The 472,146-nt window shown below is 44.0% G+C and overlaps 8 protein-coding genes, 2 long non-coding RNA genes and 2 pseudogenes across 70 annotated transcripts; 6 read left to right on the top strand and 6 right to left on the bottom strand.

Annotated features, from left to right (window-relative positions):
* Positions 1–29,692: 29,692 nt before the first annotated feature.
* On the bottom strand, positions 29,693–53,372 carry LOC108394473 (uncharacterized). 2 transcript variants are annotated; one of them, XR_012125489.1, is made up of 3 exons: positions 53,204–53,372; positions 40,895–40,960; positions 29,693–32,968 (listed from the first exon to the last, which is right to left on the bottom strand). It is a non-coding gene; the product is annotated as an uncharacterized lncRNA (long non-coding RNA). The 2 variants fall into 2 exon arrangements; XR_001852444.3 differs by lacking the exon at positions 53,204–53,372 and adding an exon at positions 48,775–48,969.
* A 6,783-nt stretch (positions 53,373–60,155) lies between these two features.
* Positions 60,156–81,623, bottom strand: YWHAH (tyrosine 3-monooxygenase/tryptophan 5-monooxygenase activation protein eta). 2 transcript variants are annotated; one of them, XM_073223198.1, is made up of 2 exons: positions 81,467–81,623; positions 60,156–61,615 (listed from the first exon to the last, which is right to left on the bottom strand). In XM_073223198.1, the coding sequence occupies exons 1-2, from the start codon at positions 81,536–81,538 to the stop codon at positions 60,962–60,964; spliced, it is 726 nt and encodes a 241-aa protein (XP_073079299.1). In that variant the 5' UTR covers positions 81,539–81,623; the 3' UTR covers positions 60,156–60,961. The 2 variants fall into 2 exon arrangements, with proteins under 2 accessions (XP_073079299.1, XP_036849238.1); XM_036993343.2 differs by lacking the exon at positions 81,467–81,623 and adding an exon at positions 70,886–71,112.
* On the top strand, positions 70,971–81,435 carry YWHAH-AS1 (YWHAH antisense RNA 1). 4 transcript variants are annotated; one of them, XM_073223197.1, is made up of 4 exons: positions 70,971–71,397; positions 74,413–74,488; positions 75,608–75,803; positions 80,351–81,435. In XM_073223197.1, exons 1-4 carry the CDS (start codon positions 70,971–70,973, stop codon positions 80,381–80,383), a joined length of 732 nt encoding a protein of 243 aa, XP_073079298.1. In that variant the 3' UTR covers positions 80,384–81,435. The 4 variants fall into 4 exon arrangements, 2 of the variants coding, with proteins under 2 accessions (XP_073079298.1, XP_036849334.2); XM_036993439.2 differs by lacking the exon at positions 80,351–81,435 and adding an exon at positions 77,483–78,034; XR_012125701.1 differs by lacking the exon at positions 80,351–81,435 and having other exon boundaries at positions 71,252–71,363; positions 75,608–78,062.
* A 16,188-nt stretch (positions 81,624–97,811) lies between the features above and the next one.
* Positions 97,812–209,330, bottom strand: DEPDC5 (DEP domain containing 5, GATOR1 subcomplex subunit). Of its 23 annotated transcripts, none has more exons than XM_073223175.1 (44): positions 209,118–209,325; positions 208,769–208,882; positions 208,314–208,437; positions 205,928–206,015; positions 205,482–205,528; positions 204,237–204,322; positions 203,465–203,548; positions 202,419–202,468; positions 197,078–197,147; positions 191,539–191,617; positions 189,886–189,947; positions 186,039–186,108; positions 185,649–185,721; positions 178,650–178,753; positions 178,287–178,361; positions 176,792–176,926; positions 175,929–175,990; positions 175,707–175,780; positions 171,739–171,808; positions 169,968–170,004; positions 169,330–169,450; positions 165,159–165,379; positions 161,852–162,058; positions 159,782–159,917; positions 158,680–158,777; positions 148,567–148,632; positions 145,535–145,718; positions 144,924–145,084; positions 141,656–141,773; positions 141,016–141,183; positions 140,139–140,358; positions 138,750–138,883; positions 133,432–133,540; positions 131,049–131,114; positions 120,735–120,889; positions 118,721–118,798; positions 118,097–118,229; positions 116,715–116,823; positions 115,205–115,429; positions 107,621–107,790; positions 104,599–104,770; positions 102,026–102,086; positions 98,724–98,806; positions 97,812–98,560 (listed from the first exon to the last, which is right to left on the bottom strand). In XM_073223175.1, exons 3-44 carry the CDS (start codon positions 208,369–208,371, stop codon positions 98,268–98,270), a joined length of 4,812 nt encoding a protein of 1,603 aa, XP_073079276.1. In that variant the 5' UTR covers positions 208,372–208,437; positions 208,769–208,882; positions 209,118–209,325; the 3' UTR covers positions 97,812–98,267. The 23 variants fall into 23 exon arrangements, 20 of the variants coding, with proteins under 20 accessions (XP_073079276.1, XP_073079278.1, XP_073079277.1 ...); XM_073223177.1 differs by having other exon boundaries at positions 107,621–107,775; XM_073223176.1 differs by having other exon boundaries at positions 161,852–162,055.
* A 2,814-nt stretch (positions 209,331–212,144) lies between these two features.
* On the top strand, positions 212,145–264,653 carry PRR14L (proline rich 14 like). 12 transcript variants are annotated; one of them, XR_012125891.1, is made up of 13 exons: positions 212,145–212,311; positions 219,575–220,099; positions 232,337–232,409; positions 241,196–246,380; positions 248,929–249,000; positions 249,613–249,784; positions 250,252–250,358; positions 259,272–259,343; positions 260,568–262,135; positions 262,247–262,348; positions 262,627–262,750; positions 263,090–263,186; positions 264,046–264,653. XR_012125891.1 is itself a non-coding variant. In XM_073223695.1 (9 exons), exons 2-9 carry the CDS (start codon positions 219,626–219,628, stop codon positions 260,827–260,829), a joined length of 6,417 nt encoding a protein of 2,138 aa, XP_073079796.1. In that variant the 5' UTR covers positions 212,145–212,311; positions 219,575–219,625; the 3' UTR covers positions 260,830–262,238. The 12 variants fall into 12 exon arrangements, 1 of the variants encoding a protein (XP_073079796.1); XR_012125887.1 differs by having other exon boundaries at positions 263,086–263,186; XR_012125893.1 differs by having other exon boundaries at positions 212,146–212,311; positions 260,568–260,695; positions 260,779–262,135; positions 263,086–264,653.
* A 1,603-nt stretch (positions 264,654–266,256) lies between these two features.
* LOC118967464 (heterogeneous nuclear ribonucleoprotein A1-like) lies at positions 266,257–275,097 on the bottom strand (annotated as a pseudogene).
* Positions 275,098–284,015: 8,918 nt separating this feature from the next.
* On the top strand, positions 284,016–322,161 carry PISD (phosphatidylserine decarboxylase). 4 transcript variants are annotated; one of them, XM_073222241.1, is made up of 10 exons: positions 284,016–284,248; positions 292,102–292,181; positions 295,265–295,440; positions 315,872–316,278; positions 317,598–317,763; positions 319,009–319,245; positions 319,428–319,566; positions 319,750–319,896; positions 320,149–320,309; positions 320,848–322,161. In XM_073222241.1, exons 1-10 carry the CDS (start codon positions 284,184–284,186, stop codon positions 321,070–321,072), a joined length of 1,803 nt encoding a protein of 600 aa, XP_073078342.1. In that variant the 5' UTR covers positions 284,016–284,183; the 3' UTR covers positions 321,073–322,161. The 4 variants fall into 4 exon arrangements, with proteins under 4 accessions (XP_073078342.1, XP_017498259.1, XP_017498260.1 ...); XM_017642770.3 differs by lacking the exons at positions 315,872–316,278; positions 317,598–317,763 and having other exon boundaries at positions 284,116–284,248; XM_017642771.3 differs by lacking the exons at positions 284,016–284,248; positions 292,102–292,181; positions 295,265–295,440 and adding an exon at positions 312,981–313,213 and having other exon boundaries at positions 315,872–316,105.
* SFI1 (SFI1 centrin binding protein) lies at positions 322,107–387,715 on the bottom strand. Its single transcript, XM_073222223.1, is given in 32 exon segments — positions 322,107–322,320; positions 322,400–322,511; positions 322,957–323,288; positions 324,514–324,745; positions 324,874–324,978; positions 325,727–325,989; positions 326,060–326,236; positions 326,328–326,402; positions 326,952–327,026; positions 327,432–327,592; positions 329,456–329,552; positions 330,690–330,828; positions 331,781–331,857; positions 332,872–332,947; positions 333,706–333,884; positions 334,122–334,203; positions 343,125–343,249; positions 346,440–346,506; positions 347,572–347,669; positions 349,291–349,383; positions 350,384–350,454; positions 352,154–352,315; positions 353,613–353,769; positions 360,304–360,406; positions 361,792–361,909; positions 364,101–364,195; positions 367,574–367,684; positions 376,535–376,606; positions 377,849–378,022; positions 387,622–387,665; positions 387,667–387,696; positions 387,698–387,715. Coding segments are annotated over 32 exon segments (3,825 nt in total). The 3' UTR covers positions 322,107–322,215.
* Positions 387,716–399,248: 11,533 nt separating this feature from the next.
* EIF4ENIF1 (eukaryotic translation initiation factor 4E nuclear import factor 1) lies at positions 399,249–440,725 on the top strand. 19 transcript variants are annotated; one of them, XM_073222224.1, is made up of 21 exons: positions 399,267–399,400; positions 400,291–400,413; positions 406,602–406,909; positions 409,751–409,866; positions 411,718–411,791; positions 414,264–414,391; positions 417,709–417,995; positions 418,263–418,464; positions 422,353–422,528; positions 427,059–427,194; positions 427,403–427,582; positions 428,330–428,562; positions 431,195–431,266; positions 431,721–431,961; positions 432,856–432,935; positions 433,265–433,407; positions 435,961–436,039; positions 437,283–437,415; positions 438,658–439,002; positions 439,285–439,449; positions 439,992–440,725. In XM_073222224.1, the coding sequence occupies exons 4-21, from the start codon at positions 409,753–409,755 to the stop codon at positions 440,228–440,230; spliced, it is 3,027 nt and encodes a 1,008-aa protein (XP_073078325.1). In that variant the 5' UTR covers positions 399,267–399,400; positions 400,291–400,413; positions 406,602–406,909; positions 409,751–409,752; the 3' UTR covers positions 440,231–440,725. The 19 variants fall into 19 exon arrangements, with proteins under 19 accessions (XP_073078339.1, XP_073078340.1, XP_073078329.1 ...); XM_073222230.1 differs by lacking the exons at positions 406,602–406,909; positions 409,751–409,866 and adding an exon at positions 399,827–399,919 and having other exon boundaries at positions 399,252–399,400; XM_073222232.1 differs by lacking the exons at positions 399,267–399,400; positions 406,602–406,909; positions 409,751–409,866 and adding exons at positions 399,439–399,671; positions 399,827–399,919.
* DRG1 (developmentally regulated GTP binding protein 1) lies at positions 425,604–471,777 on the bottom strand. 2 transcript variants are annotated; one of them, XM_073222243.1, is made up of 9 exons: positions 471,594–471,777; positions 470,708–470,831; positions 469,785–469,960; positions 457,089–457,158; positions 454,892–455,061; positions 452,637–452,767; positions 451,409–451,576; positions 451,015–451,137; positions 425,604–425,622 (listed from the first exon to the last, which is right to left on the bottom strand). In XM_073222243.1, coding segments are annotated over exons 1-9 (1,005 nt in total). In that variant the 5' UTR covers positions 471,636–471,777; the 3' UTR covers positions 425,604–425,621. The 2 variants fall into 2 exon arrangements, with proteins under 2 accessions (XP_073078344.1, XP_073078343.1); XM_073222242.1 differs by lacking the exon at positions 425,604–425,622 and adding an exon at positions 447,370–447,665.
* On the top strand, positions 443,027–443,150 carry LOC140846641 (U4 spliceosomal RNA; annotated as a pseudogene).
* On the top strand, positions 454,419–458,809 carry LOC118967467 (uncharacterized). Its single transcript, XR_005054519.2, has 3 exons — positions 454,419–454,704; positions 456,911–456,967; positions 458,133–458,809. It is a non-coding gene; the product is annotated as an uncharacterized lncRNA (long non-coding RNA).
* Positions 471,778–472,146: the final 369 nt, after the last annotated feature.

The following is a 472,146-nucleotide window of genomic DNA, read 5'->3' as shown; positions in this document are numbered from 1 at the left end:
GCAAGCAAAAGTCAGCCGCATTACAGACACTATCTTCTGCCAAACACCTTGGTTTTCTCAAAACCCAGGATGAGGCAGGCGGAGTAGCAGAGTTAACTGTTACTCGGGTCCTGGAGAAGTCAGCCCTCTAGCAGCCACGTCTTGGTAGACCTGTCACTCCATGTGTCCCAGCTCTCTGTGCGAGATGAGCACCAAGATGCTGCCCTGGCAGAGAAGCCCGGGTGCCTGCAGGCATTGGCCAAGGAACTTGACAAAGCTCTCACCTGTGAGCCTTACCACCACCACCCCTGCAGCCAATCCCCACCCATCCATCAACCTGTCACTGACGCTGGGGTTCCAGAAATCCTTGGGCAACTGAAAGACCCAGGAAGGTTACAGTGAGGACGGTAAGTTATTCATGTACTCAGCTGATACTAGTTGACCGTTTCTCTTGGCATCAGAGATACAAGGTGAAGAAGACAAAAAAGGTAGCCCCTGCCTCTTAGGTGCTTAAGACCCAGGCCCATGCTTGATCGGTATGGGGTTTCCTTTGGGGGTGACGATGATGTTTTGGAACTAGATATAGGTTTCATGCACTCGACGCCAATGAATTAGTTTAAAATTTTATATTATGTGAACTTCACCCCAATTTAAAAAAATAAAACCCACAACATGCACAAGACACCAGACCTGAGATAATCAAAACTTAATTCTCACCCAGTTAACTCTTCCCTAATCTAAAATTTCATGAGTTTCATTCATTTGCTCAATAAATCACTTGAGGAAAACGAAAAGAATTCACTTTACCATCAAAAGAATACTCTCCCATCTGATGGCTGGTCCTAGTAATTCTACATTGAGAAAGTTCATTCATTCAGAGTTTCCATTCTAAACCAGGTACTGAGGCCATAAACTTGAATAAGACACAATCTCTGCAATGAACATGTGAGTGCATATACCTCTTCAAGACACCGATTTCATTTCCTTGGGATATACAGCAGAAGTGGGAGTGCTGGATAAGATATCAGTTCTATTTTTAATTCTTTGAGGACCCTCCTTACTCTTTTCTGTAGTGGCTGCACCAATTAACATTCCCACCAACATTCCTGCCCAAGGGTCCCCTTTTCTCAGCATCGTCACCAACATTTGGTTGCTATCTCTTGTCTTGGTCATGACCGCCATTCTAACAGGGGTGAGGGGATAGCTCACTGGGGTGTTGATTTGCATTTCCCCAATGGTTAGGGGCGCTGAGCACCTTTTCATGTACCTATTGGCTTCTCACATAGTGTACAAATCCCTTCCAGTTTTTGAATATTAAAAAAAACAGTAACCATGTGAAGTGATGGATGTGTTAACTAACTTGATTGTGGTAATCATTTTACGTGTGTGTGTGTCTGTGTGTGTGTGTATATATATATAAATATATAAAATCATCACCTTGAACATCTTATATATATATAACTATATCTATATACAGTTTTGTCAATTATAATTCAATAAAGTTGGGGGGAGACACGAGCCAAAAAAAAAGAAACAAACACACAGTCTCCATATTGGGGCCCTCCCAGTCCATCAAGGAAAGTTTACATCTGATATGCATGTACTGTTCCTGTGCAAGGATGCTTTCTCCCTTGCTCTTCACCTGGCTGACTCATAATCCTTTAATCTCAGCTCAATTTTTTCCACGAAGCTTCCTGACCACTACCCCACCACTAGCCTGAAAGCTCTCTGAGAACCCTGTTCTCAAGCCCTATTCTTGTTATTCCTACATTTGTCTTAATTTTCAATTCACACTTTTAATGCCTACAGTCTCCACTAGGCTGTCAGCTTCAGGAGGGCGGAGCCAGGGACTCCCGGACATCACTGTGCCTTGCACTGGGACTGGCATAGCAGATGCTCAACGGATATTAGCTAGGTGACTAAAGGAATTAAAATTAAAAACATAAACAATTAAAATGTGACAGATGGTCTGATGGTGAGGCAAGGTGAGGCAGAACACGCCTTATTTTGTCTCACTAAGGGATGTAGAGAGAAGGACAAAAGAAATCAACCTTAGGAGGGGATATTTACACCCAGTCTTTAGGGGTCAGTAGGAGTTCCTGAGGCAACACGGTTAGAAAGGTTTTGAGATGTGAGAGCACAGTAACGTATTCGGGGAACAGTAAGTGCTTGTGATCCGCATGGCTGGGCAGAACAGAAGAGGTCCGGACAGAGATGTGGGCAGAACTGGTCCGTGGGGGACCTTGTGGGACAGACTAAACACCATGGAATTCATCCCATAGAACACCAGGGAGCCGGCAAAGCAGTTCTGAACATCATAGACTCAAAACTATGCACAATCGTGGACAGATTTGTGTTTTCTTGGAGAGAGGGCCCACAGTTTTCAACAGATTCTCAGAAAGATCAGTGACCGCAAAAAAGGTTAAAAACCATCATCTTCCCTGACCACCCTAACTAAAACTGCCTTACCCTAGTTTGTGACTTTCATAGGACTCATAACAAAATATGAATATCTTCTTGATTTCTTTGCTTACTTGTTTATTGCCTATCTTCCCATCTTCAAGGGCAAGGACTTTCTTTCTCATTCGAGGGTCTATCACCAGTGCCCAAGACAAATCTAACTGTAGGCTTTTTTTCAATTGTGCAACAAACACATAACATTAAGTTTACCACCTTAACCACTTTTACTTGTACAGTTCAGTGGCATTAAATACCTCCACATCCATCCAAAGAACTCCTTTCATCTTGCAAAACTGAAACCCTGTACTCATTAAATAAGAACTCCCCATCCTCCCACCCAACCCCAGCCCTTGGCAACCACCATTCTACTTTCTGTCTCTGTGACTATAACTACTCTAGGTACCTCATACAGGCAGAATCATAAATATTTGTCCTTTTGTGACCAGTTCATTCCACTTAGCATCATGTCCTCAAAGTTCATCCATGTTGTAGCATAATTCAAAATTTCCTTCTTTTTAAGCCTGAATAATCCCATTGCATGCGTAGTCCACATTTTATTTATCCGTACGTTCATTGGTAGCCCCCTGGGTTACTTCTTCCGCCTTTCAGCCATTGCAAATAATGCTGTTATGAACATGGGTGTGTAAGTATTGTTTTAGTCCTTTTTGAAATAAAAGTAGTCACGGGATAGGAGGATGGATGAATGGATGATGCAGAATGAATGGATGCATGGATACATGGGTGGATGGAAAGATACAGGAAAAGAACACCTGAACTAAGAGTTAGGAGATCTGTTTCCTATCCTGGCTGTGATGCTTTCTATCTGCATGACACACCAGGCATCAGAAATACTGTGGAGCAATAGAGACCACACTGTAACAATGGTGGTCATGTTGAGTTAAACGGAATTTCAAAACTTTTGTAAAGATGAGTAACTGTGCTCTTTCATGATCCCTGTTGGCATGCATCAGTAAAAGGATTATGTACTAGACCTTATGGTGTTGATGTCTAAGAAGAACAGGATTTCCCAGAGAGGTAACCCCGGGAAGGGAGTGATTCAAATCAGGGAAACACCACATTCAGTATCAAATATTGAACAATCATAACATTAGCTGAAACAGCAAAAGCAGTCACCAAAAATTCAGGACGTTGAGCTACAGAGGATGTTGGCAGTGAATGGGTCCAAATGCCAAAGAAGTGTGTATAAATGAACAGCACAGAGGAAGGCGATTTTGAGGACACTGATTCTGCTCTGGACAGCATTTGCTTATCCAGTCTCACCATCCATAGCAACAGTAAGAACCAATCCTAACAGAAAAATGAGCAAAAAATATAAAAAGTCCATAGAAGGAGAATACAAATGACATATAAACGTATTTAAAAGTATTCGCTCTCTAATGAGATAAACACAAATTAAAACTACAGTGAGATACTAATTTTTATCCATCAGACTGGAAAAGCACAAATTGATAATACATTGTGTCGTAAGAGGAAACATGAACTACCCTCACACATTACAAGTGGGAGCATAAATTGGTATCACCTCTAACAGTAATTTGAGAACATCTATCAAAATTATAACAGGAGAATGAGAAGACAAACCACAGACTGGGAGAAAAGATTTGCAAGTCACATCTGATAAAGCACTGTTAACCGAACTACACGACAAACTCTCAGAACTTAACAATAAAAAAAGAACAATCTGTCACCATGTAAGAACTTGTTCGTTATGCTTCAGAAGATTGGAGACTGACGAGAATTAGGCTTGAGATGGATTAATGATTGTACATTGAGCGTTGACCCCCCTATACTGAATTTTATTGTTGTTAACAACCATTTGATCAATAAATATGAGAGATGCCCTCTCAAAAAAAAAAAAAAAAAAAAAGAACAATCTGATTAAAAAATAGGCAAAAGATCTGAATAGACACCTCATCAAAGATACATAGATAGCTTCTGATATGCAAATTAAGATCTACAAATAAGCATATGGAAAGATGCTCAACATCTGATGTCATTAGGGAATTGCAAATTATAATAACGATAAGATACCACTACACCCCATTAGAATAGCCAAGATCCATAAAACGGACAACACCAAATGCTGCATGTGGAACAAGAGGAACTCTCCTGCATGGCTAGAGGGAATGCAAACCAGCACAGCCACTCTGGAAGACAATTTGGTGGTTTCTCACAACTAAACACATTCCTACTATACAATCCAACAATTGTGCTTCATAGCCTTTACCCAAAGGAGCTGAAGGGATGTTTACACAAAAACCTGCACACAGATGTTTGTAGCAGTTTTATTCGTAACTGCCAAAACCTGGAAGCAACCAAGATGTCCTTCAGTAGGTGATGGATAAATAAACCTTGGTACATCCAGACAATAGAATGTCATTCAGTGATAAAAATAAATAGGATATCAAGCCATGAAAAGACACAGAGGAATGTTAAACATCTATTATTAAGTGAAAAAAGCCAATCTGAGATGGCTATATGCCACATATTCCAACTCTGTGACATCCTGGAAAAGGCAACACTGGAGGCAGTAAAAAGATCAGTGGTTGCCAGAATTTGGAGAGAAAAGGGGGATGAATGCATGAGCACAGAGAATTTTTAAGGCAGCGAAATTACTCTGTACGATACTATACCTGGTGGATACATATTATTACACATTTGTCAAACTCATACAACATACAACACTAAGAGTGAACTCTAATGTGAACTATGGACTTCGGATGATAAGTGTCAATTTAGGTTGCTGATTGTAACAAATGTACCCTCCTGCTGCAGGATGTTAATGGTGTGTGAGGGCTGTGTGGGGACAGGGTGAGGGATAGTAAAATGGGAACTCTACATTTTCCACTCAGTTTTGCTATGAACCTAAAACTGCTCGAAAAAAGTAAAGCCAGTTTTTAAATTATACATGCACATACCCTGCATACCCTTTGACCCAACAATAATACTTCTCAGAATTTATGCTGCAGATAGGCTTACATAAGGGCAAAATTAACCTGTGTTCAGAGTTATTTATTGCAGCACTATTTGTGATGGAAAAAGATTAGAAGCAACCTTAATGCCTATTCATTAAGGAATGGTTAAATATATTATGGTTTATCCACTTAATGGAATAATATAATGCAGCTATATCTTTAAAAAGGAAAAAAATGCTCTTCTGTATGGACATGGATTGATCTCAAAGATATATTTTGTTACGTTAGAAAAACTAAGTGTACAGAACAATATAGAGTATGTTACAATTTGTATAAAGTAGAGGGTGGAGAAAAATACAGGTATGTGTTTGCTTTCACATTCATTAAAAAAATCTCTTGCATACACAAGAACCTGGAAAAATTGATTGTCCTTATGGAGAAAATTTGGATGACTGGAAGGCTTTCTCTATATACACTTATGTTCTTTATGAGCCATGAGAATGTATTGTTTACCAGATCAAAAGATCATAGGAGGAAGGTAAAGAAGGCGAAAAGAATAAATACTGCACTAGGATCATGGAATATCCAAGCAGTAGGAACCTCAGAGATCTTCACATTTGACCACATAATATATTCACTCACTCAACAAATATATCTTGAGTGTCTATATACGCCTGCACTGTTCCAAGTACTGTAGATAAGAAGACACAAAGACGTAGATGTACACAATCTGGTGGGGAAAGACCTTACAGTTTACCAGCGAGAAACTGAGGCCCAGAGAACGGACATATCCTGGTCTGAGTCACCCAGATTGTCGGCAGGACAGCAGAGCTGAAACCCAGGTCTGCAGGCTCCTGCTTGGTTTTATTATCTACCCTGGGCTTAAAGTACAGCAAAGGAAATGAATTTGATTATGTAGGCAATGTTTATGGGTGTAAAGATAACTGAGCCACAAAGCTGGCTCCCCACAAAGAGCTTTCCTTTCTTTCCTACACATGCTTTCTTATCAGTCGTAGTCACTGCCAGCCAATGGAAAGATACCTCATGCTATTAAATACTATCTTCAACCTCCACTCACAACATTACTTAGGAGTCATTATAATAAATACTGTGAATACATACACACCCCTTTCCAAAAGATGGTTCATCTGCCCCTGCTGAGGCACTGAAAATGCTAAGAATAGCCTAATCCATGGATAAGTCTTGCTAACCCCTTGAATTTTCTAAGGGTCTTAAACAAACTCCTCAACAGTGTTTTTCCAAATTTGGGAAATCCTGCCGGGAAGCAAGAACAGAAAAAAGGAGTGCCATTCTCATTACCTTGAACGACAAAAGTGCCACAGTCCACAGCATGGGACTTAGCCTAATGTTTCAGACTGACTGTGATTAATGTATTATATAACATGTACAAAAATGAAACCATAGATACACAAACACTAATTAGCATTTCCACAAATATATGTCCACAAAGACATATACACAAATGTCTTCCTCAAAGCATAAAATCTGAGATGAAGAGCCATCAATTATAAATGGGCTACACTTACAGAAACACTGTGACGATCCAAAATGGAAAGTCCTAAAATCTGTTTGTCTTGGAGTGACTGTATAACGGGAGGAGGGCCTGCTGGTTGACCTTCCAGGCTCAATTTGCCTCTATCAGGTAGTTGGAATAAGGAATGGGTCCTTGCGGAGACTGCAGTTGCTGGTGGGAGAGAGGAGATTGTTCAGGGGTGTGTTTGAAAAGCATTTAAAAAAGCCAAACAGATTTGTTTTATATGTGCTTTAGCCTTGGATGCAGCCACAGACCTCATTTTTAATGCAGGGCCACTGCAAGGTGCATTTGCTCTGCACTCCAGCCGGCAGGCAGGCCTGTTCCCAGTTTAATCTCTTCTTCTGACTCATGCTGAGTCACCTGCTGCTTGTTTCCCACTTCCATTTCTTGAGAAAACACCTGGGCTAGGACAGTGGCCTTCAGTACTCCCCAAAGTCGTTGTTCTATGTGAAAGAGTTATGAGCTCTTCGGGGCAAAGGCTCTTTAATTACAACTGTCATTAACATTGCAATTATGCCCACATAGCCCTGATATGGGAGGGCAGTTAGTGCTTCCTTGAGTATGGTGAGTTGCTGGAGTGTGGCCTTGACCAATTCTTTTAATACCTGAATCTGACATGTGGCAGGTTTTCAATTTCTGCAACCTTTATGAATAATAGACTCTGGCTGAAAAGGGGTAGAAGCATTCAGCCTTCCCCCTCATTCTAGAGTGGAAATTGAGGTCCAAAGAGGAAGGATGACTTGTCCAAGGTCATAGCATGGTCTCAGAACTCCCAATCTAAAACTCTGCCTTCTCCAAAAATATTGTTCCAAACTCTCACAATTTTTTAAAGAGTTAAATCTCTACCTATCCTATGACTCCACAACTGTACATTTAAGTATTTACTTGAGGGAACTGAAAATGTATGCCATGGTCTGAATGTGTCTCCCCAAAATTCATATGTTGAATCCTAAACCCCATAGGTGATAATATTAGGAGGTGGGGCCTTTGGGAAGTGACTTGACTAAAAAATGAGGTACAGCTCTCATGAATGGGTTAGTACCTTATAAAAGAGACCCCAGAGAAATCTCTAGACCCTTTCACCCTGTGAGGACACAGCAGGAGGGCATCAGCTAGGAACCAGGAAGAGGGACCTCACCAAAACTGGACTGTGTTGGCTCCTTGGTCTCAGATGTCCCAGCCTCTGAAACTGTGAGAAATAAATTTCTGTTGTTTATAAACTACCAAGTCCATGGTATTTTGTTATAGCAGCCCGACTGAACTAAAACAACATATATCCACAAAGAGACTTGTACATAAGTGCTCACAGCAGCTTTATGTACAATAGCCAGAAACTAGATACAACTCAAATATTCAATAACAGGTAAATGGATAAACAAGTGATGGTATATCCATTCAGTGGAATACTATTCATCAGTAAAAAGGAGTAAACTACTGATACACTAAGCAATATGGATGCTTCTCATAGATACTGAATTGAGAAAAGAGGGCAAACAGAAATATTACATTTATATATATAATCTAGAATAGGCCAGACTAGTCTATGGTGATAGAAAACAGAACATAGTTGTCTGGGGCAGGAGAGGGGTAAATGGTTGCAGAGGGGAATGAGAGAACTTTCTGGGGCACTGACAGTGTTCTATATCTTGATTGAGAAGGTGGTTACATGGGTGTAAACATTTGTCAAAACTCACCAAACCACAGAGACTCCAAGAATGAAGTAGTGGTTACCAAAGGGGAGGGGTGTGGGAGGGCAGGTGGGGAGGGAGGGAGAAGGGGACTGAGGGGTATTATGTTTAGTACACATGGTGTGGGGGATCACGGGGAGAACAGTGTATCACAGAGAAGGGACACAGTTGGATCTCTGGCAACTTGCGGCACTGATGGACAGTGACTGCATTGGGGTAGGGTGGGGACTTGATAATGTGGGTGAGTGTAGTAACCACATTGTTTTTTCATGTGAAACCTTCACAAGAGTGTATATCAATCATGTCTTAATAAAAAATTTTTTAAAAACTCACCAAACTATATGCTTAAACTCTGTGTGTTTTATTGCATTTAAGTTGTACCTTAATAAAGTCAATTCATTTAAAAAGGGAAGGACAAGCTCTTAACATTTGCATTGCCCTTTTCTTTTTGTTGTTGTTGTTGTTCTATATTTTTTATTAAGATGGTGATTTCACAAATGTTTACAACTGTCATAACTCATTGATTTGTGCATTTTAAATGGGTGGAGTTCATGGTCCATAACTTACTCATCAATACATTTGATAAGAAAAAAATGGAAAGGCCCTTTTCATATCATTCTTCACAGCTCGAATCTGTTCCTGCATTGCTCTTTTCTGTTCCCAGTGCACTGTTCTCTCTCTCACCTCACAACCTCCCAAGAGCCCTGTGAAGTCAGCAAGGTAAGGAAGAACATGGTGCCTCTATTTTAAGTGAGAAAACAGGCTGAGAAGCAGCACTCTCAGCCACCTGCACCAGGTACTGGGAGTGCTCTGTGGTCATAGCACCTGAAGAGCATACGGTCCACCCCCCAACCGGCCAGACAGACCCTCAATGGCTCAGAAGGGCAGGGATTCATGAGTCCTGTGGAGGATCAGTGGCAGGACCGGGACTAGGGCCCTGGATCCCTGCTCCTGGCTCCGTGTGTCCCTCACCCTCAGGGCTGCTGGGCCTCCCCACTGCCCTTTGCCCACTCGCCTCTCCCTCAGGCCAAGGTCTGCTCCTGCTGCTCGGGCTGCCCTCAGATTCTTCTGGAGGCTCCGACTGACTTCTTCAATCTAAACCATTAATCCCAGTTCTGTACTCTTCCTTCCCCGTGTAAATTCTTGGCTCCTCAGGCCCTGCTCTCAGCTAGTTTTCAAGGACTCCAGGGTTCTACTGAATTCATCCACAGGGTAGTTTCTTATGAAACAGTCCTAACATTATTCCACCTAAGAGCATCTGCCACCACTGGAAGAGTAAGACCTAAGTAATCAAAGAAAAAAAATTAAAATATCATTTTCCACCTATGACTAAAGTGTTAATAATATGCAGTGTTGGTGAGGGTAAGAGAAAACAGGTACCCTCATACATTGTCAGTGGGAAAGCAAATTTTTATGGTAATCTAGCAACACCTACCAGATTTTTTAATGTGTGCTCTTTGACCCAGCAGTTCCAACTTCAAGGTGATCACCCTGCAGAAGTACTCACAAGGGCGAGCAAAAATACTTACCCACTAGCATGAAAGACTAGAAACAATCTAACATTCACTACAGGGGACTGGTTAGAATATGGAATCCTTTAGAGCTTTTTTCACATAACAATTTATCGATAAAAACTTTCTTGTATATTAATAGCTGCCTTTTTTTTTAATGGCCAATAGTATTCCATAATATGTATTTGCCATAACTGATTGGACTGTTCCCCTACAAATTTTCATCCACGTTGTCTCTGGATATTCTTTGTTTTACAAGAGTGGTGACTCTCTAGGAAAGGAGATGAAAATACATGTGAATTATACATGTGATGACATAGTTAAATTTTTATGTATAAAAAGGTAAAAATTAAATTTTAAAATGACAATTGTTGGAAAGGATGTGGAAAAAATAGGACCCTTGTGCACTGCTTGTGAGATTACAAAATAGTGCAGCCACTATGGAAAATAGTATGGTGGTTCCTCAAAAAATTAAAAATAGAATTACCATATGATCTAAAAAATAATAATTCTAAATCCCACTATTGCAAATGGGGAGTTACTGTTTAATTGATAGAGCATTTCAGTTTTACCAGATGAAAAAAGTTCTGGAGGTGGAGGGTATCGTGATGGCTGCAGATGAATACCACAGACTTTTACACTTAAAAATGATTAAAGTTGAAAATCTTAAGTTGTGTGTATTTTACCACAATTACCAATTCCACTTCAGTGCATATACCCCCAAAGAACTGAAAGCAGGGATTTGAACAGATATCTGTACAGTATTCATAGTAACATTATTCACAATAGTCAAAAGATGGAAGCAACCCAAGTGTCCACTGCCAGATGAATGGATGAACAAAATGTGGTATATTCATACAATGAAATATTACTCAGCTTTTAAAAGGAAAGGGATTCTGACACATGCTACAACATGGATGAATCTTGAGAATATTATGCTAAGTGAAATAAGCCAGTAAAAAGAAAAATGCTTTGAGTCTGCTAATACAAGAAACTAACTTAGAGGAGTCCAAGCCATAGGCACATAAAGTTGAATGATGGTTACCAGGACTGGGCAATGGGCAAACGGGGAGTCATTGTTTATCATTTCAGTTTTACCAGATGCAAAAAGTTCTGGAGGTGGAGGGTGGTGTTGGCTGCACATTATGAGTGTGGTTGATACCACAGAACTTCACGCTTAAAAACGGTTAAGGTTGAAAATCTTAAGTTACGTGTATTTTACCACAATGAAAAGCTTGAAAAAAAAGAAAAGAAAAGACGTGTGGGGCTTCCTAACTGGCTTTGATCTGTAAAACCACCAAAAGGAGAACACAGTCTGATTCTACTCACGTGAGGTCCCTAGAGTAAGCAAATTCACAGAGACAGAAAGTAGAACAGAGGTTACCAGGAGCTGTCAGGAGGTGGGAAAGGGAGCTAGTGTTTCACGGGTACAGAATTTCAGTTTGGGAGGATGAAGAAGTTCTGGAGATGTACAGCGGTGTGGATGCACGTAAAGCCAGACTTAAAAATGGTTAAAATGGTAAGTTTTATGCTATGTACACTGTACCACATTAAAAAGAATGAGAAGTTCCAACAAAAAAGTAATAATTCTAAATCCCACTATGGCAAGGATATGGGTGAGCCCACAATTTCACACTCTGCTGAGGGTAGTGGCATCTGCAGAACAGTTTAGTGACCTATACAAAAGTCTTAAAAATAGTCAACCCTTTTGACTAACAGGTCCTGTCCTAGGAATTCATCCTAAGAAAGCAATCAGACATGCGTGAAAGGCACAGTCATCTCAGTGGTGTCTACAATAAGTCTAAATGGCCTAAATATCCAAAAAGAGGAGATTCATTCAATAGACACACATATATCAATATGCTAGAATAATTTGTGGTCATAAAAACAGTATTGTAGATCAACAAAGTATTATATAGTGCAATCCCATTTTGTAAATGTGTGATGCTTATTTATAAATTGACAGTGTATTAATGTATTTAACATATAGCTACATTACATTTAATAAATATTCTAAAGTCTAAAATGATATATACACAAAATATTAACAATGGCAATTTATACACTATCAGCTAAAGAATAAGACTTTTTTCTTTTGGCCAGTCTATATTGCCTTTTTTTCCCAAATAAAATAATGTATTGCAAGCATAATTAGAAAAAAAATGAATATAGGCAATATCTATAGGCATATCTAACCTGTCCTCATACTGCTGAATGTCCAAGGGGCTATGTGTGAAACAGGAAACGACTCTGTTGGTAAGTTATGCTTTGTTTGTCCTATTGTAATCAACAAAAAGGTAACCTCACATTTGAGCTGATGAGTCCAAAGTTGCAATTTTCATACTGCCTTATATAGAGAAAAGTATATGTAAGTGTACACCTACATAAATACAGATGTAGACACAAGACAATCCCAGCAGGTGATTTTTCCGTTCTGAATTTATCACAGATGTATTAGTATCTTTGAGGAACCCAGAAAGGTTTTACAGAGAAGGCAACATAAAAATGTCTATAGAAAAGTCAGACAGAGAAAGATAAATACCATATGATCTCACTTAGATGTGGAATCTAAAACCACAAAAAATGAGCTCATAGATACAGAGAATAGACTGATGGTTGCCAGAGGCAGGGGGGTGGGTGAAATGGGTAAAGGTGGTCAAAAGGACAAACTTTCAGCTTTAAAATAAATAGGTCCTGGGGATGTAATGTACAGTAAGGTGGCTATAGTTAATAATACTGCATTGTATACTTGAAAGCTACTAAGAAAATAGATCTCAAGAAGTCTCATCATTAGAAAAAAAATTGTAACTCTATGTGGTAATGGATGTTAATTAGACTTATTATGATGATCATTCTGAAATATATGCATATATTGAATCATTATATTGTATACCTGAAATTAATATAATATTATATGTCAATCATACATCAATTTAAAAAAAGAAATAAGCCTATTAAGCACTCCTGTTGGGGAAAAGATATTTATTTAACGTATAAAGCTTTTCTAGTATGACAGAAAGAACTGCATGGGCAAAGGTCAGGGAACATGAATAGTCCAATTTGGGTGGAGATTTACTATATCTGTTCATATAACTCAATAAGTAATTAATGAACCCTTTCTATGTGTCACACACATTGCTCTAGGCATTAGAGGTATAGCAGTTAGGAAGACGCAGTCCTTATTCACATTCTAGCTATGGAAAAACAAGCAAATAGTATATATAATTTACCAGGCAATGATAAGTGCTAAACAGGAAAATAAAGCAGAATCAGGAGATAAAGAGGTTCAGGAACAGCAGGGTGATCAAGGAAGCCCCCTCGTGAATGGTGTGGAGCAGTGAGGGACTAAGCTGCACCGATACCTGGGGGAAGAGCTTCCCAGGGAGAGAGAACAAATGCGAAGACCCCCAAGAATGAGAACTAAGAGAATGACAGTGGATTGGAGACAGACTCAGGCTTGTGCTTTTAAAGGCCTGGGATGTCACTTCAACCAGCAGCAGGAATTCTTCCAGGGGCTTAACATCAAGGCAAGAGCACTGGAATCAAGAACCCTGGATTCGAGTCCTGAGTTGGCTACTAAGTCGCTTTTTGGCCTGGGACTAGTCACTTAAACTCTCTGTAACTCAGTTTATGCATGTGTCAGATGCAAGCAACATCCAACTTCAGGGGGGCTCAAAGGAAGACGGAGGGTTTGGAAGGTTTAAAACAAGCACATTCTCTTCAAGGAGGGGAGGGGTATGACTATTATGCCCACAGAAGGGCTGGGAGAAAAAGGGGCCCTCACTATTTGGAAGGAAGCCCTCCGAAAGGGGGGCATTAAAAGAGGAAGTCGGTCACCCTAAAAGTTGGAGAGAAGAGGTGGTATGGGTATCCTGAAAATCACTTTGGAGCGCCCCCCACACACCTCCACCCCATCCCCAAGGCCAAGGTGCAGGAACCAGGGAGTCTGAGGGGACTGTCTTTGGAAACCACCTACAAAATGCCTGCATGACCTGGAGGTGGCCTGAAACCCTCTAGATTCCCGACACTGTGTGTGCACATTAGGGAGGGTCACAGCCAGTGCGCGTCCTAACTGCAGGACAAAGAGAGAGCACACGGGAAGGGGAGGCAGGGCCAGAGCCGAGCGGGAGTCCCAAGGCCTCGCACTGGACCCCACCCCCTTACACCCCAACAGTGACTATCTGGAGACCATTGTCAGAATAGCAAAAGGATCTATCAAGTAACGGCCTCCTATCATTTGTTCGCCACTACAGTAAGTGCTCTACAGACATTCCCCCTTTAACCCTCCCCAAGCCCCTCTGGGACAGGTGCTGTGACCCCAGATTTGTAGATAAGGAAACCATTAGCTCATGAAGGACAGAACTACAATTTGAACCCACTGCTCTTAACCACACATTAAAAATATGTGGCCACAAAGGACATGTATAGCAAATAATCACATTGTGCACTTTAAATGTAAATAATTTTGTTTGTCAATTATACCTCGATAAAGCTGGGAAAAAAGGGAAACAAAAATATGCCAAGAGAGGGTTTCTGGGAAGAAAAAAAAAAAACTGAGAATGAACTCAAAATGCTCCTTCCAGTTTCTGCTCCACCTGTGACTCACGGTGTCACCCTGACAGACCCCTTCCCCTCTCTGACCTGCTGTGACACCACGAGATTCTCAGCGACCCACCTCCACCAGCATCTCCCTGATTCCTCAGGCCAGTGGCCTCTTGCATCCTTCCAGGGATCCCAGGATCACGCTACTAAACCCCGTTCCCACATTTCCAGTCGCGCCACACTCAGGTTCTGGTTGGGGCCCAAAGCCTTGAAGGCCTGCAGGTACAAGGACGGAGAAGAGACTCCAGGATTCTCGGCTCTTTCTCTGCAGCCATTAGCAAGGCCCATAACTTGAGCCTTATCGCATAATGAGTGTGGTTCTCTCAGAGGCCAATAAACCACACACTCCCCTCTCAGAAGGTACACAATTTATGTGATAACCTAAGTCCAACATACCATCGTTGCAAAAATGTTTTAGGGGACAGAGTATCTAATACTGTTATCGCAGCTCCCGGATTACGCACGTGTAACAAAGCCCTCACAGCACCTCGGCTGCCTCGCTGAGGAGCCCAGAGCTGAAGTCTTGCTAAAGCCAGTTCATCACCACCAGGAAGCCAACTGGTTTGCATTTCCAAATCTGTGCACCTCAGTCTCAACTCACTCAGCTACTTTCAAAGAGTGAATGGTAGCCCTGGAAAAGGCCACCAGAGATGACATAGCTCACCTTCCACCTTTTGCAAATGGGACACCAAAGACCAGTGAGGCCTCAGCTAGAACCAAAAGCCAGGCCTTGTACCCCCATGCTGCTGCCTTGAGCCTGGCCCCCATCTCACTCCTCAGCTGGTTTCTGGAAGCCTTCCATGGAGTCTTCACTTGAAAGGCCTCTTCTGGTGTTTTCTTCGTCCCTTCCCTCTGCCAGTCTCCCGGACCAGGCCGCATGGTCTTGCCCTGGATTGCTGCGACAGACTTTCACGGGCTCCCTTCTCCCCTCCCCTCAGTCCATCCTGGACAATGTGCCATGTCACTCTCTGGCCCCAAAATTGTCAGGGGCTCCCCATACCTACCAAAGAGAGCCCAAAGGCCTCGACCTGGTGTTTAAGGCCCTCCACTACCTGGTGCTAACTTGTCAACAGCTTCCCATTCCCCTCCAACCCCTGCTCACAGACCCCAAGCCTAACCCCACTCAGCCGATTGAGATTCCCAGTAGTTCCTTTCTGACTCTGCATTTGGTCAATGCTGCTTCCTCCAGTGAGTTTGCAGGACCAACCTGCCCACTGCCCCATCTGTCACCCCCACCTGTCTGACTTCTATCGCCCTACAAAGGCTCGGCTCAAATGCCTGCTACCCCAGGGAGCCTCTCCATACTCCACCCCCAATGGAAGTAATTGCTTCCTCCTCCGGACCTCCCAAGCACCTTCCCTGTGACCTTATGATGGGTGCCTCTAACATTCACCCTAGGTTTTGTCTCCTAGCAAGAGAAAAACCTTCTCAAAAGCAGAATACCTACTGATTTGTCTGTATGCTTCCCACGGGCTCAGCATCTTATTCATTAATTCTTTCTTTCATTAATAATTTACTGAACAGAGTTTTGAAGTCCAACTGACCTGAGTATGAGTCCAAGCTAGATCACTTGTTAGTCATATGACCTTAAGCAAAGTACTCAACCTTTCTGAGCCTCAGTTTTCTCCTCTACAAAAGAGTTCCCAAAGTTATTGTGATGATTAATGACATAACTGTGACACATGCTTAGCACGATGCTTGGCACATAGTAAGTTTCAATGAATAAGGCTCTATTATTAATAGTAAAAAAAACAAAGCTGCTGTGTGCTTGGAATTGTGAGGAATACTGGGATACAGAGATAAATAAACCAGGCCCATACCTTTGAAGACTCAGAGATGACTAGGTGGCAGACAACAAGGAAACAGCTGATCTCGATATCAGATAGGGCGCTAAGTGCTATGAGAAGACAGCCGCACATGGCTCTAGAGCTTCTGGAAAGGACACTTAATGGGGATTGTGTCTTGGGAGGCAAGGAGTCAGAGAAAGCTCCCCAGAGGGGTGACGTGAGCAGTGTCTGGGAAGAATACTGGCAGTGATCCGGGGAAAGGGGTAAACTGGGCAAGAGGGACAGAAGGGCTAGCGTGAGACCAGGAACACAGGGCAAGTGGGAGCACCACTGCCCCCCGCACACATCTGGTGCTCAAGAGGTATTTGCCAAGTAAGACGCAGCCTGGGCCAAGGGCAGAGCCCTGGGATTCTTGGTGTGTGAACTTGTGCACATCTTACCCTATCTGAGCTCATTATCCCCCCATGATCCATGAGGTGGGCCCCCCAAGATCTGGGAAGAACACTGGGCCTTCGGATGGTACTCCTTCCCTGCCCCAGCTGAGTCAGGCAGGGGCATGTTTTCACCTGCTCAATTCAGGAAGTTCGGCCTAATTGGCTGGTGCCACGCTCTTTGGGTCACACCTGTCTCTGAACCAAGGAACACTAATTACCTTATGAGCATTGTCACACCCTCTTCCTGGGAAATTTTCTTTTCCACAGCTGGAGTGAGGAGCCAGAAACCCTAGGGAGCTCCTTAGTTTCAGATTCTACCCACAGAATGCCTGGGCTAGAGTGGGGCAATCACTGAATTCAGGGCAAAAAAAATAAGCAAATATAGTTATGTACCCAGTACATGTAAACTTGGCTGTCTGGTGAGAAACACTACAAGACGCTGAAGAAGACAGAATAAGTTCATAGATAGCAATAATTAATATTGTCAAAATGGCCATTCTGCCCAAAGCAATTTACAATTCAATGCGATGAACTAGAGCAAATAATCCTAAAATTTTTATAGTACCACAAAAGACCCTGAATATGCAAAGCAATCTTGAGAAAGAAGAACAAAGCTAAAGGTATCACACTCCCTGATTTCAAGCTATACTACAAAGCTGTGGTGATTAAAATGGTATGGTACTGGCACAAGAACAGAACCATAGAACGGAGCAGAATAGAGAACAGAAATAAACCCATGTATATATGGTCAATTAATATATGACAAAGGAGGCATAATGGGGAAAAGACAGTCTCTTCAGTAAAGGGTGTTGGGAAAATCGGACAGCTACATGTAAAAGAATGAAACGCTGCCTTACACTACACACAAAGTAAACTCTAATTGGATTAAAGACCTAAATGTAAGACATGAAACCATAAAACTCTTCGAAGAAAACATAGGCAAGAATCTCATGAACATCAACATAAGAAATTTTTTTCTGGATATGTCTCCCCAGGCATAGGAAAAAAAAGCAAAAGCGAGTGGGACTGCATCAAGCTAAAAAGCTTCAGCACAGCAAAAGAAACCATCATCAGAGCAAGAAGGCGACCTACTGTGCGGGAGAATACATTCACAGACGATATGTCCGATAAGGGGCTAATATCCAAAATATATAAAGAACTCATGCCACTCAATACCAAAAAACCTAATAATCTACAAAGCAGCACACTGTTGGTTACCATGGGAAGCAGGAGGGAGAGATGAATGAAATAGTTGAAGGGCTAAAGAGGTACAAACTACAAATTGTAATCATAGGAATGGAAGTACAACATAGAGAATATAACCAATAATATTGTGATATCTCGGTGTGGTACTGGGGTAACTACGCTTACCATGGCAAGTATCCAGTAGTATGTAAAGCTATAGAGTCGCTATTTGTATATATGAAACCAGTGTAACACTGCATATTGACTTTACTCCAGTAGAAAAAAAATAAAATAAACCTGGTGAGAAACAAATAAATTATACTTAAAAACAATAATTTTGAAGGGAAAAGTACTGTTTTATATAAAACTACTCAACTTCTCCAATTCAGTATTTTTCCCAGTTTTACTGATATAATTGACATATGACATTGTGTGAGTTTAAGGTGCACAACATGATTATTTGCTACATTTACATATTGCAAAATGACAACCACAAAAATGATAGTTAATACTTTCTTCACCTCACGTAATTGTCACTTGTGTGTGTGTGTGTGTGTGTGTGTGTGGTGAAAACATTTAAGATCTACTCTCTTAGCAACTTTCAAGTATATAATACAGTATGTTAAATATAGTTCAATTAGCTACTTAGTAATTTAATACTATAGTGTTACATTAGCTACATAGTAAGAAATAAAAGTCATTGTATTTCATGAAAAACCCATCTGTATTATTTGCATCATGTAACCCAAAAGATCTGGTTTATTCTCCCCATTTTAATTGTTTCAGTATTGAATACAGTCCTAGAGAAGAGTTGATAGACCGGATCTCAACCACAACCCACACTACGCCTGACAAACGCAAGGGCAGCGTCCTGAACAGGAGCTGCTCCAAGAAGGGAAAAGGACGGGGTCGAGGGGAGGGCTGGCACAGCACCCCACGGCGGCCCCAACAGTTACCACAGACTTGGCCTAACACGACACGCAAAGTTGACTCAAGAGATAGAAACTCAGTTTGAACCTATATAAGGAAAAACAAAACAAGTCGAAAACAAAGTGTGAGTAACATATTTGTATATTCAACAATGGAAAGCTAGACTTAAGCATGACTGGATCCAGAAACCCGAATGATATTGAGACTTCCTTATTCTGACTTTGTATCTCATCCCTGCTTCTTGTATGTTGACTGTCAAACTATAGCTGAGCATTCCCATATGGAAGAATGGAACATGATTAATACTGAAAGATATTTTTAAGTCACTCAGCATCCAGAGATAAACAACTGACAGTTTTCTGTACAGGTTTTGTGAATGTTATTGTAGGTACATGTAGCACCCCTACAATGTGCGCATGTGCGTACACACACACACACACAAGCATACATAATTATTTGGGGAGCAGACTTTATACATGTAATTTAGTAGCCCACTTTTGTTACTTAGCACTTTTTTATGAAGATTCTCCTTGTTATTAAATTGTATTTGAAAATGCAAAAAAAGAACCCTACACATCTGTTCTTTTACAGTTGTGATTCCAGAGTCACAGGTCTGCGGTCAAGCTAGCCACAGGGCTGCACTCTCTCCAGAGGCTCTAGGAGGTCTGTTTCCTGCCTTGCCCAGCTTCCAGAGCTGCACTCCTTGCATCTCGTGGCCCCGTTTTCTATCTTTGAAGCCAACAGCTTTGAAGTGTCTTGCTTCAGCGGTCACATCGCCTTCTTCTGTGTTGAATCTCTCCCTGTCTCTCTTACAAGAGCACTGTGATGACACTGGGCCCACTTGGATAATCCAGAATAATCTCCCCATCTGAAGAACCTCAATTTAATCGCATCTGCAAAGTTCCATATAAGGTTTTATATGGTTCTAGGAATTTTGCTATGTAAATATCTCTGGGGGACATTATTCAGCCTCCCAAGGCAGGGAAGCCAACAGCAGCTGCCAGGAGGACATGTGTCCCACACCAGGCCCAGCAAGGAGGAGACAGCCAAGCCAGTTGCTATTAAGTCACATCCCACAGTCGTGTGGTAAATCATGAGTCGTAAAGGAAACTCTTGGCCACCATCAGATCTTGTGGGTCTGTGATATAAGTAAACTCTCCCATGGCCCCTAGTACACACTTAAAGCAGAAACACATGGAGAGGAATCTCACAGTCTGGGGCACTTAGCTGCTCCCTCACTCCTACACAGGGCTCCGCGCTCTTCCTCGAGCTCCTCACCACACCAGCTGAAAAGCACGCATGAATCCCATCCCCTGTGGACACCACTCATTCGGTAGTGCTCCTGCCCTGCCCGCCCCATGGCTGACTCTCCCCAGCCTGCGCTCAACAGCGCTCTGCCCATAGCTCAGCAACGGGAAAGCCAAAGATGAGTCAGGCACCATCCTCGATCTCACTGGAGAGAAGTCACACAGCAAACTGTACCTTCCTCAACAGCTTTACTTCTGCCCGGAATGCCCTGCCCTGTAGCAATAATATGTCTGACAATAACTACCCTGCCATCCTAATATTATGGCAGCCACTATGTGCTAGGCACTGGGCTAGGGATTTTTCAATATATCGGTTAGTATGATTTTCAAAAGAATCTTATAAGGTGAGATTTATTACTAGGCTTCACAGATGGAAAAAATGAGACTCGGAGAAGTAAATGATCTAAAAATCACAGGTAGTAGGAGGCCAAGCTGGCATCTGAATTCATATGTAAGCCCATGCCTTTAGCCTAACCAACCATCATTCAAGGCCCAGCCTAAGTCCCACCTTATCTAATTAACCCCACCCAGTATTACCCTTATTCTAAAATTCCAAAGCCAGGGGTTTCTTAACCCTGGCTGCACATTAGAAGCAACTGTACAGTTTTTGTTAAAAATTGTTTCCATTTTTAACATGTCAATGTGTAAGCCTTACTTCCAACCAATTAAACAGAAAATCATGAAGTGAGGCCCCAGAAGTAGTTTTTAAAACTTTCCCAAGTCAAAACAGTTGTCCTGTACTCTTCAAAAATACCAATGTCATGGGATGCTGAGAAAGACTGAGAACTGCTCGAGACGAAAAGAAACTAAAGAAACATGACTGAATGGAACCCACTATCTGGAGTTTTCTTCTCATTGGGACACTTGGAAAAATCTGAATAAGGTCTGTAGATTAGATAATAGGATTATATCAATGGTAATTCCCTGACTTGTTGTAGGCTTGTAAGATAGTGTCCTTGTTTTTAAAAAAATCACACTGAAGTATTTAGGGATAGAGAGATGTGATGTCTACAACTGACTCTCAAATAGTTCAGAAGACATTGTTGTGCCCGTTTCCTTGAGATCCCCCGTGAGGAGCCGCAGTCACCAGCCTCAGTCCCGAGATGCAAGAGCAAAACAGGTCTTGATTGCTAGTTCCAACTAGGGTCCCAGTGGCCCATCAAAACACAGGACTCGGTCTGAGGCCCTGAACAAAGCTCCCTTTTTGCTTTTATACTGTAGCAAAAAATAGGTAGGGGCTTTCCAAGGGGGGTGGTTTATTGTGACCTTAGCTGATTGGCTGAGGAAGGTTGCTGGGCAAGGTTTCCACAGGAATGGGCGTGGCTTGGATGGGAAACTCAAAATGGAGGACACAAAATGGAGGCAGGGTCCCACAACATTATATTATATTAATTATATTATATTATATTAATTATATTATATTATATTATATTATGTTATATTATAATCTTATACACATTATATATATTATATATGTGTGTATATTCTATGTACATGTGTATATACACACAGAGACAGAAACAGGCCTGAGAGAGAAAGTTAAAAACTAATATGGCAAAATGTTACATTTGGGAAATCTGATGAAGGGTATTTGTACTATTGTTACAACTTTTCCGTAAGTTTAAAATTTTGTCAAAATTAAAAGTTCAAGGAAAATGAACCATGAAAATGTTATGTTAAGTGAAATAAGCCAGGCACAGATATCGTATGATCCCACTTACATCAGGTACCTAAAATAGGCAAATTCAGAGACAGAAAGAATAGAGATTACCAGGGGTTAGAAGTAAGGCAAAATAGAGAATTATTCCTTAGTGGGCAGAGTGTCTGTTTAGGTTGATGAAAAGTTCTTGAAATGGCTAGTGGTGATGGGAGCATATTTTGAATGTACTTAATGCTACTGAACTGTACACTAAAAGTGGTTAAAATGGTAAATTTTGTGTTATGTATATTTCACAATAAAAGTTTTTTTAAAAATTGTCCAACAATGGCTTTAGTAGGCATCTGAGCCCATTTGTTGAAAATATAAGAATGAAAGTTTGTAAAAACAACTGATTAATGTTAAACACACACAAAACAACAAACACAAATTACAGATCAAGCCCTGACTGCTTTAATCAACAAAAATGCAGTGAGCCACTGTTAGATTTAGTTTATTCCTGTGCACCAAACAGTGCACAGGAATAAATAAAGGGGCCAGATGATTGCAATGTGAGTTATGGGATATGCTGAGGAGCCAGTGCTAGGCTGCAGCTAAGGTCTTATACTCTGCAGCTCCATTCTCTGGGGGGCAGGGTAGAAAGCCCCACATCTCATCAGAATCTGGGAGGCAATGAGAAACTTTCATGACAGCCCCCCAGGGGAGAGAAGAAGGTGAAGTGGCTCAGAACAGCGCCTTACAGGCCTCCCACCCACTAGTGTTCCAGGAAGATCGCTAGGCATTCTGCAAAGACTCAGATTAGCTATGCTTCAAATCTCTCCTGTGTCCATTAATATTTTTTAAAGTTCAAAGAAAAATTCCCAAGTCTTCTGCTTTGATGAAGATAATATAAACCCATGAAAACCTTTCTCTCCCTATGATTAAAACTAAAAGGTCTAGGCAAAATACAAAAGCAATTATCTAAATAGAAAGGCATCCATGCTCATGAACTGGAAGAAATGATATTGTCTAAATGTCCATATTACATAAAGCAATCTTATCAAAATCCCAAAGGCAAAGAGCACCCTCAGAGATTCAAGATGGCCAGAGAACTCCTCCCAAAACCACAAATAGTATGAAAATGCAGTTAACTGATACAGCTAACCCTAAAACAGCAACAGGAAAGAAGGCTGCACCAGACTGCACACAGACCTCACGCACGGAGCAGACCTCAGGCAACAGCGTAACGTAGGAAGGCCTTGATCCAGCGGGACCCAGGCCCTCCCCCGCCCCAGCTCACCAGGGGAGGAAGAGAAACGAGCGGGGGAGGGGGTGGAAGCCCGGGACTGCTGAACACCCGGCCCTGGAGGTCTGCTTTGGGAGCAGAAGCCTCCACTGTGTGGTGCTCCGGATGCCGGGAGCTCAGACAGGCGGAGTGCTTGAGAGGCAGATTCTGGCCGTTTGTGGAGGACGGGATCCACACCCGGCTGCGCTGTGTCAGAGGAAAGCCAGGCGGTCTTCCTGGCAGCGAGAGGGCTGCTGAGGGGCGGGGTTTGCACGGAGCTGGCTACGCGGGGGAGAGGAGAGCTGGACAGGGCTGTATGGGCGCGCTCTGCCCAGCTGGTTGAGAACTTCAGGCGCCCCATCCCCCTGGCTGCCTGCTCAGCTCCCAGGCCCCCCACTGCGACATGCAGCCTGCTGCGCCTCCCTCCTGGCCTGCCGGCACTGGTTCGCAAACCGGCAGTCACTGCGCAGGCGCCAGGCCAGCCAGAGGGGGGCCCCGCCTACAACAACCAGAGACTCCCAGCACAGAGGCCTACACGCGTGTGCTCCGCCCACTGGCTCTGACACTGGACACAGGCAGGGCAGACAGGAATCAGGACACAGATCTTTCCTCCCCCCAGGCACCAGCTCCACTCCCCTATTACCCCCAACCTCACTCTAGGGACAGAGCAGCTCCAGAGACTAAAGCTTCTGGGCACTAGTGGGGACCACACAGAAATATGAAATGTCAAAAGAACATGGTTCAGACCAAAATCTCACAAACCCCAGAAAAAGGGCCAAATGAAATGGAAATTATATGGTAACAAACTGGATAACCTAGAAGAAATGGACAACTTTCTAGAAAAATACAACCTTCCAAGGTTGACCCAGGAAGAAACAGAAAATCTTAATAGACCAATTACCAGCAAAGAAATTGAACTGGTGATCAAAAAACTACCTAAGAACAAAATTCCTGGACCGGATGGTTTCACCACTGAATTTTATCAAACATTTAGTGAAGACCTAATACCTGTCCTCCTTAAACTTTTCCAAAAAGTAGAAGAGGAGGGAATACTCCCAAACTCATTCTACAAGGCCAACATCACTCTAATACCAAAACCAGGCAAAGACCCCACCAAAAAAGAAAATTACAGACCAATATCCCTGATGAACATAGATGCAAAAATACTCAACAAAATATTAGTAAACCAAATTTAAAAATACATCAAAAAGATCATCCATCATGATCAAGTGGGATTTATTCCAGGGATGCAAGGATGGTACAACATTCAAAAATCCATCAACATGATCCACCACATCAACAAAAAGAAGGACAAAAACCACATGATCATCTCCATAGATGTTGAAAAAGCATTCGACAAAATTCAACATCCATTCATGATAAAAACTCTCAGCAAAATGGGAATAGAGGGCAAGTACCTCAACATAATAAAGGCCATATATGATAAACCCACAGCCAACATTATACTGAACAGCGAGAAGCTGAAAGCTTTTCCTCTGAGATCGGGAACAAGACAGGGATGCCCACTCTCCCCACTGTTATTTAACATAGTACTGGAGGTCCTAGCCACGGCAATCAGACAAAACAAAGAAATAAAAGGCATCCAGACTGGTAAGGAAGAAGTCAAACTGTCACTGTTTGCAGATAACATGATATTGTACATAAAAAACCCTAAAGAATCCACTCCAAAACTACTAGATCTAATATCTGAATTCAGCAAAGTTGCGGGATAGAAAATTAATACACAGAAATCTGTTGTATTCCTATACACTAATGATGAACTAGCAGAAAGAGAAATCAGGAAAACAATTCCATTCACAACTGCATCAAAAAGAATAAAATACCTAGGAATAAACCTAATCAAAGAAGTGAAAGACCTTTAGACTGAAAACTACAAGACACTCTTAAGAGAAATTAAAGAGGACACTAATAATTGGAAATTCATCCCATGCTCTTGGCTAGGAAGAATTAATATTGTCAAAATGGCATGCTGCCTAAAGAAATCTACAGATTCAATGAAATCTCTATCAAAATACCTACAGCATTCTTCAATGAACTAGAGCAAATAGTTCTAAAATTCATATGGAATGACAAAAGACCCTGAATAGCCAAAGCAATCCTGAGAAGGAAGAATAAAGCTGGGGGGATTATGCTCCCTGACTTCAAGCTCTCCTACAAAGCCACAGTAATCAAGACAATTTGGTACTGGCACAAGAACAGACCCATAGAGCAGTGGAACAGAATAGGGAGACCAGATATAAACCCAAGCATATATGGTCAATTAATATACCATAAAGGAGCCATGGACATACAATGGGGAAATGACAGCTCCTTCAACAGATGGTGTTGGCAAAACTGGACAGCTACATGTAAGAGAATGAAACTGGATCATTGTCTAATTCCATATACAAAAGTAAACTCAAAATGGATCAAAGACCTGAACATAAGTCATGAAACCATAAAACTCTTAGAAAAAAAGATGGGCAAAAATCTCTTGGACATAAACATGAGTGACCTCTTCTTGAACGTATCTCCCCAGGCAAGGGAAACAAAAGCAAAAATGAATGAGTGGGACTACATCAAACTAAAAAGCTTCTGTACAGCAAAGGACACCATCAGTAGAACAAAAAGACATCCTAGAGTATGGGAGAATATATTCATAAATGACATATGTGATAAGGGGTTAACATCCAAATTATATAAAGAGCTCATGCACCTCAGCAAAAAAAATTAAAAAATGGGCAGAGGAGCCGAACAGATACTTCTCCAAAGAAGAAATTCAAATGGCCAACAGACACATGAAAAGATGCTCCACATCGCTAATAATCATAGAAATGCAAATTAAAACCACAATGAGCTATCACCTCACACCAGTTAGGATGGCCACCATCCAAAAGACAAACAACAACAAATGTTGGCGAGGATGCAGAGAAAGGGGAACCCTCCTACACTGCTGGTGGGAATGTAAACTAGTTCAACCATTGTGGAAAGCAGTCTGAAGGTTCCTCAAAACACTCAAAATAGAAATACCATTTGACCCAAGAATTCTACTCCTAGGAATTTACCCTAAGAATGCAAGAAAGACATATACACCCCTATGTTTATCGCAGCACTATTTACAATAGCCAAGAAATGGAAGCAACGTAAGTGTCCATCAGTAGATGAATGGATAAAGAAGATGTGGTACATACACACAATGGAATATTATTCAACCATAAGAAGAAAACAAATCCTACCATTTGCAGCAACATGGATGGAGCTAGAGGGTATTATGCTCAGTGACATAAGCCAGGCCGAGAAAGTCAAGTACCAAATGATTTCACTCATATGTGGAGCATAAGAACAAAGCAAGAACTGTAGGAACAAAACAGCAGCAGAATCACAGAACCCAAGAATGGACTAACAGTTACCAAAGGGAAAGGGACTGGGGAGGATGGGTGGGAAAGGAGGGATAAGGGGGGAAAAAGGGACATTATGATTAGCACACATAATGTAGTGGGGGTGGGGGAACACGGGAAAGGCAGTATATACAGAGAAGACAAGTAGTGATTCTGTAGCATCTTACTATGCTGACAGACTGACTGTAATGGGGTGTGTGGGGAGACTTGATAATGGGGGGAGTCTACTAACCATAATGTTGTTTAAGTAATTGTACATTAGTGATACCTAAATAAATAAATAAATAATAAATGGTAGAAAAAATTTTAAAAACCTGACAATACCAAGGGTTGGAGAGGATGTGGAGTAAATGGAACTCATACATTGCTGGTAGGATGTAAAATGGCATCGCCACTCTGAAAACAGTTTGGCAATTTCTTTCTTGTTGTTGTTACTATACTCGTTATAGATTTATAGGATAAAATTAAAATCAACCAAGGGAAGAGACACGTGAAGCAGAGTATATGAGGGGTCCAAAGGCAGAGCTTCCAGCATTCTCTCCCCATAGAACCATGTACATCACCTCCTTCTGGTTACCATGTATGACAATAAACATAAAGTATTGCCAACCAGGGAAGACCACTCAAGCTTTTGGTGTCCAGAGTTTTTATTGGGGCTCAATCACACACTGCTCATGTAGCTGACCTTTATTTAGTCTCCAGCTACTTCCAGAGGTCAGGCTAATACCTTTAGTTATCAGTTCCTATGGAAGTCATAACTGATACTGTATGGCCCTAAAGCCCTCATCGTAAATCATATTGTGAGACCACTGTGGCCAAAGCTCCCAAGCAACAAAGACCCTCCAGTCAGGTAGGACATACCAGAGATTTTGGCAGTTTCTTGTACAATTAAGTATATAATTAGCATGTGACCCAGAAATCCCATTCATATCTATTTACCCAAGTGAAATGAAATTCTGTGGTCACACAAAAACCTATGCATGCCAAACATTGGAAACAATGTCCCTCAACTGATGAAAGGATAAACAGACAATAATGTATCCATAAAAATGAACTCTTATTTCATCAATAAAATTAATGAACTACTGATACATGCAACAATACTCTAAAATCTCAAAGGTATCATACTACATGAAAGAAGCCAGAGTCAAAAGACTACATGCTATATTATTTTGTTAATAAAACATTCTGTAAAATACAAAACTATCGTACTGAAGAACAGATCAGTGGTTGCCAGGGGCTAGGAGGCAGGGGGAGGGTTTCACTGCAAATGAACAAAATGAAGGACTTTGAGGGGATGATGGAAGTATTCTGTATCTTGATTGTGGTGGAAGCTATAGGACTTTATATGTTTGTCAAATTCATAGAGCTAAACACAAAAAGCGTGAATTTTTAAAACAAAAATGATTAAAAATAATCTTTAACTGTGGTGAAAGATCTGTGATTTACAATAAAATATGAATTCATAAGCTATCATTTATTTCAGTTTAATAAAAGAAAATCTCCCCAGGTGGTTCTAATATGCAATCAGGGTCAAGAACCATGCCTAAGGCAGTTATTTTCCCATAAATTGTGTGTGTGTGTGTGTGTGTGTGTATATATATATATATATATATGCTCTAGGACTACCATTTTTCCCTTAAAAGAGTAAGTTATCTCCCCTTCCACCCAAAAAGGTCAAGCAACAAAGACCATTGAGTTGGAAAAGGTGATCCATGAATGCATCAAATGAAAGCAGAGGTTGGCTGGACTAGGAATGTTACACTGGGAGAAAAAGAGACCCAAAACATGAAAGGTTATTGTCTTTAAGTATTTGAAGGGTGATCAGGTGTAAATAACAGATATTTTTTTGTGTTTCTAGAGGGCAGACAGGAAACAACCGGTGGAAAGGGCAAAGAACCCAATGCAAGGAAGAGATTTCTAGCAGTTAATCTGCAAACAGAACAGGATGCCACATGGAGATGTGAGCTTCTCAGCCTCAAGGACAAAACAGCAGAAGTGGGCTACCCACTTATCTAAGCTTTTATATAAGGATTTCAGCAGTGGGTAAAAGATTAGATTCGATGATCTCTTAGGTCTAATCAATTCTAAAATTCATGAAGTCCAAAGTACTGCACAGAAGAAGCTGAATTCCCCCTAGATGCTTCAGCTGAGCAAAATTTGAGAGGTACTACAAGGTCCTACCTGTCCCAAATATCTTCTTTGTCTGAAATTCCACTTCACTTCCACAAATACTAAATAATGCTCAAAAAGTGGAAGGCACTGTGCAGAAAAAGTTTTGTTAGGGAAATAAAAAGAAGATATAGAACCTCACCCCCCTGTCTTGAGAGAAATCTTCTGCATCCGTGGATGTTTTGTTGCCCTTGTCTAGCTTGGATTAATACTCACTCTGTAGGCACAGACCTGATCATCTACATTTGCCCTCTTACAGCACTAAATTATGTTTTCTACCTTTGTCTTGCATCTACCTACCACTTCAGCATTTTATTTAAAAAGTAACAATAATAATAATAAGGGAGAAATGTGGGATTCACATATAAATCAAGTATAAAAATCAAACAAATAATAATATCTGACTTGATTGTTTATAGTTCATGATGTGTGATCAAAACCGAAAGTTTCTGTGATATGACTGCCCTTGTACTGTTCACCATGTAAGAACTTATTCACCGTGTAAGAACTTGTTCGTTATGCTTCAGAAGATTGGAGACTGTTGAGAATTAGGCTTGGGGTTGATTAATGACTGTGCATTGAGTCCCCTATACAGAATTTTATTGTTGTTAACAACCATTTGATCAATAAATATGAGAGATGCCCTCTCAAAAAAAAAAAAAGAAGATACAGCTCAGTTCCAAAGCTGACTGCCTCATTCCCCCAAATCTCAGATTAAATATCACTTTCAGGAAGCTCCACTCCCTCTAAAGTCTGGCATAAGTACCCTTTCCATGCCCCTTTAGCCCTGCATACTTCTCATAGCACACATCATACGCACTGCCTTCTCTCTTCATTCAACCATGAAGTCTGTGAGGATAGAGAATAAACATATGCATAAAAATGAACATCCAGAATATACAAAGAGTTCTTATAATTCAATAAGAATAAAATGACCCAATAGGGGGAAAAGGTGGTACAGGATATGAACAATAAGATATAGGCAATTTAAAATGAGGAAACTCAAAAGGCCAATAATCATATAAAAGATGTTCCACCTCAACAATAATAAGGGAATTACACATTTTAAAAGTTCATTCTATTCCTATCAGATATGAAAAGAGAAAACAACAGGTATTAGAAAAGATATGAAGAAGTGTGAATTTTAATGCTTACTGATGGGAGAATAAATTAGTACAAATAATTCAGATAAGATTTGGCCATACCTGGCAGGCAGAAATATGCATACAGCTTTAAACACTTCCTACCCTGTAGAAACTCTTATACATTTCACATATCCACAAAGGGACAGATATAAGACTGTTTGTTGCAATGCTGTTTATATAACAAAAAAAGGGGGAAAGAGTAACGTACCTGTACATTGGATAAGAACTTAAATCTTAGAAGGGAATAGCAAATAGCCATAACATGTGACAACTTGGATAAATCTCAGAAACAGAATATTAAGTGAGAAAGACAAGTTGCAAATAATCTTACAATATGCTTCCATTTACATGCATTTTTTAAAACACCCAAGACTGTGTGTGTGTGCAAGAGGGATATACTGAGAGACAGCAAGAGAATTTCATGGGTATACACGTATGTAAAAATTAAATATAAAAACAAACATAGGAATGATAAATGGCAACTTCAAGACTGTAGTTACCTCTGGAGAGGCAGGAATAAAGCTGAAAGGCAGAGTTCTAGCTGAAGCTGAAGCTATATAATTTAATCATTGTTAAAAAAGAGATATGTGAACCAAAAAACATACACAAAAATAAGCATAAGGCAAACAGAGGGTGACAATATCAGAACAAGCAAAGAGCTATGAGAAATGAAATTCATGAGCCTAGGAAGCTCCAGGAAGACTTCACGGAGAGGGCAGCTTAGAGCTGGGCCTTAAAGGGTGACTAGGATCCCACAGTCTGAGATAGAGTAAGGGCGAGCATGAGCAGATGCATGGAGATGTGAACAGGGGAGGATCCCGAGGAAACTCAGGTCACCCGATGAACTACAGCGGATGCCAAGGACTAGCAGCTGAGGCGATGGAGTGGGAGGGAGGAGCGATAGGTTTCCGCCAGTAGGTAAGGGCAGGTTTATATTCTTTTTTGCTGGAAAGCCCTCCAGAGGCTTTATGAGCAGTGTGAAGGCCAAGCTCTGCCTTTTCGTGGCCTCGCTGCATACATGATCGTATGTTGCATATACCGAACACGGAGTCACTGAAAGGACAGAATGAAGGCAACGTCATCCAAAGGGCAAGAGGGGCCTAAGGCTCTTAGCGTTTGGCAAGAGGAAGAAAAGAGCAGATTGTTGCTTCCATTTTCCTTCCTTCTCAGAGAACTTAATAGCAAGGAGCCTAGGATATGGCAGAAAGTTCTAGAAAGTCCTTATGGATAAGGTTAGGATTAGGGTTCAGAGCCCCCCCCCCCCCACATCCTTCCCACTGTAACATTGTCACTACCTTAAAAGCACAGCAGGGAAACAAAATTATTTGTAATTCATTGAAACCTGATAGAACTTGAAATAGGATAGTCGATCCAATCATCTATTTAAATTGTGAAGTCTCACATTAGTCAAGTTCTACTGGTTGAGTAACTGCAAATTCAGACATTTTCTGTCAAAATAGAAACGAAAAGCAAAGGAAGCTATAGCGCCACCTTGTGGTGAGACCCAGCTCTGCACAGAGATGGTTCTGCCAAGGCCATTCAGGGGTGCTGTGCCTTGTCTGGATCTGGAGTCCCTACATGAGGGTGAGGGCAGCAGACGCCGAGAGCTAGAGCAGGCAACAGATAGGACCAGGAGTGAGGAGGCCTGCCTCCAGGCCTCCCTTCTTCCTAACATACTTCAAGCAGGATCAGGACAGCCAACGTCAGAAAGCCTGAGAGGTGGTGGAAGTAGGGAGACAGGCAGAGGAATATAACGTCACAGATGTTCCCAGGGATGTTGTGCTAAAGTGAGCTGGTATTAATGAGCTATGAGCCTCAGACCTTCCTGAAAAATAAAATGACTTTTTTTTTCTATAAAAAACTGCCTGATAGAACCAGAGATCACCAGCCACAGAGGGCCAATAGTCTCCAACCCAAGTGTCAACTTCAACAAATTGGTGGTAGCTAACGAGCACATTGTGTTAGGCAGAATTTGAGTTCATTGGAAAGAAGGCCATTAATGATTGACATCTGTCTCTGATATGGGGGAGGGGAGTGACAGTACCCCTACCCCAGGGGAGTATGCTGCTGTGGATCTCTGTTTAGCTCTAACTTCTCTGCATCTCAGTTTTTCTCATTATAAAATGAGGATAATTCTGCCTTCCGGGACTACTTCAATAAAAGGAGACCAAGAAGAGATGATTCAAGTATTTCTGTTGACTTCCCTGGATGAACAAGAAAGCTGATGACTTCAGAGTTTCTCATGGCCTTTCCTGACCTGAACACCATTGAAGGAGCTGAAGGACATTGTTTGAAAATGTTAGGGGCTCTACTAGATCATAATACTGGGTCTAAGAAACAGGATAAGCTGGCATTTAAACAATTTAAGTCATTAGCTGTGAGGCTGGTGCTGCAATTTTTCCAGGGCCAGAGAAGGTAATAAAAAGAAATCAAACAGCATCATTAAAGTACTTCTAGATTAATTCACTCAACAATTACTTATTTAACATTTTAATTTTGTAGACATTTATATATGTATTGTACTACACAAGTATATAATTTATAATATATATATTATATATTTCTCTATATGTGATTTTATAGGTATTTATTAAGCACCTACTATGTGCCAGTTCTTTGTTAAAGCTAGGGATAGAGTTGAGAATAAAACAGGTACCTGCCCAAATGGAGTTTACATCCTAGGGGGAAAGGCTGTAATAAACAAATAATTACTATAAAACAATAAATGTTACAGAAAGGGAAATGTGGGTGGCAGGAGACCCTCTGGAAGGGGCTTTACATGTCTGTAGGCCAGAGGTTGCAGATTCATGGTGCCTGGGACAAACTCATCTACAGACAATTGCTTTGGCCAGCACCCGAATGGCTTCAGTGGGACATGCGCTCTCCAGGTTTCCACAGGCCCCACCACTCCACACTGCGTTCTGCTCGGTGTTCTCTCACATCAGGGTAGCCTGGGTCCTGAAAGACATGCCATGAAAGAAAGAGCCCAGTGAGTAGGGTAGGGAATACGGTGAGGGAGTGTTCTAAGTGGGCAGATGCCCAGAACAGAGAGAGACTCTGGTAATTCTGAAAACTGAAAGGTCTAGGTGACGAAAGCATGGAAGAGATTACGGGGTCCAACTCCTTTATGTTATATATGAGGAAACAGGCCCAGAGAGAGGAAGTTTGTTCAAGTCACACAAGTAGCAAAATAAGCAACAGACTCAGAACTAAACCCCAGATGTCCTGCTCCCCAGTGACCAGTTCTTTCCGTGCAATACTGTCCCCTTATCCATAAGGCCTACCAATCCCCAGTGAAGCCCCAGGGAATGTCTAGGAATCCAGGCCCATTCACTCTAGCTGCCCGCAGGGATTCAGGTCAATCAGGCACAAGGCCCTGCTCCCAGGCATTGCTCCGCAGAGTCACCACTCCCTTGACTGTGAGTAAGGGCTGGATTTAGGAGCTGGCAAGTTTCAGGGGCCGGGTTCAGGCCTCACCTTACCCTGTACTTCCCTAGGCGGTGTGATGACAGGAAAACACCTCCCAGACAAAGGAGGGAGACCGGCCTTCCACCCACAGCCCTTCCTCCCCCTGGCCTGAGGCTGAGACCTGAAGACCCAGACAGGGACCCCAGGGAAACCCAGCTTTCTTCGGGCCACCCTTATTCACTCAGCGCCTTCCCCAAAACTCCTGAACTCCTCTTTGTAACAGGTTCAAGAATGCTCATCTAGGTTGTGTCTAAAAGCACACTGAATATGTTTGATTTTCTGATGATAGCGCCACTTTGGGACAATGTTCTCCATGTAAGTGGTTTGTCCAGTAAAAGAAGATATCTTCCTGGCTTTTTGTTCATCTTAAAGCTGTTCTTTCTTGTTCTGATACATGCTACAACATAGGTGAATCTTGAAAACATTGAGCGTTACATGAGGTACCTAAAACAGGCGATTTGGTAGAGACGGAATGTAGAACAGTGGTTACCAGGGCTTTGGGCATGGGGGTGGTCGGGGGTTTAATTGTTTAATGGGTGCAGAGTTTCTGTCTGGGATGATGAAAAAGTTCTGGAAATAGTGGTGCTGGACCTCTGGCAAGCTATACCACAAGGCTTCCAAACTTCGGTGTGCATACAAATCCCTGGGGCACCGGGATTTTACCAGAGCCTGCTGATGGGGTTGTGAAGATCAGGTGAGACAGTGTAAGTAAAGTGCTTGACTCAATCCCCAGGACTTAGTGAGCACTCGAGGAATGGAAACTAATATTTTTACTATTTTTTTACTTAGTCTCTGTCCTTCCAAACTTACAGGTTTGTGTGCAAAAACACGTGTCTCTCTGTGTAGTTGTTTTGCTTTGTTTTTGCTAGATGTGCACAACTGGGTACGTAAGAGCCCTCGCACATGTCACAAGTTCCTCGCAAGGCTGTGCTCCCAGGAGCATGTGCTCCGGTGCAGATACAATCCCTGGGAGGCACGTGTTCACGTGTTTGCAGCTGAGCAGAGTGTGCCTGTGTATCTTGTATATACAAAACACTGTTTCCTTAGGACACTGTTATCGATGAACTAATTCAAAAGTCATTTCTTCTTGTTTCTGATATCAGCCAAGGTTGGTGAGTGTAAAGATAATTAAAGATTGGTCAAAGGGGAAAATCGTGTTTTAATTGAAGTCTCTTATCCTACCCAAAGGTTCTAGATATTGGAGAGAAATGTGATAACTAGCTATAAACATTCTGGTCTAGAGGTTAGTGTGGGTCACCAGGCTGTAAATGCCACAGGTCTCCAGGCCGTCTGCCCAGGCTTCCAGTCAGAGGTAGGAAGGCTGATCTCGGGGTGCCCCTTCTGTTGGGATACCCATTCTGCTACTCTTCCACAGAGGCACTCTGCAGGGTTAGGAAGGCTGATGTCTAGAAGGCAGGACCCCTGAGTTCTCACCGGCTTCTGTGGCCAGCTCTCTTGACCACGCCAGGACTCCGAGTCACCCAGGCAAAGGGGTTGCAATAGGACCCAAGAGTTAAGTGCATGGGCATTAAGCCAGACAGACCCGGGCTTCACTTCGGTGCCTCTACCTCTCAGTTGGTAAACGTGTGACTCAGTGACTTCCTCTTTCTGAGCTTCCATTTCCTCAACTATGAAACATGGATTTTTAAAAAATCAAATTCCTATTTCACCAGGTTATTGGGAAATTTAATTAGGAGCTTGCATTGGAAGGGACTGGCATATCATATTCGCTTAACCTAGCTTATATTTATTGAACACTTACTCTTTGCCTGTCTACACAGGCATCATTTAATCCCTGCAATGACTCAGAATGGTAGATACCATTATCATTCCCATTTTATAGATGAGGAAACCCAGGCACTTGCCCGAGGTTACACTGCTGGTAAGAGGGGAATTTGAACCCAGGCACTCTGACTCTCACACTGTCCTCTTTAATATTATTGTTACCAACAAAAATAACGCAGAAAGGATTTCAGTGCCTCCCCTACAACTGTGGAGGAAATTGCTCACCCTCAGATTCCCCTCAAATCTCTTTAATATTAATGTACATCCATTTCCCCTGATTCATTCCCAGACTTTAGCTATCATTCACTTATTCATTCAGCAAACATTCTTTGAGCAGCTACTATGTGCCAGGCTCTGTGCTCAGCCCTTAGGACACATCACTGAACAAAACAGTCAAGGTGCCTGTGCCCACAAAGCTGGAAACTGGAGGAGAGAAGTCAGCCATGCAGAAAACCAGAGCAACAGCAAAAGCAGAGGCCCTCAGGTGGGACTGAGCCTGGCCGGCGCAATCTAAGAAATGAGAAGGACAGTATGGCTGGAGCAATGCGCAGGAGATGTCTTGAATGGGCCCTGCCCCTCTCTGGAGCTCCAGACCTGTCGTCCACACCCTGACCGCACATACCTCTTTGGGTGGTGCCCAGACCCCTTCAAGGCAGTATGTCCAAAACAGAAGTCATTACTTTCCCCAGACTGACCCTCTCCTCTTCCCTGACCAGCCACTGCACAGCCAAACACCCAGTAGCCTAGGCTAAAGCTAGAGACCTGTTAAATGTTTCCTGAGTTTGTCCTCTCGCTAACGCAGTGACCTTTGCCTTGGTTCCGCCCTCATCGTCACTGGCCTGAGCTGTCGGGCTGGCCCCTAACTGCCCGGCCTCAGCCTCTGCACCTTCTCCCTCAGGTTGCTGCCGGAGAGCTTCCCAAAACAAACATGTGATCGTACAACTCCTGCAGTGTAAAAACCCCCATGGTTCCTTTTTTGTCTCAGGATGAAGTCTAAACTCCTTGGCCTGGCAAATAACACCCTTCACAGTGAAGTCTGAAGCCACATTTCCAGCCTTATCTCCCATTATTTGTCCACATTTCTGAGCACCAGCAATATCTAATTACACTTTCATACCACCAAGAACAGCACAAGCTGTTCCCTCTACTTAGCATCACTCTTCGGGCTCTCTATCCCTGTAGAACTACTATTCACCCTGTAAGATCTAGCCCATTTCACTAAAGCCTTCCCTGACACCTCCGGGCAGAATCATCCACCGCTCTCCCAGAACCCACAGTACATGTTTACAACACAGCTACAGAACTCATCAAATGTGTTTCTGGTTATTTGGTTATATATCTATCTCCCCACAAGACTGAGCGCGGAAAGGCTGGGACCCTGTCCTGTTGAGCGCAATGCCTAGTGCACAACAGATATTCAACAAGTGTTTGATGGATTGATTAATTAATTAAAAATGGATAGAGCACAGAAAAAAATCAATGAGTCCCTCAAAAACCAAATTCCCAGCCATGGCCCTAATAGCACAAATCAGAGGTCAGCATGGAAACTGAGAACTAACCAGAAACCAATCTTGTCTTGCCACCTGGGAATCACAGAGTGACAGAACTAACTAAAGACCAGGAGATACTAAGGCATTGAGGCAAATGATTTATTCAAGTTCCCTCAGTCAAATGTCAACAGAGCGGAACTAGTCCTGGAAGCTCCCAACCAGGACAGCTTCTGTCCAAAATTCAAAGACAAGAGAAGCAAGGTGTTTTTGTACACACGGCATCCAAGAAGGTGCCCCTGGTTCAGGGTGCCGAACGCAGTCACGCTCCGGGTTGAATCGTGTCCCCTAATTCCTGTGCTGAAGTTCTAACCAGTTCTTCCCTCCAGCATGTGACCTCATTCAGAGATAGATCTTTACAGAGATAATCAAACTGAAATGAGGTCACTAGGTGGGCCCTAATCCAATATGACTAGTGTTCTTATAAAAGGAAAAGTTTGGACACAGAGACATATACAGAAGGAGAACACCATGCAAACGTGAAGCTGGCCACCTACAAGCCAAGGAGAGAGACCCGGAGTGGTTCCTTCCCTCACCGCCCTAGAAGGACCCAATCCTGCTAACACCTTGATTTCAAACTTCAAGCCTCCAGACCTGTGAGACTGTCGATTCCTGTTTTTTAAGACACCCAGTCTATGGTACTTTGTATGGCAGCCATTGCGAACTAACGAAAGCCCCATGAAGTGGTGATTCTTAAAATGTGGTCCCTAGAAAAGCAGGATCAACATTACCTGGGATTTGTTAGACAGGCAAGACCTCTCAGAAACTCTGGGGCCAGGACCCAGAAATCAATACTGCAGTAAAGGCCTCTGAGTGATTGTCCTGCATACTGCATTTGAGAACTGCTGCTTTAGAGCTACCCTATCTGTGCTGGGTTGATTAAAGTCCCCCCAAAATGTACAACCACCTGGAACCTCAGAATGTGACCTTATTTGGAACTAGGGTCTTAGGGTCTTTGCAGATGCAATTTGTGAACATACTAGAGGTCATACTGGATTAGGGTGGGTCCTAAACCCAACGTTGTTACAAGCAGAGAAAATAGGAAGGCAGGGACGCAGACACACAGGGAGAATGCCGGGTGACAGCAGAGGCAGAGACTGCAGTGATGAGTGTGGAAACAAAGGGATGCCCAGGATGGCCAGCCGTCAGCAGAAGCTAGGAGAGAAGCAGGAAGGACTCTTCTCTAGAGCCTTCAGAAGCAGCATGGCCCTGCTAACACCTTGACTCTGGTCTCCAGAACTGTGAGAGAATAAGTTTCTGTTGTTTTAAGCCAGCCAGTTTGTGGTAACCTCTTTAGGCAGCCCTTAGAAAATAACACTCCATCCAGCAAGAATCATAAGCCACCTGTGACCACTTAAACTTAGGTTGTTCAAGAGAAGTAAAATTGAAAATTAAATTCCTCAGTTGCACGGGACACATTCCAAGTGCTCAACAGCACATGTGGCTCACGGTTACTGTATCTGACAGCACTAACATAGAACATTTCCATCAGAGCAGAAAGTTCTACCGGAGGCCACTGTTCATGGGCTGAATCCAGCCCACCATCCGTTTTGGCATGGCCCCCAAGCTAAGAATGATCTTTACATGCTTCAATGGTTGAAAAACTAAAAGAATATTTTGTGGTGTGTGAAAATCATATGAAATTTAATTTTATTATCTGTAAATAAAGTGTTATTGGAACACAGCCACACCCATCATTTACATACTTCTATAACGGCTTTAATGCTTCTATGGCCTAGTCAAGTTATCATGACAGAGACCACATGGCCCACAAAACAAGCATATTTACTCTCTGGCCTTTTGCAGACGTTTGCTAACCCTCTGAGCAACATGAAGATTGGCAAGGAGAGGCTATCAGAACAAACTGGCATGATGGTGAAACACAGAGGAAAGCTGTTAAGATGCCCATAGGCATGTACTTCCCGTCAGAGTAAAACCAAAGAGATTATATATTATCTGTTATGTGTATGCACATTATATACATACAATACCCACATTTATGCACTCACACATGTACATTATACACACCCACATACACACAGAATATGCATAAAGAAGGTGACAGGAGGGACATAGACCTGGGTCGTAATGACAGCTACCTAAGAGTGAAGAACTGAATTGGGACAGTGGAGTTTATGTCTTCTGTTATTATTGTCTTTTCACTTTCTGATTCTTCTTTAATAAGGGAGCATTGCTTTTTTGATAAGAAAAAAAAAATCTCCCTAATTCTACAGCGGAGCTCCTAACCTACAGATCACTTTGTGAGGGCTGGTCCTCCTGGGCTGCCCTTTTCTTTCCGTAGCTCTGAATACCTTCATGCCTTGCTTCCCATCAGCAAGGGCTCTCAGGCAGAGATCTGCTCACTCCCTTCACTGACTCGCAGATTACTACATGCATTCTTCCTCCCGGAGCAGAAGAACTGTTCAAGAAAGATCAAACCCTAGGCCATGGGGTGAAGGTCTACCGGTGGAATGACAGCTGCCCGTCAGCCAGGTAGGGACACAGAGGGCCATCCGGTCACCCCTGAAATCTCCAGGCTCAGGGAACTGCCTACCTTGGTTACTTGTAGGAGCCTAGCCCATGTACAGTCTTAGGCTCTGCACCCAAAAACAATCAACAAATATATACAGCTACACTTAAGGGCAGAATCCAAACCTGCTGGCTTACCCCCACACGAGGCAAATGCTTCCCAAACCGAGCCCACTTAGAAGATCTAGGTCGTGACCACCAGATCTGGGAGACCTGAGTGCAAATTCCTGCTTTGCCACCAACTCCCTGGGAAACCTCGGCCCCTCTGTTTGTCCTCTCCTGGCTTCAGTTTTGCCTCTGGAAAGGGTCAGGCTTGGATGGGTGAATTCCAAGTCCCCACCACCACCCAGCTCTGCGCTGGTCCACTCTGGCTCTTCCAGGTGTGTGTGTGCATGCCTGGGACAGGGTCCAGGTCATTCCTAAAGGGTCAAACGATTAACCATTGGGCTGGGCCAGATCCAGAAAGGACTCAAAAATTAACTTGCTTACTTCTGTTTTCCCTTTTAATCTTCACCATTCAGAACTCTAGTAGAGGCACCATCCCCTCCTGCCTCCACAGAGGGCCGTCCTCTGACCCTCTACCCAGAGCGTTCCACCCCCAATCTCCCTCTCCCCAAAACTAAATTCTGCCAGTCCTCACCTCTTCCATGAATCCTCTTCTGATTCCCCAGGGCTCCACAACCACAGCGTCCTCTGACTGCCCCACTACACTGCCCTGCGTCCCAGTACAAGGTGCTAGCACTGACTGCCTGGGGCTGGAGTGGCCTCGCCTCTGGGTACCTCTTCCTACGTGGCTGCTCCCAGGGGCAATAAAAACTATATTGTATTCAACCTTCTGTCTTACGCATAGGTAGATTGTTGAGGATGCTGGAATATTTGAAATGCTTTTCACCAAGCTGAGAAATAAGCCCTGACCACCAGGAAATGTCTTAGCTCCTCACAGCGCCTGTAAACTCTCTCAGCTCCCTGAATCCTCACAGGAACCCCATGAAACAGGCCGACCACTAAACTGGAGCATGAAGCACTTAACACAGAGGTGAAGCAATCTCCTTAAACCCAGGTGGCAAGTTGGCGGTAGAGCCCGAACCACATGCCAGAGTTCTTGCCTTGTGTTCCTGGGCTCTGGGTGTGCAGCACACACGGAAATCATAGCCTCACCCTCTTCTTAAACTGCAGCCTGTTGCCATCTCCATGCTAACATGTGAACACACACACTCTGTAAACACTTTCACACTGGCTGCAGCCTGCTCTGGGCTTCACGCCTTTGGAATCCAGGGCTGATTTTCTCCCCTTGGTAACCATCATTCTCTAAGGCAACAACAGCCTAGTGCAGCTTGCAGCCAGATCAATAACTTCTCTCCAAGAGATGACAAGGGGCCAGGAGACAGTGAACTTGGTCTGACTTGCTCTATTGTGTTCCCCTAAGCCCCTGACCTCCTTCCCTGGGCACTACCTTGTTGGCATGGAGAAGAGATGGGCGAAAGCTTTGGAGTGTGGGCAAGCGTCCCAACACGCAACTGGGAGATGGGCTTCCTAGCCAACATAACATGCTTACCCTGTCTGGCATCCAGGAACCATATTCTCTCAGCCACCTTTGCTGTTCAGCTAGTCATTCAGGGACCTGTAAATATATGCACAAATTCATATGCATGTGACTAAGTACAGATATGTATGGACAAGAGCATTTATGCCATTGTATTTAGTGTGTGTGTGTGTTGTGTAGGTTTAATGTAAACATCCATGTATATCTGCAGGTACCCTCCTGAAAAATGTGTACATGTGTGGGTCAGTAGGTGAGTGGGCACAAATATTTGTTCACATGCCACTCATCCATCAACTTGACAAAGATGTGTTGATACTGCAGGAACTGTGCCCAGGTCTGGGCATGAGGACACAGCATACAGAGGGGCATACACCAGAGCACAAGGGCATAGGAGTGACAGATGTGATCTTCAGGACTATGTACTTGTCTGTGAAACCACTGCACACATGTATGTGCACCTCAGGGCCCATATCAAGCTAGGGAAGTGTCTGGTTGCATAAATGAGGGTATATCTTCTGTCAATAATTGAAGATGCTGCTGTGTTCTCTCTCTGGGACCCAAGGATCCAATCTAACCAGCCCTCACCTGGGCCTTGGACAATAGAGGCATCCTCTGCCTGCTGGTCTGCCAGGGCGGAAGCCTGAAGTGCCGGGTCCCCCTCATCATCCTAACCACTCCACCCTCCCCACCCAGAGGGAGGGGAGGCAGCATTTCCGAGAAGAGGGCCCTCAGAGTCAGGCTGCTGGAAGCCACCTGAGCTTCACGTAGTTTTATGGTTTCACAGTTCGTGTTTGGCTCTGGGTTATTTCTGCTTAAAGAGGTAAGCCGGAGAAGGCAGAGGAGAGAGGGGAGGGGAGATAAGCTGCAGGTCACCTGCGGGAGACACCTGCCCTGGCAGCCGCCTCTGGAACCACATTACCTTCAGGGTTCTAGGTCCTACCAGAGGCAGGAGCCGCCCAAAAAAAAGAACAAGGGCTTCTGGGAACAGAGGTGGAAAGGAAAGCCCTTGCAGAATGTGCCTCAGGAGCCCAGCATCACCTCTGCAGCCTTCTAAAACATCTAGGAAGCTGCTCTACCAATAGGTCAGCTAGGCTCTACTTGGTCACATCCCAGGACACAAGGAGCTCACCCCCTCTAAGATGCTCTCTTAAAATTTTCTCTTTTAATACTGGGACAAAAATCCACCTCCTAGTAACCTTCATTCACTGTACTACTTTCCCTTTCCCTTTCAAACATAATTAATCTTCCTGGGAATAACTGTCTTTTGATTAATGTCTCTGGAAGGCCCATTTCAAAAGCTAATATAACATCCAAAATATATAAAGAGCTCACCCACCTCAACAAACAAAAAGCAAATAATCCAATTAAAAAATGGGCAGAGGAGCTGAACAGACACTTCTCCAAAGAAGAAATTCAGATGGCCAACAGATACATGAAAAGATGCTCCACATTGCTGATTATCAGAGAAATGCAAATTAAAACCACAATGAGATATCACCTCACACCAGTAAGGATGGCCACCATCCAAAAGACAAACAACAAATGTTGGCGAGGTTGTGGAGAAAGGGGGACCCTCCGACACTGCTGGTGGGAATGTAAATTAGTTCAACCATTGTGGAAAGCAGTATGGAGGTTCCTCAAAACACTCAAAATAGACATACCATTTGACCCAGGAATTCCACTCCTAGGAATTTACCCTAAGAACGCAGCAGCCCAGTTTGAAAAAGACAGATGCACCCCTATGTTTATCGCAGCACTATTTACAATAGCCAAGATATGGAAGCAACCTAAGTGTCCATCAGTAGATGAATGGATAAAGAAGATGTGGTGCATATACACAATGGGTATTATTCAGCCATAAGAAGAAAAGAAATCCTACCATTTGCAACTACATGGATGGAGCTAGAGGGTATTATGCTCAGTGAAATAAGCCAGGCAGAGAAAGACAAGTATCAAATGATTTCACTCATCTGTGGAGCATAAGAACAAAGCAAAAACTGAAGGAACAAAACAGCAGCAGACTCGCAGAACCCAAGAATGGACTAACAGTTACCAAAGGGAAGGGACTGGGGAGGATGGGTGGGAAGGGAGGGATAAGGGGGAGGGAGAAAGGGGGCATTACGATTAGAATGTATAATATGGGGGGGACAGGGAGGGCTGTGCAACACAGAGAAGACAGGTAGTGATTCTACTTTAGTAAGTGTCCATCTTACTACACTGATGGACAGTGACTGTAATGGGGTATGTGGGGGGGACTTGGTGATGGGGGGAGTCTAGTAAACATAATGTTCCTCATGTAATTGTATATTAATGATACCAAAAGAAAAAAGTAATCAACAAATAAATAAAACAGAGTTGTCCATGAAAAAAAGTTAATATATAACCTGGGAGAAATAAAGTGTCACTTTATAGTTTGAGTATTTCTCTCTCCCAGTTGAAGTCTTTAAACTCCTCAAGAGTAGGGAGGTTTTGTACATGTATGTACATAATGTATATATGTATGTATATGCTATATATATATTTTTTTCTCTATATACATATATGTATATACTATGTATAAATTTTGTGTATATACTATGTATACACTGTGTATATATTTTATGTGTATATACTATGGGTGTATACATATTTTCTGTGTATATACTGTATATATAGTTTATGTGTACATATTTAATGTATATGTACTAAAATATATAGTATATTTTGTGTATATAGTATATATTTTGTGTGCATATACTATATACATGTATGTTTGTGTTTATGTATACACTGTATATACCACCATTCAATTAATGTTTACTGCATCAGGCTCCATGTTCAGAGTTTGTACTATCTTATTTTATCTGCACAACACTATAGAGCACTATTATTTTATCAAGGATAAAAGTGAGAGTCTAAATACCCTGATGTGAGGTCTCCCAAGCTCTGAGTAGAATTCAAGCCCAGTAATTGTGATTTTAGTCCTGTCCTATTAAGCACCACCCTAAAATCCTTCATATGCCTTGTATGTAGTAAATCAAAATAAATACTAGATGAGGGACTTATCTTTTTAATTAACTAATGCATCCATTCCCAGTAGCACTTGGAATGGATGAGTGTAGCCCATCAGTTGGCTGTGGATAGGACACAGAACAAATGAATTTACATAGAAGGATAAGAGACAGTCTGGTGCCTGGGCCACTTCCCTGGAATACAGGGTCTCTTGACTTCAAGGTTTTCAGCAGTGCAGGTGCGAGGGAGACACATAAAAGGAAATGCGGTGGGCTTCTGAGCCTCCCTTTTGATGTGAATCCATGCAAAGAATCCCTGAGTCCTTTACCTAGAATGCCTTTCTCCTTTATGTTAGCTTCTCCTCCTTCCTGACCCAGATCAAATGTCCCCTTTTACCTGAAGTTCAAGCTTCCTATCCCTCTCTCAAGGCACAAGTATTCCTCCTTCAGCTGTGTTCCCACTGTATTTCACACATGCCTCGATTATAACAGACATCACATCCTATTGTATTTATAGGTCCTCACCATGAGGTCCTCACGAACTGTGCGGTCTCAAGGCCTAACGCAGTGCCTTGCAGGGACAGACTAAGTAAACACATGTTGCAAGTGAGTCAGCGAGTGAGGGAGAGGTCAGAGAATGTGAGAGCTTGCGGAAAGGACTCCCTGAACCCGAACCAGACCAGGGGTCGGCACCCCACAATGACAGGCAGGTTATCCTTGTGCTCCTACCACAAGAGCTGGGAGTCAGCCTCCTCCTACACCACAGGCAGAGACCTCCCACACCTTCTGGTGAGAACTAAAGTATAAACCATCTGCCACCCCAATGCCCTTTGCCCTGGGGGGGCCAGCTGGCCAGTCTCCCACTTTTCCACTAGCTGTGCCAAAGCAGGAAGGACCCCCCCACATTGGAAAGTTTGCCAACCCAGTCTATCCAGGACTAAGAGAGAGAGTCTAAGAATCTTGGAGGTCATGACAGCTGAGATAACTAGGAATGAGAAGGCAGTGGAGAGAAGAATTCAGCGAGGCCAAAGCAAACAGAGGCTACAGTGCTAAGCTCCAGATAAACAAACAATAAGGATCTGTCAGAGCTAATGAGAAGAGCTCCCAAAGACAGAACCGTTACCCCGTGGGAACAGTGCAGCCAGCAGAACGGGCTGAAAGCCCGCGGCAAGGACGGAGGTGAGCCAGGTAAAAGAGGGGCTACCAGGACCCAGGAGGCGGAAAGGGCTCTTAGAGCGCACTTTCTTCCTTTTTTTTTGATTAAAGTATCACTGATATACAATCTTATGATGATGTCAAATACACAGCACAGTGGTTCAACATTCACCCCTACTATCAAGTCCTCACCCCCTCCAGTTGGTAAGATGTACCCCCATCAAGGCAGTAAGATGTTATAGGTCATTAACTGTGTTCTCTGCGCTGTACTACCGTCCCCTGGACCAACCTATACTGTGATTGTGAATTATTGTGCTCCTTAGTCCCCTTCTCCCCACCCACCATCCTCCCCAACCCCTCCGCTTTGGTAACCACTCGTCCCTTCTTTGTGGCCTGCGTCTAAATTTCAGTGTCTAAATATAGCTGTTTCCCAGACTCCTTTAGGAAACCCCCTTGGGGCCAGGTTTTCATATAGGACCTGGAGGAGAATTCACCAAGCTTTGATCAAAAGCACCTCAGGCTATGTCACAGGCACATCTAAAAACTGCTCTGGATGATACAGTTCCGTCAATCAGGGCTTGACTGAGCTCAAGCCAAGAGCAGAACAGTGACAACAAGCACGTGAAAGGAAGCTCAACATCACTGCTCATTAGGGGAATGCAAATCAAAACCACAATTAAATACCATTTCACACACACTAGGATGGCTGCAATCAACAATAAATAAATAAATAGCAAGTGCTGGCAAGGATGTGGAGAAATCAGGACCCTCGTACATTGCTGACAGGCATGAGAAATGGTACAACCAGTGTGAAAACAATTTGGTGGTTCCTTAAAAAGCTAAACATAGGATTACCATATGATCCAGGGATTCTACTCTTCAGTATATATCCCAGAGATGAAAACACATGCCCACACAAAAATTTGTACACAAATGTTCATAGCAGCATTATTCACAATAGCCAAAAGGTGGAAACAACCCAAATGACCATCAGCTGATGAAAGGACAAGCTAAATGTGGCATCATATCCACACAGTGGAATGCTATTCGGCTGTAAAGAATGAAGTGCTGATACACACCACGACATGGAAGCACCTTGGAAACATTACGCTTAGACATAAAAGGTCACATATTTATGATTCTGTGTATATGAAATGTCCAGAATAGGCAAGTCCATAGACACAGAAAGTAGATTGGTGGTTGCCAGGGACTGAAGGGAGGGGGAAATAGGGTATGACTACTAATCAGTATATATTTCCTTTTGGGGTGATAAAATTGTTTTAGAACTAGATGGAGGTGATAATTGCACAACATTGTGAATGTACTAAAGGCCACTAATTTATATACCTTAAGAGAGTTAATTTTACATTGCGTGAATTTGACCTCAATTTTAAAAAGAGACCTGGGTCTGAGAGCCACTTAAATCACTGCATTGGCACTACCTTCTCCACCAAGGTGGAGACCAGGCCTCCTCCTCCCGAAGGCAGGGAGGGAATCACCACTGGGGACCTTCAGGAGCCCAGCCAACCCCCGAGGCAGCGCAGGCCTTCTTCACTCCCCTCCTCCGCACCTCAGTGACTCTCTCTCTGCCCCCAGCGCCCTCAGAGGTGTCAGAGCAGGAAACTGGGGCACAGCAACCGCTCCTTAGCACCGACCTTCCTTCAAGTTCACTGAGTGGCTCCTTCATGGGTTTGCACAGTCAGTGGTTCACAGACTGACAAGCTGCCCGTCTTCTTACAGGGGCCCAGGCTGGTGATGTCGAGCTTCCTCGATCCCCTCAGCTCCCCCATAAATAATGACCATTAACTGGTGACCTGCAATGGGCCAGCACAGAATATGGTATTCGACGTGACTATCATATTTAATCCTCACAATAACCCTATGAGGTAGATATTACCAGAGCCACAACAGACTTCTGTGGATCCTACGCATAGTTGCCTTTGTGGGTCCCTTTCTCAACAAAAAATGTTAAAAATCAAATTCCATGACTGCATTGGTATAAAGATATTAATATTGGTTTAATATTGTATATTAAGACATTTTCTTTTAAATTGAAAAGAAACAAACATTTTCATGGGACTTAAAAATACCATGGACATGGTGCTTCCTGTGCTCGATTGGTAAATCGATCCTGGATATTATTGTCAGTTTCACAGATGAGAAAACTGAGGCTTAAATTACAGAGCTAAAAAGTGGTAGAAATACATGTAGAGTCAACTAATTTTTGACAGGGTGCCACGACACTTCAGTGGGGAAAGAACAGCGTCTGCAACAAATGGTGCTGGACAACTGACTATCCACACACGGAAAAATGAAGTTGGACCCCTGCCTCCCACAGAAACTAACATGTATTTCACCAAAACCACAAACCTCTTAGAAGAAAACAGGGATGGATGTGACTCTTAATGACCTTGTGTTTTTTTAGATATAATACTTAAAGACAAGTAAACCAAAGAAAAAATAGGTAAACTGGACTTCACCAAAAAATGTTTTAAACTTTTGTGTTTCAAAGAATGCTATTAGGAAAGTAAATAGACAATTCATTGAATAGAAAAAATATTTGCAAATCACATATCTGATAAAATATTTTAAGAATTCTTACAACTCAATAATGAAAAACAAATAACCCAACTTAAAAATGGGCAAAGGACTTTAATAGAAATTTCTTCAAAGATGTACAAATGGCCAGCGAACACATCAAGTGATACTCAACATCATTAGTCACTAGAGAAATGCAGATTAAAACCACAACAAGATACCACTTCACATTCACTAAGGTGACTTTTTTTCTTCTAATGGAAGTAATAATGTTGGCAAGAATATGGTGAAATCAGAGGCACCATACATTACTGGTGGGAATGTAAAATAGGGCAGCCTCTTTGGAAAATAGTTTGTCAGTTCCTCAAAAAAGTCACAAAGAATATGACCTTGAAATTCTACTATTAGGTATATGCCCAAGAGAAGTGAAAACATACATCCACACAAAAACTTGTACACAACTGTTCATAGCAGTATTAATCATAAAAGCCAACAAATGGAAAAAAACCAAATGTCCATTAACTGATGAGTGGATAAAACAAAGGTGGTATATCCATGCAATGGAATGCTATTCTGCCATCAATAAGAATAAAGTATTGATACATACCACAACCTGGATGCACCTTGAAAATATTATGCTGAGTAAAAGAGGCCAGACACAAAAAGCCACATTGCATGATTCCATGTACATGAAATGACCAGAATAGGCAAATCCTTAGAGACAGAATGTAGATTAGTGGTTGTCAGGGACTGGGGGGAGGGGATAATTGGGAATGACCACTAATAGGTACTGAGTTTCTCTTTGGAGTGAAGAAAATGTTCTGGAATTAAATAATGGGGATGTTTGCACAACCTTGTGAATATATCAAAGCTAATGAAATGTATGTTTCAAAATAGTTAATTTTAAGGTATATGAATTATATCTCCATTTTAAAAAGAAAATTTGTGGTTATGGTTCTATAACTGTGAATATACTAAATACTATTGAATTATATGCTTCATATAGTGATTGTATGGTATGTGAACCATATCTCAATAAAGCTGCTACCAAAAAAAAAATGTAAGACTGTGATTCAACTCCAGGTTTTCCATTTCCAAAACAAAAGCTTTTAACTACTTTCCACACCTCTTCATTTACAGGGTGATGGCAGAAGAACTCTTTACCTCCCTCCTTCCTCATACAAGCCCCCTTTCCTCTCCCTACCTTACCTGCTCTCTGAACATCAAAAGCTCCAGGCAAGTGGTTTCTTCTTTCTAAGCACGTGTTGTCCAGATCAATAGTTCCCAAGTGACTGCAATCTAAAACCAAATCTCCTTAGCCTGGAAACCAAGCCCTCTAAAGAATCTGCCACCAGCTTTCTTTTCCTAGGACTCTGCTCCACACGCCCAGCATTCTAGCCAAACAATTCTCTCTGCCTTTCCCTGAGTCATGGCCTTTTCCTGCAGTCCCACGTGCCTGGAAAACCCTCGCTCCACCCTTCCACTGCACAGCCAGAACCTTCCTTCTGATGCCACCTGGTGCCTTCTCTGGGTTCAGTTATACACACATGCACACACACATGCATACACACGCACATACTGGCATTAATTTTACTCTCTTTGAGGCATCACAGGTCTCTATACGTCCATGCATTTCTCCCTGCGTTAAGGTATTTGGACATACATTCCTTGAGGACCACACATTAAACAACCCAAAACGCCTAGCACAGTGTCTGGCACACAGTGGCACCCACAAAAGTCACACCAAACTAACTGAAGTGAATTCAACCTCACCCCCAGTCATCTCACTGCTCTTTTTCCACTAAAGGTGGTTTCCTGCCAACTAGGAACACTACAGGCAGTTTGAACAAGGTGTCTAGAATGCTAACAGATGCAAATGGCTTCCAGCCACATCTATTTCATATGAATTAGGAGTGAGCTTTATGGCCTTGGTTGCCCTGACTACCCAGCTGTTAGCATACCCTACTCAGTCCAGGGGGTGGTAATGCCCCCTGGCAGGGTGATGCCAGCCAAGGGCGATGTGAAGGGGATGAGAATTCCGTTCTGTGGTACCAGCATCTTCTGAGTCCTTCATAAGGGCACCATATTAGGACCCCTCCCGCCCATTCCTCAACTCCAACCGAGACAGCGGGTCAGGAAGTCCAGAGGGGTGTGCCGCGGTCCTGCTCAGACAAGGTCCCAGGGAGGACGGCAAGGGAGAGCCAGGCCAGCAACCCCCACCCTGCCCTCATCGGAAGTGCCTTTCAATTTCCTAACCTCTGCTGCACCCTGGTGCCCTGACTGACCATATCCTACAACGTCCCGCTAGCCCTACCTCTTGGGCAGCAACGGAAATAATGCAAGTCACAAATGTAATTTTAAATTTTCTAGGAGCCACGTTAAAGAAGGTAAAAAGAAACAGGTGAAATTAATTTTAATAAGTGTATAACTTAACCCAACAAACCCAAAATATTAGCACTTCAATATGTAATCAATACAAAAAAATTATGAATGAAAGTCTATGCTCTTTTTTCCATGCTTAAGCTTTGAAATCTAGTGCGTATTTTATACTTGCAGGACACCTCAGTTCTAGCAAGCCATACGCCAAGGACCCAGCGGCCACATGTGACCAGCAGCTACCATACTGGACACTTGGCTCTAGGGCTGGGAACACCACTGCCCCCGCTGGCCCAACCGGTGCTGTCCAGTGCACTGAGCCATGTATTCTCACGAAACCAGCCTTTCCCCTGAGCTCCAGGTTTTTGCCAGTTGCCTGCTTGTCATCTCCATCTGCCTAACAGAAATCTCTACAAGTTCTCCAAAATTCTCATTTTCCACCCCAAAACCTATCATCTCCACAACCCACTCCCAACTCAATCAATGGCATCACCATCCATCCAGTTGCTAGATTTAAAGTCTAGGCCTCCTTTTCCTTCACCCCTGTCCTGTTCCATATCCAAATAGCCATCGAGTTCCCTTCAGTTCAGCCCATAGATATATCTGTTCATGTGTCTTTGTCTCTACTACGCCTACCACCCTAGCCCGGGGCAACATTATCTTGCCTGGGCTATTGCAGCAGCCTGCTAACTGCTGCCACTCGTCCCCCCCTCCGCCTCACTACACCCACACCGAGCAGCCAGAGGGATCAGACCTCTCCCCTGCCCACATCCCTCCTTCAGTTTCCCAGTGTCTTCTAATAAAATCCAAACTCCTTGGCTAGCTTTGGCACACCCTTCACTACCAGCGCCCTGCACCTCCCTGCCCATCCCTCTCCCATCAGCCCTATTTCCGACCTGCTAAATTCATTCCCACTTCCTGCTCCCTCTGTCTGAGATGTTCTCCCCCCACGCCTCTGCATGGCGGTGTTTGAGCGGCCTTCCCTCGCCGATCTATCTTCCCTCATCCTTATCCTTAGTCATTTTCTGTCCCATAACCTTGTCTTTATTTTCTTCATAGCATTCACAAAGAGGAGCATTCAGTTCTCTGAAATTGTTTGCTTTCTGTCTCCTTCCACTAGAACATAAGCTCTGTGAGGGAAAGGATTTTCCTTCTATGATTCATCTGTTCCTTAAGCAGCTGGAAGAGTACCTGGCACTTAGTAACATATGAATGAATGAGTAAGTGAAGGCTTTTCCCTCAGTCTAGAACATTCTCTCCATTCCCTGTTTGACTCTTTCTCCCTCAGGTCTTAGGTTAAGAGTTACCTGCCTGGACAGCCTTCCCAGACTGTTTATTTTCTATCTCAGCATCCTCTTTGCTACCCTCAAAGCACAATCTTGACTATTGCCGATTTGTCAACTTTCTCTTTTGTCTTCTATGTTGCCTTTCCTGGACTGCTCTTAACACCACTCTACACTCTACACCCCACAGACAGGGGCCACATCTATACAGTTCCCTCCTGTCACCCCACTGCCTGGCACAAAGCCTGGGATGTGGCCTGTGTCAAGTAAACACTTGCTGGATGAATAACCAACTCTTCCTGGTACCTCCCAGGCCTGGAGATCCCCTGGGGGTATCCTGCCAGGCCCCTACAAGAAGCCTGCCTTGTCCTGGTCTCCTCCAGCTCCCAGAAACCTCAGTTCCCACCTCCCTGGACCACCAAGGAGCCTGGGCGTGATGAGCTGGGTACGCAGTTTCAAAGAAAGCAGAGGGGCTGGGACAGGAAGAAGGAAAACCATTATCCCAGGGTGTGGCCGAGGCTTGCTCATCAGCTTCCCTTCCGCACCCAGGTCAGCAGAGCCCTCCTCCCAGCAAGGGCCCCAAGAGCCCACCCTGGTGGGGCTGAGGGTGGGTCCCTGAGACCCAGCTGCACCCTCCCCAGTACCTACCCCCACCTGGCCAGGCACTTCAACCCTCCCAGTTACCAGGTCAAAAAGCAGCAGGGTCTGCTCCTGTGGCTGGTCAGATTCCACAGTGTCCTTGGGGGAGCTGCCCCAAGCCCCCCCGGAGGACTTTCCTCCACTCAAGTCTCAGGCCATACAGATCATGGAATCCCAGCGCCCCACTAAGGAAGCTGGGAGAGGAGCAGGGACTTGCCAGGCTCCCACAGCCAAGGCCAGGCTCCTGCGGGCGGAGGTGACCGGCCAAGGCCCGGGCTCCGCATGCTTCCCCCACCAGACCCCGTGGCCGCTCCGGGCCCTTGCTCCGTGCAGGGCCAGCGCACTAGGACGCAGGTGACAAGGGCACCGAGCTGGCCTGCTGACCAGCGGCTGGAAACTGAACGACCAAGAGGCTGATGGAGAAATTGTGACCGACTGGCTGTGACTTGGCTGACTGACTACAGCTGGCGGACTGACAGGACCGACTGACAGGCTGGGAGACCGGCAGGCTGACAGGACTGACAGGCCGGCAAACTGACGGGCCGACTGACAGGGCTGACTGACAGCCCGGCGACGAGGCCGGCCGGCAGGCGGGCTGGGGCGGGTGCTGGCGGCGGCCGCCCGCCTCCCGCTCACTCGCGGCGCCGCCTCCCCCGCCGCGAACCGGCTCCGGAACCAAAGGGCGCCGGGCCGAGCGGGCGACCCGACGGGGGGCGGCGGGCTGAGCGGCGGGCAGGGGCGCCCCGGCGGCCCCTTCCCCGCACTCGGCCTCCCCGCCTCCTCCGCCCGCCCCCCGGGGCGAGGGAAGCTGCCCGCCGCCCCTCGGACTCCCGGGGAGACCCCAGCAGCCCGGCCTCAGGACGTCTGCGAGGAGTTGGCGGGCCCGGGGCCCCGAGTGGGCAGGGGGCCGCCAGGGTCCGGGGAATCCGCACGGCCCCCGCTGCCCCCTGCAGCCCGCCGCGCGTCGGGCCCCCTGCCAGCTCCCCGGCCTTCCGAGGGCCAGCCCGGTGTGGCGAACCCCGGGGGGCCCCTAGGTGGCGGCAAAGGCCGGAGAAAGCGGGCCCAAAGGGGTCCCTTCCCTCCGCTCGTCCCCAGAGAGGCTGGAAGCCTGGCCTCGCTCAGAAGCTGAGCATCCAGGCTGCGAGAACGTGCGCGCATCCCGCAGCGATCCTGCCCCAGGAGGGGGCGAGGCGGGAAGAGGGGAGGCTACGCGGAGAGGCCGCGGGAAGTGACGGCGCGGAGGCCGGGTGCGCTCAGACCTGCCGTCGCGGCAGTGTGACCGTGGGGGTCCCCTCGCCTCTCTGAGGCTTCATCTCCTCGCCTGTAGACAAGAGGCGCACCTGCTTCCTTGGATGTTTTAGGGAACCGACTGAAACGCTGCGTGGATACCACTTAGCACAGGGCCTGGCGCCGGGTAGGTGCTCGGTCAGGACTCGACAAACTAACAAGTGAAAGCAGCGTTCCTCGGTTACCACGACAACGCCTGGCTGGTATCTGAGCGAGATGGTCTTTTATAAAGTGTCGATTGGGCCAGGTTACACTCCCCAGCTATTCAGTCTGATGCTAATCTAGATGCTCTGACCAGGGTAATTTGTAGATGCAATTAAATTAAAACTTTGTAGATGTGATTTAAATCAGTTTACCGTAAGTGAAATTATTTTAGAGAGATAATCTAGGTGGGCCTGATTCAATCAGTTCAAAGGCCTTAAAATCAGAGTTGGCGCTTCTCTGAGGAAGAAGTAATTCTGCCTGTGGACAGCAGTTTCCACCTTGGCCAGAGTCCCAGCTGGCACCTAATGGTCTCAGTCTTGCTCAGCCCAGCTCCACAGTCACCTAAGTCAATGCCTTCGATGAATCTCTTAATATGCATCTCCTACCGGTACCATTTCTCTGGCTGTATTCTAATACAGAGAGTAAGTGAGGGTGTGTGTGTGTGTGTTCATGCTAGGGTCACAGGGCCCAATCCTCATGTTTATTCACTGCTTTTTAAGTTCAGGGTGGCTTGTGCCTTTCCAGGTCCTGCAGTTGGAGGCTATAGCAAAACCATGGTTGTTTCATGATAGAGCTGGGGTAGGGCTAGGAGGTGGAGCAGGGTGGGGGGTCCCCTCTTTCTCACTTCCACCACCCCTGCCCCAAGGCTTCAACCCACTTGTTTCCAGGCTTTCTTAAGCAGTCCCCTTTTCCTAAGGGGGCTCATCCTCCTCCCCCTGCAGCAGGTGTAGGATTGGGAATGAAGGGTATAAGCCAGGCTGTCTCCCCACAGGCCAGCTGGTGAGGAGGCTTCTCTCTCAGCAACCAGCCGGTCTGCATGTTGCTGTACCCTGCGTCTCCCACCTCCGTCCCCCAGGCCACGTGTCATGTGCACACCCACACCCCTGCCTCCAGCCCCCCTCATTTAGCAGTCACTAACATTCATCAGTTACAGTCTATGCTGGAGCACTGTTCCAAGCACTTCATGCAGCTCATTAGGCTCAGCACAAACCTGCGGGGTGGGAATTAACACTGTCATTATCCCCATTTTACAGAGGAGGAAGCTGAGGCACACGCTCCCAGCGTCCCACTGGCTCCTCCTCCCGCGGAGGCCGGCCCACTGGCAGACCCTTAAGGTCAGCTGAGAACCCCTGCGGTAGAGAGACAGCCGCTCTGACGGTGAAGCTCTGCTGAACTGCGGGGTGTCATCCCCTCTCAGGCCTTGTTTTCTCCCCAGCCCAAATGGTGGTGGTGAAGACCAAGGGGTGGCTGGCCTGAAAGCACTTGACCACCATCACCCCCGCCTCCTTTCACCAGGACACTGGGGAGGCTGCTAAAGCATGGCTTTGGGAGTCAGAGGCCTAAGTAGGAGGCCTGGTGCAGCCCTGTGCGAACTCTGAGGCCCTCAGCCAGTTCCGGAACCTACCGGAGCCTTGGTTTCCTCCTCCATGAGGTGCGCCAGGGACGCGCCCCTCACGGGGCTTCTGTGCGGAAAGTACACCAGGTGGAATGCTCTGGCATGCAGGCCTCTGACCTGCAGTCTGCTCTCTCTACCTTTATTAGGGGTTTGGTAAAAGTGAAGGCCCGTGGTGAACACAAGAGATTTGTGGTTATTATAACTCAACACCTATGGTCCCCTGCCCCTGCTAAAAAACAAAAAAATGAAACAACCTGCTCCCCCTTTGAAGGAGGCAGTTCCTTTAAAGGCCGGCCCTGACACTGCATGCGTCCCTTACATGTTGAACTCGGAGCACCGCTCCTGCTTCCCTTAGTCTGGCTCTGCCCCACTTCCTCATTTGAAAGAAAGCAGAGTCACACCGCCCTCCCCAAGTGGCTCAGGCCATCCCGAACATCATCCCGAGTCCGTCCTTACCTGACCCCACATCTAGTCCTTCAGCAAACCCTGGCAGCTCTACCTCCCAAATACATCCACTGTCTCTCTCCATCCCACTGCCACCACCCAGGGCCCTGCTGCCCAATCTCCCTCTTGGGCAAACTATTCCCCGACTTTGCCCCACACAACAGCCAGGATGCAATTTTGAAGATGCAAACAGGATCATGTGCTCTGCTGCACAAAACATTTCCATGGGGGTTTCTCAGGGTGCTGGCCTGCGAGGCCTGGTCTCTGCCACCTTCTCTACATTCATTTCCCACCCAGTTCCTTCCCGCTCTTATAACTGGCCATTTGGCCTTCTTTCAGCTCCTGATGCTGTGCACACTCCCTTTGCACATGCTGTCCCCTCTGCCAAGACTTTCCCCAACCCTACACCCACACCCTTAGTTAACTCCCCTCTGCCCAGGCTGTTCAGAGCCCTCTGTTAAACATGTGCCGGGCATTCTGTGCTTTCCCTTCCGGGCAACATGCACCTCGGTCTGACTGCGGGATTAATCTCAGCCCCACCACACACACAACTGTGAGCAACGTTAGGCCAGGGATGCAGGCTGGTTTTGCGCACCCCGGTATCCCTGGTGCCCACACACAGGAAGAGCTGAATCAATGCTTAGTGGGCGAGCCATAGGTGAGGGAGTAAGACTAGGTACCTGCCTGACCATGGGCAGAAGCCACCTGTCCTGGGTTGTGCGGGGAAGCTCAGTGTTCACCTGTTGTCCCAGTATAATAACAGTGGTGCTCTTGCTCACTCTCAGGTGTCCGAGTCTGATGATATATCAATCTAGTTATTGGAAGGAGAACGGTTCACCACCCTAGAGCTTCTGCTCTTTCCAGTCCCATGCTGGTTTTCCCACTTTTCCCTTGAAAGCCTTAATCTTTTCCTTCTTGCTCCTCAGATATTCTTCTTTCAATATTCTCCCTGCATTGTCCCCAACCCCCAGAAAGACATAAGAATGCTGTTTGTCTGTTGCACTGCAAAATCATCTTCCTGGAGGGTTGCCATGGCGATCAAATGATGTCACTGTCCTGGAAACAGTTGCCTAGGAGATGAGTGATGTCACTTCCAGATGATTGCCATGGCAACCCTCTCAGTGAAACTAGGGGGTGGCCAGGAAAGTGAAGGGGGTGGAGGGCGGATGCAGAAGGGACAAATGTAAAGGGCGGAAGGAATGGGGGTGGGGGAAACATGCAGGAAAAAAGGCCAGGAAGAGGATGGGGGCCATCCCGGAGCAGTTGCAAATAACAGAATCCAGAATCTCAGAAATGGAAAGGCATCCAGAGATGACCAAAAACACCCACCTAATCTTTAAAGGCTGCTGAGAGGCCAAGACATGTTCAAGGTCACACCATTGGTTTACCAGTGATTTTAGAACCAAGCCCAAGGCCTCATCACCCTGTTTCTTATATGGCTCAACTTATTCCTTTGGATCATTTCTCTTTAAAAATTCTGGCCTCAAATCGATGAATTATCCATGAATTCCATAAACTCTTTGTGAGCTGGGTGCTAGGCCCTGAGAACTTGGGTGACATTTTCCTGGTTACTGTATTTATTCTTATTGTATCTCCCCCATTTGAGTGGTAGCCCCATGAGGGCAGGTAGTTCAGCAAGTCATCCCCAGCACCTTGCCCAATGGCTGCCACATTTGGAGTTCAATGTGTTTGTTGAATACAGACAGACTGATGAACGCCGTTGTGTTGGACAGACTCACAGTATGGGAGCCCAGAGAGAGGCTCACAGTAGCTGGCAGGGAGGAGGTGGGATTTCACGATAGGATCTGAATAGACCAGAAGAAGAAAGCCAGTCCAAAAGGAAGGTAATGGTTTAAGCCAAAGTAAGAGAGGCAGGCTGAACGAACTGGGTCCGGCTGGGGAGAGATTTCAACTGGTGGTGCTGAGGCCCACCTCGGGAGTCACACTATAGCTGTGACACAGGTACCTCCTCTGGAAGAAAGAGCTCCAGGGATGAGGAGCAAGAAAGGCATTAAGGTCTCCTTGCTGATATGCCTGGGGGTGCAGTGGGGCCCCCAGAAGAGACTGATCTAGATGAAGAGGCAAACGTAAAAATGGTGTGAGAGAAGCCCTGCGGGCCAGGAGGAGGTCCCATCACGGCAGACCTGGAATGCCAGGCTCCCCACCTCTGCCTGAAGGCAACACGTTCATGAAAAGAAGGACCTTGGAGCACTGCACACACCTGCTCGGCTACTTGCCAGCTGTGTGACCTTATGAAAACACTTCTCAGAGCCTCTCGATGGGAGATACAACCTCTGTCACAGGATTGTTAGCCTTTATTTTTTAAATGAATTGTAAAGGTCCGTTTAGCAGAAGGCAGTCAGCAAATGTTATTTCCCTTCTCCTTCCCATACAGTCCTGCCCTCCGGGGTAACAGCGTGGGAGTTGCACTTGGGGGAACTAAACTTGACAGCAGACTCCCGATCTTTTAGCTTTTGGAGCCCTTGCTTTGCTAGACACCACAGGGGCCAATAGTGAGGGGAAGGTGAGGGGGGGTGTGCACAGTGACTTAGAGTAATGCAAGGACTGAGCCAGTCAGCCGCAGGAAGCATCCAGAAAGATCAGAGGTTTCTTAAGACAACACATTTTATTAGGCCTTTTCAGAAGGACTTGATTTGGGAACGATGCCCAAGAGACTGGGGAAGAAAGGATGGAGACGAGAGGCAGACAGGCCGGCAACTTCTCTAGGGTCCTTTTCTCCAGGCGGGTCCACAATGCCCATGGTGGGATGGGGAGTCTTCAGGGGCTGACCCAGCAGCGTTACCTCTTACTAGATACACATCTCAGACCCCAATACCTGGTTTCCTCATGTAAAATTATCATTCTTACCTTCCAGGTGGCTATAAGGATTGAGATCACACACACAATGTGTCCTGAACACAGTAGGTATTTAGAAAGGTTGTTTTCATCAGCCTAATGACCGGAATTTACAACAGACGTGATCTTTATCAGAGTCCCACCCAGCTGTCAATCAGTGTCTGCTTGGTGATAGTTGGAGGGTATCCTGAGAACTGAAGACCCTCTACGCCTCTGAATAGCAGGGAGCCTGCGAGAGTGTATGGGAGGAGGGTGGGGAGGGCTCCCTAGCAGGAATGCAGAGCCCAGCTTATTTTACAGAGCCAAGAGACACCCTGGGCTCCCCAATCCCAAGTGATTTAAGGTGGCCAATATTTATGCAACAACAGCTCCATTATCAAGGATCCTACCCTTTCCTCCAACTCAAACAAACGGACTTTTGAGCAGGGCTTGAGGGGTTATTCAGTCTGAAGCAATAACACCAATAAATTTAAACACACCTTTCCAAGTGTAATTCCTTCAGCTCTAAGTGAAACATTAAAAGTACTTTAAGTCTCCTAGAATGGGATGTCACATCCAGCTTTTTGTCTCAGTCCCGAGAGTGTGGTATAAATGAAAAGAACCAAGACAAGACAAGGATTTAGGGGATTTGAATGCTAGTCTAGGTTCTGTCACTAATTTCATAGCATGTGTCTGGAAAAGCTGTTTCATTTCCCTGGACTTCAGTTTTCCCCACTGTAACACTGAGATGACCGCATCTCATTTCATAAATTAATCTTGACAAGTTTTAAAACCTAAGAGTGTGCAGAACTGGAAAATCATTGAAATCACAAAGTAGAGAAACCTAACAGGTTTACAGCACATGTAATTTATAGCTCCTTCTTAGGGCCTCTCAAAGAACCCTATTTGTCACTTATGGGGCTAATTATGTGTCCATACATCCCACATTCCCATGCCCCATTCCCAGACAAAAGAGATGCCTTGCACACACGAGTACTCTGCACTGAATTAGAACACATACCATCTCTCACTTAAAAAATGAGGGACCTGGGTCTCAGAAGTTGTGTGGGTCATCAAGGTTGCCTGGAGCCGGGGTGGCATGGCACTGCTGGACCTCACCGGAGGGCAGTTAGAGCTCTCAATCAGAAGTCTTGCATGGAAGCTGTCCTCTGTGGCTTACCAACTGTGTGAATTCGAGGGCCTTAACCTCTGCACCTAGCTGCCAGGTGGGGACAAAATATTTCACAAGGAAGTTGTGAAAAGGAAATACGAGTACTTTTCCTAAAGCCCTTCCTGTTAACAGCATTTCAAGTATAAGTACAGTTTTAAAGTCTACATACTGCTTGTCAAAGCCAAGTGTCTGGGCCAAATAAAGCTTGTAGCTCTAAGACAGCTGACCTATTATCTGAAATAAAACTCGATAGCCTTCTTAGATAGCAATCAGGCCAACTTGAAACAGGCTAAGGAGTACTTATTATAAACACATAGGTCACAACTTCACTTCAGAATAGGTTAAACTTTCCAGTTTTGGGCGCCACCATAAAGTTCAAGGACAGAGACTGGATCAAGGCCACTGTCACCAATCAAGCATCAAGCTTTCAAGGGCAGGTGTTCAAGACCTTTGTGTAACTAAACTAATCCATTTAACAAGCCCATTTGGTCCTGGGCACCACACTAGAGGTGGTAAAAATTGTGAAGAGTTCACATGAAATACAGAAAGAATATTTTTTTAAATGGAGGACATGTCTTAAGCTTATTATCTACCTTGAATATTAAACATAAACCAACATTCTAGGGCGGGTTGAGCAACACCCTCCCAAGTTAAACGACACATGCCTTTCACAGAGGTCCTGTACTGTGGCAGACAGCATCTTGCTCTCCTCAGCACCCTAGGAGCACCGGTGACCAGAAGAGTGGATCAAAGAGGCTATGTTAGCTGGGTCCACAGAAAACAAGTTAAAACTCACCAGCTTTAAGTGTATATTGCAAAATGTGTAATGGGATTAGAGAGCAAGAAAACTTACTAAAAATGCTTCAATGTTTGAGACTCAAACCAGGATTCAAAATGGTGACCTGTTACACAGCTCCTTCAGAGAGGAGAAAAATGAAGACTATACACATGAAGATATCCCCAAAGCAGCATTTATTTACCCACTGAATTCCAAAACATTTAATTTAGAAGTCTGGCATTTCATAATTACCCATCTTGATTGACATGGGCTAACACACATGGTGCTGTCAGGATACACAAGGACAAGAGCCAAAAAGTTACAAAAAAATAAATCCATGATTCTTAAAACAATTGCAACCAAAAACAAAAAAGTTACAGGTATCAAAACTTTAGATGCATTGCATTGAAAAGAACGTTTGTGCATATAATTTAAAGAGGCAGAAACAAGGCGCTACTGAAACCTCACATTAAACAGTTTATTATAAAGCTGATGGGAAGGAGCCGGTGGGCTCTCTGTATCAGCTTCCCTTAAGTTTTCCATTAGCTGAAGAAAAGAGGTGGGGGGGGGATTCACTTTTGCATGCACAAGTTGTACTGCTTAACAAAACACTATCAGCTTGTTCTAAACGGATCATTTAAATATCAATAGGAGCCAGTGTTGGCGAACTCTCCTTTCTAAACTTGCCCATTGCTTTCGCCTCCATTTCACACAGATCAACAGGCATAGTAAAATGCCTCCTTCAGGACGCACTTGTCTGCACAATTGGAAAAGGGAGCTCCTGTGGGCTCAAAGCAACCACCCAACCAGCACTGCCCATGAAGATTTATCTGACTGCTTCCCAAGGGGCAGGAGAGCAGGTCTGAGTAGCTGTGCTGCCAATACAGATAGGTTTAGCACTAGGTATTTAGTGATTGTGGCAAGGAAGAATCGGCGGCAATGGGGGTGGTGGGCGAAGACAGGGCGGCGGGCCCGGAGGCCCCTCAGTTGCCCTCCCCCGCTTCCTCGTCCTGCTGGTCGCTCGTCCAGAGGGTGAGGTTGTCCCGCAGCAGCTGCATGATGAGCGTGGAGTCCTTATAGGAATCCTCATTGAGTGTGTCCAGCTCAGCTATGGCGTCGTCGAAGGCTTGTTTGGCCAAGAGGCAGGCCTGCTCGGGCGCATTCTGGATCTCGTAGTAGAACACGGAGAAGTTGAGGGCCAGGCCCAGGCGGATGGGGTGCGTCGGCTGCATGTGCTCTTTGCTGATTTCAAAGGCTTCCTTGTAGGCAGCCTCCGAAGCTTCAACCACACTATTTTTCTTCTCCCCGGAAGCTACCTCTGCCAAGTAGCGGTAGTAGTCGCCTTTCATTTTCAGGTAAAACACCTTGCTCTCATACTGAAAATCATTGCAGTTCTTGATGAGGAACTTGTCAAGCAGGGCCAGGACATCATTGCACACTGTTTCCAGCTCCTTCTCAATCTTCTCCCGGTAAGCTTTAACTTTCTCCAATTTCTTCTCATTTCCATCAGCCATGGTTTTCTGCTCAATGCTGCTGATGACCCTCCAGGAAGACCGCCGGGCACCAACCACATTCTTGTAGGCCACAGACAGGAGGTTTCGATCTTCATTGGAGAGAGGTTCATTGAGCTCTGTCACCTGCAGAATCCCAAAAAGATAAACACTGAGATCCAAGCCTGAAAATCTGGGAAAAATCTTCAACTTGATCAACAACGCTTCTCAGAAACAGGATCAGATACAAGCTCCTCTGGAGAAAAACCAGTCAGACATAGGTACTATCTGAAGGAAAACTGTAGTCTAATGGCAGAAATAATACTTGAAACTCTCAATATTAAATGATAAGGACTTTGAGAAATTCCTAATTCAGGCCTTACAAGATGTTGCCTTCATCTTGGTAGAGGTATGGGGATAAAGATCATCATGGGAAGGTTGTGAGGTGGTGGTACATACGGTGTGTGAGAAAGCCTGAGGTTTAGCACAAGATACTGTCAACAGGAGACCATAGAACTCCCTTGTCAGATGTTCAGATTACAGACTGGAAGTCTATTCCAGATTCTACTTCCACCTTTACGTTCTAGAAAAAAACAACACACTCCCTCAGACACTTATTAATAGGTAAGAGCTTCACAGACAAGATCAAACACCACACAGATCTAGTGGCCAGTTTCGCTGTGTGGGTTACACAGGAAACCTCACTGGTACACCCAGCCTCCCCCAAGCAAAAACGGATATGTGAATGACAGTCAAGTGCCCCCAGGCTCTGCTGCCAGGAAGCACAGCTAGTCTGCAGCAAGCTTTACTCTGACCTACCTGACAGGAAATCCTGACGGCCAAGGATAGAAGATGAATTATTTTAAGTAGAAATGTTAAATTTCACAAGTTGTAATCCCCTTCAGGTAGTGCTCCATGACACCAAGTCCAGGTGAACCAGTTATGTGGTTAATAGAAAGAGCCCCGGGCTTTGCTGTGATGTTGAACTGTGTTCCCAAAAAGTTATGTGCAAGTCCCAACTCTTGGTGACTGTGAATGTGACTTTATTTGGTAAGAGGTAATCAAGTTGAGATGAAGTCATACTGGATTAGGGTGGATCCTAAATGCAGTGACTGGTGTCCTTATAAGGGGAGATTTGGAGACAAACTCATGGGGAGAAAACCATGGAGGCAGAGGCTGCAGTGATGTGTCCACAAGCCAAGGAACACCAAGGAACACCAAGGAAATACCAGGAGCCACTAGAAGCCAGGCGAGGAAAAGATTTTCCCTACAGCCTTCAGAGGGAACACAGCCCTGCCAACCCCTTGATATTAGACTTCTAGTGTTCTGAACTATGATGATAAAATGATTGTTTTAAGCCACCCAGTCTGTGGCACTCTGTTTAGCAGCCCTAGGAAACTAATACAGCCTTGGAGTCAGAGAACTTTGCTCTGGGCTCCTGCAGAGCCATCAACTTGCTAAACTGGCTCGTACCTTCTATAAACTAGACATAACCCAGGGAATTCCTTTAATTATACAGCTTACTGGTAAAGATCTTAAAAAAAAAAAAAAAAGGCACTTAGGAAACCATAAAACATTCAACGAAAAATAGTATTACTCAAAGACAGAAACTCTTGCAATGGAGAGGGAAGCCAAGTTCAACAGAGAAAGTCATTAACGCCATATCAAGTTTAACATGGATGGAGAAGACTGAGCAGTAGTAAATCAAAAAAATTTTAAAGAAACAATACAAAAATGATAGGTTTATTTGAAAAATTTGTAATTCAAGAACATTAGCAACAAATATGACTTTGATGTATAAAATTAGAAAACATGTGCCAAGTTCTTAAAAAGTGAAAAAAGGAACCATCTCCCCCTCCCCCATGCCTCCCTCAATAAACCCTGGACAAGGTGAAAATACCCTCAACCCTCCTCTCATTCCCCCCTTCCCTGTCCCAGTCCTCATCCCTGCTATGAACCCTTAGGGCTGTGACTCCTCCTTTACCAACTCCATCAACCCAACCTCCCTTCTTTCTCCAGGGTGGTCTTTGGCTACAAATGAACCCCCTGCATCCCCCAGGACAGCTGCCTGCAAGCCGGGTTCCTCACTCCTCCTCACAGACAGCAGTGGTGTCCACACCTCTCTGAGATCTGCTCCAGTCCAGGGCAATCTCCTCTCTACTAATCCGAATTCCATGGTCCCTTCAAATCCAGGTGAAGATCTGTAACCCCACTCGTTTTCTCCTCCAGTAAGTGCCTTTAAACACTCACATACATTTGTTTTTTTCAAAATATAAACAGACTTTGTAAGTATCTCTTTGATAATCTGGTCTTTTAAGGAAGCAACCTTTATAAATCAAAATGCTAAACTGGCTCGTACCTTCTATAAACTAGACATAACCCAGGGAATTCCTTTAATTATGTACTCTGACAAATCTCAGATTGTCTGAACCTTCTAGAATGACTCACTCTTCTAGGGCTATAGTCAATATAAAACATAAAGCAAGAACTGAATGTGGAGAGCTTCTTAGATTGTGCAGGAAGTAAATCTAAGGGCACTGGACATTAAAATGCAAATGATATCCATAAGGAATCACTATATACTTCATCCTGTAATTAACAAAGCTGTTTTAGACTGTTGCAGATACACACCCAGGTAACTCCCCAGAGTATTTCATTAAAATTGAGTACTTATCTGAAACACATTCATGTATCACACACGGTGTTAGTACGAAGGGTGGTATCAGAATCAAAAAAAAAAAAAGGCCCTAAGCCAAACTCCAAGGACCTTTTCAGCTCTAAAATTCTGATTCCACTTCTCCAGAGCAACAATAAAAAGCAACAAGGCATGGTGGAAGGTATAAGGTTGACACTATTAAATTAACATAAACAAAATCTGGATGTATCTATGGGCTTCAGGAATTTGTGCACCCGTCCTCAAGAATAAACTCCCAAAAAAGGCTACTAGGCAATATTTATGACACCTTCACAAGAAAAATCATTTACTGGGAGTATTAGTGTTTATGTAACGATCATCTGGTTGCCTGCCAGTCTGAATGAATCACTATGAGCATCAGCTGAGTGTGACTAACAGCTAAGCAAGCAAGCATTGTTCTTAGAACCCCAGCCAGGGCCTAACTAGGAAATAACTAGATGCTAATTAAATATAGTACTTTTTAATACTCCTGGGTTACAACTCAGTTAAGTAAGGGAAACTTTTGGAAGGCAGATAGTTATACTTGACCAGATGATGTGAACTAAAGAAGTCTTCCCCAGATGGGAAAATTAGATTCAAGTGCAATCAGATGGCCTATTCAAAGGAACAAGATTCACAGCCGGTCTTAATTGGTGATACCTATCAGGAGTGACCATTAATGTTAGCTCGCGCCAGTTCCCAAGACTTCAAATTCCAAAATGCCAGGAGCCAGGAGATCCCAAGAAGAGTCCGGAAGGCCTGGTGGTGTCACGCCAAGGAGAGCAGTACCAGGCCCCGCCCACACTAACCCTAAACCAGCAGATGAGTACCTGCAGACTCTGCAGAGAGGACTTATTGCATCTACAATCCTAAATTTGCTAAAGGTTTCTAATTAGAAATATGAAACAAAGACAAGAAAAATTTTCAAGATCTGAGAGACCCACAATGGTTCTCGACCTTCTTTCCACCCCCACGCCAACTCTCTCCTTTCGGCCACACGTGAGCTGCCCTCAGCACAGCCATTCCAGTCTTCACGTGGCTACACCACCTCTAAGAGGCTCCCCCAACTCAGCTCACAGCCTCTGCCTTGTTCACCTGCTCACCCACCCCCCATTTAATCTCACTTCCTGAAAACTTTAAATTGACAGTCGGTTCCCATTTATAAAGGACCTCCTCTCCATACCCTTTGAGGCCTGGAGTCCCTGGCAGCCACGTGACTCATTTCCTTACCACACAGCCATTGGCTGTGCCAACTCCCAACCCTGGGGCACTCAGTTCACCCACTTTCTCTGTTCCCAGACTACAGAGCTGTACTAAGAGTCACGAATAACCTGGTCAGCTACCAGCTCATTTATCTTCCAGTGACACCACTGGATTACTCAAAAATCCCTCAGGGCGTCCTCCCACTAACTCACTAGGCAATAAACTATGTGTTTGTGAGTAAAAATAGATACACTGCCAAAAATAGCACAGGGACTATTTGGGAAAACTTAAAGTTCTTAATCTGGGAACATCCAACTTCAAAAGTAAAACAGAGCAAACAAAAAAATGCCACCCTGAACTGCCAACTCGGGCCACTGTTACACCGCCGCCCTCCCACCCTTCACAGCTACTCACGCGCGCTACCACCCCACCTTTTATGGGTACCACACCCACAAACTACCTTCCTACCACAAGCTCGCTGTGATGAGAGAGGAGCAAACAACTCTCAGGCACGATTAGGTAAACAACCACATCATAAAATCTTTGAGCTTCTTCAACAGAAACCTGTGTTGGTGGTGGTGTTTTTAAAAGTGAACTAGAGGGATGAGATCTTTTCTGGCTAACTCTTTCCTAAGTTAATGGCCTTGAAAGTGAGGATTCTGCCTGGTCTCAAACTGGGAACACCCACAGTCGGTCACCACTTGCCCGGGCACAGGAAGACTTCCTGTCCTCACTGGGTGAGGTGGCAGTTCTGCTGGCCAGAGGCTAAGCGTCAAGCTCAGAGCAGGTGAGTTCCGATCGTTAACATCCACTCGTAGAGGATGTCTACAGGGGTCCTAAGGGCAGGAAGAGACCACCTTTTCTTGTTTTTGGCTTAATTGAACATTTTCATGGGGATTGGCAGGGATTAAACACAACCCCATGTGAATGGCATTACTGCATGCTGCCGTCCCTGGAGGCACCAGGACTGAAAGCTGATTCAGAAGCTGTGCCCAGTTCCATCACAGGGAAGTTCAAACAGCCACCACCAAAGAGGGCAGGAGTGGGAGGAGCACCCAGACAGGAACGGGGGACTGGCAGCCTCACCTTGGAAACTAGGAATTGTACCAACCTAGGGACTGAATTTGGGAGCCTATAGGCTTACATAAAACATACTAAAGGCAACATGAAGAAACAACTGGTGCCAAGGACATGAAAAAATTTCAAATAATTTAAGTCTTGCACCTAATTCATGGCAGGAACTCAAATTCAGTTAGTACCGTGTTTATGCTAAAAACTCCTGGTCTTCAGAACAAGCGGAACCCAGATGCTGTGAGTTTGCCTTTTATGCTCTCCTGCTGAAGCTAAGACCCAGAAGTGCTGGATTCCGTTTTTAATCAAACATGGCAAAAAAAAATAAAAATGAACATCTAATAGATGAAATTATTTGTTCAGTAAGCCCATTCGGGTAAAGGCTTGGAATTTAGTCACCAGTGATGACAATGGTTATTATACCTAAAAGTATACTAGAAACATTAGCCCTCAGTTTCAGGGGGCTTTAGCATAGTGGTTAAAGTGACAGCTTTAAATTCAAGAGTTCAAATCTTCACTTTACAACTTGACCTTGAGAAAAATTAACATCTTTAAATCTCCCTTGTAAAACTGAATTAAGTGTCCAGGAAGAGAACATGGAATTAAATGAGAACATGGAAGTAACAGCCACAATTTACTGAGCACCTAGTAAGTAAAATACGAAACATAGTCCATGAACTTGAACTGTAACACGGGATACTCATTTGGGCCATCCCCTCCCAAGCCACCTCTGGAAAAGCAGGACAACTGCACCCCACCACCAATACAGTTCCAGGCCGAGTGGGGTCCCTAACTGTGGGAGCTCTTCCGGGGGCAATTCGGCGATCCCGCACCCAGGAAGGGGCCGCAGCTCCCACTGCAGTGCAGCAAAGCCATGTGAACTGTTCACCACGTGGAGTTGCTTTAATCCAGACTGCTGAAGAGGAATCCAGAGCCTTCTTCCCTCCAGCCAATATAACCAGGCAATAACAACACTATAAATGACCATTTCATGGAAAACAGGCTATCATTTTATCGGAATTTCACACCATAGTATTACCAATGTGGCTTTAAGATTTCACACTAACCAGTTTTGGTACACCTTTTAGTATCTGCAACTCGAGTTGTCTCACCCTGGGCCACTCAGCCACGATCCTTTTATACACCACCTGCTCCTTTCCCTACTTCCCATCATCTCCCAGCTGTTGGAACACGAGCCTTTTTCCCACTGGTGGGCCAAGTGCCTCTTCCTCTCTGGCTCCTGTTTGCGTAAGCGGCAGCGTGGCTTCCTGCCCTTAGGACTTCTACAGATATCCTCTAACCCGTTCAGACATATCTCCCCCTATCCTTAATCAACTCTGTAAGCAAGCATGTATCAACATACCGTTATCCCAACTGATATTTTACATTTTATACCTTCACAATTACCATCTATGTTTCAGTATCATAGATGACTTATGGCAATGAGACATGACTGCATTATGTCGATCCATAAATATTCACCAGAAATCTACCTGGTTATTTATACTCTCCCTAAATCACTTAAATCTTATGCACTGACATTTTAATCTCACAGGTTTATTTCATAGTTCTCCTAAAATGGTATTACACCCATTTTACAGAGGTCATGAATTGTGTAAGGTCATCCCAAGCCTAGCCTACAAAGGACTTGGGTTCTAGAATTTTTCTCGATGTTTCCTCACACTATCACACTTTTTATAAGCTACTAGGTATGAGATGAGGAGAGCTTGAAGACACCCCTTTACTTCAGAAACATTCCGTGCCTCTTCAAATTATGCGGTGAGGCAGGGAACTGCAGCTCTCAACTTGTGCTCCAACAGCGTTGTTTCCAGTACGCATGACTTTTCTTAAAGCTTACCGACACCATCCTCCAGGTGACGCTGGTAGCATTAGGAACACCATTACAGGCAGGCAATATTATAAGGTGACCATTTAAATTGTAAAGGAAAGGGAAAACAGGTTAGAAGGAAGACTAAAAACCGACTTGACAGTAACGTCAACATTACACCTCAGACCCAAAGCCAAGAGATGCTAAGTTCCAAGGTCATAGAGTGGTGGCTTCGGAACACTCCTTGCTGAGGCATGCGGCTCTGTCCTGCCTACAGCAGCCTACTTACCTGTCCCCTTCCACCGCCCTGACAAGCCGAGGGTTACTGGAATTCAGACTCTTTCCAATAACTCCATGTAAGGCCTATTGATACTAATAAAATGAAGAAAGTCTTCCCAATAACATTAAGAATTTAACATATATCAACTGACCAGGTAAAAGTTTTCCACTGAACCCTGCCATGTTCTTTCCAATAAATATATTCCATTAATTCAGATGACAGAAACATTTTATAATGAAACAGGCATACTGACAGAGTTCATATTTTTTTAATCGTTGTTACCTTGAAGGAATGGTTTATCAAAATTGAGACAACACAGAGCTTGGATTTTCAATGCTGATGATGGCTTATCAAAGCCATCGATCATCACAGATCCAAGTATTAAGATTCCCAGTACACAGAAGGGTCTGTTAGTTTGCAAAATGCTACCTTAAAGTCTCAGAGAAAAATCTATGGACACAGGCAGCCAGCTGCAGAAAAGCATTTTTCAAGCCTCCTTATGAAGACTAGAAAGCCAATTCTTTTATTTTCCAATATAATGGGACTATATTTCATTCTGGTACCTCTCTCAATTCTTTCCTTACTTCCCATATCGTTTGCCTCAGGTTTCCTGTGGCTCCAGATGTAACTTCTAGTCAGTTTCCCTTAACCACAATTCACCTCTCTTCCAACCCCCCTCCCTTCCTTATTCCTCAAAGGGCTCCTAACACCACAGGCACTCAGAGTGGGGGCCTCACTAAAATGTCCAGAGGCCTCTGCCTACGTGATCCCAGTACCACTTATTTGGTAGAAGAGGCTTACTTAAATGTGACTTGCTGGGTGGGCAGAAATTCGCTGTATGGCTTTATCCCCACGAAAATGAAGCTCAGGGCCCCTTCCAAGGAAATGCATTCATAGTCCTAATTCTGCAAAATTAACTGATTTTTACATTCATTTTCTTTAAAAGGGCACCAGAACTACAGATTTCAGGCCCCAAATCTAGATTATCCCTGGTTCGGATGAAAAGCTCCTGTCTCACCCACGACGGCACGCCAGGGCTCAGGTCAGGCCCGCCAGCGATCCACAACGGACTCTGGTGGTGGTGGTTTTCACACACACCTAATTCAATGTGTAACAGGACCACCACAGGAAAAACAACTCTCTGAGTATCTTTCTTAATCTGGATAATCCCAAATACTGCCTTCAAAAACATATTTCATATAATATCAAAGCCTTAAAAGCTTTTCAAATGACTCAAATTTTAGGAGCTTCTAAATCTGTAGGTTCTTCCCTAAGAAATCGCCTCACAAGACCAGCAAAAGGGCAAATGAGCTATAATCCATGGCAGTAATTCTCCACCTTGACCGGCTGAAAACTGCCAGGAGAGCTGTGTAAGTGCGTTATTTCTGAGTTCCACCCCTAGGGTTTCACAATCCTTAGGTTTAAGGTGGGGCCCAGGCAGAACCTTCCAGGTCTCAGAAGGTTGTACACTGGATGAACGTATATACCACACTGGTGGCCACAGTTGCAGTTCTACCACCGTGTGACCTTGACGCAGAGGTATGTTCATTTAGAGTAAACGTTAAAATAATGTTAAGAGACAGGGACAGTGAGTGTAACAGGAACTCTAGGTCTCAGAAAGCAGGTGGTGTCTAACCCACGGTCCTTGCTAGGGTGTGGCTGGCCAGGCACGGCTCCTTCACCGGAAGTCGAGCTGCAGAATCCATCTAGGAGGGTCTCGGGAATGCAAAGGCAAACAGGCTCGGCTCACCTAGAAGTCACGTCTCATTTCAACCTCCAGGAAGACGAGTATGAGCAGCAAACCCGAAAGTGTGGCCCCACGCCCGCCGCCCTCCGCCCTGTCCACGCCTGGAATGCAGGATGGGGGTCTCCGCACACAAAGCCAGTCCCCGGGAGTGGGAAGAGGGAGAGGACGGCTCGGTGAGCAGAGCAGAGCAGATCGGGATCACACAGACTTCAGGGTGGGCCGGGAAACTGGCAGAGACAGGGCGCCACTCACTAGGTGATTCTTCATTACACCCTGGGTTTAGAGGGCATGCGAGAAGGGGCGAGCCCCAGGCCGACAGAAGGGTCTGCAACGAAGAATGTGGCTGCCTCACGTTTCCTCGGGCACCCCCTCGCCCCACCCCGGGGCTCAGGATGCGGCGACCCCCGCCCGTCGCCGCGGGCTGCACTCGCGACCCCGGGGGCTCCCTCCCCAGGGACCCCACCCCGGCCCGGCCACAGGAAAAGGCGGGACGGCCGGCGGGCGCGGGAAGCGCGGGCTGCGGCCGCGCCCAGCGAGATCGCCCGGGCCCGGGGGGAGTAGCCGCCCTGTCGCCCATCCCTCCCCTGCGCCGGCCGGGCTCCCGGCGCGCTCACCGCCTTCATGGCGGAAGCCATGTCGTCGTAGCGCTCCGCCTGCTCGGCCAGCCGCGCCCGCTGCAGCAGCTGCTCCCGGTCCCCCATGTCGCTCGGCCTCGCCTCGCTCCCCGCACCGCTCGGCCGCCCGTCCGCTCCCCGGTCGCCGCGGAGGCCGCGCACGCGCACTGGCTCGCCGGCCGGCCCGAGGCTGCAAGCTGCAGGCTGCAGGCAGCGCCGCCGCTCGCGCCCTCTCGCTGGCTCGCCCCGCGCGCTGTGGCTGGCGCCGCCAACGCCGCGGAGGGAGGAGAGGCGGCCGCGCAGGGGGATGGGAGGGTGGCAGGACGCCTGCGCAGTGGGAGCAGTCGGGTCGGGCGGCGGGGAGTGGCGGGAGTGGTGGGGGAAGGGCGGGCCGGCCCTAACGGTCTATTTCAAGGTGACGTCACCTACTATAAATAGCTGCCGCCACCGCCCCGCCCCAGAGCTGCGCAGGCGCCCTGTGAGTGCTGCAGTTTACCGCCGCAGAGGTGGAGGTGGGCGAGGGCGAGTGGGGTCGGAACTGCGGAGCCGGAGGAGGGGGCGCGGGGAGGGCGGCTGTGCAGGTAGCGTATTGTCACAGCCCCGCCCTGAAGAGCGCCTCTGAGTCCCGTGGAGGTCTGGCTTGAGCGGGGCTCCGAAGGCTAATAAACCCTACTGCTCGGAGAAGCCAGGAGGCCGCGTGCCCCAAGGGCGGATGGGGCCGCCCCCGCCCTATCTCCCGCCCCGGACCCAGCCTGGCCGAGGGGCTCGGGGGCCACACCCTGAACTTGGCTCTGCACAAAGGGCAGGAGAGGGGTCCGGCCTTTGGGGACTGCCCTCCCCCACCCGACACGCGCGCCCTCGCACACTCACCGGGCTGCGGAGCTGCGCTCCTAACCCTGTGAAGTGACGTCGGGCAGACCCGCATCGTCCAGGAGAGGAGGGACCGGGTGGCGGTTGGGATGAGTAACAGTCAAGACACTAGGAGCTGCCCCAGTGCTGGGCCTGTATCCGCATATCCTTACCACCCACGCCGCAAGTGGGCCCAGTTGAAGTCCCCATATTTTAAAGCCTGATTAGTGAAATGCTCAAGTTTACGCAGTCTAGATGATGGGCCAGGATCAGGGTTCTGACCCAGGCCAAACTTTCTCCTGTGGCAAGGAGGGGGCTGGTCTCTAAGCTAGCCCCTTCTTGTCATTATGTCCTAGGGGTCCCTCATAGACTGGGCTGGACCTCAAACAAGTAACTATCAAGTGACTAAAACACAGCTGACTTAAGTACAAGGTGCCAAGCGCAGCACAGGAGAGGAACCTTAGGCCTTTTGAGAATAATTGAGCACCTTCTGCACGCCCAGCACTGCAGGAAAGAGTAGCTATAGAGTAAGATAAAGCCCCTGCCTAAGAACAGGAAATTTAAATATGCAAGTGCAGAGGTAAGCTGGACCTAGAAGGGAGATGAGAGGAAGGGCCATTAGGGAGTGGGATCCAGCATGGGCAAAGGCTTAGCAATCAGACACAGAATCTGGGAGGTGAGAGGCCTGGCAGTAGGAAATGATGCTCAGCAAAACAAGATAATGGAGTTTTTTAAATGCCAGCCTTAAGATCTGAGTCATTATCCATAGGTAACTGGGAATCACGAGAGATGTAGAAGCCAATTTCAGGTCAAGAATCTTGCTCTGGAGAGTAAGATGCAATCAAAGGAGGAACGGAGGGACTGGACCTTAGTTTTACCAACTGGAAATTGGACTTAGACCATTAAATGCTCTGAATAGAAATCCTGCAATGTCAGAGCTGGCAGGACACTTGGAGTCACTATTCCAACCCTTTAACCTGCATAAGGAGAAACAGGTCTGAGGAGGAGAGTTTACACAGTGAGTGAGCAGAGCTGGGGCCTCTATGCGAGGTCTCCCACCTCCCAGGCCTTCTCCCTAAAATGAGGACCTAAGCATCCATGAAACAGGATTTCGGTGTAGGTCTGGGAGGAGGCCCCCACCCCAGGTTTTACTATGCTTTGAAGAGTCACATTTGCCAACTACAAATGGAATCTAGGTTAACAAACCAGGCTGACTTTCCCCTAGTGAATATCTGTAAAGAGAGTGATACGTAATAATTAGTTGTCTGTCCTGCTCTCTGTGAGGGCGAGGTTCCAGTGAGAGGGGTGGAGGGCCAGCAATGGAGGGACTTTCATGGTTCCTTCCAGCTCTTAGAGAGATTAGGGCCCCTGTAGTTTTTATGGTCATGTTGGACTGAGATTTATTTCAAAACAGTGAAAAATAGGTAGTCTGGAGCATCCTAGTTTATAAATGTCAAATGGGGACACTTTGGTTCTCCCATGAAGCCTTTCTTGCCTTCTCACCAAACTTCACTGTCTCCACCTCCTCCCCTCCCTCCCACCCCTCAGCCCAGGCTCTGCAGCGCTCTACCCAGGCAGTCAGCACCATGCCACCAGCAGCCTCCTGTTGTCAAATCCAAGATGGCTGGCCCCCTTGGCTGCACTGGGCACAAGTGCTCACCCCTTCTAGACAGGCTTTCCTCTAAGTCCCCATGACCCTGCGCCCTCCCGTCTTCCTTCTGCTGCTCTGCCACTCTTCTGTCTCCTGTGTGAGCTTATTTTCTTGGCCTCCCGTGGCCTACTGCTGGGGTTCCTCAGGGCTTTGTCCCAGGCTCTCTGTTCTCACTCTGTCGTTTCCTGGGCAACCTCATTCACACCACTCATGAGGATGAGCTACCTAATTCCTAGCGCAGGGCAATGAGCTTTGCAGAAATGGGTGTTATTTTTTTCTTCAAGATACCCTTGTAAGGTAGGTACAGTTTCTGTTCCCATTATTCAGATGAGGGCACTTGCTCAAAGATGTTGACTAAAGTAACCCAGCTAGTAATCAGCAGAGCCAGGAATCAAACTCAGGTCTCTCAGACTCCTATGCCTGAAGGCCCAACGCTGCCCTGCAGTATTTTGAGAAGGGCTCAAGGTGTGACTCCCCTTTTGGAGTCATTCATATTGTAAAAAGTACACACATACCTCTCCTCTTACAGCCTAAACACTTAACAGCACCCACCTTCTTCACCCAGGGAGAGAGCTACCAACTCCCCAAAGCCTCATAAATAAAATCAGGACAACCTCCTTGGACAAATCAGCTACTCCCAGGGCTCTAAGTCCCATTAATAAATGTAGCCTTTGAACAACTCCCAAAAGAGCCTCTGAACCAGGTGAGACCGGCTGATGGTTAAGGTCAAACATGCTGTGTTGCCTGGATCTCAGAGCTGGTTCCCAGGGCAGGGGGCCGAGTCTGCTATGTCTCTACCTGGTGTGGTGCAATGGGGAAGAAAGCTCTGGACTGAAGCTCAGACTCTGCCCTGCTCGTTACCAGCTGAGTACCCTTATAAAACAGGACTAAACAAACCTCTTTCTTAGGGTTAGGGATTGGCGAGAGCTCACACAGAATAGAACTGTGCCTGCAGGGTGCCAGCCATTGGAGGCACCAGCCATCACAGCTGTTGGATAACTAATTCTTTGCTGTGTCCTACCCTCAGCCAGTGCTAACTACAGCTCTTCAAGCAGGACTGGATTTCCAAAGCAAGGCCAGAACCCTCCGCCAGAGCCCAGTGGGTAAGTGACCCAGAAAAGGCACATCCTGTCTTTTTCTCAGGTGCTCTGGGACTCTGAGCTCCCTGAGAAGTCTGGACACCAAGGGATACATTACAAAGAAGACCTGGTATTGTTCTAGAAAGACGGCATTCACACTGTTGGCATGGTTACCATCTTGAGCAGAAGGGGCTGCCTGCCCATGGGTGAGTGTCACCCAGATAGGATTTTAAGTTTTTTTCCCCAAATGCAGGTAGGTCTCCTGCTGCCCAGGTAATCTTGATGATCTGAAACCAGTGGTAATAATACCATCACCAACAGCATCAACAGCAGATCCTATTTATTAATCACTGGCTGTCTGCCTGGCCTAAGGGTAAACACTTTCCCTCTATATATTATCTCACAATTCTCAAAAGGAGGTTGTTATCCTTATTACATGGATGAGGCAAATGAGACCTAGAAGGGTCAGACACTTGCTCCATGGGCAAGGAAGTCACACGCAACCTCCCCACTCATGCCCACATTCTGCCATTTGCTTTGGCCCCAGTGTCCTTTTGCTGATACCAAATTCCACCCACCCCCTCCCACCACCCACGCCGTGTCTAAGATCAATCCCAACGCACGGATTTCAGGATCATCCAGAGCCTTCCGCCACTGTTTCAGAACTGCTTTGGGAGCAGATTGGCACCCAAGGCAACTTTTGGCATTAAGAAGTGCAAAAATGTCCTGGTAGCTGCAATCTGTGAGCTGGAGGAGCTCAGAGCCCCATCCTTAGCACCTGCCCCTGCCCCCTGCCCCAAAGCTTGTTCAGAGCTGCTCAGCTCTGGGGGACAAGGCAAAGCTGCCACTTATGGAATCGCTGTTAACCTGAGGGCAAAAAAGGCTTTTGCTTCCTTTCTGCAGATGGTCAAAGAACCTGTGTTTGCCAGAATTTTCTAGATTGGCTGGAACCATCTGGATAATTGTGTCAAGTTCCTCATGGTTCCCACTGAGGTGGGGCTAGGTGGGAGGGGCTCTGTGGTCTGGGAAAGCTGGAGGACAGGGTCTGAGAGTGCACTGACCTCTCCCCTCTGAGCCTTGGATTTCTTGTCAACCAAACAGAAGCCTGCGCTGGTGAATGGCAGAGATCTTTCTTTCTTCCAGCTCTGAAGGTCCAGGGCATTTCACCACTGGAAGTTCAGCAAACAACGGCTCGGTGACTCAAGAGGACGAAACGGGGATGCTTCAAAGGAGCAGTGTTTGGATCATGTTAATACGTGGAGCGGAAGAAGGCAATGCGGACCTACTCCACAGCAGGCCCTGGGGCAGCAGTCTGGCAGTGCGCTTCCACTCGCTTAAGGTAAGGTCTGATTTTACAGAAGAGGAAACAGGCCCAGGAAGTTAAGTGTCTTGCCCAACTGTAGCACAGACAGCCAGGAGGTAGGAACCAGAATCCGGGCCCACTCTAACCTTCACTGGTCTTTCCACTGCTGCCTCTGACCTCCTGGGAGCCTGAGCACATTCTTTCAGTTGTTGAGCTCTGAGCATAAGGGTCATCAACTGCTGCTTAAACCTGCTTAAACCATACCTGGGAAGTAAGGGAGCAGACCCCTGAGTTTTCACCAAGGGTTCCTGCCAGGCAGCTATGCCGAAAAACATCTTTTCCTCCCCAGTATGTTAGTAGGAGGTGAGCAGATTGCCACAGCCTTCAGTCTTCTTCCAGACATCAATGGCAGGATGGCCCCAACTCAGGAAACAAAGGGATCTGGGGGGAACCAAAGTCACAGGAGAAGGCTGATGGTGGGGGCTGGTCTCTGCAGACATAGCACCGAGCTGGGTCACAGGTAGGACCCTGTCCCCCTTAAAAGATATCAGCTCCTCCACCTGGCCCTTCATGACCTGAGCCTGGCCCACCTTCCCAAGCTCATCACCTACTCGCCGGACATCCTAAGGCCCATTTGCACCAAGTCTCTACCAACTAGAATATCCTTTCCCATGCCTCTACCCCTTTCTCTGCTTCATACATCCTTTAACACCCAGGTGAAATCTCACCTCCTCTAGGGAGCCTTTGCAGTGTTTGGTCAAGAATCACTCTTCCCTTTTGCCCACTCCCCCTGTGACTCTTGAGTTATTTTGGCAGGATTGCGGTTTATTGGCCAGCTAAACATAGGCATGAAGCACTCTGCTATGCAATTTAACACACAATTTTTTTGAATCCTCACTCCTGCTGTGAGGTGGGGGATTCCACTTAGACCCAATTAAACATATGAGGAAACTGAAGTTCACTTACCCAAGCTCATGTCCCTAGTAAGGGCAGAGGCAGGATTTGAACCCACATCTTTCTGACTAAAAAGTTCACATTCTTTGGCACTTATACCACCTGCTTCCCACTTCCTTAGGAAATTGCCAGTTCCCTTGGAGAATCTGAATACTGGAGGACAGGGCGTTTCATTCATCCTCTGAGTCCCCCAGGGTGCACCCCTCCATGAATGCTTAATTGCATCTGATGACACCAGGTGCATATTGCAGAAATTCCACCAGGAGCACTCTCTTTGCAAGTGGCTAACGTCTTGCAGAGGGGGAACATTCTAAGTCAGCTGGCTGACTAACTGACACTGAGTTGAAGATGAAACAAGGGAGGGAGCAAAGGGGGAGGAAGGCAAGATTGCAGGGGCTCGGAGGGGGCTGAAAGGAAGAAGACTGCTCCTGGGTTGAATGGGGTTGCCTTGCGTTTACTCAGACCCTCCTCAAATCCCAGCTCTTTCTCAGTAGCTGGGGAAGCGTACTCAAGTTGGTGCACCTCTCTGAGCCTCAGTTTCTTTGTCCATAAAATGGGCACATTGCAACAGTTCTTGCTGTTCATGCTAGACCCCCTGCTGGGCTGTTTGAGTGCCAGGAGGAATGAGGTTGTGTCTCAGGGAGAGCGGGTGCTGCCTACCAGCCACTTGTAACAATGCTTTTACCTCCTTTAAATGGGGACACTTGGAGGATCAGTCCAACCTGAGATGCCCTTCCCATGAAATCACTGGCCTCTGACAGGAAACTCACAGAAGCAGACTCATAATAAGGATCATGGAGACAACTCAGGTTGCTTTCTTACTCTGAGAGAGCACAGCATGGTGGACCAGCAGATGGGCCTGGCTCCAAATCTGACCCCCAACTACAGTGTAGCCTTGTGCATGTCACTTTGCCCCTATCAGACTGGTTCCTCATCTTTAATATGGAATTAAAAATAATTTCTTTGCATATATGCACCATGTTTATTGCCACACTGTTTGCAATAGCCAAGATATGGAAGCAACCTAAGTGCCCATCAATAGAGGAATGGATAAAGATGATGTGGTACATATATACAGTGGAATATTATTCAGCTATAAAAAGAAAATAAATCCTATCATTTGCAACAACATGGATGGATCTAGAGGGTATTATGTTCAGTGAAATAAGCCAGGTGGAGGAAGACAAATACCATGTGATTTCACTTATTTGTGGAGTATAGAAACAAAGCAAAACAGCATTAGACTCACAGACACTGAGAAGCAACTAGTGGTTACCAAGGAGGAGAGTGGGTATGGGCAGGAGGGGAATGGGAGGGGGACTGTTGAACCACTGTGATGTACATGTGATAAAATAAAAAATAAAAAAAAGGACACACTGTAAAAAAATAAAATAATTCCTTTGCCAAAGCTGTTGGGAAGATGAGAGACCCAGGCAATATGGTACTAGTATTAACTATGGGGAACTGAGGCTCAGAGAGGGAAAGTAATTTGCTTGTGGTCACACATCAGGTTAACAGCAAAACCAGATCTATGCCCAGGCCTCCCAAAGCCCAGGCCTCGGCTTGTCCTTGGACAGCTGTGGCCTTACCTCAAAGAATGCTGAACTGGCCTTGGAAATGGAGCTGGTAGGGGTTCTGTGTTTCACTGAGCTGAGCCAACTGCTTAGGTTGCCTATGGCTGGAGAATGGCAAAAAGCCCAAGTCAGAGCCGGGGGTTATGCATCCAGCCTAGGGTCTATACGTACATAATTCTGGGTATGTTAGGTTGCCCTCTGAGCCTCAGTTTTTCTGCTCACCAAATGGGGGTAGGAGGCCTGGCAGAGTGAAGGAATTATGGAAAGGCATAGAGCTGTTTCCAAAACAGACAGCCTTGAGCTCTCCCATGCATTGAGCTCTGCCATAGCTAGCCATGACTTCAGTCCTCAGAGAAACCCGGCAAGGTGGGAACCCAGTTTGCAGATAAACAGCTAGCAAGGGGTGGATCTGAGCTCTGATCCGGTTCCCTCTGCCTGAAATGCTTACCCATCCCCTTTTCCACACCAGCGCAGGCTCCTTCTTCGGGTTTCAGCATAACCCTAGCTTCTCTGGAAGGATCCCTTGGCCTGAGGCTGGAGTGGGTCCCTGCTCTGGGGTCGCCCCTCTGCACTGGGACTGTTTCTCCCTCCCCTCTGCCAGAAGGGAAGTTGCGTGATGCGAGGGCTCTGCCACGCTGATGGCTGTATTGCCAGAGCCTAGGGCTGTGCTTGTCATACAGCAGGTGCTCAGTGAATACTTGCCAGATGACTGAATGCGTTGTGTCAGCATCCGGATGCCACCTGGGCCCCGAGGGAGCAGGGGAGGTGGGAGGAAAGCTTTTGGATTCCTGCCAGCCTTACATTAGCAGCAGCTTCTGGAGCCCTGACAGCGGCCCCCCGGGATGCTCTTTGAGCCTGCTGAATTCCGGTCATGACTTTACCTTGGAAAGGCAGCCACCGCCCTCACCAAGCAGCCTACTAATTGACGTCACAGCGGTGCCAGGAGCTACCCTGTTAATATTTAATGTGGACTCCACTGCGGCAGAGCTGCAGGCTAGAAGAGCTGGAGGGGGGTGTGCAGAGCCTCCATGGGGTCGGGAGGAGGGCACTGATGGGAAAGAGCTGCATTAACTGGAAAGCCCCCAGCAGATGAGCATTACAATGACCCTTCCTAGCCCCTGGCTTAACTCAGAAAGAGCCAGGACAGCATGTGCGTGCAGCAGGACAAGGGGACTGCTGAATGAGCCCAAGTGATAAATATATGGGGATTAGGGTCTCCCGGGGACATTTCTTGGAGACAGTGGGAGGGCAGAGCGCTGGCGCCAGCCACGCCTGGGATCCATCCCAGGTTCACACTGCACAGCTGTGTGACCTGGGCAGCAATTGTACCATTGAGCCTCAGTTCTCTGATGTGTGGAGCGGGCATAATACGTTCCTTGAGGGGCTTGTGAAGAATTAAATGAGACAAGTAAGGTAGAGGACCCAGCTCATCATGTGGTATAGGACCTCAGCAAATGCTGAGTCCCTTCTGCTAAGCCAGGCATGGGGCCTGAGGTTGGACAGAGGACGTGGCGGCACTTTGCACAATCATTGGCCAATGATATGGGGAGGAAGAAGCGGGGGGCACAGGAAGGGTGACCTTGGAGCCAACGGTCTCAGGTTTGGACTTGTCACCATGCTGGGCAACACCTAGGGGTGATGTTAGAGAGAGGATAGGCAGAGAGCCCAGGACGGCAGGAGCAGAGGGTCCTGGTGCACTGTCCCCTCTGATCCTCTGACCCCTTCATGCAGCAGATGAGGACACTGAGGGCCTAGGAGGGAGCACACCAGCCCAGAGGCCCACATGGCAGAGCTGGGGTCTGACCAGGCCTGCATCAGCTGAGGGATTTATCCAAGGCTTCCCCCCTGGCTGGGGAGGCAGGTGACGTGATGAGATGCCCCCATTCCCTGGGGGGGAGGGCTCCGCTTCTCTGACTTGGCAAAGCAGGACCCCCATTCTCCATCCCTTCCTGGTCTCCCTCCAGTGTGTTTTCCCAAAAACTCTGGAAGCTTCCCAAAACGTAAATCCAACCATGTCGTCTCCTGCTTAAAACCCTCCTGTGGTCTCACACTTAGGGCTGCCAGAGAAAATACAGGAGGCCCAGTTAAAACTGAACTTCAGATAATGTGGCCTTGAAGATCCTGTTGGAATCCTACCTCCTCCCAGCCTCCCCTGGGGCCCATCCTTCCAGTTCAGTCGCCATCCAGTACAGAGAGCAATCTTTCCAGCAGCCCTCAGATCCTCCTGTGACCTGCCGGCCAGATGGTGGTCAGCAAATCCCAGTGAGCTCGGAGGACTCCAGGCCGAGCTAACTGCATTTATTCTCCTCTTACTCAGCAGCCAGTAACCAAAGTCCTAACTCTTCCCTGAAGCAAAACCTCCCACATCCTGTATACCTGAAAAGGAGGCAGAGGAAGCCTCCTTACTTCCCACCTGAGGAAGTGGAAGAACCAGTTGTTTCAAGGCTCAGGCTCTGGACTCCATCATACCTCAGGGCCTTTGCACCTGTTCTTCCCTCTGCCTGAAGCATTCTTCCCAAAGATCTCCGCTTAAATGATGTGGCAGATTAAGGATGGCCACAAATACTTTGCCACTCTCCACCTTCAAGAAGTGGTATCTCATCCCCCTTGCCTTGAATCCAGGCTGACCCCGTGACTTGCTTGGACAGAGAATATGGCAGAAGTGACCCTTTATGAGTTTGGAGTCTAGACCTCAAAAGGGATGCAGCTTTTGCCTTCACCCTGGCAGGCTGCCCCTAGACAGCCATGTGAGGCAGCTGGTCTAGCCAACTGCAGGATGAGAGGCCACCTGAAGGAGCTGAAATGCCCCAGTCAACAGCAGCACCAGCTCCTAGATGTCCGAGTAGGGCCTTCTCAGCCAATCCAGCCCAACTGTGCCTCCAACTGTGTGCAGCCACATGTGTGACCAGGAGAAACAGGCCGCGGACACCCAGGTCAACCAGACTCCTGACAAATGATAAATAATTGTTGTAAGCCACAGTTTGGGGGTTACCTGTAGTAGGTAACTGATACACCTGCCTCCTCCTCATTCAGGCATCTGCTCAGATATCACCTCCTCAGAGAGTCCCTTCCTGACCATCCTGGCTAAGACAGCACATGCCCTGCCGCTTGCTCTCTATTCCATTGTCCTGTTTTATCCTGTCCAAGCATTTATTCACCTAATGGACTTACCGGACAGACGTGTTCTCCACTAGGCAGCAGGTTCCCGGAGGGCAGGAGCCATAACGGATTGTTCCTTGACATCTCCCTGGTGCCTTTGTGGTGTCAGGCGTGGGGAAGATGCTGCAAATTGTTACTGGTGGTGAAATCATGTGCCTGCCCCTTGCTGGTGTGGCCCTTAGGGGAGCAGAGTGGCAGGCACGAGCTCCCGCCTTGTGATGTCCTCCCAAATCCGTGCCATTGGGAGGGCAGGAGGGCAGGCCAGGTGGCTGGGCTCTGTTTCAGGGACAAGAGCTTCAGGGAGCCTGAGTTGAGCAGGAAGAAGAGGAAATGGCCAAAACGTTCATTTTCAGCAGGGGCTCAGATTCAGACTCGTCACAGGTTTTCTCTCCTCCACATCTGTTGCCAACCACAACAGCCTAGCCACGTCCTCCTGAAAGGGCTGCAAAGCTGGGTAGCAGGAGACGGTGCTGGGGACACTGAGTCACTCCTACGGGCCAAGTATTTCTAAGTCCCTAAAACAAGGCAGATCCTCTGAGCCTTTTTCCAGTGCCCACCCCCCCAAAAAAAGGTCTAGCCACAGCCTCAACTAAGGATAAAATGCACACCCAAGATCAAAAGAATCTGCTCTCAGATGCCTTTTGGATCTACTAGCTGCATTCTGTAGTGGCAGAGGGCACAGCACCACTGCTCAAGCAGGCCTGTTTTCAGGGTTTCATGTTGGAATTCCAGATGCACGGCTAACTAGCTACGTGACCTTAGCATGCAGCCTGACCTTCCTGAGCACCAGTTTCTGCATCTATAAATAGTGGACAGTGAACACCTAACACCTAAGGCCGTGATGAGGAGGCAATGAGATGGTGTACCTGAAGCACACAGAAACCTTAAACTGGTTGGATACCCATACGTTAAGCTTATGAGTATTTCTTCACATCTCTGGTGGTGGAGGGGCAGGGTCTGAAGAGCAAGGTTTGCAGGGGACAGACCCTCCCTGGGAACTGGAGCCACATTTAGGAGTTGCCTGGTAGGGACTTGAGTTACGGTGTTACACCCTGGGTCCACATTGGAAGCACTGGAATGCCTGATTCTACTTGGCACTCTTCTCTGAACAGACGAGAGGACCCCTCAGAACAGCCCTCCAACTTCCCTGGAGGTCCCCTGTATAGGTAAGTCAAGGGTTTGGGGGTAGAGTCCTGATAAGGATTCAGGAGGCCTGGGTTGGAAGCCAGGCTCTGGCACTAACAAGCTGTGTGACATGGAACAAACTGCTTACCCTCTCTGGGCTCTGGTGTTCTCATCTATAAAACAAGTTATTCTTCCCTGACTTGCCAAACTCATAAGGTTCTGAGGATCTGATAATGACTTAGATGGGAGAGTGCTTGGGAAAGCATTAGGTATTTGAAGAATAAAAAGGGGGTTACTATTAAAATTGAAAGAATTATAGAAAATCTCTCCACCTTCTGCTCAATTTTACTGCACATCTAAAACTACTCTTAAAAATCATCTATTTTTTTTAAAGGACCCCAGGATTCTCTAGCAAGGATCTCTAAAGCTTTTAAGTTAAGCAATATGATATAGATTCAAATTCTGGCTTGCAACTTTCATGACCTGGGGCAAATGAGTTAACCTCTGGCACTGCCAAGGGTTTGGATTTTCTTCTGCAGGGGACAGCAGCCCTGGGGCAAGAGAAGGGCTGGGGAGATGCTGCAAGATAGATAAAGGGGAGAAGCCCACCAACCTCCCGAACCCCAGACAACCAAGGAGGGGTCCCCATTTGACTGTGAGCTGAGGTGGGGGCTACCTGTTCCCTTTTGCATCGTCTGCAGGCAGCCCTCTGGATCTCAGTTCCACCCCAGGTGGATGGTGACTCAAGTCGTGCTGCAGAGACTGGTCCCTCTGCGCCTGTTGCCATGGCACTGCAGCACAGTCTGGCCAATCAGGAGGGAGATGGGTATCTGAGCCTCTGTTGCTAAAGCTGGAGCAGGAGGCCCAGCCAATAGGAAGAGTGGCAGAGTAGGGCCACCATGGAAACCTCAGCCCTGAAGTTTCAACTCTGTTTTTGTATCCATGCCTCGTTTTCAGGGGGTAGGCTGGGTTTTCTGCATTCCTTTTTTTCCAAAGAGTATCTTGTGGCCCTGGGAGGACATTCAGAGTCACAGTAGGGGTGCATGACAAGAGGCATCTTCAGAGTCCAAAAGGACCCCTGCTTACCAGGGCACAGCTTCAGAGTCCCCTTCATCATTCTTCCCCCAGGCACTCAGCATCACCTGTGTCTACGATCTCAGTCCCTCCCCACAGCTCCACCTAGCCCCATCTGTCCCTGGCTGCAGGCTGCAGAAAAACACCCCCCTCCAAAGCAAGAGAAGGAATGTGGGGCTCACCCCCAAAGGGTACTTTTCTGCCCCCTGGAGCTGTTTGCGGCTTTGTAACACAAACTCCTACGTGTAGGGTAGAGATAGAGGAGGCAGAGGAGAGAAGGACGGAGCAGACACAGGTGCCGCTCCTCTGTTAAATCAGAAGGTGGGGCGTGGGCTCTGTGATCCCGTTCAGACCTCACTCTAGACTTCATGCTGTTTTAACCTTCAGACTCTGGATAAAGAGGATCTTTAAGGAATCACTTTCCAAGGGAGAGCCCTATAAATAGTGTCAGTGGACATAAATAAGACTAGGCTTGCCTTTGTGCCCTTAAAATGCCAGACCAGCAGGGCCATCGGTTTTAGAGCTGAGTCCAGACAGGTGAAGTTGCCCCCTCAAGGACACACAGCTGCCTGGATGCAGAGACAAGCCTGGAAGCCCTAGCTCCCAGGCCCAGCTCTTCAGCCTCCAACGTGCAATCTCCTTAAACCAGCCTTCTCACCCAATATGCAATCTGGGAGCTGTGCATGCCCACACTTCCAACAGCCCTTATTTTACAAACCCAGGCATAACAACTTCAAGGAAAAATGCATTCCCCAGTCTCTCCTGGCTTTCACTCTGTTGCCTGGCAACAGTTCTATCCAGAAACCTAGGTGTCCTCCTAGACAACTCCCGGGCCCTCATCCTTCCCACCAAGCCCATCGCCCAATCACGTCCATTTTATCTCCTACATGGCCTTGGACTCATCCACTCCCCCCCTTCCCCCACCACTTCGCTAGTCCAGGGTTTCATCATGAATTTCCTGGACAACTACGTTGGCTTCTCACAGCCTAGTTGGGTTTTTTTTCCTTTTTTACACTTGCTCATCCCATCCCCTGCTTCCATTTTCTATAACACGGCCAGGCAATCTTAAAAATACAGATCTGACCATGTTGCCTGATGCTTGCTAAACACCTCTAAGGATAAAAATCAAAATCTGTAATATGCCCAGGAGGTCCTGCCTCGTGGGGCTGACACTTCCAGCTTCACCTCGCCCTTGCATGTGTCCTTCCTTCTCTGGCTGGGACACTCTCCCCTCCAACTCCTGCCCAAATCTTCTAGTGACCCTACTCACCCTTTACCTCTTGATGGTCGCTTCCTGGGGAAGCCTTTCCTGACCTCTCTGAATAGGTCAAATTGCCCTGTTTTAGGTCTTCCTGGCACCATGTACCCCTTTCATCTGGAGTACTTATCACAGTTGCAGTTTTACACCTACTCATGTAATTATTTGATTCCTATCCCTATCTATAAGCCCTGCACCACTTGATGTCATGCTCTCTGCCTAGGGACAGATGGATGGATGAATGGAGGGAGGGAGGGAGGGAGGGAGGGAGGGAGTATGGACAAATAAGTGTAGGATGAACAGATGGATATATACGTGCATATATGTATGTGGGTACCAGACGATGAAAAGGTGTGTAAGTGGACACTCGTTTTTTCCAGCTTGCTTAGATCTAATCATGTCTCCCTCCATGCTATGGCTAGCCCATCTTCCTCCTGTTCAACCAAGCATGTCCACTGTGCCAGGAATGTCCCCACAGTGCAACAGGAGCCCAAGGAAAGGGGGATTGCCATGCCCTCGAAACCTAGATGATAATAATAACTACTTCCAAGTTAACATTATGTGTGCCAGAGACTACTGCATGCTCTCCTTCTGGGAAGCTCCCCACTCCTTCCTCCCTACTTATTCAGAGCCTGGCAGTTATCCAAGGGGCAGTTTAGGTGTTGCCTCCTCCAGGAATTCTTCCCTGATCACCCAGCCCATGTCTGATCTGCCATAAGATTGGACCACTCTTGCTGGCCCTTACTCATGATGTTTCATGTTACCCTTTCTCTGTGAGTCTCTCTACCAGCCTCTAAGCAAGCTCCCTGGGCACAGGATTTATATTTCATGGAAGGCCTATGTATGTTCCAGCCATTGTACAACACATACTCCCTTTTTAAATCTTTGCTGGACCCCCAGGAAGGCATGACTACCCCCATTTTAAATAGAAGGAAACTGACTTACCCAAGGTCACACAGATAGGAAGTGCTGAAACTGGTGCTGAAACTAGGTTGGAGTGCCTTTAAGATCCTTGATCGGTACCCTCAGGCCTGAATAGCCTCTGGGCCAGCCCTGAATGTAGCTGCTCCCCATTTGTCTGAACACTGCAAGGGTGGGACAGCCTGTTCTAACACTGAATACCTGCCTGTCAGAAACTTTATTCTAAACCAGTTGAAATGTGCCTGTTTGAAACTACTACCCAGTGACCCCAATTGTGCTCCCTGGGGGCAACCAGAACAAGTGTGTCCCCTCTTCCACAGGACAGCCCTTCAATAATTTACAGCCAGCTCTCCCGTCTCTCCTGCATTGTATCCTCTCCAGGGAGGGGCTACAGTGCACAGAGAATGCTAACCTGGAACTAAAAAGCCCAGGTTCTCATCCTGGCTCAGCCAATATCTTCAAACCAGTATATTTCCAAAGAAAAGAAGGTGATTTAACAAGCAAGAATATTAAAAAAAAAACTATCACCGTTGTCTCATAAAAGGCCACAATGACATACAAAAAAAGTAGGGCAGACATTCTGAGAATTTAACTTAACAAGAACTCCCTATATTGTCCCTGTTTCTCTGATTTTGCTGTATCCTGGTGCACAATCGGGTGGGTACTGGCCCAGGTCTGCAGCCTGCAAGGAGTTCTGCTCCAACCCATTAAAGACCATGCCATGGGTCAGAAAAACCAGAACAGAGCGCTCTGCCATCAGGACGTTGTAGTTACCCAGTTTCGACAGGGAAGGAAGGGCTGACAGTGTCTGGCACCATGAGACAGCCGAGCTCAGGAGGAGGGACAGACTTCTCCATTGTGTCGCAACTTCACGTCCAGTTTCTGTCTCAGCTCACATGGGCAAAGGCCTTTCCTAGTGGCGTGGCACTGTGGCACCCCGGGAGAGCAGCCACTGAAGGGGCCTGGGCAGGCAAGGGCGCACTGTAAGGGTTATTACCTGTAGGCAGAGAGAAGACGGCAGTTTGCCTCTCCCAGGAGTCAGACTGGTCACGGGTGTTCACCAGACTTATTGTGGTGACCATTTTGCAGTGTATACATATACTGAATCATGATGCTGTACACGTGAAACTAATATGCTATAGGTGAAATAGATCTTAATTTATAAAACTGGTAGTGGTGGTGGTGGTGGTGATAATAAAGTTAAGAATAAAAATACCAGAGCTAACATTATGGAATGCTGACCATGTCCCATACGCTGCTTTAAGCACTTTTATGCATTTGTTCATTTGATCAGCACATTCTTCCCATGAGGTCGGCCATTATCCCCATTTTACAGCTGACAAAACTGAGGCACACACACACACTGAGGCAGAGAGATTGAGTAATGTGCCCAAGGTCACACAGCTTGTAGGCGGTAGAGCGGGCAAATATGTGAGTGCCCTGAGTACTTAAAGCGATTACTCTTACAGAAGTCATAGGACAGGGAAAGGCTGTCCTACGGAAGTGAGTCTGGGGGCATGGACTTGATTTGTAACCTCAGCCCTTAGTCCTTGTGGCTGGCTCTGTGAACGAGCACTCGTGAGCACCTACCAAGTGGCAGGCACGCTGCTGTAGTACTGAGGATACAGCAGGGACAAAAAACATTCCCAGAACTTATGTTCCAGGGAGCAGAAAAGGCAGGCCAAGTAGGCAAATGACACAGATGATTTCAGGGAACAGTGACCACGAGGGAGAGAGAAAGGGCAATGTGACTGGCAGAGGGGTGGTGCTTTGCTAGACAGGGTGGTCAGGGAAGGCCTCCCTGAGAAGGCGACAAGTGACATCACCGATGAAGAAGCAGCGGAGCCATGACCTTGGGAAGAGGGTTCCAGGATGGGGGAAGAGTCATGCAAATCCCCTGGGCAGGGGAAACCTTTGGGTGGTCTCAAAACATCAAGAGGAGAGGCTGCATCATTCTGAGTGAGCAGGAGATGTGAATGGAGACGGAGGCTTTCAGAAGCCCACAGGGCTTTGTGGAATGGGGCAAGAAGTTGGGGTTTCATCCTGAATTGATGCAAAGTCACTGAAGGGTCTGCAAGCAAGGGAATGGTACAGCCTGTTTTCTGTTTAAAAGACAGCATGTTGGTTGCTGTGAGAATAAATTCTACAAGGCAAAAGCAGGCGCAGGAGGACCAGTGTGTCTGCTGCTGCGTCAGACGAAGGTGGAGACGGGGAGAAGGGACCTCTCACAATATGTATTTGCTGATGGATTAGGTGCGGAGTTGAGGGGAGGAAATCCAGGCTAACCGAGGCTTTCAGCCTGGAAACTGGGTATGTGATGGCATAGTGACTACACCGGGGAAGACCGAGAGGAGCACGTTTGAGCGGAGCTGGGAGGACACAGCCCAACAACTAGGGTTGTTTTTAGACACATCTAAGGAGAGGCCAAGAAGGCAGCTGGACAGAAAGGCTGGAGTTCACAGGTGAGGTCAGGGCTAGAGACTCATGGGCATACAGACCAGAGTTAGATCATCAGAATCACAGGACTGGGCAGCCTGAGGAATGAGGCCCTGGAGCCACAGGCCTGGGGTCCTCCAGCGTGTGCAGGCTGGACAGAAGCACAGAGGACAGCAAGGGAAGAGGAGAAAGGCATCCATCAGGGGCGGCTGCAAGGAGAGTTAGCCTGGTCCAGCTGCCCACTGACCACCTCGTAACCTCAGGCACGTCACTCCTGTCTCTGGGCCTGTTTCCTTTTTGCAAATGGGGGGAGGGGTGTTGGGGGTGAGGTGGCTCCAGACTGATCGTTCTGCCAGATGAACTCGAAGCTCACCTTCACCCACCTCCTTTCTAGGCCTCTTACAAGCAGCTCGCACTGGATGAAATATAAGATACAACAAAACATAGCCCAAAGGCCCAACACCAAGGGCCTGCGGGCAGGGCAAGGTTATGGTGACACAGCCACTTGCCAGCTGGATGACCTTGGGTGATCCTGGTCCTTACTTAGCTGGAAGCCACTGGCCAATAAACTCTGCAGTGAGGGGTTATTGCAGTGAGGAACTAAGCCAGGCAGCAAGCCAAGTACCCTGCACAGCTCCAGACATGCGGTGAACACCGGGTCCTTTCTCCTTGAGATTTCTTCCCTGAACCAGAAGAGGGATTGTTTCTACCATTGCGGAATAATTCGGTTCTGCTGCAGCTGTGTGCCACCCCTGCCCTCACCTGCATGGCACATGGAATCAGGAGTCTGCAAAGACCGACTAGTGATCTAGCCAGAGCTTGGGGTGCTGTGAAGGCCGGGAAGCAGGAGGGGGTCATCAGCTTTTAGGGCTGACCGTCATTGTAGTCTGAAACCTTTTCCCAGGCTGCACTAACTTGGATGGCAAAGGCCAACAACACACTTCAGCAGAGAGCACGTTGGAGCCTGGGCCAGTGTGCTCAGCCCTGACAATGGCTCCTGCCTTCATCTTCTAGAAGCAGCCCTGGGGGGCAGGCTGGGACTGCAGGCACAGCCACTGGCATGGGGAGCTGGGTGGGGAGCCTGGATTCTTGGCCCGGCCTTACTTACTGGGCACTTCTCCCATGCCAGACACCATGCTAATGCTTTACCTAAGGACTCCTCAACCCTGCAAAAGGTGAAATTGTTTATTGAAGAGATAGGAAACTAAGGTTAATAAGAAAGACTTGCCCAAGGTCACCCAGCCTTTCGGATGTTCCCTCCCTTGAAGACCATTAAACAGGCAGGACCCCTCATGGAGCCTGTAATGTTCCGGAATGATCCCCTCTCTGCTTTCTTCTCCAGCCACACTCGTCCCTACCCTCTGCCTTGGGCCCACCAAGCTTCTTTCCAGCCCAGGGTCTCAGGGTTTTCCAGCCAGGACCCCACCCCACCCATCTCTGTCCTGTGCAAGCCCTGCCATCCCTCAGCTCTCCAAGGAAATGCCCAGAAAGCCCTCCCTGAGTCCTAGACCAGGGCAGGGGCCCCGTTAACCTTCCAGAGCAACCTTTCCTTGGCCTCTGGAGCACTTTTCACAACTAATTATTTCACAACTATAACAACAGTGATCTGTTTAATTTTTTATTTACTGTCCTTTTCCCTCCTGTCTCCACACAATGCCTGGCACATAGACGGTTCTTACTGTCATTGTTGAATAGAATGAATGAGAGAATAAGCCACAAGTGAATGATGGGATGGCTGTGATTCCACCAGGAGACGGGAACATGTGTAACGGGCCACCTCCCTCAGAATCTAAATCATAAAACCTAATAGAAACAGTATTTTCCAATTGGGGAGGCTGCCCAAGGAAGCATGCGTGAAGGAGTCCCAAGGTGTGTGTGTTGGGAAGTGGACACCCAGCTCCCTGCACAGATTAGGTCCCCAGACAGGCTGGCTTCTCTTTGTCAGCCCCCAATCTCTGAGCCAAAAGCGGCAGCCAGTCTCCCGGTTCCTGCAGGAGACAGCAGAGAGGGGTTGGCCAGACTTGCCTCTCATCTCACGAAGGGAAGTGCACCCCGTTTCACTTCTGCTCTGAGGCGAGACACATCCTGTGTCTGACCACCTCAGGAGTGCTCCTGTCCCGCTAGTGCAACCACCAACGGTGGCCAGTGCGTGATCAGGCCTGGAGAGCCTGAGGACATGGCCTTTTGTTGTTGTGCAGGGAGCCCAGACCCCAAGCCTCGTCCACCCTCGTTCTGAGACGTGGCTGCCCACCACGGAAGCCCCTCACAGGGGGCCTCTTTCTCCCATGCCTGACCTCTTTCTAAGGGGTGGAGAACCTGAGTTCAGTACTTCTTCTGCCATATGTGTGTTCAGTAATTTTGAGTAAGTCCCTCTAATTCCCTGAGACTGGTTTCTCCTCTGAGAAGTGGGGGTACCATCGCCCACTCACCCCCCATGGGGCTGTCCCAGGCTCTAGCTCTAGGACACTGTGTGCATGCTTAAGTGGGTTCAATGTAAGTTAGCGCTGGCTATTCCCCTCCTGCTTTCTTCCCTTCCCTTCCAAGCTTCAGACTAGTGGGTAGTGTATCAGGCTCTTGGTGGACCAGCCAGGCACACTCAAAACAGAACGCTTGGTCTCCGTTAGGGGAGTGTTTACCTTGCTGCCTTAAAGTTCTGGAGTATTTTGCAACACCCAGACACCTTTGCAAAGCTGCTGGCCTTGGATCCTACCAAGATCCCTTGAAGGAGGCAGAAGGAACACTGTCATCACCACACCCCCAAACTCGAAGTCCAGGGAAGTGAATGAACTATACTGGCAGGTGGCCCTGAAGGCTGACAAGAACAGTAGACTCCACCAGACCAGTCAGGTCTCAGAATACTTCACAGCTTTCAGCTCCCAGATTCTCACTCCAATCCCCCAGGCTCTGCGAGGTTTCAGGAGCTTGAGCAAGGTCACATGGCGGAGAAACAGCAGGCTGAACCCCGGAGTAGGGTTCCTGGTCCCCTGAATAGAAGGGATGATGGAAGAGGACCATTCCCTACCTGCCCCACCCGAGATCACCACCACCACCTCGGACCCTGATGTGTTTAAAGCTAGTTGTTCTACCTACATCTAGGGCCAGGAAGTGCAAAGCCTGACAGGTGAGCAAGGTCCCAGCCCACACTGTGGCATGACCCCAGGGACCAGGCTGGCTCAGGGCTTCCAGACAACAGGCCATTTGTCATTCTGCTTTGCATCCTGGAATTGACAACATGCACCTCCTTTTGGAAATCAGTTGTTCAAAGTGTAGGCTGGGTGGGGCAGGTTTGGAGAAATCTCTCTCCAGTATTCTATTTTCACCCCTCCAGGATCCCCTTCCCTGCCCTGCCCTCCTCACCCACGAGCAGAACTCTTACACAGCCTTCAAATCCCAGCCCAAATGCTCCTTTCCCAGTCTTCCCAACTCTCCTATAGAACCAAGCCCCCTCCTGTTTTTGTAATGTTATACACGTCTGTTTCCTTCCACCAAAAGCAGGGCACACACACTGGTCTGGCTGTGCATAAATGTTGGCTGGAAGGAATGAATCCAACCACTTCTAAACGAGCACCAGTGTGTGGCACGATGTGGCACTTGCAGCGGAGGATACAAGGATGAGCAAGATGTGCTCTCTGTTCTCAAGGAGAGGCAAGCTGTCAATGGAGACGCAAGTGCCACACTGCAGTGTGACAGCACTGGGCACGGCCAGGATTCTGCTCCTGGCTCTCTCCAGAACTTGTGTAGCCCCGAGCAAGTCTCAGCCACTATGGCCTTGGAACCTAGCAAGAAGAATGGCTATAGGAGATTGTGGAGGGAGCTACCATCAAGAAAGGATCTCCACAGTCAGGGGCAAGTGGCAAGCATCTCTTTCTCCAAAGTCACAGCACGGAGGGGCCCCTCCACCTGGACCCTTCACCCAATCAGAATCTAGTTCAGGGTATCTCAACCTCAACACTATTGGCATTTTGGAATCAATAATTCTTTGTTTTGGGGGCTGTCCTGTGCATAATAGGGTGATCGGAAGCACCCATTAGATGCCAGTAGGACCTCCCACAGTTGTGACAACCAAAAGCTATTTCCATACATTGCCAAATGTTCCTCAAATGGGGTCAAAATTGCCCCTAGTTGAGAACCCCTGACTAGCTCCTAGTTCCCCTCATGTTGTATCTACGGGCCTGGAAAAGGGGTGGAGGTTTTGAGACAACAAGACAAAAGTCTCACAGGCTTGCCTCTGGCCGAACCCTGGCCGCCTCTCAAGCTTGTATTTGCTCAGGTTGTGCGGACGCACAGGTTGAGGAGAGGCAGGACATTTTACCTTCAAAGGGGGCCTCTTTCTCAAACAGCATGAGACGTGCCCCCTTGACGCTCTCAGAGGGTGAGGAGGAGGACCCAGAACGTGAGCTGCCGGGGCTGGATGAACACCAACGACACGAGGACAGCGACTCTGCCAGGACGCCATGGGCTTAAAAATAAAATTTTCTGTTTCTTAGGAGACATTTGAGGATTAAAGAGGAGAAACTGAGCCTGAATAAGCAACCTGGTACAATTCAGAGAGCAGGTGAGAGATTCAACTCTGTAAGGCACAAGTGCCACGAGCTGTCTGAGCGGCTGACAGGACTCCCCTTCCTGCTCAGCACTCAGCTTTCCCTGAAACCTTACCGTCCCCAAGACTTCTCCCAGACCCACTGCCAGATGAGTTCTCAGGGAAATGCCAGGGTCCAGAGACAGGGGCTTTCTGGGGATGGCATACAGCTCCCCATGCCCACTTGTCACCATGGGGGAAGAGATTTCCTTCTTGGAAGGACTATGTGATTCACTGAGGAAACAGATGAATCTTTCTGCAACCGGAGAAGCAGATGGAGGTCAAATCTAAAGATTGGTCCTACAGAGTTCTCTGCATCTGCTTCGCCCCCAAGGCCCTTGTAGTCCAGGCTCTGCTTAGGGCAAGTGTGTGACCTGAAGGCTGGGAACTGCCTTCACCTCAAGAAGCACTTGTAGCTGTAGTTGGGGACTGTGGACCAGAAGGGAAGGAGTGGACAGTGCCTTCCAGTTAGGAGCCTGGGGGACAGAAAAGGCCACTGGCTGCCATGTAGGTACTGACTGCTCCCTGCCAAAGCACCTGAATACGAGGCCACATCTACGTGTTACTTGGCATCTGTCCCCCAGCAAAGCTGCACTACACACGGGAAACAGCTGGAAGAGAGGGGGCCCCTAGCCAAGGTCCCAGGACAGAGCAGCAGGAGACAGCGCACTGAGCCAGCACATCTCCTTCTCAGCCCGCTGGGCGGGGGCTGGGCTCCGGGTCTCTCAGACCAGACTCCCAGCCCTGCTGTAGGCCGTGTGGCCTTGGGCTGCCTTCGGGCCTTCCACCACTGATCTGGTATGATGGTAGTTGGTAAGATTACATGACAGGAAGGCATGGAAAGCATACTACCCTGCCCAGAACATAGGAAACACTCCAGAAATGAAGTGACTATCATTACTTCATGTACCTGAAATTCTCTGGGTGACTGAGGTGGCCTATTGTAAATTAACTTCATTCAGCTTTCCCTCCATTTCCTAACCACTTAAGCAAAGCCGTACAGAGTGCCTTGGTGTCTCAGGTATATATCATTTACCTCTGTTATCCCTGAAGTCCCCACTTTAATTATTTTGATGGGTGTCTTCTACCAAGGGAATCCAGGCTTCCACGCCCATCCGGTGTGGTGGCCCAGCTGCTCGGCCTGTGGCCAGCCTGCACATCGGGAGGTCTGGTAGCTCCGCCTGCTCCCCTGCCCATCGTGCCATCGAGGTGTCAGCTCACCCTGCTGCCGAGTTCTCTGCCTCTACTATGTCACCTTGCAGTGTGCGGCTTCTAATCTGCTCTGGCCTGAGAGTCAGACTTCCAGGCTGGTTGGAATGGTGTGTCAATCAAGCAGGGAGAAGTCCAGAGGAGGGATCTGGGGTGGGGTTTCTCAAACAGACCACTGACAGCAGACTTGGTTGGAGAGCCTGCTTACTGCCCAGAGACCCAGACCTCCAGAATCAGAACCTCTGGGGAGGCTCTGGAATCTGTGATTTATGCAAGCTTTTGTGCACAGGAGCACTGGAGAACCCAGGTGGGGGACTCACATAGCTAATTCTGCTTGAAGCTTTGTCAGCTTATTTCTAGTTCCTTTGGTAAAGGAACATGTTACTAGATCTCATTTCTTTCCTGTCACATTTTTCTGCATCCCCCACTCTGCGTGGTTCCCCACCCCAGATTCATTTCCACATCCAGGAGGCCGAGTGGGAATGCCACAGGTGTACCGGGGCCTGTGTGCCCCCTCAAGCACAACCACAAAGCTGAGAAATGTCTCCAGAGCCACCCAGTCTCAGGCAACAACCCTGTTCACAATGGGCAGGAGGCAGGGCAATGTGGGCAGGAGGCCCTCTTCCTGCTCTTGGCACTGTGGCACCTCTGCCAACAGAAAAAACTTCCCAGCAAAGGTTCCTGGGACCCAGATAAGACAGAACGACCACAGCAGCTACTTGGAAGAGCATAGCTCTCCAGCCCAAGGAGGGCCAAGGGGGCCTTGACTCCTGACCACTTTGACTTCACACATCCCGCAAGGCCCAAGGCTATTTCCTCTTTAAAGACTCCCCTGTCCATTCTGGCCTTTGAGTTATTCCCTTCTCTGAAGTCCTGGGGTTCACAGAATCTAAAGCAAGCGTCATTATCATACAGCTAACCTGCAGGGAGGGGCTCACAACATTCCCGACCCGTCTGAGCTCTTTACCCACATTCTCCCATGTGGTTTCCAGGATCCTGAGGTGGTATTAGTGTCTCATTTTACAGATGAGGAAACTGAAGCCCCAGTACCTTACTCAGGGTCACACGCTGGCAAGTGGCCGCCTGCCTCCTGCACCACCAAATTACTGCCTGCCTAGAAGGCACTGGGCCAAGAGCCAGAGGGCCTGGGTCCTCGTCGAGTTCCACCTAGAACCTGGGGCAGGCCACTCTGTTTCCTTATCTGGGAGAACATGCGGGGGTTGGACCGCATCTCTAAGAACCCCCTCTGCTTTAGGGCTCGTCTTACTGGACGAATCTCATCTCCACCCACACTGGGTGACCCAAAGCATGTCATATGCTTGTCTAGGCCTTAATGGTATTATATCTCAACAGGAATGAGCCCCTTCAATTTCAGAAGCCGGACTGGCGATCCCATCGAGGTGCTTCTTACAGTCCTGTGCCCTTGGTCCCATTGGCTCACTCATCCAACCCCACTGACTAAGGAGACTCTCAGCCTAATGAGCAGCAATGGGTCAGCCAATAATTACAATGTCACAAGTGCAGAAGAGCAACAGTGTGTGTGGGGTGGGGGGGTTAGGTAGAAACGTGAGAACCTGGCCAGGAGATGGAACCCTCCACTCTTAGTACTCACAGCTAAGAAATGGCAGGGCTTGAATTTACACCCAGGTCCTCATGGCCTCAAGCTTTCTACCTTTCTCCACCAAGGAAAGGTTACCCACACCCATATCCTTCATGTCCAACGAACCCCATGCTCCACAGGAGCTGGGCGCTGCACCTGGGCAGCAGGGACAGAGGGAGGTGGCTGGGGCTGAGGGACAGGTGGGCGGGTTACATGGTGGTGGAGTTGGAGGAGGACTGAGTCTGACTCCTAGATTCTGGCTCGGGAGAGTGGGTGGAAGGTGGTGCTGGTCAGAGAGAGGAGGAAAGTGAGGGGCACCATTGGAGGAAGAACTGGGGCCCAAGGGCATGTGCATTTCAGGCTCAGCTCTGAGGGCGAGGAACCCAGCTTTCTAACTTCTGGGCCTTCTTTTCCTGAGTCCTCTTTGGAGGAGGGAAGAAGACAGGAAGCAGGGGCGATCACTGGCCTTGAACACAGGATACGGAGGCTCACAAAGGACGGCAGTATGATCTGACCTGACCAAGGCAGTGGCTACCGTGTCCAGCATGAGCGCTCAGGAAGCCGGCTCGGGGGCACTGGAAGATGACTTCCTACCTGGGTGCACGAGAGCCTGCATTTGTTAGCTGCCCACTGGTTACTAAATCCTTTCAACATGTATCTGTCTTTTGATCCTCCAGCCACCCTAGGAGACAGCCTCCCATTTTATAACAAAGGAATCTGATACTTAGAAAGGAGCAAAGGGTTTTTGTCTGAGAGAAGGGAAGGTGAAAAGGAAAAGGAAAATGGATTTTTATCAAGGACCTGCTGCTCCTCACCAGGAATTAGCCAGTGTGCTTTCACATGTAGGAACATACCTACCTGGTCCTTCAAAATGTCTCCAGGCGGCATTGACAATTCCATATTACAGATGAGGAAATGGGCTCCAATAAGTAACTGAGGAACCCAGGGAGGGGGGGATTCAGATGCAACATCAAGTGCCCAGCCCCAAGGCCCAGAGTTGATTCATTTACTCCACACATTCAGCCAACAAGCATTTCTCCAACATCAGTACTATTATGCTGCACATTTAGGAACAAAGAAATGAACAAAAACAGGCAAGTTTCTGCCGTGCTACAGTGTAAGGGCGTTGAGTATTGTTGGGGAAGTGCAAGGTGCTGTGGGAAGATCTAACAGGGCGCCCTGCTGTGCTGCCCAGGAGAAGTGACATTTGAGCCAAGAGCTGATGGATAAGGACGAGGAGGTAGCGAGGGGCGTGGTGTGCCAAGGAGCATAAAGGAGTGTTCTAGGAAGATGGAAGAGTGTCTGTGAATCACATGAGCCACTGAGTTTGTGATGTTCCAGGCAGCTGGAGAAACCGTTTGGGGCCAGACTATGCAAGGTCAGATCCAAGATTTTTGAAGTTCCAGTCCCCAGAGAGGTCTGAATAGATAGGTGGTGGGCACAATCAGAGTGGTTTCTAAAAAAAGACTCTGACTGCCAAGTGGAAAGTGGCTTGGAGTAGAAGCAGAGACGAGTTAGGGGCTCTCCTGGCCAGGCAAGAGGAAGAGGAAGACAGAGGAGAGCTGGGCGGGGAGTGGCGACAGGCCTGGGAAGAGGTGGGTGGACGAGCAAGCTGCAGCGGAGGCGTACGACAGGGCCTGTGACCGACTGTGCGTGCAGAGATGCAGGGGGAGGACGTGGCAGCACCTGACAGGTTCCCCTTTGGCCTACGGCCCCTCACCACCTGCCAGCAGTTAGGGCACGGTTCTGAGTCTGAGGCGCCACATGGCATCTTACCCCCTTAGGCAGAGGATCCCAAACCCTGGAGTCAACAGAGGCTTTCCATTGCCTTTTTCAGTAGCCATGCCACCTGCACGCCACAGCTGGGTCATCCACTTAGAAAGATTCTCCTTCAACAGCACGAGCCTGCAGTTTCCTGATAGTACAAACCGCCATCTGCTCATTGGGCCTGACTAAGACCATCCTTGCTACTGCCCAAGGGCTGTGAGAAGACATCTCTTGGTGAACTCCCAGCCAGAGTCTCCAAGACAGTGAATTGTAAAGTCCTCCTTACTGTCTGTGGCTGCCTCATTGGCCACTATGGCCCCGGTGATGGGACAGGACTGCCCAGCACGGATGGGATCGCTGTTGCTGGGAGCCACGCTGAGAGCAGAGATGTGGCACGTGGCACTTTATTCTTGCTTCTGATATATACAGGTATATACAGCGGGTGTGAGCCTATAGTACATTATTTCACAAAATTATCTTACATCTTGTGCACACTTCTGGGCTGGAATTCTGCTCTGAATAGCCCACATATGGTGGAGGAAAAGGATGCTCACAGGAGCCACCCCCTTTCCGAGGACATTTGTTTGGGCTGCCTGCCCCTTTCCCCAGTGCTGAGGCCCTCCCACGGGCCATCTGTACCTCCCACCTGCTCTTGGCGCCAGCTGCTTCCAAAGTGTTTCTATTCAAGTAGAAGAAACTTGTGGGGGGAAGAGGCACAAGCAACAGCCCCCACTCACCTACAGTGGCAAACTGCCATCTGCCACCCAGAGCTGACTGATTCTATTGAATATCAATAGCAAGACCGGAATCCTCCCCGTCCTTCTGACCCCAGTGCAGCCTGGCCTCACGGGGCGCTGGCATGCATCTTCTCCAGGCAGCTCGTCCAGAATGTGACCAGCCGGTTGTCGCGGTTGATACAGAAGTCCATGAAGTCCTTCAGCAGCCGATCAGCAAACTTCTCATCCCCCGTGGCACTCGAGCGCCATGTCTTGGTCAGCATGGTGTTGTAGGCCCAGCTGTAGCCGACCCGCTCCTCGCAGAACATGTTCTGGTTGGTGGAGCTGGTGGAGTTCCGCCGCCGCCGTGGCTGCCCCGAGAACTTGCGCTTGGAGTAGGGCAGCTGCAGGAACACTGTTCCTGGGGGGGAGAGAGGCCCTGGGTGACAGTCACCAGAGGGTGCACGGGACGGCCACAGGCTCAGTCGAGGGAAGGAAGCCCGGTGCACAGGGCCAGGCCCCTCCTAGGGCTCACGTTCCTGCCACAGAGGCCCCCGCCCCACCTTTTGCCCGGAGCGCCTCACCTGTAACGTGGATGTACTGAGGCTTGTTCTCAGCAGGGAAGTTAAAAGCAGAGGCAGAATATTTATCTTGTACAAACCCAAACCTAAGGGAAAGATAGGAAGACACACTGATTAGGGCCTCCTTGGCTAAAGGGACCAAGGGAGCAAGTGTGGCTACTAGGACTCTGACAGCCTGAGCTCAACAGATCTGGAAAGATCTCTTTCAAGAACGAACATTCAGGCTGCTTATTTTGGTCTTCATCGCTTCCCAACCTCCACCCCTTCTGAGGGCTCACCAGCCTGCCCGGCCTCCTCTCGTCTCCATGGCGGCCGAAAGCCCTCACCTCCCCATCCACCCCCCTCTGCCTGGCCACCCCTCTCTGCCGTACGACCCCCAGCAGCCCATCAGGCCTTTCTGCTGCGCACCATCCAGCACTGTCCCTGCCTCTCGCTGCAATCTGCTGTCCCCCCGGGCTTGAGGTCCGCAGCTCCTTGAGCAAAGGGTCATTATCTGAATTTGCTTCAGCCACACCTCTCTCCCTTTCCTCCCTGTCTCCCATGCTAAACACACAGTAGGCTCTCAGTAAAGGCTCTGAGCTGAAATGGAATGCATTATCTGAGTGGAAATCCTTCTTACACGTGAGGGGCACCAGCACGAGGCTCTCTGCTTTGCTGTGTTCTGGAAATGGGCAGGAGGAGCCATTTTTCATCTACGCCTTGTTCTGTTCCACTTCCTGTCTACGGCTTGTTCTATTCCTGGTTTTTCTATTCTCATAATGCACATTTATTACAGCTCTACCTGCTAAATGCTGTAAAGGACGTGTTAACAGATGTGGCTCCTGCCCTGAGTCTGAGGCGTTCATGTAAGAAAGGCAGTGGTGAGGCAGAACTGTAAGAGGTGAACTGCCTTCTTTCCCAGGCTGACTTCCTTGGGGAGGTGCCGGGCTACACCCTGTACATGTGCTGCTGGCTTTACACTGGCATCAACAACTATTCACTGAAGAACAGATGAAGCCCAGTGTGCATATCCGGTGCAGGCACTGCCAGCTCCGTCATCTATATGCTGATTCTAGCATGTGTAGGAACAGCTCTGGATTTTGCCTTTCTTCCCCTCTACTTTCCACTCAAGGCTATTTATTTACTCAGTGTGGATCAGCCTGAGCAGACTGTTGCCTCATTTCTTCCTTAGGTCATCAGGAAAAACGTTTGATTTTAAAAAGACAATTTAGCCACATGGGGCTTGGCCCCCCACTGTCCCCTTGGGAAGCACATGAGCCAGGAGTGCAGAGAGGGCAGGGGTCTCCAGTCCCTAGGGAAGGGATGTGAGTGCCCAGAAAAGATGACAGAGGAGCTGGGGGCCACAGCAGGGAGGTCCAGGGAAGCTAGATACCTCTAACATGAAGATGGACCTTAGGGGTGGGCTAATGTTTCATTTCAGAGCCACGGTTCTACCCAGAGTTCCACTTGTGCAAAAGCTACATGTTGGACAGCTACTCTGGGCAAGGCACTCTGCCAGGCCTTGTAGAAGGAAACGAAAATGAGAAAAATGCATACCCTTGGCCTCCAGGGCCCCTAAATTAGTATAATAGGTGGACAGAGTGTATCGGGAAAAAGGCAAAGAGGATTCACCTGGGAATCCTTAATGGAGCAAGACTGACAGGTGTACAAAGGGGTGGGGATTTGGGGGGAGTGGTTTAAGTGGGAAAGGTAGGTGGGGATCTAGGTGGGAGGGGGGTCTAGGTGGGAATCTAGGTGGGAGGGGGTCAGAGTGGGAGTCTAGGTGGGAGGGGGTCAGGGTGGGGATCTAGGTGGGAGGGGGTCTAGGTGGGAATCTAGGTGGGAGGGGGTCAGAGTGGGAGTCTAGGTGGGAGGGGGTCAGGGTGGGAGTCTAGGTGGGAGGGGGTCAGGGTGGGGATCTAGGTGGGAGGGGGGCTGGGTGGGGATCTAGGTGGGAGGGGGTCAGGGTGGGAGTCTAGGTGGGAGGGGGTCAGGGTGGAGAAGTACAAGCAGGTTTCGTAGAAGAGACACACAGCAGAGTGCCATGCAATGATACACGAGGGCTGGACAGAGGATGCAAGGAAATCAAAGGCTGGAAAAGCAGGCTGAAGAGGAAAGAGCACCAGTTTAGAGAAGATACCATCAGGATCTGGAGCAGGAAGAGGATGCTGTGAAGAATAAAAGCAGACTTGACCAATAAAGTCCGCAGCCCAAGTGATCTCTAGCCAGCAAAGTACAATGACTTCCCAGTGACATTTGAGGCAAGCAGGGTCAGGTCTGCTCACCAACTTGTCAGTTGTCCAGGTCTTCCTAATAATAACTACTGTCTACTGAGGACTTTCTAGGGGCCAGGAAGTACAGAGACCCTCCCCGCAACCTTGTGAGGGGGACGAACACAAAGGCAAAGCAGTTCTAGACTTCTCCCAGTTCCTCATCCAGATACCAGTGGAGGCAGAAGTGACCAGGCCTGTCTGCCTCCCACATCCGTGCCTTTCCCACCGACTACCGCACCCTCTACCTTCTACACCAAATTGGCAACCCCTCCTACCCGGGGCGGGCGTTAGCTGCAATGGCACTCATTCTACAGCTTTGCTAAGGTTGGAGCTAGGTCTGTGAAGACAAGGGCAGGGTAAGGTGTAAAGCGGGTCAGGGCCAGCACGGGCAAGGAGAGGCGGAGACTGGACCTCCTCCCATGTGGGGGGTGTAGCAGCTGAAGGCGTGTGAATAAGGAGATGACGTGCCCCTGAAGAAGGTGTGGTGAGAGGATCGATGACGCAGGCACAGGAGGCTTTGCTCTCACCCTGACTAATGTGAAGCAGTCACTGGGTACTATGCTAGTGATGCTCAGGAGACAAAGCTGGGCTGGCCTGAGGGGAGACGCTAAGCCAGGGACAGGCTTTCCCTGGTGCACACGTATTAGGTGCCAGTAAATTCCTATTGACTTATCTATTGCTTTTTAATGATTTTATTGTCTTTTCAAGATGTGTCCAGAGGCTCCAGACAAGTTTTACACTTTTCCATCTCACGTCATCTCCTGGATAACTTGGCTCTTGCTGGGGGCTAAGGAGGAAGCTCTATCCTATCCTCCCCTAAACTGGAAGAAGAAAGTAAGGAGGTCTGAAAACAACAGCTACAGGCACTGGTGAGCTAGTGCTGAGCTTCGGAACCAAGGCAAAGGGTCCTGTCAGGGGTAAGCAGCGAATTTGTCATTGGTGCACAAGGTTCATTTTCCCAGGAATGAAACAGATGGGGTTTTGCTTGGCAACTGCTGTTCAACATAAACACTGATGCCTTCCCCACTATTCCCTCTAGCCAAGGGGACCAACCTGTGAGCAATGGCTTCCTGGAAAAGGTGCATTCGATCCCAGTATGTTTCTGGTTCAAAGCCTGAAAGGAGGAGAGAACAAAATCCGAGTTGGGATTCCAGGCAGGGTACGGGACAACCTAGTCGGGCTGCCAGCACCCTTCACTGCTCTCGGCAGTTCTCGCCCTGAAGCTTGGGCTCCACTATGCACACTGCCTGCTTCCGGAGAGACCAGCCTCCATCCCAGGCAGGAACAGCCCACCGTGACAGCCAAGCATTCTCACCATCCTGTCCCCAAAGCTCTATCAGAATCTAGAAAGGGGTTGAATATGAGTCCTTGGCAACCAATGTGAGCTACCAGAGCTCAGTATGAGACTCAGCCTAACGACTTCCTGTGCCAAAAGCGGAAAGGAACATGATATTCAAGCACACAGGACAAGCTGTGAATGCATGCTTTCTGCTTTGAAGAAGCAAAAAGAAAAAAAATGTTTTATTAACCATCTTCCATTTCCCTACAAGGAAAGGCAATTTACAAGCTCCATTTTAGGGGTGGGTAAGTTGAAGCAAGTAAATATAAAAATGATTCTTGGAAAAGAGACTGGTTGGGAAGGGGAGGGGCGTGAAGCAGATGAGGGCCCACGCCCCCCTTCATCTCCCAGCTTCCTCCTGAGCTCCTGCGGCGCTGGTGTGAGGACCACAAGCTGGGTGAGGGGGTGGGAGGCTGAGGCCTGTCACACAGCCATAGGTGGCAGGCGGGGGCGGCTCTCGGGACTGAGATGCTGAGGCCTGGAGCAGTAGGGCACAAGACGTCCCAAGGAACAGGGGTGCCTGGGATGGCTGGGTTACTCTCTCTGCATTGGGAATTTTCTATCTAGGAGACACTTGAGGATTCTGGGCAACTAAAGAGCAAAAAAAGTAAAGGCTTTGGCTTTAATAGGAAAAAACACAACAGAAGATTCTTGTCAGATTTTTAAGGTTTTGAATTTGCTGTTACTGGAAGGGGAGATAACAGGAAGGGAAGAAGCATAGGAGCAAGAAAATCGATTTTTAGATGCAAGCCCTTATTCCTTTAAAGGCATTTCTTCAGCTGTAACCATGGCAACCAAGGGATGCTGCCAGTCTTATGACCAGGTTACAACTGGCAGCTCACACAAAAATGTCCTCCAGTGCCAGCCCTGCCAGCAATCCTGTGCTGTTACAGTGAAGGTGGAAAACCCCAGGAGGGTCTTTAGATGGTGTAGGGGGAGATTCCTCTATCTCCTCAACACTAAAAATAGCAGTATGAGGAGGTGCCTGGCTGAGAAGTGTCAGATAGGAACATAATCACCTGGCATTTCAGGACTGCAAAAATGGTCCTCTCTCAGCCACAGTGAGGCTTCATGAGAAAGCATGTGCGTGTGTGTGTGCATGTGTGAGGAGAGCGTTTGGAAAACTCTAAGGATCACAGATCTATGGCCTCCAGCAGCCTGCCTGGAGCCCCAACTATCACTTAAACATATGTCTATATAAAAATGTCTTTTAAGATGTTAACAAAGAATATATAGACCTGCCTTTGGAACAAAAGCTGATTGCACTCCAGGGACAGCCTGCTACAGAAAAAGCATAGGAGCGCTTAGCTTGGCCTCTCCAACCTGGAGAGACGAGGCCGGTTCTCTGCCTGTATCACCTACCAAACGCGATACAGGCTTACAAGGGCATGGGAAGAAAGCATCTGCTTTAGAAAGTTTTTCTTTCACATTTATAATTTCTAAATCTAAGAAACTAAAGAGCTCCTGACATATCAGAAGCAACTCTTGCTTTTCATTTTTAAAAAGACCATCTCTGAGCTCACTGAAAGCTTTGTAGGAGCTACTCACATTGTTCATCACAAAGAGCACCTGGCAGTAAAAAGTTCTGCACTATGAGAAGTCAGACTGTCTGCCCCACACCTGCCCTCGGAGTTCTGGGGTCGGCCCGCACGTGCTCCCATTCCCACTGCTAACCCTGTTCCAGGGGAAGGGCTCTGACTGGCGCCCTGCCGTCCTCCTCCAAGCCTCCTCCTGCTCAGCCTGCCTTGATACGTGGGACTCAAGCCACATGCAGCATTCCAGGTGCTGACATGCCACAGCTTTGCACAATAGGACACTGCTTCCTGCTTTGCTGTCAATGCCTCCCTTTTTTGACCTTTCTGCATGGAACAGTAGATTGGAGCCTCCTGCCAGATTCAAATCCCCGTGGCCCAAACCAGTCGGGCTAGAGCATAGAAAGGAGAGTGAGGGGAGATACCAGTGCCACTTTTGATTCACGAGCATCAGACCCTCTCCCACCCATCTCACACTCCAGGCCTTCGAGTTTCTTCCTGAGCTGGCAAGGCAGTGTTAGGTGCTCCCATTTGAGAAATAGGGATTTTGAGGCTCAGAGTCACTAGTAAGTGACTTGTCTGGGGTTACCCAGCCACTAAGACAAGAACCAGCATCAAAAAACAGATCTTTCAGCCCCTTGCCCAAAGGCTCCCTCCATGCACCGGCCTGTGTTGATTAGGGACCCACAGAGGTGTCCTACAAGGAGGGGTTCTCACTCGTGGGGACGGGACAACCAGAAGGGAGTATCTCTTACTATCGAACAGGTGCTCGCTGCCTTCTTTGAGCAGGCAGCTGATGTTGAGTGGGATGAAGAGCTGGGCGCGAAGAGGATCGCCATACAGGTAACTGGGCAATGCAAAGGGACCCTCCAAAACGGGGACCAACAAAAAGCCACAGGAAGTGGCTTTTCGGTGCCAACCTTGGACCTGGTGGAAAGCAAAGAAACAATGTCATCTCCAAGTTCATTCAGACAGGAGAAAATACTTCCCAAGGATCGAAGCCACTGGAGGGGTGGCATGCCTACTGACTGGCATGTTCATTTATTAATGTTCACTGGCTCCAAACTGGTCCTGGGCAGAAAAAGTGCAGTTTAACCTGCTGATGAACACTTGAAATACTGTGTTGAGCACACAGCTCCTCTTTTTGGCCTGAGCCTCTGTAACGTCAGTGTTTCTTTTGGAAGGAAGAGAATGATGAGAGCTATTTTTGCCTCCAAAAAACCCTTCTCATTCTATAGGATGTTGGAGGAAGGTCACAGGATATATGTTAAGTCCTAATTTTGTCCTTTATCAAATTACTAAGTCCAAAGTAACAAACAGGAAAACAATCCCCTCAGGCTGGCTGGAAGGGACATGACATGGGGTGCAAGATGACTATGGTGGCCTCTGGCCAGAAGTGATAACCCCTATTCTGGCAGAAAGGGAGCCACTCTGGCAAACTCCCAAAAGCTGTCTGAAGAAGGCTGATGGAGAACAAAAGTTTCTGGGACATAAAGACGAACCCTCTCAATTACATTTTCCTAGGGAACAGTGGCAATTTTCTAGGTCTTAAGATACATTTTATAACGATAAAACTGATGTATTTTTTTTAAGTTGATGCACATGGCTCTGGCATACAGATGAGATTCGAGTCAAATAATATTTTAAAACCTACAGATTGGGCCATACCTTGACTTAAGCAATATGACTATGTTGAAAACTGAAGGGCAGTATCCTTATCCTTTTTCCCAGGAATACTCGTAAGAACAACAATACAACAATAATAAAAACCAAGATTTCTGTTTAACCAAAATAATTAATTCTAAGGCTCAACCACCTTTTTACTTTACGTAGTATTTACTCTAATAAAATGTCATTTGTAACAAATCTGGACATTGCCTTAAAATAATAATTAACCTACACCAGAGATGTCTAAAAACAATAAAATGATAAATGGATTAGCAGCTTTCAGTGAGTTTTACATGAATTGGTGTAAAAAATGTATTTTTGAAAAACAGCTGCTAAATTCCTCCAAGGCAATAAATATTCTTCTTCCTGCCAAACTGTTATTATATGTGTGTGTCTAAGAATGTTGCTGTGAGATAGGATTATCTGGCAGGGCTTTGAAGGTTACACCTGCGGGCAGAGGCTCAGCTGTGCCTGGAGCGAGCGGCCGTCCTGGTGCCGCCTGCCTGGGGAAGAGCTGGGGTCCTCGGCAAACCGAGGATAGGCAGCTGATGTCCATTTGGGCCTGCACCGTAAGAATGCTCCCCTGAGGAGAGTCTCTCCGGGGCGAGGACCCTCCAAGGCGCTCACAGCACGTGGATGCACATGGGCTGGGCAGAGACCCCGACAAATCTCCTCCTCCAGATGCTATGTCTTGCTTGACAAAACCAGGCCTTTGAGCCCTGGACAAAACAAGAACCCTGTGTCATCAGCAGGTGCTGTGCTCGTTCCCCTTTGGTCACCGCCTAGCCCTTGTCAGCTCTTTCTGAACTTTCAGCTGCTCTCAGCTGTGTGATGAGATGCTTGGGCCAGTGTTAGAAGAGAGCGGGACTCAGTTGATGCTTTAGAAAAATATTCTTTTGGTTGCAGGGGAGGGTGTATAGAAAGAGTAGCTGACTGTAAAGATGGCTAACGAAGCTCCTGGGAGATACCAACAGCATGGGTTAGGAGTTTACTCTGTGGACACTAGAACTGGGGACAGTTGTGGCGGATGGCTTCTTAGTGCAGGACATGTCACACTAATGAGTGACATGGTTAGACAGACAGGCCAGGAAGGACTAGGAGGAGGAAAGACTGGCAGATGCCCAATGGGCACTCGTGACCTTTGGGTTGGCTGGTTATTTCTTTGTCGCAGAGGCTGTCCTATGCTGTGTAGGATGGTGAACAGCATCCTTGGTCTCTACCCACTAGACATCAGGAGCGCTCCTCCACCATTTGTGATAAATAAAAATGTTTCCATATGTGACCAAATGCTCCTATTGGGGCAAAATCACACCCCAGAGTTAAAAGCAGCAATGCTCATTAAGGGGGGATTCGTTAAGTAAACTATGACACAAACAAACAACAGAATATTCCATAGCCCTTAAAAATAATGAGGCAAAACAAAAACAAGGTATTTACTTATATTAATATGAAAGAAATATGGGTAATAGAAAAAAAATACAATGTAAATAGTATATATTTACTATAAGACCAAAAAAACCCTACAATGTAAACAGTATATATTCCAAGATATCATATCTTTTTAAAGAAGAAAAGGTAACAAGGCTTTATACACATGCACAAAATCTCTCTGGAAATGTACTCAACAAAATGGTAAGATGGTTGATTTTAGATCAAAGTCCCAGGGAATGGGGTAAGGTTGGGAAAGAGACTCGCTTTTCATTCTATTTATCAGTGATTCTCAACTGAGGGCAATACTCTCCCTCCCTGGGGAAATACAGCAATATCTGGAGATAGTTTCAGCTGTCACAATAAGGGTGTGCTCCCAGCACTTAGAGGCCAGGGATGTCACTCAGCCTCCTACAATGCACAGGACAGGCCCCCATCACAGAGAGTTACCTGGCCCCAGATGTCAGCGGTTTCAAGGTTGAGAATCCCTGATCTATACCCTTTGACTGAATATTTTACTACACCTAAATTTGTTAAAGAGGTTATTCCAATAGTCCAAGTGAAAGGTAATAGGAACCTGAACTTAAAAAAAAAAAGGTGACAAGAATCTCTACTAAGCATCCACCATGCCCTTCTGCAAGGTGAACCAGGGCCCCAAAAACAAGACAAAGAGAGTCTCACCATCTCAAAGAGAACTGCCGCAGTCACCGCCATCCAGTGGAGCTTGATCTCGAAGGCCGCATTCAGGGAGAAGTTGCCATGATAGTAGCAGCTGCACCACTCCAGTCTGTCTGTGCGGTTATTCACATCCACGTCCAGGGTCACAGTCCTCTGCTCTGGGACAGTGGCAGCTACATCAGCACACAGGAGAAACCCCGAGAGGGAGGGGAAAGGGGGAGTGGGATGAGGAGAAAGATATCCAGATATGAAATGGCGGATTCACCTAACAGAAAATTGCAGGTTCTAAAAGCTTCCTGGAAATCACCTAGTCCAGGGGTTGGCAAACTTTTTCTGTAAAGGGCCAGATAGAAATATTTTAGGTTTTGCAGGCTATACATCTGTTTCAACCACTCAACTCTGCTATTATAGTGTAAAAACAGCTGTAGACATTATATGTGTGGGCTCAGCCATGTTTCAATTAAAATTTTATTTATAAAAAGAGATGGCTTTTTAGGGAAGTGAAACTACTCTGTATGATACTGTAATGGTAGATATACATTATATATTTATCAAAACTCACAGAATGTACAACACTAAGAGTGAACTCTAACATAAAACACAGACTTTGGGTGATAATTTCAGTGTAGGTGTATAAACTGTTAACAAATGTCCCACTCAGGGGCAGGGTGCTGATGGTAGGGGAAGCTGTGTGTATTACAGCAAGGAGCGTATGAAACCTCTATGTACTATCTGCTCAATTTTTCTGTGAATCTAAAACTGCTCTACAAATAAAGTCTATTATAAAACAACGAGTAAACAAGCAGATAGAAGGTGAGATCTGGCCAGTAAAGCTGTAGTTTGCTTCCCCCTAATCTAATCCAGCCCCTTCATTTTACAAATGAGGAAACAGCAGCCCTTGGAGGGACAGGACTCGGCCAGCATCATAGAGTCAGACACTCGGCCAGGCGGAACCTCAGACATTCCAGCCCCAGAGACCACGACGGGACACAGGTGGCCCAGGACACAGTGAGGACGAAGTCCTGCTTTTCTGGTTTCAACCCAGGAATGCCATAGTTCTATAATCTTTTCTCAAGAAATGAAGCCTCATAACGAAGCTTAATGCCCGGTTCCATCAACGGTGTGTTGCTCGAGGATTCTGGGTCGGTATCAAACTGGCTCATGCTATCTGGGACTCCTCCTCAGAAACTCTACTCAACCCAGGACAGGGACATTAGGGAGATGAGCCAGACGACCAAATTCCTGACCAGACTGAAGGTCTGCAACGGGCTCAGAGGTAGAGAAAAGATTAGGGCTCTGCTCTGCCTAGCTGGGCATGGCCAGACCTGGCACTTATAAACTATGATCAACCCCTTGCCCCCAGAAGTCCAATGGTATTTCCTTATCTGAAGCACTCAGCTTAGTTCTGGGTTCTGCAGGTAGAAAGTGGATAAGTGCTGAGTGGCTTTTATCACTCACAAGGATAAAATGGCTCTGAGTCAGCAATTCTAATGAGCTGCTGGGAGGCGGTGGAGCGACAGCTAGACTCTGAATGGCACCCAGGCAGGCACCATGATATTCAGCTGCCAGGTGTACAGGTCATCATTTTCTCAAAACCAGAACATGCAAAATGGGAAACATTCTTGATTTGAAGTCGCAAGATCTAAATTCTGCCATTTACTAGCCATGTGCCCCTGAGAACGTGGCTTCTCCCCTGGTTGAGTCCCTCTCTGCAGAGCGAGATGGTGCCTGCCCTGCTGCACAGAAGACAAGTGATGATCAGGCAAAACACGGATGAGAGGGGGTCACAGTCTCCCCCTCCTGCCTTCTCCTCTAGCCTCCCTTACTTGTAACTCCCCTCCCATCCCCACTACTCCTTCCTCCCACTTGAAGCCCACGTGCACCAATGCTCAATCTGAGGCCCGTTCGTGACTCCCATGGGCACTGCTTTGACGTCTGTGATACTTAGGCTGAAGAACTGGGCAGCTCCCATGCTAAGAGGCTCATCAAATCTAGTTTCTGTCTCTGCCTTGTGCTCCTGATTCATGACCCCGCCAGAGTAACCCTTCATTTGACAGCCCAAATCAAAGGAAGAAAGCTTTACTCTCTGGTCTTGGACACTGTAGTCCTTCCCAGGGGACCGCCCCGGTCACAAAAGACGGGCACTGGGTAAGCCCCAGCAGTGATCCTGCACATCTTGTCTCTCCCATCTAGTACATTACGTTCAGAACAGGCTGGTCTGAGGAAGCCCAAGGACATGCGCTGTTCAGCCAGGTGGTCACAGGATCAAGATATCACTAGCTTTGTACTTGAGGGGTTAGATTTGACAGTACAGATGCTGCCAGCAGGCTGATGATCCTGAAAAGGCGCACGCTCGGCTGAGCTGCAGCTTCTGGTGAGTTCTCTGAATCACTCCTTGATTCCGTAAGAATGGACTTACTCACCTTGGGACAGACAGAGTCCAATAATTATGTGTAAACCGAGAGGAGGAGCAGGCTGAGAATCCTTCAGCTGGGTCACAGCAAGGGGGCGATTAATGGCCTGGGAGGGGATCAGTGTCACCAGAGCAGAGACTGACCTCAGGTAGGGCACTGAAGCTCAAGTAACAATCAGAGGTGCCCAAAAACAGAATGAGTGATCTCACGAATGAGTGCAATATTGGTGGGAGTTTTCAAAGAACAGCTGGCTCGCTGCTTATTGGGAGTGCTGGAGAAAATGTTCAAGCATCAGGGTGTAGGCTAAGGTGCTCTACGGCCTCTTCTGATCCCTCTACACAGCAGGTTGTCAAAAAAGGCTGAAAAGTAAAAGGTGTGTGAATGAGCTTTGGAAATGAGGCGCTTCTTCCAGGGCCTCAGGTGCCGCTGTGGTTTCGCAGCTCAGCAGCACAGGATGACAGGGGTGGGGAAGCGGGAGCTACCGAGCCAGACAGGACCATGTGCCGCCACCAGGCATTTCAACACAGCTTTCCACTAAGAAAAACAGCTTTCCAATGAGAATTAGAAAGTTTAAGAAGGAACATGTCAAGATAAATAAACAAAAAAGAGAGCAGGTCATTAAATGAAACTCAGGCTTTTCTATCCCTATAAATCCTGTTCATTTTTTTTCTGAGAAAAACCCCCAACACTGAAGATACTCCAATTTAAAGACAACCCATCTTTCTCACTTAAGTAAATGACACAGTAAGTCTATATTCTAACTTGAAAACACACTGGGAAGAAGTATCTCATATCCTAACACAAAGGTCTGAGGGATGTTACTGGGTAGAATTAGCTGCAGTGGTGCCATGTCAGGTTTAAAAGGAAAAGAAACACCCTTCCTTTGGGGGAGGTGATGGGCAAGTGATGAGTGAAATTCCACTACAACAATCTTGGGAGCCACTAGAAAACTAATAAAAGGAAGTCGTCCTAGAAAACACACACCAGGAAGATTCTGCCTGGTTTCAGAATCACTGGCCCCCTGACACACATGTGCAGACCCCTAGGGAAGAACGCCCACCTCATTAACTACCTGCGGAAGCCATAAATCCTCTCCTCTCCTACTCTTCCTCTTTTCTGGACACATGACCTATTTTTCTATTTGCTGCTCTTCTTTGAGTGCAATTTTCTGAAGTAACTAAGAACTGAAGCTAAAGTTAAATGACCTGAATCTCCTCTTGAGCTCAGGACTGTGGCAATGGAGAGAGGGTTTGACCAACCTGAAGAAGGAGTCTTTGGAAATGAGGACGTTCATCTAGAATATGTGAAGACAGCCTCCAGACCGACATGATGATGCAAAGGAGACAGGTCCTGAAGCATTTCCCAGAGGCAGCAACTAACCCGGGAGTCAGTGCAGCAAGCAGGCTGGGACTGTGCACGCAGCTCCACGGCATGCAGCCTGTCTGTTCACGGGCTGGGGACCTAGTGACAGGCAGCTTGTCTGTTCCCTGGCTGGCAGCATTCTCAACAGGATGAATGGTACAATTACTGTCTTTCTGACTATCCGACAATTCATTGTTTAGTCTACCAAGGTCTGCTGACTCCAGACTTCATGTTCCAAATCCAACTTTCTCCAGTTCTGCCAAACTACATTCCTTCACCTTTTTTCATATGTTCGACATTTATTTGTGACAAGCCTACTATGTGTCAAGTACCACTGTACATGCTGGGGCAGCCAGTGAATGAAATGAAGCTCATCACCCAGCTTAAGTCTCTGTGGAAGGGGAAAAGCACATGAACTGTGCAAACACACACAATGGCAGGAGTGAGAAGAGCAAAGGAGACTGAGAAGCAAGATGAGGGGCCCAGAGTGGGCAGGGTGGGGTCAAGGATGGTCTCATCCATACGGTGACCTTGGATGGGGCGGAGACCTGACAAGTGAGGGAAGGAGCCCTGAGGACACCAGGGGACCAGGGCCACGGGTGGAAGGAGACGGCCTGCTGCAGAAGAGTTCTGAGTTCTCAGTGTGTTCGCAGATGTGCACGGAAGCTGGTGCGCTGAGGCCGAGAGAGCAGGAGATGCAGCACGGAGTGTGTGGGCCACAGCATGGAGGGCTTGTGGGCTGCAGACTGGCTCACATTCCAAGTGAGCTGGGAGCCATGAGAAGATCCTGCCCAGAGGAGGAACGGGGCCTCAGCTGAAAGGGTCTCTGGCTCCCATGGAAAGTGGATTATGGGGAGCAAGGGTGGAAGTCGGGAGGCCAACTGAGAGGTAACTGCAATAATGGAGGCAGGAGATGATGGTGGCTTAGACAGGGGGGGCCACAGAGGAGACAGTAGGAAGTGGTCAATTCTGGAACTATACAGAATGTGGATATAAAGATAGAATTTGCTGATGGACTGGGTGGCGATCGAGGGCAATGAAGAACATGAAGCCAACTGAGTTTTCTGGACTGAGTGCCTAGAATGTGAAGGGAAGGTTCAGGGAGTAGCAGGAGCTTTGTAGAAACACTTCCCATCCAGTCATCTAAGTAAGAGATGTCAGGTCAGGAGACGGATGGATGGGCCTCCAACTGGAGGCCCTGGTCTCGGATGGAGGCAGACCTGGGGACGACCAGCCCCAGGGGAAGTGCAGGCCAGCACACCAGGTGAGATGCCTTGGGCCTGGCAGTGCGGGCCTGGGCTGAGGCCTGGTGCAATAAGGTTGACAGATTGGGCAGCTGAGGAGAAACATCAAAGGAGGCTGATGAAAGGGGAGGAGGGCCGAGAGAGTGGGGTCCTGAAAGCCAGGCAGCAGCAGCACTTGCGGGAGAAGTCAGGGGTATCTGGCCAACGCTGCTGATGAGGCAAGGAGGCCTGGCACTGAGCACCATGGAGGTCCCAGTAATTTGGGGAGGAGCTGTTCCAGCACAGGGGATGGACAGAAACCTGACTTGAGCTTTTTTGCCTGTTTTGTTTTGCTTTACTTTTGACAACATGAGAGGCTGTGCATCTGCAGACGGTGGGATGTTTTGGTGGAGGGAGAACTCAGAGAGGAGGCCAGCCCTTGGAGGGCTGAGAGGGTGGGGTCCTCTGCACAGGCCTTGAGAGGAGCAGAGGTGGCTCATCCATGGTGGGGACAGACATGGCTATGGGGAGGGCAGAAGGCAGGTGGAATGTGGTTTACTTCCAATGCTTCAGTCTGCTTGGTGACACAGGACGCTGAGGGTGGGGAAGGGAAGCTGAGGTTAGAGGTTTGATGGCTCTGCACTGTGAGTGAGGGATGTGAAGACAGGAGGTACGGGGTTGGGGGCAGACTGGAAAGATGGCAAGAATAAGTGGACGTAGGTCCTGGTGGGATCTGAGTTACTAAAGATGGGACTGGAGGGAGTGTGCTGGAAAGATGAGAGGGTAACACAAGACAGCCACAGTTTTGGAGCAAGCAGCTGGAACCTGGAGGGACCCTTCATCACTCAAGAAGCTGCGCCCCTGGGCTGGGCCATCAAGTAAGGCATCTGAAGTCCTGACAGGCTTTGACTCCTGTCCTCCTGGGGCCGTAGTGCAGTGTGGTTAGAGCTCAGAGGGAGTCCCAAGAAGAGACTCCAGTCCCAGCACTAATTGGATACAGTGCCCGGGAGGTATATTCACCTGTCTGAGCCTCAGTTTGTGAACTCTAAAGGCAGAAATCATACATCCGTCACAGGACTGAGATGAAGATTAAGTGAGACAATTTTCTGCTTGGTACAGTGCCTGACACATAAATGCTCTAGAAATCACCGCTTTTAGTGTTACTGCACTGCGCCACATCAGGCAGGGCTAGAGCAACCACGGATGCCCCACTGAAAGCACAGGGGCCCCAGGGCAGGGCTCGGCGGCGAACAGTGCTTCCCGCCACCCACCCAGCTCCTGCTCCAACCACGCATCCCACGCCCATGCTCTGAAAATGCCCACTTGCTCAACCTGACACCTGTTTAGGGGAGTGATTGATTAGCTTCCGGGCCTCTCGGGTTCGGCCGAGCTCTTGGATCTTGGCTCCTCACTGGAATTCCTCAATTCCCTCTAAGGCAGTGGTTCTCAATCGGGGGAAATTTTGCACTCCCAAGGGGACATCAGGCAATGTCAGGAGACATTTTGTCACGCTGGATGATGGTGGGGGTACACTGGTAACTAGTGAGTAGGAAGTACAGGAAGTCCATGCCTCTGTGTTTCCAAAAGACCCCAAGGAGGTAGAGAGAGAGAAGCACAGCACAAGGGAGAGGGTAAGTCGTGACCACGGAGGAGAGGGCACTTCTCACACCTGGCACACCTGGCACTCAGCACACTGGGCGAGGGTGTAAGGTAAAGGCGAAGCCACACCTGGATCCCACTGAATCTGAGGATCTGGAAATTGCGGTGACTATTAGCATATCCATTCTACCAGCAAGGGAAGAACTCCAGCTAGCTGGGTGTTTCCAGCCAAACTGAATAGAAGGTGGAGTCTGACTGGGGTCTGGTATATGTTATGTTGGCTTCCTCCTTCGAGGCTTTTCAGGATCTCCTCAGCCTGCCACTGAGATACAACCCCATGATGCCTTGCCTGGAGCACACATTTGAAAAAGTGCTCACATCTCAACTCATTGGTCCAGTCCTTGAGGGTGGAAGTCCCATTTCCTACTAGAGGTCACCGCCATTCACTACGTAGGCATTCACCCGCATCTGAGAGCTACAGGAGCCGAGGAAGGCAGGGAAGAGTTCTAGCTTACACCCCTGACGTGGTAATCACATGTTGGGAGGAACGTCTAAGGGGAGTTTCATGCTCAGCATAAGTGTCTGGAATGGATGACCTTTGAGGTCCCGTTGTCTTCTGAGATCCTAGGACACTACAGTCAAAGGGAAAGCCTCTGGCAGAACTCGAGCACCAGTGAGCACTAGCTCCCATCCCGTATCCTGAGGGCCCCTTGAGAAAAGTGGCCACCTCATCTTTTCTCTCCTATCCCTGCAGGTTTATTTGCACCTGCCCTTATTTGAGAACTGCTGAACACTGTTGGTTGGGACAATAATGGACTTGACCCACTCAGCCATGGAAGCTAGCACAGGAGCCCACAGTGCCAACAGGGTGGCCAATGCCATGGCAGCTCTAATCCTGGTCCACATGGCATCACTCCCTTGGCTGGCTGCCACTCTCCCTCAGCCACCCACATTGGCATCCCCAGGTCTCATCTGGGTTGGGCATCTACCTAGAAGTGCAGCTGCCTGGCTCCGTCCCCCAAAGCTGCGGCTGAAGGAGCTGTGCCTGCTTGCATAGGACGCTGGCCGGCTGGGCAGCCAGGGCAGGAGGAAGGCAGGAATCTCCGAATGCAAGAGCTCTTCGGCCACAAAGGCCACCTCGAACCACTTGCGCTGGAAGCTGGCAAAGTCGTCCACCGCAGTCGTGTGCCAGGTGGTAGGCTGCTGCATGGCCACTGGGAAATGTAGGGAGGGAGAAAGTGCCCTCAGCACAAATGCTTATTTTCTTACTGATACATGCTACAATGTGGATGACCCTTGAGAACATGTTCAGTAAAAGAAGCCAGATGCAAAAGGCACATATTGTATGTCTCCACTTAAATGAAATGTCCAGGATATGCATCTTTAGAAACAGGAAGCAGACTGGTGGTGGCCAGGAGATGGGGAAGGGAGAGATGGGTAGTGCCTGCTGATGGGTACAGCGTTTCCCGTCAGGGTGATGAAAACAGTCTGGAATGAAACACAGGTGGTAGCTGCCAACACCGTGAGTGTCCTAAATGCCATTGAATTGTTCACTTGAAAGTGGTTAATTTTATGTTAGATGAACTTCAATTAAAAAAATATCTATTTTTTATCCTTGGTTTCAGACCCCAAATTTCAGAGCACATACCAAAAAGTGAGTTTTTTCCGACGTGAAGGTAAAATAGGTATATACTGGTTAAACTCAGAATTTAAGTGAAGTAGTGATGGACACACCAGTAGCTACAAGGGCAAGTCTCACAAAGATCTACTTCTGGTATGTCCTGGGTAACAGAACACGGCGAGTGGCACAAGCCGCTCCATCTGATGTGTACATGATTCCTTAAACCCAGAGGCCGAGCAGCACTTGTCTGCAGGATGGGAGTCACTCCCAGCCAAGGGCCCGGCATACTATGGGTGGACTGGAGATGCCAGTCTGAATCCTGAGTGCCTCCAGTGCCACCCAAGCCAGCTCCCACCATGCTGGAGACTGCTCTCTGGGAGATTATGCTTTCTCATTAAAAGGGGAAAAAACAAAACAAAACTTAAGATGTTATCTTGGAAAACCTGCTAGGATTTGATAATCTTTCTGGGAGAAGAAATGGAGTCTAAAGGCTCAATAACTAAAAAGTGCTGTTAGTTGCAGATTAGAGCCTGTCATGTTACACTTAAACCACCTGCACTGGGTGGAAAGCACTATAATTAAAAATAGTGACCAAAAAATGACTCATGGGAATTTCATCACACCAGGTCCCTCAGCCTCTTTTAGGTTTACCTTCCATCCACAATGTTCCCAGCATTTTTCTGTAGTTTTAAGAAACCCCTGTCACTCCAGTTATGCTTAAATTCCTACAAATGCTTAAGGAAGCTGATGGATCCATCAGCTTAGAATACAAAATACAAAATCATACAAGGAGCTCAAGAAGCAACATCCTTTGAAAGAACAAGTCACCAGGAAAAACACCTGCCCCTGTGGGCAACAGCATTTGCCTCATCTCTGACCTCGGTCGGGCTCCCTGTCCAGTACTATCTTGTAGAAATAGAAGCCGTAGATGAAGGTCCGCCAGACTTCACCAGATGCGTGCATGATGAGCTGCTCTTCCAGCATTTTCTAGAAGGAGAGACATTGACACTCTGAAATGCTGCAGAGTCTCATCTTAGAGGTGCAGTCCTCTGTTACACACTGGGGTCCAGGGAAGACAGGAGCACTGAGGGGACCCTACCCTCCACCCACTCTCAGGCAGGACGGCTGCACTATGTCAAATGTTGTACCTGGTGTAAATTACAGTGTAAATTTAAATTATAGTTACAATCTACAGTTTAAATTACAGTGGCATAATTATACAAGGCAAACACGTACGATAATACCATCAGATATTTCAAACATAAAGTATAAAGAAAATGCAGGTATGCCCACCCAACTTCAACAAAGTTTAACATTTTGCTAAACTGACTTCAGAGCTTTTTATTTAAAAAAAGAAAATCTCGATGGACTCTTCCACGCACCATTCCTCTTTTCTCTCCAGAAATAAATGGTTAGTGTAATGTTATTCTCATGCAAGTTTTTAATATTATTATACAGACATATACTGATAAAGAATGAGGTATTTTCATGGGATCTTAAATTTTAAATAAAGGGCATAATACTATCATATTTACAGTATTATCATTATATAAATTTGTTTCCACTCAACATCATGCTTCTGACATTTATCATGTTGATACACCACGTACACCCAGCTCATTCATTTTACCTGCTGTATGTAGTAGCATTTTATTGCATGAACATTCTAGTTCTGATAGTATGAATAAATTCATCAAGTGTTTGCTAAGGGCCTACCATGTGCCAAGCAACATGGTGATATGGAAATGTACAGTAAGAGGTGGCCTAGCCCTCAAGGAGCCCAGTTGAAGTGGGAGACCAATGATACATAGACAGAACCGCCATTCTGTTGAGCTAAGTGCTCTAACAGAGTAAGCACAAGGCACCAGAAGGTTCCGGGAGGCAGGGCCTTGAATACAGCCTCTGGTCCTGACTGAGCAGGAGCTGACCAGGTGAAAATGGGTGCCCAAGTGCAGAGGGAGGACATTCCCTGGCAATCTTTCACAGAGACTGCTCTGAGGTTCAAAAGTACAGACTTCATCCAGAAAATTTCAGTTCAGATGATAAATTCTGCAAGACTTCTAAGTCAAGGGATCGTGCCTTCCAAAGCAAGACCTGCTCTTTCATCAATTCCAGACAGAACTCACACTCATTAAAAACAGGTCCTCACCCCAACCTGCAAACCTCTACTGGGAAGGGTGGCTGCTTGAGAGACTGGCCCTGGTTTCATGGGGGCTTAAGCAGATGGTTAGTTCCGTGGGCCCTGCCCTTGCTGTCCCACCTGCATGATGTCGATGGCCATTGCCTGCGTCTGGACACCCTCCACGCTGTTCACGAGCCAGTGCACCACCTCGGCGCTGATGAAGCAGCATGGGGAAAGGCCCTTCTGTTCGGAGAGCAGCTGGACTCCTGTCCTGGGTTCCAACACAGTAGGCAGGGAGCAGGGTAGGTGTGCGCAGAGAGGATGGACAAGAAGGGCCTCCCACGAAAGCGTTTAATGTTTGAAGTGAGGATCCCCACAGAGCAAGTCTCTACACTATCCCTAGACCCGGGGAAGTCCCATGATAGGACAAAAGAAGGTGTTATGGGTGGGGGGGAAGGAGAGAGGGAAGGAGAAGGGGAAGGAAAAGGGATCTCACATTTACAGACTACCTATACTTGTTAAGCATCATAAGTAGTTTACATAATTATTTCATTTACTCCTTCTTTCAACACCCTGCAGCTTAACCACTACTATCCCACTCTACTTGAGACTCAGAGAAGTCAAGTAACTTGCTCCAGTTCTAACACTGGTGAGCAGCAGAGCCAGGTATGACTCCACCAAACGACACCGCCTGAACACTGCTATGACTCAGGCCTGCGGGATCCCCGGCCCCCGCACTCATATACACGGTGAGTCACTTACGAGGGGTGCTTCATGGCTTCCAGGATCTCCACCAGGGTGGACGACGATGTCAAGGAACTTGCTGCCAGCTGCTGAGAGCTGAAACACAGACGTCCAGTCAGCAAGAGAGGCAGCGTGCTCAGTCAAGAGCACGAGTCAGGAACCTCCCTCTGCTTCTTACAGAGCTGGGGACTGGGGCAACATTGACTGTGAAGGCACTCAAGCAAATTCTGAGCAGCTACATCCTGGGGATAACTCATAGGAGGTTTGCTACTTCCAAAGCACATATGTTAAAAAAAAAAAAAAAAAGAATCAAAGTGGTTTTGTATCCAAACTTGCTTCCCTTAATAAGCATTGCTCCTTTTAATAATCTGCCTCAACCACTTCTAGAAATCTCCCTGGTTTTGCCCCAAAGGCTTTTCACATCATTTGATCTCACAAGAGACCCTGGGGGACAGACCAGTGTCATCACTTACCAGCTATAGGGCTTTTCTTGGCTTTAGCTGCCTCATCTGAAAAGCGGGGATGATACTATTCCTGTCTTTCCGAGTTGTTGTGAGGTTAATGTGCAAAATACTGAGCTGATAAGGACAAAGCTCCAAATGGTAACCAATACTAAACATAACAACATCAACCCTTCAAAACTCGGAGAGGTCAAGGAGCTGGTGGAGGTCAAGAGCTGGGAAGTGTCAGGGCCTGGATTTGAATCTAAGTCTGTCCAGATCCCAGATACTTCTATCACCTATTGCCTATGCTCTTTCTCAAAGGTAACGGTCCCTTAAAACATGATTAATACTCAGCAACTGAGCCCAGATCACTGGAACACACATGGCCACCCACCATAACAAATATGGGGCTTGTACAGAACCTCCTCAAGCTCCTTAAAACTTTCCCCTTCCTCAGTCCCAGCCTCTTTGTCCTATATGGAGGGCCCAGGACACCCCTAGAGCATTTTAGAGTTTCAGGGTTAAAAAAGCCTTCCACGACCCTGAACTGAACCTCCTCCTAGCGCCTGACTCCCCGCTACAAGAGTCTGGACAAGAGGCTGTCCTGTCTGTGTGGCAGAGAACATCTTCAAAGGCAGAGAACTCAGCTCCTCCAAATGCAGCCCATTTCCCTGTGGCAGTACCAATTGTAGTAAACTCTGTGTCATAAATTGGAAGCTGCTTTCTGTAATTTTCAGTCATTGGACCTGATTTATTATCTTTGAACTTTTCATCTCCAGCCTAAATATCCTAGTTTCTCTTTTCTTCAAAAGCAGAACAAAACCTGATGTTCTACCCCTGTGAACAACAAGGAAGCAGAGAAATGCACTAAGCAGCCTCCCAATATCCTCCATGTCCAAAGCTGAAAAGTCAGCCCGGCTTGACAGCATCATGGGCCTGGGGAGACAACTGAGACTTGGGCAGCCCAGGCCTGCTGCTGTCTCTGCACTGATCACCACCGCTGCTGGCCATTTAGCTGAGTCAGGGCAGGGAGGCAACGCAAACAGACCAGGCAGAATATTATGAAGTTAAAACTAACACAGCTGGGAAGGAAATATAAAAAGAAAATTTTCATATTTGACAATGGCATTAAAAGCTGAGGCACTTGTTCAAGCAAATGAGGTCCAAGCAGCTCTTTTTGCCTCTGGATACCCAGAATAGGAAAACAACAAATATGTTTGGGCACAATTAGCAACTCAGTAGCTGCTTGCACATTTCCTCATGCGGCATAAACTGACCACACGCTGTCACATGCAAGGTGACTGAACAGGACAGACGTGATTTGGGCTCCCTCTCAAAGCTCATGCCCACATGGGGCATGACACTTTTCTGTATCTCTGTGGGAGCCTCTCAGCCATCCCGGGAGGAAGACGGGGCACAGGCCATTAGCTCCATCAAACAGGTAAGGACGGACTGGCTCTGGCTCCCAGATATAACCCAGGCAGAGTCAGCACTTGAGCTGGGGATTCTGGACTCCCAGCCTCCCCAACCTCTGAGGTTAGACCGGCCCCACTGCCCAAGAGCATGAGTTCAGCCATTCTGAATCTCACCTGCTATCACTGGAGTTTGCAGAGGGGAAGCTCTGCTCCCCTGAGTTCTGGGAGTTCCCAAAGGTCTGGCTGTTGCCTCTGTCCACAGACTGGCCTGTGCTGACCCCTAAACTGGTGCTGTCCAACACTGGGGTGGCTGTCTGGTCCACAGACACCTGTAGATTTAAATATGAACAAAAAAAAAATTCTTGAAGGCTATTTACATACATGGTCCTTTCTGTTCCTCTACCATCCGCAGTCCCCAATTGTCCCTGGTAGCAGAGCTAAGGGAGTCTAGGGACCACACCCAGTCTTGTGCGAGCTGCACTTTATCAGAGCAATGGGAATTCCCATGCACGCAGCAAGGCCGACAGAAGACTGTCATTCATGGTAAGGCATCAGCACCAAGGAAATAGCTCCAGCACCTGACCCAGATGACAGGAATTACATTGAAAAAAAATCTTCATGAAAGAGTAAAGAAGTCAGAACATTCCTTATGAGACTGGGAGGTAGGCAAGAGAACAGTGGGAGACAAACAGCTGACTATGCCGTCAAGCACTGTCATTACCTGCTCACACTTTTCCACCCCATCCTCCTTCCTGAGTCTGTCAGTGGCACTACCAGTCTTCTGACTGCCCAGGTTCAAGCCTCAGAGCCATCTGATAGCTCCCTTCTCCAGCTCATCCTCTAAAATTAGGCATAGTCCTGTGCCCTCCCCTCTGCCAACTCACACGCATCTCCGAGTTGTCCCAGGTCACCACTTCTGCTCATGTTTCCTAGCACCGGGAAGGGCTCGAACTATCTCCTGACTCCCCTGAGTGAAGCCTTTCCTCTGAAACCCTACCTCTGAACCACCTCCACTTTCATCATCCTCAAGGACAGTCAACTCCATTGCTCGGTTACTCTGAAATCTTTCAAGGGTCCCCATGAGTTACCAAAATGAGAACCGACTCTTGGGGCACTGAGGGTGCTGCACAAACAGCCCTGACCTGTGATCTCACCCACTGCCCACCACTCACTCAGTTTCCTGCCAAATCAGACCCTGCATGTTTAATCCTGTCTAAGCCCTGCCACCCTGGGAAGTCCTTCCCTGTGACCGCAGGCTAAAAACCTGTCAGTCCTGAAGGGCCATTTCAAATTCTGCTCCTTCAATAAAATCTTTCCTGATTCAGTCCGCCCCAGCCCCAAACGGAAACCATTTCTCTCTCGACGTTGGACCCCTATGACCCTCTCCTGGTAGCTGCTGGCCTTCAAAAATGGTGTTACAGCTGCCTCATTCCCTTTAACATCCTGAAGGGCAGAACTATGACCTGCTCACCCGGGAAGGCTGCCTCCTACAGCTAATGTCTGGCTAGAATAGTAAGCCTCCCAGAGCACCTCGGGAAAATGTGACATTCCTATTCCCATTTATATGGGGTTCTTGAGTACTTCCAGATGGACCCTTATGTCTTAGATATTTTGTTAGATGATGCAAAAATCACTCCTAAAACAGGGCCTCTCAACCTTGGCACCACTGCCATTAGAGGCCAGGTAAGTCTTTGTTGTGGGGGGGCTGTCCTGTGCCATCATAAGATGGGGAGCAGCACCCCTTCTACCCACTAAATGCTAGTAACACTCCCTTCATTATCTGCGTACCCCCAAATTGTGACAAGAATGTTTCCAGATACAACCAAATATCATCTGGGATATAAAACTGCTCCTGGTTCTAAAAGAATCACTTTGCTCTCCTACATCAGGATTAATGATTTGCCGAAAAAAAAAGGACCGCACAGACTTTGCTAGCACCATAAAAACACAGGGAAATGCAGCAAAAGGCTGCTTGCAATTACCAGTCACCAAATGCCCATAACTAGCAAGACTTAGAAACAAGTACTACACAGTAAAATTAAATTAGAAGCTGAATGACAGGGACTAGACCCACTTTTAGGCATATAAAAGTAGCTCTTAATGCTGCCTTCTAGGCCCCTATGATGGGGTCATCTTATCTCTTATCTAGTGCATCCTGAGAACTGCCCAACAGCCTCAACTGTGGGATGGTACCAGAAATTTGCATGATTCCTGCAGTTTTATTTTAGTAAGGAGTTATCCTCTAAATCAGAAATTGGCAACATTTTCTGTAAAGGACCAGATAGAAATTATTATAGGCTTTGCAGGCGATGGCCTGTTGAAACTATCCTACTCTGCTTGAAAAAAACACAAAACATAGCCTTAGGCAATCTAAACATAGACAATGTAAACAAACAAGTGTGGCACTGTTCCAGTATAACTTTATTTACAAAAGCAGATGGTGGGCCAAATTTGCCACACAGTTTCCTGACCCTACTCTGTATCATACAATGTCCATCTTTCAAAAGGCTGCACAGAAAGGCATTTTGCTTGGATCTTAATGCCAGAAAAAGTTACGCTCCTCCCAAGCAAATGGTGTCTTTATCTATGACCACTCTGAATCCTAGAACAGATGTTTCCCACTTTTCTTTGGCCACCAGGAAGTTCAGGGCTGAATTCAGCTCAAAACTCTAGATACTTTATAAGAACTCACAGTATGTCCTATCATTTTTTTCTTTTGCTGAATTTCCCTCTTTAGTCACATTTTATTATAGAGGTAGTTTTCTGGAATAAGACCAGTGGTAAACAAAAAGGCACAGAAGAATGTGTCACACAGAGGCCTAAAAAGAGGTAGTTGAGGGACATGCTTGGTCTAGGACGCATTTCATTTCAAGAACCTCATCCAGAATGTTCCTTGCAGAAGGATTCCATGTAGCCCACACAGATATCCCCTTCCCAGGAGCTGCAGTTCAATTTCCCCCTCCTCTTCTGTGTAGGCTAGATTCAGCGGACTTGCTTCCTAAGAACCGGATATAGGAAGGGAGAAGAGTAACTTCATAGTGGAGACAGCTGGCAAATGCTACATCACTAAGTGATGAAGGCTCATGTCACCAATGAAGTCGTTCGTATGGCTCCCACGTACTCCTGATGTGATGTGATGTGATGTGATGAGGAGAGTACTTCCTCCTCTGAGGTGTTCTTTTCAAAAGCCATGATTTCAGTCTAACTATGAGAAAAACATCAGACCAACCCAGATTTGGAAGAATTCTACAGAATTTCTGGCCAGGACTCCTCATGACTGTCAAAGTCATTTAAAAAAACCCAAAAAAAACAAGGGAAGACTGAAACACTGTCACAGACCAGTGGAGACTGGGGAGATATGACAACTAAATGCAGTGTGGTGCCCTGGACTGGATCCTGGAAAAGAAAAAGGACTTAATAGAAAAACTGGTGAATCCAAATCAAGTCTAGCATTTTGCTAATTAAATAAACAAATCCTCATCAGCAACACCAATCCCCAGTCTCCTCCCACTTTCCCACATGCGCAAAGCCAGTGAGAAGGTAAGGCAGGGAGCTCTGCTGGGATGCCTCTGACATGAGCGCCGACCACAGCAGAGCCCCACTTCCGCTTGCTTCAGAAGGACCAGCCCCCAGGAAGCAGGGATCGGCCAGCCCAGTAGCCCAGCTCTCCACGTGTGCTCACAGCTGGTAGCACTACTATGCAGTGTTGTCCCACCAGGAAGCAAAACGGGCTAAGTGGGGCTCCTGGTTTCCAGTCACTGCAGTCCCTCCGGCAGGCTTCACAGCATCTTAAAGGAATCATGACCCTCTAGAGCTGGAGAGCTCAGAACAACTCGAAGCTCCTTAGTCAAGACGCTTCCCAAGGTTTACAGTCTCAGGGAAGGAAGATCATCCCAAATCAAACCTCCCCCCACCGTGCTGGTGCGCACCATCTGGGGTCAGGGAGGGAAAACAGACATTAAACAAGTGATGTCCACAAAGTGTCATATTCATGTATCTCCCACAGTACTTAGCACATCTCTACAGCGAGCAGGGGCTTAGAATTTTCTATCGCAATTGAGCTGGGTTTTCTTTTCAGGTGCGGCCTCCCTCCTCCACAGATCCACCCTAACCCCTTATTCTGAACATGTATTTGTATTTTTATATCTCAAATCACTCTACAAAAGATGAGGTTATTAATAAACAGACATATAATAAAATAAATGCATGAGGAAATTCAGTAAATAAGGGTAGGAAAAGTATGACACGCTAGAGTCTAAATAAGTACTTTAACAACATTTTAAATGTCTAGAGCTGTGCCATGCAATACAGATGCTACCAGCTATATGTAGCTATTTAAGTAGAAATTAAAATAAAATGTTCAAATCAGTTCCTTAGTTGCACCAGCCATTTTCCAAATGCTTACTGACCACAAGTGACTTGTGGCTATTGTGCTGGGCAGCTCAGATATGGGACATTTCCATCACAGCAGCCCTGTTCTAGAGCACAGGTTACTCACGAAATGTTGTGTGCAGGGGCGGGCACACACATACTGACACAGCTGGCTACGTATTAAAGAAAAAAAAGACAGAAAGCCACAGGCTGCTTGGTTGCTATGTGCCTGTTGCCAGGAAGGAACCCAGGTCTGGTGTCCAGCTTACTTTACAAAACAAGGCAGAGACTGGATTTTTGTACAAAATCTCCAGATTTTTAAATATTCCCAGAAAATCCAAAACATTAAAAAACACAGTGAGGCCAAGCATGCTGTCAGGCACTGGGAATGGAGAGAACATCCTGCAGGGAAACAGCCATGCTCCTTGTGGAGGACTGACAGTGGGGGGTTTAGGTCAGGGCAAAGGTTGGTTAGTGTGTCCCTGGGGCTCTCCAGGGGGAATGAGTTCCTGGGGACATAGCCTTTTGTCATTCATGTCTCCAAAGAGAGAGAACAGATCAAAGAGTAAAAAGTCCCCTTTTGGTCACATCACCTTTGACTCCCCAAAAAACTCCCTCAGTGCTCCCATGAGCAGGCTGAAAACCACTGCCCTTTCAGCCACGGCCCCAAAGTGCATTCTGCGGAACCTGTGGGGTCTGTGGTAGCATCTCTGGAGTCATCACAGGGTGAAACAGCCAGGGCTATGAGCCTTCCCCATCCCCCGCCCCCGCCACATACTTAAGCCAGAATGGTCCCATGTTCATTGGGTATTAGCTCAGGATTTGGTGTCAATTATCAACGGGAAAGAAAGGGCTCTATTGTTTAAAGTGTTTTGTGTCCATCTCTCCTACCAGTATCTCTGACGCAGTATTTGCCAAGCCCCTCCTCAGTGCCAGGCGAGTACTGAAGGATCAGCGGTGAGCAGCACGTATCTGGCAGCTGCCCTCACAGAGCTTACAGCCTTGTGGAGAAGATGGGCATTAGTGAATCCCAGGCACACAAATGAACAAGGAGAACTGTGCAAAGGGCTGGACAGCAGGGCACAGGAGCAATGCAAGTCCAGGACGTGGAGCTGACCAGATAAAGAGAAGGTAACCAGGCACAGAGGGGACAGCATGTGCCAAGGCACGGCGGCAGGAGACCTGGTGCCTACAGCGGTCAGGAAGAAGGCTTGTGTCACTGGTGTGCCAGAGTGAGGAAGAGGAGGACAGGTGCTGAGGGTGGAAAGAAGGCCACGTCTCACTCTTGCGGGACCTTTCTGGCCATCATAAAGATTTTGACCTTTATCCTAAAAGAAAGCTACATGTTAGTGGCTGAATGTTTATATGCCCCCCAAATTCGTATGTTGAAGCTCTAACCCCCAGTGTGTTGCTATTTGGAGGCAGGGGCCTTTAGGAGATGATCAGGTTTAGACGGGCTCATGAGAGTGAAGCCCCCATGAGGGGAGTGATGTCCTTGTGAGAAGAGAAGAGAGGCCATAGTTCTCTGTGTCTCTCTCTGCTACATGAGGACACATAAGAAGGGGGCCAAGAAAGCCCTCACTGGGAACCGAATATACTGGCACCTTGATCTTGGGCTTGTCAGCCTCCAGAACTAGGAGAAGTCAATGGGTTGTTTAAGCCACCCAGTCTATGGTATTTTGGTAAAGCAGCCCAAGTCAATACACCACGGAAAGGTTCAATCAAGAGAAAGAAGATCAAACTCTCATTTCAAAAGGTAAAGCCTGGATGCAGGCTGGGAAGTGGACTGGAGAGGAAAGTGGAAGACCACGCCAGAGGCTACTGCAGGATCAAGGTGGGAGAAGACTTCCTGGAGGGATGACAGTGATGGAGAGGGGAGACGACCCCAGACACCTCTACCATGCGAATGCAGGAGGCATGCCGGCTCAACTGCTTCACAGCAAGCCTCCTGTTGAGAGAGTAACTGTGTGTATATGCGTTGGCAGGGGTGGGAGCACAGATGACGGGGGGAGAGAGGAGAGAGGAACCCTGAGGCTGGCTCAGGCCTTGCGGGGCAGTAGCCTGTCTCCTTGACCATACTATTGCTTCAGACTCCCAAATGCAGACAGAAGATTTGAGGCTGACTTCTGAGGAAAATCCCCCTACCAAGGTGTTTCTCATGCCCTCCAAATCCTTGTGTAAGTCTGTGATGATAAAAATCGATTTCCAGAGAGTAGGATATGGAGAGGAGAATTGTGTGACTCTGTTCTGGTTATCAGACAGAGAGTGACACATTCATTATCGTTAGAATGCTGAACTGGTGACCCAAAGGGCTATTTCCTAAAACTGGTGCACAGCCCTGTTACCTGGACCCTCTGTGTGCTGCTGTTTTCATTTTACAGGCACCGCCTTCCCTCAGCAGAATCAGAGTCAAGGGTGATGCCCCTCTCCCTCCTGGGCCACAGGAACCTCTTCTCAGCAGAGAGCTGTTGTGAGGGGCAAAACCACAGACATCATCTTCTTGACTCAGCAGAGCTAGAGGACTTACTTTTCAAGGTCCAACAGGGTCATCCCAGAATTTCAGAGATAAAAAGTGCAGGAGAGGGGCCTATTCCAAGTGCAACATTACAAACACACTGGAGAAGAAAGATGACTGGCTCATCAAGTTTGTTCGCCAGCTGGGAACCCCCAGCCCACCCTCCCCACTACTTCGCTCTCCCTCTCCCGCACGCAGATACACACATGGAGAATTCACTAAGTGTCAGCTGACCACAGAGATGCTCCATCTCCTTTCCCTCTCACAGCAGCCCTATGAGAACTCAATTCTTAGTCCCATTCTACAGATGATAAACCAGAGGTTCAGGGAGGTTAGTGCAGGTGCTGAAAGGCTCACAACCAGCATGGGGTGGCCTGACTCCACAGCCTACACTTTGACAGCCTTTTGACATCCTCTTAAGGGGCTCAGTACACTCTTTGTACTTTCTGGTCCCAGGATTAGGGTTGAGAGCAGTGGTAGCAGGAACAGGGAGTAGGTACTGATAAACAGATGTGCCAAACTGAATCCGAGACTTGGCACCACAGTAACCCTAATCCTAATCTCAGCTAGTATTTATTCACTCTGCGGCCTCCACATAACCACGCTCTGCTAGTGGTGTTACACATATTATTCCTGCCTCATGCATTTCTAAATGCGTGTTAGTTTCCAAACATGTGGACTTCTCCAGTTATCTCTGGGTCACTGATGTGTAACTTAATTGTACTGCGCTCAGAAATGTGCTCTGTGTGACTTTATTCCCTTGAAATCTGCTGAGAAATGTACGTTATTTTTAATCCTCAAAACCACCCTGCAAAGAAGTAATTTACATTTCCTTTTACAAATGAGGAAACTGAGGCTTAGGAGGCAAATTATTGTGCCTAAAGCATCTAGCAACCTAGCACAGTGCTAAGGCCAAGTTTACAAGAAGTCATCTGACTCCTCTGGCCCCCTCCACTTTCCATGCCGCATGTTAGACAACAAAGCAAATGTTGTTTTATATACTTTAACACAATAAAAATAAACAGTGCAATTTAATTCTGTGTAAGTACAGAGGGCCCCCTTTCTATATCTGAGTAGAGATAATTCTTAAAAATTTACTTTTCTTAGATGCTCCACATCACTAATCATCAGGGAAATGCAAATTAAAACCACAATGAGGTATCACCTCACACCAGTTAGGATGGCCAACATAGAAAAGACTAGGAACAACAAATGTTGGTGAGGATGCGGAGAAAGGGGAACCCTCCTACATTGCTGGTGGGAATGTAAGCTAGTCCAACCATTGTGGAAAGCAGTATGGAGGTTCCTCAAAAAACTAAAAACAGAAATACCATTTGACCCGGGAATCCCACTCCTTGGAATTTACCCAAAGAATAGAACTTCTCAGATTCAAAAAGACATACGCACCCCTATGTTTATCACAGCACTATTTACAATAGTCAAGATACGGAAGCAACCTAAGTGTCCATCAGTAGATGAATGGATAAAGAAGATGGGGTACATAGACACAATAGAATACTATTCAGTCATAAGAAATAAACAAATCCTACCATTTGCAACAACATGGATGGAGCTGGAGGATATTATGCTCAGTGAAATAAGCCAGGCGGAGAAAGATCAGTGCCAAATGATTTCCCTCATTTGTGGAGTATAACAACGAAGCAAAACTGAAGGAACAAAATAGCAGAAGACTCACAGACTCCAAGAAAGGACTAGCGGTTACCAAAGGAGGGCTGTGGGAGGGCAGGTGGGGAGGGAGGGAGAAGGGGATGGAGGGGTATTATGTTTAGTACGCATGGTGTGGGGGTCACGGGGAAAAGAGTGTAGCACAGAGAAGGCTAACAGTGAATCTGTGACAGTGACTGCATTGGGGGGTGTGGGTAGGGACTTGATAATATGGGTAAATGTAGTAACCACATTGTTTTTTAATGTGGAACCTTCATAAGAGTGTATATCAATAATACCTTAATAAAAAAAATTTTTTAATCTACTTTTCTTAACAGCACACTTGGTGAATAATATAAACTTTACTCATGTGCCTCTCCTAATGTCTTCTCTCTATTTGCTATTTCCAACTGCAGGAACTCATCCACTTTTGTTCTACTGACAAATTGCACCACATGAAGCAGTGTGAACTATTAGAAAATTCCCTTCTTCTGGCTCTTTTTATTTTTCTTATGTTAAATTCTAACCTAAGTCCAAAACTTTCCATAAGGTCTTTTGTTAAAAAGTAGGTCAGAAAGGCCAACCTGAGTGTTTTAAACCAAAAAACGCAGCGTGCCTCCCACTGAGATTCTTAGATTCTCAGAGGCCCCAACAGGGATTTTCCCAGGGTCATGCAGCTCTTGGAGGCAGACGCAGACCTCTGAAGACCTGCACAGACAGGCATGGTGTCCTCTGACCTCCAAAGAAAGGGAAGACTCCAATGTTAATACCACCTATTCCTCCCAGCACAGCGTGTGGGATGGTGCAGCGGCTCAGCCACTCACAACTCGTGTGCCCCATGACCAGGTAATGTCTTTAAGCCTCAGTTTCCTCATCTGGAAAATGGGGTTTTAAAACCTGCACCTCACAGGCTGTTATGAAGACTGTTTGCAAAGCCCTCTGCATGGCAGCTGGCAGAATAAGGATTCAATCAATGTTGGTTGTCTGACTTCCACCAAGTAAGGATACCTTAACCTTTGCTATTGATGCTCCCAAGTCCCTCCCTCCTTGGCCATCCTCAGTCTACATAAATTGTCTCAACAATTTCAAGTCTAAGTCAATCTCATATACTTAGGGGCCTCGACAGGGAAGGGAGCCCAGTTTCTCTCCGCCTAGGACCTGTCAGAACTGTAATTAACACTGCTAATTTCAGAGCAGGTGTCACAGGTTAAGCCTGTTAGTCCTGGATTTAAATCCCAGCTCTACCCTGTACTATGTAAAGAACAACTTCTTTGCCCCTCAATTTCTCCATTTGTAAAACCTCTACTTAACTCAGAGGTCATGTTGTGAGGGTGGAATGAGAGAAATACTGTGTTTGGCACATAGTAACTTTAGAATACTAAGGCTTGGAAAGCCCGTAGAGATCTGGTCCAAACCTTCTATTTAACAAACGAGTTAAGGGAAGCCCAGAGGCAAGGCAAGCTGCCCAGCGTTGCATACCATTGCCTGTGATGAAGAGCAGGCCTATTAATAATGTTCGCTCTGTTTTCCCCCACTTCCTTGCCACACCGTTTAAAAGTATCTGGTTGTACTGGGAGGAAAACAGTAAGTGTTCAGTCCCTAAGAAAGCATATTTCATGTTGCTTCTCTTGTATGAACAAAAACACCTATGAGGGAAGATGCTGGAATGGGGCAGAGAATATGTGGCAATTATGTGAAACAGGCAGAGACGGGAAACACACGGGTCAACACCAGGGCACTCACTTGTTCTCTTACATTCATCATTTCCATTTGCCGCCACCAACACCACAGAAGGGAATGCACACCTCTGAGACCAAATTCAATTTCAACTGCCCTTCAATTGCAACTTCAGCCCAGTCCCATCTGTTCAGAGCCAAGCAGGCTTCAGCTGATGGGACCCACATGCAAGGGCTGCAGAGCCCCGGAGTTTGACTGACCTGTGGGTAGGAGGAGGACGACGCTGTGCGCGGGCTGCGGACAGACTCCACAAAGAAGGCCCCATCCTGAAGTCAGAGGTGGAGGAAGCACCGGCAGCGGTGGCAGCAAATGCAAGGGAGCGAAGGAACGGAAGGTGGGCCAGTGGTGAGCCATCAGGGACGGAAATGGGGGTGAAAGGAAAAAATAAAAATGAAAACAAGGAGGGAAGGACACAAACAAGGGCACATGAGGGGGATGGAAAAAAGAGAGAGAGAGAGATCCATCCAACCAAATGCAAAGCATTAGCAGGAACTCACGGCTTCTTGAGCAGAACAGACCATCGGCATGGGAGCAAGCACCCGGCTTAGAAGGTGTGTCCAAGCTCCCTCAGCCTCGTGAGACCCTGGCATGGATTCTGTGCCTTCCCACATAGCTCTGAGCCTCAGACCTATGCCAAGGCAGAGGAAAAGCTGCGGAGCATCTGGCACGGGTGGTGGGGAAAGGCTTCAGCAGCAGCTTCCGGGCCTCCCGCCTGGCTGGGCGGCCAGCAGCCCTCTTAGAGAGACAGCGGCTTGAGGTTTTCAATTCTGCCTGTTACTAAACAAACACGGCAGCCAGATGGGAGAAGAGGAGTCAATGCAGCAGAAGTTCTTGCTTAATTTTCTAAGTAAACAAGGGACACAGAGGCAGCAATACCTTCTCCTCCCCTCGTTGTGTAACAAAATCACTGAGAAGCTGAGACATATGTAGTGTCAGAAACATGCACTTACTGAGGGAGGCATGTTCCTGAAGCTGTCTTCCCTTCCCTGTCCTATTACTGTAGGATTCAAGTTGCCAGGTAATTGAAACAAAAATATCATGGAGGATTTTTCCAAAGCATCTTTTTTAAGGTCAAGAAGTGTCCTCTTGGCCCTTAAAAATCTTTTTACTTTTCATGCATTATCATTGAAATTCAGAAACAGCACGTGAAAAACCGGAAGATCTCTGCTTTCCTACAACTTTTCTTCAATCCTAAAAGTAGAATCACTGAAATACTGAGGTTAAAATATTTACTAAGGGTTAAAATCCATTTTATCAATATTGCTGCTATTTCCCACAAGCCACTGTGCACTTAAGTAACACACCATGGAAGACCTGGCGGTGGAGATGCAAATTCAGGTACCTACACATGCCAAACAAGATGCTGACTGGAACACTTCACTCTGGCCGTCTCTTAACCTCTTTGCTTCTCTCCTAGACTACTTGGAAATCTATATCTAGTATGACTGATGGCCATCCATGTAGATTTTAGTGTTCTGTTTATTAGATATTTATAAAGATATTTATTAAGATGGTATTATATTTATTATGTAATTTATTATACTATTATCTCTGGTCTACAGATTATACAAACTGCCTAGAGCGACAGTTGATACTTTTTTTCTCAGATTTTAATCCCTCCCTCCTAGTAGTCTTATTCTAACTCACCCTAAAGAAATAATCAGAGATGTGGTCAAACAATTATGTGCAAGGCTGCTGTTTGCAGTATTATTTATATTTGTGATACACTGTAGAATAATTATAAAAAATTTTGGAATAATTACCAAAAATTATTTTTAAAGATTAGAAACCATCTACATTTTTAACAAAAAAAGTAGGTTATAAATGAAGGTCTATCCATATGATGAACTACTGTATACTTTTTTTTTAAATCATGCTTTTGGAAAATAATGACATGGGAAATTTTTCATATGAAAGTAAAGTAAACATACAGATGGATATACAGGTTGAGCACAATTTTGAAAAATAAAGTACATCTATTGATTCTCTTTCATCTCCTAATGATAGAGACCAGGTAAGAGAGAACATACTCTCAGCTCACACTACTCTCTCAGGTTCTGAACTTTCAGGAGGATGTAGAGCCAAGACTACTGGCCTTAAAAGATACAAAACACCTAATCTGTGGAGTTTCTGGCCCCTCAACTGTAACTGATGTTCCACGTAAAAGCCCAAAGCCTCAGGTTTTGATTTTTCCCCTAGTAAACTCCTGCTCGTATTTTTCAGGAGTCTAAGCAAACCCATAGGAATTTATTTTTGAAGCGTGAGATCTCGGGGAAGCACTTCTGTAGCTTTCTACCTCTCCTCCAGCCAGCCAATTTCAAAGCTCAAGCCAGGTCCTGGGCCTTAACCAGTACAGTTTAGTTTGACTGTTTTATATCTGCATTTATCTAGCTGTTAGCTTCCTTAAAACGGGAGAAGAAAAATTCCTCAATAAAAACAGTAATGCTTGAAAGCGTTTGGAGTAGAATTCATCCAAAAAATCTTCAGCATTGTCAATCCTGGATCCAAATGGCTATTCATTTTACCCTCCACATCAGGCCTCTGAAAGCACGCGGCAGCTTCCTGCTGAGTGGCCTCCTTTACCTTTCGTGGGCTGTCCATGTAGGTGGGAGTCATGGCAACGCTGCTGCTCTCAGCTGGCTGTGAGGAGCTCTTGCCACCATGCACAGCTGTCTGCTGCTCTCCCAGACACCTGAAAGGAGGAAAAACACACCACCGTAGCTTGCTCAGAGCTCCCTGGTGAAGGACCTGCATTAGCAATATGAAATACAGCTCTGCTGCCATCACCTCTGATGTTTCTCCTTCAGGCCCCATGCGATGCCCTTAATTTCATTCCGTATCCTGAACGATCACCAGTCCTCCACGATAAATCGGAGAGCAGCCCTATTTAAAAAGCAATGTGGCAGCCCCAGGTGCTTACATGCTACTTTGAAAAGAAGTGACGTGGTTTGAGTGACTTCATCCATAAACACCATTTTTTAATCCCCTAGGAAGACTTGCTCTCAGTTCTTATTAAATAAACCAAAAGAAGTTCATTTTGAAAAAGGACACTAACACACAGTATAAACTAAATGAGGGAAAATGTGCTGACTATGGATTTTGAAGGTTTGTACGTCACCCTTTCAAATGCCCATACTTAAATCCTGCTCCCTTTCCCACAAATCACACAAATCTAACAGACATTGTCTCATAACACAAGACCACTGTGGTTTTCTTAGGATATCCCCTCTCCATTCTGACATACATAAATACATTCATTTTCCTAATAATTTCAGTTTATTCATACTAAAAATAACTACGAGCTATTATAACTTGCATGTTCCCCTAAGTTAGACTGTTTTAATACATCATGGCATTATTATTTGGTAAGCGTCAGAAGGCTCATGTGTTAAGTCCCTCATTATTATTGTAACATACACTCTGGTGGATACTGTGAGGCACTGCCCAGATCCTTCTGCCATGGCTTTTTTGCACAGCAGCTGGCTCAGCTGTCCAGCCCCTCTGGGGACAGCTCAGGCTGCAGAGCCATGTTCAAGCTCTCACCCAAACCTGTGCTGCCTGCAGTGAATGATCAATGAGAGTTTATAACGATCTGGCTGTGTTGGCCCAACCTGGCTCACCGCTGAAGGCTGCTCTAGCCCCAGAGCTTGACGAGGCATCCCGAGCCTGTCACTGTGCCTGCACTGCATCTTGGCTTCCCCCTCTGTCCTCTCCTGTTTCTTCCTCCTTCCCCCACACAGGTGCTGAGCCTAAGCACTCCCCTTATTAAATGTCCAACCCGTTAAACTTCATCTCCATCTGCTCCCTGGGGACCCAGACCCAAGACATTTCTCTAGTCTTAAATTCTGATATGTTTGTTACGGAACATAAAGTAATCTCATACCAGAGATTAAAAATCAGTTTCCATGGTAACCTGTTACACTCTCTTTTTTTAGTTCGTATTATGGAAAATTTGAAACATACACAAAAGTAAAGAGAATAATACAATGAATCCCTACATCACCAGCCCCCGAAATTATATATTTAGAGCCAATCTTGTTTCATCTATACCCATTATCTATCCACCCTATTTTGAAGGAAAATTCACACAAATATTTCATCCATAAAAACTTCAGTTATGTACTGTATCTTCAAAAGAAAATAACTTTTTAAAAACATAACCACAATTCTGTCACATTTAAAACTTCTTTAAAGATTTCTAGCATCAAATATTTCCCCAATTATTTCCAAAAATTTTTTTGTCTGTCTGAAAAAGGATTCAATTAAGGTCCCTACACTGCGATAAGTTATGTCTCTTTTAAGCCATAAGCCCCTCTTTGTCTCTCCTTATCTTAATTCATTTGTTGAACAAAGTAGCTAGTTTGTCCTATAAACTTACATAGTCTGGAGATGCTGACTATAGCCCTTTATTGCTCATTATGTTCCTCTGTGCTTGTAATTCCTGGGACCTAGAAGTTATATCTAAATGTTTGAGTAGATTAAGGTTCAATTTTGGACGAGAATTCTTCCCAAGTGGTGGTGTGCTTTATCTGGAGGCCCATACTGTCTGGCAGCCTTTCTCTGGTGATGTTAATTGCCAGTAAGACTCTCTGCTTAATCCAACAGTGCCTTAGAGACCACGCATGGTAATATCCTATCATTCCTTCTGTACCTATCAGCTGCAATACTGAAAAAGGAGAAAGTCCCCCACACTAATTACTTGGTTACTCTGAGGTGCAATTCACACAGGAAAAGCAGAATTGCTCAGTTCTTTCCCTTGTCCACTTACACCATACTGTCTCTCTCTCTCTGCCACATTGCAGTGTTTTCCTCTGAGCCTCATCCCCAAAAGCACACTGGGACATTCTTGTGCACTGCGTGCAGGCTGCAGTGATGGACCATGACTGGGACGGCAGTGACAGGGTACCTTGGTCACGCCCCCGAGTCCCCTCAGATGTGTCATCTGATGCACATGACAATCTGTACTTACTGAGCTGCCCTCTATTGTGCTGACCTGTGGACAAGGAATTGGGAATTCAGAGACAAGCAAGATAGTGTCCCTGCCTTTGCAGGCTGCTTGTCTAATGGCTCAAAAGGGGACTGCCACAGAACAACCAGCCATATCGTGTACGCGTACCTGTGAGGATGTGCAGGGAAGCACGCTGCCTTCCGTGGGAGAGACTGCCACACTTCCACAGAAGCAGTGACAGGTGCCAGTTGGGGTCTCTCTCCCTGACTTGGCTGTCATCGGGTTGTCCTCAGCCAAGAGGGGCAGAGAAGCCCACTGACCGGCACCTGCTACCCAGGCCTGCCCCAGCCATGCTGATAACCGGCGCAAGGCCATGACTCCCGGGGCCTCCACCTTCCGTAAGAGCCTGACTAAGTGTGCCCACCTACAGAGAGGGACCGGAGGGGATCTGGAAGGAGGACACAGCTGGGGTGAGGTGGCAGGACTACAGGTGACATTTTTAAGATTGTTTTTCACGCGGCTAAAATATTGCTTTACATAATAAATAAAATTGGAGCTGCTTGATGCAGCAAAAGAAAAAGAGAACACAAATAAAAAACGCAGCGTGAGGAACATTATCTGAAGGCCTGGCTCCTCGGCTCTACCTCAGCAGGCAGAACATGTACCATGTCACCTGGAGCAGTCTCTGTGGGGAGAACGAACCTCAGGTCTCTCCGTCCCGCTTCCTGCTGTGGGGATGGACAGCTGAGAATCCCCCCACCCGTGGTGGGGACATGACCCCCCAAGCTGTCCTTCCTCCCCTGTCTGAGCAGAAAGAGGCTCCGCAGAGCCTGCAGAATGATGACTCACTCACGAATTAAAATGAGTCCCCCACCCCCAGCTTCACACCCCTCCCAGTGACATATGTTCCCTGTTCTTTTTTCCAGCGGGAAAGGCTGGGATTAGTTACAGGGAGAACCTGCCAGGCAGAGTTCTGGGATCTTTCCTTGGGCAGGTGAAAATATTTTCTGAAGAGAACCCAGCGCCGCTAGTAATGAGCCCAACTCAGCCTAGCTCTCTCCTTCCATTGCACAACGCCCCCCACCCCTGCCCTATAACCCCACTGAGTTCTGCCCCCGCACCCTGCACTCCTTCCCCGCCCTTCCATCCACACCCTGCGGGCCTCTGCTGCCTCCTGCCTGCCAGCGGCTCCTCCTCCCGGGCCCACCTGCTGGGCTTCCCAGACGCGAAAACACTTCTGCCAGATACACTGACTGGATATTTCATGATATGAAAATTATGGCATTATGATCTTGACTTTTTTTAAAGAAATACTTAAATTTCAGAGATACATATTGAAATATGAGAGATGAAGAGACAGGATGCCTAGGATTTAATAAAAATTAAAAAAGAAGATGAGAGCAAGTGGGATATAAATGAAACAAGATTGGCCATGAGTTGATAATCATTGAAGTTGGGTGATAGGTAAACAGGGATTTATTATTGCTTTTTAAAAAAATCTGTGAAATTTGTCCCTAAATATATATTTTTAAACTTTCAAGGGATCCCTCTTGTTATGACAATGTGCAAGGACAGCCTGGCACCCCACTTCCCATGCAATCTTTCCAAATGCAACTCAATGTTACTTTCTAAAAGCCAGAAGTGCGCAAGCTCCTGGTGAGCACAACACAGACCCTCATGCCAGACAGACAAGGCCTAGTCTCCCCTGACAGCTATACAGGGACCCTGAGCATCTTTTCCTTCATCATTCAATAAACATCTATTGAGCACCTACTGTGTGTCAGGCACAACACACGGCCTCTGCCCTCACAGCACAGGTGAGTCAGGAGGAACCTGAGCGAGCCTCAGTAGAATTTTGGCGAGTGCTCTTAGCGGCCCAGGCCCAGGCTGCTGCAAGGCACAGAGGGGAACCTGGCCTGGCAGGGAGGACAAGTGAGATGGGGAAGGCTCCCTGGCGAGGTCTCACCTGCACACAGTGGTGTTTTCTCTCTTCCCCAGGTCCCATGTCTCCCTTCGGTATATTTCTCTTTCTACAAGGTCAACTTAAATCCTACCTCCCGGCACACTGTGCCTACCCTCCCAAGAAAGATGTGGTCCCGCTGGTGTCCTGCGAATTGGAACACCTACTGTTCATAAAGGCACTACACGCTCACATGCCTAAAGAAGCCAACAGGTAGCACAGCTGAGGCTGCAAGACAAGCCCAAGACCAGAGGATGTGCTGGGTCTCCCATAAACCTGAGGACACATGCCCGTTCTAAAGTGCCAACCCTCCATGGCTGGGTATGACTTGGACCCAGTGTTAACTGAGCCCCCACTATTTCAAGCAAAGTTGGATTTCATCTATTACTTATGATATAGGTTTAGCTCACATACTTTTAAAAGATTTTGTGTTTTTAGGGCAGTGAAACTCCTCTGTAATGGTGGCTACATGTCATTATAAATTTGTCTAAACCCATAAAATGTACAACATCAAGAGGAAACCCTGATGTAAACTGTGGACTTCAGGTGATAATGATGTGTGTCCAGGCTCATCAACTGTAACAAATGCACCACTCTGGTGAGGGATGTTGACAATGGGGACGCTGTCATGCATGGAGATGGGGTATATAAGAAATCTCCATACCTTCCACTCAATTTTTCTTTGAACCTAAAACTATCCTAAAAAATAAAGTCTATTAAAAAAACAAAACAAACAAAGCCCACTTTGTGGGCCAAACCGAACATAACTATATTTAAATTAAGCCCTAGATTGCAAATTTCTAAGCCCTGGCATATTTCATGTTATTCGACACTTACAAGGTATTAAACTGACTTTCTTCTCAGGTGTGCATCTTTTCTGAATTACAGGCTCCATGCAGATAGAAATCACAATCCACCACACTCACAAGAGTGTGGCCCTGAAAATCCTCGGAGCCTGCGGGGTGGGGATGGGGCTCTCCTACAGGCACTTACTTCTGACTGGCCTCCATCTCCAACAGGGCAGCCAGAGCAGAGGTGCCCTTCTTCCCAACTGGGGGGCCGGTCGACTCGAGGGAGTGCGTGGAAATGGGCCCGGTCATCTGTAAGCCTTTCATGGCAGTCCCTTTCTAAAGCAGAGAAGAGGAGACAAGGCCATCAGCCTGAGTGGGCTTCCTCAGCGGACGCCAGTCATGCCCCAGGTCATGCCGCCACATCAGCGGTGCTCTGGGCTCTGGGAACCCAATGAACAGAGGAGAGGAACATGGCTTCTCGGTATTCAGGCAATGCCATAGTACTGCTTTTTGTTTGAACTGAAGATCCCAAATGCCTGTTGGACTCAAAGTGAACTGCCTCTTTGACGTGGTTACACATCCGCACAGCTCTAGCAAGTAAATGTTTGACCTAATTTATAGAAGAAGAAACTGAGTTGCAGAAAAATAGCTCATCCCAAATTCCACTGGAGCTGGAATTCAGACTCCAGCTGCCAGACTTCAAAACCCAGGTCCTTTCTGCTAGCTAAGCTCTCTTGGAAATGTTTCTAATCAGAAGTGATGCTGTGTTGCTGAGTGATGCTGAGGTCGGAAAAAAAAAACATAGCTGATGATGGAAAAGAACGAACTATTGATACAAGCGACACCTCAGGTGAATCCCAGAGGCATTATGCTGAGTGAAAGAAGGCAGCTTCTCAAAAGGTTACATATTGCATGATTCCATTTATATGACACTTGGCAAAGACTGATGGCTGCCAGCTGTTAGAGATGGGGACACGGTGTGACTAGCAGGAGGTAGTTCTTTGGAGTGACAGAACTAGTCTGTATCCTGATTGAGGTGGTGGTGGTTACATGAATCTATGCATTTGTTCAAATTCACAGACCTGTACACACACGTATGCCCACACAACCATGCTGACTCCCAGACCCATCCTTTATCGGCTGGGTGCCCTCAGACATACCCCATAACCCTCAGTGTCCTCACTGGGTGGTGTGAAGTCGAGTGAATGCCCAAGTGTGCCAGAACCCTAAAAGTAGTACAAGAGTAAACAAGTATTTCTGCTGCCGCCCTCTTGAGCGAGTTTCTACTCAGTAATCCAGACCCCAGTGTGTACTCTGTGCTTGATGTGGGGTCTCCCTTGAAGTGTATGAAGGAGCTGTGCCTAAGGCAGGGCAGGGTGGCCCTGGGCCACAGAAACTGCCAAGTGGCTGCCTGTACCCTATCCCTCCCTCTTTCACCCTGTACTGGAGGAGGAAACACTATTTGGATTTAAGATGAATGCTGGACAGATGTGGAGTGAATGAACTGGCCAGCGAGAGGCCCCCGAGCCAGGAGCAGACCGTTGCTGCATCCCATGCCACATGCACCCCCAGGGGCCCACAGAGCCCTTACCCGCATCATGCGATCCGAGCGGTGCCGCCTGCGGATCCGGTTCAAACCCTCCACGAAGCGGATAAAGCCATCCAGGAGCTGCCACTCCTCCTCATCTGCCCGGGGCCTGTCCCCATAGATGTCGCAGTGGGCCTCCCCCTCCGTGATGCGCTTGGTGGCAGTGACACAGGCTGGTAGCAGCAGGAAGCGGGTCCTCCAGAACTTCAGAGATTCGATTAAGCTACAGGGGACCAAAAGGAATAAAGGGGGTGATACAGGCAGAAGTAGATAACAAAAACACTCCCAACAAACATCCTATCTCAGCCCTCTCCCTGGAGTTGGCATGTGAGTGGCCATCTCCCCATTAGTGCGTGTGCACCCGATGCTCCACCTCATGGCTTCACTTAAAACACGGCTCTGAAGGAAGACCATGAAGCCTGCTTTCACTTTATATCCCAGGGATGTCAGAATGCTTCTGTGAACCCAGGCTCAATCCAGGGGTGGCTTTTTATCATCACAGTCATAAATCACACATAAAAACTAAAAACGAGACACCATAAGTAGTTAAGAAAATGTTGAGAAGGTGATCTGCTGACTCCATCAAAGACACATGACCTCTCAGTTTCTCTTATTGTTGTTTTGTGGTAAAACATATATAAAATTTACCACTTTAATGATCTTTTAACATGCAATTCAACACCATTAAGTACATTCACACTGTTGGGCAACCATCACTCCCATCCACTTCATCCTTGAGTTTTTAACCTAATGCAATTTTTCTTTTGATCCTCCATTTTTTTTCCTAAAAGAAACATCATACTGTAATAAGAAAAAAGGACAGACATGTTAAAATATAGATACACCTGAGGCTGGATGTGAAGCCAAAGCTCGCTCTGACCTGAAGTCCTCGGAGCCTGCAGAACAGATATACTGATCTAAGTAATTCCACTTGTATTCCTCTAGGCGCTCGTGGGAGAATTCCACCCAACAAGAGACGAACTCCGAGTCTGAGTGGGAAGGACAGAGGCTGTATGTGTAGTGGATCTGGGCCGATTCATAGGGGTACCTGAAAAATAAAGGGCATGCCCAGGAATCCAAAGATTTCCTCCTGACTCCTCTGCACCTTTGCCATCTCAATACACTTGGCACTCTTGACCATGTAAAGGTTAAAAGGACATTTAACCCTGGCCACAGTAACCAGCTCATCCCAGAAGACTGATAATGCACATTTCTCAGTTCTTCTTAAACTTTCTCATCTTTCTATCCTCACTTTATTTTTAATTGGTTTGTTAAGAATCAAGCTAAACATTATAAGCTGAATCAAATTCCTTTTAGAAGTAGGTGAGCTATAGCCATAAAAGAACCCTAGAGAACAAAATAGTAACTCCGAAAGAAAAACCAACCACTCAACCCAAAGGGTTCGAATAATGTATCACACACATAATTCACTATGTGGACAGTATGTGTTATAAATGTCATTTAGTATGTGGATATAATTCAAGACAGTAGTTGAAAACCTTAAATATACAAGGACTTACTTGGGAAGATAGCGTGTCACTGTGATCATCTTGTCCTTCAGCGTCGCTTTGTGGAAAGTTCTGCCCATACTCAGCCAGTACTGGTCCTCCTCCTCGGGGCGGTTTCGGGACACAAGGCCTAACAGAGAAAAACAGCCATTTCTTCCATCTGGTTGAGGTCATTCCCTTAACAAGCAATTGCTTCTCTTCCACATGGATTCAGAGGAGAAACAAAAGAGGCAACACTATCTTCTGAGGGGCAGTTTCATGAACAAAACTTATTCTTGGTAGAAAAATAAACAGTATTGAAGTTGGCAGATTTTCCTGATACTGAAACAGCCTGCAGCAGATTAGGGCCTGGGGTTCTGAGAGCACCTGGCTGACACACTCGAAGCTGAACAACCTGACATCTCATCCTCTGAGAAAGAAAGTTCTGGGGCAGATATTAATTGGCTGAGAGACAACGGTGTGGCTGGACTGGAACTCTGCTCCACTCGGACACAAGCTGCCCAGCCCTGTGGTGAGGCATCTGAGGCCCTTGCCCAGGGCTAGATTTCTGGCCTCAGCTCCCATGACCCACACTGCTGTATCGTGTTTCAGTCTTAAAGGACCGCTTGCCTTCTGTGACTTCCTTCTCCCCATGTTTGCTCCTGTTGCTTATGCCTTCTCTTCCTGGGCCACCACTAGAATACTATGGACCATTTAAGGTCACCATCAAATGCCACTGCCTCCTGAAAGGTATCAGACCTCATCAGCAGTCTGAATACTACCCTGCATGTAACAGCTTCTGTGCATGTCTCACACCTTTACAAACTTAAAGTTCTAGGAGATCAAAGCCAAAATCTTGTTCATCTGTCTATTTTCAGTAGCCTCTGATAAAGTGCCATGCCCAGAGTAGGTATTAAAAAAATATTAGTTGAATTGAGTTGAACACAGGAGAGAGAGAAACAATGAGGAATCAAGAAAACTACAAGCTTTTGAGAGTAAAAATAGCGCTTTAGTGAACAGCTGAGGCAAGACAAGATTGCTGTGATAGAGATGAAATACAGTGCCCCCATTTGGCTCTGAGACAGTCACACACTGGCAGGCAGTATGGGAGTTGCCAGGACAAGAGACCTAAAGGACCTTCCCTGTGAATATGGAAATTTCCCAGATGATGGTGAGGAAACAGCAGACAAGTGGTATATAAGAAGCCAGGCTTTGACTCAGAGGACTCCAGGTTAAACCCTAGCTCTTTCATTTCTAGGTTGTGTGATCTTGGGTACCACATCTCTTCAAGTCTCACTTTCTGCAACTAGAAAGAAGGTGTGCCCATCCCAGCATGTTTTTATTCATGCAACAAACACCCTCTGGCTGTCAGAAGACAATGTCATGGGCTGATGCTCACAAGCACCCAGCATGGTATGGACACCCCATTCTAAATTAGGTGCACCAGTTATTTGCTGTTTTATCCTGCACAGCACTCTTCACAATCTGTCATCAAATATATACTTGTGGTTTATGAGTTTAACATCCATCTCTCCCTGTAGACTGTAAATGCTGAGGACAGGGCCAATGCTGACCTGTGTACTACGGGAACAGGATCCTACTCACAATCAGTAGTCAAATTTGTGATCAGTGAGTAGTACTTACCATCAGTAAGGCTCACTTACAATCTGGTTACTTTTCTATTAATTATAACAATGGTACCATTTCTGTTACTACAGAAATAAAAGTCATTAAATTTATCAAAGGAGAAAACAGCCAGAAAAGGTACAGTCAGGTGAGTAGCCTCTGGCCAACTAGCCAGGATATGAAGCTCATGAAACAGACAGAATAGAACTGGATGAGAGGAATTGTGGCCCACTAAGCGATATCAATCAGTCATTCCAGGGAAAAGCAAGTAGGTAGCCTGGATAGGCCCAGAGACACCAAAGGAAAATTCATTCCACTGCTCTTGGGATGAAGAACAAATTCCTTCACATGGTCACATAAAGCTTGGGTTATCTGACATTTGTGCCTATGTCTTTGGCTTATTCCCTGTGCTCCACTGCATCAGTCTTCTTTTTGGTGCCCACAGAGCCTTTGCACATACTAATCCCTCTGCCTGGCATGCTCTTCCTAATTGCTCCTGATCCCCTGACCCCAACTCCGAACATACTTCTCTTACTAATGAATCCTGATGTACTTCAGGTCTCAGCTCAAACTTCACCTTCTCAAGGAAGCTCTCCCTGACCCTCCAGACCAGATCAGGTCCCATATTAAATATTCCTATCTTGATTTTTCCCTCAGTCTTTATCACGACGTGGACTTTATATTTCACAGTTTGATTAATGTTATTTTTCCCCACTGGGCTATAAATCCCCCACAGAACAGGAGTTTCAAAAATACTGTTGAATGAAAGAATGAATGAATTCATACATTTATGGACTCATATTTAGTTATATGCCAGGCAGGTGGTTTCCACTGTGGAGGATAAAAAGATGAAGCTGAAATAGTCCTGACACTCAGAATGGTTACTTTGAGTAGAGTCTAGAAAAAAAAACAAAGGCAATATGTGATAAATATCACAGGAGGCTTTCCAGAGGGAGTCCAAAGCTTCACTGTAAACAACACGGTCTGGACTGGATGCCCACTAGCCTCCCTCTAATAGGTCCATGCTCTCTGACTCTCTGGCCCCAGGAGCTTTAATGGAGCAAAAGGCGGTCTGAGGTTTTGAGCTGGGTGGGTAGGGGAGTGTGTGTGGAGGGGGGGTCTCATTAGCTGCAAGCAGGAAGCAGGAGACTAAAGGCTGCACACTGACTATTCCAGGAAGTGGCCGCTGCTTCGGGCTCCAGGTCCTCACACTACATTCTTTCTTCCTGGCTTAGGTGAGAAGAGCCCTTCAGAGCCTGGGCCTGACTCAAGCGGCGCCACTGAGCCTTCCTCATTCATCAGCCTCTGCCGCCCACAGGCGACCCATTCTTGCTTCAGGTCACTAAGCTCCCGTTACAGACAACGGAAGATGAATCCAGAATAGGAAACAAAGAAAAAACATCAAGTTCAAGTTTAGGGAACATCTGAGAACCTGCTGTGTCAGGTACCGTGCCAGAAATAAATACAGGTTTCTGGGTCAAGAATACTCACTAAATACTTTGAATTTTAAGATAAATTTGGGCCTAGTGGAGACTTTATTCCTCACAAAAAGCAAAACTGAGAAAGGAAAGTTTTGTGTTGAAGAATAATTACTCCTAAATTTCTCTATTCCCTATCCGCTGGTACAAATTTAGCAGAGAGGAAAAAACCTAAGTCCAAGGGGAGCAAAACTCACCTCGGCTATAGAGAGGGCTGCTGCTCAGTGGCGGTGGGGCAGCAGGGCTGGCTGTCGGTGCCTTAGGCTGCACTATGATCTGGTAGCCCTGCATGAGACGCTGGCAAATGAACTCTTCAAACACCTGCTGGGCCGTCATCTGTACACCCTCCTCGTCCCTCCTGAGAAAACAGACAATTGTTCACGTGGATGGGCTTCGGGCGGAGTGACACTGAGTCTAAGTCCCATCCTCTTCTTTGCTTCAACCCCACAAGCTAGCCCTCATAAGGACTCTGTGGTGGTTCATAAAATTAAGAATCTGTAAACCAGATTAGGAGAAATGATCAGTTCAGAGAGGTACAAAAAGAAGGTGGATAAATTGATGTCTCAATGGGTAATCTTAGAAAATATCAGATTTTGCACACCTAGAACTGCAACAGAAAATACGAGAGGATCAGTGAGGAAAAGGGTTAAGGGAGGCATGTCAATAGAACTCTAAAGAAAAACGAACCATTCTTGCATCATAAAGTCTCTTAAATATTAACAGGAGGACAAGAGTTTGAAAATTCAGTTTTTCAGATGCACACCCGGATGTACCCAGACCCCCTGCAGACCTTCCCTCTGACACCAACCTGTCAATGTCCGCTTCTGGGAGGAGATCATAACAGCCCTCCTTGAAGTCGTTCTGCAGGCCCTGGCGGTCGGGGAAGTAGTCGGTGGTGAGGGGGAGGCACGCCGGAGTAGTGAGAGACTTCCAGTCCACTCCCACTGTGCAACAGAAGCCTGGCACTACAGGGGGAGCAGACGGTGTCAGAACTGCATCGTGTAACAGGGGAAAAAGGTACGTGTGGTCACCACAGCCAGTGTGGGACAGCAGGAGAGGGAGGGGAGGCAGGGGAGTTCACAGTGAAAAGTGATAAAATTGCCAGGAAAGGTAGGCAGAAAAGGAAAGGGGGTTGGTGGGGGAGAAAGAGAAAGAGAGAAACAGAGTTTGTTAGACAACGCAGGGCACATGCTTATCCAATCCCATCATGCAAATGGGATTCACAGCTGATACTTTTCATTTTCTGCTGATCACCAGATATAGACACAGTGCCAGTGAGGTTACGGCAGGGCAGGGCAGGCAGTTACATGTCAAAGCAAACCAACATTCCAAGAGCAGAGGAGAGGCTCAAGCCAGAGCCTCTCCAGAGGACGGCAGTGCCTGGGTGGGGAAAGGAGAAGAGCTCAGCTGGGGTTTGGAGTGAACGGTACACAGCAGCAGAATTCAGGAATACTTTCAGAATTGGGAAAATAAGTCACAGATCCAAAAGGGTAGGAGGAGAAATTAAGGGAGGATGTCTGAGAAAGTCAGGAGGCCAGAACTTTGAGAGTTTAACAACTAAAAATGAAAGCTGCAATCTGCAGAGTGGGCCCGACTACATGGGTCTGTCCAGAATTGCCTGCTCTTCGGTTACAGCAAGGTCTTTTCTTCTTGGCACTACTGACGTTTTGGACCAGGTGGCCCACTCTGTGGCAGGGGGCTGCCCTGGGCATTGGACGATGGAGAACAGCATCCCTGCCACTATTCACTAGATGCCAGTAGAGTCTTCTGGTTGTGAAAACCAAAAATGTCTGCGGACATCGACACATGTCCCTCTGGGGAGCAATATCATTACCAGTTGAGAATCACTGAGTTCAAGTAACAGGGCAACTGTTCCTTTAAGTTTAAGTGAAGATTATTTTTCAAATCTCTATTCAAGGGAGCAATATGAAGCAGAAACACTCCACACCTTTGCCTCTGAATCCTGAGCGAAATTTTAACACAGGGCTCTGCTGCTTACGAGTGACACCCATTATCTCATCAGCCCCCACACAGCGCCTCAGAGCAGGTGTTTAAACACCTGGCCAAGCCAAACCTCCCAGAAGTTACAGGACCAGAAACCTCTTGGCTTAGGGATCTTCCTACCATATAGTGATAGATACACACTACCCAGTACAATAGTGTCTCCCTAAGTCCATAGTTAAAGGACAAGGAGAGGACTTATGTTCATCACAGGGGGAAACATGCTCTAGGCAGGCCCACTGCCTTGGGAAAGATGATCTGCTGACCTGCAACAGGCCTAACTCCATGGTCTTGGGGGCTGTTTTGTTTGTTTGAATCTTATTTTGTTTTGTTAAGAACAATTAACGTGAGATCTACCTTCTTAACAGATTTTCAAGTATACAATACAATATTGTTAACTCAGGCACAGTGTTATATAGCAGATCTCTAGAATGTATTCATCTTGCATAACTGAAACTTTATGCCCAATAAATAGCAATGCTGCATTTCCACCTCCCCCAACCCCTGGCAACCACCAAGTCACTCCCTCATTCTATGAATTTGACTATACATAGGTCTTGTTAACTCATTAACACTTCAAGAATTTAAAACATAGCCTAAAGTAGCCTAATTAATCACCCCAACTTCCCTATATGGCAGATGAAGGGGTGAGCTTGTTTCTACTTCCTGGCTAGACACCTGTCCAAAAACACAGTGGAAAGCCAGAAGCAGAAGACAGAACACTTCAAGCCCTCTTAGGTTGTTCTCATCCACTTCCTGACTCTTTTAGAAATGTTTTCTGCTGGGCACACACCAAGAGGGAATTCAAATGCCTGGCCCCAAAATCCCATGGTGAGAAAGGCTCTTTATTCTTAATTTAATGATGTTCTTTCCCTGAGAAAAGTGTGTGGCCTCATTTCTAATTTCAGTATCTTCAGGTCCTACAAAGAAGGCTTCTAAAGAGGTCCAACATCACAGCCATTAAATTAATGACAGATTACAAAATTTAGCACTGGGCTGTAGAGGAGAATAGCCTTATCTATTCATTGCTGACAGCTTTCTAGAAAATAGTCAATCTGCCAACCATACTTCAAGTAATATATTCCAAAGATGTGAACTGAAAGAAAACATACACCCACTGCACCATGAATTGTGTCTGCATTATATGCTACTGCTAAAAAACTAGAAACCACCCCAATGGCTACCAATAAGAAATTATTATTCAAACCAGGATATAGAAATGTGTTTGATATTGACATTAAAAATGACTAACATGAGGGACTTAAAGAAACAGTGAAAGGATTAAGCTAATCAAAAGTGGGGACAAAAAGACTATGTATACTCACTGGTCATAGCAAGTAAAATAAAGCCAATCAGGGTTAAGATGGATTTTCTGGTATTTTGCTATTGTCGACATTTAGATATACTCTTATTGTATTGCAGCAATTTCAATAGACGAGGATGATCAAAACAAATATAACCCAGTCAAACAATTTCAACTACAGGTATAAAAAAAGTTCCAGTCCCCCTTATTCTTTCTTTCCAGCTCCCCTCCCACCCCACCCCACCCCCAAGCCATCACAAAGCATTTAAGAGCTAAGGGACTCTGGACTGGCAGGAGGGCCTCATGGGAATTCCATTATCCTTCCCATATGCCCCTGAACCACATCCCAGGACAGGTCACTGGGCCACTGGCCTCTCACTTTCCATCGGAGAGGCAGAAGAGTCTTCTCTCACCACACTGGCTGCAGAACTCCACAGGTGTGCTGGCTTCCAGACCATTCTCTTCCCACAGGGCCCCCCTTGCTTCCTCATGCTCAGACCATCTCCCACCCCACCCCAGTCAGCTGCTCCTCTTACTTGGGTCTGGAGACGCAGAAACACTGTCCTCTACAGAATCCTTATTCTGGGTCCTAGGATTCATACCTATGGAAAAACGAAAACAGGTTGTTTTCATGAGGTTCATTCTGCAAAAAAGTTCTGGCCAGTTATGGTTGAAAAAGCCCAAAAATTGTAGATAAAGATAAAAATGTGAATCAAGTGCAAATTCTGTGTTGAATATTTTGAACAGCACAAGAGAGTCAAAGAAAAATTAGCAATCTCAAATTTGGAAATAAGCCAGAACTTTGCTCTAAATTATCAATACCATTCTTTGTCCAATGAGACCCTTAGCACACAAACGTGCACGTGCACACACACAAGCAAAAAAGCAAACTACCACTTATTTTATGAAAGACATATGTCAAAAATCATTTCAAATAATTAGAGAAATCTTTAGCAAATATAAAATGACCTATTTAAAGTTAGTCCATTCAACAGTCATTCTTATCATCTGGAATTTTCTTCCCCAGTCATGGCTTCCCGGAATATGACATAACTCGAACTCAATGATTAAAACTCACTACTTGGAAAGAAAAACAGTGATTTTTACGCACAATGAGCTGAAAGGAAAAACAGAGTTTTTGATATGCAATTAATGACTGAAAAGTAATAGAACTAATTTTAAACTACATGTATCAACATTTAAATGTTCCTATCAAAACATATATATTTACTAGGAAATTATGATACCATAAAAAGAATTGGAAAGATCCTCACTAAACTGTCAACAGTGGCTATCTCTGAGAAGAAAGCTAGAGGAGGTGGTAAGAGGTAAGCGATAACTCGTGTTTTTTTCCTCTGAATTCTTTTGTGTCACCCGAATCTTTTATAACAAGAATATTTATATAACCCTTGTAAAATATTTGAAAAGACAAGCTACAACTTGGAAGGAAGCACTTGTAAATCACATATCTGGCAAAGGACTTGTATCCAGAATACAGAAAGAACTCTCAGACCCAAGAACAAGAAAACAACCTGATGAGAAAACGGGCAAGAGACTTGAACAGACACGTCACCAAATAACATAAACAGAAGGCAAATACAGCACATGAAAAGATGCTCAACATCATTAGTCACCAGGGAAATGGTAAATTAAAAGCACAATGAGATACATACTTCTTGAATGGCTAAAATGACAAGTCACACCCACTATAGACAAGGATTCAGAGTAATAGAAACCCTTATCCATTAACGGTAGGAATGCAAAATGGTACACCACTTTGGAGACTGGTTTTGCAGTTTCTTTAAAAGTTAAACATACATTTACCATTTGACTCAGCAATCCCACACCTGGGAATTTGCTCAAGAGAAATAAAAACTAATGTTCACACAGAAACCTGTTATGTACATGTTCATAGTGGCTTTATTCATAGTTACCAAAACCTGGAAACAACCCAAATGTTTTTCAACGAGTGAAGGCATCAACAAAGTAGTGCATCACACAGTGGACCACCACTTGGTAATAAAAAGTAACAACCATTATTACTGATGCACATGACAACCTGGATGAATCTCAGATGCATTATGCTGAGTGAAAGAAGCCAGACTCAGAAGGCTACACACTGTATGATTCCATGTGCTCGACACACTAGGAAACACAAAACAAGAGGGACGAGGAACAATAGTTGCCAGGGGATACAGGAAGAATCGAGTACAAAGGGGCAGCACAAGGGAATGTGAGAGGTAATGGAAATGTTCTGCATCTTAACATGTTTGTTGGTGGTGATATGACTGCATTTGTCAAAGCTCATTGAACTATACAATCAAAAGAGTGAATTTTACTACCAAAATTTTGAATTAACACATTTTTTAAAAATTGAAAACATGTCACTTAGCCAAAACAATTTTAGGACCTTTTTTTTCCCCCGGGTACTGCCTTCAGTAGATTTTTAATTATTAGTCATCATAATAAGATACAATTTATTAAGTCAGACAAATACTGTGTTTCGTTTTATTCAAACTCCCCACTACGAGGCAGAAATGAGGTGGGTATATTTTTTCCCAGATACAGAAACTGAGGCTCAGAGCAGTTAAGTAACTTACTGAAGATCACACAGTAAGTAGATGAACTCTGAATTTAGACTCTTTCTGCTTAACTCTACAAATGCTGTTTCCTGACTATCCATCTGGGCATGTTTTCAGCTACTAAGAATGTTATCAGTTCCTTGTCAACAGCCAAAAGCCATTTGGAGACAAATTTTCTGAAAAAGCTATGTTGGACAACAATATCCATTTTCATGCAAACACAAAGCATGCCTACAAAGAAACAAAGAGATGGATTTTCTTGTTAAGACTGAGAACCATAATGAAGGCAATTACAAAACTGGCATTTTCAAAGCATTCAGACCAACAGGAGAATTCTTAGGTGCATTACATCACAGCAATTACAGAACTGGCATTTTCAAAGCATTCAGATCAATATAATTATTAAATGCATTTCCTCACAGGTTTGGATGCTAAGTTTGATTATTAAAGCATTTTTTTTTTTAAGAAAACCCAATCCAGACTTGATTTGTAAAAACCGAAATTCTTATACTAATAAACAATTCAACTTGCAATTGCACGAGCAATTGTTTGAGGTCAAAGAGGCAACCAATAAAAAAAACGATTCTCAGTGCAGCTTTGGCTCCTGGGTCCAAGTAGACTTGTGCCATCTCTAAAAGGCACAAATACATTGAAAGCTACCAGCCTTTTATGCATCACACACATTTTATTTTAAAGAAATGGCAATGGAAAAAATCTATAAATAAATAAATATTTTAAGGGATTCTACAGAGCTGTCTTCCTAATGGGTTTCAGCTCCGGGCAAATTCACTATGGATTCAATAATGAGACCAAAAAATTACAATGGAACATTCTTGGGGTGAAAGGGTTTATACCCAACTTTATTCCCCCAGTGGCAGGTCAAGCACTAGAATCCCGTCCATTCGGAGCGAGTCTGCGTGCAGCAAGCCGGTCTCTGCCTCTGGGCCCCTCTGCCCCCGTAGCTGTCTCAGTCTCTGTCCTTGGTGCTGCCACCATTCCAGTCTCGTTTCTGCTCTCCTGCAGCCTTGCAGCCGTGCCACCGTGCCACCGTGTAGCCCAGAGCACTTAGGAGAACTCTTTATATAAAGTCAATAATGATGTATTGCCCACACATGTGTAGTGAGCTAGCTAACCAGGGCCAGGTGAGAATCCTGGCCACAGGAACCTTTACTTTATCCTCAAGAGCTACTTACAGTTTCCTTGCAGTTCAAGCCCAACAAACTGCCTCTCCCAGTGGCTCTGCCTTTGGGGCTTTATTTTCAGTCAAATGGACTTGCTGTTGCCATACAAAGAACTCCAACCACCTGAGATGATGGAGGTGAGAACTTGTGGTGGGTCAGTGTGGATAAAATGAGAGGTCCTGTGGCCAGGATTCTCACCTGGCCCTGGTTGACTGGCTCACTGCACACCTGTGGGAAATACATGGCTGTTGACTCTATATAAAGAGCTCCACCCAGTGCTCTGGGCGCAACACAGTAGCAGTGCTGCAAGGCTGCAGGAGAGCAGAGCAGAGGCTGGAGTGGTGGCAGTGCTGAGGACAGAGGCCCAGACAACGGCTGTGCAGGATGACTGTGCAGAGAGGCCTGGAGGACAGCTGTGTGGGACGGCTGTGAGGACAGAGGGGCCCAGAGGATGCTGTCACCTGGAAATAAAGTTGGGTATAACCCTTTCACCCCGAAAACGTTTTGCTGTCAATTTCTTTGGTCACATTGAATCCATAGCGAACTTGCCCAGGGTTGAAATCCATTGGCAAGACAGTCAGCACTGCACGAACCCAAAATTTGAAATGAAACCTCACTGTCAAAGTTCAAAGCCAGACTCACAACTCGGGGAGCCAAAGCTGAGAATCATCATCTCAAGATTTATTTTCTGACATCTGTTCACAGTCAAGAAGTCTAGACATGTTCTCTGGTTATTAACTACAGGCCAAAAAGGGGTAATCAGCATGGGGCCTTTAAGCTGGTCCTGGGTGATCTACTAAAAGCCTGTGCCTGAGGCAAGCCATTTCTCCTCTCTGGGCTACAGACATGGCACTTACCCATTAAAAAAATCCAACCTGGACTGGACGAATGACTCTGAGTTCCATTCTTCTAGCCTCAGTATGCTATGATTTACTTTTTACTGTAGTTCTAGGGCCAAATCTGCCCCATGTACCTAATACTCAACACAAACACTAAGTTGCAGATTCTGAGTCCCAATCCTAAAGAGACAGAAAACATGGCATCCACTTACTTTCTTTTTCAAAATGGTCTAGAGCACTTATCCCCAATAAAGGAAATGACACTGATTAATGCCCCATAAACTGGTGCCCAGTGAAAGAACAGAGAGATAAAAACTACCTGCCCAATTCCATCAACCACCTGGTCCCAGCTGGGCAGCACGGAGAAAAACAAGTGAACAGTACAGTACAAGCCCTCAGCCAACAACGCTCAAAATAAAATTCTACGGGACCAGAAGAGAAACCCACAGAGACACCACTCCTGTGAATCGTGACTCCCATGTGAATCATGTCCAAATGCAGGAGAAAATCTAAGTCATGCTTGAATGCCTGAAGATGGTGCAAATCATCAAGCCCAGGAGGTGAGCGGGTCACAGATGAGGTTTTCCTGTTTGTTCTATTTTTCAAATAATGAAATGTTAACTTGTTTGTTTGTTTAGACACACACACACACTCCTTGTCCCAAAACAAAGACCCAGTGTGACAACTTAGAGAACCTGACCTACTTTTGATCCTTGTAACAACTCGGTGAAGCAGGCAGGCTGGCGAAGATCTTTATGCCCACCGCTCAGATGAAGAATCTGAGGCTCAAAGGCCGAAGGCTAACCTCCACAGCTCATGAGCAGCAGGACTGGGACTTCGCTCCAGACAGTCTCATCACTGTACACTTGCTCCTCGATCACACAATGCAGCAGACGTCACGTGTCCAAACCACCCAGCATCACTGGAACCACTTCGTCCAGCTCCCCATGGGCTGGCTTGCCTTTCACAACTGGCACCCCGCACGGAAGTGCTTCACATAGAATCCCAAGTGAATGACAAGCCAGAACTCCTTGAGGAGAGCAGAACCAGTATCTTGTTTTGTCTTAGGCCTTAGCACAGTGCCTAGAGCTCAATAAACATTTCTGGAGTGGGTTAGAGTCTAGTGAGTTTGAAGAAAGCAAACCATATTCCAAGAAGATTGAGGATGGCTTGAAAGAAAAGTCACTTCAAAGCCAAGCAAGGCAGAAAAAGACTGCCCAAGTCTTTGAGAAATGGAATCCAGTTAATTGTTCAACAAGGTTAGAAGAAAAGCATTCTTCAGCAGGGAGAAAGATGACCTCAGAAGGTTTCTGGATTCATTCAGCGACCTGATATGTGTCAGGAACTGTCTTAAGCTCTAGACACAGAGCCACGAACAAAACAAAAATGCTTGCCCTCATGGCCTCACAATAACAAATACAAATGAGAAGTTCTAGTATGTCAGGCAGCATTATAGAGAAATATTAGGCAGAGAAGATGGGTGAGGAGTGCCAGGGTGGAGAGTGGCAATGCAGGTAAGACCTGAAGAAAGAAAGAGAACAAGCTGAGGGTAGGGTGGCCTTATAATTTACCATCCAATCCAGGACACCTTTGAGAGTGAAAGGGGACACTATTAATCATCATTTAGGACAGCAAAATAAACCAGGATGATCCTGGGCAAACTCAGACACAGAGACCTTAGCCATGAATCTAAGAACCCAGCAGAGAGGAGAACAAGAGAAGGACCTGCGATTCTGAGTACGCCTGATACATCTGCAGAGCCATGAGAACGAAGTATGAGGGGAAAGCAGGAGACAAGGTCTGAGAGCAACAGGGACGACCATATGATGCAGGGGCTCTGTTGGCTACTGTGACGACTTTGGCTTTTACTCCAAGTGCATTGGGAAGCTTTCAGAGGGGTTTTGTGATTGTGCAAAGAAATTTCATGATCTGACTTCTGTTTTCGAAGGGTCACTCTGAATTGTTCTGCTGAAAATAAATTCAAGGGAAATGCAAGGGAGGAGGCTGAGAGATGAGTTAGCAGGCTGCTGCAGTGATTCAGGCGAGAGATGACGTGTCTTGGACCAGGCTAGGACTGGTGGAGGTGATGACAGATGGTAAAATTCTGGATATATCCTAAAGATAGTTCTGATATTAATTGGTTATTGTACATGGCAATAAAATTAGAATGACTGATTTCTTTTGGTAGCTGGCTAACACAACTGATTAGGAAGCACAAGATCAAAGATGGGAGTTCAATTCCCATGTGAGCCAAATGTTAAAGACCATTCCTGATGACCCCTGGCCTCTTTGAAAACACAAGCTACTGGCCATTAGGGCCCTGGGTCAGGGAAAGGATGATCCTATATAACTATATAATCCTGAATAGAAAAAGAATCCAAGGAACCCACAACTTCTCTAAGAAGCTAAACGTTCTAGGACAAAATTTATGTGACTGAACACTCACATACCATTTAGAATAATTTGGTGGGTTGTTCAAATGCTTCTCACATATGGCAGCTTAGTCTTGAAAGCATAAATTCACTTGTCAATAAACTTGCTAAACACTGTGGTGAGAAGATGAATAAAGATAAGCTCTTTCAGTCTAGTGGAGACAGACATGGAAACAAACAGTGGGATCACAATGTGCCAAGCAGTATACTCAGGTTATGCATATGGAACTCTGTGGAAACATGCCTAACATCTCCTGGGAGGGTGTAGGGAGAGAGGACTACCAGGGAAGGCTTCAAGGAAGAGATGTTGTTGGAGCTGAATCAAAGAGACTAAATTGATGTTTGCCAGGCAGAATCAGGGTTTGAAGATGGGGAAAGGCATATTCTGTAAAGGGACTAGTCCAGGGAGAGTGACTTGTCCAAAGGAGTATGGGGACAAAGACCTCAGGAGGCACAAGCAATGGCTGGAATATAAAATATACTCATTTAATAATAAAAATGATAACAGTTCCATTTGTTGAGCATTCACCATTAGTGCAAGGCACTGTTCTCAGCACTTTACATGGATTGTCACATTTAACATGCACATATAACCCTTCTCACAGATGAAGAAACTGAAATACACAGAGGTTAAGAAACTGGCTGGAAGGCCTCACCACTCATTAGTGGTGGAGTCAGGACTCAACATCCTGAAAGTCTAGAGTGTGCACGCTTTCCACTCACAGTGACATGTGGAGATGGAGGCAGATGAAGATCCAAAGGCAGGTGGGAGACAGGTGATGACCAGCATTACAAGCCGTGAACCACTGAAGAGTTTCACATATGCTGATCAGCTTTGCATTTGGAAATTATCTCACTGATAACAGTATGGAAGATGTATCAGAGGAGACAGCAACAGGGCAGGAAAATCACTTAAAGGGCTACTGTAATAATCCTGGCCAGAAATGACGGGGGACTAAACCAAAACAATGGCAGTGAGAATGGAAATGAGGGGCCAGAGTCAAAAGAAAGAGGGAACAGAAGGGTAAGGGTCTGTTTAGGAACAGCAAGGCATGTGTTCAGATGTCAGCACATTACAGATGAGGTCCTTCAGGTTATCGAGTACAGAGTCCATCAGGTGGGCAGATCTATGCCTCAAGAGACCAGGATGGAAATGACTGAGCCAGAGATCCAGATTGTAGCAGATGTTTTTCCAGTTTGTGTGCGAGGGAACTTTTAGCTCAGAGGACTCCATGACAGTGTCATTTGATGATCCTCAACAACCATTCCCCAAATAAGGATTCTTTGAAACCTCCTTTTTTCCCCAGAGAAAATGTGGAAATTCCCAAAAGACTCATCTTCTGAGGAGACATCTGGTCTACCTGAACCACCCCAGGCCTGGGACCACTCCAGGACCACCCCAGGTAAATCCTGGTGGTGTTACCATCTGAACACGTAATTCCCATTTCAGGTCACCAGTGCAACTAGCTCAGGTGTAGTCCAGTGAGTCCAGAGCAGCCCTCCTCCGTACTACTCTACCCCAAACAGCCTGGGAAGCTCAAGCTCTGGGTTCCTATAAAATGGCTCCTTGGTTTAGCAAAATATTATCTTTATAATATTCTGAAGGTACTTTAAAGCTGTCTGGCAGATGGCCGACATCCAAAAGACAAAAAACAAATGCTGGTGAGGATGCAGAGAAAGAGGAACCCTCCTACACTGTTGGTAGGAATGTAAATTGTTTTAACCATTGTGGAAAGCAATATGGAGGTCCCTAAAAAAGTAAAAATAGAGATACTGTTTGACCCAGGAATTCTACTCCTAGGAATTACCCAAAGAAAACAAGATCCCTGATTCAAAAACACATATGCACCCCTATGTTTATCACTGCACTATTTGCAATAGCCAAGATATGGAAGCAACCTAGGTGTCCATCAACAGGTGAATGGATAAAGAAGATGTGGTACATATGCACAATGGGATATTATTCAGCCATAAGAAGAAAAAAAATCCTACCATTTACAACAACATGGGTGGAGCTAGAGGGTATTATGCTCAGTGAAATAAGCCAGGTGGAGAAAGTCAAGTACCAAATGACTTCATTCATTTTTGGAGTATAAAAACAAAGCAAAACTGAGGGAACAAATAGCAGCAGACTCACAGACTCCAAGAAGAGTCTAGTGTTACCAAAAGGGAGAGGTTGAACAGGGTGGGTGCGGAGGGAGAAGGAGATTAAGGGGCATAATAATTCACAATCATAATATAGGTAGGTCACAGGAAGGACAGTATATCACAGAGAAGACAATTAATGACTCTATAACATCTTCCTATGCTAACAGACAGTGACAGCAATAGAGGGGGTGAGGACTTGATAATACGGGTGAATGTTGAAACCACACTATTGCTTATGTGAAATCATCATAAGATTGTATATCAATGATAGTTTAACTAAAAAAAAAAAAAGAGTCTGGCAGCTAAGTAACATTTTCAGCAACCTGAGCACAGGGACAGAAGAAAGTACCTTACTGGTCTCCAAACTTTGTTTTCAAAAGATGGAAGGAATTAATTAATCAATTATAATCCTTTAAACATTTTCTTTCTGCCAACCAGTTTCCAAGACTTAACCACAGGTCTCTAGAAATAGTTGGAGGAAGCTACCACCAAATGAAAGAAAGCGTCACTAACCAATTACACACAACTTCACTTTTACTATACCTTCCGTAAGCTAAGATTGAGAAATGTACTTTAGCTTTAGAAAATGAAGACACAAAGTAGCAGCCCTATTTTTCTTTTTCAGTTTTAATGTTTTCACACTCATTTGGCACAATACCTGTCCCTTGAGACTTTCCAAAATCCGCCCCTGCTCATCCAAACTCACGTTCCCCTACACCCGCAGAGGTGGTCGGCATAGTGCTGCTGGAGCGAGGAACAGCAGCCTGAATCTACCTGCTCCTAGCTTGATAGAATAGTTTAATATCTCTGCATTTTGGGGCATTAAGGTGCCCCAGGTGTAAAATAACATACACCCTACTGGGATGACTGGATGAGACAACAGCTATATGAGCACTTCCAGAAAGCATAAAAACTGCATTAATGTAAGTTAATACTCCCCCTCTTTTCACATCCCCATAGAATCCTGACCTTCTAACTCTCCACCTACCCAAATTCTACCCCGTCAAGATTGGGGTACATAACCACTTCTCTAAGCAACTACACCACCCTTCTCTTCTCTGATGTCATAGCTGGAACCACACTGCTCCCCTCTGGGTCTCTCCTGATTGTTTTTATGGGGCTGGGGCTGCCCCCTACTCACACAGCTGAAACCTCTCCCACAGCGGAGGCCACTCCTGCAGTCCCTAGTGTTGCCCTCAACATCAAGCTCATGAGTAGCCCTCGATCACGACTCACTGACAGACCAGGGACAAATGTGGCTTGATCAACGTGTCCTGAGCTAAAAATGTAATGTGCAGCCCATTTATAATTCCATGCATTATAGAGCACTGCTTCTAAACAGGTCACCCAAAATTGTGGCTGAAATGATCCCAAAATAGACATGGCCCTTCTTTTCTGGTCCTGTGTCATTTCTAGATGTGAGCCTCCTCTGAGCACCCCAACCCTGTTACCTCTCGGATCGGTTACCTGCACCACTGTTGCTAAGCAGGCTGGCAGAAAGCTCCTCTGTTCCACTGAAGCTCAAGAAGGACATGCCATCACCAGGCTGGCAGGAAGTGCTGTGCCTGCAGAGAACAGAGCCCAGCCACCTGCTTAATGCAGATCATCACCTTTTATCCTGCTCACTCTGTATCCTGAGGGGCTTTCCTCGAAGCAGGCCTAAATATCTGGCCACATGGGCTGGCGACCACTGGGAATCATATCATAGACACCAGGCTGTGCTGCTTGGTGTGTGTGCCAGCCCGGCCCCCTGTAGCTTGCTCCTCCTACCCTGACACCCCAAAATTGCTTTCCCATTGCCACACTAGACTAGCTGCCCTTCTGTTCTAAGCCTCCTCCTGCTAACTGCAACAGGAGGGTGTGTGTGCTAGAGGTACCGAGTTAACCTGATCAAGAGGGTTGTGCCCTGTCCGTATCCCTCATCCATCGCATAGGATATCAAGGTGACTGGAAAAGGAGCCAGACTGCTTTTGCAAAGCATTTCCTAAATCATCACAGGAATGATGGGTCCAGGTATAACCCAGGCTCATGTTTGGCAAGGTTTCAAGGACTTTCCTCCTACATTGACTCTCTTTGAATGCTTTGTAACACACATTCAGAACTCTGGTTCAAAATGAGTTCTTTCTATATTCACAGAACTTGATTTCTATTGCTTTTAGCATTACCTTCTTCTCAACAGTGGGATTTCTCAATGACCAAAATGACAAAAATCACAGGCAGACTGCCCAACACCCATGCCCAAAACACACAGCATGAATCAACTGCCTAAGCACTCATTTTCTCCCTAAACAGAGGCTTAGAAGAACCTCATGTTTGAGGTTTACAAAATGCGCTTTGAATTAAAGCTAATGCTAAAGGACAGCAAAGGTACCTTTTCTGGGAAAAACACCAGGCTGCTTTGTACTTGGCCCAGTACAGAGATGAGGCTGACCGACCAAAGGACCTGACCTCACACTGCTTCTCCAAGTCTAATAAACATGTCATGCTGTCACAAGTCTGTTCTGCACGTGGTACTGGGCGCCGGAGAGTGGTCTCAAGGTACCCTCCAGAGCCCTGTGCACGTCCTCACCTTCCGGCAGCTTCATGATATGCTAACTCCAACAGCTCTGCAGAGGAGTGAGTTGGGTCCCTCTGCCCGCTGCCCTGCAGCTCCGCCATATTCTGTCGGGTCTGGTGATGGATCTGGATGGCCTCTCCGGATGGTCCTACCCAGACAAAGATCCACTGAGATCACTCCCACCCGACAGCTAGTGCTGTGCACTCAGCTATTTTCCTTCTTTCCAGCTGCTGGGATATGGGTGTTGGAGAGATTGAAAGAAGAGCACACCACAGAGGAACATCACACATGACCCTCGCTCCCAGACAGAGCATCTCCTCTTCCAAACAGGCCTCAGCCTCCTGTGGGGCCCACGTTGGTCATCCTGTTCAGCCTAAGACTATTTTAGGAGCCTCTGTCTCACTCATGACAACTGAGATGCCATAGAGAAATACATGAGTACAGGAGGCCAGGGCCCTTCCCAAGAGGGTTAACACAAGCTAAAGGAGAAGGAACAGACTTGGGAAACACCTGTGACTCCATAAATACAAGATAGTAACAACTGTGACTGGAAGAATCAGATGATGAATAAGTGCAAAAGAGATACTGAGTAGGAGATAAATCAGAATTAGTCAATTCTACTAAAAAATGCTTCCTGGAGAAAGAATTTGTAGAGCTGAGTATTAAACAAGGTTAGCAGGAAATGAAGGAGAGGGCACCTGGGTAGAAGAAATTATACATGTGAAATCCCAAACGTGGAAAAAGCCAAACCTGTGCAGGAGACAAGATGAGCTTCAGCAAGCAAAGAACCATTGAGGATGGGAGTGAGCAGACTCCCATCTGGGAAGGTAGGGAGCCTGGCCAAGGAGGCCTCAGCTACCAGAGGGCCAGGTGGGCAGGAGGTGAGACAGACAAAGGGAGCAAAGCTGGGAGAGCACTGTTTTAGTAAAGTGCATGTGACTGGTGGGAGTGAGAAGAGGCGAAGGTCACGGAAGAAACGCCAAAAGCTCTCATAAGAGAACTTGGAGGGAGCTGGCGGACCTAACATGGAAAGACACAGACACCAGAAAGAAACAGGACATGTGACTGATTATGGCAGAGATAAGAGGGGCAGAAAGGGGGTTGGGATGGCCCCCAATTACAGTCAAAGCAACCAGATCTATTTCTCACTTATTTAACTTATAATACTAACACCAGGTACAAAAGAAAATAACTAGATGTTTCTAAACATTCAGAGGATGGCTTCCATGAAAACCCCTGGAGTTTAACACATCTGTTCCTCCCCAGCCCTATACAAGCTCATTAAACTGAAATTTAGTTTTAGCCACAGATGACAAAACTTCACTGCCATCTTCTTTAGGACAGAGTACAGACCAAAAAGGGTAGGCTAAGAAAAACAGTGAATTTGAAAAAAATAGTAATAATTTTGATTGGTTTTTCAACTTCATTTAAATGGAATCATACAGAATGTACTCTTTTATGTTGGGCTTCTTTCATCAAGTTTGTAAATTTAAACATAGGCTTGGATATGGTTGTCATTCATTTTAATTAATTTCTATATGGCATCCCATTATTAAAAAGGAACCCATTTGTTTGGCCTTTCTTTTTTTTTTCCAATTTATTTAAACTAAAAACGAAAACAGAAATAGTTCACTCATTCCTCAAATTTTTTTTCCAATTGTCACAGACCGGAGAGAAAACAAAGTAACATAATAACTGTGTAACCAAGAAAGTAATTATCAGTATTCAGAGAGAACTGGGAGAGGAAGGAAGGAACAAGAATGAGGGACATTGGTCTAAAGAAAGAAAGTGGGTGGCAAAGTACAGTGTCCATTTCAAATAGAATTAAAAAAGGAAGCCCTTAGGTCTACACAGCTGGTTAGTTACAAAGCCCACTCCCAAGTGTGTCCTTCGAGCTCCTCACAAGAACCCTTGTGGTAGGCAAAGTGGGCGTGGTCATCCCCATCGTACAGGTGGGGCACCAGAGGTGCAGAGAAGTTGAGACACTTGATCAAGGCCACACGGCTGATTTCTGCTGAGGACCAGGACTAGGAGTTCCAAATCCTGGGCTCTTTCCTGAGCCACTTACCCACAGGAACTTACCCACAGGAAAAGTGTGCATCCAGCGCCTTCTGTTGGATGTGAGCTTCATGGGCATTCGTGAGGGGGCAAAGGGGTTAATCAGTGCCCGCTGGGGCGTGTATCCCCCAGTTCGAACATGTAGCATGGACTCTGCGCTGCCTACGTGGAACCTCCCGGGTGCACTAGAGTCTCGCTGTGGTGGCTCCATCATGTTCTCCATGACGTCTGCTGGTTACGGTAGAGTTGAAGCACAAAGAGAAAGCATACAGCCATAGTGAAACCAGAACTAGGTGGACCGATTGGCCAACAGCAATAAGAATCTTGGACATCATACATGGTAGGGAGTGAGGGAAATGATTAAAATCACCACACTATAAAGAAATAAAATACTGGGCTTGTTTAAGTACTTTTCAAATACTTAAAAACAGTTTTCTTAAATGTTGTGTTAATAGTAGGAGTGATTTCAACAGCCTTTAGTGATATTTGGGAATTTACTGGAAAAGCCAAAAAGTAATTCACTAGAATATTGTAAGGCAATGCAATCTACAAACCCTTAGAAGGGGAAAAGGGGAGTTCTGATTTCTAAAGTACTGGCCCAGTGAAGTCACACCCAAACTGACAGGGAGGACGCCATAATACCGGGAGACTCTGGACTTTGAGCTAACGGGCAACAACCAAATGATGGGACTGGCACTGCCTCCCTTGGGGATGGGTTGGTATATTCTGTATGTGGGAGGAACAATAAAAATAGATGTTTGTGACCAAAAGGGCAGACCCTGGCAGGGATAGTCAATGTATTCATTAAACCCATTTGATTTTCCTCTTAGGCACATCATGAGTCTACAGTTTCTAGCCCCTTGCACTGGGGCCAAATAACAGTTCCAGCCAACAGAACACACGTAGATGCGACATGCTCCAGGTGAAGACCTGAACCACAAATTCTCCAAGCACGGTATCTATTGTTTTTTCCTCTGCTGTGGCAACTCTGGAGATCAGTGTTGATGATCATGGCATCCCGGGATGGAAGGAGCCTGGGGCCCCGAATGACTGGGCGGATCGGAAAGCCTTCCCATTGACTCAGTGGCCTGGACATGAGTAAGCAATCAAATGCTACTGTGTTAAGAAAAAATTCTTGGGAGAAAAGAATGTAGAAATGGATGCATCCTGCCTTGACTAGGCAAAGAAATGGCATGATACTTAGACTGGACCAGTTAGTCCAATGATGACAGACAGGTTCCTATTATGTAGAGGGAGGCGGCACGCTACATAACCTGAGTGGATCAAAGAGCTGAAACCCACAACTAGCAACCCTGGTGTGCATCCCATGTTCACTAAGCAGCCGCTGTGTTCAGAAATGGTCTAGCACATGCAAATTCGAGGGCATCAAGGAAACTGTCTTGTCCACCATTATCTGCCCAATCCTACCAAAGAACCTGGTGCATGGTACTATTTAATTCCTTAAGCCGATGCACATGTAAGAAGAGAACATTCAGACTGTCATGAAAGCTATACCTTTCATTGTAAATTAATGAACTGATGTGTTGGTTTACCAAATAAAAGAGTATGGTCCAGTTAGTAATCATGGAAATAAAAGGAGAAAACCCAACTAAAAAAAAAAGATGAGTAGATATGGTTTGAAAAGGATGAGGAATAGTACTAGGGGATAAAGTGAGTCAAAAATACATGTATAAGAGAGGAGAAATATTTCCTATGTTGCATTGGTGGGGTAGAGAATCCCTAAACATAACAGAGAGGTAGGAAACTAAGGGCTTGTAGATTGCATTGGCTTACAACTTTCCAGGTGAATTACTTTTTGGCTTTTCTAATAAACTTCCATAAACCACTAAAGGATGCTGAAATTAAGAAAAGTATTTTCAGAGCTACTTGGAATAAAAGCAACATTACTTCCTCAGAGACCTGGCTTTTAGAATAACAAGGGTTTTTAAAGGTTTAACATTTAGTTTATTTTAACTTTTGCTACAGACTGTACTAAGAATATTTTCAGCAAAATGGGAGTAATTATCATGCAAACTTAGAAATATCCAGAAAGTGAGGAAAAGCTAGCCTAGAAATGTTCAAATGTACTAAATTCCTTTGAATACTAAACCTAATTAACGTAGGTGACATAGTTAACTATTCTATAGTCATGTAGTTAAATATCCGCTCCTTCCTCTTTTAGGATTTCCCTTTTACAATTTGAAGCAATCAAAAAAAAAAAAAAAAGACCCCACCAAAACTTTTGTCAGCAGTCAACAATTTTCCTGAGCCTTTGCACAGTGTGTATGATGCCTACTGGGTAAGAGTGCCCTACTCCTCAGCCCTGAGGTCCTTGGAGCCAGTGGCTTCCCCTTCAGTGTGCTGGGTCACAGAAAACCGTCCTCGCCCATCAGGAACCCTTCTGGGGCCACAGGAGGCAGCTGTGTGTACACAACATTCCTAAGACAGTGATCAAAAGTCAGGAGGGCTTTGCTTCCTTCCATTTATACAACGTTCTTAAAGTAACAAAATTACAGAGAAGGAGAATGACTAGTGAGAGGGTATGGCTACAAAGGGGTAGCACAAGGGAGCCTTGCGGTGATGGACTAGTTCTGCATCTTAACCATGGAGGTGGCTACATAAATCTACACAGTAAAAAGAGGCATAAATACACACACACATACATACACACACAGACACACGAATGAGTGCATGTAAAACTGGTAAAATCCAAATAAGCTCTATGGATTGTGCCAGTGTCAGTTGCCTGGTTTTGATATTGTGCTATAATTATGCAAGATGTCATTAATGGAAAAAATGAGTGAAAGGTACATGGGACCTCCCTATATGTTTTTTGCTATTTCCCAATGAATCCATAATTACTTCAAAATAAAAATGTAAAAAAGAGTCAGGTGGGGCCTGTATATGCTAATTATAGAGGTGCTTCATGGCAAGGTAAGATACAGGGAGAGAGCACCTGTGTTCCTTAGCGCACGCCAGGTAACAGGTAACTACAAGGAGAAATCTGAGAGTGGAAGAGAAGACAGAGGCTGTTTTAAGTATGCATGAATGGCAGTGGCAAAGAAATAAGCAAACACCTTTGACCCTAGGCCTAGGAAAAGCTTCACAATAACACATGGAAAGGTATACATTTATTGTGATGGGGGAAGAAATGTTAAGAGGCAAGAACAGTACAATTCACATACATGTGCGGCTAAGGAGATTCATGCTCATTACGCTAGCATGGAAATAACTAAGATGTGGGACTTAAACCCCCACCCAGCCACACATCCCAGATCCCCATTAGCTGCCCCAGCTCTGCCCAGCTCCACTCATGCTTCAGTCCTCTGACCTCGAGTGCTGGTATAGCCCAAGGAGCTGCTGACTTCATACTGGTGTAGGTGGGGATGTGGGATCATCAGGATGTTGGCACTCCTGCCCAGGGAGCTGTCGTCAGAAGCCTGGCTCCTCACTTCCTCACTGGGCAGCGCACGGCTAGGCAGGGAGGGGCTGGATGAGACATCACAGGAGCTGGCGCTCTTTCGACTGTGACTCTCCCGCTCTCGCACAGACCTGACAGGTAAGAGACACCAAGTTACCACCAAGCAAGGAATGCTGACCCATCGAGAATTAAAACTCCAAAATCCATTACCAGACAAGATACTTGGGAAACATTAAGAAAAATCCCCAGTGAGATCTATGAGTGGGCAATAATATAGGGGATGCTTTGTTCTGAGCAGCTTGAGAATTTTGTGTAAGAAAGTGGGGAAATGCCCTGAAAACTACAAGACACTCATGAGAGAAATTAAAGAACATACCAATAAATGGAAACACATCCCAAGCTCATGGATAGGAAGAATTAATTTTGTCAAAATGGCTATCCTGCCTAAAGCAATCTATAGATTCAATGCAATCCCTATCAAAATACCAACAGCATTCTTCAACAAACTGGAACAAATAGTTCTAAAATTCATATGGAACCACAAAAGATCCCAAATAGCCAAAGCAATCCTGAAAAGGAAGAACAAAGCTGAGGGGATTATGCTCCCTGACTTCAAGCTCTACTACAAAGCCACAGTAATCAAGATAATTTGGTACTGGCACAAGAACAGACCCATAGACCAATGGATCAGACTAGAGAGCCCAGATATAAACCCAAGCATATATGGTCAATTAATATACAATAAAGGAGCCATGGACATACAATGAGGAAATAACAGCCTCTTCAACAACTGGTATTGGCAAAACTGAATGGCTGCATGCAAGAGAATGAAGCTGGATTATTGTTTAACCCCATACACAAAAGTAAACTCAAAATGGATCAAAGACCTGAATGTAAGTCATGAAACCATAAAATTCTCAGAAGACAACATAGGCAAAAATCTCCTGAATATAAACACGAGCAACTTTTTTCTGAATGTATCTCCGCAAGCAAGGGAAACAAAAGCAAAAATGAACTCATGGGACTACATTAAACTAAAAAGCTTCTGTATAGCAAAGGACACCATCAACAGAACAAAAAGGCATCCTACAGTATGGGAGAATATATTTGTAAATGACATATCTGACAAGGGGTTAACATCCAAAATATATAAAGAACTCATATGCCTCAACATCCAAAAAGCAAATAATCCTATTAAAAAATGGGTGGAGGATATGAATAGACCCTTCTCCAAAGAAATTCAGATGGCCAACAGGCACATGAAAAGATGCTCCACATCACTAATTATCAGGGAAATGCAAATTAAAACCACAATGAGATATCACCTCACACCAGTAAGGATGGCCAGCATTAAAAAGACCAAGAACAACAAATGCTGGCGAGGATGTGGAGAAAGGGGAACCCTCCTACACTGCTGGTGGGAATGTAAGCTAGTTCAGCCATTGTGGAAAGCAATATGGAGGTTCCTCAAAAAACTAAAAACAGAAATACCATTTGACCCAGGAATCCCACTCCTTAGAATTTACCTAAAGAATACAACTTCTCAGACTCAAAAAGATATATGCACCCCTATGTTTATCACAGCACTATTTACAATAGCCAAGATATGGAAGCAACCTGAGTGTCCATCAGTAGATGCATGGATAAAGATGTGGTACATATACACAATGGAATACTATTCAGCCATAAGAAAGAAACAAATCCTACCATTTGCAACAACATAGATGGAGTTGGAGAATATTATGCTCAGTGAAATAAAGCAGGCGGAGAAAGACAAGTGCCAAGTGATTTCCCTCATTTGTGGAGTATAACAACAAAGCAAAACTGAAGGAACAAAATAGCAGCAGACTCACAGACTCCAAGAAGGGGCTAGTGGTTACCAAAGGGGAGGGGTGTGGCAGGGCGGGTGGGGAGGGAGGGAGAAGGAGATTGAGGGGTATTATGTTTAGTACACATGGTGTGGGGGATCACCGGGAAGACTGTAGCAGAGAAGGCAAACAGTGAATCTGTAGCATCTTACTACACTGATGGACAGTGACTGCAATGAGGTATTGGGGGGGACTCAATAATAAGAGTGAATGTAGTAACCACATTGTTTTTCTTGTGAAACCTTCATAGGATTGCATATCAGTGATACCTTAATAAAAAGAGAGAAAGCGGGGAAATGACTGACAAGTCTCATGTGGCTGAAGTCCTGAGACCATAGCTGTAAAAAAGTGATCACTTTGGTCCCATGGATCCCACCAATCAATCTCCTATCACTGAAAAAGGGGTAACCAGACATGATACAATGTGATACAAGAGAAGTATATAGCACCACCTGAGGAGTCTTCTTGTACCAAAAATTGAACCTAAATCTTACCAAGCCTCTAAGATAACTGCCAGTTTACAGGAAATTCAGAGAATAGAGGATAAGTTAAACATTATAAGGCAACAGTCAGCCAAATGAAGAAACCAAGACACTCTATGGTCACAGAAAAAAGACATTCCAACTGAATGCAATATGTGTGTCCTCTTTATATCCCAATTCAAACAAACAAACTGTTAAAACACATTCTTGAGACAACTGGGAAATCTGAATACAGGCTGGCTATTAGAAGATATTAAAGAATTAGTATTACTTTGTTACTTGAGATAATGATTTTTAAAAAACTCTTACTTACTGGAGACATATACTGAAGTATTTACAGTTGGGAAAAAAAAATAGGATGCCTGGAATTTGTTTCAGAATACCCAAACAAAATTTAAAATGTGGGGAAGTAATGAAACAAGACTGACAACACATTAACTTTTCATTTTTGAACATTTAAGTATGTTTGAACATTTCCTTAATAAAAGTTAAAAAAACCAGTATACCATATTAAAACATAAAATTCCCTAAGGGGGAAGCCTCTGGAAGCAGCAGGAAGAAGGATCAAAGGAGAGAAGCCTAATGGGGAAGCAGAAACTCAGATGGGAAGAGTCAGCAATTACCAACAGGGCTGCCCCTTTGCTTCAGATCTGTTCTCTTTCTGCCTGGAAGGATTTTGTTTTAAGTAAGAGCTTAAACAGAGCCTGAAAATAGATCCCAGGGGCTGTTCATTATTGTAACAGTAAATATTTGGGCACCAGTACCTGCCCAGCCCTGTGCGGAGAACAGAGCACTGATTAGGACACAGTCTGGGCCCTCAAGGAACCTGGGGGCCTCTGAAACTGCAGTTCCATCAGACTGTGAGAAAGAAAACCAAGGATCTTGGGCTATGGAAGCATTTTTACTCAGAAGAAAAGCTCTACTGACCTCCAAGCAGCATCTGTGTGGGAAAACTGCAGTTCACAGCACTTACTCTGAGCCTTAAAATTCTCAGGAATAGATATTAGGAGGGGATGAAGGAAAAGGACAGAAGACCATCATGTGGCCACCAGCTAATTTGCCACCATGTGAAGAGACGGCATGTTATTTCAAACAGCTGTGCTCAGATAAACTTGCATATTTAAGAAATCTGGATGATGGACTCATGGTTTTTTGGTTAACTAGGAAAAAAGGTGAGCTACAACTTTGTTTTACACATTCATAAAACTTCTATATAATGAACAAAGCATAAAAACCAAGACCAGAAAGTATCAGAAGAAAATGTAAAATATACATCTCTAACCTTGGGGTAAGGATGGTTTTCTTACACAAGACCCAGAAATGAATATACTGGTAACTCTGACTACTTCACAATTTATTAAAAACTATTATATGATCAAAACACTGTGGAGCAAATTTTAAAAGCAGGAATTAAGTAAAGTCTTTTGCCCTCTATACAGATTAGTGGCAGCCCAGTGAAAAGATTCCAGAATTTGCAAATTGCTTCTCCCGGCTTAAAAAAAAAAAAAAAAAGCAGAACATTTTCCTTATCCGCGGGACAACATTTCATAGCAAACATGGCTAACAAAATGTCTGGGCCAGAGAACCTGAAAACATTATCTTTAATGATCTACATGATATGGCTTCTATTTGGCCAATTTAAAACATTTTCAAGGTTGCTCTCCTACAAGTCCCTACTGGAGTTTTCCTAAGCAATTTTTATATCCACCCAAAGTGAATCTGACAGAAAACCTGCAGGTGGCAAGGCGCTGAGCCCGGGATGGGCCTGGCAGCCTGAACACTTGAGCATCGTAGCCATCATAATCTACTTGGATGGGAAGGGCATTCTCAGATTCTTTTGGAGTCCCAAGAGCTGAAATACATAAACAATATGATTATCATTAAAACACATTTCAACCAGATGCCTTCAGAAGGTTGAATCTGCAAGGCACAAGTGATTATCATCATTTCCCCCTGAAAAAAGTCAGGTAAGAACCCATTCATCAGATTGAGATTAAGTGATTTACATGTCAAAGTGACTTAGAAAGTAGTATAGCACTAAATAAAGGCAAGGTTTGCTGGTATTTCATTCTTCTGTGATCCCACTTAAAAATATCTCTTAATGTGTATGTTTAGTACTTCAAAAATTTCCACCTGATCCCTGCAATTCACTAAGGAAAAAAAAATAAGGATTTTTTGGTTCATTTTTTGGATTTTTGTTATCATTCATTTTGCAGATAACAAGACAAAAATATGCAGGGTGGTAAAGGGAGACCTTCCAGTCTCCCAGCTTGGCTGTGAACTTTGTGTGTGACCTCACGTAATCTTATTGCCATGGCTTAGCTGTCTCCTTCTAAAAGTGATGGAAGGAGATCTCAAAAAATACTCACACGTGTCACGGCCATTTTTTGCTTTCTCAGAAGCAGTCTGCAAAATTAAACAGAGAATGAATCACTCCCTCCTCTGCTGGAACAGAACTTATCACAAGGCACAGTATGTAGGTGGCTGCTCCCCAGGGCAGAGACCAGATCTCATCCTTCCCGGTGACTGATGGCAAAGGAGCAGCTAATATGTGACACCCACCTACCGCAGTGTCAGGCCCTGCTAGGTCCTTTACTTCCCGCCTCACATGTTATTCCCTCTCATAACTCTATCCCATGGGGGCATGAACCCCAACAGCTCGGAATATTAAATTCTAGAGAGAATAAGGGACTTGCTCAAAGCCACACAGTTAGCAGGTGGCTAGCCCAGCTCTTCATAGACTCTTGATCAGACCATTGGTATGTTTGTCCTATGAAGGTGATTCCACCTGACCCCAAGCTGCTCACTTCCCCCTTCACCAGAGTGCCCCCACCTGTCTGCCTACACCTATAAGAGCTCAGTCCAGTTTGCTGAGGTGGAGAGTAAAGGTAGAGAGAAAACTGAAAGAGCTTTTCTAAATAAACAAATTTTTTAGGACTCTTTGACCTTCCATAACAATACTTATGATTTGTTCTTTCTTTAATATGATCACATTGCAGAGAATATCCTCTGCATTCTACTTTGCCGAGAATGGCTATAGTGAGGGCATAAAACTTCAGAGGGCAGAAAGGTATACATGACACCTTTCTGGCAGAGTCCCTTCTCCCAGCACTTTACTGCTTAACATGGCTTATTGTAGGAGGAGTATTTATATTCCTCAAAATTTGTATTTTCCCTATTGGAAGAGTAACATTAATACCCCGTCAACCCAGAAAGGGAAGAAGTGACCCTGATACTATTAATGTAACACAGCTACAATGGTGCAACTTTCGGAGAGTTCCGCTCCACTACAAACAGACAGATGAGTAAGAGAACCCTGGTATGGGGCCTACATACTAACAGCCTGTTTTTCTCTTCCTATTACATAAAGAGCACTTTTTAAGGTTCCTAAAATTATTATTTTCATTGGCTGCAAATATATTCCATCAAGTGGATACGTCATGGTTTATTTAGCTCTTGCCCTATTATTTTCAACTTCTCATTACATAAATAAAAATGCGATCTATTCTCATTCAATATCCTCAAGTATTTCCTTAGACATAATTAGCCAAATTATTTCTTTAGACACATGGCCAAAAATGGAATTATCTGGTCAAATGGCATGAATGTTTGCACTGCTCTTGACACACATGGCTGCACTGCTTTTCCTAAGTATTATACAACCACCAGGTACTCAAGAACCAATGGCTCCACCCTTCCTCCGGCATCTGGTACAACTATTATGTTTCAAATCCATTTGTAAGCAAAAAAAAAAAAAAAGAATCCCCATTCTGTGTGAATTTGCCTTTCTTTACTGTTAAGATGTAATCTTTCCTTTTGCTGCAATGTATCCTCATGTCTTTGTCCCTACAGGTATCTGAGAGGTCTCAGTATCGGAATAAACCAGTCATATCATAACAAAATACTTCTTTCATTATTAAAGAACTAAAAATAGTGCATCATATTTTTGCCAAAGATATTTCTTGCAGTCTGGGGGGTTTGCCTTGTTATTTATTTATGTAACGTAGAAAATTGTAAAGTCCTGAGACAAATTTCTTAAACTGTATTCATGACCATGGAAGGAACAGGGAATCTCAGGACCAAAATAACCACATCAATGTGTGACAGCCCCTGAAGGCTCTGCAGGCTGGTGGCACCTACCTTCTTTCCTGCCAGTTTTATTCGTGGGGTGAAACTATTACAAGAGAGCTGGCTTTTGGACGTGTAGAAACTGTGAAAGAAACAAACAGGGTCATTATCTAAACCCCTTTCATTTTAAACGTCAAGACATAGCTGAAATCCCAACCATGAACCAGTAGCTCTCTCTCAAGTACCTTTGTCTCAGGCTTTATTCATCCCCCAGTTCTAACCTCTTTTGTAATTACTGTAAAACATTAATTATGCTTTTTAACTGTTCTATACATTTTTCCCCATAAATTGTATCCTGCTAGCATAATTTCTAACTGGATTACAATCCCCTCCTTGTGGCAGGGATTAAATCTAATGCCATGATGCTTTTTCTGCTTTGATACTTGGCATGATGCTGAGCCCAAAGAAGGTCGTTATCACTCACTGATTGATCAGCACTTGGTAAACAAGGATGACCCAGGTAAGAAAAGAAAAAGGTGGTCTAAGAAAAAATGACAGAAACCATCAAATCCTAATCCCTCTGAAAACCGTATCTCAATGCAGTCATGTCAGGCACACAAGAAAATGGGAGACTCAACCTTGCCCTGGGTATGCTGAATGAATGAGTGAAGAGAGGCTGGTAGCCTTTTCAATCCCTCAAGCATCCCTCTGTATTCTCTTTTATCTACAATTAACTTGTGGTAAAGACATTTTGAATACTGACCAATCCCTACCTTCCATCATAACTCGGATCATAAAAAACACATACACACACACACACAAAAAAAAACAACAACAACAAAGGGAGGGGTCAGTATCAACAGATAACCAGTGGACTGTAGGGCAATCCTAATGGTACATTAATTTATAAGAATATAAGAATACCAGCTGCACTCAGACCTGGAGCCCAATCAGTCCCTAGGCCCCTGGGACTTGGCCTGTCAGTAAAGTACCAAGGAAATTACCAAGTAGAAGATGCTACTCTCTTTCTAGATATTAATTATGAAAGATCTAAGCAGTGAAGTGATGTCAGCCAGGAGAATGGGTTTCTATAAGGTTAAGCCATACAAAATTGCTATGTTTGAAGGTCAAAAACAGTCTAATACAACAATTTCAAATGGTTTGAACCAATAGCTACCGCTTTGCCAAGAACATCCTGTTCAACCCTAGGTAAACCAGTTAACCTCTCTGGGATGTGGGCCCCTCACCTGTATAATCTGACTGCATAGTCTCTATGATTTCCAGGACAGATTCCAATTATATCTTGGGATATCACCCAAATCCCAGTTTTACAGCTCTAATGTATCTGATGTTAATGTAGTTTTTGGATCAATTTTAATTACTAGCTAATAACACTCTGGGGGTAATAAGTTCTCACTGAAGACAATCTGATTATGCTTTGAATAAGGTCTCTGGCCTCATGGGAACACTCTGCCACTTCCAGAGAGGCTCACTGACAGGGGGCACCAACGGCCCCTGTGAGCAGCCATCCCCCTCAGGCCACGATCCCTCTTGCCCCTGTCCCTGAGCGGCTCAAGCAAACAAGGCTCACAGTGAGATGTAAAAAGCAGGCCTTGGACCCTCCCAGCTCTCAGATTCTGAGGCGCCTCAAGGTATGAATCCACCCTCCATCTTAAATGACATCAGAGAGCCAATTTTGGATGAAAAAATGAAATGACAAATCAGGATACTTTCAAATTTGAGGATATTACAATGCTTGAATTCATATATGATTTTGTGAGTACTATAGCTATACTGTCCCTTTATTGTTTCCTAAACGAAACTTAAAACCATGAAATACAGTGTATAATTAAACTGTAGCTATTTTCTTATTGGCCAAAGAATCCAAATGTCTACTCAAAGATCACAAATCCAAAAATAGAGGGCTGGCGAAAAGAAGATACGCTGATCTTTGAAATAAATTCAAAAGAAATAAGCTCAAAATACTATTTTACCTGAACCATGTTTTTAAAATAATGGTAATATAAACACAAAATGAGGAAGATTCCAAAAGCATCTTATTATGAAGCTGTCACTTTTTCTTCTAGTGACTGCACCAGGCAATGCAATGGCAACATACAAAACTGAGCATTAAATAGTCACACACACATAAAGTAAGGAGTAACACGGGTGACCAGCGAGAGAATCTCACCGGGCTCCTGAGAGAGGCTCACTCAGAACAGGGTGATTACAGTGTGATCACTCCATCCTTGTAAAACTGGCAGACCAACATTCCTTGCTCATGAAACTGGTTATTCACCCTAAAAATGATTACAACTGACCAAGAGAAACCACCATATGAAGGCAATATGGCCCATAACAAAGATAAGGACATACTACAAGGGTAAAATCAATGTTTCTGATGAATTTTCAAACTGGTCTCCTGCAAAGATTTGCAACTAAATAGAAGCCAAAATTGACGGTTCCATCTAGCTTGAGACAAGAGCCAAGTAGTCTTTAGTCCCTCAGAAGTGCTGGCTTAAGTCAGACAACCCCGAGAAGGATAGAATGTTCTGGGTGTACTAAAAAGAAAGCAGCTATTGGTTATTGCAGAAAACACAGGAAGAACTCACAGAAGATGGTGGGGCTGAGTCTTAGAGGGTAAAAAGGCATTTTTGAGGTAAAGGGCAGGCAGAGAGGCCCTTGAGGTAGGAAGACTCAGAAGTAAGAGTGAAATGTGCTATCTACAATGCAGAATGAAAGAGAGAGAGAGAGGTGGGAGAGGAGGCCTCAGATGTCAAAGGCTGTAGTCTTTATCAAGCCAGCATAACATTTTAGAGAAAAAGAGCGGTAGGATTTGGTTTTCACAAAAATGGCACCCTGGTGCAGCAATGGTTGACAGATGCTGGTCCTCAGACTCCCAGGATTCCTCGGTGCTACATCAGGGCCTACTATGTGAGGACACAGAGGAACACTAATACTTTTTTGCTTTTATGTATTTGGTTCCAGGCAAGACTTCTGCTTGAAGAAATGGTCTTTTTGCTTAAGAAAAGGAAAGGAAAGAAGGAAACCACTGTTCTAAAAAAGTGATTCTCAATGGGGAGTGGGAGGTGGGGGATTCTGCCACCCAGGAGGCACGTTGTAATGTCTGAGGACATTTGATTTTTTATTTATTGTATTTATTTCTTAGTCTAAATCATCCCCCCAACCCCAACCCAGTTTCCAATGGTTTCAACTGCATTCTCCATAAACCCGCAGCCATTAAAAAAAAAAAATCCTAAGACATCAAAAAGAAGTAATAACCCAAGGCCCTTCATTTTTGGCAGACTTATTCCAGGGCATCTAGTTCTCTTAATTATTTTCAGAAGGTATGAGCTCTACCTGCACTGCTTCAAAGAAACAGTTAAACTTTCTCCAAGCTTTTTTTGATAGGAAAATGTACTGAGCTACTGTTTCTGCAGACATTTTTGGTTGCCACAACTGGGGTGTGTGCTGCTGGCATCTGGCGGGTAGTGGCCAGGGGTGCTGCAGGACACCCTACAACATACCCACAGCCTCCCCACAACAAAGAATGATCCGGCCCAACATGTCAGTACTGTCAAGGCGAGAAACCCAGGTCTCCAGGATGGACTGAAGGAGAGACTAGAAACAGACGTGCTAATAAGATATCTGAAGTTGTTCAAAAAGATGAGGGTCCATGACAAGGCAGCAGCACTGGCTGAGGGCGAGCTACAGTCAGCTGGAATGCTGAGGCCTCGTTCCACGTGAAGAAGAGGGAATTTCCTACGAATGGAGGAGGCCAGGCACAATGTTGGCTGTGGTCTGTGGGAGTTGGGGATGGTAACGGAAATAAGTCCTTCAAAATTTGTTCTTAGTTTTTTTCCCAGTAGATCATTCTTACGTTACCATCACTGCTCAGTATGTAGAGCAGCTTTCAGCAAATGTTACAACATTTTCTTGACAAAAGATTTTATAGTAAGAACTTCAGAGATTTAAAAAGAAAATGGCAAGTAGGTTATTTGAAACTCTTCTCATCTACTAAGAATCAAGATCACACCCACCTGTGGTTTATCCAGTGAGGAATATTATAGTCATCGCCCAGACGAGAATCTCGAGGGGCACTCCGGTTATGGAGCTGAAAGGGAAAAAGCCAGTGCATTTCTAAATCAGCTGCAAAACAAGTAGGACATGGAACTGCTCCAACTTTTTTAGTTTTTAACTATTCTCAAGATCACCCTGATGCTGGAAACTGGCCTTCAGTAAGCAGTCTAAAATCTAATTACCTTAAACAGTGGGACAGCATGTAATGGTTGCTCCCCCATGCACACCAAGTCCACACCAATTCCTAAAAAAGAAAAGACAGAAAGAGTCTAGGTGGGGTGAGGGGTAGAGAAAAATGTCCCAATCTATTCATGATGTCATTTAAATGGGTCAGGATATGAGGCAAAGCTGACTTACAATCCTACAATTATAACCTCGTCAGTGCTGCCTACACCGTAAAGAAGTAAATAGATGCATTTTGTCTGTTCCCTCTTTACCAAGTTCTGTCAGACTTGTCACTGCTGAATGCTTGCCCATCAGCCTTTGACTGCCTTGCAGATCACAATTTGTCACAAAGACAACAGGGCCTCTGTTACTAAAGTTTCAAGGCCAGAAAGGAAAAGGAACCTTGTAATCTCAGTAAAAGGTAAAACAATCCCTATTTACTTTTACAAAGCAATCAGGATTTACTTTCCCATCTCGTTGTTGAAACATAATTAAATGTGGGAGTAGTGGGCACGCTAGGGAAGCATGGCACATCACGGAGGACAACAGGATGAGATTATCTGACGGTACTTGACACCACAGGCTGGCGGCACACCGGGTCCTTGAAACAATCCCCCCAAACCCAGTGTCAAATGTGTTTGGGATGCTCAGTACCAGTTATGCCCTTTGGAGAGAAACAAGATACGCTAACATATTAAAACCAGCAATTAGGGTATCTGTCTTACTGTGAGCATTTTCCAAACCGATTTAACCTTGGAACTCTTTTGTCATCAAACACTATTCATTCACCAAATCTGTGATGCAGAGCCAGGAAAAGCTGAGTTCTTAGGGTAAGTAGGGCCATAAACACTTGGAGACAGCACACACGGGGGAGCAGTACCGTTATCTATCATCCGCTGCTTGGTCAAGATCATGAGCAGACGGTCCACTTCAAACACACCCACCCCAGGCGTGATCACCACAGACATCTGCCCAGTTCGGTCAAAGTTGCGGTTGATGTAGTGCTTGTCGAACACTTCAAACAAAGCAGAAGTCCTCCAATGAAGACGGTACAGCTTTGCAGAAACCAGCCACTAGCTAGGATCTCTGCTCTTGGAACATTTTGCCTGTGTTTCTATTACAGCTATTGCCACATTCTGGACTGAATTCTAATTAGTTGTATGAACAACTGTCTTTCCCTTCTACATTAAGAAACGGCTTGAACACAAAACTATGTCACTGCTGCCTTTGTTAATCCCCTTCATCGATACCTAATACTTGTGCAGCTTTGAATGCTCATATTTCATGTCATTAAACAATCTATAAATGACCTGTTGAAACTCAATAAAAATCAAATTATTAATCTAAGACAATACTTAAGAGAGCGGACCACAATCTTGCAATGGCTTTGTAAATTTGGCAAGTTAATTTTTATTTCTGACCTGTGCAATTCTTACTTTAGAAAATCAGTAATAGCTAAATAGGACAAAAGGATGTACAATTAAAAGACGTTATGTTATAGAATCCCCAGCACCTGGGTAAGGGCACATGGCCAGGTGATACACAGGGAGGTAACCACACATCATTACCCCTGCCACTGGCCAGTGCCAGCTGCATGCCTAACCAGAGCTGGGCTGAGCAGGCTCTCTGCTGAGGACACAGAATCCTGAACAGAGAGCAGAGCTGGGAGTTGAATGTTGCTCTCAGAATTACTGCTGCTGCTGTTCCCAGAGCCACCTCGATCTCCACCTTTTTCAGCATGGCTCCAAGCCTTTCCTGGCTGTCCCAACAAGCCCTTTAACCCCAGAGCAAATTTTTATTTTTGTTTAAACTAATTTAGTAAGCCTCTGTTATTTGCAAACAAAGTATCTCAGCTAACACACAAATGCAGGGACAAACATTTGGAAGAAATCACACCACATTGTTAACAATGGTCTCTCTTAGAGGAGATGACCGTGGAGGGAGGAGGGAGACTTTTATTTTCACTTAATATCTCTATTATTTGAATTCTAGGAGCATGGGCTCCCTTTGTAATTAAGAAAAAAAAAGGGGGGGGTAGATTTTAAAAAACTACCCTTAAGCAGTTGAGGGATGGGGTGGAAACTAATTACAATTTTTAGTAAAACAAACAGCCCAAGGACGGTTCCTCCCATCTTCATTCTTAGGTCACCATAACAAGCAGATGAGAACACCAAGTTAATTCCCAACAGAAGACCCAAGAGCTGAATTTTGGCCATTACAGCTACCCAGTCAGAGGTTATTACTTTCAGTTAATCTTGGGGGTAGGCAGCTGGGGGCACCCTCAAATAGTCTGGGTCTCTGGACATCAATAAAGAGAAGTTTATAGCCATGTGGTAATAAGTAAGATGCCCGCTCCCTGGGGGTGGCATCCTTACCATTGAACGACAAATTGATGGCCTCCAGGTAGTTTCCTTGTGCTGAGGTAGAATTGTCTCCTTTGGGAAAGCCCTCTGAAGCAAAAGACAGAAGAGAAAGAAAGAAAAACATCTCATGAAAGATGAACTCCTAGGGAACAAGTGCAAGGTGTCTGGCTCCACAGGGCTCCCTATCACCTAGGAGGGACATTACTGAATTTACTGCATACATATTGGACAATTCGACCCAACTGGAAATAGAAACCTGATGAGAAGCAAAAACTATACACAACATTGGGAGGGAAACAAGCACGAGCCTCTTCCCCTCCCAGCCTCTGCCCACACTGCCTCTCCCCACCGCACCTACAGCCACGAGTGCAGTACCTTCTTGTTGCAGTCGCACCAATACTGGATATTGGATGAAGAGCTTTTTAATGGTCACAAGAAGTGAAGTCCACTCTTCTCTCCTCTCATTCTGCACCACCACTCTGAAAGTGTCATTATAAAGGACACATTGAGCAGCTCTTACACACCAGACGGACATCAGGCCCCTCACGGGGTTTCAAGGAAAGGAGGAAACAGGACCCCCAGAGTTAGGAGAATTTATCATATAATAATAAATAATAAAGTCAAATGCATTTAACAAACATTAACAAAGAAATGTAATCATATCAATAGTCATATAGATTGAAAAGTAAAAATAAGAAAATATTTTAAAATTTCCTTGAGATTAGATTAGTGCCCAGTGTTGAGCAAGAATATGAACATTCTCACATATGGACGATATATGTGAAAAGCCTTTTAAAATACTCCATATGTGTGTTTTACATGTATATCCAATAACATATTTAGTCAAGAAACTAGATCAGTAGAAAGGGATGGGTAGGAATCTGTTTACTGTAGACCTTATGAACTTTTAAAATGTTGAACCATGTGAATATATCTTTTAAAATAAAATTTAGACTTAAAAAGAAAAATATGCATTCCCATTAATTTGGTAGTTTTAAACCTGGGGATTTTTCCTAAGGAAACATACATGACCCAGAATAACCAACACAATATTGAAGGAGAAGAACAAATTTGGAGAACTGACACTACCCAACTTCAAGGATTACTGTAAAGCTGAAGTATCAACTTTCAAGGCTTACTGTAAAACTGGTGAAAGAATAGACAAATAAATCAATGGAACAGAATAGAAAGCCCAGAAACAGACCCACATAAATACAGTCAACTGATTTTTGATGAAAGAACAAAGCTATTCTTTTCAGCAAATGGTGTGGGATCAACTGGACATTCACATGTCAAAAAAAAAAGAATCTAGACACAGACCTTACATACTCATAAAAATTAACTCAATGGACCATAGACCTAAGTATAAAACATAAAACTATAAAACCCCTAAAAGATAACACAGGAGAAAACCTAGATGACCTTGTGTATGGTAGTGACTTTTTAGCTTCAACACCAAAGGCACAATCCATGAAAGAAAAATTGATATGCTAGACTTCATTAAAATTTAAAACTGCTCTTCAAAAGACAGTATCAAGAGAATGAGATGACAAGCCACAGACTAGGAAAAAATATTCTCAAAAGACATATCTGACAAAGGACGCTATCCAAAATAAACAAAGAACTTTTAAAACTTAACAATAAGAAAAAAAACAATCCAATTAAAAAATGGGCAAAAGATCTAAAAAGAACATCTCACCAAAGAAAACATACACATGGTAAATAATATGAAAAGATGCTCCACATCACATGTCATTAGAGAAGTACAAATAAACCAATAATAAGACACCACTAGACACTTATTAAAATGGCCAAAATCCAGAACACTGACAACATCAAATGCTGACAAGGATGTAGAATAATGGAATTTTCAATTTACTGCTGATGAAAATGTAAAATAGTACAGCCACTTTGGAAGAATGTCTGGTGGTTTCTCACAGCACTAGACATACTCCTACCACACAATCCAGCAATTATACTCCTTGGCATTTATCCAAATGAGCTGAAAATTTATGTCCACACAGAAACTTGCACATGACTGCTTGCACAATTGCCAAAACTTGGAAGCAACCAAGATGTCCTTCGATAGAAGAATGGATAAACTGTGGTACATCCAGACAATGGAGTATTATTGAACACTCAAGAGAAAGGAGGTATCAAGCCATGAAAAGACATGAAGGAACCTTAAAGGCATATTACTAAGTGAAAGAAATCAACAGAAAGAAATATACTGCATGGGTCCAACTATATGGCATTCTGGGAAAAGCAAAACTGTGCAAGACTCTAAAAAGGTCAGTGGTTGCCAGGGGTTGGAGTGAGGGAAGAGGTGCATAAGTGGAGCACAGAGGATTTTTAGGGCGATGAAAATCCTATGTATCATACTATAATGATAGAGACATATTATAAGACATTTGTCCAAACCCAAAGAAAGTACAACCCCAAGAGTGAACCCTAAGGTAAACTAGAGACTTTCAGTGATTGTGATGTGTCCATGTAGGTTCATTAATTACAACAAATGAACCACTCTGATGAGGAACAGTGATAATCGGGGGAGGGGGATGATATGCATGTGGATGGAGAAGGTATATGGGAAATCTCTATACTTTCCTCTCAATTTTGCTGTGAACTAAAACTGCTCTAAAAAAAATAGGTCTTTAAAAAAAAGGTGGGGAAGCAAGAAATACTCCGGGATATATAACCATATATCTGTCTCTTTATCACAATGGTATATAGATAATTGTAAAAATTAGGAAAAAAATTAAATACCTAACAATAAGGAATTCATTAAATTATGATAAAATTTCAGACTACAACAATTTACTATACACCCATCAAATATGCTGTGATGCTCTTTGATAACCTGAATATGACTCATGAGTACATAGGGGTTTACAGCGCTATTCTGTCTACCTAAGTATATATGATTTTACTGAAAACAAAATGGGCTAAATAGAAAAAGATCTGGAGAAACTATATGACAGTATTACAAGTTCTTCCCTTTGGACTGTAAAGTCAGGAGTAAGACAAGAAACAAAAAAGATGAAAAAAAACGAGCAAAGATGAATACACAATTCACAAAAGAGAAATATATAAAAAGGCCAATAAACACGAGAAAACATTTACTATCAGTAATAAAAGAAATGAATATTAAGATTCAATGACATAACTTTTCCTCCACTCCAACTGGAAAAAGAGAACAGTCAGTGTTGGTGAGGATACGGGAAACAACCCTGTTATTAGGAAAATAGGATTTCCTACTCCTATGTTTTTGGAGGGCAGTTTGGCGAGTCAAATGAAAAGCCTTAACAAAAACAATATCCTTTGACCCAGTAACTTCATTTCTGGGAATTACTAACTAAGGATATGGTTAAAGACATGTCTATAAGGACATGTTGTAGAACTTCTGACAACAGTAAAAAGTTGAAAACTGCCTTAGTGTCCAATAATAATTAGCAACCCAGTGGAATTTCTATACAGCAATCAAAATGATGCTGTGGAAGTAGAGTATTTGACATGTAATGGAACTTGTGATATAAGTGGAAAATGTTAGTTTAAAACATGTAAAAAATCTTAGGAGCCTGTGATCACATCGCTGTGATAATTGATTTTTGTCTCTATAAACAGGGAACAGAGTTTGATGCACCCAGGTAATGACGCCTGTATCTGGGAGGTGGAATTGCGGGAGCTGTGAATTACTCTTCACTGAACTATCTTTTGTGATTTTCCTAAAATGAACCTGTATTGTTTTTATAATAAGAAAAATACAGCCCAAGCTCTTTCAATCTAAAAAAAGTTGGGAATAACTTTTTAGTGATGTGAGAAAACTTTAATATATTAATAATATAGTCATATATATATATAAATCTACATTCATAACTCATATAAGCATACTTTATATAATCTATTTTAATATATCCATAATTATATTCAAATGAACTCATACTCATTATGCAGATAGAATTTCATATATTGTTAAGCTACACATTCTCAGGGTTCCAGGAACCCAGTGAAGTGGTATGAAGAATTTATTTGCACAGAGGGATAAGTGGTTTTTCCATGAAATTCTTTCATGAAATTCTCACAGGTATAGAAGGCCCAGAAGATTAACAAATAATTTAAACTGTAATGAGTGTAGAGTTGAAGAATACAGTGGTTAAAAGCACAGACTCAGAACTAGACTACCTAAGTCAAGTGCATACTCCATCTCTTAATTCTTCATGGGTTTTGAGTAAATCACTAACACTCTGTATCCAAGGTTCTCTATCTGTAAAATGGGATAACAGTAACCATTACAAGGAATAGTGTGATGTTTAAATGAAACAAGATATGAAAAATGATTGTTTACATATTACAAATCAATCAAGATATTAAAATTAATCAAGATAAGTAAATTTGAACAGTGCCCCATACATGATAAGTCCGGAATCCAAATGATAACTGTGACCATCTTATAATCATCTCAGTAGGGTAGTGGAGCCACTGTTATTTTCTACTTTGTGCTCACTTATATTTTTCAAAATTTCTACAATGAATATGTTACTTTATAAATGATATTAAAAAAGTAATCTCCTAAGTGATAAAACAAATACAGCAAAATATTAACAGTGGAACCCACATAGTAGATATATGGGTGTTCATTATACAATTCTCTCAACTTTTCTGTTCAAAATTTTTCATAAAATATTGTAAAATATATTTATTTATATTGTGTACTTATTCAAAATAAAATATTGTAAAAACACAAAAGATTAAGCTAAAAACAATGCATGATTATAGAGAGAAATCTGGGTCAGGAAAAACAATTGGTAAAATTCAGTTGGCAAAATTTGAAAATGAACTCTATGTTAGATAATAGTATTTATATCAATGTTAAATGTTCTGAATACCACTATATTTTGTTTACATAAGACAATGTCTTTGCTCTTAGTAGATACTTGAGGAAGTACAAGATAATAAAGTATCTATTAAATGTTAATAATTGGTAAATCTAGATGAAAAGTACAGTCATTAATTATATTCTTTTAACTTTCTCAAAAGTTTAAAATTTTTTAAATAGAAAGCTTTAAAAGTTATCCAAAAAACTGCCTAAAAAGCTCCCATAACCTCTGTTACTCTTCAGAGCTTATCTACAATCAGAGTTTCTTTTTAATTATAATTTTTTTTATTTATAATTTTTTTCATTTATGATTTTTTTAGATTTATAATTTTTTATTTATAATTTTTTTCAGATTTATAATTTTTTTAGGTTTATAATTTTTTTTAGATTTATTCTTTATTTTTGCATAAAGAATAAATCTTTAAAAAATTATAATTAAAACAGAAACTATGTAGATAAACTCTGAAGAGTAACAAGTTATGGGAGCTTTTTAGGCAGTTTTTTGGATAACTTTAAAAGCTTTTTATTTAGAAAAAAAAAGATTTATTCTTTAGGAATTCTACTACAAAGTCGAAAAAAGGAAAAAAAATGTAAGTTCACATTTCGTACTGGCTTAGGATTTAGGAAGGAACTTGCTAAAAAGAAATGTTTAAGGCTAGGGGTGGGGGAAACTAAACTAAACCCATAGGAAACTGTTACTGCAAAACAGAGAGACATTGTATTTCCAAGTACGAGGTAGGAGGGGAAACTAATAAGTTCCTCCCCTTGGAAAGACAAAGAAACAGCCTGAGGAAGCAAGACTGGACCAGGAACAGAGAAGTGAATCAGAGGAAAGCAGTCTCTAAGGGCTTGAACAAGTGTAGTGAGGTGAAGAAAGGTGCTTATTACCAAGGAGTTGATTTTACTTAAACATAAAGCCTCTGTACCTTAGGCAAGAATAAAATAATCAGTCCAAAACCTGCAAAACAAAAGGCTTCCTAAAGGCTACTCTATCCTCCACTTAAAATGCAATAATCATGTTGCAAATTTCTGCACAGATCTGAGAACTTAAAGGGGGGTCCTTCAACTCCATGCCCTTAAGCAGCTTAATCCAGTTGTATCTGGTATGATTCTGTCATCTCATAAAGGGTCCCCGTACTCAGTGGCACTGCTAGGACAACCGACTGACTGACCTGCATGGTGCAGTGATACAGCGTGAGTACAGGGTGGCCCACAATGAGATTGAGTCTCCCTAAGAACAAGGTTCAGCTAAACCCATCAAGCCTTCAGAACAGGCTTTTCCACCTCGACACTACTGGTACCTCAGGGCACACACCTGGGGGGGCAGTCCTGCACATTGTGGGACGTTTAGCAGCACCCCTGGCCTCTACCCACTGGGTAGAGTTGCATGGCCTCCACTTTCCACCACCCCTCTACCACTCTGATAATAAAAATAAAATGTTTTAGACATTGACAACTGAGGGGGGTTAGGGGGAGTTGGGGAACAATGGCAAAATGCCCCAGTTGTAATCTCTGGTTTACAGAAAATAAACAAATACTATCACAAGGATACAATCAGACAGATTCAGAAGGGGTTTTCAATAGCCTCCTTGTTCAAAATGTGGTGCAAAGACCAGCAAAATGTGCAAAACAGTAGTTAGACAAGCAGAACCTCAGGCCCACCCCAGATGCCCTAACCTGATTAGAAGCAGCACTTTACCCCCATGGGATGTGGGGGTGGGAGGCAGGGGGATCATATGCACACTAAAATTCGAAAAGTACAGTTCTACAGAACTACTGACCCAGATTCTTCAACAAGTCAACAGTTTGGGGGTGAAAAGGAAGGGAAAATTGTTTTAGATTCAGACTTAACAAGCAGACCGAACATAAGAAGTTCTTTTAGAGAAAAATAATGAAACCTGAAATATATACTAGACAGTGGATTGATATTAGAATTTTTAATTTTGTTAAATGTGGTAATGATATTGTGGTTATATATGAAAATGCCCTGGTTTTTAGATATAAGCATAGCAACAAAATATTATAGTATCAATAGTTCACTCTAAAATTAAATTTAGCCAAAAAAGATAAGAAGCAAATATGGTATAACTTTTAAATCCAAGTGTTGGGTATATGAATTCATTGTATTATTCACTATTCTTTTCTGTGAATTTGAAAACTTTCACAATAGTTTCAAAAGTCTAAATATGATACGGTAGTCTGGATTGGATCCTGGAACAAAGAAGGTACATAAAGTGGAAAAACTGGTGAAATTTGAGAAAGGTCTGAAATTTTGTTAGTAGTAATGCATCAAGGCTAATCTCTACTTTTGACAAACGTACCCATGGTTATGAAATGTTAACAGGAGAAACAGAGTGAAAGCTGTATGGGAACTCTCTCTGTATTATCTTTACAACTTCTCTGTAAACCTAAAATTATTCCAGAATAAAAAGGCTATTTTTTTTTTAAGTGAGAGGAGAAACAAACAAAGAAAAGCATAGCAAAGCGTCCAAACGTACTTATAAAAGTCTTCATAGAACTGCCCCTTGTGATCCTGTCGAATTGAGGATCGGTTTATTTCAGGAAATTCATCTGAAATAGAGAAAACAACCTATGTAGATCAGGTTAAAAAGACAAATTCAGTTTCTCTGTTCACCATTCTGGGTTGAAGATTTGCATCACCAAAAAAAAGGGGGGGGGCAATTATATATGTATTAAGTTGGTTTATGATGAATCGCAGCCCACAAACTTCTTTCATCCACTAACGGACGGTGCTATCTTCCATTTTATCCTGTCCTCATAACAAAAAAGGTGGGAAAGATGGAGCATAAATGCAATGGGAAAGATGTGAAGGAATCGTTGGGGGAGGCAGAAGCTTAACAAAAAACAACTGTAGGAGAAAGACTTACCCAGAGATTTTGCATCATAGAAAGTTCTAGAAAATAGGACCACTGTCACTTCATGACTACAGTTCTTCTCCTAAACATGAGTAGAGAAAAAGAGGGCACACGTTTATTTCATTGACTTAGATATGAAGCAGCCTGCAAGAACAGTTATTTTCAATTCGAGGAGCCTCAGTGCAGTATGCAGTATTGGGTAATGTCACTAACTGTAGGTTGTATAAGGCAGTGGACAGAGCACTGCTGGCAATCAGAAGCCTGGACTGAGTCCTGACTCTGAAACTTACCACTGTGTGACCTTGGGCAAGTTACCTCAATCCCAGGAATGAGGAAAGTGCTTTGAAAACTGTGTATCACCAGTACGCACCAGCCGCTGTCTGTCTCCCAGCTTTTGATTTGACAGCCCGGCGTCAGAGAATCATGGTATTTGATCACAGTGGTTGTTTTGTTTTTTAATTTCTTTAGAACAGTAGTTTAGTGAACAAGAAGAGAACCCATGGTGGTGGTGTAAGAATCAAAGCCCTCTCCACCCCCAGTCACCACTGTCACAGGAAGAGAACTGGGGACTGCTTGAGAGGCAGGGTCAAAGCCAAGGCAACAAATTACCTTTACACTGGGATGGGGACTAGTGAGAATAAACACTTCCAAGGAGTCAGAAGATCAATGTTCTGGAAATAGGGTGTGTACAGATGACACAAAATTTGGCTTGCACCAGTGAGCCAGCAAGCCCAGTTTCAGTTCCTCCTGGGTTTTTGAAGACAACAGCCTACTCTGACCAACCCCATTTCTAGCTCAACCATACTTAATGACTATATAATTCAGCATTTACCACGTAAGGTATATATATATATATATATAACAATGCACATTACACTTCACCTTACATTCTTCCATGGATATATCTCAAGCAGACAGAAATTCCTAAATACAAGCCACAGAACCAAGAACAGAGTACTAGTAAAGAGCAAACCTTCATTAGCCACCGACTAATTTAACATACTCCTAGTGTTCCAAACTCAGCTCTAAATTCACCTGATTTTGAAATGTGACATGTAGGAAAAATACCTTACAGTGGGCTGGTGTGGACATACAAGTCTCCCAACTCACATGTAACACAGGAGATAACATACAACAGTGGTGACATGGGCTGGGATCACAGAAACATAGGACAGCTCGGGGCTTAAGAGCTCAGGCTAGCTCTAGGTCAATGGAAGGAACCAGATCAGAACCCTCAGTCAGCTTTTTTATGCTATTGCTCATGAACAAGTTACTGACCTCTTTGAGCTGTACTTTCCTACCTGCCTAATAGGGAACAGAGGACTTTGTCAGACAATGTGTTCAAAGCACTTTCTACGATACCTGATATGTCAAAACAATAAATGTTAACCAGGACTATTATGATTACCCCATCACAACTATATTTTGGGCTCAGAAATGAATTTATAAATTCATTTTTCATCCTGTTCAATATTGTTCAATACTCCCATGCTCAACACTGCTGTCCACAGTGTTAACTTTAAGTTACTCAATAGGATGTATGAAGAAAAAATAATCTTCACTAAACTTCATTGAATCAACAGAGTGGTTACAGGAAGTTATTTTAATTCATTTTCAAGTTCTTTCTTTAAAACCAAGTACTTGATTTTTAAAAATAATCAAATACTAAGAGCAAAGTCCTGTAAACTAATGAGTGGGCCTGTGCCATATTCTGTCCCTACAGCTAGTCATACACACACTCACAGAATCTTGGGTTGGGGAATATCTAAAGGACAACCGAGCCACCCTTGAAATGGAGGTTTTCATAGACCCAATACTGAAATGGCCATTGTGTAGTCCAAGGTGACCATCATTCAGCCCACCTCTGGGGCCTGGATTCCTGCAGCCCCTGCTATTTGTGCTCCTCTTCAGGTCCCCTCCTCAGACAGACCCACAGGCCTGATCACCTTTAACTATATGACTACAGAAGCTTAATTCCAGTCTGTCCCTTTACCAAATTGCTCCTAGCTACTGTACTACCATTCCTTAAATTCTCCCCAGCTTTGATAACATTATTTACTTAAGAATCTTTAATAGCTCCTACTTCCTTTCAAATCAAGCCCAAACTGCATGTGTTGACCTGATCCATCCATCTAATCCAATCGTATTACTGGATTATTCCCCACACAAACCCTCTATGGAACAACGGAAGACCACACCCCACTCTCATACCCATCTTCATCCTTTTGCTCATATTCTCCCCATGAAACACCTCCCTGTCTTCCTTTCCAGCCATCCAAACCTTCCTCAGCTTTGCGAGTTCAGTCCCAACCCCTAAAACGTACGGTGTTGCTGATCCAAACTACCCGCAAGTCTGCAAGCACCGAGAGCATCACATTCCTATTTCTCTAGACTTCATAGCTGAAGGATATTGCTGCCGTATTACCAAGGAAAGAGAATGGGACTTAGACTCCACTGAGATCTATATCCTATAGAGACTTAACTATATGCAGATACTTTAAAACACCCTGAGAGGTAGGTACTATTACCATCTCCATTTTTCAGGTAAGGATATAGAGGCTCAGAGAAATGGATTACTTCTCAAGATGAAAAAGCTAATTTTAAGCCCAGTCTGTTTTAATACAAACTCCATGCTCTTTCCACTACACAGGTGACCTCAAATAGCTCTCATATTTAGGTCTTTGATTCAGTTTGAGTTAGTTTTTATATACAGTGTGAGGTAAGGGTCCTTCTGCATGTGGCTGCCCAGTTATCTCAGAACAATTTGTTAGAGAGACTATTCTTTCCCTCATTGAATGGACTTGACATCCTTGCCTAAAATCAACTTGACCATACGTAGTCATGTACATTCTACACACAGTCTCAATTCTACTCCATTGATCTATGTATCTACCTTATGCCAGTACCATAACTTTGACTACTTTGGCTTTGTAGTAAGTTTTGAAATTAGGAAGTAAGAGTCCTCCAACTTTGTTCTTCTTTTTCAAGATTGTTTTGGCTATTCAAGATCCCTTGCAAGTCCACATAAATTTTAGAATCAGCTTTTCCATTTCTGAAAAAAAAAAGGACATTGGGATTTTGATAGGGACTGCAATGAATTATAGTTTGCTTTGGTAGTACTGCCATTTTAACAATATTAAGTCTTCCAATTGATGAACATGGATTTTCTTTTCATTTATTTAGGTCTTATTAATTCTTTCAGCAATGGTGTGTGAATTTTAGTGAACAAGTCTTGCACCTCCCTGGGTAAATTATTCCAAAGTACTTTATTCTCTCTGATGCCCTTGTAAATGGGATTATTTAATTTCCTTTTTAAAATTTGATTCCTAGTTTTTTAATTTCCTGTTCAAATTGTTCATTGCTGATGAAACACAAATGATTTTTGTGTTGATTTTGTATCCTGCAGCTTTGTTGAATTTATTAAATCTCAGAGTTGTTTTTTGTGTGTATGGATTTTTTAGGATTTTCTGCATATAGGATGTCATCTGTGAATGGAGATAATTTTACTTCTTTTTTGCCAATATGGATTCCTTCTATTACTTTTTCTTGCCTAGTTGCTCTGGCTAGAACTTCTAGTACAACATTGAAAACCAATAGTAAAAATAGGGGTCCTTATCTTGTTCCTGACCTTACGGGGCAAAGTCTTCATCTTTCATCATTGAGTCTGATGTTAGCTATGGGCTTCTCAAAAATGGCCTTTACCATGTTGAGGTGATTAAGGTAATTCAAATCTGAAGTCTTGTCAATTTTGGCTTTAGCTAAGATATCTCAAAGTCAGCTTAATAGAAATAGTATATTTTTAAAATCTGCATTGACTAATGTTTACTCAATGAGATTTACAGCATAAGAAGAAACATACCTTCCATTTGGTAAAGAGATCAGCAAGGAAACCATTCACAGCTTTCTCAAAATATAGATCCCCTGAAAAGAAATGAGAAGGGGTTGAGGATTATGTTCATTTCTTGCTTACAGTTTCTTCTCTCAGCAAAGTGATAGGAATAGGACCAAAGAGAAAGTGGGTTCTGTTACATCTGAAGACAACATCATAAAAAGCTAGATGTATAAAAGCAGTTTCAACTTAGACTTCTTATTGAGCAAAATTTAATATTTACCTCACCCAGTTAGACGCCATGGCTACAAGGTAAAATCCAAGATTGAAAAAGCTTTGGTGATTGAAAATGATGGTATCTTCAGAATGAGAGAACCATCTAACCTCTGAATATGACTACATTCATAATAATGCTTAAAGTTTGTTTGAACATTATCTGGTAGACCCTGGGCAGTTACTGAATTATCATTCATAGTTCCAGCTGTTCCTGAGTGACCTAGATGGCCCACAGCAAAAATTAACTTGAAATTCTGCTAAACAAAAATTTGAATTGCACGCACCACGAGCTGGTGTGCTGGACACAGTATCCACAACTCGTAACAGCTTTACTGTTCTCTACTCACTATGTGGTAATTTTAATAAAATGAGACAAATACAAAGGTTTCTGTGAGTGATAGGAAAAGAAATGAAAAACATCAGAAAGTGTTGGTTCAGAGTCACAGTCACTTTCTCTGGAACATTTCATTCTGTACTCACAAGACTAATTAAAACTCTGAGAAATCAGATTTTTCCATTAATACTTTACTACATTTCATGGATTCCATTATGTATGTATAAAATATATTAAAATATTTTTTTTGAGAGGGTATCTCTCATATTTATTGATCAAATGGTTGTTAACAACAATAAAATTCTGTATAGGGGACTCAATGCACAGTCATTAATCAACCCCAAGCCTATTTCTCAACAGTCTCCAATCTTCTGAAGCATAACGAACAAGTTCTTACATAGTGAATAAGTTCTTACATGGTGAACAGTGCAAGGGCAGTCATATCACAGAAACTTTCGGTTTTGATCACGCATCATGAACTATAAACAATCAAGTCAGATATGATTATTCGTTTGATTTTTGTACTTGATTTATATGTGAATCCCACATTTCTCCCTTATTATTATTATTTTTTTTTTTAAATAAAATGCTGAAGTGGTAGGTAGATGCAAGATAAAGGTAGAAAACATAATTTAGTGCTGTAAGAGGGCAAATGTAGATGATCAGGTCTGTGCGTACAGAGTGAGTATTAATCCAAGCTAGACAAGGGCAACAAAACATCCACGGATGCAGAAGATTTCTCTCAAAATAGGGGGCCTGAGGTTCTAAGCCTCCCCTCTGTTGATCCCCAATTTCTCTCCTGATGGCCCCCCTGTGACTGTGCCTGTCTTAGGTTGTTCCTCCCTTGAGGAATCTTACCCGTCTCTGGCTAACCAGTCATCTTCCGCGACCATACAGGGAAATGTAAGGTTTTAAATATTTATTTTTAATTTATTTGATTTAGCATTTGGGGATTTGTAAAGATCTCATGACCTTTAGAGAGTGTCAAGAGCTTACTGTAAAATGATACCAATTTGGGGACAACCAGAAAATTCTCCCCAGTAGCAGTTACAACCAGCATTTAGGAACAGTACCATAAATATCAAAATCCCACATTTCACAGCTCATCTGAATAAATATGTAAACCATAGCCGACGTAGAACGGAACACCACCTGAAATAAACAAAAACATAACTGCATAAAAAAGCAATGGTGTACAGAATTTCAATTCAGCAAGATGAAAAAGTTTTGGAGGTCTGTTTCACAACAATGTAAATATACTTAACACTACTGAACTTAAAAATGGCTAATATGGTAGGTTTTATGTTTTTTACCAGCACCATCATTAAATTAAAAAAAAGCAATGATAAAAAAAATTTCTCTTAATTGTGACATGGGAATTCAAAGAGCGAGCTTCATCCCTGGCATCACAGGCCATGAGGAGAAGATCTGTCCCTGCCCTCTAGGAACTTACAGTAGAGGACAAATATGTGCAAAATAATGCAACATATGTAAACATTCCATGAAGATCCCTACAAGAAACGAAGGCAGGAGAAAGGGCAGTGAATCTACCTAGGAATATCAAAGAAAGCTCATTATGGAGAGAGAACTTGGGCTAAGACATGGCAGTTGATGACATACCAGTCTAATAAATTGTAATTCACATTGCACCCCCCTCCATACCCAGGCTGCCTCAAGGAAAATATTTCTGGCCTGTGTGCTTTACCACTAAGCCCCTTACCCAGCCCTTCCCTCCTCAAGGCTCTTAAAAGTGGTTTGGTGGGACAGCGAAATGTATGTCTGACACTTCATTAGTTCATTGGAGACTTGGCTCCTTAAAGACAGAAAGAAGCACGTTTACCATTCACTTCCCATAGTCTCTGAGGCATAACAGATAGTCTATATGTAAATTCACTCTCCCTCTCTAACATGGGGAAACACAGAAACTCAGAAAATATCCCTTTCACAAGGTTAACTGTGGCCACTGGCATTAGAGTGGTTTTGCTTCTTGTTTACCTGTTTAATATTATGAAATACTTCAGAAAACTAAACAGTACTATGTACTGCCCAATTTTTTAATAATAAACACATATGTTCTTCTATTTTTTTTTAAGAGACCTTTTTAGGCAAAATTACTCCAGCGATAGAAGCAAATCAATGGTTGCCAATGAGGAGCTGCAAAGGGAAATTTTTGGGGTGATGGAAATGTTCTACACTTGACAGTAGTGGTGGTACATTCATTTGTCAAAATTCATCAAACTATACACATAAAATGGACGTATTTTACTGTATGAAAAGTATGTATTGATTTAAAACATACTTTTCTAGAACTCGTTAACACACTCTTATTTATAAAGTAGGTGTGTATGTACAGTATATAAAGTAGTATTTTTAGTTATGCCTGTGTTTTATTGTTTTTTTAATGTGCCTTTCACTTTGAAATTGTCAGTTATCATTATATTCAAATTACTCTTCTAACAGTCTCTTCCGTTTTTGTTTTGTTTAGATTTTTTTGTTAAGATAAAATTCACATAACATAAAATTCACATTAAAGTCTACATTTCAGTGGTTTTTCGTGTATTCAGAATATTGTACAACCATCACCACAATCTAATTCCAGAACATTTCCATTACTCCATTACCAGATCATTAATCCCTACTATCTTCTCTCCCAGCAACCACTAACCTACTTTCAGTTTGTATGGATTTGTCTATTGTAAACACATCACATACAAGGAATCATACAATATTTGGTCTATTATAACTGATTTCTTTCACTTAGCATAATGTTTTCAAGGTCTATTCGTGTTATTGCATGAATAAGTACTTCATTCTTTTCTTATTGACCAACATTCTATTGTATGTCTATGGAATGTACCTGTGTTATGCAGCTTCATTAATGCATCTATCTATCTATCTATCTATCTATCTATCTATCTATCTATCTATCTATCTATCTATTCATCAGCTGATGGACGTCTTGGGTTGTTTCCACTTTCTGGCTATTATGAATAATGCTGCTACAAACACCTATATGCAAGTTTTTGTGTGAACACATATTTTCAACTCTCTCAGGAACACCCATGAGTAGAACTGCTGGGTCACATGGTAATTCTGTTGAGCCCTTTGAGGACCCACCAAACTGCCCCACAGTGGTTGCACCATTTTACATTCCCTTGAGGAATGTATGAGGGCTACAATTCCTCTACATTCTCTCCAATACTTGTTACTGTCCTTTCTAAAAAATTCTCAAGTTTTTATTAAAGCCATCCCAGTGGGTTTGAGGTTGTAGGTATCTCATTGTGGTTTTGATATACATTTCCCTAATGATGTTAAGCATCTTTTTCATGTATTTATTGGCCATTTGTACATCTTCTTTGGAAAAATGTCTACTTTTTTAAATGGGCTATTTGTTTTCCTTCACTCTTTTCAAGGTGAATCAATCATTTACTGTATTTGAATATCTTTCAAAGATACTTTGAAAATTTCTTACATTAATTAAAAGAATGTTAAGTAGTTAATGCTTTAGTTAGAACTTTTTCCATATTTTAATATTTATATAGACATATTTCTATCTTTGCGCTGGCATACATACATGGCCAGGGTGCCATGGGAACACTTCCAGCCTGGTGGAACCAGGAGGGCTTTCCAGTAGCAGGGAAGCCGAGACTAGCACTGAAGAGTGGAGGAGTGGCTTGGAAAAGAGGGAAGGCAGGATACACGCACTCCAGACGGAGAGAGCATGCGCAGAGACAGGAGGGCACGAGGGAGTGCAAAGTGCTTGAGGAACAGCAAATGGTTCCCAAGGCTGGGATGTCGGGGCGGGAGGCGGGTGGCTTATGGGAGAAATGACAAAATGGGCTTCATTCAACTGGGTCCCCTGATTTCTCCACTCAGATGTCCAGCAGGCATCTCATAAACTGAGCTTTGTAACTTCCTCCAACGTCTCATCTCCTCCCCAGGCTTCCCTATTCTTTTAAATGGCACCACCACCTATCTACCCAGCTGATCCATTTTCTTTCCTTCATTTCTCACATCCAATCTATCTGCAAGCTTCATGGATTCTACCCCAAAATGTACCTAAAATTTGCCCACATCTGTCCATTGCTAGCAAACAGCTTCACCTTGGTCTACGTCACTATCTTCTAACTTCCTAACTCGTTTCTCTGCTTCTACTCTTGCCCCTACAAACTTCTTCACCAGAGCCAGAGGCGCTGCCGCAGGGCCTGTGGATGCTTCCCCGGTATTCTTTCTTCCTAAGTAAAGGGAAGCTGATTCTATCCTGGGAGGCAGGGCATCAGGCCAACAGACTACACCTCCCAGCCTCCGGAGCAGCTACCTGCGATCTAACTGTGGGCAGAGGAATGGAAATGGAAATGTTGTGTCCGTGACGGAAGCTGACTTGGCTGGAGAGCGCACCCTTTGTCTCCCTTCCCTTCCTCCCTCCTCTGCCTGAATACGGATGTGGTTACAGCAGCTCCAGCTGGACCGTGGGAGCCCAATCCTAAAGACGGCAGACAGAACAGGAAGACAGGAGCTTTAGGTCATCAGTAATTGTGACACTGTCATACTGGCCATGAATTACCTACATGGACTTCTCATACAGGAGAGAAAAAAGTTGACTTTTAAGAATCAATATGCCACTGTTACTTTGGGTTTCCTGTCCAATAAAACCCAACCAAATGAATAAGTGCTCTTTTAAAAGCATAACTGAGGTATCAGTCTCCGACTTAAAATCCTTCACTAGATTCTAACTCTCCTTAAAATCAACTCTACACTGGTTACAGTGACCCTCAAGGTCCTGCAAGTACCGGCTGCACCCTGTTAACCCCCTCACTGACATCAGTATCGCTACTCTCTCCTATGCTCCTGGCACACTAGCCTCTCACAGTTGTTTTCTCTGCCTGGTACACTCTTTGCCTCAACCTCCATACATTGGCTAAGTCTCACCTTTCTGGAACCATCTCAGACAAGCCTTCCCTGCCCACTTTTATAAAGAAGGATCTCCTGTTATTCTCTATCTCAATGCCCTGTTGTCTCCCTCAAAATTCTTAACTTAGCTTATTTTACTTGTTTACTTAGGAGGCCACCCTCAGTTAGTCCTTCTAGTTACCCAATTAATTTCCACTGAGTACTCATCATAAACTCTAATTACATGTATGGACTGGGTATCTAGTTACATCTGTCTCCCCACTAGGGGATAGTTCCTTAGCAGGAGAGATCTTGTCTATGCTGGTCACCCATGGGTCCCAAGGAATGGGGATGTCTGCCCTCTGAATTCTCCTCTAGAATGAAGGTTATTCACTGATAATGTTCTGCACCTCATTAAAAAAAAGGCACTGTAGCTGACACACAGGATGTGCTTCCGTATTATTTGTTAAATGACTGAATGAATATGGTTGAAGAGCTAAGTATATGCCACGTTACCGTGGTCTTTGTGAGTCATGCTTAGGAGTGAATTTCTAGAAAACTGAGCAAAAGCAAATGAAAATCACTATAAAATACCAATTTATGCCCACTAGACTTTCAAAAACTTTAAAAATCTTAGACCAGGTGCTGGGGAAAATGAAAAACAACAGATTTTATGTATTGCTACTAGGAGTATTAAACCAGAATTTGAAAAATAGTTTGGCATTATCTCACATAGCAGCACCTATGACCCAGTAAATACCCTCCTAATTATAGATTTAAAATAGAGTATTAAGTACAAAAAAACTAGCTAAAAAAGACTAATACTTTTATTCTACTCTAATAAAGGTCAAAAATAGGCAAAACAAATAATATGGTGTATTAACACTATGTAAACAGCAAGAAAAAATACAAAAATAAAATTCAGATAATGGTTACCTCTAAAGGCACTGGTTCTCAACCAGGGGCAATGCCTGGAGACATCTCTGGTTGGCACGACTTGCAGGGTGCTCCAGGAAGCTAGGGCATAAAAGCCAGGGATATGGCTAACCATCTCACAATGCACAAGATCGCCACACCCCCAGCACCACTACTGTTTTGGACCAGGTAATTCTCGGTACTTGAGAGCTGTTGTACAACATGTAGCATGTTCAGAAGCAATGTCCACCTAACCCAAATTGTGATAACCAAAAAATGTCTCCAGTCGTTGCTAAAAGACTCCTGGGAAAGCCATCTTGTCCCTGGTTGAGAACCATTGCTCTCAAGGGAGGCAGGGAGATGAGAACAAGGAAAAGCAGACAGGTGGTTTCACCAGCACGGGTAGTATTTACAGCTATTCAGTTTGGATTTTTTCAACCAGAACAGAGAGCCAAAGAGGAAGATTTCTTTGCAAAGGTCTCTCTTTTTGTTTATCAACTACAATCTTCTACAGAGTTTAATATTTGCTATGTATTAGTGGGCATGGAAGACTGCAAGGTAGACACTACATCTCCATGTTCAGACCTCCTTCAGAAGAAGATGAAGATCAACCCCAAACTGGAGAGATTCAACTGTCAAACAGGATTTCAGGAGTCCCTGACAATATTACAACACCATCCACCTAGGTACAGCAGCTATCATGAGATTAACAAGTTTTGGCTCATTTCTCTGATTTGTTTTTGACTTCAGGACTTAGACATAATGGTATGGAGAACAAAAACCACGAAAGCGTTTTATCAATCTTACCCTGGTATCTTCACTGATATAACCACACATGACCTTCTCATTCTTGACCCACAGCTCACCAGCCTGTGCCCTGAAAAGATTCACACAGACATTATTAAAGTCTTATATAAACCAAGAAGAAACAGGGGTGACTTCAGGGGGGCTCATTTCAACTCTAATATTTATGCCCAAATGACCTGGCTGGTTACAGATTTCCAGAGAGCACACCACGAGCAGACAACACGACATTAAGAATTCTCACAGTGCACTGAATTCGCACAGCAGAAGCTCCTCATCTGGGAGTCCACAGACAGCATTTGAGTCTAAGGAAGGGCTTCAGGGAACCCATGAAACCCTCTGAAATGATGAAAAGATTTCTGGGCAGAGAATTACAGCTTTTGCCAAATCACTAAAGGGTTCATGTCACAAAAACAGTTATGAAACACAAATGAAAAATTTTGCTAAGCCCAGCTTTGTTACAAAGAGTTTCAACAACAAAAAAATCCATTTAATATCAGGATTGGAAGACCAGCAGTGAGGAGGCATGAAAGGACAGGGTTTCTACTCAATGGAGACCACTCGGCTGAAAAATTTACATGGCAACTTGGCACTACATTTTGGGCACTTGGTGTTTTTTCCTCTGTAACTTTTTAAGGACATAAATGGAGAGCACAGCTGAAAGAGCATGGCCTTTGGAGATGACCAACCTGGAGTGAAACTGGTCTAGGCAGGAATCTCAGCTCTGAATGTCACTTGTTGAATGGCCATGGGGGAATAATTCTGTAAGGTTCAGTGTCCTAATCTCAAAAAAGGAGATAATGATACTTACATCAATAGAACTGTTTTGAGAATAAAACCAGGTAATGTAGGGAAACTATTCAGGGCAGTGCTGGAGTATGAAGTGTTTAATTAAGAGTGCTAATGGCTGTATGTATTAGCAGGAACTGTAACAACAGTAAATATTAACACAAAACTCTATCCTGGAAAAGAAATGGTAGCTGTTACTGGAGGGCCTTATAATCATCCCCCAATCACCCATGTAAGCCCTTCTCTTCTACTAACCCCAAGGCAGTCAGTTGCCTGCCTAGCTCTAAGCAATCAGTTTTCATAAGGAAAAGAGGAAGACATAAACAAAAGCCAGGAAAACACTGTGTAGTGTGAGTCACAGCTCAGACTACCCCGAACGACTGGATGATCAGCCTCCCTGGGCCTCCTTCCCATCTATAAAATGAAGGCTGGACCAGACCCATAGTTTTCAAATATCCTTCTTGGGGTCCCAGCTCTGCTTTCACCAAGAGGGGGTGCCTCTTGTTATTCCTCTGCCTGAGTGTGTCTGTGAGTGGACAGTTTTGGAAAGCCTGACCTGACAAAGGATTTCTGTTTCTTTAACATTCTAAAGAAGCAGCTAGCGTGCCCATGATTTATGAGTTCTATGGGCAAGAAGTACTCTGCACATGAGCTACTGAACACCACATCAACCAAGCCTCTAACACGAGCTGGTTGTTAGTGCACTAACTCACCAACTTCTGCTCTTATATACAGACAAAGTGGTGTTACAACATTTGGGCTTAGATTCCTGCACCTCCAGTCCCTGAGGCAGTTAGGCCATCACATTTCTGAGCCTCAGTTTTTAAAAATATCAGTAACTGTGGTTAATAAGAATCCTACTCCATCTATCTTCTAGAGCTCTTGGGAAGATCCAATGAGGTACTGCAAAGTAGAGGACTTGGTAAGCTGCAAAACAGTTATTATTCCTATGGAAATGGTTCTTTATAACACACAAACAGAGAGAAAACACAATCTTGACCTTTACCCCTAAACCTGTAATTTGCCCTTACCCAAACAGGATCTGAGAATGGCCCTGAGGCAGCATCTCTTCTCTTTCTGACTGGTGCAAGGGAGAAAGAAATGCCACTGACAGAGGCAAGTGCAAAATCCATATCCCCCCAGGACACAACCCAACAGCACAAAAGGCCTCCCACAAGAAGGGCAGAACAGCACACTGCCCAGCCCTGGACCAGGAAGAAGGTGATCTGTGGGTCACTAATCCTTGACATACGTAGGACCTTGGGCAGATCGCTTTCCTTTCCTGTACTATCAATTGAACTGTAGGGAGTCAGTGATCTCCACTACCCCTTACAGCTAAGTTTCATCATCCTGTGAATAAGAAGTTTAAGAAAGTGCGTAGTATGGTCACTGTAGTGTCATTTGTATTACACACCTTTGAATGACCTACATATCCAGCAATGGTGGATCAGTTAGGCAAATTATGGTGCACCCAGACAACAAAGTATCATGGAACCATTAAAATATTGTTTACAAGGAATTTTAATTTTATATCTTTCAAGTGAAAAAAAGGATACAAGATAGACTACAGAGTATCATCATCTAAGTCAAGATACATGTATATGTGTGTATGTATGAAAATACAATATTGGAAGGTCACACCAAAATTTAATAATAGTTACCTATAGGGTAGCTGGCTTATATGCCATTGTAAATTTTCTTCTTTATACTCCGCATAATTCAAATTTTCCACAATAAATATTTTTTTAAATTATGAAAACAGAGTCTTTGGGTTTTTTTGACAGTACGTAAAATTGTGCTTACTATATAGTCTCAAGTCAAAAAGAAAAAATGATAGTATCTTGATGTAGCTAAGTCAAAATGTTAATAGTAGTTGCTTCTAAGTAGTAATAATATTGTTTTTTCCTGCTTCTTTATTCTATTTTTCAAATTGCCTACAAAGAGCAGGCATTAATTATAAAAATACTTAGCATATGCCTGGTATATGGCATGTGCTAAACAAGTGGTTCTTAAATTTCTGTAACTAGGAGAAATATTTTAAGAGAATGGCTACCATAGAATCAGAGTTCAAGTGAGGCGAATTTAGCTGAAAAACACCCAAACTAGATGTTCCAAGGTGCTTTCAAGTGTGACTCTCTACACAGGTCTGTCTGCTTCTGAACAACTGAGAAGTCAAAGCCAGAAATAAATCAGTATTGCTCTCTCTGGAGTGTGAGTCCAAAAATTAAATTTTTTAAGTAAAAAAGAAACTATAGCTAGTTGGCAAGCCCAAAAACTTTATCTGGGAAAATGAAATCTCTCTACAATGAGAGCAAATAAGTTTTCAAGTTGAGTACTTAAAAAAGGGGAAATTGTTAGGATATAAGATTTTAGTGCACTATTTTTCTTTTAAAATTTTCTTTAACTTTTTAAAATACTGATTGTAGTTTTTTAAAGACACTTTAAAGAATACATTGGGAATTTACTCAAAGAAAATCAAAATGTTTATCTTTTAAGGGAAAAGGATGTTGTAAAGGCAGGGTCTCAAAGTAATGGAACTGTCTCATATGTCCTTAATTATTGACTATATTACCAAGTTAAAAGCCTAATTACAAAGAAACGATTTAATAATTTATTATAACTTTATACAAACAGTAACTATAGAGTTGACTCCTGAACAATACAGGGGTTAGGAGCACTGACCCCCATGAAGTCGAAAATCCACATATAACTTTTGAATCCCCAAAAATGTACCTACTAATAGCCTTCTGTTGACCAGAGTCTTATCAGTAACAAAAAGAGTTGATTAACACATAGCTCATATGTTATATGTATGAAATACTGTATCCTTACAATACAGCTAAAGAAAAGATGTTTTTTCAAATTGTCTCAAATCTCCAACGAATTTTCCTATATATTTATTGAAAAAAATCCATATATAAGTGGATCTGTGCAGTTCAAACCCATGTTGTTCAAGGGTAAACTGTACTTTCTTTACCCACATGAGGCCCATAGTAACTTTCTTTCTCTTTTTGAAAGTTGCAGGCTTTCATGCATGCATGAAAGTTAAGGAAAAGAAAGTGACTTCTGATCCAGTGTAGGAAGACTGTAAATAAGTCTTCTGGAAAAATGGTAGAAGACTCTGTGGTTTACATTTAGCCATAAATGAGCAACATATTAGGACAGATCTTTAAAAGTCAAAAACTAACACTAGCCAGGGTTTTCATTTCAATTTCATTTCTACCACATGTGTATGAGGACATTTACAGAGAGAAACAAGGAAGTTAAGACTGAATGGCGTATGACAGGATTTCTAAATCAGGGCTTAGCAAACTATAGCCTGCAGGCCAAACAGCTAAGAATGGATTTCACATTTTTCAATGTTGAAAAAACAACAAAGAATCTGTGACAGAGACCTGAGACCCATGTGGCCCAAAGTCTAAAATATTTACTATCTGATCCTTTACAGGAAAAGATTCTAAACCAATCTAAACCAACCATTTCACTCTGTAGATGAGGACACTCCAGAGACTAGGTCCCTAGCCTGCCCAACCTCACCCTGCTCATCACTGGCGGCAAAGACGTAGAATATCGGTCTCCTGACTGTGGCTCACCACCTCGGAGAGCCGGGCTTGTATTGGAAGGCATTAATCTAGGTTGTTTTCTTGTTCTCCTTCAGACTTAGTCACCTCTTTGGCTGTGCTTTGGTTATTAAGAGTTTTCAAAGAATGTTGACCCTCTAAGAAATATCCCTTTTTGGAAAAAATTAATCCTTTATCTTTTCTTTTTTTTAGGATCAGTAGTTCAGACTAATCCAATAGCCCTAGTTGATGATGAAAGCTTGTGACTAAAAGGATTCTGGCTAATAAAGGAAGGAATGACAGAATTAGAAAATCGCCATCTTGCAACAATTATCAGTGGATGAGACCATCAAGTGAAAAGTTGGCGGGGAACGTCATGAGGGGGACAGACTGCATCCCTGGGACGCGCCGCTCAATCCAAGTCTCACAAAAAGTGAGTCAACCAGATGTACATATGCTCATGTACACATAGTAAATTTCAGGAAATAAACACTTTCTTCTAAGGATGAGATTTACATTTCATTATAAACCTTTTTGTACTGTTTGAAGGCTTTACTATGTGCTTTGTTAATTTAAAAGGGGTTTCAAAAAGTCCTTTCCTCTCTTCTTCACAAACAGCAATATAGAAATAATTTTAATAAACCAAGAGCAGTGCAATATATTTTAAAAGGCAGCAAAATCAGAAACTATTCATTTTATGAATAGGAACCAGTCATTTTATGTCTCCAAACCTGTTTCCTAATCTGTAAAATGAGAAGGCTTGATTAGATATATTCATCTAAGTACAGCCTAGGAAATATAGTCAATAATATTGTAATATCTTTGGATCAATTCATCTTAAAACTACTATAGCTTATTTTGGGGGTTTTTTGGTTTGTTTTAGCTACAATAACCTAACATTTTAAGCTACTGTACCTCAAATGACATATGGAGCCCAGTTATTACATTAGATCCTACTACTGTTTACTAGCAGATAAGAGTGATATACTATCTACCTGATTCCAGCAAATTCCACCTTCTGAGTGATATAGGCACATGTGCTGACCTAAGGGAACAGAGAGAGAGAGATTCAACACCACATCAAGGCTATAAAAGATCACAAAGAAAGTCTCCCGGCTTTCTAATCTCTTGTAACAACCCAAAGTTCAATTAACATGGGAGTAATAGATGTACCCCTTGGGAAACCTGCTGGGGCAGGTGTAACAGTAAATTAAGAGTTTGGCAAGTATAGACAATAGTAAAGACCAGGTGGATAATAAGTGGCCTGCTTCATTAATATATTGATCTTCATACATGTCTGCATATATATCTATATTTACATGTTCATTTATATAGATTTAAATATAGAAATTTCTCATTTTAGAAAATGGAACCTTCCACCAAATAAAGAATGAGTAAAGATTTTTTTTCTGAATATAAACACTGTATGGAAATTCTAATTCTAATCCATTTATCAAAATATCAAAAAGTGTAATAAGGGGAATTTTCAGCACCAGCTCACAATGAACTGATCATTTTCAGTGGAAAATATTAGTCATAAATAAATAAGCAAATAAGGAAAATGGATGAAGGGTACAGCAAAAAGCAGTCGGACCTGAAAGGAACAAGAGCTGGGTTCTAGCCCAGGGTCAACCGCTGACTAGCTTTTTAGTCTTGGGCAATGACTTAACTTCTGAATTGCAGTGTTTGCATCCATAAATTAGGGCTAATAAATACCCATCAACAAGGAGGAGATGTGAGGAGCAACTGAGATCAAGTGAAAATCTGAAAACTAAAGTCCTGTGCAAATATAAAATATAATTTCCCATTCAAACCAAAATGCAGAGTAAAAAGTTATGCAATAAATAAGCAAAACAAAGCTCAAATAAGTATGAAAAGAGAATGGAAGAAGACACACAAAGCTTACAATAATTGTCCCTGATGCTGGAATTACAAGTGATTTTATACTCTTCTCCCTACGAGCCTTCCTGAGCACTATAATGAACATGGATTATTAATGTAATGGAAAAAGTAATAAACTTTTTTAAAAATCACATCTCACCAAACTTTTCTTTAGTCGCCACATATCCCCACGGCCAATATATTGATCCTTAAAGGTTAATTCCACTAGGTCCAGGGTCACATCCTAAAAGGGATAATCAAATATACCTCTCTGCATTACTCTGCCACACTTTACAGTTATAAAATAATGCCCACTCGCCATGGAGAAACCTTTTGGCAAAAAAAAAAAAAGCTACTAGAAGCCCATTCAACAGCAGAACCCTGACAAACAGAGTATCTTGCCAAAGAAGGCTTTTGAACACAGATGACAAGTCTACAACAGATACTATAGCAGTTGTACAATGGTTAACTACAAAGAATGCCAGGTATTAATCCTGTCTTAGTCTTGATTCCTGCTCAAACAACATTGAGCTGTATGTTTTATTTCCTTAGATAAGTAGGAGAATAAATACCAACATTATCTTTTGGACAATGATTATAACCTATTATAGCATCATTTCTAAAAGAAAAATGACAATACATTATTTCTAGAAGAAAAATGAGAATTCCATTATAGAATTTTTAAAAAAATGTTTACATTTAGCCTCATAAACACACACATATATATAATCTTTTTGATGACATGCTTTAAAGAAAGGATGAGAGCTTTAAAATGCAACCTACAATTACCCATGATCCAAATGACCTATATATGGCCACATATTTACTAGTCTAACATTACACTTAAGTAACTTGGTACTTTCTTAGTAAGCCATTTTTTCCTTAAAGCTACTCATTCCTAAAAGATACTCAAGTCCAGAACAAAGACACACCTTAGGGTCTACAACATTCACATAGACATCTTGATAAGGTCTTAGACGGAACACTTGAGTCACGGTCTGGTCCACACTAATAGTTTCTGAAACAGAGAAGAAATCTGGATCAGATAACACATTCTGAAAAAGCAAGTGAGTATAGTCTAATCCATGAATACTCAGACCTTCAACAAACTACATAACGAATCCTTTGCCATGGGCTGCCTTCCAGCTTAAGATTTAGAATTCTCTGCCTTTTAGGTGAAACAAGCAAGTACAATAAGATCTGAACCTAAGCAATTAAAGAATGAGAGACAAACAGAAATGGAGACCTAGAAAGAGACAAAATAAAGAACTTAAGTAGCAACATAAAAAAGTTCAAAAAAACTATAAAAATTCTGAAGAGGGAAGAGATGCCTTCTCGTTTGGATTGAGTGTAGCAGTGAGAGTTAAGGAAGAAACAAACTTCTCAATAAGCCGTTAGGTCTGGTAAGAAAAATAAGAAGTGGCAGGAGATGGGGTGAGGGTAAGAGGAATGTTCTTAGGATTTGGGTTTTATAGAATGTTTTACCATCAAATTAAGTTAGAAAAGAGTGATGGACATAAAAATCCTTTAGAACAAATTAGGTTTTCTTCCTTTTCAATACTATAAGAAATTACTTTATTTGCTATCAATTAACACTTTCGTTCTTTGATCATCATGATACAGTCATTAGAGGGAAAAGGATTTGGATCCAGAATGAGCAAGCAGAATCACTGTCTGGCTCCTTCAGCTACTGAGCTCAGGCAAGCCAGTTCACCTCACTGAGACTAAGTTTCCTCACCACTTAAGAGGTGGTCAGAAGATAAAGAAAAATAGATTCAAAAAGCTCCCGGTACAGTGCTTTGCATACGTGACAGGTTACCATTAATAATGCTTCTTGCTCCCCTCTCTCCCAGAGTAGACACTTACATGTTTTGTGAAGGAAAAAAAAATTTAGGAAAACACACGTTACCAACAATTATTTTGGAGTTAAGTGTAAAGCTTAGTCTACTCAGATGAACTTTCCTCCTGACTCTAAATAAAGATAGTATCTTCAGTGCCCTGAAGATGCTGACAAGCAAGATTTCTTGACAGTTTTGGTATCTGATAATGTTTTTAGCAGAACACAATTGGATCAGGAGAGAAGGCAATGTACCCTCATTCCCTGAGATTGTGAAGTTTTGTCGTTTTTGGAACAGTAGAGTGTAAAAATCCTAAGCGAAGACAGACAGAATTCTTACCTTTCTGTAAATCTTCCTTAAGTGACTTGACCTGCAAAAGCAGAGGGCTGAGAAAAAAGCAAAAAAGAGAAAGGATGCTGTAAGCAGTGACTAACTAGCTTCCTTCACCTTCCCAGAAACAGATCCCAGCAAACAAATACGGTGGACATACTGTAACCTGCAGCACAATAATGAGAGAAAGTTCTCTTAGAAACAAGAAACTCTGAACTTGCACTGAAGGAAATGGATAAAACGCTATAGAATTTTTCACACAGTTATCATCTCACCTTTAAAAACAAAAAGACTGGGGCCACTTTTACAAGATACTGTTTTATCAAACCCTAAAGGGCAGAAGCATTTTTATCCAAAGGCAAAGAGCTATCTTGCCCTCAAGACCCTTAGACAAAATATCATTTGGAAACAATAGGCTACCCGGTTAGTTCCCTTGACCCTAATGAGATGCTTACCTATATTCATCGTTGGGGTGAGCAATCTCCACAATGTCTCCAAGCTTGATGTAAGGAAACACTTTGGGGTTCACAACAAGCTCATCATCTGAAAGACAAACCGGCAATCTCAAGCAGAAAACACACTAAGACGACGGGTGGCAGCATACGTTCTCACACTGGGTCCTCATGACCCCATCAGGTTGGTATTACTATCCCATCTCGAAGATGAGGTTCCATTTTTAATTGAGATTTAGATTGACTAAAGCATCTGCTCGGGAATATAAAGCCAGTGAGCAGCTGAGTAGGACAGCGTTCCTCTACCTTTATGTCCAAGCCCATGCTCTGTCTACCACCCTGCTGCTCCCAGGGAAAAGGCAGCCCTTGATCTCTAGGAACTAGGCCTCTGGGACACTTTACTCCCTCGAATATCATGCAGTGCCTGGCATTTACCAGGAACAAAACTACCTGGGTCCCACATATCTAGCATATTCCCTTGTATTTATACCGAGTCAGATAATTTCCAAAAATACTGTCTTAATGTGACCTTCACAACAAATCTTTGGATCAAACAGAAGTAAGGAAATAACCTGGATGATAAGGTGAACTAACAGCAAAGCTAGGACTGATTACTAGTCCAGGGTTCCTTCTACGTAAAGCCCACCCACCTCTCACACGTTATAAAAATCAAGCCAAATAAAATGCCCTGGACTTTGGAGGGCAGCACTTATCAGGAAAAACTTCAGATTTCGGTTCACATTAGGGTCCAATGAGATCTTTAAAATATAGGAGGGTGTGGCTTTAGATGTTTATCTACCCCCGTCCCCGGCTCTCTGGAGGTAGGGAAGAACTCTTAACTATAACAAACTCAGAATCATAAACATGCGGTGATTTTTTTAATTTTGAGGACAATATTGACCTTTAATTATACTAAAACTATGACCAGTTACATCCCGATTTCAAACATAATCAAACCCAACAAAAATTCAGCCTAGGAAAGCAAAGCACTGGGTTAATCCTAAATTTTATTTGGCATGTTGTTTCCATGAACACTTACATGCCAAATCCTCTGGGATACCTTCCTTTAACTTCCATAGTCTGAATTAGGCTCCCTAATGCGTACATATTCTATTCTGCTTCATCATTTTCTTTTTGCACGTCTGTCTCATTAAGCTGACAGCTCCTTAGGAACAAGGGGCCTTGTCATATTCATAACCTTTATGTTCAGCACAGTGATGCACCTCATATTTGTTGGATATGTTTTTATTTATATTCCTGCAAAAGACTGGGTACAACACCCAGCTACTTTGTCTCACATGTCTTTAAAAGTAAACTCCTATACATTGTATATATACTGTGTATACTGTACCCTTGTATCCTCTCTGTCAAAAGTTGTTTCTATTGTCTATTCAATTCTACTCCATGAATGTTCAGGCAGCACCAACTGCATACAAAGCACAGTATTAACGACAGACTGCAATTTAGCAGAAATTGTGTTTTAAATAGAGCAATGCCTGGTGTATCTCTGTCTTGGTAATTATGACTACATTTATTGAGCAGCAAGACCCTGATACTCTGCTAAAACTTTACATACAACATGTGACTAAATCCTCATACACCTTCTGATAAAGAAACTATTGTTTTCTCCTTTGGGAAGTCCTTGCCCTTGGGAGGCTTATACATACATCAGAGCAAATGCATACTAAAATACAATTTTAAAAGACTTGTGGGGTTGTTAATTGCAATTTCTGAAGCAAATAAGGTTGATAAGGCAGAAGGGGAAATGATTCCTTTACAAAAACAATAATAATAATAATAATAATAATAATAATATTACTAAGTGCTATTCTAATCTGATTTCCAGATTCAAGGTACTAAGAGAAAGAGAGAAACTTCTAAAGGGCTTGAGTTTGTAGGTCAGGTAAATGAAGGGCTTGCCTGAGGGCACAGGAAAATTAGAGGCAGAGCTGATACTCCAGTTTAATACAGGACAATCTGCTGTGTCCTGACCCATCTCACTATGCGTTGGAGCCATGCAAAGGTTCTGGTTTTGATCACACCGGTCCTACACACGTTACTTCTCTCTCATCGAATGTAAGTTTCTCTTATCTGCTAAACCAGTGCAGACTGCAATTTTATGGAATATATAAAATAAGTATGTAAATCAAAACACAAATGAAGGGTAGTAAACTGGCATATTCACAATGTGCCTTAAAAGTCAGAATGCAAATGCTTCTAGAAGGGGCCTGTGCTCTCTGGTCCTACTGCCCTCCCGGTTGCTACTTCATAAATTAAGATGCCTGCCTAGCTTCAATTGCCACATGAGTCAGTGTGTAATTTTCAAGGCACTGGACACACCAGAATCTCAGCCAACTTACACAACTCCCAAAGACCAATCAATACTGACCACTGCCCCCAAAGCCCTTCTTGTGGATGACCAGTTTGTAGACCTTCGTTGTTCTCATGTTGTACTGTTGTTTCCTTCAGCTGTTCCAAGCTTGGGGGAGAGAAGTCATCTTGCCTCCCTGCCACTGAAACACAAAAAGGCTGCAATGTCACTTTTCCGTGCAACTGCTCTTTGATTCAGGCCAGTGAAAATACTGGTATTGCTCAGCTTTAAAGATGGCACCAACCCTTGCATGAAATCACTCCTCCAACACACGGAGGGTTGGAGAACACGCAGAACCACAAAATCTGGGGACTAAGGGGAATTCGTGCCAGGGTCTAGTCCAACCTCTAAGAAGACATTCTATCACACCTTAAGGAAAAACTTGCAGTGAATGGGGCACTTCCTACCTTGTCTCTATCTAAACCCATTAACACCCAAATATTAAGGAGACCTTAAAAGAGGTCAGCGCACACCTTTTGTTGATGAGGACGGTGAGGGCCAGGGCTCGGGACTTGCCCACGGTCACTCAGACACTGCGGGTCACTCCCACTGTTCACGCTTCGCCGTTAACGTCCTGGGCAAGGAGACTATAAACAGCAGAAAGGCAGAGGTTCGTTGTCCCAACGTCCAATCTGTACAAACTGTCGGCGGTCCACCCTCCACCCTCATTTCACAGCTGAGGCCACCGAGGCTCGGAGAGGGACAGAGTCGTGTCTAAGGTCACACAGCGGGCTGGGGGGCAGGGGCCAGGAGTGGAAACTGGGCCGCGGCCCCCTCCCTCACGCTCCTCAAACCCGGGCCCCGGCGGGCAGCTCCACTCACCCGCAGCTCCGGAGCCCTTTCCCGCTTCAGGCCGCGGGCCTGACGGCCGGACCTCGCCGGGTCCCCCGCGCCTCCTGGGGACGCCCCGACACCGCCTGCACAACCAACACGGCCTCCGTGCCGGGGCTCCTGGCGCCCGCCGACCCGCCCCAGTCACAGAGCTCTCACCTGAGCACCCGCGCAGCTTCGGTGGCTCCGCCCCGCGGAGCCGCCCCCTTCCCGCCCCTCCGCCCCGGGCCACTCTGGCCCGGGCTCGCCTCATCTCGGTATCCGCGCCACTTCCCCATCCGGGGCTCGCGCCAGGGGCGGGGCGTCGCGGCCTCGAGCTACGGCTACCCCTGGCGTTTCCCATTCGCGGGCCACAACCCCAGAAAGGAAGTCTTTTACCACCCAGACGTCCTAGAATAGATAAATGTCCGTGACCATCGTTTCAGACTTAGTGATTCCCCAATCGGGTAAACCGGCTAGTCTTCCTGGATGTATACACGATGTTAAGGAACTTCGCTTGGCCTCACAGAGCTGAGAGGCACAAAATAGTTTCTGGGAGAACTCGTATAAAATGTAACGGGATGCGCACGTGCGACTTAATGCAATAGACCTTACTGGGACGTATCCACTTTGGGGCTTTTCAAATTCTTCCAAACCCCAATTGACGTTCTGTGCCTCTCCTGTTGTTAATAGCCACCATAGCTATCACAGACATTATTATGTAATCCTTACATCCCTATTAGATCGCATCCCTATTAGATGGCAGATACTATCATATTCACAGACAGAGAAACAGCTTGGGGAATCCTCCCAAGGAAGTTAGGACAGATCCTGAATTGGTCGAGATCAACTTGGTTCCAAAGGTTGAGTGTTTAACCAGGATCCTCAGGTCACATGCAAGGAGTGCTCAACCTTAGCCCCTATTTTGGGACATCTTTCTCTCCCCAAGTAGAGAATCAGAGCTGTGCGGGATGTGCCTTGTCAGGGCTCCTGACAAGTTGCCAGCTCCATCTAGTTAGTTGACCTATAGTTTTCGGAAAATGTCTGAAAGTTGAAAGAAAAAAGCATCGCATACTGCAGGGGGACTTGGGAGTGGGTGAAGGAGATCCCTGTGGCAAGACAAGGAAGAGCTTCCTTATGCATCCATGTTTTTCCTTTAGGATTCAGAAGTTGAACTATTAAGTCATTGTAATTTTTTATACTAAAAAAATAAGACTCCAACAGTTGCAATTTTTCACAGGGATAAAATGTTAAATTTTGTGTTGCCATATTTTTGTTGCCAATTCAGAGGACTCACTCCGATTCCCCCAGGCTGTTTTCCTTTCTTAACAGGAGTAGCTGGTGGAAAGTCCTTTTTTAATTGCCTACAAAGCCAGGTTAGGGAAGGCAGCTCCCCACTGGGGATCCAAAAGCCTTGGTTCTTTCTACAATCACTGTCCTACAGCTGCCTGCAGGGTTGCCTGTTCTAGAGGTGTGGTTTTGCATGAGAAACTTCTCTTCTCTCAAACTTCTTCCATCAGATGAGAATAAAAAGTACATGTCATTCTGGCTTCACAAGGTGTTTGAGGACCAAAAGAAGTGAGGGAAATGTTACATTTGGTCTTTAAATAAAAAGAATGTAAAGTACAATATAAATGTAGAGTATTATTAATTAAAAGCATGGAATTCATCAGGAAACTGGCTCTTCTAGACTTTTTAAGAGACTGAATGATTCATGTGATGCTTCTTTTGGGCCCCTTTGTGTCTAATGCAGAACCAGGAGCAGGGCTGAGACCAGAGTAAGGTAGGTGAGGGTAGGGAGACACTTGCTTTAGGGGACAAAATGTTAAGGGAGCACCAAAAAACCCAATGAGCAAGACAATATTTAATGTAATATATTTTAAAATAAAAATTAATACAAAAAACATGATAAACAAAAATATCCCATATTTTTAACAAAGGCATGATCAATAATGGTGCTGTACAGAGTCATAACAAAGCCTGAGGCAGGACAAACCAGTAATACTGCATTTCTGAGATCCCCTTCTCTAGGCATGTACTTGCCTGAGAAAGTACTTGAGGACATGGATACTGTACATGTAGAAATGTTTTAAAGTGAATTTCTAAGTAATTCATCCCAACAGCATCTGTAGTAGCCTATATATGAACTGAACCTGTACATGGACAACCATATAGACTTACAGGCTGTAAACAACAGGGTTGTCATTTGCATCTGTGTATCTCCAGTCCTAACTAAAGCTAGGAAAACCACTCTCTCAGCCAAAATGGTCTACACATTGACTGGCTCAAAGGTCTTGGTCAGAGAACTAGTGTCCCACAAACCTCCAAACCTCTAGCTCCTTAGTCAGCAGGGTTGATAATGTCCAAGAAGCAACAGATTGTATGTTTAACACAAGGCCGTGTGATTTGGGGCAAGTTGATTCCATTCTCTGGACCTTCTCAGTTTCCTCTTGAATAAGAATTCTTTCCCTTCCTTCACATACCTGTTGTGTGTCTACTTGTGCTGGACACTGAGCTAGGTGCTGACCACAGAATAAACAAAACAGTTGAGGGTGGAAAGGACAGATTATAAACGGGTCGATGAATAGATGAAACTGCAATTTCAGATAGTGTTAAAGCTATGAAGAAATTAAAATAAGATACAGTAAAGGACTGGAGGCAGAGGTGCCATTTAGATTTAGTGCAATTAGAAGCAGGGGCGTGACATGACCTAAAATACTGATTCCAACTATAAAAAGATCTCTTGCGCTGCCAGAGTGAGGCCCCTAGAATTGCAGGCATTCAGGCCAGAAAAATGAAGGACTGGGCCAGGGTACAAGCAGTGGAAAAGGCACTGAGCTCCTCCGCTCAGCAGAGGCGGAGTCAACTAGTGTGTTCCCCTTTAAGAGTCTGAGCAGCAGGGGCGGAGCAGAGGGCGGCCCCAGGGTATCCGGTGCGTGGAGGGCCAACGCGGAGAGCCGCCCTCCGGAGGGCGCGAGCGCCGTCAGGGGGCGGGACTTGGGCGAGCCCACATGGCTGGCTAGGGCCCCGGATGAGGAAGTGCTGGGGGAAGGCGGGGAGGACCATAGAGACGAAGAGGGGACAGCGGCTGGAGCGCCTCCGGGCTAGCTCGGCTCGGTAGGCTCAGGTAGACTTGGCGGCGACTGAGCTGCGGCTGCAAAGGCCCGGCTGGCGGGGCAAGCGCGGGCCGTGAAGCAGGCCTCAGGGTAAGAGGCCAGGGGCGGGAAGGCTTCGGGCGTAGCCGCTTCGCCCCACTCCACCCTTAGGGGACCCAACGCCGGGTGGTGCAGGCTGGGGGGAAACCCGGGCCCCCCGCCCTCTCTGGGTGCCGAAGGGAACGGAGGCTGCGCTGCAGGCTGCGGATCGACCCGGGGAGAGGCCTCGTCGCGAGGGGAAACGGCTTCTCGAGTCGCGACTGCGACTGGGGGGATATACCCCTCTTCAATCTCGATACAGCAAGCACCCCCCCCACACACACACAGTTTCTCACCTTGGGGAGAGCGACGCCCCTTGTCGTGTGAGTACGCTGTTCCCCAGTTCCTGTGCGTTGTCAGCAGGGGGAGACCCGCGCCGGGGGGGTGGGCAAGAGGGCGATTCTGAGCTTACTTGAAGGGATGGGAGATAATCCCTAAACAAGACCTTTCCCGGGATTTGGTCAGCGCCAGTGGCCCGGGTGAATGCGAACTCAACTTGCCTAAAAGTGACTGCGTGGTGGTCTCCCTTCCCTGTAGAGGACAGGCTCAGCGTCCCCTCCTTTATTTCTCACCTTTATCCCGAGATAGAGATGAAGACCCTGAATTTACTTAATGGCATAAGAAGTTATATATCCCCCCACCTCCTTCCCAATCATGTCCACAGAGAGACCCTAGCCTTGCTTCCCTGCCTCCCTCAAGTTTCTGTGTGTGCAATGAGCGCCTTTCCCTTGCACAATTAAGAACGTGGATTTTGGAGTGTAACAGCTCAAGTCTCTGTCTCCCACTTACCAACTTTGCGACCTTGACTAACTGCTTTAACCTTTCTCAGTCTTCCTTAGCCTTTCTTTACTTTGGGTACTCTTCAAAGAACTGCCTTGAGGGCTATGGGAGAATTTGTATTAAGTATTTAGTACATAGTAAGCTTTTGGTACATTGTTGCTATTACTGTTACTTAATTTGTTGGGAAAAAGAACTAGTATCTTCATAGAGAAGCAGATTTTTCAATGCATGCCTCCTCCCTTCTCTACCTGCCACATCACAAGCGTTCAACGCATCCTTTCTCACTGGAAAGGACACTCTTCCCCACCCTGGGGTGGAGAAAGAGGCACTTCTACTCCCCTTAGATCCGACCATACTTCCCGAATTAACAAAGAGGGCCTCAGTTAGAATAATCAGGAAAAAAGACTGTTTTTGGAAACAGGTCTATACTCCAAGAGGGAGGGAGGCCTGATACCAGAAGCCAGTTTTTCCTTTGTCCACAGAAGCTATGGCTTCTTCCTGACTGGTTAGAGATGTGCTCTCCCACTCCCACTATTTGAGATGATTGTTCTCTAGAGTCTAAAAAGCTCTTCCTTCTATCTGCACAATCCCCACCCCAAAGAGGGAGATTACAACTTCTTTCTCTTGCTCTCCCAAGAAAAATAAGACTCCATACCTTTGAGAGGAGGACTCTGCTGCTGTGTATTTAGAGTGGCACAGATGGTTTCTTTTCTCCTCTTTCTTTGAAAAAGAAATGAAATATTTTATGCAGAGAGCCTTTGTCAGTGGTAATCAGGAGCATTTCACTGTTCCCTCCCCATGTGGAGACAGAAGAATCCTTTTCTGCATGCTAATAAAGGGAGGAAGAGGGAAACGGTGCGCAAGCACGTGAGATTTCCTGTACCCTCCATGTTGAAGAGCTGGGCCCTGTTCAGTATATAGACTTCCCTGCCCCACTTTGAGGTTTCCTAGAGATCTTGTTAAAAGATTCTTCTTTCTCTGTCCTTCAAGAAGAGGCCTCTTCTCAGAACTCCCTCGTGGAGGGATTAGCTACAGTGTATGAATCTTTGGGAAAAGAAAGTCCCTTTCTTAAGGTGAAGGGAGTGTTAAGAACTTCTGAGGGCCTGGCCATTATTGTGAGTATTGTCCCTTGACACAAGTGTGGCAGTGCCCAGTGTTAACTCTTGCTTGTTTCATCAAGATCAGCCCTTTTGCATTGGTACTAAAGGGAGGGAAGCCCTTCAGACTCAGGATTATTGGAGCACATGGTTTGTTTTTTTTTTGTTCTACTGTTTTCTTTGTTTGATTTTTTTTTTTCTTTCTGTTTTGCTTGTTGCTGTAAACATTGTACCCAAGAACTTTTGTTTTAGGGCATGTTTGAGCTACTTAAGTAGAAGTGGCCACTTTATCAGGTTTTCAGTATTGTAAAACGTGATTTAATGAGATTAGGAGCTGCAATTTTAATCTTTCACTAGTAGTTTATCTTCTTTTTCCATGGTTTTGTTATTTGGTGGGATAGGAATTAACACCGCCAAGTCGCCTAAAAGACGCACAAAAGAAAGAAAAGCTTTCCATCTTTTGTGCATGTAAAGTGTTCTTAAATTACCTGCCATGATGCCCTATGTACCTGCATTGAGGAATAGTCTGAGCTGTGTACCACCATTGTTGGGGTCTGTAGGTGTGCTTTGCTGAAACAAAGCGAAATTACAAAGTTACCATTTAGAGTCCTGGAATTTTTATGGGTGGGAGGAACCTTTGAGATTGTTTTGTGCCTGGGGAACGTGTTAGGTGACACACTCAAGGCCACACAGCCGGCAGGATAGGGACCCCACTCTCGACCTGGATGCCAGCAACTGAACCACTTCCCAGGACTGCTTCTGCATTTGAAGCAAACATCTCGAGATGATTGTTCTCGATTCAAAAGAACTTCTTCCTTTGTTGAAATACCTTTATGGCACACTCTCTATAAATATTAGTCCTGTTTTCAGGAATACATCCATTGCATAAACAGCCTAGTTCTCGTTTGTGTTACGGTAAGATGGCAAGCGAGTGGCAGCTGGCAAGAGTTGCGTGTGAATCTGTGGTTTATTTTCTGCTTATACCTCAAACTAGGTAGTTATCTGGCATCCTCACCCAATAGATTGGTTATAGTCATTAGTGCACATTAAGCTGTAACACCCTGTCTTTATTTTATAAGCATGTATTACTCTTTCCTCTTCAAGTTTATTGAACACTTTAATGTTAAACCTTTATGGTTGAGGCAGAGAGCTGACATTTGGAAAGCTCCTGATACTGGGTTAATGTATTTACCAGTTATTCTTTATTGTGGCGCATTTGAATCTTGGGAAATAATGTTTTTAACAAAATTTTAACATAAGCAATACATACTGTAAAAAAAAAAAAGTAAAATATACAGATGAATCATTTGTGGTCCCATACACCCAGGGTAACGCTGTTAATATTTGGCTTATATTCTTTAAAATATTTTTCCTGTGTGCACACATATTTTACCAAAATAAAGGTCCTGGTGTTTATTCAGGTTAATAACTATCCCAGGCAGCTTTCTGTGTAATTATATTTTTACACCATCATACTGAATTGATCCATTGTAGTCAGAAATTTAGTTTAAGAACTTGAATGTCTTGTTACAATTTTGTTGTTTTCTGCAGTCCTGTGGCATTACCAGTATTTTGATAGATGGCTAAGAGTTTAGTGATGCAAGCTAGTAAGCTTAGAATAATTTTAGTCTGCTACTCTAGGCTTGCAGCTAAATATTACTCCACCTCTGAGGGTTCCAGCTGAGACTCAGCTGTTCTGGGTGGGATTGGGCTGGGAGAGGAAGGAGCAAGTGTCTGTTTTGCTTTGACAGCTGATGTGCCTGGTTGTTTTACAGGTTGAAAATTCTTTGAATTGTGTCTCTACTAAACACAACTATCATGAGATAATAGCTTTGTGATGTTTGGCTTTTGTAAATTGAAAGTTATCTTTTGGGGACCAAAGCTTTAAAACTCTGTTTTGGCTAATGCCAGCTCACAGTGTAGATGGAGGCGTAGGAAGGGTCACAGCACTGTTTTCCCTGAGGAATATTTTGAGCCATTTTATGTGATTATCAGTATTGGCTCTTCATGATAAAGACCTATTTGTAAACATGTGTATTTGTTCACGATCCTGTGTTCGGAAGGATATCTTAAGTGGGCCTGTGAGGATGGAAAGGATTGGGATTTCACAGAGACTGCAGGAGTTACGTCTGTCGGCTGCAAGTGCTAATTGAATAGCCAGGGGAAGGTCAGATACAGTTATGTTTAGAGGTTCACTTCTGAGCTCTCAGGTAATGGGGGTGTCATTACTGAGAGAGGCAGCAGGATAAAAAGGGAGCCTGTCAGTTTACCGAGGGTGTCTTACTCATCCCTGTCTCTCCTAGCTGCTTGTGTGTGATAACACGCAGTTACTCCCCGGGTTGAATGGGTTCTCTTTCAGACATTTTAAGTTAAGTTTTTTTTGGGGGGGGGGACATCTTGTGAGTGAAATATAAATCAGGAATTTGAGAAAAGGCTGGGATTAGAGACAGGTTTTTTGGTTTTTTTTATCAACTCATTCACCTATTTAAGTTGTGCAATTCCATGGTTTTTAGCATATTCATGAAGTTGTGCAATGATCAATTACAGAACATTTTTTTATTGTTCCCAAAAGAAACTGTCCATTAGCAGCTACTCCCTATTTCTCCCAGCACTAAGCAACCACTCACCCACTTTTTGACCCTACATTTGCCTGCTCTGGACATTTCACGTAAATGGGATCTTATAATGCGTGCTCTTTCGTGCCTGGTTTTTTTTACTTACTTACTCTAATGTTTTCAAGGTTCATCCATGTTATATCATGAGTCAGTACTTAATTTCTTTTTATAGGTGAGTAGTATTTCACATTTTGTTTATCCATTCATCTGTTGATGGACATTTGCATCGTTTCCACTTTTTGGCTCTTGTGAATACTGTTACTGTGAACATTGGTGTACAAGTGTCTGTATGGACATAAGTTTTTTGCATATATACATATCTAGGAGTAGAATCACTAGGTCAGGTGGTCACTGTATGCTTAAGGAACATTTTTGAGTTATCCACATAGCAGAGAAGCTGCAAAAAAAAGGTAAAGTCATCAAAGTGAAGCCTAAAAGGGAGGGAGGTCAAGGCCTAAAGTTTTGGAACACCCACACCTCAGTGGCGGGCAGGGGGAAGAGCTTGAGCACAAGCTGACAGAGACACTCATGGAATCATCCCCATCAACAAACCTGCACTTTTATACTATCCTTTCCTGTACCACTTCTGGTCTGTATCTGGGGCGACAACCAAAAACTGGATTATCTGTTGTTGGGAAGGGGAAACTGAACCAAATTAAAATTGAGCACTTCCTACTTTTTTGGGCATCAAATAGCAATCCCACTTTATCTCTGTTAGCACCCCGACCCCTAGATAACACACAACACTAAATGGCCTAAAGTCTGACATGCCTTTAGGACTATCCAGGAACTAGATGAGAAAAGGGGAGATTGTATCTCCAAAAAAGAATACATTTCTCTCAGTGCCATTTATTAAAGAGTCTCGTCTGATTCTTGCCTCATTCAAATATGCAACAGTTTGTCTCTGCTTGCTTCTTCTTTGTATTCAAGTTTCTTCATCAGCCCTTCTGTGTTACCTAAACTTTATGGACCAGCAATCTGATTTCCTATAATTTATGGTATTTAAGTTAGTAGCACTATATCCTTTTACCTTTAGGGAGTGTTCCTTAAAAGCATTAAGGACACCCAGTGGATGAAAGCATAGGAATGTGAGTCAACCATCCATTACAGTTTGGAAAACCAGAAGAAAGGCAGAACAGCCAAAAATGAGATGACCTGTTACCTGCTGTCCCTCAGCCCCCAGCTTTGGTCCAGGTAGCACAGGTTAGCGGGTGGGACCTTCCATGCAAGGAGGAACGATTGTAAACCCAGGAATATTCAAGGAGCAGGGTGCTTCTTGACTTGGAAGCAGAGCATGTGCCTTTTTGTAAGAATGCATGTGGGCTCCCCTGGGTAAGCAGGGTAGGACAGAGACAGGGACCAAGGAAACTGATTGTAAAGGTTTACACGGCGTGTTGGAGAATCCCTCCTGCTCAGAAATCCGAATGCAGTCAGTGGAGAGAAGTTGAAAGAGTTCAGCGGTCAAAATGATTTCATAGCACTAGCACTAGCTTTTCTTAAATGTAATATGTTTATTTTGGGAAAAGATGGATGCTGGCAGTGTTAGGAGTAGAAATCAGCTGGCCTTTCCTATGTGCATTTGGCCAGAGGGATTTGCAATCAGTACCTCTGATAAATCCTTGTTACAGACTCCGAGTTGCTGGATATTTCTCCTCTCCCCTGTTGTTTTAGGGTTAAGGAAAACATCAAGAATGAAAACATGCAATATCTTATTTGATTAGCCACTTTCTGCCTTGGTCAAGTAAAAGTGGATTTTGCTGGGGCAACTGCCTGCATTTGGTTGATTAACATGGAAAAGTTACCAGCCGAGAAACCCTGGTTCCTAGAGTAACATGCCCTAGCTCTATATGGTGTGTGTGCATGCGTGTGTTTTGACAACTTTAATAATGTAGTATTATTAACTATTTAAATACACATATTTTAGCAAATAACCCATGTTTCTACAACCCAATGCAAAAAGTGAACTATTCCCAACATAGAGGAAACCCCCTGGGAATCTCCTCCTTTTCTCTCAGATACCATGTAATATTTTGGGCACATACTTCTAACCTCTTCAGGTGTAGTATTAAGATCTGTAATGAGCCGATGAGAGCTGCCCTACTTAGCTTCCCACTGTTGTTGTGAGAACCAAATAAGTGGTATCTCTGAAAGCACTTGGAAAATCTCAAGATACTGAATAAAAGGAAGGATTCTGCTAAAGAGCCAGCTTAGTAATATCTTGTACCAGCCTGAGTAGATAAAACTGAAATATTTGGTAAAGGAATGGAATTGTTTCTTCTGTATCTCCTTTCATAGAGAATTCTTCCTGAGGAAAAGTCAGTGTATCAGATTTTTCAGAGCTCCTTAGTATATAGTCATTCAGCAGATATTTACTGAATACCTACTTTGTGTCAAGCATCTATTCTAGGCAGTGAGAAAATAGCAATGAAGTCCTGCAAGCAAGTAGAAAACTGTCGTTATCTTCTAATTTACATCAGGTCTATCCTTAGATACTTAGACATGTTTTGTTCTCATCTGCATTTGCTGGCTTTCCATATTTAAATTGAGAATTGTTCATAAAGCATTACTTGAATTGAGATTAGACATATGTCTATTTCAAGTTTAAGGTATTTATTTCTCCACAGTCATAACCTATTAAGAATTTTTTTTGTGGGGGGCGTGCCATATAATGCCGGCATTTGAGGTAGAATTTTTTTGACCTTATTTAGCCAGTTTGAGCTGAGACAGCTTTCTTCTACCTTGCAAGATTTTAAACTTTTATCCCTTCCTTTGATTTGTGTCAGGGTGAATCGTTTGATGTAAAAGACTTGACTCCATAACCTACATCTGCCCTAATGCTGTCATCCGGAGTAGAGACTCAGCCAGTCCCACCTGATTCCTCCATGTCTGCCGTGGCACAGGAATTATATTCTGAACTCCCTGTAAGTGTCTCCAAAGAGCTTCACGCTGACTCTGAGCCAAGTGTGATCCCAGATATAAAAGCTGGAGCCTCAAGCGCTCTTGTAAGTCAGGGTAGGGCAGTGCCCTCGGAGCTGCAGAGGACTCCTGTGGAATGTTGTGAAGAAACCTCGGAGACTGTGGACCGTGGGGGTGAGCCTGGGAGGTGTGGGCTGGTGGACTCCACAGCAGGAGGGTCTGAGGCTTCTGAGATCTCGGATAGGGAAGAGAAGACCAGGAGCATGGAGCTAAAGGTCCTCAGAGATAAAGGGGACCAGGCGGAAATTGTAAGAGTGCCCTGTGAGGGAACCAAGGAAGACCCATGTCAGACTCATTCCACAGCCGCCGGAGAGGAGGTCAGCCAGAGTCAGGTAAGAAATCAGATCTTGATTCTGATGAGCGTAAAGCAAATGACAGATTTCCCGTGATAAAGTACAGATGCTGACAGATAGCAGATGATTTATTCTTGAACTATTTCCAAAATGTTGATTTTGAGGTTAATTTACTTTTTTTTTTTGGTATCATTAATATACACTTACATGAGCAACACTGTATTGTGGTTACTAGATTCCCCCCATTATCAAGTCCCCACCACATACCCTGTTACCATCACTGTCCATCAGCAGAGTAAGATGCTCTGGAGTCACTACTTGTCCTCTCTGTGCTGTACTGCCTTCCCCATGCCCCCCCTCCCACATGTGTGCTAATCATAAGAGGTTAATTTACTTTTGATGATCTTTTAAAACATTTGTGTCACATCTGACACCTAAAGAGAAGAAGTGCTTATCTAATGAAAAAGTGTCACTTCTCTGAAGCAGTTACAGTATATGGAATGGTGAGTCTTTGTGGTAGTCATTGGTATTTCTGCATCTAAGATACGGTGAGTATTTATTCCTTAAGTTTTGGTAGTATCATGCTTAGGATGGAGTGAGATGTCACAGAGATATCTTTGAGGGAGGTTGTTGACCCAGGTGGGCTCCATGGGGTGGATACCCTAGAGGGATCTCCATATGTCAGGATTTGGTCCTTAGCTTTGCAGATCCAGAAACTTAACTTTTATTTTTTTAGTACATCAGAGGTCATGGTCTCAAAAGAGCTAACCCATGCTAACCTAACCTACTTCATGAGAGGCTGAAGTACAAATCAGAAAACCAGTTCTTTAATTAATGCACAATTGTTACTTGGTAGAAATGGTCACTTCCCTGGTCTGTGTATCTTCTTCCTATGTGAGAAATCAAGTCTCTCTCTGAATATGAAATTAGAGGACAGTAATAAGGATTAGGTAGGTTAGACCAATGGTGAGAGAGAGCTGTGCTAGCCTGACGAACCCAAATTCCTAAAGGAATATACCTGCCAAATGCACTAGAAGATGTACCTTCTCCTCTCAGTGGCTCCCTAGACCAGAGGTTCGGTAAACTTCTGTAAAGGGCCAGACAGTAAATACTTTAGGCTTTATAGGCCATATCGTTTTTCTTGAAACAACTCAACTTTGCCCTTGTAGCATGAAAATAGGCAGACAATATATAAGCAAATGAATGTGACTGTATTCTAATAAAACTTTATAAGCACAGGCCTGACCCCCAGCTGTAGTTTTCCAACCTCTGCTCTAGGTCCACAAATAAATTCATATTCTCCAGGTTTCCTGGACAAGGCTGCATTCCCCACCTGGTAAATGCATCATTTCTTTACATGGGTCACAGGGAAGTTGATTGTTGTTAGTAGATGTCATAGTATATATGGATACTATTTTTCAATCTAATACATACTCTTTTATGATGTAAAATAGATTATAATTAGGAATGAATGAATCCTTAAGTGTAATAGTAATTGAGTAACATATCAGATATTACGCTGTGACAACCTACTTTTAAAAATAGTGTTAAATAAGTGAGGCAACAGATTCAGAATCTAGAAAGTTTCTTCTTGATACGGTGGACTGAGTCTAACAAGATGGAAAATTTCCCAACATAATATTATGTACAAAATAAAAGTATGATTTATATAAATTATCAAGTATATAATGAACACAACACACACACATATACATACTTCCCAACCTAAAAACCAGAAGATTATTGCCTCCCTGTTTTAAACGATCCCCTTTCTCTCTCCCAACTCCACTATATAGATAAATACTGCTTTGAAATGTGTAAAACAAAATGAAATTTAATAGATCTAAATGTAAGATGTTTTACTTGGTTCCTAAAAGTGAACTACACAAGTGAAAAAGAAAAGCAGGCTTATCTATGGAAAAACAGAAGACCTACAGGTTTTAGCCGGTTAATTAGAATTGACATCATCATGTAGCTGCCAAAAAAGCCAATTTGCTCTTAATATTCATGCACAGAAACGTGTTACCTGGACTGAGAGGTGGTGGCCGCACTCTGTTGTGTGCTGTTAGCCGTGTTGGCAGTGTCATATTCGCAGTGCCCTCTCCTTCCAGCCCTCAGATGAGCTCAAAATGCCCTGGGGGTGAGTAGGTAAGAAAGGGGATGCAGGGAATGTGTCAGTGTTGGGGTTTCTGACCAAAGTGGACCCTGTTTCCTCCTCCTCATGCTGAGCCCAGTGTCCGGTGTGTCATGTATGGGAGGAGTGTAAGCAACAGGGATGCGTTCATGGGTAAGAACTCACACCAGTGACAGAACCTGAAAGTGCACCATTGGAGGCTGGTTGCTGGGCGTTTGCTCCTAGAAAGAGAAGAACCAAGAGAAGTGAGCGAAGCCTTCAAGAATCTGGGGGACTGAGACAGAAGCAGTCCTGACTGGGCACAGTTAGGCTTCGTGGGAGACATGGGGCAGTGGTGGCTCTCATCGCTCCCAAGCCACAGAACCCTTTGAAAATCTGAGTGGATGCTACATGCTTCTCAGAAAAGCAGACGTACCATTTCAGAAGGTTTGTAGGGCCCAGACGTCCTTGGACCTCAAGATAAGAACTCTTGCTGCGTTGGCAAGAAGCCACAAACACAGTCAAGAGACCACTGATGAATTGGGTGAACGTACTTGCAACTTACACCACAGATGAAAGGATTATATCCCTAATATATAAATAACTCTTAAGTTGAGGAATGAAGAACCTAATAGAAAAATGAAGGAAAGACTTGAATAGACAATTCATTGTGTGTATGTGTTGTGCTTTAACACAAGGAAAGATAGTCAACTTCAGTCACAGTTAGAAAAATGCAAATTTTAAATAATCTGAAATCCCACATTTTATTTTTTTTATTAAGGTATTATTGATATACACTCTTATGAAGGTTTCACATGAAAAAGCAATGTGGTTACTACATTTACCCGTATTATCAAGTCCCCACCCTACCCCAGTGCAGTCACTGTCCATCAGTGTAGTAAGATGCCACAGTGAAATCCCACATTTTATATTGGAGAAAATGAAAAATGACAGCATATCTGGCTTGGCAAGGCTATGAGGAAAAAGTTGTTGTCACTCATTGCTTGTGGCCATGCATACCGATACAACCTTTCATAAGAGGAATTTGGCTGCACCCAACAAAAATACATACACTCTGACGTACTGACCCAGTACTCTCATTTCTAGGAATGTACCCTGAATCTACATCTCCAAAAGCATAAAAACACATATACCCAAGATTATTCTGTGTGGCATTATTTTTATTGCAAAAATCATCAAAGCATCCTAAATGTCTGCACATAGGAGAGAAGTTGGTTAAGCTGTAGTAGGTGGTGGTACATGCACATGTGGAGCACTAGGCACCTGTAATAAAAGAGGAAGGTCTCTGTGTACTAATATGGACTGATTTCCAGGTGTCAGGAACCAAGACTACCTCCAGGCTTGGTGGTTCATTAGAACTCATAGGACTCAGCATATGGTCATATTCACAGCTAAGATTAGTTACAGTGAAAAGATATAAAGCAGTCAGCAGAGGGAGAGAAGCATAGAGCAAAGGCCAAGGGTAATCAGGTGATAGCTTCCAAGTCCTCTCCCCTGTGTAGTCACACACACACTCAGTTTCCTCCGGAAACAAATTGTAACAACACATGAAAGGTTGTCTGCCATGAATGCTTGTTAGAGCTGAGAGTTTTAACTGGGGACCGGTCCCATGGGCATCCTTTCTCTGCCTGGCACATAACAAAATACCACGCTTCTGGAAGGAAAGCACGTATTCAGTGTAAACCACGTTGTTGTATGGGTTCCGTGAGCCATTCTTATTAGAGAATGTTGGAAACTGTCCTGAAATCTAAGTTCCCAGTTGCCTAGCCAGGGCCACCCTTGCAAAGAGACCTTCCCGAGGATAGTGTCAGCCTGCTGTGGTTGACTCTGTCCCGCAGACTAGGGTGTACTGCGAGTGAGATGGGTCAAGGGCAAGCAACTATCCATATCCTCCCTTCTGTGCAAGAAACAAGGGGAGGTGCGCACGTACACAGAAATGGACAACCAATATGAGTGGAACCCAAAATGAAATACAAACTGTGTTACAAAAGACTGTGTTACAAATGAATAGTAAAAGCACACTAAGGGAGAGGGAATGAAGAAAAGTAATGAAGTAACTTTGGGAAACAGTATTTTGACTATAAACCCTAACACTAATTCCAAAAACAAAATGAAACATTTTAGTAAATACGTTTTTCACAGGGGTGTGGCTCAGCAATTCCCAAACTGCTTTGTGTGTATTCTAGGATTGAGCAGGTAGGTAAATGTTATTGTGAATAATGAGAGCCAGGTTTCTCACTGATAGAGAAATAAATTGCAAATGGTGGGGGGTGGGGGGGGAGGGGGCGGGGGTAGAATGAACCCTGTGATATGGAATTGGAGTCAGCTGTATGAACTCGGGGTTTTGTGTGCATGTGTGTGATAGGGCCTAGAAGCAATGACACCTCAGCAATGAGCACTCTCAGATCTTGGTTTCTAAATAACATCTTCCAATTAAAGGAGCCAAGACTATGGAGAAATGCCTTTCCTGGGCTGGCACAGGGAAAAATACAAGATAAACCTGGAACAATTGGTGAATTGCTCAGAAAATTATGAGGACATATCCAAAAGGACCCAGGAGCCAATTGAAAGGACTACCAGTGGTCAAAACAGGATGATTTGAGCTTTAAAAAGATAGCGGTAGTAATGAATTGTAGCCCATAGAATAAAACATCTATCATGAGCCCATGCTGATTAAAATAATTGAATAAAGAACTTGAAAAAAGAAAGGTTAAAGAATTCCAATTAATAAATATAGAAGGAATGGTGGCAGCCGTCACAGCAATAATCAGTCTCCACCAAGAATCATGAATTGATATTAAGACCAGTGGCTAAAAATTTGAATGAGAAGCAAATATTTACATAGTCTCAAAGTATCTCCCCTCAAGGTACTTAATAATTGCAAAGGGGAAAAACAGTTATTAACTTTGAAGTGAGGAAACCTGGCAGACCCACCCTGACCCACGTGATGGAAGTTTCCTCCCGGGGAATGAGGCATCCAAAGCTGTGCACCCCCTGGGAGGATGTGCGGAAAGAGCTGGCATCATGTCTATGGGATGCCTGCCCTCAGCATGAGTAACGGGGGTCTGACATGAGGGAGCAGCAGACAAACCCAAACTGAGGGGCTTTCCTTCCAAAAGTGACAAGGTCAGGGAAGATGAATACCTAAGGAACTGTCAGTTGAAAGCACACCACAGAGACATAGTGACTGCACTGTGGGAGCCTGGACTGCATCCTGGTCCAGTTTGAATAAGGTCTATAGATTAGTTAATAATACTGTATTAGTATTAATTTACTGGTAGTGATTGTACCATGGTTATGAAGATGTTAACATTAGGAAAGATGGATGGAGACTCTACAGGACATGTTTTGAACAATATTTGCAAATTGTTTTGTACGTCTAGAAGAAATTTTTTCTAAATCAAATTATTTTAAAACTAATTTTTAAATTAAAATTTTAAAAATACAAAAATAATAATAGTAAAACAAAACTCTACTTGCTAGAGGAAGGCAGAATTTAACTCAATATGAGAGGTACTTTTTATCACCTAGACCAGTCTAGAAATAGATTGTGTTGTGTGTGGGCAAGTAGTGTTTGTGAAGAGGCCGAGTGACTGTATGTCAGGAGTGTAGTAAAGGGGATTCTAGTTTGGACCAGCAACCTCAGAGGTGCTCTTTTCCATCCCCAGAAACTGTGTTTTTTCTAGCAGTCTTTGATTTGCCTTTAGCAGCAGTCCTCAAAGCTCTTCTCCTTCAGCTGTTCCTCATTCCAAACCAGCTAAGGCACTGGCTCAGCTTTGGAGAAGAGTCCTCAGAAATTAGTTTATTCACCCCTCTCTGGTCCCTCTGGATCACAGTCAGTCAAGGCAGAAAAGGCAGTGACTTCAGCAGAGCCCTCCTCCAGCAGTAAGAACATGCTGTAATTGTGAAAGATGCCCACCTAGGCTTTCCAGGCATGACTTGAATGGACTTAACAGTTGAGTTGGCGTGGTGAATTTCCCAGTTCATGAAGAACTGCACCAATAGAATTAGAAGTTTACACTTTTCTGTATCTTGGCCTCTGTTGGAACTCAAGCAGGTTCTGTTAAGTATTCATTTCATTCACTCAGTTTCTCTCTCTCAAAGTCATTATAGGTTTTTGTTGATGTTAAGAGAAAACTAATAAAATGTGTGTAATTTTTTGAAGCAACTTATTTCCTTTTTTTTTTTTGCTGTTTCTATTGTAAAATTTACCATTTTTGTCATTTGTAAGTAAGCCTAAGTTCATGTTGATTATTCGTAAGTTCAGTGGAGTTAAGTACATTCACACTGTTGTGTGACCATCACCCTGTCCATCTCCAGAATGCTGCGTCTTCCCAAACAACTCCCCATTACTCCCTCCGCTTGGCCCCCAGCAACCACCATTCTCCTTTCTGTCTCTATGAATTTGACTGCTCTAGGGACCTCATGTAAGTGGACTTACACTGTCTGTCCTTTTGTGACTGCACTTAACATTTTTTTTAAAAGATCCAATTAAAATGTTGAAATGTTCCAATCATGAAATATTTCAGTCATGAAAAGGTAAAGCAGCAAAAAGTAATTCTTTCCTGCCTATGATTGTGTCAGAAAGGTATGAAACTTTTAACTAATAGTTCGGTGCTTCAATCAGGGACATTCTGTCATTGGGGAGGGGAGAAGAAGTAGGTGGGGAAGCTGAGAACAGGCGGAGCAGACACGGCAGGTCTAGAGCCTAACTGAACAGTAAAGTCAGTCTGGTTCTGACTCCACACTTGGAGGAGGAAGGTTGGAAACGACGGTGCTTGCAAAGGTTACCAGCCAGGGTGTGGAAAAGATGGGTCTTATTTAAGAATGAGATGTAAAGAGATGGGTCTGTAATATCCCATATAGATGGTTTAACAGTGAAAACTCTTTATACTGTGTTTGGTTTTTGCTTGTTTTTCTTGGTGCTTAGATACATGTTGTAGAGTGTTTACTTTTTTATGTTTGCTTTTTTTTTCCCCCCATAGTGGTAGATATACCTGGGCTCAATGTATTATAAAGGTTTGGTTCTAGGATACAGTACTTTGTTCATGATCAATACAGACACAGAAAAAGTTCTGAACTGTTAGCTGTAACATATGAAGGCTCACTATACATTTTTTTACAGATATTTGAAGATATCTGGACAGGGGATATCAAGTAAGGAAACACAATGGCAGTTGACCAGTTGAAGCAGCTTATACTGTTGGAGAAACTTGCTTTTTAATGGAATGTTCATAAAAGATCCAGTCTTATACAATTTGTATTTCTTCACTTAAATGAAAGCCTGTTGCACTAAGTGCCCATAAAGCTTTCTTCTCACCTGAAGAGTCTGTGATCCTATGGGAAGTTGACAGTACTGTGAGAGAGCGTTTTGCTTAAAAAGAAATCTTGTTGGAAATAATTTATTTTCCATGATTTAAAGGTGAAAAATACCTGAACTTCACATGCTCAGTAGCCAACATTGGTGGCGGTAACCTGCTCTTCAGGACTGCCAGGGCACTATTGTCCCCACAGAGATGGTTGACCATAGTTCTCATCTCCTGTTTTATAAAAATGTGTGATGGAGAAGTGCCCAAGGCAGTAGTGACATATTGCTGAGACTTAAGGTAGAACTTTCTCCTAATTATTGCAGCAGTTCTTTTAGGTAATTCATTGCTGGGGAATGTTATTAAATGCCTCACCCAGCTAACAGGATCAGTCCCTGATTTAGAATCATCAGTTGTTTGTCTGAATTGAGTTTCATGGAGGAAATTCCTTTTTAAGCTCTGTCAGGATGATTTAAAGTTACTGTTCTACAGCTGTTCCTTTCTAAATGTGCATGTGTAGGAAACTAAGAGATCCATCTAGAGATACAGAGGTTTATTTTCAGTGTTCTTCTCTATCAACATAACCATGGTATTTTCCGCAAGAGTCAGAAAGTACAAAGTATCTCATTTGCTGCATCTTATGGCCCCGTCATTGCGTGTGTCAAAAGCATATGTGTGTGTGGGTAAGTTGGGGTTCCTCTGACCAGGATCCTCACTGAACTTAAACCACCTGATGATGTAACTGGCCTGTTGCTGGGCTGCCGCTTCCACACCTTTAGGCAATAAGCTATTACTGCGCTATGTGGAGAGCTCGGCCCGGTGCTCTGCGTGGAGGTGAGCTAGTGCTTGACCTGCCGCCGGGAGAACAAGCTGGGTAATAAACCCTTTCTCCCCAAAGAACGTTTTGCTGTTAATTTCTTTGGTCACATTGAATCCATAGTGAACTTGCCCGGGACTGAAACCCATTGGCAAGACACTGAAAAGATCTTGCAGTGGGACCATCACTGTCCTTCCTGTCATCTACCTCTGTCTCCGACTCAGGAAGCTCATAGTGGGAGCTCAGCAGGGTCTGTTTACCGTTCAGGTTTACAGCCCAGATGCATCAGGCCTTGAGGAGCTTGTAACTGTCCTGCTTATAAAAGCCAGGGAGCCCAGTGTATATTCATTTCCCTCTTGAAGATAATGACTTTTTTCCTGCTCTAAACTAGTCTCATGGGAGTGAATCAGAGAATTCATCTTTTCCAGGACATACAGCCAACGTTTAATGGGAAATAAGATTACAGATGAACAATAAGAATGGTTTAAAGACCCTCCTGAAATCTGCTAACACTGGAGAAATGTCAAAAGTTGGTTTTGATTCCAAGCGTGGGCAGGAGCCTGACATGTTGGATGTGCAAAGCAGAGTTTGCTGTCAATTTGAAAAACAGATTGCACTATTATGGGGCATTGCTCATGTATATAGTTAACAGATGCTAATAACCTTAGCAATTATCTCACTTGATGTTGAGAGAGGGATCTATGTGAACTTCTGTCTCAGAAGTTGATTCATTCAAAACAGATTTTGCAAGAAATGTTAGTACCTTAATGATCAGATGTCGAGATTTAACAAAATCTAGATGGTAGAGAAAAATGTTTAGGACTCTACCTCTAGGAATCCTGAAAGAACATTTAGCTGATAAAATATTGTAGGAAAAGGAAATGTATGTGTTAATTTCTGCAAGTATTTATTATATGATGGGCTGGCCTTGAAGACGTGGGGAGTGTTACACATGGATCATTATGCTGCATGTTCTTTGCTTGCAGAACGGCTGTTCTGTTCCTCTTATCCACACTTGGGGCCCCAGACTGATAGAGCTCCCGCCGGATCTGGAGACCACCCACCACTCGTGGTGGTGGTAGCTGGGGGTGGTCCTTCGCATATGACCTCAGTGTCCCACTCTGTTTCCTTTTCAACCCGGTGAACTCTGATCGTATTTGAGGTCTCAAACCTTTTAGGTTCTCCAGGCCTCTGTGAGGGGAAACTTGGTTTTCTTAATTCAGAACCTTTCAAGAGAAGTTAGCAAGGCCAGGGGGAGAGTGGAATCACTTACGCCTAGCTTCTGCTTCTCTCCTCTATTCAGAATCATGGCTAACCTAGGACAAGGGTGAATGGATGAAGAAGTTGCTTGGCACTCACCAGGGTATTGTGGGGACTCCAGCTAAAGATTCCTTCTAAGAGCAGCAGGTGGGGCACGACTGAAATTCCAGCAGCCCCTCCAGGGGCCAGAGCCAATAGGGTTAATTGTATATGCTCATCAGAGTCCTTTGGAATCTGAGGGAACCCATATGTTGCTGATCTGAACTCAACTCTCACTTTACAGAGGTTCTTGTAGGCCCAGAAAAGCATAAGGTAGTCATTCCAGGTGATATTGGGATCCACTGGTGATGATGGCTTTACCTATTGGCTTTTCTCGTAGAAAGAGGTAATAAAAATCTATGGCCTATGGGGTGGTGGGAGCTTCTCTCAGGAAACATGCTCTCGTGCACACAGGACAGCTTGTTAGGTGTTTGTGTGGTCCCCACTTACTCTTACACCCACCTGTAGGCTTGCTGTCAGCGCTGTGTAATTAGTGGGTGGGAGTGCTGAGATTGGAACAGAGCTCTGACTCCTCATCCCATAATCTTTTGCTCCAGCGCTCTGCCTTTTCCATAAAGTATTAACTTGAAAAAATATTCTAAATAACATCTAATCTTAAACCTGACATTCAGCCTGAGAAGTGGAAAAGCAGAGAGTAGTATCATTTTGGAGAAAGGATCAACTCTAACTACAAATTACCTCATCTCTTATTCTGAAATAATTTGACTTCTTTTTTTTTACAGAAAAGTTAAAAAATAGTACTTTACAGAAAAGTTAAAAAATAGTACAAAGAGTGCCTATATACCCTTTATGCAGATTCCTCATGTTAACATTTTACCACGTGTGCTTTTTTGTCTAAATAATTTGGAAGTGTAATTGCAGACATGATGCCTAAATATTTCAGTGTGTATTTTCCAGCAAGCAAGAATATTCAGTATGTTAATCAAAATCAGAAAATTAGCTGATCCAAGTACTTTTATTTAATCCACAGACCATATTCAAATTTGGCCAGTTGTCCCACTGAAGTCTTTTATAGCAAAAGAAAAGCAAAGTTTTTTGGTCTAGGCAAAATCCGGAATCACTTGTGGCACTCAGTTGCCACACATTTTTAGTCTCCTTTAATCTATAGCAGTTCCCTAGCCCATGATCTTGACACTTTTGAAACTATAGGCCGTTTATTTTATTAAGTTTCCCTCAGTTTGGATTTGTCTGATGTTTCCTCATGATTGGATGCCAGTTAGGCATTTTGGGGGCAGGAATCCCACAGAAGTGATGCTGGCTCTTCCGCATGCATCCTGTCAGGAGGTGCCTGGCTTTGAGGAGCCTCATTCCTGGGGAGGGAACTTCCATCGCTTGGTTCAGGTGGGGTCTGCAGGTTACTCCACTGTGAAGTTACTGTTTTCCCCTTTGTAATTATCAAGTTTCTTAAGGGGAGATATTTCGAGACTATGTAAATGTTTCTATTCCTCATTCAAACTTTTTTAGCCACTAGTTTTAACATCCATTGATGATTCTTTCTTGAGATAATTATTACTGTGATGGTGGTCAAATGGTGATTTTCTAATTCCATCATTCCTTCTGTGGGTAAGGCGTTTTCTTCTCCCCATTTACAAACAAATGCGGTCTAGTATCATGCTAGAATTCTCCCCCCCCCACCCCCCAAACATGGTAGTGCTACACGTGAGTTATCTGGGAGATACTTGTTTTCAAGTTTTCTGCTCTGCAGAAGTATTCCACACTAGAGTTCAAATAGAAAATGAAAGAATAGTCCTTCTTCATCCATGCCAGTCCTCATCTCTCAATTCCAGTGTTGCTTCATTTTATCTTCCCTCCCCCTCCTGGGTTCTGTTTCTACCATAGAACTTTGCTTAGAGTTCACAAGGCTTTTTCTTGTTTTGTTGTTGTTGTTTAAGTGCTGTAAAAATTATCAAAAGTTGTAGCAATGATTTCACTCTCTGTACATTTAGATGAGTGCTGTTAGAAACTCATACTTAGCCAATTACACCAGTGTGGAAAAAAGAAGTTTTAATCTTGGGGCAGCGGAAAAGAGGTGGCCCAGAAGGAAAGCTTAGTGTGAGCAGCCATCCTCTTTGGTGCATTGGTGTCTCACGGCTGGTAAACCTGAAAGAACCGGTACTTCCTAGACTCCAAGCCATTTGCCCACAACACGCACATTCTGCCAGTGCGCTTTCCCCTTTTTGTGACTCCTCTGTCGGAAGAAACTAGCTATGACTGCTGGTGTTCTCCCTTGTCCCCTCCTGGTGTGGAGCAGGAGAGGAAAAGGAAAAATAGCCCTTCTAAGAAGTTGGGGGAGAAAACAAGCACATAATATCTGCAATGGTTAGGACCGAGACGCATCCCATTTCCTGGTACTTTCCTTTCAGATGAAATTAGGCTTACGTTGTCGCATTTTGTTTCTTGATTCAGAAGGTTTTAAAGAATAGAGTTTTGTTTGGATCTTCAGGTCAACCTTTTAAACCACTGTTACTGTCTGGACCTTGGGAAACTTGGCTTCTCAAGCTCAAATTCTAGAGAAGTGGAAGGGTTTGTTTGTTTTTAATTCATTTTATTTCTTTAGATTTGCAGTTTCCTTCAGTTCCCAATCCTTGGGACTGCTAGCAAATTTCTGAGAGCCATAGAGACGTCTCTCAGAGGGTAATGTGCGTCGTTAGCTCAGCTGTCTCTGCATCCTGCCTGACCGCTGGATTTTCTTCCTGCAGGAGGCCCTCCTGATGCAGTCGGCCCAAGACCTTTCATGCACGGACCTCCCTGAAGACTGTCTGAGGAGCCACGGTATTTATTTCTCTCAAATATTTTCCTTTCTCCACTTATTACACACACTATTAATGTTCAGTTTCCATTTTGCATTGTAAAATGTAAAGATAGGTCCCTGTCTTACAATGTGGGCTTATATATGGAAATTCTTGATATTGCCCATGTACTTGAAGACCCCTGGTTACCAAACCACACCTTATTTATTATTTATTTTTTTAATTTTTTATTAAGGTACGATTGATATATACTCTTAGGAAGGTTTCATGTGAAAAAACATTGTGGTTACTACATTTACCCATATTATCAAGTCCAAGTCCCCACCTTACCCCAATGCAGTCATTGTTCATCAGTGCAGCAAGATGCGGCAGATTCACTGTGTCCCTTCTCTGTGCTACGCTGTTCTCCCTGTGATCCCCCACACCAGGTATACTAAATATAGTACCCCTCAGTCCCCTTCTCCCTCCCTCCCCACCCACCCTCCCCCACCCCTCCCCTTTGGTAACCACTAGTCCCTTCTTGGAGTCTCTGAGTCTGCTACTGTTTTTGTTCCTTCAGTTTTGCTTCATTGTTATACTCCACAAATGAGGGAAATCATTTGGCATTTGTCTTTCTCCGCCTGGCTTATTTCACTGAAGATAATGTGCTCCGGCTCCATCCATGTTGTTGCAAATGATAGGATTTGTTTCTTTCATATGGCTGAGTAGTATTCCATTGTGTATATGTACCACCTCTTCTTTATCCATTCATCTAGTGATGGACACTTAGGTTGCTTCCATATCTTGGCTATTGTAGAAAGTGCTGCGATAAATATAGGGGAACCACGCCTTATTTTTGACAATAGTTTGCATCCCACTTTTTCTGTGAGTCCCTGTTGACAATGTGTATTGACCCTTAATTGCTGATGTGAAATCTTTAATTTGGTTTTATAAAATATAAAATTGTTTTGAATTATAGCCATTTTAGCGGGTGTGAAGTGGTATCTTACTGTGGTTTGATTTTCATTTCTCTAGTGACTATGAAAGTTGAGCCTTTTTATGTATTCATTAACCATTTATGTACCTTTGGGAAAATGTCTATTTAAATCCTTTTCCCTTGTTTCATTTACTTTAAAGAAAATGAATAATTTTATTTTTCAGAACAGTTTAGGATTTACTGAGAACTTAAACAGATAGCACAGAGAGTTTACATTAGCCCGGCTGTCCCAAGCTCAGTTTTCTCTATTAACATATCAGTATGGTACATTTGTTACAGGTAACGAACTAATATTGATACATTACTATTAACTAAAGCCTGTAATTTATTCAGATTTCCTTAGTTTTTACCTGTGTAACCTTTTTCTGTTCTAGATTCCATCTAGGACACCACACTGCATTTAGTCCTCATGTGTCCTTAGGCACTTCTAGGGTGAGAAGTTCTCACACTCCCTTGTTTTGGGAAGGCTTGAGAGTTCTGAGGAGTACTGGTCAGGTCTATTGAAAATGCCTCTCCACTGGAAATTTGTCTAATGTTTTTCTCATAAGACAGGGTTATGGACTTGAGGGAGGAAAACCACACAAAAGTGCCATTTTCATCACATAAAAGGCACATACTACAAACATGAAGGAGTGCTTGTCAGGTTTTTCTGCACTGTAAAGTTACTTCCCTTGCCCCCTTTTTTATTAAAGTATCATTGATATACAATCCTTTCTTGGTTTCAAATGTGCAACACAGTGCTTCAGTAGTTACCCATGTTATTAAATCCTTACCGGCTCTAGTGCAGTTACTATGTATCAATGTAGTAAGATGTTACAGAATCACGACTGTATTCTCCCTGCTGTACTACAGTGTGGTGACCAACTTATATTATAGTTGTGAATTATTGTGCACCTCTATCCCCTTTACTCTCCCCACACCTTCCTACCCCAACTCATCCCCCTTGGTAACCACTAGTTCCTTCTTGGTATATATGAATCTACTGCTATTTTGTTCCTTCTGTTTTGCTTTGCTTTTATACTCCATAAGTAAGTGAAATCATTTGATATTTGTCTTTCTCCATGTGGCATATTTCACTGAGCATATAATACCCTCTAGATCCATCCATGTTGTTGCAAATGGTAGGATTTGTTTCCTTCTTATGGCTGAGTAATATTCCATTGTGTATATATGTACCACATCTTCTTTATCCATTCATCTACTGGTGGACACTTAGGGTGCTTCCATAGCTTGGCTATTGCAAATAGTGCTGCAATAAACATAGGGGTGCATCTGTCTTTTTCAAACTGGGCTCCTGCATTCTTAGGGTAAATTCCCAGGAGTGGAATTACTGGGTCATATGGTATTTCTATTTTTAGTTTTTTGAGGAACCTCCATACTGCTTTCCACAGCTGTTGCACCAGTTTAAATTCCCACCAACAGTGTAGGAGGGTTCCCATTTCCCTGCAACCTTGCCAGCATATATTATTTCTTGTCTTTTGGATGGTGGCCATTCTAACTGGTGTGAGGTCTTATGTCATTGTGGTTTTAATTTGCATTTCCCTGATGATTAGTGATGTGGAGCATCTTTTCATGTGCCTGTTGGCCATTTGTATTTCTTCTTCGGAGAAGTGTCTGTTCAGGTCGTCTGCCCATTTTTTAATCAGGTCATTTTGTTTTTTTGGGTGTTGAGGCATATGAGCTCTTTATATGTTTTCGATATTAACCCTTTATCAGACGAGTTGTTTACTAATATATCCTTCCATCCTGCCCACAGCTTGCCTTTTTGTTCTGCTGATGGTGTCCTTTGCTTCCCCTTTCTATAATGTGCTCTGGAAGGAAGTCAGTACATACAGCCCTCACTTAAGGAACAGGGGGAGGGTGTGCACCCTCTGCCCATTTTTATATTAGGTTTTTTGTCATTTTATCATTTGAGTTGTAAGAATTCTTTATATATTCTGAATACAAATCCCTTAACAGATAGATGGCTTGCACATATTTTCTCCCAGTCAGTGGGTTGTCTTTCACTTCTTGATGTCGTGCTTTGAAGCTTTGGTTTTGATGAAGTCCAGCTCATCAGTCTTCTTTTTTATCATTGTGCTTTGGTGTGTTAACTGAGAAATCATTACCTAACCCACAATCATGAAGATCTACTCTTGGGTTTTCTTCTAAGTTTCATAGTTACAGGTCTTACATTTAGGTCTATGATCCATTGAGTTAATTTTTCTGTATGATATAAGGTAGGCTCCAAATTTATTCTTTTGCATGTGGCTATCCAGTTCTCCCAGCACCATTTTTTGAAAAGCTATTTTTCTTGGTCCCTTTTAAAAATCAGTTAATTGGCTGTAAATGTTAGGGTTTATTTCTGGACTCTAGGTTCTGTTCCATTGCTCATTCTCTCTATTCTGTGCTAGTGGCACACTGTCGTGATTACTGTAGTTTTTTTTAAAATCAGGAAGTGTGAGTCTACTACCTTCTTTTTCAAGATTGTTTTGGCTGTTATGTATCCCTTGCATTTCCATTTGCGTTTTAGGATTAGTTTGTCAATTTCTGCAAACATAAGCATTTTTTAGATGGTTATTATAAAACTACAAGTCCAGGATTGTCAGCTGAGGTCATGAAGCATTCCTGTGCTTCTAAAATTGTCTCATACCTCACAGGGGTATGTTTAATTCTCCACCATACCTAAGACTTTTTTTTTTTAGTGTGCCACATTTTCTTTATGCATTGACCCATCAGTGGATACTTTGGTTGTTTCCATGCCTTTCCCACTGTAAATAATCTGCAGTGAACTTATCTCTTTGGAATAGTGATTTCGTTTTCCTTTAGATGTATACCCAGAAGTGGAATTGCTGGACCAAGCATACCTAATACTTTTAACAGCTTCCCTAATCTGCTTATTAATTCAGCCAACATCTATTATATACCTACATCTTGCCAAGGTCAGTGTTGGGTACTGAGTCCACAGCAATCATTAAGATCCAGTGTTTGTCCTTAAATAGCTCCAGTCTCATGGAGGTGGTATGTTAAGCAAATAACTGAGAAACACTACTCTACAAGTTTTGATAAAGATGTTGTGCAAGGAGTTGGGGCCCAAAAGGAGAGGCTAGCAAAGTGGGGACTCTCCTCTGTTTGGCACTTGCAGGAGCCTTACGCATATTAACTCATCTAATCTTTGCAAGTCCTACAAAGTAAATACCATCTTTCTCCCCATATTACAGATGAGGATGGGGTCAGTGTTCACAGCCTCTTGAAAGCTTTCTAATAAATGTAAATTTGCCTCAAGCTCTCCTTTAAATTTCTTTGAGATTTCAGACTAAACATGGTTGATAACAAGCAGAAGAGTAGACAGAGCGTCACTGTGCTGTCCAGCTATATGCACAGCCTCTCGCCCCCACCCAGCCTTCTGCTGCACCACTTGGCAAGCAGCCGCTCTCCCGCCTCCCTGACACTGTCAACCCGGTGGAGAACAGGTGCTCTTCCAGCAGGCGGGGCCTCTGAGTGAGTCTCACCTCAAGTGTCCTGCAGAGCAAACAGTTGGGGCATGGATGAAGAGTTCTAGAGTTCTCCTGAGCAGGTGTAATGAGGGGTACAGCTAGGATGGTGCTAGAACAGAGCAGAAAGGCCTAGAATATATCTTAATTGCTTAATGAATGCTGTAGCATCCAGTGGGGGGAGAGAGTAAAACCCTCTGGAGTATTCATGCTTAGAAATTCATAAATAGGATAGAATTGTCTGTTGTGATTTGGAAAGTTAGCTAGTTTCAAAAGATCAATATCGTGTGGGACACCAGGATTTCAAGGCTGCCTTTTGTCAGTTGGTAGCTGTGCAAACTTATGGAATCTGATATACACTTATCCACCTAGAATTTTCCAACTCCAAATATTTTTAAATGCTGTGTCCTAGCCTAGATATTAAGTTTATCATTTTAACTATTCTCAGTTTCCAGTAAAATAAGAATCAAAGACATTACGATTAGCACACATAATGTAGCAGAGGGGGGCACGGGGAAGGCAGTACAGCACAGAGAAGACAAGTAGTGATTCTGTAGCATCTTACTATGCTGATGGACAGTGACTGTGACTGGGTATGTGGGGGGGACTTGGTAATGGGGGGAATCTAGTAACTATGATATTGCTCATGTGATTGTATATAACAATAACAAAATAAAAAATAAATAAAAATCTGAATCAGAGAAAGAGCAAAGGAAAGGCACCTTTCCTTTAAGTGGCAGGCACTGTACCAGGCGATGTTTTACATGTATTACTTAATCCTTAAAACAGCACTGAGGTAAGGTATTGCCCTTCTTTTTCAAAGGAGGAAACTGACTATAGGAGAGGCACGTAATATCACAGAGCCTGCCTTCCAGGTTCTGCTTTTTTTCAAAATTGCTGCTCTCAGTGCCGATTAAGAAATAGATACAGACGCCCTAGGAAGACACTTTTAACAGCATTTGTTGATTTGATCTAACCATTTATTAATTCCACAAATATTTATTGAATGCTGTTATGTATCAGGTATTATGTTGAACAGTAGGAAAGAAAGAGCAAGACAAGCAAGATCCTTACCCACAAGGAGTTTATATTCTAGTGGGAATTACATACTTAGGTTGGTTTGTGTTTTGCTCTCATGAGTACAGGTGTCCTGTTACATATGTCATGCATACATACATACATATAGTCACATGTATGTGTGTAACTTGAGGTTTGTTTTCTAAAAACGTATGAGGGATGAAATTTTTTCTGTGTGTAGATTAACAAGTTTGGGGAACTTCTTTATACTGCATCCTATACCTAGGATTTCGGAGAAAATATGCAGTCTTTCAAATTGTATATACATTCTGCTGAGAAATGTTTTTTGTTTGTTTTTTAATGTTTCATAATGGAATTTTCAAATTATTCAAAAGTAGAGGGCATACTAAATACCCATGTACCTCCTACTCAGCTTCCGTGATTACCAGCTCATGATCAGTCTTACTTACAGGAAAGCAGTTACTGCAGGTAATTGGGTTCAAGACTAATAATTCGACTTAACAAATTAACCTCTTTTATATAAGGTTTTGTCTATAACTGTTCTTTTGCAAAAAGATACTTTATGACTCAGATAAAAAGATAAGTTATTAATTTAGTATTCAAGTAATAAGAAAATGGTCCTCTAGTGATTATATGCTGTTGTATTGTGAGTCTACTTAGTAATGTTTTAGAATGGAAGTTTCTAAAGTTCATTTCCTAAACTGAAGTGGGCTCCACATTTTCTCCATACTGTATTTAGTTGTCCAGCTAACTAACTGGTACATCTGAGCAACACTTAGAAAAAGGCATTTGTTCAAAATAGCTGTTTCTGCCGGGTACACTTTTGGCCTCTGTCATACATTACAGAAAAGAACAAAACCAGTGGCATAATGCACTAACTTTGCAATTCTCTTTTTGAATTTGGTCTTTTTTTTCTCTTTTGGTATCATTAATATACAATTACATGAGCAACATTGTGGTTACTAGATTCCCACCATTTATTAAGTCCCCACACATACCCCATTACAGTCACTGTCCATCAGTGTAGTAAGATGCTATAGAGTCACTACTTGTCTTCTCTGTGCTGTACTGCCTCCCCGTGCCCACCCCCCTACATTATGTGTCCTAATCATAATGCCCCTTATTCCCCTTCTCCCTCCCTCCCCACCCACTCTCCCCCACCCGTCCCCTTTAGAAACCTCTGGTCCATTCTTGGGTTCTGTGAGTCTGCTGCTGTTTTGTTCCTTCAGTTTTTGCTTTGTTCTTATGCTCCACAAATGAGGGAAATCATTTGGTACTTGTCTTTCTCTGCCTGGCTTATTTCACTGAGCATAATACCCTCTAGCTCCATCCATGTTGTGGCAAATGGTAGGATTTGTTTTCTTCTTATGGCCGAATAATATTCCATTGTGTATCTGTACCACATCTTCTTTATCCATTCATCTACTGATGGACACTTAGGTTGCTTCCATTTCTTGGCTGTTGTAAATAGTGCTGCAATAAACATAGGGGTGCATATGTCTTTTTCAAACTGGGCTGCTGCATTCTTAGGGTAAATTTCTAGGAGTGGAATTCCTGGGTCAAATGGTATGTCTATTTTGAGTTTTTTGAGGAACCTCCATACTGCTTTCCACAATGGTTGAACTAATTTACATTCCCACCAGCAGTGTAGGAGGGTTCCCCTTTCTCTGCATCCTCACCAGCATTTGTTGTTTGTCCTTTGGATGTTGGCCATCCTAACTGGTGTGTGTGGATATCAAAAACTGTGGTTTTAATTTGCATTTCTTTGATAATTAGATATGTGGAGCATATTTTCATGTTTCTGTTGGCCATCGGAATTTCTCCTTTGGAGAAGTGTCTGTTCAGATCGTCTGCCCATTTTTTAATTGAATTGTTTGCTTTTTGTTTGTTCAGGCATGTGAACTCTATATATTTTGGATGTCAACCCCTTCTTGGATATGTCATTTATGAATGTATTCTCCCGTACTGTAGGATGCCCTTTTGTTCTACTGATGGTGTCCTTTGCTGTACAGAAGCTTTTTAGTTTGATATAATCCCACTTGTTCATTTTTGCTTTTGTATCCCTTGTCCAGGGAGATATGTTCATGAAGAAGTTGCTTATGTTTATATTCAAGAGTTTTGCCTATGTTTTCTTCTAAGAGTTTTGTGGTTTCATGACTTACATTCAGGTCTTTGATCCACTTCAAGTTTACTTTTGTGTATGGGGTTAAACAATAATCCAGTTTCATTCTCTTGCATGTAGCTGTCCAGTTTTGCCAACAGCAGCTGTTGAAGAGGCTGTCATTTCCCCATTGTATGTCCATGGCTCCTTTATCATATATTAGCTGACCGTATATGCTTGGGTTAATATCTGGACTATGGGTCTGTTCTCGTGCCAGTACCAAATTGTCTTGATTACTGTGGCTTTGTAGTAGAGCTTGAAGTCAGGGAGTGTAATCCCCCCAGCTTTATTCTTCCTTCTCAGGATTGCTTTGGCTATTTGGGGTTCTTTTATGGTTCCATATGAATTTTAGAACTATTTGTTCCAGTTCGTTGAAGAATGCTGTTGGTATTTTGATAGGGATTGTATTGAATCTGTAGATTGCTTTAGGCGGGATGGCCATTTTGACAATTATAATTCTTGCCTACCCAAGAGCATTGGATGAATTTCCATTTGTTAGTGTCCTCTTTAATTTCTCTTAAGAGTGTCTTGTAGTTTTCAGGGTATAGGTCTTTCACTTCCTTGGTTAGGTTTATTCCTAAGTATTTTATTCTTTGCCAGGCAACCAGAAGAGGATGCTAGTGGTCATTGTTCTGGTGAAAAAGAGACTGTTGCCTCCCCAAAAGAAAATACCCAAGATCACTATTGCAGTCAAGGCAGTAGCCAGACAGACAGCTCTGATGCAATTGTGAATGGAATTGTTTTCCTGGTTTGTCTTTATGCTAATTAATCTTTCATGTATAGGAATGCAACGGAATTCTGTATATTAATTTTGTATCCTATAACTTTGCTGAATTCAGATTTTAGTTCTAGTAGTTTTGGAGTGGATTCTTTAGGGTTTTTTATGTACAATATCATGTCATCTGCAAACAGTGACAGTTTGGTTTCTTCCTTACCAATCTGGATGCCTTTTATTTGTTTGTGTTGTCTGATTGCCATGACTAGGACCTCCAGTACTATGTTGTATAAAAGTGGGGAGAGTGGACATTCTTGTCTTGTTCCTGATCTGAGTTGGGTCTTTTTTATTGTTGCTGTGGTTGCATGATTATATGTATGGAGGTAGAGCAAGTGATTTTTTTTTAATGATGGCATACTGATTTGGATTTCTTTCTCTTGTGCAGAAGGGAATGTACAAATTACAACTGGAACTCTGTTAAAATCTACTGAAGAGGTACAAGGTATGAAGGTCAATGGGACTAAGGCCGATAATAATGAAGGACACAAGAATGGCAATGTGAGTAAATGTCTCTCAGCTGGGTGCAGCGAATACCCAGAAGTAGACAAAATCATAACCAGTGGTGAGGTTTCAGAAAGCAGCACATTAGTTTCCCTAGAGCCTTTAACCTTTGTGGACCCTGGATTAACAGAAGCAACTCCTACAGAAAAAGAATGTGAAGAATTAAAAACTTGTCCTTCTTGGTTGTCATTCTTACCAGGGAACAGTGCCATTTCCAAAGTGGACAGTGGGAAGGAGGAGTTGTGTAAATTAAACCTTGTCTGTGGTGCAGATGACAATCACCAACAGATTCTTGGCCACCATCATGAAAAACACAGTTCCACACCTGGCAGTTCCAAAGCCATGGGAAGTGTGGTGGTTTTAGAACCTTTAGAAGAAAATACTGAAGTTTCATTTTTCACATCAAGTTTATCTGCTCCAGAATCCAGAACAGCGTCCTTAGAAAAATGTGGTTTTGATGGCGATAACTTGCTGAAGAGACCTGCTAAAAAGACAGGTAGTCCCCATCTTGATGGGGATGATCAAAGCAAGAACTTGGCTTCTAGAGAAGAAAATGAACAACAGTTTTTGAACCCCAGGACTGAAGGAGGGGGACTCTTTCTTGGTAATGCCAGGCTACCAGAAGAGGATGCTAGTCGTCATTGTTCTGGTGAAGAGGAGACTGTTGCCTCCCCAAAAGAAAATACCCAAGATCACTGTTGCGGTCAAGGCAGTAGCCAGACAGGCAGCTCTGATTCTGTAGCGCTTGATGCATTTACTGAAGACACAGAAATAATGTTTAAAAAAAATGATTTGAAAATCACTTTAGACGTTCAAAGTAGCTTAACAAACTATGAGGACCATAAAGAAACTTTTGCTAATATGAACCATCCAAACAGACACTCTGAAGAGAGCAATTTTTCCTCCTTAATGCAGGTGGAGGAGCCAGAACAGACAACCACTGTAGAGCCCAATATGTTCAGTGAGAAGATTTGTAGTAAAGACTCCTTAGTCAGCATCCAGAGAAATCTGGAAAGTGACTCTCAGCTAAATGAATCATCACATAATGAATTTCTTATTGAAAGAAAATCCCTTGCAGGTTTAACACCAGAGGACCAGTTAAGTCCTATAAATGAGGTATCAAAACCCAAGAAAGAAAATACTCAGTTACCACCCTCCCTAGAACTTGATCACAGACCTGAGTCAGAAAAAGCTGTACAGACCTCACAGGATGGTAGTCCGCACTTAGATGAACAGAGCATTGCCTGTGAGATGACCGAACTCCCTTGGACTGATCAACCAGTTGTAAGCAAAGTAGAAAGTGAATGTGTTTTAAATCAAGTGTCCCTTAATTCTCGAGACTGCTCGAAGTTGCCAACTGACAAAGAAATGCCTTTAGCAACAAGCAAGGATTCTCATAAGACCCATCACCCTCCGCTAGAGGATGGAGCAGATATCATTGCTGGCACCCGAACCATTCCCAGGGAGACAAAAAGGAAAGACATCTGTCTATCAGGTGATAAAGCCTGTGGTGCCTCTTCAAACAATTCTACCTTAAACATCAAATCAGGAAGCCTAGAAAGAAAAAACGAAGTGGCAGATTCAGGAACAGAAGATCTACATTCCAGACCTGTCTCCAGTAGGAAAGCAGCAGCAGGCTTGTCTCAGGAGATCTCTGCTATGGAATGTCCAAGTGTTCAATCTCAGGGTCTCTCTGGCTGTCCCTGTGCAAAAGAAAACATGCCAGGAACAAGCATGTGTTCTCTCTGTGCTGCTGCTGGGTCCAGCACAGTCATCCTGGAAGCTGAAAACTCTTTGATAACCAAGTGTGTGAATGCATTTCAGCAGGACGATCACCATTCTCTAGGAAGAGGAGACCCCGTAGAAAGTAGCTCTGATAAAGTGAGCTGTACATTGGAGGAATGTGAACTTAATGGGAGAGAAACTGAAGGCAGCCCTGCAGGAGGTAAGGTCAGAAACAAAACAACAGCAAGTATGTTAAGTAGGGAGGCTTCAAACAAAAACATTCCCACCACCAGTCACGTCCAACCCAGTGAGGAAGGGTCACAAAGAAAGGAACGGGATATGCCCAGAGAGTCTGTGTTTTGTGAGGCTGACGTCTCTAACTGTACCGCACAAGAACCAAACCTATCTGCAAACATTCCAACTGAAAAATCGCCGAACCAGTCTCCTACTAGTATGTTCTCCAGTTTTAAAAACATGAACCAAGCAGTTGAAACTCTTGGTCAGAAGGCAGATAAAGTCCTTGACTGTCAGAGCTACCAAAACAGACCAGATGAACACAGAAGGGAAGAGAAAGCAGCTAAGGAAACAGTGGGTGGTGATCAGAGAGAGACTGTCACAGAGCCTCACAGAGAGCTGAGCCACAACCCAAAGGATCTGTTCATCAGTTCAGGCAATAACTCACCGCCTGGCGATAGTTCAAAGAAAGGCAATTTGAAAAGAGCCTTTGAAAGTATTGCTGGTTGTGAGGCGTCCCCAGATGGCAGGCTAGACCTCACGTGCGCAGACTGCAGTAATAGACCTAAGGATGGTGTGCCGGACGTAAGAGCATCTGGCACACTTGATCATGGTGCCGAGCGAGGTAGGCTGGCATCACAGGCAACCGCGGTGAGCACCACCCCGACTCAGAACAGAGAACCGAACGCTGCCTTTGTAGGGATGATCGACCAGGATTCAGATTTCCCAGATGCTGCTGCTTCTACAGCGGAATCTCTTGAAATAAAAAAATCACGTGAGGAGAAAGTACGCAGATCCTTAAAAGACTGTGAAATGGAAGTGTGTCCAGACTCCAGTACCCATGAGATAGAGTCTGTTGCAGTTCATGAGCCAAATGCAAAAATATTGGATGGAATAAATGTGTCTTTAAATCGTATTCATCATGCACAGCGCATTAAAGAAGCGGCTCCTAGAGAAATGCAGGGAATGATTGAAGGGCTGAGACAAGAAATAAATTCTGAGTTTGACGGGGAAAATACCTTTGGAATTTGCTCGAAAGAGTTGATGTCTTCTAGATGCCAAGTTGACAGCTCTGTTCCCTTAGGGAGCCTGAAATCCGTTGAGATAATGCCTTTGAGTCCATCTCCTAAAAAAAATTCAGGAACTAATATGAATAGTGAAGAGCCTCACCTGAAAAATTTTCTTGGACCAAAAGATGGTGAGATGCTTTGTGAACATGTAAAGGACTGCACAATACTGCCTCAGGCGAAGGAAGGAGCACCAGGGGGTATGAGTGACCCTAGTGAAGGAAGCAGCCGAGACACCAGTGTGAACAATCTGCCTCTGACAATGGAAGCCAAAACTAAAGCAGGAGAAGAAACCAGGGAACACCAGAGGGGACCGCTGGGCCACTTAACTGTTGGGGAGGAGTCTGAGATGGTTCCTGGAGAGGATGGTCATGCTGGTAATGTGAGTGAGATTTCCCAGCCCCACTCTACGTCCCAGAGGAGGCTTGGTGACGCCGAAGGACACCAGAGCCAGAGGGTTGTGGGCTACGTGTTGGAGAAGGAAAAGGAATATACACATCAGAAAGAGGCACATGTAATATTGGAACGATGCCCATCATCTATTAGGTTACCAGATGAGGTGCAAGATAAGAACCGACCGAAGGATTACAGAGATCTGTCCGCCACGATGAAAGACACCCCCCTAGCAAAGATGGCCAGGCGTGACATTGCTGCGCAGTTTCAGAAATGGAGAGATCCAAAAGAGGAAAGCTCGTGTCATCCCTTAAAAAGGGACCTTGAGTTGCACATAGGTCCTTGGCCTAGTGGTGTTCCCCAGACAGCACAAGGCCCCAGCTCTGCTGAGGGTGACAAACTTCACGGTGCCTTTGGGAACACTTCACACCAGAGAGGAGTACTTCCCTTAAAAAAGCAGCCCCGTAGAACATGCAAGAAAGTTTCCTGTCAGGAGCAAGTCAGTATGGGGAGAAAAATGAGTAAAATCAGAAGTTCTGCCTTTTTAAAGAGTTCCTCTGAAGCCATCCCTACAAAAGCACACCGATTTCTCAGCTCGCGTGCTGTGTCTGCACCTACATGCCTGGAACCTGAAACAGTAACTGCCAAGAGCTTAGTGAGCCCCATACCAAAGCAGGAGGCAACTCTGTGCCATCCCTGGAGCAGCCTGAATGTTAGGAAGCCTACCAAAGACTCAGCCTTACTGAACAAGCTGTCCGTCCTTGCCTCCAAACTGGCCCCAGCCTCAAAGACCCAGAAACCAAGATACCGGCAGCGTTCCTCCGCACTTCTTCCAGTGGCTAAAAGCTACAAGCTGCTCAGATATAAAAGGCTCCTGGATGGGTTTTCATACAATACACTGCAGCTGAATCCACACTTGGCAGCTAGCAGATGGGATACGAGGCCTAACAGTAAGCCCTTGACACTTTATTCACTCGAAGCCATCAAAACGCGCTTCCTAGATTTGAGTAACAACATGCCGTCACTGCTGTTTGATTCCAAAATCTTTCCGGTGTCCTTTGACATGAAGTCGGCCTCCGAGTGCATGTCCGAGTACCCCAGAACTTTTCCTGAGCACTGTGCTCCAGCAAGGCTAGCCTTAGGAGAGCCCCCCCGGTGCCTGTCTCAACCTCCCAAGTGGACCTTCTCTTTCTTCTTATCCCACGGTTGCCCGGGGATGGCCACATTCAGGGAAGACAGTGGCCTCCATGGTCAGGCACATGCCCAGGCTCCCCCACAGCCTCCAGTTCCTCTCCGAGACTTTGGAGGCTCCGCCATGGTCCAGACCAGAGCAGGGTGCTCTGTCCTTGGCCTTCACACGCTCCTAGCACTTTGTTCCCCTGGATGTTACCGAATCTGGACAAAAAAACGGAGTTTCTCCAGCCACATGCCTACCATGCAGAGGCTCTTCATGACCCAGTTTACACAGGGCTTGAAAGGGTTAAGGTCTCCAGCCTCCACAGCAGACAAGGTCTTCTGTTCTCTGCCCTACTCGGTGGGCCGAGTGCTGTCCATTTGGAGCCAGCATGGGCCTTCTGCCTGCCCCTTCGACATCTCTGCTCTTCATTCCACCCACAGCAAGCGGCAGCCAACTCTGGGCTCCACGAGCAGGTAAAATCCATCCCTTGTGCTGGGCAAATGTCCCGTGTTTGCTTCTAGCGAGGCATGGGGGAGTGCAGCGCTGTTGGGGACCCTCGTGTCTGCATTTTCTGCTTATGACCCTGCCATACCTCTGCTGTGAAGATGTACCAGTGAGTCCTAAGTGAAGCCTGTCCTAATTTTTCTGCACTCTTTGGTCCTGGAGTCTTTACCATTCTTCATCCTGTCTGCTTTATTCTAGAAACCATCCAGTCTTCAGAATCTTCTTCCCTTGCCCCTACCCTTGCAGAGAGCAAACACCATTATATACTTTTACGCAGTGACAAATAATGGCTTGTAACTCTATCTTGTTCACAAAATATACAGCCTGCACAGAACTCCATGTTTGGTGTATGAAGAATAAATGCTTTTTAAATAAATAAACCAATTTTGCAGGTGTCACCAAATCTAGTTTAGGAACCTCTGCATTTATCTCTGGAGTAGAGAGGCTTCAAAAATTGGTATTTATGTGTGATAGTTGTAGAATTTATATAATTTTAAGTGAACTGGAAAGGAGTTCTTGTGATTTGACCACTGAGAATAGTTGAACATAATTTCACTAATACCATTTTACCCTCTAATTGAAAGTAAGAGAAGAGAAATAATTTGAGAGTTATATCCCTAAAGATATGTTTTAGACATATAGATAAATCCTCCTATTTATAATCCTTTATGTAAAGAGAAATTTAAAATGTTTAGGTTATGCTTACCATTGCTACTAGTTTAAAAATTCATCAGCAACAACAAAGCCTTAGAATTCCAAAAAGCCTGGGAGAGGCCGTGCTCTCCGTGTATCTGGGCATTTCCTTATGCATAATTATTCCGTCATTAAAAAGCTGCTGGTGCATATTGTGAAGTTCCCCCATCTTAGCAGGAAATGAGATTTTTTTTTTGTTAAGGGTCTTAGAAAAACACTAGAACCTGAGCTTGACTGATTAACATCAAAGATGAATTACTATTATCAACACTTGTCCTGTAGTTAATAGGAAAATGTTCGCTTCATGTAATGCAGCCATAAAAATGCAGTAGAATGACCCCAGCTGTTTCAAGTGATGGTGTACCACCCTTGCTTTGTCTGCTTCGTTGCCTGTGCAGCCTCATAACTGCTCTCTGTCCTGTGTCCGCAGCACACAGCTTTAAAAAGTGTTCCGTCCTTTAACCTCTGCTCCTTACTGAGGTGAGCGGGGAGGGTAGTGACTCACTGCACCCTGGGAAGGTGTGTGGTCCTTTGGATTCTTTTTCTTCTTGCACAGCTCTTTTCCTACCTGACTTTTCTGTTTTCCTGGTGTGGAATAGTTTCTCTCTCCCTTACTTCCTATGTCTGGCTTTTAATTTTTTTTTTGTTTTATTTTAATTCAGTGGGAAGTGGAGGGGTAGTGTTTGTAGGGACTTTTTCTAACATCACATGCCTTGCCTTTGAGCGTGAAAGTTTGCTGTTTTTCTAAACACACTTATAAATGTGACACATGATAAATCGGGTAGCCCCAAAAGCAAGGCTTAACGAAGATTAAATTAACTTATGTTTCCATAGGCTTTTCTGATTTGAACCTTTATCACTGTATAATTTAGTTTGAACGGGCATCTTTTTTGCCTTTCTTAGAGATTTTGAACCTGAGGCACATGGCTTTTTGTAACCTCGATCACTCAGCTGGTTAGTATTTCAGCTGAGCCAGGCATAGAACCGAGGTCTCCTGATGTCTGATTTGGTCAGCTCCTCCTCCAATATTCCACCCTTCCTCTCTTTCCTTTTATTAGTACTCCTCAGGGGGTCCAGAGTTAGTGTTAAGCATTGGGAAAATCTGAATTATTTGTGTTTTTCTTAGCTGGTGAACAAATTTCTCTTCTAAAAGGAGGTGGATGGTATGGTCATCATACACAAGCCTTACTAAACCCATACTCTGTTCCCAATGCAGTAGAAGGCCGATACAGGTTTGACTTTGAGAGGCAAAAAGAGCTCTCCACCACAGATTAATGTATCTGTAAGTGATTAATATTATTGTTCCATTTATAAAAATGAAAACTTAATCATTAAGGAGCCTACCCCATTAAGTTTTCTGCATAACCATGTTTACTTGGAACTTGGCTTTGAAAAAAATAAGGTTTCTTCTTACTATCTTGTACAGTTACATAAATTGACAGATTTTATTTTAACAGTTAATGTGGAGATGAATAATATACTTTTTTTGTAAATTATTTTTAAATCTTTGACATACATGCCTAACAATTTGATTAGAAGGTATAATCTCAAAATCATTCCTGTCCCTCTACTTTGTCTTACTGTCCTCTCTTTCTCCCTCCACCTTCATTCCATTTAAGTCAGAAAAATCTTCTGTCAACCCGCCTTCACTCAGTGAAGGGCACCTAACTGTAATCCTCATGACTGGGGGGTTTTCCCCTTTCTGCATGACTGGCATTTCTTCTCTTCCCAGGGCTCTTGAGTATTATGTACCTGCAGTGGTATCAGCGCCTTCTGTTGTTCCACTGCCCTCACCTATTGCTTTGTGCTCTTGCTTCCCTTCAGCCGCCCCGCGTTACCGTATGTGCCTCTTCCAGGCTTGGAAGCTACGTACAACACCAGCGGCAGTCAGATGAGGTGAGCCACCAGTGGCGCCTGGCGCATGACGGCTTGCAGAGAGAGAGAGTGTGTTTGTGTGTGTGTGGACAGAGAGCAAGTGCGCGTGAGCCCCTAAGAGGGTGCACGAGTACATGGCATGGGTGAGGCACTGTTCTGACCTTCTAAACTTGATGTGAGATTCAGATGTGTTTTATGACAAGTGGCAACTAAGGATGTGTAATCAGCACCATTTACTGGAAGAGTGAAAATCCATAGGCAGCTCACTGTAGCACGAGTCCCCTGCCAAGCTATTTCTTGGCCATTCAGCCAACTGCAGTGCCTGGATGGAATTGATCTCATTTGTTTAGTTCACTAAATGTCTTCTTCGCCTAAAAAGTCTGTTCCTTTTTACATCTTTCCTTATAAAACTGCTCCAACGCATGAAGTGGATTGACTGCGTTCTTTAGTTTTTTACCTATGTAGGCACAGGCTGTGTCCAGAAGTGACTAGAGAACAGATTGACTGGAAACGTCATTGCTGGAAAAGGGGAAAATCTTCAACCTTAGTGTGAATGCTGAGAAGTTGACTGTGTCAAAGTAGAAAGTGAACTTGTCTCATATTTTTCTTCTGTTTTTCTCTCCATGGTGCCAGGCTAGAGCCTCCATTCCCTGCCTTGGTACCAAAGTCTTGCTTGGTAACAGACTCAGCTGTCAGCAAGCTCCTGCTTTCAGCCTCTGAGTTCCAGGCTCCTGGATTTGATGAGCTGGATGGTGTGACCGCAGTGTGCCCCCATCCACAGAGCAGCCCTCCAGAACAGAAAGAGGTAAGTGTATGGTGGCAGGCTCGGGTGATGGTGGCAGTGGATGTGTCCATCAATGACTACAGAGTACGTGATAGGTACAGATGGGCTCCTGAGTGTCTTTGCCTATTGCCTTTAGTAGCTTCTCCAGCTGAGTGTTAGAGATTACCAAGACAGTTTTTTGACTTGATCACTGGAGGATACTCTGGATCTCCTAATTTCCAGATCCTTTTTTTCTGTTTTGCAATGTCTCCTGCCTTTAGACATTCATACTAATAATCTAAATATGTAAACTGAATATACAATTCTCTTTTAATAATATGAAGGAGGATAATTGCTGAGAATGCCGTTGGCAGGAATAGGAGAGGGAGCTTTGCCATGGACTACTTACCAGTGTCTGAGGAGGCAATATTTTGAGTGTCAAGAAAAGGGACTTTATATATTGTAAATGTTTTACAACTTGTATCTTTCTTCTTAACTCTTAAAAATAGGCTGAGCCCAAGAAGAGGCCAAAGAAAGTCTCACAGATTCGCATCCGGAAAACCATTCCTAAGCCAGATCCTAATCTTACCCCCATGGGCCTTCCTCGACCCAAAAGGTGAGCTCCTTCTCTAAAACACATAGTTCCCTTTTTTGAAAAATTGTCTAGCAGACCATAACAACCTTTTAGTGGTCATATATTCTGAGCTATTTGTTACACTTCTAGAAATTTTTCCAAAAGAATTAATCAGTAATGTGGCCAGAGATTTATGAGCAGAGATACTTTAATGTACCCTTGGTCCCGTTTATTGAGCTTACTGTCCAGGCATTGTGCTGTCCCTTTGTGTTCATGACCTCCGGAGGTCCTCCAGGGATGAACCTCGTCCGCCCCAGGTTCAGGTGAGGATGCCAAGGCTCAGTGGTTAAGAAATCTGTGTTAGGCCTTTGGTGTTGGTTATGCCACAGATGGTTTCTGTCCCCGACAAATTTTAACCTGACCCCACAGCCCATGCTCACCACATTCGGTGCACAAAACTGGAAAGGAACCTAAATGGCATGAGGGAAAGAAGTTTTGTTTTTTTTTTCCAGAAAGTGTCAGATCCATGTTATGGTCTATATTATAGCCTTTAAAAATTTGGTTTCTGAAGATTTGTTTTTATGACAGAAACAATTGCTAACCCTATAAAGTAAAGTGGAAAGAAAAAACAGATTAGCAAATTATGCATTTGGCATGATTACACAGACACCCTATGAAATATAAACATTTTTTATAAGCTCTCTAGAGTTACATTTGCTTGTGGTGGATTTTAGTCCTTCAATCCTCAGTGGCATATGGAAGCCTAATAGTGGTCCCTTAAGTAACCCAAGGTAAGTTATTTAACCTTCCTTAACTTTAAGGACATATCAGTAAAATGTGAATAAGAATTCCCAACACTTAAGATTGCTGTACAGTCCAATGGAGAAAAAAATGTATATGGTATTTATGATATTGCTCCATACAGCACAGATGTAATAGTTAATTATTATACTTAGAAATCATGTTCCACTTTCCCCCTTGGTTTTATCTTAATGTATTTTATTTCACAATTCCTTTATTAATCATCCTACCATATGTCTTTTCAAGAGAAATTTTTAGAATATTTAAGATGTTCTATGTTGAATAGTACTTATTACCAGAATGAGGTAAGGGTTCAGAATCGGGTGTATTCTTACTTGCATTTACATGTAGATATAAGTTCTGAAAAACCTTGTTTATATAAACAATAGATGGAAATGGAGAGAGTTTTACTATAGTAATGACATTCAATCCTTACAATGTGTATCAAGTAATATGCCAAAAAATCACAGTGTGACCTAATATCAAGTTATATTTAATGACTTAACCATTAATATTTTTGAAAGCAGAGGATGAAAAAGCCCTGACTCACAAAGGTTCTATTACCCAAGCACTGGAGGCACTAAGTGTCTGGTGTCTCAGTGTGTGGGAGATACACCAAAAAGCCCTGGCCAGTGTCAAATGCCTAATAATCTACATGTTACTCTTTCACTTACAGGTACTTTATTTAATCCAATATAATGAAAGGGTTGAAAAAATAAGATTATTTAAATAAACCTGTGCCTAAGATATCCTTTGATAAAATGCTTTTACCCAAATACTTTTTTATTGGAAAACCTTGAAGTTTTTAGTGCATTAAATTTATGAAAAATCCTTAATTAGCAAAGGCAACTTTTATTATTCAAGCCTATCAGCCAGATCATTCTTACTTCCTAATTTTTCTGTCTTCCAGGGCAAGTAAATGTGTTAATTGGACCTTTAAGAGAATTATGCAAACCATTGAGAAATAAATTGTGGAATACAACTAAGTCAAAATTAAAATCATATATAAGAAATATAATTTATTTATACTTTTTTTTTTGGTATCATTAATCTACAATTACATGAAGAACATTATGGTTACTAGAGTCCCCCCTTCACCAAGTCCCCCCCACATACCCCTTCACAGTCACTGTCCATCAGCGCAGTAAGATGCTGTAAAATCACTACTTGTCTTCTTTGTGTTGCGCAGCCCTCCCTGTGCCCCCCACATGCTATACATGCTAATCGTAATGCCTCCTTTCTTTTTCCCCACCCTTGTCCCTCCTTTCTCACCCATCCTCCCCAGTCCCTTTCCCTTTGGTAACTATTAGTCCATTCTTGGGTTCTTTGATTCTGCTGCTGTTCTGTTCTTTCAGTTTTCCTTTGTTCTTATACTCCACAGATGAGTGAAATCATTTAGTACTTGTCTTTCTCTGCCTGGCTTATTTCACTGAGCATAATACCCTCTAGCTCCATCCATGTTGTTGCAAATGGTAGGATCTGTTTTTTTCTTGTGGCTGAGTAATATTCCATTGTGTATATGTACCACATCTTCTTATTCCATTCATCTACTGATGGACATTTAGATTGCTTCCATATCTTGGCTATTATACATTTTTAATGCATTATTAAAACAAATGACAGTGCTATTTCTCACTACTGAAGCACTGCAAAAAATAATTATGAAGTAAGGAGTATGGTGGAAAGTATGTTATTGCTTCAGTAGGTGTGTATGTCTGCATGAGTCAAACTGTTATTAGACTTCAAGGAACAATTAAGAATCATGTAAAAACTCAGAAGTAAATCCATTAATTTATATAAATCTCATTATTTATATAATTTGTTTAATGTAAGAGAGAAATGTGTTACAGCAAACCAGCTGGCATGGCAGCTTGTCGTATACTTTTCATTTGTTATCAGGAGGTAAAAGAACATTTTATAAGATGAGGATTGAATATTGAATTAAATATTTCTTTATCTAATTTGATAAAAGTTCATACCTTAACTGAAGGAAATTCCTTCAAATTTTTGTCTGTGGATTTTATACATTTCATCTTCAAATGTTTGGTACTCCATACTTCATTGTCAAATGTTTGGTAGTCCCAGTGAATGTTTCAGTTATATTTAAAACACAAAACAAAGCAGATAACAGACTATTAATGAGAATTGAGAAAAACTTGGAGAAAACATTGTGTACAATTAAATGCATTAACAAAGGAAGTGCAAGTCCTCTTCACAAAAACTACAAAATATTGTTGAACGAAATCAAAGACATGAATAAGTGGAAAGACAGTTCATAGATTGGGAGACTCAAGAAATCAATATACCCAAAGTAATGTACAGATTCACTGCAATCTCATTTAAAATGTCAATTGCCTTTTTTGCAGAAATTGACAGGCTGGTCCTAAAATTCATATGGAAATACAAGTGACCCAGAATAACCAAAGCCATCTTGAAAAAGGAACAAAGTAGAAGACTCACACTAACCCATTTCAAAACTTAATACATGCATAGTTAAAAACAGTTAAGATGGTAAATTTTGTTTTGTACATTTTACCACAATACAAAAATACACACAAACTTACTACAAAACTACAGTAATCAAGACAGTGTGGTAATCTCAAAAGGACTGACATATAAATTGATATAATGGAATTGAGAGTCTAGAAATAACCTGACACATTTAAGGTCAATTGATTTTCAACGAATGTGTCAAGACCACTCAGTAGGGAAGAAAGAGTCTTTAAAGAAAATGGTACTGAGACAACTGGATACCCACATGCAAAACTGGATATCTGTATACAAAAAATAACTCAGTGGATCAAAGACCTAGGAGAGATGTAAGAGCTAAAATTATAAAAGGCTTAGGAGAAAACATGGGTGTGAATCTGTATGACATTGGATGAGTCAATGGTTTCTTGGAAATGACACCAAAAGCATGAGCAACAGAAGAAAAATGGATAAATTGGACTTCATCAAAATTAAAACTTTTGTTCATCAAAGAACACCCTCAAGAAAGAAAGATAACTCATCAAAAGAATGCGAAAAGCCACAGAATGGTAGAAAATAGATGCAAAAGACGTTAAGGACTATTCAAAATACACAAAGGACTCTAAAAACTTAGTAATAAGAAATGAGCGCCTGATTTAAAAAAGACTCAGGTGACACGTAAGATGGAAAGAATATGAAAGGATATTCCATATCATACGTCATTAGGGAATTGCAAACTAAAACAACAATTAGATACCACTCTACACCTATTAGAATGACCCAAACCCAGAACACACTACATCAGATGCTAGTAAGGATGTACAGCCACAGTAACTCTCATACACTGCTGATGGAATTGCAAAATGGCATAGCCACTTTGGAAGACAGTTTGGCAGTTTCTCAAAAAATTAAATATACTTTTACAATGCAATCCAGCAGTAATACTCCTGGTATTTACTCATAAGTTGAAAAGTTATGTCCATACAAAAGCTTGAACATGAATGTTTATAGCAGCTTTATTTAAAATTGCCAAAACTCGGAAGCAACCAAGATGTCCTTCAGTTGGTGAATAGATTAACTATGGTACATCCAGAAAATGGACTACTATTCAGTGCTAAAAAGAAATAAGCTATCAAACCATGAAACAACATGGAGAAACCTTCAGTGCATATTAGTAAGTGAAAGAATCCAATCTGAATAAGATACACACTGTATGATTCCAACTATATGACATCTGGAAAATGCAGAACTATAGAGACAATAAAAGAATCAGTGGTTGCCAGGACCTGGGAAAGAAGGAAGGGAGGGAGGGAGGGAGGGAAGGAAGGACGGAAGGGAAGGAGGGAGGGAAATAAAGTCATAAAAGCAGATAAAGTGATGCAGGGAGCAAGGAACCACCAGGTGGAAGACACTCACATGTAGATTCATCAGAGCCACTCTGGGCAACATGGCATCTCCACAGAAAAAGTGTCAGTGCTTTTGAGGCAGATTACCCTGTCCCACCTCTTCCAGTGAGTGAAGCCTCTCTGAGGAAAGCAAAATTTGTAGAGAGCCCAGGAATTCCAGAATCCAAGCTTTGCTCACCAACCACCTAGAAGATAGACATGAATACTGCCCTGATTTGAAAGTCAGAATGACTGTCAGGGAGCCTAATCCTTCACTTTCTGATTGCCCATGTAACATCCTTAATCAAATGGAGCTATTGCTATTTTCAAAACAAAGTAGCCATTTGTTGGAATACCAGTGCTAAGTCACTGTGAAAAATTATATCTATGCCTCAACATAATAAAGACCGTATAGGACAAACCCACAGCTAACATACTGTAGTGAAAAGCTGAAAGGTTTTCTTCTAAGATCAGGAACAAAACAAGAATGTCCACTCTCACCACTTTCATTCAACATAGTACTGAAGGTCTGAGCCACAGCAGTCAGACAAGGTAAAGAGTTAAAAAGCATCCAAGTAGGTAAGGAAGAAGTTAAACTGTCACATTTGTAGATGACATTATATCATATATAGAAAACCCTAAAGACTACACAAAAAAACTATTAGAACTAATAACTGGATTCAGCAAAGTTTCAGGGTACCACATTATATATACAGAAATCTGTTGAGTTCCTATATACTAACAATGAACTAGCAGAAAGAGAAATCAGGAAAACAATTCCATTTACAGTTGCATCAAAAAGAGTAAAGTACCTAGGAATAAACCTAACCAAGGAGATGAAAGACCTGTACTCTGAAAACTATAAGACATTCATGAGAGAAATTAAAGACACAAATAAATGGAAATCTTGCCCATGTTCATGGATAGGAAGAATTTATAGTCAAAGTGGCCATCCTGCCCGAAGCAATTTATAGATCCAGTGCAATCCCTATCAAAATGCCAAAGGCATTTTTCAATGAACTTGAGCAAATAATCCTAAAAATTCATATGGAACCACAAAAGACCCTGAATAGCCAAAACAATCCTGAAGAAGAACAAAGCTGGGGGGAATTATGCTTACTGATTGCAAGCTATGCTACAAAGCGACAATAATGAAAACAGTATTGTATTGGCACAAGAACAGACCCATAGATCAATGGAACAGAATAGAGTCCCTGGATATAAACCCACATATATGGTCAGTTAATAGATAGTAAGGGAGCCATGGATATACAGTGGCAAAAAGACAGTCTGTTCAATAACTGGTGTCGGGAAAACTGGACAGCAATATGCAAGAGGATAAAACTGGGTTACAGTCTAACTCCAAACACAAAAGTAAACTCAAATTGGATTAAAGATCTAAATGTAAGACATGAAACCATAAAACTCTTAGAAGAAAACATAGGTGAAAATCTCTTGAACATGATCATGAGCAATTTTTTCTTGGACACATCTTGGGCAAATCGGAAGTACACAAGCAGGACTACATCAAATGAAAAAGCTTCTTTACAGCAAAGTACACCATCAGCAGAACAAAAAAGACAACATATGGTATGGAAGAATATATTCATAAATGATTTATCCGATAAGGGGTTAACATCCAAAATATATAAAGAACTCATACACCTCAACACCCAGAAAACAAATAACCTGATTAAAAATCCACAGAGGACCTGAACAGACATTCTTCCAAAGAAGAAATACAGATTGCTAACAGGCACGTTGAAAAGAGGCTCCACTTTGCTAATTATCAGGGAAATGTATGTCAAAACTATAGTAGGATATCTATCACCTCACACCAATTAGAATGGCCACTATCCAAAAGACAAGAAATAACAAATGTTGGTGAAGTTGTAGAGAAAAGGAAACCCTCCTATACCTTTGGTGGGAATGTAAATTGGTGCAGCCACTGTGAAAAGCAGTATGGACGTCCTTCAAGAATCTAAAAATAGAAATACCATACGATTCAGTAATTCCACTTCTAGGAATTTAGCCAAAGAAAACACAAAATCCTGATTTGAAAAGATAAATGCACCCCTATGTTTATTGCCACCTTATTTACAGTAATACCCTATATATGGATGCAACGTAAGTGTCCATTAGTAGGTGAATGGTTAAAGAACACACGGTACATAAACACAGTGAAATATTATTCAGCCACCAAAAAGAAAAATCCTGCCATTTGCAACAACATCAAAGGACTGAAGAGGGTATTATGCTAAATGAAATAAGCCATGCAGAAAAAGACAGAGTAGATTTGTGGAATCTAAAACAAAATAAAATTAACAAAGTATCAGTAGCCTTGTAGACACTGAGAAGTGACTGTTGGTTACCATGGGGGAGGAGTTTGGGTGGATGGGTAGGAAGGGGGAGGGAAATAAAAGGGCACAAAAATTCTCATTCATGGTATTTGTTGGTCATTGGGATGAAAGTGCAACATGGAGAATATAGCCAGTGATTCTGTAACATCTTCTATATGTTGACAGATGGTAGCTACACTAGTGGGGATGAGGATTTAATAATATGGTTAACTGTTGAACCACTGTGATGTATACTTAAAACCAATATAAGATTGTATATCAATAATATTTCAGTTAAGAAAAAGAAAAATCATATTTATGATGTTATTTATTTTCCACAAGCATGTTCTTTGCTTAATTGGAATTGAACCAAACTAAGCCTGTTATGATTTTCTGAAAGGAAGATACTAAAACGTTATGCTAAAATGTTCATTGCCATGTTCAGCAGTTCTCTTTTTCTCATCTGAAACAGGTTTAAGGTACAGAAACTTTGTAATGATTTGCTCTTTTATAATAGTTATTGCTATTATTACTATTAATAGTTAATATAAAAGTTATTATATCCTCTGAAAATAAGTTTCTTCTAAGATAAGAGAGATAAGAGTTGGTGACCTGTGGGTTGAAGCTATTACCTGCTACATAATAGCAACAATTAACAATATACAAATTGAATACACTCAACTGAAAAAAAAAAAAGGTGAATTTCATGGTATATGAACCAAGACTCCTTGAAGACTGATTACAGGTCCAGTTAGGAGGTATACAAGCTCAGAGTAGAGTGTGTTGTCATACCAGAAAGTGATTAAACTCTCAAAGACTGCTAGGGTCATGTCAGAGGGATGTTGGAACTCCCAGTGACCACAGGAGAAACAATCCGAGCATCAAAGGAACAATAACTGCAGCAGATTGAAGCACATCAGATACGTCAATATCCAGTAGTTTATAACGATACTTTAAAAACTCATTGGCCATATTTGGACAATGTTAGGGAACCAACTAATGGTTTTGGAAATTGATAAATATACTGAAAGAACCAAGTATCTGACCTGCTTTTCCTACGCAAACTGTACTGTGAGGTTACCAAATAACCACTGAGCATGCAATTTCTATTTGGATAGAAGAATCTACCAAATGAATAAAGAAGGAATGATAGGCTGCACTCTGTATGACCTTAAAGAGATAATAACTATTGTCAGTGTTCATTGGTGGCTGTTACTATCACAAAAAGGGTGACAATAAATATCATGCCCCAGGATGAAGTATGTACCACCATCTAAAAATCTTCCTATCAAAAAACCCAAAATCGCCTAAATATGATTATGCCTCTATATCTAATTGTCAATCTACAGGATTTGTGTATAGTATTTCCCATATATCTGGGTCAGAATAACAGGTTAAGTGATACCATGTGGATGTAATCAAGAAAATCTAGACTTGGGAAAACACAGGCCAAATGAGCTGGTTTCTTCAACAAATAAATTGCAAAGTAAGGCAAAGTAGATAGAACACTAAATACATATACTGGGATGGTAATGGTCAGATTATTCAGGAGAAAGGTAAACACCCTGATGCACTTCAGTTTCTAATTTAAGTATTCTCATTAAAATTCTTGACAACCAGTAAAAGAATAGAAGAGTGTGTAATTTCGAGGGGGTTAGAAGAGAGTGAACAGTCATTGAAGGAGATGAAAAGGAACACTGAAAAGGGGGGCAGAAAAAGAAAAGCTATAAAAAAAGACAATTGATATAAATACAGTTATAGCATTCCTAATAAATAAAAATGGGCTAAATTTTATAAAGATTGGCAGCCTGGAAAAGAAAATCCAGTACATGTTCATGTGAGACACAACTGAAACTCATTACAGAAAGGTTGAAAGAAAACAAGTGGGAAGGATTGAGTTGGGAAGCCGGTCTTACCTCTCTTAAAGGAAGTATGCAGAATTTATTTTGATCTCTTTTCAGGTTAAAGAAAAAGGAATTTAGTTTAGAAGAAATATATACCAATAAGAATTATAAGTCTCCTCCTGCAAACAGGTAAGTCTATGTGTGCATATGTCTATAATATATAAAGGAAATAGAGTGGGAGGGCTTCTGGAATGATCCATGCAAACTTCCAATCCTTGCACTTCAGAAAGGTTTTATGTTCAGTTCTTGAAAATAACTAGAATTGGTATTTTTAGTTCCCAACACTGTGGGTTGGGTTAGGTAGATAGAAAAAATGTAATCTCCTTCCAGTTTGTGTATTTTTAGCAAATATGCTTCACGACCAATAACCATTGATCTTCAGATGATTCCAAACCTAAATACAGAAAGAGTTTCACTTGGCTACCTTTGGGTCCGAATTCAGTTCAAGTCATTGAACATTAATTAAGTTCCTGTTGTGTCTACAAAATATCAAGAGAGTTCTAGGATTTTATCCTATAAGATGAACTCTAAGGCATTTATGTAAGACTATTAATTGAAGTATTGCTAAATAATAGGAAAGGATTGGAAACAACTTAAAATGTCCATTAATAGGGTTCTGATCAAAGTGTGATTCACCCTTATAGTGGAGTACACTGTGTAGCCATTAAAAAGAATGAATCAGATGTTCCAAATTGGAACAGTCTTAAAGGTCATTGATAGGTCAGAGAGGTGCAGTACATTGGACAGTGTATGTAGTTTGCTACCATTTGAGTAAGGAAAAAAAAAGTGGAGGACATACACCACAGGCCAGCAAACTATAGGCCAAGTTCAGCTAGTGGCCTGTTTTCTTTCCCTTTTTTCTTTCGTTCGTTCTTTTTTTTTTTTTTTTATGGCCTGTGAGCCAACAGTGGTTTCTGTATTTTTAAAGGGTTGTCTAAAAACAAAAATGAATATGTAATAGAGACCCACATAGCTAATTAACATTTAAAGGTATACTATCTGTCTCTTTGCACAAAAGGGCTGACCTCTGATAATATATTCTTATGCATATCTCTATGTTGAATGACTTTTGGGGGGATACCCAAAAAACTTGTTGGTGTTGCTTATGGGGGTCGATCTTACTTTTCATCTTTACCCTTTCATCCAGTTTGAATTTTTTCACTATGTTCTTGTGGTACATTTTCATAAATATGTTTTTCAAACCAAAAAATAAATGCCGCTCAGAGGAAACACTTGAGCAGAAATGTCAGTGCGAGTAGCTCTCCGCCCCTGCTGACCAGAAGGGCTGGCGGCCCTGGGAACGGGCCCCGGGATTCAGCGTGTCGGTGATTCTGTTATGCGCTCCGCCCTTAGATGTCTGGAAACCATTTTCGAGGAACCCAAGGAGCGAAATGGCGCGCTCATCTCTATCAGTCACCAGAAGAGGAAGCGAGTTCTAGAATTCCAGGATTTCACGGCCCCACGAAAGAGGAGAGCTCGTGGTAAGGTCAAGGCGGCAGGCAGCTTTACCAGGGCCCGGAAGGCGGCCCTGCAGAGTCGAGAGCTGGATGCTCTTTTGATACAGAAACTAATGGAACTGGAGACCTTCTTCGCCGAGCAGGAGGAGCAGGGGTGATCGTCCGGTCGCGGAGAAGCAGCTTGGTTTGGGCGTCCCGAGTCTAGATTTTCCCGGCCTCCTTGGAGGAGGCCACCTAATTTTCCCTACCGCCCAAACCACTCGAAATGCAGTCCATGGATTTTTACCTATTTCAAGGTGCAGCCTTTTTAGAAACTGGTGAAGGAGGGTCCGCTACTTCTACTGCTGAGTATAGAACCTCAGGAATGCCCCCTTTCTCCCAGAAATGGTCCTGAATGACGTCTGGCCTCCTCCCACTCTCTGCCATCCACAGGGGGAGGACACAGCTTCCTTCGGTAACACTAGGATCCCAAGGACTCACAGCATTTGCACGTCCATGTGAAAGTTCCATGTTGTTTACGGTGGTGCTAGACCAAGATTAGAGATGTGGCCTCGGGAAGGGGGGCCCGGCGCCCCATCCTGCACGGTCTCACTGGCTCGTTTCAGTAGTTGGGGAAAGATGAGCTGTCATGTTTTCTAATCCTTTGAGTCCATCTGCCTAGAACTGGGTGTGTGTGTGTGTCTGTGTGTGTGCGTGCACGCAGGCGTGTGTGTGTGTGTGTGTGTGTGGCTTTTTCCCTTCATTTTCTCTGCACTGTGACAGTGGGTCTCTGGTGCCAGAGGAGCCCACCCAGGCCCCATTCAAAGTAAGTTGCACTTTTTAATATTGTGATGTTAATTTCATTTATTTCATTTCCTTTTTTTTTTTTTTTTGTATTATTGCTGCATGTTTGGAGCCTTTAAATGTGATTTTAAAACTTTTGTTTTAAGACATCAAGGAGAAGGACAATAGATGTCTGTAGAATGTATGATAGGCATTTGACCCAGTTTATCAGCGCGTGGTGTGGGATAACAGAGAGACTTTTTCCCACTCACACGTGTTTCAAGCAGCCCCTTCCCCATCTCCAGTGTCTAGTGTAACTCATCAGAGGAGGCAATTTTTCATCCAGGTTCTCATTCTTGCCCACTAAGTAGATGTGTTTATTTTAATGATGGAAGTAAGAACAGGTTTCTGCTGGGTGGTCAGCAGGCCCAGAGGTTTCATTCCTTTCCCACTTAATTCTCATGTGCCCTCGCCTGCTTCCCCTTCTCTCCTTCCCTTGTGCTTCATCCTTTTTTCCTCTCTCTCTCTCAAAACAAGCATTCAGAGAATTAACATTCCTTGGCTGGTGAGTGGATGCTAAAGCCAGCCTCAGGACACTGGTCACCTCTTCCCATCCTCATAGGAGCCACTGCTAGGAAGCAGCTGCTGATGGGAACTGTCAAAACTCCAGAGACATTTTCAAAGTCAGTCCGTTAGAGAAGAGTGAGTGGTGCGCCCTGGAATGTGTCTCCTAGGTCTCTTTTGTTTCCCCATTTGTTAGTGGGTGGGGAAACGGGGTGGGTTGGGGGGTCTCTATGTGCCTTTCCTTTGCAGGTTGACAGTCTATGCCACACTGGAGCAGAAAAACCGACAACGAGCAAGAAAAAAAAGTGCCACATCTGTCTTCTAGGCCCACTGCCTCAGACATAGCATTTAGTAAGTGAAATACACCCCTGGAGATGCACAGAGGCTTCTAAGGCCACGGCCACATTGCATTAAAAGAGAGCCACATTTCCACTCTGGCTCTGAATGATGCGAACCAGATTGTCGTTCAACGTCCGCTTTGCCCAGACTGTATAGACACAACCTGTGTTTCACCTCAGTACCTCTCCCTTCCTGGGACAGGGTCCTTAGACACTAAATGCTTCTCTCTGTCTTTTTGCTTAGGGGAGTGGGGTGAGTAATGCATTGTGCCCTCATACACATGTTTTTAGGGAGCTCCTGCTGGACAGCTTGCAAACTCCCAGTGAGTCAACAGAGCCCCGTTTGTCAGCTCCATTGCCAGTGTAGACGAGTCAGCGATGTGGCAGCCCGGTCATCTAGCAGACTGAAGTTGAGGTGGGCACAGCTGTGATGTCACCAACAGTACAGAGATGCAATTTCAAGTTTGCCTGTGCAGGCCTGGCACTCACAGAGCCAGGCACAGTGATGGGGCGGGAACACTGGCGTCTGGGAAGGGAGGATTGAAGGAAATGGAGGCCTGGGCTCTTCCTTATCCCGGGAAGTAGGAGGGACTGCCCGAGGCCAGCCCTGCCTGTCCTTGAACTCCTTGCCCTGCCCTCCAGCACGGGTCCTTCCCCCAGGCAAGCTTGAGATTGCTCACCTGAAGTGGATGCATCCGCTTCTAGCCGCTCGGCACGCCTCTGTTAACATGCGTTTTCGCCATTGGCCAGCCAGCTGCAGCGCTGTCTGTGGTCCTCGGAGCCTGTGGTGCCCGCCCACGATGGGAGACGTTAGTTGCTGCTGGCACGCCACCTGCCCAGATCTACAGGAGGTCTGCTTCTGGGGTGGCGTTGGTACAACTTCCGAGTATGGGGACTTCCTGCCCCAAGTGGTGGGGAGTTATAGTTATTACGACTTACGCAACTATAACTCAACTCCAGAGGTTTAGTGTTTTAACATGGGAAAGAGAGGAGAAATCTCAGGTCCAGTTAGAGTTCTGCCCATCAGCTTTTCACTGAAACTTTCAGCTGTGTTTTTTTATCTTTTAGTTTATAGCTGTATTTGACCCCACCCACACCCACCCCGTCTGCCTGCCCCTCTTTGATATTCTTTCCAACTTCATTTCTCCATGAGTTTAAATGTACCTCATCACCTGTTAAAACAGATCATGTCCACTTCTCACTGCCCTTACTCTAAGAGCTGCAGCTGAGGGAGGTACAGTGAAAGACATGTAGCGTTTGCCTTACTCAGAGCCCGAAGAGCTCGGAAACCCACGCTGTGAATCCCAAAACTTAGCATTCCTCGAAGAGCTATGAAAATCCTGACACTTTGTCACAGTATTGCCTGAAAGGGTCTTTTGTGCGGGTGCCAGAGCCAACTTGAGGTGAACTGCAGGTCCTCCCCTCTGGGCACGATCCTCCCCTCACGGCTCATCCCCTGCCCACAAGGCCCAGAGCTGCACAGGGAGCGCAGGTCGGAGGCAGCAGACCCAGGGCTTTGGTGCAGCCTGATGCCGCACAGGGCCTGCGCCCAGCCTCCAGGCTGGGATTCCATCTCACAATCAGTACCATGTACATTCAGATCCATGAAAAACCAACTTCTAGGCGGTGGTGTTTTTCTCCCAAAACCCCGGGGAGGAAGTATGCAGTTGGTGCTTTCTTTGATTCCCTGTTCTGTTTTGTTTCCATAAGCTTTTCCCCTAGTATCAAGAAAAGGACTTCTTACCCACGCATTGTGGGTGGCTGTATCCAAAGTCTAAGTAATTGGCCAGAGGTGCGGACTCCCCTCTTCTGGATCCCTCGAGGGAAGGGCTCCCTACCACAGCTGAACTTCTCACGTAAAAAGCTGGCTGGGGAGGAAGGTTTCATTTTACTGAAATCAAAGTTAATATTATCATCCAGCCACAAACTGAGCGGCAAAGGCTGTTTTGATTATAAAGGGAGGGTCCCCGTGTCGCCTGCCATCCAGCACAGCGTCCTCTCAGATTCAATGCTGGTTCATTGTGTGTCTTCACAAGCCCCTCTCTGGTGCTGAAGTGGATTTGAATTCTTGGCGAGAGGCCTCAGCATCTCAGCATCTCTTTGGGCTGGTCTGGGCCAGTAAATAGCTGCCTGAAGTGTTTATATATTATCCTGGTCAATAGTTCGGTGAAATTTGTACATTTTTGGTAACATTGGCATACACGATGCCCCTGCAGCTCCTTTTCTGTTTGGTAGTTTGTGACTCTACAATGCCCACTGTTATGTGTGTTAATTTATGAAAATGAAAATAAAATCTTTTTTTTGGAAAACCTTTCAAACGACTCTCAAGGCTGTTATTTATTTGTATGGCTTCATAATAAGTTAAAATGTTACCCATAATGTCATGAGGTCAAGTGTTTTTAATTGCCATTCCACAGTTACATATAGCAGCGAGCTTTACCCCTTCCAAAGCGGTCACTGTTTTCCAAGGGCAGTCTTATGCTCTGAACATATGCAGAACTCCACCTTGGAGTGGCCTTCCCAGCCTACAGTGAAGTTATTAAAATTTTCGCTGTGGTGGTAAATCATCTCTTGTGAGCAAATTTGGTATTTGGAAACAGCCAAGACTCATTCAGGTCCAAGACACACCCAGTTTAAGTTGGGTAGGATTGCTGCTGAGCAAGCATTTCAAATATCAGAAACCTATTTGGAATAAGAGCTTAGCTTGCTAAGGACACTGCTTGGGGGGGTATCAGTATGGTGGAGCACATTTCAATGAAGGTTTCACTTGTTACCACATATCCTTCCCAGCTGTACATGAGCTTAACGTCTGAGTCTTGATTCTCAGGTCTTTATCTGGCCAGTGGAAACTGGTAAAGGATGACTCTGAGGGCATGGCTCTCTAGCACCACACTGGCATGTTCCAGAAAGAAGCGTGATTCCTGGGGATGTTCTTCCTCTGTCCAGAGGAAAAACAGTGCCCACTTCCCTTCTTGGCCTTCTTCCACTTCTTGGGCTTCTACAATAAAGAATTCTCTCCATGTAGTTGTGCATTTGGGGAGCGTTCTGCCTGACAGCCGTGTTCTGCATGTCAGGTCTCCCGGTTGCCTGGAGAAGAGTATGCGTGTACACCTTTTCTGCCTTCAGAAGGGGGAGGCTAGTGATCCAGGAAGTGTTATTTCTTCGGCATCTCCCATCACAGAATCTTAGTATCAGTAGGACCTCAGGAATAAGAGGACAGGTCGAAACTGATTCAGGAATGTTCTGTGGTGTCCTGCCCTCTTTGAGTGATGGAAACCTCATTTCTGCAGTTCCTTCTGGGTATTTTTTTGAGAAGTATTCTAGAAAATTGCTATTTCTTCAAGCAACTTCCTGGGTCGTGGTGGGTGAGTCCTTCATGACATCTTTGAGTCTCAAATTTCCAGTGTCGTCTGCCTCCTCACTGTCAGCTGATAGGTTTGCTTTCACATTTCACTGAGGAGGTCGAAGCAATTAGAGTAGAACTAACTTTGCAGTTCTTGAACACATTCAGTTGCCGTCCCCTGTGCCCGGAACGCTCTTCCGCATTTCTGCAGGGCTCCCTCAGTCACTTTATTCAGATCTTGGCCTTCCCAGGTCACTCTTCCTGAAAGTGTGTCTCCTCCCAGTCTGTATCCTTATGATACTGTTTATATTCTGTAGCGCTTAACCACCACCTCCTGTATGTGTTCATCACTATAATGTAAGCTCCTTAAGGTCAGGGACTGTCTTACACACTCTGAGACCTCCCGGCTCCTCAGGCACCTGAAATAGTGCCTGATATATATGGCAGGAGCTCAGTCAACAATTGTGAGTGAATGTCTGCTTTCATTCACAGACCTTGTCGCTTCCTGGTAGACCTGCCGAAGTCCTCTTCATCCCCCTGACTCTGAGTATTTGAAGGTCCCTTAATTCTCCCTTCAGTTACTCTTCAGGGGACCTGGCTGGTGGCTGTCCAGAGGCAGAGGGTGGAACTGGGTAGGCGTCTGATGTCCGGCTGCGCCCTGCTCTCGAGCCACACCCACCGCTGGCTTTGCGCTGTCTGATTGGCTCTAGGTCACAGGCGGTGAAGGGCCCGCTGAAGAGTTAACCTGTTTTAAGAGTTGGCATCCACGGGGGTCGGCCAGGCAGGGAAACCTGGAGGTGTGTTGCAAGTGGAGGCCTGCATGGATAGGAATTGTCTGGGGAACTTTCTCCTTTTCTTTCTCATTTTTAATCTCCGACTGCTGAAGATGGTGAAATGGCTCCTGAATTGTGGAAATACAAAAGCAAATACCCAAGTTACTGCAACAGCTGAGAATTCTGGGCACCCCTCAGGTCCTTCACCTGCTGCTGAGGTCTTTGCAAAAACACAATTTTGCACTTATCAGAACTACCCCTTAAAATCCGTCCATGCCTTTTCCCTCAACCCTCAGACAGTAGCATTATTGAACCCTGAACAGGTGCCAAGCATTTTACTGCCTCCTTGAATTCTCACAGCAACTTGAAGTAGATAGAGTTTTAAATCCCTCTGTTGTAGATGTGGAAGCTGAGGCTTAAAGCTTGAGTCTGCACCCAAACATGAAGCTGCGCTACAGAACCCTGCACCTCTGCCCACACCTTCCCCTCCTGCCCCGCTTCCCCTCGGTGCTCCACCCCTGTGAACTTCCAGTCCTCAGATCCTCCAGCCTGTCTCTTACCATGAAGCTCCTGCACAATATTCTTTCCCCCAGCTCCTTCATCTGCCTGCCTCCATGTCTCCTTTGGATCTCTGTGGGCTTTTCCCAGCCCCTTCCCTCTCTGGCCCCACTGCTCCCTGCCCTGTTGGGTACCCCTCTTAGATGCTTCCTCAGCTCATGCAACCCCCACCCTCTGAACTGCCTGCTCATTCCTCAAGGGCCCCCCACTGCCCTGGGCAAGGCCTTGTTCTCCACTTCACCCCTTGCTCAGCCCCTGCACACAGGCACTTGTTGAACAGACGGATGTATCCTGACTCACTGGGGCACCATGGGGCACAAAGCTATCAAGCCAGGCTTCTGGAAGCTGCAGGCAGGTGGGGAAGACAGACACCTGGGTCAGAACTGAGAGGAGGCCGACTGGCAAGTTTTGTGGGTTTTTTTTGTATCATTAATGTACAATTACATGAGGAACATGTTTACTAGACTCCCCCCTTCAGCAAGTCGCCCCCCCCACACACCCCATTAGTCACTGTCCATCAGCACAGTAAGATACTATAGAGTCACTACTTGTCTTCTCTGTGTTGCACAGCCCTCCCCGTGCCCCCCTGCAACATTATACATGTTCATTGTAAGGCCAGACTGGCAAATTTTATGGTATAAGTAGAAGTGCTGTGGGATGGGTGGAAAAGATTTTTTTTTCTAAGAAATGTAAAAGTTGCAGAAAAGAGCAAAGAACAACACACCAGAATTAACGAGGGTTAATACTTTTCAAATTTCTTCCAGTCATGTTTAAAAGAAAGAAAACATTACAGATATCACCGAAGTCCCAATAAATTATCAGTCCCTGTTGCAGCTCCCCCATACTCCCTAGAGACAGCCACGAACAAAAGGTTTGTATTTGTCCTTCAGTGCTCCAGCTCCTCTCTGTCTCTGTCTCTCCATAAGGAACTTAGGACATTATTTGTATGTGTTTTTTTTAAGACATTTATTCAGCAGCAGCATCAGACTACATTTAGCAATGAACAGCATGGGTGGAAAAAAAAAAGCCTGCGTTAAAACCCTGTGTTGGAATGCTTTCCAGTTCACACAGAGCAGAAACTAAAATAACCTGTTACGCAAGTAGTCACAAATACAGCACTTAAGATTTTTGCCCATACACCTGAATACTGCCTAAAACATGTCTTTGCAGCAGCTAGGCCCTGCCACCTCTGTGCTTGGCCAAGGGCACAGATCTGTTGTGACTTCCATGTCACCTCTCTGGCTCTCCCCCACTAAGTTTTGTTTCCTGGCAGTAATTGAAACCTTCTGCCACAAGAACAGCTACTGCTGGGACCACAGCACAGCCCACCCTGGTTTCATAGTTTGGCAAAGTATTGGCCGGCCTCCACCACCATAAGGCCCAGAGTGCCTGCCTCCAAAGTGTTATTTCATGGGTGAAGAATTTGCAGATTTTCATGATTGCCCAAATTATCACGCTTCCACCACCTGAAAAAACATTTCCATCATTACCAACCCGTCACAGACATGGCCACTGCCGCGACCATCACAGCTGCCAGCAGTCACCTTAACTGCTCAAGTTTCCTCCACGCCCAGCGTTGTTGCCACAAAAACCACCTCCACGACCTCCAGCAAAGTCCCCAGAAGCACTTTGGCCTCTGGCTGAACAAAGCACTAGCCGTGTCTTGCATAGACAGTGCTTGCCTCGCTTCACAGCTGTAGCCATTCCCCGTATGGTATTTCCAAATGACTGTCTATAGTCATGGTCATCACGGGTTATTACAAAAGCAAATCCTCCCTCCTTTTGCAGCAGCCTCACCGAGCCATGATTCCAATCGCTTCAGTTTCCCACACTGTTCAAAATCATCCATTTGGTGAGATTCTTTAGCATCTTTAATGCCACCAACACAAATCTTTTTCAGAATTAAGTGGGCCCCAAGTCTTTGAGATTCATCTCTTTGGCCGCACAACTCTTCCCTCCGTCTCGTGAGGCCTGCATCCGTGGCTGCGCCCACCTCGTCCGCCGTGACATGGGAGACAAGCCCACAGGGCCTGGAGCATCGGTGTTTGGATCTGTCTGCCACACAGTCCGTGAGCTTCCTGTTGCTTGCGTGGCTCCTCAGACTCTCATCGGTCATTCCAGAGCTCAGCCCTCCCGTGAAGAGCCTCCACAGCTGTTGGGGATGTTTGGGAGACTAACATAGGCATGATGGCAATTGGAGGGGAGACTTGAACAAAGCTTACTTGCCAGCGTTCATGGGCAGACACGATATGTGTTGTGTTTTTAAAATCATTTACTTGGTATGTATCGATTAGTATCTTGGTTATTTTCAAGCGGTATCTTATTTTTGAGATTTACTCAGGTTGCTATGCAAAGGTCTGGGTCATTTCGTCGCTATAGAGTAGACCATCATAGCAACGTATTGGAGCATTTCTGCACCAGTTGGGATTTGAAGAGATGGTGCAGTCAGCTGGAGGAGAGCTGGCATTGTCTGGAGACCTCTGCTGCAGGAAGGCGAATGCCAAACGGGATTCTTCTGGAAAAGGATTTCCCAACTAAGGAATATGAACGTAAGTGCATTACTAGAACAAAGATGTCAAAGTCCTGATACCTCTTCTTGGCCTTGGAAGAAAAAGAACTTTAGAAGAAGGAGGCTACATCCTCACTTAGCGAATCGCTTCATTTCCCTGTGATGCTCCAGGTGGATGTGATGAAATAAGGGGTGCTCCTGTCAACTTCAAACTCAGAGGAAACTTTCTTTTAAAGAACTGACCATCTCAAAATGCTAATAATATTCTTGGCAAGATTAAGTCAGGACAAAGTTAGCAAGATAAAAAATTATACATTTTAAAAGAATTCCTTTGGAAAGAAAAAAGCAGAATATAAACTGTTGTATTCTTACACTGTATGTACAAAATCTAATTAGGAGTACATTCCTAGTGTGTATTAGCAAGCTATTGTTGGAATATTGCTGCATAACAAACCACCCCAAATTCAGTGGAGGAAAACAGCGTTTATTCTCATGCTCTCAGGTCCACAGGTCAACAGCGGTTCAGCTGATCTAGAATGGGCTCAGATCAGTGGCTTAGGACTTCATGTCAGCCGGGCTTAGCTGATTGAATATAATACAGGGAAGGTATGAAGAACAGGGGGGGTATAATTCAATCTACCGCCAAGTGTAAATAAGAAAACTGTTAACAATTATAGGCAGAACTAGCCAAAAACTTGCTCTGCCTGAGACATAACCGTATAACCAATGTGTGACCTAAGAAATCCTTTCAAAAATCTGCTTTGTGAAACAAGTTATCTGTCTTTGCCAGTGTTTCTAGCCTCAGCTTCAAAGGCACAGAAATATACATTTCATTAGGATCCTTGGTATTTCTTCTAGGGACTGCAGGCTGCAAACCACTCAGATATTAAAGCTCCCACAACATGAAGTAACAAAACTTGTGTTTGCCGAAATGGGCTTAAATGCCTTTGGCATTCCTAACACCCGCCTCCACCTTAGCTCTGGATTCACTCACTGGCAACAGAATTCTATTGTTGCTCTTAAGTACTCATTATCCCAGTACTCTTTGGAAGGCATAGGAGTCATAAAACAGTCATCTTGGAAAATGTCAGACAATATGAATGAGATGGAGTAGCCTAGGAGTCAGACTGGAGTGTCTAGCCCAGCCATTCCATTTACAGACACTGTGAATCTCAGAAAACCACATGACCTCTCAGTATCTATTTTTTTAACTGCATTATAATTGACACATAAAATAATAGTTTCAGCTCTATACCATAGTGATTTAATATTTTTGCATGTTGCTAAATGATCACCACAATAAATCTAGTTAACATCTATCACCACACAATTACAAATATTTTTCTTTTGATGAGACCATTTAAGATCTATTCTTTTAGCAACTTTCAAATGCATAATAACAGTATTATTAACTAGAGTCACTATGCTGTAGATTTCATCCCCATGCCTTATTTATTTTATAACTTTGTACCTTTGACCACCTTCACCCATTTCCCCTACCCCACCCCTATCTCTGGTAACCACCAATCTGTTCTCTGTATTTATGAGTTCAGTTTGTTCTTTTAGATTCTACATGTAAATGAGAACAAATGGTATTTGCCTTTTTCTCTCTGACTGATTTCATTTAGCATATTGCCCTCAAGGTACATCCATGTTTTTGCAAATGGCAAGATTTCAATCTTTTTTATGGCCAAGTAATATTCCCTTGTGTATATATTCCACAATTTATTTATCCATTCATCTATTGAGGAACACTTACATTGCTTCTATTGTATCTTGGCTATTGTAAATAATTCTATAGTTAACATAGGAGTGCATAGATCTTCTTAAGTTAGTGTTTTAATTTCCTGTGGATAAATACCCATAAGTGGAATTGCTGCATCATATGGTAGTTCTATTTTTAATATTTTGAGGAACCTCCATACTGTTTTCAATAGTAGCTGCACTAATTTACATTTCCACCAAGAGTGCACTAGGGTTCCCTTTTCTCTGCATCCTTGAAAACACGTGCTATTTCTTATCTTTTCAAAAGTTAGCTTTCTGACTGGTGTGAGGTGATACCTCATGTTTTTCACATTTTTTTTATTAAGGTATCATTCATATACACTCTTACGAAGGTTTCACATAGTGGTTACTACATTCACCCATATTATCAAGTCCCCGCCCCACCCCCCATTGTAGTCACTGTCCATCAGCATAGTAAGATGCCACAGAGTCACTACTTCTCTGTGCTACACTGTCTCCCCTGTGACCCCCTACACACCATGTGTGCCAATCCTAATACCCTTCAGTCCCCTTCTCCCTCCCTCCCCACAGACCCTTCCCTACCCCTTCCCTATGGTAACTATTAGTTCTTTCCTGGAGTCTAAGTCTGCTGCTGTTTTGTTCCTTCAGTTTTGCTTCAGTGTTATACTCCACAAATGAGGGAAATCACTTGGTACTTGTCTTTCTCTGCCTGACTTATTTCACTGAGCATAATACCCTCCAGCTCCATCCATGTTGTTGCAAATGGTAGAATTTGTTTTCTTCTTATGGCTGAATAATAAGAAGCCATTGTGTATATGTACCACATCTTCTTTATCCATTCATCTACTGATGGACACTTAGGTTGCTTCCATATCTTGGCTATTGTAAATAGTGTTGTGATAAACACAGGGGTGCATATGTCTTTTTCAATCTGAGATCTTGTTTCCTTTGGGTAAATTCCTAATAGTGGAATTCCTGGCTCAAATGGTATTTCTATTTTTAGTTTTTTGAGGAACCTCCATACTACTTTCCACAATGGTTGAACTAATTTACATTCCCACTAGCAGTGTAGGAGGGTTCCCCTTTCTCCACTTCCTCACCAGCATTTGTTATTCCTAGTCTTTTCAATGTTGGCCATCCTAACTAGTGTGAGGTGATATCTCATTGTGGTTTTAATTTGAATTTCCCTGACAATTAGTGATGTGGAGCATCTTTTCATGCCTGTTGGCCATCTGAATTTCTTCTTGGAGAAGTGTCTGTTCATATCCTCTGCCCATTTTTTAATTAGATTATTTGCTTTCTGGGTGTTGAGGCGTATGAGTGCTTTAGATATTTTGTATGTGAGCCCATCATCGGATATGTCATTTATGAATATGTTCTCACATACTGTAGGGTGCCTTTTTGTTCTACTGATGGTGTCCTTTGCTATACAGAAGTGTTTTAGCTTGATGTAGTCCCATTTGTTCATTTTTGCTTTTGTTTCCCTTGCCCGAGGAGATGTGTTCAGGAAAAAATTGCTCATATTTATATTCAAGAGATTTTTGCCTATGTTTTCTTCTAGGAGTTTTATGGTTTCATGACTTACATTCAGGTCTTTGATCCATTTTGAGTTTACTTTTGTGTATGGAGTTAGATAGTAATCCAGTTTCGTTCTCTTACAAGTAGCTGTCCAGTTTTGCCAACACCAGTTGTTGAAGAGGCTGTCATTTCCCCATTGTATATCCATGGCTCCTTTATTGTAAACTAATTTACCATATGTGCTTGGGTTTATATCTGGGCTCTCTATTCTGTTCCATTGATCTATGGGTCTGTTCTTGTGCCAGTAACAAATTGTCTTGATTACTGTGGCTTTGTAGTAGAGCTTGAAGTCGGGGAGTGTGATCCCCCCCACTTTATTCTTCCTTCTCAGGTTTGCTTTGGCTATTTGGGATCTTTTGTGGTTGCATATGAATTTTAGAACTACTTGCTCTAGTTCGTTGAAGAATGCTGTCGGCATTTTGATAGAGATTGCATTGAATCTGTAGATTGCTTTAGGCAGGATGGCCATTTGTCAAAATATTAATTCTTCCTATCCATGAGCACGGGATGTGTTCCCATTTATTGGTATCTTCTTTAATTTCTCTTGTGAGTGTCTTGTAGTTTTTGGAGTATAGGTCTTTCACTTCCTTGGTTAGGTTTATTCCTAGGTAGTTTATTCTTTTTGATGCAACTCTGAATGACTTTGTTTTCCTGATTTCTCTCTCTGCTAGTTCATCATTAGTATCTAGGAATGCAACAGATTTCTGTGTATTAATTTTGCATTCTCTAACTTTGCTGAATTCAGTTATTAGTTCTAGTAGTTTTGGGGTGGGTTTTTTTAGGGTTTATGTACAGTATCATGTTATCTGCAAACAGGGACTGTTTTAACTTCTTCCTTATCAATCTGGATGCCTTTTATTTCTTTGTGTTGTCTGATTGCTGTGGTGAGGACCTCCAGAACTATGTTGAATACAAGTGGGGAGAGTGGGCATCCTTGTCTTGTTCTTGATCTTAAAGGAAAAGTTTTCAGCTTCTCACTGTTCAGTATGATGTTGGCTGTGGGTTTGTCATATATGGCCTTTGTTATGTTGAGGTACTTGCCCTCTATACCCATTTTGTTGAGAGTTTTTATCATGAATGTATGTTAAATTTTGTCAAATGCTCTTTCAGCGTCTACGAAGATGATCATGTTGTTTTTGTCCTTCTTTTTGTTGATGTGGTGAATGATATTGATGGATTTTCAAATATTGTACCATCCTTGCATCCCTGGAATAAATCCTACTTGATCATGATAGATGATCTTTTTGATGTATTTTTGAATTTGGTTTGCAAATATTTTGTTGAGTATTTTTGTATCTATGTTCATCAGGGATATTGGTCTGTAATTTTCTTTTCTGTGGTATCTTTGCCTGGTTTTGGTATTAGAGTGATGCTGGCCTCATAGAGTGAGTTTGGAAGTATACTTTAAGGAGGATAGGTACTAGGTCTTCACTAAATGTTTGATAAAATTCAGCAGTGAAAGACTCCAAGAAGGGACTAGCAGTTACCAAAGGGGAGGGGTGGAGGAGGGCAGGTGGGGAGGGAGTAAGAAGGGGATTGAGGGGTATTATGGTTGGCAGACATGGTGTGGGGGATCGTGGGGAAGACAGGATAGCACAGAAAAGGCATATAGTGACTCTGTGGCATCTTACTACACTGATGGACAGTGACTGCATTGGGGTATGGGTGGGGACTTAATAAAATGGGTGAATATAGTAGCCATATTGTTTTTCATGTGAAACCTTCATAAGAGTGTATATCAATAATACCTTCATAAAAAAAAGTTAAAAAAAATTCAGTGGTGAAGCCATCTGGTCCATGCATTTTCTTTTTAGGTAGTTTTTTTATTGCCACTTCAATTTTGTTGCTGGTAATTGGTCTGTTCAGATTTTCTCTTTCTTCATGGGTCAGCCCTGGAAGGTTGTGTCTTTCTAGAAAGTTGACTGTTTCTTCTGGGTTATCCAACTTGTTACCATATAATTTTTCATAGTATTCTCTAATAATTCTTCATATTTCTGTGATGCCCATAGTGACTTTTTCTTTCTCATTTCTGATTCTGTTTATTGTGTAGACTCTCTTTTTTTCTTTGTAAGTCTGGCTAGCAGTTTATCTATTTTGTTTATTTTCTCGAAGAACTGGCGCCTGCTTTCATTGATTCTTTCTATTGTTTTATTCTTTTTGATGTTGTTCCTTCCTCCAAATACTTCGGTGGCTCTCAGTTATATTAAGATAAAACCCCAAATGCCTGCCTGGTCAGGCCCTCTTACCAGCCTCATCTTGGCTACTCTCTACTCCTCTCCCAGGGTGCATTTCAGTTCCCCAAATAATGCTGAAGGGTTTGCACTGCCTGTTCCTCTGTATGGAACAGTATTTCCTACCTCATGTCTTCCTCCTTCCCTTACTTCTCCACTCTTCCTTCAGGTCTATATTAGTTTCCTTTTACTGCTGTAATAAATTATCACAAACTTGGTGGCCTATAACATCACAAATTTATTATCTTACACTTCTGGAGGTCAGAAGTCCAGAATGGGTCTCACTGGGCTAAATTAAAGATGCCAGCAGGACTGCATTCCTCCTGGATACTCTAGGGGAGAATCAGTTTCTTTGCTCTTTCCAGGTTTCAGAGTTAGCTGCATTTCTCAGCTCTTGGCTTCATTCCATTTTCAAAGCCAGAAATGGTGGTTGAATCTTTCTCATGCTTCTGCACCCTTGACTGTCCTGCCTTCCTTGTTTAAATAACCCCATGATTACAATGGATAATCTCAATTCATTTGCAATCTTAAATTCTCTTTGTCATGCATCATAGTCTCTGAGGAATAGGATGTGGACATCTTGGGGGAGCTGTTATTTTGCATACTCCAAGGTCTCACTGCAGATATCACCCCTTACAGGAGACTTTTGCACCAATTATTGCTGCCTACCCAAATTAGGGAAGCTGCAGTATTTCTGAGTGTCCTTCCTAATACCTAACAACATTAATTATATGTAAAGTTAATCATGTGATATTTTATATGTAATTTTTGGAATTGGTATTTAACTCTTAGATGGTATAACCACATGTTCAAACTCCAGCTAATAATTAACTTTTTAAAAACAAAACAGTGCCTTATATTTTTCAATAATAACTTTGCAAATGCCACACACATCACAGAAGAAAACATTCATTTTTTTGGTTGGGGGGGTTTGAACTCTAAGAACACAGCTTCTCACACGAGAATATAAGCTTCACAAAAACATGGGGCTCACCCCCATATCTAGAACAGAGATCCCATAAACACATACTTAGAAAATGATAAATAAATGGATGAATGAGGAGGCAAAGAAATCTGGTCAGAGGTGTTCTGTGTGGGTGGGGGAGGGAAGGAGGAAGGAAGTGTGTGGTCTCGGTCCAGACAGCAGCCTTGAAATAAGAGCAACGATGGTGGCGAAGGTCGAAGCCCCCCTTATCAAGCACTTCCTATGTGCTTCACACAGGCAAAGATGTTGAGAATCTGAGCTGGTCACCTTGTTCCCATTTTAAAGATAAGGAAACTGAGTAGAGAGGCTGAGTTACTTGCTTTAGGCCAACAGCTACTTTGTTGCAGAGCTGGGATCAAACTGGGATGTCAGCATTCAAACTGGGGTCCATTTAGCTTCTAAGCCTGTGTTTCTTTCTACCACGTGGGGCTGGCAAAGGTGGTGCAGTATGCTTGGGACTGCTTGTGGCTGGAGTGGGCATCTTTGAAGGATGCCGAAGGAGAGGAGGGAGGTAAGACTTGAAGGGGGGCTGCAGCCGGGACCTTACCTTGGTTGGATCTGGTGAAGTACTGCCCAGTGGGGGCCAATGCGGGTTAGTCAGGGTGGGCTGATCCTCGGGTACCTGCTGCAAGGATGGGTCCAGGGAAGTCCTTTTCACCCAGCAGTCCTGGCTCCCTAGAAAAGCTGTTGTGCAGTGAGTGAAGGGGCATCAGCTTCCCTACTCCTTTCCTTGGCCTCAGGGGTGGTCTTAAGTGAAGGCTAAGTGTGGGGACCTTGAGGAAAGACTGGGAAGTCAGGTAGCAGTGGGAATGGGACTAATTTGCCCACGTTCAGTGGACTAATATCCAAAAACAGGGCATTTTTCTAAGAGGGCTATTGCTTTACTTTTAATAGCACTTGGGCCCTGGTTTAGGAGCACTTGATTCTGCACATCGCAGTGATGTCCCAACTTCTTGGAACCATTCATTCTACAAGTATTTGTTAAGCACCTCCCATGCCCCGTGTCCCATTGTAATAGGCAGTAGGGATTCAATGGTGAGCAAATAGAGGTATGGATTCTGGGGGAGAAACAGCCATTGCTAAATGAATTTTTAAGTTGTAATAAGTAGATAGAAAATGACAGATTGACGAATGCTAAGAAAGAAAAACACAGGGGGCTGGTAAAGCCCGTCACAAGCTGGCAGGTCACTGTTTTTAGAGGGTATGGAGTGTAATGTCGAAAATGACAGAAATTTGTTCATACAGTTAGATAACTAACTGTATTTGGGTTATTCAATCGTGTGCTTAATATTGGTTTTTGGTTCCCCTCATACAACTAACAATTGATAAAATTTTAATCTAAAGAACCTCTATTTTATCACCAAAAAAGCTACTGATCTCAAATTATACACACTGAGAAATCAAATATCAAGTAGAAATAGTGCACCTGAATGCAGAGTTGAGTCTGAGTTAACCTGTGTGTTGGCTGGAGCCCCATCCTTTGAGTATGCCACATATGGAGGCTTAGGAGTTCAGGGCATTCAATCCATAAATATTCTTTTATATTCTAGTGAGCAGTAGAAATAATAAGCATATAATCTATACGATGTCAGGTAGTGATGGGGTCTATGAAGAACAACAGGTCACAGAGGCGCCGTTAGAACACACTGTCACTGATGGCAGGTCGACAGGTAGGTAGGCTGCCAAGCGGGGAGCTTCCCTAACACCTGTGAGCAGGCGCCCGCCCGCCCAGGTCAAACAGTAACATCACACCAGCAGTAGTCAGTTCTTTTGAAATGGAATCTTTTCTGAATCTCTCATCTTGTAGCATTGCTATTTACCTAATTTCTCGTATAAACCTCAACACCCCTTTGAAGTCACTGTTCTCAGCCAATAATGAGAAGATGTCCAGATTCTGTAAACCGAAGCTGGGGGAACCTCAGTGAGCCTCCACAGCTGGACCCTCCGAGGGCACCCAGTTCATTATGCTGGCTGCCTTCACCCTAGAACCTCCACCCTAGAACCAGTCACCCCCCTGGGCAGTTACGCTCTTGTGGCTGAGCAGATCTCCTTATTTGTGTACAGCTCTTCTAGAACTTGATGCACTGTCCTGTAGTAGTTGATGTCGAGCTCCCTCAAGGGGTTGTGAGCTCCTAGAAGACTTGGGGCCACAACTGGGAGTCCCTGGGTCTAACTGTGAGCCTAGTATGCAGTAGTCGCTCAACAATGCTTGCTGAAGGCTAATCTCCTTTTTTGTCCTTTTCCAGAACACTTAAGATGCCTTAGCACCAAACTGCCCTCCTGCCACCTTCTCCATATCCTGTTTGAACCCCAAATCTAACTCATGATTGATGTCCCCTCATTTTTCAAATTAAGGTGATTTCACACAACATAAAATTAACTTACTTTTTGAAAAAAATTTCTCTATTTCATTACTTTATTATATTTCTTTTATTATGGTAAAATGCATATGACCTATTACTTGCCATTTTAACCATCATTAAGTATATAATTCAGTGACATTAAGTACATTCACAATGTTGTGCAGTCATCACCACTATTTCCAAAACTTTTTCATCATCCCAAACAAAAACTCTGTAATCATTAAGTAAAACTCCCATTCCACCCTCCCTTCCAGCCCCTGGTAACCACTATTCTACTTTCTGTCCCTATGAATTTGCTTTTTCTAGGTACTTGATATAAATGGAGTCATACAACATTTGTCCTTTCGTGCCTGGCTTCTTTCACTTAGCATAATGTCCTCAAGGTTCATCCATGTTGTAGCATGTGTCAGAGTTTCCTTCCTTTATAAGGCTGAAGAAATATTCTATAGTGCATGCCACATTTTGTTTATCCTCCATCTATTGATAAACACTGGTTGTTACCACCTTTTGACTATTGTGGTGAAGCCTGTTATGAACACTGACTTACCGAGTTATCTGTTTGAGTCCCTGTTTTCATTTGCTTTGGGTAGATGCCTAGCTGCGGAATTGCCGGATCATAAGGCACTTCTATGCTTAGCTTTCCGAGGATCTGCCAAACTGGTTTTCAGAGTGGCTGCACCATTTACACCCCTATCAGCATTGAACAAGGGTTCCAAGTTCTCCACATCCTCTCTGATGCTTGTTATATTCTGTTTTATTTTTAATTATAGCCATCCTAATGGGTATGAAATCGTGTTCAATCCTTTGCCCATTTTTAAATTGAGTTGTTTGTTTTCTTGTTGTTAAAATTAACCATTTTAAAGTGAACAACTCAGTGGCATTCAGTACATTCACAGTGTCGTACAATCATCATCTCCGATTCAAGAGCCTTTCCATCACCCCCAAATAAAATCCTGTTGTGCCCATGGAATAGTTGCCCTTGTTGGCCCATATCAACAGGTGACTTTGAGGCATTAAGCAACTGCTTAAGGTCACACTGTGTTATGGGCATAATTGTGTCTCCCTCAGCCCACACCAAAAAAATATATATATGTTGAAGTCCTAACCCCCAGAACTTTCAGAGTGTGACTGTATTTAGAGATAGGCCCTTGCAAGAAGTGATTAAATTAAAATAAGACTTAGGTTGGATTAAAATAATCCAACCTGACTGGTGTCTTTACAAGAAGAGCAAATTTGGACACACAAAGAGACACCAGGGATGTGTGAAGGGCCAGGGAGAAGGTGGACACTAGGAGAAGGTGGCCATCAGGAAGCCAAGGGGAGAAGCCACGAAAGAAACCAACCCTGCTGACAACTTTTTCTTGGACTTCTAGCCTCCAGAACGGTGAGGAAATTAATTTCTCCTGTTTAGGCCACCAAGTCTGTGGTGTTTTATTATGGCAGCCCTCGCTGACGTATACACCCTGCTTAGGATTCAAGACACTTCCATGCCCAGCCTCTCTTACTGCATCAAGAGTGATGGCATATCCTCCCCACCACGACTCAGGGCTGACAAGACAAGGAAAACAGTGGGAAAAATACTAGCGGCCCACAGCAATGTTTTGATTTTAATTTATTTTAAATTTAAAAAATGAATATAATTATAATAAGGAACCAGACCTGGATTCCACTGTCTTTATATCAATACAGTTGCTCAATATAAATTTTAATTTTTATGGAAGCAGGGTTCCATTAAGGCAAAAGTACCTGGGACCCACAAAAGCCCTAATACAGTTTGGCCGCCGCCATCCACAGTGTGCAAAACTGCTTTGAAAATTCAGAGTTGAATCCCAGGGCACTGCAAACTCATTCTTAAATCCTGGGCTCCTTCTGCCCCCTACTGGCAGCTGGGACCTTTCAGAAGAAATTAATGCCCAGCCGCAGTTGCATAATTCACACCTAACCGGGTGCTCTGTAATTGTGCCGTATCATTTCATCCTCACAATTCCGTGAGGTAAGCCGTACTCAACATCCAGGTAAGTCCCTGAGGATCAGAGTGGTTAAGTCATTTAACCAGGGTCCTATAACTAGTTGGTGGAGAGTTCATTTCAAGCCCTGGCCCAGAACTACTGGGAACGCTATTTATCTGAATTTTCTGTTGTTGAGATGGGAGCCTCAGATGGATGAGAATTACAGTAATGCTCCAAACCTTCCAGACTGGAGACAGAGCGGAACCTTTGAAGAGTTGTGCATCTTTCATGTTGTATGCATCTATTTAAAGCCAGAGACTAGCTTAGGGAACTGCCATAGGGATGGTTCCTCAGTGTAGCCTAGGTTACCAGAGGCTGCTAAGGAGGCTACATTTTCAACGTAGAAATGAGACTTGATGTGATGCCTCGCTCACAGCTCTCTGGAACCAAGTCTGCTCACCACCACCAGCTTCTCCAAAAGAAAGGCACTGGGTGCCTCGCCCCTCCAGGATGTAGGGAATGGACACTTTTCGATACACAGGAGGGACAGCGAGGACAAGGGTTGATGGGCAGGGAGCTATCTTTTACTAAAACCATGCAGCTTTCTATTTATTCCTTTCCTTTCCTGTAAACTTGGAAAAATATGCTCTCTCCAACCCACCTGCATTACACTTAAGATGATGCTTTGGGGGATTAGCAATGGCAACTGAAAGATAGAATTTGGTGACCGTAGTCCAAGAGTCCCCGAGGAGCTACTTTTGGGGTAATTTCTTCACTTCAACTGCATCATACAAACTGCACGTATGTGTTTCAGGCAAATAAGGCTCTGCCATTTATCAGTTGCTCCTCTGCTCCTGTTGCACAAAGACAGTGCTTCCTGGGCCAGTGAAGGTGGCCACAATCCTGCAGTGAACTTAGTCCCACTAACTACATTTATCTGCCTACAGGTCATGCACAGCATTTAGCTTTGGAAGAACTTTAATAACATTCTCTAGAAGGCCAGGACCTGGAGGAGAGGCCTGAGAACTTGCCTGCCCTCCTTAGAGACCCCTTTTCATATTGGCAGCTCGTCACGGGCATGTTGGTGTCTAATGCTGCATTTTTCCTACCTACTACTCTCCCTCCTTCCAATTAAAGAGATACAGTCTAGAACTTATTTGTTATTTGAAAATGTTATGGAACAGGATCCCCAATCAGGCGCATACTGCCTTAAAATCACAGAACTGGAAGGAGGATTTAAAGATTTTATATGTAAAGATTTTATACACAACATACGTATATATATATATATTCTTAAATATATATATATATACACATACACATATATGTATATATTTTAAAACTTATGAGAGTTGGAATATATGTGTGTGTGCTAAAAACAAGAGGTTGTATATCGGTGTCTTTTGTTTTTGTTGGCGGTGGTATTCACTCTTGAAAAGTGTTACAACAATTACCTTCCTCTGCAAAACTGTGCTAGGATTTCTGTCGAAAGTGTCTGTGCCCACAATCTACAGATACGAGCTGAGACGCTGGAAGCCACGTCCTTTGCCCCTCTGAAATGGCCAAGTACCAACTCGCCCTTTTGCTCACTCTGACCTCATCAGCAAATCCCCCCTGGCCTTTCCTGTTCTCCAGCAAGCCCTCTGTGTCTTTGCCCACGTATCTCAGGACAGCTAACCTGATCCAGATTCCTCTGAGTGCTAGTTTTGGTAGACTGAAGGTCAAAGAGCATAAGTCATCCCATGGAGACCCTCTTCTCTCTTGGTGAACTATAACCAACCGCCACTCCTGCATTTTTCTTGAAGTTGTTGTCGGCCCCCACCTTTGATGCCGTCTTCACTCTAATGACAGGGCAGAAACCCACAGTCATTCCCTCTGTCTGGCCAGGCAGGGCACTCCAGACTAGGGGAAGGCAAACTTCTTCTGTAAAGGGTCAGATAGTAAACGTTTTACAGTTCGCAAGCAATACTTCGAAGTCTTTGTGGCAGCTACTCAACTCTGCAGATATAGCAGGAAGGCAGCCATGGATGATATAAAAGCAAATGGGTGTGGCTATATTCCAATAAAACTGTATTTACAAAAAGAGACAGTGAATCCTGCTCTGCTCTGGAGGATAATCATCTCTTCTTGGACTCAGGAAACTCCTCCTCCTAGGATTTTACCAAGAGACTCCTCACTCCAAAGTGTTTCTAATGGGATGAGGTAAGGAAAAAATGAGATGACACAAAATCTATCAATGCACGAAATCCATATTCTGCTTCCTTACCCTGAGCAGAGGAGACTATTGTCAAGACAGAAGTAGCTGGAAGCTTCTAGGCCAGGACAGGTTCCAAAAGGCAGCCGGGAAGTAGCCAGAGGAGTCTGAAGCATTTAAACATGGAGTTACTACAACCCAGCAATTCCACTGTTAGGTAAACCCAACAGAAATGAAAATGTATGTCCATACAGTAACTTGTACATGAATGTCCATAGCAGCAATTATTCATAAAAATAAAAAGGGAGAGATGATTATGTCCATCGATTATGAATGGATAAACAAAGGTGGTATATCCGTACAGTGGAATATTGTTCAGCCATTAAAAGGAATCAAGTACTGAAAATGTTACAACATGAACAAACCTGAAAAACGTTTTGCTAAGTGAAAGAATCCAGTTACGAAAGTCCGCATACTATATGATCCCATTCACATCGAAATCCAGAATACGGAAATCCATGGAGACAGAAAGCAGATCACCCTCACCGCATAGGGCTGGGGAGGTGAGAATGGGGAGCAGAGTGGTGTCCCTTGATGCACACAAGTTCTTAATTTTGAGGGGAGTCCAATTTACCCTGTTTCGTTGCCTCCGTTTTTGGTGTAATAGCCAAGAAATCATTTACAAATCCAATATCATGAAGATTTCCTTTATCTTTTCTTTTGGGAGTTTTAATAGTTTTAACTCTTAAGTTTGGGTCTTTGATCCACTTAGAGCGAATTTTTTGTATATGGTGTAAGGTAAGGGCCCCTTCATTCTTTTGCACGTGCATATTTAGTTTCCTCAAATGCACTTCATTTTGAAATAACTCCACCCCACAATCTCCACCTCCGTTTTGAGTTACTCAAAACAAATTCTATGAATAGTAAAACAAATTCTATGCGATTTTTTCCCCTCAAGATTTTTAAAAACTAGATTGTGGCCCCCCTCCAATACAAAACCTGGTGCCTGTTGGGTTCCCTGTAGAGGCTGGTTATGTCCTAGTTGGGGTAAAATAAGCACACAGAAATAATCGCAGGCACCAGGTGACGTAACCCTCCCATGTCAAATGTCTGGTGAAGGCAACTGTGATTCGCAGCTTGCGGGAGGACAAAGTGGAGCTGTATTCCCTCAGTCTGGGAAGGGAAGACCCAGACACCATGCACGCAAAGCGCTCGCAACAGAGCCTCGCTCTTAGGAAGCGCTTAATCATTGGTAACTGAGTGGAAGATGCTCTCGTCTCCATCTGTAAAATTAGCCAACCGGCTCAGCTGGTACATTCTCGGACGCTGGGCGAGTCAGATTTCCTAGGCGCAGGTGGAAACGCACGCCAGAGGAAGGAAGGGTGACCGGCCCCGCCTAGCCCAGGCCCGGGCTTGCAGAGCAGGGCCCGGCCCCGCCCGCACCTCTCCAGCCCGGCTCCGGGGTGCCGGCGGCGCCAGGCTGGCGGGGCGGGGAGCAGCGCGAGACACCCAGCCCGTCCCGCGTTCTTCATTGGCCGCGTGAGCTCGGGCTCCTGACGTCAGACGCGTGCGCCCCGAACGCGAAGGGGGGCGTGACCCGCCGAGAAGGAGGAGACAAGATGGCGGCGCCCGTGGGGCCGCAGTTCCTGAGGCTGCTGCGCGGGGTCGCCCCGTGGCGGAGCAGGTACGGCTGCTTGGGGAGGCGGCCTGGCGCGGGGGCGGGGGACGGGCCAAAGCCGGGTCACGAGAGGGGAACCGTTTTACCCCGGGCTCGCCCTGAGGAGGGCTCGGTGGGAACGGGGCCGCCCACCGCCACCTCTGCAGCAGGTGCGGCTGCCGTCGCGTCTGGCGGTCTGGATTGAGTTAAGGTCTGGCCCAGGCGCCCTCGCTTTGCCCTTGCCAGCTAGATGGAGTGTGCAAGGGGCAAAAACAAAGCCAGAAAACTCCCAGATGGAATAGGCTGCGTGCCCGCCGCGAGAGTCCAGACAAAGGGAGGGCGCCTCCCTCTCGGGATTCGCGTTCCCTGGAGTGGCGGTGTGATGTGGGCAGAGCCCTGGACCGGGAGGGAGGTGGGCGGCTTTCACTTCGGATTCTTGGCCTTTGAAAATGGGGGATTGTATTCGGTAAACTTAGAATAGTCTGTTGTGGAATTGGGCTCCTGGTTATCCTGGAGACCTCCAAGGGGATCTTAGGGGTCATCTAAATCCAGCTTTTTTGGGAGTTGGCGAAATTCAGGACCCGAAAGACCTCCTCAGTTTCACCCAGCCAGTTAGTGGCAGAGCCAGGACCCCGACCCAGCTACCTCATCTCTCGTGCAAGGACCTTTCCCTTAGGCTTCCCACGGCATTTTTTATTCAGAAATAGTTTGAGAAAATTTGGGCTCTAGGAAAATGTATTAAAATGTTAGTCGCTATGAGTCAGAGTCAGCCGCTCTGTGTCACCTCAAAAAGTGAAGATTGGAGAGATGCACAGTACTTTTGTGTTTTGGCAGGGTTCGGTTTGTCAGCACTGACCAAAGCTTGAGCTGTGGAGGTGACCTGTCATTGTAATTTGGGGAGGTAAAAGGACACCGGATTTGGACCGAGAGCGAACAGAAGCTGTCATTGACCTTGCCATGAAAGCTTTGTTCTCCCATCACTGAGTGTTCAGAAACAGCTCTCAGGAGGGGGCTGTGCAAGGTGGTGGTGACTGGATTTGGACTGGAGGGTTTCTGTAATTTCAGTGTAATTACCAGGTGTGCTGTTTATGAGTCAGCCAGGAATTCATCTAAACTGTGTCATGATTTGGAAAGACTAAAAGGTGACGCTCCTAAAATGTATTTTTTTGATGAGGAGTATATACCCACTCATCATCATTAAAAAGGGGAGGAAGGTCACACTGGATATAGATATAGGTGCAGTGGTTGTGGGGGATAAGGATCTGGGTACTGTAAGAAGAACTTTTAATTTTCAAAGGTTTTACATACCAAGGTAAAAATAAAATATATTGATGCACAAAACCAGAAAGGTAACATTTTCTTGAGTTTTTAAATAAAGCAGAGTCTATTTGTGAGACATATAGATGAAAGCCTCATACTACTGGGAAGTTTTTCAGTAGCTAGGTGATGTGTGACAGGTGATAGAACAAAGAAAGCAACATCATTGATAATATAGGGCCATGTTTCCCAAACTTGTAAAAGAATAGGGTGGATGTTTATTAGAATTAGAGATTCCCAGATATATCCCCACCCAGCTAGCAAATTCTGAAACAGTAGGTGTACGTAGGCTGGGATTACGAGTGCCCGAGATGACTCTTAGGTTCAGGCAAGTCTGAGCATGATACCTAGGGAGTGGTTGCTTGTGCACGACTTTCAGACATATTTATGATATCCCAGCCACTGCAGACTGCTGGGCCAGGGACCATGGAGGAGACAGACGGGAGGGCAGTCAGGAGGTAGGGGCGGGGGAAGAGAGGTATTAAAAGACGATTTAAAATAGGCCTTGTGTTTAAAGAACTTTATAGCTGAGTAGAAGAAAGGAAACACTCTACCACCTTAACACGAGTTAGAATGTGGAATGAGGCCTTCAGGAGGTCTGCCAGTTGATTTTTAGGAGAACATTGAACCTTTTGAAAGCAGGAGAGATAAAAGGACTATAGACCACCAGGGATGATGTTAAGAGTATTTTATAACCATGACATATGGGCCCAGACCAGTCAGCATAGCCACTGGTCATAGACAATTGATATGGCGATCCCAGTGCGCCAGCTGAGTATCAGCTCAGTTACTTCAGTTCTGTACTTTAACCCCATGACTTACTTTATAAATCAGAGTCTGTAACTCTTTATACTCTTTACCTATTTCACCCATCCTCCATCCCCCTCCCATCTGGCAATTGCCAGTTTGTTCTCTGAATGTATGAGTCTGTTTTGTTTATTTGTTCATTTGCTTTATTTTTTTAGATTCCACATGTAAGTGAAATCATATGGTATTTGTTTTTCTCTGCCTGACTTATTTCACTTAGGATAATATTCTCTGTGTCCATCCATGTTGTTGGAAAATGGCAATATTTCATTCTTTTTTAATGGCTCAGTAATATTCCAGTATGTATGTGTATGTGTGTGTGTGTGTGTGTACACCCCCCCCCACATCTTTACTCATCTATCAGTGGACACTTAGGTTGCTTCCATATCTTAGCTGTTGTAAATAATGCTTCAATAAACATAGGAGTGCAAATATCTTTCCAAATTAATGTTTTCATTTTCTTCGGATAAATACCCAGAAGTGGAATTACTGGGTCATATGGTATTTCTATATTTATTTTCTCAGAGATATCCATACTGTTTTCCAGATGGCTGCACCAGTTAACATTCCCAGTGCAGAAGGATTCCTTTTCTCTAAAAGTGTCTTTCTTGTCTCTCTGATGCTCGTCATTCCTGCAGCTGTGATGTGATATCCCATTGTGATTTTGATATGTATTTCCCCTGGTGATTAGTGATGTCAAGCATCTTTTCATGTTCCTTTTGGCCATTTATTTGTATGTCTTCTTTGGAATGATCTATTCAGGTCCTCTGCCCATTTCTTAATCAGATTATTTGTTTTTGGTGTTGAGTTGTATGAGTTCTTTATATCAACTCTATTACTTTTAATAGTGGTAGTATGTAGCTAGGTGCCAGGCCTGGGGTGTAGGGTTTTACATGACTGTCTGAGGGTTACAATTAATTAAGAAATTTCTTAAAGCTACATAGCTAATAAGTGGCAGATCTGGAATGAGCCACACAAGCAGACTTGAGTAATTAATCATGGGCTTCAGTTACCCATTTGCAGAATGCCTACAAGAGTTCACCTTGTAGAAGAGACACCTGACTGAGTTTATCCTCTTTCTGGGTCTTAGTCTCACTGTTGCGATTGAAGTCCAATGAAGAGACAAATGCCTGCATTCACTGAGGGATACAGACAGTAAACAAAGTAAACAAAACTATATATATGTTTATTTATATTTGCATTTAAGTCTATATGTATAAAATATGTTTGTTTTAGTTGAGTGAGAACTGCCCTGAAGAAAAAGGAAGGTAAGGGGTTAGAGAGGGCTTAGAGGGGTAACTCGGGTATAGGATGTCAGGAAAAGTCAAACTGAGGAGGAAACGTTTGAACAGAGAACTGAATGATGAGGGAGTGAGCCACCCAGGGGTGTGTCCAGTAGAGCAAACAGCAAATGCAAGTGTGTGGAAGGGGCAAAGGTGTGGTGCGAAACAAGGAATGGCGAGAGGAAAGCAGCAAGAGATCTAAGAGCTCATCAAGGACCAGTTACATGGGGTCTGGTCTTAATTTTTGTTTTGAAAAGATCACTCTGGCTGTCTGTGGTGAATAGGCTATAGAAGGCCAAGAGCAGAAGCTGGGAAAACGGGCCACTGCGGTCGTCAGTTGACTTGGGCTAGAGTTAGAGTAGTGGCGATGGTTACAAATAGGCAGGTAAGGACATATTTTGAAGTTAGTCTTCATGCCTTGCCAGTGGATTCAGTGTGGGTACTGAGAAAGGACTTAGAAATGAGTCCTCGGGTTTTGACCTGTGTAGCTGAGTGAAGGGTGGTGCCTTTTTCTGAGATGGTATATTAGAATAATGCCACTAGGTAACAGGTAAACCCCAGCATCTCAGGACCTTAATACGGTAAAAGTTTATGTCTTGATCTTGTGAAATCGAGTGGGTGCACTGCATGGGTGAGGCAGCAGTGATTTGAGAACCCAGTCTGCTGCCGTCTTTTAACACATGGCTTCCCAAGGTCTGCACATTGGCCTGCATCAAGCCGGTTGAAAGGGGAAAGCCTGGAGGTGGATGTCTGTGAAGCCTGAATGCTCCTCGTATTGGCTAGAACTCAGTTCTGTGGCCACACCCTGTTGCAGAGGAGGCTGGGAAATGTAGTCTGTTGGGTGCCCAGGAGGAAAGAAGGTGGATTTGGTAAATACCTGGTAGTGTCTGTCTGCCAGAGATGGACAAGTCTGAGGGAGGAACAGGTTGAAGGAGTGTTAAGAAGGGCTTGGAATTCTGTCTTGGACAAAATCAGTTTGATATGATTCCAGTGTGGATGTTGGGTGGCTAGGAATACGAATCTGGAGGTCTCTAAAGGAGCAATGAGGCAACATCAGTATCTGGCTGTTTAAAGCCAGGGGACCGGATGAGTGTCTCTAGGGGGAGCGTATACAGAGAAGAGGTCCGAACCCTAGGCACGGAAACAGCCTGAAGTTAGGGAGAAACTAGAGAGGTGGGAGGTCCTAAAAGCCAAGGGAGGAGTTGCAGAAAGGATTGAATTCAAGAAAGAGAAAGGGTGAGGGGTCATAAGTCACAAACTGCTAGCTAGAAAATAAATAAGTTATGGGCATGTAATGTACAGCATGGTGACTGTGGTTAATAATACTGTATTGCATATGTGAAAGTTGCTAAGAAAATCAAAACCACAGTGAGATATCATCTCATACCATTCAGAATGGCTACTATCTGAAAGACAAGAAATAAGTATTAGTAAGAATGTGGAGAAAAGGGAACCTTCCTGCCCTGTTGGTGGTAATGCAAATTGGTGCAGCCACTATGGAAAGCAGTATGGAGATTCCTCAAAAAACTAAAAAATACCATATGACCCAACAATTCCACTTAGGGGAATTTACCCAAAGAAAACAAAATCACTGATTTGAAAAAATATATGCACTCCTATGTTTATTGCAGCATTATTTACAGTAGCCAAGATATAGAAGCAACCAGTGTCCATCACAGATGAATGATAAAGATGTGGCACGTACATATACACAGTGGAATATTATTCAGCCATAAAAAAACCTTGCCTTTGCAACAACATGAATGGACCTAGAGGGTATTATGCTAAGTGAAATAAGCCAGGCAGAGAAAGACAAATTATGTGGAACCTAAAAATCAGAGCAAAATAAACAAACAAAACACAAATAGACTCATAAACACTGAGAAGTGACTGTTAGTTACCAATAGGGGAGGGGTTGGGGTGGGTGGGCAAAACAGAAGGGAATAAAGAGGCACAAAATCTCAATCACAATATAAGTTACTCAAAGGAATGAAAGTATAGCATAGAGAATATACTCAATTCTATAACATCTTCCTATGTTGACAGATAGTAACTATACTAACTGGGGTAAGCATTTAACAATGTAAATAACTGTTGAATCACTATGTTGTATACTTGAAACCAGTATATTGTTTATCAACTATACTAAAATAAAGTTGCTAAGAAAGTAGATCTTCAAAGTTCTCATCACAGAAGAAAAAATTTTATAACTGTATGGTGATGGGTGTTAACTAGACTTACTGTGGTGATCATTTCCCAATATATACAAATATTGAATTATGTTGTACACCTGAAACTAATACAATGTGATAGGTCAATTATGCCTCAATATTTAAAAAAAGGGTGGGGGGGATCAGTGTGGCAAATGGTGCTGAGAAGTCACATAACTTGTGGCCCAAGAACTGTGTATTGGCAACATGGAGGTTGTCTGTGACCTTGACAAGAGGTGACATGATAAGAATAAAAACCTAGTTAAGCAGGATTAAGGGAGAGTTGGAGGTGAGGAAGTGGTGACTGTGAGCATAGCTTTTTTAAAGAGCTTGTTATGAAGGCGAGCAGAAAAGTGGGGTGACAACTAGAGAAGAATACCTGGTGGACAGTGTTAGGTTGGAAAAAGTACAGCATTGATATGGAGATAGGAACGACCCAGTAATAAGAGAAGGTAAATGCATTTGCCAAGCATTTGCTCCAGGAGTTAGGGCTCAGCAGCATGGAGAGTGCCAAGCCCTGTGGTGGTGGTCAGGCTGCTGAGGGTAGACCCTGCAAAGCACACCACCTGCGTGCCGTGCATCTGGTCACACTGGATGGACACGTCTCTCCCTGTTGTACCTCCTCCAGCCTACCCCCTCCTCAAAAAAGGCCTTATTCAACACGCTGCACACATTCTTTCAGTCAGGGGATTCAGCATTAATCCTGAGGCACACAATAGAGCAGTGTACAGAACGCAACAATGTACCCTTTAGTCCATTTTTACACTTCTCGTTCCAATTCTGTTTGGAAAACAGAGTTTTTAGGTTTTTGGCTTTTGTAGTGGGAGTTTCCAGGCCGAGAAAGATGAGCATTGTTCAGTGCTGAAAGAACATTCATATACCCGTCTTTATGTTAATAGCTGTAGGTCTCTGTGGCCTCAGGGGTGGTGGTTGTCGTGGTCCCATGCTTTTTCTTCCCTAAAGCCTTACTTGCCTATAGGAGATGGGCTTCAACACCTCAGTCACATTAGCACCATGCTGTGATGGTGTTTTTAAATCAAGATTTCATGTCAAAAAAAATGAAGGTGCCTAAGTCTGGTAATGTTTACAGTGTGTCTGTGTAAGACATACTCACTAAATATTTGTGAAAGCAAATATTGTATGGAGGTCATAAATGCAGTTCTCTTTTCTAAAAAATAGGAATTTAGGCATTTATAATAGAGTGAATTGCTGCTTCTATCATAAAGGACTCCAAGGAAAAAAGAAATACAAGTACATAGTTTCTTCACGTTAGATTTCAGGTCGGTGTTTGGGAAAATAGGTGCTCTCTGATTTGAAGGTGGGATATTTGCACTCTGAAGAAAGGGAGGTCCGACCTTAACCAAAAATCTGTTAACGCTTCACTTGCTGGTAAAGTCACGAACTGCCGCTGGGGACAAGGCGACTTTCCTGGGTGGGGAGGAAACGAGCAACAAACTGAATCAGAAGTAATATTCTCTTAGAACATAAAGCTGTGAAAATAACTGGTAATTTTTTTTTTCAGAACACTTGAAACCTGTCCACTCTGTCAAAATAGCTTTTGTAACCAAGTAGTGACACACACAAAAGATGATTCAAAAATTCTAAACGAATTGCGCCTTCCAGACTTGAAGTAGGTTAGAATAGTTCAACCTGGTTTGTTCATGTCCTTTTTATCCAGGACAAGCATTAAAGATTGAAAGTTTCAGCCCCCCTGCGACTGTTAGATTCTTTAAGAAGGAGGGGTTAGAGGCTTCCAAGGCTGTGTACCACTCTGGCTGTGCAGGAGCAGACAGCTTCGTTCCTGTAAGAGCGCTGGCTCTGCTGCTGATTATGAGCTTATGTTAATTAAGAAAAAAGTAACTCTTTATTGTGAAATAGTTACAAACTTACAGAAAACTTATAAAGATAATACATAGACTCTCCTAATACCCTTTACTCAGCTCCCTCAAGTGCTGACTGCATTTATCATTCTCTCCCTCTCTCTGTCATTATGTGTATGTGTGCATACATACATTTTTTTTTATGAAACCCTGGAGAGGGCAGGTTACAGACTTGATGCCCCTTTACCTTTAAATATTTCAGCACTTTTTGTACAAGGACATTTTCTTAACATCACCACAGTACAGTGGTCAAACCAGGAAATTAACACTGACATAATATTGTTACCGAGTTTGTAGACTGTATTCAGATTTTGCCAGTTGATCCACTGATGTTTAAACAATTTAAGAACAATGTTTAATGGTTCATTTTTGCTTGATTATAGCATTCTTCACTGTGAAAACATTGCCCTGAGTCTTTTCCTGCGATCTTTAAGGAAGCTGCCTCTCAGAGCCTTTTGCACAAGTAAGTAACGGTGAGAGGTGGTGCTGGCTTCTCTGTGCTTAGTTTGCTCATCAGTAATTGGAAGAACATAGCACCTCTTTCATAGGGTCGGTGTTAGGGGGAAATGAAATTGTACCTGGGAAGCGCTTGTAGGGCCTGGCATGTAGTTGTGCCTGAGACGTTAGCTCTTACAGTATCTCATTGTTCTTACTGGCTGCACAGTGTTCCATTGTATGACCTCACCATTTGGTGTTGGACATTTGTTTCTAGTCTTTTTCTGCTACAGACAATTCTGTAGTAACATATCTTTGTGCATCATCAGGATAAATTTGTAGAGGTAGTATTGCTGGATCAAAAAGTTTATTATAATTGGTCTTTAGGCTGGATTGCTCCTCAAAGTGGTTTGACCTAGTTTACAATCTTACAAGTAGAAAAGTGCTTGTGAGTACATCATTTGCCCACATCCTCACCACTGTGGATTGTGAACTTTTTTTGATCTGGTAAGCAGCTGTTTGAACCCATACACAAATATGTATTGTCTTTATCATCTAAATATCCTTTCTATTCTGTCATACCAAAAGCTGTCTTTAACTGCTAGTATGAATACCTTGGGAATAAAATGAAATGGTTAACAAGAACAGAAACAAAAAGCTTATTATGGTAGTTAATAGGAGCACATCTGGGTGTTGCTTATTTAATTAGGACCTGCATGCTGGGACACCACGTAGGAATGACATGAAGGATTGGGGGAGAGCCTCAAATTGAGGCATAATCTAGGACCTGCAGAAAAGCTTTGCTTTTATAAAGTGGCAAGCCCAGCAGAGAGGTGGTCAGGAGTGCTGGGCACTCTCTACTTAGGACTTCTTTTTGGAGGAGTGAAGTAAGCCTTTGAGTAGGCGAGAGAGAGAGACCTACAACTGAAGAAAGGACCAGTGTACCAGATGGCATTCAGTAGAGGGATTAGTCTGTGTGGGATGCTGGCTCAGTGCAGGGAGGGTACAATAGTTCTCTGATCACCAGATATTTCGGAAAGAGGAAAAAAATGTTTCTTGCTCTTTCACAAGTCATTGTTGGTCAGAAGTAAAATATTTTATCAGTTGTTAAGTAGTAAGAGTTCATGAGGAATAATTAGAATATGGGAGAGATTAATGACATCTACTCTTGCTTATTTAAAAAGGAAATAGCAGCAACCAAAACACGGTGGAGGGATGGTGACATGGGGAGCAGGCTGATTTCCTTCCTTTGGATCTCAAAGGCAATGGAAAGGGTATGCTTTTCGGTTTTGCATAGGCTACTGAAAATTCAGCTCCTCAGATTTTGTTTTATAACAGCTTTATTGAGGTATAATTAAAATATCATAAAATTCACCCTTTTAAATGTACAATCCAGTGGCTTTTAGCAGTTTAGAATTGTGCAGCCATCACCAGTCTCATTTCAGAGCAGCTCATTCCCTCCTTTCCCTCCCAGCCAGCAACACTTCACCCATTAAACGTCACCCTCCATGTCTCCTGGTCCCCAGCCATTGGCAGCCGCTGTGCTGCTCGCTGTCTCTATGGTATGTTTTCTCTACTGGATGCTTCATGTAAAGGGAATCAGACAACATGCAGGCTTCCATGGGTTGACTTCTTTTACATAATGTTTTCAAGGTTCCTGTTGTAGGATGTGTCAGTACTTAGTTTCTTTTTATTATCAAATAATATTCCATTATGTGAATAGACCACACTTTTTTATCCATTCATCTGTGGATGACCAGTTGGATTGCTTCCTGGGTACCTCTGGTTGTTAGGAATAATGCTGCTATTGAGCATTCTTGTGCAGGTTTTTGTGTAGATGTATGTTTCACTTCTCTTGGGTGTATGCCTAAAAGCAGAATTGCTGGGTCATATAGTAATTTTATGTTTATCATTTTGAGGAACTGACAAACTGTTTTTCAGAGTGGCTGCCCTATTTTACAGTCTCACCAGCAGTGTATGAGTGTTACAGTTTCTCCACATACTTGCCAACACTTACCTGTCTTTTTGATTCTAACCACCCTAGTGGGTGTGAAGTGGCATCCACTGTGGTTCGGCTTTGCATTTTCCTGATCACCGATGCTGTGTTGGATTGCTACGGCTGCTCCAACAATTGGAGTGGCTCAACCTCAAATTGAGTGGCTTAAACAGCAAAAATGTATTCTTTCACAGTTCTGAAGACTAGAGGTCCAAGATCAAGGTGTCCAGGGTTGCTTTCTTCTGAGGGCGTTGTGGAGAATCTGTTCCATGCCTCTTGTCTAGCTCCTAATGATTTACTGGCAGTCTTTTTGGCTTGGAGAGGCGTCACCCTGATCTCTGTCTTTATCTTCACATAGCATTCTCCCTGTTTGCATGTCTGTCTCCATATTTTTCCTTTTTGTAAGGACACTAATCACATTGGATTAGGGCCTATCATGATGATCTTATTTGAACTTGATTATCTTTGTAGAGATCCTATAGTCAAACAAGGTCACATTCTGAGGTACTGAATTAGGACATAAGAGTAGAATTTTGGGGGGAACACAATTCAGTTCATATTAGATATCAGCTTTTCATGTGCTATTGGCCACTCATATATCTCCTTTGGAGAAATGTCTATTCTAGTCCTTTGTACATTGTCAAGTTGGGTCATCTTTTTTATTGTAAGAGCTTAGGAGATTTTGCGTTTGAGAGTACTAGGGTCCAGTCAGAATTGGGCCTGGAATGTAAAAGACCAAAGAGTTCCAGGTGAGAAATGGTGCCTGCGTCTCAGTCCCAGACCTTTTGTGGCCAGCTGGGCAGCTTTGATTAGTTTTGTGACCTCTTTGCAGTTCATTGTTTTCATCTTCAGTTCAGTGAGTATGGTGGCAGTTGAGGTGCATTGGAGTTTCACAGGAAAGGTGCTTATCCCTTACTGATAGAATTTGGGAGACAGAAGGGCTTTAGTAGTGACTCGGCATTGCACCCACCTGTTCAGATCCCTTCAGGGTCCTGTCCCCTTTCCTGCATTTGGAGATGCATTGGCCTTCCCGGGCCCTCCTGCAGGTGCTCTGTTTGCATGACTCAACCCTGTCTCTTCTTCCAGGCTGAAAAATTTCCTGTTTTTTGTTACAGATACCAGAGGGGTCCACACTGCCCCTGCTCGAATCTTGTTCCGGCTGCGCCCCCTACCCATTCTGTTTGCAACTGGCGGTGGATATGTTGGTTACCGGCAGTATGAGAAATCCAGGGAGCGAGAGCTGGAGAGGCTGGGGTTGGAGATTCCACCCAAAGTTGCCGGTCACTGGGAGGTAGGAATAAGTGGAACCACCTTGAGTTCTCATTTAGCACAGCCGTCTGTCACTTTTTAGCCCCAAAGTTGAAATGTCTATCTCCAGGCCTACCTGTGGTCTCCGCAAGGGCTCTGAGTAGAAATTCCTGCTGTTGAAATCCTCAGAGCTCATGCCTTATATTGGGGCTGGTATCTGGCTGTCCATGCCCTTCTTAGTCTAAGGATGGGCTGAAATGGTTGGACTTTAGTGATGTGGATAAGTTCTCACCAGGAACCAGACTGAAGTAATCAAATTCCTCGATCATTATTGCTCAAAACACTCCTTCCATGCTAGGGCCATACAATACGGGTGGAACTCAATGTCGCTGAACCACGAAGATGCACAATGAACCATCGTGCTCATCGGCGCTCTCCGTAGCCGGGGGCCGTACCTCGCACGGCACAGACATTCAGCAAATACGGAAACAATGTGAAGGTGGAAATTTTAAAACTGCCTTCTTCTCAGCCATAACTTAACAAATGGAAAACCTGAGATACCTGCAGACCCCAATAGCTTGGGCAAAAGAGGGGGTGAAAGGAAAGCCTTAGTGGTATTTGGAGTGGTGCGTGATTTTCTCATGAGCCAGCCCGTGTCCATAATCCAACTCAGCTGAATCCAGTGGCCAGGGTGTCTGCATCCTAATGGCAAGTCCCAACTCTGTCGTCAGTAGCTGTGTGAGGTTGGACATGTCATCTTCTGCCTGGTCCTCTGTGTCTTCAAACTCAAAAACAGCAGGGTTGGATTGGAACACAGCTTTGAGATTCCTTCCAGTTCTAACATAGTTTAGGAATCTTTGTTGACATTGGCATTATGTACAGCATGTAGGCTTCCTTCCCAAATCCTGTTCTGAATTTTGGTTTTGACTGTCTTCCTCCAGCAGAATCCAGTGTAAGGATTCCACTTGATCCCCAGCAGTCCTGTAAAACTGTGATGTACAGATCCAGGTGTGGCTGGGGCCCTGAGAAGTATCTGTCCACAAGCCCATGTGTCTGCCTTTTGGCCTGTTAACACACCCTGGATTTGATAATAACCTGCTGTAGAACTAGAGAAAGAGAGGTTTGCTGTTTTCTGTATGTATTATGGTGGAGTGTGTGAGTCACACTTTTGAAGTATACTGTACTCTTTCCCTTGACATTGGTTGTTTCCTCTGAAAACCTATCCTTCTCCTTTAGATTAGTATATTTGTAAGACTGTGATCATATGACCTGACTCAAGTGTCAGACCGAAGCTGGCTTCTCTCTGATCTCAGGCTGACTCACCCTGTGATGAGCTCACATACTTTCAGGGAATCCCCACCATTTCAAAGAGAGTCCACACTTGGGAGAAATTTGCTACTTCTGAATTCATCAAGGACCGATGTCATTAGATTTTTGTTTTTAGCATCCACTGTTTGTATAATCAGGATTACTGCCATACATAAGTCAGTGCCTCAAAGATGATTGCTTGTTAAGAGGACTGGGTTGATCAGCCCCTGAGTTCTAGGGCCTGGACAGTGACAGGACACTAGAGCAGCCTGAGGTCTAAGCCCCTGTTGGTAATGAATGTGGCTGAAGTTAGATGCTGTTCTTTTGGTTGAGTCCATTGGCCACAAGAACACTCCTGGATTTCCAAGTAGGGCCCCAGCATTTCACTGTACAAAGAGGAAATAAGCTGGACTCAGAATAGCCGTTGTAAGGTCTCAGGGCAGCAGCAGTCTGGGAGAGGGAGAGTTCTGACCTGACAGCGGGGCCTGGGTCCTTGTCCTCCTGGCCCCACCTTCTCTCTGTCATCTCATCCAAAATGAGAGAGTACCCCAGTCTAGCTCATCACCGGAATTGCTGGGGAGCCTTAAAAATGATCGATTCTCTGGTCTCACCCCTGCAGATTTAGGAAGTTTGGGCAAGGCTCCAGATCTTTGTTTTGAGAAAGCCCCCTAGGTGATACTGATGACATACCCGACTTAGGAGCCGTGGCAGACGAGCTGTAGGAGTTCCATTTTCAAGTGGCAGATGAAGATTTCTGGTGGTGATTTTGTTGGAATGTAACCCCTTCACATTCCTGAGGCCAAGTCTGGCATCTCCAGAGCTGAGAACGAAGACAGTCCAGCAGTTACTACTGAGATGAGCCCCCTGGGGTCGGTGGCACAGTTGAGATGATTGGATGGTTTTATTTTCCCAAGTGGTATTTTCTGTATTTCCAGGAGAAAGACGTGGTGGAGGGGCAGTGGGGCCTTCCGCACACGTAGCATTCCTGTTAGCGCCTGTGGGTCAGGGTGCCAGCAGGGAGCCTCTGTCCCCCTCTCCTGTCTTGTACATTTCTCTTGTGCCAGGGAAACATCTGGTTATCCCTCAGTATCAAAACTCTTAAGAGCATGGTTATAATACCTAATGTTGAACAGCACCTCACAGTTTTTCTGAATCCTTTTAGTTACAAGTGGTCACTAATGTGGGCAGGGCAGATGTTAGGGCCATTTTACAAATGGCAAGCAGAAGGGGTTCCAGAACAGAGATCTGTTCATACCAAATCCCACACCCTCTGATTAATACCATGTTGCATAAGGTGCTCTTAGTGCAGAAGTACGACAGAGATCGTGACAGGTGGGGCGAGCTGCCTGCTCACCGTGGCTTGCTCCGTCCTTAAGGTGCATCTGTTCCTGAGGCTCTGACTGTTCGAAATGTGTAGTGGATCTGAAGTGACTCGAGTTGTCTGCGGTGATGTACGTGAGCGCACGTCAGGCCTCGCCCCTCCTGCAGAGCGCTCTTGAAGAATGATATGCCCCCATCTTCCCTTTATTTAAATAGCATTTCTTTTTGTAATAGTATAGAAGAGACCCTAACTCCCAAGTCCGCGCCACCTCACTGACTGCGAACTGTGTTCTGGGGTGTGAGGGAGGGCGCGACTCTCACAGAGGCCAGCAAGGAAGGAGCGGCGGCCGGGGCATAAGGAGATGTGAGCTCTGTGCGCCGTCAGTGCGTGACCCAGGCAAGTTGTTTTACCGCCCTGGGTTCACTATACATCTAAGAAAGTGTTTCTAAGATTTTGCCTGATTTAAGATTCATGTTCTTCTTACGGTAGGAAAAAAAATGCTCTTGCAATTGGCTGAGTAGAATTGAAACCTTGATGTCTTTGCTTTTGTGGGATTAAGGGAATTCTGTGACTGGCAACAACATAACCTGTTAAGGAGAGTGTTCTCAAGTCCCTGGCAGCTTCCAGAAGTGTCCAGCTTCCAGCTGCTGCATTTTTTTTCTTTCTTTCATATATGTGACATCACCTTCCCCAATGTGGAAATACCTTTGTCCTTTATCTAATTATAAAGTTCATTTTTAAAAAATTTTAGTTGATACACAATATTATATTGGTTTCAAGTATACAACATAGTGATTCAACAGTTACCTTCATTATTAAATGCTCACCCCCAACTAGTGTAGTTACTCTCTGTATGACAACACAGAAAGATACTGGAGTGTTATTGACTGTATTCTCTATGCTGTACTTTCTAAGTGTTCCTTTCTAAAAAGTCAGAAAGTGTTACAAAATATGAAGATGAAAACAATGATGACCCATAATCCCTCAACTCACAGGAAACCACAGTTAACATTTCAGTGAACATAGCCATTCCAGGCTTTTATCTTTGTTTAGAAATATGTATTATTAATTTAATTTTTAGTGAGGTGGTTTTTAGAAATTTAAATGAAATAATGATCATGTAAAAATCCAAGTAGCAAAGAAGGGTTTACATTAAAATGAGTCTCTACTCTCCTCCCCATCTACTAATTCCATTCTCACTCTCCAGAAGCAAGCAAGCATTTTTTTTTTAGTATCATTGATCTACAATTACATGAGGAATATTATGTTTACGATACTCGCCCCTTCACCAGCAAGCAAGCATTTTTAACTTTTCTTGTGTATCTTTCCAGAAAGTCTCTCCCTACTTAGATTTGTTGTTATTTATAGGTGATTTAATTTTTTTCCAGTTTTATTGAGAAATAATTGACATGCTTTACTGAATAAGGTGTACAGCATGATGGTTTGATTTACGTATATGGTAAAATGAACGATTATGACAGTAGGTTCAACTAATCACCATCCCCTCAGAGATAACAGAAAAGGAAGAGAGAGAGGGAAAAAGAAAAAAAAATGTCTCCTTGTGATGAGAATTCTTCAGGTTTCCATAAGCCTCCCTGTGCGCCACGGAGCAGTGTGGGCTCCCGCTGCCATGCTGGCATTGCCTCCCTGGGACCGGCTGGCTTCGGACCGGAAGTTTGTACCTTTGGACCGTCTTTTCCATTTCCTCCACCTCCTACCCTCCAGAGTGTGATCCCTTTTTCTATGGATTTAGTTTTCCCTTTTAATTCCTTATTTTTAGATTCCGCATACAAGAGAGATCATGCAGTATTTGTCTTTTTTGTACCTGGCTTATTTCACTTAGCATAATGCCTTCGAAGTCTATCAATTTTGTTACAGATGCTAGGATATCCTCATTTTTTTTTTTTTTTTTTTTTGAGAGGGCATCTCTCATATTTATTGATCAAATGGTTGTTAACAACAATAAAATTCAGTATAGGGGGGTCAATGCTCAATGTACAATCATTAATCCATCTCAAGCCTAATTCTCGTCAGTCTCCAATCTTCTGAAGCATAACGAACAAGTTCTTACATGGTGAACGAATTCTTACAGAGTGAATAAATTCTTACATGGTGAACAGTACAAGGGCAGTCATCACAGAAACTTTCGGTTTTGATCATGCAATATGACCTATAAACCATCAGGTCAAATATGAATATTCATTTGATTTTTGTACTTGATTTATATGTTGATCCCACATTTCTCCTATTATTATTATTATTTTTATTTTTAATAAAATGCTGAAGTGGTAGGTAGATGCAAGATAAAGGTAGAAAACATAGTTTAGTGCTGTAAGAAGGCAAATGTAGATGATCAGATGATCAGGTGTGTGCCTATGGACTAAGTATTAATCCAGGCTAGACAAGGGCAGCAAAACATCCACGGATGCAGAAGATTTCTCTCAAAACAGGGGGGGTGAGGTTCTGAGCCTCACCTCTGTTGATCAGGATATCCTCATTTTTTATGACTGAACAATATGTCCTTGTTTGTACATGTATGTACCACACACACTGCAACTTCTTTGTCCATTCCACCACCACTGGACTCTTAGGTTGTTTCCATGTTTTGGCCATCGTAAATAATGCTATGACTTTTTTAAGTCAACTTCACTGAGGTATTATTTACATACAATAAAACGCCCTTTTTAAACATACAATTCATTTTCTAATTGAATTATAGTTGACATACAATATTATATTAGCTTCAGGTGTACAACAGTGATTTGACATTGAGGTATATTATAAAATGAACACCATGATAGGTCTAGTCTCCATCTGTCACCATACAAAGCTATTACAGTATTATTGACTATATTCCCTATGCTGTATCTTTCATCCCTGCGACTTATTTTATTACTAAAGTGTTTATCTCTTACTCCCCTTCACCTGTTTTCCTCTCTCTTTGCCCTTCTTACCTGTCTCCCCTCTGGAAACCACCAGTTTGTTCTCTGTACTTATGCGTCCATTTATGTTTTGTTTGCTTGTTTTACTTTTTTAGATTCCACATGTTAGTGCAATCATCTGGTATTTGTCTATCTCTGTCTGATTTATTTAATTTAGCAATAATACCTTTTAGGTTAATTCCATGTTGCTGAAAATGACAGGTCTCGTTTTTATGGCTGAGTAATATTCCATTGAATATATGTATCACATTTTGTTTATTCATCTATTGAGGGATATTTCCTTCCATATCTTGACTATTGTAAATAACACTGCAGTGAATATAGTGCAAATATCTTTTTGAATTAGTGTTATCATTTTCTTTGGATAAATACCCACAAGTGGAATTGCTGCATGTATGGTATTTCTGTTTTTTTAAGTTTTTGAGGAGCCTCCATACTGTTTTCCATAGTGGCTGCTCCGATTTACATTCCCACCAGAGTGCGTGAGCATCGCATTTTCTTGGCATCCTAGCTGGCCCTTGTCGTGTCTTGAGGTATCTCATAATGAGGTGATGTCTCATTATGGTTTTGATTCGCATTTTCCTGATGATCAGTGAGTGATCTTGAGCATCTTCCCATGTGTCTGTTGGCTGTCTGTATGTCTTCTTTGGAAAAATGTCTATTCAGTTCCTCTGCCTGTTTTTTAATTGGATTATTTGTGATGTTGGTGTTGAGTTGTATGAATTCTTTATATATTTTAGATATTAACCCCTTACTGGATGTATCATTTGCAAATATCTTCTCCCATTTAGTAGGTGGCTTTTCGTTTCGTTAATGTTTCCCTTTGCTGTGCAACAGCTCAGTTTGAGGTGGCCCCGCCTGTTCATTTTTTTGCTTCTGTTACCCTTGTCTGAAGATACCGCCAAGACCAATGTCTAAGAGTTTACTGCCGGTGTTTTTTAGGAGTGTTATGGTTTCAGGTCTTATATTTAGGTCTTTAGTCCATTTTGAGTCTATTTTTACATACGATGCTAGAAAGTGTCCAGTTTTATTCTTTTGCATGCAGCTGTCCATTTTTCCCAGCGCCGTGTGGACAAGGCTGTCTTTTCCGTATCGTGCACTCCTGCCCCCTCTGTTGTAGGTTAGGTGACCATATGAACACGGGTTTGTTTCTGGGCTCTCTATTCTGTTCCATTGGTCTGTGTGTCGGTTCATTGGGTCTTCGTACATGTGTACACCTGTGTAATCCCTGCCACACTCATGGTAGAAAATATGTGTTCTTTTGTAGTCGGTATCCTCCATGGTTCCAGGCAATCCCTGTTCTGCTTTTTGTCACTGAATTACATGTCTCTTTTAAGAAATTTTATGTAAATGGAATGTACTCTGTTATATGTGGTTTATTTCACTGAGCATAATGTTAAGATCCATCCATGTTACTGCATATATTGGGACTTTGTTCCTTTTATTGTAGAGTGGTATTTCATCGGATGGATATACTACAAGTTATTTTTAATCCTTTATCTGTTGGTAGACATTTAGGTTGTTGGCAGCTTTTGACTGTTATATATATATAAAGTCTAATGAATATTTGTATATAAGTCTGTGTGGACATTTGTTTTCATTTGTCTCTGAATGCCTAAAAGTACAATTATTTGGTCATAGGTAAATATCTATTTAACTTAATAAGTCACTACCAGACTGTTCTGAAAGTAGTACCATTTTGTATTCTCCTTAGCAATATATGAGAGCTTCTGTGATCTTGCTTAATTTTCTTATTCTAGTACTTTTTGGTAGAAGTTTTCATTGTAGATACTCTATTTTTCATTTTAGAGGTTTTGCGTGTTTTATGTTCTCCATTTCTCTTCTTATATGCACTTTTTTCTTTAAATCCTTGAACACATTTTGCTTATTTATGTAACTTTCTCAAAGTTCTGACTTTGTCATCTTCTGTCATCTGGGTCTTTTTCTATTGACTGGGTTTTTTCCGCCTTGCTCGTTATGTTTTCTTGCTTCTTCACATATCTAGTGATTTTGATTCAATGCAGTACATTGTGAGTTTTACTTTGTTGAATGATGGATTTTGTTATTTTCCACCAAACAGTGTTAGATTTTATTCTAGCAGGTAGTTAACTTATTTGGGGATCACTTTGATCTTTTTTGGCTTGTTTTGAACCTCTGTTGGGATAAATTTATAGTAGCCTTTGCTCTGGACTGATTTAGTCTTGCTGCTATCTTAGGGCGTGGCCCTTCTCAGGTGTCTCCTAAATGCCCTGAGCATTCAGTGGCTGGCTGAACGCAGATGTGCCCTGGTCCTGTGTGAGCTCCGGGAATTGTTTGGCTTCAGCCCTCTGATTACTTGTGAGCCTCACAATATGCACGGCTTAGTAGTCAGCAAGAGACTCAGGGGAACCCCTCTGTAGATTTGTGGAGTTCTCCGCACAGCTCCCTCCTTTCTGGTTCTTTGCCTTAGAGAACTTAGCTCTTTATTGGTGCACAGTCATTTGGGTTTTGTTACAAACAAGCAGGACTCATTTCAGCAGGGATGCTTCATGGGGGTCTTTATTATTATTAAAGGCTTCTGAGACCAATTCCAGTGTGTGTGTTGGGGATTGGGGCGTTTCTCTACAACCAATCCTGACACTGTCTGCTGGGAGATATCATCACATTCCACAGGTTAAGGGCCCAAGTCCCACAAGACTGCCCTCCCCACTTCAGATGCCAATAGAAAGTCCAGCTTGTCACCTGAGCTTTTGACTGATTTGTTATAGATTGGAGGTTCCAATGATCCCCTCCTTGGGTTATAGGAGGTCTTGCTTAGTCTGCAAGGCCACACCCCCTTCCCCAACTTCACACACCAATCACAAGTGCAGGTGCATCTAACATCTGACTGGATGGCTATAAATCGGAGGTTCCCATGACCCACTTCTTGAGATCAATTAATTTGCTAGAGCTCATAGGCCTCAGAGAAACATTTTTCTTACTAGATTACCAGTTTTTTACAAAGGATGTGAATCAACAGCCGGATGAAGATATACAGAGGGTGAGGTACCAAAAAGAGGAGCTTCTGTCCTGGTGGAGTTTGGGCCCCAGCGTGTGTCATATGGAAGCTTTCTGTTTCCCCAGCCTGGAAGCTCCCTGAACCCTCTCCCTTGGGGTTTTTAATGAAGGCTTCATGACATAAACACGATTGATTAAACCATTGGCCACTACTGCTTGATTAGATGTCCAGCCCCTCTCCCCTCCCCAGAGGTCATGGGGTGGGACTGAAAGTTCCAACCCTCTATTCAGGGTTTGTTCCCCAACCTTAGGGGCTTTTCAAAAGTCAGTTCATTAACACAAATCTAGTCATGTTGGAAAGGGACTTATAAATACTACAAGACACTCATTTCACCTTTATGGCTCTAAAGTGATTTCAGGGACTACGGACAACAGACCAAATATAACAAAAAAGGCTTCCACTGCTGTTATCACTCAGGAAATTCCAAGTGTTTTGGAAGCTGTCAGCCAGGACTGAGACCAAACATATATGAAAAATATATTTTGGTCATTGGAATGACCAAATACATGTTTTTAGAAAGTACAATACCACACTTCCATACTGGAAATAACTGCTTATAAATGTCTCCACCCGTGTAGGCTCCTCTGCCCGTGTTGCGGCTAAGATGCCAGCTGCCCTTCTCCTGTACTTTGAGTTCAGGCAGGCCACAGCCACACCCTGCAGGCCTCCAGGAAGCCCTTCATGTGTTGCTGGTGATGTTGCTTTGCCCACTGGGAGGACAGGAGAGTTCAGAGGTCGTGCAGACATGACAGTGAGAACCTGTAATCCCTGGGGAGTGTGGCTAGAGGAGAGTGGCCTGGGGACCCTTCCTCACCTTGCTCCTCTTGCCCACTGTCGGTCCTCATCACCTCTGCCGTGTGTGCGTGTGTGCGTGTGTGTCTTCATGTTAGTCCATGAAGGCACACGTTGGACCACTGGAATTCCCTGCGTGATAAAGCAATAGAAGCATGTTTTGTTGCAATATTTGATCTTTTGTCCTCAGTTCCTGAAATCACTTCAAAGCCGTAAAGGCGAAATGGGTGTCTTGTTATAAGTCCCTTTCTGTCACAACTGGGTTCGTGTTAGGGAGGTAACTTTGGTCCCCCTGTCTGTGCCTTCTCATCACCTTCTCCCAGATCACTTTGGTGTCTGTTCCAATTAATGGCACCCTCTCTTCCTCTCCTCGCAGAAAGCGTTCCAAAGTATTTTGGTGATGTGTACTTACCCAGAGTCTCAGGGGTACTCCTCTCTCTCTGTTCTTTTTCTTTCTTTTTACTCTTGGTAAAAGATACTGTCTTTGCTCAGCCTGCTGTAACAAAATACCATATACTTGGGTGGTGTAAATAACAGCCATTTGTTTTCTCGCAGTTGGAGGCTGGGAAGTCCGAGATCAGGGTGGCGGCATGGTCAGATTCTGATGAGAGCCCTCTTCCCGGCTTGTAGACTGTGTCCTGACATGGCAGAGAGAGTCTCTTCTTACAAGGGCTAATCCCATTGTGAAGGCTCCACCCTCATGACCTCATGTACACCTAATCATCTCCCAGCAGCCCCATCTCCAGATACCATACCACATGGGGGGTCAGGGCTTCATCATATGAATTTGGGTGGGGGGGACACAGTGTAGTCCATAGCACATACATGATGTAAAATTTACCATTTTAACCACTTTGAAGTCTATAATTCAGTGGCAGTAAGTACATTCACAGTATCTTAAAAGCATTACCACTATCCATTTCTAGAACTTTCTTACCATCTCAAACAGGAAGTCTGAACCCATTAAACAACACTTCCTAGTCTCTTCTCCCGCGGCCCCTAGTGACCATTGCTGTACTTCTTTATGAATTTGCCTCTTCATATAAGTGGAATCATACAACATTTGTTCTTTTGTGTTTAGCTTATTTTACTTAGCATAATATTTTTCAGATTCATCCATAGTACAGCCTGTATTAGAGTTTCATTCCTTTTTAAGGCAGCATAATAGTCCATTGCATGGCTAGACCATATTTATCCGTTCATCTGTTGAGAGATACTGAGTTGTTTCCACTTCTGCTATTATGAATAGTGCAGATAAGAACATTGGTGTGTAAGTATCTGACTTGCAGCTTTCAGTTCTTCTGGGTATGTATGTAGGAGTAGAATTGCTGGCCAACATGGTCATTCTATGTTTAACTTTTTGAGGAGCTGCCAATTTTTCCAAGTGGCTGTATTGCTTTATACTCCCACTAGCAATGCACGAGGATTCCAGTTTCTCCACATTCTCACTAACACATTTTTTATAATGACCTTCCGAGTAGGTTTGAAGTAGTCATCTCTCTGTTGTGATTTGCATTCCCTAATGTTTAGTGATGTTGAGCATTTTTTCACATGCCTATTGGTTACTTTTGTATCTTCTTTGGAGAAATGTCTATTCACGTCCTTTGCCTATTTTTAATTTGGGTGGTTTGTTTTTTTTTGTATCTGAGCTGTAGGAGTTATGCTAGACTCTTATCAGATAAATGTATTTGCAAATGTTTTCTCCCATTCTATTGATTGTCTTCACTCAATAATATCTCTTAATGCACAAAAGTTGCTAATAAAGTCCAATTTATCTATTTTTTACTATTATTACCTGTGTTTTTAGTATCACATCTGAGAAATCATTGTCGAATTCAGTGTCATGTTTTCTTCTATGAGTTTTATAGTTTAGGTCTTCTGGTTAGGTCTTTGGTCCTCTAAGTTTTTATATGGTATAAATTAAAGGTCCAACTTATTCTTTGGCATGTGGCTATCCAGTTTTCCTAGCACTGCCCATTGAAAAGACTGTCCTTTTCCCATTGAATAAGAACATTCAAGGCACTGTTGTGGCAATCTTTTAAATGACAGAGATGATAGAAAACTATGATGTTAATGTTGGAAAACAGGGCGGACAGTCATGATTCCCACCCCTACTCACTAAATGACTGTGATCACGTAATTGTGGGCTTTATTTTTCATGCATTTACTGTCTTTGTCTCTATTTTTAATGGATATGCCTGTTTTGTGTCTTTCTTTTTTTTTTTTTAACCTTATATGTATTGCTATATATGGTGATTTGCAAGACTGCATGAAAGCATTTTAAGTGGCTCTACGACCACAGCCTGCTCTGGTGCACTGCTGGTTCTTGCCATTGTGAATAATTTTGTGGATCACGTCTTTGCACATGGGCCTTTTCCTCAGGGTGAACGACTAGGTGTAGAGTTGCTCTCTGAAGGGTATGGACACCTATGCAGTTTGTGGTGCTGGCTTCTGAAACTTTTGTACCCATTTGTAGTTGGCATGTTGTTGAGTATGTGAACCACACTGAATAGTAGCAAAAGTTGTCATGGAAGAACATGATTCCTTTCTTCTTGAATTCACTCATTCATTCAAGTCTTTGAGCTCCTTCTATATGCCAGGCCCTGTTGAGAGGCTGGGGATCCGATAGTGAGTAGAACCAGGGTTCCTGTCAGCAGAGAGTTTCCCTTATTTGTGGGTGACACAGATAAACAGATGACACATGGATGTGTCAAGTGGTTGAAGTGCCATGGAGTAAACTTAAACAGGTGAAGGGCACAGGTGTGCTGGGCTGGTGTAGAGCCAGGCTGGGACTGAGGTGGCAGGGAAGGAGGGCCTCCCTCACTGACATGGGAAAGAGACTGCAGGGGTGCAGGGCCAAGTCGGGGGCGTCTGAGGGGAGAGTGGCCGGGGCAGAGGCTTGAGGAGCAGCAAAGAACCCAGGTGTGTGGAGCTGCAGAGGGCAGAAAGGAAGGCTGGGGGCCACCGTCTCGCCGGGCCTGTCCTCTGAGTGAGGGCTGAGTCATTTGGGCTCTGATCGGGACACTCTGGCTGGGGCTGCTGTGGAGGTGGATGTAGGGGATCTGGCGGGGAGGCACAGGGCCTGTAGGGAGGTTCTGACTGTCTCCCAGCAGGAGTAGGTGGTAACTTGGGTCAGTGGGGGAGTGGTGGAAGTATAGGGAAGAGACTCGATTCTGAGCGCGTCTTGGCCGGACGAGTGGACGGGGTGCCCTCCAGGATTGGGTGGTGCCCTCCGGGGGAGAGAATGGAGAATTACTGACTTGTGACTTCTGACTGAGCACATGGAGGGGTGGGGCAGCTCCTTCCTGAGAGCTGGGGAGGAAACAGGGAGTGTCAAGACACTGGCACCTTAATATGGTCTGCAATTTGCCTTTCTTTAAATGTGAGTCCACTCCAAAGATTTTCACATGTGTATTCTCTGTTTATATTGGCTCAGGTATTTGTAAGTAACATTCAGACCAGGTGACAGGGAGCCAGGAATCCATGCTCCCCCGAAACAAGGCCCGCAGCCCTTGTCAGAGCACAAAGACACCTGCCTTAGAGCAGGGCTCCCGTAAAGCTCTGGCTCTTGGTCCAAGTGCCTGTTCCTTTGCGTCGCTCAGGACGGGCATTTGGCCTGGGGAGGAGGGCGGTGGACACAGGGGCCTGTGTGGAGAGCTGGCTTTGAGCAAACAGCACAGAGAGCATGGAAGGCAGCCGGTGTGCCTGGGGCCATCGTGTGCTCTTCGTTTGTATGGCAGGCATCGTGCCCTTTTGCTCCCTAAGTCAAAAAGGGAAAAAAAAAAGCTCCTTAATGAGAGGGTTGAAAAGTGTGTGCATGTGTGAACATAGAGTTACCAGGTGACACCGGATGCCAGGTGTGTGTGTGTGGGGGGGGGGATTGCATGGATGCACAGCATGGTGACTCAAAGTTTCTGAGGTGTCCTTTCTTCCTTGACTGGTGGTCTCGAGGGCAGAGGTGCATGTAGTGAAAAGCTGGCCCGGTGGGAGTGGTGGGCCTTGTGGGGAAGAGGAGTCCACGTGTGCTTCTCCTTCAGGCCTCAGAAGTGACCGCATGGCGATGGGAGGGCCTGTGGCCGCAGAGCTGCGGTGACAGCTGGCCTTCCCCAGCCCAGAGCTGGGCCCCCGGGGGCCGAGTACTCCCCACTGAGCAGACAGGAAGTGAGAGGTTGGGTCCTGAGTTCCCACGTGTGAGGCAGCAGCAGTGGGTGCCCAGCGCCCTCGGAGCAGGCCCAGCTTGCCCTGCCCCACCTCAGAGCAGGAGAGGCTCCGCATGAGGCAGGTGGTCTTGGGGTTTTCTCTGCAGTAATAAAATTTAGAAGCTTTTCTGTGGTTTAAAGCAGTCTTCCAATCCTCGTATTGTGAACACTTTTTAACAGTAGAAAGTTGACAGAATAGTTACCCACATACACACCCCTTGATTGAATATATGTTTTGTCGTATCTGCTCCATCACCATGTATATGTATTTCATTTTTCTCTGAACGACTTGAAGACACATTGCAGACATGAAGTCTCACCCCTAAATGTTTCAGTACGCACCTGAGCAGTGACCATGCAGTTCCGTTTTCATGTTGGCCTGGCCATCAGGGCTTGTGGCAGTGTCTGGGGTGTTTGGGAGCACGCGTATAGACGGACGGGCCTTTCATCAGAGCGCCTTGGCTTGTGTCCGTCCTCACTCCCTGCGTTAGCCCACTTCCTTATTTCTAGCCTCAGAATTTTAAAAAATGTGTTGTGCACCATCCCAGTTCCCGAAAAGGAATACAGACAGACCGGCCTGTCCGTTCTCCCGTGTCGCTGTGCCCTCATTCCTGCCCGCCCCCCGCCCCCAGAGCCCTGTCGGCCTGCGCTCCTCATGCTCCTCGATGCTACGGTGTCCTTGACCCTGGACAGTACTGAACACATTCTGCATATTTTTAAACTTGCTATAATTCTTTTTGGTCCTCATCTACAAACAGGCTGCTGTTAACTCCCTCATACAGTTAAATGAGGATAATGTATGTGTGAATTCCTGGTCCTGAGCTGGCAGGGAGTAGAGATTCAGTAAGGACTATTTTACTCTTAACCTAATAGGCGTTGAGAAAACAGTTGTGGCTGTTAAAATGGGCAAATAGTCAAGTTGGCAGGGAAGTGGATGCCCCCTCCCCCCACCTGCTCAGGTGCAGTTTACTTACAGTCCAGCTCGTCCTCTGAGAATCTTGGGCTCTTTCTAGGGCAGGAGAACATCTCTGAGGCCTCAGGGCTCCTCCTTCTTGGCACCTGTCAGGAACTGAGGCAGCCACTCCCCCGGTGGCTCAGGCTGTGTCGGAGTGTGGCCTGGCCCCCAACGCCCTCCTCCAGCCTTTGTGCCTTCCCTACCTTGTCCAGCCCAGGGACAGCTCTGTGCATGCACCCCCTAGGACGTGCCTCCCTCGTTTTGAGCAGCCAGTCTGTGGAACTGCAGAGGATATTGCAGAGAATAGACAAAGCCGAGTGCTGGGGCTGGGAGGAGGCCAGGGTGGCCGACTCGGACGCCTTCAGGGAGCTTTCTGCTGGGCTCAGAGTACTTTGTTGTTCTTTTTGCCATGCTCGGCCACCCGTCCCGGCCCCGGTGCCTGCCAGGAACTGCTCAGGGTCCCTGCATCGGCCAGTGGCATCAGATAAGTCATGCGAACCGGTGGGACTAAGACATACTTGGGAACACAGTGGGAATTTGGTAGGTCGGGAGAAGCTTCCAGATGAAGACATCGCCTAAGGGCACTTCACACTCGCTTCTGCTCCTTGCCCAGGGTTCTGTGGGGCTGATCATCTGCCCGCGGCTTCTCATGCCAGCGCCGAGACATCATCAGGGGCCTGGCCCCCAAGGAGTGAATTAGCAACATGCACCTGCCCCCCGTCCCACTGCTACCTTCTGTCCCCTGGCACATTTGAGCATGAAACCCACTTGGTATGAAGTTACAGTGGGTTCACTGCTGGGGAGGCCTATCTCAGGGGCTGATGGCCAAGTGGCCTGGGCCTGCAGAGCACCACAGTGGCGCTAGATGGCACCCCCACCCAGGGGCCTCCAAACAGGTGGGAAGACTGGAAATGAAAGACACAGCATAGCCAGAAGGGACCTCACTGAGGATGGGAAAGTAAATTTACCAAAGGGTTTTTTGTTTTTCCCAGAAATCTGGAATCCAGAAGGCATTTGCATTTCCTACATGAAACATATGTGGAGGTCATGTTAGAAGGCAGGAGGGCTATTCTCAGGGCAGACCCACAGGCTGGTTTATTTATGAGTTTTCTAACATTAATGTGCCAGAGAGGCCTGGAATGGTTATAAAGGAGCTCTCATCGATGTGGTGCAGCCCAGCCGGTCACTTTACAGAGGGAACATCGGTACCCCAGAGCCACTCAGCAAATGAGAACCTGGACTTTGACTCACAGACTTTTGTTTTCCCCCTCTGGTCTGGCTTGGGCCAGGCCTGGTCCGGAAGTATTGGGGGCTTTGGGGAAGTCAGAATGGTCTTCCAGAGCTTTTTGGTTTTGGGATTTAGTGTTTCTAGAGATCCGTGTCAGCATCTTCCTGTACCTTAACTCCTTTTAATCCCATCTCACATGGGATGTTTGCTTGGAGCTCTGAGGTGAGACGGGGTCTCAGGTTTCAGTGGGGCGCAGAGCGTGCTGTCGGCTCTGGCTAGGAGCCCACGTGGAAGGTATTTGCCAGCCCTGTGTGGAGCCCGAGCCTGGGCAGGAACTCGCAAGGCTCAGCCTGTTGCCTGTTCCTCCTGGGCATCATGGGTGTCGAATATCATGGAAGCCCGTGAGATGGGACCCTGCCCATCTTCTCCCCCGCCGTTGCTGCTGCCGCCTCCGTCCCAGGTCTGTAGCTTGCTGGGGCTGGGTCCACATAAGGACGGGGGTTCCAGGCTGCCGTGGCCCACCGTGCCCAGCTGCCCACATCCTCAGAAGCGCTATAGGCTCTCCCTTCCTCTTCTGAACACTGCTTTAGAAAGGAAATTCTTTGTGGGCAGGAGAACCTGGGGTTATATCCTCGTTCAGTGGCCAGCGCCTTGCAGCAACCCGAGTGAGGTGCGACGTCCACAGATGCTGATCAGACTCCTGGTGCCACCGCCTTTCTTTCCTTGAGTAGGGTTCCCTGTCAGATCCCCCTCCTCGCCTGAACCGTGTCAAACGGGTTCCTCCCTCTCCTTGTTGCCCGAGTGCTTTGGGGGGCGAGGGGTAGTGTGCTGACACGGCACCGGCCCGTCTGCACAGGGCTCTTGGTGTGTGGGGGCTGCGGCTGCCTGGGGCAGTGGGGCGGGGGGCGGGGGCAGCCTGCGCCTTTGTGGGTACGGGAAGGGCAGGGCAGGGGAAGGCGGCCGGAGGTGGCTTCCTGCGCAGTTCAGGCCCTCGAGGTCAGCGGCACCCCGAGCCGGCGTGGGTGTGGAGCGCGGAGGGGAAGCGAGGCCGCGGCCCAGGGAGCTCGGCCACGCGGAGGGCAGCCGCGCCCCGCTTCCCGCCTGGGCCGGCGGCGTCGGGGGCGGGATGGGGGGCGGCGGAGGGCGGGGCGCGGCGGGGTCGCCTCCTTCCTCCGCCCCGGGCGGCCTGAGTGGCTGGAGCCCGCGCCCCGCCCGCCCGCCGTCCCCAAGGCTTCCGCTGCGGCGCCTCCCCGGGAGTCCGGGGCCGCCGGCAGCCCGCGGGGCCCGAGCAGCTGCCGCTGAGCCGGTAAGCAAGCCGGGGGCCCGGGCCGGAGCCGCCCTGGAGGGCCCGGGCCTCTGAGCGCCCAGCCCGGTCCCCTGCCCCGCGTGGCGGGTCACCCGGCCGGCTGAGCTCACTTCCGCCGCGTCCTGCAGCGTCTCCTGCCCCGAAAGCTTCGGGGCTGCCGGGGCGGGGGGAGAGGACATCGGCCCCCAGGGCACCCGGAGGTGGTGCGCCTGCCTCCATGTCACCCCCGAGGGGGCGGGCAGGGAGTGACGGGCTGGCCTCCGCGGAGCCCCAGCCCCCTGGTGCGGGACGGTCGTTCTCCTCTCCCCCGGGAGGCTTGAGGGAGACCCCTGCCGCGCCCCCAGCCGCCCTCCCCCGCGCCCTTCTGGCTGCTTCCTCTTCTCCTGTCCAGGGTTCCCCAAGATGGCTCACCCAGCCCACAGGGAGAGGCCATTTTCCTGGGTCCCTGCTTCTGAAGTTCCATCTGCTTCTAGCCCTGGAGCGTGGGGGACCCTCTGTCCACAGGGAGAGCTTGCTGGGCACCCCTGCCCAGCCTTCCCCGCTGTGGCGGAGACTCAGACCGTCCAGGGCCGCCCCCCGCCCCCCACCGTGGTCGCGGGCCCCGTCGGACATCAGCTGGAACGTTCCATCCCACCGAGGGTGCCGGGGCCCTCGTCCTGGGCCGTGAGGCGTGGGTGGGGACTCGGCGGCACTCGGGTGTGAGCCCCCAGGACAGCGTGTCCTGACAGGTGACTCCCACCACGTGGTCCTGTGGGCCGCTGCTTCCTACTCACAGGGTGGCCTCTGCCCCTGGGGTCTGGGCTCTTTCAACACTGCTCCCCACCCCGTGCTTCCATCTTCCCGGTGGTGGCAAACTTCTGTCCCCCCAGAGTGTGGGTCTGGAAAGGGAGGTGAGGCTCTGAGAGCCAGGGGATGGGGCTACACCACGCTCTTGGGTGAAGTGAGGCATGAGGTTTGGAGCCGAGCTGTTCGGGCCATACTTGCAGTCATGACTCGGGCCTCTAGGGGATGAGGGAGGTATGGCCTTTCCCATTTTCCAGATGAGGAAACTGAGGCCGAAGGAGACTGATGACTTTCCCAGCTTGGTGGGGCGGGGGGCAGCCAGGATTGTAGTGACCAGATTGTCCCTGTCCCCCACCAAAGCCAGTCTTGAGTTTTCACGTTGCGTGTGGCAGATCTTTAGACCGTGTGGTGACTTTGATGTCTGACTGGTCGCAGCCCAGAACTTGCCTCCACAGAGTGTCCTTGAGATTCTTGGTAGAGAGGGAAGGTGTCTGTACTCCCCTGCTTCCGGGTGCCCTCCTGTGCGCGTACCTCATCCAGGCCTGCGCCCCCTCTCCCACCGCAGTGGTGCTCGGGGCCAGAGAGGGAGAAAGCCCTGGCCTGAGCTCCAGGGGCTGTGGCCGTGCAGTCGGCAGGCGGGGCTCCGAGATGAGGAGGCCGGGAACCCTGCTGGCCAAGGAAGGGGTCCTGCCCTCCAGGGACCCTCTGCCCTACATCCTGCAGCTCTGAGCTGGACCGCGGGCCCAGCCAGTTCCCTGGGGAGAACTGAATTCACGTCTGCTCTCTGGGGACCCTGGGGCCCTAGGTGGAGCCTGGCAGCCTGGTCTCAGGGTCCTGATTCAGCAGAGGAGGTGGGGCAGCCTGGAGACACTGAGGGGCGAGGACCTCCTGCCAGAGGCTCCTGGAGGCTTTCTGGGCGGTCCCCCTTGAGCTGTGGGAGGAGGATTGAGGGGCTGCGCTGCCCTGGGGGGGCTGTCTGGCCTGGCCAGGCCCCTGGTTTGCAGGCCCCTTGGGGGGAGGATGAAGTTCAAAGGCACACATACAAATCTGCTCTGAGGCCCTGAGGTTTGGGGCCGTCTGGGCCCCTGACCGCACCTTTCTGGTGGTGTGCTGCGGCCAGTCACTGTCACACATGGTAGGACAGTGCGGAAAACCGGCAGGGGCTCCTCCCCTCCACAGAGCCTCATTGACCCCCACCGTGAACCTCGGCTGCGTGCTCAGTCCCAGCATTCCAGGGTTTTTAGAGACGGGAAAGAACCTGGGAGCCAGGGGCCAGGCCCAACCCCAACTGCCTGCCACCCCTCCTGGCCTGTTTTCCCTGGGGAGCTGGCAGGAGGCCAGTGTGGGGCCCATGGTCTGACCGGCCAGGGAAAGGCGGGGTGGGGTGCTCAGTGCGTCGCTGATATGGTTGAGGCAATCCGACTGTCCTGGACCGGAAAAGTACACAGGAGGCTTAGCAGGGCCTGGGGCAGGAGCAGGGGTGCCCGTGAGGCCCCGGGCCTGGCAGGAGAAGGCTAGAGGCTTGTGCATACATCTGCTGCTGGGTGAGGCCTGGTGGGGGGCCACCTCCCATCCGTGAGCTGTGCTGCCACTTGGCCCGGAAAGTGTCCTGGGGAGTGGCTGGAGGGGTCAGGACCCACCATTTCCTCAGTCGGGAGCAGATGTCTGTGCTTGTGGTCAGCCTTGGCCCAGCTCCCCCAGGCCACTGCACACCCAGGGATTCATCGACTCCCCAGGGAGCAGCCAGGGCTGCGTTCTTCCCTCTGTGGCTTGAGGTGGGTTCGCCGGGGTGTCAGGCGTTCCCCCTTGCGTGGTGGAGTCTTGTCTGGGTTGGGGCCTGATACTCTGTCACAGTGCGTTGGCCGTGCCGGGGTCCTCGGCTGCGTTGCTCCTCTGCCTTAGGAGCAGTTCTTGGGACCTGCCTTTCTTTGCTGAAGGTGGCAGCAGATACCTATGTCCTCTGCAGCCTGCAGTTGGGTTTGGAGGCCAGGCCGTGGTGCATCCTCCCCCCAGGGCCCTGATAAGGCCTGAGCTGAGACAGCAACAACTGTGGCATGTTTGTGCTCTGTCCCTGTTATCTGTGCGGGTGGCCTGAAGGGCTTTGTGGAGGCCGGGTGTGTCCTGATAGCCAGGCAAGCCGCTGCCCGCTGGCCCCTGGGTTGCTCCGAAGCAAAGATGGCCGGGGAACAGCCTCTCATCTCCACGCCTGTTTCCATTTCCTGAGGTCACCCCAGTGCTCATCTTCTGAGGAGGCCTTTGGGGGTGTTAGTGCCAGAACTGGGAGGCCTAAGGCTGGAGAATGGAGCAGGTCAGACGCCCAGGGTCCCACACACTGCCTTTCTCACCTTCCCGCCCCCTCGTTCCTCAGATGCTGCTTTGTTACCTCAATGGAAAGTGGGTCAGGTCCTGGCAAGGGAGGGGCTGCTTGAGCCACAGACGGGAGGAGCGCCAGGCTCAGATTCCCTCTGGTGCTCCAGAGGCGTCTGGTCCCCTCCGTGCCAGTGTGGGCAGGTGGCCAGGCCTGGGGACAGAGAGGGCTGAGAGCAGGGGCTTGTGCCGCAGGCCCAGACAGGTGTGTGACTGGTGCCTGTCTTTGCAAATAGCCCCGACCCTCTGACCTGTACCCTGGGAGCTACCGGGACGCAACCAAGCCCGGAAGTGGTCCCCCAGCCCCCGGGCAGCCTGGCAGAGGCCGAGCCTGCAGAGCGGTGACGGCCCAGGAGCCCCTCCGGCAGGGGAGGGAGGAAGGAGGAGAAACAAAGGCGAGCGGGCCTGGCGCCGCCCACCATGTGTCAGTCAGAGGCGCGGCGAGGACCGGAGCTCCGAGCGACGAAATGGTGAGATGCTGCCCGCAGCGTCCTAACCCCTCTGTGCCTCGCCACGACCTCCGGAAGGTCAGAGTTCACGTCCAGCGGCCCCGCGGTGGAGGTGGCGGCAGGGGTCCAGGGGATCAGCCCCCGCCGCTGGAGGGGCCCGGCCCCAGGGGCCTGAGTCGGAGAGCCCGCTTCAGGTACTGGGGGGGAGGGGGGCAAGCGGGCCAGGGGCCTGGTGGTGGGCCTGTCGCTCCCAGGCCCCTTCGCCCAGCCCCACCCACTCAGGGAGGGGGTGCAGCTCCCCAGGACTGGTCCTTCTTCCGCGGGAGGGGAGCCCCTGGGGCGCAGTGATTTGTCCAGCTTTTCTTGGCCCCCTCGCACCTTCTTGGCCTTTTAAAACAGTGCGGGGGATGGGAGACAATGAGGGCAGGGAGCTCAGGAGCTGTGGTGTTGGTGCAGGGCCCAGCCATGAGCGCGGTTCTCCATTTTTTCTGCTTTTAGTATGGGTTGAGATGCCGCTTTGTCCCTTGGTTTGTTCCACAGCTGAGGGCGGAGGACAGAGCTTCTCTGAGTGCAGACGGGGGCCTTATAACCCGGTTGAATGCAGGCTTTTTGCAGATATGGAAACTGAGGCCTGGGGACATTCTCAGACTGGGTGGTAATGTGGTCTCCTTATGACTGCGCTGGGGCCTCAGCATTTTCTAGGGCCTTGGCATGCGGCAAAGGGAGGTGGGCCTCACTGTTGTGCCCCAGGAAGCCACAGTTCTGGTGGGAAGGCTTAAGAGACCCCTGCGAGCCCAGGCCTGTCACCTTTGCTGAAGCAAGGGGCTTTGCTCAGGTGTGTGGCCCCAGCAGCCCTGGGAGGTGGCCTGAGGGTTCAGGGGGTTCCTACGCTAACTTGGATTATTGGTTTTGGAGAACCTGACTGGCGGTAGAAAGACCACGCTGACGGAGCAGGAGCTGCTGGGGGTGGGCGGTGCATGCGGGCATGTGTATGTTTGTGCGTTTTCCTTTTTAGCTTTGTCAGGCCCAGTCCTTTAATTTATTAGATGAGGAACCAAGGCCCAGAGCCCTGAGGGAACGGGGGACGGGGCGGTAGTAACAGCTGCCCTTCTGCTGTCAGTTCTCCCCAGGAGGGTGCGGGCTGCCAGCAGGGTCTGCATCTGCCCCCCGGGGCTTTGCCCAGAGCCAGGGCCCCTCCCACCTTCAGAACCCCCTCTGCCAGAGAGGTGCCAGGAGTTGGGCCTCACCCGCTGCCCCCAGTTCCCACCAGTCTTTGGAAGAGGGGCAGGCGGGGAGACAGGGAAGTGAGTGTGCCGACCACACGCAGCCACGCCCGACTGGGTCAGAGTGGGGCTGGGGCGAGGGGCACGGCCAAGGCTGCGAACTTCGCAGAGAGGTGGGCTTGCTGCGGGCGGGTGGGCAGGACGGCACTGCTCGGGGCGCGGTGGGGCTCCCTGGGGACCGCGACCCTGGGCTCTGACGCTGGCCGTGCGGGGGGACATGTGCCCCGCAGGTTGCACTTCCCCCAGCTGGCCCTGAGGCGGAGACTGGGGCAGTTGAGCTGCATGTCCAGACCCGCCCTGAGACTACGCTCCTGGCCCCTGACGGTGCTCTACTACCTCCTGCCCTTCGGCGCCCTCAGACCGCTCAGCCGGGTGGGATGGAGGCCTGTGAGCAGGGTGAGTCCACGGCAGGCCTGGGGCTGGGGCCCGGACGCGGAGGCGGGGGTCATCGGATGAGAGGAGAGGGCTGTGGGGGCTGAGCCCTCGGAGGGTCGCGCCGAGAGGCCAGGCTGGTCGGTGCCACGTGGGCTCCCTGCCCGCTGTGCTCCCCTTGCCTGCATTCATGCCATTTGGGGCTCTGCTTCTGGAAGGAGCCCACACTGGACATTCAGGAAATGGTGTATGACTGATTTTTCCTGCATTCCGGCAGGAGAGAACTTATAAGTGCTTTTGAGAGGAATCCAGAATAATTCCTGGCAGCCAGAGGGTGGTCCAGGCAGGCTGGGGCTTCTCTGGGCCCCTCAGGATGAAGATGCCTTAGTAGACCTAGGGGCCCCGGGCCAGGCTGCGCCCTCCCCCTGGAGGGCAGGCTCCCTCGCCCCGGGCTCTCTGGGCAGGCTGACCCCAAGGAGGGAACTGTTCCGGGCGCTGGACATTAGAGCACAGTGGCCCTGGGCTGCTGCATGGAACCACCAGCTCGGTACTTCCTCGTACAGGTGTTTAAAGTCGGAATGAAATTACTTCTGCCCCTTGGGGACTTGGTGTCTAGGTTGTGCTCAGACAAGCAGCAGCTGCCGATTAGAGGCAGGTCCCACTATGGCAGTGGCTCCTGAGGTTTAAGAGGCTGCCCCTTCCAGGTCGCCTGGCCCTGAGAGTGTGCAAGAGGCCCCAGGGGGCTGGTTCCCCTCTGCCTCCTGGGAGGGCAGGCGCAGACAGCTCTGCGGACGGGGCGCCCAGGAGTGCTGGCCTGGAGGACCCCTACGGCGCGTGATGCGCAAGTCCTGGCACTCCTGTGGGGAGTTCTCCCTGCTTCCTGTAGGACACGGAGGTGCATTTTGGGCTGAACACTTCCCTGGGGGGCATGTGCGTGCCGCCTTCTGCCCCAGCCTCTCTCTCAGGGTATCAGACCCATTTACCACCCCACTCCACTCCCTTCAAGAGGCGAGCCTGCCGACTAGTCTCCTCTGCGACTGGGGTGGTCGCTTTCTTTCTCTGCATAAAATAACTGAAACACTCAAGTTGTGAGTCACTGTGTCATGGCCTCGGCCGGGACTCAGTTTGTGAGAGTCCCTGGCAAGCTCAGTCTGGTTCCTAGTGAGAAACAGCCACATCATATGGCCATCGTGGGTGCCCACAGTGGGGGTCAGTGACTGGGGTGCGGGTGCACAGCATGACAACACTGTGCCTGCCCGTGGCCTGCAGGTGGCCCTGTATAAGTCGGTGCCGACACGCCTGCTGTCACGGGCCTGGGGCCGCCTGAACCAGGTGGAGCTGCCGCACTGGCTGCGCAGGCCTGTCTACAGCCTGTACATCTGGACCTTCGGGGTGAACATGAAGGAGGCGGCCGTGGAGGACCTGCACCACTACCGCAACCTCAGCGAGTTCTTCCGGCGCAAGCTGAAGCCGCAGGCCCGGCCTGTCTGTGGCTTGCACAGCGTGGTGAGGCCCCACCCCGCCTGGCACTGCGCCCTTCAGAGATGCAGTTCTTGCCTCTGCCTTTGGGGACTGGTCCCAGCACCAACCTGGGTGGCCCGGTGGGTGCTCCTCCCGGGCCAGGCCCCCAGGGAGGAGGTGGCCCCGCCTGTCCGCCTTCAGAAACAAGCATCTCCTGGCCCTTCCAGATCAGTCCGTCAGATGGGAAGATCCTCAACTTTGGGCAGGTGAAGAACTGCGAGGTGGAGCAAGTGAAGGGGCTGACCTACTCGCTGGAGTCCTTCCTGGGCCCGCGCGCCGCCCTGGAGGACCTGCCCTTCCCACCAGGTGGGTCCTCGCCCGGGCACAGCGTGGCTGCGCTGGATGGGAGCAGACGGGAGTGGGTTGGCCAGAGGGCCTGGAACCGCAGCCTGGAGCCCGGGGGCTTCCCTGGAGCCCGTGTCCGCCACAGGCTCTGCTGAGGGCGTCAGGTGTTGTCTGAGAGCTGGGCTGTCTTGTCTGCCCCCATAGCTGCCCCCTGCGGCTCCTTCAGGAACCAGTTGGTCACCCGGGAAGGGAATGAGCTCTACCACTGCGTCATCTACCTGGCCCCCGGGGACTACCACTGCTTCCACTCCCCCACTGACTGGACTGTTGCCCACCGGCGCCACTTTCCAGGTAGGCCAGGGCCCACATGTGGGTGGGAACTACCTCCCTGGGCCTCAGACAGGCCTCCTTGGCTTCTTGGTGTCAGGCTGCAGATTCGGGCTGCTGAGCCTGGGAGCCGACTTCTTGTCCTTCTGGGAGTGGGCAGTGGGGTGCAGCCTGGGGTCCAAGCACCTCTGCACTAGGAGTGACATGGGGGTGACACAGGCTCTGTGAAGCTGGTCCTCTGCTGGGTGGGCAGTGGCAGTGTCCCTGGCCCCACAGGCTCCCTGATGTCTGTGAACCCTGGTGTGGCCCGCTGGATCAAAGAGCTCTTCTGCCACAACGAGCGGGTCGTCCTGACCGGGGACTGGAAACATGGCTTCTTCTCACTGACGGCCGTGGGGGCCACCAATGTGGGCTCCATCCGCATCTACTTTGACCGGGTAAGCAAAGTCCAGGTCCTGCTGACACCCAAGTTCTGGGCCACTTGGGTCACCTGCCCCATCTCCTGTGCAGGCAGATCTGTTGGGACCATAAGTCCAGGCCTGCCTGGCTCTGCTTGCAGCTGCCCCAGGAAGGGCCTGGGCCCTGAGCTCCTGTGCTGCATGGCCCTCGCCCTCTCCCCACCCCCCATGCCCCGTCCGGAGGGGGAACTGACTGCCCTTTGCTTCTGCCTAGAACCGAAGGGGACTCTTGAGCTTGGGCAGGGCATGCTGACTGGGGGCCGAGGGGCAGGGCCTTTCTTGGTGTTGGGTTGACTGCCCCTTGCCTGCTGGGTCCTGGGGAAGAGAGGTCTGACTCCTCCGTGCCCTTCAGGGGCCCAGTTCACAGCTGGGGTCGAGGACTGTGCCCAGTTAGACCCAGCCCATGGGCTGAGTCATTGTCCCCACCTCCCTTCCTGCACTGGGTCAAGACAGACAGCAGAGGCGTGTTCAAGGTCCAGGGAGCAGGACTTGATACCCACTGCCCCCTGGCCCCCAGGACCTGCACACAAACAGCCCACGGTACAGTAAGGGTTCCTACAATGACTTCAGCTTCGTGACGCACGCCAATAAGGAGGGTGTCCCCATGCGCAAGGGTGAGCACCTGGGCGAGTTCAACTTGGGCTCTACCATCGTGCTCATCTTCGAGGCCCCCAAGGACTTCAACTTCAAGCTGAAAGCAGGACAGAAGATCCGATTTGGGGAAGCCCTGGGCTCCCTCTAGAGCCTACTTCCTGGCTGCAGCTGCTGAGGGATCATTTCTACAGAAATGGGAGGGACTTTTTGAGGGGAACCTCCACAGCTGTCCAAGGGAGGGGGGACTGTCTCAGGGCTGTGGGGTCAGACCAGGCAGGACCTGGGTGGCCTCTGTCCTTGCTGACCCAGAGATGCAGACAAGGTCAGAGGTCCTGTCATGCCCTCGACCTACCTCATCCCCTCTTAAGAAAGTACAGGCCAGGATGAGCTCAAATTCCCTTTTGGAGATTTTAAACCTGTTGATAAACTGGAGGCCCTGCATCTCCTGGCTGTCAGTTGGTCTTGATTTCTGTTCTAAAACAAGTGGTTATGCCTCCCTGCTGCTCCTCCATCACTGTTTGGCCAACTCCCCGTCTCCCCTGCACAGGGTGAGGTGCCTCCCGGCACTGACTGGGCCCATGCTGTCCCCTGAGCGGGCTGCACAGCCTTTAATGCAGCCGCTTTCTATTCCCAAATACACCCCATCCTGCTTGTTGAGAAAAGCTGTCTTTCCTCTTTGCACTTGTGCCTGATGGCATCACCCTGGCTCTGCCCACATCTTCTGAGGCTGGTATCTAAGGGTGTGGCGCTTCGCAGGCCCCAAGGAATGACCTCTCAGAGCTGGCGAGTCCTCTTCCAGGAAGTGAGACCAGTTCCTGAGCCCAGGTGGATGGTATTCGGGAGTGGGGCCGGCAGATCGTGGGGCCCCGCTGGTGCCAGGGGCAGTCTTCGGTCCCCTCCCTGATTGCGAACTATATAAAATAAGGGAATGTTGCTGCTATTGATCCAAGGACTTGTGTTGGAGGCAGAAGAGCCTTGGTGTGTTGAGGCGGGTGGGTGGGTCATTGCCTAGAAAACTTCTCCCCTGGCAACAGGTACATAGTCAGTGGGGAGACACTGATGGCGGGGACAGGGCCAGGTTTCATATTTCCTGGGGATGCTGTGAATTTCTCCTGCAGGAGAAGCCATTGAACTTTTTCAACTGTATCAGTAGCACAGTATTTTGTATGAAAAGTGGAAGACTTCTGAACAGTAATTCATTTAATTGCAACATTTTGAAATAAAACAATAAAACTCAGTGCAGCCTTGCATTCCATTCTAAAGGTGGCTGGGGCCTCACGGCGGTGTGGCTCTAGCACAGAGCCTGCCGCAGGGCCTGGATGCGGGCAACGCAGGCGCTGGTGGGCTGGCGCTGGGCCTGGAGCTTGGACTCCAGCTGCCGGATCTGCAGTTCCACCTGGGGCCGGTGGGGGGGGGGGCAGAGCTGAGAGGAAGCACAGCCCCAGGGGGGCGGGGGTGGGGGGTGTGCCCCTCACCTCCTGCAGCTCCTCCTGCACCCGCTGCGCCGCTTCCTGGTCCTCAAGCCCGGGCTCCTCCTGACTCAGCTCCAGCCACCTGCGCAGGCTGCGCGCTTGCCGCTGGCAGGACCTGAGGGGGCGAGGCACAGGCTACCCACCTGGCCGCGCCTTGGCCTCCGGGAGAAGCACATCAGCTACTTCTGATGTGAGTGGAGGGAGGAGGGTCATCCCTGTCCCTTGCCCAGCAGACGGTCTGGACTCCAGTCTGTCCCTCTCCCCACTGACCTCTAGGCTGTGTGCCGAGGGCCCCTGGCCTGCACGTGGGGGAATGCAGGCTCTGGGCCAGACCACAGGCGGCGGGACCCTGGGTCACAGTCACCACCGTTGGGTAGACCCCAGTCCTGGTTTTCACATGACCCAGTCGGGCTTAGTTTCGCTCAGCCTTGTTCGCCGCCCCACAGTGAGGACAGCCTGGGCCCTCCCAGCAGGACGGCAGCCGTGTGGCCGCTCCCCCCCGCCCCCTCCCCCGGGGCCCTTGGCAGCCGGCCCTGGGGAGAGCTGCGTGCCGGGCTTACCGGAGGTTCTGCTGTGTGGTCCGGTGATCCTGCAGTTGCTGCCGGATGCCCTCAAGCTCAGCCTCCAGGTCAGAGTGGCCCAGGGCAACAGAAGGAGCTTGCGCTGGCCCCCCTTCCCTGCAGGGCCCAGGCTGAATGGGGGGATCCCAGGCGCCAGCAGAGGCCCCAGTGCCCACGGGCCTCAGGGGTGTGTCTGCAGCATCGGAGCCAGAGCTGGGCTCAGGCCTGGTGCCTGTGAAGTCCCCAGGGAGGAGCAGGTGGGAGTCGGGGACACTGGCCAGGGGTAGAGGGGCCTGGGGCCTAAGCCCAGGGGTGGTCAGCCATGCTGACAGCTGTAAAGAAAGGATGGACACAGAGAAGGGCTGGAGAGGGGCCACTGAGGCCACCCACTGCGGGTGGGCAGGAAGGGACCAGGCTAGGCCCCAGGAGCCGGGCTGCCCCCACCTCCTGCAGCCGGCTCCCCAGAGCCCGGCCCCATGCCTTCCCTCAGGACCCGACACCGAGAAGGACAGTCTCACAAGCAACCTAAGGGACACCCCACACCTCTGCTGTCCAGTCCCACCCCTTCCCCAGAGCCTGGCTCGGCACCATCCTGAGTAGCTTTCCAAGCCTACTGACCTTTCACACCTGCCTCTGTGTACTTGCACTTCAGTGAGGAAAGTGGTCAGTGGCTATTGTCCTTGTCCAACGGCACACCTACACCCTTCTCCAGTCCCTCCTGGTGATAACGGGCAGTGGGCCTTGTCCTGCCACCAGCCCCACCCCACTCCCTGCTCAGGTCACAGCTCTTCAGGCACCAGCGTCTTGGTGGCCCACCCCTGCTGACACTCCTTCCTCGTACCCGCCTGCCCACACTCCTTGTGGATGTCACATGTCCCAGGAGCCCTGGCCCCTTCCCCAGGTGACCCCATTAGTTCCCAGGGGTTTGCCTACAACCTTGCTACAGATCCTCAGTTTTTATCTCCAGCCCCGACCTCTTCCCTGAAGGCCAGACTCACTCCTGTGGCTTCACCTCATACCTGAAAGGCTTAAGGCAAGCTCTTCATGCTTCACCCCGTTTTCCCTTTAGGAAAAGAGCCCGTAATTCCCTGAGTTACTCAGGCCAGAAGCCCTGGAGCTGTGCTGGAGCCTCCTTTCCTCCTACCAACCCCCTCAGAGGAGTCCTGCCTGCCTGGCCTCCCGCAACGGCCCCTGCCCACATCTGTAGCCACCACCCAAGTCCCAGCCACCAACCCCTTCCACCTGACCGTCAGATCACTGCAGCCAACCATCCTGCACAATTTCCTATTCTTAAAACCCCAACTTTCACCAGGGCATGCACGACCCTCTGACCTGCTCTCTTCATCCGTGTCCCCACCCCTAGGGTATAAGCTTCACGAGCAGGGGCCTTGGCGGGCTTTTCACTGCTGGGTCCCTCGGACAGTGGCACCCACACTTGGTGAGTGAAACTGTGCCTTCCCTGCGTCTTCCACAGCCAGGAGTGCTCCAGACACACTGAGTACGACTGGCTACAGCACCGAGGCCCAAAGAATGCCCCAGGCCACCAGGAGGACCTACCCCGGCAGGTGCTTCTGCCCCATGCAGCATGAAGGAGGCGGGAGGCAGCAGCTCTGGGCCTGGGTGCACTGGTGGGGGCAGCTTCGGGCCAGGGGACCTCGGCAGGGCCTCGGGAGGGGGCAGGGCGCTGCCCGGGGCCAGTGCTGCCCACGCCTTTGCCAGCACAGGCCTCGTCAGGGAGGGCCCTGCCAGCTGGGCCGGACCCAGGTTGTGCTCCCACGGCACCTCAGACCTGAGCAGAGGGAAGGCAGGAGAGGGTCAGCACTCCCAGGGAACAGGAAAGGGACACCCACCCTAAGGCCCCACCCAGATCTCAGGCCCCAAGTGAAAGTACTTTTGGGGGCCCAGGACATGACCTACCCCTGGCCCCCAAGGGTGCTATACCCCTTGGGCCTCTGGCTCCGCATGGGCTCCAGCAGGAAGTCCGGGCGTCGTGGCTGCTTCCTTGCCAAGCGGGCGACATTACTGGGAAGAAACAGGCTGTTCTTCCAGGCTGCCCAGGGCTGCCAGGCGCCTGAGACCCCTGCGGGGTGGGGCTCATGCAGTCCGACCCCTCCAACCTTACGGGGAGACTGAGGGCGGGAGAGGGAAGGCTCTTGCCAAAGGTCAGCAGGTGAGCTGGGTGGGCTTTGGTCACATGGAACTTGTAGTGATTCCAATGGCCTGAGCCTGATGCCGTGGGGCTGCCTCGCCCACGTCGTTTCATTTGACCTCTGCAGCAACCCCCAGGTGACACAGTTGCTCATCCCACCTCAGGGGGACGCAGGGCCAGGCCCCTGTCAGGGTCAGGCACGGAGGGAGGCGGAGCAGGACTGAGGCCCAGGCTGGCGCCTCTCCCCAGGCTCGGGCAGCACCGGTCACTCAGAGCCAGCGGTGAGGGATGAGGCAGGGGCCAGCTCACAAAAAGTAAGGTTTCTGGGAGGGAGCCCCCTTCCTGGCTGTACGAGACGCTGGGAGACTGGCAGGTGTGGGGCGGGCAGCAGGCTGCCCCACAGCTGTTCCCTTTAACCACACATTCTCCCCTGCTTCCAGAAGGGACAAAGGCTGTGGTCCCTTCGTTGAGGGCCCCACAGTGGGAGCGTCAGGGTCCTACTGGAGAGAGGGGTCTGAGTGGCACAGCCATGACTCTTGGGGCCCAGTGTTCTCCCTCTTGTACAGTCCAAGCTTCGCCCCGGGTGGAAACAAGGAGGAAGAAGAGCTGTGGGCTACTCACAGCTCTAGGAGTTGGGGGTCCCCGGCAGCCAGGGCCAGGCTGCCCGGAGCTCCCTGAGGCCCGCGAGGAGCTCGCAGCCTCTTGGTCTCCAGGGCGGCATCTCCAGCCCCAGCGGCGGCATGGTTGGGAAGGGGGCCTTCGAATGTCACTCTCTTGCCAGGCGTGGTGTACGCGCGGGGCTGGGGCTCTCTGCCTGGGCCCAGCACCTTCTGTTTCCAGAGCATGGCACAGCGATGCACTGCACGGTGGAGACTGTGGACTGCCTGCAACCAGCCCCTGGTCAGGCCACGCCGCGTCCTGCTGCCCCACAAGAAAACGGGACCCCGGGCCCACCTGCACCTGCTGCTGGGCGTGCAGCTCCCGCCGGAAGGCCTTCATGCCGGCTGAGAATCGCAGCAGGCGTGCGACGCCCTCCTGGAGGAGCCGCCGGCGGAAAGCCCGCACTGCCCTCTCCAGCCGCGCCTTCTTTCTCCTCCTCTCCAGCACAAAGCCCAGCCACGCAGCCCACACCTCCAGGGAGAGGAGGAGGTGAGGCCCAGCTCTCCCGCAAGGGCTGTGCCCCCAACCCGCCCTGCCCGGGAGAGGCCGAAGCCCCCGTTACCTTGGCCTGGAGGGAGAAGGACCAGAACCAAAGGGCCCGCACCGTGGCCTGCTGCTCCTGCCTCCTGTTCACCAGCTGTGGGCCAGGAAGACAGGGTTACCAGAAACACTGCCCTCAGGAAGACCTCCTTGACCACACTCTTTAGCTGGGCGCTCCCCTCTCTATACCAGGAAGGGCCCAGCTCTGCCCCCAGGTGGTGGATCCGGGAAGGATCCTTTGGGAAGAACAAACGCGAAGAGCTCTGAGGGAAAGGCACAGGTGAGGGCCACTTGCTGGGCTTGGCGGAGAGAAGCCAGGAAGGCCCCACATTGCAACCCGGAGAGCTGCAGGGAAGCTAGCACGTGAGGTTTGCTAGCACGACACAGCCCCACGGGGCATTTTATCAAGGCCTTGGTGGAGACTTAAAATGCATTTCATACTACTTTTTGGATCTAACCCTGATGTATGTCTTAATGTGACACTGCAGAAACAGGGCCCTGAAGTGACTTGGCCTTACACAGGTCACACGTGGAAGCAGGCAGTGCCAGGAAGTGACAGTCCCGGAGGAGAGCCTGGGATGAGGCTGAACTAACAGTGTGGGCCCAGGTTGCAGCGGAAAGCGGGGGGCTTCTCAACAGCTCTTACCTGTTGTCTCCACTGGCGGAAGCAGGACCGGCCGAGTGTCTGGGCCAGGAGATGGGTGCCCTGCCTCTGCAGGAGCTGGGGCGAGAGCGTGTGCACAGGGGCTGTGAGCCGAATGCGGTCAGGGCCCCAAACCCAGACCACCGGGGGCAGCTGTGGTGTGAGGGGCTGTAGGCTGAAGGGAACAAACCCCTCCAGGACAGCAGGAGGCCCGGATGAAGCCAAGGGCCTCCTGCACCATACAGGGGGGTCCAGATGACTCCGTGTGTCCCTCAGCTCCGACAAACCATAGAGCCAGGTTTCTCTGCTGAGCCACCTTCCACCTGGGGGAGGCCCATCCCTAGGCTGGCTCGCCCCAGCCTCTCCACACCCATCCCAGGTGCTAGGAGTTCAGCGAAGGCCCTCTTCCTCCCACAGAGGAGGGCCCCGGGCTGGGACGGCCCCACAGCAGTGGTGACCTTGGGGGCATGCCCCCTGCCTCACCCTCTTCCTGACACAGCTCAGATGGTGCGCCTTCCACGCGGTCACGATCCGCAGCAGCAGCCGCTGGTGGTAATGCTGGGCCGCCCTCTCCAGCTGGACTGTCTCCTGGGTGGCTCTCTGGCCGCAGACCCGCCAGTGCCGAAACCAGGTCCTGAGGCAGCCTAAAGCAGACCCAAGTCCATTTGCCCTTTGGTAGGACTTTTACAGGCAGCTATCAGTGGCGAAGGTTCAGAGTGGAGAATGTTGTGGGGATGGGGTTGGGGTGTCAGTCCACACTTGGCAAAACCACCACCTGTGGACGGCGGCCACTCTGTGTGGACACCTCTGGCCACCTTTGGCGACTGTGGGCACCAGAACTAGGTCTGCTGCGTACTGTGTGCCCCCACAGCCCGCCAGAGCCACACGCTTGTCTGCGATGACAAAAGGGGTGTGTGCTGGGGCCCCTGAAGACATGCCTGGCACATGAATGAGAAGACCCTCGGTCTGAGGAAGCAGGAGGCAGTGGCCCCATTTTGCCAGGAAGGAAACAGGCTCAGAGAAGTCAAGCAGCCCAAGCTAGGCCCGGGGAGGAGGCAGCGTCTGCAGGGCCAGGCCCTCTGATGCCCCAGGCTCCACGGGCAGGCAGAGGCCCACCCTGAGCTTTTGTTTGTGTCCAGAGTCTTGAGGGAACATGCACTTTCTTTTGAGTTTTCCCTTTTCTTAGGTCCTGAGGCCAAAGTGGGGTGTCCTCCAGGACATGCTGGGGGCAGGGGCGGCAGACCCAGGCCTGGAGGCCGAGCACTAGTGCAGATGCTGGCCCTCCCTGGGCACTGCATCAAGCAGGGATGTCAGACTCCCTGCATCCTCATGGCAATCCCAAGAGGTAGGCACTACCACCCCCATTTTACAGACGGAGAGACTGAGGCCCGGAGAGGCCATGCCCGGACGTTGTAAGCCTGTTTGAAGTGTCTTATGACCCATCGCCCTGAGTCCGCCTGACTGCCTCCGGAACCCAGCCCACCCACAGACCGCCAGGGCGTGCCTGAGACTCGGAGGCCTTAGAGGAGCCAAGAAGTGGGCCCGTGGGCACTGCCTGCACGCGTGCTGTGTGCTGAGAACCGGTGTCTAGTCACACCGTCTCCCAAGCCCTTTGTACCTTCCACAAAGGGCACCACAATCCCAGGGCCTGCCCTGGGCTGCAGCTTCTCCAGGAGGGAAGCCAGGCCCTGGCACGGCAGGCTGAGCTGCCCAGTGGCAGGCCTTGGAAGGAGCTTCTTACACCCCCCCACCGCGACCACCACATCTCCTCCATCCCAGCTTCATTTCTTTATTTGTCTCTGGATCTCGAGCCCTGATATTTCCTTTTTTTTCCCCAAATTTCCCACATTTGGGGAAATCGCAGGGGTCAGCACATCTGGACCAGCCTCACCCTGGGAAAACCACCCTCATGATCATGGCATCTCCGCTACCACGTTAAGTATTCATTTTAACACAGGCTGGTTGGCCACTGGTTGGAAGCAGGCGGCTATAAATATTAGATTGAACAGCTATCCCCAGAATTCACATCTAACCCAGAACCTCAGAACTGATGTTATTTGGTAAGAGGGTCAGTGCAATGTAATTAACTGATGTCACACTGGAGGAGGTGGGCCCCTAATCCAATATGACTGGTGTCCTTCTAAAGAGACACAGACACACACAGGGAAAATGGCCAAGGGACGATGAGGCCAGGCTGCACGGACGTGTCTACAAGCCAAGGGATGTCGAGGACTGCTGGGGCCCCCAGCATGGCAGAGACAAGGCGGGGGTTCACCACTGGAGCCTTTTAGGGGAGCAGGGCCCTGCCAACACTGTGCCTTGGGACTCGGCCTCCAGAACTCTAAGGAGCAACCTTTGTTGTTTCAAACCTCCTAGGCGGTGGTGCTTCGTTACCTCAGCAATAGGAAACTAACGCACAAGAAGACAACACAAAGACTGAGATAAGGGTAAAGCGAACGGCCCTCTGTCCTTCCCAACCCTCTCCTCTGCTTCCAAGACCCACTTACCCCTGTCCAGCACCCTCCGGGCCTCCCTGACGGCACAGTCCTCCTGCTGTCGGCAGTATATCTGCACTGACACCACCTCCTGCCACTGGACCAGGACCTGACGTCGGACAAGAACAGAGTGATCACTGTGCACCCTGACTTCTGGGGGCACCCCAGCTCTGCCCGCAGCTCCTCACAAATGAGGCCAAGGGGGTGGTCATAACGGCACTCACACTTGTTCCAGGAAGGGCCCACATCCACCAAGACCACAGGAACGGGACAGAGCCCCCGGGTCCCCAGAGGAAGCCCAGTTTTCAGGCGATGGAACATTTCTACCGGGAGACGTTAAACTTCATACCACACCAAAAAGAAGTCGTTATGTGCTCTTTCATTCTATTATTACTTGTTAAATGGATGCTGTGCACTGAATGCACCCTCTTAAATGTGAGACACGTGTGAAATCACAGCAACACAACACTACAGGAAGCCGAGCAGCCACGAACTCCCTAAGCAGAGTCCTCCTAACCCTCCTTCCAGGGCAGGGGGCACACACGCTGGCCTCGGAGCTTCCCTGAGCACGGGCAGGGCTTTAACCCTGTGCAGTCGTCCTCATCCCAGGGAGGCTGCAGCGGCGGGAGGACCAGCTCCCAGCCTTCCCACAGGAGGCCTGCAGCTGCTCAGGGCTCCTGGCAAACTGCTTTCTTCTGAGACATCCCCAAGGCCAGCGGCCACCTCTCGTTTCAGTCTGTTTGGATCCCTTCTCTCTCATGACACATTTCGCACAGCCATGTCCTGTAACCTCCTTCTCCCTCCCCAGCAGGTGGCATCAGGCCACCTCCCGCTGACAATGACACGTGACCGCACATTCCTGGATGCTCTGTGCTTTCCAGAAAGCCTCTGTGGCCATGAAACCTAAGAGGCCGGCGGGCAGGAGTGAGCAGCCTCTCACGACACATGAGGAGACGGGGGCGTGGTGGCTACGTGGTTTGTTCTAGTGGAAAATTCCACATGTGTATAAAATATGGGTTCTGATAAGAACTAGTTTGTTCCCTATGCACAGTGGTTTTGTTTTAATGGTTATTGTTTCATAGTTCAGTAAAATAAATAAACCCCAACTGCTCACATGGCATGCCGGAGGAGAGTGAGTTCCCCCATTTTCTAGGTTCCCCGTTCAGCTCACATCTCTGGTGCCAGCCCCTCTGAGGAACACAATCCTAAACCCTCCCAGGTGACCGGCTGCCTCCCCATGCGTCACCTTGGAAATCACGGTCCTTCTGTAGTGAGCGCCTGCTTGATGGGTCTTCTTTGCTTCATCCACACGGACCCTGGTGTTCTCTCTCCAGAGGTGGAACACAGCCCTGCAGGTGCACAGGCCAGAGAGAGCAGAGTGACGGCTGTGTGGGGACAGTGCTGTTTCTGTGCACTGCTCCTGGTGTTGCAGCCCACTTCCGAATCAAGGACCCCCTGGGCCTAAGAATATGTTCCCCCGACAGGCCTGTCTACGTTGACGTAGATGCTCAACATGCGGTTCCTGAGCACCTGCTCTGAGCCAGGCACTGGGGACACAAGACCGAATCCCACACCCTTGCGTATTCACATGCCATGGGAAATGCAGAGCTGCAACCAGGCAATGACAATGCGGGCGGTTCGTGCGGAGAGGAGAGGTTCAGAGAGAGAGGGAAGCTGGAGGAGCACTTCATGGGCTTCTGAAGGGGCGGGAGAGCGTTTATGGGGTCCACAGGCCCACTGCCCGCAGGCAGCCTGGAATCGTGTTTGCTAAACAAATACTGAGGAAGGAAAAGAAAGAGCAGAACGAAGGAGGCCTGCGGGAAGGAGTGAGTTGAGAGCTCGACCCAGCAGGAACTGGAGGAAGGGCTCCCAGGAGGGCTGGAGCTGGGGCAGCAAAAGCGACCACCAAGGACACGAGACGCAGACAGTCCTGAGGCTCCGACGACTCTGGAGAGTCAGCAAAAGCCAAGCGGGAGGGACTGACTGAGGACGGAGGGCACCGGGGTCCACTGAGGCAGGAGAGGGGATAAAGTGTTGCCTCTGAACCTGAACCCTGCAGGTCTGATGTGGGGAGGGGGGAAGTGCTCAGAGGAACAAGGCAAGTGGGGTCTCTCAGAGACACCCAGGAGAAAACTGCTTCCCAGAGGCCGGCTCGGCACACAGCAGGGGTCCAGGCGAGCGACTAGGGAGCTTGTTGTGGGAGAGGCAACACCACGCTCCGAGCAGCCCAGCAGCCCGCCTGCCCTCCGCCTGGCCTGGGCCCGGACTCCCCAGCCTGCCCGGGCCTGGAGCCTGTTCCCTGGCTCAGGCTGGGCCCCGGGATGCTGGGAGACTCACCGCAGCAGCCGCCTCCTGTGCCGACTCTCCCTGGCTGCCGCCTCTTGGAGGATGCTCAGTCCCTGGCTCCGGTAAGTCTGCAGGAGAGCAGGGGGACCAGAGGCTGCCCAGGGCCCACACCTGTCCCTGCTCCCAGGCAGGCCTACAGGTGTGTACTCCGCAGGGCCTGTGATGCCTGCAGCCTCCCTCCAGGGGGTGGGGTAGGCCAAGAGCCCCAGGTCCCAAGGCCAGGTCTCCCAGACAGTGGGAGAGAACTGCCTCACTAGGCCCTCCCCTGACAAGTCAGACCACCGGACTCTGGGAGGAGGCCCCTGTGATGGTCAGGCTGCACCCTGGCACTTATTTTTACCCTGCCAAGCAAGGATGAAGAACTTAGCCCTGTGGCTGTAAGACCTCCTGTCCAGGGCACTTGCTCTGTTTGAGGCTTGTGGAACTACTGTTTTGGGAGTGGCAGGAATAAGGAATGGAAACAGAGCCTCCAGATTCCCCCACCCCGAGGCAGGATGGGATCGGAGGAAGCGCTCCCACCCCCCAGCTCAGCAGCGCCCTGTGCAGCAAGGTGTGCTGGCTATGCGGGTCTGCTCTCCTCAGCTTCTGCCGCTCGGCACCCCGCAGGGCCAGGCCCTGGGGACAGAGAGAGCCGGCTACCAGGGGCCAGGGTGGGACTCAGCTTTGCCACCACTTTACACCTGGTGTGGGTGAGCTTGGCTGGGGTACTCTGCCCCCAACCCCAGCTTCCTCATCTCTAAATAGGCACCTCTTAGGGGGCTTGTGAGGGTCAGGGTAAATGCTCAGACCAACACTGCCTTAAACATTTTTGACCTTGAGTAGAATGCTTAAGTGGTTAGACTAGGAATTTTAGATTCAGTGAGCTCAGATGAGAACAGCCAAGGACCTGAAGGAACACAGATTTCTGAGCCATCACCTCATGAAACCAGGTTAACACTTCTCTGCTGCCCGGCCACTTCCCTACAGAGGCAGGAGGCCTCCCGATCCGGGGGAGGAGCCCATCTGTCGGCTCTGAGTCACACTGACACACGGCTGCACCTGTCTACAAGCCACACGCAGGTGGCTCTGGGCCAAAGCCTTACCTCCCTCCACCTGTTCCAGGCCTGATGCAGGAGCCGCGCCGAGTGGAACTCTGCAGCCAGCTGCCCACCCATCCTCCTGCGGGGAGATAGTCACAGTCAGCGCTGCAGCTGGACCGGCGAGGGCCCTCTCATCGGGCACCTCTGCATAGTCCCGGCTCCTGCCTAGCGGTTCTTCAATTTGTGGGGGAGTCAAGACGCTCTCTGAAGAACTGCTGAAGAATTTGGGTTCTGCCCCCAGAAAAGTATACATATAATCCAATTTTTACAGACGAATTCACAGGGCTTCAAGTAGCACTGCAGCGTGTTCCTGTGCAGGCAGCTGAGGAGGAGGTTAAACGTGGCCAGAGTTGGAGAGGTGGGGAGATCCTCAGGGCACAAACGATACAGAAAGGCACCAAAGCAGGACAACGCTGCAGTGGACACGTGGGCCTGCGCTGCCCCCTCTAATGATGAGGTGTGATAAGAACCACCACAATCTGTCCCCTGGCCACAGTGCTGGTCCTGAGGGGTCAGCTACCCCCAAACACGCCCATCAGCCTGCTCCCTGGCCACAGTCTCTGAATGGGCCCCGCCAGTGAGCGGGATGCAGCAGTGGGCAGGACCTCAGAGCCGTGGCACTTTGTCCCTCATCTAGTTCCTGCGGCGGGAGCTCCAGGAGATTCCCCAGGCGCCTCTCTACTGCCCTGGTTTTGCTTAGACTGTTTCAGGTTGAACTTCCATAACTTAAAACCAGACCCTCTGGATGATCACTCTTGAGCTGAGGGCACCGCTCCTGCGGTCCACGCTGCCTGCCTGCCTGCGACGGGAGGGGCCCCTGAGGGGAGCGGCACTCACTCTGCTCTGAGCCCCCGGGCACGCTCCCTCCAGATGCAGAAGGCCTTCCTGAGCTGCCCGAGGCGGTGGTGGGCACAGGCTGCTGCTTGCCGCTGCCGCTCTTGACAACATGCTGCTGCCCGCTGGTGCCACGTGAACCAGGCTCTTTGCAGAAGCTGCCGCTCGGCATGGAGGATGGCCTGGGGCAGGGTGGCAGGGAGAGAACAGAACGGGTCAGGTAGGAGGACTACAGGCCATGCATAATGGCCAAGGAAAAAGAAACAGATGTTCAGGAGCTGCCTTGGCCCAGAGCCATGTGTAAACTCCACCGACAGGAAACAGATGCCCCGGATGCCGCCCAACTCGTGAATCCTGATCACAGGCAAGGAAAACAAGTCCTGCCTGTCCCAGGCGCCTCCTCTGGGACAGCCACTTACCATTCTCTCTGCCAAGCGGTCTTCCTGATGCTGAAACATCTTCTGCCACCAAATAGCAAATACTCTCTTCTCTAACATCTCCCTAAAAAAATCCCAAAGAATAGCAGGGAAGCACTTAAAACAACTACAGAAGAACCAGAACTCTCAGATAATTGGGCTTTCCTCTTAGAACAAGCCTAGATGCGGGAAGGGAAGGAAAGCAGACAACAGCCAAACCCCACAAGCAACCCGCTGCTCTTCAGGTTATTTCTGGCATTGGTCAAGCACACATACAGTACGAGAGAGACCGGACTTTGAGACTCTGGTTCTTCATCAATTCCACCTTGAATTACCAACAGAGCTCAATGATGGTTAGTGAAAGCCTTTCCGGTCCATGCTAGCCACGTGGACTGGAACCCTTGGGGGAAATAGTTAAAAATAGATGTCATACTCTGAGCCTGACCAAGATCTGAGGTGGGTCTTGGAAACAGTATTTAAAATAAGTGTTCCAGGTGAGGCAGACAGGGAGACAGGTTTGGGAACCATTACTTTATCATGGCTGCCTAGGTCTACCTGCTTACCTTAACATCAAAGCCTGCAAAAGCAGAGCTGGGACAACTGCTCTCCAGCTCCAAGGAGCTGTGCATGGGCAAAGCCATGCGACAGAATATATGGGGCAACTATTTTCAGAATCTGGATAATAAGCAATGCAGACCACGATCCTTGAGAGACGGGCAACAAGCAAGGTGAGCCCCTTGGCCACCCAGGCTTTCTGTCTGGGGAACTCCCTGGATACTGGGAGAAAGGGAGGGGGTCCAGGCAGAGTAGGACCATCTCACCAAGCTGAGGCACAGACTAGAGTTCACCACAAGCAAAGGTCTGTGTGGACACATGTGGCCGTCCTGAGCCTGGGCAGGTAGAGGCCTCACCCCATCCCACAGGCAGGCTCACAGACACCTTGCACACCCCACAAGGGGAATGCCTGGAATTCTGTGAGGCTGCCCAGGTCTTCAGATAAGGCTGCCCAGGCAGCCTCTGTGAGGCCTGGCAGAGCGAGGCAGCTGCAGGGCTAAGAGCTGAACGGAAGTACCAGAGGTCGGACGGCACTGGCAGACAGAGTTCTGGCCCAGTCAGACCTTGCCGAAAACCTCAGAACTCAGAAAGGCTAGGCAGTAGGAGTAAGAGCCATGCCCTAACACTGAAGAAAAGAATCCAAGACAGCCCACACAGACAGAGAATCAAACCACACTTGATAGGATCGACAAGAACCACCGGAACAAATAGGAACCAGGGCCTGCCAAAAAAATGCAACACCCTTTAGAGAAAAAAAAGCTTCAAACAGAAATAATACTCAACTATTAGAATCAGCAAACACTTAAAAACAGCTATTACAAATAAGCTTGAGTACATAAATGAAAAGATGAACAAAATTAGTTACCAGATAGGGAATCTTGACAGAGAAATAGAAACTACAAAAAAAAAAAAAAAAGATGTGTGTATGCCAATGTGCACAGCAATATTATTCACAATAGCCAAAAGGTGGAAATAAACCAAGTGTTTATCAACATATAGATAGTTAAACTGTGGTATATTCATACAAAGGAATATTAAAAGTAAACTTTGAGAAAACAAATATTACCAAAAATAAAGAGGTTCATTTCAAAATGGTAAAAGTGGCAATTCTTGAGGAAAACAACAATCCTAACCTAACAATCAAATAACAGAGCTTCCAAATAAAACTGACAGTATTACTAAGAGAAAAAGAGAAATTCATAATTGAAGTTGGAGATTTTTAACATTCTTCTCTAGTGCGGAAGAAGACAAAGAATCTGTAAGGATACAGAAAATCTGAAGATGACTATCAGCCAACTTGGTCTACCCGACGTTTATGGAGCACTACACCCAAAAACTGTACTAAACATTCTTTCAAAGTGAACATGGATGGTTCCCCAAAATAGACCGCATATCATGGATCATAAAATGTGTCAGTACATTTCAAAAACTAAAGTTATACAAAGTATATGCTCTCTAGCTACAATGGAATTATTTTAGCAATTAAAAATGATACTGTACCAAGAAAATTCCTAAGTATTTGCACATTAAACACATTGCTAAATAAACCACAGGTCAAGGAAGAGATCACAAGGGAATTAACATACTTTTAATTAAATGATCATAAAAGTATAACATCAGAATTTTGTGGGATGAAGCAAAATCAGAAGAAAACCTCATAGCTTAAAATGCTACACCAGAACAGAAAGATTTAAAATCAATAATCTTAACAAAAAAAATGATCTGTGCTTCTACCTTAAAAAGGTAAGGGAAGGCAAATTAAATCCAAAATAAGTAGAAAGAAGAATAAAATAAAAAGCTAAAATCAATTAAAGAAAAATAATAAAGTTAGCAAAGCAAAAGTTGGTTTTCAGATAGACTAAATTCCTAACAAGACTGATCAAGAAAAAAAGAGTAAAAACTCTTATTACCAAAATCAGCAATGAAAAAGGTAGTGTAGTTATCTTTTTATTGTCTTTTTAATGTCAATGGAATTATATTAGCAATTAAAAACAATAATATTATACCAAGAAAATTCCTAAATATTTGGACATTAAACACATTTCACAAATGAAAATTAAACATTAAAAGAAAAATAAGGAACTTTTATGAACAGCTTTAAGCCAAAATATTTGACACCTTGCAGAGAATGAAAAATTCCTTGAAAAACAGCTTAACAAAACTGACCTGAAAACAAACTCTTAGCTCTTGGTAGCTCTACATAAACGTTACACCTGTAACCAGAAGATTTCCCGTAAGGAAAACTCTAGGCCCCGATAATTTCACTATCAAATTCCATTAAAAAGTTAAAGAATAATACCAATCTTCCAAAGTCTTTCAGAAAATAAAAACAAAACATTATAACTACAAAGCAGTATCTCTCATGAAAGTACCTGTACAAATTTTTTTAACCATTACCAGTTCAAAATCAATAATATATAAAAAGGATAATACATCATGACTTACTGTTTACTTCAGGAATACAAGGTTGATTTAAAATTTATAAATCAGGAAAACCATATAATCATCTCAATAAATGCAGAAAAAACATTAGGCAGAATTTAATCCCCATTCATAATAAAAACTCAATGAACTAAGAGTAGAAAGGAACAGTCTTAATCTAATAAAGGGCATCTATGCAACTAACACACTCAATGGTGAAATACTGACTGCTTTTGTTGTTCCCCTAAGATTAAGAAAAAGCAAGCATGTACCCTCTCATCACTTCTATTCAGTACTTTATTGGAAACCCTAGCCAATGCAATGAGGACAAAAAGAAAGGATAAACTAAGTTGTCTTTATTTGTATATGACATTACTATTTATGCAGAAAACCCTAGCAACTTTAAAAAAAGGAAGAAAAGATGGGTGGGTGGACTAAAACTAGCAAGTGAATTTAGAAAGGTCATAGAACACAAGGTGTTCTATTGGGATAATTGGAAAAGTAATTTTTTAAAAATATTTGATATATATATATATTTTTATTAAGGTATCTTTGATATACACTCTTATGAAGGTTTCACAAGAAAAACAATGTGGTTATTACATTAACCCTTATTATCGAGTCTCCCCCATACCCCATTGTAGTCACTGTCCATCAGTGAAGTAAGATGCCACAGAGTCCCTACTTGTCTTCTCTGAGCTACAATGTCTTCCCCATGACCCCACACCCACCATGTGCACCAATCATGACATCCCACAATCCCCTTCTCCCTCCCTAGCCACCTGCCCTCCCCCACCCCTCCCCTTTGGTAACCACTAGTCCCTTCTTGGAGTCTGTGAGTCTGCTGCTGTTTTGTTCCTTCAGTTTTGCTTCATTGTTATACTCCACAAATGAGGGAAATCATTTGGTACTTGTCTTTCTCTGCCTGGCTTATTTCACTGAGCATAATACCCTCTAGCTCCCCCATGTTGTTGCAAATAGTAGGATTTGTTTCTTTCTTATGGCTGAGCAGTATTCCACTGTGTACATGTACCACATCTTCTGGAAAATTTATTTTAAAAATAATTCCGTTTAACAGCATCAAAAAATTAAGATATTTAGGAATAAATATAACAAAATATGTACAAAACATCTATGCAAAATTACAAAACATGGACAAAATTTAAAGAAAACCTATATAAATGGAGAATATACCAATATGGTTAAGATGTCCAGTCACCCCTAAACTGATCTATACAGATTTAGTGTGGTCCCAAACAAAATCCCTGGAGGAATAAAGTTGAACGTATATCTTATTTCAAAACTTGTCATAAAGATACAGTAATGGACACAGTATGGTAACGGCATAAGGATAAACATAAATGGAACAGAACAGGAAGTCCAGAAATAGATACGAACTTAAATAGCCAATTTATTTTCAACAAAGGTGCTAAGGCAATTCAATGGGGAATAAAAAGTCTTTTCAACAACTGGCGCTGGAAATGTCTGAAAAACAGAAAAAAAATACTTGACTCCTACCTCATACCATCCACAGAAAACAATTCAAGATGGCCCCAGATCTAATATAAATGCTAAAGCAGTAATGCTTCCAGAGAAAATATAGGAAAATATCTTTTATAAAAGGCAACAAGCACCTCCACTTTGAGTGGTTATTGCTTCCATGCCAAGGATGCCCCAGACAAGCTTTCCTATTTTTGTTAGGCAGAAAGACAGATATAAGTGGGATGAGAAGAGGATGGGGCCTGCCAAGAACTCAGGGAGTTAATCAGGTAAGGCTAGAGAGCCAGAGACACCTCAGAGGACTAATTAAATGAAGGCACAGGGACCGAGAGTGACTTTAAGGGCACAGGTACTCCCCAGATGATAAAAATTCCCCAGGCAAAAATGTCAGAGCAGCCCATTGTCTTCATCCTCCAATCGGATCAAGTCCCCAAGGCCAAAGAATGTCAATCAAGGACCTCTCTGCCCTGCCAAAAGCCCTAAGCAGCAGCCTCACAGTGAGCAGCCTGCCTTTGTCTGCCTTGACTCTAGCCCACTTCTCCTTTACAGTGTATTTGAATAAAACTTTCATTGTGCTTCACTGCTGTGCCTCTGCCTTGCTCTTTGTCATGGGGGTGGGGGCAAGAACCGAGGACAAACTCAACCCCTAACATTTTCACTTAGTTGGCAAATATTCCTTAGAACCCAAAAATCATTAATCATAAAAGAAAAAATTGACTAAGTGGACTGTATTGCAATTAAACTCTTCTAATCATCAGAAAATACTGTTAATTAATTTCAATATATATAACCACCCATTTTGCTCTGAATTTAAAAAAATACTGTTAGACACTGAAAAGTGGAGCCACATATGGGAAGAAAATATTTTCCGTACATACATCTGACAAAAGACTTGTATCCAGAATATATCTAGAACTTCTATAAATCAACAATGATTTTAAAAGACATGTAACTCAACTTTTTTAAAAGCTCGAGAAAAGACTCGAAGAGACATGTCACAAAAGATATACAAAAGGTCAAAAAGTACATGACAAAGGTTGAAAGAATCAAAGCCTGTCTGGAATTCAAAGAATAAAAATTAACTCAGACTGAAAAGAGCAGAAGCACCCCTAGCACTAATCCCATCAGGAGGACAGACACAGATAAAGCCAGCCACAAGGAAACACTGTCTCCCAAGTTCACACAGTTGTAAAATGGCACAAACACCCCCATTTTGGAGTGGTCATGGCTTCCATACCAATGATGCCCCAGACAAGCTTTGCTGTTCTCATTTATTCCTGAGGATTCCATGACAGTAGAACTTCCTAGTGAATCTCCACTCCTCATCCCTCCTTATCTTGCCTCAGAAATAGCAACCAATCCAGAACGGATCCATTTCTCTTTGCCCCTCCTCAGAATCCTTCAGTGGGGTCCTTACAAACTCTTTCCCTCAGGTAGCACGGCTTCCCCACGTTCTCTGGAATTCCCCCTTTCAGGGCAATCCATCTGACTTGGTAAAACTACAGGCTTTGTTCCAGACTAATCCTACTTTAAAGGAGATGCTCAACATCATTAGTCACCAGGGAAACAATACAAAACGCCATCCCCCACCAGAATGGCTTAACTGAAAAGACTGGCCAAACTTTTCGGTGAGGATGCTGAGCCACCAGAATTCTCCTGTGCTGATGGGGGTATTAAGTGACGCGACCACCTGATCCACAAGTCTACCTCTAAGTATCCACAGAAGAAATGAAAACATGTTCCACTAACATGTTCACAACAGCTTTATTCATCACGGCCTCAAACCAGAAACACCTTCTATGTTAAAATGAATCAAAATAATTTTCTTGTATTCATACAACAGAATACTATTGAGCAAATAAAGACTGAACTACTGATACACGTGACAATATGGCTCAATCTCCAGAACATCGTGCTGAGCTCTCAAGCCGCATACTGTGACTTCAGTAGTGCACATACTGTACGACCCCATTAGATCAAGTTCAAAATCATGCAAAATTAACCTAGGATGATAACACTCAGAACAATGGTTACCTACGAGGGGGCTGGCTCACTGCAAGTGGGCGGGCATGAGGGAACTTTCTAGTGTGTGGAAATGTGTGGAAATCCTGACTGAGATATCTATCATCCAGGTATATGATTTGTGAAAATTCATCAAACTGTTTACTTAACACCTGTATCTTTCACTGTATGTAAATTTTAGTTCAATTAAAGAAAAAAAAAAGGACAAAATAGTGTCATCTCATTCTCAGCATAATATTTCACTGGCGGGTTAGGAAACTACCATTTTTAGTCATAATTCATGAGATTCCACCATAAATTTTGTCTGTCTTCCTAAGACATTAAAAAAAACCCCACCCTGAAATATGCCATCAAATTAATGGCCCCTGGAACTGTCCCACCTCTTGAGTTCTTAGTGTGTGGGATAGTAAGTGTTTTTGTTTAAAAAAAAAACAAAACCACCCTAAGAATTATGGAAAGATATACACATTTATTTGGAACTTTGATTTGTTGAATTCTAGCCAAACTTATGAATTTTGACTTACCTCAAGAATCAGAAACCAGTTCTGGGGAGTCAGGAGGTAGTTAATACTCTGTGCTGGGCACCCCGCTTGTATTTCACGTGCGTTAGCCCACTGAAGTTTTCATGACAACTCTGTGGGGTCAGCACCATCACTAAACCATCTCCACTTTACTTTAGAGGAGACCAAGGCTCAGAAGAATGGAGTGGCTTTCCCAGAGTCACAGAGCTGGTGCCCGGTGGGGTAAGGGTCCCAACTCAGGCCCGCTCGGCCTCTGAGCCAGGCTCGTATCCTGCTTCCTCTTGAACCAGGAAGGCAGGAGTCTGAAAACCTGTTTTCTAAAAAGAGCCAATGACACCTCATCAAGACAAAATCCAGATCAGGCTCTGCGATCCTGCGAGCCTCTGGCCACTTCCTGTCTCTTTTCTCAAGAGTGATTGTTATAAAATCACCCAAGCATGCTCCCCCCAAAAATCCTTGTAGAAGGTCCTCTTGGCCATTTTGAAGGTACACTCAATTTTTGGTCCCCACAGCATGTCAAAATACAAAAAAAACCCAACAGATTCAATTCATGACTTTAATTGCAAAGGAAAGGGGTGTGTGTGTATGCATGTGTGTGCATGTGTGTATTTTAAGTAGTGAAGCTATTTTTCAACTGAATCTTATACCAGACCTCAATACAGGAACTAGGTAAAGGTAAAGCCACTCTCTCTGCAGGAGATAGGGCAGAGGTCAGTGCTATCCCCTTGTCAGTCTCTATTCCCCATGAGGCCGCCCCCCTAAAAACACTTCCTTGGACTTTGTGCTAAGGAGCCCAGGAGTTCTTGCTGACACCCTCAGACTAGCCCTCTCAGAGTGCTCCAAAGTCAAAGATCACGGCAACTTCTCCCAATGCATGGCCTTCCCTGTTGTTTCTCTGCCCTAAGCTGATGGATGCCATACTCCAGGCAATCTCCAAAACCGTCACTTTATTGGTGGCATGTGCCTGCTCTGACATCTGTCCATCATCTGTCTATGGGAAGAGAAGAGGCATCCCCTCCTCATCCTGCCCCTTCCTGCCACCCATCCTCACCCCTAGGTGAATAGCAAGCCTCCCCCAGATACTCCCCTCAGCACTCGCTCTCATTCTAGAAGCACTGGTGGCCGACAGTATAACTAAGGACACATGGATCTATTCTCTTGACTTGTTCTTCAATTGTTTCTTGTGTATCAGTCTTATCTCCTCTCAAATATTTAAAGATCCTACAAAGTTATCAAAAAGATGTTCCTCCTGGTTTAGCAGAAAGTCCTTGGACTTTAGAATCAGGGAGATCTGAATTTAAGCCCTGGCTCTGCTACTTACTGGCGATGCTACATGGACAAGTCATTTACCATTTTGAACCAGTTCTCTCAGGACTGCTGTGAGAAGGAAATTAATGAGCAGGATGATGTCCTTGTTGAATGAGCTTATGGATTTGTTTCCTTTCTCCCATCACACCATGCCCACCATAGTGGCAGACACATGGTTAGCAATGACTAACTTCTTCACATTCTGCCAACATATATCAAGGACTTGCTATGGGGAAGTTCGCCGCCAGGGGAGCTAAAAAGATGCAGCTTTGCTCCTTGTCTGACCTAATTTTCTTGGTGACTATGATTTCAAGATATCAAAAGCCAGGTCCAGCAGGACAGATCAAGCATTTCAGGGAAATCATACTCAAGAATGCCTGCCAAGGCGGCACAAGGCCCAACCACGCACTGACCAGAAAGCTAATGGGCAGCTTGCCATGAGGAGAGAGGCATAAAACCTGGCTTTGAAAGCACTTGCAACAGGGATGGACAAAAGCTTTCTCAGGGGAGATCCTGGCTGTCTTCTCCCGCTAGATAAAATCAATGAACCCACATTATTGAAAAACTAGGGAAAACCAGGGCCAGAGGGGCTGGGGGCCTGAAAAACAAAGCAAATGGCGGCATGAATGGCAGAATGAGACCCCAGCCGCCCGCCCCAGGGCAGGACTGCACCGCATACCTGTGAAAGCGTGCTGCTCTGGCACTGGGGGCACTTCCCTGTTTCTGCAGGAGTCTTTTCCATGCCTGGAAGGCCGCAGGCAGGGCTCTCTGCCGGAAGTGGCTGCCTGCTCGGGCCTGTAACAGCTAAAGTGAAACAATAAAGGACCTTTATTTGTACTCTGTGTTAAAAAAGAACGACCTTTTAGGATGACACTCCCGAAATTACTTGCTACACAAAATTAAGATTAAAATCATTATTTTTAATCTTTGCCAACATGATAGGTGAAAAACTTTTCATTTTAAGTAGGTTAAGCATCTCCAGATATTTATGTGTGTGTATATTTATCTAAATGTCTTTTCTTATGGTCTAAGTGTTCATATCCATTGCCCATTTTACTATCTGACTGTCAGCATTTAATTCAGTGATATATATGGGCTTTTTGAACCTTCAGAAATTTATTAGTTCTTTGTTACTAGTGTTATCAGTATTGTTCTCACCCTGTAATGTATCTTCCAATTTGTTTATAATATTCATTTGTAATAGAGATTCTTTAAATTTGTATGTAATTATAAAAAGCTACCATTATTTCACTGATATATACACAGGGGGAAAGACAACTGACAGAAGAAATACATATGCTTCCACGATCCAAAACGTCGGGGAGGAAAGCACCTACATATGTGCGGCAGGTTTTAAACCAGGACTGCAAATTTTCCAGTCCTCCTTCACTGAGAGGTGGTCTATGTTCCCCCCTTTTGAATCTGGGTGGCACAATGAATGCTTTGACCAATAGAGTACGGTGATAGTGACGCTGTGTGACTTCTGAGCCTAGGTCATAAAGGGTCATACGCGTCCTGCCCTGTTCACTGGGACACTCACTTTTGGAGCCTTGAGCTGCAGAGGAAGTCTGACTACCCTGAGGCCGGCACGCTCTGAGGGAGTCAGCGCCTCCTGGAGAGGCCATCAGTCAGAACTCCGGTGAATGTGAGTTGGACCCAGTCTTCCTGCCATTCCAGCCCAGGAACCAGACATGTGAGTGGAGAAACTTCTGACTGATTCCAACCCCCTGCCATTATAGTCTTCTCGGGTGAGGCCTAGCGATCATGGAGCAGAGACCAGCCGTCCTTGCCATACCCCATCTCAGCCGTTGGCGCACAGAGTCCTTAGCGTACTACGACAGTGGTAGTTTCAAGCCGTTCCGTTTGGAGTGATTTTTCTTTACATAGCAATAGATAACAGCATGCATGCAGTGTGTGTGTGAGAACATACGGGTACACACACTCCTACCCACACACAGGAGGAAAGACACTAGGTCGACTCACCAAATGCCACCTGAGGAAGCAAGACTATCGGTGCTTGTACTTCTTTCTGTCTTCCTACACTTCCCAAGTTTTCAGTACTCTCCTTACATGGCTTATGGGCATTTTCAAATACAAACAAAAGTGGAAGCAACAGCATAATGAATCCCCATCAACTTATTAACATCCAGCTTCAACAATTTGTACACATCTTGCCATTCTTTATATATTACTTTTTAAGAAGAAACCCAGAATAAATAACATTATCTTTTCCTAAAATAGAATTGATGTTCTCCTTGGACATCTAAACTGAGAAATGACATTCAGGTTGTTAGTTAAAGATTTTTAAAAACTAACAGCACCTAAGCAGGGCTCCTCCTGTTTTTCGGACCTTCTGTCATGCAGGCCATGCTGGAGCGGTGTGCCAGATGGGAACAGTGACCCCTGACATCAGTCTGGGCTCTTCTTCCAGGAAGGAAATAACAGACACCCTCTGCTTCTTTTCCACCTTGAATAAACACAACCTTTCAACCATGCCCTTCAGATAATTCTTCTCAAAGCTCTCTACACTCTGCTGAACTTGCATTAGTGAGCTTAAGAGACCAGGTAGTAATGTCCTTTCAGAAACATCCACATAATCCAAAGGAATGTGTAAGTAGGCAGCAATTCTAAGCATTTTCTAGGTGTGGAAGGCAAGGGTGACTCAGAGACGAGCCGTGTCTTGGGTTGGTACCATTCAAACACCAAGAACTGAGATCATCCTTGGGAACAACCCTAAAGCAATCAATGGCAGCTCATCTGTTTGGTCACTCGTTTGTTCATTCACTTGGCCAGATAGTAGCCAGCACCTATCCTCTGCCAACACTGGGTCAAGCTAAGGAGAAGAGACAGCTTTTACCCTCAGGGGGCTCACAGCCTGGTGGGGAGAGAGGCCAGCACACTATGGATGAACACTCGGATAAAGCTGCACAGAGGCAGGGATGGGGGGCGGAGGCACACCTAGGCTGAAAGGGGGGCAAAACTGGAGAGTTGCAGGCTGGTGTGCAGCTGGGAAGGAGCAGAGAGAGTAATAATGGGAAAGGGTAGAGAAGCAGACAGGGGCCGGTCCCAAAGGAGTTTGTATGCCTTGACAGAAAATTTGGATTCTATGCCCAAACTATGAAGAACCAGCCCAAATCCTTAGAGTCACCTGTCCGACTCTAGCAGCAGATGGAGGTGGAGGTGGAGAGGCAGCACAGAAATAACTGTAAGGAGTTTGGTGTGTGTCTCTCCCCGTTCACTGCCGGAGATGGCCAAAAAATGGCCCGTGTGGTGCCATCTCCCGCTGCAATGCCCACGCAGACATCACCAGCTGAACACACACATTCCTCAGCTGAACCTGGCCTCAGAGATCCTTGGTTGGCACTCCAGACAGTCATGTGCACCATCAGACCGATCTGCAAGGTCACACTTACTTGTCACCCTGGCGCTACATTACAAGCCCTAGGAGAGCAGAGATCTTGTCTGCTTTGGGCCACAGCTGTATCCTCAGTGCTTTGAGCCGTGTCCAAGGCACAGCAGCTGCTCAGTGAGTCTTTTTTAAATGAAACTGAATGCTTCTTTCTCAGTCTGCCTTTACTACTTCCTCAGCCTGACCCTTACCCACTGTGGGTACCCATGTCTCACTCTGGGAAATGGCACTTAACACTCTGCACCTTTCCCAGTATCTCTTGAAGGTCCTACTGGGCAACAGGCTGGCTAACAAACACAATAAATGAATTTGAGTAAAGATGTGAATAGAATGGGTGGTAAGAGTGCATCACTCTCAGAGAGCACCTGCACTTTTGGAACAGATAATGGAATGGGAGTTATGCAAACTTGCCGACTGACATCACCAGAGGGGACAGTGGGAAATACCTTTGAGCTTTTACAGCAACCTCTCCCCCGGTTCAGAACATCTAGACCTCTTGGCATAGGCCTTTGCCAAGAATCTTTCCAAAGCAAATGGATCAAGAACGTAAGCCAGCAGTTATTATATACTGCAAAGACTCCTTACCTGCTTGTCTCGCCTCTTCTGAGTATACTGTGACCACAATCTGATAAATTTGCGTAGCACTGTTATTCTGAAATAAAACATAAAACAAGGTATTGCCTGTCCCGCTTTCAGGTTTTTTAAAATTCCGTGTTTTTTAAGGCAGGTAAATAGGTGTAGTTACACTTTGAGTGTGAAAGGCACCCCATGGGTTTCACTCTAGGAGAGAGGGAACTATGAACCCAGTATCTAACATGAAATCTGTCAACCCCTGATTTTGGACTATGGCTTACCCCAATATTTTGACAACTTTCTTGTAAAACTAATTAGACCACCAGGCACAATGTCTCTGGAACTTAGGTTATATGTATGAAATCCCCCAAATGACCTGAATTTTCGGGTTTCATGGCCAAACTCGGGCTGGTTTAAGACCATCTTGGTCTGTGACATGCTCCTTTCACACAGATACTGAGAGTGAGAACCACATTTTTTGTAAACCAGGATTTAGAATAAGGATATGCCTTAATAACTCCAAATTCAACCAGTCAAATATTGGGATTCTCACTAACTCAATAAAAAGTGCACCAAAACTGGACCTGTTAACTATGCATATTAAGTTGATTATACAATGGTGGGTGGAATGTTGAACATTTTTGGCAGCAAGAAAGTGAATAGTGGTTACCTCTGAGGGGCAAGACTAAGGGGTCAGAGGGAGGGATCCAGGCAGCTTTTATTTTGCACTTTATACTTCCAATACATTCTGAGTTTTCCTTGGCATGTGGTGCTTTTACTTATTTATTTTAACTGAAAGATTAACTCTAAAAAATTGAGGACACTCTCTGCACCCTTCCAGAACAAGCCACAAATATCTATGTCCCTAAGCCATCTCTTTAACACCGTCAATGCGCGAATTCTAAGACGTGACCATCTCTAAAGCCTGAAGGACCGAGGCAGTGAGCTATGAGGCGCACACTTCAAACTACGGTGGCTGAGAACTGGTACGGACATCCTCATTCCACCTCTCATCTGATCGGCCACAAGAGAATGCAAGCCCGGGAACCCCCTGTCCACAGCAGGGCCCTTCTGAATCTGCTGCAGCAGCACACGGTGGGGAACAGTGAGTCCCGGGAGAGCCCGAGAAGGCCGGAGGCCGCACCTGTAGTGGTCCCAGGCAGCCCGCAGTAGGGGCAACTGCTTTCGTTCCTCCCTCTGCTCAATCCGGGACTGCCAGGTGTTCCAGAGCCTGTGCAGCAGCTGAGGCAGAACAGCAAGGAAACGGATGTTTATTAAGGCAAAAGGTAAGATGGTCTATCTCTTGGCCTATGAGTGAGCAAATCCTTACCCCACAAGACTATAAGCTCCCCTAAAGCGGGAATTTCCTCAGTTTGGAGCATCCAACATACAACAAACAGGCTTGCAAAATAATTATGGATGAGCTATATGGAGCCATCATAAAAAGGCAAAAAGATGGATCTTCCAGTCTGTGGAAATCAGAATGAAGACGCTATTCCTAATCTGGGCTTCATGGAAGACAATGCCACGTTAGAAATTAAACTGACCTTATGACACACTACTGCCTATGAAGTAGTCCTGCTAAAAAAAAATGTTTAACTTGAATTTAATCAAGCCCTAACTTACAGTTTATAGGTGCCACACAGAAACAAGGAAAATCAAATGACATCAAAAGGAAACATAAGGATATGGAACATTGTATAAAGTAACTGGCCTTCCTCTTCAAAAAGTCAATGTCTTTAAAAAAAAATGTACATCATGCTAATTGAAATAAGCCATCACAAGAGGGCGCATACTGCACATATGAGGCAACTAGAAGAGTCAGACTCAGGAAGACAAAGGGTGGTGTTTGCCAGGGGCTGGGGAGCAGAGAGGGTGGGAAGTTAATGGATGTAGAGTTTCAGTTTTGCAAGATGGAAAGAGTTCTGGAGATGGATGGTGGCGGTGGGTGCACAATAATGTGAGTGTACTTAATGCCACTGAACTGTATACCTAAAAATAGTTAACATGGTAAATTTTGCTATGTGTATTTTATCATAATTAAAAAATAAACATGTTAAATGTTGGAGGGGTATGGCAAAGGGACTGTTACTGATTAAGAGCCTTAAGTGCATACTCAGAGTGGGTAATCAATCCTTAAATTAATCTTCATTTGAAAAAAAACAGCTGTAAAGACATTAGGGGGCAACTGTAGAAATTTGATTATGGGCTGGGTATGGGATATTAGTGAATTACTGTTCATTTTGTTGGGAATGATAATGATATTGTGGTTATGTAAGAAAATAATTTTGGGGGGGCAATGCATGCAGAAATGTGTCATGGTATCTGTAATTTACTTTGAAATGATTCAGCATTAAAAAACCGAGGCAAACATAGCAAGTACTAACAATTGTTGAATTTAGATGGTAAGTATATAAATGTTTATTATACTATTATTTATATTTTTCTGTATGTTTGAACATTTTCATAATTAAAAACAAAACAAAAAACCCCCATCCTTCTACACCCAGAGAGACAATCTGTAAGCAGAGAGAGAACCTTTGTTGCCCTCGGGCCGGTCCACCACTGAGGACAATCAACTATGGTGCAAACACAGCCAAAGCCTCCCAGAGTGCAGAACTTAGAGTGTGCTCCCTAGGTCAGGGTTGGGATCCAGTGCCTGATCTCTGCTTTGACTATGAATTTTCTTAGCAAACAGATAAAAAAGAGGATTAAACAAGATAAAAACAAGAGTGTCTCTATCGGCTGCTATGGATTACTAAAGGTTTCAGAGTCTAAAGGTCTGGACAAATCTCTAAGCACACAGGTTGGAATGAGCAGAATGGCCATCAGAAGAGGTCCCTTTACAGACGATGACTCTCACCATGATGCTGTGCTGCTGGTGAGCGAGATTCCTTCTTACTCGCTGGAGACGGGCATGGGTCACATTGTCTTTTAGGGCTCGAATGCAAAAGTGCTGAAAAGAAGAAAGGACACAACTGGTTACAAATCAGCAGTGCCCGGAAAAATAAGAGCAGCGCCTAAATCATGTGGCAAGAGCTCAGTGACGGCTGTTCATAGCTGCTCCCATGTCCCCAACAGTGTTTCTCTGCTTTAAGATGCACCTGGGCGCTGATACAAGCAAGCCCTCACAGTAGGGACCTAATAATAGCTGCCACTACTCTGCTGTCCGGACACTGCACGGGAAGAAACACCCTCACCTCTGACGAGGAGAGATCCCTGTGGCCGAGACGGGACCACCGCAAGGGCGAAAACCATCAACTCTGCTTCTCAGGAAGGAGACAGACTTTTAAGCTATGGTGGGTTTTTCTGTCTTTACCATGTGGCGGTCAACATGTGTACTTACACAATTATAAACGCAGTTTTGCAAGAGCAGAGTAGAGGGAAGAGGAGGAATCCTCGGTGAGCAGGAGGTCAGGGTAGGGGCAAGACGCGAGGGCCTGGCTCCGGCTGTCAATACTGCCTCCCTGTGGCCTGGGCAAAGCCCAGGCCCCCGCGCCCAGGCTTCAGTTTTCTGAGACAGAAGTGAAGCGTTGGGGGTTTCTGTGCTGGGCTCTGTGGAACTTCAGAGGCTCCTCTAAGTGTCTGAAGACCACCTCACGGTGAGGCGGGGGAGGGCAGCCTGTAGAACAGAGACTACTCCCAGGCCTGCCTTCACTCACGGCACCTCTACCTGGGCTGATTTCACAGACGAGGCTCCCACCCTTAAAAAAGGGGCGTGCCATGTAAAAACCTCCAGGACTAGATCACTTCTGGATTCCTGTACAGCTCCAAATCCCTCTGACCCCACCATTACCTACACCATTACCACCTCTGACTCAAAATGAAAACAGGGACGCCTGTCATGAAGGGGGGCTTCGTGACTGAAGCTAACCTCGTAACTACGCCTGGTCCCCAGGAGCAGATGCCTGAACAAGGCTGACAAGTGGAGCCCTGAGAGGCTGTGGCGCTCTTACCAGCAAGGTGCGGCTCCAGTGCCCTTCGGCCGCCCTCCACTGGGCAGCTTCCTCGGCACGCAGCAGCAAGTCTGCCAGGGAGTCAAGGCCTCTGTCTTGATAAGGTTTCCTCCCTGCACAGCGTGATCCTGGTGACCCCCTCTGCAGGGTCCTGGCCAGAGGGGATAATGGGCAGGCCAGGCGGGCTGATGGCCACCTCTGTCCCCTCCTCATGACCCAGGAAGAGTGGGCAAAAGGAAACCATGTGAGCTGCTTATCAAACAGCTGGCCTTGCCCTTCTCCCCTCAATGCCCATTTGAGGAGGGGCAAAAAATATTTGAGGTAAATTGCCACCAGTTGCAGTAAATATTTCAAAATGGCCCCATCTAACGCAGAATCTGCTCCTTCTGCGTTCTTTGTTTTGGCATCACAGTCCAGTCAGATGTCTGAGCTAAAGCTTTGGAGTTACTTTCAAGCCCTTTTTCCTCCCACTCCCTCCATCTTCTAAGCTGCCAAGTCCATCTGCTCCCCTCCTGGCCTGCTGTGCCCACGCCAGCACCCTGCAGGACATCTGACTTGGCCCCGACACACCGACACAGCCTGGGAAGAGCGCCTCCTCGCATAGCTGCTCTCCCTGGGCCTGCTGTGCTCCTGTGATCCAGATCTAGCCCTTCTGAAGCACAGATCTGCACCACTTCTAAAGAACCTCCAGAGGACCCCCAGTGCCATCAGGATAAAGCCCTAATTCCTGACCACCACACAGAGGGTGCCCAGCCTGCAGCCACCCACACTACCTACTGCCACCTAACACCCCCACAACTTACTGCACTCCCCCACCGCCACCCTTGGGTGCTTTTCCTCCTCTATGTCTGGGTACATGCCATTCCTTCCAGTTGAAAGGCCCTTCCTGATTCTCTGCTGTGCGAATCCCCTGAGACACATTCAGCTCAAACATCACTCCTCACCTGACTCTCCACCACCTTGGCTCTCACAGGATTTGACACAGACCTCTATGATTGTACTTATCATGCCATATAATCAAGACCCATGTTCTTATCTATTTTCCCCATGAAACAACAAACTACTGTTGGTCTTTGACTTTCTCCATATTCCAGAACTTGGGTAGGAGTTTAAAACAAAGCAAGAGTTCAGTGAACAATGAACGTGTGGCTGGGCATCGGGGCAGTCCGCACCCACGCTGGGGCGCACGCTGGCGGGGCAGTGAAGCACGTGTGCACCAGGCTAAACCTCCTGGGTCTGACAGTGACTTGCTGTGACTCAACACTCAGCTGTAAAAGGGACCATGACAACTGCTCCCCAGGCTGCTCTGAGGACTAAGGAGGTAACGTGTAACATCTGCACACGGTGAAACCGCAATGAACAGAACTAGGATCATAATGGTATTGGGCTTCAAAGAAACAGACGGCTGTGACTATTTCCACGGCTTAGTGGGTAGAGAAAAGCAAAGAAATGATAACAAAATTCAGGACAGTGGAATCACCAGAGGGGGAGGAAAGGGAACACAACCAAGGAGGAGAAGACAAGGGTGTTAGCAATGTTCTAATTTTTAAGTTGGGTGGTGGGTACATAGGTGTTTATTATTATTCATTAAACAAATTAACTACTTCATGAACTAGTTAAACTAATAACAAACTCTTTTGTAACCATATTCCCAATTAAACAAAAATTTTTTTAAAGTCACCAGAGATTAGGACCATTTGATATTGTTCAGGCTGCTGAGCTCATGCTGTTCTGCTGACGAGGGCAGGGCCGGGTGGCTAGAAAGGATACAGTGCTTCCAGTGCATAAAGGCCCTCCGCAGCACCATTCTCCTGGCCAGCCCCTCTACCCGAGCGCGGAGGGCATACACGCTCTTCCTCTGCTCCCAGGCCCACTGCCAATCACAGAGGTAAGTCTGGAGCACAGTGACACGGTGGAATTGCTCAGCCATCGCTGCAACAGAGAAAATAAGTTATGTGCTGCACCCCACCTGGTCGCACAGTTGGGAGATGAGCTGGAAGCATCTTTAAGATAAGCTGTGCCCCACTCTGGCAGACAGCAGGGATTCAAAGCTGTTCTCAGAAAGAAAATCATTATAATAGAAGGTTTTCAAACACAAGAGAGTTATTTGGAATCCCTTAACTATATCTTCTCTCCCAGGCAAGAGAAAAGGTAATTTTAGGGAGGAGGATGCTATAAAATCAGTTACATCAGAGTTAAGGTTTCTAGTTAGCTACTGATGAGCAGGAAAGGCAACTGCTACTTTCAAAGGAGACTCTTACTTTTGCTCTTTACTGACGTCTCCTGGATAGGACTTCAGGGATGAATCAATGACACACAGCTTGGTCAGCATGCTGGCAAAGGCTTTTTTAAACTTTCAGCCAGGCTGATCCTGGCTGCCAGCTTCCTCTACTTTTAACATTAATTAGCTAATGGCCTGATGAACTGAAGTCAAGGAAGTGGCAGGGAATCAGTCCTGGAATTCAAAGGCTGTAAGCAGAGGGACGTCACTCTGTAGCTCATGCTAAATAGCTTACTGCCTTCACCCTCCAGGCTTGGGGAGCCAGACAGCTGGTCTCCCGTCACTATCCTCAAATGGACACATTCAAACTCTCCCAAAAGGCAGTGCTGGCAGCCTAGGAAATTTCTGCAGGGAGGTCTAGGTGAAAACCAAGGAGCCTAACCCAGTATCTAGCACACTGTTGTATCAATTCTGTGCAGGCTCAAGAAACCGAAGGACAGATAATCCCAACAATCATGACTTATGTGTTAGTACTTCTGAACTCTCACTGGGAAATGAAGCCACAAGAACAGTGTCCAAAAAACTTGACACCAAAAATCATGAATATTTGAATAATTGGAACAAGCAGAAACAATCCAAATATCTGTCATCAGAAGAGTGGTTAAGTAGATTAAGCCAAATAATCATTAAAAAATAATTTATCAGAACACTTAAATAGTAGTGTTGGTTCTATGAAAAAAGCAAGATACAATATTATATATATCATATTAATCGTAACAGTCACAGTATTTATAGTGTAACTAAAACCCTGCTGAATAAAATAGATGCATAGAAGAAAAGGCCAGAAGGCAATAAATGTGAATTGAGGATGATGCATTTTCCTCCTCAATCTCCTTTTTCCACAATTTGTAGCATGATACGGTTCTCTCTCTCCTCAACCCATTAGTACCACTGGCAGCAGGAGAGTGGCTGTGACACGACCCTCTGAGCCCAGGATGTCCTGCCCACCGTTTCGCTGTCTCTTCACTCTGCGGACCTGCAGGTATTCAAGCCAGACCTTCAGGGGTCTCCACTTTTGCCAGTGCTGGTGGTGTTTCACCGCAGAGACCACCTTCTGTGTTTCCCTTTGGACAAGCAGGAGCTGCTCCCGCCAGCGCAACCATGCCTGAAATCAAGAGAAAAGACGATGATCAAAGGAGACGAAGAAACCGGGTGAAGGACAGGTGAGGGAAAAAGACAACAGACAAAGACACACTGGACACACTGGAAAGGCTAAAATAAGAAACAAGGAAGTGGCAATCCCCAAGCCAGACCATAAGCGATGGGAATTTGGGGTAAAAGCCATTTCAGAGGACATTTTGCTTCTAGAAAATAATTTCTTTTCTGGATAAATAACCAAAAAAAAAAAAAGAGGAATAATCAGATCACAGAGACACCAGAAGCAGGGGCAATCCAAGAAGTGATATAATTTAGATTTGGGAGAGGTGAGGCCTGACTTTTCTTCCAAAGTGGGAGAAAGCCTCTTGTCAAGTGGCCCTCTCTCAGGCACATTAGTTTCCAGGAAGTATACCTACCGAAGTTGAGAGTCTACAAAAGAATTCCCTTGATTCTTCATGAACACGTACCCTCAGTCAAGTACCCTCACCAGTACACACACCCTAGTTTAAAGGCAACTGTCCTAAGATAACTTCATACTCTCTTTTCTTCAACCTGAAATACCTCTTCTTCCTTCCTCTCAGCTGAATACAATTCCTATTTCACCAAGAAAATAAACCATCAAAAGAGAATTTCCTCAAGGTCCCCCCATGTCAACCCAACCACCTGCCCCTAGGCTCTACCTTCTCTCCTGCTCCTCTGCATAAACTGTCCATGCTCCCACCAAAGGTCACCCCCCAACCCAGTACAGATACATCCCATCTTCTCTCCCTTTCTCAAGTTCATCACTCTGACAATAATTATTGTATCATCACTTTTTACTCTGCTAGATTTTAAAAATCAACACATTATTCTCCCATCCTAAAAAAAAATTCCTTCAGGACTCTGACATCCAAAAGCAATGGGTGACCTCTGACTGGACCCTGGACTTGACACAAAAATAGTAGCAATATACAGTCTGAATATGAACTCTGTTTTAGGACCTGCAGGTATTCAAACCATATTATGGTTATATAGGAGAATATCCTTATTTTTAGGAGATATAAACTGAAGTATTAGGGTAAATTTTTTGTCTGCAAAGCAGCTCAAAAACCATAAGAAATAAATTTATATACCTAAAGAAAGCAAATGTGGCAAGATGTTAACAATGGGCTAAACTAGTAAACAGTATTCACCTTTTCTGGGATTTGTCAAAAATAAAAATTGGGAGTGTCACAAAAATCCTTTCTGAAAGGAATAAATCAGTGGTTTCAAATAAGCCAACCCCCTTCTCTAGACCACACTTTGCCATCAGCTAACACTTGAGTTCGTTCTTTTCCAAACTCAACAGAGCTATTTTCGAATTCCTCTTCTCCCAGGCAGGCTTTCTTGAACTCTCTCCTCCCCATGAGGCTTACAGAAACTGCTCTCACCATGCACATTCAGCCATCTCCATTGCTACTCAATCCAAAGGTCAAGTCTGAGTCCTCGCCATCCCTGACCTACCAGAGCATCTGACACAGCTGATCACACCTGCCTTTTCCTGGCTTCTCTCCGTTCTTCCTGCTGCACGCTCTGCGCTGGAACTTCTCCTCTGGCTGTACTCACTCCCTTTGTGTTTTCACCCAGTCTCACGGCTTTAAATATAATCTGCATGCTCAGGACTCTCAAATTTACATCTCAGGTCTGCACCTGTCCCACCCTCCACACATATATCCAACCACCTCCTTGACTTCTTGTAGATATTCAAAAGGCCTGTCAGACTGAAGATACAGAGCTCTTTCTAACCTTTCCCCACAAACCTGCTTCTCCCTCCATCTTCCCCATTTCAGTAAATGGCAACTCCACTGTGCCAGTTATTTAGGCCAAAAATCTGGGAGTCATCTTGGATTCTTTCTCAGAAACTTTACATCTTATCCATCCATTAGCAAATCCTGTTAACAATATTCTCAAAACATATCCAGAATCCAACACCACAACCCCATTAACCTTTGGTACTTTCCTCAATTTCCAGCACCCACTATCCTAGGCTTATGATATCCATTTCCCGCTCTAGACTTGGAATTACCCATTTCTCCAAAAACCCTCAGTTCCTTTTAATGGGAAATAGTGGAGACCACAATCTGGGCCCTGGGAATGCAAAATGCTGTATTATTGCCTCTGTTCCTAAGTCTTTTCAGTAAAGAGAGTTAGAAACACACTTTTTAAGATTAAAAAAAAAGCCACAAGTTCATGTTGATATTCACATTGCCAATTTCAGATTACAGGGCCTTTATTTAATTTCTTTGATTTTATATGTGTAATCTTTTCTTTTACACTGAAAATCGTGATTCCTAATGACACTGCCATAGTTCTCTGCTTTTTCTTACAACATAGCCACGACAGTTTCAACATAACCCCAAACCTGCCACTAACAGTAAGACAACTGAATGCAGTTTTAGATTTCTTAGCAGTTCTCTGTGTCCTCAGAATACATCCCACTAGGGACGAACAGTCAAAATACTATATTTTAAAGTTATTTGAAGTAACTATTTTCTCTGTGTAGTCATCAGTATAAACATGATACAAGTTTATCTCAGTATGTTTTAAAAGTTTTAAAGTTTATCTCAGTGTGTTTTTTTCCCTTTTTGATTTACCTGTGTTTTTTAATTATATAAAACATTTACATGGTTCCAAAGTTTAAACTATACAACAAAGTAAATTCACGGAAGTGCTTTGTTCCTACACTGTTCCCTCCTGCCCCTTGAAGGTAGCAATAGCTTTTTGTTCCTTTTTTATTTGTTTTTCCATTATTTCTTCTTGCAAACATACACACACACACACACACACACACACAGTCTCTCTCCCTCCCTCCCTTTCTTACTCTAAAGGCAAGTACACAATGAACCAGAGGGATCTTGTTAAGAGGTAGGTGTGATCATATCACTGTTCTGCTCAAAGCCAGCAGCTTCCCACGTCCCCTGGAATAAGAACCAAAGCCTTCATGGGCACAGCCTGCAAGGCCCAACCTTCTGCCTCCTTGTTATCTCAGGACCTAATCCTTCCTATGCTCCTGCTTCTCATGGTCATTAATATATCGCGATATATATCAAGTTCATGCATGGGATGACTCGATATCATAAACAAGACAATTTCCCTGATCTAATGCAAAAAGTCATTATAATAAAAATCCTAGTAGGCTTTGTTGTGGAACTTGACAAACTGATTCTAAAATTAGTAAGAAAGGGTAAAGAATAGCCAAGATAATTTTTAAAAAAAAGAATCTAAGAGATCTATTTCCATATATGAGTAGGAGTAGGAATAGTAATACCAGCTAGCATTTATTGAGCACTTCCATACTTCAGGCATTTCTCTGAGCATATTACATGTATCATCACACTTAACTCTCAACCACAATATGAAGTAGGTACTATTATTATCTACTTATGGATAAGAAATGTAAGATACAGGGAGGTTAAGTAAGTCACTCAAAAGTACAAAGCTAACAGGTGATGGAGGCAGAATTTCCACCGAGGCAGTCTGACTACAGAACCTTTGCTCTTTCTTATCCGCTTCATTAAGTCATAATTAAAATAGTGTGGTAATGGCTCAGATACACAAATGGACCAATGGAATGGAGAGCCCAGAACAGACCCATGAATAAATAGAACCTTGTTCTATAATGTAGGTGGATTAATAATCAGTGTAAAAAAATGTTAAAGATCAAACCGTAAGACAAAAGAATAAATCAGGCTATGATTAAATTAATAACATCTATATGAAAAAAGGCATCATAAGCAAAGCAAAAAAAGAAAAAAGAAAAACCCCCAAGCTATAGACTGGAAGAAAGAACCTGCCATGTACACAACAGTCAAAAAATTACTAAACAGAATCTACAACAATATCCACAAATCAATATGAAAAACACAAAACAAACCAACAGAAGAAAGGAGTGAGGAATGTAAATGAGCTCAAAAACAGAGACCCAAATGGCAAACAAGCACCTGGAAACAGGCTGGGCCTCACTACGAATTCGTGAAATAGAAACTAAAGGAACAAAGAATTAGCCCTTCATACCTATCACATCAGTGAAAATGACTAGGTCTGACAATGCTGAGTGCTGATTAGGCTGAAAGAAGCGGGAACTGAAACTTTAGCACAGATTGGCTCGGCACCGGACGGAACTGGTGGTACCCAGGATGAAGAGCCGAACACCCAGTGACCCAACAATTGCACTTCTAGGAACCAGACTAGAGAAATCCTCAGACTCCTGCACAAGGATTTATGCTTAAGAATGCTGTCTGAAGCACTCTTCACAATTGTAAAAAAGCAAGAAGTAACAGTCCATCAGTAGTGAGCAGATAAACTATGCCTTATTTATACAAGACGATATTCAGTTAATAGATCTCTATGTATCTACAAGGATGAACCTCAGAAATATCCTGTTGCATAAAAAAGCAAGCTGTGAAGGACATGTACAGTATGACACCATTCAAATCCTAACTACACAAAACCAGAGCATTTATTCTTTATGGATATATATGCCCACATTTTCCTCCTCTAAGGAGGAAAGGTGGCAGGAGAGAACAAGCGTAGAGCTTGAACCATGTCTGCTATTAATCCTGGGGCAAGTGTGGAAAATGTTTTTAAACCTGGGTCGTGAGTACTTGGATAGCTTTTAACATTTTTATAAATGTTTTATATTTAATGTTTCTATGTTTGAAGTACATAAATTTAATTTTTTTAAATTTCACGTATTTCATGTCTGCCTGCCTGGTTCAGAGATGTTGTGAGGATTAAGAAAAATGACTTAAGTGTGAACTCTAGGTAAACCATGTTGTAATTATCAGACCCAAGGTATTACTACTTATAATCTGCACAATAAAATCTGAATCTTAAGAATCTCATAGAGCTTTTGGTCCATGTCAATATGATCTCGATTATTCACATTTTCCATTGGATTTGATTCTGAATGACTTTGGGTTGTTTTATAAGTTAAATCCAACCTCAAACCATGAAAATCTGCTATACCAAAAACATTCAATCAAATCTGTTGTTGCAAGCTTTGAAGACAAGTGTCAAAAAGCAGTTCTAAAAGTGTTCTGAGCCACAGAAACAACAGTAGAATTAATTTATAGGCTCTCAAAGTGGCTGCTAGAAAGGGAAGAACACGCAGACTTGTAGCCCTCCGGTGACAGAAAATGAGTCTCATTACGTTTCTTTGTTTATGGCATTTTCACATTTGTCAGTCCCGTCTCCCTCCTGAGACTACAAGTCTCCTAAGGGTAGTGCGGCACGATGATTAACAGAACGGCTCTGCAGCTGCCAGGCTACTTGGGTTTAAACCCTGGTTCTGATCTTTGCCAGGTTTCTGGCTCTCGTTCAAGTTACTTAGCCTGCCTAGTTTCCACAGTAATAATATGGGATCAGAAAAGAAAAATATAAAAACGAACTGCTTTAATGCAGGGAAAGCACGCAGGCCAGCACCCAGCACAAGCAAGACCATAAGAAATGCTGTGGCCACCGCTGCTTGTTACTGTTATCACTGCGAGAACTGTGCCTCTCATTTCCTTGCTATTGCCTCAGAAGACCTTTTGAGTTCAGAGGTCAGCAAACTTTTCTTGTAAAGGGTCAGATGATAAATATTTTAGGCTTTGCAAGCTATATGGTCTCTGGTGCCACTACTCAACTCTGCCCCTGCATCTTGAGAGCAGCCTTGAACATTACATAAATGAATAGGTTTTACTGCATCCTAATAAAATTTTATTTACAACAACAGGCAACAGGCCAAATGTGACCTGTGGGCCAGTTTGCTGACCCCTGATCTCGATGACTGTACATGCTATTTGCATGTGATCTCCATATACCGCATGTAGCTGTATGGACAATGCAAAACATCAGATTAAAAAGATACTACTCCTACATATAGTAACAGGTACTCTTTTTTTTCTTCTTCCCTGTTCTATACTCTATAATTGACTTGGCGGGCCTACAAATACCCAGTAAACACAAAAAACTGACAGAAATTAAGAAGCCTGTCAAAGGCCATAAGAAAGCTTCACCTCTGCACAGTTTTGGTACAGATGTTAGGCCTTTTATAATGGACTAAAAGCTAGCGGCTTCCCCACAATAAACCTTCTAAGATAAGCAAAATCATGCAAAAAATGAAGCCAGGTTTTCTTTTCACTCTTAGTTTCTTTTCTGCCCTCATTATTTTCTAACTTGCTGTAGGAAAATAGAAATGAAGAAATAAAGGATATACTGCTTCTTTTTAAAACCTATTTATAATTGATTCATAATCTTTCCAGCTCCACAATTAGCAGACATTTTCTACAAAACATTGGTCATCACATCTGGCATATTCCTAATAGCAGCCTCTGCCTGCTGAAGAGCCCAGCCTTCCATGCTGCTGCTACCCAACCCCCCACCCCCCCCACCCCCAGCCCTCTGGGCAGCAGGGAGGCACCAGTAAAGAGGCGGCAGCCTGCTGGTGGGCCTTCTGCTTGGGACTCCAACCCCTCCCTCTGTGGGTGTGGGATTGACAACAAGAACCTAGGACGTCAAAAGCTGAGTCTGCAGGACTCACCTGCAGCTGGAGGCTTAGGGCCCTGTGCTTCACAGCAGACGCATGAAGGGCACGGCCCACACGGACCTGTCCAAGGCTCCACCTCCACTTGCCCCACCACACCCTGTCAAAGAACGAGCCAAAGACAGAACCAGTCAGAAAAGCCACCCTGAAAAGAGAAGGGCAGTGAGGGCCGGGCCTCAGACCTTCCGCTCAAGTCCCTCTCCCCCAGGGTGCCACCCCAAGAGTGACATCTGTTAGAGTGACTGCTGATAAAAACAACTGAGAAACAGTCCTAGCGCTGCCAATTAAGGGCTGGAAACTGATATTTCCTTAGCTCAGATCCAGCCTTAGATACTCTAGGCAATGCTCTGTTTGGCCTACACAGGTTTTTTTTTTAATATGAATTATTGCCAACATTTAAAAAATCAGGAGATTTCACAGAATAATTTGCAAAAAAAGTGGCTTTTAGATTTCTAGTATTGATGGATTCCTTCTCTTCCTACCATCCTACCAGGTTTTATTCCAGTCTTGGTTTCTTTTCTGCTTGTTTTCTTATTTTCTGGGGGAAAATAACAATAAGAAAATAAGATTTTGTAACCTCTGCTTTAAGGTTAAGAAACACTTATTCTGGCCACTCTAAGCCACCAAAATCTTTTCTCCTAACTTAGGCCATGCTTAGCTACATCACTCCAAAATCTCAGGCTATCTTGCATCATTATTTATTTTTTTAATCACTTAAGGAATTTTAAGTTCCCTGAATGCAGCCCTAATACTCAATATGGTACCAGGAAAAATTTAAGCCCTCAATAAATATACACTGAATGAATAAGCTTATGAAAAATACATCATCCATAGATTTTAGCAGAATTGCATACTTATTAAGCATTTAAAAATATCTGAATAAATTTTAAATAAGTTTAAATAACTTTCATTTTAAATAACTTCTTTAGGCCCACTAATGTTCTGGATACTATGCTGAATACCTTACAGATATTATCCTATTTGTTTCCAGGACACCCTGTAAGATACTTCAAGCTGTGCCTATTTCACACGTGAGGAGAGTGAGACAGCCCCGCGGTATACGCTGGAACAAGGATTCTAACCCAGGTCGGTCTGGCAGTAAAGCCTGTTCTTGTCCATACTACATACAGGGCCCAGTTCTTTTAGGAAGGAACTGAGCTTTTTACAGAACGTCATTCAGGACATCAGAAGACCACGGGAGGCAACGTACAGTGGAATCAGTCCCATTATAAAGCAGCTCATAGTTATACACATCTGGCTTTGAAAGTGGACTAACTCATGTCCGTCCAACATGTGGACAATGCTGATGAGATGCAGTGCAGGGCAGCAGTTAAGAATATGGGCTAAAAAAAAAAAAAAGAAGATAATGGGCTTTGGCATCAGAACGATGGGTAGGTGAGCCCTGGTTTTGCCTTTCCAGCAACATAAAGCAAGGCCGAGGTAAAATGATGGCTGATGATGTTTAGGGCAATTGAGCACACTCACCACAGAACACTTCGCTGCCTAAACTCCAGGGCAGTGGACTGCATCCGAAGTTTGGTCCTACGACAAACCACATAGACCAACCAGGACTTCCAGGCCTGTCGCATCTTTTGCTTTGCATCTAGATACACCAAAGAGATTTTCAAAACGGGGTAGGGAGAGATGGCTTTTTCTGGGTTATGATGGGCTCTGTACTCATCCCCCCTTTTGAGTATCTAAATTCCTCCAGCCTTCAAGTGCCCCCTGCTGGAAAAGTTGTGAACCTCTACAAAATTAATAAGGATGCAAGTATATGTAAAGAATGTAAGTGGTAACATTTACAAAACATATAAAGGAAAATTAATATATTGCATTGTTCAGAAATCCTTTATTTTAAAAGCCCTCATCTTTTACTTGTATGTTTTTCAATATTTACAGATGAAATAAATAATGTGAATGACACAGAGAGCAGAGAAATGAGACTGAGTTGACAACTGTTGATGTTGGGTGATGGATACACAAAGGATAGTTATTCCATCAATTTTTTAGATATTTAAAATTTTCCATAATATAAAGTTAAAAAAGAAGAAAATATGCCATGAAATTTACTGTTTTAAACAATAATTGCAAAGTTGTACGAGTAAAACTAAAGGAAAGGATAGTATGTTATCTGTTTGGGAAACAAAATAAAAGGGACCAGTAATAATATTGGAGGAAACGGAATTTATTAGATATGGGAGGTGCGAAGGTCCACAAATCTCGCTGTGGTAAATTCCATTTTCATTATGAAAGTCATTACTAATGAAGTAAATTTCTTCTCTTTTTAGGACACAACGGAGGGAATAAAAGTATATAATCCATTTACAGGACATTTTCCAAATTGTGGTCAGTAGGACTGTAGCTACACTTACATTTCATAGTTGCTAACAAGTCAAATCAAAATATGAAAAAGTACCTTCCTCGGGCCCACCCCAGACCTCAGGAATCAGCACAACTCAGGCAACGAGGCGAGTATGGTACTGAGGTTTAGAGTTTGGGCTTCTAAGTAAGGCAGGTAAGAGTATGAATGTTGACTTTGTCGCTAGCTAAGTAACCTCACACAAGTTACTCATCTGTAAAATGGTGCCTCCCTTACAGTCATGTTTGCAAACAGTAAATGAAATTATCTATGAAAAGTATCTCCAATAGATGCAAGCTGTTATTTTCTGTGTGTAGAACCCAGAAATCTGCTTTAACTGTCTATGCCATGATTCTGACTGACAATTTGAGAACCGTGCTTCCCTAAGGCCTGAAAGTACTTGCACTTTCTATTTAACAGTGTAAGAGTGAAAAGACTCTCCCCTGGAGTCTGTGGGCATGACCTGAAGCAACTGTCATGTCAGAAATAACTTTATCTTAAAAATTCAAGTGACTTTTCCTTCACTCTGGAATACAGCTGTGTTGATTACAGCTATAAATAATATAAGACAGCAGAATGCAAATTACTTAAGTAAATATAAAACATTCACAAGACAGAGCATATTCTGGGCCACAAAACAAATCTAAACAAATTGACAGAACTGAAGTCATACTAAGTCTGTTCTCTGATCATAATGGAATAAACTAGAAAATAAATACTAGAAAGAAATGGAAAATCCCCAATAGAGGACTAAACATACTTCTAGATAATCTACGGGTCAAAAGGAAGTCTTATGGGAAATTAGAAAACATTTTCTACTGAATAAAAACAGAACAGAAAATTCGTGGGATACATTTAAAGCAGTGCTTAAGGGAAACTTTACAGCTGTGCATACCACGTTAGAAAAATGGAAAGCTTTCAAGTTAATAATCTCAGCTGGTACCTTAAGAAACCAGAAAAAGAAGAGCAAATTAAAACCAGACCTTGGAGAAGTGAGATAATAATAAAGATAGAAGAAGATATCACAACTTGAAAACAGGAAAACAATAGAAAGTATCAAAGTGGTTATTTGAAAAAATTGATTAAAATTGATAAAGCTCTAGCCAGACTGACCAAGAAGAAAAGGCTAAAGAACCACAGAATGTACAGCAGCAAGAGTAAACCCTAGTGTAAACTAGGAACTTCAAGCAATGTTTTTTTATGTCTCAGTCTTTTTATGTCAACATAAAAGTTCATCAGTCGTAACACATGTCCTGCTGTTGCCGGAGCTGTTGATGATGGGGGAGGCTGTGCATGTGGGGGAGGAGGTATATGAGCAATCTCTGTACCTTCCCTACAGTTTTGCTATAAACTAAAAATGCTCAAAAAAACTCCTTAAAGAAAAAAGTAAAGTAAATGGGGGCATTTTCTTTAGACATGTTCTTTCTTCTCTCACCATGATCCTCGGCTCTCATGTGCTTGTTCCTCTTCTCCTGCTGTTGATGCACGTAAGCCTTCCAGGTCTGGAACGTTAGGTTGTATAAGTAATACCTGAGGGAGCCAAAAAAGCAAATGGCATTTCTTTAAAACAAAACAATTAAAGTGATACCCAGTCTGTTCTGTTCTCATGAGAAATTAACATGGACATTTCTGACATAATAAATCCATATCTGTATTCTAAGCTAAAATTTCACTTTCTACATTCACTGTGAAACCTATTTTCCTTGACGAGGAGCCATTCTTCACACCTCATAGCATCACTATGAGAAAAGGCTTCAATTAATCCAAGAATAAGCTCACCTTCAGCATCCACAAAGCCTGGACATTTGGAATGAGATCATCATATATTAATCATCACATCATAAAACATAAAACAATCTTTCTCCTTTGCATAAAAACATGGTCAATGACACTTTTCCTTTGTCTTTTCAGTTTTGATACATACACTATACACGTTAAGACCATCAGTCCTTCATATTTTCACTACCCCATTTCCTAAAACTTGATTTCTAATCTATCAGCTTATTAGAATAATTCAACATTACATTTTACCTGAAATATCCATAAATCAGAAACCTTGCCCCCCAAAAAACTTCAAAGGTTATTATCATGAGTGTTAATATCATTTCAAAAAGATCCAATGTATAAGACACCCAAAAAAGATATAAAAATTTATATTTGATATAATTCCCAGTTTTTACTTTTTCCTTCATTTATCCTTGGGCCTATAAATGTCAAGGATTAAGAGAGTTTTTTTTCTATTCCTATTTTTTTAATGTCCTATATTGGGCATATATTTTCTCCCAGAATCAATATAAATGAAAACTTAGTACTTTAAAGAACAGAATACTCTCAGAATCAGAAACTATATACAAGTGAGCGTCAGTGAGAACACTTATTCAGTCATTAGCACGACTGCCTGAATTAGAGGTGTGTACTCAGCGCACATTTGCTTGGGTTTAATTTAGGACTTTGATCTTGCTTACTCTAAAAATAATTTGAAGAAAAACAAATATAGTCAACTCAAAAGAAGCAGAAAAAGCACTTGACAGAATTCAGCACCCATTCATGATAAAAGCACTTAACATAATTAGGTATAGATGGAACATATCTCAACATAATAATAGGTCACATATGACAGTCCACAGCTAACATCATACGGAATGGAGAAAGGCTGAAAGCTTTTTATCTAAGGTAAGGAACAAGACAAGGGTGCCAATTCAGCATAGTACTGGAAGTCCTAAACAGAGTGATCAGGCACAAAAAAGAAATAAACGGCATCAGAATTGGAAAGAAAGAAGTAGAACTGTCTCCGTTTGCAGATGACATGATTTTATACAGAAAATCCTAAAAATTCAACCGAAAAACTGTTATATCTAATTTAAAAAATGCACTAAAGCTGCAGGATACAACATACAAAAATCACTGTAATTTCTGTACAATAACAATGAATTATCTAAGAAAGAAAGAAATAGAGCCCATTTACAATAGCATCAAAAATAATAAAAAAACTTTATAGGAATAAAATTAACCAGGGAGATGAAAAATCTCTACTCTGAAAACTACAAGACAGTGATGAAAGAAACAGAAGACAAATGGAAAGGTATGCTATATTCATGGATTTGTTAAAATGTCATCTATAGACAACAAAAGCCATCTATAGGGTCAATGACATTCTTTATAGAAGTAGAAAAAAACAATTCTCATATTATGGAGCCACAAAGGACCCCAAACAGCCAAAGAAATCCTGAGAAAGAACAATGCAGGAGGCATCAAACTTCCTCATTTCAAGCTATCCTATAAAGCTACAATAATCAAAACAGTATGGTATTGGCATAAAAATAGATAAATAGACCAATGGAACCAGTAGCATGAGCCCAGAAATAAACCCAAGTATATATGGTTAACTAATATTTGATAAGGGAACCAAGAATACTCAATGGAGAAAAGACAGTCTCTTCAATAAATGGTTCTGGGAAAATTAGAAATTCACATGTAAAAGATGAAAGTAGACCCCTTACACCAGTCACAAAAATTAACTTGAAATGGATTAAAGACTTTAATATAAGATCTAAACTCATATAACTCCTAGAAGACAATATAGGAAAAAAGCTCCTTCATGTGGGTGTTGGCAATGATTTTTTTGGCTATGATACCTAAAGCACAATCAACAAAATAAAAAATAAACAAATGGAATTACATCTAACTAAAAGGCTTCTGCACAGCAAAAGAAACAATCAACAGTGAAAAAGACAACCTACAGAAGGGGAAAAATATTGGCAAACCATGTATCTGATAAGCAGTTAATATCCAAAATATATAAGAACCCATATAACTCAATAGAGAAAAAGCAAATACTCCAATAAAAAATGGACAGAGGACTTATATAGACATATTTCCAAAGAAGATACACAAATGGCCAAGAGATACATGAAAAGATGCTCAATATCACTAGTCTTTAGGAAAAAGCAAATCAAAACCACAGTGAGGTATTACCTTACACCTACTGAAATGACCATCAACAAAAAGACAAGAGACAACAAATGCTGGTGAGGATGTGGAGAAAAGGGAACCCAAGTACACTACTGGTGGTATCATTAATTGGTTCAGCCACTAGGGAAAAGGATATGGAGGATCCTCAAAAACGTAAAGATAGAACTGCCACATGATCCAGCAGTTCCACTTCTGGGAATATCCAAAGGAAACAAAACTAACTCAAAAAGATATTGCATCCACATGTTGACAGCAGCGTTATTTACATCAGCCAAGACGTGGAAAAAACTTAAGTGTCCATCAATGGATGAATGGATAAAGAAGTTGTGGTATGCATGGTATGCACATATACATATAATGAAATGTTATTCAGCCACAAAAAAATGAGGAAATCCTGCCACTTGTGACAATGAGGTTATTATGCTAAGTTAGAGAAAGACAAATATTATATGATCTCATTTATATGTGGAATCTAAAACAAAAAACAACAACAAAAACCCCTTATAGATAAAGAGATCAGACTTGTGATTATCAGAGGTGGTGGTGGGCGTGGTGGTGGGAGGAAGGGGAATTGGAGGAAGGTGGTCAAAAGGTACAAACTTCCAGTTATAATATAAATACTAGGGATGTAAGTTATCATTGTTGTATGATATATATGAAAGTTGTTAAGAGAGTAAATCCTCAGAGTTCTCATTACAAGGAGAAAAGTCTTTATGAGATGATGGATGTTAACTTATTGTGGTGATCATTTCACAATGTATGTAAGTCAAACTTTTACACCATACAGATGGAACTCATACAGTGATGTAGGTCAATAATATCTCAATAAAACTGGGTGGGGGGGGACTTCCCTTCCTTTGTTCAGAAACATGCCAGTAAGTGATTATTTGGTAATGTGCATCAGTAAAATTAAAGTAATATAACATGAAATCTGACCTGTAGTGACAGTCAGCTCGAACACAGAGTTTCCACTCTCGATTGAAAATCCACCACTCTTCTTTCCATTCTTCAAAGACCTTCCGTAGTATCCTCTGCTCATAGTAATGCCTAGGGCAATGAAAGAAAAATCAGAGAGCGATACACGATGATGCTGGAGCTAACTATTCCCAAATTGGTTACATACTGCTTTGTCAAAGAAGAGTGTGGTTTACTGTTTGGTAACACCAAGAAAGATTACAAATAGAATACTTAACTTTTTCAGATCAAAATCTTAGAATTTCTTAAACTAGAAATGAGGCTAAAAATTTTACAGTACAGATTTACCAATTAAAGAGGTTAAAGTAAAATAAAAACTGACTTCAAATACTGAGCTGAGAATTATTATTCTCAATTTCTTCATTCATCAAACTAAATTTTTTTAATCCTAAATACTTGGGTATATTTTCTTTCTTTTTATTGAAGTATCATTGATATACAATCTTATATTGGTTTGAAATATATAACAGTGGTTTAACAGTTACCCATATTATTAAATCCTCACCCCCACGAGTAGTTACTGTCAACACAGAAAGATGTTACAGAATCATTGGCTATATTCTCCATGCTGTACTACCATCCCTATGACGAACTATATTGTAATTGAGAATTTTTGAGCCCCTTTATCCTCCTCCCTTTCCCCACTGATCCACCCTAACCCCTCCCCCATGGTAACCACCAGTCACTTCTCAGTATCTGTGAGTCTACTGCTATTGCACTGATTTTGTTTTGTTTTTATATTCCACAAATAAATGAAATCAAATGCTATTTGTCTTTCTCCACCTGACTTATTTCACTTAGCATAATACCCTCTATGTCCATTGATGATCTTGTAAATGGCAGGATTTTTCTTTCTTATGGCTGAATAGTATTCCATTGTGTATATGTACCACATCTTTTTTATCCATTCATCTACTGATGGACACTTTGGTTGCTTTTGTATCTTGGCTGTTGTAAATAATGTGGCAATGTACAAAGGGGTACATATTTTCTTTGGGTAAATTCCTAGAAGTGGATTTACTGGATCAAATGGTATTTCTATTTTTAGTTTTTTGAGGAACCTTCACACTGATTTCCACAGCAGCTGCACCAATTTACATTGCCACCAACAGTGTAGGAGGGTTCCCATTTCTCCACATCCTTGCCAACACTTACTACTTCTTATATTTTGGATAGTGGCCATTCTAACTGGTGTAAGGTGGCATCTCATTGTGGATTTGATTCGCATTTTCCTGATGGTTAGGGATATGGAGCATCTTTCATGTGCCTATTGGCCATCCATATTTCTTCTTTAGAAAAATTTCTGTTCAGGTCCTCCACCCATTTTTTAATTGGTTATTTGTTTTTCTGGTGCTGAGGTGTATGAGTTCTTTATATATTTTGGATGTTAACCCTTTATTGGATGAATCACCCACTCACAGTTTTTAAAAAACTGGACAGCAAAGATATGCATAGGGAAATTCACTATTGTTCATAATAGAAAGAAAAGAAAACCACTACAATGCTCTTCAAAAGGGGACAGGTTAAATTTAATCACTGGCAGGTAATCACTTTTTATGAATGAAATACAGTATAAGTCACTGAATGGAGAGATGCTCCAGAGAAGTTGTTAGGTGAAAAATAAAGCAACCACACATATGTATAATATGATATCATGTTCAAAAAACATATTTTGTATTTCTAGTATCCATATTTTAGAATATAATATACACCAAATATATATATACATATATAAAGTATGCATACACATACCAGTTATAAATAGGTACACACATATATATATATATACATATACACAAAAACAAATATATGCATGCATGTGTATGTACATACTTAAATGATTATATTATACATATTAGAAGTTCGAAAAAATCTCTAGAATACCAAACTATTACCAGTGGTTCTCACTCAAGGAGAGATTATAGGAGACTGGTGTTTCCTATATTACACATTTATGTAATTTGAAAATTTTTTGAATTGCTTTGTTCATAATTTTTAAAAATTTTAATGGAAAAGAACCATTTTCATTTGTACAGATATTCCACCATCTATTATCTCCACACCTACCTCCTTCCCTTCCCAAAATCCCCCAAAAATAACAGCAAATACATTTCAAAAGGCATAAGCCCACAAAGACAAAGAGAATAGGAGCAATGATGATAGACAAGAGCTGTCAACAAACTTAAAATGATAGCGGAGTGGCAAGTGAATCAACAGATCAGAGAAAGCAGAGAACTCAGTGTCCTCTGGCAGGAGAGTCAAAAAGAACCAACTGGTGGCAGAGCCCCCAGAAAGGCACTGGAAGGAGCGGCATCAGGAAGGGGGGAGTTTTGGGTGGAGATGAAAACACAAGATTCATTATAAGCCTGTGCGTAGAAGCGGTCAGGCTCTTGGGTCCCTTAACCACTCAGGCAGAGACTCGGGTGTATCTCAGGAGAACCTGAACTGGAGGGGCAGTGGGTTGTGCAATACCAGGTGGAGCTCTGGAGTGGGTCCTAAGCGAGTCTACGTGCTGGACCATGACACCCACATTTTCCCTCCTCAGTCACAGCTAAGCTAATAACCACTGCCACCCACCACCACCCACCTCCATCGCACCCACTCCATGAGGAATTTGGAAGATTCCTCTCCTTTGGGGAAAACTGACCCACCTGATGGAAGAGGCTTTCAGACACTGACAGCTGGAGGTCCCCCAGTGAAACCATCTGATTTCTGATTCAAAAGCCTAAAGTGAAGCCCTCAATTTACAAGTCTCTATGCATACAGACAAAAGCTCCTAAAATTAGAGTTTAAGTGCCTAACTCTTAAATATGAACAATAAAAGGATCTCTTGACATTTGAGGAAAGGCTCCAACATGAGATGGTAACCATAAGCACACAGAAAAAAAGAGCTCAGAATAAACAATATGAGCAGACAAAAATCTTAAAAACAAATCATTACATTTACCTCAAAAAATTACAAGCCTACAGGAGGCTAGAAAAAAGGGGTACTCAGAGAAGAAAAAAGAGCTCTTGAAAATTAAAAATCTGACAGCAGATATGAAAGAAAGAGAGCCATAGATAGGTTAAACAAAGTTGACTGGCCTCACAGGTCACAGTAAGGATTCTGGCTTCTACTCTCAGCAGGTTGGGAAGCCACCTGAGGTCTGAGCAGACAAGTGACGTGACTTGACTGACTCAGACAATCTGCTATGAAGAGACGGACCAGGGGCAGGGCTGGAAGCAGAGGACCCGTGAGAAGGTAACTGAAGGCATTCAGGGGGGACATGATGATGGCATGGACCAGGGTGGTATCAACAGAAGATGCTGAAAAGAGGTTGGAACTGGATATATTTTGAAGGTTGAATCAATGTAATTTTGGCATTTGGCATTGTAATTTGGGGTATGAGAGAAGAAATGTCAAAGATGACTCCCAGGTTTCTGACCTGAGTCCCTGGAAGGATGGGAGTTTCTATTAACTGAGAGGGAGAAGACTCAGCAGGGAGGCTTGTGGGCAAGATCTCTATTTTGGTAGTGGACACATTAAGCTGTGACATCTATTAGACACCCAGTGGGCTGTCAGTATGTAGCAGTCCGGAGTTCATGGGAGAGGTCATGATCTTTGGGAATCATGAGACTTGACAAGATTGCCACAGCTGTAAGGTGCACAGAAGTGGTGTCAAGACTTGCTGTAGGGTATTCAGACAAGGAGGAACCAATAAAAGACTTAGAAGGAGCAAAGAAGCAGAGGGAAACCCGTAAGAAGGTGGAAAGCTGGAAGCTGTGAGAAGATCTTGAAGAACGGAATGACGGACTCTCTAATGTTTCTGCGTTGGTCAAGAGGAAGTTTAAGAATTCATCACTGATTTTAGCAAATTTAGTGACCTTAACAAACAGTTTTGGTGGAGTGGTAGAGTCTAAAGCCTTGTGGGATGGATTTAAGAGAGAATACAAGAGGTACTGGAGACAATGACATGGCCAGGAGATGTGATGTAAGAAGGAGCAAAGACATGTGCTAGCTGCAGGAAGAAATAGGGTCAAAGAGACTTTTTCAGGATGGGGAAAATGACAGCATTATACACTGGTGCAAATGATCCAGTAAATAGGGAAAAACTGATGATGCCGAAAGAGAAAAAAAAAAAAACTGCTAGAGTGATGGCCTTGAAGTAGGCAAGAGGGAAATATAGAGCAGAAGTCAAAATGTTGCCACAGACAAGGGCACTGACAGTTCATCTGCCTAACAGTAGGGAGAGCAGGGTGTATGGTGATAGATGCTGGCAGTGGGTAAGTGTAGTGGAGGTCTCTTCCGTTGCTATTTTCTCAAGAAAATAAGGAAACAAGGCCATTAGCTTAGAATAAACAAGATATATTGATGAATCAAATACCACAAAAAGACATGACTATTTATCTACTACTCAAATGAGCCAAAAAGCTTTGGGCAGATCTTCTCTTCAGCAAAATAGGTGACTAAATCATATTTACGACTGCTTTATATCTAGACACAAACAGTACTGTTTTGCCCTACTAATTCAATGGTCATTTGGGTTCAGTTTATTTATGATAAAATAACTCCAGTTTATAAAAGTCAAAACATTCTCCAAGAACGTAAAGGTATTATTCTGCAGTTTCTGGTATGACAGCATTCTCCTCTAAAATTCCTAAATGTGAGAAAAAACTGAAAAAAAAATCAGTATCAAAAAAGACAAAAAAGGGACAAAGATCATTAATTCCAATGGTGGTAGGTGCTTACCTGACAAAAAAAATCTTCTCACTTTTTCATATTGTAATTTTAGAACTGAAGCCCAGAGCTGTAACTTACCCCCAAATCAAAAATTAGGTGGGATCTTGGTTAGAGCCAAACTTCAGGACTCCTAAATTCCCTTCCAATATTCTTTCCTTTATACCCTACTACCACTCAAGAGCAAATAAACTAAAAAAGAGTATAAGGGTGAATATTTTAAAATGGTATGGCAGGTATAGTCACTGGCTAACCCATCACCCACTGCCAAGCCTGTTTCCTCACTGGCATCCACTGCCTTCCCAGCCTCCCCCGTAGTGAGTCACGGCCAGCGACGCAGCTCCGGCCAGGGAGGCAGTAGAATGTAGCTGGGGGCTTCTAGGGGAGTTTCACTTTCCTGATTAAGAGACAGCTCTGACTGACCGCAATATAATGAGTCATAAGAAATACATATTTGGTCATTCATGACCAAATACATATTTCCCAGCTATATTTAGTCTTCATTCACAGTTCCTGAAAACGCTGCTGTGTCTTAAAGGTGAAATGGTGTTTTGTCACATTAATGAGACGTTTGGACCCCACCCAAGGGCAGAAGCTGGAGGTTGAATCAGCCAATGGCCAATAATTTAGTCAATCATCACTACATAATGAAGCCCTCATAAAAAACCCTGAGAAGAATCTTCTGCCATCTTGGATCCTGCTTCTCGGTCAGAGCTTCTACGCTTGGGGAAGGAGAACACCTCTACGTGCAGTGAGCCAGGCCCCAAGCTCCACAAGGACAGAAGCTCCTTTATTTGGAACCTTTCCCCATGTATCTATTCATATGGCTATTATCTTATATCCTTTACTAAACTGGTAAACGTAAGCGTTTTCCTGAGTTCTGTGAGCCCCTCTAGCAAATTAATAGAACCTAAGGGGATGTTGTTAGAACCTTCAATCGGTAGCTGGTAGGTCCGAAGCACAGGTAACAGCCTGGGGCTTTTGACAGGGTCTGGAGTGGGGGGCAGAGGGCAGTCTTGCAGGACAGAGCCCTTACCCTGAGGAATCTGGTGCTGTCTCCAGGCAGATACCATCATAATTGAGTTGAATTCTCTGACACCCTGCTGGAGTTCAAGAATTGCCTGGTGTTGTGTGCGGGAAGACTCCCTCCCACGCACGTACACCCCCACTGGAATCACGTCCGGGAGCCCAAACAGAGTCATACTACTCTTACTGCTGTGTATAATACTATTACTGTTGTTGCATATGAAAGAACACATCTCACTGACACTACCCTTTCCCCCCACACCCTGTGTGAAGCTAGAGCAGCCATCTTGCAACTATGCAGTGCCATGCCTGAGGATAAAGGGTCGGCATGCTAAGGATGGGGAACTAGACAGCTTCTACATCACTCAACAGCTGAGCCGATGACAACCGCTAGACTGCTTATGAGAAAAAGCAATTCCCACTTTGTTGAAACTACTGTCAGACTTTATCTTACTTAGAGTCAAACATACTTCTACCTAATACAATCAGCATTTCCCAAGTATTTGGACTAAAAATAGATATTATTTGGAAAGAGGTTTCCAGTTAAATATGGGTCAAATATAAGATAGATAAAATTAAATAGGAAAAGAATTTGGGGAAGTTAGTGGAGGTGGAAACATAGTTTTTCAATCTCTGAATTCCCATAATACACACAGAACAACCATGCAGCAAAACTAAACCTCATGTATCAATTATAACAAAACTAGGTGACAAGGCATCCCCACAAATTCAAAATCCAAGCAGGTAAGGAGCAAACATCCATAATCAGAAGACCTGCATGGTATTAACACTGGAATAGGAGGAAGGAGCAATGAGGGTGGCGCCTGAGGAACCTGAGAACAGGAGGACGCCAGAACAGCCAGTAAGTGGTCACAGCAAAGGACAGAGGACCAATCTGATGGCAGCAGTTGAGACTGAGAGGAGTTTTGTCCACTCCAATACCGGGGCTCTGAAACCACTGGAGCAGTCCACCCCGTATGGTCTCAAAACCAACCTGCTAGGCTGCCTTCTAGACAGGGCATCATACTGAGAAGCTGCTGGGAGTGGAACAAATGGAAAATTGAGCAGGAGAGGGACAATAGACAAAGAGAGGATCAGACCGAGTGTTGTAGGGGAACAGAACTAGGACATTACACAGACCAAGCTGCCATATTTTTGAACACTACAAAAAAGACAGAAGAGGGAGCTAGCAAGTTAGCAAGGTTTGGCTGACCTCGCCTCACTCTACAGAAGTTCAGAACAATTAATTCTATGTAAAAATGAGCAACAGAAAAGTGGGTGAGATGAAATACTATATAAAGTTTTTGAGTAAGAAAGGAAAATGCAGCAGAATAACATGCCTTTGGACAAAAAAGTATGCCAGAGAAGATGTATCCACCAAACCAAAAAACCAAACACAAAACAAAATGAAAAAACCCTGTAACCTACTATCTCAAAAGTGAGCTAAAAGCCTTAAATAAATCCATGCCTAAGTCATACCATATTACAACTCTGAAAAATAAGACAAACAATGAATCTTTAGAACAATAATTAGACTAGCAGCTTACAATGGGGCCATAAAACAATGGGGTTATCTTCAAAATGCTGGGAAAAAAGACTGGTAACCCAAACTTCTATACCCAGTGATATATCCTTCAAAAATGAAAGGGAAATAAAAACATTTTTAGACAAAATCTGAGAGAATTCATCACAAGCGGGTCACTCTAAAGGAAAGACTCAGGAATGTTCTTATGATAGAAGGAAAATAATCAAAGATGGAATCCTAGAGATGCAGGAAGAAAAGAGCAACAGAAAGGGTGAATATGTGAATAAATCTAAGTGAATATTGGCTGTATAAAACAAGAATGTTTTATAGATTAAAAAATATAGTCTGAATTAAAATACATTACAAAGGGTGAATGTAATAACCACACTGTTTTTCTTGTGAAACTTTCATGAGTGTATATCAATGATACCTTAATAAAAAAATAAAATAATAAAATAAATTACAATAAGGACGTAAAGTGGGAGGGACACAGGCAGGGTATTCCAAGGACCTTGCCTTGTTTGGGAAGAAGACAAAAGGACCAGTAAACACTAGGTTCTAGTAAGTTAAAGATATATATTCTTCAGGGCAGTCAACAGAAGACTATACAAGAGTATAACTTTACTAAAGGGGAAATGAAATACTCATCTGAGAAAAAGAGCAAAAACAAAAAAGACTTCTGACAATGGCAAGCTAGGTAATTCAGATCAGTTTGTGCACTGAGAACAACACAAGCAGGACAAAAAAAAATCTGAGGCCACTGAGGAGCTCCCAAGGCCGTGAAGGACAGGATCAAGGTCTCGGAGAAGGAGAATCGATGAGCTATGCCTGATACTTGCAGCTCAGACAAGCTGTTGCCACACTGGGTGCTTTGCTGGTAAAGACACACAAAGGAGATGGGAAAGCAGGGCTGACCTCAAGGTATATAAAGAACAGATTTCAGAGTGCACACACAGGCCAAATTTGTTGGAGAGACCTTGAATCAAGAGACCTTGGGTGACGTCCCAGATTAGGAAAGCCAAACTGTCAGAAAATTAAACAGGAAAGGTTGAAGTAAGGGGAGAACAAAGGGGGTGAGAACCCATAACACTTCAGTTTTTTAAAAATGCTGACATTCTCAAGGGCTGCCAACTCTCCCTCTGCAACAGCCTATTCTGGCCCCTTCTTTTCATCCCCACTGCCTCCCGCAGCGTCCCTGAACCCTACAGCTCACCCTTGCAGTCCACTCTGGGCGCTGCAGCTAAAACTCATCAAAACTGACAGCAGTGGGTGGCAGCCTACACAAAGTAAAGCTATGGCAGAGGGGCTTTCTTTGGACCAAAACAGTTTCCCCCTGCTAATGCCAACTTTCACCCCAGGTTCTGCCCTAGATCAAATCATTTTGTCAGACACCAGTGCCCCAAAAGAGCTCATGTACTTCTAGGCAAGTACGTTTCTTCCCTGAGGGTCTTAGCTCACCTAGTTGATTTGACTTCTTCATTTACTCATTCAGTCAAACTAATATTTACCATTATATTATCTGCCTACTGGAGGCTGGGGGAGGAGCAGGGGAGGAATGCAACACATGCTATAATAAAGGTTACATGTGGGCTTAAGACAAAACAAACACCTAGAGTAAACTCAGCAGAAGTTTGGTGTTCTGAGCTAATACTACCTGGCTTTAGAGGGAAATACTCTTCCAAAAGTCATTCGAATCCACAAATACAAGAACTTTCTGGCCACGCATCTGAAAGAAGGAAAGAAATGATATATACATTTTAAAACTCCACTTGGCTTATATCATCAATTTTCTGGAAAGGAGAGGAAAACTTTAAGGTCCAAGGGAGAAATGCTAGTATGAGTCAAAAGGTGAATCAGAGCTAATCTTGCATCGGAGAATAGGATGGGACAGATTTATAAAGCTAAAATCAAGCAGATAATTTTTAAAAGACAATTTCAATGTAAAGTATCTGATGATGAAGACTTCAGAGCTGAAGAAAAGGAAGTACGTGATGATGCTTTTGTTCATATTACTCTTCCTGCCTAAAACGCCTGGCAAATGCCCATTTTTCCATCAAGGTCATCCTTAATACTTGCTCCTACATGAAACCTGCCTGGATTTTCCCCACCGAACTGTGAGTAGCTTTGTACTCTCAGCACTCTGCTCCAAGCCCTAGTGTAATTTTATGACACCCAGTCATGTAATCGGTCACACAGTGCCTATTGCTCTCTCTGTATGGAAGCCCCTGACAGCAGGGACCACATCTTCTAGGAGCCCAGTACATAGTACGGTACCTGGTACACACACACGGAGTTGGCTTGTCCTGGTCAGTTAATCTCCAGGTTCGGTTCGGACCACTCTTCTTCCTCCTGCCCTTTGTCTGGCTTACTCTCACATTACCCTTCAGGCTCAGCTTAAACCCCACTTTCTCCAGGAAGTCACTGCTGGCTGCACTAGCATGTTCCTGCCACGTGGACCTGTCGTTCTGCATCCTCTTCTCTCACAGGACTTACCACACTTCACTGGTGTGTCAGTCTGCCCAACCTACCTGATTTTAAGCTTTCATGAGCTCAAGGACCACTGGAATGTCTTAGTCACCTTGCATGCTCAGCCTATGGCACAACACTGGGCCAAGTAGGCACCTGATAAATTTTTGTTCAATGAATATATGGATATACTTTTGATACACCTCATCAAGCATAAGAGAAAATGATCATTTTTCTTGGACCATGTTTAGACTTTTTCTGTAAGACTTTTTATAGCTTACACATTGTATGGCCATAAAGAATGTGGATTAAAATACTCAATGATAGATTTTATGTCTGCAGATTCCTAAATATCCTTTTCTTCTGAACATTCTGCCATGAAGAGCAGGCATCAAGGTCTCCAATAACCGAGGCAGGAGAGTAGGAATCAGCCTGACATTTTAACCGAGAGGGGAGAACAACAGAAAAGTCACTGCAGGCAGGTGACCACTGGCGAGCTCACCTGATGCGCAATTCTCTTAACCTGCCCCCTCGGGTCCAAGCATGGGAGGCATGATGGTGCCCTGGACGCCTGGCACTAGGTTTCTCCCTCCATGTTCCAGAGAAGGCAGAGGACTTTTTGTTGGATGGTAATTTTGGAGAATAAGGTTTCTTAACTGCACATTCCCTAAAAGACCTCAAGTTTGAGGAGTAAGGGGGAAAGGAGAGAATCAAATTATTTCTGCAATGTGATATAGATACCTTCTAACATACAAGCAGAATTAAGTAGAAAAGCTCATTGAGACAGACTGATGATAACTGTGCTTCACGGACAGTCAGCAGCCCAATCTCTGGAAGTAATAACTGCTGGCCACTGGAGGAGGGTCCTGCTGGCTCAGCTCTGGGCAGGAACTACAGAGCTCAAGGGTCTTGGAGTCAATTCATCTTAATACATTCTTTTTTAATGTCATTTTAAGGGAAGTCATTTACAGGTTGGAAACATGTACCTTTATGTAAAAGCAATTAAGAATGATTTTCCAATAATGTCTTTATCAATACAAAACCATATAGTCTTACTAAATACATTTCTGATTTTTTATACCATTTAAAAAACATTACGAGAGTATCTTATTTATATGAACACATGATTTTTTTTTAAAAGTATGTCAGAGTACTGCCTGCAGGAAATAGCTAGAAGCAATGACATCTCATTAGCAAAGAGCATACCCAGAGCTCAAATACTGTTTCTATAATACCATCCCCTGCCCAGGGGAACCAGGGCTCCTTAGGGATATGGCTACTTTTCAGGTCTGGATGAGGAAAATACGAGATGAGCCTGGAACATCTTAGTGGGTCAGAAAATAAAGAAGTGTTCAAGGAATGATGGAAGCATGTCAAAAGGACATAGAAGCCAGCTTGAAAGGGCCAAATATGGGACAATCTGAGCAGGAACAGATTAAAACCCAATGAACAAAATAGGAATCCATACTGATAAAAGTAATAATAAATTCGTGGAGGAAAATGGAAAGCTCTACTTTGCAATAGAGATCCAGCTAGTAAACTTAGTGAATGAGAAAATTAGAAAATCATCATTTAGGAACCATCATAGCAGTCAGTACTAAATAGACAAGCATCATCAGTAGATGCAAAAACAAGTAGGGGCTAGTCTGATGAAGAAGATAATTAATTTTTTCTTCATCAGAAGAAGAAATTTGAAAAAATATCTCCCCACAAAATACTTATTCATTACTTTATAGTGGAGAAACCTGGCAGACATCACCTTAACCAAGTGATAAAAGTTAACATAAATGGCATGGAACCAAATTAACACATGTTCCCTGATACTCTGAGAAGAACACAGCATCTGTTCTGTGGTATTCCTGCCAAAAACGCGTAACCTAATCATGCAGAAACATTGAACAAACCAAAGTTGGGAAATATTCGTAAAAGGCAAGTCTTCTGAACTCTTTAAAAATGTTTAGGTCATGAAAGATAAGGAAAGACTGAAAAAGAGTTCCAAATTAAAGAAGACTTAAAAAATGCAATGTGTGATCTGGAACCAGAAAGGAAAGGAACAAAAAGGTAAGTTTTTCTTATATTTCGTTGTTTTCTTTTGCTATTATAAATAACATTTCTGGTATGACTGGCCTTGACTTACTCTCAAAGGGTTCAGGGAAAAAATACGGTAAGAGAGAGTTGATTCTCATTATTTGCGGTAGTTATGTTCTATAAAGTCACCATAAACACTGAATTACTGAATATATTAAACCATTACCCCTAGGGGAAATACATGGTTAGGTTCCTGTGAGCCTTCAAAAACACTTTCATCCACTAGTCAATATATAACCTTGTTTTTATGTGTAATTCTGTTTAAAGACATCTTACTTAATACATATAGTGATTCATTAGCACTGAACTCAAAGCCAACAGCACTGTAACTCATGCCTGAACAAAGGTCGTCTAACACACATTTTCTCTGGAAGGCACATCGCAGCCTTCTTGTGCTTAGAAACCCTAGTCAGGGTTCTGCACTACACTTAGGGGGCCATTTTAAATAGCACAAAACTTTTAAAACATGGCACTGTAAAGACTGCAAAAAGGACACTTGCTTACAGTATGCGAGATGAAGTAAGAAGGCAGAGCACACTGCCTTGTTTGAACCTCAGCTGGCAACATGTGCCCTGGGGACTACTGTATTTTGCTCCTCTGTACAATCGACAAATGACTTGAAAATGCTGAGACACACAGACACAGAGTCAGACACACAAATGTTAGTAAGTAACAAAATGTAAGAATATCTGAGGTAAGACAAGTATATAGCTCTTTGCCCTATTCTTGCAATTTTCCTTTAAGTTTGAAATTATTTCAAAAAAAAAATTAACAAAAAATTTTTAAATAAAGCTTTCAATCCACTCACATTAAAAGAAAAAGAGAAGAGGCCCTAGAAGGTGAGCAGCCCATGAAACAGCAAACTGGTGGAAGGCTTGCTGGAAGAGTCCCTTTTTGAAGCTCTGCTACGTAATCAAACAGGTAGACAGCCCTCAATAGCCTGGGAAGCCCAAGCGCAAAGTCATCCCTGTCCCTACCGCTCTGCTTTGACAGTCCCTCCGGGCTCCTCCTTACCAGCTAGCAATTCAGGCAGCAGATGAACTAGTTATGGCTCTGGAAGTTTAAAAGCCATAAAGATATCAACATTGGTATAAGTCAGGTAGCCCCAGAAAGCTAAGTTATTCTAACAAATTGAATCCCTAAAGGAAGAGACAGATGGCAAACTAAAACTATATATTTGTCTATTTACATATGAGTGTGTTTCCTTTAACCTATCTGTAAGCCTCATGATGACAGGCACCATTTTTACTTGCTAATGTATACACTGCCAGGCACACAGTTAAGTACTCATAAAATATTTGTTGGATTATAAAAGGGAGGAAAGGAAGAAGGATGGAAAAGAATAAAGAAATATGAAAACAGATGAAACAAAAGGCACTTTAAAACTAGGATCAATAAGCCAAAAATCATGAACAACAGGGAAGAGCCTAGGCTTAATTAAAAATATAGGGATATAATTACCATTTCTGAAAAAAAGTCAACAGAAAGAGTATAACTAGCCAAGAAATATAGAAAAACAGAAGTAAGGAGAAAGCAAATTCAGAAGTGTTCATCTGAAAGTGCTGAGGGAGAAGGCATGCCCTGACCAACTCATTCAGCCACTTACATGGCAGGTGTATCCCAGAGCGTGCTTGTCTATCCATTCAGTAGCAAGACCTACTATATGCCCAGCACCAAAGCTCGGCCTGGGGATTCAAAGACAGATTACATATTCTATGTTATCTAACAATGAGAAAACAAGATGTTGACAGCTGACAGCAAGTACGAACACTAACATACATCCAATATCTATGCTCTCCTTCTTCCACATAGGAGAATGTTTGGCTGGGCATGGCTGCCCAGAATAAAGATGGCATTTCTCAGGCTCCCCTGCTATTAACTTCTGAAATTAAGTTCTGATTAAAAGGATGTAGGTAGGATTGTCAGGTGGCAGCTTCCTGTCATCTGCCTTAAGAGCTAGCCAATGCACACTTCTCCTTATTTCCTCCACTGTACTGCCTGGAATGGCTGTGAATTTGAACTGGGAGGATGAGAACCACATATTAGAGATGTAGGTTCTCTCTATAGATATGAGTGGAAAGGAAGAAGGTCCAGGGGTCCATGAGGACCTTTCTGGATAGAACCATCCTAACAGCTCTGGGCCACTTACCTCCAGATTTCCTGTAGGTAAAGGGAAATAACTTCTATCTTGTTTAACATCTGTTACATTGGATTTCCTGAACCTAATCCAAACTAACAGAACAGATATCTGCAAACAGAGTAGGAGGCATGGAACAGTAAGAATGAGGCTAGGAAATGGGCTGTGGCGAGGCCTTGAATGCAGTGCTAAGGAGCTTAGACTGGAGGCACATGATCAGATTTGCATTTTGATATGTTAGTCTAGCTGTCATCATGGAGATGATGTATCAACTACAATCCCAAAGTACAATTTCAAACTCCCAAGAAACCCTTTGAGCTTCCTGTGGCCAGTTGTCTTACAGGGAGAAGAAAGGTGGCACACGTTGCTGGTTCCCTGGTAATCATACTTCTGATTATAAACTAATAAACTAGCACTTTATGCACTGAAATGATTAAAACTCATTTAATAAAATAGGAAGTAACTGGCATGCTGGTTTGTACATCAGTTTAGTAAACACAAGTCCATCTCCAAAAGACTCGGACCATTCACAAAATTGATAGTGTGGATGAACTGGAAGTACTGCAGCCTGGTTGGAATTTACAGTCTGGGTTCTTGGGTTCTACCAGGGTCAGGGAAATGCAAGCCTTAAAATTGTTTTAAGGTGATTCCAGACTAGTAATATATCAAGGAGACTAAAAGAGGGAGATAGAAATCCTTTCTGAAGGAAGGCACCTTCATCATAAACCTAAATACATTCCTGTACATAGTTCTTAATATATGATGTCTAGCACACAAAGAGGCTAGACTCCATAATTAAGGAAACAAAACAACAGATCCACAGATAGTAAAGAGACATGTATACTTTTTATTCATTCAATGAAAGTTTATTGGGCACCAATTGCTTGTGACAGAAGATTGTTTCTGAAGAACTTTTAGTCTATTGAGATGACTAACAGTGAAAATACCAATTGTAAAAGACTATGAAAGAGGTAAATGCAGGGTGTTATAGGAATGTACACAATGCAGAATAGATCAAAGAGAAAAGTTAGTTTTTTAAAAACAGTAATAAAATTTCAAAATAGTCAATGAAATGGATTAAGAAGAGGAAAAAAGCCAAATAGACCAATATTAGTGGGGAAAAGGGAAACACATCATTATAGAGCCCAAGAAGGATTTATTTATAGAAATAAATTTGAAGGTAGAAGTTAAAATGGATAAACAGCTAGAAAAACAAACCTTAGCAAAACTGACACAAGAAGAAATGTAGAATGTGAATAGTCCAATAACCATTAACAAAACTAAAATAAAACCCACAAAGAAAACCACACCTAGATGGTCTTGCTGTCAAATTCCACCAAAATTTAAGGAAAAGTTCATGCCAATCTCACATAAATTCTTCCAGAAAATTAAAAAAAAGAACAAAAGAAAAGGGAATACTACCCATCCCAAATCTACATAAACCCAGGTTGTTTTATGAGACCAGTCATAACCTTAATACAAAAGCTAACAAGGACATTTTTTAAAAGGAAAATTATGTATCCTGCTAATGAATACATATGCAAAAATCTAAACAAAATATTAGTTAACATAGAAAAAGAGTCCAGATATAAATCCACACATATATGGTCAATTAATATACTGTACTAGGTGAGAAGACTCCAAGAAGGGACTAGCAGTTACCAAAGGGAAGGGGCTGGGAGGGTGGGTGGGGAAGGAGGGAGAAGGGGATTAAGGGGCATTATGATTAGCACACATAATGTAGGGGGGTCACAGGGAAGGCAGTACAGCACAGAGAAGACAAGTAGTGACTCCGTAGCATCTTACTCTGCTGATGGACAGTGACTGCAGTGGGGTTGGGGTAGGACTTGATAATATGGGTGAATGTTGAAACCACAATGTTGCTCATGTGAAGCCTTCATAAGATTGTACATCAATGATACCTTAGTTAAAAAAAAGTACTAGGTGAGGGACTTTACTCAGACCTCAGCTTTACTGTAAATCTATATAATCAAGACATCATGATTTTGTAGCAGGGGCAAACTGAATAAAATAGAATGCCCAGAAACAGACTTGGACTCAAATGGACCCTTAATGATAAAGGTGGTACTGAAGAGTAATCTTTTCAATAAACCATGCTGGCACTACTGGATAGCCACATGGAAAAAAATAAAACTCACATGATACACAAAAATCAGTTTCAGATAGTCTAGAGAATAAATGTGAATAGCAAAATAATAAAGTAATGAAGATAATATGGAATACCTTCATGACCTAAGGGAACAAAAAGATTCTTTAAAACATGACAGAAAAGATATTAATTATGAAGGAAAACACTGATAATTCTTACTAAATTAAAATTTAAAGCACCATAATTCATCAAAAGATACCAGAGTGAAAAAAGTGAGCCGCAATTAAAGAGAAGATATTTTGTAACATGTAGACACCAAAGAATTCATAATTAGAAATATAAAAACTTCTATATATCAAATGGAGAAAAGACTGAATATACAACTCAATAGAAAAATGGGAATAAGACTTCAAAATGTACTTCAAGAAAAGAGGAAATCCAGACGCCCAAAAAACATATTAAATAGTACAACAGGAATTAGGAAACTCAAATAAAAGCACGAAGAGCTACCACTATACACCTACCAGAGTAGCACAGTATTGATGGGATGTGAGGCCACAAGCAGACCCATACACTGCCAGGAAAATATAAATGGGCACAACCAATTGAGAAAACTGTTACCTGGCAAAACTGAGGATTCTCGTACCTTTTGACCCAAAAATCTATTCCCAAGTACATACCCAAAATAGTGATCAAAGTGTGATCCCTGAACTAACAGCATCAGCACCACCAAGGAATTTACCGGAAGTAGGAATTCTTAGGCCTTCTCCCAGATCTAGTGAAATCAGAAGTTCTGAGGGTAGAGCCCAGCAATCTGTGTTTACTACCGAGTTCTCTAGGGCATTTTGATGCAGGCCCAAATTTGAGAACCACAGTGTGCCACACTACACATTTTGCATTCAGAAACTGAAAACAGCCCATATGCCTATCTGCAGAATGGATTAATTGTGGGACATTCTTACAAGGTAGTATTACAGAACAAGAAAAATGAGCAAACCACAACAGACAGGAACATGGAGGAATCTGAAAATCTTGAGAGAAACAATCAAGACACAAAAGAACACATACAATATGATTACATTTATATAAAGGCAAAGAGGTAAAACTAAACTATATTAAGAATGCATACTTAAGGTAAAAATATAAAGAAATTTCAGAAGGTGGTTACTATCAAAGGTAGGATCATGGTTAACTCTAAGAAAGGAGGAGTGGGTGTGACTGGGAAAGGATACATAAAAGGAACTTGTAAGTATTGATAATATACTATTTCTTTGCCTGGGTCTTGGTTATATGTTTATTTCAAATGATATATTAAAAACAGTCCATGTTAAAAAAAAAACCACAAACAGTCCATGTCATGCAACTTCCTGTATCTATATTATATTTAACAGCTTAATTTTTTAAAAGCAAATATATTCCCTTCTCAAGCTCCCCAACCTAAAGTTGGAGGGTATTTGGAGAAATTATGCCAAAGTCAGAGACCACAGAGCTTCATTTTAAGGCCATGGTTAATTTGCTTCAGAAGATGAATTAACACAGGCCTGAAAAGTACTCTAGGGATCTTGTGGTAAACACTGGCAGGGTACTGATTCAGCATTCAAGGATGCCGCTTCTGCGGGTTAAGCAGGGGCAGGACCTCAGCAGCTGTGCTGGAACTCCATGACCCTCCGCCAACTTCCAGGTGATTACAGCAGGAGGAGCACCTTGATGAGGCTGGACCAACTAGATTCACTTTCCCAGGACTGAATTTTGAGCTAAGACACAAACTGAACCATAGCTGGAAACAGAAGCACAAAGATGGCACTGCTTAGGGGGAAGGGTCCATATACCCGCTGCATAGGTGTCCCTCCAGCTACCCTAGCCTCCACCTTGCCCAAGGCCCAATAGAGTCTATAAAAAAACTTCCATATGTTAGCATCCTCAGTTGCAAGCATAGGAACCCAATTCAAATTAGCCCAAAACAAAAAGAATGTATCCGTAAGTGTCCTTGAACAAAACTGACAACCTTTATCTAGATCAACCAAGAAAAAAAAAAGAGATGGCCTAAGTCACCAAAAGTAGGAATGAAAGAGAAGACATGACCACTGACCTTTCATAAATGCAAAGAATTATAAAGGAACACTATAAATTTTATGCTGACAAATTAGGTTACTTGGATGAAATGAACACGTTCCCAGAAAAACACAAATTACCAAATTTGACTTGAGAAAAAACAGAAACTCTGAATAGATCTATAACAAGTAAGGGAACTGAATTAGAAATCAAAATTTTTCCTACAAAGAAAAACCAGGTCCAGATGGTTTCACTGACAAATTCTACAAAATGTTTAAAAAATAAATAACTCTATAAAATAAACTCTTACAGAAAATAAAGGAGAAAAGAACATTTCCAAATTCATTTTTTGAGACCAGTATTACACCCTGTTACCAAAAGCAAAGATACAACATGCACACAAAATACAGAACAATATCCCTCAGGATTATAAGCATAAAAATCCTCAAAAATATTAGCAAACCAAAAACAACTTACAAAAACCATATTACAAACACCTGAAGAAGTGGGATTTATCCTTGGAATGCAAGGCTAGATTAACATCTGAAAATCAATTAATGTAATACACACTACTAACAGAAGGGACAAAAACCATATGATCATTTCAATGGATGCAGAAAAACCATTTGACAAAATCCAACACTAGCCTTGATAAAATGTCCCAATGGTCCCAAAGAAAATATGACATACCAAAACTAGGGTAAGTTGAGAATGGTGCTGTTTACAAAAGTGTGGGGGTAGCAGGACCACAGGGGACAGTACAGGAACGTGAAGCTAGCAGAAGCTAAGCTGGTACCACCTCCAGGCCCAAAGGGATAAGGCGAAGGGAAAATTACCAGAATCCAGAAGGGGGGTCATATAGTCCGCTGTCTTACCTGGTGCTGTGAGCTTTAGCGGAGGGATACAGCTAACCTGGCTATTTTGTAAAGAAGAAGCCATGGGAATAAATAATCTGGCTTCATCCTCCTACCTCCCTCCTATCTCCTGCCAGGACTCCTTTTTGGCTGAACCTAACAGGAAGCCCTGCAGGCCTATGAGTGGAGATTAGATCTGGAGAGTCAAACTGAAGACATCCAGCACAAAGAGGTAATTCCCCAGCTTACCTACTTTGGAAGAATTGTGAACTAGAGCCTCAGGGATCAGAACGGGTGTTTCAACATTGTCAGGTCTTCTGCCTCTGTCAGTGTCCTGACCTGCTTACCTGCTGCAGCACAGGCTCCTGCCGCTTCTGCATGGTGGGAACTGCTACTGCTGCTGCAGTCACCTCAGCAGGAGGTGGGCCTCTCTCTCTAAATGGCTGTCTCAGCTTTAGAGAAAAACCTCTGATTAGCCCTCGGCAGTTACATGGCCATCTGTGAAACACTCATTGTGTCTAGGGCCATGGGATACTCATTACTGGACAACTGCAAGTCATATGCACCCCTGTGAATCTAAGGTTTCTTAGTAAACCATAGTTTTTTTCTTGTAAATTCCTCCCTTTTGCCTAGACTAGCCAGAGCTGGATCCTGTATTTGGAAGCAAAAGAACCTTAATGAAGGCTGAAAGCAACCATGATCAAAAGTAAGGGAAAGATAAACTAGCCTGCCAGTCTTGATGTTGTATCTTCTAACCTCAGGAAAATCATCCTCACTCCTGCTCAGAATCAAAACCGCAATGATGGTTATTTTCACAGACTCAAAGTATAAAATGTGCATTGTGCTCAACACTCTAGATGAGAAACCCAAAATGTCAACAACAAAAAACCCTTACCCGAAGTTCCTATGTCACCACATATGATTTAGGAAAAAACTACTTTTTGATTATTTATTATTTTCATACACAAAATGTTTACAGGCTACTACATGGGCCACAATTTCAGTTATCCTTTTTGTCATGTCCCATCACTCACCTGGAATCAACCTTCCTCTCCATTCTCTGCTTAATCCCTTTCTGAAGTCAACCAGTGGCTTGATAAACACTTCTTTAGTGAGCAGATTCTTCATGAATCAGTCTTTTATCTTCCCCTTCTAACTATATGAAAAATGGGAATAAAAGAGAGAGCAAATTATCTAAAGCTTCTTAGGAGTCCCATTTCTAAACAGCCACATGCCAACTCCTGGTCTCCTGCCCCTCCTTAATTCAATAATATTCACTAGATGAACATGAGAAGTCTCTGATTTAAGGTATTTTTTAACTGCATTTTTTTAAAGTTCTTTCCTAGGAAAGGAAACTGAAAGGAGAGTGAGCCACACTCAAAAGATTATGACTGACTCATTCTTCCACGTGATGCTCTAAGACCTTCAATTTCCCTTCATAAGAACACCAGTAGAGGTTAAGATTTATTTTTCCCCTAGATTAATTTTTGTGACTGTCAATGTTACCTATAAGAATCTCAGGCAGTGTTTGATTAGTAGCAGATTACTGTGTACAGTTTTCATTTTCATTGTTGATAATTTCTACCAATAATATTCACTATGAACTGAACAAATAACATAGTTTTTGTTTCTTACCACAAGAAATAGCAATGTTGTGGGGTGAATTGTATCCCCCAAAAAGATACACTAAACTCCTAACCCCAAGTACCTATGAATGCAACCTTATTTGGAAATGGAGTCTTTGCAGATGTAGTTAAGATGTAAGTTAAAATGAGGTCATACTGGAATAGGGTGGGCCCTTGATCCAATATGACTGGAGTTATAAAAAGAGGAGACACAGGGACAGATACACACAGAGATGAAAATGCCATGTGAAGACACAGACCAACAGGGAGAATGGCATGTGATGATGAAAGCAGAGATTGGAATGGTATGTCTACAAGCCAAGGAACCCTAAGGACTATTGGCAACACAGAAGCTAAGAGAAAGGGATGGAGCATATCCTCCCCTACAGCCTTCAGAAAGAGAATGGCCCCTGTCAACAAACTGATATCAGACTTCTAGCCTCCAGAAATATGAGACAATAAATTTGTGTTGTTATAAGCTACCCAGTTTGTGGCATTTTGTTACAGCAGCCTTTGGAAGCTAATACACATAGTAAGAAAAAGAAGTAACATTTCAGTACATGGTCAAGGAAAGCTAACAGGGTGGACATGTCCTATGTTGAAAAACTGTGACACATTCATGAGACATTCATTCTAACAGAATGAAATCATCCTTTGAAATCAAGGTCACCCTTATAATCAAGGTCACACATTTCAATGACAATCAGACAAAGAAGTAGTAGCCAGGAAAAAGAGTTTATCCATACAAAATAAATAGTTCTTACTGATCAAACCCATGAGCTAGTCTTCCCGGTACCACTCCAAGTAACAAAAATCACCATTTGTGACTATTCCCATAGATTAAATTGAAGAATGATTCAAATAGGGATTTTTGGTGAAATACTGCTACAATAAACTGGTCACTGCTTGAGCATATCTCTTGTTATATATAATGATTCTGTGGAATATTATCTGTGGTCAGACTCCCTTTTGCTACACACTCTGTGGCAATATTCTAACTACTTGTTCATATCTGCTCTCCATGAAAACAAGAGTCGTATCTGACCTTCTCACCATTATATTTCCAGCATCTAAAACAATGTCTAGAATCTGAAAGGTGGGATATATACATACTGGAAAAACTAGGATATAGGTTTGATCTCAATAAGGATATGTATGAATACAAGCTTACTTCTGAAATACACATAGTGATAACCAAATATAAAAGCTCAAGAAAAACAAAGATATTAGGTATGGACTTCCAGATTGATCTTCTAAGATGATATAAAGTATAAGGTCCAAGAGATGGAAGAAGAAATCATAGGAAATGAAGAAAGAGTTCCACAAATTTTTGCAACAAGGAAGTAGGAGGAAGGAAACTAACTGACACAACAGATATGAAGAAGTGAAAACCTACCAGGTACCAAAGAGAAGCAGGCAATAGAATCCCAGTAGATAGAGCTCAGAACTAAAGACACAAGGAATGGCTCCCAGAACTGAAGCCACAGGCCACAAATAACACACTGAATCAAAGTCTATGTGGTAAGCAGTTAGGGACCCTGGTCTCCTTCCAACCCTGGCAGGTAAGGTGTCCACCTCCCTCACCTATACTGCTCCCAGCATTTTCAAGCCGGACTGGTACATCCTAAGAAAAGTCTTGTCAGGAGAAACTAAGAACTAACAAACCTCCAGATTCTGACATCTATGCCCAACCTCCATCAACAAAAAAGCAAGCTTGACCCTAGAGAAAAGCTCACAAACGACGAGACCCGCTCAGACCCTGGGAGCTTCCAACAAATTTCTCAGTTGCTGACAATTAAGTATGAATGGACAGTCAAGAATTTCCTGTTGGAAATGACCTCCAACAAGAAAGAAAGAGCCCAAACAAAGGAATCTGAGAAAGGGCCGTCACTTGTGATGTACTCCTGCCAAAAACTTGAATCTAAGTATCATCAAGCCTCATCCAGAACTAAGTACCAACTTACAGGGAACAAATGCAAATGACTTTGCAATCAGTAAAGTCAATGATACAGGAAACTTTACAGGACAAACAACAAACAGTTCTTAAAATAGATAAACTGCAAAGGAAAGAGGGAAAACATACACGTTAAGAGACTTAAGATGCCTATCAACTAATGCAATGTATGAACTTCATTTTCAATTTTGATTTAACAAACTAACTACAAATCAACTGTCAAACAAAAAACAGAACAATCAGGAAAATTTGAACTTAAAATTTTTAAAACTTAAACATGATTTAATGAGTTATTAAAGAATTACCACTATTTATCACAGTGGTGTTTATTGTTCGTTTAAAAGGACACATATCTTTTATAGAATATACAGAAAAAGTTACAAAGTATGATAAATTTGCACACCAATAATTAAGGACAGTAATAAATTATAGCACATCAAATAAAATGGGAATCCATGAGACCAGGCTGATAATAAAAAAGAAATGAACAGATAGATAGGGGAAAAGAGAGGGCTCATCCTTGCAGAATGCCCAATGAGAAATGTGGAGGAAGCTGTAGGGTTAGAGAACCCTCATCTTTCAATCATCATAGAGAAAAAGATTTTTAAAAAAAACAAGGGGCAAAAAAAGAAAGCGATTAAATGTGGACAAAAGTATAGGGGATTCTCTGTATCATTCTTGCACCTTTAGATTGAAATTATTTCAAAACAAAAGTTAAAACACAAAAATAATACAGTGAGAATAGAATGAGCAGAGGTATAGATGAAATAAGATAGTTCATTAGTTGGTAATTTCTGAAAGTTGGTGATGCTTGAAATTTTACATAATATGTCTTCTTTTTCTGAAGAAAACAAAGACAATATGGGGAAAAGAAAAAAAAACAACAAATAAAAGAAAACCCTTTAACTAATATCCTCAGAGAACTAAGAGAACATATTATATACCCATAAAATAAAATGAGGATATTATATTTAAAAAAAACAAAAGAAGAACAAGAAATAAAAGAGCCAAACATTAGAAAGTGGTTGATAAAGTTGAAGAAATGTCCTAGAAACAGGAAGGGGACAGGGAGAATGACAACAGGAAATAAAAAATAAGGAGGTAGAAAATCAGAGGCTCAATCCAGGGGATCAGATAAACAACTTGCAGTAATTCAAGAAATAGAGATAGTCAAGAGTAAAAGAGGAAGAAATTAGCAAAGAAATAAGAAAATTTCTCAATACTGAAAGATAGAAATCCTTAGATGAGACATCCTGCACCAAGGTCAAATGTCAGGGTAGACCAAACACTTTTTCCAACGTGCAAGGAGAAAAAACTTCAGATATCCCTTTCTTGAGAAGTTACTAGAAAATTGGACACTGTCAAAATTTAAATCATTTGTGCTTCATCATCAAGAAAGTGAAAAGACAACTCACTGAATGGGAGTAAATATTTACAAAACTTCTAAGGAACTTAAATCTAGATTACATTTTTAAAAATTCCTACAACTGAGTGATAAAAAGACAACTCAGTTAAAAAATGAGCAAAGTATGTGACCAGACATTTCTCCAAAGAAGATATGCAAATGACCAATAAGCACATTACAAGATATTCAACTTCATTAACTATTAAGGAAATGCAAATCAAAACCAATGAGATGTCCTTCAGGATAGTTGTAATCAGGTTAATAATAACAAGCGTTGGTGAGGATATAGAAAACCTGAAACTTTCATACACTGCTGGTCATAATGTAAAATGGTATGGCCACTTAATAAAATAATCTGGCAGCTCCTCAAAAAGATAAACACAGAGCTACCATTTCATCCAATGATTCCAATCCTAGGAATATATCCAAGAGAACTGAAAATAAATGTCTACACAAAAACTTGTACATGAATGTTCATATTAGCATTATTCGTTATAGCCAAAAAGTGGAAGCCAAAACGTCCACCAACTCCTGGATGGATAAAGAGAGTATGGTATATCCATACAATGAAGTAGTATTCTGCCATAAAAAGAAATGCAGTACTGTTATATGCTAAAACATGGATAACCGACGTATGAAAACACACTACGCAGAAGTCTATCACAAAGGACCATATGAATGTTTGCATTTACATGAAATGTTCAGAACAAGCAAATCTATAGAGTCAGTATACTGGCAGTTGCCTAGGCCAGGAGGATTGAAGAGAAATGTGAAGTGACTACTAGCAGGTAAGAGTTTCCTTTTTGGGTGATGAAAATGTTCTAAAATTGATGAGGGTAGCCTAACTTTATGTATGAATGTACTAAAAGCCATTGCATTGAACATCTTAAATGGGTAAATTGTATGGTATGTGATTTATATTAGAAAGTTAAGAAGGAAGAAGGAAAAGTAGTAATTGTTACAGGAAAACGTGCTTTAAAAACCAAGGAAACAAATCAAGAAAAAAAAAGGAGGGGGGAGACCCGGGCAACAGTGAATTCAACACAGGAGAACAGCAAAAAGAAGCAAATCCAAGAAGAGCTGTGAAAAAGAAGTCTGGGGATCAGAACTAGATACAGCAGCACAAAACCACCAGATCAGAGCAGAGCAGAGCAGAAAGATCTCCAGGAAAAAGATGAAGCTGATTCTTTTGAGAGTTTGCAAAAAACTACTGATAGGCGTATGAGAAATGTTCAAGCAGTCAGAAAAAACTTTTTCAGTGATCTGTGCACGGAATACTAGGCAAATGAGAAAACAAGACAATTACTAATTATCAGAAAAAAATGATGGAAGACCTGCAGTACTGTACTTGGCTAAGCAATGAGTATTTGTTATCTAGTGCAAACACTGGCTATTAATTTAACAACAAATTACCATATAAACACACTGATGAGATAAGGGAAGAATGGGGAGCTAAGTACTTGTTTCCCACAAACAATAGTCGGCACTTAGTGTAAAACTAAGAAATATCACCTATAAGGACATTTACTTCCTATTTATAAATAAGATCAGGGGACACTGCTAGAAGAATGTAAATGAGAACTTGGGCACAGGGGTTATTTTCTATTATAAGCTTTTAATATTAGTTTTTTAAATTATGTATGTTAATTTGAAAAATATAAACGTAAAAGTATGTTGAAGTTTCTACAGTATTTTGCAGCTTCTAACAATGAGAAATGAATGATCCTACTAAAGGAAAGGAAACACCTAAATTTATATCTGCAGTCCCAGATAAGTTTCAACTACTTCCAGGAAACCTGATACCTCCTGGTCTCATACTTTCATCTTACTTAGGCGGATACCACGCAATATAAAACGTATAGATTAGATTCAAAGTAACATTTAGGAATCGAACTCTGTGCCAGGCATAGTGCTAAGCACTTTTCATTAATTATCTGCTTTTTTTTAAAGTTTGCTTATTTTTGCCTTTTTTTTAAATTAAGGTATCATTGATATACACTCTTATGAAAGTTTCACAAGAAAAACGTGGTCACTCCATTCACCCTTATTATCGAGTGCCCCCCATATCCCACTGCAGTCACTGTCCATCAGTGTAGTAAGATGCCACAAAGTCCCTATTTGTCTTCTCAGAGCTACAGTCTTCCCCGTGACCCCCCCACACACACAGTGTGCACCAATCATGACACCCCACAATCCCCTTCTCCCTCCCTCCCCACCCACCCTCCCCTCCGGTAACCTCTAGTCCCTTCTTGGAGTGAGTCTGCTGCTATTTTGTTCCTTCTGTTTTGCTTCAGTGTTATACTCCACAAATGAGGGAAATCATTTGATATTTGTCTTTCTCTGCCTGGCTTATTTCACTGAGCATAATATCCTCCAGCTCCATCCGTGTTGCTGCAAATGGTAGGATTTGTATTCTTCTTATGGCTGAGTAGCATTCCGTTGTGTGTATGTACCACATCTTCTTTCTCCATTCATCTACTGATGGACACTTACTATTGCCTGCTTTTTAACACACCCATCCCAACAGGTGGTAGCCATTTTATTTTATAGACGAAAAAGTGCCCAAGGTCACAGCTAAGGGGTAGAGCTGGGACTGGTACTCAGGTCCTTAGCTATTTAGGTCCAAGCCATTCATTCAACAAATACTTGCTATACGTCTATACCGACGTTAACAAGAAATCTGAAGAACTTCCCACCAAATAAAACGAAGCACTCATCTCCCAGCGCGGGGGAGGCTTCCCGGTGTTTGCCCTGTCCGTCCCTTGCGGCTCAGATCGGGCCTCATCTGAGATCCGTACACGCCAACTCCGTGCACGGCCACACAGCAGGGATCCAGAAACCCGATTCGGATCCGCGCACGCTCGGGAGCCTCGCACAGACGCAGGGACCCCCTCCCTCCCCCCTGCCCGCAGCGCGAGGACGCGGAGCGCCTGGCCCGGGCGACAAGACGCTGACCAGAAGCAGCACTGGGAAAAAACTACGCGAATGCCGCTCTGGGCGAGGAAGGCGGGCTCCCGGCGCCGTCCTCCGCGCCCTTTCACAAGTGCTCCACACGCGCCACAGCCGCGCGGCTGAGCTGCTTCACTTGCCCTTCGAGAGGAAGCGGAGGCTCCGACAGGAGAGGACCCTGCTCAGCAAGAAGGGGCGTGCGCTCGGCACTGGGCTCGCGGCGGGGGAGCCGAGCCACTCGGAGGCTGGGGGACGATCTGAGGACCGGGCCTCGTACCTGGGGAGGCCAGGCCCTCCGGCCTCGCGCTCGGGGGAAGTCTCGGCGGGAATCCGCGGCCGCGGACTAGCCTCCTCAGGCCCGCACCGCCAGCCGCGACCTCAGCGCTTCCCGCGCCTTGGCACGCAGCTCACCCTGGCCCCGCCCCCGTCTCCACGGCGACGCCGCTGGCGTCGGTGACGCTCCGCCCGGGACCCTGGGGTTCGCGCAGCCTCAGTCCGGCAAGCGACACGCCTTCCTCAGGCCGCCTGGGAATGCGCGCGCAGAGAATCGGCCCCGAGGTGCGGGGATGAGCGCGACGTCTGGGCATCCCGTCGAGGGCTCTATGCCCCATCCAACAGCTCGCTCCGGGCTCAACCTCCTACTGCTATTCTCAGAGAAGTGGGAGCTGTTTCGATGCGGATCCCCTACTTTTGCTTGGTGCGGCATGAGGCTTGAGGCTCCCTGTCTGGAGGCGGCGTGGACGAAGGTCCTCCTGCCCTCACCTCCAGGTTCCAGCACGGGCCTCTGTAACTCCCAGGGAGTGCGAGCGTGCATGAGCCAGGGAAATTGTCACTCTGCACCGGAGAAGCGTGGGAAGGGCGCGCGTCTATCCGCGGTCCGGAATTAAAATTATTTCGGTCTGATTACCTTCTCTCAACCCTTCCTTTAAAAATGTAGTCAACAAGCACTATTTGTTAGTAGTCGTTAAGTACTTAAATTTGAGACCATTCTGATCTTTCACAAATAAGGATGGAGAGGACAAGTTAGGGTATTTTTTGTATGCTTTTCTCCTTATAAAAGGAGAAATGTTCTTTGTAAAACATTTAAAAGCACGTGAGATTTCTGGAGAGAGCGGAGGCTAGCATTACATATTTAAATACTTTATAAAGATTCTACGTTAAAAATGAGGAAAAGTAACTATTGTGTCCTAGGATTTGAATCACATAATTTACACTTTTGCTCTATATATTAATTTCTGTAATTTAAAAAAGTTTAAAATAAGTTCTACATTAGACAATCTTTTAGGGATGCCTTTTATTGGAAGTTATGTAGCCAAGTTTTAACATAATTTGGTGAGTTTCAAAGTCTGATTTAACACTAATTACTGTAAAATTAATGTTTCTTGTACTTTGATATGAACTATGATAGATCCAGGATAATAAGCATGATTTTCTGGATTTCTGATGCTTTCGTTCTGCCGTGTCAGCTTTGACTAATCTAGGGATGAAAAGCATTCCCATTTGAGTTATAATGAAAAAAATTAGTGCTGTGTGGAAACATTAGAACGTTAACAGTATAGAGTTGCAATAGCTAGTAAAGCAGCATTTACATGGCATCAGGCTGTTTTAAATACTTCCCATATATAAAATCAGAGAGGTAAAGTGCCAGAAGCAGGCTAGGCTCTGCAGACAATTTGCTATGTGGTCTTCTGGAAGTCCCTTAATTTCTTGCCAGTCCTTAACCTGAGTATATGATGCCACAACAGTGAAAGTATTCGAATTCTATTTTCTTGGAAGTAAGGATTACTCTTGGAGCAAGAAAAACTGAGGACAAAGCTCACTTAGAGAGATGCAGGGTAGTTGAGGTGTAATACCAGTTTTGAGATGAGGCTGCTTTCCAAATTTCTAGGTTTCTAATATATTCATTTGCTTCTCTAATGCTCTTGGACTGCTCATTTCCCCACCTGAATGAACCACTTACCCTTTAATGCCAAACTTTGAACAAATAATTTGAACCTAAGGCAAGGCCTTACAAATATTTAGTGAAGAACTAGAATCTTTTCTCTTACTCTCGAAGGGATTTCTCATACTGATATTTGAAAATCTGTTAGTTGCTAAAAGTGTCTAAAATTACAAAGTATTACTCCTGCCAAGAATGACATTCACAAGCAACAATGAAACCCAGATTTGCAAGCATCTAGCTTTTCTATAGTACAGGTGAAAGTAGTTTATATATGCCCACCCTGTGTAAATTATTACCTTTATTTCTAGATAATTGTCTTCTTTCACGAGGACAAATTGTGACTCTAAGAGGTAAGAAGTGAGTTGAGACCAGGGTTTTACAAGACATTAAAGAGCCTGGTGGAAGAGTATGGTCGGCCTCAAACAGACCAGAGGGCCCAAGGCCTAAGCTCCAGGCCAGGTCCCTATCATAACTATAATGCCTTGAGCAGATTTCACATGTAGCCTGTGGTAGTTTTTAAATATGCCCACAAATTCTTTGACATTTCTCCCATATAAAGGTGGAATCTTAAGTCCCCACCCCTTGAATACAAGACAGCTTTAGTGATTCCTACTTAAGGAACAAAATGTGGCATGTGGCATAACAGACACTGAGTGCCTTTGAAGCTAGGTTTGAAAAGAATTCAGTAAATATCTAGCCCTCTTATTCTCTGTGGACACTCGCCCTCGAAATCCAACCACCACATCATGCGGAAGATCAAGCCATAGAGAGAGGCTATGCATCAGTGTTCCAGCCAGCAGCTCCAGGGGTCCCAGCTGACAGCCACCATCAAACACCAAACATGTAATTGAGCCATTAGATAATTCTAACCGCCAGCACTCCAGCTGCCCCAGCTGATGCTGATGGAGCAAACCAGCTGTCCCAGCTAGAACTGACCCAAATTGTAGATTTGGGTACAAAAGCCACTGAGTTTTGGGGGTGGTTTGTTACACAACAATAGATAACCAGGACAGTGTTTTTAATGTTACCTCTAATTCTCTCTGCAAGCCTTGAAAGGAGGTACTTCTATCCCTTTTTGACAGATGAGTAAACAGGTCCAGAAAGGTGAAATGATTGGCTCAGTTTCACATTAAGTGGCAGAGCCAGGATTTAGGAGCTTCAAAGAATGGGACTCCTCTACTATTTGATTATGGCAAAGGAATCAGACCATTTCTCCAGCATTAGGAAGAACCTAGATTCCAAAAGCAGCTTGGTTTAAAATAATAAAAACGACCATTGTTTGATCATCTACAATGTGTCTCTGTATACACCTAAAACAAAGAACAACAACCAAAAAACCCATCAACTTTATGGTGGTTGTATAAGGCTTTTTAGCCACCTTATCCTATTTAATCTTGACAACACCCCTGTAAGTAGGTTATCATCTTCCCAATTTTACAGATGAGAAAACCATGCTTAAGGATAACTAAATGGCCTAATTCTCCACAGCCTGTAGGGTGTGGTAAAGCTGGGATGCACACTTAGGCCTAACATGAAATGCTTCCCTCTGCCTCTTGCCTGTAGAGAACAGTTTGTAAAAAACACATTTTGTTCAATATTACAGACCAAATAAAAACATTTCATAATTGTTTTCTCGTTGCCAAGACTCATAGTTAGGAATCCTAGTGATCAGTCACTGCCCAATCCCGATTTCACAAGAAAGTGAAACACAGAAAATAGGCCCCTTCAAATAAATGCAAACTTCGCTACCCTTTTTTACGTTTCCCTCCACACCAATGTATCATTTTACACCAACCCTGGGTGGTCCCTCGCAGCAGAAACGGGCTTGTGATATTCTTGCAGACAAGGTTCACATGTTATCTCCCTCAAATCTTTCCTGACAGCTCCTCCCCAATAGGCAGTTACTCTTACCACTCAAAGAGCAGAGGGATTGTATTTCTATGCCCTCCAACAGCCAGAGTCTCGGCAGTACATAATTAGCGCGGGACAGTCGTCATCCCATTTTCACCCACACTCACACTTCCCCTTCTCAAGCAGGCAAAAGATTCAGGTTATGGGCGGGAAATATTTCAATGAATTTGTCAGTTGCCCTTTGTTCAAACAAAAGCAATCGTGGCAACTTTGCTTATCAATGCAGTGACATGAAACCCGCTTACTCTCATAAATTTATAGCGAGGGGCCGTTTTAGAAGGCGAAACTCAGAGATGTCACAGCTTCGCTCAGGATTACCACTAATAAAAAAAAGGGCCGAGGTCGACCCCACGCCTGGAAGGCTCAAAACCCCCAGGTTCGCCTTGGCTTCCCACTGCCGACGCCTAGGGATCTCCGACAATGCGAACCGTGCAACCGCAGTAGTCGGTGTACTCCCAGGCCGTCGGCCAGGCCCACGACGCGGCTGCGGCCGCCTTCCCAGGAGAGCAGCCGGGCGGGGGTCGCGGGCTCCAAGCACCGACCGCTCCGCCCCGCCCCGAAGCGCGCGTGGGAACGCGGCGTCCTCCCCGGGACTGCCCAAGACGATCGCCTGTGTGCACCTGGCAGGGCTTTCGCTGCCCCGACCTCGGCCTTCTCCCCGCCGCCGCCATCCCCTCCCCGCCGCCGCCGCCTCCCTGCCGCCTGGCGCACGCAGGGGCCGGCGTCTGGGAAGTCAGCCGCTTTATTTCTCTTTTCGGCCCGGCACCGCCGCGGACACCTCACATCCGGGAGCACGGTGGCGAAGGCGGCCCTGGGGCCCCGGTGCGTGAAGGGAGTAATTAAGGGGGAGGGGGTCGGGAAGGAGGGGCGGAGGGCTGGGCCGCGTTACGGCGGCTGAAGAGAGACAGCCCGAGCGGGCTGGGGGGGCGAGAGCGAAGGCCGCGCGGAGCAGCCCTAGAACCGGCGCGGGCGGCGGGGAGGGGAGAGGCGGCCGGGGCGAAGGGCCGCCGACCGGCGGAGGCACCGAGTAAGGGCCCGGCGGCAGGATCCGGGACTCGCGCGCCGGGGCCCTCAGGAAGAGAAGGGGCGCGGGCGCGCTGCCCGCGGGGTCGCGTGCGTGAGCGCGAGCGCCGGGGCCCGCGCGAGGGGTGGGCAGGGGCGCAAGGCCAGCTGGGCAGCCGGCGGGCAGCTGGCAGGCGGGCTGGCGGGGCCCGAGCCGCCAGGCTGGGGCGGACGGCGGCGGACCTGCGCCGGCTCCACCTCGGAGCGCCCGGGCCAGGGGATTCGGCCTCCCCTCCGTGAGTACCGTCCCCGCCCTTCCTCCGAAGGAGGCCGCGGGGCCGGGGCCTGCGCGACAGATCGGGGTTGGGGTCGCGGCCCGGGGAAGTCGAGGTTCGCAGCTGAGGCCGGCGCTCGCCCCTTCCTTGACACGGCCTCTCTGACATGGCCACAGGTGCGGTCGGCCGGACGACGGGCTCTTGGGCCCCGGGCGCCGTCCCCAGTCCTCGGTCCCTGTATAACAAGAGGCAGCTGGCGCCGTCCATTGGCAAGTGACAGGCGCTTTACCACAGCCTGACTTCCTGGGTCCCCAGCCCGCCTTCTACCTGCACCCACTCTGGGAAACTTTCCCGCTACTGCCTGAGCGGTCTCCAGGGTGGCGACGACTAATCATTTTATTTTGAGGCACTTTCCACTTCTGCTTTCCTACCCTGTTGATGCTCATTTTATTAGAAGAGAGAAATAAATACAAGTGGTTTTGTTTCCAAGTGGGTTCTGGTTTATAGCATAATTGTTGGGTGAAGGTTTGTTTTTTTTTGAAGGTAGTCATTTTAAGAGAGAAGAGTTTCAGATCCTTAAATAGTCAAGACTTGTAAAAATTTTTTCTCAGTGATAGTTTTGTGCTGCTTTATCTTTTAGGTGCCAAGAATTGTAGACCAAGGAGCCATGGATAGGAGAAGTGTGGGTGAAACAGAAAATGGAGATGCTTTCCTTGACTTGAAGAAGCAGCCGGTCTCCAAATCCCCCCATCGCTATACAAAAGTAAGCTTTGTTGCTGATGAAATAGTGTTTCTTTGTAGGTGGGGAGGTTAGTAACATTGTTTAGGTATTTCATCAGTATTACTTAAAATGGTGGTCTCATTCTGACTCACTGTATGGACTAAATATTAACTAGATTTAGTAAAAGTATTGCTTTGAACTTTTTCAGGAAGTATGAATACAGAATTTAAACTAGAATTTGCTTCTAAGCAGCTTTCAGATGAAGGGAATAATGGTTCAGATCCCATATGAATTTGTGGATCAGTATGTATCGGCACACACATTCTGTAACAGCTGTGTAACTGGTATGTTACTGACTGATTTGCTGCAGAGTTTAGAATTCCAGCACTGGGTTGCCTCACAAAATTCGTGTCCTCTGTAGTGATGTTAACTTGAGGGGTGAGCTCCCTAAAGAAATGCTTTGGTGTGCTTGGCTAGAGTAACCAGATTTTTTTATTTTTTTAAATTTCCTGTAACAAATTGGATATGGACTCACAGAAGTTAAGACTTCAATCCTATTTCCCCTGGCTAAACATTTGTGGTGATTTTAAATTAATCATCAAGATACCTGCTTTTGTGGGCAGGGCTGGAAGGTGGGAGATCACTTCAAGATCAAATATTTATTGAAGTTACTGCTTTGATATCTCGTTGGCTACTGAATGTTTCTGAAGAGGTTTCCTGAGATGTAGTGGGATAGTGTACAGAAAATGGGACTGTTGATGCGAAGGGTTATGTTGTAGTTGCGCACATATCTGTACTTCCGTTGTGTAGACCTAACCAGGACCCTAATGTGGTATTGTCCCTGGCTTCCCAAGACACTGGTTAATATTTTAAAGTCGGGCCTTGTTTGTTATGTACTGTTGCCACCTATGTGATAAAGTATTAAATGCCATCAGAGTAATATTCATTTATAACATTAAAAAAAATGAAAAAACCCTGAAAAATATGGGTCAAAGGTTCTTAGTTAACTGCTGTTTTATCAGTCTGTTTTGGTGTAACCAAATGTTACTTGATATAAAGCATTTTACCTCTTCATTCAGATTTGGTCTTCCAAATGTAGTTTCTCTGAAGCCCAAGAGTGCTTGAGTAGTGTTTCACAACTTAAGTTCATCACCTAAAACGTTGACAGGTGAATTCTGAATGGAGAAAAGCTTGTTAATAGAAGGGAAACTGATTTGAATTGCTTTTATAAGCTTAGGTGATTTCAGCTTTCCCAGCACTTTTCAAATAAACGTTCAGACTCTGGTACTCCCTGTACTTGTCGAGTCTAGGCAGAGAGACTTGAATCACTTTTACACACTGATAAGAGGATGGCATGAATATTTCATTTTTATGTATATCCATCTTTATGGTTATGTCATTTTTAGGAAGATATATTGGTCTCAGGGTAGAACTTACGTTTGTCCACAGTGAAGATTAGGAAGCTCGATATTGCCCATTTTTGACAGTCCAACCTTAGAATTCTGCCATACTTAGATAAATTGTGCCTTAAAGAATTGGTTAAGGAAAGCATTTTTGAAGTCAGAGTGGAGCTTAGGTTTAATGGTGTTCTCTAGTAAGTTTATTTGCATATAGGTTTACTTTCCACTCTTTTCAAAAGGATTTAGTTAATGGCAGTTTAGCATGGTGTTTAGGCAGTGTTAAGGTAGTGCTTTCCTATTGTTTCTCAAAGCTCTAGTAATTTTATGAGAGACTTTTGAAGGAAGCTTGAAACAATCCTGTGTTTTGAGCACTATAGTAAATAGTCTGTTAGTTCCTCAACTGGAATAATATTTGAGCCATCCTACTACACATCCTACATCTAACAGTGAGATCAAACTATTGGATAAGTAAAGCATTTAGCAATGTTTTTGCCACTTCAAGCTCACGGGCTAGAAAGTTCAGAGGCAATAGAAGGCAAAACTGTCCACAGTGATTTTTTATAAAAGATGTGTTTGTGAAAACTTTTTAAAATATAGGATATTTACTGCAAGGTCAAATAAATGCATTGGCCAGATGAGAGGGCTTCCTTACCTTTGAGACTCCTTCAGCATTCAGTTTTTTCTGTAGGCTAACATTAATCTGTTCAGAATTGAAGGGTTTTTTTTTCCCATGAAGGTGGAGTAGTCCATGTATTTGACCAAGTGCTTTTCAGGGTAACATGACAGAGTTTCCTTGTGTATGAGGACATCCTTTAGTCCAGCTTGCTTCTCAAACATTAATGTGTCTGGGATCGCTTATAAGCCTTGGTAAAGTATGAATTCTGATTGTTGGGTCATGGGTGGGCTTTTTAACCAGCTCCCAGGTGGTGGCCATACTCATGGTGCATTGACTACACTGATCTTGAGTGACGAGGATTTGGTCTGCCTTGGAGAACTTGATATATGGTATTGATGTTGTGAAGCAATTCAGATGCATGGTTACTCCTTAGGGTTCAGTTGATGTCCATTGTGCTTCCATGAACTCAAGTTAGAGTCACAGTGGCTACTTTCAGATCTACTCGTAAGCCTCAGTGATGATTAACTGGGATGGTTATAAGTGAATTTATTACATTCACCTGTTAACCTGAGGGTCTTGAGCCCTTAATTTATGAACCCACCCAGGGCCATTTTCTCGGGCCAGATTCCTAAGATCAAAAGCTGTGTTTTGGCCGTATTTAATTATGCATTTATAAAGTTATAGTATTATTTGGAGGCACTTTTGGAGGTTGTAGAGTGGTGGGGGTCTTATCTCAAAGTCATGGATTAAAAGTGATTTTAGATGGTTCTCAAAGTGTCCCTGAACCAGCATTTAGCATAATCTCGTAACTTGTTAGAAATATAAAATCTCAATCTTTATGTCAGAGGTGTTAAACTCTAGGGATAGGGCCCAGTCATCTGCATTTAACAAGTCTTTCAGGTACTTCTCACTGACTCAAGCTTGAGACCCATTGGTTTAGGAAACAGGGAGATGAAGGTGCTTTTTAGTGGGAAAACTTTGAGACCCATTTAGCTTTTTCTCCCCTTCATCAGAGGTCTTTGCTTACCAGTTCTTGAGGTGCAGTACCTGCTACTCTGTTAGTAATACTGTCTTCCTGAAATACACAATAGAAATGCTTTGGACCATCGCACCATTCAGACCCATGTTTTTTATCTTAATGTGAACAGACTGATGTTCTTAGATCACAAAATATACAACTTTGCTGTTCCTTCCTTTTCTCCTGAATCTTGCCACTGACTCATTACTAAATGCTATCACCTGCCAGTTGGACAGGAAATTAAAGTAGAGGACACTCAGAACATCAGCTTGATACTGACCAGCATTAATCATGCATGTTAAGTCTACCAGCTGCGAAGTAGGTGTTGGATTTTCTGAGCTTAATTTCATGTGTGCTCTTCATTGCCTTGACTGGTTATGATTTGGCACTGTTTCAGTCATCAGTGTCTATAGGGATCTTTAAAGGAGGTCACCTTAATTTGTGGCTGATGGGCAGTTGGTCACAGGGGTACAGCCATATTTATGTCTGCTTTAAAACCATTAAGAAAATAGACAAGCAACTGAAATGGGCTGATTTGAGTAATCGTATCTTTGGAGAGAATCGGTTGTAAGACTTGAAGTCAAGCCTCTGAGAAAAGAGTACTAATTTAAATCCTAGGTTGAAATCAATGGTCAGATGGTCAGTTTTTCCAATACAAAGATGTCATTTGATAACTTCATAGGTATCTTTCACAAACTGAGTAGTAACCTCTAACAGGTGGCATTTCTGTACACTTAGCTAGAAACTTAAGCTAGTTTAAAAATAGGGATGCCTACTTATACTGGGGAAGACAGAATTATGGCATGAAAAATCATTATACAATCTTAGTATTTCAACTGTCCAGAAAAAACCAGCTGGAATTTTTTGGAGCTGGCAAGCTACACCATAGATACTGTCTTCTGATTGCTCTTTCCTGTGTGTTCCAATTCTAAATGATCTGAGAAGTTAGGATTCGGGGCCGCCCTTGCCCCCATGAGGATCCTTTCCTACTTGGTCATAGTGAGGACTTCTCATTGGATAAGGAGCCAGTCATTTCACAACTGGAACCTTTAACATAGAAATTTGTGGACAGGGCCTTTGATTCAGGAAAGGGTGCTCTGAGAGGAGGCTGGCTTAGGCTTAGGAGAAGCCTGCCCAAGGAGGTGGTAGTTTGGCTCAGGGTTCCCAGTGGTCCAGCTGGACAGGGACAAACGCAACACTGAGTGACAGAGCTTCTGGGAGGGGTTGTGCACCTTCTCTTGTCCTCTCGAGAGAAGGATTGGAGGGGAGAGGATAAGGGACCACTGAGCCCACTGCCTCGTTTAGGACCCTCCTTTCTCCCACTTACTTAACCTGTGTGGTAAAGTAAGTATACATATACTTCAGCTGTGTACTTCTCTGAGGCTTCTACTTTTCCTCTAAAATGCAGATAAGTGGTATCTACCTCATAGGATTTTTATGGGAAATAAATCAAAATGCATGTCAAGTGCTTAGAAAAGTGGCTGGCATGCTATAAATGCTAAAAACTGCTTATGATGTAATAAGGATAGGGGAGAGGTACTAAAACATCTTTAAATACCAACTTTAGATCAAGATGCTTATTTTCTAAATGTTATAGTAACCATCTCCATTTTAATATAAAACCAGAAAGCCCTATTGAAGATGTAATGTCACTATCCTAAAAATTATTTTCTTAAGTTTCCTTCTAGTATTTATCTATCTGCTTACTTAACACTTTACATTGCCTTTATCAGTTGTATAAACACAGTTAAAAGCCAAAGTTTATTTTTATTGCATTAGTCAGATCAATAGAAAAAGCAGGCTTTCCTTTTTTTTCCCCCATTCCCATTTTTTTAGTTTCAAATTCTTTAAGTAGAAGAAAATCTGCACTAAAACAGCCACCATTAGATGCTTGGGTGAATCCAGGTGCCAAGTCCTGCTTATCAGCTCTGCAGAATCCAGCTGGAATCCCGAACTACCTGTAAGAACTGTATGGCACCCCTCAGCAACAAACCGTGAATGGGGAATGGTGGTGGAATGTATCCCATGAGCCCTGGCCATCATCTGTGAATGCTGTTGCCCATTGTGATCTATTTTTAAAAGCTTTCTAATCCTTTCAGAAGAGTCATGTGACTGGGTAAATGAAATATCGGGTCAGTCAGCAACCATCTGAGAGCCTGATGGGCAAAGGCCAGTGCTAGTGGGCATGTGGAAGGTAGGGATGGGAGAAGAGGTCAAAGGCAGACCCAAACAATGCTCCAGAGACATTTATCTTCCTTAAGGATGAACCAGGCACCCACACAGTCGAGGGTACTGGGTCACTTATAGAGTGCATTGGTCAAAATTGAATGATGAAATAAAACAAGGTTTTTTACAAAATATCTATGTTAATTATTTAAAAATTGAGCTTTTTACTCTTGTGAATTGAACTCAGCTCATAAAGGTAAAAAATATTTCCCTTTTCATCACCATCTATAGGTTGTATGAAGTCTATAATGTCAGAATGACTTCAGAAAGTGTAGCTAGCTGCTTCTGCATGGGATTTCTGCAGAAAGAAGCTGGATGCGGATTTTAACCATGTTGTTCTGGGCTTATGTTCACATTCACTTTCTACGTGAATTCCAATCACTAAAAGTGGGTATCTGTATTAGAAATTCCCAAATAGATTGGTTTGGAAGGTTTGACATATTTTCTTTAAGGAAGGGTGTTAAAACTAAGAAAATGTTTTTATTACTTCTTTGGGTATGCGGCTTGTGGGCAATTAGGAGCTTGTTCTTGCCTGGTCAGATTTAGTAACCAGTGCAAAAAGTAAGGTCTTGGATACTAACTTTTCTCTTGTCCAAATGATACTTGTAGTGAATTTGTCCATGATTTAGTAAGTTACTGAGGTCTTGGGACTCTAAAAGAGCAATCTTATTCTCCTGAAATACTTACAGGGCAGGAGCACTCCCAGGTCAAAATGGGTACTTTGCAAGTATTTTTGCCGTTAGCCAAAGTTGAAGGTTTCCTTTAAAAAAGGAGTTCCTGTCTAGGAATAATCTCTGTTAAGGACTCTTGATGAGATGGCAAGTTCAAGAACACTTGAGAGACCAGAGAGCCATGGGGCCAGGGACAAGAGTCATCTGCCTATGGCACACAGGAAGTATTCTGTGAACAGCTATGAAAAGAGCAGACTTTATATTAACTTAGCGTGTGGTTTCTTTCCTCCCCACTTAAGTGGGGGATTGTCTCAGGCTGGGATACCATCTTATGCAACCTAAGACATTGCTGGAAGGTAACAGATTTACCTCTCTAAACCCCATGAGGAGGATCACTATCATTTTTCCCTAAATTTCTGGATGGACCTTGGGCCACATTTTGAAAGACATGATCATTTTGAAGCACTACTTCTTAACCTCTTGGGACCCATTGGAGATCTTTTTTGAAAGTATGAACACTCATGGTGGACATTGCACAAAGCATGATTTTGTATGTGGTTTCCTTGAGGCCATGAAACTGGTTTAAGAAGCCCTGCTTTCAAGAACAGTAAGTATAGTTTTACCTAGATGTTAAAGTTATTCCCAGCAACTTTTATAATCCAAGAATTATTTTGTTTTCCCAGCTCTCAGCATATTAATGAAGAATACAGCTCTTTATCTTAGACACATGTGCTTTGTGGTGTAGCCATTGCACTTGGTCAGGGGTGCTCCCTCATGCAATGGTGCTCTTGGCATGGTTAATGCCAGTGTGTAACTGGCTCACTGCCCTACTTTGTACTCTTACAGGTCTCTCAGGTCCATACAGTTGGTGGCTTGAGCATTTGTTCACACCTAGTATATGCCGAGCATATAAAGTCAACAAAGAAAACTGGAATAACGTGAGAGGGAGTGTTAAAACATTTTTACCAACCAGAATGACTCTGTCATGTCTGTGGGTAGTTGACATTTATCAGTCTTTAAAAGACCTGTAAGAAGAGAAACAACACATTAATGTCTGGTAATTGAACCTCTTAGTTTATTTTAAATGTTTTTCTGAGATATAATTTATACACATAAAATTCACCCTTTTAAAGTGTACCATTCAGTGGCTTTTAGTAAATTCACAAAATTGTACAGCCATCACTATCTAATTCCAGAATATTTTCATCACCCCAAACAGAAACTGTATACCCATTAGCAGTCACTCCCCATTGTCCCCTCCTCCAGCCCTTGACAACCATTCATCTACTTTTTGACTCTGGATTTATCTATTCTGAACATTGCATATCAATAGAATCATATAATACATGGCTTTTTGTGTCTGGCTTCTTTCACTGAACATGTTGTCAAGGTTCATGTCGTAGCATGTATCAGTACCTTGTCCCTTTTTATTGCCAAATAATATTCCATCATATGGGTTTACCACATTTTCTGTATCCATTCATCAGTTGATGGGCACATGGATTTTTTCCACTTTTCTGCTATTGTAAATAATGCTACAATGAGCATGCCTCTACAGGTTTTTGTGTGGACATAATTTTCAGTCTCTTTGGTATTAACCTAGGAGTGGAATTCCTGGGTCATATAGTAACTGTGCCTAACTTTTTGAGGAACTGCCACTGCCGCTGTTTCCACAGCAGCTGCACCATTTTTACATCCCCATCAGCAATGTTAGTGGGTTCCAGTTTTTCCACATCCTTACCAGTATTTGTATTATACCACCACCACTCCCTATCATTTTTAATAGCCATCCTGGTAAAAGTGAAGTGGTCTCTCACTGTGGTTTTGACTTGTATTTCCCTAATGACTAATGATGTCAAACATCTTTCATATGTTCTCTCCATATTCCAGATATAGATACTTACCAGATATGATTTTGTAAATATTTTCTATTCTGTGGGATGTCTTTTCACTTTCTCAGTAATATCATGTGAAGCACAAAATCTTGTAAATTTGAGGTCCAGTTTATTTATTTCTTTTCTTTATTTGCTTGTTTTTGGTGTCCTAGCTAAGAAACATTGCTTAGTCCAAAGTCATGAAGATTTACACTTAGGTTTTCTTCTAAGAGTTTTATAGTTACAGATTTTATCTTTAGGTCTTTGATACATTTGAATTAATTTTTGTATATGGCATGAGATAAGATTAAACTTTATTTTTTAAAACAGTTTTAGATACCTAGAAAAACTGGGAACATAGTAGAAAGTTCCTATATACCCCTCACCTAGTTTTCCCTATTATTAATATCTTACATTAGTATGGTATGTTTTACAATTAACAATGTTTTTTTTTACAATTAACAATGTTGATACATTGTTATTAACTAAAGTCCATACTTCATTCACCTTGCCTTAGTTCTAAACTAATGCTCTTTTTCTGTTCCAGGGTACCATATTACATTTAGTTGTCCTCTCTGCTGCCCTGTCTGTGGTCTCTTCATTTCCCTCTCTGTAAAGCTACTTGTTAACCTTTGTTTTGATTCCCACAAATAGAATATTTCATCCTCCTAGATGTTCTGTGGCTGTGTTAAAAATGCTCATCTTTCTCAGTTGCCTTCTAAATAGATAACATCATTAGAGTTTCAGCAAACAGCTCTAGTAGTAATAGAGAACACCCATTGCTTGGGTTCCCTATTATCTGTTGCCATTAAAGTTCAGATAAAGCCTCACTGTTTAGAAACTTGTAAATTGAGAATATATGTAGGTAAGTATGAAATCCATTGCCCTTGTAAACTGGGGTTCTTAGTTTACTATTTGAGGTGGTAGAGTAAGAAGAGCATGTGTAATAATCTTCAGGTCGCTTTGAATAGCAGAAAATTGCTCTGCAATGTTTTTTCCTATAGCATATGTATAAATATTTCTTGTATTGCAAGGTTCTTCCTGTTTCTTGTGGAAAATGTTTTAAGCACTCCTGTCCATCAGCTGTCTGTATGATAAGTGCTATCCTTGTAACTACTATTGTTCACTTACCCACCCTACCCCCATCGCCAAATGTTATGTCACCCCTGAACCTTTGACTCTGTGTCTGCTCTGCAGATTTCACCGGACTCCAGTCTTTACTGGCAGTTTGCAGTTGGTATGTCAGTGCTTTGACCGTTTTTTGAGAATTTTGAGCAGCCTCTAGATGTTTTCTAGTATTTGGAATTGTGTTTATCTGAGACTTCTAAATTTTTCTAGGTATTTCTACCCAGTTAATAAGACATAATGCATAAATCCAAATAAATGCAAATGCTTGTTTGGTATTCTCGCTTTAAAACTAAAATGTCATCTGGTCCTAGGACATTTTGCTAACATGGAGAAAACATTCTAGTGCTTCAAGTGTCAGAAGGTACTAAGTGAATTCATGGCATGCGGATGTGCAGTGATTTCTGTAGGCTTAGAGAGTAAATCTGTTACTCCATATCCACCCTTAGGTATGGGAAGCAGTGGTCAGAGAAGCAAGCAAACGTTCTACCGTGATACCTGTGACAGAGGCCATGGCACAGTGATGTGTATATGCTTTTTTACAAGGCAGTTGTGCATTTTACTGGTACTGAAAGTTTGGGAATTGCTTTTTTTCATCAATTTTTAAAATGTTTAAATGTATTTAAGCATGTGATGGTTTTGTGTATGTATGAGCTGGTGTTTGAATCTATGCATATCTATGCATATATTTGTCTGGATCTGTGCATATATAAATGCACATATGTCTCAGTTCTGAAAGGGTCTAGAAGCAAAAGAGGATACCCAGTTCCAAGACTTTAGTTTCTTATAGCATTCTCCACTTACAGGAACTAGGATTTCTCAGTAAAATAGCTGACTCTAGGACTAGGACAGGATGGGTACGAGATAAAAGAGAAACTGAAGAAAGGGTTTTTAAAAGATGATGGGTCATGTCAAAAGGACACAGAAGTCAGCTTGAAGAAGCTTCCAATTTGAACACCAAAATATTTAAGGACATTAATGAATTACAGACCATTGGAAAAACCAGGAATCTGTGAGCCTATGCCAATAATAAGTAGGTATTGGGAGAATTTGTGTTTACAGTGAAATGCCAAGTGCTGACTGGTAAATAGGGAGAGAGGCCTAGAATTGGAAAATCAAGGTTTGAGCAAGAGCAGTAGATGCTGAGTTTAGGGGGAAATTTTGATGAAGACCAGGATATTTGGATGGTTTTAAAGCATCTCCCTACAGATTGCATGTTAATTGCAATTGGGAAAGTAGTAACTGAACAGTGAAGAAATAGAGAACACGTTAACCGTGTGGTTGAAATTTACATCATGATAAGGGCAGTTCCACATCCTGGACATCCAGAGGGGATGCTGCTAAATGGACAGGAAATCTCTTAGGTTAGTATTCTACTCCAGGGATGTGTAGCCTCAGTCTAATCATGAGAAAATATTAGACAAACCCAAAATGAATAATGTTCTCTTAAAGAAAAAAAAGTGTAGGCCTGTATTGTTTACAAATGTCTATGTCCTGAAAGATGAAAGTTGTAGAAATGTTCCAGATTAGAGACCAAAGTGTTGGAAGCTAAAAAAAAGGTAATATGAAACACATTACTGGAATCTGGAATAGTAGGTTAGATAAAAGTACTCTTGGTAAGTGGTCTAAAATCTGCCTGCCCTTCTCAGCTGGGTTCTGCAGAGGAAGCCCTATGCCCCAAGGCGTCCACTGTGTGTAATGGATTGGCTTCTCTCCGTCTGCAGTGACGGGCCAAGAATCATCCTTGGGAGTATGGGAAGAAGTCAGTCTAATTTTCTTTGGGGCTTAGTTCTCTTACGTCCCAGATAAGAGGCTGTGAGAAAATGTCTTCCTTCTCAGGAAATAGGCACTGAAGTATTTGGGGATAAAGGACCATGACTTATGCAATTTACCCTTAAATAGTTTTTGTTTTTTTTTTTTTTATGTAGAGAGCCCGAATGCTAAAGCAAATAGGGGGAAAATGCTAACAGGTGAATCAGATAAACGGTATATGGATGTTTTGAGTGCTTTTGTTATCTTGCAACTTCACTGTGTTTTTAAAAAAAAATCTATCCCTTATAAATTGATATCTAATGCTTCTAAGAGTAGGAGGATTAGCTGGAGGTTTTATGTAAGTCTGAAGTTTCCGTGCTTTGATGAGCATTCAGTGTTATAGAATATAACTATATTATTAGGAAATAATTTATGTTTTAGCAAGAAACTAATTTCTGTTAAGTTGCTTGCTAATTCTGCCTGAGTTTCTTGTAAGAACGTTGAGCTGACTACAGTTCTTTCTGGAATAAATCAAGGTATAAATAAATGAAAACTGTGTGAAATGCATAAGATAGAACCTCAATTCCTGAGAATAAAAATAAGTTGAAAGTGTGTGGCCTAAGAACTTAGATACTCAAAATCACCATTTGGTTTCTCTTTCTAGGAGGAGCTCTTGGATATAAAAGAACGCCCTCATTCCAAACAGAGGCCTTCATGTCTCTCTGAAAAATATGACAGGTATGGGGGCAGAGAGAGGGGCCTGCTTCTTTTAGTCATCTTCTTGTTACACCAAAGTTGGTAATTTAAGAACTGTATTGTTTTGGAGTTTTTTGGTAGAATTTTGAGTGGGAGATTTCGGGGTTATGACATTGGGCTTATGTACAAATTTATAGATAAGCTATAAACTAAACAGCATCTCACTACATTGTCTTCATCCATTTCATTGTTAGTTAACTGTAGACCATTAAATTCAAAGATTTGAGCTGCAAGTGACTGTAAAGACAGATAAACCATTTATTTCCCTTTCATGAACTGGTGATGAAACCAAAACTAGAAAATATCTCAATCAAAGGCACATACTCAGGGAGCAGAATTAAGACATGAACATAGGAGTCCTCACCAGTGTCTTTTTCCCTCTACCAGTAGTTTTTTGCCCTGTGCGTCTTCAAGGGCCTGCCCCAGGTAGGCTGATCTGGAGGACTGAGCCTTTTTCTGTGCCCTACCCCACCCCCAAACAACAGAATTGTTCAGCCATTAGGATTAGCCCTTTTGCATCCTGGGCTCCTTCATAAGTCGTAGACGGCTTTGGTTCTAGAAGACTGTAGCTAAAAATGGTCTGAAAATCTTTTACAGCAACTCTACACTGCAATTCTTAAGACTTTAAGGTAACTTCTTAAATATAAATATACAGGGAGATGGTTCATATTGGTCCACATTATTAACGCATGAAACATCTGTTATTTTTGACTTCTTGCTTAAATAGGGCATACTCTTTTTATTTTGTGTATGAACTGTTCAGAAGGTTGCTAAATCTGGAGTCCTTGCCACTGTGCCTTATAAAAGGTGATACTTGAAAAATGTCTATTCTAATTGGTTAGGATTTTTTTTGTTGTTAAGTAACTGTTGAGTTTTAGGGGGGTTTTGTTGTTTGTTTTTTCCATTAAAATTGGAAAGTTTTCTTATGCCTCAAGTTGAATTTTCTTGTTAATAACTATTTCTTATTGGCATAAAATAATCATGGGCCCATATAATTGCTTTTATTCTTAATTAGAGACATTGTGTCTAGTAGTAATGAAAATACAAGAGAGAGGACAGAGCCTCTCATTATAGAATTAAAATTTGTTGGGTTCTTAAACTGCAAGGAACGCTCACAACCACACTATAAAATACTTAATATCTGCTTTATATGAGGAGTTTGACAGGTTGATCCACTTACCAATTGTACCTGCTGTGTGGCAAATACTGCATCAGGTGCTCAGATACTGCCTTCATGGAACATTGGTCTATGAAAGGATACGGTCAGATATACTCAGAAGAGTTTATTATTACCACCATTACAGGCTGGGAAGGACAAGTACAGAGTTCAGTGCTATTGTGTAGTATGGCCTGGTCTGATCTGGGGGCTGGGGCATTCCTTTCTGTAAGCTACTGAAGGACATAACTCATAACTTGTCCAGGATGTCTCCAGTGATGATGGCAGAGCTGGAATCCAGACCCAGATCTTAGGCCTCCAAAGCTTCTGCTCTGCACACTGTGCCACCTGCCACCCCATCATTAGGAATAACACAGTAAAACCCAAGCCATACATTTTAGGCTTTTAAGAGCTGACTGTCCTGCTTGTGGGAAAAACTGAAGTTACGTGTAGAAATTCTAGGAAAATACACACCAGGCATTCCAGGAGCTTTCTAGAGAGGATCGAGGGGCTTTTTTCTTCTTCCCTTGTTATAATCTTTAGCAAACCAAGTAATCAGTATTTATGGAGCATCTCCATCGTGCAGGACAGGCATATGTCCCTATGTACCCCGAGGTTTGTGGTCTGAATGTTTCATTTTATGCATAGACCACTGTTTTCAAGTGACTCTTGGTGCTATGTGAACAATAACAAAGTATTCCAGAATTAATCGAGGTCTTCCTCAACTTAGGTCCCAATAAACCCATCATAAGTTGCAAATATTATAAGTCAAAAATGCCTTTAGTATATCTAACCTGCCAAACATCATAACTTAGCCTAGCCTACTTTAAACTTGTTAAGAACACTTACATTAGCCTGCAGTTTGGAAAAATCATCTAACACAAAGTCTATTTTATAATAAAGTGTTGGGTATGTTATATGATGTACTAAAGGTAAAAAAACAGAACAATTGTGATCCTGTGACTAGCTGCCACTACCCAGCATCACGGGAGTTTATCATACCTTACATTGCTAGCCCAGGAAGAGGTCAAAATTCAAATTCTAAATACGGTTTCTACTGAATGTGTATATTTTTTTGCACCATGGTGAAAAAAATCATAAGTTAAACCATTTAAGTCTGGGACCATTTATAGTAGTTTTTGTTTTCATCTTAAAAGGGATAACCATTCTGATGGCAACCACAAAGTTTTATATTGGAAAGGAGTTTCCATCACTTACTGCCTGAGAATTTTAGAAATTAGACTGCATATGGAGCTCACAGGTGCAAGTGCTGACTCCTGGTATCCTTTGACTTGTAGTGACGGCGTCTGGGACCCTGAGAAGTGGCACGCCTCTCTCTACCCAGCTTCAGGGCGGAGCTCACCTGTGGAAAGTCTGAAGAAAGAGTTGGATACAGACCGGCCTTCCCTGGCACGCAGAATAGTAGGTGAGCACACTCAGTCGCCTACAAGTGGCAGAAGCAGTTTTAGAGTGTCCTTTGCTGCTGGCTTCATTCTTAGCTGTGAGGATTTTAAGCATGGGGAAATTTTTATAATCAGGAAACTGATGTACCAATCGGATTTTTCCTGGCTGGAAGAGTAAAATCATATCTTTACTGTATAGCAGTGGAAAATAGACTATCTTAGGCCATATGCTTTTGAATTAAAAGCACTGATATCTTTCATTGGCATGGATAACTGAGTTAGATGTTGTAGGAAGGATAAAGCTGTGCTGGAAATCTGCTTATGCCTAGTCTTGCATATGAGACTAGTCCTCAGGCATAAATCAGTTCTGGCAATTTTTAATTCATAATAGATCATGCTCTGAACACAGGGTTTGGATATGACTGGAGACTGGAGTTAAGTTTGATCTTCCATACTTTTACTCCTTTAAGCCAGAAAAGATATTGAAGAGTGAAATGGAGACTTGGCAAGTCAAGGAACTTGTTGTAAGAGGAACTCCTTTTGAGATGAGATGAGAGATGAGATTATCATATCACAACTTTGGAAATGAGCAAAGACGATAGAAATGACTCTAGTTTGAGCTATAAGGCCTTCTGCACAGTCTCTCAGTAAACAGTGCAGTAATGTCCCTCGAACAAAGAATTTATTCTACAGAATCATTAAAGATGTGCACAGAGACTTTATTAAAGGGAAGAAAATTTAAGTGCAACGTAAATATCCAATAGTAGAAACAGTTTGAGCAAATTTTGGTACATCATATGTAGGAGTATTACATTGTTTAGCTATAAAAACATGTTGGAGACCTGTTCATATTGTATCTTGTTTTTGGGAAGAAAACACAGAATTTCTGGAAAAGTTCATACCAAAACATTTTAGGAATTGTTTCTGGTAAGGGGATTAAAGGTTGTCTTTCTCCCTTGGATTTTTCTTTGGTTTTCTGGTTTTTCTAGGAAGAATTTTTGTGTGGTAATATGTTTATTTTTCTTACACCTTTATTGAAATAAAACTGACGTATAGCAGACTGCACTTAAGATGTGCCATTTCATTACGATTAGCATGTATAATGTGTGGGTGGGGCATGGGTAAGGCTGTTCAGCACGGAGAGGACAAGGTAGTGATTCTACAGCATCTTACTACGCTGATAGACAGTGACTGCAATGGGGTATGTGGGGGCAACTTGGTGATGGGGGGAGTCTAGTAAACATAATGTTCCTCATGTAATTGTAGATTAATGATACCAAAATAAAAAAAAAATGTGCCATTTGATGTTTTGACGTGTTTACACCTGTGAAACCATTAGCAATTTCAAAGTAGTAATGAACATTTCTTTCACACCCAAAAGTTCCCTAATACCCATGAGTCCTTGCTCACAGTTCCCCCGAGGCTAGAACTAATCTGCTTTCTGTCACTACTAATCAGTTTACATTTCCTAGAATTTAACATAAATGGAATTATACAGTATGCACTCTGAATAGTTTCTGAATAGTTGTTTTAAGATTTGCTCATGTTGGGTATATAAATAATTCTTTTTTATTGCTTAGTAGTTTCCTTTGTACAAATTTGCATTTGCCTCTGTTTATCCATTTACTTGTTGATGGACATTTGAGTTTCCGGTTTATTAACTAAAACTGCTGTGAACACTGATGCATATGCTTTCATTTCTCTTGGGTGAATATCTGAGAGTAGAATGGCTGGGTCCTATAGTAGGTGTGTGATTAACATTTTGAGAACCTGTCAAGCTGTTTTCCAAAGCAGTTATACAATTTTACATTTCCACCAGCACTGTATGAAGGTTCCACTTGATCCACTTGATCCACATGCTCATCAGCACTTGGAATGGTCAGACTTTATTGATTTTAGCCCTCATAGGTTTGTGGTGGTATCACATTATGGCTTAATTGCATTTCCCTAGTGACTAGTGATGTTTAGTAAATATATATACATTTTAAAGTGTCATTGGTAAACAATCTTACGAAGGGTTCACATGAACAGCATTGTGGTTTCAACATTCACCGTATTAGCGAGTCCTCACACCCCCATTAGCATAGTAAGATGCTATAGAGTCATTACTTGTCTACTTGGTGCTATACTGCCCTTCCTGTGACCTACCTATCTTGTGTGTGCTAATTATAGTGCCCCTTAATCCCCTTCTCCCTCCCTCCCTCCGCACCCACCCTCCCCAGCCCCTTCCCTTTGGTAATCGCTAGCCCCTTCTTGGAGTCTGTGGGTCTGCTGATATTTTGTTTCCCCAGTTTTGTTTTGTTTTTATACTCCACAAATGAGTGAAGTCATTTGGTATTTGTCTTTCTCCTCCTGGCTTATTTCACTGAGCATAATACCCTCTAGCTCCATCCATATTCTTGTTGCAAATGGTAGAATTTGTTTTCTTTTTATAGCTGAATAGTACTCCATTGTGTGTAAGTACTACATCTTTATCCATTCATCATCTGTTGATGGACACTTAGGCTGCTGCCATGTCTTGGCTGTTGTAAATAGTGCAGAGACAGGTGTTTAGTATGTGTTCATGTGCTTATTTGCCATCCACGTATCCCCTGGCAAAGTGTCTGTTCAAACCATTTGTCCATTTTTTTAATTGGATTTTTTGTTTTGTTTTTTAGAGTTTTTATATGTACTGTATATAAGTCCTTTATCAGGTACATACTTTGAAATATTTTCTCCCAGTCTAGGGCTTGATTTTGCATTCTCTGAACAGTGTCTTTCAGAGCAAAAATTTAAAAATTTTTACCAAGTCTAGTTTATCATTTTCTTAAATGGGTTGTGCTCTTGGTGTCATGCCAAAGAAACTTTGCTTGACCCAATGTCACAAAGATTTCCCCCATATTCTCTTCTAGAAGTTTTATAGTTTAAAGTTTTACATTTATATCTATGATCCATTTTGAATTTTTCTGTAGATACCAGGTATGGATTCAAGTTCACTTTTTTGCATATGGATATCCATCTATTCAGTACTGTTTGTTGAAGAGACACTTTTTAAGTAGTTATTTTTTCAACTACTGACACCTACTATAGTTTATTGGCAAAACATTTGCTATTAATTACATAAATAAGGACTTAGTCAAAATAAAGGGATCCTAGAGACTAATCATGGAAAATTATTGCGCCAAAGAGAAAAAGCAAAAGTCTCAGTTTTATTTAATCTGTAATGTACTTGTTACTCTGTAGCTATCTTAGTGTTGATTCTTTTTCAGTGCTCCGACCACCATTGGTCATGGACATACCACGCAGAGAGGAAAATGCCCTTGCTGGTGTGCTTAACTTTCTCTTGCCGTCGCCTTTCCAGATCCACGAGAGCGAGTGAAAGAAGATGACTTAGATGTTGTTCTCAGCCCACAGAGGCGAAGCTTTGGAGGTGGCTGCCACGTGACGGCTGCTGCCAGCTCCCGACATTCAGGAAGCCCCCTGGAGAAAGACAGTGATGGGCTTCGCCTGCTTGGCGGGCGAAGGATTGGCAGTGGGAGAATAATCTCTGCTCGGACCTTTGAGAAGGATCACCGTCTTAGCGATAAGGACCTCAGGGACTTGAGAGACAGAGACCGAGAAAGGGACTATAAGGACAAGCGTTTCCGGGTTTGTCTCTAGATCCTTTTGTGTCTCCTGTGCTTAGGGACTCAATATTCACTTCATTTTTACCAGGCTGTTTTGAGGTCCTGGATGAACACAGCCCATTTTTAGGCCAAATAGGAACAGAGTGCCCTGGGGGTGGGGAGGGGCTTCAAGTCCATGGCATAGTATCTTCATAGCTATATTGAGCATTACTTAATTTAAGACCTTGGTCAAGACAGAAAAGCCTTAACTAGAATCTTATTTTTTATCTTGTATTGTGTACTTTTCCAGAGGGAGTTTGGGGATAGTAAGCGTGTCTTTGGTGAGCGTAGAAGAAATGATTCCTACACAGAAGAAGAACCAGAATGGTTCTCAGCTGGACCCACAAGTCAGTCTGAAACTATTGAGCTGACTGGTTTTGATGATAAAATACTGGAAGAAGATCACAAGGGAAGAAAAAGAACAAGGCGACGGACAGCCTCTGTGAAGGAAGGTCAGCAAGGATTTTGGAAGGGAAGCTCATTGTTCTAAAATGAGATGTGCTTATACTTGGCTTCATTGTACACTTAGGAATGGGCACCACTTGTTAGGAAGTGGCACCTTTTTAATGTTGCAGCCTGGTTTTGAAATCGCTTCGTAAGTGTGAATTCACTAGGTATATAGATTGTACTGTCTCTCCAACTTATCCTGCCTGCAGGGCTAAACAGAAAGTCTCACATTAACGTCTAAGAGCACTTGTGTACATGAAAGCAGTTCCCCCAAAGATAGGAAACCTGTGGTGGAAATAATGAGGGGTCTGGTTTATTGAGCACTACGTACTAGACACAGTGGTGAGCCTTTGTCTATATAATCCTGCTTCTCCCAACAGCCTTGTGAAACAGGTACTTTTATGTCCATTTTATAGATGAGAAAATGGAGGCACAGGGGCCTTAAATGACTTGTTTCTGGTCACTAATGAAGTAGGTAGTGAAGTTGGGAGTTGAACTAGATATTTTGTGCTTCAGAGCCCACCTTCTTCATGATGTCAGACCTTCTTAGGTCAATTACTTGTGAATTGGCTTCTCCCAAACTCAGTTTTCTCAACTATGAGATAAGGTCATGTATCTCCCTTGCGAAACTGAAGAAGCCAGAGCTGACATGGGAGGGGTGCCTGGTGCAGAGTGGGAGCTCATTAATCGTTTTCGTGACCTGGCTCGGAGAGGCCAACCCTGGGCTGATGGTTTTGGGAAGGAGCAATGAAGAGCCAGGCGACCAGCCTGGGGTTTGAGTACGGGGCTGCTGCTTAGAGGAAGGATAATCTTTGATAAAACTCTGAACAGGTGTGCCTGTTTCTTCATAAGGTAAAGATAATAACTACTTCATAACTTTAAGAGCTACTTTTAGCATGGAAGATCAGATATACACATCAGAGCTCAGCCTCTTGAGGGCACTTATTCAGTAAATTCTGGTTCCTTCCAGCCTTCAGGTTTAAGTGGAAAAAACCTTTTGGCAGATATCTACCAAGTAACCAAGGGGGAAAGCTGTTTTGATACATGAGTGTTTAATCAGTGCTACCTTAAAATTATGAAGATAAGACATTTAAGTAGAAATAAGCTAATGGAATTTATTTGGGAGAAAGAAAAGGGAGAAATGCCTATACTTGTCTTTTTTTGTACAATCTTTAAAATATGGTAGACATTACCATTATCTTTATGCTGCTACACCTTCTTCCTCAGGGTGATGATGCAGGAAATTAATGGGTAATTTGGGAGACTTTACTGTTAAACTCCCTTTGAGATATGCTTTTGTCTCAGTCTCTGTTAGACTAAAAACAGAACCAGCAGGTGAGATCTTTTCTCCTCATGGTAAAGATCAGGCTTCTGGTGGGAAAAGCACATTTTTTTTAACTAAGATGAAATCTGAATTTCAGCCATTCTTGTATCTGCAAGTGGAGGAGCCAAAAGAAGGGAGGTTGATCGGTAGTGTCAGCTCGTCACCTTGCAAAGAGAGGCCTGGGAAAAAGGGAGACCGTGGGAGACCCTGTCACACAGGTTTCATGGCAGAGCCTCGAGTGCAGCCAGGGGTTCATGGCTCACTCACCTCATCAGTTAATTTCAAAAGGTCCCTAGGCTGTCCTAGCTACTGTATTTACGTAAAACAGGTACCCTGTAGTTTCATGTTGGCTACAAGAATGAAAAGGGGAGACATAATGAGTGCCCTTTAGTCCATTTTTGTGTGTGTATTCCAGCTTTCCACTGAACTTATTGGGCATATAATATTTTCACTGTGGGAATATAGCAGTGAACAAGACAATCGTGTTCCTTGCCTACATAATTTAAAACAGATATGTACTGAGCACCACTCTGTTATAAGGCCCAGAGTTTGGTGATGTATGTGTGGTATTGAATGAAACAATTTGAATATGTATTGTACTTAATAACCATAAGGAAAAAAGACTATGTCTTCAGAAGGGGAGAAATGGAAAAATTTAATTTGCACTCTCTCTAATGAGAGTATATGCTTATTCTGAAATGTGATAAAACTTGCCCTTAGTTATCTTCCCTGGTTCCTGGCTTTTGTGTCTGTCATAACAAACGGCCAAGTGTATGTGTGTGTCTGCTGGTACATATTCCTACTCCCTCGTACCCACTGTCAGTTGTCAGGCCCTGCAAAATTCTGTCCCCATCTCAACACTAAGGTGAACAGGAGAAATATTAAAGTTTCTTTTATAGATGTATAAGCAAAGGACGGACTCTTTCTTCTGGCTTTCATCCCTAAGTTGGAACACAGAACTGAAGCAAAATGTATGCTGCTTATGAGTCCTGTAGTGGACAGGCTGGTTCTGGTGGGTAAAATGGGTCAGGGAGCAGCACTGCTCTGGTGGAAAAGGACACAGACTTGGCGTTAGTTAGGCTGTTAGTTGTTTACTTCTACGGCTCAGTTTCTTTGTAAAGTGAGGATAATACCTGCACTAAAGCAATCGTTTTAATTTAAGTGTTAGTTTTTAAGGAATAGCATTTGCCTCTGGTGGGTGACAGTGTGTGCTGATCCACTGCATAGACTGCCTGTTGGCTTGTGGTCCATGGCACACAAACATCTGTCTCACTGGTTGCCGTAGGCCCTCAGAAGGCACAGGGCTCTTGCATGGCGGGCGCCCCTTGGAGGAGCAGTACTACTTTAAAGGCACAGCATGGTGTGGAAGAGCATTGGTGGCTGACAAAGCTCCACTTGCTGGTATCTGACCTTGAGGAGGCAAGCCACTTAACCTTTCAGTTGTTGCAGTCCTTTGCTTTACTATCTAGCTTTTTGATGTGTTATTGGAATGAAAGCAGGTAATAGCATTTAGCTTCTCTCAGTCTCGAATATCCTGGCTGATGAGAAACAACACTTCAGTAACTGTTAGGGGCTTTTGAGAAGGGATGTGTCCAGGCTTTGGTCCTCCTTTTTTTCTAAGAGGACTTCATGTCTGCTGTAGATCTTGAAACTATAGGCAGCTCTTACATAGGTGCTTTTGCAGGGTGGGGCATTGGGAGTTCTGTTCTTCAAATTAAAAAGTTGAATACCTAGTATCTCTCAGTAAACTTATTTAAGAGGAAAATACAAGGGTTTTTTTTTAATCCTAAGGATTTGCTTTTTGCCCATACTCTGGTTAAAACCAACCTTCCTTAAATGTTAGCATTTGGTAGCTTTGCTTCCAATCCTAACAACAACTGAACATTACTGAGTTTTAAATGTACCAGGCACTGTAGAGTAAGACAAGGCTGATTAGAGCAGGTTACCTGACCTCAGAGAGCTCCATCTCACCAGACAGTAATTATAATATGGTGTGATAAATACTCTGAGAGATAACACAAGGATTATAGAGAAGATAGTAATGAATTTTGCTGGATAGGGTAAAAATGGGCAGGCAGAGCAAGCTTTCCAGAAGAGGTGACATTCTTTGCCTTGAAGGATGTGCTGCAGCCATCCTGTAGGCGAATGAAAATTGCCCACGTGCTTATGTTTCATGTGAGTACGTTGGGTTTCTGAGCCCTAACTTAAAGTGGTGGGGCAGAAGCATGGGAGAAGGCAGGTCCAAACTAACTTGATTCCATTCTTATGCAGTAAGAGACTTGCAGAGATTATCCTTTAAAAAAAAGATTGCTATTTGAAGAAGAATCCACTACACTATAGAAAACTTGAGGAGCGGGAGGGGGAGGGACCCTAGTCCTTCCCTGTCGTGCTGGTGTTCCGGCTTGTTTCCCCCTCTGGCTCCCTGGGAAGGAAGGGAACAGTTTTAGTTTTACTGTCGCAAGTGCTGTACTGGCACAAGAAGTTGTCCGTGTGTGATGATGACTGAGGCCAAAGAGTAAGTCTGGAGCGGTTTGCTTGATCGGACTGTTTTGTTCTGGTTTGCTTTCAGGCAGAGTCGAGTGCAATGGAGGAGTGGCCGAAGAGGATGAGGGGGAGGTCGCCCTCACACAAGAGCCTGCTGCAGATCAGGAAGTGCCAAGGGACCCCGTCTTGCCTGAGCAGTCCCTAGGAGAATTTGACTTTAATGAGTTCTTTAACCTTGATAAGGTGCCATGCTTGGCTTCGGTGAGTGTGGATGGAGCAACTGTATGGTTACATTTGACCTCAGCCTTTAAGAGACCTCTTTTTAAAGTACTGTGTTACTAGATGCTTTGGGGTTTTTTGGTTTTTATTCTTAAATATTATTTGAATTTTTCTGGCTTTGTTTTGAGAGGCTTAGTGGAAATGACTGAGAATTCTGTTCCAGTTCACTATTCTTCCAGACAAGTAGCATTGAACTAAGAATTCTTCAGATGTTTAAGAACATTGTCTGCTTTTATTTTTAAGTAGTTAAGCATTTATTGTAAAGATGTACTGTCGAGGTGGATTTTTATAACTGGTGATTGGTATCATGCTGATTTGTATTCCTTTGGTAAGGCTGACTGGTCACGTGGTACCTTTGTGGTATGATAGTTCCAAAAACCTTTAGTAAAAAGGAGCTTGAGATACTGTCAGCATTGCTGTTAAACTCTTGAGGTCTAGTCATTCTCAAAGTAGAAACAGTAAGACATCCCAAATCTTCACTCGCTACCTGCCCTTTCTCCTGTCCCCTTCAGCCATTTAGAGATTAGTATATAGTATGGCCTCATCAAATTTTTGGAATAAAGATACAACTGTGGCCTATACACACAGAAATGAGGTTTTCTTTGGTTGCTGAAAGAGTGCGTAAATTGTGATGAAATAGAATTTTAAAAATCATTTGACTAAGAGCATTCCAGATGTCCCATTTACAACACCAAATATAGCATGTAAGTTTCACCAGTCTCTTTAGAATTGGTGGCCCACAAATTTAACTTAAATGACTTTATCCCTTACTTAGAACTGCTCCTTGCTTGACTGTTGCACGAGCAGAAAAAACTGGGCAGGACAGAGAAGGCAACATCAGCCTATTTCCTTTGTCATTTGGGTGCTTGCTGTCCCCGCCATGAGCCCGAAAAGATGGCCACCCAGAACAGGTGATCAGACACCGCATAGCAGTTAGATAGGTACAGGACTGCAGGTGAGTTCTAGGACAGTACCTCTTAAATTCTTTATGGTGAGAGGCCAGGTTTAATTTCTAATCTGTTTACGACCAATACTTTAGTATAAAGTACACATGTCATAATAATGCCAAATTGATACAAAAGTTTCTAAGCATTTACGCTCAGTCTTGATTGAGCTTATCTTGATGTGGATCCGCAGGATCCGAGATTACACTTGTTTACAACACTGTTCAGGAGCATGTGGAGTGCAGCTCCACATCAACTGGCAACTGCTTGGCTTTGCTCCTTAAGTTCTAGCAGAAGTTTCTAGCCAGGTACCTCACACAGTCGGCTAGCCAGTAGTCCTGGGGCTCACTACGCACAGAGGGGTTGCATCCAGATGTGAGCTAAATGTACTTGATGTAAAACTGAGTGGTCCTCTCAAATTCTTAGCTTTTGAGGGGACAGTGACTTTTTAATTTTTATACCAACTGTGTTTAGTAACTTTTTTTTTCTTTTTTGCATTCCCTTAGAAGACAGATAGACTCTTAATGTAAAAAGGTGTTCACAGGAAAAGGTCAAAACTTGGAGGCCTATACTTGGCTCCAAATGTGAGCACCTGTGAAATTTACCTGTGTGCCTACACAGGAAAGATTCAAAATTAAACTTTTAATAATAGGTAATGTGCATACAGTGCTGATTGTTTAGGATTTAAATAATTTAATCCTCACAAAACCCTTGCAAATTAGATTACTACTATTTCTGTTTTACAGATGAGAAAACAGGCACAGAGAGGTTTAATTAACTTGCCCAAAATCATGCAGCTAGTTAAGTGGTGGAGACTGAATTCTAATTAATGTAATTTCAGTTAAGAGTCTTTGCTATTAATTCCCTACAACTCTACTGACTCTTAAACATAAAAGGGAGGAATAGGAACTCATCACCACCTTATCCTTTGGCCCTTACCCTCAATCAAAACCTGGCTAATGCTGGCAGTAGGTACTAGGCTAGCAAGTCTCTACATTTTTTATGGAGATACTGCTCAGTAAGGTGTATATTCTGTATTAGAGTCACTTAAAAGCTAAACTGGGATCAGTAAAAACAGATGCTCTGAATGTGTTGTATAACCAGCTGGGCTCTAATAAAATGCTCAGAAAATGACCAATTGGGAAAAATAAGAAGGGCCATACAGGATTTGAACATGAATTGACAGTTCTTAAAATAGTACTGGCACTTAGCTGCATAAATATTGGGTATTAATAGGTATAAACAGTTATATTTGTAGGCTGTATTTACTGGCATTGCGTTACATTTAGAAGTTCACAGTCACAAATCTGTACTGCACAAACTGAAAATTTGGATCACATATGCAAATCATTTTTCAAATAAAGAATTTTAAAGTTAATTTTATATATGATGCAACTCTCCCTGTATAGCACCTGACACGTAACAGGTGCTTAAGTATGTTGAATGAAGAAAAAGGAAATAAAAATGGGTCCTAAGCATTTAGAGTGATGAACAGGAACATGGCATAGAGACACCTTGATGATGTAATCAAGTATGCTCAGAAGAAGATGTGTAGTCTTAAATGCATTCATTACAAATCCAAAAAACAGAACAAAAAAACTAAAATGGAAAGTAATTAACAGCATTGATCAATATAACAATAATTGCCAAAGCAAAAATATTTCATAATATCTGTTTGATAACCAGAATAATATCAATCTTAGGATATCACACTTATCTAAAGGACCAGATAACAGTCATACAGGTTACCTTAAACATGTTGTTAAAAATCTAGTCTAGAAAGAGCAGCTGAAACATAATCAAATAGTTCACAAGCTTCTCTTCTCAACCTGCTGGATGGCTGCCAGGGGCATCCCTGCTTGCTCTGAAGTAAAAATGCCTGGATAAACTCTTGGTATTCTTCTCAGGTTTAAAAGCTTTAATTTTTTTTAATTGCCATCTCCAGTAAATGTGTGTAACTTTGTTTCTAATTTTTATGTTTTAGCTATAGTAAAACAGACAAAATTGGTTACTGATCAAAATACGGAAATGACTTTCTCAACACCGTCCTACCTTTAGAAAATGTCCAGATACTTTTTATATTCATGTCCTTTACTTTTTCATGTTCCTCCTGTGTATCTTCTGACTTTTTCCTACACAGTATTATCAGAGAAAATAAAAGGATTAAAATTCAAAGCCATTTTTGCTATTTATAAAATTTCAAACTCTTCAACATTAAAATATTTTACGGCTTTGTTTTTAAAATCACGTTTATTTAGCACTAAGATATTTTTATTTTGTGTACAGTTCCCAGTCTTTCATACTGAAACATCACTCATTATGTTTCTCTTTAATTATTGCAAATTTAGTGCCCTTAAAAGGTGTGAGAGTGCCCTTAAAAGGTATGCCCTTAAGGTATGAGAGTCTATAAGTGAGATATGATTGAAACTGAATGAATACCTCGAAAGTAGAAATACCACAAGTAATAATCAAATTAGTGTCTTGAATTTAAAATTCCTTATTCTTGTGTTCAAGAGAAATATTTTGTGATTTAGTTTGGTTATTTATTATAAGAAAATTCTTCCAGATAAAAGTGAAGAATAAACTTGACTTTCTGCTGCTGATCTGTGGAAACTGGGGATTCCAGACTACAGATTGCATAAAGTCACTATCATCCATATACCAGTTTCAGGAAAAATCTGTTTTCTGTTTAACATTGGTATTAGTATCAAAGTGCAAGTTTATGCCTTATTTTCAAGGGTGTGCCTCATTTTGGATTGATATTTGCTTAGTCATCTTTTCTAAGTATTGGTAAGAACATGGGGTAGAGATCAGTTTGGATGTTTAACAAGATTTATGATAGGGGAGTATTGAAAAAACTTTTTTAAAAAAATGCTTAAATCTGGTTTTTAAGGATTTATAATAGAAATTATGAAATGGTGTTGAAGAAATTATTTCTAATTGTAGTACATTATTTAGTTGCCCTTATTAAACCAAAAACCATGGAGGTCCAATTTAAAATATCTGAAAATTCCCCATTAAGTTCAAATACTTATTAGAGCTCAGTTAAAAGTTCATCTTGCACATTCTGACACTTTCTAAACTTTGACTTGGAATTATGATGTTAATTACAACCTTGAGAATACTGAAGCAAGGATTTTCCTTCATCAGCTCTCCATACCTGATGTTAGTTGAAGGCCATTCATCAGCTTGGCCATAGAATGCTTTACTGTGGTGCAGATTTTGATTTTGAAACTATATCCTTTAAGAACATTGAGTAGTCCGTGGATTTTTCTAATGAGGCAAAGGATAGAAAACCAAAAGGTTTTCTGTGGCACAGAGGTTTCATTGTGTATTCTTAGAAAGTATACAGTTTGTTATGCCCACGTTTGTGTAGTAACCCTGAAATAACCCTGGATGGGGAAGAAAAATTAAAGATGTTCAAAATCCTAAGTTCTGAGGGTGTTTACCTTCAGTTCCGCAGCATCAGAAGAAGTTTCAAAGTAAGTGACCCTTTCTTAAAATTTGAACCTTCTTGTCCTTTTCACCTAGGAACTATTACCTTAGCTCCCTTTGTCTTTCCCTTCAGATGATAGAAGATGTTTTGGGAGAAGGGTCAGTCTCTGCCAGTCGGTTCAGTAGGTGGTTCTCTAACCCAAGCCAGTCAGGAAGCCGATCCAGCAGTCTTGGGTCAACACCACATGAAGAACTGGAAAGACTTGCAGGTAAAATGGCTTCAGATTCTGGTCTTGGGTGGAGATGTGAGCTTTCTCTGACACAGTTCATTCTGTTTTCATTTAGTCAAGAGTCCGTTAAGGTTAAAGGGCCTCTGGATACTGAAAAAAGCCTTCAATCTGTCCACTTTTAATACTGTCGAAGATATATTTCTGTGCCTTATTGGGACCAATTAATTGTATTTGCTTGGAATATTAGGTCTGGAGCAAGCCATCCTTTCTCCTGGACAGAACTCGGGGAATTATTTTGCTCCTATACCATTGGAAGACCATGCTGAAAATAAAGTGGATATTTTAGAAATGCTACAGAAAGCCAAAGTGGATTTAAAACCTCTTCTTTCCAGCCTTTCTGCAAATAAGGAAAAACTTAAAGAGAGCTGTAAGTGTATATTTGAGTCTGCTTTAAGTACTTGAGAAGGCTTGGGTGCTCTGTCTTGAGGCAGTTGGTTCTGACCTACTCCTCTTTCAAATAGATGATAAGTTTTGTTTAATGTTCTTTAAAAAACTTTATCAAACAATATCACATCTTCGAGAATCTGGTAGTTGGGTAGTGGGCACCATGATAAGAGTCTTTCCTTCTCCAAGTCCTCCTCTTTACCTGGAGCCTGATTGTGACACTGCTGTGAAGGCTGTTGTCCTGCCAAGCCTGGCCTGACAGCTCCTCATATCTTTGCCCCAGTCCGCCATGTTCTTACTTAAGGTAGAAGCGTAGAAGCCCTCAAAATAAAACCTTATGACATGATAACTGTCATAAGTACAGGTAGCTCTTTTGCTGGTGGTGGGCCATCTGGGATTCCTGTCCCTGGTAACGAGTCTCCAAAAGAGGCCCTCCTGCAGGATGTGCAGCAGGATCTTGTCAAGCCTAATGCACAGTACCAGTTTGTAGCACTGAAACATTCTAGGTTTAGTTTATGCCATCTCTTACTAAGGTACACAGTCACGGTCTTCCTCTCACTGAGCAGCTATGACTTTAAATGTCTTCAGTTTGTTTTTGGTATCAGCCTTTTCTGACAGCCTCACTACAACTGTGAAATCAATTGTTTTCACCTTAACCTTCATGGTAGCCAAAGAATTCCTACCACATGTTCCCTTGCTTGGCTTAACTGGGACTTTCTCAACCTTACAGCACATTCAGGGGTTGTGCTTTCAGTGGAAGAGGTGGAAGCAGGACTCAAGGGCCTGAAGGTGGACCAGCAAGTGAAGAATTCGACTCCGTTCATGGCAGAACACTTAGAGGAGACCCTGAGTGCTGTAACCAGCAATCGCCAGCTCAAAAAAGATGGAGACATGACTGCGTTCAATAAGCTAGTGAGCACCATGAAGGCAAGTGGGACTCTGCCTTCTCAGCCCAAAGTCAGTGTAAGTATTTGGCACAAACCCCAGCCTTTTCTACTTTTCCCTCTTTTTAGTCCACTTCCTACCACAATAAATGGACTTAAAAAAAGGTATTCTGAGTAAGTTGGAAATTCTTTAATAGTCATTTGGTTCTTAATGCTTTTGTGTGCTAATTACCGCTATGCTCTTGATTATGTTTATGGTTAATCTATGTATTATGGGTGTCAGTATGAAGATTGAAAGATTTGGACATAACTAAGTATTTTTATAGTAAAATCTTTGTTTTCACACCTTCTCATTACTCCCAGATAATTGGAATTACCTGCTTTCTTGATGAGGCAGCTGGTAATTATACAAATCATTTATAAAATACCTTTGGTATTTTTATAAATGGTAGATTTTTCAAGACCATTTCATTTCTTAATTTACTAATAGGAAAAGCTGTGGCTCTACACTTGCAAACACTTAGGCATGCAGTTGGGTTACAGGGTAAACTGCATGTCAGTAAATGCAAGTGTGTAGCATATACTGGCCTTTGTCATGACACATCAGAGGGTAGTTCTCAGCCATGGCCTAAGAGTCCGTATTGCTCTCTCTCTCTGATAAGGTGATAGGGGAAGCAGAGTAAGTCAGAATAACAAAAACATAAATGTATACTTATTTTAGTTGCTAAGTCACAGCACATTTACCAAACTGGTTTGATGTTGGGGTTTCAGTGCTCTGAAATATATCTGGTTCCAGCAGAAGGTATGAGCCTCAAACACCTGTGTAAACGGCTGAAGAATATAATTCAAGTTATTAGGCAAAGAGTAACAAACTGGGTTTTGCCTCGTTTTCTCCTGACATCTGCTTGTCTGGGAACTACAAGTCAGCCATGACGCAGTAGAATGAGATGGGCTGTGCCTTATCCTAGGGGAAGGTAACTGATTTCTTGTTTCTTATCTGATCAGCAGTTAGCAGTAAATATTCCAGCAGAGGTGCCATTGTTCTGGCCCTACTGCCGGGACTGACTCTTTAACTCTAAAGGAAGCATCTTAGGTAGACTTGTTTCTGTGTGTCTGACCACACTATGCCAGTCATAGGGGAATGTTTTTTGTAAGCTGCTGTAGAGTTATTTCCGCAAAGAATTATCACATACAAATGAGAACGAGACCAAGATTGCAGACTATGCTGTTCTCCTCGTTCCCCTTGTGTCTTGGTGACTACGTGCTGACTGTGGAGGTGTGGGTCAGATCTTGTAAGCAGTTTCTTTGTTTTAGTGTAAGTAAAGAAATGGGAGCAGGGGGATTCAGCAGTTGGCCTGATCTTTGGAATATTTTGTTTCAGACGTGATTCTAGGCTATGATATTGATGCAGTTGACACTGAGTTGTGAGGGTAACTGTTTCATGTTGGGGTTTCAGTGCTCTGAAATATATCTGGTTTCAGTAGAAGGAATGAGCCTCAAACACCTGTGTAAAGGGCTGAATAATATAATTCAAGCTATTAGGCAAAGAGTAACAGAGTCAACCTAGAAATGAAAGCCACAAGTAAAGTAATGTAATAAGCACACCCGGTATTATCCCAAAATATTACTTGATTTGCATATTAAGTCTGCTTAACTACTACAACTGGTCGAGTAGTCTACTACTAAAATCATTTTATAATACCTACGGCTGTGTGTGTTATATGTAGTATTTCTGATCTGCCTCCATCCGTTTGGGTTCAATCATACTATTTCATTCCCCAAATAGGACATGCTGGTTTGATCTGAACTCCATTTTAAATTGAATTATAAAGTCCATCCTCCAATGTAAGCCATGTAGTATGTAAACACTGTTTTTATTAGATGGAATTAAATGACCCCTGAAGAGATCTCTTATTAAAGTTATCTGTAGTCAGTCCCAATTCCAAAAACATCAGTACAACACATGGATTTCTTGGGGCTGTTTGTCATGCCTAAGGACATTGCCGTGGACCTTGCTGCTCTGTCTAGTGGAAGGAAAACTATACCAGAGAAAGTATTTCAGGCACAAGGACTAAAGTGCAGAAGATGATGCAAAAAATAACTGGTGCTACATTAAAAAAGCAAAATGTGGAGGATTTGAATTTCATCCTATATATGAGACGCATTATGGAATAGCTTGTTTAAAATAATAAAGCTTAAACTTCGTGAGATATGAAACTCTTGAAATATAACAGTTCTGGCCAAACTTACTTGGTGTTTACTAGGTTTTCAGTACCATCTGTGCTCTATGAACTCTTTGAAAATAGTGGGTAGCAAAGGTTGCCTCAAAAATGTAAACTTACAAATTTCCTATCTGTGGCTTCTTACCAAATAAATACCTCCCCCATTTCACCATTTTATTTTTCTCTTCTTTTGGTCACAGTGTTAGAAAACAGTGAAATGCACTGGGGTTACCACAGGAAGGAAAAGACCTTGTCTGAGGGTCTGAGTGGACTTTGCACATACATGTGAAGATTTTTCCATTCCCAGATCTTTGGGACATGTGTGATTAGTGGAACAAGTTAAAATCTTAGTTTTCTATGATTTGGACATCATTCTGCTATTAAGTGCCAACTCCCTGGGGAGGTTTTGATGCTTTTTTGTGGTCCCCAGTTAATCTGTAAGTTAAGTGTGTAAGAAGGTTAAAACCAGTTTTCCTTTGACTTTTTTAGCGAAACCTTGAAAGCCATTTGGTGTCCCCCGCTGAGATTCCAGGCCAGCCTGTCCCTAAGAACATCCTGCAGGTACTTCAGTCTCATACCAAGGCCTCGGAATCTTGAACAGTAGTTGTCTGAACTGGTTTTATGTATCGGTCGAGCTTTGGGCCTTAGAGAATGATCCATGTTGCCTGGCAAGCAAGGATATGTTGTCGCTGCCTGATGTAGTTCTGTGTTGCTGTTAATCTCAATATGGGGTGGGGAGGTGGCTGAAGAAAGATGACAAATGGGCCCTTGATCTCGTTTTCAGGTTTGTAACTTCTGTGGAAATTTAAAGTAACCTGAATCTGTAGTGCAACTTGCTAGAAATTGCTAGCTGAACATTCAGAGAAATGTATTGCATGTACATGTGCCAAGTCCTTCAGTGAAGCATGAGGGAGAGGATTCATCATTGGCTCCCAGAAGTTCCCCCATAATCCACAGCCTCTGACTAGGAGGAAGAACCAGGTTTGTTTACAAGGATTTGACTTTCTGCCTTTAGGAACTTCTGGGCCCACCAGTTCCAAGACCTGCTTCCTCCAGTCTTCTGAGTGGCCTTATGGGGAGCTTGGAGCCTACAACATCTCTGCTGAGCCACAGAGCACCCTCTCCTCCCTTGTCACAGGTCTTTCATACTCGAGCAGCCTCAGCAGACTACCTTCGTCCTAGAATACCATCACCAATTGGTAACGACTCTTGTGCGTGGACATCTGCCCATCCTCGCCCTCCCGCCCCCTGCAAAGGTTATACTTGTTCTCTAGAACTGTCAGTCTTATTCATGGGCATTCTTGAAGAGTTTGAAAAGAAAAAGCTCGCTTACAATGTATATATATATTACACTTTTTTCAGGGTGTGGTGGGGTCACAAATATGGAATGGTTTATTACCCAGCTGCCCTTCTAGATAAGTGTACTCATGTTATAGTTTTATTTCGCTTTTTCACTTGAGAGCGGTCTAAATTGGATATAGCTCTAGGTCTTCCTTCTTTTTGGAATTCAGTGTAAAAATTAATTTAGCATCCTAGGTTTTTGACAGAATAGGAAGTAGCTCTGTGCCAACATAATAAAGTTGGCACACAATCAACTGTGAAGTCTTCTGGCTAATTCAGAATGTGACCGGAAGAAGCATTTCCAGAAAGCTGTCTTAGCAAAGTGTTATGCAGAATCTTACAGTGTTCGTGCCATTCTGGATCGCTTTAGACTGCTGGCCACTCTGGCCCCTGTCAGTCATTCCTTGAGAGAAAGTTTTTATAATCCTCCTTTCATAATTAGGGAGATATAGTGGGAAGAATGTGAACCAGAGCACTGGCCTCTGCTTCGGTGTCAGCCAGCTTGGTGATAATAGGCCGGATCACTGGCTAGAAAAGCTCTTCTGTCCCAGATAGAGGTCTCAGCTCCATCTGCTGACAACTTAGTGGGGAAGACAGATGCACCAGCAGTTCAGGTCCTTAGTGCTCTGATTGAGGTCCACACAGCCCCGCTGTGGGGGCACAGAAGGACGATGGACATCATCAGCCACTGAAGCCAGTACTTCCCAAAAGAAATAGTGTTCAGCGAGGAGCAGCATGCATTAGTTATAATGCCTCTCTGATGGCCTTGTGCTATCTTGAGACTACTGATTCCCTGACTTTCCCAACAGGTTTCACACCAGGACCACAGCAGTTACTCGGAGATCCATTCCAAGGCATGCGCAAGCCCATGAGCCCCGTCACAGCCCAGGTCCAGCTGAACTCTTTCTCACACTCAGTCTGTTACTTGCTTTTCACCCTTACTGTTGTGTATGGGATGGAGATTTGCTACAGTGCTTAGAAGTGGTTTTGAATTGTAATTCAAGCTCAGTGAAAGCCTAGAAAATTGGTGGACAATTAAAGTCACACTTAAACGTTTAAAATCCTGTTCAGTGGATAGCAGCACAGTTCATTCAGGTTTGCAATATGTGATTTCTCTGAGCTGCTTCTTAAACATACCTTTCTAAGGGCAGAGAGAAACCTTTGTAGAAAGTGCGACTGTCCTTATTCTTCTGATCCTCCTCTGCCACTTCTGTTCAGCAGATGAGTCAGCTCGAATTGCAACAGGCAGCTTTGGAGGGGCTGGCCTTGCCACATGACCTTGCAGTGCAGACAGCAAACTTCTACCAGCCTGGTTTTGGCAAACCGCAGGTAGACAGAACCAGAGATGGATTCAGAAACAGGTAAGTTACTGACCCTGCTCTTGCAGGGATTTGCAAATTAGTTTTCCTGATTAGCCGATGAGTTATCCACAGTATAATTCTGTTGTGCACACTGATATGTTGTACAGTTATGATGAGCATTCCATCTCCAGATGTTCAGTAGAAGAAATACGGTTGAAATCTGGGGCATAGGTTTTTCATCCTAATGTAAATTTATTTATATTCTTCATTTAAAGGATTCATCTTCATAGCTAACACAGATACATTCATAAAAATCTTATTTGCAGTTACGCTTACGAGATAATGAAAAGTAAAACTCCACCTCGTTTCCTCCCCCGGCCGATTCCTTGTCAAGTTATTAAACTGTCCTCTGAAGTATGTTTGTTGAGCAAGGATTTGTGGGTCAGAGCTAGTAAGTTTGTTGGGTTTTTGATGAGAGCTGGTAACAAATGACTGCTGACTTCACTGTCCTCCTGTTCTCTTCATAGTTGCAACAAGTAATAAAATGAACCATAAGTTGAGGAGGGAAAGGGGTAGCAATACTTTTATTGTAAATTAACAGATAAAAACGTATTGAACAAATGTATAGCTTATAAGGCAAATTCCTTTGTTAACTACCCAGAAGCCCTCCATGTGCCATGTTCCAATAATACCTTTTCTCCTTAAGAAGTGACCCCTGTCTTCCTTTAAAACTAATTGCTACCTTCATTGGTTTAATTTTATCACCAAAATGTACATCCATGAACACTATAGTTCATCCTTCCCGTATAGTACTTAGTAATTAAGTATTTCTGTTTTGATGTGGTTAAAATTGCCGTATCATTGTGTGTGTCTTTAGCTGGTTTTATATGTGGACACAGAAAACACTGAGACCAGTAAGTACCACAAACCTTTGCGTAAATGCATCCTATCTGTAGTAGCCTTCAACCTGAATAGAGAGCTCAGGACTGGTCTGCCTAGCCTGTCACCGGATTTCTCTGTACAACATGATGTCTAATATTCATTAACATGATCTTTTGACTTTGAAAGCACTTTTGATATCCAGAAGTTCATTTGCTCTTCGCAACAACTCTGTGAGTTAGATGGAGTAAATAACTACATTTTATGTATATAGAAACAAAGGTTTTAAAATGTGACTTTCTTAAACTAGCAAGTAGATCTCCAAGTCAGTGTCAGTGGAGCCTTCACCTTTTGGATTAAATGTCAGCCTCTCAGGTCCTCCTTAAACAGCCTGTATTCAGTTGTGTACCCCAACACACATGATTTTCTCCCTGCCCTTTTTTTTTTTTTTTTACTGTACCTACCACCTTGTAGCATACTATTTTATCTGTTTCCCTGCTGAGAGTAACCTTTTTTCTATTCTGCAACTACAAGAATATAATGAGGCCAGAGACTTTTGTGTGCATGTTAGGTTTACTGCTGTATCCCCAGCATCTAGCACGGTGTCTGGCACATAGTAGGTGCTCAGATATGTATCAGAAGGAAATGATAGGTCGTGCAGAACCACCAGACTTGGGGTTTACCTCTTAATCATTCAGAATACTACTCATACATTTCTCCCCTCATTGTCATACTCAGAGGCTCAGTGTGACAGCCATGGGTTTAGGTGTCCCATATGTTCATGATTCAGAGAAGTTTGTGAATCACTGACTGTATTTGGGCTTTGGCCTCTGTGGCTACAATGCAGTGAGGGCTTTCATTAGCCAGTGAGCTCATGTAATTCATTCTTCTCTCAGCTTGTTTACATCTTCATCAACTGTTTCCTGTTTTCTTCCAAGTTAAGGGAGAGAGAGTGAGTACAATGTCTGAGGAGAGAAGGGAAGTCTGTTCTTTGAAACTTTATTTGGGAGGCCTGGGAACAACCTTGTGTGTAGACCAGGAATAATGGGGAATGCTACATGTAACTGGGTCTTAAAATAGCTGAAAACTGTTTGATTTGAACCAGCATTTCACAGAGCATCAATTCTGTGCCAGGCACTGTGCTAGTCATTGTTGCTTCCTACCCTCTGAAACATAGCCTGGCCCACAGATGAAGGCCCTCCCTGGCCTGCCTCACTGTTATAGGCTACAAATAACCTATACATCAGCCCCAGAAAACCTTACATTCCCAAGGCCTTCCCAGGTCCCTGTACCACTTCCTTCCACCTGAGCCATTGTTCTTCATCTTAAAGTTTCTGATTGGTCACACCCAGTGTAATGCACCTGCTTCCCAAAAAAGCTTTCCCAGAGTCCCTTCAGTAGGGGTACCCTGTAATTCCTTCTTCCCCTTATCTCCCTATTATACCTTGTTAGTACCTTATGTCTACATGCCTTGATTTGCCCTAGGTTAGTAAAGTATCTCCTGCACTGAGAGTTCTTGCAAGGCCCAGGGCCATGTTTCATTAAGCTTTTGTCTTCCCTTAGAATTTAGCATGCAGTTTTGCATATGTTAGGCACTTACTGAATACTTGAGAAATTGGACTGGATAAGGGAAACAGGATGTTAAAGTCCCAGAATGGTCATGAGTGTTGTGTGGTTGTAGGATTTAGAATTTGAACAGCTTGGGGATCACACTGATACTTGGTTTGTTCACAGACAACAGCGAGTGACCAAGTCACCAGCACCCGTGCATCGAGGGAATTCTTCTTCCCCTGCCGCTTCTGTCACAAGCATGGTCAGTACTGCCTTTGTGAATGACTTCTAGGCTTTTCTTTGGTTGTGCCTCTTTTATCACTATGTCCTTGAATGCCTACCACAGAAACAACTTTAAGTCTTTCATACCTGCATGTTTATTAGGTCTTCCCCTTTTAGTATACAGTCTAACTCAGGATTCTAGTGAAGCCCCTATGCTGGGGAAAGTGTTCCAGCAGATAGACAAATACAGGCCAGAGCACACAAGGTGATACAGACTTTAGGATGTTCAAACAAAAGAAAAGTTGGAGTGATGAGCAGGAGGGACAAGAGTAAAGACAGGAGGTGAGGCAGATGGGATGACTTGGGGTCAGATTATGGAGAGTCCAGAGGATGAGTTCACAAATTCAGGTCTCGATAGGACTTCAGGCTGAGACGGAGGGGTTTGCCTATTTGTGGCGACAAATCTAGTTTTACAACTGACTCATGTACCAGCTTTTTTTTTTTTTTCAGTTTCATTCCCCACAGACCTTTATCACATAGTCAAAGCTGACAGACAAGGGGAAAAAATAATTACTCTGCTTCAGGACCTCAAGTGGTGTGTACCAAGCACCTTGAAGGCAGGGTCTAGAAGGAGCTTTTCTGTTCATCAATCATGCCCAGTGGCCTGCGATGTTTGGGGTAATTTAATGAGAAAAGTTGCATGCATAATAAAAACATCAAAGTAGAAATAGGCAATGAAGAGATGGGAACAAATGATCCCAGAATGTTACTCCTAGTGGCTGAAGAGGCTATTAAGATAATTGTGAATTTTCTGGTAGCCAAGTTAAGATGGGAAACATTAGGAATAGAGAAATTTAGGTTCTGAGGCTGTCTGTGAAATGTCCTTTCCCAGCTAGAAGGGCTACTGCTCCAGAGTATATTTCTAGCCACTTTATTCCCTGCCTCATCCTGGGCTGGGGAAATGTAAATGCCTAAGTTGTTCTCCATCAGCACAGACGTAGGTAAGTTGAAGCCTCTGTGCTTTAACTACCTTTGTGCTAGAGCTAAATCCTGGTTTTGATGAAAAGTGAGTTGTGAGGGAGGGGTGCTGTAGTTGAGACCACCACCTGTTTGGCCCTTCCTGTTTCTTTTCCTCAGTTAGCTAGAGCCCAGAACATTGGAGTTGGCCTTTGCCACATATAGCCAGTAAGCAGACTTCACACTGAGTAGTGTGGCCCTTTAATCCTTGCTTGATTAGGAAAAGGCATTCAGACAATGTGCTAATAGATTGTTTTTCTCTGCAGCTGTCTCCTTCCTTCACCCCTACATCAGTGATTCGTAAGATGTATGAGAGCAAAGAGAGAAGCAAGGAGGAGCCAGCATCTGGAAAAGTAGCTCTTGGTGACAGTAAAGAGGACAATCAGAGGGCCAGTGAAGGTACTGCAGGACCGTGGGTGTACTGCCAGAGAGTATGCGACACGTCACGGGCCTGAGTGCTGGCCAGCCGGACCTGCTTCTCTGCAGGGCGCTGGCAAGGCCCCTGACCCCTCTGGACCATAGTTCTGTATCTGACAGGGAGGAGGGCTAGACCAGCTCACAGCTATTTGTGGTGACTATTTACATAGCTATTTGCATAGCTGCTTGAAATTCTGACCAACCTAATAATGATATGCGTGCTAGTAGTACACAGGGAGAAGGAGCTTTAGGATCCTAATTGAAGCTTCAAAGTTGAATTAGTACTACGTTTGGCAGACATAGTTCAACTGTTTTTTTCTTCTGAGAAGTTCTCTCATCTATGAAGATTAAGTCTTCCAACAAAATCTGTGCAGTGAGTAAAGTGTATTGGATGTGGGAAATATATAGAAAGTGTATATCTTGTAAATATACAGAGTATATTTTGTAAGTATTTTCTGAAAGTATATAGAAAGTGTGAGAGGCTTTTAGGAGTTGTACAGTTGTGATAATGACATGGTGAAACAGATTCTAATAAGTAGGTTTACACAGATCCAGATTATTGGGTCTGAGAGATTTTTGCCTATGGTAAAACTTCTGGAGAATAAGAAATCCTGTTGGTCCTATTAAAAGGCAGCTCATATTCTTTCACCAGACCGTAACTGCTGTCTAACCTTTCTGCTTTGATGGAGTTACATAATTTTACTCACTTGATTTTCTCCTTAGGCTAAAAAGCATGTTAACCCCAAGAGGTTGACTAGGACAGGACTAGTTCCCACACAGGCCCAGACCAGTCAGATGGGCAGAGCTAGGCACCCAGCTGAGTTGGACCTCCAGACCTGAAATGCCAAGCTCACTTGCCCACAGCTATTCATGAATTGGGAGGATTTTAAGAATAAAGACACGGGCTTTTTAAGAGTTACGTCATTTGTTACATAAGAGCCTTTGGTTTTTTAGAGTGTAACAAAAATAAACTCTGTTACAGCAAGAGTGTTGGAAGACTAGTAAACAGAGTCTAGTCCCAGCTGTCCCTCACTACTTCTGCCACCTCAACTGGGCCTGTTCATAAGGCAAGCAATGGTCCCTATGGTGCAGTCCTCTAAATTCGTTGATGGGCTAAAGTAATGACTGTGAGCTTTCTACGTAATGAAATTACTAGCTCACTGAGAGTAAAAGTATTTGGGAGAAGTTTGCCAGTACCAAAATACTCTGTCTGCATCCTTACAGAGAACCTCCTGTCATCCAGCTCTGAGCCCAATGCTGATCGAGACTCTTCTCCCACTACAAATCCCAAATTGTCGACATTGCAGCGGTCTTCATGTTCTATCCCACTGTCCCAGACCAACCGTTACACCAAAGAACCAGAGTATCGACCTAAAGCAACTGGGAGAAAAACACCCACTTTAGCATCCCCGGTTCCAGGAACACCTTTTCTCCGCCCTGTCCACCAAGTTCCCCTTGTTCCCCATGTCCCAATTGTTCGGCCTGCTCACCAGCTTCACCCAGGGTTGGTCCAAAGGATGCTAGCCCAGGGAGTGCATCCACAGCATCTTCCAAGTTTGCTCCAAGCCGGTGAGTTTCTGACCTGGCATGACAACAGTTGCTAGAACTGATGAAGGTAATATACTGTGGGAGGTTTTTATCCCTAAAAAAGATATTATTAGATTTTTCTGTCAAACTGATGGGCAGTGGGTCAAATTCATCCCATCCCTCAGTCCATTAAAAGATGAGGGACCTTGTTTGAACATCTCTGTTCTTTTAATGAACTTTCAGATCAGCGAAACTACACAGTCAAGCTTGAAAATTTCCAGGTGGATTAAGATTACTTCTCACCAGATTCTTTCTTCCCAACAGGCGTGCTTCCTCCTGGGATGGACCTGACTCATTTGCAGGGAATATCTGGCCCAATCCTGGGTCAACCCTTTTACCCTTTACCTGCTGCTAGTCACCCTCTCCTAAACCCTCGTCCTGGGACACCTCTGCATCTGGCAATGATGCAACAGCAGATACAGCGCTCAGGTAGGTTCAGGGATGGGCCACATGAGCTGGGGATGGGCTGAAAAGGCTTCAAGCTTTTGAACTGGTTTCCAGTGGAGGAAAATGAATTGACACTGATGATTCATTCTTTATCCTAAGATTAGGGTAAGGGTGTAACCAGAGAACAGGATGAAGTAAACCAACCTCTACGGAATCTGGAATTCCTGTTCCTATACAGACAGTGGGACAGCCAAATGTACTTTGGCTTTGTTTGGCCTTTACCTCTTAGATTCAGCATAGGAACTGCCCAGAGTCGAGGCCCTCTCACCAGTTAGTGTGTTGTGATGCTGCTGCTTACCATGAGGAGCAGCGGTCATGTCATCTAGGATGAGTTCTTAGTATGGATTCCAATGTTTCTAGTATTTTGCAAAGGAGTCTCCTAAGAAAGCTGTAGAATAAATCATCTGGTAAAGAATTCCGTTTGGCGTTTTATGGATAGGGTTTGGTGAAACACAGCCTCATAAAGTAGAAAACTACTTCTCTCTTGTGCTCTGAATGATAATCCTTCCTTCTTATCACCACAGTTCTTCATCCTCCAGGCTCCGGTTCTCAGGCAGCAGCTGTCAGTGTTCAGACGACCCCTCAGAATGTGCCCAGCCGGTCATTGCCCCACATGCACTCCCAGCTGGAGCACCGCCCCAGCCAGAGAAGCAGCTCCCCGGTGGGTCTTGCCAAGTGGTTTGGCTCAGATGTGCTCCAACAGCCCCTGCCCTCCATGCCTGCCAAAGTCATCAGTGTAGATGAATTGGAGTACCGCCAGTGAGCATGGCAGGGAGGCTTACCTAAGCCTGGACCTAAGGTAGCACCCTGGTCAGGGCTGCTTCTGCATCTTGGGTTGGTTTATGGGTTTTTACTGTGCAAAGCTGTTTAGGGGGCCCAGGCACCTGACATGGTCTGCATTGACAGAAGGATCTTAACCAAATGCGTGGAGCCTGCATGTTCTGAATACAGGATGCAGTGTTGTCAATCCTGGAAATAGTCTTTTTTTTGTAAGATATGTGAATGAAATGTTGGTGTCTTCACCAAGAGGTGGCACCTAAGGGTTCTGAGGAAATGTATAGACCCTTATGTACAGATCTGTGTATAATTTTTGTATATACATATAGGATAGCTTTTTTGAACTTATACAGCTGTACATAAAAGTAGCTGATATTAGTTTAAGTCTGTGTCAACAGTCGGATTTTTTTCACTTGTACATTTGGGATTTTTTCTTTTGGTTGATTAAAGTTGCATATACTAAGTGTGCGAATGAAGCGAATGGCATTGTTGCTTGTTTCTTCCTGAATCCCTTCCTCGTTTCTAACTAGCTGATGCATGAGGTTCAGTAGGTTACTGGAGGGAAATGATCTTAAATTTTAATTTTTCTTTAAAACTCACAGAACTGAACTCTTTACCTTATTTAGTTAAAAGAAGCTATGGCATTTGTAGGACCTATAAAGGCCCCCCGCCGGCCACTTTAGGCTGGGCTCACCCTGTAACTCTATGGTAGCCTCGTGGCTGATGACCATATTAAAGTGTGAAAAATAATTTACTGGGTAATCCATGTGTATGATAGTTTACCACAAGCAAATCTGTGTTTACTGGGTCAAAAGTCAGTAGTTTATTAACATCCTGTTCTCCAACTCAAAAGTCCCCTATAGAGAAAAATGACTCAAAAGAGCTCTAATTCAACCCATTAAAGTCTAATTTTCTTCCGTAGAATTTCTGTCAAGATTGTGTTGCCTATGGTAAGTGATACCTTGGAATTTTTCTCTCATTCCTCAGCTCAGTTATTTTCATCACATGCACAATATGAAAGGATTCTACCAAAATACTACCCGTAGGATCTTAAGTCCCCTTTCCTGACTGAAGGTTTTACAGTCCTATCTGAAGTGCGAATATTTATCTTTTAAGCTCCTCAAGAACCCAGGTTCATGATGCTTGTCCATTTGGAACCATCAAAGCTACTTTGACTGTGCTAGAGGGTCAAATAATGAGGCCATTCCCTGGATTCTGTCTGCAAGGTGAAAAGGCCTGAGTCTTGAGTGCTGCCTATAGATCTGAAGCCGCCCACCCTGTTCTATGCTTCTAGGAACACAAGCGAGCAGGTCGCCTTTCAACAATACCTGGCTTTGTGGGTCGAGCTGTGACTTGTCTCTTCCTGGTACTTCAACTTAATCTTCCCTCTCCACCCAGGGAGATTTGCCCTTAGGGTCTACTTCTGAAGCTGAGGAATCATACTGTTTAGAATTCTTACACATGCTTTGGTTCCACAATCTCAAGTGACAGTGGCAGAACACAGACTCCTGAATCCAGTTCTGCCTTCCTGTGTGTCCTTTCTTTCCCCTTTGTTGGACCAGCAATTGTAGGTGTAGCTTGGGGGGGAGGACGGGTTGGAACTGCCAGTAAGGGCTTCCTTTTCAGGCTAAAAGATGGTAAGATAGAAATGAACAAATGTAGCTTACCAAACAAAGCGCAAAGCATTAGCCAGTGATTAGTGAGATGTAGCCGGCAGGAAATAAAGGTGTGTTGCTAAGCAGAAGCTAGACATACAGATTTTCTTTCTTTCTTTTTTTTTTGGTATCATTAATCTACATGAGCAACATTATGGTTATTAGACTACCCCATCATCCAGACCCCCACACATACCCCATTACAGTCACTGTCCATCAGTGTAGTAAGATGCTATAGAATCACTACTTGTCTTCTCTGTGTTGTACAGCCCTCCCCGTGCCCGCCCCCTACATTATGTGTGCTAATTGTAATGCCCCTTTTTCCCCCTTACCAAACAAAGCGCAAAGCATTAGCCAGTGATTAGTGAGATGTAGCCGGCAGGAAATAAAGGTGTGTTGCTAAGCAGAAGCTAGACATACAGATTTTCTTTCTTTCTTTTTTTTTTGGTATCATTAATCTACATGAGCAACATTATGGTTATTAGACTACCCCCATCATCAAGGCCCCCACACATACCCCATTACAGTCACTGTCCATCAGTGTAGTAAGATGCTATAGAATCACTACTTGTCTTCTCTGTGTTGTACAGCCCTCCCCGTGCCCGCCCCCTACATTATGTGTGCTAATTGTAATGCCCCTTTTTCCCCCTTATCCCTCCCTTCCCACCCATCCTCCCCAGTCCCTTTCCCTTTGGTAACTGTTAGTCCATTCTTGGGTTCTGTGATTCTGCTGCTGTTTTGTTCCTTCAGGTTTTTCTTTGTTCTTATGCTCCACAGATGAGTGAAATCATTTGGTACTTGTTTTTCTCCACCTGGCTTATTTCACTGAGCGTAATACCCTCTAGCTCCATCCATGTTGTTGTAAATGGTAGGATTTGGTTTCTTCTTATGTCTGAATAATGCTCCATTGTGTATATGTACCATATCTTCTTTATTCATTCATCTAATGATGGACACTTAGGTTGCTCCATTTTTGGTTATTGTAAATAGTGCTGTGATAAACAAGGGTGCATATGTCTTTTTGAAACTGGGATCCTGCATTCTTAGGGTAAATTCCTAGGAGTGGAATTCCTGGGTCAAATGGTATTTCTATTTTTAGTTTTTGGAGGACTAAAAATACTGCTTTCAGCTTTGCGCAGTGGCAGTATCGTAGCCAATGAGGTTTATCCGAGGCGCGATTATTGCTAATTGAAAAAAAAAAAAAAAAAAAAAAAAATACTGCTTTCCACAATGGTTGAACTAATTTACATTCCCACCAGCAGTGTAGGAGGGTCCCCCTTTCTCCACGTCTTTGCCAACATTTGATTTTGTTTGTTTTTTGGATGGTAGCCATCCTTACTGGTGTGAGGTTGTATCTCATTGTGGTTTTAATTTGCATTTCTCTGATGACTAGCATCTCTGATGGAGCATCTTTTCATGTGTCTGTTGGCCATCTGAATTTCTTCTTTGGAGAACTGTCTGTTCAGCTCCTCTGCCCATTTTTTAATTGGCTTTTTTGCTTTTTGTTTGTTGAGTTGCATGAGCTCTTAATATATTTTGGATGTCAACCCTTTATCGGATATGTCATTTATTAACATATTCTCCCATACTGTAGAATGTCTTCTTGTTCTATTGTTGGTGTCCTTTGCTGTACAGAAGCTTTTCAGCTTGATATAGTCCCACTTGTTCATTTTTGCTTTTATTTCCCTTGCCCGGGGAGATATGTTCATGAAGAAGTTGCTCATGTTTATGTCCAAGAGATTTTTGCCTGTTTTTTTCTAGGAGTTTTATGGTTTCATGACTTACATTCAGGTCTTTGATCCATTTCTAATTTACTTTTGTGTATGGGGTTAGACAATGATCCAGTTTCATTCTCTTACATGTAGCTGTCCAGTTTTGCCAACACCAGCTGTTGAAGGAGCTGTCATTTCCCCATTGTATATCCATGGCTCCTTTATCGTTTGTTAATTGACCATATATGTTTGGGTTAATATCTGGACTCTCTATTCTGTTCCACTGGTCTGTGGTGGGTCTGTTCTTGTGCCAGTGCCAAATTGTCTTGATTACTATGGCTTTGTAGTAGAGCTTGAAGTTGGGAAGTGAGATCCCCCCTACTTTATTCTTCCTTCGCAGGATTGCTTTGGCTATTCGGGGTCTTTTGTGGTTCCATGTGTATTTTAGAACTATTTGCTCTCGTTTGTTGAAGAATGCTGTAGGTATTTTGATAGGGATTGCATTGCATCTGTAGATTGCTTTAGGCAGGATGTCCATTTTGACAATATTAACTCTTCCTAGTCAAGAGCATGGGATGAGTTTCCATTTGTTAGTGCCCTCTTTAATTTCTCTTAAAAGTGTCTTGTAGTTTACAAGGTATAGGTCTTTCACTTCCTTGGTTAGGTTTATTCCTAGATATTTTATTCTTTTTAATGCAATTGTGAATGGAATTGTTTTCCTGATTTCTGGTTCTGCTAGTTCATTGTTAGTGTGTAGGCATGCAACAGATTTCTGTGTATTAATTTTGTATCCTGCAACTTTGCTGAATTCAGATACTAATTAGTTCTAACAGTTTTGGAGTGGATTCTTTAGGGTTTTTTATGTACAATATCATGTCATCTGCAAATAGTGACAGTTTGACCTCTTCTTTAGCAATCTGGATGCCCTTGTATTTCTTTGTTTTGTCTGATTGCCATGGCTAGGATCTCCAGTACTGACATACAGATTTTAACAAAATCATTTTGGTGTATGAGAGGGAGTGGAGGCAAAAGAGAAGCTAATGCAGTCTTCCAGGCACTAAGAGCCTGAACTGAGGGTAAGGGCGGGAGGAAGTGTTATCTCAGGTAACGATACCTTACATGGAGCAACTTTGGGAAGTCTAGCAGGCATGAGATTAGAAGCAATCAGAGCTGCAAGGATATGCAATAAGAGAAACTAGGGATGTGGAAGGCCCCCTCAAAATGGGAGGGCTATAGAGAACCTCATGGAAAACCTATCTTTAAGGAAGGGTGTTAGGAGAGAAAAGGATAGTGCCTCCCAAAGGAAGCAGCTAAACAGCCAGTACTTGGAAAGTCAGTGGTAATCAGTGAAAAGTGGGGGGAAATGGAGTACAGCCTTCAGGAGAGAGCTACTGAGTGTCTTGTAAGCCAGGCTCTATTAAGATGGAAGTTCCCCTGGCCCTTCTTTGTAAATGAGACAAGCACAATCCTGAAACAAAGATAACATAACTGAATCTTCAATAGTTCTATTCCCTTTTTACCAACATTTGATGGAAGAATGGGCATATGACCCAGTTTAGGGCATCAGAAACAAGGACAAACTAACTGGGCAAGTCTGGGAAACATTCCCAAAATAGACCTCTTTTATTATCCTCTGGATGCCGATGTAAATAAAGCCTGGGACTGCAAGAGACATTCGGTAACTGAGGGGAACCAGCTGCCTAGCAAAGCCAACAAATAGCAGTGGACAGAGTAGCTTGTCCTCAATGACGTAACAGCTGCCACAAGCTCAGTTGAGCTTGACAACTTAGGTGAGACCAAGTTTCCTTCCATTTTAGCTGTTTAAGTTACTGTTTGCTATTAAATACAGTTAAAAGTATTCTAGCTAAGTAATGGCACAGGAAAGTCTGTTTTGCTGTGCTGAAAAAGATAAGGAAGTGAAACAGCACTTTCAAGCCATGCTGTGGCAGACAAACCACTAGTTTTGGAAGTTCATGAAGAGAGACATCATCTGTTAAGAATGCCCCTCTTTGGCGCTTTACCCCAGTTAGTACTTCTGACACAAAACTGCACCGTTCCAAGAACTCCCAAGTCTAAGCCCAAAAGGGAGAAAAACGAAAGGTAGGGGATGTTCTCCTCAAGCACCAGGGGCCACTGATAGAGGCAGGGGAGAGTGCTGAATGATGAAAGAAAGGCCCAATTCAAAGCATATCCTGGAGGACTTGAGTGAACTGGATTTCAGCAACCTTCTCTCCCCAATACCCTAGCAGGGCTAAATTCTTGCTTAGTGAAAGTGAATTTGGGCATGAGGATTCCCCCAAAACCCAATACATGCTCTAGTTGGAAAACAAACTTTGCTGGAATTTGCATAGCTCAGAAAGCCAATATTTCTCTGAAGAGTTGGGGTAGGCTCCAGATTATGGCTTCTGTCATGAGTGCAGTAGTGACATCAAGGTCTATATTCTACAAAATGACTAGGATACCAGGCCTCGGGCTTATCTCCTGGGTCTGGGGACAGTGCTAAGCCCCAAGGTCCAGGAAAACTATCAGAAGGAAACAAATGTCACTGATGTAGCAGGAGTAACAAGAACTGGAAAAGGCTGAGTATGTGGATAATCCCACACCCCCATCTCATAACCTACTAGAAGCTCTAGCTCACTTCATTTAAAACCAAACTGTCTTCCTGCACATCTGTTTCCCTTCCTAATTTTCTCAGAGACTACCCATCTCTATCATCCCTGTAAATCATACTGAAACATCTCTGACTTCCTCCAAAGCGCTAGTCAATTGGCTACCAAGTTTAGATTTCTCCTCTGTACCTAGATGCACTCCCTCCCTTTGCCCATGTACTCACCAGCCCAGTCAGCAGCACAAAGACTTTTGCCAATCAATTTCCATTAGGGAAATCCCTTTAAAGCCCCTTATTCCCAGCCCCAAACTTCTGATTGTGCCCTCAGTACCCTCTCAAGTAGTCCTGAACCCATCCCACCTTCTAAACTAACCTCTCACACCTTCATACACACACTAAGTGCACACACAACCCTGCTCTGATCACAGCAGTTGCCCCACCTGCAGCATTCCACTTCCATGCCTTCACCCAGACTTGTGACTGAGGCCAGAACAGCCATGGGGGTTCAAACAGAAAAGCTGGGCCACAGGAAAGGAGACAGTCACGCAGCTGGCAGCATGGCTCAGCTCAGGACTCAGCCCTACACTGATGGACAGCTGCGATGTGCCTAGAGAAGCCCAGCTTAAAGGAAAGGGATGAGTGCAAGAGCCAATGTTCACCAAATACTTATATGCCAGATGCTGTATTAACTAAGGATTTTCTAAGTACTATCAACCTTATACTAGCAATCTCAACTCTAGAAGCACTATTAATGTCTCCATGCTAATGAGGACAGGCTTGCAGAGGCTGAGTAATTCGTGCAGGGTTCCACAGCTTAGGAGAGGCGGGCCTGCAGTCCCAGCCCTGATCCCCCTGGTCAGATCATGTCACTGAGCCACCGTGCTGCACCAGCTCGCAAAGGGGCTGGCCTTGCAGGAGTGACCCGTCAGGTTCAGTCAGGTCCTTCCTCTTTCCAGTACCATCTGGGAAAGACCACTTGAAAGGACCGAACAGTTTCCCATGACTAAACATCAAGTAAGATGTTGCAGTCACATTTGTATTCTTTTCGCGTTAAACACCGAGTTCCCAAGGACCGCTTCTACAGCTGCCTTGCTGTACATACCCATCCCCATTCAGTCCATCCCAAAACAAATTCTGACAAAGACGCAAGAACTGTACATAGCCGGGTGACCTACTAGGTCCTTTATATAGTCCAACATACACAAGGTGACACCAAGACAAGTAGAGTGAAGCTCCCTCCCCTGAATCCTATCCAGGAGCTGCCAAGGCAGAAAGGGCTTGGGGCAGGTGCTCAGTCCTGGGGAAAGGGTGGGGATTGGCCCGGCAGGTGAGGACAGGGAAGAGTTTCATTTCTTCACGATCTGAATGACATCCTCATCCTCCAGTGTATGGTCTTTACCCACTTTCTGAGGATTGTGTTTTACAGAGAGACCCCAGACAAGAGCGCTGTATGGAAGGGAAAAGAGAACAGTCAGTGTGAATAACCCAGATTCTGCCCTGTCTACCCGCTCGGATGTAGCATTCCAGCTGCTAAGACCCACAGGCAAAGCCCAGAGGCGTAGCTTCCCCAACAGTGTGGCACACTGGAGCCTTCACAAAGTGGCAAAGACTTTGGGAAGTTGTGTGGTTCCTCTTATTCCAGAGCCAGTTTAAGAAAGGCAGAAAAAACTCAAATGAGGAATATGACCAGACTAGTTTAAAAGTAAAAAAGAGAAAGAATGTGTTTGCTATAGAGAAATATCCTGAAATCAGATTAGAAACTGATTCTTACAGATTCGATGTCAGTTATACATTGTAACAGAATATCAGTTTTTACTGGGTCCACTGAAACCATCAGCAGTACTGGTAAGAAATGAAGGGCCTCCCTCCTCAGTCATGCTAGTAAAATTCTCCTTAATATATTGTGCTCACAGAACCTAAGAACTATGTACCAAGGGGTAGAAAGTGGTGGCCACATTGTTACTAATATATTGCCTTTACACCAAAACTTCCTTAAAACTCTATATTCCAAAAAGAAATCACTACATGAAATTTTACTTTTTAAAAAAGAACAGGAACAGATATAACAGCATTAGTAAAACTAATATATAAATTTTCATACCCACCAACAAGCAAGATAAATGCAAGATAACCATTTCACTATCTTAAACTAGAAAACTAGTTTGTAACAGTTATACTTAAAGCCTGCAGTGAAGTCAATGCCTCCTACTTGGCTGACGGCAATGTAAACAGGTTCAGCCCATTTGGAAAGCAATGCAGCAAAATGTATCAAAAACCACATAATCATTAATCCTAAATTAAAGAAATAAAAAAGTAAAGGTTTGTGCATTAAGACTAGACAACTAGGTAAGGTAAAGTAGCAAGATAGGAAAAATATGGTTATAAAAAGTATGTAAATGGCTCTTACAACACACAGAAAACACAGTAAATATGTACATATAGCAAAGAATGTGTACATGTGATAATGGACACAGAGGAACAGGGAACAAATGTTATAATTAGAAGGCCCTAAAACTGATTTTTTCCAATTATTTAGATGTTTAAAATGCTATTTATGCAATAATAATTTTTAAAAAAACAGGAAAATAGTGAGCAAATTAAATTTTTTGCTTTGCTCTGTCTCTTCTCCAAAATATTTTTCTCCTCTCTCATTTAATTCCCTGGTTAACTTACAGTTCTAGCTTTGAACAGTGTTCTATCACCATGGAAGACAGGAGCTATATAGAAATCTGAAGTATGACAGAGGAAAATGTATAATTTTTCCCAAGACTTTCCTTCACTGACTCAAGTATGTGTCAAAATGTAATGCTTTAAGGATAGTGGAAATGAGTACCTACCTGTGGAATAATAGTTATTTTAGATAAAAGGAATGTAAAGTTTAATAAAAGACTTCAAGTATCCTTAGGAAGAGACACAGGTATTTTTTAAATGTCACTATTTCTATGCTTTTTTGACTTTCTGTAATTATTTTCTATTTTGTTTTTAAATAATTTAAAAAATTTAAGCCTGTAAAGATGAAAAAAGAGCTATTCTTAATACTGTAATCTGATTAGTTAAAATGTTTCTCATAGGCTTATAGGTTGCAATTCTGAACTACTTTATACATATACTATAAGTAGATTATAATGACAGCCAGGTTTCTCACTGTTGGATAAAGAAGGCTAAAATGAACCTTGCAGTGTTGAACTAGAAGAGGTAACAGTATAAACTCATGGTATTTAAGATAAGTATTTAAGATAAGTATAGATAAGGATGAATGAGTAGATAAATTAGGGCAAGACAAATACAAAATAAAAATGTGTTTGTAAGCACAGGTTAGTATCCATCACACATTTCTTAGCACTGCCTGCTGAGAGGGCCTACAAGCAATGATAGCTTGCTAACAATGAGAACACCTAGCATAAAGATCTTATAAATCAGGGCTTTTTGGAGAAGTGACTGATTATAAGGCTGGTGCAGGAAAAATCACTATGAATCAGGAGCATCTGTTAGTACTAAAAAGCAAGGGAATTCTAACAGCAGGAAGAAGGCAGCTTATCAAAAGAACACAGGAACCAACCTGAAGGAGTTCCTAACAGCCAAAGCTAAAACGATTTAAGGAACAAAATAATTACCATTACTGGATTTTAGGCTATGGAATAAATATCCAAGAGCTCATACTGATATAAATTAAATAAATATGGGAAACATATTGACTGACAGTGGAATTCTAATAAATGTTAAATAGGGAAATAAAAAATCACCACTAGGCAAACAACACAGCAATAAATGTTGCAGACAAGCTCCACTGACAGGACAGGCTAAAATCAGCAGGCAAAAGTTTAAAAAGAAACAGGATTTGCATATTCTCAAAAGAATCTCACCCAAGACATTTATGAAATACAAAGAGAAAAACAGTATTGTTACAGTAGAGAAACCCAGCCAACACCAACTTAACCACATGATCAAAGTAATTATCACTATCAGTAAGAGATCATAAATCCTGTGATACGGATCTATCATTTTTGTGTTACCAAAAACACGTATAACCTCATTTTAGTCATGAAAGAACACTGGACAAATGCAAAGTGAGGGATATTCTACAAAACAACTGATCAGTACTCTTCAAAAGTGTCAAGGTCATCAAAGATAATGAAAACCTAAGGGAATGTTACTGGGGAACTGCAACCCTGGAAGGCCAAAGAGAAGTACCAAATAAATGCCATGTAGATTCCTGAAACACAAAAAGGACATTGACAGAAAAGGTATTACAATTCAAATGAGGTCTACAGTTAATAATACTGTACCAATGCCAAGTTCTGTTCTTAATAACTGTCATGGTTTTGTGAACTGATGATGTTAGGAGAAATAGGGTGAGGAATTTAAGGAACCTCTTTGTACTATTTGTGCAGCTTTTCTGTGAGTCTAAAATTAGTTTAAAATAAGATGTTAAAAAAATTTTTTCAGCTTGTATCAGCAGTTGTCAGTATGAGAAAGAGATTAGGAGAGATTTACCCACACTTAAGGTTTAGAAGGGGACTCAGTACCCAGTAGAAGTCAGTGTGATGCTAGCAGGAAGAATTAACATTTCTGTTTGCTAAAAGGAAGATGAGTAAGATTAACTCAGAGCCTTTTGTAACGTCAGCCGTCTCGACCTAAAGAGGCTTCTAGAGCTCTTCCAGCTTGGCAAGATTTTAAGACACTGCAGAGTTCTAATCAAGGAAGCATTTCAGCAACCTCCCTGATTTTTTAGATGTTATCCTAAGAATTGCCAGTTAGCTCAAGGGAAAAGGCACGATATGCTCATGATACTTACTATTTAAATTCTTTGATAAGATTTTTGTGGATCTTCATGCAGAAATCCTCCACCGTGGTCCTGGAGTAAGGCAGCACCACTGGGGATGTGTAATCCGGCAACTGGCCTTTGGGTTTGGTGTAACTAGAACAGAGGGGGAGCAGAGGCTGCCTCCTTCTTGGAATGTTTCATAAGTTGAATGCAAATAGCCATCCCTTAACCCATAAGAAAATCAGACCTGGATAACCTCCAACTTGAAGAAGAAAGTGCCCTCAACATGGCCCAGCAGCAAATAGGAGTTAGTTAATTTTATCTCCAAACAGAGACAGATTATGTTAATAAGCTCCAGAGGGTATAATTTTAGGACAGTCTGGTTTAATTCCTACAGCAATATTACCCTATCACTAAAACTTACATGCGCACTAGTTTCAGATAATCCCAGATCTTTTCCAACAGGTCATCAAAATTCCAGCGGTGATGGGCAGAGATAGGTACACAGTGAGGTACCTTATAAATGATATCCAATTCCTCAATGGAGATTTGATCAATCTTATTTAATACATAAATACAGGGGATATAAACTCTATATAGAAAAAGAAGAAAAACAGGACATTAGTCTGAAACTGCTGACAAGACTGTCAGTCTTGATTATCAGCACCCCACTACCCAGGATCCAAATCAGAGACTTTCAAAAGGCACCAGAAAAGGCAGATAAGGAAGAAAAAAAAAGCTTCCTACCAAAATAAGATAGAACATCCAAAAACTGAACTATGGGTTGGAAAGTAGCAAAAGTCAGGCACTAGGCTCAGCCATGCAGCAAATTACTGAGAGAACATGCTGTAGTGTTAAAAACACACACTTTTGGAGTCACACAGACTGCACCTACTCCCGACTCTCACTGCATATGTATCCCTGGGCAACTTTCAGAGTCAATTTTCCACAAAATTGTTTTATGAATTATAAGAATTAGGTATATTTCTAGTAATATATTTCACTATTTTTAAAGAATTTTTTAAAAATTTTAACACGAAATCTAGCAATATACAATCCTAATGTCAAATCAATATGGCAACTAAGATTACTAATAATTAGGCAAACCACAGCTTCTCTGGCTTCAGTTGCCTCACTTATAAAATGCCTAACACAAAGCTTTGGCTTTTGTTTCTTTTCAAATGAGGATCAAATGAATTTATCCAATCGAACAAACACATCAACAGGAAAGCAACAAGAAAATATTATATCCAAATGCAAATTATTTAATTTCAAATATTAGTGATAGTAATGTTTCACGGAATAGGGTTTCAGCTTTATGTTACCATTAGAGAGAACAGACAGCTTTTACAATTTCTCAGAATTAATTCTGGGTGAGCAGATTGAGAACCTACTCTCTTCAACCATCATACCGCACAGACCTTAGGGGACAATGCAGTTCACAGCCAGTAACTGAAATGGGGAATTAAGGACATTAGAAATCAAGACCAAGCCTTCATTTTACAGCTAAAGAAACCAAGGTTAACTATTATTTGATATAATGGCACAACTACAGTTAGAATCAACATCTCCCAGATTCACAATCCAATGCTGTTTCCATTACAAGGCTTCAAATTCAAACTCAGGCACCAGACTGCACACTCAGTCAGTACCTGTTTCCCTCTACCACGTCAATGAGGTCATCTGCTGTGGCATCACTTCGCAGAGTCACATCGGCATTATGAATTTTGTATTCAGCCAGAATGCTCTTCACAGTCTCAGCATCTAGCTCACTCTGAGGGCACTAAATAGGTACAGAAGACAATGACTGGTCAGAGAGCAAAACAATCTCCCAAGAGTACTTATCGATACACCTGGATAATCCTAGCTAATGTACTAATTCACTTCCAAAGACTGTTATCCTGGATGAGAGTAACTGACTTTTAGTAGGAAATACTTAAAAACTAAAAATCTTTCCAACCTCAAAGGAAGGTGCTATGGGCTGAATTGTATCCCCACCCACCCCATGCAAATTTACATGCTGAAGTCCTAACACCAGTATCTCAGAATGTGATTTTGGAGACAGGGTCTTTAAAGAAGTAATTAAGTTAAACTGAAATCATATAAAGGAGATTAGGACACAGACACACAGACGGAAGACCATGTGAAGACACAGGGAGAAGACAGCCATCCACAAGTCAAGGAGAGAGGCTTCAGAAGAAATCAACCCTGCTCACACCTTGATCTCAGTTATCTAGTCTCCAGAAGTAAGAGAAAATAAATTTCTGTTGTTTAAGTCTCCCAGTCTGTGGTATTTTATTATGGCCTTATTAGCAAACCAACTCACAAATAATACTGAATACTCAAATACAAACATTATGATAGAATAATGGGAAAGATCTTTGGGCAGAACAACTTAAATTTATTCCAGTCAAATCATCTGGACCTCTGGAATGCTAAATGCCAAGGGAATTCTCAGTCCTCAATTATTGGGCTCTAGCAGCATTTGACAGAACTAATCATACCTCCAATTTGAAATATTTTCTCTACTTGGCTTCCAAGATTCCAAACTTTTCTGATTTTCTCTCTCCTTCTTTGTCTCAGAAGTCTTATTTGCTGATTCTTCCCATCTGCTAACCTCTAATCACTGGGGGTCCACTTGGCCCACTCCTTGAACCTCTTTTCTATTTATACTCACTCCCTAGCGGTCTAGCCAAGGTCCTCACTTTGAAGTTGATAACCACCAAATTTGTACCTCCAGCCCAGATCATTCCTTATTTGCCTATTCGACAGTAACACTCAGAAGTCCAATTGGCATCTCAAACTGGACAACCTGATCTTCCTCTCCCCTTCAGGACTATTGCACCCAAAGTCCTATCGTTTCAGTAATCAGAGACCATTTTTCTAGTTCAGGACAAAAAACTCAGTCATCTCTTTCTCTCACAACCTATATCCAATCCAGCTGTAATTCCTAAACAGCTACTTTCAAAGACTTTCCATTATCAATTACTTCCCTTCTCCTCCACTGTTAAAACCCTGGTCTAAGAAGCCATCACTTGACAGGATTATTGCAGTAAACTCTTAAATGGTTTCTCTGCTACTGTTCTAAACCCATTTCAGTCTATTCTCAACAGCCAGACTGATTCCATTAAAACCTAAATCAAATCACATTTACTGGAACCCAACCAATAGTTACCCATTTCCTGAAAAGTAAAGCACATAATGGTCCTTCGCTGTGGCTTCAACTCTTACTGTTCTTCTACCGTGCTGCTCCTCAAACAGGCAACGGCAGGCTTACACCTCAGGGCCCTGTACTTGGATGTCCCCTCCACATTATTTGCAGTTGCCCAAGATGTCCTCTTGGTTCACTCCTTCCTATCACCTCCGTGAAGACTTCTCCAATCACCCCTCCCATCAATACTCTCCATCTCCTTTGCCTAGTTTACTTTTGTCCTTAGAGTCATCATCTTATACCCTACATTCACTCATTAATTTTGTTTGCTACTTTCCTCCATTAGAATATAAGGGGAGGGATTTTGCCTGTTTGGTTCCCTCTTCCATCCCCGCTCCCCACCCCCAAGACTGAAACAATGTTTGGCCCATGGGAGGAGCTCTGTAAATACGGGCAGAATGAATGAAGACACACCATAATGACAGCCATCTACTACAAACACAAGATTGCTCTATACTCCCATACCAACCCAAATAGATAACCCAAAAGAGGAAATGGAAGTTGCAAAGGTAAGTCTGAGACTTTTCTCTTACTCTGATTCTTGTCCTACTGTCAGTCATTCCAGGGTCACTGAATTACGTCCAATTAGTGCTGGGAAAATACAGGTACTTCCCAAATGTCAATGTCCCTGTACCTCATTCTGCTCCCCATCCCAGTCCCTTCAGTAGCATGCCCGTTATCACCTTCTACACTTACAGTGGCTGTGAGATTAATGCCTCCCTTATCCTTCTTCTTAAAGCCAATGTTGGGGGGTTTGCTGTTCAAGCGAATGCCAAAGCCTTCCAGCTCATTTTCAATTATCTTCTTATGTCCCAAGGGTTTCAGGACATCCAGAACAATCAGGATCAAGTTACACGTTCGGGCCACTGAGGAATTGAAAAAATTTATACCCAAGCAAAGCTCATTAAAGACTTAACTAATCCAAATACTCAAAAGTGGGAGCAGGTTGTTGAGTTCCTACACTAAGAGACAGAAGATTTTTTATAAATACATAGACACACAAGGTTCTTAAGGTTATAAAAAGATTTCTGTCGAAAGTCAATTTTTAATGTATGCCCTGTGTTCTACTAGCGTACCTAGAAAACAGATCAACTTCTATTCACACTAGTAGAAAAATAAGTCAGAATGAAGATACAAACCAGGCAATAATCTAAATTTTTTCATGAATTTAGGAAGATTTAAAACAACAGGAATTCTAAAAGATTAAGATTGTCTAGTTATCATATTTTTAGTCAACTTTATCAAGGTATTAATTCAGAAAAAAAGTAATTGTGTCCATGTTAAGCATATGGTTTCATGAAAAGTGTATAAACTCATGTAATTACCACAGCAATCATGATACAGAACATTTATCACCTCCAAAAATTCCTTTGGACTCCTATGTAATCAAGCTTCCTCTCCATTCCCAACAACTAATCTGCTTTTTGTCACCATTGGTTAGTCAGCAATTTTCAGATTTTATCCATATGGAATCATACAAAGTATAGTTCTTTGTGCCTGGGTTTTTTAATTTGGGCATGATGTTTCTGACATTCACCCAAGAAGGACTTCTATAATTCAAAAACAGCTAAATTAATAACACAAGGTAGAGTAAAAATACACCAAGCATTAAAAAAAACAGAAAATTTACCTACCATCCACCCTTTTTACATGAAATTACTAAAGAGTGTACTTCAGGAAAATGTGAAAAAAAACCCAAAAATGTCAAGACGTTGACTCTAGGAAACAAGGGATCCCACACAAGAGCACAGAAGAAAATCTCAGGATGCCAGCCATGCAAAAAGCCTAGGGCTACACTCCAATACAGACTCCACTAGCCACCTGGGGCTAAATTTAATTAAAACTAAACAAAATCTAAAATTCAGCTCCTCAGTTGCACTAGGCACATTTCAAGAACTCAATAGCCATACATGCCTACCAGATTGGACAGCACAGATTTAGAATATTTCCATTACTGGACATGTTGGTCTAGAAAGCAACCAATCCGAATGAAAGCATGAAAACAAAGGATATAGGTAGATAGTGTCAGCGTTGGGGGAGAGAATGAAATCATTAAAGTTGTATTTGGAACTATATTTTAATATCTAGAAAAATTTTGATAGACATTTGATCTGTTAGAACATTTGAAAAGTATTAAACTTATTAGAAAAGTAAGCAAAACAAAAATGAACGAATAAGTGACTCCATGCAAAATAAATTTCAAAAACAGATTTCGAGAAAAGAAACCAAGTCATAGTACACTATGAATCTCAGCACTGAACAAAAGTTACAGTCATTACATAATTAAACCTGACTGATAACATGTTAACTGAAAATTGTGATATAACTTCTTTGAAAGAAAGGGAAAAGAGTATGGAACTTAAGAGAGCTAATTCTCTACCGAAACATGAAACCAATAGATGGTATCTAATATTTTCATGAAATAGCAATATAAGCACATATTTTAAAATATGAAAATAAGTAGCAGAAAGAACAGGTGAAGAACTGACAGTACCTGGCAATGAAGAATGACAGTAGAGATGAGGAGAGGTGGGGTGGCAGATTGTTGTAATTTATGATTAGCCTTTTATGACATTTTACTTTAAATAAAAAGAAAAGAAGGAAGGGTATGGGTGAGAGTCAAGAAACCTGAGTTCTAGTTCTGAATCTGCCATGAACAGTGTGACACTGGACCAAAGCTCTTCACTTCTCCTGTCCTTTATTGTTTCTCCTCAGATGAGGATCTGAACTGTTACTCTCGGAGGTCCCTTCAAGTTCTGACATTCTGCCCTGGTGAGAAGTCAAGTAAAACTATGCCTTTCGCTGTGTATCCTCAACAAGCACAACAGCCTATCTAAACAAACAGTCTCTGGTAATGGGATGATATCCCAGGGTGGTGGCCCTGACCACTCACCTGCAATGACTTGACGGCCTCTGCCTTTCCCGTCCTTGGCACCTTCAATGATACCTGGGAGATCCAGAAGCTATGAGATTAAGGACAGGAGAAAAGAGACAAAAGGAAAAACCAGTTACAAATCTGAACAGATTAAATATAATCATTTATTTCTCAAGTATCCAAAGTTTAGGAGGTCCAACCAATCTTCCTTATAAGTGAATGTGTGAATATTACTTTTACTAGGCATCTACTAAATGTCAGCTACAAACATTTTTACATATTTTATCTAGTTAAAAATTGCTAACAACCCTGTGAGATAAGGATATTAGCTGAGGCTCCTAGAGGTTAAGTGATTTGCTCAAAGTCACATTCCTAATAAACCAAGTAAAATTATATACCCATATTTTTGGGGCCAGATACATAATTCTACATTAAAATCTTTCAATATTTCCCCCCCTTTTCTGAAGGCTGAGCCTCCACACATATCCCTTATAGCAGATAATAGCTCGGTCTTGACACACTCACATGCGATACATACTGAGACCTTTGCAAATCCCCCAATTCACAAAAATTTCTGCAGCCATTCTTAACGAGGCAAGAACATAAGACTCACCTGTAAAACAAAAATGCAGATATCTAGGCCGCATCCCTGTAGATTCTGATTTGGAAGGGCCAACGTAGGGTTTTAGATATTGACCTATCCTTCAAAACCCTCCATGGGTGACTCTGATGTGTGTCCCCAGTTGAAAAATGACTGCTCAATTATCCAGGAAATACATAAAGTAAAACTTCACAGAAGTCACAATGTATGTACATAATGATGAGAACAGCAAAACCAGCTCCATAGCACAGCACTCAAATTCACATCAGCAACCACTATTAATTATAAGCCCTTAAAGTGTCTGTCAACAACAGTTAAGACTGCATATATAAAATCTGAAAATACCAAGGGTCTACTGAATGGCCAATACTGAATTATCCACATGAATGGACAGGGAACAGTTGCAGCTTTTCAAAATATCATTTAAAACTAACCTTTGCTCTCTCCCTCAACCCCCACAGCCCCAGGCCTGATGTCTGCCAGGGGCAGAAAAGAAAACAGCAAATTACAAAAACATCCCTGGTTTCAAGCAAGAGCATGTGCTTCAGATACCCTTGATTTTGACATCAATGAAGTATATAACCAGACAAGTGCACGTGGCTTTGGAGGGTCTCCCGTCGCCCAGGATGCATCTTCAGAAACGCTGTCTCCTCTTCCCTCTCTTTAGTTCAGAGCAGCTGATTGTGAAGACAGACTCTTCCCTGGGTCTATTTTCCCCTCTGCAATTATACTCCACTGAAATATAAATTTTCCATACTGCTATCTGCTACTAATAAAAACTGTCTACCCTGCACAATAAAAAAAAAGCCTTTGCTATAAGCATATCTGACATTATAGAAATATTTCACATTAAATAAACCCCAATGAAAAAGAACTACTTGAGGAGATACTTAGTTCAACTTTTTCAGTCAAGAACCCACTAACAGCTCCATCCTTTTTCCTCACTACATAATAACATTATCTCCTCTAAGACAGACACATCGGTCAAACTGAGCTACCCTTCTCTTTTGAAAAAGATAATTTATGTTGAATACATCTGCCTTGACTTGGAAACTGTAGTTACACTGATTTAAAAGGCTAACTGGGGAGTAATTATTAAATTAATGGTCTTAATTTCTAAACACCATTCTCCAGTAAGAGGACCTAGAGCTCCTTCAAAAGTGGTTGATTCCAGGGCAGGGGCAGAGAAAATATAGATTAGCCTACAATGTCATGTGGGTGGCAAAAATAAGGAAGTATTCATAAAAAGATGGGGGCTTATGGAAAGTACACAAGAGCCAACCTATGTTGAAGGAGTTCTAGTAATCAAAGCTGGAACAATCAGAGTAATGAAATACTAGATTGTAATACATAAAATAAAATAAAATAGATACCCATGAGCCCAAACTGATACAAATTATTGAATAATAAATAGGAGAGAAGGAACAGCTGCTCCACATAGCAGAATCCAATTAATAAATACAGTAGGGCTAAGAGAAAATAAGAGAATTGCAATTAGGCAAGAAGCGCAGTAATAACTACTGCAGATAAGATCCACAGATGGGCACTAAAATGAGTAGACAAGATTGAAAAACAGGATTTGCATCTTCTCAAAAGTATCTTCCCTAAGATTTTCATTAACTACAAAAAGAAAGATAACAGCTTTACAACAGACAAACCCTACAGATACCACCTGAATCAAGAGATGGAAACCAACATCATCAATAAGACATACCGACATCATGAATCCCATAAGCTTCAGTGAGAAGGACACGCTATCATTTCTGTGGTATTCTTGCCAAAAATACTTAACGCCTCAGTCTAATCATGAGAAAACATCAGATAAACAAAAACTGAGGGACATTCTACAAAATAACTGATCAATACTCTTAAAGAGTGTCAAGGTCATGAAGGACAGGACTGAGACCTACTACAGATGGCAGAAGAAGAAAACTAAATGCAACATGGGATGATCCCAGACAGAATCTTGGAAAAGAAAAAAGGACACAGGTGGGAAAATTGGTAAAAATTCCAATAAGGTCTGTAATTTAGGTCTGTAATTATTACTGTAGCCATGTTAATCTATCTTTGATGATTATTCTAGTTATGTAAGATGTTCACATTACAGGCAGCAAGGATGATACAATCTCAAAATAATTATGCTGAACGAAAGCAGTCACCCCCCCCAAAAAATTACTATCCACAGACTTACATAAAACTCTTTTAATTTATAAACTAATCTATTATGACAAAATGTAGGGGATTGCTTGCAACTGATGGGAACAAGGTGGTACAGGAGGGATGGGACATGACGAAACTTTTGGGGATAATAGACTCATGATCTTAACTGTGGTGATGCTTTCACTAGTGTATAGATATGTCAAAACTTATCAAATTGTACACTTTATGTGTTTATTCTAAGTGAACTGTGCCTTAATAAAGATGTTTGAAAAACCAAACAGAAAGTTCATTAGTTGTTCCTAGAAATTAAATGTAGAGACTATTTCTTCAGTCCTCCCAAAGATTCTGTGATCTACTTTTAAAATTTAGTAAATCCTGACAATGAGGCGGGAGCCAAGATGGCGGTGTGAGTAGAGCAGTGGAAATCTCCTCCCAAAAACACATAGAGCTATGAAAATATAACAAAGAAAAATCTTCCTAAAATAGAGACCACAGGACACAGGACAACATCCAGACCACATCCACACCTGCAAGAACCCAGCGCCTTGTGAAGGGGGTAAGATACAAGCCCCAGCCCGGCGGGACCCGAGCGCCCCTCCCCCCGGCTCCTGGCGGGTGGAGAGAAACCGGAGCAGTTTTTTTTTTTTGGCGAGCGCTTTTTGGAAGCCTTAGAGGGACGGGCCCCCGTTGCTGGGGAGGCAGGGTGGCGGGACCGGTGAGGAGGTGCCTGGGAACGGCGCCGGAGGACAAAGAATATCCCGCGTTTCTCCCTGCGAGACCTGGGGGCGGGTGCCTGAGACCGGTGCCTGAGGACGGAGGAGGTCGCTCGTTTTTCCCCTTTTTTTTTTTTTCTCTTTTTGGCAAGCGCTTTTTGGAAGCCTTGAAGGGACGGGGACCCCAGTGCTAGGGAGGCACGGTGGCGGGACTGGTGAGCGGGTGGCTGGGACCGGCGCCTGAGGACAAAGAATATCCCCCGTTTTTCCCTGCGGGACCGGTGGGCGGGTGCCTGAGACCGGCACTTGAGGACAGAGGAAATCGCGCGTTTTTCCCCTTTTTTTTTTCTCTTTTCTGCGAGTGCTTTTTGGAAGCCTAAAAGGGACAGGGACCCCGGTGCTAGGGAGGCAGGGCGGCGGGACTGGTGAGCGGGTGCCTGGGACCGGCACCTGAGGACAAAGAATATCCCGCATTTTTCCCTGTGGGACCGGTGGGTGGGTGCCTGAGACCAGCACCTGAGGACGGAAGAAATCGCGCGTTTTTCCCTTTTTTTTCTCTCTTTTTGCCAAGTGCTTTTTGGAAGCCTTGAAGGGACAGGGACCCCGGTGCTAGGGAGGCAGGGCAGCGGGACTGGTGAGCGGGTGCGTGGGACCAGTGCCTGAGGACCAAGAATATTGAGCGTTCCTTCCCTGCGGGACCGGTGGGTGGGTGCTTTTTGGAAGCCTTGAAAGGACAGGGACCCTGGTGCTAGGGAGACAGGGCAGCAGGACCAGTGCGCGGGTGCCTGGGACCGGCACCTGAGGAAAAAAAAAAAATCGCGTGTTTTTTCTTTTTTTTTTCCTTTCTGTTCCCTCTCTCATTGTTGCTGTTGTTGTTTTGGTTTGGAGAGTGCTTTTTGGAAATCTTAAAGGGGCAGGACAGGTCACTTAGACCAGAAGCAGGGAATCTGGGGATCTCTGGGCACTCTAACCCCCTGGGCAGCAGGGAGCACAGAGGCCCCTTACGGAGATAAATAGTCTCCTGGCTGCTCCCCCTCTAACGGGGCTCCACCATTTTGGAGGAACAGCCCCAGCCAGGCCAAGCCCACAGCAACAGTGGAGATAAACCCCAAAGCAACTGGGCAGGAAGCAGAAGCCCTGTCTGCGCACAGCTGCCCAGCACAAGCCACTAGAGGTCGCTATTCTCCCAGGAAAAGGCTACAAACCAACAAGAAGGGAAGCTCTTCCAGCGGTCACTTGTACCAGCTCTGCAGACTATCTCTATCACCATGAAAAGGCAAAACTACAGGCAGACAAAGATCACAGAGACAACACCTGAGAAGGAGACAGACCTAACTAGTCCTCCTGAAAAAGAATTCAAAATAAAAATCATGAACATGCTGACAGAGATGCAGAAAAAAATGCAAGAGCAATGGGATGAGATGCAGAGAAAAATGCAAGAGCAGTGGGATGAGATGCAGAGAAAAATGCAAGAGCAGTGGGATGAAGTCCGGAAGGAGATCACAGATGTCAGGAAAGAGATCACAGAAGTGAAACAATCCCTGGAAGGATTTATAAGCAGAATGGATAAGATGCAAGAGGCCATTGAAGGAATAGAAGCCAGAGAACAGGAACGTATAGAAGCTGACATAGAGAGAGATAAAAGGATCTCCAGGAATGAAACAACACTAAGAGAAATATGTGACCAATACAAAAGGAAAAACATTCGTATTATAGGGATACCAGAAGAGGAAGAAAGAGGAAAAGGGATAGAAAGTGTCTTTGAAGAAATAATTGCTGAAAACTTCCCCAAACTGGGGGAGGAAATAATCGAACAGACCATGGAATTATACAGAACCCCCAACAGAAAGGATCCAAGGAGGACAACACCAAGACACATAATAATTAAAATGGCAAGGATCAAGGACAAGGAAAGAGTTTTAAAGGCAGCTAGAGAGAAAAAGGTCACCTATAAAGGAAAACCAATCAGGCTAACATCAGACTTCTCAACAGAAACCCTACAGGCCAGAAGAGAATGGCATGATATACTTAATGCAATGAAACAGAAGGGCCTTGAACCAAGGATACTGTATCCAGCACGACTATCATTTAAATATGATGGTGGGATCAAACAATTCCCAGACAAGCAAAAGCTGAGGGAATTTGCTTCCCACAAACCACCTCTACAGGGCATCCTACAGGGACTGCTCTAGATGGGAGCACCCCTAAAAAGAGCACAGAACAAAACACACAACATATGAAGAAGGGAGGAGGAGGAATAAGAAGAGAGAGAAGAAAAGACTCTCCAGACAGTGTATATAACAGCTCAATAAGCGAGCTAAGTTAGGCAGTAAGATACTAAAGAAGCTAACCTTGAACCTTTGGTAACCACGAATCTAAAGCCTGCAATGGCAATAAGTACATATCTTTCAATAGTCACCCTAAATGTAAATGGACTTAATGCACCAATCAAAAGACATAGAGTAATAGAATGGATAAAAAAGCAAGACCCATCTATATGCTGCTTACAAGAAACTCACCTTAAACCCAAAGATAAGCATAGACTAAAAGTCAAGGGATGGAAAAACATATTTCAGGCAAACAACAGTGAGAAGAAAGCAGGGGTTGCAGTACTAATATCAGACAAAATAGACTTCAAAACAAAGAAAGTAACAAGAGATAAAGAAGGCCACTACATAATGATAAAGGGCTTAGTCCAACAAGAGGATATAACCATTCTAAATATATATGCACCCAATACAGGAGCACCAGCATATGTGAAGCAAATACTAACAGAACTAAAGAGGGAAATAGACTGCAATGCATTCATTGTAGGAGACTTCAACACACCACTCACCCCAAAGGATAGATCCACCGGGCAGAAAATAAGTAAAGACACACAGGCACTGAACAACACACTAGAACAGATGGACCTAATAGACATCTATAGAACTTTACATCCAAAAGCAACAGGATATACATTCTTCTCAAGTGCACATGGAACATTCTCCAGAATAGACCACATACTAGCTCACAAAAAGAGCCTCAGTAAATTCCACAATATTGAAATTCTACCAACCAATTTTTCAGACCACAAAGGTATGAAAGTAGAAATAAATTCTACAAAGAAAACAAAAAGGCTCACAAACACATGGAGGCTTAACAACATGCTACTAAATAATCAATGGATCAATGAACAAATCAAAATAGAGATCAAGGAATATATAGAAACAAATGACAACAACAACACTAAGCCCCAACTTCTGTGGGATGCAGCGAAAGCAGTCTTAAGAGGAAAGTATATAGCAATCCAGGCACACTTGAAGAAGGAAGAACAATCCCAAATGAATAGTCTAACATCACAATTATTAAAACTGGAAAAAGAAGAACAAATGAGGCCTAAAGTCAGCAGAAGGAGGGACATAATAAAGATCAGAGAAGAAATAAACAAAATTGAGAAGAATAAAACAATAGCAAAAATCAACGAAACCAAGAGCTGGTTCTTTGAGAAAATAAACAAAATAGATAAGCCTCTAGCCCAACTTATTAAGAGAAAAAGAGAGTCAACACAAATCAACATAATCAGAAATGAGAATGGAAAAATCACGACAGACTCCACAGAAATACAAAGAATTATTAAAGACTACTATGAAAACCTATATGCCAACAAGCTGGAAAACCTAGAAGAAATGGACAACTTCCTAGAAAAATACAACCTCCCAAGACTGACCAAGGAAGAAACACAAAAGTTAAACAAACCAATTACAAGCAAAGAAATTGAAACAGTAATCAAAAAACTACCCAAGAACAAAACCCCGGGGCCGGACGGATTTACCTCGGAATTTTATCAGACACACAGAGAAGACATAATACCCATTCTCCTTAAAGTGTTCCACAAAATAGAAGAAGAGGGAATACTCCCAAACTCATTCTATGAAGCCAACATCACCCTAATACCAAAACCAGGCAAAGACCCCACCAAAAAAGAAAATTACAGACCAATATCCCTGATGAACGTAGATGCAAAAATACTCAATAAAATATTAGCAAACAGAATTCAACAGTATATCAAAAGGATCATACACCATGACCAAGTGGGGTTCATCCCAGGGATGCAAGGATGGTACAACATTCGAAAATCCATCAACATCATCCACCACATCAACAAAAAGAAAGACAAAAACCACATGATCATCTCCATAGATGCTGAAAAAGCATTTGACAAAATTCAACATCCATTCATGATAAAAACTCTCAGCAAAATGGGAATAGAGGGCAAGTACCTCAACATAATAAAGGCCATATATGATAAACCCACAGCCAGCATTATACTGAACAGCGAGAAGCTGAAAGCATTTCCACTGAGATCGGGAACCAGACAGGGATGCCCACTCTCCCCACTGTTATTTAACATAGTACTGGAGGTCCTAGCCACGGCAATCAGACAAAACAAAGAAATACAAGGAATCCAGATTGGTAAAGAAGAAGTTAAACTGTCACTATTTGCAGATGATATGATACTGTACATAAAAAACCCTAAAGACTCCACTCCAAAACTACTAGAACTGATATCGGAATACAGCAAAGTTGCAGGATACAAAATCAACACACAGAAATCTGTAGCTTTCCTATACACTAACAACGAATCAATAGAAAGAGAAATCAGGAAAACAATTCCATTCACCATTGCATCAAAAAGAATAAAATACCTAGGAATAAACCTAACCAAGGAAGTGAAAGACTTATACTCTGAAAACTACAAGTCACTCTTAAGAGAAATTAAAGGGGACACTAATAAATGGAAACTCATCCCATGCTCATGGCTAGGAAGAATTAATATCGTCAAAATGGCCATCCTGCCGAAAGCAATATACAAATTTGATGCAATCCCTCTCAAATTACCAGCAACATTCTTCAATGAATTGGAACAAATAATTCAAAAATTCATATGGAAACACCAAAGACCCCGAATAGCCAAAGCAATCCTGAAAAAGAAGAATAAAGTAGGGGGGATCTCACTCCCCAACTTCAAGCTCTACTACAAAGCCATAGTAATCAAGACAATTTGGTACTGGCACAAGAACAGAGCCACAGACCAGTGGAACAGATTAGAGACCCCAGAAATTAACCCAAACATATATGGTCAATTAATATTTGATAAAGGAGCCATGGACATACAATGGCAAAATGACAGTCTCTTCAACAGATGGTGCTGGCAAAACTGGACAGCTACATGTAGGAGAATGAAACTGGACCATTGTCTAACCCCATATACAAAGGTAAACTCAAAATGGATCAAAGACCTGAATGTAAGTCACGAAACCATTAAACTCTTGGAAAAAAACATAGGCAAAAACCTCTTAGACATAAACATGAGTGATCTCTTCTTGAACATATCTCCCCGGGCAAGGAAAACAACAGCAAAAATGAGCAAGTGGGACTACATTAAGCTGAAAAGCTTCTGTACAGCGAAAGACACCATCAATAGAACAAAAAGGAACCCTACAGTATGGGAGAATATATTTGAAAATGACAGATCTGATAAAGGCTTGACGTCCAGAATATATAAAGAGCTCACACGCCTCAACAAACAAAAAACAAATAACCCAATTAAAAAATGGGCAGAGGAACTGAACAGACAGTTCTCCAAAAAAGAAATACAGATGGCCAAGAGACACATGAAAAGATGCTCCACATCGCTAATTATCAGAGAAATGCAAATTAAAACTACAATGAGGTATCACCTCACACCAGTAAGGATAGCTGCCATCCAAAAGACAAACAACAACAAATGTTGGCGAGGCTGTGGAGAAAGGGGAACCCTCCTACACTGCTGGTGGGAATGTAAATTAGTTCAACCATTGTGGAAAGCAGTATGGAGGTGCATCAAAATGCTCAAAACAGACCTACCATTTGACCCAGGAATTCCACTCCTAGGAATTTACCCTAAGAACGCAGCAATCAAGTTTGAGAAAGACAGATGCACTCCTATGTTTATCGCAGCACTATTTACAATAGCCAAGAATTGGAAGCAACCTAAATGTCCATCTGTAGATGAATGGATAAAGAAGATGTGGTACATATACACAATGGAATACTACTCAGCCATAAGAAGTGGAAAAATCCAACCATTTGCAGCAACATGGATGGAGCTGGAGAGTATTATGCTCAGTGAAATAAGCCAAGCGGAGAAAGAGAAATACCAAATGATTTCACTCATCTGAGGAGTATAGGAACAAAGGAAAAACTGAAGGAACAAAACAGCAGCAGAATTACAGAACCCAAAAATGGACTAACAGGTACCAAAGGGAAAGGAACTGGGGAGGATGGGTGGGCAGGGAGGGATAAGGGGGGGGAAGAAGAAGGGGGGTATTAAGATTAGCACGCATGGGGGGGGAGGGAGAAAGGGGAGGGTGGGCTGCACAACACAGAGAGGACAAGTAGTGACTCTACAACATTTTGCTAAGCTGATGGACAGTAACCGTAATGTGGTTGTTAGGGGGGACCTGATATAGGGGAGAACATAGTAAACATAGTATTCTTCAGGTAAGTGTAGATTAAACATTTAAAAAAAAAAAAAAGAAAGAAAGAAAGAAAAGGGGGATTACTCCTTAACAGGATAAAACTATTGGTAAATCAAAGATCAACGCATGCTTTAAATATCCTTAATGTTGATCACTTAAAGGGTGTCAGATGATCAGCTATGGAGGTACTCTTTTCTGATAATATTCCTTTCTCTTAATTAAAAAAAAAAAAAAAAAAGCAGTTACTGTGTGCTGACCTCCAATGAGTTCTGCACAGTGGTATAGAGGGCATGTCAAAGTGTGGGCAAAGGGTCTGTTTGTTTCTACGCAGAAGATCAAGGCCTAGCTTGGATACCCAGAAAATGAACTAAGATACGATATGAGGAGGAGCTTCCGGCATCAGCACTCTCTGGAGGACTCGTGCCGGGGGATGATCATCAAAAAGCCTCCACAGGGATCCGGACGATGCTGCGGTTGTGGCTGCATCCAGCCCACCATCTCCTGGACTTGCCATAAGAAGGAGGAGGGAGATGTCTAGGCTGGCATGTGCATACAGTGAGACAACGAATTTGACTGGATATGTACTGTTGGAACTCAACCAGGAGTTGGGAGGGGTGCAAGTTGTAGCACCCCAAAATCTCATGACTATAGACTATCTATGGTTAAAAGAACATATGGGATGTGAACAGATCCCAGAAATGGGCTGCTTTAATTTGTCTGATGGTTCAAGTACAGTTGGAAAATATCCATCATATCATAGATAAATTTTCACAAATGCCTAGGGTGCCTAAATGGTTTTCTTGGCTTCACTGGAGATGGCTGGTAATTATAGATTTGCTTTGTTTATGTCACCGTATTCCTATTATGTCAATATGTGTGTGCAAATTAGTTAGTAGTTTAAAACCTATACATACTTAAGGTACTATACAAGAAGATATGTCAAAGAAATAATCAATCCTCCCAAGTTTCCTTCATATGCTACATCTATAGCTTTTCTTCTTCCTTCCTAATTACAAACTTTAAATAGAATTCGTGCCTCATATCGAATTTACCGAGTATCATAATTCCTCCAGGTGGTAAAGATACCTCGAGACAAGTGCTGGGCATAGAAGCCACAGGGCATAAATCTGCAAAGAAGTAAAAAGCTAACCTTTGCAAACAATATGGCTTCTCTCTCACTTACCAACTTTACATTTCCCTGTATGGCCCCGGAAGATGACTGGTTAGCCAGAGACGGGTAAGATTCCTCAAGGGAGGAACAACCTAAGACAGGCACAGTCGCAGGGGGGCCATCAGGTGAGAATTTGGGGATCAACAGAGGTGAGGCTCAGAACCTCACCCCCCCTGCTTTGAGAGAAATCTTCTGCATCCGTGGATGTCTTGCTGCCCTTGTCTAGCCTGGATTAATACTTAGTCCATAGGCACACACCTGATCATCTGATCATCTACATTTGCCTTCTTACAGCACTAAACTATGTTTTCTACCTTTATCTTGCATCTACCTACCACTTCAGCATTTTATTAAAAATAAAAATAATAATAATAATAGGAGAAATGTGGGATCAACATATAAATCAAGTACAAAAATCAAATGAATATTCATATTTGACCTGATGGTTTATAGGTCATATTGCATGATCAAAACCGAAAGTTTCTGTGATGACTGCCCTTGTACTGTTCACCATGTAAGAATTTATTCACTCTGTAAGAATTCGTTCACCATGTAAGAACTTGTTCGTTATGCTTCAGAAGATTGGAGACTGACGAGAATTAGGCTTGAGATGGATTAATGATTGTACATTGAGCATTGACCCCCCTATACTGAATTTTATTGTTGTTAACAACCATTTGATCAATAAATATGAGAGATGCCCTCTCAAAAAAAAAAAAAAAAAAAAAAAAAAAAGGGGAAGAAAAAAAAAAAAAAAAAAAAAAAAAAATTTAGTAAATCCTTTTCTGCTAAAAAAAAGTTTTCCATCATCAAAAGGCTTTACTGAATACTGAACCTAACTCATATTATCAAGAACCTCCAGCCTAATTTCAAATATGGAATTCAGAACCTTGCCTTCTTAGCTGTACAGCTAACAAAAACACATTCCACTGTATTATATATATACATTCATTCATACCCAAAGAGACTTCATTTGGAAGCCCTAAATCTACCATTAAGTAAGAACTTCTCAGGACACCAACTTCATTTAGCCTCACAGACAAGAATTTTCTTCTAAAAAGGGACTGACCAGGTTTTTTCTTTAACATATTATTAAAAACTTTCAGATGGTTCATAGCTAAGTAAGAGAAAAAAATTCAACTTCCTTAGCAGGCATACAAGGCTCTTCAAAATTCAGCCCAACCTACTTTCCAGATTGTTTCTACGATTCCCTGTCCTACACCTAAGCTCACACATAGCAGGCTGCCTAAAATTTCCCTTTGCCCTCTCTGGCTGGTAAAATTCTATTTGCACCTCAGGACCCATCTCCACTGTCACTTTCTACTTGAAGCTTCTCTTTGTTTTACCAGACTCCCCACCCCCTGCCCACCCCATCCTCCTTCCTCTGAATTTTCACAGGTTCTATCCCACTGTATTATGTGTTTACTGCTCTACCTTCCTTACTAGACAGTGAGGGCCTGGTAGATCAAAGATCAGGCCAGGCATACAGAACGCTCCCAATAAGTGCTTTTTAAATGAATGAAAGAATGGATTTTTCCCCATTCTTGGCCTGGAGGTCTGACTCACCTGGATCTTGGCACCTTTATATCTGATGACACCAGGCACAGTGGTCAAAGTAGTGAACTCATATGCTGCCACCTCAGAATACACTCCCGCCAGGTTACTGAGCAGTGTTGACTTTCCCACAGATGGAAAACCCACAAACCCAATTCGAGCATCACCTGTCTTGGCCACATCAAAACCTAAAACATAAGTAAACATCAAAAAGAGGAAGAAGGTTATCCCTGGAAGTGCTGAACCTCATGTAATTCCTTTCACTTCTGGCTGCCTATCCCTCTAGGACCTATTTCTCCAACTTTTTACAGTTAACACTAGAGCAGAACTTAAAAACACAAAACTCCCCCTATAGCAAGTCACAATATTTAATAGTGCTTTATTCCTCTACCACTTATACTATTATATACATTTCTAGAACCCATAGTATTTAAGCCCCAAATGTTACTATTTATCTAAAAAATGTGTTTCTTTTTCTCTTACAAACCCTGGGAACTGTGTGATTGACTGGGTTTTCTTTAAACACATTCAAAGACAAATTCGTGGTCCTTCTCTAGAAGTGTACAGATCTTATGATATTACTTCTGGTCCTAACCTTAGCTCTTTTGGCTTCAACTACCTTAATTTCCCTTTGCATAAATTTCCTTATTTTTTATCTTGTTGACTGTGTATATTTACTTCTTTCTGTAACCAATATAAATCTATCTTGAATCAGTATACAATATACATAAGAAAAACCCTATTTCACTTTAGACAACATTTATTTGCTTTAGACATCTGCAGAATAAATAAAATTCAAGAATTTCAGTTTACTGAATACAAATCTACTTGGATAGAAAATTTTAAGTTACTTTTAAGCCACACACCTGTATTATTTTGATATAAGTAACAGCCCCCTCCCCATCAAAAAAAAAATGTTGAAGAAAAACACAAACCTTCTCCTGGTCCTCCACCACCACCACCTTTCGGGGTGATGAGTTCTCTGCGAAGCTTAGCAAGGCGAGCCTTAAGCAGCCCTAAGTGGTGTGCTGTGGCCTTGTTCTTTTGAGTCCGAGCCATCTATGAGGAATCATACCCATAAATCAGAAACCGTTGTTGCCGAGTAAAAATATCCAGAATGAATGCCCCCACAGCTCTGAATGATCTCTTTTCTAGGTCCTACTAATGTCAGTTGCCCATTTCAATCAGACTTTTGAAAAAGTAAAAATCCACTCTCTCCATCACGCAGGCCATTTCCCTCATTAAGGAGCAAACAGCCGAGGCCCACAGAGAAGAGACACGAGCAAGGTCATTTCAAGCAGCATTCACAGACTAGACTTAAAAAGCAGCCGCTGACTGCTTCTCTGCTGCTTGTACCTGGTATGCTCCGCCTAACACAGTCACTGCCTCACCGACTTTAAAGAGCTCGCAGCACTTCAGACAACTGAATCACACAACGATTCGGGCGAAACCAACCGCTACCACAGATCCTATTCCCGGGAGCAATACTGTAGGGGCGGTCGGGGCTGGGGAAGGAAGGGTGGCTTTCGAGAGATAAGGAAAGATGCTTGAGTACGTGAGCAGGTCAGGGCTGGAGCAGAGGAGCGGGATTCAGCGTTACTCACAAGAAAGGAAGACAAGACCGAGAGGAACGATGAACAAGAGCCCAACAGCGGAGGGGGCACATAACAAGGTGAAGGGGTGGCGAACGCGGGCCCGGGGCTGGCGGGAGAGGGGAACGCGGGCCCGGCCCTTACGCTGCTGAAGGGAGTTTAGGAAGGAGCTACACCGCCCAAGAAGGAATGCTCAGGCGGTGAGTGAAGCGACAGCTGCGCCCATTACCTCGGCTTCGATCTCCGCGATCTTGGCTAAGGTGCTGCTCATGGTGGCCAGTCGCGGAGGGTGCAGCGGCCGCCACGCGGACTTCCTCCCCTCGCACACCCGCCAGCTAACCGGCCACGGCCACCGGGCGCCACTGCGGTACGCAAACGCAGTTACTTCCTATTTATCGCGAGAGAGTTCCGCGCGAGATTAACCGCGAGACGTACAGCGTGTGGTAGTCTCCTCCCCCTCAGCCAACCCCGCCCCGTCCAGACATCCCGCGCGGTGTCATAGAGCCAGCGTGAGTGGGGGCCAGAGAGGCCGCCCCGGTGTGAACCACCCCGAGCGCGCGGACGGGCGCGCGCCTCCCGGCCCCGCCCCGCCTGGCCGGACCTGCGCCCGGCGTCCGGCTCTGCGCCCAGCGCTCCGCGCCCCGCTTCTGTGATGAGCGGCCCCTTGTTAGAGTAGCGCAGACCCGTCGCGGTCAGATACTAGGCGTGGATGAAAAGCGCACTCGGACCCTCCACCTCGCTTCCTCACCAGTACCTACGGGTCCTTGGGCCCCTTTTTCACA

The sequence above is a fragment of the Manis javanica genome, chromosome 15 (genome assembly GCF_040802235.1).
Source record: "Manis javanica isolate MJ-LG chromosome 15, MJ_LKY, whole genome shotgun sequence".
NCBI classification, from domain to species: Eukaryota; Metazoa; Chordata; class Mammalia; order Pholidota; family Manidae; genus Manis; species Manis javanica.
Note: the sequence above shows the minus strand (reverse complement) of the source record. Positions and strands in the feature narration are given on the sequence as shown.

Coding starts and splice junctions, on each gene's coding strand:
- EIF4ENIF1 (XM_073222224.1), top strand. CDS start 409,753: ATGGGAAGCAGTGGTCAGAGAAGCAAGCAAACGTTCTACCGTGATACC. Junction 417,996..418,262: donor ATAAGGACAAGCGTTTCCGG/GTTTGTCTCTAG, acceptor GTACTTTTCCAG/AGGGAGTTTGGGGATAGTAA. Junction 431,962..432,855: donor CCCTCCCGCCCCCTGCAAAG/GTTATACTTGTT, acceptor CTTTCCCAACAG/GTTTCACACCAGGACCACAG.
- PRR14L (XM_073223695.1), top strand. CDS start 219,626: ATGCTGTCATCCGGAGTAGAGACTCAGCCAGTCCCACCTGATTCCTCC. Junction 249,001..249,612: donor ACCAGCGGCAGTCAGATGAG/GTGAGCCACCAG, acceptor CCATGGTGCCAG/GCTAGAGCCTCCATTCCCTG. Junction 259,344..260,567: donor AAGTCTCCTCCTGCAAACAG/GTAAGTCTATGT, acceptor CTCCGCCCTTAG/ATGTCTGGAAACCATTTTCG.
- PISD (XM_073222241.1), top strand. CDS start 284,184: ATGGCGGCGCCCGTGGGGCCGCAGTTCCTGAGGCTGCTGCGCGGGGTC. Junction 316,279..317,597: donor AGTCGGAGAGCCCGCTTCAG/GTACTGGGGGGG, acceptor TGTGCCCCGCAG/GTTGCACTTCCCCCAGCTGG. Junction 319,567..319,749: donor GGACCTGCCCTTCCCACCAG/GTGGGTCCTCGC, acceptor CTGCCCCCATAG/CTGCCCCCTGCGGCTCCTTC.
- DEPDC5 (XM_073223175.1), bottom strand. CDS start 208,371: ATGAGAACAACGAAGGTCTACAAACTGGTCATCCACAAGAAGGGCTTT. Junction 202,469..203,464: donor GGCGACTAAAGAAAAGTTTG/GTGAGATGTGAT, acceptor CTGTTCCCTTAG/GTCAGCACATGTGCCTATAT. Junction 170,005..171,738: donor TAAAACTGGCAGGAAAGAAG/GTAGGTGCCACC, acceptor TTAATTTTGCAG/ACTGCTTCTGAGAAAGCAAA.
- DRG1 (XM_073222242.1), bottom strand. CDS start 471,635: ATGAGCAGCACCTTAGCCAAGATCGCGGAGATCGAAGCCGAG. Junction 469,961..470,707: donor TGGTGGAGGACCAGGAGAAG/GTTTGTGTTTTT, acceptor CTTATGTTTTAG/GTTTTGATGTGGCCAAGACA. Junction 451,138..451,408: donor TATCTGAAACTAGTGCGCAT/GTAAGTTTTAGT, acceptor CCTCTGTTCTAG/TTACACCAAACCCAAAGGCC.
- YWHAH (XM_036993343.2), bottom strand. CDS start 70,972: ATGGGGGACCGGGAGCAGCTGCTGCAGCGGGCGCGGCTGGCCGAGCAG. Junction 61,616..70,885: donor TGGCTTCCGCCATGAAGGCG/GTGAGCGCGCCG, acceptor GGGATTCTGCAG/GTGACAGAGCTCAATGAACC.
- YWHAH-AS1 (XM_036993439.2), top strand. CDS start 70,971: ATGTCGCTCGGCCTCGCCTCGCTCCCCGCACCGCTCGGCCGCCCGTCC. Junction 71,398..74,412: donor TTACCGCCGCAGAGGTGGAG/GTGGGCGAGGGC, acceptor TCCTACCCTCAG/CCAGTGCTAACTACAGCTCT. Junction 75,804..77,482: donor TGCGCTTCCACTCGCTTAAG/GTAAGGTCTGAT, acceptor GGCCTCTGACAG/GAAACTCACAGAAGCAGACT.